Source organism: Natator depressus, chromosome 22 (genome assembly GCF_965152275.1).
Source record: "Natator depressus isolate rNatDep1 chromosome 22, rNatDep2.hap1, whole genome shotgun sequence".
In the NCBI taxonomy this organism is placed as follows: Eukaryota; Metazoa; Chordata; order Testudines; family Cheloniidae; genus Natator; species Natator depressus.
The window spans coordinates 16,439,743-17,016,458 of record NC_134255.1 but is presented as its reverse complement, the minus strand read 5'-3'; the positions used below and the strand labels follow the sequence as shown (position 1 = coordinate 17,016,458).

Genomic DNA, 576,716 nt, shown 5'->3' with positions numbered 1-576,716 from the left:
CCTTGCCTCCAAGCCCAAGTTAGGGTGAATTATTACCAGTGGTGAATGAAGACATTTGAGTCAACAAGTCCCACCCTAAATGCACCTCAAAGCTTAAAGCCAGCATCCTGGAGATGAGAGGCTTCAGGTATGTCTACACTCAAACTGCAAAAGGGCCCAGCTGCAGTATTTCAGTGTAGATGCTACCTGTGCCTATGAGAGGGGTTTTCCTGTCGCTGTTGTTAATCCACCTCCCTGAGAGACAGGAGCTAGGTCGACGGAAGAATTATTCTGTTTACCTAGCGCTGTCTACACCAGGGCTTAGGTCAGCACAGCTCCTTCTCTCGGGGATGTGGATTTTCACATCACTGCAAGACGTAGCTATGCTGATGTAATTTCCAGTGTTGACCAGCCCTTTATGTCCTTTCCCAGAGCCAGCTAGTCCCCCCAAGCCAATTTTTTATTCAGTGGCCTGATGTTTGCTTTTTGTATTTCTCCCTCCTGTTTAATTAGCTGCTTTGAGAGCTCAGGCTAAAACCTCAAGGTGCCAGCCTGTGTGTTTTATATGGCAAGAGAGCCCTCCTGCATGTCCCTTACGCGCCAGGAAATGTGGGCGCAGTGGGAGCCCCGCTCTCCTTTCTGCACCCGTGACAGCTCTTTGTTTTAACAACCGTGTATGGCTTCAAATCCCACAGCAGCCCATTCTCTCCCTCACACACACTGGAAAGAGGAAGGTGGGCAGCGAGATAACAGTCCCTCTGAGGCAGAAGAGCCGAGGAACGGGAGCATCACACATCTTTAACCCCTTGCTTCAGCAGGGTCATTTCATTTAGGCACCCAGGCGTTTCCTGCCGCCTGAGCAGCAGAGTGTGATGGTCTCCAACACACCAGCTCAGTAAATCATTCTGGCCAGCTACAAATGGGAAGGATGGCTAGTTACTTATCTGAGGCTTGCTTTCAAAGCTTGCCGTGAAGGGGAGAGAAGGCTAGCGAGGAGGGAGGGAGCGGCTGCCATAGTGCAGAGGGAAACTTTGGCTCACCTCTGGGAATGGGTGATTGTTAGAGCTGGGCCACCTCTGGCTGCGGGAAGCAATTTGTCTCGGAAAGAAGCTGGCGGTGGTTCCTTTTTTCTTCAGTTGCTCCTCGCTCGGAATTAAAAAGGACATCCTTTCACATGAAAAGGGGGCAGGGCTCCAACTTTCTCTTGTAAGATCTCTCCTGAGCTGGCACTGACTGACAATTTGTACAAATGACACTTCCCTGTTAAAAATAAAAAAGAAGACGAAGAAGAAGAAGAAAGATTTACCGGCTTCCAATTCGTGCCTCATCAGTTTCTGCTCGAGTCAAGTCTCTTGTCTCTCCCACTTTCATCCTAATATGTGACATCGGGCTCTGTTCTCTTGCTGCACTCTGCAGTGGGTGGCTGTTGTCCCGTTGGGCTTCTCCTTGTCTGGCTAGATACCATAATCAAGGGGACAACTGGAACCTGGATTGGTTGTGTTTACACTGATGCCTTGGTCCTGAAACTCCTTCACTGACACAATACCAATGTGAGCTGGAGTGGAGAACACGTACTGCAAGTGAAAGCCCAGTGAAAGCAAGAGGAGTCTTGACTGAGATCAGGCCATAAAGTGAGCACTAAGGCCCAGATCCCCCTAATCGCACCTGGAGCTGCAGCTAGCAAGAGATGTCAAGAGTAACAAGAAGGGTTTCTTCAGGTATGTTGGCAACAAGAAGAAAGCCAAGGAAAGTGTGGGCCCCTTACTGAATGAGGGAGGCAACCTAGTGACAGAGGATGTGGAAAAAGCTAATGTACTCAATGCTTTTTTTGCCTCTGTTTTCACTAACAAAGTCAGCTCCCAGACTGCTGCGCTGGGCATCACAGAATGGGGAAGAGATGGCCAGCCCTCTGTGGAGATAGAGGTGGTTAGGGACTATTTAGAAAAGCTGGACGTGCACAAGTCCATGGGGCCGGACGAGTTGCATCCGAGAGTGCTGAAGGAATTGGCGGCTGTGATTGCAGAGCCCTTGGCCATTATCTTTGAAAACTCGTGGCAAACGGGGGAAGTCCCGGATGACTGGAAAAAGGCTAATGTAGTGCCAATCTTTAAAAAAGGGAAGAAGGAGGATCCTGGGAACTACAGGCCAGTCAGCCTCACCTCAGTCCCTGGAAAAATCATGGAGCAGGTCCTCAAAGAATCAATCCTGAAGCACTTACATGAGAGGAAAGTGATCAGGAACAGTCAGCATGGGTTCACCAAGGGAAGGTCATGCCTGACTAATCTAATCGCCTTTTATGATGAGATTACTGGTTCTGTGGATGAAGGGAAAGCAGTGGATGTATTGTTTCTTGACTTTAGCAAAGCTTTTGACACGGTCTCCCACAGTATTCTTGTCAGCAAGTTAAGGAAGTATGGGCTGGATGAATGCACTATAAGGTGGGTAGAAAGCTGGCTAGATTGTCGGGCTCAACGGGTAGTGATCAATGGCTCCATGTCTAGTTGGCAGCCGGTGTCAAGTGGTGTGCCCCAGGGGTCGGTCCTGGGGCCGGTTTTGTTCAATATCTTCATAAATGATCTGGAGGATGGTGTGGATTGCACTCTCAGCAAATTTGCGGATGATACTAAACTGGGAGGAGTGGTAGATACGCTGGAGGGGAGGGATAGGATACAGAAGGACCTAGACAAATTGGAGGATTGGGCCAAAAGAAATCTGATGAGGTTCAATAAGGATAAGTGCAGGGTCCTGCACTTAGGATGGAAGAATCCAATGCACCGCTACAGACTAGGGACCGAATGGCTAGGCAGCAGTTCTGCGGAAAAGGACCTAGGGGTGACAGTGGACGAGAAGCTGGATATGAGTCAACAGTGTGCCCTTGTTGCCAAGAAGGCCAATGGCATTTTGGGATGTATAAGTAGGGGCATAGCGAGCAGATCGAGGGACGTGATCGTTCCCCTCTATTCGACACTGGTGAGGCCTCATCTGGAGTACTGTGTCCAGTTTTGGGCCCCACACTACAAGAAGGATGTGGATAAATTGGAGAGAGTCCAGCGAAGGGCAACAAAAATGATTAGGGGTCTAGAGCACATGACTTATGAAGAGAGGCTGAGGGAGCTGGGATTGTTTAGTCTGCAGAAGAGAAGAATGAGGGGGGATTTGATAGCTGCTTTCAACTACCTGAAAGGGGGTTCCAAAGAGGATGGCTCTAGACTGTTCTCAATGGTAGCAGATGACAGAACGAGGAGTAATGGTCTCAAGTTGCAATGGGGGAGGTTTAGATTGGATATTAGGAAAAACTTTTTCACTAAGAGGGTGGTGAAACACTGGAATGCGTTACCTAGGGAGGTGGTAGAATCTCCTTCCTTAGAGGTTTTTAAGGTCAGGCTTGACAAAGCCCTGGCTGGGATGATTTAACTGGGAATTGGTCCTGCTTCGAGCAGGGGGTTGGACTAGATGACCTTCTGGGGTCCCTTCCAACCCTGATATTCTATGATTCTATGATTCTATGTAGGCACCTGGCTCCTATTGAAATCAGTGGGAGCTTGGTGCCTAAATACCTTTGAGATTTTGGGCCCACGTACAGCATTCTCAGCTCCAAAACACAAAACACTTGATCCCCCTCTGCTCCCATTTACTGTAACAGATGGGGCCCAGGGACCCTCTTCCTGACAAACTGCAGCTACCACTTTGCCTCCACCTGCTTCTCAGACCCGGACTCTTCCACCCGCTGGCTGGCATTCAGCTCTTTCCTTGTGCTGCCTGGTGCAGTTCCAGACTCTCACCTTAATGACCAGTCATGGAGATGATGCTCAGGGCTTTAATTGTTGTTTGTTTATGATGGTACCTGGGCTTGTGCTATCTCTTTTGGTGGGGACTCAGCGTAAGGCACTACCAAGCTGTGTATCCCGAGTCCCCAAGCAGCCAACAAGATGGTAATGAATTTATTATACCGCCAACCCAGACTGGAGTCAGAGCAATAGCCTACTGAGAAGAAAAGGCTCTGCATTGCACAGCCAATCCCCAGAGCCAGGGAGTCCACTGAAATGTTTGCATTTAATGCTGATTCCACCTCTCCTCAAATAAAGAAACAGAAGTGAAGAGAAATTCCCTTGAGGAGGAGGTCACCAGAAGGGATTCAGACTGGGCTGAGGGAGAGGATGCTCGTTCTTTGTCATACACAACACTGAGCTTGCGCAAACTGAAACTGAATAGTCCCTAAGGGCAAAAATGCCATGCAGGCACTCAGAGAATCCCCAGGGAAAGGCAGATTGCAGTCACAATGCTATGGCTGCCTTTGTCTTTCAGACCCCACCTTTGCCCAGTCTGATTTTGTGAGATACAGCAGTGAGACAGACCCAGTACAGCTGCCCAAACAGTAGAGTTTCCATACCATTGGAAATTCCAAGATTTCAAAATTTAATTTCATCCTGAAGTAGGATTAAGTTAAAGAAAATGAAGTCTGCTTTACCTCTGAATGAGAGCATCCACACAGGGAGTTAATGTGCTTTCACATCCTGCCTTTAGTCAATTTGTATTAAATTTCTGGAGAGCTTAGCCCAGACAGAGAAGCTATTTTGACATAAACCAGGGTGTGAATTTAAAGTGCAATAGCTAATTAGCGTGAACTTCCCATGTGGACACTTTTATTCTGCAGTAAGAGAGCCTTTGAAGTCAATTAAGCTAATCTGCACAAAGGCATTCAGTGCCGAATAGGAGTGTCCACATGGGGAGCTTGTGTGGAATAGCTATTCTGGGCTATTTCCCTGTATAGACAAGCCCCAGATTTCCCCATGTAGACATGCCCTGACATGGAGAGAGAAAGCACAAGAGAGACATTGTTTCCCCAGAGAAAATACCATCTCTTCCCGTTAGCGTTTTTTGCTTTTGCTCAGGATGAGTTCCTGGACTCCCCACGCACTCTCTCTAGTACCCTGTGTGTTCTCACAAAAAATACAATCAAATTACTGTTGTCAGTTTACAATGAAAACACCCGCTTGACTCACAGTCCATCAGGGAATGTTTAGAACTGGGAAATTGAAACATAGCTGGAGAAGGATATTTGGGCCCCACATGCCGGAGCTTAACAGACAAGATTCAGGTTGTCATCCTTCCAAGGTTGATCCCATGAGTTTCCCCTCCACATCTCCATTCATCAGAGGATCACATCTTGCTTAGCCCCATTAATTAAATAACACTAACACCGTCACTGGGAAAGTTGGCACTATTTGCCTTGCTCTACAGGTGTGGAAACTGATGCACACAAAGATTAACTTAATGGCCTGAGTGTCTTGCTCAAGGTTTCACTGTAAATCAGTGACAGAGCTTCAGAGAGAACCCAGGTGTCCTCCTGAGCGCCAGGCACCTGCTTTAACCAATTGTATTATTTATGAGTTATTTGTATTGCAGTGGTGCTCCAAAGAGCTTACGATCTAAGTGTAACAGGGCAGCCTGCCCCTTTAAGGGCCAGAGCCCTTGGACCTGTCAGCCCTGTTCAATTAGCCCTGCCCTGCCTGGCTACACCTGTCCAGCCTGTACACCTGTAGGACTGAAGAGGAAGGAAGCCCAGCTGTGCAGAGGAGGGGGAAGCATAGCACAGAAGGGGCTGACTGGAGAGAGGAAAAGGAGTCTGAGGAGGGCGAAAGTTAAGCTCTGAGGGTAGGCAGAAGAATGCTTGATTCGGAGCTGGTTGACACTGAAAAGGTACATTCACTTACACCGAATCCACACCCTGAGAGACGTACCAATGCCGACCTAGCTCCTGGTGTAGACGGTGCTAGTTCAATGGAGGAATTCTTCCACAACCCCTCCCATTGCTGTGGTGAGTATCTACACGGAAGCACGACAGTGTCGCAGCTCCAGTGCTGCTGTCGCATTTTGAGTGTAGACAGACCTTCATCAGGAAGAAGAGAAACACTTGGGAAGCAGGGGCTGGGCCGAGGCCTAGTTTGAAACTGGTGTAAAAACTCTGTGTTTTGTGTTTGTTTTGGACTTCTGTTCCCCTGGAGAGGTGGACTTTCCGCTACTGATGTAGCCGGAGGGCCAGGTCACTGCAGTGAGTCCCCGGAGCACTCCAGAAGGAATAGGGTGGCTGAGCAGAGTGGTAGAAGACCAAAGGAAACCTCACAATGCCACAAGCGGGAGTTCTGGGATGGTGAGTGCTGGTACACTCAGGGCAGGACTGGCTCTAGGCACCAGCAAAGCAGGCACGTGCAGGGGGCGGCACGTTCCGGGGGCGGCGTTCCGGCCGTCCTTTTCATTCGGGGCAGTGGCGCTCTCGGAGCCGTGCCCCTTAGACGGGGCGAGGGCACCGCGCCTCTGGCTGCAGCAGGAAGGGGAAGCCCCGGCCCCGGGATGCTGAGCTGCCAGGGCCCAGCCGCTCCCTGGGGAGGAGAGGGCCAGTCCTGCCGGGGAGCCGGGGCTGCGCCACCGCATCTGCGCACCGGCTGCTGCGTGGCCTTGTGCCACCTCTTATCTCGGGGCTTCTCTGCGCGGCCGGGGGGGGGGGGAGCCCCTGCAGGCACTGGGAGAAGGGGACCTCACTCCCCCTGCTTCCAGCACCACCTGCAAGCCCCAGCCTCACCTCAGCTTGGGGGGCAAAAAACCTACAGCCAGTCCTGGCTAAGTGTAAGGCTGGATATAAAAAGAGGAGCCTTTGAAAAAATGAGGCACCAGAGGACATGCCCTCTCTCCATTTGGGATGGCTGCCTGTATCACAAAGCTTCTGAAAGAATGTTTGTTTTGATTTTGGTTTTCAATGTGAGAGGAATGTAGCTGAGCCACATACAAGTTCCATTTATGGTTTTGCGGGTATAGCACTGGACTGGCTCTTGGGATATCTGGATTCAATTTCTGTCTCTGTCACAGACTTTACGTGTGAGTTAGGGCAAACCACACAGGGCCGCAGTTTCAAAAGAGCTGGGAATCAGGTTCTCAAGTTCTCAGAACCCACTTCTGGGGTCAAATTTTCAGAAGAGCTCCACTCCAATCTAGGCACCTTAGAAAGGGACAGGTTTCCGAAGTGCACAACTCACAACTCTCAACGGCGACACTTGGTCATACCAAAGGTCCATCTAGCCCAGTATCCTGTCTTCTGACAGTGGCCGGTGCCAGGTGCCCCAGAGGGAATGAACAGAACACGTAATCATCAAGTGATCCATTCCCTGTCACCCATTCTCAGCTTCTGGCAAACAGAGGCTAGGGACACCATACCTGTCCATCCTGGCTAATAGACATTGATGGACCTATCCTCCAAAAATTAAAATTGTTCTTTTCTGAACCCTGTTATAGTCTTGGCCTTCACAACATCCTGTGGTAAGGAGTTCCACAAGTTACTGTGCTTTGTGTGAAGAAATACTTCCTTTTGTTTGTTTTAAACCTGCTGCCTATTAAGCCTATCTGTTCCTCTGTTTCCCTCATCTATATAATGGGGACAAGAGCTGTGTGTGAGAGTCAATTCATTATATTTGGTTGATATTTGGATACTATAGCACTGGGGAGGGGACATGTAAGGACCCACATTGACAGAACCATGCAGAAAAATATTCACTGAGCACAAGCAAACAAATGGTCTTTTCAGGAAAAATCAAATGGAGTTTTTCTCTAGTGTTTCGTATGTGTGTAGGAGGGCAGGAGGAGTGTGTTTCCTAAGGTGAAAAAGTGTCATTTTACTGCAAAAATGATCACAATTGTGTCCAAATGACAAAAATTTGGATGGGACAAATCAAGAGAATCCAGGCTGCCCAATTCCAATGTGTAGGGCTTGTCTACACAGACAGCAACAGCACTGCAGGGCTTTCGTGAAGATGCTACTACACCAATGGGAGAGCATCCATCTCCTGTCGCTGTAGTTAATCCACCTCCATGAGAGGCAGTAGCAAGAGCTCTCCCATTGATATAGCAATGTCTACACTGGGGTTAGGTCGGTGAAACTATGTCAGTCAGGGGTGTGGATTATATCAATGTAAGTTTGTAGTGTAGACCTGGCCTCAAAATCTATGCAGTTTTCATAGGTGAAAGTAGAGCTGGCTGAAATTTTTTGGACAAAACTCTTTTTTTTAACTAAAAATACAGAATGAAACATTTTTAAAATTTGTGTCGATTTTGGCAAATTGTTTCAGTCGAAACAAAAAAAGAAAAGTTTCAGAAAATGTGAAATATTCAGTGAAGCAGGGCCTGGAACCCAAGTGTTCCCCCTCCTCAATGAGTGCCCTAGCCAGCAGGGTAGAGAATCACTCCTATGCTCTCTGGCCAAGTGACTATTCAGGTATTTTTTTAATACAAAGTCGAACAGCTTCGAAAGAAGAGCTGCATCCCCGCAGCAGCCAGCGCTCAGGGGCTCACCTGGGTGAAAGTTTTGCTTATAGCCCAGGTGAGCACACTAACCCCGAGCTCTTAGGAGACACTGGTACTGTCACCTTTTCAGTTTTATGACTTCAGATCATCAGTGCCTTTGCTTTTATTTTAAAAGGTTAAAAATGCCCAGGAGAAAAGGTTTTGTTCAACCCAAAACAACATTTTCCTGCCTTTTCTGATTCACTGAAAACTCTGACAAATTGTGGTCTCGGTTCTACCTGACCAGAATTTTTTTCAGTTTTTCAGAACTTCCAGCAAGGTGGGGGGCAGAGGGGAAACATTATTTGCATAGCACTGCTTGAAAGTTCACCGAAGATATTATGATTTCAAAGAAAGCTCATTTATAGGCAGCAGGTTTCTAAATCCTGTCTCTCTAGAAGATGCATCTGTGGCCTCTGAGAAGTCTTCAGAAAAAAAAATATCAGAGAGGAGTCCCAAGCTGCAGCTCCCAGGGCCATTCTCTGAACAAGTGGTAAGGTTTTACCTCTGCTCAGACCCGCAGCTCACTCTCCTTGGGAAATCAGCCGAAATAATAAGAGAATCCACATGTTTTTTAATACAGCTCCAAGTCTCTGTCTGTAATGGATGGATTGCTCCTAGTTTTCTCTGTGTGTGAAAACACATCCTTGTAAGCTGCCAGGATGTTATCAGTTTCCCATCAAGCGGAGATTAGTGCTAGAGGCTGAGACCTTACCAAGGCACCCAACTCAAACCTTCCCTGATATGAAAGAGCTCAAGGTCTGAGAGTGGAGAGGGGGACAAAATAGGCAGGAACTAGGATTCAAATGAAAATAACTGTTCTACTTTCAATAGGAGAGGGGAAGAAGAGGGGTTATTTTGTAGGCGAGTGTGAGCTGTATATTTCTATATACAGACCAAGGGCCAGTCACACCACAGTAACCACAAATATTAAATTGAAAATGGTCTCACACTCCAGAAAATATGCAGGTGAAGGGCTATCTTGTTGCCAGAGCAGCAGTAAGATACTTTGATCATTGCAGAAGAATGTGGGAGCAGGCATCTTGCTGCCTGCGACCCGAGCACGTTTGCCAGGTGAGGGGCCATCCCTCTCTTTGCACAGAGGCATCTCGCAGACTGCCCCAGTCAAAGCATGATATCCTCTTGGTACCTGTGGTGGGGACTCGGCTGCACCGCCAGTTCCTGCCCAGTGGTGCCCCCAGGCCAAAACCCTAGGCCACCAATTAGATTGGTGAGGCCACTCAATAGGAACGCCACTGAGGCAAGGTGCAAGGAGGCTAAAGGATCCACAAACACCCTCTGTACCCTATCGTAAGAATGGCCATAGGTCCATCTATTCCAGGATCCTGTCTTCCGGCAGTGGCCAATGCCAGGTGCCCCAGAGGGAATGAACAGAACTGGGCAATTTATCAAGTGATCCATCCTCTGTTGTCCAGTCCCAGCTTCTGGCAGTCAGAGATTTAGGGATACCCAGAGCATGGGGCTGTGTCCCTGACCATCTTGGCTGGTAGTCATTGATGGACCTATCCTCCATAAACTTATCTAATTCTTTTTTGAAGCCAGTTATACTTTTGGTATTGATAACATCCCCTGGCAATGAGTTCCACAGGTTGATGGTGTTGTGTAAAGAAGTGCTTCCTTATATTTGTTTCAAACCTACTGCCTATTAATTTCATTGGGTAACTTCTAGTTCTTGTGTTATGTGAGGGAGTAAATAACGCTTCCCTATTTACTTTGTCCACATTATTCATGCTTTTATAGACCTCTATCATTTCCCCGCCCCCAGCCCCAGTCATCTCTTTCGAAGCTGAAAAGTCTGTGTCTTTTTAATCTCGCCTCATACGGAAATTGTTCCATACCCCTAATCATTTTTGTTGCCCTTCTCTGTACTTTTTCCAATTCTAATACATCATTTTTGAGATGGGGCAACCAGAATTGCACACAAGTATGAAAGGTATGGGCATACCATGGATTTATATAGTGGCATTATGATATTTTCTGTCTTATTATCCATCCCTTTCCTAATGGTTCCTAACATTTTGTTCACCGTTTTTTGACTGCTTGGCTGCCTCAGGTCACCTCACAGCTCACCACGGATCTTCCCTCTTGGTTTCCTTGGGGGCATCCCCTCCATCCCTGACAAGGGCTTCTTGTTTCTTCCCCACTTTATCCCATGTGACTCACATGCTATCCCTTCAGCAGGGCAGCATAGGCCAGCACCTTGTGTTGTCATTTACTGCTGTGCAAAGGGCATGTAAAATGTTTGTACAATGCCCAGCACAATAGAAGTCCTGTGACTAGGGCCCCTCAGCACTACACCCATGCAAATAACGATGCTACCCACTCAGAACCGTCGTGTTTTTTCACACTCACTTTGCACTGAGGTAAATGGCTGCACCAGAGAGAACCTGATCCTGTATCTCGAGTGACCAGAGGGTCGCTGGTCAGGCCATCCTTAAGGGCAATGATCTTGCCATTGAAGTCAACGGTGAAACTCTTATTGATGTCAATGGTGCAGAATCAGGGCCTCAGAGTCAGAGCATCATCCAAATCCCTGCAGGAACTGCAGCCTAGCACAAGTTTTTGGCACATGCCATTCTGGCTGCCCTCTAGCTTCCCTCTGCTTATGGCCTTAACTCATCTCTGTATATGCCTGGGAAGATGCTGGGAAATACAATGACCTGCCTTTATGCAAGAGGCATAGATGCCATGCTCAGGTGTTCAGGCACCCAGGCTTTGCACTCTGATGCTCAGATGCCCACATGTTTGAACTGGGAGGCAGCAGGGACTGATCATTTTAACCCTTCTGCAGGGCTGAGCCCTGGGTCAGGCGGTTCTCCCGAGAGGGACAACCCAAACCGAGGAAGTACCACCCAGTCATCCTACCTGTTGCTCCCCTCCCATTTGTGACCCGGTAAAGGATGCAAACATTTGCTGTGATTTGTAAAATCATCCATGTAATTAGGCAAATGAGTTAATCGGAAGGATTTATTCCTGGGAAAGTATCTCCTAGTGGCACTAACACCTGACACAAGGGGGTCATTATCACAGGATAATGGACCTTATCAACATTAAGCTCTGTCAGGACGCAATTCAATACACTCAATTATCTCCTAATCAGGGCCGTTTTGTCAGAGGTTATTGCCCTGAAGAATCAATTAGATTATATATACACATCATTAATATTTTATGGGAAAATCATTCACAGGAAAGTGTTAAATACTTTTTACACCTTCATTTCCCCCACGCCCTCCAGGGGAAAACAGTCCCTTAGTAACCCACTCCTCAGTTGAGTTCTCATCCCGTTGTGCTGTAGTGTAGGTCATTCAAAACGAGCCATGGGACTGCTGAATTGCCCCACTGCAGATGCAGCTCTTCTAGTGGTGTGAATGATAGCATGTCCCTTGGCACTGTGCCGTTGGGAGGCAATGGGAGTCCATCATTCCTTTGTGTGCAGCCTTCCCTTGATGTGCATGAGAGCCAATGCTGGGGTGAGGCGTATAAGCCAAGAGGGGAGAAGGTAGCACTGGGGAAGGGGGAGGGCTGAATGGCTGTGAGGCTGTCACATGGAGCTTTTCACCTGTAGGTCACTGGTGCAAATTCTGCTAATGTCAGAGGTGAATGAATGCTTTCACCCGCTGAGGTGAAAGGCCTACATCAAATGAGTTTGTGGTCTCAATCCAGGCACTTGTGTCCATCCCCATCAGAGCTGGTGGTGATTATCAGGCTCAGCCAAGAACTCAGCAGGGCATGGATACTGAATTCCCTTCTCAGGCCTGTGCTGTGGACAGAGCCCAGGACTAGCAATCCCTCACCTTGTGCAAACACCACATTCGCTTTGAGAGAGAAAAAGAGTCATTTGGCATGAGTAGGATGCACCATACTGGTGATGTCTGGTACAGGGGCTAACATTTATATGTCTGTGCAGTAAGGGACCAGACACACTATAAACAAACCCTTCACTTTCCACAATTATAGCGAATAGATGTGTGATTCGGTGCCCTTTCTAGGGCCTGGATTAAGTGCTATGGGGTTTGAGCCACGGTGTGGCAGAAAGGGGGCTGTTGCCTGGCAACAACGCCTGTAGAACATTAAGCATCTTCCTTTTGCTCTTTAAACTCATTGTGGAGAATATGGAGGGGAGGGGAGAGAGTGGGAGGAGCCCATCCTTTTGGGGAATGGTCTGTGGTGAATGGAAGGTGGGAGAATGGAGCAGGACTGGTTGAAAAGACCCCAAATTTGTACAGTTCTTCTGGTCTACTGGCTGTGCAAGATCATCTGTCTCAGTTGCTTGGTGCAGAGTGCCAAGTACTTCGTCCCCATGCTATTGGTCTATGGGCTGAGAATGTTAATTACTCATATTATTATTATTAAATAATAATAATTATTATTACTATTATTATTAATTACTTGTATTATATTCTCTCACACCAAGATCAACTTCACTGAAGCCAAGGGAAGTATGCTAGTGTTGTAAATCCAGGAGGAGTGTGAGGGGAATAAGACTCCCAGATTTTGATCAATAAATGGAAGGGAAAGATGGCCTGGACCTGGTCAGAAAATGGATTTTTCCATCCCATGAATAATTTTGAGTTTGTAAGAAAGTTTTCATCCTGAATTGGGATGAAAAGCCAAAATTTCACATAAAAAATATGTGAACTGAAATTCTGAAAAAAACAATCAGGTCAGTCGACATGTTTGATTTCAATAAATGTTTCAGTTTGGTTTAGCCCTCTTGAAAAATATTTAATATAAAATAAAGGAAATCTTGAGACTACGTCACTTTGAAATGAAAAATCAAAACCTCTTGTTACAAAATTGCAGAAATGGGGCATTCTGACATTCTCTAAACTCTTTTTTCAGAATGAAATTTTGTGAAATCGATGTGATTTCGTGCAAAATTTCGATTTAGTCAAAACTGCATTTACTAACAGCAAATTGTTTTGACAAAAATTTTCCAAAGGGCTCTAGCATCAGACTCAGAGTTTTAGTCCCTGTTTTGCCACTGACTTCCTGTGCTTACATTCCAGCTTTAGTTAAAACATGGCTCTTGGGTGTACGGCTGGCTCAGGGACTGGTGAAAAGTACAGAGCCTGTCACTTCAAGATCACCTGTTCACCGATAGCCAGGTAAGGAGAATGATACCTACAATGTTTTTATCAAATAGCGGTGCAGGATCCTATGTGACGTGTGTTGGAAGCCTTGTAATACCTGCTGAACAGGTTTCCACAAGTGACAGGAGCCAATTGTCATTCTCTTTGGAAGTCTGAGCAGAGAGGCCAAAGTCTGAAGAGTCCTTGAAAATGAGTGCCACTCTCACCCAAAGAGGTGATCCAGGGCAGAGCTCAGATTCACTCTAAAGCTTCATCTGTGTGTAATTTCAGTTTCTATGCTACCTGCACATCCCTTTTTAGAGCCCCAGAAAGCAAATGTGCTGTGAAGTTGTTCTCGCAAAACTTTCTCCTGTCTCCCCACACAAACAAACTTCTGTATACCCTAAAGTTATTTTAATGCTCTGAGTTATATTTGACTAAAGCCATAATATTTTGGAGCTTAGCAACTTTGTTATTTTACCAAGTAAGAGGTTTAAGTATTACATGATCCAGAGTCTCCCATATAGCCAGCTGGAAAATGTTTGGTGGTGTTGTCTGCTGAAAGTTTCAACAAAAACAATTCATTTTCATCAACATTTTCTGCAGGAAAATGTTTACATTTTCATCAAAAACAGAACAATGTTGGCCAAACAGTTTTTGGTTTTGAGTTTTTAGGTTTTCAGCAAAATGTCTAACTTTCCCATGAAAATCAGACACTTTACCCTCAAAATTGAGTTTTATGGAAAACACAATTATCCACCAAAACCAGTTTTTATGGATGGTTTCTGCCCAGCCCTACATGTGAGACTCTGGGCTTGACCCTGTGATGGCTGATGATTGGCTAATGACCAGGCACACTGTTAGTCTGTGCTTTAGCACCCTATTATTTTGATATTCCACTCTCTCATCAGCCACTTGTCTGATACGTGCTACCCGTTAGAATGTAAGTTATTTGCACAGGGTCTATGTTTGTGCATCATCTTGCACAATGGGGCTCTGTTGGGGTTATGTCCACTAAGAGGTCAGTATGCAAATAAACTAAAAAGTAGTGTTTCTGATTGGCTGAGTCACTTCTGATGTCAGAATTCCATCACCCAACAATAAGCTTCCCCATAACAATTTCAAAATCAAACCATAACGGGCTCTTCATGTATTGCCATATAGTAATTGCCTTAATATCATGGTCCTTACCAAGTTCTTGCTTGAGTCTCTCTTTCACACCTCAACGGAATGAGCCATTCCCTGCAGGCTGATTTTTCAAAACATAGCTTTCCAAAGGAATCAGGTCTCCAGGGAATGGAGCTACAGCACAAGGAGGTGACTTCCTTCAAGCATGCTGAGATCCTCGGGACCTCACTGCATGTGGACATGGAAAGAATGGAGCTACAGCACAAGGAGGTGACTTCCTTCAAGCATGCTGAGATCCTCGGGACCTCACTGCATGTGGACATGGAAAGAATGGAGCTACAGCACAAGGAGGTGACTTCCTTCAAGCATGCTGAGATCCTCGGGACCTCACTGCATGTGGACATGGAAAGAATGGAGCTACAGCACAAGGAGGTGACTTCCTTCAAGCATGCTGAGATCCTCGGGACCTCACTGCATGTGGACATGGAAAGAATGGAACATTTTCAAATACCTACAGTTATGCTAACAAAAACCAAATCTGTATCTTCACATCTCACTTTTTCATCTGCTAGATGCAAAAAACCAAGCTTTTCACATTCATGGGAATTGACATATGATATAATTTTTTAAGAAGTTCTCTGTTCCCTCGGCAGTTTTGATGTGAATATTAACACTAACATAATTTCATGATGATTAGAGAACACAATTATGGGCTATTAATAATGACACAAATAATGACATTTAAGGCCTCATTTTAATTTGAGTAATATTCTGTCTGGTGGTATTTAAACAGCTCTGTCTAGCACAATTACTGCAGGGCCAAGGTGCAATCGCCTCATCGCAATATCAATCATGCCACTCCTCACCAACGCCTGCTCCCCACAAAAAGAACTGGCAGTTCAGAGTCACACAGCATGAGAAAGGCATCTGAAGGAAAAGGGGATTTTCAATAAGTTGGACTGTGGCATTGTAGTTTCTGGAGGGACATGGGCAGCAGGCTGGTGGCTTTCTGAATGTACATGTTATCTTGGTGATTTACCTCTAGCTTAGATTACAGACTAAATGAGGTCAGTGGTTTCTTAGGCTGGTCTGGGGTAGGAGTCTGCATCGCAAAGGACCAGATTCTAATTTGTGTTGAATGGCACTGTACACCACTCATACTTCCTTTGAAGACAAGGAACTTGCGCTATAAGGTGCTACCTGGCCTGAGGGAAGGTATCACAATCTGACCCAAAATTGTTAGCCTCTGCTCAAGCAATTATCAAGGGGCACTGCAGGTTAAAATCCAAGTGACAGTGCTATTGGTAGTGGGTCAGGACTGGCATATCAGGGGACAACACAGCTCAGGATTGAGGTAGCTTTGGTAGAACTAGCTGGACTCCAGTCCTGAGCTTCCAAATATCTCCCTTCCCACCACATCTCATTGTAACATCTAGCTGACCTGGGTTCTATTGATGCCCTGCTGAGAAACTTTGGGCAGGTCACTCTGCCGCCCTGTGCCTCAATTTCCCCATCTGTAAAATGGGGATAATGATACGGGCCTCCTTTGTAAAGCCTTTGGAGATCTACCAGTGAGAAAATGCTTTTTAGAGATAGGTATTGTTAGGGGCAGGAAGGATCTGGCATACATTAGCAGGGTTTTGTAAGGGAGGCTTGCACCATACTTGCCCACGCTATCTCAGGCTGCACTGTTTCTCAGCTGCCTCTGACTTTCAGAAGCTCCTCATTTAAGAAGGATCTGCAGGAAACTCTCTGAATTCTGCAGTCACTATCAAAATGCCATCTAATCTTCTCCAAAATCTCCAAACTGCCCTGTCTCATATGCCCCCTATGGTATTAACCTAATGGAGTCACCCTTGGACTTAACCTCCACGGAAGTCAGGCATTGGAAACACACAGTCTCCTCTACAATATACTCACTGCCAAGATCAGCCCTAGAAAGTGGCCTTGCTGTGCTAATGTGGGTTAATGGAAACCTCCAAATCAATTTTCACTCCCAGAAGAAAATTCCCCTGGTTTAGGCAGCAAAGTCTGTAATACTGGAAATGGCTCTGGATCTTTTTTTTTTTTTTTTTTTAAGGTACATTGTAGTTCAACAAAGAGAGGGTTAAGTGAAACTTTTCTGGGTAATTGACTTGGTCTGTATCCATTGCCCCCAGGAGAGCACCAGGCTCTTCACACAGCAGAATGTTGTGAGTTCTCTGCAGAGACGGATGCTGCTTTGTCAGACAGGGGGAATGGTAATTTCTGTTATAGTGCTCACCCTCTCAGCAACAAACTCGTGTTTGACTGAATCCCTGATGCCAAGGCTCTGGGAGCCGTCTCACTGTGCAGCACAGAGGATAATGCTGAGGTGTTGCTTTTATCATCCTACGCTGGGCTACGTGCAATACTAAACCAGTGACTGATTTCCACTGACCCATCCCAGGCAATCTCTGTCACACACATGCGGTATCTGACTCTTTCTGCTGCAGGAGTTCCTCTAGCTGCTTCAGACACACTTATGTATTTTACCGGGAGGAAATGCGGATAACTCCACATGCTGCACATTGCTTACATGTCAGGTTCTTCACATGACCTCCCAGCAACAGCCCAGGATGAACTCTGCGTATGGTTTTTGCTATCGTCAGTGGACACTGGCTGGCACATCTGCTCTAGGGCTCAGGATGACTTTTACCTGATTATACCATTATTATTACGACTATAATTATCTGCATTACAGTAGCACCTAGGGGCCCCTGATGGAGGATTACTGGTCCATTGTTCTTGGGGCTGTACATTTATTACATATTCACATGTAACACATTTCAATAAGTAAAGAATTTGTAATAAGCTCCTAAATCAAACAGCCCTTGGACCTCCTGCATTTTCATAGTGGTGAAATTCTGTTCAATCAGACTTAAAGTTTAGTTTCACAGGCAGCATTTTCAAAACACGTCAGCCACCCAATTTTGCATGCACAGTTTTGTGCCTGCCGTTATTTGCAAGTGCAAAACTTTACCAGTGGCCCTGAAAACCAGGTGGTTTGAGCTCGACTGCCTGATTTACAGGCACAAATAAATAAGTTTGCATGACAATAAAATCAGGTCAAGATTTTTCCAAAGCAACTAGTGACCTTTGGGTGCATCAATTTTTGGGGTGCCCATATCAAGGCATCTTAAAGGATATGATTTTCAGAGGGCAGAAACCGAGAACTTGCTGAAAATCAAGCCTTCTGAAGGTCTCTCAATTAGGACTCCTGGAGTAAGCAAAGCCAGAGAGCAAGCAACTACCACATCCTTGCTGCTTTGATATTTTAGATGTATAGCTCCTTGAAGAGAGACTATGGTGACTGAGCCACACAGCACTCACTTGTCTCTAAACAAAGACTCTGCAGCCACCCTCCAGCAATAGAAAATGTGATTTATTGAAAACTGTGTTAAAATTGTGATCTATCACTTTAAATTCTAGTGGTTTTCCTAGTCCTGCTTGCAGACTATGGGGCTCTGTAGGGAAGTGTGGGATCAGAGTCAGTCTGCGCCAGCCAGCCTAGTGTAAGGTGGGGTGAGTTGTACTGCTCTGGTTTTTCGGGAGCAGCCTGCTTTGTATCTCTCTGCTTAATTTTTACTATCCCATATTTATCATCAGATTTCTCTGTTATGTTCAATGGATAAACACAGAGATGTTAGATAACGAAAGAATTTTGCTGAAAAGTTGGAACAAAATTCTACTTTGTTTTTTAGAGTTCAGAATGATGACATAAAAGAACCCAGAAACAGAGAAAGAGAGAAAGCAGGTTGCTCCCCAAAATAAGCTGGCTGGCTGCAGACTAACTCTGATCACACACACTTCTTCTCTACAGAGCCCTCTAGCCTGCAGGCAGGACTAGGAAAACCTCTGAAAATTTAAAGTGATAGATCACAATTTTAATACAATTTTCAATACATCACAGAAAATAGCATGTTCAATTTAGGTGAAGAAAGAAAACGAATCAAGGTGCTATTTTAGCAAACCAATAAGCATACAGTTTCTCAAGTGAAAGCTACACCAAGACTATATAAAGGGAGCAGTTAGAGGAAGATAGACATACTGGAGAGACATAAGCCCAGCTGAGAATTCCTCTCGCCATCCCACGATAGTATAGTATTACACTTCTCAGTGAATGATATATGTGGGTTGTTACATCATGCAGCCAACACTGGACACTTGAGAAAGTAGATTCCAGTTTACAATAGCTGGCTGACGGTGTGCTGAGAATATTGCCTCACATGCTGACTGTTATGGCCTCATTGTTTCCTATTACCTCCCCCCCATCTGTTGTCTCTTGTCTCTTGTCTCATACTGAGATCGGAAGCTCTTTCGGGACGGGACCATCTCTTTGTTCTTTGATCGTACAGCAACCATCACAATGGGAACCTGATCCATGACGAGGGCTCCTGGGTGCTACAGAAATACAAATAATAAAGACAGATCATTAGTCTGTTCCAGGCTGGCAATTATGTTCCTAGGAAGTAAGTGGCTGGAAATGACATACAGAGGAGATTGATGCAACAAGTACTGCCCTTAGCAGAAAGGGCCAACTTCCCCAACAGCGTGGAAGTCATGTTAATCAGCTGTCTAAGTACTCAGTCTTGCACAGACAAAGTTCCCCTCTTCCTATACAGTTCAGTGACACTGTTAAATTTATCCTCCCATTTGGTAACAAACTCCAGACGTATTCTGACAATGCAAAGCCGTCGGGCGAACAAAGACCTTAGCTTTTGACAGTGAATGAGGCACTTTGCTCAGAGGAGTGGGAGGAGTCCTTTGTATAGATGGAAAAATCCACCAAACAAGCTATTACGCTTAAATGAAACAATGCAGAAGGTTACGGGGGGTAATGCTAACTTTAACGAGTCACGGCATTATTGGCTTCAGAGCTGAACAGCAGCACAGTAAATAAATGCTGCTCCTGAAAGGTTTCTGCCTGTCAGACAACCATCATTTCTGGCAGACTCTCAACCTCTCTGGTCTTCCTCCACCCAAGCAATGCAGCATAAAGCAGCTCTTCCTTCTGTCTGATTCAAGAAGAAAGTTTATTTTCATGCAGTCTGGTATCTCTGACAGGCTTGTCTTTAATGCATGTTTCTCGCTCTTTTATTCTTTCCTTCTCCCATCACTTTTTCAGTCAACCTTTTTCTTGTCTTTTTAGAGCATATGAACAGGAGCATCTTCCAGCCAGGCATAAGAGAGGGCAACCACTGTGCAAGCTTTGCATGCACACACACAGACTCTCTCTCTCTTCCTGTCTTACCAGTGCACTTCTATCATGATTAGCAGCAATCTCAGCTCTTCCAGTCCTTGGCCCATCCAGCTCTGCCAATGCACCTCAGCCCTGACCTGCAACACCTGCTGCTATCCTAGTCCCAAACCACACCTCCATGGGCAATAGCAGGGCTAGATTGAGTTGTGTGGCAGGGGGACCCTCGGCTCAGACTAATGGTTGGATGCCCCAGATCCAGGCGTGCAGTGCAGTTGGGTGGTGGCGATGTCCCCTAAAGGGAGGTTGGCCACGTGTTTGCTGACACCCGAAGCACAACCTCCTTTTAGCACCATCCCTTTTACACCCAGCTCTGTCTTTGCTGATCCTTTGCTAACGTGAAGAGACCCAATCCTTTCTTCCTCCTCCTCCTCGCAACCCCACACAATGCAGGTAACTCCAGTAGGAGTCACTCCTGTCCTGTGGAGGGGAAACGGGGCCCATGGGAACTGACTGCCAAACAGGCAATGGTCAAATTGGGGGCTGAGTTCTGAGGCTGTATCAATGATCCATTTCCTCTCCCCACCTCTATGTGCCCCTTGGGTCCCATCTCACTAAGGTGTTTCTGCCGCAGTCCCCAGATGGCTCATGCAGCTCGCTGGCGCCCTGCAGCCGAGCTGGGAATCCTGGCTTCTTGCTCTGACTGCTGATCATGAAAAAGGGGCCCGGGGTTTTTGGGCAGGCAGACAAAAAATATCTCTGCTTTTGGCTGCAAACAGGCTCTCAACCTTGCAGTTTAAGATGCAAGTAGCGTAGCATCCAGAGCCGCACAGCTGCAGGGAGCAATTCAGGAATTGCCTTGCTGGACTACAGAGTGCCAATTTTTCAAATCTAGAGCCATTTTCTATATTACAGCCTGCACCGCCAAAGCCAGGAGGGATTTTCTTCGGGGAGCACAAATTGATTCAGAGGTTACCATTAAGCCACATTAGTGTAGCATGGCCCCTTCTAGAGCTGTTCCAGGGAGCCAGGCATAGGGTGGGAAACTGCCGTCCATGAACCTGCTGCAGTACTGATTCCTGATCCGCTGCACCTCTGTTATTCCAGGTCTCACCTCTGCCAATCCATCTTACTCCTGCCCTGTGCCCCCTGAGTCCTGACCTCCTGTCCTTGCTTCCTGCCCAACCTGTGCACTTCCATCCTGACTTGAAGCACCCCCTGCTTTCCCAGTCCTGTTCTCAGCTCTGCAGAGGACCTGCAGCCAAACCCTTGCTACTATCCCAAGATTGGTAGGCACTGAATTTTGCCAGTGGAACTCCATCTGGCCTTCTGAATTCCATACACTGCACATACTTCTACTTATAATCAACTATGACGTGATAGGATGACTTTACGATGTGGAAAAATAAAAAAAAGGGGCATGAGTCCCAGCAAACTCCTTTCACTTGTGAGTCACCTTTGAGCACAGTTGTCCAAAGCCAAAAGACTAATGCATTAATCCCTGCACAGCTCAGCCCCTCTCTAAGGGGCGAGTATTATTGTTAATGTGGTGCTTTCCCCACCCCCTCATGGGTGAGAGCAGTGTTTGCAATCTTGGCTAAGCACTCTCAGCTGTGGCAGCTGCAGCCAAGGAGGGCTGAGTGGGGGTAAAGTTATATAATGGGGGTGGGTGGCATAGTGGGTGAGACTAGGAAAGGTGAGGTGGTTGGAAGTTCCTCACAAAGTGAAAGCTGCTTCAAAAATCCACCTTGTTCCACTAATTCTTCCTTCCATAGCAAGCACCTCAGCCGTCATTGCTCTGGTAAGTCCTAGGCAGTCTGCTCTTGTATTCTGCCCCTTTCTTCCCCAAGCAGGTGTGAATTAAAGCTGGATCAATGGAACTGCAGATCTGGGGCCTTTGAAAGTGCAAGGTATGGCTCTAAGGATGGGGGACCCTGCCAGTGAGAACTGGGGTGTGCTTTGAGTCAGCAGGGCTGGCAGACAGAAGCCCCTTTTGAAAGGGGAAGTGCTTTAGGGCTGGGAGTGTTTTGGCTTCTATTTGGCTGGATTAGAGAAAGGCTCTATTCAGTTTTACTCTGCTTCTGCCTTAGTGGGGAGTCCCCTCCATGACCCCCTTGCAATCACCCAGCAAATGTAATTCCCTCTTGCAAGTTATTCCTGACTGGTTGCAAAGCAATTACCTCTCATTGGAGAGAGCCTACCATCTAAGGGGGCCTGCTGACTGGATTCTGCTCTGCAGCAAAGCATGCACCTGCTGGGCTAAGAAGTTGCTGCCTGACTAGGAAGGAAGGGTGAGTTTTGAAATGGCCCTGGCAAGTGGGTCAGGACACCTTTCACCAGTGGAAATGTGTATGCTCACCCTGGCTCTGGCTTACTCTGGACCCTGCTGAACTGTTCTTGGAAGAAAGGGAAAACTGGTAATGCTAAGTGCTGATAGGATGCTGCTGTCAATACAATAGTCCACCTTGATGAGCCTTCATATAAAAAGTTATTTAATGAATTAGTTAATTAATGAGTGGCATTTGATTGATTGGATCACATGGCGCTCTCAGCAGGGTGAGCGTGACCCTGGGATATTTCTGCTACTGCTTAAACGCATCCCCTCATTGGTCTGAAGCTCTCCATGTTCTGGCAATTTGTATGCATTTAATGTAGCTCTTTAATAGGATGTAATGTTAGCGAAAAGCCAAAAGCACAGCAGCTGTAACTTAAAAGACATCCCCATTACTGCAAGCCTTATAATTAGGGTAAGAGGGAGACTTGCTCTGCCATATGTTAAACCTCTTTTGAGGTTAATAGCTCTGAGATTTTGCAGTTTAAAAAAAATTCATCTTGAGGAATGATGACAAGACACATCAATGAGGCTTCCCAAACCAGAGGCCGGGGAGAGTCTATCCCCTCACAGTCAGCAGGAGGCACTTGCTAAGATGTGACTGGTACGGGGAGGAACTAGCAGGAATCCTCTCCCCTGCCTTGCTCCTTCATCATTCTTGTCTTCTCACCTCCTCCATGTTAATCTTTGTCTCTTCTCTGCTTTCCTCTGCCCATTCATCTTTCAACCTGCCCCCCACCCCAGCCTTCCAAAGGCGAGTATGGCTTCCTTTTACAGGGCAGAAGCTGCTACTCTGCTTCACTTTCTCAGTGCCAGGTATGTTGTACAATAAAATTATTCCTTGGCAGCTGCTGTCTTCAGGTCCAAAGTCTAGCAATTAACCATCATTGTGGTTCAAACAAAGAATAATCTACTGTGCAGCACTTTCCTCTGATCATTGCCCTTGCAGCCTGTGCTACTTATTTCCCACGACCTTAAATCCTCAACTGTTTGTGTCTCATCAGAAGATGAGCTTAGTAAAGAGTGTGGTTTAGTGGCTAGAGAAGGGCACTGGGAGCCAGGAGTCTTGAGATGTGGCTCCTGGGGAGGGGAGTGTGGTCTAGAGACTATAGAAGGGGACCAGGGGTTGGGTTTCCTGATTCTATTCCTAGCTTGGGTGGAGGAGTTTGAACTAAGAGCTAGAGCTTGCAGGCTATGATTCAGAACTATATTCTTAGCTCTCACTGACTGCATGATTCAGGGCAAATTACTTCACCCTTCTGGGCCTCAGTGTTCTCATCAATATAATGGGGCCAGTAAAATACTTCAGAGGTGTTGAGCCATCTGCTTCTGAAGTGTTTAAAGTCCTCTGGTGAAAATTGTTGTGCAAGTGCAAATGTTTTATTATTGTTACACAAGAGGGGTGTCTGGCAGACTGCAGCCAAGTGCCCAGTTCAATCTATTCAGTGTCTGTGATGCCTGGCACATCAGGGCCTTTTGGTGACCCTGAGGTTCACACCAAATATCAGTCTGTGGGTTGCCTAACTGAACGCTCCTCTGGATAGGGATTGGTCGTCTTCTTCTGTCTGTGAAGTGCTCCTGGTGCTCTGTAAATAACCTGGGATAACAGTACCCTGGCCAGTGAGGGACTGCCAATGAATGTAGCATTGTCATAGAGGCCACGCATTCACTAGCAACACCTCACTTCCTGGTCCGTGACCTTCCTACAGGAAAGGAGACCATCCTCCCCACTGCCGCTCTCCCCCAGCTGCCCATCGGGCAGGAGTTTCTGCTTTAGCTGTGTAGGGTTGAGCTTGTGACCACCACCCCCAAATCTGGGACAAAGGCTGCCCAGCGCCACCTCCAATCCAGCGGTTCCTTCTCCTGTCACTGCTTTCCTCCTAAGGTCGACTTTTATGCTCACAACCCACCCTTGTCACTGTGTCTCTTTCACCTCCTTCCAAGGTGGCTAGGAGCTCCGTGCTGGTGCATGTAATCAAACTGCAAGGTTATTGGAGTCAACGGCTGTGGGCCAGCAATCCCCAGGCTATAGTGACTAGCACAGAGACCCATTCCCTTTGGCACTTGGCACCATAGGAAATCCAGCCCAAGTAATGGGCAACTGAGTTCCTAACTTGTGCTCTTTGTTCTCACATTGTTCCCCTTATGCACCACCTTCCAAGAAACTCATTGTGGGATGGGCAGAAGCCCACATGATCCAGTATTGAAACATGGGAGTCGAACCAAATTCCAGATGGAAAAATGCTCCAGTTCTGGCTTTGATTTGTATTTGTAAGGGAGTGTGTGACGAATGGCCTAACTTCAGTTACTTTGGGTGTTGTATGAGGAACACTTGCAGTCCCCCCAGAACAGCCTACAGGACTACTTTAAATTTGCCAGTCGTGGTTGAACAAGAGATGACTCTTCTGGTCTTCCTTAACTAGAACTTTGTTTCCAAGCGCATTGAAAAGCGAGAGGAAGAAGATTGGAGGGGAGACTGGCAAGGTTGGGAGTGCTCTGGAGCAGTAGTTCTCAACTGGGGTACATGTACCGCTGGGGGGGACACACAGGTCTTCCAGGGAGTACATCAACTCATCTAGATACTTGCTTAGTTTTACAACAGGCTACATAAAAAGCACTAGTGAAATCAGTACAAACTAAAATGTCATACAGACAATGACTTGTTTATACTGCTCTATAGACTATACACTGAAATGTAAGTACAATATTTATATTCCAATTGATTTATAATTATATGGTAACAATGAGAAAGTCAGCCATTGTTCAGTAATGTGCTGTGTTGCTTTTGTATGTTTGATTTTGTAAGTAGTTTTGAAATGAGGTGAAACTTGGGGGTCTGCAAGACAAATCAGACTCTGGAAAGGAGTACAGTAGCCCGGAAAGGTTGAGAGCCACTGCTCTGGAGTACTCAAGCTGTCTCTTTCCAGTGCTATCTTGTGGTTTGTGTACAGGACTGGGAATCGGGAAGGACCCAAGTTCTAATCCCAGCTCTGCTACTTCCACTTCTTGTGGAATGGGGCAATTCACTTCATTGCTACCTCCATTCCCGCATCCGTGAAATGGGCCCAATTAATACAATGTGAATATAATTACTAGTTATGGTCTGTGCGGTGCTTTGAAAATAGGAATCCCATAAGAATTTCCAAATATTACCTTTATCTTTGGTTAACTTTATCTTAATCTTTTAATGGTGTCCTTCCTTTATCTTTTATTCTTCCTTTGTGGTTGCATTCCATCTCATTTCTCAGCTGCTCTGAGGTTTCATGAATGATATACTGGCGCATACACATCCTTGTATCTGGTATTTGCTGTGTTTAGGGTGTTTGGGTGCACTGGAAAATTTTAAAATGAAATTCGCTTGAAATCACCAAGTTCTGAGCTTGTTTTGTGAGACAGAGGGTCAAATTTCTTCCACCTGAAATGGGGTCACTTGGCCTGAAATTCACAGGAAAGTTCACAAATATTTTGGTGAATGTGGACCAGGCTTTGAGTTTGTAAGTTCATGCAGTTTTGCTCTATTTGGAAAACTATTACTTTAAATCCTCTTCAGGAGGTCCAACTGACTCTCACAGCCTGACTTGCCAGAAGTTTCATGTATGATTTCTGCTGGGTTCACACAAGGCACAGTCCTAGATCCCATGAACAGCACCCAGGGCGTCCAAAGCCGTAAGGCAGCCTAAATTCCATCCAGTTGCCATGGTATCAAAGCGGCCATATCCATGTGTTGATTGTAAGTTCCTTGGACAAGGACTGGGTTTGTATAGCCTCAGACCCAATGGGGTTCTGTGTCCATGATTGGGACAGCTAAATGCTACTGCAATTCAAATAATCCTCTGCCTTCAACAACCAACCCCTCAATTACAACATGCTAGCTCCCTTTTCCCTTCTGCTACGCTGTGTCCAATGTCAGAAGTGGAATTACCAACCTCAGATCAATAGCAAAACTATTAAACTGCACCTTAAATTTATACTCCTGGCACTGCTGTGTTCATCACTACTTTGGCAGCGTTTCTTACAATCTGGCTCATCTTTTCTTGTAGAAGGATAAGCTTTGCTGAGCCCTCAGTGGCCATGGGAGCTAGTGTGCTGCCTTTCTGCATCTATGGGTGGGCTGTAGGTTTGAAGCCTGGCTTACCCAGTGAAAGGAAAAATGGTTGGCTCATTCTGAGGGTTCACTAGGGATTTTTGTCTAGAATAACTAGACTGATGCAAATTCTCAGTGTAAAGCCAAGGTTTGTTACATCTTAGCTCCATTTCAAGCCACATTAGTGCAGTTTTGCACTGGCATCAATGTCATTGGTGTAAAAATGCCTAATGTGGGTGAGAAGCCCTCACTCTTAAGGAGACTTATTCAGACACACTGCAGCATACTCGTCTATGTAGGCATGTGCAAAACACTTCAACACCCTTTCTCTTTCAGACCCTCAAGACCCACTTCCACTGCGATGCTGTAAGAAATTAGCCAAGTCAGACAGCTAGGACAAGAAGCAACTGGGCATAGCTGATTATCTATCTTCTGTTGTACATTTGTAACTTACTTTCTTCAGTGCAGGACGCATGTTGTCTTACATGTTTGGACAACACTTAACACACTGACTGCTACCATAATGCAAATGTGTTCATGTCCTTGCTGTGTGTGCATCACCATAGAATCCAAGTGGCTTTCCAGTAGCCACTAAGGCGCATGACTAGCATCTAGTTCATGTGGGTGGCTCCTTTTGCACTGTTCTTTATTAGCAATAACCCTCATAAGGTGGGTATAAGAGCCTCTTGGTCCCATCCCCCCTTTGCTGCCTCCTAGTTGGAGAGTTGAGTCCAGGTGGGTCATGTCGGGGTCTCCGCTTGTCTGCTGTGCCTAGAAAAGTGTGGTGTTTGCAAGAGGCAATTGTCCACATTAGCTGGGGTTCTTTGGACTGCTATGTCTCCAACCATAGTGTGCTCTGGCAAGCTGAAGGACTGAGACGCCTAGCTTCGTGTCCTGATCTCTCTGTGTGGGGATTTGTTACCCTGGCTACCATTTCTGAATCCCCTACTGTTCAGGCAAACACTAACAAATGACTAAGAAGCCCCATTACCACAGATGAGGTAAGGGATGTCTAGTGATGCAGCTTCTGGGAAACAAGTCTCAATGGCTTCTGCGTCCTCTCCAGCCCTTGCACATATTCAGTGCACTCTCCTAGCTTCTCCTTCCACACAGGGGAAGGATAGGATCTATAGTGCTCTGGGGAGAGGCTACTTTTTAATCATTTCTGATCTGCCTGAGGTTGGGGCTTCATTTCCACTCAGCAGAACAAAAATCAATAATGTTTAAATTATTCAATTAAAAAAGTGTTGGCTGCTTAGCAGAGGAAGAGAAACTGGCAGCCTTCTCCTCCAGGAAAGGCATGTCTGCTCTGGGTGTGCTACGCAAGGAGCCCAGGGCTGCCAAATGGGGCGTGCTTTTAGTGATCTCCCTTTTGGTGCAGTGGGGGATGGAGGAGCACTCCCTCCCTGTAACCGAGCACAGAATGGTATGCAGCTCTCAGGGCTGGGAAATGGGGCTCTTTCTGGGGGGAGCATTGCCAAGGGGAAGGGGTTTAAGAACTAAAATTTACTGAGGAAGCAACGGCTGGGCCCAAATGACACCAGTCTAAGTCAGTCTAAAAGAAGGAAGTCTTACACTCAAGCTTCAGGGCCCACTTGGAAAGGGTTCATGAGTATCCGAGATCCAGTCAAGTGCCCCCTCTTGGCCACTCACAAGACTGCTGTGGGGGAATCTCCTCACTGGATCCCATGTGTGTTAAGCCTCCAAAGTCTGAATAGACCCTGCTGTGATTCCCTAGGCATACCCTTTGGGTGCAGTTCCTCTATCTGCACCTTCCTGAGTGTTTAGACCATGTGATCCATTGCTCAACCCCTTGGAACCAGTGCTGACTCTCCCCAGCCCTCCGGTAGATCGATCAAACGCCCTCTCCCAGAATCTCACACAGTTGTGAGCCATGTGGGTTACAGTTTAACTCTTGGGCGCTTGATAAGGTGTAGCACATAAGACTTTGCACAGGACTCAAACACAGCATTGTTCTGTCTGTATATTGCTTGTGCTAGCAAAGATTTTTACAAAACCAGTAAAACCCCATACTCCTTTCCCTGCCTCAGTTTCCTCACCACTCCAGGGCACTTCTTGAGCCAGGGTCCTGGATGTCTCATGCTGTCCAGCATCCTCCTGTTAGTCTGCGTCTTGGTTCTGAAATGTAGATCCTTTTCCCTCCAGCTAGTTTCCTCTGACCTTGGACAGTCCATCCTCTTCCCTGCTGCTGTCCAAACTTCCTGTGTCTTTCTCCATGAAATCTTCCCCTTTTGAGTCCTTTTATAATCTTCTGCTTTTGTCGTCTGTCTTGCTTGATAACTTTCTTTTCTACAAACCTCTAGCCCCTTGTTGTGGAAAATTGAAGAGAACTGGTTTCCCCTAGGAAGCAGTTACTCTTCTCCCTAGGTAAGACCTATTCTGGTGCTGATAGTCCTTAAAGATTGGCTGGTATCGCTGGTCTGGGAAGATACACAAGAGACAGAGGAGTTGAGGAAACTGCAGTTTTCATGGCAATAACTGCATAATGTCAACCAGATTTCGTGTTGTATGCACAGATTCCTCAAGTGTCCAGTGAATGTCTCCAGTGTGACGAACAAGTCTAAAAGAAAATACAAAGTCTCTAAGGCCTGGATTTGTAATGGTGTTTAGGCATTGCTGCACTCAGTGTTGCAATGCATAGCTGACTCAGGAACCTAGGTCTCATTTTCAAAAGGGGTTTAGACATTTAAGAGCCAAAGTCTTGGGGATTAAGGCTCCTAAGTGCCTAAATCACTTTTGAAAATGCATTAGGCTACTAAATCAGTTAGGCGTTGCAACAGTGAGCCCAGCACTTCCTAAATACCATTACAAAATGTGAGCCTAAGTCAACGGGACTTGAGCCAGGGCTTTAAGGGCTTTTGCTAAATCAGGGCCTAAATTCCCATCCACTTTTGTCCAAGATACAACACAGCAGGTAAAGTTGCATCACACTCATGTCTCCATGGCTACTGTCCATTTCACCCCCCATTTGGAAAGGAGATGCATGACTCCTGCGCTGGACAAAATGGTGCCATCTTGGAGCTCAACATATCCTGAGCCAGGGATGGACACTTCAGGAGCTGCTCCTGTGGCTTCATGCTGGTTAGCTTGTGCCATTAGGATTGAGTGCAATGGGAGAAAAGCAAATGGAAATCATCTCCCAGCCTTTGGTTCAATGACCATGTTCAAGAAACAGCAAAATGTATTTTGGAAAACCAGACAATAAAACCTTATAGATGTTGTCAAACACGCTCTTAGTTTTTTTATGGGTATGTTGCTGATCAAGTGTGTTATGAGGTGAGGCAAATAACCCCTTCAGCAAATGAAAGGCCAGGAACTGCATCCTGACAGTTTAATTATATTTTCATTTCACAGGCTAGAATCTGCTTTACAAGAATTTCCTTAAGCACCAGGGCCAGTGTGACTGAGCCATGGGACTGGCCTGGACACAGTCCATGGACCGGAACCTGCTGGATGCTCCAATAGGGCCTTACTAGATAGGGTATAGAGATGAAACAGGAACCGTGGAGAGAGGGCGAAAGGTCTGACAGTAGGATGTAAGGACAAAGGGAGACATAGTAGTGACCCATTGGAATGTCTAGCTGGCTGCTGCTTTGGAGGGGCTGCATTTCTACAAAGAATCAGATGCTGGACAGCTGTCTGCCCACCCTTGCTATGATAACACCTTCCCAAACTATAAGACAAACCTTCCCAAAGGAGCTATGCTTAACCTGGGCAGAGAAGAAAGGGGATTCCCAACTCTCCTCTTGAGTCTGGAGCAGCTCAGGTGCTGTTGTGGTCCAAGCGCAGGCAAATTCACCTGATCAATCACCTTTTTTTAGTTGATACCCAATGGATACCAGGAGAGTTCAGCAAATTCCATCCTTTCAGTAGCCTTTATGACAACTTGCATGATATTGACTGTCAGTCTGTGTCCAGTGTCCCCGAGAACCTATTGCTGATCTATTGGTCTCTCATGGTGGTGTTGGGGAAGCATGTTACTCAGCATTTGCCAAATTAGTGGTCATTAGAAAGAGCTGTCACTCTGCAACACTCCCAGGTGTTGTAAAGTACAGAAGAGTCTGACAAACTACACATCCTCAGTTTAGTTTCCTGCTACTTGGTACAGAATATTTGAACTGAGAATCCTAAATACACAAGAAGCTAAATAGAGAACAACCTATCACGTTTTGTTCCCCAAGGTTCCATCTCAAATTTTAATTTCTTTAATTAATGAGCTCATTCTTTTTATATACTAGTATTAGGCTGGTTTCCACAGTAACAACCAAAACTGGAACCCAAAGCTCTGAGACAGACTTGGGTAAATAACAGAAAAAAATTACATGACTGAAGTGAATTTGCTTTTAATTGTGTCTGTGTCAGTGTCCCTCTGTCTTCATTTTTCATGAATTGTCCAGCGAAGGAGATTCGTGGCAACAACTTTCATGGAAATGTGGCTGTGAAGTAGATACTGGAGAATATTAAACTGATACTCAAATTCATAATTCTGAGTTTGCATGAGTAGCCTCATTTCAAGAGGGATACTCCTCCAAACGCCACCTCTTTGTATTGGTAGGCATCCTCCAAACCAAGGTTGAGTTGGACACACCTGTTCATGGAATAGTACCGCGCTGGACAAATAGTTTCATTGTCCTAAGCAGAGCCATAGTTGCTGTAAAGTTCAGTGTGAGTACTGGAATGACAATCCAGCCCTGACAGGGACAGCAGCTGTTTGTAGGTTCAGATAAGACTTGACCTTGACTCATCTTGGATAGTGCTGTACTGCACAAATTAGTTGCCTTGTACTCAACTGGGCTGCTTGAGAAGCAAGTCGCTAGTCATGAATAACAGTATCATGATCCCAGCCTTTGGGCACAATTACTTTTGAAATGAATGGGAGTTCTTCCTGACTAAACACTAGATGGCAGGGTGAGGATATGAGCCACTGGATTTTGAGACTTCAGAAAAATGCTAAATTCAGGATACAATACTTAGTGTCCCTAACTACCATCCCTATGCAGCAGGCAGTACCCGCAGTATTCTAGTAGTGATGTCAGGACAAATGGCACCAAGATCATGTCTGGCTGTTTGAGGAAGCCCAAATCCTGAGAGCCAGACTATAAAAGGTATTTAGGTTCTCCATTGAGAGTTAGGCACCAGGTGCTTTGAAAATCCCATTTAGCACCTGTCTGCATCCTTAGGCTCTTTAATACCTTTAAAAATCTCACCCCTAGACTCTTCCTAGCAAAGGATGGGTACCTTTCACTGCTGGCCCTGCAGATATGACTCTCAACGCAGAGGTGGCTGTGAAATGCCAATTGTTTTTCCCCTGGAAATGTTTTTCTTTAATCTTCCAAAATTTCCTACAAGTTTTTAGTTTTGCAATGAAAAACAGAATTCCCCCCCCCCCCCAATGTTTAACAAAAGAGAAGTTCTCATGGTTTTCTTTTTGGGGAGCGGGGGGGGGGGCGGGAATCAAATGAAATGAACGTTTTCTTTAAAGGAAGGGAAAATTTCAGCAGAAACCAGATGTGTTTAGAAGAGCCAATGTGCAGCCTCATTGGAACCAGGGTGGGAGTTGCATGCAGAGGGGAGATTACAGGGACTGTAACAGGCCAATTTTTTTAATCTATTCTCTGTCCATAATGCTTCTCTATAAAGCAAATGGTTTTAGTATTGACAGTTTGTCAATACATAGTAATTATCTTGGTTAACCTTTAGGCTGATCAATTATTCCCTGTGACAGGGAAAATAATATTAATATCCACTTGGGTTTACTTACAGTAACTCCTCAGTACTTTTCCATGGTATCACAACACATCTTAATCAGATGGTGAGTGGGTTTAATTAGCTGAAGTATAGGTTTTATTTTTGATTCCTATGACGACTAAATCTAATGAAAACACATTATCTGCTCTGAGGTTTGCAGTTTTCCGTTTGTAATTATTGCTGCTGTTAATTGATAGTGCATCACGGGTTGTGGCTGCAATATGGGAACTGAAATGTCTTAAGTAGAGCCTTAAATATGTTGTCATTGAAGAGTCTGTGCCCTCATTTTGCAGACAGATGGACTCCCCTTTTTTTTTAATTATTGGATATCTGGCTTCTGTCAACAGAGGAAGGAAGTTCTCCTTGGAAATTATGAAGCATTCAGTTTGCTTCTCTCATGCAGAACCTGTGTGTTGAAGTTTATCATGCCTGTGTAGTATTTGATATCAATAAATTAATCTGTGGAATCTGCTGCTGCACGAAATCGAAGTCAAATAGCTTAGTAAGCTTCCAAAGGAAATCTGGGTATTATAATTAATCCATGGCTAACTAGGACTTCACAGCTGTCACCATGTCTCACCACAGACACTCAGAATGGCTAAAGATCAGGACAGTGCTGATAAAACCCAGAAATGTGCAGTTCTGGAAGCACAAACCCTCAGTATTTCCACAAATGGAGACTCCTAGTATTGTTATGGGACCTATAACACAACTGAGTTCTGATGGCATCAGAACAAAGGGCACAGGTACATTGCATTAGCATCTTGAGCTACACCAGCTAGGGTTTAAATTGAAAACTGATTACTCCTATGGCTTCAGGATATCAACTGATGGTGATTCAGAGACACTAGGGGGAAAGTGACTCTCCCCAATATGGTGTTACACAAATGCTCATTGTGTCCAAGAGCTTAGTAGAAATCAGTAAAGAATTAGACATCGATATGACTAATGAGAATGTCCCATGTTACAATACAAGGGTGACAGTATTTGTTTGAAGTAGAATCTATGAACCCCAGGCCTGGAACAGGACCCCTGTGTGCTAGGTGCAGTACAAACTATGGATGTAGGCAACTGGAGCCTAAGGGGAGCTTTAGCTCCACTTTCCCTTTTAAAAAAAAAAAAAGCATTAACAAAGGCAATATTGTGTAGAACAAAAGCTCATTTATCTAACTTTATTAAAAGTGGACACATTTAGTCCTGGTACAAAACTGCACATTGAAGTGATACTCAACAGCAACTGCTTTATTTTAAAATTTAGACACCCCCTTCCCTCCGCGGCAAACAGCGAAAAGACAGCCCTGCCCCAATTGCTTAAAGTAAAACGCTCATGCTCCAGGGTGTAAGCCAGCTGCTGACAGAGGGTGGGTCAAAAACTTCCTGTGTGGGCAGCCCCCTGAGATCAGCCAGCCCTGTTCTGAGGGAGACCCCTTTAAGAGGAGGTGGTTGGGCCTGGTACAGGGGATGGTCAGACCCAGCTGGGAAGGGGTCAGGTGATGACTATAAAGCCAGCAAGTGGCTCATTTGGAGTGGAGAGAGCTACAGGAAACAGTATGGTGCTTGTGGTAGGTGCTGGAGCAGCAGGCTCCCTGGCAGACAGCCTGTTGGAGAATGGGGGAATAGCTGTGTTGTATTTTTGAATTCTATGTTCGAATAACAAATGAAGCCCTGAGAAACAGGGCTTCACCTGGTGTTGGGTGTGGTGTCGGTCTGCCCTTGACTGAGAAGACAAGCCAGTCATCTGGGATGTCTGTTATAGTGTTTCTTGCATCTTCCTCTGAAACAGCTGGTGCTGCTCACTGTCAGTGGAGTCTGGTAGTTCCCGTGTCCCTAAGCTGATGCATGGCCTGGTGTAGGCCTTTTCCTTTTGTCTGCCCCCTCAAGTCCCAGCAGCAATCTCAATAAAGAATATTCACACCTGAATAAGGGGCAAGAGACAGGTACTGTACTCAAACAGCATCATCAATGCTGCTCCCCTCTCCCAGCCATCCGAGCATCTCCTGTTCCAGCTCCTGCCGTAAGAGGAAATACACATAAACGCAGTCAGTGCTTATTTCCCCTCTTTGTCTGTTACAGTAATATTGCTTAGCTCACGAACAGGCTGCAGGAGGGGTAAGTGCTCGGCAGAGACATTACATCTAGAACAGCCTGATCTATACATCTTGGGGTACTGGTTGTCCACACTCAGTGCTCCAGCAGGGGCTTCCTCATGTGCTTGGCGGCTGGGGCTCAGGAAGCAGTTGGTTTTGCAAAAATAATTACATGGGCTCCCTCATGCCTGACCTTAGTCAGGGACTCCAAGAAGCCAAGGATTCCTTTCCCAGCCTCTTACAGGGTGACAGATCAGATAATGCACTCTAAGGAAATGCACAGATGTGAATTGGGGTTGGCACAGAGCAGTCAGGTGTGTTTGGGGGCGGAGGGAAGGCATTTTGCAGTCTTCTAGGAAAATGTCCGCCTCTCAAATGGGCTTCTGTCAGAGAGCTCTCCCCCTGCATCTTGCAGAATGGCAGTGGCCTTCAACGATGATATGGGAATGAAATGCACTCCAAGGCATGAAGTGGGAGGGATGGTTTTATTTTTAAGGCATTGGACTTGGATTGTGGAGAACTGGTTTCGAATCCTGATTCTATCACAGGCTCCCTATGTGACCCTGAGCTGCTTAATCTCTGAGCCATAGTTACCCATCTGTGAAAATCTTGGTTTAGACTGTAACTCTTCAGGGCAGGGATTGCCTCAACTCTTGCTACATTTGTGTGCAGTACCTCAAGCAGTGCAGCCTGGATCTCGCTTGGGACCGCTGGACAGTGCTATCCTATAAACGATGGGAGAGGAAGTCAGTTGTCAGAAAGGAAGGTGGACAGAAGTGTGGGGTTTGGAAAACATTCCTTCTCCTTTGCAATGTTTGCAAACTTTTATCCATTTTTGTCTCTATTTCAGCAAAACCACAATCCACCTCTGCCTTTCTGATACAATTGAATCTTGTCGCTGAACGCTGATTGTTCTGTGTGAACAACTATGGGAGTTGGGGGTGTGCACACTACGTATATCTACATGGGTGTCCACCTGACTCTGTACCCCAGAGCAGTTAGAGATGGAGAAGACCTACATCACACCTGCAGCCTTGTACACATGTGCACCAACCTGCCCTGCTGCAGTGGGGGATGTGGGTCTGCATTGCTATCTATTGGGTCAACTGCGGGTACTGCAGCACAGGCCAGTCTCAAACCAGTAAAGCGGTTTATGGACGTGTGTGGGCAGATGTGTGCATGTCTGACTCCCATGCCTTGTCTAATAACTGAAGCTTTAGGTCACCCGGGCAAACAAGTTCCCTCATAACTAGCTGCGTCCACATTGCTGCTGCTGTTCTCCATTTCTGTGAACCTGAGTTGCGCGGGCAGGGTGTGTGACGACAGCATTACATTCCCCTCCTGTCCCTCTGGACTTTGCCATCTCCCTCTCTTTGCAACATTAATTAGCCACAGCTAAAGGCAAGTCTGAGGTATTCAAACAAGGGGTTTCACAACCTCTGACTGTGTAGAATAATCTTAGCTCCAGAGACACACGAGCCCCTACCCCCTCAAACTCCCCTTGATGGAGCAATAATGCCTCACCTTCATGTCCCACCTATCTTGCCTGAGACCAGTGTTCCTTGTTAGCCCTGCAGAATCAACATCTGTCTCTTATGGTGTCTGTTTACATTGGGAAACTTCAAGGGAATCTCTTTATTGTTAAAAATTAAAAAAAAGTTTGAGACTTTGGAGTTCCGTGTATGAATCTTCATATTTAAAAATCAGACTTTCAATTCTAATAGATCAGTTGCCTGCAGCCTTCATGGATTTTACTGACATCTGAATGGTGTTACATAATGTCTGTAACATGAAGAAACGAAAAAGGAAAGAGATGGTCTCCTGGTCTAAGTGATCCAGGAGGATCAAAGCCCTCATCTAACTGTTCTGCAACCTCAAGTCAAATCCACATTAAGGTTACACACATTTTAAATGCATTTAAATTACTCTATTGTAGGTAAGTTTCACAAAGCCAGCATATAGCTTGCAAAATTGGCAAATCTGTGCTATTTTAAAAATGGTTCATTCTTGGTAAGCTGTGGCAGGTGTCTGACACTTCTTGCATGCTCATTTCACTAACGTGTTTGCAATAAAATCTGCCCCTAGAGAAGAAAGGGGTGCTGCAAATTGGAGAGGATGGCACAGCAGGGCAAAATTCAAGTGCACTAGAGTTATAACCACACTGGAAGAATAAGGGAGCCAGCAGGTTAGGACAAAGGCTAACTGGTATTGGTGCGGCAGGAAGACTAATAGCTCAGAGTACTGAGATCAGGTGTTCAGGGGACACGGAGTAGCGCAGGGAAGGGGGGAGCATTGCAATGTCAAGAACAGCCAAACTCTAGAATGGTAAGAGTGGATCCTGTTTCAAACAGCTCCGTTCTTCGTTACTGTTGTCTAGCTGCTGCATTTACACAGCACTTTGGACAGAGCAGGAACGAGCCTCCCAGCCCAAGCTGACAGAGTTGAGCTAGCAGGGGCCACACTAGCGCTCTTAAATTAGCTGTGTAGATAGTGCTTTGAAGTTGCAGCTGTGTAGACATACCATAAATACCTGAGGTTGGAACAGCAGGGGCTGCTACAGACCTGGACTGACAGCTGTGTCAGAAGTTTCCACAGCACTTGGTTGGTCCTAACTGAGCCGATGGCCATCAATCCCATCTTCTCCTGAGCTCTGAATTCACCAAATGCTGATCTTCCCAAATAAGAGCAATGGAAAAGCCTTGGCCAGTGAGAATCTCTTCCTCAGTACTCCTTCATGGAATTGGGCCTCTCCTGCCATCTTGAGCATCATTCTGGGAGAGAAGCGGAAATGCTCTTGCAAACAAGGATGCAACAGTTCTCTGGAGGCCCCCAGATATGGCATGGGGGGAGGTCACTGAAGCAGGAGATGCTGGTGGCCATTAGATTTGCAGATGGCTCTAGGCATTGAGCAGAGACAGAGGCTGCTATGGAGCAGTGACAGGAGTAAGTCACCTCAGAAGGATTATAGGGCACCATGTTCACAGGCTTTCTGTGCTGCTGCAGATGCTGGCAGGGAAGTGGTGGCAATATCTCACTCTGAAACTTCAGCAAGCAATGTCTTCTATTAGTGTTCTCTCCCCCCACAAAGCACATTATCGCCAGGACCAGATAGTTTATGCAGCCGAATTGCAGTGTATCAGCTCAGGTGCAGGGGCTGGATTCCACCCCTGAGAGCGTGTGATGTGGTGTTACTTGAGCATGACCACAATCCTACACAGCGATGAGGCAGCGGGGATAAGACAGAATTTCCCTGACGTTAGTGCTTAGGAGTGGTCCACAGGATGCTGATGGCAGGCTCCTCCCACCCTGAAAAGCCAAGCCTTCCTCTCTCCCACAGACCACTCCATCCATTTCTCTGGATCCCGTCCAAATAACCCATCTGGTGTTTGAAAGCCTCTGTGAGCTTGTTCCAGCCTCCTTGGTGGATACGGGGTTTCCAACCTCCCCTTCCTCTTTGCCCTCATGTGGGACTGGCCTGCTCTCAGTCCCATTTCAGCCTGGCAGGTGCAAGAGCAGATTCCTCTGCAGTTCTGCCTGTTTGGAAGAGCCTTGTGCTTCTTTCTTACTGGCTCTGTGCCTCCTTTCTCTTGCCTATGCTGTAACCTCGCTGTAACCTCACTGTCCCTTTCCATCTACCCACTGTAATGAGACATTACGTGGCATGGCGAATTGACAATGCACAGCAGTCATCACTAGGGACTGAACTCAAAACCTCCAACAATAACAACCTCTCCAGCTTGAGCAAAATAAGTCTTGAGCTGTGAACTAGATCAGACTTCTCCTCTGTGGATGCAGCATGGGCAAGGGTAGGGGATGTAGAACACCCACTGTGGAGACAGGCCCTTAGTCACCTGCGTGAAGCTCAGAGAATTAGGCCTGTACATCAAGCATCCTCTTCCTGCCCTGAGGCACTCACAATCTAAATAAAACAAGGCAGACGCAGAATTCAGGCAATGAGGGCAGGGTGTGTGCACACATGTGACTTTATTGCAGAAGTCTTCAACTTCTGGGAACCAACCATCATCCAGCAAACCAACATCCTTCTAGGTTTTCCTGGCTTTTTAGTGCCTCACCTTTATTTTGGCTTAGAGTTTTTATCTCTAGTAAATAACTGATTGTGTTCAAACGCTTCCTTCCCTTGCTCTGCCAAGCTGGCTACTGAGGCCTTTGTATTCCCTCAAGTTTTGTGGGATTCACCAGCTTCAATTCTGTGTCTGCTAAAATGACTCTAGACTCCTCCTTGAATCATGTCTTGCTTCCTCTGATGTTCTGCTCTACTACTGCTGAGGGAGGAGAGTTAAGGAGCTGTATGTACAGTGATGAGTGTGTGAAACTTTAAACCAATGCAGTGAACTGGAAGTGGCATCAAACTAATCAGTGAGCTCTCCTCTACTCACAGCACAGCAGAGACCTGGTTGAAGAGTTTACTTATCACTTTCAATTTACATCACTGCATGGTTGTCCTCAGAAACGACTCTCATGCTGGTCCATTTGAGCAGGGCCTCTCCTAAGCAGCAAGATTCTCTCACCCATGTGGGTGGAATGACCTGTGTTCAGTGCTGCTTTCACAGCCACTGGCTTAAGCTATTAAATCTTATATATGACATAATATTTGTCACTATCCCATTCCCTATGCATTGCAACATCTTAGCCTTTTGACCACAGCTGCACATTGAACAGAATCTGCACTGAGCACTTGGCAATGGCACCTAGGTCCTTTTGAGATGATGTAAGCAATTTAGAAGCCTGTAAGGGATACAAGTTTAAATTTTTTCCCTCCAGTATGCATATCTCTGCATTTATGCACATTAAATATCTTTTGAACTCTTCTTGCCCATTTACCTAGGTTCTTTAGGTCTCTCAGTCCTTTTCTGGTCCTGAGTAACCCAAATAACTTGCAAAAAGAAAAGGAGTATTGTAGCACCTTAAAGACTAACAAATTTATTTGAGCATAAGCTTTCGTGAGTTACCACTCACTTCATCCGTAACTTGATCATCTGCAACTGTTGCTAACTCACTTCTTCCCCCTGCACCTTTTCCAGGTTAAGAGTATCCTGGAGACCCAAATATATTGGAGACCAGCTGGTAATTTAAAGTTACTCCACTTTGACTTCCTAAGATACCCATCACCTAAGAGGCTATGGAAACTTTCTTCTCTGAATCTCTCTCTAGCCACAAGTGATCTTGTGATTCTATGTGACAAGCTAAGCTCTGGATTCTATTCCCAAATCTTCTACTCACCAGCAAGGGTGTTAATCCCTCTCCCTCTGTTGTCCTATCTAGATCCCAAGGCTGAGGTTTCATTACATAATGTTTGTAACTCCTTTAGGAAGAAGTGGTAACAAAACAAGGATATTTGCTAAAATACAGTGTTGTACAAGCAGCAGAAATAAGGTCTACTTTCCTGAATTTAAAAAAATGTATTTTTTCTTTTCCTTAGAATAAAAATTACAGGCATGACAGACTGTCGACCTGTACAATTGTTTAAGCAGCACAGGTTTATATTCGAAGAGTACTTCCAGCAAATTCTACTGATGAGTCAGTAGTCAACATTTATCATATGGGGTAATTCTGTACTAGACAATGTTAGACTTTAATTTCTCTTTCTTATCAGATCTGCATAATTGTGTGTAATTACTAATAATCTAATTTTTCTCTTGTCAGAATGTTTGTCAGAATGTTTCAGAATAAGTAACATTTGGTGGTTTTTTTTTTTTGCAAAAGAGCATAATGCAGAGCTGAGGATGCTTATTTCTTAGGATTGTGGAGAGGGTTAAAGGGCTAGAGACAGTCTCAAGAAATGCAGTTAGAAGTAGTTTCAGATGTCACAGCTGCTGAGTCCCACTGCCAGTTCTTGTGGTTGTACATTCCTGTTTTCTGTTGATTTTACTTACGTGCATGCACAGACACACTTTTTCTACAAAAAGAAAGGGGAAACTGGCTGTACAGGGCAAGAGCAAATATGGTTCAAGAAAAATTTCTGCCCAGTGCATAAAGTGAACAAATGGATAAAACAACATTTTGTTACCTTTAATCTTTTGTTGATGAAACACTTTGGTGTTTCTTAATGTTTACTATTGTTACAAAGTAATTTTTAAGGCATGTCCCCTTTAAAGGACCATTGTCACATAACTTAAATTCTGAATTTTGAGGTTTTTTCTAGAAATGTAAATTACTTTACAGAGCCTAAAACTGAACAGGAATTCTGGCCTCTATCTTTAATAAAACCAAACCTGCTTTTTATTGACATTAAACTGAACATTTCCACTAAGTGCTAAAGCCCAAATGCTGTTTAGAAAGAGGGAGGTGGCACATACAGACCACAAATGGGAGCAGCTTAACCTAGTTTCACTGTCCTTGGTGGTACAGGAGGGAAGAGAATTGGATGAATAGTGGACAGTAATAAGATCATCTTGAGAGAAAAAAGATAAAGGTAGCCAGCCTTTGCCAAACCCAGAGGAAATAGACCCTTCCTAGAAGAGCTCACTGTCTAAAACAACAGATGAGGTGCTGGGGAAGGGGCTGTGATATGTAAACCAAGTGGTAAATTGTAACTTCGACACCCTAGGAAAGTGTGTGGCACTTAAATGCAGTCTCAGAAGCAAACCAAATGGTTAGAGCCCAGGTCTCTTCCTGCACCCTGCCCGATTCCACCCACACAGCAGGTCAGATCAGGAGTGTGGCCAGACATTTATCTGAGCAGGGCTAAGCAGGGAATAAGAGGGGACTCTCTTCTGTGTGCCTAAGTGAAGGCTGGGATAATCCAGCCCTGAGTGGTCAAGGGAATAATAGTCACACATGGTTTGTTTCCTTGTCTGCTGATGGGAGTTTAACTCTAAAACTACATTCCCCATCCTCCAGGCATCCCCCTTGGCTTCAACCAACTATCTCAAGATTCAGATGCAGGCCTTGCCTACACTAGCTACGATTCACAACCAGTGCAATGCCTCCCTGGGGAGAAATGGTGCAAGCAGTACAGGAGACAGCCCCCAGTGTTCTTATTGCCATGTCTCCATCCTGAGTAGTCTCTATCTACACTACAGCTTACACTGTTGCTTGAAGTGGTGGAGCTGCAGGTAAATTATAGCTACAGCTGAAGCTTGCTAGTGTCGGTGGGGGCCCAGTGTTCTTTTATCCCTCCTTCTCAACAGTCAACTCCTCCTCCTCCTCCTCCTCCATGTGTAAATAGATAGCATAAGTAACCCAAGCAAACACTAGCTGACAATCAGAATTCTTGCAGGTAACTGGATGTGCTTATCCATATAAATGTCTAATCTTCAAAATCCTACCTAGCTTCAGGCTTTATTTTGTGGTGGTGATTTCTGCAATAGTGTCTCATGACCTTGTCCATCTTCTAATGATTTCATCACCAAAAGAGATGGCAGGTTGGTCTCCTGCTTAGAACTAGATTTTCTTTTAATCAGATACATCAAATGGTCACCAGGAGACACATCTTTGAATGCTTGTTTTGCTACTTTCATGTATGGTGAGGATGGGGCAGTCCCTTTTGGAATGACTGTTTATGCAAAACATTTCCGCAAGGCAGGGCTACTCAGATATCAAAGGCAAAGCTTGAAGAGGTGACCTGCTGGAATTTAAACACAAAGTTACCAACCAATAGACAAACACAGGAAGGATGTGAAGATCGGTATGATCAAGGATAAGCATGAAAAACATTGGAGGGCCTTAGAATTAGGAGGGAGCAGGTAAGAAGAGCAGCAGAGAGATGAAAGAAACAAAAGAAAATTAACACAGAATATTTTAACAGAAAAGTTTCTTGCACTGAAAACAAATGATGAAAGACTGAGGAATTATTAGGACAGAAGATAAGGAAACAGCAGAGAGAGGCAATTATTTAGTATGTGTCTTTGTAAATGAAAATGAAGGGCATTAACTTAAGTGGGATTTACATTTTCAGGGACAGAAGGGGATGAATTAGGAAGCGTTCAGATAACGTAAGAAATTATTAAAAGGTTGGGGGCTCTTGAAACTAACAAGGATCCTAGACCAGCCCCATTCTTCTGAGAAGTGTTACACGGCGTATTGAGGCTAAGCCTCAGAGAAGCTTTCATGGGTAATTGTACAAGACTGCTTGGTTAGGCACTGGAAAGTGATATATAGAGCATTCGAAGTGTGCACAAACTTAGCAAAACACTAGGGTCTCTGCCCAGGAGAGCTTGCAGTTCAGCTCCAAAGGAATATACAGCAGCAGTTAACATGCCCAACTGGGTGGGCATGGTGCAGCCAACAAGGTCAAACTAGAAAGGTTTTGCAAAAGAAGAGTGGGGGGTATAGGAAGCATTTCAAGGATGGTGCCAGGAACTCATGGAGCTGGGCAGGCTGCTGATGATGTCAGGGGTGAGGGGACACAAGATTAGTGTTCCTATTTGGAAAAAGGCTATAGCTAGACTTGTACTAGTGACAAGGGTGTATATGCATGGTTCCTCTCTAGTTAGCACCATTGCGCCTTCACTTACACGTGCAAACAGTGTCTCTAATGGCACAACATTTAATTTTTATTTTCAAAATCAATCTGATGGCAGTGTCATTCTGCAGAATATACAGAGTGGAGCTGAGAAATGTAAAAGTGGTCCAGTATCTCACAACCCTCTTCCTCAATCAGCCCCTCAGCCAAGGTGCTAGCACTGGGTGTAAAGCATAGTTATGGAATTCATAAGCCCTGAGCCCCCCTGCATTTTCATGCACATTACAAACATCTTGCAAAAATCTGTTCAGTCAGGCTGAGATTAATTTCAGAAACATTTTCACAAAATCACTCTCCCAATTTTGCATGCACAGATTTCTGCCTATAGTTATTTTCAAGCACAAAACCCCATGAGCTTCAAGCACTGACTGTCTAATTTACAGGCACAGATGCATAGGTTTGTGCATGCCAAAAAAAGGTTGAATTGAGGCCCCTTTAGAAAACAGACCAAGTTTATCTGATGTGACCAGTGATGTTTGGCTGTTTCCATTTTTGAAGCTCCCAAACAGACACTTTAATGGACCTGATTTTTCATAGAGCAAATGCTCAGCACTTTCTAAGAATGAGGGCCCTTTAAGGTGTCTCCATTTAGGCAACCGAATTCACTAGCCGCTTCTGAAAATCTTGGTCATTGTTCCCATAGTGAACGTTAAAACTCAGCACAAACTTTGAAAACCTTACAATGAGGTACTGAACATAGCAAGCTATAGTAACTTCCTCCTTGACCAGTCTTGAAATGTTCCTATAAACCACATTTTAGTTTTCTGTTTCTCCTATACACCCAAACCCTATGCAAACATTATACTTACCGGTGATATCACAGTGGTACTGCACCATTTCAGGAGACTCCTCTAGCATTTCTGTAAGGCTTCTATCTTTGTAAAGTTCTACCAATGGATCTCTAAATTAGTCTATCTGAAAGAAGTTCGGGGCTGGGTTTGTTCTTGGACTGGCTTTATCTGATTCTGTCAGCAGAAAAGCTTAATCAACAAATACCTTGAGTTTGCCATAGTTCAGGGCTTCCTGAGTGAGACATAAGAAGGCCATCAGGCCAGGCTTCTAAGAGCGTTACTCAGCTTATTGCCTGTTTTGAGAGACTTTGCCCCATGGTAATTACACCAAACCTGTGTCCATGAGGAGAGCTGTGATATAGCTGTGTAATCCTCCAGTTAAAATCCTGTGCGGGGAAAGCTTGAAATGTTCCATATGTTTGTTTCCTAAAGGTGGCAGGATCAACCTCCTGAGTGGGCAAGTTGCTTATTTATAACTTTCTTGCTGCAGTTCAATTTGTTTAATTTTCTGGAGCAGCCCTGTGCTAGCATATTACTAGCCATGGAGTCTGTAGTCCAACAAATAGCTACGATGGAGAGAGAATAACCTAGCTACATTCTAGCTGTGAGGTGGTGGTGGTGTCTGCCATGGGTGATGTAGTAAGAATGGCAATGAGGGACCCCTTAGAGTGGAAAGGCCGACTGGGTTTATTTTACTTCCTTTTAGTACTGTCCCTTTTTGCCACAGCTGCTATCTTAGCCTCACTTAGTGCTAAATAAGCCTGCAGTTCAATCAGTTTTGACAGTGAATGAATGAGTTTAAGACTTAAGCAGTGCTGAGTTTACACATGGTGCATAATCCCATTGAAGGCAATGGGATGAGACTTGGTGCATAAAGTTAAGCATGTGCTGAAGTTTTTGCAGGAATGGAGTGTAGTAATGGCAAAGGTAGACAAGAAGAGGTGAAGTTTGCTTCAGCCAGTGACCCTCCCTTTTTGCACTCTGCTCACTGCACTCCAGCTGAGAAGAGAGGTGGCCTGGACTGAGTTCAAGAAAGGATAAGTCAGAAAAGAAAGGGAGGATTATGGGTTGAAGTGAACTTGCCCCAATGCGAACATCCCAAGACCTTCACGATCTTCATGCAGGGAAGATTTCTCCTACCTTTCCCCTGCAAAAATTAATGATGCTGAAATACAGTGCGGTATATATTAACATTAGCCTCTCAATTTTTTCCAATTGGATTAGATCCTTTTTAAAAAAAAATTTCCACTCTGTTCAAACAATACAAAAATTGCAGCTGAATAAAAAGCAAGACAAAACCAGAGTCCTTACAGGTGGCTAATGTCCATATATACAGTTAATTACTTCATGTCAACTCTGTCAATTAGTAAGGGCCTGGTTATGCACTTTTGAAGTCCAGTGAGTCTTGTAAATTACCACAATAGATTTAGGATTTGGTCCTTGGTGAGAATTGATTGTATCTTTCACTTTAAGGGTGAATGGAACTAAATTACAGTAAGAGCACAACTGTGACAATAAAAATTAAAGGTGTTTTGAGGCTTCATTTTCAAATCATTGCCCCCTATTTGTGTGTGAAGACAGGGGCGTAAATACCTAAATGCAGAAGCTGGCAGGATGTTAGGTAGGCGTGATACTTTCTTACTAGATAAAGAATATCCAAGTTTACCTGTACAAATGATTCTGAGCCGCTCAAATTAGGGGAACGTAGAGGAAATAAGCGGATCTGCTCTCAGTTACTCCAGTGCAATTTTCAAAGAGAAATTGAACAGCCCATGTCCCAGCTGGGTAATGTAAGACAAATAAGAACACTGACTTAGCTAGATACCTTGGAAAAGCATAAATGACAGCAGGAACACCTCTAATCATTCTGGTTAATTGCTAAAATGCTTCTAGGTGTTTAGATTACAAAAAGGACCCTTACAAGACTCGGAAGGCAATATCCCAGGGGGCCACATTGCTACTTATTATTGTACTTAAAGTGATTCCTCTTTGGTCCCTGCAGAGGAACCAGTTTCAGATCAGACAGTTTCAGTGAAAGGATTTTGAAAGCTGAATACTCAGGAGACTAGAGTTACCTGTAATGTTTTATTGTTTTTAAGTTAGATTTACAACCTGTATCGTAACAGGCTTATTGGTCACAAGCACAACACAAACAGACATGGTTTTTTTTTTTTGGTTTTTTTTTTGGAAAACTGCTGTATGTATTCTTCTTACATGCAGCTGTAATAAACCCATGTATGGTTTTAATGAGACAATATTCTAGAAGCTATACATGGAACCTGCTGAGGGAGTTTTTGCAAACTCCTGATAATAAATCAAGTCCCAACATGGTCATTTCATGTCATATACATTAAAAGGTACAATTGAAAATGTCATCCTTTAGGTGCATTGGGCAGTATTCTGGTATGTAAGATGGGTTCCTATAAGACAATCCAAAATAAACTTAAGGGAGTCCTTTGACAATATACAAGCTGAAAATGTTTTAAAACCATACGTGAAAAGTACATGCATTTAATTGGCTCTATATGTGATTTTCCAAATACCTGTCTCTCTATCTATATACACACATACACACACCATAGCAAGTAACATAATTGCACATTAGGGAATGAGAACTTGCTTAGAAAATTGCAGCCATGTAAGGAGTGTAAGAAAACGTGCCGCCACCACCACCACCACTGCATGTTGCTATCTGAGCATTGCAGGGAAATGTGAATGCTCAAGTGATGCATATTTGCAGCCTAGCTGGGCATAAAAATCTGCTTGTAAAAACAAGCAGCTCTTCAACTCACTTTGCGTCTTCTGTCGTGTTTAGCAATACAGTAGTTTTCTCATGCAGAGATGCACTTGAGTGAGTTATAATTGCTACCCACGTGGAAGACTTGCCATGGACTATTTTTCCAAAACGACATGCAGGCCGAGTTCAAACTTAAATACTCAAGTCAGGATACTTGATTCCTTACTCATGTATGCATGTGAGCAAAGGGGCACATCTAAATTTTGAATTGGGCTTCCTATTTGGAAATGAAAATCATTTTTTTTAATATTGAAAACAGACCAATGCTGCTTTCTTTGAACTTTTCAGGGGTGCTGCACTGTGTGCATTGTTTTGCTGGTCATAAGTGAAGCACCATAGATCGCACTCAAGTCCAGTATTCAGAATGGAAAATCCTTTTGTCTGTATGGGATGGGAATAAGTGCTTGCTTGTTTTCTTGTTTCAAGTCGATCCCCTGCAACTCAAACTTGGATGAACATCTAACAAAGCTTCTTTTCTGATTCCCTAAGCTGTCTAGGTCTTAACAGCCTCTTACTTCAGTTGAGAGAGTCTGAAAAGTTTAATATCTCAAATGAGAGAGCCAATAAAACTTGACATTATTAATATGATGTCAAGGGTTTTTCCAGCTGCTTAGGGAAAAACAATGTGTCCCATTAAACATAGATCCTTGCACTGTGAAATATGAAGTGACTTCTCAATGACTACCAGATGGAGCTATTAGTTTTTCTTCATAACAGTTGATGCTAGGAGGAGAGGTTGGTTGAGAACCTTTTATGAAAATGTGAACAGAGCCTGTGCAATCAGAAAGGCTTTTAGGTTTCATAGGGATCCCACTTTAACTGTGGCTGCATATCAAAATATGAATTATTAAAGGCTTTAAATACATTCTGCAAGATGTGCATCCTCTCCCTCTTAATGTGCTTGTTCCATCAGGGCCTCTCACTCTCCACTGGGAATTCTACCCTACTTGGAGAACTTGGCTCCGTTGATTCATCTCCTCCCCTCCCACTTCCTATCAGGAAAAGCAAAGGCAGAGGAGGGAGGAATAGTCTTTGATATGAGTTTTTGTGGTTAATTCATGGCAGATGCATGCTAGTTTGGGATGTGAATGTTGATGGCAGCTGTTATCGGGCAATGTTACATTCTGATGGTGGTGTGTTACTCAAAGCTGGTTTTCCCCTGGATATCTCAGCTGCTGCTTCCCTGCTTGTAGCTTCTTTTTTCTGGCTCTTGGACAGACAGCTTGGTACAGGGAATGCAAAGCTTCTGAGATCTTTTCCTTACTCTGCCTTTGAATTTTTGTGTGACCAAATTGCTTCATCTTTGTCCAGATTACGCTTGAAAAGTAGCTTTAGAATGTGTTAGGTAATGTGCTAACACATTGTAAAAGACAAGGGCAGATGTTAAAGTGTACACAGCTTGGTCTACATGATGTTTACAATGTGTGTTAGCATATTGTTACCTAATGCGTTCTAAAAACACACTTTAAATCCTAGTCAATTCAAAGACAGCCTCTCTCATTTTTCCACCTGAACAATGAGCCACACTTTGCTATCTCACAGGGGAGCCGTGAATATGAATTTCATGTTGATGCAGCTTTGTCAACATAAGACATGTTGAATGTAAAGTATCACTTTATGGGGAAGTTGGGGCAGTGATGGCCTTTGTAACCGACTTTTCCTTCTTAAAGGTAGATTGACCACCTGTGCTAGGAACAAAGACCATTGACAATGGACTCCCTCAGATTCCCAGGACTACTGCTCAGTACCAGCCTGTTCCCAATGGGTTCTGACTAGTCTTTAATTTTTAATCATGTTTTAAACCCATTTACTGATGTGATTGTAAGGTCTAGTGGAGCAGCTACACAAATGCTTCTCTTCTCCTACCCCCTGCCCCCCCCCCGAAATATGTTTGATCTGGTCTGTGCTAGAATTGAGAATCATGCTAGTTAACACATCTTTAAAATGACTTTAAAGTCCAGTACAGATACGCCCCATATGCAGGATTTGTGGGCACTTGGAAAGGCTGCGGTTTTTAGTAGTAGCTCAATGTAAATCACTCTCATGTTTGACTATGGAGCTTGTCCTTCTGCCAGGCATGTCCCTGTTGGTCTGCAGCCAATTTAAGCCCCTTCTGGTCAGCAGCTGGGAAGTGACATGTCCTCTTGCTCAAGGCTGCTTTCGCTTCCCAGGCTGACCATTGCCCCATCCCCTCCCCCTCTGCCATCTGCAAATGTTCGGTGTGTTCATGTGGCAAGCGATGGAATGCTTTCTAAAGCGGGAGGTGACAAAAGGCTGAGGGATGAAAGCTGACACAGACTGCACATTTGATAATCTAATGTCACGGCTGCCTTCTGATGGGTGAACAGTTTGGGCTTTTGTAGGCCTCTTGTAAATGGCATACTCCTCTCCCCGCAGCTGGCTTTGGGACGGGTGCATTTCCTTGCAATGCAGAACTGACCCGCTCAACTGTGCCTCACGGGCCCTCATTACAGAGCAGTTTCCATTGGCCTTTGATTACAGGTTTGCTCTTATCAGCCTCTTGTTGGGATTAGAAATGCTGGCTTGCAATCCAGGGGTCTGTTTTGACCATAGCATCTTGCCAGCATACACACAATGCATTTTAAAAAAACCTGGTCCCATTGACTAATACAATTATATCTCTGTTTTGGATTTTGTATTTGTCTGGCTAATGTAAAGCAGCAGCCTTTGCAAATTCCATGCAGACAGGCGGCGAGCTCTTGTGCTGTGAATTGCATGGAAAGTGCAGTTCTAACAAACAACCCCAAGCACTGAGGCGCTGCCTTCCCCTCCAGACTGAGGTGGGTCCTGTCACTAAACAGCCTGGTTTCTTTCATACCATACAGGGAGGAGGGAAATTTCTATGGTCTCTCTTCCTGCTGCACAACCTTCCTTCACCTTCTTTCTTTTAATGTCTTAATCAAGTAGCTGATAAGAGAACTGATCCATGAAAAGGACAGGTACCTTGACAAGACACACACAGATTTGCAGCCACGCTCTTCTCCACAGATCAACATTTCCCGCAAGAGAGGGAGACAAAAAGACAGATTTTGTACCCTTAAGCCTCCACCAGCACAGTTCAAAAGACCAATCTTTACAGAAAATAAATTTAAAGGCGAATTTTTGATGTATATTATGGTCTCTTGTGGTCGACAACAGTGCCGCTGGCAGTATGCGGAGTTATGCAAAGCCAGAGTGGGATTACTTAAGTGTCTGTAGTTCTTTGATTCACTAGTGTGTATTTTATTTTTTATGACACAATCACAGACCTCCACTGATGATATCTTGCTGCTATTGTTCAATAAATGAAATTCCCCTCTTTCCTGCAGTATGTAACTGTTTTTAAGGGCATAATCTTATTTTTAAGATCCCACTATCTGCATATTAAAATAATAATTTTGAGATTCTCCAAGCACATGGGTGTAATTGGTGTGATGCCAAGACGTGCAGCTCCATAGGCAGTGATTCATGAATCTGAAACCCTAGAAAAAAGTTTCTCTAGGTAATGATATTAAGGCAGTGCAGTCTAGTAAACAGGATGCTGGACCTCAGTTTTATCCCTGCCTCTGCTATTGACCTGCTGTGTGATCTTAAGCAGACCTCTGTCTCTTCCCCTCCCACTGCTTTCCTTGTCCATTAGTTTGTAAACTCTGCAGGGCAGGAGGTGTCTATCCCTCTGTACAATGCCTTGCATAATGTGGACTTAATCTCCTGAGTCCTGGTCAGTGCTAATGTAATACAATTATCTTTTATATAGCACTTTTCTTCCATACACCTCAACGGCTTGTATCCATTTCACAGAGAAGGTAACTGGTTCACTGAAAGGGGAAGGACTTGTTCGAAGTCACATAGCAGGTTGGTGGCAGAGGTGGCGGCAGAGCCTTGGTCTCTACGTAACTTTTTTATGACACAATCACAGACTTAGATTAATAACAGCTCTCTCACCTCATTAATAGACTTCCATTTCCTCTTTGCCCCACACCATCTACAGCCAGGCACAGCTCCAGCCGTCCTGTTCAAGGGCTTTCTCTGGCTTTTGCCTAGAGGTATGCCAAAGATTTGTATGTTACATGGTGAGTTGCTTCATGGTGAAATCTGGCACATTTTGTGAAACAAACAAGGAAAAGCCTATTGGGCATGAAGGGGAGCTTCAAGTTTCAGGTTTTTAACTTGGCTTTGGTTTGAAAAATAAGTCCGGTCCATGAACTGTGCAGAAAAATACAGTGTGAAAGTGCCTAAAGCAGCCCTGGCCAGAGCTCTAGTTAGTTCTCATGTCATTAATTTCTCTCAATGGATTAAAAAAATCCCACCCCCATCTACTTGAGAATCTAGCCCTTAGAGTTTATTTAGCTGGAGGTCCCTCTTGCTACGCCACTCTAGCTGTGTAAAAGGACCTGGGGTCATCTTATAAATGAGCATCTGGCTCTAGGTGCTTAGACATTATTAAAATGAGATTGAAAACCGTATCCACTGAAGGACCCTCTCAACCCATCACCAATAAAAGCAAAAGCTGCCCCATTAGGAAAGACCTGAGAAAATAGATAGGCCTTGCAGCATGGCCTGAAGGATGGCAAATCTAGGCTCTGTCAAGCCACAGATCATAAGCTGTCACTTGCTCACTATCTCCTGTGTGTGAGGGAGGGGAAAAATATTAATTGCAACTTTGGAGTGTTTGCTCCTCCCTGTCACTCTGCCATCTGGCCTGGCTGTGATAGGGAACACGCAGAGCATGCTGAATGGGTGCACTGGCAATCCGTAAGCTGCTCGGGACTTATCGGCGAGTGCCAATGTGTGTGACCTGACAGACGAGATACCCAGAGGTGGGCGAACAGCTCCTGACCATGAGAACTTGGTCTTGTTACCAAAAGTGGGAATGAGTTGAATCGGCAGTGGCAGCTTGGCTCATTTTAACTCACATTGCTTGGCTCTTCCACATCTAAATCTCACCTTCCTGTTAAGCTTAGATGTGAGGTTTGGTTTGGTTTCCCAGAGGTGGGGTCTGGTGTCACTGTGCTTGCTAGGGGGAACCAAGATCTTCTTCTGAATTATAATCCTGGTTCTGACACTACTGTCTGTGAACTTGGGCAAGTCACCTAACCTTCCTGCTTCATGGTCCCCTCCCCCCTTGCCCTTCTGTAAGTGGGGGGGAAAATAGTTCTTAAAACATCACTGGGCCTGCTGGAGTTAGTGGTTGTACAGTGCTTTGCAGATGAAGTCGTGGACCGGGACCCCACTGTTCTAGGTGCTGTACAAACAAGGGATAAAAAGCCCTTGCATCAAAGAGCTTAGGTAGTAAGAATTATTACATCTGAATATTGAGTGTATCCAACTTCCTGCTGGAGTAAGAGAGCTGGACTGTTTGATGCTTCAGAGCCATTAGTCAGGCAGGTATTAAAATCCCATACTTGCATATCCCCGTGAGGGCTGTAAAAATCCCCTCAGGTTGCCTGTTTGCAAGTGGTGAGCATGTCTGTGCCGCTTCTGTGCATACTCTTGTATGAGTCTTCAAAGTGAGCTGCCCACCCTGGGGACAAATAAGGGGAACGGTTACTGTGGCTCAGTCAGGCTCTAGGATTCTGATTACTACAATGGACCGGTTGCCTTAGAATAGTTACCAGACATGTCAGAAAGTAAGGGACAACATTGTTATGGACCGAAGTGACTCTTCAAAATTGTCTTCAGGTTCCATGTTTATCCTCAGCAAGTAGAGGAAACTTGTTCCATTTTACACGTGTGTTTGAGTGCACACATGTTGAGGGGGTGTCTAGAAGCTTCAATCCATGATGAGCTCCCCACTGTGCTAAGGTTTGCACGAACACAAACGAAAGCCAGTCCCTGCCCAAAACAGCTTATGATCTTGGTAACAAGTACATATACCACTCATTGCAAATCCTGCAAACTCAAACCTGGGCTCTGCTGTCAGCCTTCTCTGTGACCTTGGACAAGCCCTGGGATCCAAAAATCAAGCTGGGTTCTTACACGGATGTGTACCTTACAAAGCTGCTCATTTCTTCTGCATCCCCAAGAATAACCATTCTGGAATCGGAATGGAGCCAGCAGTGTTGTGGATTATGTACAAGGTGTAATAAGACACCAGCTCCCTCTTTCGCAGCTATATTGCCTCTGCAGAGCTGACGGCAGTAATAGCTTGTCCTTGTCAGTTGGCTAAGCAGATGTGATTCAGGAGACCTATGCAGAGCACAGAGGAACTGTACCAAGGTGGCTTATTTCCCCACAGTCCCTTTTTGCCCAACAAAATTCCTCTAGACAAAGTGTAAGGTTTTTCATTTTTTTTAAAAAGCCAATTCATGAGGCAGAAGCTCACCAAGCATCACTGAGGTGGCATTAAAAGGAAGTTTCTTCTGTAACAAGACAGCAATCTTACACAAGAAGGAACTCTGTTTCATGGTGGGCCTCTGTTTTGTTTGTGATGTTTCTCAAATCTTCAGTGTTGCTTAGTTGCAGCAAATGGCTCTGTGAATATGATGCCTTGATGTATCTGTTCCATCTGTGATTTTTATGACTGGCCTCCCAGCTCCTTAATCACTGTGAGTGATACCCAGTCACAGTGCTGAAGGAACAACTTGACTCTTGGAAGTCTAGCTGGCTTGACATCTGCTTCAGAATCTGTCATCCAAGAAAGACTCTGAACTCTCCATTAAGTATTCTTAAAGCACCCATCACCATAACAGTCAGCTGCTGCTTTTGAACAGGATGCTGTTGATAAACATGATGGATCACTACCTGGTTAATATGAATAGAGTGCGCTAGTCAGACTAACTGCACTGGAGGTTAGCAGCAAGAGGGGAGAGAACATAACATGCTGGTGATGGAGGTTGTATAGGGGGTTTGCCCACAATGGAGGCAGTTGTAGGATTGGAATCAGAGGGTAAGGGGTACTCCAGCTCTTTGATTATCAAATGTATTATTTTCTAATACTTTGCTGCTTATGCTCACTTCTTTAAAGAGGTAAAGTTAACTCCCAGAGCAGTGTTCTGGATCTTAACAGCATGAGCTCAGGTCCATGTTACTAAAAGTGTACAGAGTCCCAGTTTTCAAATGCTCCCAGCCCACAACAGTGGGTCAGATTTTCAAAAGTGCTCAGTTTGCTGGTGACATTTTGACACCAGTGGACAGATTTTCAAGACCGTCCCAGGAGTTTGGGTGTGGAACGGAAATCTAGTCACTTAATTTGTGCAAATGAGAGCTGAGCTCATTTTTTAAAAAATAAAATAAAAATCTGGCTCCAGTTGAGACCTGAGCTCTTCTGCAAACTCAGGTTTCAAGGACTGAGTCCTGTAGCTATCAGCTGTAGATCCAGCGTGAATCTGTGTGTGAATCAGGCACTACGGAAACTATTCTTTTTTTAGTTTGACTATCTTTTAAAGTTGGATTCGGCTATTGCAGCAAAAGTTCATGGTTGGTTCTTATATCCTCAAAGCACTGATCCTCTCCTTAATGGAGACTTGCCATCTATTAGCCTTGGATAGTTTAAAGGTACAGTTGAGACTTACTAGAATCAGACTAGTAATGTGACCCTGTATAAAGTAACTGTTGACATGGGGTATGGCTGGTTAATTTAGAAATCAAGCCTGTTTTGTCTTTTTTAAAAAATGTGATAGTGTCATCTGCAGTGGGTGGTTGAAGACACTTAGTTCAACTCTTAAAAATGTGGTATCTTCCATTACCGTATGTTTTGCTGGGAGCCATAACAAAGCGAGACCGTCGATGTGCCTAACATTTCAGGATGGGTCTTTGTTGACAGGAGAAAATATCTCTGTTCCTGAAGCCTTCTACCTGTATTAATATAATAAAAATAAGAACAGCAGATAGATGGGTGCAGTGCCCTAACCACTAGCCTGGGACTTGCAAGGACCCAGGTTAAATCCCCTGCTGGACTGCAGACTTCCCATGCGCCCTTGAATAGTCCCTTGTGCTCTCTGGGTATGTCTATCCTGCATCTGGGACTGAGCCTCCCAACCCAGGTCCACAGACTGACACTAGTGCACTAAATAGGTGTGTAGATATTGTGTCTCAGGCTAGAGCTGGGACTCAGAAGTATAGGCTTGAGAGCACCAACTCCAGCCCAAGCCTCAAAACAAGTCCTGCTAGCACCTGTCTTGGACCCTGGCTGGGAGGTTCAGTCGCAGATGCAGTTAGATGAACCCTCTATGCCTTGTTGCCCTTGTACCAATGGGGGACTAATAGTATTGCCCTACCTCACATGGGTGTTGAGGGCCAAACCATTAGAATTGCAAGGCACTCAGGGACTATGGTGGTACTTCATGTAAATACAATGAATGGAGGATGTATAGGTGGGTGGCTGCCTGGCAGGTGGGTAGAACGTTGTCATGCAGGCTTCCTAATTGTTTGTGCTTCTCCCCTTAAAAGTGGAGGTGTTGCCAACTGTCTATACAAGCCATGGGAACTTTCCTTGGTATATTGGCCAGGGAAGGAAACCACCCACCATTAATTACGCCTAAATCTAGATGCCAAGAGCCTAATCCAAAGCCCATTGGAGTCAATAGGAGTTTGTTTATTGGTTTCTACGTGTTTTGGATCTGGTCCCAATTCTAATTCAGATGGGGAGAGTATTTATGGTGGGGCAGCTTTGACTTCTTTCAATGATATCCTTTAGCCACTTCAGAATTATATATGGAGGAAATGAAGAGTTGATCCTTGGCTCCTTTCATCCAATCTCCGCTATTTGCAAACATGAAGGGCTGAGCACTTGATGTTAACTGTAGCTGTGAGGGCTCAGCTCTTTTGTAAATCCAGCCACTTAAGTAGGTGCCTAAATATGAAAGTAGGAACCTGACTTGAGGAGTTTTGAAAATCTTAGCGATAACTACTCCCTTTGAAAATCCTCACCAGTAAGGTGTATATTTTCAGTATAATATACATATAATTGTGTTATAGTTATGTAATATAATCTAAATAGAAATATTAACTGATGAATAAAGTATGCCATTGACCTATAATTACTTTGTAACTGTTTCTGTCCATAATAAATATCTATTGCAATTAATAGTCAATTGAAATTTAATTAATGAAGCGATAACATCGGTGGAACAGAACACTGTCACAGGATAATGGTCTCCTGCAGCCACTATACTGTAGCTGTCCCACTAAATCAGAATTAAGTGCAGTATTATGTATTTGGAACACTCAGAATATAAAGTGTCACCATACTCACTGCCTTGCTGCTGGCCCTGTGCCCAACTTGTTAGCAAGGTCCTTTGAGAACACTCTTTTTCTGTAAAGAAAGTACAGAGCAGCTCTGGTAAAATGGGTGCATGATTGTAGGTGGAGATGAGTGCAGAGCAGACATGCTCTGGATGAACTTCCCTCAGACTACCCACTACCATCTCTGAAACCTGCTACAAATGCAGCTCGAATGGCATGCAGGCATTGGGATGCTGCTGTTAGGGTATATGGAGCAGAAGTCCACGTTGTGTTGAATAGACAGCATGTGTCTTATCTCTCCCTCCACCCCTTTCTTCCTCTCCCAACCTGCCCTTTGGCTTGGGCAGTCGAATGGGATGGAATAATGGACATGAGTTTCTCCTAGAAGATTTTAAGTCAAATTGATGTGCTTTTGAGAAACAAGGAATGCTGCTTTTTTCTTTCAGCGGGACGTTCCAGGAAGTTAATGAGTAAACTGTACTGTCTGTGTAATACTTGGTTTCATTCTATGTTCTGTCCTTTTCTTAGAGTGCAGGCAGTTGCATTAAAGATGACTTGGGGGACACACATGCCAGCTTCCTTTAGTTTTTAAAAAGTCCTGTTTTTTTTCCTGTCTTGTCAGGTCTAAGTATTTAATGAGGTGAGATAGCACCAATAAATTTAACACAGCACAAGAACTCTGATATGGGCCACAGACTAATAAACTTCCATCCTTGGGACAGGAAAGTGATCCAGCCTATATTAGATTGTAACTGATTTGATTGCTTTGCTCAGATATTAAAAAGGCTGAACAAGGACTTTTCAGGCACTGCCACAAATCTGTCCTGAGCAGGACAGATTGGAGTGGGTTTGCAAAATGCAAGGTTGGTTGTTAATTGACAACTGAAGTGTGGAAGATGGGTTCCAAATTTCTTTCGCTTAATCGTACAAGGGTAGCCCAGCTTTCAGAGGTCGATATCAATGATTCACATGACCCTTGTGAGTATAATGGGGTAGGAGGAGCCAAAAGACTATCTTAAAGGCTTTAGAATTACATACATCCACTTCAGACTTTCACTAACTGCTCAAACAGCATAGCATGTGAAGCTGACTTCCAATTCCAAATGCCTGGGGGTCTCTAAAGGAGCAGAACTCTCCTGCTGAGCTCATCCAAGATTAACAACTGTTGCATAGAGATGAGATAATTGAGGCTGGGGTTTTCAAAGGAGCCTAAGAGTCTTAGGCACCAACTTGCATTGCAATTTAGAACCCCGACTCCGTTAAACTGTCTTGAAAATCTCGCCCTTAATGAATAATTTGACAAATTTTCCTTCTTCCCATTTGACATGTCTGCAAGCTGCTTGCTATTTTTCTCCAAACTGTTATCTGGAATCATACGAGCTGTCTTTCACGAACCTTTGTTCACCAACTGTCTTGCCATGCTTCATCTTTAGGGTCCTACCAAATTCAAGGTCCATTTTTGGTCAATTTCACGGCCACAGGATTTAAAAAATTGTAAATGTCACGATTTCAGGTATTTAAGTCTGAAATTTCAGTGTTGTAATTGTAGGGGTCCTGACCCAAAAAGGAGTTGGGGGGGCGGGGTCTCAAGGCTATTGTGGGGAAGGGCAGTTGTGTTACTGCTACCCTTACTTCTGCGCCGCTGCTAGTGGCTGCGATGTTGCCTTCCGACCTGGAGAGCAGCGGCTGCTGGCTCAGAGTCCAGCTCTGAAGGCAGAGCCACCCCAGCAGCAGCACAGAAGTACAGGTGGCCTGGTGTGCTAAGGGTGCCCGGCCAACAGCTGCCACTTTCCACCCACCAAGCTGACATAATCGGCCATGAAGGTTCCATCGTCTGTCCCACAGCTCAGTGAGAAAACCATGTTTCTGTCATGAACGCTCCCAAGTGAATTTTAACTTTCTGCAAACTTAAAATTCAGTGTAACTCCATGGTATGAATATTCATGGCTGAAGGAAATTCATACCTAAGTTTGAAGGAAGGGTTGTGCAAGTCTGTTTGCAGTATGTCTACTACTAATCACTTCTATAGCCTCCAGTCCACCCAGGAGAGGCATAGTAATGGCAGAATTAACCCTTTCATGCTGTTATACACAACAGTAATCACAAGTTCACAAGGGTCCACTATCCTTCTCTCCTGAAGGAGAGGCAGAGAGAACTATGCCCGTTTGTTTCTTGCAGAAAGCTATCAGCTAGCTGTATCTAACCAAGCCCGTGGGTGACATTTACTCTGATCTCTTATAAATCTGTCTTGGGCTCTTCTCAAGCTATAGATTTCCAAAGCCCACCAGTGCTAAAATCCACCATGTTTTGTGGATGTTTTAGCCAGACACATGTAATTATCCCCAATGTGGGGAAGAGAAAACCACATAGAAATCTACCATTGTGGAAATATGTGGATGATTCAGAGGGCCAGGGTCCCTGCTTCCTACAGTCCAGATCTCCATCATAAACCTGGGGGACTCTAAGCACACTTTCTGTTTTATCTGATTTTGCTCTGTTTGCTGTGCTAAAGGAAATAGTGAGGGTAGTTTATTACAGCTTTCTGTTCAGCTCTGTTGCAGTATAGTAGAAATAATGCAGTCATGTCTTACTACATATGGTTTCTGAGGCTGACAAGCAGAACAACCTTTCGCTTTGTTTTACGGTGTTGAACACCGGGGAATTTCTGGTGGTCTTCCTATCAAGATCCCTACATACTCCTGTGTAGCCCTCTGCCCCCAAAAAGGACCTAGGCATTGTTGTGGCTTCTTTGTTATGATGATGGTATGACTAGGGAGAAAACACCAAGCTTGGAAAACAGTATTCATAACCTAATTTTTTGTATGTGTGGGTGTGTATACATGAACCAGTTACATAGACATCTACACACATGGGCCTCAATACAGGAGCAACTGAATGAAATTCTATGGCCTATTATACAGGTCAGATGAGATGATCTAATGCTTCTTTCTGACCCCTTGATCTATGAATTTGTGTGTTGACATGCATGTAATAAAAATGAGGTATGGGTATTCTAGCTCGATGATCCAAAAACCCTATTGAAGGCTGTAGGTTTGGGCTATTACCGTGAAACATTATGCATGATCGTGTGCCTTTTTGGTCTCTAATGAATGGTTCTGTCTAGACATGGGTGTTCATAACTGCTGTTCCAAGCTTTTTAAAGTTTTAATTGAACTCCGAATGTGTGTGACACTGCTCTGTACTGACCCCATTACAGCTAGCAGAGATTCTCCTTTTATCTTAGAGGGCAGTGGCCAGCACTTCTGGAGTGGGAGAGTCTGAGTTCTCTGTCGTCACAGCTGATGTGAAGTTTTGAGTGGCCACTGACAGTCAAGTCATAAGCTTGGATTTGTTAGTATTCAACTAATTATGCCAATGTAATGTAAGGATCAAGGGTATTGAAATACAGGTTATAAGAGAAAGGAGGGCCAATGTTTGCGCGCGTGCTCGCTCTCTCTGAATTGAGCAAGCCATGCAAATTATACACACCACTGCTTGCAAAATCCATCTACAGCAGTTATGTATGTGTCCATTACATTGGTGCTCAGGTTTATTATTAGAACAAGCTACTCGGAATACTTCTAAGGGATACTTTGTGCTGAGCAGCAAATTTTAGCATTAGCTAAATAAAACCCAGCTATTCATGAAAAAAATGTTCAGGGGGAGACGACAGAGTCAAATACACAACTTCCTAAACTCTGTCAGTGTTGGCTTGGCTACAGGTCATGAAATAGGATAAATTCATCCAGCCCTGAAACCTGGGGTTTCTTGAAACAAACCTTAGGGGATCAAGAAAACATTCCGGAATGTCCATGTGTTTCTGTGCACAGAACTGCAGAAACAAATGTTTCCAATGATTAGGAGGAGTTTGCATGCACTGTTTTCACCCAATGCTGTAAAGTCTGGATTTCCTCACTGATGTGGTGAGGTCTGTTGGCCAACATCTACGTTCCTGTAGGAACAAAATCCAGCTTTCATTTGGTGTGTGTTGTCTTATGTAAACTATTTCACAGAATTAAAAAGAGCAAAATCCAAGACATGGAGGTTAAAAGTTGAAGAGCAGAGCTCTGAGAAGAGGTGTCTGTGGAGGAGACAAAGCTTTTCAGGGCCTGGTCCGAGACTGCAGAACAAATTCCCACAAGAACTAAGGACTATCTCTTACCTCAGCACCTTCCACTTCATGTGTAAGGTGCACTGTTCCGACCTGCCTCCTCCAACATAAAGAGCAGTATGGATATCTGGGTTTGGAGTAACCTATTTTAAAAACAAAAAAACCCCTCTTCGTTTACACAGTTCTCTCCTGGTTTGTGTGGTGGTTTGTTTTTTTAGGGAGACAATGAGACCAAATCATGCATGAGATGTTAGTCACGTTGTTTAATGCATTACTGGAAGATATTCTGATACTACAGCAATGGCGGGGGGGTGGTAAAAGCCAATAAAGAAGAGAGTACCCGAAGAAGATATAGGGAAGCCGTTTCAGATGACAAGAAGGCTCTTGCACCAAGGGGGAAGAGAGCATGGGACAGGACTAGGACAAGGCTAGTGCTAAAGGAGTTTGCTGGGAGGAACCAGGCCTTTGAGTGTAGCTGGCACAAGTCTTGAATAACTTGAAAATTATGGATTATTTTGAACTGGAGACCTGAATGGGCCATGTTTCTCTAACTGTCAGCAGGTGATGGTGTTGGTTGTATGGCAATAGCACCTACTGGCCCCAGTGTAGCACTTGGCAAACAGTAAGGGATAGACCTGCACCAAAGAGCTTATGATCTAACTGGATGAGATGAAGAGTGGGAGAAAGCAAGTCTTCCCAGTTTACAGATGCAGGAACTAAAGCACAGAAAGAGGGAGCATCTCCTAAGGTCAGAGGAAGTCTGTGGCACACCCTAGAATCGAATCTGCATCTCATGGTTCCCAGTCCAGTGCCTTGCACTGAAGGATGGCCTTGTGCTTATTTAAAGTACGAACATTTGGCGGGAGGGGGTGAGATCTGGGTTCAATACCTGCCTCTGACTCTAGCTTCTTGAATGACTTTGGGCAAATCACTTCATCTCTCTGCACTTGAGCTTCCCCACTTGCAAAGTAAGGCTGATCCTTTCTTAGCTCCTATACACTGCCCTTCGTCTGCAAAGTTCTGATGAAAGGCATTAGAGATGGATATATTTCAGCTGTTTCTGAATATTTTTAAACAAGATACTTGAAGTAGTTACTTTTAGTTGACAGTGTAACTGCTGTTGCTAGAAGGTCAGGCAGAGACCCTGGGGAGTTTCCTCTGCAGCATGAGACACTGGTCACTTGCAAGTTTAAACTAGCATAAATGGTGGAACCTCTGTAACTTCAAGTCTTGAAAACATGATTTGAGGACTTCAGGAACTCAGCCAGAAGTTAGGGGTCTCTTACAGGAGTGGGAGGGTGAGCTGCTGCAGCCTGTGATGTGCAGGAGGTCAGACCTAGATCATGATGGTCCCTTCTAACCTTAGTCCGAGTCAGAAAAGCACAAATTTATTTAGATTATGTCAACTTTCTAGTTAGTTGATTCTCCTTCCCCATGCCCATGTTCTTATCTCAGTTGACTTGTCTGTGTCACTATTATTGGTACCAATAACGGAATATAACCTTTAGGATTAAATTTATGTACTTTTTTTAAAGGGCCAAGCTGTTAACCTGTGATTTGTGTGTCCGATATTATGGCTATATATACAAACTCTCTGAAACCCATATCTGTGTGTAATTAGGCTGCACACACGGTGTTTACAGACCTTATTGTGGTATTTTGGCTCTTCTGGTTCTGGCTCAAACCTCTGAGTGCAGAAGCATCAGCAGGGGATCTGAGAGAAAAATGGTTTTAGAGGTGAACTTAACCTAACTTTTCTAACTTCAGGAGGGGTTTGGTTCAGTTCACTGTTTGTATACACTTTTCTCCTCCTTAAAAGCAATCGATGTAGGAGCCCCTAGCTGCCCTCATGGCAGGAATAATATGGCCTGCAGCCATACTACCTCAGGCTATGATCTCTTCAGTTACAAGCTGAAGCAGAGTCAGGCCTCATAAGTGTTTGGATCAGAGACTCCAAGGAGAATCCAGGATGTTTCAGGGAATGGTGCCGCTCAGTTAGTAGGAGGGCTTTTTCACTGTCAGCACGCTGAACTGGCCCCCAGCAGAATATTATAGGGCCCTGTGCTGATGAAGATGCCTTCTTTCAGCTAAGCTGCAAGTTCAAACCCTTGTTCCTTGAGGTTAATGAATCCATTGCACATGTCTCAACTAGCAGGGAATGGCTTTCTTTCAAACTGCAACTCCTTGAATTGTTGGGTTTTTGTTGTTGTTGTTGATACTGTAGCTATATAGCCCTCCAAAGGGATTCTTTTGGGGATTTTTCATTCATGCTTTCAGCTATACCTGTTAAGCTTAAAGTGAGGTCTGACCTGTAGGGCTATAGCTATTCATCCTAAAGGGTCCTTTCAATTCAAGAAGAAAGGCTCAAAGTCTAATATGGGCTACAGGAACAGAGCAGGCCCAGAGGAGCCTTGCTGTGGTATTAGTAACAGAATTGGACCCACTTTCTTCTGTTTGTTTAGCAAAGGAAGAAATGCCTGGAGACCCAGCTGACAGAGGTTTGATCTTGCTCGCACTGGAGTAAGTGGAGACACTCCCAGGTCAGTGATTCAGAACTGGGTTAACACTTTGGCTCTGGGTTGCTCAAGGCACAAGCCTACATCAAATGCATCCCTAAACCAAAGGAGCACTGCATCAGCCTGCTCAGCCGCCATGCTCCCTTTCCTAAAGGAAGGAGCATTGTGTGGTTCATCCCTGGACGATGGCTGCAATATGGGATCTTTTTTTTTTTAAAGACTTCAATAGTAGATTGTTCAGCACCCCATGTCTAGTGTGTTCTGTTCCCTCTTGTGTGTGTCTGGGGAGATAGATTAGATGAGTCATCCTGCTTCCCCAATGCTTCCATTAAATACACTTAAAACAGCGGTTCTATTAAATATAATCTCCAATGTCAAATATTACCTCCCCTATTTTCTCAATTCTCCCTCTGGTTGTAGTGACACAGTAGTTTACTACAAGGAGTAAAACTGACTCCATTGCACCTCTCCCTCCCTTGTCCAACTTTCTCCCACCTCAGCCCGATCCCCAGTGCTGCCTGGTAAATCCTGCTACTTTATAGGGCGGTGGCACCAATTTGTAATACCATTCCAAGAAAAGCATCTTGCAAACCACATCTGTCTACATCCATAACAAGCTTATCAAAGGGTTTCTTTGCAGCAAGATTTTTAACCGGTAAAGACTGAATGTGCTAAAATCTGATTGACATGAGTGAGGTCAACGAAATAGAGCAGCAAGTGCACAATAATTGGAAAAGAAGCACTAGACTTGCTTTCTCTGTGCTCATGTGATCCCTTTGGAAACGGCGATGAAAGTGCAGGGAAGTCTTTGTCTTACTTACTCTTCTTATTAGTGTTCATTTGCACAATGGGTCTTACTAAGAAGAGAGAACTCAAATTGTTGCTGACTTGGATCTTGTTTGTTTGTGTTCTTGCACCAAACATCTCCCTTTGATGTTGAGGCTGAAAAGGTGGGATGGGAGGAGGAGAGGTACTGACTTTAAGGAATGCTATCCCCATTCTATAACTCTGATCCATTGTCCTAATAAACAGCTGATATTTACCATAGATCAATAGATTTGAGATGAGGAAGGAAGCTTTTGTGCTCTAACTTGTTTGGAAGGTTAACTCCCTTGGGGAGGTGAGGGTTCCATTAAGCACCAGAATTGAAACCTCTGGGATCGTTGGGGCAAAATTAATTGACTTTAATGGAATTGTCAGGTTCTGAATTTGGCCTATGAGAATCAACACAAGTTCCTAACTTGGCCTTTATTAGATCTGGTGTAAAAGTTTTGGTAGAACTTCTTTTCAAAAAGATGGCCTCTCTCACAACAATTTTTCATGGAAAGCTTTCTTTCAAATGTCTGACTTATTGACAAACCTTTATTTGGCTGGCTGGTTGGTTCTTTTTTTGGAAACTGAAATCTGAAAGCTCTTTAAATTGTTTTTCTTACCCCCTTTATTGGTCTCTTTCCACTTTACCACTGGAAATTGAGAAGCACATTAAAAATAAAACCCTAAAGGGGAAAGGGGAGGATGGACTGAAAAACTATCAGAGAATTAAAAGTTGGTGTTTTCCGTGGGGGAGGTGGGGGGATCCTTTTTCTTTCATGAAATGTTTGTTGCTTTTTGACCAAATTCTAAGTGGTGGGGATTGTGTGTAATCTTAAAAGCCAGATAGGTTCTGTCTGCCATGTGTGGTCACTCGACTGAGACCTTGATCAGAATTCCCCTTTCTTTGGGTGCTGTACTGTGAGTTCCACTCCAGAGGTGGCTGCAGTTCAGTGGTGGGGTGGGGAACTTTGAATCTCTTGTCTTGCCCCTGCCCTTTCCATCCAGAAAACACTAACCTCTCCTCTCTGCCTGGGAAGACTTTGTTTTAATTTTTCTCTGCTGGAACCCTGTCCATTTCATTTTATAACAAAAGGAGGTGGCAATGCTTTGGGACCACTGTTTTTTATTACAGTGGAACCTTAATCTCCGTGTATCCGATAAGCAGGTATGGCCTCATGTGCCTACAGTAAATAATGGCCATTCCCTGGGCATATTGCTTATTCTACCCTAAGGAATTAATTGGAGTTGAGGAATGGCTCCAGGAACAAGTCCAAGCGCTGCTCTCCTGAGTCCATGGTGCCCAGTCGCGAGCTCTGAAAGCAAGGCTTGCAACACTGTAACAGGACGGTGCTCGTAGCTCATGGCTCACCCCTAGGAGATGTGTGGACCATTTTGCTGCACAGCTGTTCCGTTTGTGCTTTCCACATGGGGCGCCTGATTCACAGACAGGACTCATGACAAGTAAATGAACTAGTGGTGGCTGACTAGAAGCCAAGCCAGTGAAGCAGCATTTTAGGACTGGTTCCAGCTCACCCCAACCCCCCCATCCAGAAGAGTTAGAGGAGAAGATGGCCTAGAATTACGGCATTGCTTACCAAGTCTTTTTTAATGCCACTGTCTGCACTGAGTCATCCAGGGAAGATGCTCACCCAGGGACTCTGGTTGTACCGAGTGTGCCTTTTTTCATGAGGTGGAGAGACTAAGAAGGGAAATGAGAACCTTACGGTACTGCAGAACAGGGCTGAGCTGGGAAGTGGGATGCTGGGTCATTCCTGGAGGACTGGGCAGGGCTGAGCTGGGCACTGTGGCACAGGAGGAAATAATAAAACTCTCTCCTCTATATTCTTTCAGTTAATTTTCTTTAACATTGGAATAATAAAGCCCCCATGCATGGGCTGTGAGTGCACTTTCAGTTACCTTACGGCTACCAGCCTCCATACATGGTCCAGTCTGCTTACCACTTTCTACCAAGCAGCAGTTTGTAATCAAATGCTAGCACCCCTGTATGGTGGCCTATATCTCCATCTCCTGACCTCTCAGGGCAAGCTACAGGGCCTTATTTTCATGAAAGTCAACAGTTCTAGGCTATTTCAGACCAGGGTAAAGGAGCTTCCTCCCATCCCCCCCATCCAATCTTTTCCTTGCCACCTCCTTTTCAAATAAAACTTGCAAATTCTCAGTATTGCCCTGAAATTTTGCTCCTGCTGTGGATGGACAGGAAACTTCAGAGCTCCATTCTGATGCACTTTGAGCTCTGGCAGGTCCTCCCATTCGTTTTGTCAGGCTTGCCATTCAGACCCCTGGCCTGGCAGCAGTAGCCAGACTTAAACTGCACAACCGTGGCCTGAAAACACAGCTACTGGAGCCTGATTATCACCAAATAAGATCTCTGCCTTGCTGCAGACACTAGACTGATTAACCAATATCCACAGCTGGATGAGAACTCCCTGCCCATGCCACAGTCTCCGTGCTTCAAAGGAGTGATACGTTTGAGGTGGTGACATTTCACTGTGCATGTGGTGAGCAGACCAGATAAGACCTGCTGCATCATTATTAATTACACTGCTTCACACACACGATTTGTCGACTCCTGTGTAAACCGTAGAGGGTGAAACAAAAGCAGAAACCCCCTGTTGCAAAACGTGGCATCCGAAACACTTTGCATGATGATGCAACCTTGTTTTAAAGTGCAAAGGAAAATGGAGAGGGGGCAGCTATGTTCTGTGACAGTTCATGGTGCTAGTATAGACAGCTCTGAGCCTACTGACTGAAGATTTGTAGTGCTAACAAAGAATTAGAAGGGATATAATACCTCATGCTTCAGGGCTGAAACCAATCTCTGTTAAGGGTCAGGATGAAAATTGAGGCCAGATTGTCCCACACCTGCCTTCTGAAGGGTTTTTTGCACTGTCCTTGGAAGCAGCTGGGGCTAGCCACTGCTGGAGACAGGATATGGGGCTAGATGGAGCAGTCCACTTTTGCTGTTCCTATCTTGTGTGTTGGTGATATTGAATCTGGTGGACAGGGTGCTGTCAAAGGCTCTGTGGTCTAATGAGCAGAGACTGGGAGGTGAGACCCCTGGATTCTACTCTTGTTGATTACTGATCATGTGTTACTTTTGGACAAATTGCCCAGTCTGGACGAATTTTCCAATCTCACTTCAAGTTGAGCACCTAAATGACTGGGCTGACATTGAGTGCTGAGAGTCCAAAACTTCTATTGATTTAAGTGGGATTTGCTCAGTGCCTTGAAAATCAGGCAACTTACCAGGTGAATATGGATTTAGGTGCCTAAAATGAGGCACTCAGGAATGATCTCATCCCGCTTTGCTCGTCTACTAAATGATAACACTGATCTGCCACACAGGGCTGGCATTAGACTTATCTAATGTTTACCCAGCACTGGGAGACTGTACTCTGGATGTATGGCTGTTGTGTGCCAGATGGACCAGACCTAGAGCTGGGACAAAACTATCTGCCAGAATTTTGCTTGTGGGAATAGCTTTGATCAGCATCACTGGAAAAGGGAAAGTAACCTTACCTCTGGGAATTGAGGAATGATAGAGATCTCAAACAAAGCTATGCTATAAAGGAAACTTTTTTTATATCCACATACCATGGAGGAGGAAATACCTTTGAAAAACACCTGGGATCCACATTAGGTCCCTATCCTAACCAGTGAGGGGCCTGGCAGAGGAGAGGGGCCTGGCAGAGGATAGGCTCCTGTCAACTACGATTTTTGGAAACCTTTTGTAATAACTTCATACAATCTATCCTCCTGCTGTAGTGGTGTTTTTTCATAAGGGGTAAATGCCAAAAACTAAATGATTTTTAATAACAAGACCTAACCTTGAATATAATGTGCTGCTTATTGCTTATTTTAACCAGCAACTGCCCTCTTCCAAAAGATAAACGTTTGAAGCCTAGGAGCTGGAGTTTGAATTAAAAAGGGAACAAATGACTTTTGGTACATACTGTATTGATTAAGTGTCTACATTTGGATTTGCAAAACAATAAGCTCTACGCTGACTTCATGTGGTAGCTTCCTGCATTCTCCTGCGATATGATCTAATGGTAGGAGTAAGGATCTGGATGTCAAGCAGACAAAGTTCTAATCCTGTCAGAGATAGTGGCTTGTTGTGTGACCTTGTGGGGAGTCCTCTGACCTCCTGTTTAATGGAGCCCATCTGTAAAATTGGGTTTAAAAGCTGTGCTTTTGCCAAATACCAGATGCTTCATCTGAGCGGAGTTTTCTCAGGAAAACTAACTTACACAGGGAAGAGTTGCTTTACGGGAGCAGAGCTAATCATTTTCAACCAATAGCCTAGAACTTCGGGTGTTTTGACCAAATGTCAATTTGCTATGGAAAATCATTGAAAACTACTTTTTTCACTTTTGCCAAAACTTTCCACAGCGGGGAGAAAACCCCAACCAGCGACGGATGCTTTGTGCAAACTGGAGAAGAGTAAAAAATGTACTTGTGAATTTGGATATTAGCAAGCGATACTTTTTCTGTCACTGTCTAAATGCTCTTCTTACAAGAAGGCAGCAAGGAAGAAAAACATTCACATTTAACCCAAGGAGAATAAGTCTATAGCTACTTACTCACCCACACAACCCAAAATGCTCCTTTTCATTCAGAACTGAAAAGACTGACGCCAGTCAAGCTGTACTGATTTGTGCAAGCTGAGGAACTGGCCCTAAAATTCTTACCAGACAAATGAAACAGAGTGAAATACATCAGTGGACTGACAGGTATCTTAAACGTTGAGGGAAGTTTAGCATGTGTGTAAGTAGCTGACTCAACACCACAGGCAAGCTTCATTTGGACAGAACTGTGAGAGCTTTCTCCTGCACAACTCGGCAAGTGATACGGCAAAACATACATTTTCCAATAAGTTCTTGGAATGTGTTGGGGAACACTGTTTCAGAAAGTGGATGGAGTAAGCAGTGGGACAGCCGTTTTAGATTTGATTCTGGCCAACAGGGAGGAATTGGTTGTGAATCTGAAGGTGGAAGCCAATTTGGGTAAAAGTGATCATGAAATTATGTATTTTGTGATGCTGCTGATCGGAAGAAGTGAAAGCAGCATAACGAGAATGATGGACTTGACAAAAGTTGACTTTAACAAACTCGGAACTGGTAGGTTAAATTTTCATACCATGGAACCTGAATAAAGAAGTTCAGGAGATCAGACAGTTCAAGGAGGCAATATTAAAGGCAAAACTGCAAATTCCTTCCTGATGTGAAGGAAAGATAGGAAGACTAGTAAGAGGCCAAAACGGCTCCATCAGAGCTCTTCAATCACTTGAAAATCAAAAAGGAATCCTCCTAAAAGTGGAAGCGTGGACAAATTACAGAGGAGGCCTACAGCAGAAGAGCAAAAGCATGGAGGGATAACATCAGAAAGGCTAAGGCACAAAATGAGTTACACCTAGCCAGGGACATCAAAGGCAATAAGAGGAGGCTCTTTAAATATATTAAGAGCAAGAGAAAGATGAAGGCCCTCTACTTAGTGAGGGAAGGAGAGCTAATAACTGGTGACATCAAGAAGGCTAAAGTGTTAAATGCCTGTTTTTTCTTTAACCTTTGCGAAAAAGGTAAATGGTGCCCAGCTACTCCACACAATTAATATTAACAAGGGGGAAGAAATGCAAGCCACAACAGGAAAGAACAAGTTAAAAAAATATTTAGATGTATTCAAGTTGGCATGGCCTGATGAAATTCATCCTCTGGTCCTTTAGGAACTAGCTGAAGAAATCTCAGAACAGTTAGCAATTATCCTTTTGAGAACTGCTGTAGGATGGATGTGATCCCAGAAGCCTGGAGAGGGGCAAACAGAGTACCTATCTTTAAAAAGTAAAACCAAAGAGGATGTTGGACAATTGAACTGGTCAGCCTTGGATACCTGGAAAGGTACTGAAACAAATTATTTAACAATTTTGCAAGCTCCTAGAGAATAATAGTGTGTTAAGGAATAGCCAGTGAGGATTTGTCAAGAACAAATCATGCCAAAACAACCTAATTTCCTTCTTGGACACAGTTACTGGCCTAGTGGATGGGGCAGGAAGGAGTAGACATGATATACCTTGATTTTTTTTTTTGACACATTCCCACACAACATTCTCATAAGCAAACTAGGGAAATCTAATCTAAGTGAAATTAGAGTGAGGTGGATACACAACTGCTTGAAAGACTCCTAGTCAAAAAGTAGACATGAATGGTTTGACGAACTGGGAGGGTGTATCAAGTCCAGTCCCACAAAGGTCAGTCCTGGCTATAGTACTAGTCAATATTTTTGTTAGCGACTTGGATAATGGAGTAAAGAGGATAATTACAAAATGTGTGGATGATGCCAAGAGGGGAGGGTTGCAAGCATGTGGGTGACAAGATTAGAATTAAAAACGTTGACATTGAAGTATTTTTGGTCTGATATCAAGATGAAATTCAAGAAAGACAAGTGCAGAGAACTTCACTTAGGAAGAAATAATCAAATGTACAGCTACAAAATGGGGAATAACTAGCTAGATGGTGGTGATGCTGAAAAGGATTTGGGGGTTATAGCGGCTCACCGACTGAATCTGAGTAAACAATGGGATGCAGTTGCAAAAAAGCTAGTGTCATTTCAGGGTATATTTACAGGAATGTTGTGTGTTAGACACAGGAGGTAACTTGTCCCACTCTACTCAGCACTGGTGAGACCTCCAGCTGGAGGATAGCTTCCAATTCTGGCTGCACCACTTCAGGAAAGATGTGGACAAATTAGAGTCCGAGGAGAGAAACGAAAGCGATAAAAGGTTTAGAAAACCTGACCTATGAGGAAAGGTTAAAAGGGGCGTAATTAGCCTTGAGAAAAGAAGACTGAGTTATTGATAAACCTTCAAATATGTTAAGGGCTGCTATAAAGAGGAGTGTGATCAATTGTTCTCTGTAACCACTAAAGGCAGGACAAGAAGTAATGGGCTTAATCTGCAGCCAGGGAGATTTAGGTTGGATGTTAAGAAATAAGGGTAGGTAAGCTCTACAAGAGGCTTTCAAGGCAGGTTGTGGAATCCCCGTCACTGGAGGTTTTTAAGAACAGGCTGGACAAACACCTGTCAGGGATGGTCCAGATTTACTTGGGCCTGCCTCAGAGCAGGGGACTGCACTTGATTTTTTTCAAGGTCCCTTCCAGCCCTACGTTTCTATGATTCTATGAAATCTCTTAAGACAGGTTTGTGGCACTGCTTCTATTTTAGCACATCGGGCCCCCATTGGAAGCACTGCAGTGCACCTCATTTCTGATCTGTTGGGCTTCCCTGCTATTCCATTTGTTGCCCCTTTTAACAGAGAGTGGCAGTCAAATGCACACACACATCTCCCACAGAACATGTCAAGGGACATGTCCTTATAAAAAAAAAATTACTGTAGCAACATGGTTGTAGTAATCCTTGCTATAGTAGCACAAACTCAAACACAAGGAGCCCATCTCATTAGGGGTTGCAACATTGAGGGTGGAGGGGTAAGAGGGAACCTTTCCTTTCAGTGGCCTCTGAACCCCAACTGTGCAGGGTGACTCTTCACTCCTCTGGGGTCACCAGGACCCATGCAGTGCCTTCATGTGGCCTTAGGGACCAGTGAAACTCCTGGAAGGAGCCAGCCCCAGTGGTCCAGAGAAACTGAAGTCAGTGGGGACCCTTGGGCACTGAAAATGTTATGACTCTTGTTACAACTTTGACTCTGGACTGGTTGGCTGTTGGCTCCCATCTTCTCCCTCACAACTTCTTTGCCTTATCTGCTCCCCTCCATGCGTCCCTCCCTCTAATCCCCTCCTAACAACTGCCCTCAAAGAATTAAAAATAAATTCCATGAAGTTGGCAAACCCATAATGCTCTGCACTGTGTCCCTTTTTCCCTTCTCTTTGTCTGCCTGCTCTATTTCGTTTGTAAGCTTTTGGGGGGAGCAGCAGTGTTGCAACTGTACTGTTTTTGAGTCCCTCAATATTTGGTGGTGATGAAGCCTCTGATCTTGGTGTTGTGAACACATAAAACTCCAGTTTTGCTGGGAGTTGTGGGGGATGGATGTTCCCAGCCCTTCACAATTGTGGAAACAAGGTAGAAAGTATGACCTGAGTTAAGGCTCAAAATATAAATAACCCAAAGTGTGTAGTTTGGCTTAAAATCATAGTTTAAAAAAATCTTGGTTTTTTGGTGGGGGGGGAAGAGCCTGAATCTCTGAATTCTTGGGGCTGGAAATACTGGCACAGGGAATATCTATCACTCTGTGCAATGCCTAGCTCAAAGACTTCCAGTTGAAATTGATGGAAATTACACCTAAATACCATGAAAAATCTGGCCCCTAGGCATTAGCGTACTCTAAGGCATAGTGTATTGGATCACAGCTATGGAATAATGTAGTCTTTTAAAAATAAGGGCTACTGGCTGCTTTCAGCAGAGGTCTTACCTTTATGGAAACTTGGCAAAGGGCACTCATTCCCCTTCCACCTGCTTCCCTGTGTCCATTTTGCTTTGCGGTCCCTGTGTTTTCTCTGCTGTTACTATATCCCTTATCTCTACCCTGCCTCCGGGTATGCTGGTAAATTTCACATTGTAAACTGCTATTGATTTCCCTACTAATGCACCTTGCTACATTACAGAACGCAGACCAAACAGAACCCAATCAGCCACTCAAACACAAATACCGCCTTCCCATTAGGCTGGGATGATCATGCAGCTATAACTTGAACAGGTTCCCAGTGATCCATGGTGCTCAGCTAAAATGAAGGTAATGCTGCAAATATTCACCAGAGAGACGCTCGAGAGCTTTTTCCTTCCATAAAAAAGACCATTTTGTTTGTTCCTTGTTACCTGCAAATGAGAAGGGGGGAAAAATGCTGCATTCCACCCCTGCTTGTAGCATTATTCCAGCTACACTGATTCGCAGCTCCCTTTCCCCCCAGCTAATAAGTTATCATGGGGTTTGTGCTCTGTTATATTTGGCCCAGAAAACACATTTTCCCCACCTCGCTCAGTAAAATGCTTCCTGAGATTTATTTGTGACCCTGTAAATACAGAGTGAATAGCTTTCATTTAATTTACTGGGCTACTGTATGAAATACCTACAAACCAGGCGTTCCGTCCAGCTCTACTGAACTGAGCAGGGTCTGTGTGTGGAGGATGGAGGGGACAGATTTTTCTAAATATTTTTCCTCCTAAAGAAATTGTCCCCACTTGTTGTCTTTAACCAGCTCCACCAAAGGACATCAGCCTGCAAAACCAGCTTGTTTTACTTTAAGCACCAGCTATGTATGTGGTGCTCAGCAAGGCAAAACACAGTCTCTAAACCTAAGAACTGCAATTTGAGGCCTGGGTCCTGTAGTGTGCACCACACAAGTGTTGAGGTCAGGTTGCCTGGAGCTTGCTGCAAGGTCAACCAGGGCATAAAAGGCAAACAGAGAAGGAGACCCCCTGGGACCCAGAGGAAGGTGTTAACTCAGTATTCTTTTTTTTCTTTCTCTCCTTGTATGGGATGCTGGTTTGTAGAAGGCAGACTGCCACAGCTTGGTGTTCACAGGCATTTGCATAAGCAGTGGGGGAGGTAGTCTGGCATACATAGAGGTAGCACAGGAGAGGGGAAGGGACATCAAGCCTGGCCTTGGTGGACCAACAGGGAGAGGGAGGATGTGAAATCTTAGATGAAAGCTGGTGTGGAGGTGGGAAATCTTAAAGCCCTCTATGTATGTTTGTTTTTGACAGCAACTCTGTGTCCCTCTGGTGGCTGGTCCACATAAATAACAGCCCCCTGCTGTTAAGAGTTACTCCTTTAGCTTTGGTGATGGAAGGTCCCAGGTTCAAATCCTCACTGACCAATCGTAGCATCATTACACACACACAATGGAGATGCTTTGAAAATTCAGCTGTGTGGCTCCTGCTGCATCTCGCCCAATGTGACAGTGCGCAATAGATTGCAAAATCCAAGGCAATGCACTGGCATGACCGTGACAATGGGAGTTTTGTCCTCATTAGTTTTCAGAAATAAAGGGTTTCTACTCTGCCCAACCTCAACTGCATGTCGTAGGAACGGGCTTCAGCAAAACCCCAACCACTTGGTAACGAGTGGTGTCTCCATAATCTGAGGAACAAAGGAACCCTGCTCCCCCACTTCCTATCTCCCCACCCCAATCCCTTAGTAAATTACATTGGTTCTGGGTTCTGCAAGCTTTATTTGTGCATTGATAGAGTCATTGGGGGGTGGGTTATAAATCATTAGAGCTAGTTGACATCTGTGAATGTTTTCTATTTTTCCTTTTTGCTCACACTTTTTTCCCCTCAGAGGGCACCAGAACATAGAGAAACGCTGCATATATTGTTTTCCTCTGATGGAAGCAACTTCTAGATTAATTTTGTTTCCTTTTTAATTGGAAGCATTTACAAATCCTGAAGCAGTTGCCCATTTAAATGCTGACTTTAGATTACATCTTCATGATCACCGCATGTGTGGCAGAGGAGGAGGCGGGAGGGGTATATGCTGCAGTAAACTCAACTATTTCTTCTCTGCCTACCCGCTCCTTTGTTCTAAGTTAAACTAGGCCCAATGTGAATATTAAGATGGGGAAGATGGAAATCTACTACATTCCAGTGTCACTGTTAGTCCGTGATTTTTAGTGTCTAGCAGAGGTATGTATTTAAGCTATGAATTTAGGGCTTATTACAATATGTAACCCACTAACCCTCTCTTTGTCCTATGACTGCAGAGGTGTTAACAGGCCGCTCTATTTTGAATGGTCCCTTAGCTACTTATGCTAAACAATCTGTTCCACCTTGCAGTTAGTTGTGATGCTTGGAGTACCTTTCCCAGACCAGAGGGCGAGCTCTGCGTAGCTCAAAAGCTTGCGTCTCTCACCAACAGAAGTTAATCCAATAAAATATTACTTCACCCAGCTTGTCCTTTGGTACATTGAGTTTTCAGGGGAGAAACAAAGGCACTTTCCGTTTGCTCCAAGCTCCTGGTTGCAAGTGGCTGGTGCCTGAGGAACCGTCACTGAATCATCAGAGAAGACTGACAGCCTCCCTCCGAATGAGGAAACTGATTAGTTTTTTCTATTGGGTGCAAGTCGGCCACCATTTTTCCTAATTAGTCATGATGTCTTGCCCATCACAGGAGTAAATAGCAAGCGTCCCCTAAGGACATGAGATGAGAAGCACTATTTATCGCTGTTCTCGGAGGAAGCCGGCAACATGATGGGTGACATATCGGGAGTAATTAAGAAAAATAAGGGCTTAAGTGCTGTATGGCACCAACAGCAGGAGGGTGCTGCCAGTTCCTCACAGGCTTGTTGTGAACCCAACAGCCTCAAGTATTTTTTTCCTAGGAACCCACATATAATTTGCTCTGTAGTGCTTGTATAATGACTTTCATGTGAGGGTCTTGGAGCCTAGCTGACCTAGATAAAACCTCCTAATGCCCCCAGCTGGTAGAGTAACTGCTGTTTATTATTCCCATTTCTCAGCTGCTTAAGTGAAGCAAAGTGACTTGCTCAGGGTGTCAGACAGATGGAGCTGGAACCCAGAAGTCCCGACTCCTAGCTCCTTGCTCAGACTATTACACAGCACTACCTAACTTACATTAGGTAACTTCAGGTCAAGGTAGATTTGCATATGCCCTGTGTTTCCTGGGGCATCCTCTTCAGGTTGTACTGGTCCTTCGCTTTATCTGCCACGTAGGAGTTCTTCACCTAATATCATGGGTTTGCTGGACATGTCTAAGCTCTACGGGAGATCTGAACATTTCTGTAATAGGGTAGAGGAGAGATGGGAAAGATGAGGGAACCCAAACTGGTTCCAAGTGAAGGATCGCTCTGGGTATTGCCATCCTGTAGGAGTGTGCGATGGGGCTGTGGTGGTGGCAGGACTGGGTGGCAGGGGGTTGTCGTGTGTTTAACACAACATCTGGGCCTTCTCTCTGTTTGGCCTGTGGTCAATAAGCTGGCGTTTCTCTCCTATTGCTTCGTAGGAAAGTTGTGGAGGCCCAAAGAAATTTTAAACTAAAAATTATATATTTTTTTCTCTGAAACCACCACCACCATGTTTGATACTCAGGTGAGAGTTGTGTGGATGCAATACACTTGAGATTTCATGTCCTCAGACTGCTCGCACTGGTTCTGTAATTCACTTACATACCCAGGAAAGCATGGGCCATTGTAAGGCATGCAGGTCTCGGTTTCTGTCTGGAGAGGCCCAGGTACTTGGTCACCATGGGTGCTTTTAGCACAGTCCAACACCTGTCAAGTCCTGGAATGAGACATGGGTCTGGTTATGATGGGGCCCCTGGGGCAGAATATTGTTAAAATGGGAGGGAAAAGTGATATTTAGAGAGCTGGAAGCACACAAGTTATTTGAACAAAACATGTAGACATTGCCACAGAAAAGCTGAAGGGCCTGTTTTTACTCAGACCAGTTTTCCACCACTGAGTCTGCTAGCCCCAGCTGAGTTACTCCTGACTTAAACCAGGCTAAGTCAGAAGGCCCAGTCACTTTCTATTTAAGTAACACAAATGTGGGGGGGTTGTTTGTGCTATTTTTTCAGCTTGTTTATCCCCTTCTCCCTCTTCCCCTTCCCCCCCCCCCCCAAAAAAAAAGCAGTGACCCAGGCAGCAACAAACACCTTGTGGCTTTTACAGTCTGGGAAACGTTTTTAGCAAATCACTGACTTGAGGCAGGGGGCTGGGCAGGGAATCCCATTGGATTTGCATTCTGAAAAGACTGGAGCTAGCTATGCCACTTAAGAGCTTGTCCATTCTTTTTCGTGCTTTTGATGAGAAGGCTGAGGTACATTAAGGAAAGCATCTGGAAAGATGGTGCCTCTTAGCCTCCATTCTAAAATGACTGGGGAATGGGCATGCCATGGGGGCTTCAAAGGATGTTCCATTACAAATTTAGCTCTTCTCCAGGGGGCTCCTTGGGTCCAGTTAATCTCATTCCACCATCCCCACCTTCACCCTGGACTTGTGTTTGGAATGAAGTTTACACTGTAGCATGGCTCCACAAGGGAAGACCCATTTGCTTCTGAAGCAGAACTGTTGGAGAGCTCAGTCAGAAACCGTATCTGTGCAGACGATGCGAAAACCTGATTACAGGAAGCATTACTGGGCTTCACTTTAATTCTTCCTCTGTAACCCTAGCTTTGGCTGACAAGTATAATAGATCTCTGGGATACATCTTGTACTAAAAGAAAATGTCTAGTCAAAAGTGTTTAAAATCCCTCCACTCTGGAGTTTGCTAATAATGTCATTACTTCACCGGTTACACGTTATTTTTAGGACAGCTATTTCCTCCTACATTTAAGCCTCATTAAGATTGTGCTGTAGTGTTTCTAAAGCAGAATAAGTGGAATGTAGCCTTTTTGGTATAGATAAAGAGCATATAAAAAAAATCCATGTGGCTGTTCATCTTGTCCCCCCTTGGACCAACTGCTACAAACACCCATTAGGACATTTTAGGGGGCTTCTGAAAGTGATCCTTTATTCAGAGGGGAGGGAGGAAAAGCTAATGGCCAGCAACTTCTGACTTGGCAAATGTTGAATTTCATTTATATTTAGTTCACTTACAGCAGTGTCTTCCTTTTGTTTGCTCTCATGCCTCATGTTTCTTCGACTAGCAATACCAAGGCTCTGAAAGAAGAGCTAATAAATGGTGGGGGGGGCATATTTCTTCAACTCCAGTGAGGTTATTTTAATTCAGGAGCCAGGGAAGGGGGATGTGTTGCCTTCGTGTGTGGATCCTGGAACCAGTGCCGCGCAGCACGCCTTAGACACAACAGGTGCAGCTCTGGCCACAAAGATGTTGCATGTGACCGTGGAAGTGAAATCAAATGTGAAAGATGAAGAGTGTTGAAAATCACAGGTAGGAATTCATCCTCCAAAATGACTAATCACACGCCATTAAGGAAGAGAGAAGGCTAGGAGCCATGAAGGAGGCAGGCAGGCCATGTGGATTAACTTTAAAATATGCAGGGTGGCCAGAATCCCAGCCCAGCAAAGGAGATGAAGAGAACCTGAGTCACAAAAGCCAGGTCTCTGCCAAAGCTGCAGCTGTTCTTTATTTTCGTCTAGTAGATATGTATAGAGTGCTGTCGTACCTAGCATTCTAGTCTCTGTGCTCCTTGGGGCTTTGGAATATAAAAAGATGGACAAAGTAGACTTTGTCGGCTTATGGCACTTGTATAAACTACCACTTTATAGCATGACCTTGGGAGTTTTCACCTTCCTTCCTTCCTTTTTGATTTATGGAATGATTGATCTTCTCTTGACAGTATCTGCAACTCCAGTGCCACCAGCAGTCAGTATAAACTGGATGCGTCCTGGAGTTCTCTGCAAATGGAAAGGGGAAGGGAAAACCAGCTGCAGCCTGCAGACTGCCACAGCATTCCAGGCAGTCCACCAGCATGGTCTGGCTGTCTGTGATCCATGAGGTCACAAAGGCATTAATCAAAGTTTGAGCAGTGGTTGTGTCCAAAAAAAGGTGGTTTCATGTAGGATGTCAAGGCCAATGAAAGTGACTTGTTTTGTCTTAAGGAAAGAAGTCCTGGTAGCAGAGCAGAAATGAGCTACAAAATGAAGATGGGGAATGAGGTTGCTATGACCAGCTGTAAACAAGCAGTAGCTGTAAAACAGATGACCATTGAAATAGGTCCGCTTTTGTTGACTGACACAGCTTTAGCAAAATTACTTAATTTTTCTTGTTCTATCAAAAGTAAAGGTTGAGTTCATAGCCTGCCAGGGGCAGTGGGCCCAAAAACTCAAGGGGACTTTACAGTCAGAAGCAGCAGCATGTTAAAGGCACCAGGGAAATTAGGATTGTGGCAATGTTTAGACATTCCAGAAAGAGAACATGAGGTCTGAACCCCAAAGAACAAGCAACTGAATCAATTGTGTACAATAATATTGTACTATAAAACTGTATTAAGGTATCCTATTAAGATAGGTGACATGCTGGTCATGAATATCATTGTCATGTACATATGGGTTGTATGTATAAAGAATTAGGTATGTGTGCTGGAAATAAGTTCTTAAAATGATTTATGCACTGCCTCCAAAACACTAGTCTGCCCTAGACAAAGAATTTACATGTCTGACGGGCTTGATTAGAGGTAGAGTAAGTTACACAAAGCAATCAAGATAACCAGTGACAGAGGAAACAATTTAATAAGCACATGGGGGAGATACACTCTGCACCCCCAGGAAGTCTTCCTGACTCTTGATATAAAAGATAATGGACTTTTGTGTTTTTTTTTTTGCTCCCTCTTATCTTCTCCATCACTCAGGGGACATAGGGAACAGCACCCTCTGAGCCTGTGAATGGTGGAGCCTCTTGGTCTGAAGGGCAGGAGCTGCTGACTGCTTGCTGAGAGTGAGAAACTGTTTTAGGTAAAGATATAGTTTCTAGAATCAAGTTTTTAGTCACTGAAAGTGAGTTTTACTTTGTAACCATTGTCCTGTTTCTGCAACCTCTGCTTAGTATCATTTTAAAACTGTTCTTGGTTTTAGTAAAACTAAGAATAAGTTTTTCACCATCTCTGTGTTTGTTTCCTCTTTGTCAATGTCACCTGTAAAGGTTGTTTTGGCCCACTCTTTCCTGAACATTCTACATGTACAAACACACAAACCTTTTCTTTTGCCTTCCCTTTTGTCTCTTCTGAAGCACCCTAGAAGAATTTTCTCGCATGATTTTCACACATCCTCCCCCCCATTATTCGGATTTGTATCCTGATTTAGCTAATGGGGTAGACTACACTCATATACAACATCCACTTCACCTATGAATAGTCAGGTTATAATATAGGTATCAAGTAGGAAAGTCCTCCCTCCTCTTTTGTGATTCTAAGTGAGTTAGATTCCCAAATTCTCTAGGCAGATGAACCAAGATAAGACCTTGACCTTAAAAGCCAATGGCAACTAACCAGTACAGCTTGAAGAGCAAATACTGAATAATTGCAAAGAAATAATCAAACCATTGATTTTTTTTAATCATGCACAACTCCTTGAGTGCTTCTCAATAATGAGGAAATTGCAACCTGCTCAGGTATTGCAGGAAATGACTAAACGTCAAATTATTTGTTGTGAAATATTAATTTAACTCTACACACAAGAATATAAGAACATCTCCCCCCCCTGGCCCCCCATAAAGATCCAGGATTACAGGCGCATTTGGGAGCTGAAAACCACTCCCTGTGCAATGGAAGATTGGTTTCGGTGGGGCAGAATAGCCATGTATGTAAGCTGAAGAACCAATAGCTTTATCTAAAGGGAATCAATGGATAATTGCTACATTTTTAATGTTGTTCAATTTCCATTTTTCTGCCCATGGATTAAGGTGAGAAAATTGTGATGGGGGGGGGGGGGGTCTTCCTTAATGTAATGTTCAGACCCTCTAGAAAGGGACTGAGGGGGTGTTAGTCATTCTATATATATTCAGTATAAAGCATGATGATATCTTTGTGCTTGGAGAGGATGAGCCACGTGAAGCAGTACATGTATCAGACCTGTTCCAGGTCTTCACTATATGTTCGAAGGTATAGCAGCATGACTTCTGGTGGGAGAGCGTTTTCAATCAGCCCTTACTGGGCTGAGCAGGAGGAAGGGAAAACGTCGTTGTGCTTACATAGGGAAGAGGAACTGCCGGGGGAGCAGAAGTTCCCAATCAACATTCATACCTTTCAAGATTCATTTACCGTCATCTCGGAGAGTGCAAAATTCTGGCACATATAGCCATCTGTCCACTTCAGCACGGAGAACAGAATGGAAAGCACAACCTAATGGTACCTTAAAGTGTGGTCTCCTGATAAAGGCATCCTAGAAAGCTGTGGGTATTTGCACATTTCAGTTAGGGTAGGTGTTTGTAGCTGTATTTGTTTTCTATCTGCTGTCTGGGATGTCATAATGGAGGATACTGTTAAAGCACCATTAGTGTTGTGCTGACTCCTGCTTTGTTTTGAAAGAGCAAAGTACATCAGCGAAGAGATTTAAAGAAATAAAGCCTATTTGTCACCACTTTGCTATGAACTTTATAATAGATGCCCCCTTCACTCGTGCTGTCTGAGCTAAGGTCGTGCAGCATGGTACATCTGAATTCCCCTGCATTTGTACTTAGTGACACTTACAGGAGTGTCCCTAAATTGCTGGCTTTGTCCTTGTCAGCCGGCCACGTTCACGGACATTCTTAACCCTGCAAAGTCATCTTTTTTTTCCCTTATACTTCCTGAGGTTGTGGCAAAAAGTTTTCAATCAATATTCACACTGCAAGTTTCTACTTGCATTCATCTTTGTGCAGGGCTACTTAGTTTAAATCTTAGTTTACCAAAAAATCCACAAAACCTCCTCGGGTTACTGCATGAATGCTAATCATGTGGTGGTCCTTGTTCTCCCCTCCCCAGTCCTTCCTACTGTTATACCCATGGTTGCATCTTGTTTCAGATTTCAGGCCCTTTGGGGCAGGACTGTTTGTGCTCCTGGATCTACACAGCACTTAATGAAATGGAGCCCTGATCCCGAATGGGTCCTCGAGTGCTCCCGGACTACAATTAGTAATTCTTTCCAGTTCTGAGTTCTAGTAGTTCCAAGCAGTCTCCTTTTCCCTACCCTAACCTGGATAGTCAAGATGTATAATAAAATAACTGTCATTTTAATATAACTATTAACATCATTTATAATCTAATTAATGATAGGACCAGGAGTGGCATTGGGCATGTGCTATACAATCAACAGCAGATGGCTTAAAACTTTCTGGCAGTTGACACAAATGGGCACGTCACTGATGGGAAAGGGCCTTGGAATTCCCAGTTTCCTTGGTAGATAGGGTGGCACAGTTGGACTGTGGGTATATCAGATTATATTAGAAATTGCTCTAGATCTTGACACTCTTCTTGCTTTTAGTCTTCCAACGGGAGGAATGTTGACATGGAGTGCTCATAGAGGAGTCCTAGCTGCAAATGCAGTCCCTGCCACACTGGCAAGAGGGGTGGGGGTTCACTTTTTGGGGTTCCAAGTTGGGCTCATGACGGCTGGGGTGTTCAGAGCATAAGGGAAAAGTCACCACGGTTCAGCGCACGTCGGATAGTGCTGGAAGCACGCTAGGGCAAACTCACATTCTGCATTTCAGAGCACTAAGTCACTGTGATCAATGCCAGACTCGACCGCAGGCATGGGGTGGATGATCTTGGGCTGTTTGTGGTGCCCTCGTGCTCACAACGGCCCTTTCGATGGAAACTGGAAACCTTTCATGTAATATAGATTGTGCAGAAGGAGTGCGGCGTATAATTTGCAATGACCCGTCTCTCTGGTTGGCATTTAAAGGTCACATTATGAACATGACACTCTGAGTTGGTCAATTTAGAAGAGCCCAAACTTTGTGTAGAACGGAAAAGCGGGGGAAGGGAAACTAAAATAAAACTGACAGCTGTCATTGTTTAAAGCTAACAAGGAGCCATTGAAAAGCTCCATTGTACTGCCAATAGCCAGATCAAGGGAGCCCTGTGGCAGAGCTATGGTCAATGCAAGTATCTGGCAGAGGAAGTGGCTGTTTTGCTAATGTAGCTGGAGGGAATTGGTGGGGGCAGAGGTGGGGGTTCTCAATGGCAAGACAGAGTAATAGAAGAAGAATGGGCTTCCTCTTTGAAGGGGGGATGCTCAAGCCTTTATTTAAGGGCATGGACTGAGGGAACAATGTGACTAGCTGATGGGACTGTAACAGGACAGAGCTTTGCATGTGCTCATTAGCCCACAAAAGCACCCTTTGCTGAATCATAATGACCTGCTGTATTAGGTCGTGTGACGGGGCTATAAATATAGATATGTACACATTGTACCTCCCAGTGCTACAGGAAGCCAGGACGGCACTCCCAGTTGTGTATTATGAACACAAGCAATACGTTGTCACCAGTAAGCATTCTCTAAAGCACTCTGGAGTCTAGCATAAGGATGGTGACTGAGATGGGGCCTTGGATGGGTGTAAGGCAGGGAAAAATTAAAGCTTCTATATGGCTGTGAAGGCCGCATCCCTTGAGGGATTTCAATAGATGTGCATCTTGCCATCGAATGATGGGAAGAAAATGGATTAAATGTTTACTGAATGTACATCACAAGGTTCAATATCAATAGCTTAGGTACTTTGAAGGCAGGAAAGTAAAGTTCCCACCAAATGCACTTCAGTCTGAAGGGGCATCTCCCCACAACTGGAATTGGATCATTACCAGGGGAAGATCCAAGGCTGAGAGAGAAATGATTTGCCTTAATGAGCTCAGCCAACCGTCAGCTGTTTTGCAAGCATTAGCAAATAATAAGGAGAAATAGCTGCATTTGCTCTGTGAATGCCGAGCTAATGCAGCTATCTGTCATGTAACAAGGGGAGTATTGGCATATTGTTATATTTCAAACACAGTTAATCAATGTTCCAAAAAATAAATGTACCTGGAGGCGCTCTAGTAGCATCGCAACTCTCAAACCTTATGTTGTGAGGGGCAGCAATGGAGTGAAGACAGCTCCTGTGTGCTTGCCAGTTAATGAATGGATTATAGAACAGATAGGAGGGACAGGCAGACTGGTTTTGGGGACAAACAAGAACCCACTCCTCTTCCTGAGCTCTTGCCCATATACAGAATGTGTTTGAAAAGTCAGGCTTTGAGTTGTGGCTTGTTCCTCCCTTTTCTGTTTTCATTTGCACTCAGAACTGGAAGTGTCCAGTTACCCTGCAAGAGGCTGTTCTTGTGCTGTGCTAAGAGGTGACCAGAAGTGGGTGGAAAGCTAATGAGAACATGTTCTGAGATTTGGACCAATTGTTGCAGTTTTAAGTGGTCTGTCTGAGCCCCCAGGCCCACCTGAGTTTACTCAAGATACTTGCTAGTGATGGGTAAATCTATCCCCTCAGCTTCTGGATTTGTAAATCCTAGTTAAAAAAACAGCAATCTTTCACTCCTGCTTCAGAATGTGAGTATGAGCAGACAATATCTCCTTTTCCCATGGGCTTTGTAACTGGACTTCAAACAGTTAACAATGCTATATGGGTCAACAAACAGCTCTCCACCAGAGGTCATGGTCCCTGTGCTGGAAACAAGCAGAGCAATTTTTGGCAAGAGGGGCTAGCAGGGAGGAGGAGGATGGTCCAGTGATTATAGCCCTAGCCTGTGACTCAACAGCCCAGCTTCAGTTCCTTGCTCTTCTGCAGACTTATCATTTGACCTTGGGCAAGTCACATAATCTCGATCTCAGTTCCCCATCCATAAAATGGGGATAATAGCCTTGCCCTGCCTCATAGGGGTGCTATGAGGACAAATACATTGAAGGCTGTGAAGTGCTCAGGCAGTACTGAAATGGGGACCAGATAAGTATACTAGGTAGATAACACTGACTATTATATCAACCTGCTCATATAGGCTCTTCTATAGTTAAGTATTATGCTCCATTCTGGGCACTTCAGTGGAAAGGAAACTGGAGGGAATTTGGACACACGATTAAAATTCAGGGGGCAGGAGGGATTCTGTTTTGAGGGCAGTAACTGAAATAAATAAAAATAGCTTTGCACAGTGAAGAGGAGAACAGCTGGGTTGCAGTATATCAATGTGCAGGTCTGTATTCAAAGGAGGGAGATGACCATGTATTTTAGGGGGTTAAGAGTAATGGAACGCAATAAGAAGAGAATACTTTTATATTGAATTGCGGGGGCAGGGGGAAACCTTCCTAATGGTAGGAAGTGGTAACACTCCTGTCAATTGAGACACACAACTAGACTGGCCCAATCACCAAGAAATATACAGTAAGGAACAATTCTGCATTGGCTCAGGGGCTGGACCAAATGACCTAATGGATCTCTTCTACCTCTAACATCTAGGATTTTGTTTGAGCACTACTGGGATTTGGGTGTGCACAACAAAAGCCGGGAAGGCTTAGATTATAGAAGTGATGGATCTAAAGAAAAATAAGAGGTTTGGCAGGTTGAAATTCACTGCAAAGTCTGGCCCAGAGGTCACCATGTTTCTCCTTCTTTTATCTTTTTTCCTCTTGTGCAGAGAAAAGCAGCTGGCCAGCTTGACAAGTGGAAACTGTAGTTTTGTCATTAATGTGCAACGCTGAAACAATGATGTATGGCTGGCGATAGATCATGTTGGGTTTCCGGAGAGCAGGGAAGACTAAAGCATGTGCCTAATCCATGATGCATGAACACATTGATCTTCCTGGCTCTGAAAATACAGGGTAATGAACCCCCGCTAACACATCATTTTTATGCCACTGCACCTCACTAATATCTAATTTCACCTTCCACAGAGATAAAATATAATTGTATGGGAGTTCCTGCTTTGTTCTATACCAGAATAGCTGTTTTGCTCTGCAGCTATTGGTGTGTTGAGACTGAAACGTACAAAACCAATTATTAGGATCAGATGCATATTTAAAGTACTGCATATAAGTGTGTATATAGAGAGCTTGTATGTGAGGTACATAACTGTGATCTATGTGCACATATCGTAACTGAAACAGCTGAAAGATGAAATAAAATTGTAAAGATGCTCAAAGCAGGTGTCCAGACTCTCTGGGATTTCTTCCATCCAATTGGCACTCAGGAAATAACAATTGAGGATGGAGATTACCCTGTAAATGTTGCTGTTTGCAGCATTCCATCTGGTGATTTGGAAAAAAAATCACTGGAAAAAATAAGTCTACATCCCTTCCTAAAATCTGCCTGCCACAGCTTACACACAGCTAAGCAACAGTCAGACCATGCATCTCCAATGCAACCATTTCCCACAATGTATGTTTGTTAACATTATTTTTCATTTAAAAAAAATTAAGTACAAAGCACTTTCTGTGATGCTTTCTGCTCTATTGCTGTGAAGGAGCAGAGTATTTGCAAATGCTTATGGACGAATGTCTCACTTTGTATGTGGTCTTTCTGCTTTTTCTTGCCTCTGGGTCCACAACATCCCTCTGGGCATGTTTTGAATAGGAATAACTTCAAGTATCACTTGTGAAAATCACGTGAAGATCTGAGTGCCTTATAGGGTGGATAAGAATTTTGTCTCATATGTAAAAATGGAGAGGCTGAGTGATTTGCTCTATATCGTACAGCAAGCCTGGAGCAGAGCCTAGGTCTCCTGACACTCATTCCCACCAAGGAACCAGTAGATCCACTGCCACCCAATTCACTAGTGAAAGATGAAATCACTGAACATTTGGGTTCTAGTCTAATAGGCTCCCAGAAGGTTGGATGCTTCTCCAAACTTCCCAAATACCTTGTATATAAAATTGGGCTGGAAATCCTATTTCCGAAACTGGCTTTGTTGGGATACTTTTGCAACTTCCATGTGCAGCTTTATGCTGAATGGGGCATGGACATGTCTGTGAGGTAGGATGGTGGTTGGGGGAAAAGAGGAAGGTAACTAAATACTTCTGACTGGTAAAAGTTTAGTTTGGGTTAAAGGTTCTAGGTTTTTTGTAGAGCAAAGTATAAATAGGGCTAAGACAGAGGTGCATGTGTCATTAGATCAATCAGGTGGGTACCCAGAACCACTCCAGTCCAGAACCTCACTGAAAAATTACTAACTTGACAACAGCAAGGCAGTTGATATGCTGAGTCCACTGCCTAGAGTGCTGACCAATATTGTATCGTGGTTTCCTTTTGTTACCTTGCCTGTTTGTCGCCACATGTTGTCTCCTGTTTTTATACTTGGATTGGTGGGGTGGGGTTGCAAGGACCACCTTTTCTATTCAGTATTTTACAGTGCCCAGCACAATGGAGTCCTGGCCCTGTACTGGGGCTCTTGGGTGCTACCATGACACACAATAATTAGCATCTGTCCGCTTTTAAACTTGCTCAGTCTTCAAAGGAAAACCCTATTACTTCAAAATGAGTCTTTGTAGCCTTTACTGAACATTGGAGCTGAACTTACATTAAACCTAATTTGAAATTCCATCAAGGCAAAGTAAGATATTTTTTCCCCTTTAATGTGTGGTGTTTGTATCCCTTTTGGGGCCTCCTGCCTATGTACCCCAGTTGGCTGCATGTAGTGCTAAAGGAAAGCAAAGGCATAGTCTCCTAAATCAGAGAAATAGCCAAATCTCTCACTACACATGGGGGTATCGATCAGCATCACTTTGATCATCTGAACCAGATATGTTCTCATGAATGAAAATCCAAAAACCCAATGTGGAGAACAATCCTTTGCTGACACAGATGTACATTGGTAGTCTAACTCGTCTTTTCTACCTCTGATTTCTGCAGTTCTTAGCTTAAAAACTTCATGTTGAGGGGTCAATAAACAAAATTTAGGAAATCATCTGTCCATGTGTCTCTTGAAAGTTTGTGGGGAAACAAGTTTAATATTGTTGCTGTAACATTCTAGGCCTCTGAAATGTCACTGTAGTGGTCTGTCATGCTTCCCTTTCAGAAGGTTCCCTGGTGTCCTTTCAGCAAACACAATATTCTGATTTGACAGACTCCATAGGATGTGAATTTACTTACTCAGGGCTTATTTTCAACTAGTATTAACGCAATCTTATATGTCTGGGATCTACAGCTTTCCTCCAGGAAACCTCCTGTCATAAATATAAAGGGAAGGGTAACCACCTTTCTGTATACAGAACTATAAAATCCCTCCTGGCCAGAGGCAAAACCCTTTCACTGTAAAGGGTTAAGCTAAGAGAAACTCGCTGGCACCTGACCAAAATGACCAATGAGGAGACAAGATACTTTCAAAGCTGAAGGGGCTGGAGGAGGGAACAAAGGGTCTGTCTGTCTATGTGGTGCTTTTGCCAGGAACAGATCAGAATGCTCTTCATAACTCCTTAAGTTAGAAAGTAATCTAGTTAGAAATGAGTTAGATTTCCTTTTGTTTAAAGGCTGGTAAAATAGCTGTGCTGAATGGAATGTATATTTGTAACTTAAGATTTTGCCTCGAGGGATTCTCTGTTTTGAATCTGATTACCCTGTAAGGTATCTACCATCCTGATTTTACAGAGGTGATTCTTTTACTTTTTTCTTTAATTAAAATTCTTCTAAGAACCTGATTGCTTTTCATTGTTCTTAAGATCCAAGGGTTTGGGTCTGTGTTCACCTATGCAAATTGGGGAGGATTTTTATCAAGCTTTCCCCAGGAAAGGGGGTGTAGGGCTTGGGGGGATATTTTGCAGGGAAGACGTCTCCAAGTGGGCTCTTTCCGTGTTCTTTGTTTAACACGTGTGGTGGTGGCAGCATAGGGTTCAAGGACAAGGCAAAGTTTGTACCTTAAGGAAGTTTTTAACCTAAGCTGGTAAGAATAAGCTTAGGGGGTCTTTCGTGCAGGTCCCCACATCTGTACCCTAGAGTTCAGAGTGGGGAAGGAACTTGACACCTCCCATGCAGAGGAGACACTTTTAAATGCAACCAGAGGGAAGAAGTACTTGACTGATTTTTGTTGTGTTTTAAGTGCTGATGAAAGGTGCCAGGCAGACAGTCCTGAGAGAGGAGTTTAGTCCCCAGGGCTAAGTGCAGGGATCCAGACCACAGACTGAGCAACAGGCTATGTGCTGGTTGTTTGCCCAGAAATAATCTGTCCCACTCAGTTGCAGAGATTCCACAAACATGACCCCTTTATAGCTCCCCTGAAACTGTGCCGCAAAACCACTTGCCTCTGTGTTAGGGTTGGCCCCTATGTGCACAGAATAGCTACAGCAGAGCCAGTGGCAGCACAAACTTCTCCCCACTGCTTCCACCCACCTGCCTCGAACCTGACCAGACGACCACTTCCAGATGAATACTGCTCCGTCTCCATGCAGGTCTTGCTGAGACATCCAGAGTGTAAGAGTTGCAGAGGTCTGTCCACCAACAGCTGCAATGAAACCATAGTGGTGGGAGCAGCGCTTGGTTGCTACCATCCTAGGTAAGCATTTGAACTAGTGTTTAGTGTGGTTGTGCCTTCCCTGAGAAAAGGGATGGTTTGGAATCGGAGACTCTCAGTGGAGGCAGCTAGAAGGGAGGATGAGTCACAACAGTGGCTGAGAAGGTTCAGGGAAGGGACCCCCCTCCTCTCTTGCACACGCACTTTTAAGATCAGACTTTAATGCAAAGCAGAGTGTCTGTTGCCTGGGGAGGTGGTATTCTCAGAGGCAAGCAGCACTGTCTGGGGCAACTTCAAAAGGAACCAGTCTTCATTGCATCTCTAAGGATCATGGGGCTTGGGTAGCGTGTGGGGGAGGAAGATGAGGAGAGAGGCTCTAGCATTCCATTAGCTTTGAAGCTTTCTCTTTGACAAGCCTGTGGTTTTCCTTAGCACTTATTGATAGCTTACTCTCCCTCCCTGTCCCCCCTCCGATCTTCATGACTTGACTTTTACAGGGACTTTTCTTCTATAAGAGTATTAAACATATTTAAAAACACTTAAATGCTAATGTGAAACCTGAAAAAAGGATGTCAGATGTAAGAGAGAGACACTGAAGATGTGATGTGTCTGCAAAAGGATTTGACCCCAGTAATCTAATTTGCTTTAAATTTAAAATGATACTCAATTCCCTTATTATAAGGCTCCGTGTCATTGGCTCATAAAGATCACAATTTCTTGTCTTCCAACTGTAATAAATCCAATTCAAGCACCCTCTTGATTTGAAATTCGTCACAACAACATGCAGAGGGCACAGCTTCGCCAATGAGCATAGAGCACCCTCTCCATAAAACTCCTCTGCAGGAGAGATGATGCAAGACTTTAAAGTGATTTGCCTCCCCTCCCTTCTCAATATGATCTGTGAAAAGAATACTATGTCTAAATTATAGTCTATTCCTCATTATCCAGCAGTAAAAAGGTTAGACCAGCAAGGGAGCCAGACTGGCTAGAGTTTCACATTTTATCTCTACGCTGGGGAATATTTCAGATTCTTTAAATCCATCTGAAAATATTCCATCTTGTTCCAACAAATCTGGTAGTTTAACCTTTCTGGTTATTTTTACTGTAAGTGATAACTGATCAGTGAGGAGTGTCTTACTAAGTACTGAGTAATATAGTCCTCTGAACTGATAACTTTTTATACTTTGATTTTATATATAGAATCATAGAATCATAGAATATCAGGGTTGGAAGGGACCCCAGAAGGTCATCTAGTCCAACCCCCTGCTCGAAGCAGGACCAATTCCCAGTTAAATCATATACATCATAGGCAACTCTACAGAATCTGTCTTAAGGGAGGGGGAGCAAAAATGTATATATTATCTGCATTGTGATAGCACCCAGGATCTCCGGTCATAGTCCAGGACCTCCCTGTGACAAATGCTGCAAAAAGATGGTTTGGGCATGAGCCTTATCAGGCTGTCAACACAAGGTTTCCTAATTTGTATTTCAGTGTTAGCAATGTGCTCAGCTACTTCATACTTGACTTTTTGGGTACCAGTTTCACTCTGTGTGGTCTGTGGGTGTGCATGTGTAGATGTAAATAAAGAATGGATCTGTGAATGTATCAATGGATAATTCTGGAGATACTGCAGATCAAGCCTCCATAGTTAGGACTGAATTCAATGTCTCCTAGTTGGCATAGGTTGTGCCAGGCACTTGCATGATTAGGATACATTTCCAGATTGAAATCTTTCTTTCTCTCTGACCTATGCCCCCAGACCATTCTCTGGGCTTGTCTCATTTTTGTTCCCTTCTCTAAACTCCCTGTGGATGGGATTAAGTCTCATGTGCTGCCCAAAGCCAGCTTTGCAATGCGTGAGACTGGCTGACCAGCGGAATGAAACACTTCTAGCCTTACAAGTTCAGCTACCTTTCATTCCCACCTGGGCTATGCAAAAGTGGTGATAGCAATATTTCTGTAAAGTGATTGATTGAGAGAAATCATTGTCAGTTGGCTTCAGGCCACTGGACACACCCCAAATTCTGCTTTTCTGTGAAATTTGACAAAACTGCAATTTGTTTTTCACCAAGAATTTGCAGCGTGTTCCAGCATGATTTTGAATTTCAAGGTCACTCTTCTCTCAGGAATGGAGTACAAAAAGTTGTATTCTACAGCCCCATGCTGACTACCTAATTTCCTGCTTTATGCATCAGCTGATTGGGTAGTCTGAATTTGAAGGGAAATCCCTTGAATGAAAACCAGTGTACCTGCCACAGGTATCCTTTCCTTTTGTGTAAGCCTGTCTCATGTAGACAAATTTAAAAATAACAAATAGACTAGACTGAACTGGCCTTTGTGAACAGATTCGGTGAACCAGTTCTGTGACTGTCATATTTCAAGATACCAGTCTGAAGCAGAAGTGGACAGGTTGGCATTTCACAAACCCAAATGTAATACAGTTGATCCAGCCCTTGTGTGTGGGGATCTAGATTATATTGATATAGATATCTGGAGAGACCATGGCTATTGGTTAGCTGCAACCATTTGGGAGTACTTCCCCCCTTTTGAATAGTCTTGAATCAATCCATGTAGGAGACTTCCATTCTCTGCTTGGAAGGGACATTGATATTTCTAGTATTCGTGCAGTGTTCTTTAGGGTTTGTTTGGTTTTGTTAACAAAGGTCTTAGCCAAGCAAAAATCCCATCTGTATGGTGCTCTTTTATTAAAAGATAAAAAGCTGGAGTTCTTAGGAGTTAGCTTTAAGTCACAGTCCATAGCAATCTAAGGTATTCATTGGCTGGGGACTTCCTCTGTTTATTTCAAATACCCCTTTATCATTTTTGTTGAAAGAGCTGTGTTCTCTGTAAAGTGCTGCCAATTGGAAAAAGAATCAGATAATGAAGACTGATGCTGCACTGATGACAGCCCTTCAGTTCCTCAATAGGATTTCTCCAAAATCAAAAGACTGTTTTATGGTCACGTTTGGTGGGGGTTTTTACAAGTAAACTAAAATCTTTCAGGTCACAACAAAGTAAATCTTACAAACATGCTAAGAAAAGGACCGAGCAAATGCAAATATCAAGTGGGGCATTGGAAGAGATTGAACTAAACTCAGATTGAAATTGTTTGGTGCTGAGCATATGTGCTTTACAAAGATTACATTATTGCCCAAAATAAGTGTGCCTGTGTACATGTGTGCAATTCTCTTGCAATCTATAGAAACACTGAAGTCCAGTCGGTTACAGCATTGTATAAATGTTGCTTTTATGTTCTTAGTTAGTTCTGCAACTAGTTGAAATCTAATCTCTTCCCAGTAGAAGCCTTGGTTCAGAAAAGTACTTAAGCATGTGCTTAAATGTCATAGAAATCAATAGAATTTGGGCTTATGCTTAAGTGCTTTGCCGAAAAGGAATGGCCTCTAGCACGTGCTTAAAGTTAAGCACATGGTTGCATTATTGAATTGGAGTCATAGTTTACTTGACCATAAAGCGATCCAAAAGTGCTCTCTGAAGTGATTACCACATTAGCCTCCACTGAAAAGCCGCCGCCTCTGGAGTGAAAGGTAGTTGCTGTCAATGCACAGCAACAGGGAATGCTAGCTTATTTTTATTTTCAAAATTTAGAAGCAGTGTGATCTAGTGGACAGCGCAGGTCGGAGACTCAGGAGGCCTGGGGTCTGTTCCTGCTCTGCCACTGGTCTGCTGGATCACCTTAGGCAAGTCACTGCAATTCTCTGCCTCAGTTTCCCCATCTGTAAATGGGAATAATGATACTTCCTTTGTAAAGCAGTTTGAGACCTATGGATGCAAAAATTCCAAACAAGAATGAGGTAGTATTACTATTTACATAAGCTAGGAATTTAATATAGACTTTATGGCACTGCAACTTTATTGACTTTTAGAGAGGCAAAAATCTAGCTACTTAAGTTGAAAAGGGCTTGGACACTGGTGTAAGCGATGCTAGTCTTGAGAAAAGGCCTATGAGCTCTTGAATATCAGTAGTCAGAATCTCTGTAAATCCTCACATTGCTTTCCTGGCCTTAGTATCAGAGTCCCTAATTAAATTGTGGTCACCAAAATTAGCTGCTTATATTCAAAAGTGGCCTCTCCACTAACACAACATCCCCTTACACAATGCTGGGGTATTCAATCAGAACAGATTAAACTCTCTGGGCAGGGAGTTTTTGTATGTTTGTATAGCACCTAACACTATTGAGCCCAGATAATTACAGGTGTCTCCGGGTGCTACTGCAGCGTAAGTACATATTTAATAATGGGAAAAGTATCCCCCCTATTCAATCACCAATACCACTTCCTAGATCATCTTTCTTCTAATAACTGACCTTGTCTAGCTTGTGAAAGCTGATGGGATCAGAACACAAGATGCTCCATATCTCTTTTTTTTTTTAATGGGGATAGAGAGCAGTATTCCTGCATTGTGTATTGGAGTCTCTTTGATACCTTTAGATTTTGAACAAATTTGTTATTCATCATAGTGAAAGCCAAATAAATAAAATATATTGAGAGAGATTTGTACTGGAACTAAAATACTACATTTATAGAGGAAGAGCATGGCAAATGACGACTTTGTGTCACAACATGAAAGAGGAAATTAAGCTTTGCATTTTTACCTGATCTTTAAACAGACTGAACTTCAGTTCCTCAGTCTAGGGATCAGTAAAAGAAGACATTCAGACTCCACCTGGGAGCCCTGTTGGTTGAATGAAACACATCCTTGAAGTCCTTGATTTCTGTCAGGAGAGCCACTGAGTCTGAAATGCTATAACTTGATTATTCCTTTTCTGGATTCTTTTCACAAATGCCTACATTTTCAAAGAGTTACACAGGTTTTATCTACACACTGACTTTCATGTGAGTTGTGTGGCTAAGTCCCGTGCAACTCTATGAAAATTTAAGGGCTGATGCATCTCCTGAGAAAGATGGCTGTTTTTATTCCACTTGACAGAGTATGTGAATGAACAAACATGATCATTTGTGGGGGAAAAAATAGAAATCTTAGGAATCTATTGCTCTTTGCAGCACTTTTCATCTGAGACTTTTAGAGCTGTATTAGTATGGAAGAAACCCCACAATACTGACACAAGTTACATAAATGTGTATTATCTCCATTTTTCTGAGGAACTGAGACATAAACTCAAGATGAGCTGCCAAGGTTCATACAGCAAGTGAATGGTAGAGCCAGTGAGAGAACACTGGAGTCCAGACTCCCAGCAACATGCTCTAACCAGTTAGTCATGCACCCTAGACAGGGAACAGTTTAATACATAGATATAATCCCTTGATAGAGTTCAGGTGACAACATAAACCACAAAAAATCTGAGCAAAATTCTCATGGCAAGAGAAGATCCTGCTTTACATCAATGATGTCACTAAAGATCTGTATTTCAGAAAATGATGTCACCATGAAAAAGACTCTTAATGTGTGAAAATGGAAAGAACTTGCACAGCATTTTAATGAAAATGATGCATGTGAATGACAAATGTGTATCTGAGTTATTTCCAGCTTCACCAAATGAACAATGAGCCATTTGGTGTGGTTAAAAATAAAGTGTAAGTTTTTAAATACATTAAAATGTCTTTCTGTACTAACAATCTCTGATCAACCAAACTTCATTAAACACACATGATGGAGAGAAGGGGGGCCTTTGTACATAATTTTGAATTAAACTCTATTTCCTTAGTTAAAAAGAAATTGAGACTTATGGCATATGTATATAAACCCTGGTGATCTCTGAATTGTACAGTAGGCTATGCATACATGTTCCAGGATTCTGGTGGAGACCATCTTCAGCTGTGGTTTTGTTCCTACGTGGATAAGATAAATTCCATGAGGGAATGTCTGGCTTCATAGCGGTTACATCTGTAGTATTTCTGCTAAGTACACTAGTGCTCCCAGGCTCCAGTCCTGCAAACCCTCATGCACTTAAATTTACCTAGGTGATTAGCCCAATTGACTTCAATCCAGCTATTCTTGGGAGCAAAGTTCAGCATGTGTGTTTGCAGGATTTAGGCCATGAATTGCTACTGTGTCTAGCTTTCTCTCCCTTTTGAACAATAGCTTGACCTACGCTGAATTTATCTACCAGAGAAATTCCTCTGGATTTAATACATTTTAGGTTGTGTAGTTTACCTATCAAGAAACTTAAAAGTGGTGACGACTATTTTTACAGAGCTTATAAAAACACAATTTCTTGCTATTGGCTCTTTAGAAGCAGTTAAATAAACAAATTCTCATTGTAGAGCCTTGCAAATATTCTTTTTAGAATGAGTAGGCTCTATACAAAATTTGTGAAAGTATCTAAGGCATAGACATACCAACTGTGAACTTATATATATCTTGTACTATCATCTAGTGGTTAGATCTGATGTCAAAAAGGCCCAGTAAAGTAAATAGACAACTTCTCAAATAGGAGCTAGATTGGTCTGTAACCTGAGAGAGGTCACACAGTGCTCACTGTTCATCTAAATACCTGAATGTGAATCCTTCCCATGTCATTATATTTGCTCTAAGTGACATGTATTGTCTGTTAAATAGGGTTTACTCTTTAGTTTGCATGAGGGAGAGCAGTATAGACATTTGCCTTTCCACTTTGCGAGACTTGCATATACAGAAAAAATACAGAACTTTGATTTTGGCATTTTCTCCAGCTCACGTATGTCAGATTGGAATTCTCATTTTTAAGTTTATTTCTGTTCTTTGCTTTAAAAATGCATTAACAAACAATTGATTATCGGTTATAAACTGCAAAAACACCATCTGGTACTTGAAATTAGCTAAACTGAAGTAGAAGAAAAAATCCTATTTTGAAGAATGTTTGTTTGCCAGTGGCATTAAAAAAAAAAACTGCTACTGTCAAGAAATTCCTCATGCTCATAACTTTTATTAAGTAGCCATAGAAACTAGGCACATTTCACATATTCCATATGTGATCTAGATCCTCTTCAAGTCTGGGAATTATCCTGTCACACTTGAGTGGATTTCCACTGATGTTCCCCAGTTATAAAGTGTTATGAAACTGCAGCCCATACACAGCCTTAAAATGTTCCCACCTACCAATACTTGGCAATAGGAGAGGTGAGCCATTGCTAGATTCAGAGGATTTTGATTCTTGGTTACTCCGGGGCCCTTCTTTGCCACTCCAGCAGCGTCAAGGACCTTAGAGTAACCAGAAGCAGCATGCTGTGAATCTCCAGCCGGTGGAGAGCTGACTGGGGGAGAGAGACTGTACACTAGTTGTGCTCCCAGCCCTCAGCCTCGAGAACAGATTGGAAGCATGGTCAGAGTGCATTGCACTATGGCTATTTGCTACTTCCCCAGGCTCATAAGTTGCTCCAACGTGCGCTGTGTGCTGAGCAGGATCCTGGATGGCTCAAGAATACCCTAACTCCCATCCTCCATTCCTCTACTGGAGGAATTTAGAAACAGACCCAACATCTCCCAGGTCCCCGTGACCTCCCGACTGCATCTGTATTGGGCATGGGGGGGAAGGGAAGGTCATAACTAGACTGAGAAACCTGATCATTGAATGTCAGTTTGAATGGGAGACTTTGGGAGTGGCCTTGTAATGTTAAGAAATCTCTGTTGTAGATGTAGTGGTCAGGTCAATCTTTATCAGCCTGTTCTCCTTCTCCCCTCCCACTTTTTAGCTAGCTTCTGTTGCTAGCTGCCCGTAACCTGAGCCCTCTCAAATATAATATAGCTTTTAATCACTGCCAATGGGGCTCATGCTTAAAGATCAAAACTGCTAACTCACTGTGACCAATAATCTGAGGTTAAACTTCCATGGTAGAGGAAATAGTTTTCCTCTTGAAACTAAAGTTAATGCATAATGGAAATGCATTAGGATATTTCCAACAGGAACCTAGCCACTCTCCTTAGTACATCTTGACTCCCTTTTTGTGTTTTGCTGAAAGAAACACACAGTGAAGGAAGGTTTCAGAGTAACAGCCGTGTTAGTCTGTATTCGTAAAAAGAAAAGGAGTACTTGTGGCACCTTAGAGACTAACCAGTTTATTTGAGCATGAGCTTTCGTGAGCTACAGCTCACTTCATCGGATGCATCTATGCATCTATGCATCTATGCATCCGATGAAGTGAGCTGTAGCTCACGAAAGCTCATGCTCAAATAAACTGGTTAGTCTCTAAGGTGCCACAAGTACTCCTTTTCTTTTTTCTCTTTTCTTTTTACAGTGAAGGAAGTCATTTCCTAAAGTTCAGGATTTGCAATTTGTATTCCATAATCTCTTGGTCACTTAGCAGCAGATAATTTGTCATGGTTTGTTTTAGCTGTTGTGATATTGATATTTATTATGCAAATTGCATTTCCTACATCTTATTGTTCTGCATCCCATGAATACTTAAATTATTATAAACCTTTACACTTAATATGGGTCATCCTTCAATTTGTTGCTTGAGCAGCAGTGGGTCATAATGTACAATATCTTATGGAAGGGAATAAAATAAGTAATTAAAAAATAGACAAACAAGATAGTCTGGTACCTAATCATACTGAGGCAAATTGAGTTTATATGCAGTGTCTTTCAGACCAAATTTGTTTACCAGCATGAAAGTCCTTCTGGAGATGAACAATATACTGTGTCCTAGACTAAGTGCCTCCCTCTAATCTAAGGATAAATCTGGTTTAGCCACATAGTTGCAATGACCCTAGCAACCTTAACATTGTGTGCATCTTGTGAAACAGGACAATTGTGCAAGGAGCAACATGTTTTACTGTCAATTTGTAGAATCTGTCGGGCAAAAAGACGCTGCTCTTCCAACAGAAGTGAGAAGAGCACAGATCTAATGGAGGAGAAAGGGGGCTGGTTTGCTCCAAGGCTAGTTGTGGGTATGAATGCTTCCAGTTTGAAGGGGTTGGAGTGTGGGAAGAGTCCTGTGTTTGCACAGATAATGCTTGTCTGAATCCACGCTAGAAGCAATTCAATCGGAACAGGTAGTTCTTCCTAAACCTACAGTGTGGTGCAACATTTGCCCTGAACAGTTGTAAGTTTAGACTCTGCAAAAGGTGACAGAATGGTAAAGCTAAAGTGACAACTCATTTGCTGTAGCATTGCTTCGAATAACCTAATTAAGAATGTTGGAAATATTTGGCATCCCCTTTCTGTTAAGGCATGCTTAGAACCATAATATTTAAGGAATAATGAGAGAGAGACATTAAGTTCCTCTTTCCAATGGAAGACACCTACTGGTTGATAGCCAAGATGATGGATTGCATAAAATTTATTAAGGCACAGCTTAGCAGTCTGGAGGAGCAATTCTCTGGAGCTAGTCTGTTTTGAAGAGGGAGGAAGGGTGGTTCAATTCAATTGAGACAATTAAGACCTGTAAAAGTTATTGCACAGATGGAAAACCAATAGAAAGGTAAGTTACCAGCTCTTCGACACCCATCTCCCATTGACTGTCAATCCAGAAAACAAGGAAATGGGGTGGGCAGATGGTGCCTGTCCAGAGATGACTGCACCCCACTTCATGGCTAAAAGAGCAGAAGAGAGAACTCTGTTCCATATAATAATGCACTGATGTCAAACTTGCAGAAATTGAAAAGAACTGTGGGTGCATTGGGAGACCCGTCCTCATGCCCACAAACTGACTCCTACCTTTGGCTTATGCCTTACATTGGCCAAAGTGAGTAGAAAGGTGGTAGAAGGTTACTTTAGCTTATGAGTCTCTTCAGGGAGCAGTTGGATGGAGGGGTGAGAGAAGTTTGTTTGAAAGAAAACACAGAACAGTCAAAGGAATGATGCAAATGAAGTTATCTGAACTAAACAGCTGTTGATTTACGGCTTTGAGGGCTCCTGGTGAGGATACTTCTTTTGATTGGTGTATTGCAGTGGGACTAAGTTGCCACCCATCTTCTGTGTTTCTGTAGTGGGGAAACATACACCTATTAACTTGGACCATTTACCAGCATTGGCCTCATGGTCTCAATTGCATCATCTTACTCCTGTGCTGCCTTTGTTTTGATCATAAAATACACTCGGGGTGTGGGGGGAGGGGGGGGGAGAGTGAGAGAGACAGATGACAGTAATGGCTCCATGGCTGTGTTCTGAACAACTCCTAAATTGTGAACCTAAGGTTGCTACTATTACCTCCTCCATAGTCAGTTTCCTACTCCACCTTTTTTTACTACCCCTTTCCTGTTTTTGCCTTCTTTCTAATAAGAGTCCAGATTAGCCAACCAGAACAAATCTACCTGTGTAACACTACTGTGACCAGAGGGTCCAGCTAAACCTGATGCCTGAGAAGCTTGATTTCAGTGGAAGCTCGCCAGGTCCCAGAGTGGCTAAATGGATGTTGACAGGTTTCAGAGCAGCAGCAGTGTTAGTCTGTATTCACAAAAAGAAAAGGAGTACTTGTGGCACCTTAGAGACTAACAAATTTATTTTGAGCATAAGCTTTCGTGAGCTACAGCTCACTTCATCGGATGTTGTAATCTTTGACACTTCCTACTGTTGCTTGTAGTCCCCAGGCTTTCCCTGTGTCTCAGCTGACTGCAGCCAATATCGGGGTGACATTTCAGTGCGGTATTCCAGGGCAGATCATGTCTTTTTTTTTTTCCCAGGCTGCCTCTCACCAGAGGCCAGCAGGTTTGTCTTACTACAGCCACTTCACCTCCAAACAATCAGACTCCAAGACACCTGAGCTGAAAGACCAAATCAAAAGAGGGGAAAAGCATAGTAGGTATGTTGTGCAGACCTTTCTGGTTTATTCTGAAATGCACCAAGAGTTTAGCAGCTTGGGTTAGTTGTATCAAAACAGCCTTAAATGTCTAGAGGGTGTGTTCTCCAAGGACTCCTGGAAAGCACGGCCAGTGAAGGATAAATCTTTGGCTTCATGCGTTGTGGTGGTCTCTTCCCTGTGGGGAGTCTAGGCTTCAACTTGACCAGCAAATATATTAAAACTACAATGGCCTCTGTCTCCATTCTGGGACTAACACATAGAATCATAGAATATCAGGGTTGGAAGGGACCTCAGGAGGTCGTCTAGTCCAACCCCCTGCTCAGAGCAGGACCAATCCCCAATCAAATCCAGTTTGTGTTTAAAAATGCACTTTTCTTCTCCAGTGAAGACCAGGCCTCTTTTTTTCCTCCCCCATCAGATCCAAATCCTTTATAATCTGTGCCCCTTCATTGATGTCAAAGATATGTGGGAGAGCTCATGGTCCTATTGGCCATCCTGGTGGTGGTTTCATGAGCAATGTAATGTGTAATCAGGTGCACCAGCCTGGTAAAGTGTGATAGCATTTGCCCGCTGTTCAGTAGCTGGCCTCCCCTCTATCAGCTAACATCTCCTGTCTGTCTTAAAAATCCAGCATTGCAAATTCTCTTTAGATCTTTCCTGCCCCTTAGTAAGCCGAAAGGGTCAATATGACTGGGTCTTGGTTTGCATGTCAGTTGTCCTTGGCTAGAAATGTTATACAGAGTCCAGCTCAATCTGTCTTTAAAGCAGCAGAATTTACATTTTTGTACAGTTTCCCCTTAATATTATTTCTTAAATTCATTCTTAACATGAATTCTACTCTCTCAACTATGAATCATGGACAGATTAATCAGTCATAGCCATATGCTATGTCTGATTTTTCTTAGCAACTGAACTGCCGACATTAAAGACAGAAGGTGCATTTTCTTATCTTAGCTATGCGTTTTCCTCCTTTCTGTGTCATCCCCCCGCCTTTCTTATTTTGCCTTAAACAATAGGATCCGATTTCAATGGTGGAACCAGAGAGCTTCTGCCTAAATCACCTTTTTTTACTCTAACAGCAGCATTTGATACCATCTGAGACTGGTAACAAAGGGGTTTTTCTTTTAAAAGACTCTATACAAACAGCCACTAAGAAATTGTTTAAAAACATCCACTTTTTGGGGGGGGGGGGGCGGGAGAGGAGAGTTTTAAATGTTTTTCTTTTGTGTACTTAAAAAGGATTTGTTCGGCTCATAAAACAAAACAAATCTCTGGCAACCACACCTTGAATGTAAATGTTGTGACAGTAAATTGTAACATCTGAAAAGCCCTGTTGGATAATCCATGCAACTCACTGCTAAATTCTGCTTTCCCTAGTGAGCAGTAGTACACTGAACAAACTGGGTGTTTAATCATAAAGGACTTAGCCACTGCCACATACACCACTGTGTCTTGCTGCTAATGCTATGGCAGCCTATTTGGTCTGTAGTCAGGAATGCCTGCTGCTGCATTCAAGAGAGGTAAAAGAATCGTGGGGCTTGTGGTTAGCACAGAATCCATGTCCTCCCTTCCCCTGTCCCATTTACCAATAGGCTTGTGCGCACACACAGTCTTGACTAAGGCTTTGCCTACATGGGAAAGTTTCTTCATTGTAACCAAGGTGTGAATTTAAACCAATAAATTATGCTGGTATAATTAGAGCTGTGCAAATATCCGCTCTTTTGGTTCACTGGCAGTTTATAAACTGTTTTGGGTTGAACAAAACATGTTTGTTTTGATAGTCTAAATGGTCCATTTTGATCTTGACCACTTCTAATTTTTCTGATAAAAGGAAAGGGATTTTTAAAACATTTTTGAATTAAAAAGTGTTACAGTACAACAGCACTCCAAATACCCTATTTGTGTAACATTTTTGGTGTAGCTAAATCTACATTTTTACCTGAAAAGGTCTGAGCATTTTTGCCTTAGGTATAATCCCCCCTTTAGACACTTACTCCAGGTTAAGTGTGGCTTTTTTTCAGTTTAGTTTAACCCCCTTCCCCCAATCAATGTAAACTAAACTGGAAAAAGCCCCAGGGGAAGTCAGACCATTATAATGGATATACTTTCCCATGTAGCCAAGGCCTAAAAGTGTGTGGGTTTTTAAAAACAGATTTAGGTAAATGGGCAAAACTTTCTGTAGATACTCTTACAGTGACTTCAAAAATGGCTTGTATCTGGTTACCTTACACTGATATATTGCAAAAAGAAAAGGAGGATGTGGGGCACCTTAGAGACTAACAAATTTAGTCCGATGAAGTGAGCTGTAGCTCACGAAAGTTTACGCTCAAATAAACTGGTTAGTCTCTAAGGTGCCCCCCTACTCCTTTTCTTCTTGAGAATACAGACTAACACAGCTGCTACTCTGAAAACTGATCTATTGGTTTACTTTGCACCTGTAACTTTAACCCAGTTTTAAATCAAGGTAAGTATGTCCCCTCTGGGTGTGACTTGAGTGATTCTAACTAAAGGGGTTGCTCTGATGAGGAGATGCGCTCAGGCTGACTTGGCACAAGCGCAAAGAAGCACACAGCGGTGGCATGGACTGTGAAGGTGATTCCTACCCAGTCAGGGCCTGGCAGGGGCCTGGCTCAGAAAGTAGCCGCCTAGTGCTAAAGCCCTCAAAGCCGGCTTGCTTTAGCGAGTGACACCCTCCTGATTTACATGCTGCAGCTCCCCAGGGAGGTGCAGGGGTGCGTGTGTGTGTGGGGGGGCAGTTAAATTGCTTATGAAGATTTGGGAGGGTGCCTTAGAGGGGCACATTAGAGCAAGGAAGAGGGGGTGGGGGGCACCCAGGCGCCCCGGGGGGGCATGGTGGAGGCATTCTGGGCGGGGAGGAGCTAGAGGAGGGGTGGGGGATGCAGGCAGCTCTGGGCTGCAGGCTTTATTGGGGGGGGCGCTGGGGGTGTGCAGGCAGGGAGGGATGTGGGCAGTAGGTACCTGTGGGGGATGCAGCAGGTGGATCTGGGGGCAGGGGCTGCAGCCGGTGCCGTGGGGGCGTTGGGGTACAGAGGGCGGATGGGGTGGTGGGGGCTGAGGGTGGGGTTGGGGGTAGGGGAGACGTGGGGCAGCTGGCTCAGGGGAGCAGTAGCCTCACCCCTCCCACCGCCGATGCGCCCCTCGCCGGAGATGAGACTTTACCCCCGCTCCCTTATCGCGGGGCGGGGCCCCGGCTGGGCTCATTAGCATCCCACCAGCAGGCGGCGAGAGGGGCGGGACTCGCCCCGCCCCGCGGTGACGTCGGCGCATCTCATTAGCGGGCGCTGGATCGCCGGGCGCGGGCGGCGCGGGCAGAGCGAAGCAGGTGCCCGGACATGGCGAGTCGGACCGAGCCCAGCGGCTGCTCCGGGCGCGGCGGCGGCGGCGCGGCCCCCGGCATCCTCCCGCTCCCGCTGCTGCTGCTGCTGCTCGCCGCCGCCGCGCTCATCCCCAGAGGTAGGGGGGGGGCTCCGGCCCCAGGCGCCGGGGTGGGGGGGAGCTCCCCGCTGCACCCCAAACCTCACCCTAACCCCCCATAGCGCCCCGCTGCCCCCCAACCGCATACTGCACCCCCATAGCGCCCCGCTGCACCCCATAACCTCCCCCTAACCCCCCATAGCTCCCCGCTGCACCCCAACCCCATACTGCACCCCCATAGCGCCCCGCTGCCCCCCGATAACCTCCCCCTAATCCCCATAGCGCCCCGCTGCCCCCCAACCGCATACTGCACCCCCATAGCGCCCCGCTGCACCCCATAACCTCCCCCTAACCCCCCAAGCTCCCCACTGCACCCCAACCCCATACTGCACCCCCATAGTGCCCCGCTGCACCCCATAGTGCTCCCATAGCTTCCCCCTTACCTCCCCTATAGCTCCCCTTTATTCCCGTGCCCGTATAGCTTCTCTTCTCCACTCCCTTATAGTTCTTCTGGACCCCTATAGCGTCCCCTAACCCCCCCCTACAGCCCTGAGCACGGCTCTTCCCCCCCTGCCCCCCTTGCAGGGCCAGTCTCGGGGCTGGCCGCAGTCCCCCCCTGCCTGGCTTTCCCCCCGTGTTGCCCCCCGTGACTTGGCTCCGGCTCCTGGTTTTCCCCCAGGTCCTGACTCATTGTGCTGCTCCCTTCAGCAGCCGGGCGGGGGCTGGGGCTTGGGGAGGGCAGGTTTCTTCTCCCCATTTCCTCTCCTTCGGCCAGGCAGGGAGGCAGGCAGCGATTGTGGTGAATTAAGACTCTCAGCCCTTATCAGTGTTTTGAATCCAGCCACTCTGCCGCCTCCTGGGCTTGCAGCCTCCCGTACAGCCCTCCTGCTTCTCTAAATCTTGCGGGGATGTGGAGATTGGAAGGACTCGTTCAGATCAAGTGTTGGGAGTCTCAGCTCCCCTTTCCCAGCCCTGTTGTTACAGGGGCTAGCTCCGTGTTGTAAATAGAAGGGGATTTTATTTCCTTCCCTCTATTGCAAACATTTTTCTCTTCCAACAGCAGCGCCTGTGAGTGTTGGCAAGATTGGAAATGAAGAGGGCAGTATTTGCTTTCAATAACAAAAGGGAGAGAGACAAATCACTTCACCGTCAGATCATTCTTTGCAATGCTTCAGATAATGCTGTTTGCCGATTTCTTTTCACCCATACCTCCCTAAATAAACACAAGTGTGGAACAGATCAGATTGAACCTCCCTTGTGCAGAGAACAGATGATCAGTTACAACAGCAGCAACAAGTAGCCAAAAAAATGAATAAAAGCCATATCGGAAAGAATGCTTAGCTGTATTGTGGCCTGAAGGTTGTTCTTTGGCTGCTATGAAAGTCTTCTAGCATTTCTCTCTCTAATGTTTGGTTTTTACCAGTTATTTTCACAATTATGTAAATAGCATGCAGCTGAGTAAATCATAATATACTAGGTCAAGCCCTTGAGAGGATTATTCCGTGCAAAGCATTTTTAAAAAGTGCTCTGTTTCCTCCAAGCCATTTATTTTATAGACTAAATGTGTATCGGGTACATAAAAGGAGATTTTTTTTTTGGTCTCATTTTTCTTGCACTGAAAGCTTTGTGTGAATTGCTAAATCTTTAATTTATGGGTTGGTAGATAAATTGGTGTGGCAAACCTGGATTTGTTCGAAGTTTCTTCTTTGTGATGTCCAAGTTTTGATCTTAATAAAATATTCTTGAAAGAGCATTTTTGGACTAGTGCATTGTGAAAGACCCTGTGTCATTAACACCTGGGTGCACATGAGGATCTGAAACTGGTGAATAATAGAGACAACAATACATTGGCCGCTGAAGAGACTGTTGGGCACAGATATTTCCTTTAGACCAAAAACGATCAATCTTTAAGGTTGCTTATGGAGAGTAAAGTAATGGGCTACATCTGAGTGCTAAGCCTGCTTGTTGAGTGAATGGTGAAAGTAGTAACTGCTTTATTTATAAATATTTTGCTATCTGAAATTGCTGTTCTTAACAGGGGATATATATAGTGACTAGTAAAGAAGGAATTGTGGGCTTGACAGTGCATGGCGAAGCGACATGAAAATTCTGTTACTGGTTACCATGGAAGCAGCTTCTTGCTCTTGTGTATGGCTATCAAGTAGTGTTCACATTGAAAAGTAATTGGTTTCTGTGTGTTTTCTATAATTCTTCGTTCATAGAATTGTTGTAATTGAAAGTGGCTAAGTAAGTCTGGGCCATATGCTGCAAAGGCAGGCTTCTGTCAGTGCAGCCTCAGAAAGGATACCCTGATGATGAATCGGGAAGCCAGAAAGTCTTTAGTGAAGAGTCGAAAACCTGTTGGTATCGAAGTAGAACTTGCGTGCTTCCATTTTCTTTTCTGTTGTGGTTAATGGGAGCCTTGTTACACTGAAGAACTCATTTTAACATAATATATCTTTCATTCAGACTAAATGCTTTTCCCATGGTGATTGTTTTGGATTAAATGGATGTTAATTTGACCCAGCTAAAATGGGTTTGCCCAAGCCTTTCTCTTTCTGGCTCTCTAAAATTTCTCCTGCTTTACAGGAAAGCTGTTTGATTTAACTTCAAGCTATCACTGGAATCTCAGCAGACAGTTTTGTGGGTGATTTGAGGCAACTTCTGCAGTACTATGCACAGTGTTTTTGCAGTGGCTTGACTATTCTGGGCTACGTATTCTACAAAGTGCTGCCTAGCTATTGTTGCGTTTCTTCTGCATTGAACTGAATAGCCACAGGAGGGACTGTCTGGCTTTGATAAAATATCCCTCATTAATGCCACTTTATATTTACAGTGTGTCACTGGAGACGCACAAGGCTTCATTCACTGACTTGTGTGACAAGAGGCGCTAGCGTTATTTGACTGGGACATTTTGGAGGAACAAGAGAGTCATTGAGGGATCTTTTGAATTTAACTAATACGAAAGGGGGAGGTAGAGAATAAGAGGCAGGCAGTTCTCTTGAACAAAGAGCTTTATTCATATGTATGTTGTACATGTTTTCCCCAGTGGCCCTCTTGGTCAGGCAGTGGGGGAAGAAAATTGGTGTCACTTTCAGTTCATTATTCTGACTTGACATACCTTCTTTTCATGAGGAATGCTCTCCAGAGCAAGGCCACCATCCTGGGCCGCCTGCGTACCAATTAGGACAATGGCAGTTACTTTATGCATGTGCCATTTTAAAACACATTGTTTCGGAGGAAGTGTTAACTTGTGTTCCCATCCCTCCTCTTAGCTCAGCTGTTCCATAGACGTAAGTGCCTGCTTGGTGGGAGAGGGGGGTGGGAAAGGGAAGGGAATGTGCCTTTGGCTGACACTGGGGTGTGGTTTTTTTTTTTTTTTTTGTTCTTTTTTATAAAAGGATAGGGAAACAGAGATGTCACTTTGGCATGACTCTCATCCGTGCGGAGGCCAACGCTCCGTATGTTCAAACGCTCAGGTATTTATGCAATTACTGCACCATGTTCATGGTTTTTAAGACGTTTGTCCTTTTCAAAAAATGATATTGTAAAATGGGCTCTGGTTTTATGTGATCATGGAGTTTGCTTGGGCTCCTGTGCATACCTGTTAGGTTTTAGCTTCATGCATAGTGAATTGCTCAGTCGTTGGAGCTGGAGAATTGGGTCACTAAACAATACTCAAGCTAAAATAAAAATGCTTTCCTAACATGGCTATGAATACACAGTATCTCATTCCCTCTTTCTGCATCTCAAACTCTCAATGCCTCGTCTCCCGCTTAGAATCACCATTTAAAAAAAAACACCACATTTTTATTAAACGAAAGGCTCGTACCGTGCTACTACATGGCAAGCCTGGTAAATGGAGCCCAGCTAATAGACATAACAATGTGAATTAAAATATAGCAGTGTTAGGAGCAATTGAAAAGAAATGAAAATGAGGGATCTGAACGCTGCAGTTCTTCTGTTGAAAGGGATGTGACTGACCTGTACATTGGGCATTCTTCACTGACAGACTGGAGAGCACCACGCAGTGGTAACTGTTGCAGAATGGATGATTTGCTACTTGGAGCCTGGCAGTCATTAATCTCCACTAAAAGTTTGATTATCTGAGGCAAAGGGTAAAGCACTAGACGCTCTCTCTGCATTGGCTGAATTTATGTCAAATTTCCTTAAAATTCCTGAAATGTTTTGCTCGCTTCTCCTTCCCCCTGCACCTTTAAAAGCGATTTAATATGCAATAATGAAGTTTCCTGGAAGTACTGAAAGAAAATCCATGCCATGGCAGTAAATACTTGTTTGGTGGTAATTGCATAGCTTTGTGTGCCTTTCTGTCTCCAACTCTTGAGTTAAAATAGCTCCTTTCTGCAGTGCTGGGCAAGGGTACACTACGGTGGTATTGCCATATCTCACTGTCTTGGTGGAATCCTGTAATTGGGGTGTGCTTTGGAGCATGTTGTAATGGCTGTGCTGAATGAGTCAAGCTTGGTAATTGGTATAGGGCTAGGCAGTGTTAAGACTTGGTATAAAATAGTCTAATGCCATGATGAATCTGTGTTTCTTTAGCACCTTTCATCTGATGGTCTCAGTGCTTTACCCACCTGTAAGTAAGTTTCGCTCAGTGTGTGTGTGTGTGTGTGTGTGTGTGTGAAATAGGAAAAGAATACAGGAATGACTTCAGTTAGTACTGAACTGTAGTCAGTCCTGGGGTGGAACGAGCACCTGTGTAACACTGCACAGCAATATACTACATGGTAGTTTAGACAGAATAACATTCCAACTCAAACCCGAGGGGAATTTAGAGAGGCAGAGTATAACCGCCCAGACTGGAATCTTGTCTGACATCCAGAGTTAACAGACACAAGCTGGGTGAGGTAATATCGTTTATTGGTGAAAGAGAGAAGCTTTCACTAGCTGAAGTTGGTCCAATTAAAGATATTACCTCACCCACCTTGTGTCTCTCATAGTTTTTGACCGATATAGCTACAGCAACCCTGCAAACCAAGGTTAACAGTTGTACTGGTAAGAGAATACAGTGGGTTATCTAATGACAAGAAGGGTCAGGACTTAAGTTTTACATCTTAGCCAGAATGGATAAGCCCTGTAAGCAACGGACCAGCAAAAAGATCTGCTCAGATTTCGGTGATTTAACGTGACTGGTCAACAATCCTACTGAGAATATGGGTTAAGCAGACTCTTGTAAATATGGAGCAAGATTGTAAGGAGCCTTTGTCTGCAAGCAGGAGAAAAAAATCTTACTATCCACTGTGTTTCACTGGGACTGAGCTGAGCACTTGGCATGAAAAAATATACTAAGTTTCTGGCTCTGGTGAGCGTTCTGCATGATATGCAAACACTTGAGTGAAGTTGCAAAGGAGAGGCTGGCAAAGAAAACCCAACTATCCATTTTGGTTGTGATATGGGCTTATTCAAGGCGATTGAGCTGAGCACTGGTTGTAAGCATGACATTAGGTTTAGGAACCTAATCACCCATGGGGATTACTATGACCTCTTCTGAAGGACAGGAAGAGTAATACCAATCATCTAGGCCCTGTGGTGAGATGGGGGGTTAGTCACTACCACCTTCATCTCACTAATTTAGTTCAGTTTTAAATTAACCAGTGACAATATTGGACACAACTAGACAACTCAGGAAGAGTTGCTGCTGCTCGTTTTGTTTTGGGGAGGCCATTGTACCCCTAAGACAGAGCATAGATATGTTCCTTCTTCAAGCAGCAGTCTTCATCAGTTTCTGGTGTTGATCTTTTGCTGCTTTTGTCTGTGTTTGGCTTTCTTTGTTGGTTGTGTAATTAAAGAAACACTTTACATCAAACAACTGACTCAGTAAATAAAAATAGCTTAGTGCTGTTTCCTTTGCGCCGAGTCAGACTTGTGAACGTGGTACATGGGGGCAGCAGTATGCAGACAGTCTCTGCCCTGTTGCTTGATTAGTGCTAGATCTAAAAATGGATCAGACCTTGTGTGTCTGAGGCCATGCCCAACAGAATCCATTTTTGTTTTAGACCAGGCATGCTGCCTCTTCAAACTGTTTTTTTTTTTAAGTGCTCTTACCAGCCTGTTTTGTTGATTAAAAATAACTTTTCCTAGTAACTTTCTGGTAGTACTAAGCGTGTGCAGGTTGTTCTGGTTAGGGTGTTTGACACTGACTCTTGCAGATCTTGGTAATTTATCTTTTTTAAAGTGTCTTTACAATTCTTTGGATACGTTTTTCATTTTGAGCAAAATATGGTAGGAATGTTTCAGGGTGTCCCAGAACTCCCTTTCTCTGACTGTATACAAAAGTTAGGCAACTTCTTTTGTTTCTGGGAATGTGATTTTTACCAGACTTCTAAAATGTCCTATGTGCAAGTGGACTGTAAATTCAAAGCATTCAGTTTGGCTGGATTCCAGCTACATAAGTAAACATTTATGCAGTGGTTTAGGGATACAAGCAAAGCTGGATATGTAATCTGTATCTTTTCTGGGTAACTGGACATTACACAGAAAACTCTGTAGTCATTTTCTTGTGGAGCACTGTATACAGTTCTCCAGTGTTGCAGAACCACCAACACTGAATAAACAGTCTTTGTTCAGAAACCCTCAATAAAAGGGAGAGAATTTAGCTGGAATGTTGCAATTACAAGTGGTACCTACTTGTTTAAATCTCGTAAAGCTCTGAAAAAGTAACTAGTTTAATTGCATGTTGCAGCCAGCAGCTGCTGTTGTGGTTAAGGGGAGGTTCCATTGCAGAACTTCCTTTGAAGGTCTTCTAGGGCTGGCTCAGCGGCTTTGGTGCAGCTGGCTTCAGACTTGTGTCGGGAGAGGTGGGGAGAACAAGGGGGTGTGGGAGGGATGCAGCAGGTTTTCCTTGAAACAAAATATTATGAGGTTTTGGTCACAAGTTTACAATTGAAACAGTAGGGCCATGTTTCTAAGAGGCGCAGATGGGTGTTGGTCACCCTGGTGAATCCTAGTCAGTCTGAGTTAATCTAGTAAATTGAACTGGGTGTGTATATGGGTGCTGTGCCTGAATTTGATATTCCATTTGGGGTTTGTCAGATACAGTAGTCAAGCCTGGCCATTCTGGGGGAACTCCAACGGGAGCTAGTTGATATATCTCTGATTGTTAGGAGTGGGTAGGTAGGCCACATGGCAGGGCATGTGGGGTTTCTCCAGTGAATAAGGGGACTCAGGTTATTCTCTTCCTATCTTAGACATCTGCTGTGGACACAACCAGCTCTCATGGCTGGGTCCAAACTCCACCCTTCACTCAGCTGCTGCTGTATGTGGATTTTGCCTACCTTGGGGGACCATAGCATACTGGGAAAGTCTGGTAATATATAGCCAGAACTTGTTAGTCAATGGGACTGCTCAAGCAAGTAGTGGCACATAAGCCAGAATGTCTGCTGGGCCAGCTCTTATTGTACATGTACAGTACAATTTTTTTTAACAATCATGTCATTTGACTAGAACTTTAGTGAAGGAAATTCCTTGAGAATGTTGAATTCTGAAGATAAACTCATAAACAGCAAAACCAGTCTTATTAAGAGCTCAATACTGAGATACAAAATGCCATCTTTACACTCCTGTACAATGGGAATGCAGAAATGGCTTATTGTCTAGGTACTGGAGGCTTAATTGGAAGAGCTTATTGACTGACTTCAGTAGAAACTCTTGCTTCAACGTCACTGAAACATAGCTGCTGAAATGCCTGTTTTCTGGACTGAAGACGTCCAGATTAGTTTAGCCCAAGTGCCATATTCTGACATGCTGTTAGTTCTGTGTTTAAAGCACTTGGACGTTTGTCGTAATTCTAGCCATGCGCCTTTTCTCTATTGCAGTAATGCTAACAGTAGCCTGTTAAGCAACTTTCTCGGGCTTTTGGTTCAGGATAAGTGGAAATGGCATTTGTGAGCGCAGATGGACTTGTTTTACCATTCTGACATCTTACCTATAATTTTCTGGATGTTTTTCTGGACAATAAGATGTCCACCCTCCATGTCTTCTGTTAGTGCCAGTGGAAGTTGAGTGGACATACTGAGGGGAAAACAGATCCTTAGCTGTACATGATTGAAACCACTTGTCTTTAGATGTTCTGTTTGGTAGCAGGGAAAGTAATTGAGATGAGAACCTGCAGTTCTAGATTACCAACCTGATTTCTCTTTTGGGTGGAGAGAGCACCTAGCTTCTATTTCTCTTTCAGAAATCTTTGACTAAACAATGGAAACTTTAAAGCCAGAAAAAGCAGTTAATTTAACATTATATTACTTGCCCACATGGTTTTATCTCGAGAAGGTTCAGGTACAGGTTATCTGATAGTGAATTTCCCTTCTTTGTTCCTACCATGTGAAGGTACAACATCTTGAAGATGAGAGGAACCTCTTTGACACCTCCATTTGGCAATTGCATTAATACCTGCAGCTGCCATGTGCCAAATTCATCTGCTTTAGTAGAATGGGAAACACCTCGCAAATTATCAGTGGAGAGGGCTTTGCACTGTCTTGTTTTGTTTTTTCAGTTCGATACAGCATGATCTTCACTCAATATTATAGGCTGGCAGTGAGCTGACCTTTTAAGTCTCATTTTTTCTTACCCACTTTCAGAGGTCAGCAGCTACCACCGCTGATACCAGAAAAGACAAGGCTCTAGTCTAGGTCTGTTCATAGAATGAACCTGTAGTTCATTAGTTTTAATTATGAATGTTATGGGAGGTTGTAGAATAAGATTGGCCTGTATCACCGGCAAGTCAAGATTTTTTGCTTTGAAGTAACACTTTGTGTTCAATAGGATTATAACATTCCTCCTTATGTAATGAGTGGGTTGACCTCGGCTCCTAGGAATGCCATCTGGATGTACTTCAAGGTGCTACTAAAGTGTTTCTGATTAGTGCTAACCATGCCCCTGGCCAGAGGCTCCCTGTGTAAGAATTTCTGAAAATGTGCAGATTGGCGTGCCCAAACACAAGTTACTGGTGTAAACTGATTTCTCTTGCCTTCCATATTGTCTGGTCTCTCCACAGCTTGGCTTTGAGGGACAGGTGAGCGTTGCTAGTCCTTAACTCTGGAGGGTAATTCTTGGTAATTCAACACGCTCCTGATTGTAAAATAACTTCTGTTTCGCAGCTGTTTTTATTGGATGTCTGGAACAGTGAGTCACATGTTGTGCTTCCATCCCTAAACCACTGCATAAATGTTTTGGTCTACACTTCTTCACCTTCTGTTCTCTGTGGCATGACAGTGTAGCTAGACTCGTCGCGGGTAAATCGTGTTTCAGGGCTAGATATTGGGGCAGGGACAGCTCTTGCACTTACAGTACTGAAGCATGGTCTGCTTGTCTCAAAGTGGGAGTAGGGAGTTACCAGGATGGTGGGTTCTTCAAAAAGTGCATTCCATGATTTTAAAAAAAAAGAAACACAACCATCTTCTCAAGCTTTCTGATCGTCCTCATAGAGAAGATATTCACAGCTGCAAAGTTAGGGTCACAAGGCGTTGCTGCTGCATCAGTGTTACTGGTGGGAATTGCCTCCAGGTGCTGGCAGGCCATGCCGAAACCCCTCAGCGTGGTAACTGATTTGTATTAAACTTCCTTAAACATCCACTGTTTTCAGCCCACTCCCCGACAAACCTGAGTGCGCCCATACGAATGGGGCTGGGGAGAAAAATTGAAGGAAAAAATCACCTGAGATCATCTTGGATCTCCTTGACTCTTCATGAAGTGAGTCAGATGGAGAATAAGTGCACGTCCTGACTTAAGACTCCAGAGTCACAGTCACATATATCTGCATAATGCTGTGGAGAATTACGCAGGTTCCTTCCGAAGGGCTAGAATACCAGTCTGGTCATCGCATCTATCTTAACTATCATTGATTCTAGCCATGCAGGGAAATGGTGATGGAAGGTGTATTTCTGCACTTTTCTTTCAGAGAAACACAAGTAATAGGTGGTAATCTTCAAGGGTGGAGAGTCCTGTGTCAGTGAGTTACAGGGGATTGGATTTCCTTGAAGGGCATTCTTAATACCTCTACTGGGGTGGATGTGAGCACTCTGTACTCCGAATTCAGTCACTAGTATTGGTGGACATAAGTACACTCGAGGTTTGGACTGTAGCTCTGCCAATGCGTTAAAACGTGACCAGACATCTCAGATCTCTTTGTATCCCCTTCTAGCGCCAAGCATCTGAGATAAGGACTCATCCAGAATGGAACTTAAATTGTGTCCTCGGAGCCATTACTAGGTGTTTGAAAGTTTTGCTTCTGTGGGTTTGTTTGTTTGTTCTGTGCATTAAAACAAAACTTCCAAAACCCTAATGCAAAACATAAACCTTGAGATGAGCGAAGACCTGGGCAGAGCTCTCCAGATTTCATTTGAGAACAGCACGTTTACCTGGCCAAGAAGTATAGTCACTTTATAATTCCAGTCACTTGGTGGACAATATGCTCCATTTGAGACATCTGCACAGAAGCTGGCACACTTTTCCCAAATCACCATTAATTTGAATAGCGATTGGCTGAGGACTGTTGCTCCTCAGCAGTTTGGGTTAAATTTCTACCCATGAGCTAGAGGACACAAGCATCCTCTTCCATTGCCTGTCTTCTGAGGCCTCAAAGTGTTGTTTATACCAGGTATCTACAGCATATGTGTTCCTGGAAGAAGCATGATTGAAATGAGGAAATGTTAAGCATCAGGTTACCGTTTGCTACCCCTATTCGGTAATTAGAAATAAGTCTGTCTACAGCATCAAAAGATCAGAGTAATACGATGGAGCAAGAGAAGTGGCTTGTTGCTGCCTTTTTGGTTTTTAAATGAGGCTGCCAAGAAGCCTCCCTCCTAGGAAAATGTGTCCTTAAGATATCTGTGGTGTTAATCTCTAGAATTGGAATTCTTGCTAAATAAGATTTTGCTACAATTAGGCCAGAAAGTAAATTGCCTTCAAACAATCTCCTGTTAAGTAGAACAGATTTGCTTCACGTTAGCTCGGAGGTGAATAAATTAAAATAAAGGTGAAACGAATGACTTTTTTCTGCTTTTAATCCATATCCTGGGTGTAGATTGGGGTTTGTACCTAACTCTCTAAATGTAGAGGTAGAACCTGCACTAGACACCTTTTATTGCTGTAATCCGTTTCTTAAATGCGTTTAGTGACACTGATATATCTGTGACCTTGAAAAGGCATATGGCTTTAAAAAAAACTATTTTTTCCCTCAGCTGCCATAATATATCATGGGATAACTTTTGGGCAACAGTCTCTCTTCATCCATAAACGGTAGCTGAAACTATATGACTGAGTTGAATTGGGGAGGAAAAGGCTAGTGGCTCTTGTTATTTATAGCTTATTCACAAAGATTGTCTTTTATATGAACTTCCATTTGTTTGACCTTCTATTATGTCTGCTGAGGGCACGTATGCTGTCAGCACTGTTTTTTATTCTTTGCAGTGCTCCATAGCATCAAAACATTCAACGTCTTGTCAATGTTTCCCATGCAGCTGTAAAACTGTGTCTTCGGTTACACTGTTGTATTTGCTGAAGCATTATATATGCATTAGCTCAATTGGTTGAAGTTTTTAGAAGAAAGACCAATACTTTGTTTTCCTGAAGTGTAAGGTGATGTCAAATGGTATTTCTTGGTGGACGTTGCAGATTGGACTCTCTTGCTTTTGGGAGTGCTGCTTTACGAGAGGGGAATTTAAGCAGTCTTCTTGTGGCGTCAGTTAAGCATTTCTTTCATAGGATGACACCAATAAGCCAGTGAAGACATGAAGCTGATGTTAGACAAATCTCATTTCTTAAGTAAAATCATCGTATATTAATGTACAGGATATAACATTTTGTGTACTGAGTCAACGAAAAGGCCAGTCAGCCAATTCTAACTGGATTCATTACAGTTAAGCTCTAAAATATCCCTGCTTAGAGAATTGCTGCTGTGGCTTGTCTTTTGTGTATCTCTCTCATATTATTGTGAGATTTCGAATGAAAAGAAGCTCCGATTCTTAAATTCATCTGCTTCTGCAATCCTCCTTCCCCCCCCCCCCCCCCCCCGTTCTAACCTTCTGACGTGTAATTGGTAATATGAACATGGTTGTGATGTCAAAAGGCTTCAGTGGATGACCAAATCTTGGAGTGTTTAAAAGTGCCCCCAAGAACTGTGTGGGTTTAAAAAATATATATATCTGTAACTGAGATGAAGGGAGAAGAGATTCCTTGTACTATGCAAGCTGTTTCTAAATGGAATGTACGGCAGTTTTTGAGGTGTCAGCAGTTCTTTAAAACATTCATGCCCACATCTATCTTCCTGTCTTAATGGAGAAGGGAAAAAAACTTCAGAATAATTTCATAATGCTGCTTAATACTGAGCAGTGCCATTAGGCATTATTATTGCTTTCTGAGTACTGTCTAATTAGGATTTTTGGGGTAACAGAGTTAAGTAGAAAGCTGATCCACAAGCATCAGAACTGTTAATACTTTTCATTGACTGTCTGCTTTATCGAACTTTAATGTTCTTGTGGAGCATTTGGACTAGAATTGTTTGGAGTAAGCACAGTTGGGGGGAACAAAACGAAAAAAAACCTGATTAGTATGGGAAATGCTTCTGTAATAACATTAAGAATAACATTAGGCTGACCTAGATTCCCACTAGCAACTCCAGTTCTTTAGGCAGATGAATTTTTGTCACCCTAGTTTTTAGCATGATATGCAGAGTCCAGAGAAACTGTGTCTGGTTCCTTAGAGCATATTAGCCAGCAGGGGGTCTGGAATTAAATTTGCAAATTTCATTTGCAGTTGAGCACTGAGAGTTTTAGCTCAGGCATAAGCTAATAGAAATGCCATGCTGAGATGTCACTGGCATTTCTTGAACTCTCCAACATCTACACAAAACTTCACGTGAGGTGACTCTACACTTCTTGAATGTGGGGAATGTAGGAGAAGAGAATGCGTGGACCCCGAGTCTGGCTAATATGTGAAGGATGGACGGATGGCCCTGTCTTGCACATAGCATGACGTGGGACAAGTAGCACACAGCTTTCCTGCTATGCGTTGGGTGATACAACTCCTTTCTGGCCAGTATTAATGCCAAAATTTACCCCAGATTAGGTAGAAATATGGCAGAGTTCATCCAACTCCTCTTTTTTTTTTTTTAAATCGTTTGTTGAGGCTGGTGCATTATCTTACTGCTTACTCACTGCTATTTTATTACTTACAAAACTTCAGAAATCTCTTAAGGAGGAAATTAGCTTCATTTGAAGAATTATCCTTTTTGACCTCAGTGTTCTAATAGCTCATCCAGTGCTCAGATTAATGACTTTTGCTTAGTTCTTAAGAAGCTATATCTCTAAGGTTGTGACTACATGATTGCTATCTCATGCCAATTCACGTGATCTTTCCTCACCCTCTTCTCCTTCTGATGCTGAAAGTGAGTGAAATGTGAAAGAAACATTACTCATTTTAAATAGTTTTTTTCTGCCAGGTTAATGTGACTCTTAAAATGAGCCTCATGAGCTCTGTCCACCGTAACTGCTTTTAAGTTGATTTAAAGTTCTTAAATACTCTGAATTGCTTTACATAATCTTTTAAACAGGATGTACAAATTTCATGCATTTTTTTTTAAATCCATAATTGCCAGTTGCTGTGTCCGTTGACAGTAAAGAGCAGGTAGATGATTGATTGTAAGTTCTGGAGTGGGGAATAAAGTTGGCAATGGACAGAAAAAGCAGAGTAGTATCACCTACATTGAGATATTGAGGGGCAAGGGTAAAACCGAGTGTGGGTGAGAAATACAGCACCCACTTTCTGCCAGTTCATTTATTGCTAAACAAAAATATAATCTGAGCCTAATACAAAGGAGGGTTTATAGTAGAATCAATGATGTAGCTTTTAAATTGCCCCAGGAGGATTCTGAGTGCACAGTTGCATAATGAATCTCTCGGCTGTGCCCTCTTTTCTGCAAATGGAATCTTATTAAGTATGTTAACACAACCAGATAAATATTGCTGTCTTCCTCTTGGCTTTGCAACTGGATAGCATTTCGTGTGTAGATGCTGGATAGGTGTATTGGAGATATTCCTGTGTGAGGAGAGGGGCTTCCTTAGATTTATTTCCCCTTGATATTCTTATGTTTGTTGCATGGGGAATTTTAAAATTTTGTTCTCTCCTCGCCCAAAGATGAAAACCTTAATGGGGTGTAGGTGTCATATCACTTTTAAAATAAGTCCAAAATAAACTTTGAAACGCACTGAGATTTAAGTGTGCGTGCTGTGGTGCAAAGGGAAGGAAAGAAGAAAGAATAGGTTTCTGTGGATTCGCGTTAACTCTAATGTGTTGAGGATCTGGGCTGAAATTTATCTTGGGTCTCAAATGAAGACTAATTCCTTCAGTTAGTCATTCGGGTATGTATGTCAGCCGCACAAGAGGACTGGAAGAGCAGGAGTGTTGCAGATGTGGAGTATGAGACGCATTGGGGAGAGCTTGCCTAGTGATTGTCTGTAGTGCAGATTTAAAGACTGCTACTGTTTTTACATATAATCTTTAGTGGATTAAAAGGTAACCTGGCTTCCATTAATAGTTACAGCAGTGCTGCCATAATGAAGGTTGCATTCTGGAACAGACTTAAAATGAGACATAAATTTCTGGGTTTTTTCTGTATGTGGGTGGTCTTCCAGTCTGAAGTTTCACAGTTTTTATGCCCTTGGAATTTTATATGTAGGTTTTTTTTGTTTTTGATTATTTTCATAAACTTTGAATAGGAAGTGTTTTGAAATTGTTCTCTGCTCAAAATGTGTTGGGGGTTTTTACTATTTTGTTGTTGACAGTATTTTTAAAATAACGCTTTGCACCTGTTACCAATTGGCAGATGTTAATTGTTGCTTAGCTCTGGTACAATGGGTAAATCTTACTCCCTGCCAGAATAACTCCAGTGGAGCTGTGCTTACTGTAGTGGTCTGTAATCACTCAATGCTTAAGGTGCTTGGGAGAATTCTGCTTTGTTACCTGTTCGGTTCCCATGGGCTGCATGTAACATGGTGCCCTACTCAGAGTCTGTCTGGGAAGCTCAGCCCTTAAAGTCCTAATCCTCAATATCATATTTACCAGTGCTTTCCCACAATCCCCCTCTGGGTGAAGCAGGGTGGAGAATGTACTTCGTTTGGGTGGAGGGGCTTTGTCTGAACCTGAAGCTATGAACATTGACCTGGCCCCAGCATCAGTGGGAATACGACCTTCAGGGAGGAAAGTCATTGGGCATCTTCCTACCCAGCCAGGCGGAGACTTGGAACCAGGGAGCCGCCTTGATAGCAGTTGATCCCGATTCCTTTGGTTTACCCGTAATCTTTTTTGGGGGTAGGGTATCTGAGGGCTGTATTGGTGCCTGATGGCTTAATTTAAGGTAAGGGGCCTGGCCTTTTACAGGAAGAGGGTCTCAACTCTGCTTGTGTTAGAGGTCTGGTTGGACAGTGCTGTAGGCCTGGCTCTGGCATAGTCTGTTAAGTTGATGGTGTTGCTGGGCTACTTCATTTGATATGGGGGATTTGGATGGTATGTTTTAAGGGTATTTTTAAGATCGTCAAGGCTGCCCTAAGCGTTGGATGGCAGCACTTTTTTATTATAGTTAGTAAAAGTCCAAATAACCAAAATGAATTACATTTAGGCTCCTGAGTCTTCAACATTAACAAGTATAAATCCTGTAATCAAATAAGGAGTAGCTTCAGTTTGTCCGACTGACCTTTCCTTACGACAGGATATTTAAACATGTCATGTGACTTTCTTCGAAGAGGATCACGGAAGACTGCCCTGGTGTATAAGGGTCACATACTGAAATTTAAGAGAAACATTTTTCAATGTGCAGAGCTTAAGAGAAGTGGTGTAGATTTTTTTTTTCCTTTTTTTTTTAACCACTGCCTCTGGACTTGGGTGCTGAAGGCTGTCCAGTCTTGCACCTTTCACCAGCACTAAATTCACTGAGAGGGGGAAAACCTTTAGGACATTTTCAAACACAACTGTTATTTTTAAACACATTTCTTCACTCACATCCAAGGCACTGGTCTTTGTTGAAGATGTAAGTCCAATACACTTGTGAGATTTTAATAAACGTCTTGATATTTTTTTTTTTGGAGTGTGCAAAAAAATCTGGTGAATAGAGAGTTAAACAGCACTAGCTAGATATTGAAGCAAAATATATGGGTATTCTGGAATGGAAGCTGCAGCTGCTACAAACTGCAGCATGTAAGGAAGGTGCTGCTTGCACAGCTTAGAAGAGTGATAAAAGTAGACCTTAGTGTTTGATCTTGCAGGTCAGTGAACATTTCAAGAGTTGTTCTGTTGACTTCCCTCTGTGCCCTTTGTATCGATTTTAACCATTTCACATCAGCGTGCAATTGGTTTTATTTATTCACCACACACTATGTTGTAGGCTTAGTCTTATGTGTATCTAGCATTCATTTGTCCAGATTAACAGCATGCAAAGGAAAACTGGCTTGCATTTACATGATTTAGTTGTAAATATGGTGAGTGTCTTGATGGATATTGTTGTCACAAGTGCTTACAGCTTGTGGGCTGATTACTGAATTTCTTATGCTTTAAATCTGTACAGGCTATGCATGCTAGTAGGTTCCCAAGGGAACTAGAGCACTGAGCTTGTGGCTTGCATATAGAAATGAAATCTGAGGTGTGGTTGTATTGCATTGATGCATTTATCAGGAAAATCTTAACTTCAGGGCCACTGGATCTGTGGCAGCAGCAGGGATTTTGAGACAAGACTTGGAGCAAATTCTTCCGTTTCTTCGCTGAATAGGGTAATGATTTGGCAACAAAATGTACGAAGGGCGTCTGTGAGCTCATATGGAGAGAGCAGTAGATGGGAGACACATTAATAGATACCAGCGGGGTTAAAGGGACAAATATGTGATTTTTGCTAATATCTTCTTAATTGACTAATAAGCAGTAGTAATTGTATTACGTCTTTTTGGTATTCATTCCAGAATGCCTTTGACGTCTGTTTAGGCATCTGATGTTACCGCACAAACATTCCTAGGAAATATCCCTCTGCATGCAAGGCATGGTCTTGGCAAAGGATTCTCTGGGTGTTTTGTTGGCCCAGAAGATAGGCAGCGTTTTGCAAAGATGTATGAGACCTTGCGTGGTGGTAAACTTTGGATTCTTTTGTTCTAGGCCAGTAAAAAATGAAAGTATACGGCATTGGCTTTCTGATCATCTTTCTGTGTGGAGAGTGAAAATGAATTGACTGTATTGATGGTGGTTATCCAGTTAGTTCTGCACTGCCTTAGTGCTGTTCATTAAGCCTGTTCACTCTGAAGGCAGTATTGCACTCGTTCACAGATGGGCACATCAAAATACTGAAAATGAAGTCGTTTCCTAGTGATTCTCATGAACACTTGGCTAGTGGTAGATCTGGAAACTGGACCCATGAGCTTTGACTTCACTAGGATTTGGGAGGTACTTGGCTGTTTTGAGCTGAACATTTGCAAATCACATTGTAGAACTACAGTGCTTCTCAGAGTGGTATGACAAAATGAGATTTGGACACAAGTGATTTATAATACAGTTGGCTGACTTGACTGTATTGGTAAAAGAGATTGCATGCTTGCTTTTTCTCTCCCAGACACACTGGCACGCCCTGTTCGTGCTATTAAATTACATGAACAATCCCCAGTTCTTCAGTGTCATAACCACATTGCTTAGATTAAATGAACAAAACTGAGGTTTGATCAACCTTGATTTCCCCCCCCCCGCCCCCCCATCAATGTGGCTAACTTCTGAAACAGTTATACACTTGAAATAGAAGCAGTGCTTGCAGACGGTACACATACTTTCTTTGATGGAAACTAGGGCTCCATCCAGTATTGATAAATTACTTGTAAGTCTCGGTGTGATGAGATACATGCTCAGCATGGCTGAAAGGTGGGGTAAAGGTGAGCAAGGAACCTATCAATTCTTGGTATAAGGTGACTTGATCTTCTGAATTTACAGCATCATGCTACAGTTCAATTGCAAAGGGCATCAGAAAGTTGCGCCTTACCTGTCCCGTATGCATGCTGCTGGTATGAACTAAAAGGTAACTAGTTTGTGTTAATGTAGTCCTCTTCAAACAGGGCTACGTTAATGTGAGCTAGGTTCCTTTTAGTTTGCACCAGCAGCGGCCACATGAGACGGGTGCAATATTTTTTTGTGCTCTGCAGTTCACGCCCCCGGTAGTCTGCATTGCAGTGCATTGTAGACAAGTCCTTAGAAAATGTTCATTCACCAGTGGGGGAAGGGAAGAGGAAGAGATGATACTTGAGGATTTTAGGCATATGGACAGAATAGGCCTTAGAGTCATACATCCAGACGGATTACATAGGGAAGTTGACATCTTGTTTAAAAACAAATCATTCATTATGTAGCAATGAATAATCAAGCATTACAATTTCATCTCTGGAGATTGCTTTTTTTTGGTTGGGATTTTGATAGTTCAGTAATTAAAAGCTGAAAGCTGTTACACTGTCTACATGTTGATCAATTGGTAATTAAAAAGTTGATGATGGAATGGTATTTCATGCGACTACTTGGTTTATGATCAAATTTCCTTAGTCTGTTTGAAATTTGTCATTTAACTTGGCATTTGATTTTTTTTTTCAGTATTCATGAACTATTGTATTTGATTTTTATAAATAACACTATCACAGTTTGCATACTGCGTAATGGATCACATGATTTTTAATGTGATCTGAAAGGCTGTTTTATCATCTTTCTGCCAGAATGCATTTCCAGAATATTAAAAAGTTCTTTCTCTGGGCACCATATAATTTTTGACTGCTGTATCATTAATTTGCTGATGGATTTGTGGCTGGCTTAATCAGAATGAATGTAAGACAAAATGCTGAAAACTACTTTGAGGCATGATGCTTGATTCGCGGTTCAGTCCCTGGAGGAGTCACTCAACTTTCATATGTTTTTAATCTATAACTGGTATAAAACCCTAATTGGGGCAAATGATACGAGTGGTCAGGCCAGTATGTTGGCTAAATATTTGCAAAATGGACACACACTGTTTTTCTACACAATGACAGTCCCTTGGTTGGGAATTGTCTCGAGGGCTCTACATCTCAAGCATAACTTCTAATTACATACAGTAGGACCTTAGAGTTATCAACAGTAGAGTTATGAACTGACCATTCAACCAGACACCTCATTTGGAACTGGAAGTATGCAATCAGGTAGCAGCTGAGACAGGGGAAAAAAGCAAATACAGTACAATACTGTGTTAAACAGTATTAAACAGTTTTATTAAAAACAAAACAAAAGGAAAGCAGCGTTTTTCTTCTGCATAGTAAAGTTTCAAAGCTGTATTAAGTCAATGTTCAGTTGTAAACTTTTGAAACAACAACCATAACGTTTACGAACAACTCCATTCCCAAGGTGTTGGGAACTCTGAGGTTCTACTGTATCCCATTTATAGCAGTCGGTTTAAATACAGTGCACGGGGAAGTCCAGTGTTGCAATACCATATCAAGTTCTCTGAACCAGCCTTGACCTACTGAAATGCAGATGTGTAGTCAACAGATGTGGCCAGTGATGCAAGAAGTATATTTGCTGTGCTTTAAGGTATGAATTTGATATTGTAAAAGAAATGGTAATAAATAGAATCCTTTTGACCTGTTTTTGAACCCATAGATAATATAAATAAACTTGACAGACTTTAAATCATAATTCTCCATTTAGAATTTGAGTACACCAAGCTGTAAACCCTTTGCTCTGGAACCCTGCCCTAAGGAGCTTATAATCTTGTTTAATGAGAGGATGCAGCAGGTGGAGTGAAGAGGAAAGGAGGTGCTGAGAACAATGTAATAGTGATCCAATTATATTTTTGTAGACTACCTCTTGTCTAACTTATTAACTAGCAGGCAATAGATCATGAGCCAGTTTAAAGGAGGCTATAAGTAGCTTTCTGAGTAGTTTGTACAATGAAGAAGGGTAGTATGGGAAAGCACCAGAGTGCTGCTGAGAGAAGCAGACTAAAAGTTAAGGTTGGTAGTGGTGGTCCCTGGGATGGGGACCCTCGATTAGAACATAACGAGCTGAGACCATCGTGAACTGTGTCTCCATCAGTTTTCAGGGGCAACGGGGGTGCGTGTTCAATCACATTAAGGTAACTCTATAGATAAAGCATTTTTTTTTAAACCATATAGACCTACCATAACTGGGGATAAATGCTGGCAACGCTGGCAGAGCTAAAAGATAGGGTAGTTGGAGCTGGGCTAAATTTTGAAGGGCCTGTAAAGGTAAGGACGACAAGCTTGCATTGATTCTTCGGTTCTGATCATGTTTGCATAGGATAGCTAGAGGCTCAGGTGGCTGCCATATAAAAACAAATGATTGAGGCTAGAAGAAGGATGATAGTTTTCAATTAAAGTGTCTTGGACTGGAGGCCAGGGTAGCTTCCGTTGGCAAGAATGGATATGCACTAAAACCTGTTGCAGTAACTCCATGAATTCCATTCTGATGGGTGGCAATGAAGGGGAATTTTAGTGAGTCTCCACTGGGAATGTGAATTCTTTCCTTCCTCTGAACAACAAAGCATGCTGCTGGAGGGAGCTAGCATCTTCCCTGTTGGAGCCAAAGGACTCTGTGTGAATTCCAAATTCTCTTCGGTGAATCGTAGATTGTTAGTGGCTTCAGTTGAAGAGGAATAATTAATTAGCATGAGCTTTTTAAAGACACGTTCTACTTCAGCGCAAAAGGGAAAGTGAGTTGCACCTTTTACCCCATATCATGATTACTGCCCCCTGCTTTTTTAAACAACTGGCTGGTGAATTTTGAAAATATTGTTTTAGTGAAGGAAGACTCCCTATGTGATCTGTGGCAGCATTGGCATGGACCAAAGGGGAAGCTTTCAGTTCGCATGTTGGATTTTTGTCCTCTCCTAACAATAGAAAGAGGGTTGAATTTTAGCTACTCAGTAGCTGGAAGTACTTGTGTACCTTGGGAGCAATGTGTGGGGGATTCAGTTTAATTGCAAAGTGTTTGGGTCCTTTATTATTGTATATTGAGTTGGTAGTTCCACCACTTCTGTTCATGTATTTTTAGAGGAGAAGTGATGTATGAATTTGTATCCATAGACCTATGATATATGAATGTATGTAAGTCTTAGCCTTGGTCTCATAATTTGAAGTCTCATATAGTGAAAGAGGAAGCATTATCCGTGATTGAAGCTTAGTTTGGGAATTTCTGCTAAAGAATGTAACACTCTCCAGCTAGTAGGTCTTTTGCATATCATGAAGGTGTTCATCAGAAAACAGACTTTCAACCTACTTACTCATAATATGAAAGCATTTATTTTTCCCTTGAACAGAGTCTGCTGTAGCTTATTTATAACCAATACATTAAAATGAAAAATACTGAAAGGGTCTTAAGTGGAAGACTGTTGAAGTATTGTGTTATTTAAACGGGAATTTTGTCACACTGATTTATGGAAGGGACAAGTAACCTAGGTAGTTGATGTACTTAGAAGTACAGTATAGCTGTATAGGATGCAAATTATGTACTCCATAGAAAAACTGAGGAAAGGACAGTATCCCCTTTTTTAGCAGCTTTTGTATTTATATTCATTCAATATTTGTGCTTTTTGAACTTCCTAGTTGCCGTGCGTTACAAAAAACTTCAAAGGTCTATTGGCCTGCTGTGCTTTTTACAGCAGAGGGGAAGTTGAAGTTATGCTGAAGGTATTACTAAGCTTTGTGTAAAAAAAACCAAACAAACAAACAAAAAAAACCCAAACAAAAAAACCAAAAACACCACTTTAAAACCCCAGGGGAAAACTCTTGGGTGTAGGGAGTATAGAGTATTTTTGGTGGAAAGTTCTCTGCTCTGGGATCTCTAACTTGAGATCGGAATGAGGCTTGATGCTTTTCAGCATCAAGCACCAAGCCTGATGCTTTTCAGACCATGATGCAAGACTCAGTGCAGCCTCCTCAAAAGGTAGGTGGGTAGGTAGGTAAATAAAATAAAAGATTTCTACCTATAATTAGAGATAAAGAACACTGGGGCCTTGGTCCACTGTGGGGACTCCTGTGTGCTATTGCAGTGCAAATAAATAAAATCAAGGTGATTTGACTTTGCTTCTACATACCTTACTAGTGGGCACAATAAAAGTGCTGAGGGCTACATAAGCCTCGTTTACTCATATTGAGGCAATATTTGGTTTGCGAAGAGGCAGGTGTCACTTAAGGTTGAGTAACTTGACAAGAATGCATCAGGTACCTCGGGACTGGGGTGTTTCAATTGATCTAGTGGTTTTAAAACCCCTTGCAATTGCTTCATCCACTCCTTCAAAATATATGAACAACACTGAAGTGGAACAGCAGATATAATGTCTAGTGCAAAATATTAATACATTGAGCTGCATTCTGATGCCGACAAATATTCTAAAAGTCATTGGTTTAAAATGCATGGTACCCTTAGATTATTGTTGCTGTGACAGCTGGTTCCAGTAATTTGTTTTTATAGGGCAGTTTATAGTAAATGAATGATATGTTGAATATTTTACTGAGATTTTAGGTAATCTAAAGAATAGTTTCTGGTTTACTAATTGGTAGATAATGGTGAGTACATTGATGTTGACATATGCAAATGGATTTAAAATGATTTTGAAGTGAGCTTTATTAAAAGATGCTCTAATTCAGAGTCAATAGGAAATGTCAACTAATATGTCCATAGTCGGTTTCACAGATCAGATCGAGGCAGCACTGGAATTTTTACAGCTCTGTACTGTAGGCATATACAGATTCTGTATACTCCTGCTGATATGTCATGCTAAAAGGTGGGTGAAACTTTGTGGAGTCCAGTCATCAGTGTGTGTTTAGTGAGACTTATTGCCTTGGTAGTTTGATATTTTCTGTGAGCCTTTCTGAAGGGTGTGGGGAGGAAATTCTTTTCTTTTTTTTTTTTTTAAACAAAGGCAACCCCTCCCCCCCCCATACCCACACACACTTATTCTGAACGATTCTAAGGTGCCATTTTCCACCTTAAAAATGTAGTTACCTCCAAGATAGGATGATTTAGTCGGGGACTGGTCCTGCTTTGAGCAGGGGGTTGGACTAGATGACCTGCTGAGGTCCCTTCCAACCATGATATTCTATGAAGCATTGATTCTGTAGCTGCTTTTTTGTGGGCAAATTAGTACCCTTGAGGGTTTCAAAGTGCTTTGCAAAGATGGCTTTCTGTTTTTCTAATTTTACAGATGGGGAAATTGAAACACAAAAAGGCTACTTGCCCAAGGTAGACCTGAACAAAGAGCTCTGTGTGTAAGCTCTAAAGCTTGTCTTTCACCAACGGATGGTTGGTGCAGTCGAAGATACTGTCTCACCCATGTTGTCTCATACCAAAACAGATAAAACAACATGGCAGAGTTGAGTAAAACCGAAGACTCCTGTTTCAGTCTGTTTCAGCAGCCGCTAGACATATATCCTCAAACACATCCAATTAGAATTGCAAAAGAAATTCATATAAACGGAGTAAGAATTTTTGAGTAAAATTTTTGCTCAAGACACCAAGGCCCACAAATATTGGTAAGTTTCATGGTACTTTCAATCACATTAGGTGTTTGGGTCTTCGGGCTTGACTCAGCTGAAAAATGGCTCCACAGCAGCATATCCTCTTAGCACCACATAAGGACATAGTCCCCACAGTCATGTTATCTCTGTTACACACTGAAGAAGGACAGTAAGGCATCAATTATCCCACATAGAGAAAATACTGATATAGTAGATGACATGGAGTTCTCCCCTCTGGTACCAAGACAACTTATAGAAGCACTTAAATTGTCCCAGAAAGTCTCCTATCCCAGTAGTTTCAAACCCTTCATCTCTATATTGTGGGGATGGGTAAGATCAGACCCTACTAATATATTGTAGTTTTTCCTGTGAAATACAGAGGTTCTAATGTCAGTTTTGCATTAAACTAGTTTGTACGTTGCTTTGGAAGTAGACCACATGCCTTGTATTGATAAACACAACCTATTAAAAATGATGCCTTCAAGTGTCCTCATCTGAATGCTATCACAGCGCCATGAGGGTACAGATTTTTTTTTCTCTGCAAATGGCTGTAGAAGTTTTGTATCTAAAATTAGCCGTGGGAACAATTTCCCAAGGGTTGTGGTGGATTCTCCATCACTGACCATGTTTAACTCAAGATGGGATGTTTTTCTAAAAGCTCTGCTCAAGGAATTATTTTGGGAAAGTTCTCTGGCCTGTTATACTTGAGGTCAGACAAGGTGATCACAGTGGTCTTGGACTCTAAACACTGGATGCATAAAACCTTTGTTCAGTTGTTGGTCACCTCCCCCCGTCCCTCCCCACCCCCCCACTCCCCAAATGTAAATTGCAGTGTACATATGGCATTTGGCTTGTTAACCCCCTATCTTGTTTGGGAAATGGAGCTTGCATAAAGTTTTGAAAATGAAGGAAAAATGCTTTATGGAATGACTGTCTCAAATATGCATTATATTGCATAAGCCCATTATGTGGGTTAATTGAATGTTTTCTCTAAAGGTTCAGGACCTGTCAGAGAGTGAAGAGAAACAAGCAATCCTTTGCCAGAGAATTGTGAACTGGTTTATGTGTCTATTTAAATATACATTCACCTTAAATTAAATATTTTATTTTCCTTTCTTTATTCAGTGTTGCTATGCTTCTGGTCCACTTCCTATCTTACATTACCACGATCTTGCCTGCTTGGGATTTGTTTTGTTCAATGAAATAAGACTTAATGTGTTAAATATTTAACACTGCTAATTGATTCATTGTAAAGGAAAAGCAAACAGCCACAGATTGCCTGAAGCTTTGGCCAGCATAGAGACAGCAGGAGCAACCTACTGCAGATGATTCATCAGAAGTCAGGGGAGTGGGGACACAGGCCTGGTTTTAGGCTGTGTCTACACTGCAACTTACGTCGGCATAGGGTGACCATATTTCCCAAAGGGGAAAAACAGGACCCTGCGCAGGGCTGGGCTGGCCTGACCACTCGGCCGAGGACAGCCCACCCCCGGTGCACGGGGCTGGCCCGAGCTGCTCACCCAAGCACTGCCCCCCGCACCCAGGCAGGGCTGGGATTGCTGCTCGCCTGAGCCCTGTCTGCCCCCCATGCAAGGCTGGGGCTGGCGTCACTGCTCACTCGAGCCCTGCCTGCCTGTCGCCCTTCCTCCCCCTCTGATCAAGTTGGCAAGAGTAAATGGGACAAATGCCCACTTTTGCCAAAAAAGTCAGGACGGCTGGGACAGGGCTTAAAAAAGGGACCGTCCTGGCCAAAATGGGGTGTATCATCCCCCTATGTCGGCATAACTTATGTCGCGCAGGGGTGTGAATAAACCACCCTCCCACGAGCGACCTAAGTTACATTAGCATAAGCGCTGGCATAGCTTCTGTGGTTTGTGGAAGTGTTTTCAGTATGTCCGTGGGTGAGCTCTCCTCCGTCGGCACAGAATGGCTTCACCGGGTGCTCTGCATCAACGCAGCTGCGCCGCTGCGATGCTGTATGTGTCTGCATGGCCTCAGTCTCTTCCTTGGGAAGAGGAGAGGGCGATATGGTGAAGCTGGAGTCCGTGAAGGTATACGTACAAGGAAGTGAGACTTGCACGACGTCAGGTCTGGAGAAGCAAGCTTTTGAGAAGGGAGATGAGGCTCCCGTGCTCCAGCATTGCGGTAAAAATAACTTGTGCATAAAGCATTGCTTTTTGGAAATGCTGTACAAACACTCATCCTACAACAATCCTGTGAAACGGGTAAATGTTCACCATTTACTGATGGTGAAATTGAGACAGAGCTGGAGTTTGTTGAAGGCCATACAACCAAGACAATGTGGCTTAGTGGATAGGGTGCTAGATTTGGTTCTACCATTTGTCAGTTTGGTGACCTTGAAAAACCATGCTATGCTGTTCTGTTTCATCTTGTCCAAATAAATTGTAAGCCCTTTGAGGCAGGAACTGTTTTACATGTTTGTGCAGTGCCTGATTCAATGGAGCACTGATCTTGGTTGGGCCTTCTAGGCGCTGCTGTAGTAAAAACAAAGGTAATAAGTCTGGTGTGTCATGGCAAGGATTAGAATTTGAGTTCCTGTCTCCTAGTCCTGAGTTCAGACAACTAGGCCCCTTATGTTGGGGTTTGGAAATAAGGTGGTAATTTAGTCCTAAAATCTTGTTTTTAACTCTTTTGCCTAATATTTTAGATCACTGAACTAAAAACTTGTTTTCTCTATAGTCCAGTGAAATGCTTCATATTTCAAGTTACAGAATCCAAATTTAGGTTTTGCTTTTTCCACACAGTACAACTGGTATAAAATTACTAACGTTTTGAGAAAGGGACCATTCTCTGTCAGAGAATGGAAAGCAGTCTGTTAATATTCTAAAGACTTTTTCAATAAAGAACACACATTCCATATTTCATTTAAAGCTGTCCTATGAGAAGTGTTATAGAAGATTAAATGTGTCTTAAATAGTCTGCTGTGAATTGCCTTTCTATAGCATCTTGGAAACCTGTCCATGTCTCATGAAAACATTTTCAGGTCATCAAAGTAATTTAAAAAGAATCTGTGGACCAGGGCGTTAAAGTTAATCTGTGCCTCGTCTGTCTGTGTGCGTGGGGGGAAATTGGAGAATAGGACTGAATAAGAGATTGTAATTGTGCAGGGTCTACATAGCTATAGGAGGTAAGTGTACTGCTGAGATGAGAGTTGAATAGACAGAGGTATCCCCAATGCTTTCTTTGCTCCACAAGTTACTATTCTCTGAGGTCAGCAGGAGATTTCTATGTACTGTTAATTCTTACCTCCAACCCCTACCAGCAAGTCCATGCTGTTGTTTTTCTAAAATATACTCATCGATACAGGAAGCCACATACACAAGGGTTATCGATTGACACATAAACTGGGAGAAATCATTCCCCAGCATTCCTTGTCTAAAAAGTGATCACAGTATGTTGTCCCTTCTCCTCTTCCTCTGGCAGTGTAATTAGGTCTTGAGATGATTATAACCACTACCGTGTTGGCATTCAGACCCTTTTTCATTGTAAGATCTGTTTTCTCTCCCTATCACATAAAAATAGATTACTTTTAGATTTAATAGTTTATGGTGGAATGCTTTACTGTTACATTTTTTTCTTTAGATTGGTACTAGACTGAATGCTGGGCTTGTCTACCAGCATGGCTGGAGAGGCTGCCATCAGAGTGCTAGGTGAGCACAGGGCATGGTGCCCTTTAACCTCTAAAATTCGCATCTCTGTGGATATTAAGCTGTTCTGTCGGGAGGACCCAGGTTTAAAGATAACCTCAGACTGTCAGTTGAGTGAATAGCTGCCTGGGGAATTGTGCAGTGTGTGCCATGCTTATTACGTGTACCGTTCAGTGATGGGTATAGAGTAGCACTTAAATGTGTGGATACTCTTGGCTGGACTCTTAGGAGCCGTGGCATTTACACGATGGAAAGGGTGGTATGTGGGGTGTGGAGGAATGCCAGCCTAAAATGAAGCGGGTGATGGATTGAGGGGTAGGCAGACTGCCTCTGACTTGGCCATGGTGTAGGCATTAAGAAGAGCCTGCTTGGTTAATGGCAATGATGAGAGGAAAGCAAAGAGGGGTGGGGGAAAAAGTACTAGTTCACTTTCTGGATATTTAAGTGAGGCTTCCACCCGTAAAGAAACTTTCCTGTTCATCTGCCCGTTGAAACCACTGAGGCTGTTGTTGCAGCATTGGGAAAACTTGAAAGCACGCTTATTCCCAATATTAAATCTTATTTGTGAGGAAAACTCTAGAGGGGTTCATAAAAGCTGGAAACTATACAGGAATATTCAAGCCTTCCTCTGGAGGGTTCTGGAAGCCTGCAATATTCTGGTGAAGTACCAGCAGGTAATTTATTTTCAAAATTTACTGAATCCAATGAAGCATAAACATGAGGATAATAAAAACCTTATGCACGTGTGGCAAAAAATAAAATCCTTTGGATTTTGGATTCCTGTAACTCTGCACTAAGTCGCCTTGAATTCACTCTTTTTTTTTTTTTTTTTTTTTTTTTGTGGCTTTTCCAATTTAATTTCTTCAGGTTGACCAGTTGTGGAGAAACAGCTGGTCAAAGCTACTGTTGGACTGTTAAGAGAGAAATGAGGGCCAACACTTCCTCACTGAAATTCACCTCCCTGCCAAGGGGAATTGTGAATTTCTTTTCTTGAAAGAAAGCAGCAGACCAGCATTTAACTTGATCTACAGTTTCAACCTTTCCAAGGTATATAAATAGCAATTTGAGCCACTCTGCATTTTCACTAATGCCTAAAATTAATTGAATATATTTTAAACACTCTGTTTTCACTGAGAAATTGTTCAGTAGACTCCATGTAGGCATAATTAAAGGATCCTTACCATATTACATTACCTGGATTGGGGTTATTTTTATTATACTATGAAAGCCGTCTGCAATGAAATCTGATATGAAGAGACACACAAGGTTAGTTGAAAGCAGACAAGAACTGAATCATTGAATTGACTACAAAACGACATTGTGCAAGCAATAATGTTCCTTTCCATTCATTATTGCAATTATAATTATGGAACCCAAAGTATTTAATTGGCATAGCATACTCTTCACGTTGAATAGATTGCATTGTTTCCATTAAAAAAATCCCTCTTACGCATTGCAAATGCATGTACATGTTGCTCTCTGGCTCTCAAGAGGCTTCTTTGTTTACGTGATGAGTGATTAACCGAATTATGGATCTTTGCTACGTAGCATTATAAACGAAAATCAAGGGAGAGAGGATCTCTTCCATGCCTCAGCGTCTGGAGTTCTCTGGCAATTTTATCCACTTTTTCTGTCTCCCAAGTGGAGAATCGAGTATTTGAGAATTGGGAAAGGCCCATTGAGTCATCTCACTCATTTCTTCTCTCCCCGCGCCCCCCGACCAGATCTGGATTGTTTGCACTAATGTATTTTGTCGAATTAAAGACCAAGTCTAGAAACTTCTGTCATATAGCAATGACTGTTAAGTGTGCATTACCTTTTATGGCACTATTTCTATACCAGCGAAAGGTCTAATATAGGTTTGGTTATGCTGGCACAACAGTGTTTTTGTTGGTACAACTCACTTCAGTTTAGGAACTGGGATAAACTGTGCTGTCTTAAACTGTGTCTACATTAGGAGGGTTGCTGCATTTAACTATACCAGCAAAAGGTTGCTAGTGTCGACCAGTATCTCTCAACCTTTCCAGATTACTGTACCCCTTTCAGGAGTCTGATTTGTCTTGCATACTAAAAAGTGCATGTAAGGCATATAGACCTCTTACTCAGTGAGTAGTACAGGAAAGTGTTCAATGATAACACTCGGCTCTTTGTCACCAATGGTTTATAAAATTGTACAGCTGATCGTATAAAGCCATCAGATATAGCGCACATATAAATTACTATAGTCAAAGTTGAAATTGAAGAGTGAATAGCTGGCTGCTTGAAAGAATGGCTGTGTCCTGATTCTTCTTCCTAGTCTCATGTTGATTTAGAAGTTAAGCATGGCTGGACTTGGTCACTACTTGGATCAGACACCTCAGAGAAACATCATGCGCACTCAGGCTTTCAGCTACTGTCCAAAAAAATCTCCCTCCCCTCCCCACCCTTAGCTTTTAGCAGTAGATAGCTTTACCACTTTTGGCTTCAGGAGGTTTCTGGTTCAATTTCTTGCCGGAATGAATTCCTCACAAATAAGGATAATCCTTCATTTGATGTTTACTCACTTGGCTACCTGTCTATATTCTGCACTGTCCACACCAGCCTTTGCAATTTTTTATGCATTCTTGTTGGGTTACACTTATTCATTAGCTCTTTTTATTCGAGTTATGGCTCAGGTGCCACTTTCATTCTGAGCCTCCATTTTCAGTGGCCTATAACTTTGCAAAACGATTGTACTTCAGGCTGAAATTTCTTCTTTTTGCTCTGTTTGGAGGTGAATATATTCTGCAAAGTTACAAGAAAATCCATTGATCTTCAGGAACACTTTAAAATAAAATAGAGATGCGTTTTTCTATTTTTTTTCCTTTAAAAGGAAAATTGATGCATTAAATTACATTAATTTGACATTGCATCTGAATTGGCTGACTTCTTTGCGATTAAAATCCCATAGCAACTATAACTCTCCCCTGTGCCTTTATGGGGTCTTTTAGTATGAGATGAGTGACTTTATATTATCCAAGATTATCTGCTAATATATTAGAAAGGGACTGGTCTTTTTTTTTTTTTTCCCCCCCCTGTGCTGGGTAAATAAGGCGGATGCAGTTTTAAGTGTATAACCACATCTTTGTCTTTATTCTAAGACGCCCAAAGATGGTCTCTTGGCCTTATGTATGTGCTATGGCCATGCAATTGTATTGCATACACACAAAGAGGTGGAATTAAGGTTGCTGTGGAAATCTGAGAATTTACTGACTTGTGCAATTAAAAATTTCAACCCTATTAGCATTTTTTTCCCCCAAAGGGTGGCCTGAGAGTTGTAGTAGTAATTCCAACAGCGCTGTAATTTTACTATGAAATGTGTGCTTGTCCTAAAAGAGGCAAAATCATAGCTATATTTCTTCTTTGATTATTTTTGCTTTGCTTTATAACATTCTCCCCCCCCCCCCATTCTGGGGGTGTGTGCCTTGGGGGGGAGAGAGACAATGACTTTGTGTTGTAGTAAGCTAAACCTGAAAAAGCAAAAGTGTGGCAATACATATGCAGTAGCTGCTTGAATTGCCTTTGGACGTTGCCAGTTGGTCGTATTTCAGAATGAAAATGTAGAGCGTGCCTATACTGTTGGCTTGATCTTGCAATACAGCACACGAGAGTCTATAAAATACTTCTCCAGAGTGTGCATAGACAAAATGAACAGTTTTTTTTTTGTGTTTGCCTTACATTTGATTTTCACGTGGGCTTCTGTTAGATATACTCACATTTCCTCAAATTCCATTTTGCCAGTTAGCTTTAATCACTTTAAAAGTGACCACCTCGGCTACCATCTTGTGAAGTAAACCTGCTGGTGTATCAGTCGTTATTGCACACTGAACTTTGCTGGTAGTTGATAGTTTTCAGTATTCTGCCTGTTTCCTCCTCCTCCCTGCCCCCCAGGCATGGATTTTATTAACTTTCACCCCCCCCTCCTTTGGGAGGGAGTTCTACTGCTACAAAATCCTTTGCAGGAAAGTCTCTGACTACAATCTGAATATGTAAAATCTATCCTTTCGTATGCGTTTCAGTGTCCCCTACAGTACTGCGCCAACCTTAATTCAGTTTTCCGACGACAGGGGTTCTCAGACTTCATTGCACGGTGACCCCCTTCTGACAACAAAATCTACTTTATGACCCCAGGAAGGGTGACTGAAGCCTGAGCCCACCCCACCCAAGCCCCACTGCCCTGTGGGGGGAAGAAGCCTCAGGCTTCGGCATCAGCCCTGAGCCGTGGGACTCAGGCTTTATCCCCAGATGGTGGGGCTTGGGCTTCAGCCCCGGGCCTCAGCAAGTATAATGCCAGCCCAGGTGACCCCATTAAAACAGGTTTACAACCCACAGTTTGAGAACCTCTGCCCTATGGGATAGGTCCGGTAGTCAAGTAATCTCATCCCCATTTAACAAATGGTGGAAATGTGGCAGAGAAGCATAGTGACTTGGTCCAAGAGATGAGGTTAAAAATGAGGAGTTTTTTGATCCCGTCCTCTAGATCATGCTGTCCTATGTAGTACGTATCCTTTATCACATGACTATATATTGCAGTGACCTGTGGGTGCACCGAGTAATCTAAAAGGCCTCTTCTGCCTTGAATCTGCAACTGCTGTTTGGCTATCAGTGAGATCTGAGCAATGCGTTTTATTATGGTTATCTTTAGAATAGATTGAAAAAGGGAAACAGGAGTCTGGTATTTGGCATTTCTCATGAAACTGCTTTTAAAGTAGTTGTACAATTTAGGAGTCCATTACACAGCTGCTGCTCACTTCTTGAGTTAATTTTGTTATCCGCCTTCTTTGTGCCTCCAGATTGTATCAGTCACTTGTGAGAAGCTAGGGATAAGTGTGGCACCTGTGACCCAGTACTTTGGATGCTGTTTTAAACTAAAAAGCTTTAGTTCCCTGTGCTGCAGGGACTTAGTGTGCTGTCTGTCATCTTCTCGTTCTTAAGAGGTACATCTCTGGCTGATTCTAGGTTCTTCCTACAGCTGCTGGAAGAATCTTAAGTCTGTTACATATGCTACTTGGACACTGGGGTATCCTGATATCTCACCAGGTGTCCTCTATAACTGCATGCCTGCTCATATTGCTTTTTGCTCTTGAAGTTTTGTACTCAAGTTAGAATGGATTTGGGTTTTTCTCTCCTAAAAGAATTAAGCACTGTTCCAGTAGGCTTGATTTCTCTCCCCGCCCGTCCTTGCATTATCCACTAATCCTAGAACCAGGGGAGTTTCTGTCTGTGCTGGGTGCCCCAGAAGCTGCTTGGCAGGGGACTGCCAATCTGCAAACATTTTGGTTTTCAGGAGTTCCTGCCAGAAGTTCTCCCTCTACACAGAGTGAAGTGGGTAGTCAGGTACACTTTTACATAATCCGATTTATTGCTTTTAGCCTTTGAGGCTGCAGGGAGTGTGTTTCCTCAAAGAAAATTAAGAAATCTTTTTTAGCTTCGCTGTTCATGTTTGAAAGAATTTCAGGAGACTGTCACATACCTCCAGTGAGTTTTATCTTTAGCCTTTCACTAAGATGGTTCTCTCAGTCCTCTGCATTATATATTGCAGTGTGCTAAATGTTTTGCACTCAGACACAAGTGATAGGTTTCAGAGTAGCAGCTGTGTTCATCTGTATCCGCAAAAAGAACAGCAGTACTTGTGGCACCTTAGAGACTAGTTTGTTAGTCTCTAAGGTGCCACAAGTACTCCTGTTCTTTTTGCAGAAACAGTGATGTTGCAATAGCTGGCAGCCAGCTGTATCCACAGGTGAGCAACTGTTCCTGAGGTCTGTGGAGCAGGCACCCCCAGGACCTTGCTAATTATGCAAGCCAACCAAGAAGCAGTGGAATGACCAGAGTACAATTGTCTCTAGGATTGCCAAGGGATTTTTTGACCAAGGAAATGACGTTGCTGCAATTCCTTTGGGAACAGAAGTCCTAGGAAAAGAAGCAAGGGTAATCTTGATTGCAGTGCAGGCTGACGTTGAGTGTAGCAATTGAATAGCACCCAGGAAGCATTCCTGCTGTCTACTTCTCTGTCCATCGCTTTCCTCTGAGGCCAATATCTTTTTTTTAAAAAAAAAAAAGCTTCTAAAAAAATTCAGGAAGGCAAATGCTTTCTTTTTGGTCCTTCCTGCTTAGTAAGGAAGATGAGCCTGTGTTTAAAAAGACAACTGGTCTTGACAGTCTTGGATATGAAGAATCCATGATTTGCCCTTGGAGTCTTGTTACAGTGGTAACAAATTCTCTGCATTCAGAAGCAGCAGCACAAATGTTTTCCAAGTACATATAAAATACAGGGATTCCTGAATTTCGTTGGTGGAGAATGTCTTGGTGCCCCAAGAAGAGAGGCCTGGCCAGTTTTAGGAATGATACAGGGCATCCTCCTGCTACCAGAAACAATCACCTCAGACAGAAGCAGCGGCATCTGCATTATCCAGTGATACCGTGGAAGGGAACTGCCCCCTTTCTTTATCCCAAAGAATCCTTTTGAGGATGCCTCCCTTGCCCATATAAAGAATTTCAGCAGCCTCTGCAAACCTCTCCGCCCGCCACCTGCTTTTCCTGAGTAGTGCTGGCAGCCCGTTACTGGAGGGGAGTTTCTTATGCGAAGGTTAAAGAATATGGAGGACTGTTGTCAAGGGTTTAATTCCTTTTGGAAGGTTTTTTAGATTCTTAGGGTTGCAAACTTTGTAATGTATAAAAACCGGGCACTCCAGCAGGCGTTCTGGAGCCGCTCCGGCCCCACCCCCTGTTTGCTCCTCTTCTTCCTCCCCCCCCCCCCCCAAACGCTCGCTGCTCTGCCCCTCTCCCTGTGTGGGTTGGGAGGAACTTGCCTCTGGGGCTGGGAGCTGCAGCCCCCCAATGTAGGTAGGAGACAGCTCTGGCTGAGTAGGGACTGGCACAGGCGGTGATTCTGCGCCTCCCCACCTCCCCTGCCTGTAGTAACCGGACTTTGGGTGTCTGGTCAGTAGATCTCGCTGGACATGGGGAAGTCTCCTTTTTGACCAGACTTTCCAGTCAAAAACAGGACGCCTGGCCACCCTGTCTGTGGATCTGGGCTGGGAGGTTTGTTTGTAGATGCAGTGTAGACATTTCTTGTGTGGCTGAGAGCCAGGATCTGCAACTCTTCCAGCTGACCAAATTTGATTGTGGACCGAGGTGCTTTCTCAATCTTGAGTAAAATTAGTGGTCGAAACTCCAGGAAAACCACCATGTTTTGTTTTACTTCCAAGCTTCAGAGAAGTAGAGTGTTTGCTTTCATCCCTATTCCCAATGAAAATTACAGAGGAGAGTGTCTGGTAACCATAGACATACTTTGAATAAAAATCCCTGAAGAGGAACCTAAACTCTGGGACTTAAAAAGCAATCCATTTGGGAATCATTACCAATATGTGGAAGATGTCTCAGATGTTTATAGCTGAAGTTTTCAATGCAAATTGTGAGGGAAAAGAATAGGAAAGCCATTCTGAAAAGACTATGGCCCACATTGCCATGCTAGTTTCTTACCAAATGTAAGTTGGACCGGCAAGTATTTTCATCTACCATTTGAGAGAACAGGTCTCCTGCAATGAGTCTAGTTAGTTATCAACAGTGTTTCCCTCCCTTAATTCTTTCTTCAAGATTAGTGGGTCTTAAAAGGAAAAAAGCATATGTTTTTGCATAAACCAGTTTGTCCCACCATACGAAGCAAACAATATATCCTCCTGAGTTCTTGTTGTAAGCTTTTGTCTTCACTACACACAAAAGACATGGTGGAACTCGAGATAAAGGCCAATTCATGTCAAGGCCACATCTTTTTTGTGTAGTGAGGACACCACCATATATTAACAAGAAGATAACAAAGAGAAATGATCAAATAATTGCATTAAGTGATTCCATCTCTGCCGCTTGGAATATGCTCGGGCAGTAACTCAGGGATTGGACTTTTCAGCCAATAAGTGTCTGCTTCTGAGTGCCCCTATTCTTTGTTTATTACACTCTCGCTGAAGACGTTGGCCTTGATTTTGTTATGCTAAGGCCCCTTTATGCTGCTCTAGCTGGAACATGGTGCTTGAAAATGGCCAAGAATGCATCCCTGAGATTACCCTCCTGGCACAGGGATGTGTCACTTGTGTGGCTAGATGAGAACACTGCACTGTGACCATACTCCGTTCCCCAGAGTGCTATGGGCTATAGGAAGCAGAGAATAAGCTTAGAGCAGCCCTGAGAGTTCTTTAATGTAAACCAGGAATTATGCAAACCTTTGGGTGGCCTTACAATGAGGGACATGTAAAGGTTACTAAAGGCCATTATTCTAACTTGTTACAGGAAAAGTGTCTGAGAATGAAACCCATAGGTAGGTTTCATAACTAATGTGCTGCATTCCCACCCCACTTCTCTTCTACGTCTCCCCCCTCTGCTTATTGGTACCTCGGCATTTTAAAAGCCTTGCTATTCACTGGTTTGCTTTTTTACTCAGAATTGTAGTCATTGGAGGTGCTCACTCTGTGAAGTTGGATTTATGTAATTTTGACACTTGTTACACCCCCCCCCACCAAAAAAAAAAAAAGCAACTTTAGTTGTAGGACAACAATGCGCTCAGTGAAGTTCCATGGAACTCTTAAAATACGTGAAAGCCTCTTCTTTTTCCGTTAAGAACAGAAACCGTACACTTGGCCCTTCCATATTCATATTTCTGCTGATTGCTAGTGATAGTAGTTAGTTGTCCTTCCCTAATCTTTTAACGTCTCCACAGACTGAAAGAGAGTAGTTTGTAATAGACTTATCTAAAAACCCCTGTAAATATGAGCTGTTTTTGAAGCTGCTTGTTCTTCTGTTGGCTGATCTTCGTTGGGGAGTGAGGAGATGTCACACACAGCATTTCAGCACAACACTTGAGTGAAAGAGTTGAAATTGGATTTACAAGACACTATTCCAGCAACTAAATGTCCATGGTGTTTATATAGCTTATCTCTATTCGTCTGAGTTTGCAGGGCTCTGCTCACAGAGTGTTAATGTAAACACTCTATTTTGAGAGACTGGTCCATTTGCCTTCTGGAAATCCATCCTTTATAACATGGTAGTAAACCTTTGTACATAAAAACAAAACATCCCTGTAGTTGGAATGGTTTTACATAACTGCACACAAACACATGCTGCTAACAGTAAATGATTGACTGAGAACACTCACCACCTGTATCAACAGTTCTGTGTGTTCAACCTGTCCTGTTTAATTAAAATACTCTTGCTCTTGGGGGGAAGTAGCTTGGCATAATGGATAAAGTACTTGACTGTCACCTCTAGTTTGAGTTCAAGTCCTGCTTCAGGCCCTAATTGGGAGATGAGGGAGGGAATTGCTCTCTGCTCCATCCCCAGTGGTCCAAAGTCTACTTATCTTTGACATTCTCCATGCAAGGGACACTTGAGACTGCTGGTTTGAAGGCTGAGCATCCATTAAACACAAGCTACCAGAAAGTGGGTTAGCCTGGCTAGGGTTGAAATCATTGATGGGACAGTTATTGAGAACCCAAGTTGCTGCTGTATGACAGTACATAGCCACCAGATACATAGGGTTTCTTTCACAGGAAGATGAGTGCTATGAACTTAGGTGTAGCCTTAACATATGCTGGAGATCATTAGAGGGATGCCTATTTAAAATATAGCAAGGGGTTGTTTTTTTTTTAAAGTGACAGAATAGCTTCACCCCCTCCTTGGTTCCACTCAGTATTTTACAGTCTTTGTTACTTTTTAAAAATGTCTTTCTCTTCCCTTTTGCAATATGAAAGGCCACACAAAGAGCAGGAATGCTAAGTACTCAGAGGAAAGTGACTATACACAGAGTACTCTGAATTATATATTTATTGCTTTTAAATTAGTATTTTTCTTTAATCTTCACCTCTTTTAAAATTTTTTTTTCAGATGATCAGTAGGTAAGGGGAAAAGTCAATAGCCACTGTAGCAGGGAACCTTTTACGGTGTTAAGAAAATTGCCAAAACACTTTCACCTCTGAAGCAAACATAAAATGTGCTGCTTTTCTGGTTTTGCAGGGGCTGTGTGTGCAAGGACACTGCTAGAATCAGTAGAATGTTTGGAACTATAAAGTTTAAGGCTGTCTGGGACGTTACTGTTTCACATTTGGCTTAAAGGCATGCATGCCGTGAGCATTAACTGATGGCACTGCTAGGAGGAAGTGTGTAATTTTCAGTTGCAGAGATCAGTTTTAAGAATTCAAATATGAGACACTGAGAATGGAAAATTACAGGAACTTGTGTATTGTATTCTCTCTCCCCCCCCCCCCCCCCGCCCCCATATCTGCATCTGCTGTGGGCTCAGACAAATTGGTGGTTCAAAGAGGTCACTTCTGATTCTGACTCTGCTAGAAAAACAGTTTTACAGGGCTGACCTTAAGTACAAAATGGGCAGAAATTCAGACTCCTATGGGGGCTTAGGGAATGAATGCAGATGATTGGTTTTGGCAGTGAAAAAGTTGGTGGGTATCCTCACTTAGACCTTGGACTGAAAATGCAGAGAAGCTGAGCAAAAGCCGTGTGTGCTCCACCAAGCAATTCATTATTTTCATTGGCACAGTGTATTGCCCACTGTTTTAGAAATTATCTGAAATGTAGGATAGGCTGGAAAAGCTCTGTTGCTTTAAATATTACTGTGGCAGACTCTTCACTTGCGTAGTTTGAGTACCCCAGATGTACAATTAAGTATTTTTGTTGGGAGTCCAGAAATCCTGATTTTTTTTTTTAAAGAGTATTTGTAGAAGACGGATAGACTAAACTATAAGATGTTTTTTTTAACACCTTTTTGTCATCATACACGTGTGTGATTTGGGAAGAGGAGAGGATGGATGAATGAATCCCTCACTGGAGAATGGACGAGGGGTACGTATTGTGTGGAAGTGAAATCTCTATATATCCTTGGAGTGCAGACAATTTCCAGGAAATGAAACAAACTTGATTATGAAAACTAGACCATCTGTTACCAGTCCCTGCTCTCCAGTTGCTCCTTGTACATAAGTTTATCAAAATGGGTAGTCTATTGTTGAAAAATCAAAAATTGAATAAAGTTTCTGGTGATTTTTATTAAGGTGGCCTCAAATGGTGGGGAAGAAAGGGTTATTTGATTTCTTAACAAGTGAAGTTTCATCTGTTAATGAGGCTGGCTTAGTCAAAGGCTCTGGGAATACACTTGGCAGGGAAAAGAATAGAATGTTCATATTTTCAGGCATTGTCTTTGGGTCAATTAAGGAAGCTGCAGAATGAATTTTCTAAACTGAATGTTAAATAAGAGGACAGTTAAGCAATGTACCATTCCACTAATGAGTGCTTGGCAAAACATGCTGAGATGAGCCACTGGAGTTGTTACTGATGTTTATGCACTTTCACAATATGGTGCCCTTAGGTCACTTCTTTATGTTTACGAGTAGGAGAAGACGGTTTATTTTAAAGACAGAAAGGTGGGATGGGCAAAAGAAGAGTGAAAAATGTTCAGAAGCTGCAGAGATGCTCTGCTTATCTTCTCCATGTGGGTTATTGGTGTTCAGGCAAGACCTTGGGATTGAAGTGTGTGGGAAGCATGTAGAAATGATGTAATGCAAAATCCGAGGTAGGGTGCCAAAGTCTCAACTTGCTTTGTTTAATAATAATAATAATTAAAAAACAGTGTTTGCTGAAGTTGCACTCAATTTAGGCAGATCGGAAAAACTGCAGCTTTTATTCATCCTCTCCTTGGGCAGGTACACGTCCATATCGACTGCACTCTGCAGAGTTATATGAAAAGCAGAAGTGATCAGCTTTCGTTGTGACAAATGGAAACTGTCATTTAATTTTCATCCCCAATTATACAGCTCTGGGACCAATTTTTCAGGTGGAATGTTGGAGCCATTAGAAAGAAATAAGTAAACTATACTGCATTCCATCATTTTTCTGGCAGCTACCCAGGCTATGGCCTTATTACGTGTACTTTTTTTATAGAGATATTTTTCTCCGGGCTTCTAAAAGGTTCTTATTTAACTCTCTACTGACTCTCTGGAGAGTAGGAGCATTAGATAAATTTTACAGCCAGATTCTTGAGTGGAAGCAGAAAACGCAAAATGTTGGCTGTATTTCTGTATCCATGCTTATTCTCAGATTTCTTAGTAAATTGGTGGCTGGTATGTTAAGATTTTTCACCCACATGGTTTCTAGAATGAGAATCTCTTAGGTTTGCTAGTGTATATTGAAGGCCTGCTAACATTTAGGCTGTTTCTTTATAAGAAAAGAATGATTTACGTATCTCTGGGTATAGTCAACTGAAAAAACCCGAAAATATTTTATGGAACATATATTAAAATAGGCAGTCAGACATCTCTCCCTCTTGCTTATCAAACTGGGGTTACAACATAGTAAAGCTGTTTCCTGCTGTATAAGCGTTTAGTGTAACTGATTCTGCAACATCGTTACAATTTTGTGGATGCTAAAACCGTATTTTTATTTGAAGTGTTAGCATCTAGAGGCTTATGTGTGGCAAATCCTATGCAAGTGTCTCTTGCTCTTGGTGAAGTTCTTCAATAGACAGTCTGTCTAGATAAGGCCTTGCCATTTGGATACTTTCTAGAGTTCAACGAAGTCTTCATTTTTTCTTTGTGTAGTCTGTCCTGTTGCCAAGAAGCAGTAGCCTTAAATGGTAGCTTGAGTCTCAAAAAAGTAGACTATCAAAATGTTAAGCATGATTTCTAGTAAGAGAAGTTTAGTAGTATATTGAAAGAAACTAAATGACAAGTTTTCGTTAAATATTTTGAGGGAAGTTGAGTTACCTTGACAGAAGCTGAAGGGGATGGAAAGCCATATACTTTTTATATGCATACCAAACTTTCAGCTGATAGTTACTGTTGTAAATTTAGGCCAAAGGGCGTTCTTTTAACACACAAAGTTTTCTAGTAAAACCTATCGTATTGCCGATCTAGTCCACTTTCTTTTCAGGGACTAATAGTTGCAGACATTCTCTGCATACTATTCTGAAGGCATGAAGCTTCTGAATACTGCAGTCAAATACAGAATACTGCAGCCCTTTGTCTGTTGCCTTTGTTTCTTTTGCAGTTTTTAAACACCATTCCTGACAGCGATTTTAAGATGGGAATTCAGAGGGGTGTGCGTGTGTGTTTTTTATGAATGATTTAGACTGCATGCTGATATGTGGCAAAGCTTTCTACAGTTGACACTGCTACAGCTGATATGTTTGCTTAATTAACTAATTTACAAGAACTGCATACAAGTTGTTTGTTTCTTTGACTAACAGGAATATAAATAAAACAAAACACCCAAATAACTGCAGTTCCAGACATACCCTACACTTGTTGAACACACAATCCTTTGTTGCTTGTGTTGACATAATAAAATAGCTCCATTTGTTTAACACAGTTCCTGCAGAGGAAATGCCTGACATTAACATGTATTAAATTTTGTTTCCAGAGGGAATTTCTTTGACAAACTTGCTATCTCCTTTAAAGCAAAGTGGTGGTTAATTCTTGGTGTAAAAACTTGGTGGTAAAATGAATGTCCTTTTGCATGTGTCTGTCTTGGCCAGTGAATTGATTTCTCCTTGTCAGCCTATGGAGACGGAAGAAATATGATATTTGAGGTCATTTGCCCACATAAGCAGCAGGGCAGCTCAGACCTGACAGATATTCTTATGATGCCTTCAGATGGGTGCTGTGGCCTCCTCTGAGATCAGGCCCCTGGTTCTTTGGAGTCAGTCGTCTGAGTCCCAGTTTTTTAAAGGGAGAAATCTGGGGCTGTAGATCGAAGAGCTGTACGGAATAGGGGCTGCTGCCTTCCTGAAAAGGGGGAGTGCAGTTCAGGATCTTTCCCCAGCTTCCTGTGGGCCGTACAAAATCAGAGATGCTGTTCTGGCTTTTGTACATCCTTGAAGGCTCTGGGTACCTGTAAGAAATGCTGATTGACTGATGTCAGCCTTTCTACCCTCCTCTCCCCTCCAGAATGGCAGAACCATCTCCAGGAGCATCTTCCAGCTCCTCTCATTCTCTGTGATCTTTCCCATATTCCTATTTGATGTGGCTTTTCCCCAGACCTCAAGGGAAATCTGGTAACCCCTGCCCTACAGTGATAGCTGATATCGTCCTAAATGTACATAGCTGTTCAGGTACACTAATATTGTACCAATCCCTTCCTCCTTCCCCACCCCAGCTGCTGCCTTCAAGCCTTCTTTTAAATCACAAAATAGACCTGAGAGAAACCCACACCCTTTATGAAGATTATTTCTGTATTAGAAATCTGAATCAGGCCCGTTATCTGGAACGAACTAGAAAACTGATTTCATTGCTCTGGATATTAGGATGTATCATATTGCTTGAATTCATTTGAAATAGAACAGAGTTCACACCTGATTTCATTTTGTTCCCCAGTGTTATGGATGAAGGAAGTCCCAATATCAAAAGAGAATTCAAAGCTTGTCAAGCTGCCAGTGTGACTGTTTAAGGTAGCTAGTCCTATTCCACAGGAGTAACATCTGCTTTTGGCCACCAAAGGGAGGCTGCCACGTTAAAGTTGGTCAGTGAAGTAATGTGTCTGTAATTTTGTAAATGCTACAAATTATAAGGACATTTTTGGCCCCCTCAAACACATCAATTGGGACAGATGGGCTTTCCAAGACGTGGTTTGGAACATTTCAATTTACAGTAATGGGCATGCACCTCCATGTGTGGTGAACTGTTATGTGGCTTGTAAGGTAATGATAGTGTGTCCTTCCTCCAGTGTAGTTCTATGATAACTGTTTACTGTGAAAAGAAAAGGAGTAATTGTGGCACCTTAGAGACTAACACATTTATTTGAGCATAAGCTTTCGTGAGCTACAGCTCACTTCATCAAATGCATCCTATGAAGTGAGCTGTAGCTCATGAAAGCTTATGCTCAAATAAATTGGTTAGTCTCTAAGGTGCAACAAGTCCTCCTTTTCTTTTTGCAAATACAGACTAACACGGCTGCTACTCTGAAACCTGTTTACTGTGAGTAACCTTCCTTTGCAATTATAATTCTGCTTCATGGCAGCTAGATGGCTTTCTCTTATTTCTCGCTTGCAGGTTCTTGGGTTAGAATAACATTATTGCATAAAATAACCTCTTTTCCCCCCTCCATCCCCCAGAATTTCTGGAGAATCAAAACAGCCAATAGTTTATTCAGAGGGCCAGGATATGTGCATGACTCTGGTGTGAGGGAGGCTGGAGTGCTAATCGTGATCTGAAAGTCAACTGGGTGCTGTGGGGTTGACATTCAGTCAGATTGTACCAGCCTTGTGAAACTGTTCTACTTTGTACACATTTAGGCTCCGGTCCTATTTGGGATCTCAGAAGAGTGGTGTCTTGTTGAGGTCAGTATGACTGGGTGGGCATAGAGATCTAGCCTACATCCATTGTAGAGTGACAGAATTATGTTCGTCTGCACTATGACAGATATTACAGAATGCTGACTGTGAAGTTGTAACAGATTTACTAAAATATATGCACTTGCCAATAAGGGTATAGCAGAGACTTTAAAAAATGTATCAGATTTTGCTTAATGCTACTTGTTACTCTTTAAGGAGAACATTGACTAAGTGCTCATTTAATATGTAAGATGACTTCTTCGGGGGTACAAAACCTGTGTGTACTTATGTAAAAAAATATTTATGAAGGGGTAACTGTAATCTGATTTTTTTTTTTAAAAGAAGGTCTAAAATTGGCCGTCTTACAGAATGATTAACCCCTTAAAATATTCAGAATGCTCGGTGACAAAGGCTAATGTTTTTTCGGGACCTGCTTTTTTATACTTGATAAGCGTAGAGGTGTAATTTTTAAAACGTGTGTGCCAGTTTAAATTTCTGGTGTGCTAACAAGCCGCCTTGTGGGTAGATGGACCACTTCAGCTATAAAATTGCTGGGCAGGATTTAATCATGTGTGTCTCAGATTGCTGAGGGCTGGAGCACAGGTGCACTTGATCTATATTATTTCCCTTTCATTGACATGAGTGAGAGAGGCAAATATCCTCCTGGTTAATACTCACTCACTGAAAAGAAAATGGATATTTTTTTAGGATGTTTGCTGCAGAGGCAAAAATTATGTGGATAGTTTGCCAACCTTGGCAAGAGAAAGTATCTTCTGTTGAAGTGAGCAAGTAAAGCAGTGCTGCAGTTACCTGCAAACCAAGACTGTGCTCAGGACTCTGTGGAAAATGTTTTAATAGACTTTTTTTTTTTTTTTTTTTTAAAAAAAAAAGAGTTTTAATGAAATTTGCTTTATTGGAAATGATACTCTCTCCTGGAATCCTGAGAATAAGTCTTGCACTCAGCTGGTGTATTTTCCCTTGAATATTGTCACAACTATTCACCATCTGACTAGTGTAGTCATTTTCTTCCAACAGTGCATCAGCTGTTGAAAATAATTGTTGTACTGTCCGTTTCCAGTAAACGGAAGTATGCTTTCAAGTTCAAGACTAGTGAGTGAAACTGTATTGATGATGTACTCCCTAAACATTAATACAGTTAAAAGCCTTTCTCCTCAAAATCCTTCTCCTACCTTCCTGCTGTAAATATAATAATGAAGCTTGTAGCCTGAATAACTGTTACATTAATAAGATTATGTATTGGGGTGCAACTTATCACAGAAAACCGGTTCCTTTTCCAGGTGGCTACTTAAAGTTAATTGAGAGGGTGGAATTGGTGAAACACACAGAAACTTTAATACAGACAACTATAATTGAATCATAGGAAAGGATCAATATACATAACGATTAGAATAAGATAAGCACAAGAAAGTGGTTTCCTGCATTGTTCATACTTGCAATCTTGCATTGTGCATGCATTTGGAGACTGTTGGAAACAGAGATGGAAGGGAAAGTAAGTGGAGCCCATCAGAAGGGAGGTCCCAATTCAGTTTACACCATGTTGGGGACCTGAGGAACCCAAAGAAATAGGATCTGGGTATGATATTTTATACCCTTTATGGTAATATATGCCACATTTGACCCTTTTCCCTGATTATAATGTCCATTCCTACCCCATCCGTTTGTGGTTTTGGGGTATCCATAATTAAACATTAATATCCATGAGTTACATCACTTATTTCTTAGACCACTTCTTCATATAAAAATTATAACTGCTTATATATTGCATAGCAACATAATTGCTAAAAGCCCCCAAAATTCTCTTCTTGCAGAATTTTGTGGTGTACTATACCTGTTTGTCAGTACTTGATTGTGTCTCTGAATGAGAGTGCAAAAGATCTGACCTGGGGTTATCTCCTTAGGTCTCTCTCATTTCAACTACACTTCAGCCTTTAATAAGCTACTCCCACAAAGCCTTAACATAATATGACAGGCCCTTAACTATAGCAAGCTTAATAACCCATTTACTTATGTTCACCTATGTGCCCCCTTGCATATTCCAAGCTAATAAGCAATATATCCAGTCAGTCTGATACTCCTATGCCATTTTACCTCGGCCAAACATAAAATCACCCTCGACATGAGACAGTGTCATCGGTTATAAGATCATGTCCGGGATGAACAAGCTGCATAATTACAAAAATGTTTTGCTCTGTTAACCCTACAATTAGATATTGTAGTTGATCAGTCTGTTGTTTTAATGGATGAATCTGGCTGTTCTGAGGATAGAGGCTATACTGTTTTGTTGAAGGCTCACAATAGATCAATAGTAATTTTGTTATGGGAATGGGCCAGATGTCAAAGAACAGAAATATGCTTTCAGATACCACTGACTTGCTATGACAATTAGTATGGTGAAAGATGTTGCTTGGCAATCGAGGCATTAATAGCGAGTTTTGTTGTCCACCTGTTCAAGGGGAGGCTTTTAATTACCTTTTTGGTTGCTGGCCAGTGTGATAGTACCTGTACGTGCTTCTTTTCTTTCCTTCCCTCAGTCCCCTTGTTTGAACACAAAGGAAACATTAAATGTCTCTTTCCAGAAGAGATGAGGCATTTGGAAAGTGTGTCTATGTTACAGCAGATCCCAGGTGTGTCTTCAAATCTTAATATATTGAGGGATGCACCGAAGGTGACAAAGGAATAGCCTTTTGGAGTAGTTGCAGTCGCAAAACATAAGTAATGCAAAAACTATTACATACAGACACCATCACAGTGCAGGGCACCTCAAATTTCCATTGCCCTCTATACAACTTAAGATTCTGTGTGTATCAGAGAGAGAGACTTGGAGCCTTAATTATGGCATTTCCTAATTTTTGAGTGTGTTTGACTTTGCACCTTAACTTTTTAAGGTAGTTTTGGATGCAATTCCTAACTTATTTAAAAAGCTACAACCCACCTTCCCCCATCCCTAAAATCCATCAAATGGAATCCTGTTGACCCCCAGCTTGGGTCATGGGCACTGTGTGGAACTTGAGATTCACAGCACAGTCTGTACTGCTTGAGCTAATGGAGTAACTGGTAGAGGGTAATGGGCCACTACTGCTACGTGGCCCAGTTACTAGAAGGTGGGGGGATGAGACGGACTTCTGTTGGTGGGTTTCATAGATATTTGCTGACAGCAGCGGAATGTAGAAACTGAGGATTCCTGGATTCAGTTCCAGGTTCTACTAGTTACAGATCCATATGCCCCAAGGCTGCCTCTATCTCCCTCCTTTCCGTTCGCCTTCTGTGTCTCCTGCAGCTATGCCTGTATAACCCTTTCCTCTTGGAAGAACTTGGGGAAACAGTCACAGAAATTGCAAAAGGCACATCCATGACACCAGGGCCATCACCCCCTGCCAAATGTCAAGCCCTTATTCCAAAGTATGAAGCACTAGATCGGGGTAGTCATCTTTTTTGTCAAGCTCCAAATTTCTTGGTGAAGGTATAATCAAGATCCAGACTCCAGAGAAACATTTTTCACACTCCAGTAACAACAGTAAGTAAATAAAAAGATTTTGCTGTTCGTTCAAAAGCATCTGGCGGCCTGGATCCTCCACGGACTATCCCGAGCATCTCAGTGAAACCATTGCAGGGATTTTTTTTTCAATGTGGGCAAAACACATTGACTTTTTTTTTTTTTTTTAAGGCTCTGGCAGACACCCAACGTAGTGACTTTCAGCCTGAACTGTTAGTTTGGCAAATTTTGTAAGCCCCTGAAAAAAGGTCTTACAGATGTGAGTCGGGCAAACTTAACTATAGGAGAAGCACACAGTGACTTCTGCTTTAAGGGGGGCAGAGGGGATTTTGTTTTAAAGAGAGTAGTGCTAGTTCTATCATCTTAACAGGGTAAACAGAGCAAAAGAATGCTAAATATAATTTGTTAGGGATGCATCACTGCTTGGATCGCTTAAGAGGAGTTGAAAATAGCCACAGTTCAGCCACTGTTAAAGTAATTGTTAAACATTTGTTTCTGCATGAAGAGGGATTATAACCCTGCCCTGCCTCCAAGTGTTGTAAGGGTTGATGTTTACACCCTTCTTTGACTACATCAAGCACTGTAAAAATGCTACATTTAACTTTATTGAGAAAAAACACACACACAAGTAAATAACACTTTGCATGTGTGCCATTCCAGAGGAGTGGACATCCATCTCCAGGTAAGTAGTGACAGCAGCAGGTAGATTTGTTTGGAACGCTGCAGTACACAAACCCTGGGTTTTCCAATGAAACGGACTGATTTTATAGATGTATGCAGTGTTTTTGTAGCCATGTCAGTCCCAGGATATTAAGAGAGATGAGGTGGGTGAGGCAATGTCTTTTATGGGACTCGGTAGCTTGAAAGTTTTTCTCTCACCAACAGAAGTTGGTCCAATAAAATATATTACCTCTCCCACCTTGTATCTTTGATTTTACAGATATCACTCTGCAAAATTAGGCAAGTTGTAATAAATAGTCGTCCTGGTTTTCCCCATCACTGCACAAATATTTTAATTCAGTTTAGGAAATATACTTGCCTGTTAATTTTTTGAAACTGCTTTTGTAATAGGTCTAGTTTTTACCTGTTTGTTTTTTATTCCTAGACAGAGTATTTAGTTAGGTCACTGTCAGTTGTCTTAGCCTTCTGCTTGTTTGAAAACCTGTGCATATAAGTGAATTCACTGCAGGCAAACAATTGGACTAGTAATGTAGCCACTTGAAAGCCAGACATTCAAGTGAATGGGCCATAACCCTTCAGGGCAGCCCTGCCAGTTACACAGTTGTCATCAAGCCAGCTTCTGTTGTGATGCTAAGAAAATTAATCCATTCTCGTGATTACATGTCAATTTTATGTTTAAAAATTATGCTTCATCATGCTGTCCCAATGTACTGTCTTTGAGCAGCTATATTACTGCATTAATTTTAGTAAAATTAATGAGCATCTTATGTAAATTCATATCTTAGCTTGCTCTTAATTTACATTGGACTCTTGAACAAGAGGTGTCTTATCATTGGCTGTTGGCTCTGCTGCGCTCTAGTTTTCATAGATTCAAAACAATCAGTTTAAGAAACCCTTACGTGCAAAAGGTAGAAAAGGTTAGATGTTAGGGCTTTATCTTTCAGTTCACAAACTCCCGTTTGACACTTACTGTCATCTCTAAGAAACCCCGGGGGCGGGGGAGGAATTGACTTATTGCCAGTCCCTCACTTAAAAGTAAGTAATTTTAATGCAAAGATCTTTTATCTGGAGTGCTGGTAGCCTAATAAATTCAAGGGACTGTATTAAACCTGGTCAATCTAAAAAGTAATCCTATTAAAATAATTGAGTATTTTCAGAGTAAAGAATCTCCTCCTCCTCCTGTCCACAACACATGAGAGAACACAAAAGGTAGAGTGTCCTCTGAAGAACCTTGAACCAATCCATGTTTGTGCGCAGTTCTAATTTCCCTTCAGCACAAACTCAGTATGTTGCACCCCTTTGAGGAAGCATAAAGCTTGTAATGAGTGACTATTTTACAGATTAAATAATTACAATTAAAATGAGGTTAAGTCTCCTGAACCTCTCCCCCATGCCCTGAACACTGCACAAAATTAATAACTACGTTAATGGTCACCTGGCAGCCCTGCTTTGGTTAAAGTTGCTGAAGAGTTTTTCGTAATAATTCTATGTTTCACATGTTGGTAACTTGCCAAAGTATTTGTCCAGTGGGGTGAAATTCTCCATATTTGGTCTTGGCTTGGTTTTTTTAAAATGTGAGGTGCGGCTCCTTTTTGCTTTTCATGTTTACATTAGAGGAATGCCAAGCCTAACCTTACCTTTTTTTTTTTAAACTGGTGGGCTGGGAGTTTCAGAACGATGTATTGCAGCCTCCTTTAATGGGAGGGGCAGACTATTGAATCTTTAACCAATATATCCTTTCTTCCAATTGTGCACCTGGCATTGGCTTTTTAATAGGTTTTAACAAAAACGGCAGCCAGTGCTTGAGCATCTGGCTGCAACGCTCAGTTTTCCAGCTTTCAGTCTCCAGTGATGTCCGAATTCCACTAGCTCTCCAGTTGCTGTAGTCTTTCAGTGCAGGCAGGACCTGAATTTCTAATATGAAAAAAAAACCCAAACCACCGAATAAACACAACAAAAAAAAACGTACGTCAGGTTGTCTTTGTACACTGTTAATTTAAGAGGTACTTAGGGTTACCAATTTTGGTTGGACGTATTCCTGGAGGTTTAATCACATGACACAATCTTTAATTCCTGGAGACTCCAGGACAGTCCTGGAGTGTTAGCAACCGTACCACTTTAAGGGGAACGAAATGTGGGTTTTGCTTACATAAGCTGAGTTTGTTACAAAAGAATGCAGGAAGTCCTTTTAAAAAAAAAAATCAAATTGCATTTTTTTTAGAGGGTTGTAGCAAAAAGAGCTTACATGTAAACTTGCCAGAGCACAAGGGCTTAGTGAGGGGTGACTTCTCTTGACTGGGGGGAGGAAGTAAAGCAAATCGGGGGGAGAGAATCACTTCTGAGCATGCTCAGTTGGTTATTGATGCTTTTACCTGTCTAATGAATCCTGCTTGCCTTGCAGCATTGCTGCATATTCTCCTTACTTGGCCTGGCCATGGCCCAAGCTCAGAGGGCTGTTCCATTCCAGGCGGAAAGTGTTGGGGTGTATAGGTACTCTGAGAGTACCAGTACTCTGGCACCTATATTGCAACGTGATTTTCAGTTTCTTCTCTGTAGAATAGTGTCTGCAATCTGAAATGTCTGTCCTCTTGTTTTGAGGCTTTTTGTTCCGTTTCTTCCATAAGCTTGGGTTAACTTGAATTAAATTGGTTTATGGCTTGCCATTTTTGGTAAAACGGCAAAAAGAAATGGTCACAATATTCAGAAAGGTTTTCCCTTGGAGTGATTTAGTCATGCTGGATGATAGCTGAGGAGCCTTATTGACTTTGAGCTCCCTTTGGAACTGAATTCAGAAAGCTGTACAATTCTGCAGCACCTGAGAGAACACTCACTTGAATAGAGCGACTGAGAGAAGCATTTCAGTTATTGGCATTCTTCCTAATGCATTTTGTATGTGTCTATACCACAGGGAGAAATATGTGGTTATTGTTGAAATATTATCTACCTGGCTTTTCAGAAGATGAAAGAGAGCCGCTCTGCAGCAATGAGTGTTGTGGACGTGGTATTGTGGTAATGGTTTGGGGTTTTCACGCAGATGTGGCTCAATATGTTTTATCCCTACTATGCACATGTTTAAAAGCATTAAACTGGATACAGAATTTGTCAAATAATGCTTGGCGGGCTACTTTCTGGTGGCTGATAATTATGGGCTGAAATGTTCTTTAAATCACTACTTCAGTATAGAGTATAGCCTGCTAGAAACTTGCTAGTGATACACATTACCTATTTTAGTAGCCATGCTGTATATTTAAACATCAATTGTAGAGGTCATTGGAATAGGAAGGAGTAAATGAATCTCCCTGATTCACTTTGAATTGATAGACTATATACATTTATTTGATTTGTAAACAGACTTCACTTCGTCATGGTGTTTCAGTGCACGTTGTGGTCTGTTGGAAACGGCTCTAAGTGTGTGTCTTGTAGCCCTAGGGTGCAGTAGCTGCTTGTTTCATCTTAGAAAATCCATTTTTGTGTGTTTTTGCTAACATTGCTGGAGGACTTCGTAATTATTGTCCAGAACAGTACAAGTCCTGTGGCTCTTGCTCAAACTTAAAATTCAAAACATAATCTCAAAAGTATGGCTTGGTTTTTATTTGTTACATGAAAGGAGTTATTTATTATTCATTAACTAGGCAAACGACATGCAATCATTGAAAAAACCCCATAGCAAAATAGCAAACCTGTGTTGCATCTCCAAATTTCTGTATCTTGTTTACTCAGCTTTTCTGGTCTTTTATCCTTAGGAGAATAGGGCTTCCTTTCTACTAGCCTGGAGTTGTGGGTAGAATAAGTTCTCGAGTCCAGAATGATTTCTGGAAGTGCCAGGACAAGGTGGAATTGAGCCAAAAGACTGAATCAAAGTAGAAACATGGTCACTTGCCTAAGTTACCAGTGACCTAACCACAAAATAAGGATGTAGTCTCATCACCTCTACTTTAAGATTCTGTTTGAAGAAAATGCAAATATTGCGTTTCATTGTTCTTCCTCCATTCATAATGTGTAAGTGGAATGCCAGAATCCTTTAAAAATAGCAATTTATTTGATCTTGGGGATATTAAATGTAGCTGTCAGCCACAATACACAGGTGAATGGTGACTTTTGAATGAAATTAAGAAATCACTGTTCCTGAGGCATTTTTATTCTCTTGTCCAAGATAAAAATAAACAAATCATTTGTCTAGATAACAGTAATACAATTGTAAGAAAGTGCATTAGCATGCATTGTTTTCTTATATTAATTACAATAATGTGATAATCCTTCTGTTTTCATCTTAATGTGACTGAGTACAACAGGCAGAGCTATTAAATCTGGCTGGAAGAGTAGTCCCAAGTAAATCCAGCATGTTGGTTCTGTAGGTTAATGGGCTAATTTCTTAAGTGATTCAGCTGGATACCCTGTTAACTGACCTGGATTTAGTTTATAAACTGTGTAAAAGAAAACCATTACAACACTTTAAAATTGAGGCTTTGAAATAAATCCAGAAAAGCAAGGGAATTCTGAATTAAGACTTACTGTTCATTTCCCATTGTGTTACCTGAGTATTGCAGTCTACGCAGGGTTATTACTGAATTAGCTGTAGTAGTTAAGCATAGTGAAATGAACGAAGGACAGAATGACAAAATACATGGAACTCGGAGTTCAGGTTGTTTGCATCTTAATGTTTTAATGGGCTTGTTTGTAACATTATAGGCAGTAACGAACTAGTGTTGCTATACTGGCATTGATAAGATACATTGCAAGTGAGTGTCGTCTTGGTATATAATTGTATGCTGTTTATATATCCTTCAGAGCTGTTCGATCATACTAATGCTTGTTGTGGTTCCATCTTAAGTGGGTCTGTGACAACCTCCTGCAGAAGCAGGGTTTGTATGAGTCAGAGGGAAAATATGCTTTACTTTTTTTTAAAAAATTGAATTCTCAACTTTGCATATAGAATTTAATGCTAACAATGAACTATGCCGGCAGCCCTTTTCATACAGCTTGTTCACAGGAGAAAGCACAGTCGAATGGTGGTCATACTTCATGGAATTACTGTTTGAAAATCAAGGTCCCAGTGTGTCTTTACTCAAGTGATACCTCTCTAATGGATGGGTCATTCAGTAGCTTCCTTGTGTTTCAGATTTTAAATAGTTTGTTCCACTTACTTCATGGTGCTGGCCAATGTAATCCAATAGGTTTTCTCTGTCTTGGCGCGGTTTGTAATTTGAGGTTTGTTACATGATAGAATGCATCTTCTTAGTTGTTAAGGCTGTAGGCCTTGCCTGGCCATGTTCCACAGTTAAGGGACTGTTGCCCAGCTGCAGAGGGACCTTTAAACCATCACTTCTGATGATCTCTCTCTCAAGCCTTGCATACACTAGCCCAGTGTTTCTCAAATGTGGCGACCAGGGGCTTTTCATGTGACCACAGCTTCCTGGGTGGTGGTTGGGGGGAAGGGGGGGGCGCAAAGCAGTGTTAACAAACATACAAATATCACTTTTCACAGAAACAGACTTACTAGCTATCAAGTCTTTAAACAAAACAAAACAACCAAAAAAGCAAAAGAAACAACAACAAAAAATGACAAGACCATGCAGAGCACCTTATTTGTTTCTATTCTGTTTAGGTCTAGTAAAGAACAGAGACAGCTGTATATTTTTATTATTGAGTCTGCAATAAAAACCTACATACATGAATTACAAGTGTATATGTGCATATTTATTTGTTTTTTTCCTAAAGTTAATTAAATATTTAATGAAAAATTGTCAGAGCAGCCACCAGCAAGAGTTGGTGGCCATACTCTGATGCCACCAAAAAATTTCTTGAAATCCCCCCCTCCCCCCGCACTAGCATTTCCCCTAAAATTGCCCACCAGTGCTAACATGGGTACAGTTCCATCTGATGGCAACATCAAGAGCGTTAGTACATGGAAATCTTGATGGTACGGTCTGGACATACATGTAAGCTTGATCTATCTTTCGGGATTTTTCTCAAGAGCTATGAATAAGTATGAAAAGATGACACCTGGCTCTAATGGTGATGTGGCATACCGTAGATGTTTGACTTATTAAACTTTACTGTATTGTGCCACTATTTTTGTGTAGCAAACTTGATCTGGGTTTAAAAAAAAAAAGTTAATTGGAATGTAATTTGACGTGAAGAGCACGCTTTAAGATGAGCTGTCTGGGTCAAGCACAATGGGAGTTTCTCCACATGTGGTGACTGTACCCTTTTCACCATTTTCTTTTGCGGTGGTGGCGTTGCCTCAGGGTTTTCATTTGAATTATGATGTATTCATCTAATTATAAGGGTGCATAAATGTTACAAAACTTACTACTTCTATGGCTTTATATTGCAGCTCAGTAAGCTGCTAGTCTACCCTACCTTCCCTGAAAAGGAGAGAAAAATCATAGTAGTAAGTAAGGCCAAAATAAACCTGCTGGAATACAGGGGTAATAACTGTTTCCAATATGCAGTATAAACCGGGAAACCCTTCCGTTGTTTATAGGTGGCTGCATTCAGTCCTAACACCATCTAGTAACATAATAAATGCCATCAGTCTGGGGCCTTGTCTGCACTGAGGCTTCTCAGTAGTTGGTCTCTCACCAGTGAAGCACTTCTACTAGTTGCATCTATGCAAGCTCTGATGTTGTTGGGACACAAGATTTTTGTAACCAACGTATTGTCTCCTAATCGCATCAGAACTGGTCTTTCCACAGTGCCTGCACCTGGCTTGCCCTACCGTTCTACCGTCGCTAACATCGCTGGGGCGGCATCCACAGTGCTGTCACTTGTAATGGTTTTTATGGTCTCTCAGTAGTTGGTGCTTTGTCTTCAAGCTTCAGGAGCTGATTGATTGTATGAGACTCTCTCCACTTTCGTTTACAAAGGAGATTTCTAGCTTTTGTGTGTGGAGAAAAGCATGCCAGTGTGAATAGTGAACCTGTACTTGCTCAGAAACCAGAAGGCAAACCTGAAGAAACCAGTACTACTTTAAATCATGAGGTTTTTGAGCCTAGCCAGTGATTTTTGGAGTGCCTGAGGTTGGCAATACTGTGGCCCTGTTAGATTAACAGTGGACATAGTGCTGAAAAATCTCATTTAGGCGTGTCCTGGTGCCGGTCAGTATTGATGCTAATTAATGGCATAACATATTTGACTTCTGTAGCATAACTTGTAAACCTTAGCTGAATTCCACCAAGGCTTGCCTTTGAACCATTAACTTTTCATCGTTCTCCCACTTTAGTCTTAGGGTTCAGTCTCTCACTTCTTGTGACCATATCACCACCCTGCCCTCCCTCCATTCCTCTCTCTAGACCTTTCAACACTGCACTGAAAGGGGGCAGGGAAGGCAAAGAGTCAAGTAAAGTTGTGCTGTTCTGAAACTGAGCCATCCAACTCGTGGTCATTCATTGCAATGTATTATTTGTCCACTGTAGAGTGTAAGTCCTTTGAGTGGCCTCCTGTATAACACAGGCCATAGAACTTCCCCAGAATAATTCCTAAAGCTGATCTTTTAAAAAACCATCCAATCTGGATTTAAAATTTGACAGTGATGGAGGAATCCACTATGAGCTTTGGTATAAATTGTTCCACTGGCTAATTACTCTACCGTTAAAACATTTTACACCTTATTTCCAGTCTGAATTTTCCTAGTTTCAGTTTCCAGCCATCGGATCATGTTCTTCCTTTGTACCCATGTAGATACTTAGATTATAATCAAGTTATTTCTAAACTCTCTGTTAAACTAAATAGATGGACTCAAAGAGTTCAATCACTATAAGGCATGTTTTCTAATCCTTTAATCATTGTTGTGGTTCTTCTCAGAATCCTTTACTTTCTACCTTTTATAAGTCTTCCAAGGGATAGTGACTGATACAGTGGCCATTCTTTGTGGTTAATTTGCTTTAAATATTACTTGTTCCTTCAGGGTGAGGAATATTCATACGGGGCCTCTGCTTTGTTGTAGAAAAGAGCAAGAATTCACAAGCATGCTGGAACTTTTCTAACTCCTCTACCCTGGGACCAGTTAATTCATGTGTCTTGTGTAGTTGGTTAGGTTTCTTCCCCACAATGCTGGTGGAACTTGCTCTTGATAGACTTACGGGAGAATTTTATGCTGTGGTGGTGTAGCTGTAATGGTCATAGAATCATAGAATGTCAGGGTTGGAAGGGACCTCAGGAGGTCATGTAGTCCAACGCCGTGCTCAAAGCAGGACCGATCCCCGACTACCCTGGTCCCAGGATAATAGAGACACAAGACAAGTGTGATAATCTTTTACTGGCCCAAACTTCTGTTGGTGAGAGAGACAAGCTTTCGAGTTTACACAAAACCTGAAGAAAATCTCTGTGTAAGCGTGAAAGCTTGTCTCTCTCTCACCAACAGAAGTTTGGGCCAGTAAAAGATATAACCTCATCCACCTTGTCTTATAAGACAATTAGTAGTCAAGGAGGCAAGGCTATAATTCTGTTAGATAAATATTCGAGAATGGTTTCTTCTTTTGATGTAATGAAGTAAGCTTTGGAGCATAGAACCATTCTTTGCTGACTTGCTCTGATTAGGTCAAAGCCTCCCTCTCTGAATTTGTGTGTGTGGGCGGGAGGGAGGTGGTGGTTCTTTCTGGTTACTTATGTCTGTGTTCTGTGGAGCCTTTTTGATTTATCTAGTAGAGCAGTGGTTTTCAACTTCCCTTCCCCCCCCCCCCCCCCATTTGTAGACCCCTAAATATTTTTGAATGGAGGTGCGGACCCCGTGGAAATCTCAGAAATAGAATACAAAATGACCAGTACTTGCATTATTTAAAATCGGAAGTCTAATTTTGTTTGTACTCCATCAGCAATAATATTACTCTGCAACCACTTCACTAAACTGGATGCTTTTCAAACACATTTCTTTTGAGACTGGAAACTAGATGTCAGTCAAAAAAACAAACATTCTTTTTTGTGGCATATTCAGCTGAACTCTTGGCCTGCTTGCTAGTGCCTCGTTGAAAGCTTGGACAAGCATTATTGCTCGTTTTATTTTATTTTTTTTAAGCTCTTGCTTAACTAGTACTATAGTCTGTTTCTCTTCAAGTATTAAGTGCGATGGAATGCTTACATAAAACATACGCTATTTTGGTTAGGAGTTAATCTCTTCCTGTTGCTTACTCTGCACCTAAATACAATGTTTGAATGTTGAAGCATTTCAGACTATCAGTGGAATCTTTCTGGATAATTAAGTGCTTTTCAGGAGGCTATGATCTGTGAATGAAGCTATTCTTCAGAGCTGGTGACCTACTTTATCTTCATAGTATTTCTAAAAATGTTATGCAGCCCCTGTGTTGAAGATGCTCAGGCCAATTTCATCCACGATCCTTGATTTTTTTTTTTTTGTTTCATCTCCGCTAGCAGTTTACCCAAAACATACTTCCCAACCTTTCCGTTACAATATCCTGCAATTGTAGCAGAGAGGAAAGACAAGCTAGCTAAAATTCCCACCAAACCAAATGGAATTGACACTTTTTGTCCTCCTAAGGAGTTGGTGTGAGTAGCTCGTGCGCACACCAGCTGCTGCAGGCTTTTTCTCTGTGTAGACCAGCCCTTAGAGGTGGTGATGTTTCCATGCACCCCCAAACCAGTCTGGTGAGTGTACTGTTCTTGGACGTAGATGTGCTCGCTAAACTGGCAGTGCCTCCTGCTTGCACACGATCGCCTATCATAGAAGATGTTACTGCATCCAAATTCTTGCAACACAGTGCTTCTGGCTGCCCGTCTTTTTTTTTTTTTTTTTTTTTTAAAACTGTCTGGTCACGAGGTTGGGATCCCTTTCTTTTTGGATGTGGGGCTAGCAGCCGCTAACCGTGCATTAGTTATGTCAGAATTAGACTGTTGCAATATCCTCTGTGGGACTGCACCTGAAAACTTTTCAGAGATTCAAGCTGGTGCAGAATGCAGCGGCTCACTTACTAAGCGGGACATTGTGCTGGGAGTATGACACCGGCACTCCAGAATCTGCCATGACTGCCTGTCTGTGTCTGGATGGAGTTGGTTGTATCCTATAAAGCCCTAAATGGCCTGGGAGCAGTCGACCTGGGACCTTCCCATGTCCTATTACCACAGCTGCAGGTCCATCTCATTATAAATGAGGGGGGGCTTGCACGCAGGACGTTCTGTGAAGATTTTGGTACCCTGGAACTGACCTTCCAGGCACTCTGCAACTGAAGCTCTTTTTGATAGCAGTTTTTGGAGAGTATGGTATTGGTAAGTTGCCAGAATGAAGGGGTGGAATTCATTTTTTGTAGGTGGCTGGCCGGCAGAGATTTATTTTTCTGGGGCTGTGTTGTATTATTAATGGCCTAGAGCCTTTGTATAGGCACCTATATTGCAGCTTTTACCAAATTACCAGAGTAATACCTACGCAGGGTTTCCAGATGCTTAAAGTAAGCGTCTGTCATGGATACTGTTGGCAAATGTAGACTTGGGAAGGGTGTCTCTTGTAAAAGTACTGACGTAACCCACTTAAACCTTAAACTGCACATACCCCTCAAGAACTCTACCTCTCGCAAGAGGGAATTCATCTGGTTGTAAGTATATTGAATTGCTTAACTTTGTAAAGGTATTATTTTTTACCAGACAAGAAAAAGCCCTTAAATTATGAGCTGTGGGTATTGTAAAAATCTGGTGGTTTAATGCCCAGAGCGCATCAAACTCGGGGGAAGAAGCTACATTCTGCCTAACAGCCAGCGCAGTGTAAGATATAGCTGTTACCTAGCAACAGGTGGAAAGATAATGAGAATGAAAGGTGCTTGTCTGTTGCTGAGGCGAGTGTAATGCAAAATGTTCACCGGCTGTATTGCTCTGTGTTCTTAAAATCATGGGGTAAACTGAAGAGGAGCTGATCTGCCTTTGTTGATGTCTAGTATTAAATTCCATGTGAAATAGTAGTACTTCTGGCTGGACAAGGCAAAGAGGGGAGGAGTCCTATGCTTCTGAACTACTTCAGACTCATGAGGTTTTGACTTAGCATCGTTCTCCTCCACTGATTGAGGTGTCTGGGAATGTAATATGGAAACGCCAGCTTCTCAGGAGCAGGTGGTTACTTTGGCTTGTTCTGCAGCATGTGCCATTTATAGCCGCTCTAAGAATAGCCTGGTGCAGCTATACTTCCCGCAGCAAAATGTTGTTTAGGATGGTTACTGCTTGGTTTGTTGCAATGTCCTTTGGAAGTTTAATTCCATATTCTAGTACCTTGCTAAGGTTCAGTCCTTGGTTTGACCTAAGTGACTAGAATAATCCCATGAATCATTAGGGGAGGATGCTGCTAAAATCACTCAAAAACCGTGAAATTCATCATACAAAATAAAACAATCCCTTTTCTTATTTTAACTTTTTTGTCTACTCCCTAGTCTTCGCTTACTGACTGAAAATGTACTACAGGGATGGAGATGGGTAGAATCCCCCTCCCCCCAGGCACATAGTACAGTTAGGTGCCCAAAACACAAGTTCCTTAGGCTACTATGAACATCCTAGCAACAGCTGTCAGGTAATTTTTGTTTCCCCACAAAAATCTGACTTGTACTGTAAGACTCAGTTTTGATAGATAAAATAAATGATCAAATCTGACTCTCTCTTGCAATTCCTGCCCCATCAATAAACCTGGTCCAAACCCTTTGATCCCTAACACAGTATTGAGGGAAAGTGTAGAGTACTTTCCATACATATGTGGCAACTTGTGACAAACAATTTAAAATTTGGCAGATGCGACAAAACCGTTAGCTGTGTCCTGACACTACTTCTGGGGTTTAGGAATGTGTTTGTGTAGCAGATGGAGCTATTAGTTAGCTGTGCTATCTTGAAGAATTGCTTTCCCAGGTAATCAGCTCTGCTCATTTAGGATGTCGTTTCCCCACCTCGAAATGTCAACTGAGGAAGCAGGAATGATTAATCGCTGCAGTTTGGACACTGCTCTAGAATAACTGCATAGGGGGAGTCTTTCCAGAGAGCACCAACACCACAGGGAGTTTAAAGTGTTCTGATGCAAAGCAAACAAGATGGAAAAGATGACCCTGATGCTTCCTGACGGTTGTGTGTTAGTGCATAGAGTTTCTGTGGCAACCTGAAGATTTGCAATTCATAGGAGGAGTGGAGCGAGACAAAACTTTAAGTCCTGGCTGTCATTCCACTGGAATGACTGCCACCAACACCTGGCAATCTTTCCTTCAACTGCTTTCCTTTCACGCTTGGGGGGATAAATCACATAAGAGTAATATGCATAGTAAACCCTCTTTGTAAAATATGTATGCCTTATATATTTTGAATGAGTTGGAACTTGAAAAAGTTAAAAAGAAAGTCAATATTTGTGATTTTTTTCTTGGATGCCTTATTTTTGGTGGACAATGATGCAAGGAAAACTAGAGCCAGTGTTAACTTCCCCTCCCACCGCCAAAAAACAAAAAAACCTCAGGTTTTTCACCTACTTAATTAGAGAGCATGGGTATAAAATATCTTGCATTTTCAGTTACTGATACTGTTAATTTGTCACTGATGACCAGGGTTTGCACTTCTTTCTGTCTAGCAGATTGAAAAATTGTAAGACTTTCAGTAGTAGAAACTTTGACTTCAAGTTTCGCTCAATCTCTGTAGCAATAGTAGTTTGAATATCGCAAGATAGAATTTTTTCATGTATAATATAGACATGAGGTGCAAAATAGGGCAGTCTAGGATTTGCGGTTTGAAAGGGTGCCAGCTACAGCTCCTAAGTATGACCAAGTAATTGAAGAGTATTAGGCAGTTTAGTCTCTTCATGAATATGCAGGATTTCCCGTATCTGTCTGTCCTTTGTGCTTGCTTCCCCCTATGTTTTTTCTGACTCCTAGCTCTTGATTTACGCAACAGATAAAATATGCTAACTGATTTACAAAAGTAACTCACTGATTTTATTTTTATGTCAAGTGAAAACAGAAATACTTTAAAAGGGTGTTCAAAACACTAAGCGTAAACTAAACTTCTGTAAAATGAAAAACTTGTCTTTTTTTCCCCTTGTCAAAACTTTAAAGTACGGAGCACTGGAAACTCATTAACAAGAATTTCCTTTTAAGCACTGGTTTCTAGCAGGGCTTAACCTTAAACAGCTATATATCCCCAACTGAAGTTAAAGGTTTTCTTTGAACATGATAAAAATGTATCACTGCGCTAAACCTGGTGTAGTCCATTTCAGAAGAATGTGTGGTGTTGCCTGTCAAGCGTTTCTCAGGGTTGTTCTCTCCCCCCCCCCCCCCAACCCCTTTTGTTTTGAAGCAGCTGTCCTAAGAAATCTGCAAGGGTGCTCAGTAGACATTGCCAGCTGTCCAGTTCTAGGGACTCAGGATCATCCCAGCTGTCCCTTGAGAGATGGCAGCTCTAATGACAGATGAATGGTCTGTTGGTTGAAAATCTAAAGCCGTATATTGTGGAAATGACTGACCAATGTCAACATGCTTAGTTTTCAGGGTAGCAGCCATGTTAGTCTGTATCCGCAAAAAGAAAAGGAGTACTTGTGGCACCTTAGAGACTAACAAATTTAACATGCTTAGTGTTTGTATGCAAAATGAAGATGACAGGTTAGTTGCCTGAAGGAGCTTACAATCAGCCAACACATCAAATGATTATTTATATAGTGCTGTAGGTTTGCATGGTGTTTTACAGACAAATATATTAGATTCCTCACTGTATGCTCCTCCCCGCCCCCCCACCCCCACCCCGCAGCCTTTCTAAAGTTTAAAGTTACTGCAGCTGAGCTATCCTGAGTGATGCTTTCAGAAATCTGATTTGTGATGAGCCTCTCTGGGTGACTACTAGGGTTCAGAAACAAAACTTCAGGTTCAGATTCAAGTAGTGGTTGCTGCATCGGACTGCAGCATGCTCTGCTTTCGATTCAGCCTTTTCTGTTGCACATGTTCATTTACTTCAACATCTGTTCCTCTATATATCACCTGTTTTATCAAAGTACTTCTATGGGGCTCATCACAATAAGATGTAGGCACTTCTAAATGTGACTTATCCAAGGCCATATGCTCAGGCAGGGAGAGAATCCAGGGGCCTGACTTTCATAAGTGCTGAGCACGCACAATGCTCCTTGCAGTCATTGGAGGCTTTGGGTGCTCAGTGTTTCTGGGGCCTCATTTTACAGTTTTTTCTCCTGGGTGCACTGTGGTGTTCATGCATCTTGTGGCTTATCTTAGTGCCATATTGTTGCTTGATATTGGTTTGTCTTGTTTTCTTGATTGGCATGTTACTGCTATGTGCTGTTAGTTGAATAACTTTAAACCAATAAGATAAAGAAATTTGACAATCTCCTGAACCTGCAGTTCTGTGCTTTGCAACCTGCCAGTGGAGAAATTATGCCAGTTTTTTTTTATTAAATAGATGACCACACTGTTGTCATAAACCTGACTTTAGCCTCTTTTTCAGTAACTTGAGAATAACATGGTTGATTGAGAAGCCCCACAGTAGGTAAGGTACTGCTCAGAGCTGATGATTTTCCAGGATTTGTGATGTGATGGCTCCATCAAGGAATTCAGTTCTATAATTTCTAGCACAGCAACTTATTTACCTCAATCAGACATGTTTGTGAACTTGTATAAATGTTATCGTTATCCAGTCTAGCTGTGTCTCTCTCCAAAAAACCACGTTCATTTGTTTTTGATGTAACTAATGCCTGTAGCAAGATTTTGAAGTTAATTGCCCAGATGTATATTGCAAATAAGATGAAGCGTTACAACAAGATAGCAGTAGATGAATGGATTGAGAGAATAACCCTGGGGCGTGTGCCTATGAATAGACATGTAAAAATGCATTAATTTTGAACTTCTGACTTGAAATATTTTGTGTAGAAATGTTTAAGTAGTTTTCTATCAAGTTTGATCTTTTGAATCGCCAGACCTTTTTGTGGTTGGCGGGAATCAAACGTATTTTCTTAAATGATCTGAAGCTGTCAAGCAAGTTTGAGTGAATAGATCTAGATGGAAATCTGTACAATTTGTTCAGACAATAGCATAGAACTGTTTTTTTCCCCAAGAGTTTTAAAAAGCCAATTTAGTTCCTATCTGTTTACATTGAGACGGTTTAGTGTGCAAACATTTGTGCAAATGGAAGCACTTTGCGTTATTCTGTATTTTTATATTGAAATGTTCGTAACTTTTGAGACGAATGATTTGAGCATTGTTTGAAATTTAAATGTATTTTGGGTCAGCTAGATTTGTTTCATGAAGCTGTGTATATATTTCCTAAAGTGTACGATAAACTAATACAGGAATATGGGTCTTGTATTTTCCAGATGCTTAGAAGTCAGTCTCCCTTTTAAAAGATATCTTTTTCACTCTATTCTTCCCCAAAATGGCATTAGGAGAGAGATGTTTTGTTTTTTTTAATTGTTTTGGGCTAGTAGTCCCATGTTCAGATATCACTTGGAATGGATAGAAACTTCCTGGCAGATGAAACCACAGCAGACTTGATCAGGTGGAAGTATTTGGCACAAAATGAATGGTTAAGCTGGCAGAGCTATCAGTCTGAGGCTGTCCGAAGCGTCCACCAATAGGTTTTGCCAGTGGGATTTACATTCTCAAGGTTAACATGAAAGCATAAAGCATATATTAATCAAAGCTTTTTTTTGTATGAAGGATAGAATACTCTTATCGTGCTAGTGTAGCAATGAAATAGTCCCTTCCAGTTGACCTAGTGTGAAGATCTGAAGACTAGGTCTTGTGTTTTCCAAATATAGGAGATTACTTTGTGGATCACTTTTTCTTTGACTCTGAGCCTAGCGCAGTGTTGAAGTGCAGGTAGCTGAAAACGGCCTTGACATAGCTGGGCATCAGTAAGCCAAAATGAACACAGCATGGTTCATTAAGATTTACAACTCAAACATAAATAATTCAGAATCAACAAACACAACATTAAAAAACCCTAAAACACTCCTGGCATAGCACATGGATCAAAAGGATCAGACTACTTGATAGAAATGATTTGGTTAGAGACATAGTCCCAGGGGTACAGTAACTTACACTGTAAGGTTTTTCTGATCCTGTTAAGTCCGTTGTTGGACCTTACTAAAGCGAATGGACCAGAAAAGACAAAACAGCAGGGATATGTCAGGTGAGGAATTAAATGTTCTGAAATTGATTTACTCTGTAGAAATGTACAGGCTTCTTTGTAGTCACAATCTGTTTTGTTTAGTTTCTATCAATTAACATTTTCTTTTGCAGCAACGGTCACAATTAGTAAGCATCTCAAGTGCAAAACATGCTTTCCAAGTGAACCTTGTTGCAGAGTGAAGATTATTGTGCAATCTAAAGTCTTCTCTGGGAGTTTTGCCCCAATCATCTGTGTAAATTTGACCCATCATGGCAAAGCTACTCTTGGCAACAAGGCTGCTTATTTGAAAGTGGTAAATGGTGGCTTTGCAGGTTCGCACTAAACATTGCACTCATGCTATTATGCTGGTCCCGCATTGGGTTCAAATCTCCTAGACAAGGCCTTAAGTTCATGGTTCAACTGTTGTATTTTATAAATGAATTCTGTTCGAGAGCAACGTGTTAATATTGTGGGAGTCTCTACCCATTTGGATGTGTGGGCAAAAAATACATGGCAGACCTCCCGTCATGCTGAAGGGCTTTGGGGGAAGCTGCCATTGCCACAGGGGCCTTGAGTACAGTAAGTAAATGTATAAGCATTTCTGGTGTCTACAATTAGAGGGATGTTGCTAAATTGGAAAGGGCTCAGATTGGAAAACATGCTTTATAGTCATAGACTCCAGGAGCTCAATCCAAGCATTAACCAAGGGATGGTTAAGGGGTAAACTTGATCAGTCTATTAGAGAGTCTACGCGGGGAACAGAAATTTGGTGAGAGGGCTCTTCAGTGTAGCAGGTACAGGTATAACAAGATCCACTGGTTGGAAGTTGAAGCTAGACAAATGCAGGCAAGAAATCAGGTGCACATCTTTAACTGAGTTCTTAGCCATTGGCACAATTGTGGCACTGGCACAGTTGTGGTGGATTCAGCTGCGCTCAGTTTTTTCTAAGAGAGATTCTCTAGTTCAAACAGGAATTAATTTGGGGAATTAAACCAGAATTACACTAGTGTTCAGATGAGACTCTCTCTCAGATTTTTATCTATCAATTCTGCTCCTACTCATTTGACAGTCTTTACCATTGGACTTTCCACTACTATCCCCGGCTCCGGCTACTTCTGAAACCTATAAAAGGGTGTTTTGAATGATGTTCAAACATCTCACGCCAGGCAGATGTACTCTTAAAGTTCCTTAGGGTTTGGTAGTACCCTTCCACGGTACAGTTCTACTCTTGGGACATCTGAGGGAAATGAGTGTGTTGATAGTGGGCTCCCATCCTCTTAAACACTTAATTTGGGCTCGATTAGCCTGAACTCAGTGCTTTCATCCTGTAGTCCCGCTGTCGTGTGTAAATAGGTTCCTCCTTGCCCATTTTGAGACTGTGCTGCTATTCCTCTAGTATGGACTCCCTCTTCTAAAATGGCACTTTTTTTAATGGTTACTTTGGCCAGACGAGCTGCAGAGAGACAACTCCCTTCTCCTGCAAAGAACCATTTCAGCACTTTCTACAAGGATAGACATTTCAGAGTAACAGCCATGTTAGTCTGTATTCACAAAAAGAAAAGAAGGACTTGTGGCACCTTGGAGACTAACAAATTTATTTGAGCATAGATAGAAGGATAGAAGTGTCAACTTTCTCTCAAGTTTCCACTTGACACCAGAATTGCCTATCCTGGTGTTTTATACTACCACCAATCACCATAATGATGAAGTGCCTTCCATGTAAAATTATCAGCAATAGCCAAGGCCCTAGGGTTTCATGGGTATTTTACTGACTCACCAGAAAATATAGCTTTGTTGATGGCCATTGCATACTTCTAGAAAACCAAGTACTGAACTTACTTTTTCCTTTAAAAGAATCAATCTTGGGATTTTTGCTGCCCTGGAATTGTACTTTATCTCACTCATGGTTTCTCTCTTAATCTGAGTTCTTTTTTAAAGGGCTCATTTAGGAACATCGTCTTCCTTTCTCTACTGCTTCATATATTCCTTCTCTAAACTGTGATTTAACAAGTCCCTGAGTCTTATCTTTGTGGATTATAACACTGTCTATCTCATAAATATTGTGTTTAAAATAATGGCTCCTGAAAAATATCGCATTGGAATAATTCTTTTGCAGTCTTTGTTTTTGCTAAAACCTAATCTCCAATACTGTTGTTAGTCTCTCTGGGGTTGCATTTAAGGGAAGTAGTGTTGAATTGGATGCTTAATTGTAGAGTGCCTAATTAATTTTTCTTTTGGTAGCTGATAAACTTTGGCTTTTGGTCTCTGCAGTCTTTGACATTAATCTTAGTAAACTGAAATGAAAGTGTGAGCAACTTAAACTGACCCAGTAAATTCAATTTACAGCAGGATATTTTAGAGCATAATGTAGAGAATATTCTGGTGCAGATTTATTATTCAATAACTGGAGACAGTCCCAACTGGCTACTCCTTTCCTGGAGTCCTAATAGAATTTTCTGTGAATCTGAATTTCAGCCCTCGGTTCTTGCCCTGCTGTAGTAACCATCCTGACTGTAAGTAGATTGTGTGAAATAAAGGACCCGTGGCTTAACTGTTCTTGTTGTGTATAATATAAGCTGCTTGAGTGCTCCACTCTCTTTAAGTCCTGGGGCTAAGCATTAAAGGGAAGTTCTTTTTCCAGCCAAACTGTACAGTGCACAACTACTGAGCCATGGGTTAACAGGAATAATTTTCAGTGCCTGATTGAAATCCAGTTTATATAAATACATTCTCTTTCTCTCCCCCCCCAACCCCCCCCCCCAAAACAAAACACCAATACTCAAAATATTGAAGGAGAAAATTCACTACATAGGTATGCAATGTTCTTGTTTCTTTGTTTACAATTTGTACTGTAGGTACTGTATGTATTGGTTTGGTTGAAATTATAGCATAACATTTAGTGCAAAAGCAAAATATTTTCACTGCATTATATAACTGTTTTCCTATTCAGGCTACACACATGTAAACCAATGGACTTAGTAGTACCAATAACTTCACTAATTGTGTAAATAAAAATCCTGGTGTTGTCAGCCCACTCTTCCAAGCTTTAATTCTAGGCTCCTTTTAGAATCTGATTCAGCATAGCACGTAAGTACATGGTTAAAGTTAAGAATGTGTTTAAGTGCTTTGATATGGTCCTTAGTGAGGTGGCCTATCATAAAGCCTTTGGTACATTCAGAGAATACAATACAGAATGTTTGCACATGGTTAGGGGCCTACCAAGTTCACAGCCATGAAAAACTCATCATGGACTGTGAAATCTGGTGTTTTGTGTGTTTTTTACCTACGCTATACAGATTTTAGGGAGGAGACCAGTGTTTCTCAAATTGGGGGTCCTGACCCAAAAGGGAGTTGCTGGGGGGTCATGGATTTGTCACCCTTACTTCTACTCTGCCTTAGGAACTGGGCATCCGGAGAGCGGCGGCTGCTGACTGAGGGCCCAGCTCTGCAGGCATCAGTGCAACAGCAAGGGTGGCAGTGCCCTACTGTGCCATCCTTGTTTCTGTGCTGCTCGGGGTGGTGACTCTGCCTTCAGAGCTGGGCTCTTGGCTAGCAGCTGCCGCTCTCCAGCCACCCAGCTCTGAAGGCAGCACTGATGCCAGCAGCAGCACAGAAGTAAGGGTAGCAGTACTGCGATCCCCCCTTCTCCCCAAAAAACCACCCACTCCTTTTGGGGGCAGGACCCCTACAATTACAACACTGTGAAATTTCAGATTTAAATGGCTGAAATTATGAAATCCACAATTTTTAAAGTCCTGTGACCGTGAAATTTTCCAAAATGGAGTGTGAATTTGGTAGGGCTCGACACATGATGAAGTATATGGTTAATATGAAATGGCGTGTATCAGAATAAAGGGACATGTTTTTGTTTACTCTCAAAATTCGCCAATCTGCGTGTCTCTTGGTCATCAGTGTGAATTAGCCCGGTTCTAATATAGTTTAATTACCTGTGTGTGTGTGTGTGTGTGTGTGTGTTAGGTTCTGCCCTCATGGGCAAATGAATGGTTGGTTTATCTGAACCATTTCTAACTATATAACATACAAAATGTAGGGTGAGTATACGTAGAGTGTTGAATCTTCAGAAGATTGGAACATAATTGCCATATCAGATGATAAAACAGCGTGTTTATTCCAGCATCCACTCTGACAGTGGCTGTTATCTGATGCTTTAGGCAGATGTTCAAGAAAACCCACTGTGAACAATTTCATCTCACCCTAGAGGAGACTTCTTCCTGGCGCCCCCTGCTCCCAATCAATCTTAGGTTGACTCATTTTCCAGTTGTGTGCAAACCTGTTTTAAATTTTGACCTCACTGTCTTGTGGCAATGAGTTCCATAGGTTAATTATGCTACAGTGGGTGTTGGGGGTGGGGTGGAGGGAACAGTTTGTTTTCTCAGTTCGAAGTGTTTTCAATTAACTGAACATCCCCTTGCTCTAGTATTATTAGAGGATGAATAGAACCGGACATTTAACCTTCTGTATTATTCGTTGTTTTATATACCTCTATCATGACTCATCGCTGAACTTAAACAGCCATACTCTATTCTGTGAGCTTCTTCATGCCTTTAATGTTCACTGCTTGTCTCTGAACCCCTTCTATTTCTGCTCTTATCATTTCTGAGATGGGGAGACCAGAACTGCACACAGTATTCCAGGTTGGTCCCAGTTATCTCTTTGCCTAAGCTCTAAGATGACTAACCTATTCAAAATATCAGAGTGGTTGTGCTGTGTGTTTACTGTTACTCTGCAGATGTATTCGTTCCATGTTTACAGCCTCAACAGTTTCCACATAAGGGTTTAATGATTCTGATAGGCAGAAATAGGAGTGCTAGGTATTGTTTCTCTTGGCACATTCCAAAGGATTAATGAGAAACCAGCAGAGAATTGGCCAAAGAAGCAGAACTTTGAGCAGGAGCCTCTCCTGTCACAGAATAGTCCTTTAGGTTTTTTAATAATTGACAACCTGGATTCTTCTCTCAGCCTGTGGCAAAGTGGTGCGTTAATTGTTTGACTTGGTTTTATAAGGACGAGGACTGAGCTATAACATTTAAACAATGCCAGAAATGGCATGTTGACCAATGGATAACATTAAACTGAAATTCTTAGTGAGTACTACACTCTGTCCCTGGGGACGGTTTAAATTGCCTGCTGTGGGTCCCTTTCCCTCAATAACCAAACACAGTAAAGCTAATTATGAAGCAAACCCTGTGGATGAAATTTGGTCTCCTTTTAAAGTGCAACATTACCGAGATTTTATAGGTAGCTCCTGACCCATCCATCTGTTGGTAGTAATTGTATATCCCTTTCCAAGACCTCTTACCCAACACTAAATTCATAATTACAGTTCAGTTATCAGGTTTCTTAGTACTACCTGTTGTCAAGGAGACAAATAAGGCCTGTTGAACTAACAGAAATTGTACTTTAGAAGGAACTGGCACATACTTGTACTTCTAGATGTGAGTGATTTGATTCATTTAGGTTCTTCAGATGTTAGCTGCAACAATTATATTTATTTTTATAGATTAACTTTTTTGTACTCTCATGTGGATGTTTAAAGTACATTGTTCACGCATGTTTGTGTTTACCGATGGGGAATGCTTCATGGGAACTTGGTCATACCGATTCGATGGTAGACACACACGGTGGTGATTGCAGTGGTACAGAAGTGGGTGTGCAAAGAGGTTATATTTGCAAACCAAATAACATTCTAAGAGGTTAAAAAAAAAAATGAAGATACAGTCCCAGGTGGGTAGTGCACGGTCTGTATTGCCATGTAGTAGTAATCAACTCTTGTGGGATTCTTACTTGTGGGTGGCATAGTAGGAATGGGAACTGCTGCGGTGGGGGAGGTTTCTCATCCCTTATAGAGGTAGCAGAAGAGTGAGTGTGTGCATTCCCATGTATGTCTGGGTAACCTGAGAAGTGGAAAAGCTTATAATTTTATATTGACATGCACTTCAGTGATGTCTCTTACACACATTGTTCTTAATGCTTTTCACAAACAACATCCCCAGGAAATAAGGTATCCATCTCCATTTTACACATGGGCATACTGAGATACGATGAGGGGAAGGGACTGGTCCAAAGTATGCCAGGAAGTCCAGTTGTAGAACTGGGAACAGAATATTGGCGTTCTGGCTCTGTCATCTGTGGCAAACACTAATGTACCATATTTTTCCCACTCTTGAATCTGATGGATAAATGTTGGCTTTTTCATTTTATGTCAATATTAAGGGGATGTGTTCAATCTTTTACAAGGAACACAGCTCCAAGAGCAGCATTTGTGCTGCTTGTACTCCAAGCAGGAGAAGATTATGATGAGTCTACTTAAATTAGAGGTGACAAATTTATTGATAATTAGCATTGCCTTTTGTTTTACTAGGGCAAAATGTGAATTTATAAAAGCTGATTTGCTTTATCTTTGGCCTCAGGAATTCTGAAGCAGTTGTACTTATTCTTAATTGCTCATTTTATGGGTGAAAATTAGGTTGTAATGTAGGCTGTATTGTGGGGAGAATATAGTAGAACTGTTGTGGTTGTTGAACACCAAGTGAAAAATTGGTACTGAGGATTGCCTAATACTTTGCAAATTCCAATTTTTATTAAGTTTAACAATGCAAGCATTTCATACTATTCTACAACTAAATATAGTAATGAAAATTTTATCTGAAGTCAGGAACATTATCCAGATATGACTTGATGTGTGTAGGATGCTGCACATCAACTTAGTGGTACAGATTGTGTTAAATGGGCCTGAAATAATCTTCAGGAAAGAAAATCGCTTTCTATTCTTCTTGGCACAAAGTGTTTGTCACAGATATGCATTCTTATCCACATCTTGTTAGTGAAATCATTGTACTTTTTCATTACGAGTTTTATGCAAATATGCTGGCTTTCCTTGATTAGGTTTACATGAATAAGCTGTAACTATATACTGAGGTGATATTAATGTGTGATAATTAAATGTGTAATTAATATGTGTAATTACGATCTGAAAGGTGCATTGTAGTCCCTGTGCATTGTGTTGATTTATGACAGAGGTATTGCGCACGCAGGGAGATAGAATTCTAGTTTTATGCTTAACACTTCTTCCTATAAATCTTCAGCCACTTGTAGGGAGAGAACACATTCTTTTATTTAAGTACAGGGAGTCTTTATAGCCATGGGAGATGCAGGATTGCATTTATACCTTCTCTTGGTGTTTCCTGGTTAAGCATTTGTTTCATAAGCAGCCGCAGATACCGGGAGGAGGAAAGGAATACAATTAGAGTGTTTTGAGGAGGCCACAGAGTTAGAACTCTGCTTTTCAGACAGAAAGCAAGCTTGTAAGATGGATGTCAGAGTCATTCTGCAGTGAGTCAGAAACATTCTTGTTTAGCATCACTTTGGATAGATTTTGCATTCATTCCGTGGGCGATCCTAGTTACTCTTCCTCTTCAATCCCTCCCGCTTCATGTAGTGGGGGTTTGGCTATGAATAGAGTTTCGTTCCTTATCCATCCCTTTGTCTAAAAAGCCAGCTGCAAAGGGCAAACTTAAATTCTCGTGCCCCCACCTGATTTGCCATAAAGCTGCCTCAGTTTGCATCTGGACACATGTGCAAAGTGTTGGAGCATTTTTGTGGTCTGGATTACGTTGTAATCATAAATTGACATGTAGGCACCATCAGTAACAATATACCTACTGTTGGCTTATGAGGCACCATGTTTGACAGCTCTGTGTTGTAGTCTCTGGTGGCATCTACGTTCATGTTTCAGCCCTGTTTGGTTCCATTTGAAGCTGTGACTTGCGGTCAGTGAACTTAATAGAGCCAAATCATTGGCAAAGGCCAATGTAACATCAGTTAAATGTCTGATACATTCTCTGTTGAGGACTATATCTTTTCCTGGTGGGAGGACACACTCAGTGACTGAATAGGTTATTTTAATCTTTAATTCCTGATTTATGTTTAATTTATTAGAGTTCTCTTATCAGACTTTCAAGATGGTTTCATTATGTACAACTTTATATAGATAAGGGCAAAGGACATGGAATTTAGAAGGGTTTTTCATGTACTTCATTTTGTATAGGTAGATACTGGGTTGTAATCAGGGCATTTCATGATGGTAGAAGTTTTCAAATTCCATCACTAGATGGGTCACCTAGAACTTTCTTACTCTTGTTCTGTCAGTTGAAAGCTGCTGTTGTGCCTATTCTTCCTCCATCACTTTCTCAAAATGTGTCATGACTACCTGATTTGCCCACTCGTAAGAACAGCGGTGTGTCATTCTTGTGGATGCATATAGACTGGATCCATTTCGCTCAATGCTGTTCCTCCCTGTCACGACAGGGGTGACTTCTCTTTCAAGTACAATAGAACCTCAGAGTTACGAGCACCTCGGGCATGGAAGTTCTTTGTAACTCTCAACAAAACGTTATGGTGGTTCTTTCAGAGGTTTACAACTAACCGTTGATTTAATACAGCTTTGAAACTTGACTATGCAGAACACAAATGCTGCTTTTAACCATCTTAATTTAAACAAAAATAAGCATGGAAACCATTTCCTTACCGGGTCAAATCTTTTTAAAACTTTCCTTTTTTTTTTTTTTTTTTTTTTTAAAGTAGTTTACATTTAACACCGTACCGAAACTGCATTCGCTTTTTTTCGGTCTCTGTTGCATACTTCCAGTTCCAAATGAGGTATGTGGTTGACTGGTCAGTTTGTAAGGCTGGTGTTTGTAACTCTGAGGTTCTATTGTAGCTTATTTTCATTGCAGTTGTTGGGGCGATAGTGTTAACATGCCCAGTAAGAACACTCTTTAAGCGCACTTGGTGGCGGCATTGTTAAGGGAATTAAGGAAGCTCCTCAACTCCTCTGACTTCTCTGTACTTGAAAGTGACTGAGGAAAGATGCAGCTCTAGTGAGGTCATAATGCACTTGAAATCCTTATTGTGAGCCTGGGATGCAGACGACTAATGCCATGGGTAATTGCAATAGAAGAAGAAGCCAGGTTGGAGATTATTTAAATCTGTTTAGACTATCCTACTGCTGCGTAGTCAGTGTTTCTTGTCACGTTTTAGGGAGAGCCCAAGGGCCTAATAACTATCAGCATATAATCTTGATACACGTGCATATGTATATATGTTTTCTTGAATAACTCATGGAGGGTTTACTTAAATTGTAATGCAACACGTTTCCAAGGGGGACTCTCAGAACAGATGTCTTCTCTACTATGAATGTATTGGGATCAGTCCATTTTGTGCTTACAGACCCCCCTTCTGTCTGGTGCACTCTGCCCTCTAAAAGCTTCCTGAATTGCTTTTTAAACAAGGCAGCATCGACAGCTGCAACCGTTGGATTGGGCCATCTGCCAGCATGAAATGTATCCTTTCCTACTGAGAGTCTAGGAGCAGACGAAAAGGGAGTGATATTTCACACACATGGAGACACTGAAAGTGGGGGGGGGAATATTAAACTGGTTTAATTTAGGACTATTTCAGTTGGGATTATGGTGTTGGTCATCTTTAGTCCTCAAAGAAAGGGTATTTATTTATCCTTGCACACTCCTTGCCCCTCTCTGTCTGATTTATTGAGCAAGCTTGATGCAGTAAGTTGTTGCTTCTCCCTTATCTTTGCAGTGTTCATGTTAGTCAAAGATACACAACTTGCATTCTTGAGGAAGTGTACACAAGGCTTAAAATGACTTTCGGATTTTTCTTCATGTTATTTAGCTAACAGAGGCATCAAAGTGGATCTTTTCTCCAAAACATTAATAATTTCTGTATTCCCTTCACTTTCAGTGCTAAAACACCATGTATAAATATGTATTTAACCTTATTACTGGAAGAGTAAAAATACCTTTCCGTAGCTTAATTCATGTTGGGTGTATGACTTGTTGAATGATTATTTTTGTTTGCAAATGCTGAAGCTACAATGTCCTATGTTTAGCCTTGGTTTGAGATCCAGTTGAATTCATTTAAAGACTTCCTAAATACATTATTCCTTCTCCGTTCCTTCTGCCTGCTCAAGCGTATATGACCTTTGAAATATTATTCTTAAAGAAGAAACGTTTGTTTCATAGATCAGGACTTCGGAAATTGCTCTAGTGACTCTTCCAGGGACCTATATATCTCCTTTAATTTCTTTTAATGCCTCTGTTGAAGCTGCTTCAGTATTTATTAACCTCTCTCATTCTTTTTAAGGACTTACAACTTTGCAGAAAACAAACATTTGAGTCTGTAACTAGTTACAGTCCATGTACCATTCTTAACTTACTTGTATGGAGAAGCATCTGTTAAAAAGGACATTGAGGTCTATGTTCCTAAAATGTGCTTTTGCTCCCAATACCACATCCCACCAGTCACAGAATTCTTCCATGAGGCTTTTCCTAGATGACTCAATGAGCACGTATATTTTTCTCTAGGTACGGATCCTGCACTGTTTGACAATTGGACCTTTCAGTCTTTCTGTATCTTTGAACTACGTTTTCTGTTGAATCTAGTTCTATGGGACTGGGGATCTCTGTACAAGGCCAAGAACACTGTTAGTACTCAATAAATAAACTTAGTCTCTCTCTCCTCGCACCCCTTCCTCCAGTACTCACGTGTGTGACTTGGTATTGGAATCTGGTGTGTAAAAAGAGATGTATCTTTGTTAGACCTTTGGGTGCACTGGATTGACTTAATCGTAAAATTTAAAATGGAGTTGGGGCTAAGGTGTCTCTTTAACTGGGTTGTTTGGGGCCTTAAGCGTAGAAATGAGTCTTGGCTTATATTTATACCTATAGGTCGAAATATATATTTCTGCGGGCATAGCTCACCTTGCTGTTCCTCTGAAATCGGAACAGCAGAGAACTGGTTAAGTTTGTGTGCCAGTGAGTGTTAATCTTCAAGAGAAAATATAACGTGGTGCCTTAAGTGATAGGAACAGAATGCCTGGGGGGGGAGCAGGTGCAAGTGACATGGGCTGGCACTGGGGCTTCTAACACTGCATGGTTACGTGGAGTTGAAAATAAACTTTAAATCCTCCCATACAAGCTTTTACACCTAACATATGCTCGTAGTAATGTTTTTTCCCCCCAACTTTCTCTTTTTTAGGTAAGTGAACATAATGCTTGGATATACCAATTGTATGGTTGTGTTTCGCATCCAGCAGCTGTGAATTCAGAAGGAAATTGTAAGTAGAACTGACCAGCGGATGATAGTTCTGTTTAGAGGCAGCTTCTGAGATTTTTCCGAATTTGACACAGACACACTCAGTAGCTGCGTGGCTAGGGTATTGGCCTGGGATGTGGGAGACTCAGTTTCAAATGCATGATTCAGAGCAGTCTTGCATACCATATCACCCCAAAGCAGGCAGAGCAGGGACTTGAACTTGGATTTTCCACATCCCAGGTTCGTACCCTAACCAGCCAGATAGAGAGTCAGTCTCTCTGCCTCAGACCTGAAACCTTCCCAGTAAGTTTTGTGGAGGCCAGTGTCTCTTCATGAAACACTTGGGCGAAAATGTTCTGACCGGCTCTGAGATACTTGCCAGCTGACATGCTCTGGTAGTATATCTACCAATAGAATGCATGAGGTGCTATGTACCTGTAAAAACAATTACAATGTGGTCAGCCTGGCGCTCGGCTAAGGCTCTGAGTCTGTTTCTCAGACCTGTGTGGGTTCAGTGACCTCTTCAGCTGTGCAATGACCCTTCCTGCCACCTGAGATATGGCATTGAATGGCTCGGGAAGGAGCTGGCTAGTCACAATCAGAAAAATACTCAGTAGAAAGCAGCTTCTGAGTTCTGTGGTGTTCTCTGGGCTGAGTGGGAAATGAAGAACAAACTTGATTCTTTTTCTTGAAGTCCATATGCGATTTGCAGTCAGGGGTTTAGTTTTTCTCCAGGTATGTTTGAGATCCTTGTCATCCTTGTCAACACTTTTATTTGATCCCTCATGGCAGGAAAGTGCTTCTGTTTAATTTTGAATGAGGAGGTAGGGGGAGGAAATGTTCTTTTATGCTTAATTTTAAAATTAAATTCAGAAGTGTTTGGAGAAAATAAACAAGATCCCTCTCGGATCAAATTCTCTGAATACTTTTCATCATCTGTTTCGTTTTCTCCAGTGAGCAAGTAGGTCTAGTAGACTGAGTTACACGCTGGAAGGGCAATTTTAGTGGCAGCAGATATGCAGGGGAGCGATCTCAGACTGAATGAGGAGAACGTCAAGCATTGATGGCTGATTTTTTTCCATACTGGAGAATGCTGCTTTTTGCAGTGAAGATGTGACCTGGCCTGTTCTCACTGAAGTCAAGTCAGTGGAGAAACTCCCATTATGTGGACGTGGGGTCAAAGTTCATTGTCCTAAAATATTTGGCTGACTGTCACGCACGAGAAATAAACCGGGTTACGGGAAGAGATGGCAACTGAATGCACATCAAGTGATTAGCATCCCTCGCTGGTTGGTGGTTTCAGTGCATCACTTGAAATTATTTAAAAGCTCTCTACTTTTTAATTGGTGCCTATTTATGACCAGCTGTCTAATTTAGATGGCAAATTCCTCTCCTTCACTAATGTTATAAGAAAATTGCATGAGAATGCTGAAACCTCGTGATGGGGTGATTGGTGAAAAAGCTTTGGTGAGTTTGGCTATGAATCCAATTCAATAACATACTTCCTGATAATCTGAGGAAGTCTTACTCTTGTGGCTTGTTATACAGACAGCCCTCCTGGGCAAATATAATCTGAAATGGAGACATCTGCCATGAGGAAGGCAACGAATGGTGGAGTGGGGTTCTTACAGGGCCCAATCCTGTGAAGTCTGAGCATCTCCTGTAAGGTGCTGACTTCATTGGAAGTTGAGGAGTCTGAATACTGTTCAGCTCTAGCCCTTACACACACATTGCGATTGTCTGCGCAGCCCCACAGTGTGGCCTACAGTGGCGAGAATGGTAGCCCGCACTGAAGTGTCGAGCTTAACAACCCCCATGTAGACGCAGCCAGTGTGAATGAAAAGGCACCTGCTTCACATTAACATAGGCCTGTTTGATTCAGGACTGCTTTAACACAAACTTGGTACCTTTTTTGATTGAGTGAGTGAGTAGGGTATATATGGGCCATTACAGCACAAGGCCTAAGTGTGTGCTACAACTCACAGCCCTATAGTCTGCACCGCGGGGCTGCGTAGACAAGCCCATTGATTCATTCCATCGTTAGCAGGGAGCAGTCCTGCAAAAATGCAAGCTTTTTATTTTCTGCTACTGTTCTTTGTGATTCTTTGCTAATGATCTGAGCTGGGCAGGCTAGTCCAAACATGCGTCCCTTCATACGAAGGGGGCAATGAAACCTCTGGGACGAATGAAGGATTTTATAGGGTGATTGTGAAGGACGGAAACAACCATCTGACTAATACTAAGCTGTGTTCTTAGCTGAATGGTTGTTGGCACCAGGCTATGGACAGAAGCTCTGTGACCTGAAGTCGCTGCATTCCTCAGTCATGTGGAATTGTGGCCTGCTGAAGCACAGACTGCCTTTCTCCGCATGTTGTCCAGAGAAATACAGATGCTTTTTGCTTTACCAGGGGTTACACGCTTGCTGTGCTTGCAAGAAGCCAGTTATACAGAGTGGATGGTTAATGAGTAGAAGTTAAAAATGGGAATAGGAACAAGATAAATGATAGTTTCAAGTAGGATTATTTAGTCAAAAATACTCATGTAATGTGTTAGAATCCCATTTTCCAGCAATAACACACTCAGTGTTGTATTCAAACACTGAGATAAATGCATCAATCTAAATTCATGATTTTGGTGTTCATATTGCTGCTAATTATTGAACACAACGAGCTTATTCATAATTCCTTTTCTCCTTCTGCCTGATAGCTATAACCCTGTACTTGTGCTGCTGTCATTCCCATGGTAACAGACTAATGTCTGAAGCAGTAGATTATTAAATATAGAATAGTACATTAAAATAGTGTTTAGGTTTTGACTTCCACATAGGGGCAAACTTTAAGAAAAAATGTATACAAAAAGCAGTTTACTTTGTCAGTCATGTTCTGTATTGCCACAGGTATTACTGAAGAGGTTTGTGTGAATAAACAGCCTTTTTCTCGCAAGCCATTTTTTCCTTCTGCTTTGCAGAGAAATCCTAATCTTGTGTTTGTCGTCAGTCTGTTGCCGTGGAAACTTTTCCACAAATGTATCATGACCTCATGGCAGCGTGGAGAAGGGAGAAAAACATGGATTCAAAGAAGACTTAAAAAAAAAACTAACCAAAGACCGAACAAAGCAAACCCCCAAATTTTAGCAAATGTAGCAAGGCAAAGTACGTAAAGGTTAAATAGATTTTGGTTATTTTATATAAATCGATGTGTTAAACAAAAATTCCTTTTAGTTGTTCCCTTTCTGTTGTGAAAGCGTTTGCAAATCAACAAAAATGGCAAAATTCAGAGTTAAAACTGTGATGTCAGTCTGACACACTGTAGGATCCCTGATGTGATTTGATACTCTGTGTTGCAATAATGAGGCATAATAGGGTTTGTTCAAATGGAATGTCAGAACAGTTTCCTCAACTTCCATGATTTTAATGGCTTGAGGTTGAATTATCATCTTAACAGTTTAGAAAGTGTCAAACATTCTTTATTAACCCCCCCCCAATAATCTTTCTTTTCATTTCAGTGAAGTGCACAAGTATTCAACCATTACTCATCAGTGAAGCAAAATTGCATGATCCTCTTATACATGGGTAGCATGTGTGAAATCCTGATACAGCAAAATCAAAGATATATATTTTTTTATACCTGAAAAATCTAATGGAACCAAAACAAGGAAACTGAAACGTATGCAGGATTTCGCTCCCAGAAGACAATGGAGATGTTTGAGTGTGTGCCCCAAAAGGACTAGCAAAATCCATATTTCTTGGATTGGCAGGCTAGGGAAAAAGATACCTCAGATAGTTCTGTGTAAGTGGATTGCTTATCCTGTGGTGGCTTTTGCTCATTCACAAGCTAAAACTAATCACCAGTCTTGAGTTAGGAGGGAATTTCCCTCCACAACATATTGGCAGGAAGATTGGCTTTTTTGCCTTCCTCTGGATGAGAGACCAGTGAGAATCCCTTTGTGAGAATGCCATGAGATTGGTGGTGGGTTAAGATCTTCTTGGGAGATGCAGGCAGATCTTGATCTTCCTCTCTGCACCTGGCAGCTGAGCTGCTTTCTGCTTTCTCCAAGGCACTTGAAGGTTCTGAGTTTGTCTCTGGCAAACAGCTTATTCAGATGTAGTCATTGTGGCTGATTAAGTATGACAAGTTTATAGGTAGGTTTTTTAAAACATCTCCTAAATGCTGCCATTTTGGAACCAGCACGGTATAATTTTGTCTGCTGCTGGTTCTGGATTCCTTCCTCCCTGGCAACTTTCTTGACTAGAGTATCTCTGTTAAATGTCAGTAATATGGAAATGGTCTGCTGCCAAATGTGACACAATTTTTAATGACTCCTTTTGCTGTGGGTTGTCAGTTAAGCCATGATGGTAGGAATGTGATATTTACCAAATCAGTAGGCATGGCTAACATCTTTTCGGATGAGGCTTCGAGCAAAAGTTGTCAGCCTCATCCAAGGACTCTTGTGTTTAAGGAAACTTAAGTCCAAAATAGCAAAGAGAGGACATACATAAAAAAATAAAATGTACAGAAAGTGCTGCATCTAAGAGGTTACTCCCTTCGCAAATGTCTTCGTTCGCAAATTTTTATAAGCAGTCAGCCCACATCATAGTATCATTGCCCTTTATTGCATTACCAAAATGTCTCCAAACAATTGAACTATATCGTAGGTAGTGACCACTTTAGCAATGCCACATTGAGAAAGCGGTGGAGAGAGAGCTTCCTGTTAGTTACCACCAGATTAGTGGCAGAAATCAAACCCTGGCTTTTAACTTTGGTTTGTACAGTACAGGCTGACGCACTCTAGCGTTCGGCCAGCATACAATTTTTTTCCCCTTAAGGTCTTTATAAATGAGATGACATTAAATGGATAGTTTTCCTCTTGCAATAGGTAATGCTAGAGGAGATGAGTAAGTGGCGATTTCTTCGTCCCATAAAACAAAGTACCACTTCAATAAAGTCCTGCCTAAAACTTAACCCTGCATTTTTTATTTACCTTGGTTATTGCTTTTCACTGTCTGTTTTAGTGAACAGAGATTTCCCTCTGGAGCCAGACTTTAAAAACAGAGGTTAAAAGGAATAAGAGCATCTTGTTTCATGCTTAGCCTTAAGAAATATATTTGACTTAAAATAATAAGTCTGCTTGTTTTTTCTGTTATGTTCCACTTTGCAATGTGGATGATCTTAATCTTAGCTTTAGATTACAGCCGACAGTAAGTTTATACGGTAGCATTGTAAAATCATTGTGCTATAGCATTTTTTGCAAAGGATTTTGATGATGATCCTCTACTGACACATTAACTTGATTGCTAACGTGTGTTCTAGTCGCTTTAAAATTTTAACTAACATGTGGATGTGCTCACACATTTAAACTACCTTAATTGGTTTATTTTAGAATCGTGACATGACAAAGCTAGTAGAAAAATATCCTTTGAAAGTAGGGCATCTTTTCTAGTATTTCACCAAGGCTGTGCTATTTTATATGGGTAATTTATGACAGAGTTCACCTAAATTCTATATTTGGCTGATATATTGAAAAGTCCATTTACTATCAGTGACTTTGTTTTATATTAAAAGAAGCAGATTTATGGGGAGGAGAGTGCTAGCATCACACATGCCCTTTATCTTTACTCCTGTGGCAGGTGTGCTCTGAACAGGTGCCTGGTTGGTTTTCTGAAAGATTAGGATTTGAAACTATAATTCAGCTCTAATTATCACCTCAAGGGAAATAGCCCAAGGGCATGGGGTTGCTGTTAAATTAAAACATTGAGGTATATTTCTTTGTTTAGTCCTTTCCCATTGTTAATCTTTGTTAAACTGTTATAGCTGAAACGAGAGAAATTAAATGTGATCAGGGAAGCAGTGATTTCCCCTTGTGACAAAGCTCTGTCCTTGCCTCCGTGGGTCCCGCATTTCCTGGTGGATTTCGCTAGCCTCAGAGGCTCACTGTGACCCTCCACGTAACCCTTCTCTCTCTAGAGACAAGGGTCACAGTCTACTGAGCCATTTTCATCATAAGCCAGCGAGGGAGGTGAGGAGAAGTTATCCTTCCTTGCACAGTCTCTGTTGTCTCCCAGTCTCAGTGATTTAATCGGTGGCAAAGGTTGGGCGGGGGGGAGCCTGGGCCCACCCTCTGCTCCGGGCTCCAGCCCAGGGACCCTAATAGTATCGGCTATGGTAGCTGACCTTTTAGAAACATGACATGTACAATTCCCTGGGCTACTTCCCCCACAGCAGCCCTCACTTCCTCAAGCTCCACTTCACCCTTACCTCAGGGCCTCCTTCCTTGTGCCTGATATGGTGTGTACTACTCAGCCTCTCCAACAGCACAACTTCCCTCCACAGCTCCTGACATCCATCCCCACCTGATTGACTGGGAGGCTTTTAACTAGTTTCAGCCAGCCCCTGATTGGCTTCAGGTGTCCCAATCAACCTAGCCTTCTCCCTCCCTTCTGGAAAGTTCTTAATTGGCCCCAGGTGTCTTAATTGACCCGGAGCAGCTGCCATTTCACTTATCCTGGCACCAGGGATTTGTTTAGCCTGGAGAGAATATATCTGTCTCCCAGTACTTTCCTATAGCCATCTGGCCTTGCCCCGTCACACCCTGTACTTTCTTTTTATTTTTCACTTGTCCAAGAATGTGCAAAGATGATGGTTGCTTTAAAACAATAATGCAATCACTTCTTTGGTAAAGCTAAAGTCATAAGATGATGCAGTTCATATAGTGGCTTTAGAAGGGGAAGTGTTTTTACAGTCTGATTTAAACTGAATTAAATTCTTGAGGTGTATTGATTGATAGCCAAATGAGCTCTTTGACGTAGATAAAATAAAGATGAACCACTGAGAAGATCTGCTGGCCATACTACTTAAAATCTCATTTGGATGATGACAATGATGATGATGATTGTTGAAGTATCTGCCCTTTCCACAAACTGACGTCCCCAACAGTAAAATAGTGGTCATTCTCCCCCAGTGAAATTATTGAGGTTGTAACAAGTTAATCTCTTAGCACCAGGAGGTGGATTGGAGCTCTGCACTTTGGGGACGAAAAATACGTCAGTGCTGGGATTATTAGGTTGAAGGCAGAGCAGATGACAGAGGGTAAATCAGTGCATGTTGTATTCCTTGGGAGAAAATCTGAGTCTGGAGGACAAATGAATTTCAGGTAAGTCTCCTTGGAACAAAGGATTGAAAGAGGCATTGTGACTTGCAAGGGAGGTAATCAAAGTCTGACATCGACCCTTGGGATTATTTTGACAATAGATCACCTTCCATGTATTATCCCTTTTTAGATGCACTTGTTTAAAAAAACACTTCTGTACTAGGAACACGGAGGTGAGGTAATTCCTTTGTATGGGAGGAGAGGGAGGGTGTGTGTACGAATGGAAGCTTTGTTCTTGGCATACCATCTAGAACCCTAAAGTAGCTCTATTAAGGAGGACACTAGGAAACTGCGTAAGCAGTCATGGAGAATTTGTGACAGGCTGTGGGTGGGAGGTGGACAAAGACAAGTTGGATTTATTTGCAATTTTGTATATGAGAGAGAGCAAGAATCTGATCTGACCTACTACACCGAGCGGTTGTACTGCGATAAAACAGGATAAACAAGAGCTGACAGCTTTATGTATAAAACAGGCTTTTTAAAGTTTAAATTCATCCAGATTTGTTTTCAGTCTGGATTCTTAAACACAAATGCCAGTGGATAGTTGATATTAAATAACTGCAACTATGAATCATACTATTCTACTGCAAGTATAGTTTTCAATATGGATCTAAATGATACTTGCGTGTATGGGTCCAAACGATTCTTTACTTCTGACTTCAGAGGCTATATTTTACCATTTGATGTAGTGGAATAATTCTGTCTTCATCTTGAGTGCTTCATTCGTCTTTCAGGACTGATGTTGAAACTGTTGGTGTTTCTGAATGAGAGAGATGTTTCAGCATGCACCACTTAACTCTGAGAGTCCTTTGTAATCATTTGCTGATAAAGAATATGAATGCAATAAAGAAATGGTGAAAAATAGCTCGCGGTAAAAGTGGTGTCCTCTTGAAAAGGAACAAGAACTAAATGGAAAATTTCTTTATTTTTGTTCATTCATTTTGTTGAACCCTCTAAATTGGATGTCTAATTGGGCTCAATTGTTACAGTCTGGTGCAGATAGGTTAATAGTTTCTAGACAGTGACGTACATTGATTTCTTTTCACAGGCTTTGAGACAATTGTCAATTCATAAAGCATGGCTGTAACTTCGGGTGATTATCAGTTGCATTTGTTTTTTGCATTCCTGCTTCTGTACTATGGGCAGCCCTTAAATTGATTCAATTTGAAATCTGAATGAGAAATTAATGTGTTCCTATGTGAACATGTCTCAGCTAAATTATTAAATGAAGTATTTGACTTTTCCATCTGAATTAAACTGGCAGAAGAATTTTAATTAACTATTTCATTGGCTCAGGAGGAGTTGAAAGATACAACCAAAGGAGTTAAAAATTGACTAGATAAACGTTTTTTGTCTGCAATACTGGGGGAGGAGTATGAAGATGGACTTTTTAATACCTAGCTATTTGGTACAGGCCACTGGTAGCTTCTAATACTTGACAACATTTGTGCAGCAGAATGAACTGTATATGTACCCAGTGTCACTTTGTATTAACAAAAAAAATCAGTCAGGTCACCCACATCTAGAGATGTCTCTTGACAACACTCTTTAAGGCTAAGCTTTCTGACAGAGCTTTCACCACGACGAGGCGACAAAATGGGCAGCCTGATGTTTTGCTCTGTTTGGTTTGTCCTTTCCCCAGCCAGGTACATGTGTTACAGATCTCTAAAGCTATGAGCCATACCACTAGATGCCAGGTGTATTTTTAAATATGGGCCGACTTCCCATTTAAGAGGCTTAAATTTTTTTCATTCGAGAGAGAGATGGAGTCAAATGACCCACATTCAGGAATTCATAAACTTCATTGTGTGTGTACGTGCATATTTATGCAGTGTAACAAGTCTTTAGTTGTGTGGAGGGAAAGTAGAAACAGTCAAACATGTCCCGAATTGAATTGTGTGCCCAATGTAATCCTGTATAATGGAAATAAGAACTGGTTAGGAAATACAAGGAGTCAGTACTGTGTACCTTGGTGTTAGCCGATGGCCAGGGATGTTTGGTGAGGTGCCAGCTATGCCCGTTTATACCATCCGTGACTTTAACCGCTAGGACGCACTGTCCCTTCGCGGCGGGCAGCCCGGGCTAGGCTGACGGATGCCCCAAGGTCCTAACCACCCGTGACTTTAACTGCTAGAGCTCAGAGCTCCTTCGCAGCGGGCAGTCAACACTGACTGACAGGTGCCCCAATGGCAGCACTAAGAGCCTCTCCACACCCGTGACTTTAACTGCTAGAGCTCAGAGCTCCTTCGCAGCGGGCAGTCAGGATTGACTGACAGGCGCCCCAAGAGTTTGCCCCGTGGAGGCGGCACAACTCAACGCTAGGCTCTTAGTACTCTCACCTAATGGCCAGGCTTTATAGCCAAAACGACTGAGGTTCTTTTAATTGTGTTGGCTGCTTTACAGTAAACCAGAGAAACAAGTCAGGCTTATGCATAAATGGTTACCAAAATTTATTAAACTAGATTCTAATCATGTGGTTACAAAATTGCTAGTGCCTACTTATTTAAGTGTAGAGATGTTACACACACAAACAAGTTACAAAACTGAAGCTACAATCCCAAAGAAAGAAAACAAAGTATAGAGCTCTATTTCAAAATATGTGTACACTAAAGATAGGAGATCAGGTGTGGGTGCTTCTTACCCTCCTTGCATCTCTCGATTCCAGCGGTGCCAAGCCAGGATCGGTCACTCAATTCCGCGGAAAGACGAATAAGGGACAAGGCTTAGGGACCCTCTTAGCTGCAGAAGCCTTGGGAGGCTGTCACTTATCTGACCAGCAGATAGATAGTGAAAAGCACTCAAAAATCATGGTGCTGTAGGTCCCCTACTTATACCTCTGTACTCCTTTATTCTCTTTCTCCTTTCTATGCTAAATTGGGGCTGGTCTGTCGGGGTGACGCCAGCTCTCGCAAGAGTAGTTCACACTTGCAAGGGAGAAACAATAAGTTTCGACTGCTGGACACTTCTTTTATCAGGGTAAATATTTTCCCACCTAGGATGTTGGTGTGTGTGCATCATGCTGTTTTAGTAGGGGCTAAGAGCCATGTCTGTCACAGCGCCTCTGCCTGCTGTGAGCCCAATTGTTGTATACGTTCCCAGAGGCACATTGTCGCAGCACACCTGTGCTTCTCTCAGCTTCAAAGGCTGTGCTGGAGTGCCCTGGTGTTTTGGCTCCCGTGTGTTTCCAGCAATGCTGGTCTGAGGGGGGGGGCTGGCTGTCTGGCTACACTTGGTAATGATGATGCTTCACTTGTGTAGTGTTAAATATGTTCAAATCACTTTCTGGACACAAAGTAAAATTATTTCCGTCCCCCCTTCTCTGCCCCCCCCCATTCCTCAGACGTTCTTGTCAACTGCTGGAAATGGCCCACCTTGATTATCACTACAGAAGGTTTCCTCCCGCCCCGCTCTCCTGCTGGTAATAGCTCACCTTACCTGATCACTCTCGTCACAGTGTGTATGGTAACACCCATTGTTTCATGTTCTGTGTATATAAATCTCCCCACTGTATTTTCCACTGAATGCATCTGATGAAGTGAGCTGTAGCCCACAAAAGCTTATGCTCAAATAATTTTGTTAGTCTCTAAGGTGCCACAAGTCCTCCTTTTCTTTTTGCAGATACAGACTAACACGGCTGCTACTCTGAAACCTTTCTAGACATTAGTTACTCTTGGCAGCATCCTTGTGAGGGTCGATGCCCTATTTTTTACAAATCAGCACAGGTATTGAAACTGAGGCACAATGGGGTGATGGGATTTGCCCATCGCTGTGCATTGAGCCAGTGGGAGACCTGGGATTAGAATTCAGGAATCTGTCTCCCAACTTTTCCCTTCGTTCCTCCAGACCATGGTGCTGCTCATGGGCTCTCTTGTTCAGGATCTCTGATTAGTGGGTGTAATCGTCATCATCTGCTTTCCCCCACAAAATACTGCTGTGCTCTGGGCTAGCTGTTAGGTTTGATACAGTTCTGTTAAACTGTAGTTAAGTGATGCCCAGCTGTACATCAATGTTGAATTTTGCTCATAAACCGTGCCTTCACAGCACTGGCTCTAAGTATTTAATTTTAAAAATATACATATGTGCTGTCGGTCAAATAATCAACCCTCACTGTTATGTTTCCTGTGAGACTATAGGATGCTAGCAATTGTCCTGTCACCTGAGTTAGGTCAAGGTTCAACAGCTGCTAAGGTGACCAGACGGCAAGTGTGAAAAATCGGGACAGGGAGTGGGGGGTAATATAGGAGCCTGAATAAGATAAAGCCCCAAATATCAGGACTGTCCCTATAAAATCAGGACATCTGGTCACCCTAACAGCTGCACTGCTGCTGTGTATGTGGTAATGGTCCGGCAAAACCGTTTTTCAGTACTCCTTGCACGTACTTGGTGAGACGTTGGCTAACTAATCATACTTCACCTTCTCTGCACGTTGAGATAAAATGCCAGGGACAAAATTGTTTGAGACTTCGGAATAAATGTATCCCTATTTATAAAGATGGGGAGATTGAGGCATAGGTAAGTGACTTGCTTAAGGTTACAGAGGAAGTCCTGTAGCAGAGCGGGAAATAGGATGTAAGGCTATGTCAAGACACACTAGAAACACTATATCCAGCACAGCAAATGTGGAGATGGCACTTTCTCTTGACTGTAATTGTGTATATAATCTTAATACACACTTTTCAGGTACCTGGTTAGTATTATCCAATGATAATCCCAAAATGTAAAGTACCAGAGGACATAAATTACAAAAGAAAATGCTTCATACGTATTCTCTGAGGACCAGACAAAATGGATCATAAGTTTTGTTTGCAAAATATTATGTAGTCTCACTGAACTTGGAGAGTTGTACATATAACTAATTTATTTTTTATATATATATATAAAATAATTTTTTTTTTTTTTTTGGAAGTTGAAGTTTGGGTTTACAAAGCAAAGTTGGCTTAATTTAACCTTGGCTGCTTTTGTTTAGAAGGAGTTTGATGTTTACCAAGCAGATCTGAGTTGATTAACTTAATTTCCTAGTGCAATATTATTCCCTCATTGAGGAAAAGTGTGTGCCTTCTAGCACTGGCTGCTAATAAGAGCTACAGTTTTGGTGTTGCACTGGATTATCTTGCCTTGTCTTCATATCAAAAGCTTGCTACTGAATTCTCGCAGCAAAGATTTATACTTACTAAATTCTGCATTCCAAAACATTCCTTGGGAGTTGCTGGAAACTTTTGGTTCTGGAAATATTGACTTTCAGAGAACTCTTTTGGTAGGTACTTTTATATGCAACATAAAGAAACTGCACAGTGTATATTAACTTTTTTAATTGGATAAGCCACTTCAGAATCTGTTAATGCTCCTCTGCTGAGGAATCTTCATTATACCAAAAACTGCTTGCTGTGTTGGACTGACTGACTTGAGGTGAGAGGGAAGGAGGGGAGAGTGAGTGAGTGTGTGTGTGTGTGTGTTTTCTATAACTTGAAATGCCTGAAAACCCTATCTGAAACTGTGTGTGGCAGGGGTGGGGAGTCTGTTAAGCATGTTCACATATCCCTGCCTAACACGTGGCAGCTCATTTCACCCTAACAACTTTTAATCGTACTGTACTGTAATAGTATGTATAATAGCTAGCTTGGTAAGAGAAGCTAAAATGAGTATGAATGCGGGTTTTCTGTAAGGTTCCAGAGTGCAATAATAGAATTTAAGCTCTTCTGTTCCAAGAAGGTGAGCTATCCATCAAAAGCACAATCTTGGATTTGGGTCTTCTATTTAGATTAGGCATGTTAAGAAAGATGGATGGTAAATGTCTTTCAACCACACTGTCCCCAAAACACAAAATGAAATCTAAAGACTCTCAAAGAAGGTTTCAATTACGTTAGCAAATAGCTTGAACAAGAATTGGTTAAAAGAAGGTCATGGGGCAGTGGAGTGCCAGTTGAGGATTTATGTAGCTTAAAATGAAAACATTATTTTCATTAACCCTCCCCTACACATGTAACATTCCATGCAAGTTATTTTTCGGACCAGAGGTTTGCAGAGATTCATCATACTGGATGTAGAAAGACCTTTGGGCTAATATGTATTGCATGGCATTTCAGTATGCATATATATTATGTATGTATGTATGTATGTATGTATGTATTATTCATCACTGCATGATGCCTAGATCTTTTCCGTTAATACTCATGAGCTCTGCCTGGAGTCTCTCTTTGTTTGTTGTACTGACTTGCTCAGAAAATGAAGCAGCAAGCAGACTGGATTGCAAGAAGATGTTTTGCAATGCTGCTGCTTAAAATCCCCCCATGCAATGGGTGAGCTTTTTTATTTTAATTGTTTTGTTCTGATTGCATTCATTCTATACCACAGAGATGCCGATCACTGAAAAATAGGAGCTATTGGAAATTAGAAATGAGGCTACTTAATACTTACCATAATTGATAGAGGCTTAGGGAAATTTTGGTGTCCAATAACTTCAACACATTGGAGAAAAACATGGTTGGTAACAGCTGCCTAGCTCTTGAAGAATTGAAATTTACTATACGCTCAAGGGCCATGCGCTTCCAAGCAGCACTGTTAATTGGAATAAAATGGGAGAGGTGGGTACGCCACATTCAGAAAGCACCGAAGAAGATGAGCCTAATTGTATTTTCAATATTTAATAGTTTTCAGGCTTAAAATTTTAAAGGCATTTCAGACTGCTTTGTTTCTTTATGTATTTGCTTGACTATTCAGTTGCATGTGTGTGTGTATAGCCATGTTAATAACAAGAATGATATGGCTAAGGGATTTGGAATCCAGATAGCACTGCCACTGTCTTTTTTGACTGGAATTTTGCATCCTTGAGGCAACACATTTGGTTACTTGGACCAAAGAGAGATGATTTTGTGATTCTTCAGGCATCCCCACATGATTGACCTCGGTGGAAGATGGAGAGCATATTCTGAGTAAATACCTCTTGGTGAAAGATCCTGTCTTGGCTTGTGGACTCTGGCCTTACACATTGAAAGGAGAACCTACTGTGTATGGGAAATTCTTGCTTGAAGTCCCCTTCTACCTGAATGTCATAATTTACCTTCATACACCTTTATTCCATAAAGAAAAGCACTAGTTATCAAATGGGGGGGGGACAATCACTTCTTGTTAATATCTAACAATAGCCAGTCTCTTCATTACAAAATGTACATATTTCCAGCTAATGCAAGTGTAGGTAGTCTGTGCTTTGAAATGTGATACTAGTATTCTAGCATCCCAAGGCTAGGCTTGCTTTCGTAAGGCTTCTAAGAAAATCAGTGATCTACTGACAGCCGGAATTAATGTCAATACGACAGTGATTCTACAGTATGTTGAAGCTTTTTTTCATTTTGCCTTTCAGTTAATACAGGAGCCTAATTAGCCATTAACATGTGCTCACCTTGCACGGTCCTAACCACAGAAGCATGTCATATTGTATTCTAGGGAATGTCACTGCTAGTTATCTTTTCGCTTAATCTATTTTATGTATTTTACACTAAAGTTTGCCCTTTTGAAAATCCCTGCTTCTGTATTTTCCCTTAGTTATACGATCCATTTCAAAATATATTTTGACTACTGTTACCTTATCCAGTACTGTGCTAAGATGAATTATGTTATAATGCAGGTCCACTAATAAATCAGGAATTGAAATAATTAATTAGAAAATAGCACACTGTGCTGCATGGCTGTGGCAAGATTAAAAAAAGGGCAAAAATTACAGAAGATGGTCTTAAGCCCTTGCTATTGCATTTACTCTGTTACCTTACAAAGATGGTGAAGTTGGTTTCATAATAAAATGTGGATGGGGAGAGGTATTAAATGTCTACCCTCTGTAAAACTGGTACGTAACACTTCTATGGCAAGAATGCTGTGAACACTGGTAAAATGCTTTGAGAGCATCAGACGAAAGTTTAGTAAAGAAGTGCAAATTAGTACTGAGTTCCTAAAGCAGAATGTCTCCCATGAAGTTTATTTAAATGGGTAACGTCTGTTCACTGTTCTCTATCTACTTTTTGAAAAGACTAACCAGAAGAGCAGGAAAGCATCAATGAAAAGCGTTTGCAGTGTTCAAGGTTTGGAACAAGAAGCTTAAGAGTTCATACTTTCTGCTACATTTGCCTTATGCTAGTATGAACTCAGTACTGTGTTTTGCACTTCTCTACTACCCTTATTCAGGTGCTCTCAAATCATTTTAATGTTCACACCATTCTTGTGATGGAGGTAAGTTTTTAAGTACCAGTTTTACAGAGACTACAAATGGCTTTTACACACAGCATTTTGAGTATTAAAAGATGGCTATAAAATTACTCGTGTTTCACAAGCCAAGATGATGAATCTACAAAGGTGAAGAGTGGCATTCTGGTCCATGATCTGTCCAGAGGTCGAAGCATCTTGCTGCAGTGCCAGATTCTCCACATTCTTCTTTGCATTCCTGCTAAAGACCTGAAGGGTTCACCTACCCATTCATGTCCACACACACCACTACATTAATGTGCACTAGGGAACTTATAGTTCACACCAGCGGCATCTATACAGGCCAGTTAGTGCACAGAACGTGGGGATGCTTTAGAAATCACATCCCTCTAATGAGCATTGCTGTGCCTTGTAGACCAGCCCTAAAGTCCCACTGGATGTCTGTGGCAAAGTAGAAATTGTCTCTAGATCGCCATAATCCTAGTCCAGCTCCCTGTCCACAAGACTGTCCTTAAAACTTGTTTTCTGCGTCTGTTGCCAGGATTGTAAATTATCTGGCATAGGGTCTCGTTGAATGGTTTTGTACAGTATGCAAATTGTCAATAACAAGCAAGGGTCTAAAACATTTAAGCATCTATTCTACTCATGATCTTTATCACTGAGAGACAAGATTTTGAAGATTACAATATTGTAGAAATAAAAACCCATTAGGATGATAAAATTTCATGTCAGTACAATATTTTAGTTTTATACTTTGACATTTGATTTATTATTTTAGTTGTCATTTGTTGTTGCCAGTTGAGTTTGTTTGAAGTACTGATTCCTAATGCTGACTTGGTAGGCTCTGTAATCTTGAATATAAGGAAAATGTTAAGGTTTAGGGGACCTGCAAGCTACCCTAATTGTAAATCTTTGGCTTATTATTCCAAAAGTCCATTGAATGAGTAGTGTGTTACTGTTAGCCAGTACATAAGTGGTAGGCGCAGGGCATAGCATATTAATATTGTGTTATACCCAGCATGTGGGCAGTTTTGTTAACTAAATTATATTGGGAATGTAGCTTCAAAGTACACATTCTTGGTACGTTGAACTGTATGTTTTGAGAAATAAGCTTCCTAGAAGGATTTGTATGGTATTAACTCTTCACTTTCTGTGTTGTACTTTAGACAATAAACTGGCTGTTTTGGTTACTTGAGGTAAATCGGTTATGCTTTTAGCAACATTGTTCAATGTCAATTGAGCTTCAAATAGGAGTTCCAGAGGCTTTTGATTTAAAACCCCATGCTAGATTTACACCAGCACTTCATAACTGAATGGTAAGTTATATAAGAAATTGTGTACTAGAAATTGCCTACCTTCTTAATCTTGCATTATGCATTTGACTTCCAGCAGGAAAGTTCACATATTTCTAGGAAACCCTTCCTCATACTGAAAAATTCGTCAGAGTTTTTAATTTTGCCCACAAACTGGACTTACGCATAGGATCACTTAGACCTAAGGATGGTTTACATTATGTTTAGGGTAGCACACTTTTAGCATTTTTAAGGATATAATGTTTTGCATGGCATGACAACAGAAGGATAGATGGGATTTTGGTCAGCTGTGCTGTCAAACAGTATTTAAAAAGAGAACAATCTTTAATGTCTAAGCAGAACACAAAGTCTGGCTATAAAATCTCATTTGTAAGCCCCATTTCTCAACCTTGGAAGTGTTGGAATGCTGAGTTTCCAATGTGGAGTTCCAATAACTCTTAACTGTCCTTTGCTATCCGTTCTAGCCTTGGGCCAAAATGAATCGTGCGATTGACATGCAGTTGTCGTCATAGCTGGTGACAGTTAATTTTTTAAAATTCTATTGTGGCTTCCAGAGAGACCAGTTGCAAACCATTTTAGCACCATATTTGTTGTCCAGCACATAAGTTGACTGTTTATTATGTTGATGTTATTGTTGTTGTTTGCCTTAGGCAAAGTTGTGAGGCAGTGCTGTTGTAAATGATGCACCATGAACTAGGCCTAGGCATCATGGGATGGTAAGCAGAGGCACATCCAACTCTGCCTAGTTAGGGAAAAGTCCATCTTTTGTGATTGTGAGGAGCTGGTCCTACTTGAGCCACTGTCTGCAGGACGGGACCCAAGAACTCTGCCATCACCCCATTGATCCAGCCCACATACCTAGATTGTATTTATTCTGCAAGTGCTGTAGAGGGAGGAAGGAGCAGCTGTATTTTATTGCTACCTAATAACATTAATTGGTGCCTAAAATTAATGTTAAAAAAAGATACTGTATGATCTGCCACACCATAAAGACTGAGGTAGTTCCCGCACAGAGCGTATTGACATTGGTACCATAAACTCGTTGGTGTGTTAGGTTGGCACGGCGTCCTGGTACAGATCCTAAACTTCCACGTGATGCTTTTTACTTGGAATCGGCAGGTAGCCACACTTGATGATACTCTCCGCCCCAATGTTACTCCAGCTTGCTACCCCTCCATGTGTAAGGCCGGTAAAGAATGTACTATTTCATCTGTCAATTGCTTTACTAATTTATAGGATGCTGACTGCTTCCGCATGTGTGTTGGTAGTTTGGAGGGAAAAAAGAATAATCCTCATGGAAGCCAGTGGTCAATATGGCGCTCTGTCAGCAAGATAATATTTTGAGCTGTGTTTTGCATGCTCTGACTCATGCTTTAAGAAAACAATTTTTTCATGTATCCTCTGAAATGTGACTGTTTTTCATGACACTTAATTTCTGTGCTAATGTGCATCTCAAAGAAGATTGTGGTGTGGTGAGGGGGTTAATATGTTTATCTTCTCTATTGAGCAATTTTAACTGAAGATAAATGAGCTTTATTTTTAAATGTCTTGAGCTATTATAGATCTTCAGTTATTTTGTCCTAATTTCAGGAGATCTGAAAAGCCAGATAACTTTTAACAGCCCTAATCTGATTCAACCTTCATTATTGCAGCTAAATCAAATAAGAACCAGGCTAATGGAAACGTGGCTGGTGCAGTCATTCTTCAATTTAATTGGAATATTTGTACATTGTATTGTACTTAGATCTTTATATCAAAGACCGAACTTGTATCGATTCAAGAACTGTATTAGAGCAGAGCCTGCTAATGCCATTAGAGAGACTTGCAAATACATTATATCTCCCCATTTCTGGGGCTTCCTACCTTGACAATAGGAAACTTTGCTCTAAGCTAAAACTTTCTTTGAATCATCTGTGATCTAGCAGCTACCAGAGCATTTGAACAGTCTCTCCGGTCTGTCACAAGTACAGGTGGCAACTAGCTGTAGAGGTTAGTTAAGTCCCCTTTTCCCCAGTGGGTCGGATCAGCCAACTTGTTCTCATTTGGGTTAGAATCCTACATTCGAGGAAGGACTAATCCTGGAAGATGCTTCTGAGTTTTTTTCAGTGGTACTAGGACAATTAGTAGAATGGCAGGACTTGTGTATGGTAGGAGACTGCACAAAGCAAACCACTTCAGTGCAGTTTGTAGACCAGTTGGGGAGCTTGTTGCCGCAGTAGGTCAGTTTAATACTGTGGCTGGAGTTTTAAAACTGGCATAATTTCATGACCTAACAGCTGTATGCAAAACCAAGAGAAGGGAAATTGAATCTCAAGCTTCACAATGTAAACCAGTTTTCCTGCAGGACTGGGAAGACTTCTTTTTTTTTTTTTTTTTTTTTTTTTTTGTGGCGGGGGTGGGGTGGGGGGTGGGACATGGACAGCCCAGCCCAGCTGACCAGGCATTTATGTTGCCTCTGAAGCATCAGATATTGGACAGAGCCAAGATGCTGGACTAGGGGGGTTGGTGGTCAGATATTATATGATAAATCCTTTGCTCATGAAACTCCTCTTTAAAAGAAATGAAGTTTATAGCTTACATACAGCATTTCCTGTTCCTTCGGTGCTATAATACAGTCGCTTCCCTTATTTATACTGCACTAATGACTGTGATACCTGGGAGTATGTATAAATAAAACTGCTGGTGACTGGTACAAACCATACCCAACCCTACTGGCCCCTTTTTTGATGAGCTAAGTCTCCTTTGTAGAATACCCCTGCAGAACTAAACCAGATTCCCGAGTTTAGCAGCTGATTGCCTTGTGCCTCCATGCCTCCCCGCCCACTGCCTAAAGTGGATTTAAAGTGAGCAAAGGATAATTGTAGATTATTTTCAGTTGCAGTTACCTTGTGTTATCAGATGCTTTTAGCTTTGAATTATCGAGGAACCAATAATACCACTGAGTTGATTGGTCTGATCTCATTTCAAGAGAAACTCCTTTTTCTTTCTGGGATTTCTCAGTGTAAGTAACATGTGCATAATCGGCCTTTAAACCAACAATCTTAACCAAAATAAAATGCTGTAAATTGACTGCAGATTTTCAGTGTTGGTTTTCAACCGTGATTTTTCTTGTTGAGCTAGCTGGCAGTTGCTCTTAATATAAACAAATAACACAAGATTACCTTTATAAGTAAAGTTTGTCAGTCTCATAATCTTGTTCCTACATCTGTATAGATAGTACTGGAACACGGTAGAGGCATGCTGCTTCCATAAAGTCTTGATAGACTTAATGAAAAGCACTTTAAAGCTCTCCATTCCACCTTCACCAGGCAATGAATAAAAAAGGGTACCCGATCAGTCAACTGCTTGGAAGCTGCTTTTGAGTAGTGATCAAGAATAGGTGGGTTAAACCTCTAAGTTAATGCATAAGGGAGTGAACTTGGGAGCTGTGTTCCCTTACTGAAAGTTCAACTGGATGATAAATCTGCTAGCACTTTGTCATCTGACATTATGAATTGTCTTGCCTTATAAATATAGAATTGCTCATTTAAGCTTGCCACCGGCATCACTCTCAGAACTGGACAGCTTGGCACCCTTTCTCCTTTCACTGTCTGTCTTTTAGGCCTGTTTGAGCAGGACATGCCATGCTATGGGAATTTAAACCCTTCTTTTGTAATGGTAGACCTCTGGAACAGCAAAAGATGGAGAGCCATAGATGATGTCCACCCTGAGTTGCTAGCCGTTTCTCAAATTCATGTCGCCACTCGTCTTCAGAGCAGGTTAGAGAGGGAGGCACTTGTCAGCTTGGTGTGGAGAGGTTACAGTGGAATAGGCTCTCTGCGGGGATTCCTATATCCCGATCCAGAAGGAAGGTTAGAACATTCTGCACCAACAGGGGAGTGTGGTACCTACTACAGTTTAAGAGCAGGAGAATCACCATTGTCTCCTTTTGCATCTGGCTGCAGCATGTCAGCAATTGAATGATTTAAGCTCTCTCAACGTCCAGTAAAGGTATTTGATCACTTTTCCGTAAGAAGCTGAATCCAATTTCAGTCCTATTTCCCCCCATAACTTAAACATGTTGGAAAGTATGCACCATTTCTACCATGTGTAAGTACAGTTGTCCTAGTGCAAAGTGGTTCCTGAGCCTTGCCTGGCGGTCCTTTAGGTAGTACTGAAAGTTCTGTAGGTCAGTTTGGAATCATAATGCTTGCAAGTGGGGGGGGGGGGGAAATTGACTTCAAAGGACAACTCTGACATGGTCAATTAATAATTAAAACCGTTTTTTAATGAGCTGTGCAATTACCTGTGTGTCCCTGGAGATGATAGTTTATAGTATTATTGCAGTGTGCCCTTTCTTTAGTCATGGCACATGACATCTGTAATTTAAAGCAGGCTAGACATTAAAGTGACAGGACTTTCATTAACCTTGTCTAAAGTTTGCTAATGACAAATGTCTTGTTAAAAAATGCTGTTGTCAAAACACCAAGCTAAAGTGAAGAGAGAAGCCTCTACAATCCTGAGGCTTGTTTCATCGGTTAATAAGCATGCACAACTCCTATTGATGTGGATAAATGTAATTGGAAGGCAGTTTTTTCGCTTCTCCCTGTACCCACAATCTCTGTGTATGATGTCTCTGTATTCAAGACATGATGGTGGTGCTGCATGAGTTTTTCCTGTATAAATTCTATTTTGAGCACATCCAGAGAAAACTAAATTTGTTTAAAGCTGAACTCTAAGTGGGGAGGAGAATGTTGTCTAGTGGATAGAGTAGGGGGCTGGGAATTAAGACACCTAGAATCTGTGTTTGGCCCTGCCATTGATGACCCTGCTCAAGTCACTTATCTCTGTATATCTCCCCATCTGTGAAATGTGTAGAACATCGAGTGAAGGATTTGTGCTTTTAGAATGCTTTGAAATCTCTTGAAGAGGTAATAAACATTTTTTTTCTTTCAAAATGTTTAGTACCTGAAGAGAAATGAAAACTCAAACTGCTAGTGATATAAATGCAACTGGGTGTCTTTGATATATCCCCAGTAAAGTCACTGGAATATTAACATAGGCCGATATTTTCAAGGGAGCCTAAGGGAGTTTGGTATCTGGCTTTAAAAATCCCTGTCACTGTTGGAAATTGTAGCTGCTGATATATGGGGTGGAGTAGAAAGTAGTATGACCTGAATTACCCATAACTCTTGGACACCTGAAAACTTCAGAGAATGGGGTAGAGCTGTCCCGGCCGAGCTCTACTAATGGATCTCTGTTTGGCCTCCTGACCGGACTTGGCTTTGCTCTTACAGAGTTTAAGAGCTTTTGTAACGCCTTTCAGATTTCCTGATAAGTGTTACTGTGAGGTGAACTCGGCCAAGTCAACCCTGGACGATGGATATATTGCAGACCTTGCTTAGCTACCCTACAGTAAATACTCCAAGTGTCTTGTCTCCACTTATGATTTTACAGTGAGATAACTAATGCATGAAACTTATACCATTGTTTAAAGAAACAACGGAACAAAAATACTTATGAAGCCTAAGTGAGATGACCAAACGCTTACAGCTCCATTGTTTGCAATGCTGTCTGTGTGAACTTCTTACTTTACTGACAAAGATGACGTGGAAGTCACATTTGGAGAAATAAGAGTATCATTTTTATTCACTGTACTGGCCACACCAAACAGGAGGCTCTTGAGTTTGTTTTTAAGTATATCTTAACAGTGCTGCTGTCTCCACCACTCTATTCCCCCATTCTATTGTGTTTTTAATAGGGTAGATATTTTATTGTGGGCTAGGTGTTAGAACCATTACAATTTGTGTATTTACCCATCCAGCATCCCATTTGGGACTAGTTGAATGCTTCATTAAATGCTTGCAGTAATATGTCGGTAAATGAGCCAACCTTAACTCCTCACCTCAAACATATGAGTTGTCTCTGCTGCAGTGATTTTCTGTTTGAGGCACGGAGAAGTTAATTTAGTTTTCACTGGAGGCTGGATTAGAGAGCAAAATTATCTGTTTGAATCATGAGCAACTTTGTAGGAAGGGGCTCAGCAACGGAGAAGTCCGTTGAGGAGAGCTGAATTTGCAAGGAGATGGTGTTAAAATGGAAAAGTCAAATCTTAACATCTTAGTATTGAATGTCACGCTGTTTGGAAATGGAATCCGTTCTAGTATTTTTTCAGCAGCTTCACTAGAGAATAATGTAGTAAGTAAATATACTTTCCTTATGCCTTGGTCACTGCAGTGGGGCCTCAAACTCAGAACAGGTAGCAGGATTTACTATTTTACCCCCAGTGTTGGTGGATCTGGAATGAAAAGAGTAGCTCATTAGTGAAGTCTGAAATTATAAGAATCAGAACTGAATTAACTTCACGTCCATCCCTGTGAAATTGAAAGTCATGTCAATCCCACAATATTTGTTGTTAATATAGACTGTAGGATTTACAAAGCGTATTTCATACATAATGCTGCTACCTTTGTAGTCTCTCCGTATGGCTGTGAGAGATGACCCATATTTCATGTGAGAACATTATATACACACATGCACTTCAACAAAATGTGTGCATGGATTGACAGTAGTTACCTTCTCTTTAATTGTGGCATCAGCGGTATTCTACTTTTTGATTCTGTTCAGTAATTGTTAATGGCCTTACGCGTTTTTCTCCAGTGCTTTGTTGAATAAATGGTTGGTGCAGAAAAGCATGCCTTTTGCTGGATGTTGTTTGCACTTCTCTCATCAGTTGACTTTCACAGGGTAGGAGAGAGGCCTGTGTTTCTTCTAAATCTGTGAGCTCATTTGATCCAATTGCAGAGTGTGGGCTTCACAGTTCACTTCCTTTATGGGTAAAATCTCCCTTTTTGTTTAAGGAAGTCATTTGGGGTTTTAGCAGAGGACTTTCATGCAGGTTTAAAGGAACCACTGAAGTTGTGAATGCCTGACACTTGCTTTTTTGTATTTTTAATGAAGGTGGGATTTACAAATTGGCACAGGGAAGGTTGGACACAAACCTCTTATCCATTATTAGGCTATATAGGGGCTTCTCTAATCCCAATGCCTCCTAAAATCCCATCCTTCCTACTAGCCTCCTCCCTTAATTGTACACTCCAGTCCTTTTTGTTATTAAGAGAAACAACTTGGGAAACAACCGACCAACCCTTGCAACTAACAAAACACTAGCCTGTCCCAACTGTCAGTACTTAAATTACCTTCTTTCTTTGCATGCATGAATGTCTAATTCAGAATGTAATCTCTTTAAACCAAGGACTGCACACGTGTTGCCAGACTATTTTTTTCTGGATCTGCTCTGGACTAAGTGCTCACAAAACCTATGCAGTCCATTAAAACATGAGAACAAAGAATAAACAGACTGCCCCTAAAAACTTCTAAGCATAAAATAATTCACTTACTAATAAACACAAGAGATCCTACAAAACTGCTCCCATTGCCAAAATCCTGGCGGGAGGAGGCCGGATGGTGGGGAATAGCTTTAGCAGCATGCCCTGAAGGTAACTAGTCCAGGTTATTTACGACATGTGTATGTAATGATCCCAGGCCTTCACAGAAAACACCCTGTTAAAAGCCTCTTAAGGTACGTGTTCACTGAAGAGGTAGTCATAGTGTAACCCTTAACCCTCATCCATCCACACAGAAAAGCTTCTCTCCCAGACTTGAGGGTGTGTTAAGATCAGGCTCAGCTGAGGGGATAAGCCTGAGCTTGGGTTTTGCATCAGCCTGGCCTGACAACCTGTCTACTGTGCAGTGAGAATGGAGGCGAATTGAGTCCAGGTGCTGTTAGTCCTCCAGTCCTGTCCCTCCATTCCACCTGGGCTGACTTGTCTAACTCTTGCATTCAGCTTTGGATTTTAGCCACATGTTTGCCATCTCCATTTCTGCTCCACTTCCACACCATTTGAACAGAGATGCTGCCCAAGAACTGCTTTGCAGGGACAGCTACCCCAGCTGTGAATAGGTGCAGCACCATGATGCTGCTGGCTGTGAGCCCATGACTGCACCATGAGGGAGCGAGACAGAAATGCAGGGGGAGCAGCAAAATCTACTTAGTCAGATGGACTTGCTGCTTAGCATGATAGCCAGTGCGCAGCAGGAAATGCCAGCCCTGATGCCAGCACCTGCCCTGCTCCTGCCTGTTATCAGGGGCTCTCCTCCACCCTACCATGTCATGCAGTAAGAAAACAAGCCTTGGTTGGGGATTGAACAACTCAATGTAGCCCACAGAAGGTGGTATTCATACTGTACGTAGTGCACATGACCAGATGCACCCCTTTCACTTCAGCCAAGTGCAGCAAAGGAGGAAGAACAAGTTGAATCTAGAGGAACCAATTCCAACATTTTTTGATATTAATTTTCTTTTTGACCTTTTTTTTTGAGGGGCTGCTGTTTGGCTTTTATTTCCTATTTATTGTGTGCATTGCTGAAGTGATTGTTTACTTTCTATTTGTGCTGCTAACTCTTATTTTTTTGCTGCTCAATGGATACTTTGTGGTATTGTTTTGCAAGCAATGGAAACAGGAATTTGAAAAGTAAAGCTTTATTAAAGTCTCATATTAAACATGCATCTAATTGACTACTGAATTAAAAAAATGTCATATATTGAATCACACAGTCCATCGATACAGCGCACCAATGCTGTGGCCATGTTATCCATTATAATCTCTCCCCTCCCACCCTCCCCAGCATTTTACAAAACTTAATATCATGATAATTCCCTCCACCAACTAAGGATGTCGGCCCAAAGACATACCACGTACTTCCTTAGCTCTTAGATTTGGATTCAGTTTGCTCAGGGCTACCTTCTGGAAACCTGGTCCCTGCCTTTAATTCAGTACTGGCATCTCCCCATTCCTGGGAAAAGCTCTCCTCTCAAATGTGGTGCAATGAACAACTTGATCCAGTACTATAGACAGGATTGCAAGCAATGGCATCCAAACAGTTTTATAGGCAGTGCCATCAAAAAAGAAATCCCACAAAAAGTCGAAATATGGACAAATTGCGGAGGAGGAGTTGCAACAGAAGAGCACAAGCATGTAGGGAAAAAAATCAGAAAGGCTAAGGCACAAAATGAGTCTCACCTAGCCAGGGACATAAGAGGCAATAAGAAGAAGTTGTTTACATACATGAGGAATGAGAGAGAGACAAAAGTGTAAGCCCTCTACACAGCGGGGAGGGAGAGTTAAAGACACCGGCATCAGTATTCACTAAAAAAGGCTAAGGGTGACCAGTTACTCAACACAACATTAACAACAAGGAGATAGGAACACAAGCTAAAATAGGGAAAAAACAGGTTAAAGAATATTTAGATGTTAGATCTATTGAAGTTGGCAGGGCCAGATAAAATTCATCCTAGGATACTGACGGAACTAGCTGAAGCAATCTTGGAACAGTTAGCAATTATCTTTGAGAACTCAGGGAGGATGGGAGAGGTCCCAGATGACTGGAGAAGGGCAAACATGGTACATATCTTTAAAAAGGGGAACAAAGAAAATCAAGGGTTTTTTACACCAGTCAGCCAAGCTTTGATACCTGGAAAGATACTGGATGAATGATTAATCCGTTTCTAATCACCTAGAGCATAATAGGATTATAAGGAATAGCCATCATGAATTTGTCAAAAACAAATCATGAAAGACCAGCCTAATTTCCTTGTGTGTCAGTTTTACTGGCCTAGTGGATAAAGCGGTGGCGAGGAAGAAGCAGATGATGTGGTATATCTTGATATATTTATATTTTTAGTAAGGCTTTTGATACACTCCCACATGACATCTTCATAAGAAAAGTAGGGAAATGTTGTCTAGATGAAGTTACTGTAAGGTTGAAAGACATACTCTGAGTAGTTATCAATGATTCATTGTCAAACTGGGAGTATGTGTCTAGTGGGGTCCCTCGAAAGTCAGTCCTGGGTCTGGTACTATTCAGTATACTTGTCAGTGAGTTGGATGATGGAGTGGAAACTACGCTTATAAAATGTATAAATGACACCAAACTGGAGGGGGTTGCAGGCACTTCTGGAGCAGTGGTTTAGAACTCAAAATGACCTTGACAAATTGAAGAATTTGGTCTGAAATCAACAAGATAAAATTCAGTGAAAAAATCAAGTGTGCAAGATGGGGAATAACTGGGTAGGTGGTGGTATTGCTGAAAAGGATTGGGGAGCTATAGTGGATCACAAACTGAATCTGAGTCAATGTGATATAGTTGTGAAAAAGGCTAATATCATTCTGGGGCATATAAATAGGAATGTTTTATGTAAGACATGGGAGGTAATTGTCTCGCTCAGCTTGGTGCTGGTGAGGCTTCAGCCGGAGCACTGCACTGAATTCTGGGTACCACACGTTAGGAAAGATGTGGACAAATTGGAGAGAGACCAGAGGAGAGCAACTAATGATAAAAGGTTTTAGAAAACCTGACGTATGAGAACAGGTTAAAACAACAACTGGGCATGTTTAGTCTTCAGCATAGAAGACTGAGAGGGGACCATGTAAGCCTTCACATATGTCAAGGACAGTTATAAAAAAAAAAAAAATAGGGATCAATTGTTCTGACTTCTGAAGGTAGGACAAGAAGTAATGGGCTTAATGTGAAGCAAGGGAGATTTAGGTTAGATATTCGAAAAAACTTGTTAACTCTAAGGGTAGCTAAGCTCTGGAATAGGCTTTCAAGCGGGGTTGTGGAGCCATTGGAGGTTCTTAGGAATAGGTTAGACAAACACCTGTCAGGAATGGTCTAAGTTTTTATTTGGTCCTGCCTCAGGGCGCGTCTACCCAAACAAGGGGAAACTGGGGTGTAAATGGTACCCTTCTGTGTGCAAACAGTCCACGTGGACCGTGCCGCCACACCCTAAGTTTCCCTAGGGCACTTAGATGTACCCCGATTGGAAAAGGGAGTAGATCAAAGCACACTCTGGAACTAACAGTACGCAGCAGCAGGATCCAAACAGACACTTAGTCCCTGGGGTGGGGAATCTACCCTGCACTACCCTGCTACACACTGTGTGTTCGTGTAGACAAAGCCTAAGCAAAAAAGCAATACGTGGATTAAAAATTGTATCCTTCTCTGCCAGCCTCACACTGAAAGTGGGGAAAGGGAACTGCGTCTTTGTGTGGACTTAATTCAATAAATATTATGTAGTTTTGTATCCAAAATATCAGTGCTGTTTGTGCGGCCCTATTACAGATCATGTGACTCTAGTGATTGCGTTCGTACTCAAAGAACCCATTATTTTGAATTAAAATACTAAACGTTTTCAAATGAGCAGATTTATTTGAATAGTTGACACTAGTATTTGTAAATGAAAGTTGCCCTGATGTAACAAATACCAAATTCAGTAGATGTCTGCGCGGATGTTAGGGTTTGCATATTATAGGCCAGCTGAATGAAATCTCAGTTTATAGTAACACGGTAAATGTACAAAATGCTGTTCTCCTGGAATACACGGGTGTGAGTAAGCTCTTAATTAAGAAAAACACTTCTAATATCTGTTGTAGGTTTTTTATTGCTGAAATGTTAAAATGTGAGAGTATTGGGGAAAGTGTGTAGATTGGCAGCTTGAATTACTCTGGCTGCTTGCTTAAAATAACAAAAAAGTTACTGTATTATCCCTAGGCATTCCCTGATTGTTTTCTGAATCATTTAGCTTATAATGCAAATGACAGAGGTTAGTCATTGACCAATTTGGATTTAGCAAGTGTGTAAACTAACAGAATATTAAGTCTGGCTACTCAAGATAAGTTAAAACTGACCAGTAATAGTTGGCAGAGCTACCGTGCAGATGGCAATCTTATAGATAATAAAGTAGCTAAAAAGAGCATGAAGATAGTTGTGCTAGTGGCAAATACGACGTTGAGTTGTTTGTATTGCAGGATGCTTGCCTTTGACTCTTTTTTTTTAAATTATTTTTTTCCAGACTTAAAGTTGGAACCCACGTTCAGTGATGGTAAAACAGCTTGGGCATATGCAATGTCTGAATAATGGCCAGCCTGGGGAGGGCAGAGCAGGGAAATGTGCACCGCACTAGAGCATACAGGATGGGCGGGCAGTGTTCAAGTTCAAGTGTAGATAATGTGAAGTCACTTTAAAATGTGTAAATTAATAAAAGGAATGATATGAAAGTAATGTTACACTCAAGTACATCATAAATAACAAAAGGGCTGTCTGTCAGCTATTGGCAGGGGTTTGTCACTTTGCGTCATAATTATTGCTGCAGGACGTGAGCAATAACATTATATAGCATATTGAAATAGGGTCTCTCCAAATCCTACATAAATATCCAGTGTTAATGGAAACCCAGAGGTGACCGTGTGTAGGTAACTCCTGAATGTTCCTCCAACTACACTGAAAACGTTTTTTTAGAAAGCTACAGCATTCTAAGATGCTTGATTGTTCCCTTCCTGAGGAACTTTAATTTAAAATGGGCACCAGGATGAAGAAGCACCCTGCTTTGTGTCTTCATCTCCTATTTAAAGTCTTTTTGTTTACTATTTTCTGTAAATTGCAGGGTGCTAAATTGGCCTCCTTTTCTCATCTTGCTTTGTGGAATGCAGTAGTTCCTCACCTGGCCCAGGCCAAGCTTGACACTTACTGCATTAGTCCTATAAATTAAATTCCCTCAAACTTCCGAGGTCATCAGTCGGTTGAACTACTTTCTTTTGGTAAAATTCTTTATTCTTACTAGTATTTGTATTCTATATCTACAGTGCTGGTGATTATACCCTTCCTATTGGAAACGGAATCTATGCCAATACTTATGGCAAGATGACTTGATGCTAGTAAGTAGCAGCAATTCGATATGGAGGCTGACGGGCTAAGATATTCTGCACATTAAATAAACAACCCTTTATTGAATTAAGTGACGATTGAGGAGACTGTATTTTATCAATTGCAGGCATAGGCTGTTGCTGTCTAGTTGGCTCAAGTGAGCTAGTCTCCAACAAAGTATGGTGTGTGTTAACTGATATAGGCTAAATCTGCCTCTTTCAACCAAATGACTGCTATAAGATACGTGCTGAAAGACAGAAGTTGCATAAGTAGGTTCATGCTGCTCTTGGAACTTCTGCTTTCAAGTTTGACAGATTGGTCACCTGTATCGCTCATCAGTTGCGGCTGGATATTGCCTCATGTTCCTATCGCAAACCGTTCAGCACACCAATATTGAAGGAGGTGAAAAAAGGAACGAATCTGATTTTAAAGATAATGAGGTAACCGGTGCAGAGCTAACTTGCAATTATTGCTTCTCTTTCTTTTTTAGAAGGACAAAAATATCAAATGCTGTACAGTTCAAGACCTACGGTGTTGGGGAAAAGCAAGGTTAAATAGCATCTCACCTTTCGCTTCTGATTTCATTATTCATTGCTAATAGAAGCTTGGACCATCTGTCTCTGCAAAGAATATTTGTGTGTGACAGGCATAGTAGATATGGCAAAACTTTCTCTTTGGTAAAATGTTGGTTTATAGCTTGCTCTGTTGATGTCCTGGAGTCTTCTGCAGCTCCCCAGTTCTTACATGAACAGTAAACTACAAGCTTTGCTGCTACTGAGCTTAATTAGCTGAGCTTCTGTGGCTTTACAAGGCACTCTGTAGGTTAACAGGAACAATGAGTATTGTCTCTTTTCCTCTTCGATTTCCTGTAAGCCAATTGAAACTTTCTTAACAAAGAAACCAAAACTATGAGGGGTTTTTGACACCGCTATAACTTAAGAAAATGTGTGTTGGGAAATGAATGGCTTATGTATTCTTAGTGGTATCTGGGCAAAGTGGTTTCTCTATATAGGGACACTTAATTCCTTTTGCGCTGGATGCCTGGACAGGATCTAGCAGAGAATGAAATAGCCCTATCAAGATTCCACTGGTGTAGAGATCATTAACCTTCATGAAGAACTTACTGCAGTCCATTTTTAGTTCTTACTCGTGAATAAGTCTCTTACTCCCATTATTCCAGGCTATGCATTTTGATCCATCAGTACCGTGATTTTCAGATGTCTTTTCAATTGAACTGTTGGGGTAGCTAAGAAATGAATTTTGGAGGACTGGGTGGGGGGTGTATCCAACATTTAAAGGTGAATTGCAAAGGGGAAAAAGGAACCATTTTCCCCTTTAGTACTAGTGATTTTCTAGTGTACACAACTCTTCAGAACCTGTGTTTTTCAGTATATTTTACCTTAAAAATACTAGGGGTGTGTGTGTGTATTAAAATAAATAAATAAATGTTCTTCCCTGGAGGATAAGAGAACTGCAGTGAGACGTTCTCCTCCCTCTCTTCCCCGCCTTTGTGTATTTCTTACTATGCTCATCACTATGGTATCTGGCTGCTTATCTCCCTCAAGCAGGATGTTGCATCTTCCCCAGGTGTCTTGTTCTCAAATGTTTGAGGCCTGTGAATTAGGTGTTAGCCAAAAAAGGAGTCACACTGACTAAAAATCTCTCCCTTTGTTGCTCAGATTTGACTTCCTTGGCAATTGTGGAGCCAATCTGCAAGTTTTTCAATTGTTCAGAGTCTTCTAAGAGAAACTAAGTAGGCAACATCTGAATTCCTGTTAAAAAAATCTGGGCAAAGTATTTTACACTTTTTGGTGGGTGTAAAACCTTTGAGGCTGCCTTATACGTCTTAATGGAGCAAAAAAGGGCATAGAAATTCAAATCTGCTTACCTAAGCGCTTAAACTTTCCTAGTAAAAGCTTTTAATTGAGCTGTGAAAGTGTACAGGTTATATTAATTGTCCTACTGCCTCACTCTTGAGAGGAGAGTGTGCGCATGTGTGGGGAGTGTCTATTGCAATGGAAGTAAATCTTGGGAGACAGGCCAGTCCTTGCCTACAGACAGCCCCCCAACCTGAAGCAAATACTCACCAACAACCACACACCACACAACAGAACCACTAACCCAGGAACCTATCCTTGCAACAAAGCCCGTTGCCAACTGTGCCCACATATCTATTCAGGGGACACCATCACAGGGCCTAATAACATCAGCCACACTATCAGAGGCTCGTTCACCTGCACATCCACCAATGTGATATATGCCATCATGTGCCAGCAATGCCCCTCTGCCATGTACATTGGTCAAACTGGACAGTCTCTACGTAAAAGAATAAATGGACACAAATGAGATGTCAAGAATTATAACATTCATAAACCAGTCGGAGAACACTTCAATCTCTCTGGTCACACAATCAGAGACATGAAGGTCGCTATCTTACAACAAAAAAACTTCAAATCCAGAGTCCAGCGAGAAACTGCTGAATTGGAATTCATTTGCAAATTGGATACTATTAATTTAGGCTTAAATAGAGACTGGGAGTGGCTAAGTCATTATGCAAGGTAGCCTATTTCCCCTTGTTTTTTCCTCCCCCCCCCACCCCAGACATTCTGGTTAAACTTGGATTTATGCTGGAAATGGCCCACCTTGATTATCATACGCATTGTAAGGAGAGTGGTCAGTTTGGATGAGCTATTGCCAGCAGGAGAGTGAGTTTGTGTGTGTGTGGGGGGGTTTTTTGGGCGGGGGGGGGGGTGAGAAAACCTGGATTTGTGCTGGAAATGGCCCACCTTGATTATCATGCACATTGTAGGGAGAGTGGTCACTTTGGATGGGCTATTACCAGCAGGAGAGTGAGTTTGTGTGTGTGTGTGGGGGGGGGGGGCGGAGGGTGAGAAAACCTGGATTTGTGCTGGAAATGGCCCAACTTGATGATCACTTTAGAGAAGCTATTACCAGCAGGAGAGTGGGGTGGGAGGAGGTATTGTTTCATGGTCTCTGTGTATATAATGTCTTCTGCACTTTCCACAGTATGCATCCGATGAAGTGAGCTGTAGCTCACAAAAGCTCATGCTCAAATAAATTGGTTAGTCTCTAAGGTGCCACAAGTACTCGTTTTCTTATTTTGGGAGAGATGGATCAGTTGGATTGCTGAATATTTAAGTCACAAGTACAGCAAGATAACCATTAAGCCTGGCTGCTTAAGTAAAAGATTACTTTGATGCCTATGGAATCCCTCCCCCCCCATCCCTTTTAAAAGGCATTTTTAGGAGGAAAGTCTTGCTGAAGGGATTGAGGTCATCACTCTTTTCTCTTAAAACTGGGTAAATTGCCTCTTGGGTACTTAATCTTATGAACGAGATGGTGTTCATTGAAGGGGTTCTGCTGACAGCATAAACCACACACGTACAGTTCAGTTTGTGAAAATCAGCAGAATCGGAGACTGAAATACTACTGTAGCATTTATGATTTAGTCATGGAATGTAAGGAATTTTCAACAGGAAATGTACCAGGTTCTGAAGTATTTTTATCCCCTTCAGACTTTTCACCTAGATGCTATTGGGATATCAGCATTCGTTTATAGAATTTTGTCTTTCCTATTTCTTCCCAGGTCTAATGCTGCTCTGTTTTTTGCCATCAGTCACAGAGACTTTACGTGCAGGTTTTGGCAGAAACTACTCTGTCTTTACTTGAATGCGTAACACTTATTGGCTGGCCCTATAATAACAGGGGTACAAACGATAATGAAGTTGAGATACAAATACAAAAGAAGATATCCCCAAGGCATAAAATGTGCAGATGTTTTTTCATGTCTGATCATTCGTGTCAGAACTGCACTTTATGCTAGTCAACAGATTCTAGGGTTACACATCTGGAAGTGAAAGGAAAGTATATGCAAAACCCTAATTTGGGTGTGGCTTTTATTTTTATTTTTTTGAAGAGTAACTCAGATGTGCTGTGACAAAGCAGTACTGTTGTTCCTTTGTGTATGTCTTTACTGCAGAGCTAACCTGGATGACAGGCATCTTAGCCTAGCCTGGGAGTGAGAAGTCGCAGAGCAAAGCCCTATGTAGTGAGTATCTTCACGGGTGCTGCATTTCCCAGGTGTGCCACTAGTACTTCTGGGGGCATATCCCATGGTTCTTCATGCTGTAGTCAGCTGAGCTGCTCTGATCATTTTGCTAGTGAATTGTGGGAGAATTTGTCCTTCTGGGCACACAGTGGGATGTGTGGGAAGGCATTGGAGGACTGTCAGCATTCGAGTGATTTAACCTCACTGCTAAGTGGGTGGGTTACCAGTCCCAGTGAAAGCAGCATTTGAGGTGTGACTGACCCCCCTGCAGGCATTCCAGCTAGGTCCGGGTTGAAAGCCCCACTAAACTCAAGATGTTTTTGTGTGGATGGGAGAAGGGTTAGGATCAGCAGCTGAGTAAGTCTAGGCTAACTTTGCAGTGAAGACATACCCCTTACATCTTCATGGGAGTAGTCGGTACGGTCACTGATTGTCTTTAGTCTCTGTCAAGGTTCCTTCCCCATTCTGAACTCTAGGGTACAGATGTGGGGACCTGCATGAAAAAACCCCTAAGCTTATTTTTGCCAGCTTAGGTTAAAACTTCCCCAAGGTACAAACTATTTTACCTTTTGCCCCTGGACTTTATTGCTGCCACCACCAAGCGTCTAACAAATACAGAACGGGGAAAGAGCCCGCTTGGAAACGTCTTTCCCCCCAAAATCCTCCCAAACCCTACACTCCCTTTCCTGGGGAAGGCTTGATAAAAATCCTCACCAATTTGCATGGGTGAACACAGACCCAAACCCTTAGATCTTAACAACAATGAAAAAGCAATCAGGTTCTTAAAAGAAGAATTTTAATTGAAGAAAAAGTAAAAGAATCACCTCTGTAAAATCAGGATGGTAAATACCTTACAGGGTAATCAGATTCAAAACATAGAGAATCCCTCTAGGCAAAACATTAAATTACAAAAAGACACAAAAACAGGAATATACATTCTGTTCAGCACAACTTATTTTATCAGCCATTTAAAACAGAATCTAACGCATATCTAACTAGATTGCTTATTAGCCCTTTACAGGAGTTCTGATCTGCAGTCCTGCTCTGGTCCCAGCAAAAAACAAAACAAAACAAAACAAAACAAAAAAAACCCAGACAGAGAGAACCTTTGTTTGTCCCCCCCTCCAGCTTTGAAAGTATCTTGACTCCTCATTGGTCATTTTGGTCAGGTGCCAGCGAGGTTATCCTAGCTTCTTAACCCTTTACAGGTGAAAGGGTTTTTCCTCTGGCCAGGAGGGATTTAAAGGTGTTTACCCTTCCCTTTATATTTATGACAGTCTCTGAAGACAAACTTTGGCTACAAGGGCTGGATTTTATTCTAAGCTCTCTAATTTGTTTCCATATTGCAGAATTATCCTGCAGTTAGTTATGTGCTGAGTAGCCCCTGGGAACTGAAGTAGCCGGGATATGAAAAGTAGGATTCAGGTGCATTGGCTAAAGTTCCCTTTATTGCATGGTTCTTTCGAGTGCTATTTTAATCCATGATTACCAAGTAAGCTTGTTGGAATTATGCAGTGTTGATGTGCTTTCAGCTAAGTGTTTTTAATAAACCAATTTGAATCGTTCTGTTAGATTTATATTGTGTTAATCTGGAGGATGATGGATTCATAATCTATCTTTTGAGATTATTATCCATGAAGTTGCCTTATCAATAGATGAAAGTGTATTCATACGAGTAGCACAGGAATGGCCTATCTCTTTGCAAAGGTATCTCTCCTAACCAGGATATTAAAAGTAGATTTCGATCAGATGAAGATCTAGAATGGATTTTTTTTGTTGTTTTGTTGTTGGATTTGAAATGCTGGAATGGTTTCTTTTCATAACACTCATTTACAAAATATGACGGTAGTGGAGAGAAGTTTTAATGGGAGAAGAAAGGAATAGCTAACCTTACCATCTGCAGTGAATCTCTATTGGCAGTACATGCCTTTGAGCAGTATATTTGGCCACTGAGCTGGAAAATTGTTGTCCTTATGTGGAAAGGATATTTTTAGTCAGTGGAACATCTGTAGAACACCATTTGCTCAAACTTCCACCATCTTTTGACAAGTCAGACAGATGTGACTCATGTCAATTTTGTACTTTATGGGGGAAGGGAGGAATGCAGTGCATATACCAGAAATGCGGGGGTGGAAAATATTTTCACTCTAAATAGGTCATTCTCCTTGGTTTGTAAAACATATGGAAAAAAACTTTGGTCTCCATATTAAAGATGCCTGCATTTAAATGTTTATATAAAATCTGTGTTGTAGAAATCATACTATGTTGTTTTTTATTAAACTTCCTATTGATTTCCAAGTTGGGGGGGAGGGAATGGCCTACTTCTGTACTTGAATGAACGTAGCATGTGCCCTCTTGTCTGAGTTCTCCTGAAATGGGGATGTTTTGAAGTGTGCTGCTGCTCTAAGAACAGTCTGCAAATGGGAGGGGAGGGGTGACGTGTGGTTCCACGTCTGTTGTGTCAAAGATTCCCAAATTTGTTGACTTTGCTATTAAAAAAAAAAAAATCTTCCTCCTTCCCTCCACCTCTCAGTTCACGTCTGAATTGGAGAGTCAAGCTGTGATGTATCTTGAGTTACAGGTGGGGCTGGCACCACTGCCTGTCGGGGCTGCCTGACACTTCAAATTATAAGACCATGTTTTCAGTTGCTTATAACTTTGTCCAACTTTAAATGGTTGGGTTGAGATTTTGCATGCCCGTGTGTCTGTCTCAGGGTGTTTGTGGGTTTTTGTAACTTTGACCGAAGTGGATCAATTGTTTCTGAGAATGGGGCTCAGGGAAAAATACATTTTGCCCATGTTTAAATTCTGGCAGTCTTTTCTTTGAAAAGCTCTTGCACCCCCCCCTTGCTTTGGAGCAAGCACTTAAAATTTGGGGGTGTGTGCATAGTGTCTTCTGCCATCCCTGTGAAAATCTACCCATGTTTCGGCAAGTTAGAAGTCTTCGGAAAATTTTGGTTTGCGCGGGTTTAGTGGAGGCTTGCTAGAGCTTAGCTAAAATCTCAAGATTCTGTCCTCACTGAGTATGGTGGAGCCTCTCCCAGCTCCTGTTGCTAGTCAGATGCTCAGGCTCCTGCCCAGGGCACTGGGAGCTCAGAAGTCCTTTCCCTCTGATTGCTATGCTGCGCTGGGCTGGGTGCTGGAACAAAGAGCTGGGACGGGGAAGGGAGGCTGGAACTGTTTAGGCATGAAGCATGGGAGCCAGTTTTTAGGCCCCTTTTACACCCAGAGGGCAGCAATATTTGACTTAAATATGGTTCTCTAAACGGGGTGTGGCTCATATATAGGTTTTGTACACTATTTCCTGGGTCTTAGGTACAGTAGACTTGATTTTTCCTAAAATTTTTCCCTGATGGAGCTCTACCATGTGGTAGCAATGCTGGCAATGTTATGGCAAAAAAAAAGTGCATGCAGGTGAAGAAGCGTTGGGCCTGCAATGTTGGTGAAACAAGTAGAACTCGAGTCAGCGAAAACACATTTGAACCATGCTTCAATACCGTGTTTTTGAAACAGATTGGTTTTATTTGGCCTTAAAGCAGGGTTTTGAGTAAGATTTAACATTGTTGCCTATTCAAAGGCACAGGACAGGAAAAGGAAAACAAAGACATAGCTTGACTTTCTCCTGGAATTGGTTGATTATATCAGGATGAAGGTGTGCAGTTTTCTTTGCATGGGTGGAGCATAACTTAAATACTGAGGTTTTTGTATTCACAAGACAGGACCAGTATAGATCTTTTTTTCTTCTTTTTAATGAATGAGTTGCAGCTTTTGTTGACCTAGGTGGTTGTCTTTGGTTTAAAGGTTGTTCACAGTTTCAAACTTGTATTATCATTATTTACGCAAAAATGTGGCATTTGGATTCAGGAGCTGCCAGTCTTACAGCTCCGAGTACTTGTGATATATAGTAGAATTTTGTTCAGCAGTGCAACACTTCTGAATACCCTGCTGTCACATACTTGTGTGGGAGTCAAGTTTTTTTTATTGAAGTGACTTGCAGTTATGATGATCTTGAGTAGGAGTTGGACCTTGACATGAGGTCTCAAAAACATTTTTGGCTTAAAGTCAGTGTCTTGCTGTTGAAAGCATAAGCAGATATGTCTTGGCATATTTAGAGTTGTTTTAAATAGCTTTTAAAATATTTTATAGCATATTGTAATATATTAACATTATATTAATGACTTGTCTGTCACCTGTTAGTTGTAATACTTATCATGCCATTACTTCTGATGGGACTAGACAGTAATTTCTCATCAATATACACACACACAATTTGTATTGCAGTGAGTGGGAGAGGGGGCTGGTGGGTGGGGAGTTGTTCCCACTGTTATTACACACAAATGGGGAAAAATGGATCCCCAGGCTCATGAAGATCGAATTGTGTGTAATTGATATTGTGTTCCAATATCAAATGCTAGAATTTGTTGTGTTTTGAGACTTTTAAAATAATTGTTTGAATAAAGTTTTGATAACTGGCTTTCCAAGTATTCACAAGTGGTTTCACAGCAACATGTTTTTATTGGGGGACCAAACCAAATCCAAACCTTAATTCTTTCTCTTCCACCACTCTCTTGAAAAAGATGCTAGGAAAGAGGAAGTTGCAGATCCCTACTCCATGGTTCAGGTGCATGTCTACTCAGAGACCGGAACTATGTTAATGGTAAAGATTGGGAGTACATATTAATAATTTAGAGCAAAACATGTTTTAGGGATGTTGTGTTGATCCCCAAACCAAGTTTTCTAAACCCAAGAAATTAAGAGTTAAGATTGAATCTAAACGAAATCCAAACGTGGTAAAGTATAAAAATACAGGTTTCAGAGTAGCAGCCGTGTTAGTCTGTATCCGCACAAAGAAAAGGAGTACTTGTGGCACCGTGTGGATACAGACTAACACGGCTGCTACTCTGAAACCTGTCATTATGCAAGGCACTGAATTTAGCTGTATGGAGTGGAAATCTATCAACTTCATGAAAAAACTCGTACTGATACAGATGTTAGTCTCTAAGGTGGCACAAGTCCTCCTTTTCTTTTTATAAAAATACATTGTGTTCTCACAGCCTTAACTCTGCCCTATCTTAACACCATGCAATAACTGTATAATGGATTGAGGCATTTTTGTGTTTGTACTCCCAGATTAACTTAAATTGATTTTTAAAGACAAATTAGATTTTTTTTTCTCTTCAGTGTGATCATAATGTATTTTACCCTATATTACTGACATGTTCTCAACTTCAACAGTATCTTAGACAAAAACTATCATGAGAATTTATTTTTGGTTACTCTTGTTTGAAATTACTGAAACAAGAAACTCACAGGTAATGTGATATTTATCTATTATGTGATATTTTATGTAATTAAATTATCCAATTTTAATTTTTTAAAAACTTCTATTTTTGGCCATTTTTACCAATATGATCTGACTACTTTATGCTACTCTGAAGCAGCACCAAGTATCCAGAGTATGCTGGTCAGCTAACCTGAATTAGAGCTGTTTTACGTCTGCAGAGGAGTTCAAAATAGCTTGAGTACAACCCCAGAAGTTAAAAAAGATGATGGGTCAGATCTCCAATAATAATGAGAGAGTGAGTTCTGTCTCTCATGTATTTTTGAACTCCCCCTGCCCATTCCCAGTGTGACAAATATATTTTCTTGTGCACATCCACACACTGCCTGTTTTTTCCCCTCTCCCTCTTGCAGTGCCCCACATTATTTCATGGTATGCATGCACACAAACAAACCAGTCCCCCCCTTCTCTTCCAGAGATATCTGCTGTAAGGAGTAGCTCCTGAAAATAAATATTTAGTACTAATAGTCATTTTTGCCATTAATTTTCATAACTGAAAGTTCCCATCAACAGAGGCTGCTGCATAAATCATGTTTTCCTTCAGAGAAACGCATGGAAAATTGCCCTCTTTCAAAATAGCTGCTATTATTCATAGCAAGATGGAAGCCCAGCTCCCAAGAAAGGTGTTCTTCAAAATGGCCACCCCATTATTTCTACTCGGAGTGAAACCAGCAGTCATTTTGGAGCAGCCTGTGTCCTCAATCCTGTTGAGAATAGGAGATAAACACCCTTCTCGAAATAGCAACCCAACTGTAGGTAAATTCATGACCTCATTTCTACTTAGAACAATGGAAGATGTTAGCCATATTGGAAAAAGATGCTTCTACGTGGAATTATCTGGAGTTGAATATTATTTATCATCCCTTGCGGAAGAAGAAACTTCACGAAGAATAATGGGGGAAGAATAACCATTAACTCTTCTAAACTAAACCAAAAGAAAAACCTTTACAACAACCTTTAAATATATCCTGTGTAGAGGATATCGGTGAGTTTTGACTGTCAGGGAAGTTTGAAGCACCTGTGTTATTTCAGTATGATCATCCTGGTGAGAGAAATGGTCTGATACTGGATGCTAATTATTTTTAATGACCATTTTTAAAGTAGTTTTAACCCATGACCAGTTAACTATTTTACTTGTCAATTCTCAGAAAATTTATTCTGTGCTCAGAGTAAATGGTGTAATTTTTCAGAAGGATGCACTGTATTTTTCAACCGTTGTTATGGGTGAGGCCCTGACTTAAGTCCAAAGCTCAAGGTGACTTTAAACTATGGAATCGTGAGTGGTGCTGTATTACTAAATCATATTATCTTTTGCAGTTTCTCACAAGAGATTATTTTAAGGCTGATAGTAGGGGTAACTCTGGCTTCTGCTGTACCCTTAGGCATCAAGCTACCTAGAAATGAGGATAACATTTGATTCTTTGTGATGAGCTAGTTTCTTTGCTTGAAGTCGCTAATTGGAAAGCAGCAATTAAGGTTGACGTGAGTGTCTTGAAAATAGCAACCTGAATGATCTATTCTAATGTTTGTTGGCTTCAGATTTGTGTGTTAGTTTCTTTAGCTAGTGGATCACTAGATATTGGGACTGGAAAGCACGTTTCCTATGGGACAGAGAAAATATTAGGAGAAAATCTTCTTGGAAGCCGCAAATATGATGGACTTACCAATGCCTTTAATTTTTTAAGTCATGGATAATTAAAAAAAAAAAAAAGTACTACTTATATTTGTTTGTTTCTTTGCTTGAAACCATGTCTATCTGCCAACCTTTCCGAAATGTCATCATGTAATTATTTTAACAGGCAGTGTATTCTCCTTTATTTGGGGGATATTAACCTTTCTAAACAAAAAGAATGTTAATATACACTGGAGACACAACTAATAGGATTTCATTTTTCTCATTAGGCAAGAGATTTATTTGAATGCTTTTTAAATAATTGTGAAAGAATGCCTCAAGTAAAATAATTGCCTTAAACTAATCCATGATAACAATTTTAAACGTGAATATCCAGATCATTTTGTATGGATTGGAAAGAGTAATGTTATTTTCTTGTTTGCTTTGGTCAAACAGTGTTAAAGGAGGATATAAATTCATTGAATTTGGAACAAAGGAAATGCTAATTATTAATGCACTAAATTCTTTTATGCCATGAAATGTAGTGTTCAATTCACAAAGCTTGTTGTGGCCTATTGAGGTTTCAGCTAATGTTTTGTGTGTTGGTTTGGGGTTTGTATTATGTATTAGGTTCAGCACAGCACATTTTTATGTTTTCTTTCCAAAATATTTAATTGAAATTTTGTTTGCCTGAATTATCTGCCCTTCACTTTTTCCTGCAAACACCGTTTGCCGGGAGAGGCTGAACAGATGAGGATAAACACCTTAAACTGCAAATATCGCCTCTGAGCTCTTTCCATTGACGTCTTTGGGCCTTAAGGAAGATGGTTCGACTGGTCTTGGGTTAGTGGGAGCGTGTGAAACATTTTTTGCTTCCCTCCTAGGCAAAAATACCAGCAGAGTCCGTCTTTGGAATGCAAGGGCTGATACCTAGTGACACCCCAGTTTTGAAATGCATGTTCCAATAAGAACTGTGCATTAGTCTGCTTTGTGGAAGTGGTAAAGTTTGTGTGTGGGTGTGGTCTATATCCCAAGCTGTCCATTGTTTGCCAGATAGTCATTTGGCTTTCAATGTTACTTTCAATGTGAACACTAGTATTTTATGTGCTGAAACTGAAAAATATATGTAAAATGCAGTGTCTTGCATATGAAATGTAATGTGGACAAATTATCCCAAACTCTAAAACATTTATATTTCAATCTTGATTTTAAAACAATATTTCTAGACCCCCTTCCCTCCCAATGATTTGCTTTATTTACATTAAAAAAAGGAGTACTTGTGGCACCTTAGAGACTAACAAATTTATTTGAGCATAAGCTTTCGTGAGCTACAGCTCACTTCATCGGATGCATTTGATGAAGTGAGCTGTAGCTCACGAAAGCTTATGCTCAAATAAATTGGTTAGTCTCTAAGGTGCCACAAGTCCTCCTTTTCTTTTTGCGAATACAGACTAACACGGCTGCTACTCTGAAACCTGTCTTTATTTACATTGAAATTCATGTGTATTGCAAGAGTATAACTGCTTCAGCACTTTTGGTGATCAAGGAGCAACACACAGAGTTGTGAACAAAATACATACGAGAATTTAATAGTCCTTTTGATGCATAAAGGAGGATGAATAGTAAGCTAAGTTGATTGCATATCTAGAAGAATATTTGTGCCTGATTTATGCTCTAATTTTAGCACTGAGTTTCCTTTGTAATAGTAAAATGTCACATTAGCATGTCCCTTTTGATATAATTTAGTTCCAGTGAAAACAAATACATGTGCTGAGGGATTCTCAAACTTAGTAGTCCATTATGTCGTAGACTTTGTTGCAATACAAATATAGTTAGTGACTTTTTGTCCCATATTTTGAGACCAAAATGTTGTTGTTTTTCTTTCCATCATACTCTTTCATTTGCCTTTTGAGTACTGATGAAACAAAATTTAGAAGACAGAAGTGTCAGTAAATAACCATTTGGTTCATTTTCAGCAGCTAAGGGAAATCAGCTCACGAAGGCTAATGGCTCTAAGAAAATGAGTGGCTCAAAAGTTCTACGTATGTAAATAATGATAATTCACTAGAGGATCAATTTAAAAAGAGAAAGTACCTTTATTCTGGAGAAGACTTCTGAGTCACTAAATAGAGGGCATCATGTTCAAACATTCAAGCTTAGTTACTTCTCCATCACTTAGTAAAAATCCAACACTTGTAAAATTGCATACAATTAAAAAAAATATTGCTGATTCTCAAGGGTTGTGACCCACAATTTGAAATCCCAGACTTGGCCGAAGGTTCACCTGCAACTACCCTAATGTGTCTGAGTGCTACTAATTTAAAACTGTACAGATCTAATCTTTAGTTGAAGTGAAAGCTGCCTATGAACTAATTATGATTTACAGAAATTGATAATTTTGTCTTCTGTGTGTGTCTGCAGGAAGAAAATGAATATTAAATATGATTTAGCAAATGACAGGTTTCAGCCCACTAATTTACAGTCTTCATTAACAAACTTCCAAAATGTATCAATAACACTGGAAGTCACTTCATTTATACAACTTTATTGCAGCTGGTATCATTTTTGTAGAAAGGGAAAAGTGGACATTCTGTTTAGTGTGCTGTTACTTTACCCAGCCCTTGTATGAGCCCTGAAGTCCACTTAAATCCTCTAAACCAGTGGTTCTTAACCTTTACTGCAGCTTGCAGCCCTTTGGTTCTCAAAATACGTTCTTGCACCCCTTATCAAAAATTGTTGAGGTAGGTCAGTTCTTTAAACCTAGATATATTTTTGTTTGTATATTACAGTAATCGTTAAAATGTATAATGTTAATAAATACATAGGTTTGATGAAAGAAAGTAGTTGTACTTCCGTGCCTGTGCTTAATTTGTGTTTTCGATGATTTATCTTCTAAAAAAAAATCTGGCATGTCTCGCACCCCCTGGAAAGGGCATCTCGCATCCCCAGGGGGATGCATGCTCCCCAGGTGAAGAACCACTGCTCTAAACATTCCTTTAGTTATATATTATAGGACAGCCACCAATGCATTTTCATAGAATGATTGGACTGGAAGGGACTTGGAGAGGTCTTCTAGTCCAGTCCTCTGCACTCAAGGCAGGACTAAGTATTATTTAGACCTTCCCTGACAGGTGTTTTTCTAACCTGCTCTGAAAAATCTCCAGTGATGGAGATTCCCAGCCTCCCTAGGTAATTTATTCCAGTGCTTAACCATCTGAGAGGAGGGTTTTCCTAATATCTAGCCTAAACTGCCCTTGCTGCAATTTAAGACCATTGCTTCTTGTCCTGTCCTCAGAGGTTAAATAGAACAATTTTTCTCTCTCCTCCTGGTAACAACCTTTTATGGACTTGAAAAATGTCTTCATGCATCGCGCCCCTCCCCAACCCAATTTTTTCCAATCTTCTCTCATAGGTCATGGTTTCTAGAGCATTAATCATTTTTGTTGCTCTTCTCTGGACTTTCTCCAATTTGTCCACAGCTTTCTTGAAATGTGGTGCACAGAACTGGACACAATACTTCAGTTGAGGCCTAATCAGCACGGAGTAGAGCGGAATAATTACTTGGTTATAACACTCCTGCTAATACATCCCAGAACGATTGCTTTTTTTTTTTTTTTTAAACAGCATTACACTGTTGACTCATACTTCACTTGTGATCCTCTATGATCCTCAGATCCTTTTCCATAGTACTCCTTCCTAGGCAGTCATTTCCAGTTTTGTATGTGTGCAACTGATTGCTCCCTTTAAGTGGAGTACTTTGCATTTGTCCTTATTGAATTTCATCCTGTTTACTTCAGACCATTTCTCCAGTTTGTCCAGATCATTTTGAGTTTTAATCCTATAGTCCAAAGCAATTGCAACCCCCTCCCTGCTTGGTATTGTCCACAAGCTTTATAAGTGTACTTTCTATGCCAAATTCTTTTAATCATTGATGAAGACATTGAACAGAACCAGACCCAGAACTGATCCCTGTGGGACGCCACTTGATATGCCCTTACAGCTTGACTGTGAACCACTGATGACTACTCTCAGGGAATGGTTTTCCAGCCAGGTATGCATCCACCTTATGCATCCCTAATTTGTTTGGGAAGGTCATGTGAGACAGAATCAAAAGCCTTACTAAAGTCAAGCTATACCACATCTACCATTTCCCCCCTATTCACAGGGCTTGATTCGTAATAGCTTTCACTTGCAGCACAAAATCTCCAAGTCAGAGTTTTCTTTTGTGAAGTGACTTAAGCCCCATTTAATATAATTATGCATCACATGCTGTATTGTCAAACATGTGAGAGATTGTAGCAATCTCATGTGTACGCTGTTGTAGAGAGCTGAGGAATGGTATACTGCGAGTAGTATTGGAACTGACTTTGTAGGCACATTACTGAGATGTAAAACTCTTGTAGTATTACAGTTAAGTTCATTAAATTGTTTCTCTACTTACTTAGCTTTTAAAATAGTTCACTTTATTGTAGGCACAATGTCCCAACAGTGTGTTCACTATGGCTTAACATGTGCATTGCATTTGTGGATCTGCCATCTCCCAGAGAAACATGAGATGCTAGTCTCTGTGGATGCTGAGGTCAAGGCTAATTATAAAAAGCATGGAATCCATCTGCTCTTGTCTTGGTAGAGTAGGGCAGAAAATTGTGAAACAGCTTTGTACCCAGAGGGTGAAGGCCTGTGTATGACACTAATTCTAAAATGGGCTTGATAGCAAATGATCTGATGGTCTAATTAAAACCCCAGATATAATATAATCAATCTCTTTCTCACAGTTTTTGGGCCAGTGGAAGGAAATGGCTGGAATGTACCAGTACAGTAATCAGGTGTAATACTTCTGTAGTAGTAACGTGGTATTGGTCTTTGACCAGGAGGCCTTTTAGAGCATAAATCATGTCCTGTCACAATTTTTGAAGTGAATTTTAGTGCTTCTGAGAATGCCGGTGTGATTTCCTGAAGGCGAAGGTAAACTAGACAGTGAAATTTACATTTCCTTAAATTAAAAGAAGGGGAAAAATTACTACTCTGCCTTAGTCATGATGTAAAACACTCCCTGCCCTCACTTCCAGGTCCTCTGAGCAGTGACCGTCAATCATGCTGGCTTTATGTTGTGGACAAAAAGAGGCTAGGATGAGTCTTTTGGATACTTGATTGTTGCAAGGGGTATATAGGTACCTAGAGAGTTCACATGCATTTAAGGTGTGTGTTTGATCCTAGCTCTTCAGAAGTGGAAGTCTAGTGGATTTGTGACACCACGCTCCTGTTCCTGCCAGCAGAGCTTCAGTCTGGTACAAGGGCTTGTGCAAGTTTTCCAAGTATTTTGGATACAGGCTTTTGAAAATAATAAAACACAATGCACATCACATGGGGAAATAGTGGAGAAGGAGATATTCTTTAAAAACTTATTTCAGCCCCATTTTAAAACTGGTGACTGTGCCTTAGGGCCATCTTTCCCTATAATAAACGTGTACTGATGAATATCGCTGCTCAGTATTTTGCGTTTATTACTTGCTATGCTAACATGTGCACGTTGCCATGAAATCTTCATACAGAACTGTTTTTTTTTAAGTAGTATGTACTCCAGGTGGAACAAACATACAACATGCTTGCTGTCCTGGCTAAGCGACAGTGTTAAGGGGGAAAGAATCAAACAGCTACTGACTGAGAACTTAGAGGAGCTTGCAGTACAAAAATGTTTCCACAAGACCTTCAGAGTCCATTTACTCTTAAGCTGAAAATGTTAGAAATAATGATTGTGCCCCATCATCAGTAAAAATGAGAAGTCTTGAGGGGTGGGATGGGGGGTTGAGATTTGAATGATGAGAACACTTGCAAGTGATGTTGGGTGAGTAGCGGTTAAATTATGGGCTGTTAAACTCTCGCAAATCAAATGGAGCTTCCTGCTACCTGGACGGTCTCTGGCTTGAGCTGCGGCATAAGGAGAGCATGTAGCTCCCTGTGTAAATGTGCAGCGAGTTGCGTCATGCTCAGTTGGGATGATGCCATTAAGGGTTGCGCTGCTATTGTAGATAAACTACAAGACATCAGCTTTCAACTTCTCATTCTTTAGCCTTGTTTTATTCCTTGCTGAGTACTCTCAGATGAAAAATGTACTAAATTTAGGGATGAGAGAAGCATCTCTCCCCACACTCCCACTCAATTTTTAGTGCCTGAATTCTTTTGATTAGTTTTACTTTTGATTTCTGTGTGACTTGAGACATTTTCTAGCAGCAAGAAGTCTAATTTTATGTTATGTGAGTACTTGGTTAGCATGCTGGCAATATAGTTCACGGCTAACGGAGTACGTCTGAACAACCTGTGCTTACAGGCATCAGATCAGTGGAAATCCTCTGCCATGTCATACTTCCTGTATGTGCAAGGCTGGGTGAGCCCATGGTGGAGCTTGACAGTCTCTAACCGAAGGAGGGGAAGGCAGGTGAAAGCCGCCTTCACAGAGAACAAGGTCTGGGGAGGTGAACTTTGAAGTGGAGTTCTAGAAGTTGAAGCCCCATGGGTGGGCTAACTTTGTCAGATGCACTTCAGTGAGAAGGATGTCTATCTTTGCCCAACCTCTCTATTGAGGAATTCAAGTATGTCAGCTTAATGCTATGGAATTACTGTTTGATCATAGGCTGATAGCTGAGAGTCAGTTACGGTGGCACAGTTATATGATGCTGGGGATAAAACCAGCATTCTTTAGACAGATGTGACGTCAGTGTTTGGTGCGCAATGTACTTATGTCATGACTTATCCTTGCTTTAATGACTCTGTGTGTATTCATCACTGTGATATTTGGCCACATGAGCGGTAGCATGATAAGGCACCAGGTTGGGAGTCGGAGAACCTGGGTTCTGGTCTTTGCTCTACCACTGATCAGCTGGGTGACCTTGGGCAAGTCACTTCCACTCCATTTCATTCCTCTCCCTCTTTGTCTCTCAAGTCTTTTTTTGGGGGAAAGGACACTCTCTCACTATGTTTGTACAGTGGTTAGCATAATGGAACACTGATCTCAGGGTCTCCAGGAGCTATTGCAGTACAAGTGAGTACTAATAGGAACATGATGTGTGTAAATAGCAAGTACCACGTTAAACTAATCACAGTAGACTACACAAAAAGTTGCTCTCATTGCGCCATCAACAGCCCACCATAAGCAGGCCCTGAACAGTTACTTGTGCTCATAGTTGCTTGGCAAAAAGATGTACCTTTTACTGAGCTCGGAATGTTACAAGAGTGTTTTGACCAGAGATCTGAGGTTAATGAAGAACATTCCTGTAGTCCTTAGTTGGACACGTAGGGACTGTATCAAAAGACTTGAGCTAAACTCCAGCCTTTGCAGTTGCACAAGGAGGAAGGTGGCCTCTATAGTAGCCAGTCCTCAGACCAAATAGCATTTGATAAAATGCTTATGCTGAATCAGGAATCTGTAGGAGGAAACAAGCAAATGCCTGGAATATAAATCTAACATGCCCAAACCCATTTATTCCACTAAAAAATGGAGCTCAAAACATCTTTAAGACCACAGACTTAAAATTTGGTATTCATATTTATTGGAGTGTATATTATGAATCAACTTGTTCAGTTGGTTCTGCTTATCTAAAGAAATCTTGACTGTTTTCCACAACTGACCAATGAATTTTGTCGAGTTGTGAATAGCTAGTAACACAGCTCATGTGCCCTCCCAATATGGCTGCTGCATCTTGATTGTCGCATTGTTTGGCATTTGCTTTCATTGTAGCATTCAGTCAGTTTGAATTTTTAATAAGGAAGGAATTCAGTGACATCTAATGATTAAATAACGCCCATCATTTGTAAAATTGGGTTTGTCTGGATGTTAGAATGCTGCTCAGATAGCAGACGTGGACTTCTAATCGTCTGATCAGATTTATAGCTGAAAGATGAGATGTACCGTAACATTCCTTCGTTTTGTATCTCCTTGTCTCTCTCTCTCCTGGAGCAACATGGACTGTGTATAGAAGTTGCTGCAGTTGTACGCCATAAAAAGCAAAATCCAAATAGTTGTCAAAATTGGAAATAATTGGCACCATTGTCTTGGGGAGTTAAGGACTGAATGGACACTCAGAATGAGCTCCTTTCTCAGCTACTCGACAGTTCTGCAGTCCATGCTGAACAGACAGCAGTAGAATATTATGAAGAAACGTGTGCTGATACTGCCCATACTGTACTGGTTCTTGGAAAAAGAGGGTTTTAGTTCCTAGATCTGCTATTATGGAACTTTAAGCTAGCGCCAAATACTAAGCAAAAACATTATTTTAAAAATATGTAGTGTCCTTGTATATTAGTTTCTCTCTGAAAGACAGTGGACATATTACTTACCCCTGGCTTTATAGAAGTGGCACTACTTAGTGGAGCTCAGCTTTTTGTTTTCTGTCACAAAATTGCCTCCATAGAATTGCACTCTTTGCTTCCAGTTTATAAGAAGACAGGTGGGCTTTTCCCAATACAGATGTCTTTTTGTCTGCCCCGATCCAAAGTCACTTTCTTTGGAACTCATACCGTCTCGATACTTGGCCTTTGATCACTGTGTCACGTAAGACTCCTTCAGAGCAGAGTATAGATGTACTGTAGCTCTCCTGTTGTGATGTATTGGGACTGTTTACAGGTTCTCTATTAACTTTGCTTCTAAGGAATCGGATTAAAGTAATCTTCTATTATAGTATGATAGAAGCTGCACACGTAGAGATACTTTACTGTAGTCACAGTTCTTAAGGTAAGTTCAAGTTATTTCAGTTGTTACTTATATTTGAGATGACAGTCATGACACATGGCTGGTATAATTTCTTTCCTTTAGCTGATGGATATAAAATGAAGGCATTATATAGATCTTTTATAAATTTGTATTTGTGAATGTTGAATTAGATACGGATGCATTTAACTTGACAAGCAAGAAGTAAATTGTATTCTGATCTAGTTCGTATAATAAAGTGAAATCCAATTCTTGAGATTTTGTGCTGGTAACTTTGCATTGTTATAATAGTTAAGTTACAAGGAAGAGACAACAGTCATTGGTCTCTCTTAGTGACACAAACTTCTACGAGATGAAGTTTACTGCAGTTGATTTTAAAATGGGCACCTTGTTGAAGAGGGATCCCTCCATACTGTTAGTGGACGGGCATGTAACTGTCTTCATTGCTACATAAATCAGTTTAGGAGGCACTGGGCTGTGGGAAAGAGGGCATCTGTCATGGAACTGGAAATGCAGTGAATAGTTCTACCAATCTAACTGACCTGGGAAATGGAGTATGGACACTATATAATGAGAAGCCATCCATGTGGTATAGTCGATAGAATGCTTGAAAAGGAGATGGGAGATTCTGTTCCTAGTTCAGCCACTGATTTGCTGAGTGATGTTGGTCATGTCACTTCATCTTTCTATGCTTCTGCCTCCCCATCTTCAAATTAAAATGATACTTGACCACCCTCGTAAAGATTTTTGAGAGGATATTTGTTAGTGTTAAGTATTGCTCATGCATTTGGGCCTTGTAGGATTGGTTGTCTTGTATTTAAAGATGGGTGAACATAGTAAAAGAATATTTGACTATTTTTTTCAAGCAATAACTGCTTATTTCAGCTACGTGTTTGCAAGCTCAAGATGATGGGTCATTTGTATTAAAGTGGCACTTAGACAACCGTTGTGTGAGGCAAATAGTGACACTCCCCAATCTGAAAGTGTTTAGAATCTAAATAGACAAGACAAAGATTTGAAGAGGAAACAGGCACGGAGAGGACAAGTAACTTGGGAGGTCAGTGGTAGGTCTCCTGTGACTTAATCCAGCTCCCTATCCACTGGATTAGCTCTCTCGCTTGTTAGCCAGATCAGCAGTGGAGACTCTCACTTGATTTAGCCTGACACTGAGAAACAACATGTCCTTTCCCTGGTATTGCTGCTTATTGTGTAAGGTTTGAGTCTGAGCCAGGCAGCACTGAAGTGAGGTCCATTAGATTTGCTGATGTGCACACTTTTCTTTCTGAATCAAATAACGTTCTTTTTAGGGTGATGGTAATTGTGTACTGCTTTTCAAAATGCAGGATGGGATCGTTAATTTGCACCAAAGATGGGAGGCAGTTGGGTGAGATTCAATTGGAATGCTTCACTGATACTTGGGAGCTCCCTGACGGCATCTACAGAATCTGAACTTTCCTTTCAAAAAGGGGAAGAAAAAAGTTTCTCGCATTTCTGGTTGCAAATAAAATCTATAAAATAATAAAGTTTCTCTGTTGGCAGGTATAGTGTGTGACCAGGATGAAGATTTAAAAAATTTTTTTTTACCCACAGCCCCAAACGTATCCTGTTGCTGAGCTTGGGATCTGCTTGAGAAAATGTTTTCTCCCCAGTCTTAAGGCATGAATGATGTTTTTACGTCAGTGAAAAACCATGGTTTTATACATTCTTTCTTACAACAAGTCACTGGATAGACTGAGAATCCTTGGAATTGGACAAGTTTAGCACCAAAGGACATATATTTGAACAACACCGAATGATTTGCTTACCTTTTGGCCACTTATTTTACTTTAAAATTAAGTGAGCAGCATTATGAGAGATGGTTTCCTTGAGGGTTGACAAGATGGAAAAGTGACAGAGAAGGTTTGACTAGTGATTGTATTTCTCTGTACTCTGTTTTTTTAAAAAGGGCAGCAAATGTAGATGATGCCAGTGAGCTGTTCTGTGACTCTGAAGTGACCAATTGCTGCTGAGAAGCCTCTGTCTGTCTGTCTGTTTTCATTGTCTAGTTTACTTTGTGTAATCAACACTGAAGCCTTTGTGACTACTTAAAATTGAGTAGCAATATTCTGTACCAACGCAGGCTCAGTATAGTTGTATGCAGGATAAGGTAATATTCTCTTGTGCGCACACATGTAAATGGTGGCATATACCATCACCAAATTTCAAGGGGCCGGAAAAAGTCTTGCAGGTCTGTGCTACAGAGTAGATGCATCTCTGGACATTTGATAGTCTCTCATATAATATTTTACTTGAGACTTCAAATTGACTTGAATTTGAGTGTTGTCACATGGATCATAAACTGGTTGGAAAAAATTATAAATAAAGTGTAATAATAAATGGCAATTTATCGAATCCACAGGAGATGCCCCATGAGGTGTTGCAGGGATTGTTGTTAAACCATCTCATTAATAAAAGTCTTTAAACAAAACTAAAAGGGGGCACAGGGACAAACAGAATGCTAATTAATCTCAGGTGAGACTAAATGGTGCTGAATGTGCTATGGAGGGTAGTGGAATAATACAAAGAGGGATTATTTAGAAATAAGAGGAGGAAATAGAACTTGGAAGCATTCAAGTGAATCCTCCTGAAGAACATTAATCAAATATATGTATTGAGAAAAACTAGGCAAGAGCAATACTGAGGGTCAGCAAGGGGGTGATAGTGATCAGCAAATTAGACATGAGCATGCAAAAGCTGACAATAAAATAGCCAGTGCATCTTTTAGCTGTATATGCAGAGGTATCATGCATTGAGCAAAGAAGTGGTGATCTGTGTCGTACTAGAGACCTAGCGCTAAATTCCCTCTGTCTGGGAGTTCAGATCTGGTGTTTTGTTGTGGGCCCATCTCTCTGCTAGAAAGAGTGGCAAATGGGAGGGAATTCAGAAGAGAATAATTTAAAAAAAAAAATTGAAGTGGAGGTGAGAGCAATTTACGAGGGGGAAAACCCCAGGCTGCTGTCCAGCCATCTGCTCCACACTGCTGGCCCCTTGTCTGTGTGATGCTTCGTTGGGTTGGACAGGACCCACTGCAGGAGTTGACTGTTCATTGGCTTGGATACAGTTGCAGGACTGGGACCTGTACCTGTGTAGAGGGACCGAACAGCTAAAGGCAGTGCTGTCTTCCATGTATTTTAAGGTTGTAAACATCAGTGAGAGGGAGAATTGTTCAGGGCTGTGCAGAGGGTAGAATTAGAAGTAACAGGGCATTGTGAAATGCTATTTATTAGACTGGAATTGTCCCCCAAGGGAAGTGATGGAAGCCTGATTACTAAGACTAGGCTACTGGCAAAGCACAAGTGTGTACTATAGGGAACAATACTGTGTAGGCAGGTGGATGGACTAGGTGACCTAATAAGTTTCAACCACCTGTAATTCCTGAAACACCTGTTTTTAAACTATATAAATTTCTGGTGATCTTTCAGCTGTTGGCTGGTTGGTTCAGAAATGAAAATACATTTTTGTTCATGCTTCTGGATGAAGGGCTAATGTCATGAAAACAAGATGTGTATCTCATGAGGCTACTGCAGCTCAACAGAAATAAAAAATACATGTAAAACGGACACAGTTCAATACTGGAGGGGAAAAGCATGCACAGACTGCGGGATGGAACTGGATTACTACATTTCTTTTATTGACTGTGGCCCTTAAAGATTGCATTTAAAATGGCACATACAGAAAAGCAAAAGCATGCCACACAATCAATCTTCTCTTGCCTCGTGAATTTTAAATGTTAATTTGTAACCGTACCTGTGTGCTTCTGCAGTATGGCAAAGTGGGGAATGAACAGAATGCTTTGGTCTTTTAGAGACTGTTTGTTCAGTGCAATCATGGCCTTTGACAAATTCAGCGGTCACAAAGCTATAATATATTAGCAGGCAGGAGCATGTTTTTAATATTCATCATCTCTAAGTGCTGCGAACTGACATCTAGTAGTAAATGTGCAGATATGGGTGCTAGGAAAAACAGAGCGGGGAAGCATACTTGCTAATTTGTATTCTAGATGGAAATCTTAAATTAGTTTGAGATTTTAAAATTAATTTTTAAATGTCGGGCACATAGGAGATGGAGTTGATATTAATATTAATAAGGTTTTAAAAGATATTTAGTGAAATATTTGTATAATTTAATTTTTGTTCATAGTCAAATTGGAAACCATACCAAGAGTGACTGTGGAGTCCAGAAATTTGAGAGTAGGAGTATTCTTTAGTCTGTTTCGTTGTGGTGTGTATATATACAAAGCATTTTGCGTTAACATGGGTAACTTAATCCTCACTTGATCGTGCCTTTACTGCTATGATGTATACTCAATACATCAAATCTTATTTTTGCATCATGAATTTCATTTTTTATGAGGAGCATTAAAATGACCTCTATCAAGACAGGCATGTTATATTCATTACTCTTGATCACCTGCCGGTGACTTCTAGATCACTACTCATGGAACAGTGTTTTATTCTACGATATTAATAATTTATTTAATATCCGTCTATAGTGCAGGAGGTTTGCCTAGTGCTTGACAGAAAAGAGGTTGGAGTGGGGAAGGAAAGACATTCCCTCCCTGGGGAACCTAAAACACTACAAATAACAAAGTTCAGCTATAGAGAGTTCTGCTAATGGTTCAGTGGGTTTGGTGTGTAAAACACATTGTATGTGTTCATTGCACTCAATCTTGCTCTAAAGAGAGGGCGTGTGTAATATAATTACTTTCCTCTTAATTTTTACTTACCTCTTGCAAATGGGTGGTAGGATTTCTCAGCACACATCAGGTGCCAAGGGTTTAAACTACTATTAAAATAGCATGCATGTAATATGAATGGGCAGGCAAGAGCAAACCTTGTGTTAGATTACTGTGTAGCGAATGCCTTTTGGGATCATAAGACACAATTAAAAAGCATTTTACCCCAGATAAATGGTGACTTGTTATTTCTCTTGGAAGTGTTTAGTCTCGCAAGAGAATGTATTTTGCCGCCTTGTTGTTGGGGAGACAAGCGAGAATGGCGTCCTGCAGATAACCAGGGCAGTTAGAGGAAGACAAAGATGGAGAGACTAAAATATTAATGGATATCTTTAAAACACTGCACCTACATTGAGAGCAATGTAATGTTCTTGCTTATGTATTCATGTTGAGTTAGTTGGGGTTTACATTTTTAAAGCAGAGTAAGAAAAGAAAAGTTTTGCTTCTTGTTACGGTATCTCATGTTTTGTTTCTGCTGTTTAGGTTCAAATAGAGGAAACTGATTTGAGCTTGTGTCCAAATATCTCTTGACTACCTTATCAGTGTGCTCTCGTCCATGAGCGCACATAACTACTTAATGACTCTTGACAGACACCTTTTACATGCTTAGTGACTTTTCCTTGATTTTGGGGGCCTTGATCAAAAATTCTATTCCTTTGGTAGCCAAAGATGTAGTTCAAACCAGGAGTATTATAAGATAAGTGCATCTAAGCTGCCTTGTGTGTGCGGTCTGTTCACTCCACGCTGTTCTACTGCTTTAACAATACTGATATCGTTACAGAAAACCCTACCGTGGACCCAGGTATAGCTTATTCCCCTTCTCACGAGGAGAAATAAGCTATACCGCATAAGGCACCTTTATATAGTATAGCCGCATACAACAGAGACTGTACATAGCTGTTCTGGTTACACCCACCCACCCCTCCTAACTGGTGTATTTGTATCAGGACAAAAGCTGCATATAGCTCAGGCCTACCAATAATAATTCATCTGGAGTTCAATAGCTGCTGCTTTTCCCGAGGTTTTCATAACCAGAGAGTGCTACAAACACCTGCAGATTTGCACTGTATTTTTTTCTTAGGAGACTCAGGATGGGATAATATGCTTCCAACTATGGGCTATGGTATGTGGGTTTGTTTAGGTGTTAAAAATCAGGTTTGTAAACTGCCTCTGTACAGACTTTCGTGAGGGAGGGTAGTGACTTTGCAAGGTAAAATGGCATTTTAAAGTCCTCTGTAATGTACACTGAAAAATTAATCTGCTGTTCATGTGGCTGATAAAGTAACAGCATCTTGGCAACTATTATGGACTATCCTGTTGGGGACTTGTCTATAGGTGAATTGCTTCTACATCAACACTAGTAACAAGCTGTTCTGAATTGAGGGACTGTTGATGCTATAGCAACTTTGATTAGCACTTCATTCACAGCTACTACAGTACACTTTAGCTTTCATGTTGATGTTTGTGCTTGCTTCAACAAGGAGTTTGCCTCCACCTACAGGAAGCAGCAGGCAAAAAAAAACCCAACACCTCCGATCAACCAAGCTCTTCTGAATAAGCCCAGTAACGTTTCTCTTCAATCTTTCTGCTTTTTTGGAACAAATCAAACTCCCACAAGCATTATGGTGGTCCCAAGACATCGTGCCCCTTGGGCTATTTCTGCATTTGGCCTTTCTCATGCCCCCATGCTCATACCATGTAAAAACAGGCAAGATGGTAATTGGGCTCCACTTGTCGTTAGTGAGGCTTCTGTTGCAGTTCTGGGTTGAATAAAACATGCAATTTAAAAGACAAAATGCATGGTTCAGAGGAGAGCAACAAAAACATTGGGAGGTTTGGAAAAATAATAGCTTTTGATTCTGGGAGAATGGAGCATGTCCGGCTGGAATAGCCTGAAGGTGAATGATACAGTAAACCTCTAACTTCCCTTTATGTATCTGAAAGGAGAACAACTATCTGTTACTCTCATCTGTCACCCCAACAGACTGGGCTGTGATGAGCTTAAGCTTCAGCAGGGAAAATTCAGAGAAGTAAACACAGTGATACAGGCCTTTTCTCACACTAATGATTCCTCAGGGGAAGCCTGTGATGGCTCCTGCCTCTATTTCACTTTGACCCAAATGCTTCCTAAGCCATGGAACCATAATGGTGTCCATGGATTGATGGCCTCTTAAATGCTTCTTGGTCTGCCTCGGTGGAGCCCAATGGGGAGGTTAAATGAAAGAGCAGTTGTGATGGCTAATGTAGCTCATAGACAATTAGCCATGTTACTGCTTCCTTGGTGCCTAAAATTACCTCCCGGACTGAAACCCCTATAGCCCAACTGTTGGCACCTCCTTCAAAGTCTTCAGGCCCTCTCTACCCCAGGCCTATTTTGTTACCGTTTCATACAGATGTACTTTTTCATTTTGCTTCTCTTTGTCCTCCTTTTCTGCAGGAGTATGACAGCACAGGCAGCCTGACAGTCCTTGACTAATTGGAGCTGGGTCCTGTGGATCATGGTGTATAATGAGCTGAACATGAGCTTCCGATGCAACTCTGTGGCCTAAAGTGCTCATGTGTTCCTTGGATGCATAAAGGGGGAAATCTTGAGTGGGGCTAGAGAGGGTATTTTACCTCTGTATTTGGCATATTGTGTCCAGTTCTGCTGCCCACAATTCAAGGAGGATGTTGATAAGTGGGTGAGGGTTCAGAGAAGAGCCATGAGAAGGATTAACAGGGGTGCTGAGTGACGTGCTAACTCAATACCTGGTCACGCAAATCCCTGCCAATATTGGTTAATTGAAGGATCAGTTTTTAAGCGGAGCTACAGCTGAAAGACTAATTAGTGGGGGAGACAACCCCAGCAGCTGGGAGTAGATAGAGGGAGAGGAAGGAAGCCCTGGAAGTGGGGAGCTGAGAGCCTGAAAGAAGGCAGAGATGGCTGTATAGAGCATTGCTCTTTTGCTAGTGGGGAGCTGGCTGGGACTTATAAATGGCACTCCAGGTGGTGGCCCGCTGGAACAGAATAGTAACTTTCGGCGGTGTGAAGGAGACGTGGAGTGGGTGTGATCTATACATAAAGCAAGAAAGGACTTACTGGGGATCACCGCTTGACACATGCCTTGTAGTGATAGACTCAAAGAACACAATCTATTTAGCTTAATGAAGAGAAGGTTGGGGGTGACTTGATTAGTCTACAGGTACCTACGTGGGGAACAAATATTTAATAATGGGATTTTCAATCTAGCAGAGAAAGATAGAACATGATCTGATGGCTGGAAGTTGAAGCTAGACCAATTCAGACCGGAAATAAGACACGACATTTTTAACAGTGGGAGTAATTAACCATTGGAACAATTTACCAAGGGTTGTGGTGGATTCTCCATCACTGGCAACTTCTAAATCAAGATTGGATGTTTTACTGAAAGTTCTGCTTTAGGAATTACTTTGGGGAACTTCTGTGCCCTGCGTTATACAGAAGGTCAGACTAGATGATCACAATTGTCCCTTCTGGCCTTGGAATCTGTATTATCATTACATTCTCATGCTTTTATTTCTCTTTATTTGTTATATTTATTTTGGAAGGCTGGACATCTGTAGGCTGTCACTTCCAGGCTGCTCCTGAACTGTTCACCAACAAGCCCTCATACCAGTTAGTGTGTCTGGACAGTCACCCTTTGTGCAATGTCCAGTGATTTGGGGGTAGTTCTTCACTTCAGTTCTCAGCATACCAAGTTTCTAGTTTGATGCTGCTGTAAGAATGGCTTTTCCCTTCCAGTAAGTAATTCCTGAAATGATCACCAAGTCCTAAGCTTTGGTGTTCTGTCTGTATGAGGAGGTCCATAGCAATTAGAAAATAGTACTGTATGTACTAGGTCCAGCCTCTACACACACTGCTTCAAACTATCCAGTATGGCGCCAGTGGCTCTTTGAGATACAGGGTTTTCTAAAAGTTCATGGTAAGACAAAAAGTTATCTAAGATACACAAGGTCATTGACAGCTAAAATCAACTTGGTCAACTGTTACCCTGGCTTACCTGTGCCACTGAGCTTCTGTTGTGATGTGGAGAGGGTAAACAAACAATGTCTTAAACTTAACATGCTCTCCACTCCACCTGTCAGTCCAAAAGTCATGCCATCGATCTGATGCCAGATAGACAGAATTATGTTTTTGTATGTCAGATGGATTGTATACTATTTTTGAGTGATGGCTTGACAAGAGAGTCTAGCCTCCATATATTATGTAGCGGAGACCTGGTGGTAAAGCTCTATGATATTTATCTTTATGAACTATGAGAATTAAGAAGTTCCTGATTTTAGTTTGTTTAAGCAATAAAGCACAACAGATGATGCATTCCTGGGTGATTACTGAATAGCTGTTGTTCACTAGGGAAGTTCAGTAACACTATAGAAATGCATTGTCTGGAGTGTCTCATTGCTAATATGAACTGATATTAAAAAATAAGGACCATAGGTATGTGCTGGGGTTGGTCTGATAGCACGTTACTTATGCCTGGAGTTCTAAAGCAGTTTTAGAATAAGTGTCAAGGCCGCAGGTGAAACATTACTAGCTGCAGAATCCACTCCTTGTGACAAAACGTGCACCAGGACCTCAGCTTTTTTATAAAAAGCTTGTGGCTTTTGTGTGCATATAAAATTTTACGAGAACAAAATATAAATGAGCATTGTCTCTTGTCTTCCTGATTCCACAGGTAGTCTGAAGAAACTGGTTTGAAAAGTGCAAGTTGCTTTTTATTGAGCTCAAGGAGAGGTATTAACCGGTAGATAATGATGTGCGTCAATATTAACTATTTAGTTAATGCATTTAGTCCCCAAAAACAAACTGCTTCCCGGTTTTCTCTAGTTGCCAAAAGCCTCATTTTCACCTGGCAACTGTGACGTAGCTTTGTGATACCAGCACACAGAGCCTGGGTACTTTAGAAACTAAAGGTGCGGGCATCAAAAAATTACATTGACTGTCAAAATACGCAGGCTATTTTACTGATTGTATGATGATTTTTTTGTATTTAATGAACAAATTAATGTTTTGTCATTTAAACTAATGATTATATTGTGGTTAAGGTGTTGGAATTAGGTTCTGCACATCTGGGTTCAATTCTAGTTTCTGCCATAGATTGTGACATTAGACAACTCGCTTCGGCCATGTCTCTACTACAGAGTCCATGCCAGCATAGCCTGCTAGTGTAAATAAAGCCGACATCGACTGTTTTTCTGTCAGTGTAGGTACACAGTTTCTCTGACGTTAGCTGTATGGATGGAAGCCTTCTTCAGCTGGCAAAATTGTGTCTACACTGGGGGTTTTGTTGGCATAACTCGATTGGTCAGGGATGTGGTTTTTCATACTCCTGGCCTACTTAGCTGTTGTGATATCACTTAAGTGTAGACAAAGCCTTAGTCTTCCTTGTGCCTCAGCTCTCCATCTGCAAAATTGGAATAATACTCCCTTTCTCCCATCTTTTGTTTGTCTTGTCTATGTAGATGGTAAACTCTTCAGGGTAGGCACTGCTTCAGCTAGGAGTTGTACATACACGTATTCACAGAGGGATCCCAATCTCAGTTGGGGCCTCCAAACACTATTGTAATGCAAATAAAAATACTAGCATAATTTCTAATAGGATGCAGAATCCAGGAAATTAGCTTCAGAATTTAGGTCCTGCTTCCTGTGAAGTATATGGAACCTTCACAATGTAAAGGAAGACTGCTGCACTAGCTGTTCAGTGAGGGAGAAGGTCAGGAGTGCAATTGCCAGGAAATCCTCAGAATGTAGCTGTCATAACCTCTCTGTATACACTTGATTTGCAAACACTGTGTACCCTGGTATTCTTTTGTGTAATCTGGGTCAGACATTAAGGATGCTTTGGAATATGATTTGCATGTTTAAATGCTCAAAGGAGATCGCGTAAATGAGGAAGAGCTGAATTTATGGCAGCTTGTTTTATTGTGTTTGCTTTTACTGACTACAGAGAACATTGGGAGTTTTCTGCAATATGAGTTTCTCTAAGTACTGTATGCTTACAGCTAACGTATTTACTCCAGAGGATGTTTAAAAATATACAGGGGCAGAAAGAACATGGAATTAATCAAATAAACCTCCCCAATCTCTGGCTCACTGGACTGTTAACTTGAGTCACAGTTACGCTCCCATGGCATAACTGTTTGCGTGTCCTGTTATATTTTTTGCCCCTTAACGTTTCCGAAGTTGTGACTGACTTGAAACCTGGCATAAAGCTTGCAATTGCACAGTATTTTAGATCACTGGCTAATATGCCTCAATTTTTCTCATTAATGCAGTATTTGAAAGCATCAAAATGAAATACATTCACTTGCTGGCTGCAGTGTTGTTGAAAGTATGATCTGTGGGGAGTTTTTAATATAGCTGTAGTTCTTTCAGATAAAATAGCCCATTTATCTCAACCTGGTGCTGTGATGATGAGATTTGGGATTGTATTTTAAATCATGAACTTCAAGACATATTTAAACGTAGATGCTTTAAATTTCCTTTTGGGAAAGCCTGTGACTCTTCTTAACTTTCTACTGTACAGTGAAAAAGGTTTTTTCCTTGTTACGCTTTCTAATGAGGTTGTCACCTTAAAATTACATACTCAGCCATTTGCATCTGCCCACTTAAGTTTGCCTGGAGAGGTAACTACTTGATTTACAAAAGTTTTTGGGGTAGTTTTCTTTAGTATTCTCCTGTGATGTTGCAACTATTGCAAGGGACAGAAAAGCACCACAATAGATCTTTCTGTGAGCAAACACATTCTTATTTCCTTTAGTTAAAGCATAAATATATTTAAGGTAAAGGTTTGCAAATTCCCCCATGGCTTCCTGTGGATTCCTGTTCTTGTTTGGACTTCCAGCACTTGAATTCTCCTACCACAAAAGTTATGAGCTATTAAGTCCTCATATGCTCATGTTAGGCTCTTCATTCAGCAGCTCGGTTACTCTAGTCTTCTAAATTTATTTCCTGTGTGACTACAGTTGGCATATGTGCTTGTAGGGACGACTGTGCCATAGAATCCTTCGGTGTCTAAACACGATAAACACTAACAATGAGAGAGAGAGAGAGAGATCCACAGATTCTACCGGTGACGTGCATCATGATGCTCTGTAGCCTACCACCCTTCCCACATCCTTTAATCTCTTGCTCTTTGTTTTATGGGGTGAAGGGGTGTTATGTCACACTGGCACTCGGACGCCTCCTCAGGGCTTCCTGTTTCATGCTGTACTCTAGCCAGTTTCTGGCTGCAGGTCCTGGGTCACTGATATACCTGGGAACTTGAGCTGCTTTTAACAGTAAATATTAGAATTTATGGGAAGAAAAGCAATGCTTAAATTAGCTTAAAGCCGAAATTAAATCGTGGTTTCAAACAAAAGTTTGACTCCTTTAGAATAATTACTACAATTCAAGAAAAATCCCATGTAGCAACGGGCAGGTTGGAGACTTTTTTTTTTTTTAAATAAGCATAATGGGTTTCCGCTGGAGTCACGGATGTCTAAGCTTGGGGGGGGGTGTGTGTGTGTCTCTCTCTCTGTCCCTTGGATGCAAATTCTTAGTCATAGATTAGTTGGCCTTATGCCATCTTCATGGGCAGTGTCGTACGTAAATAGCTTGGATTGGGCTGAGAAAAATAATTGCTGCTATGAAATAATTTTGCAATTACCACTGTAATTAAGGGCAGTTTGTTAATGAAAATGCTCGGTGAATAATGACTGTAGGGTACTCCATTTTGCAGCTTTATGCCACATGATTGGTTCATGTGGTGGATGTGGTTAGGGAATTAGTGACACAGCTGTCATGGTTACAGGATGGATGTAAATAGACAGTGCTGTTTGATGATGATGAACAGTCATTAGCCTTCTGCCATATGGGAACTGGTCAGATAAGCAAAAATAAATTTAACATATGATGGTGAAAGCTATTGCTTATGTCTTTTGAAAAATAAATATATATATATATAATATTCACATGTACTCAATGACCTATTGAAATATATACACAGCTGGTTGCTGAGTCCATGTGAACAAGGTTCCCTTTTTTAAAGCATGTTAACTTGATAGATAGAGGCCTCCAGTCAGCTTATTGATTACTCAGTTGTGAATCACCGTCGTTAGCTTAGGAACCAGCTCTTTAGAAACCAGTGGATATATTTGGATTTTATCCTAATAGATCTGCTTGTTTCATGGTTTCTCACACACATAAAATCTTTCTTTTAGAACAATAAACATCTATGGACTTGTGTGCTGTGTGTATAGAACAAACTGGAGAGCAATGTCATGTTTGTTTCAGAGTAACAAAATATTGTGTTGGCCGGGAAACCTGACAACGTTGCCTTCTCTTTCTGTTTGCAGGTAAGAAATACGAAAATTTTCTCTCACACTCAGGTGCAAGAGATCCACCGCTCGAGCATGCTAACCTGTTGGATGGCGGTAGCCAGTGACAGACACACTAACCAAAGACCCCTGGATCAGGTTTGATAGATTACGCACAGTTAAAACTCCAGGCTTGTTGAAGTGAGTGGTGCTGATGACCTAAATGTTGGTGTTGGTCGAGCAATTTGCTGGACTTTTAAATATTTACTTTATATTGATAACACTGTTCTCAAAGGTATTGAAAACCTAAGGTGGTCCATGAGCGGTTTACATATATTTTATCAGACTGGTTCTGTATTGAGTAGGTAACTGAAATCCTCCTGCAAATAGAAACGTCCCTGTCATTAGCTGTGCAGCGTCATTCAGTACCTCCCTTTGTATTCATTTGAGTATCTGTGCCATGGTCTACAAGTAACTCTTAACAGTATGGCTGGATTGTAGCACACCTTGGGATTCCTACTGTACATAGAAGGTACCTTAGATTTTTTTTTAGGACTTGCCCAAGAGCGACAGCACCAAACATATTCAAGCAAACCTTCCTTCACTCCTTTGTACTCATTCCTATGGCTGATTCAGTGTTGCTGTTAGTAGACGTTCTCTTGTGGAGTTCGGAGAAGGGCCTGGCTCATCAACAAACAATAAATCTAACTGCACACAGTGTGGTCAAATGCAAAAAAACCCCAAATAACCTAGAAAAAGAAAGAAAATATTTTCTTAAATTCCATTCTGTTATAATCTTGGGGGTGCTTTTACAATAAGTATAATATTTTCAGAACTGTGACTTCTTTTTTTTTTTTCAGTTGATGGTGCCCCTACAATGACTAAAGGTAAAATATTAAAAGTGCCAGAGTGACTTATGTCCCTAAGTGCCCGAGTGTCTTTGAAAATTGAACTTAGGCTTTTAAGTCTTTTAGGAACTTTTGAAAATTGTTACCTTAGGGGCATCTCCATGCAACTTTTTTTTTTTTTGTTAGTTTTAGTTTGAATACACTATGCTACGGTTGCTGTTTTTAATTGGATTCCTAACCAATTTGAATAGGTGTGATTTAAAAGGACAGCTTAAATATTCATACCAAGTTCTCTGGAATTGCAGAGGTGGCTGTCGTTTGATCATCAGTGTGAGATACTACAGGCCCCGCATATGTTCAGTGTGTGCAAATAGTTAAAGCTCCAAGGGCCCGGGAGGGAATGTTGCATTTCTTCTTCTTCCTGCCTCTGCCATCTTGAGACCATTTATGTCATGCTTTGTCTTAGGTAGAGATATAAGGTGCGGGTACAAGGAGGCTCTCTCTTCAGGACTTGTCAGGGGTTTTGTAGAGTTCCATAATGAAGATGGAATCAGGTTCTGTCTTGCTGCCAGTCACTTTATCACAATAATGCTAATTATAGCAGTTACACATTAGTGTGCTTCCGTGTCGTGTCACTTAAAAGCACACTCTGTACCACTTGTAAAAGACTAGATTAAGGGAGAATTCTTTCTTATTTTTGGAAGAGTAGTTAGTAAAGAAGCAGGAAATTGATTTTGGTGTCACAAAGAACATTTCTGACAGTAGTGTACTTTGAAATGATTCAGGGCAGCTGTTTCTGTTGCAAACACCCAGTGTTGCTAAGAACGGTACCTAAATCAAACTGTTTAACATGTCAGCGCTGGATCTGAACACCATCTACAACCCAGTTGCTTGATTTTTATGAACTTTCTTTAAGTCACTGAACAAGGTCTCTCCTGTAGCAATTGTATTTTCTGGTGTTTGTGAATATTCAGACAGCATTTTGATAGCTGTCAAAATGAATATAATTTTATAAGCTGTTGGGGTTCATATGGTCTTTAGCTATAAAATTTAACTTATTTATTTTATCTACATCTAAAATTACATTTTCATTTGCCCAATCCTGTTCCCACAGAGGTCAGTGACAACATTGCTGTTTATTCTAATGGGAGCCCTATGGAGTTGTTGGTTTGGTAGATGGTTTTTTCCCCTAACGTTTGCACAGTCATGCTACAGCTGTCACCTACAGTAATACAAGCGTTCCTATAAAGTGTTTGCAAATAAAAGCCAGTAGGCACAAAAAAGTGAATACAAAGCGTTCTTTTGAATACGAAGGGCCAGGGATGTCTCTTACTATACGTGTGTACAGTGCCTTGTAAATGGAGCCTGATTTCACTTGTTGTGGAGAGAGGTGTGATCTATTGGTTTAAACATGGTAGGAATCGGGAAGTTTTGAGTTCTAATCATCACTTTGACGCAGATAACTTGTGTGTCCTTCAGTAACTCACTTAATCTCTTCGTAAAACGGGGATATTATTTCAGAGACACTGTCATCTTACGCCTAATGTCTGGAACTACTGCAAAACTTCCCATTCCTCATGTTTAGCAGAACACTCTGGTTGTACTATAGAGGAACATTTATGTGAAACCTCTTATCGTTTTAATAGTGTCAATGTTCTCCCAGGTCCCTATTTGGAATGTGGGGGCCGTTGTATTATGATCTATATAAACATGCATGAAAACATGCCCCTTGATCTGAAGAGGTTACTATTTGTTTGTTTTTCTGTTCAGATTATGCAACGTCGTCTTTGCCACTTGTTATGGGGAAAAAACAAACAGAAATTTTGCATTCTGACATGTCCGTTGATGCTACTATTGAGCAGAATTCTAATACAGATCTTGGTGCTCTCCAAGAAATGGCAAGGCTCAAGCTATTTATAATTAGAGGCATCTTGTTTTGTTTTTGATGGTGCTCACTCCTGATACCAATTTGCATTTCAAGATGCGTGGTCATTGTGGGTTTCTTGTTCAGTGGTGTCTTATGGATTTTTGAGGGACTTTGTCAACTTGAAACCTAGATGATTTAAAAAAAAAAAGAGTTAAAAGCATTTTCAGGTATTTTCACTGCCCTTGAGGCTCCCTGCAGTTGGAAAACAACATTCTCTTTTCCTGTTGGTATGTGAAAAACCAATACACAGAGAAAATAATTATACAGGGGAAAGAGTGAAAGTGAGTCCAGGTACAGTTCTGTCAGATGTGCACAGTAAGCAAGCTGGGAAAAAAATTATTCCTAGTCTTTGTTACCTAAATCCTATGCGGTGGGTTTTTTTTAACAGAAATAAAAAATATTTTCTGGGAGAAATGTGACTTTTTTAAAGTTGTTGATGTCCCTGTAAGTTGCTTGAAATACAATTTGATTCTTTAATTTTCTGCCTTAGCTAAAATCTGTCTTAATGTAAGTCCAGGATAAGTATTAAATGTAAAAACTGATACTCTGTGTAGAACTTCGTGTTCATGACGCATTCTGATAAGCTGACATTCCTATTGTTCCAGCTGTACTGAGGCTGCTATTAATGGATTAATGCATTTCAATTGTACATTTTTATAGCAGTCTGTCTTCCAGCAATCAAAACATGAGAATCGTTGTGTTGGGAGTCAGAATATGGAACTGCTGGTTAGGCTGCGCTTAAAGGGGGGTGGCGGGGATGGATGGAAGAAGTGCTAAACTGATGAGCGCTCTTCTGTTGTGACTAGTTTTTGTGTGTGTTGCTCACGGGAGGGAAGGTTCTATTTGAGCTGTCCAAAGTAAAATGCTCTCATTTATAATCGGACAGTAAAGAATAATGCAATCAGCTGATGTGTACATTTAAAAAAAAATACTAATTTTGTTATTGTAGTCCTCTTTGTCTGATCGTCCGCTTTAACTGTAAGTTCTGTGGGGCGGGGACTGTGCTTCCTCTCTGTTTTGCCCTCAGTTCAGCACATGTAATTCTGACTGAGGCCTCTGACCTAGAAATAAAAGTGCATGTTTAAAATTTTTACATTGCAAATTGCCATGTTAAAAATACAGTTTAAGTATTATTTCTCAGCTGATAAGGAAATCACATGTTATGTCCTGCTGCCAGAAGTTAACCCTTCCAGCTAGGGTATCTACTTACGCCCTCATATGATTTTCATCGGAGAGACTGACCTGGAGTCGTTGTTCCTGTCTGTTTTATCTAAGATTTTTTTCGCAACACTCTTAACATGAACTTTCACCCTCCAAGAGTGGGGAGGAGAGGGGAAGGGACAAGAAACCCAGGATGGTTTCCTGCTCATTACAGAACACACGCACTGGGACACTTGTGAGTGTAGGAGCTATGTGGCTAGGAAAGCTGCAGCCACTGCATGCACTGAAAAGACACCTTGTGCCCCTGCCACTTCCTTACCTGCAGCGTAACTTGCAAGGTGGAACCAGTGGAAAGTTATATTGAAAGAAAGTGATGTGAGCAGTGAATCAATGCAACCCCCCCCCCCCCAAACCAAGTATTAACAGGATACAGACGGCAGGCTGAATTGGGTGCAATAGAGGGTTGAATTTATCAATGGCCTGATTCAGCTCTTTTGTGCACCACTTAAACCTATACCAGTAACAATCTATCATAGCTACAGAACATGCAACGAGCAGCATAACATCTTCCTTTGAGGGACAAGACCCCAGGGTAGTCTGCTGGGTTAGACATGTTGTCCAGCCAACCAAAAGGGCTGGCAGGAAGGCTTTTAGAAAGGGAGACAGAAAGGTGACTGGGAATTGCTCCAGGCCCATGACATAGTTCTGCATGTACCAGGGTTGGTGTGACTCCAACCCAGGCTTTCCCTAACAGACATCCTATCCCTCTCATACTCCAGAGAAAGTCACCTTTCTGCAAAACAATGAAGAGCTGTCGGAAGTAAGAACGTGTAGAGTAGGACAGCCTCTCTGATTCGAACTATTAAGTTTCCCAGTATCAACTCAATTGAGTTGAAGGAAAAAAGGAAATCATACCCTTTGGCACAGAAGAATTTATGCAATACCTTTTTACAGGTAGGGAAAGTCCCTTTTCTGGTTAGTACTCTTGAAAAACACCCTTGTGCTAGGTCACTACAAATCCTCTAAAGATTTTCTGCTATAAAAGCACCCTAGAGATGCGCATGATGGACTTCATGCCTTTCATAGCAAGGAACGGCGGAAAGCTGAATGTCAGGCAAGGTATGGAAAGCAGTACCGTGGCATCCTCTGCACGTGGCGTAAAATGTCCCCTCCATTTTGTTTTGCAGGAAATAAATGTGCAGACTTTGCAAATTTGCTTAAATAACCACCTCAGCCTTCAATTGGGTGTGGTAAAAGTGGCCTGTGTACTTATCTGAAGTGGTTCTTCACTTTCACCATGTCCTATGAAAAGCTAAAGTTGCAAGTCAAACACTAAATGACCATGAAGAACTTCTACAACCGTGCAGTGAAAAGATCCCTTGCTTTCTTTTTCTGGAGACTCTGATGGCATATTGCTGCGACGTAGACTTGGCTGTGGGCCTGCCAACCTGAGCTCTGTGCTCATTAACTAGCAGTGGGGTTTCTCGGGTGCTGTTGTGGCCTTTTATGCCAAGAACAAGTGACCATTATGTACATTTTTAATTTGTCCTTTTGACGTTTACACTTGAAAGTGTTGGTGTTTTTTTTTTTTTGCTGGTGGTTGTTTTCTAAATGCAACAATTAGTGAACCTTGTATTCAAAATTTTCAGGGGTTTGTCAGTGCTAAGAGTCTGTGAAAGTTGCAGAACTTCCGATGTTTGATATTGAATCTGTTTGTTTTTAAAAAGGCTCATAAAATTACTTTGATAGTGCTAGTTCTAACGAGGAGTAGAACAGGAAAGTGATGTGTAAGGTTGCTCCTTACAGTTGTGAAAATGCACCATTTCCCATTTGCTACAGCTCCCTGTTTATCTCCAGTCTCTGCCATGGCACAAACAAATTGACATCATTTGGCACAGTAGGAAAGCTGTCTATAAATGACTACCAGAAGCAGGCTTGAGACCACCAGATTGATGTTGTTTCTGGTTGAACTCAGAAGTTGAACCCAGCTTTCCAGATGTGGGACATCAGTACCCAAAACTACTGAGCCAGCAACAAATCCAACTTCCTGTGCTTCAATTCTTCCTCTTTTGCATAACAACTGGCTGCTGCTGCTGAAATAACATAGCAGTGGGTCCGAATGTCTTGGTAAAAGTGTGATCTTGTGGTTGACGCATGGGGAGAGGGACTTGGGAGATCTAGGTTCTGCTCCTAGCTATTCCATGGAGTTTCTGTATGAGCTTGTTGTTCCATGTAATTAAATTTTGTGCTTGTTTCCTCCTCATGCATGTTAAAGAAGAAAGGAGTGTGGTGATAATCATAGAAATTGGAATATTGTGAGATTTGCTAAAACGTGTAAATCATTTAAGAGCCTCATAGGGAAGGTGCTATAGATAAATGCAAATCATATTTATAAATTGCAGTTTGTGGGTTGGACTTTTAATAGCTCCTAAGGCTATTCGGTGTCCAACTTTAATTGAAAATTAATGGGAATATGGGATTTGGATGCTTTACTCTCTTAGTAAAGAGAGTACTTCTGAAAATTTCACTGCACTTAAAACTGTGTGTTAAATCTGCTGTTTCTGTTTGTCTGGCTTGATGAGACAATAGGGTTTTACAGTTACTGTTTTCCTTTACCCAAAGCACACTTTTTTCATTAAATGTGAGTAATCTGTTTAGAGGTGAGAATAAATACAGTAAAAGCTTTATCTGGCATGCTAGGCGAATGGGGGTGCTGGTTAGTCAAAAATTCCGGTTAACTAAGAGTTTTATATGGCGAGAAGGAATTTGGGAGCAGGCGGGGAAAGGGCACAGGCTCTGGGGGGGAGTTTGGGTGCAGGAGGGGACTCGGGGCAAGGGGTTTGGGCGCGGGAGGGTTTCGTGGTGCCAGATCCGGTTGATGCTCACATCGGGGGCTCCCCGCAAGCGGCAATATGTTCCTGCTGCTCCTAGGTGGAGGCACAGCCAATGGGAGCTGCGGAGCCAGCATATGGAACCCCCATGGCCATTCCTCCGCCTAGGAGCATCAGGAACGTGTCGCTTCTTCTGGGGAGCCATGCAGAGCCAGGTAGGGAGTCTGCAGGCCCTGCACCAACCAGACTTTAAATGGATATCAGAAATGCTGGTTTCTAGAGCTTTCCAGTTTGTAAAGTGCCGGATAACACAGCTTTTACTGTATTAGGACATAAGAATAAAGAGTGTTCTTAAGAGGCCATGGGTGACATGTCATTACCATTCATATTAGTTTGTATTGGCTGAAAGGATAAAAGAGGGAACAAGAATATTGACTTAAATTATTTAATATTGAATTAGTATTTCTTTGCAAAGGACTCTTAATGTAACTTCTAACTGTAAATAGTTTCAGTTCAAGGTGGCCTAAAAAGTTCTCAGTATGTTGCAGAAGGTATGTATTGCACACAACTGATTAACTTTTCAGTATTGCTAATATCTTGATGTTGGGAAAAGCTTTGTGGAGTTGCTCCTAGAATGAAACTTGATGGGTTTTTTCCCAAGCACATTCTTCAGCCAGTGGATTAATTTGCATCATGTTACATAATATGGTCTAATTCCCTTGATTGCTAGAATTCCAATAGGGCGCATAGATTCTTGACTCTGTACTTGACTTGCATGCCTTTCTCTGGAAGCTGAGCACCCCAGTTGTCTTTCCAGAATGAAATGCCTCATGCTTTTTACTGGGATGAAAGTTCTTGCATACCAAAGCATTGTGGCATCTTGTCCTGAGGCTTAAACCTGTGGTCTTTCAGCAAGAAAATACTTCACAGCTGGATGTAGTGCTGGATGAAATAATCACTAAACGCCAAAGGAGGGAGAGGCAAAGTGCTGAATAAATGTTTCATGGAAACAAGAGAAATAAGATACAGTATATAGGATAGGGCACCATTTATTTTATTGAAAAGAGGAAACAATACAAGGGTCAAAGTCTATCTTTGGATGCAAACATCCAAGAGCATGGTATCGTCCCCGGAGGTGGTCTTTTCTGGCTACATTATTAAAGGTTTCTTTGTGTGTGTGTTATCCTTGTTTACTCATTTGAAAGGAAATGGAGTAATTCAGAAAGTAGAAAGTACCTCTTAAGCTGTGCTGATGGAAATGGTTACTATTCTAAATCCAAACTTCACTAAGCATGTGTAGGCACCTGGTGCTGTCGAGCAGTCAGTCCTGATTTCAGCCTGCATTGCCCCAGGGGATAGCGAGAGCTGGCAGACAACTAGGATGCACATGTTCATTGTCCTCCCAATAAGCAATATGCAGGCAAGAGAGAGAGCAGAAATGTATGTACTTCTGGCTGAAAGCTGCCCAGACAAGACCTTCAGGAACTCTTTGCGATGAAATGGAGATGTGTAGAGTATGTACAAGAAGAGATGTGATAGCAGAATGAAGTCTACTTATCTGCAAATAGGAGAAGCCTGATTAAATCAGTGGAAATAGAAATGATTTAAAATGTCTTTTGCATGATTTTTTGATTGTTTTGCTTCATATGTTATTGTGTAGATCTTTTTTTAATGCAACAGCATGATGCTAAGTTTCCTTGACATTCTAGCTGTGCATTACTCTCACTGCATAAAACGATCATGGCTACTGCCTTGTGTGGGGTATTGATGGACAACTTAAATACTTCTCATTTAAAAAAGAGAAGCATGGGTAATTAAGCAATGCACTCTACAAGTTAGAGATCAGCTTTTCATGGAGGAACAGTAATGAATAAAAAGTGCATTACCCAAATTAAACGCTTGCATTGCCTGTAGGTCTGTAACTATAGACTTGGCTATATGAATTTCCATACACTATAGCAGAACTCTGTTAATGAAAGACTTTTGCAGAAAATGTTCTTGGATTTAAGGGTTTATAAGTGAGGAGATGAACATTGTTGGTGCTGTTCTGATTGAAACACTTAACTGTTCCTCCTCCTTCACTCCTTTCACCCACCCAAAAATGTAAGCATGAGTCTTGAAACCATTAGGAAACCAGGCCTATGAGGTTTTCCCCTAAGATAAAGGCCTAAAATTAGGCACCTGAATAAATGGCCTGATTTTCAAAAGTAATGCGCACCCAGCGGCTCGCACTGAGATCAGAGGGAAATGTTGGGTATGCAGTACTTTTGAAAATCAAGCCACCTATTTATGAAAATCTTGGCCACGGGACATAAATACATTACCAGATTCTACAGTCAGGCCAGCCAAACCAGTTTTCCTGGATGATGATATCATGCACCATCCCTAAGGTAGTGGAATTTATGTATGCTTTAGTAAGAGGAGATTGACCTTCAAGTTTACATATTCTAGAAAATGGCCCAAATTCAGCCCTGAAGTAGGTGGTCACAATTCCATTGGCTTTTGAGGGTTTGGACCAGTTCATATCAGTGCTAAATTGGGCCTAATACCCTCCGGAAATGAGAGGGGCATAATTCGCTATTGGATTAAGTCAGGTCCTAGAACCTCTTGAGTTATATACTAAATAGATGGATTATGATTTGCCATTTGGAGTACAAAAACTGAATAACCACCTGATGCAGAACCCTCAATTTGGACTGTCTATTAATGGCTGCCAGTTAATGAAATTACAGGGATTAACATTTTTTATGCTTGAAGTAGTCATACAATTATTTTGGACATCAGATGTCTATAATCAACTAGAGCATAGGAAATAGATAGCTAGGTAAGGCTCCAGTCTTGCATCAGTAACAGTGCAACACGCTGGTAGGCCAAGACAATCCTGCTTCAGCAAAATATTTTGTAATTTAAATCTGATGTGACCAAAGGACTCTAGAATGGCTCGTTCAGAAATCAAGTGCTGGCTCACTCAGCTCTCTAGTCTAGTGAACCTTTGGAGAGGGCAGCTTTGCTCATCCAATAATTTGAAATATAGATACTAATTCCATATGAAAGTTTTTTTAACTTTAAGTTACTTAAATTGAACTTAAAAGAACCCCTGTTCCATTGTGGTTGCCCAGGTTCTATTTGTCCTTCATCTCCTTGTGCTATGACTCTCCAAGCTTTTTTAAAAAAGAGAGGAAAAACAAATCAATGTGAACATAAGAAGCGGAGACCAAAATGACACACAACCAAATCTCCAAAGGCTAGTAAGAGCACACAAGAATAGGGATTCTCAAGGGCAAAGATGAGGTTACTTTCATTAAATACACATGGAGAGGAAAAATGGAGCTACTTACTCTCTCTTCTCCTTCTCACTCTGAGCAGCAGCTGTCACAGTGTTATATGTAGAGAGCAAGGGTCCCTGCCTCTGGCCAGATCCTGTCTGATGAACTGGGATGCAGCTTCCTGAGCTCGGCATGCGTTCCAGCTGGCTCATCCCTTGGAGAAAGACTTGAGGTAAAAGGGAAAATTGCAAAGCCTCGAAAGAGCTGCACTATCACAGTGACAGGTTTCAGAGTGGTAGCTGTGTTAATCTGTATCAGCAAAAAGAACAGGAGTCCTTGTGGCACCTTAGAGACTAACAAATGTATTTGCATCTGATGAAGTGGGTTTAGCCCACGAAAGCTGATGCCCAAATACATTTGTTAGTCTCTAAGGTGTCACAAGTCCTCCTCGTTCTTTTTGCTATCACAGTTGTTATTCAGTGAATTTACAGTCCTTCCCTCATTTGTCTTCACCTGTGCAGTTACACTGGATTTCTGTGCAGCAGGAACGTTTGTCAGCCACACTGGGATTCTGTCTGCACTGTGAGATAGGGGTGTGATTTCCCTGCTCGTGTACACGTACTCATTGAGCTGGCGTGGGTATCAATGCAGTGTAGCCGGAGTAGTGGTAGTGGAGGGAGAGCTGATCCATGCTGAGTACCTCGGTTGCTGCAGCCAGTGCTACCATGGCTACCCTACTATTTATATTTGTGCCCGCTCTCCTGGAGCTAGGGCAGGTGTGCGTACGTGAGCCGGGGAAGCTCGTAGCGTAGACACACAGTTTTAAATTGACTTCCGCTAACTAGGGCTACTACAGGATTCAGATTTGCATCGTATTAGGCTATTCTTCCCCCCCCCCCCCCAAAGCTAGTAACTACAAAATCGGATGAGTCATTTATTTGTGCCACAGTCATATCTTCCCTTCAAGAAAACCACCATTGAATTAGCTTTAGCATAGTGTGTTTCAATCAAAGCATTTGATCCTTGTTTCTGCAAGATAATCCGAAGAATTTCTGAATGTTGAGAATAGAAGACCATGATGGATTTAATTCATAAAGGAAAGCAGCCGTAAGGAATGTAAATGTAAGAGTCAGATAAGGTAGGATTTCCTAGTTGCTATGGCAACCCTTGGGTCATGAGCCTGAGAAAATATAAAGTAAGTCCTGAAGCTGTGAAGATGATTATAAAAATTTAACTCTCATTCTTCATTTAGAGTTGATAGCAAACATTATTTACTTAAGTTTATCTGCAGGCAGACAAGGATCCTCTCCCCCTATACACTCCCTGTGCCGCCTCCTCCTCTCCCCCCCCTTTTTTAAAATCTGAGGCTTGGATCACAAATATATATTGTGCATGTCTGACATTTATACCGTGAATCCTGCATTTATTATTCTAACCAGGCAATTTGTACTTAATATTCAAGGAGATTTGGTCACTGTCCTGTAGAAACCAAAGGTTTTATCTCTCGCATCCATAATGAAAGCTTGTATAATGCAGCTTCACGCAGAGTAATTTTACAAAAGCAGCACACTTTTCACTGTCCTGAAAAGGCAGGTGGGGTAAATAGGGATTTCACACTAGTCGTGTACAGTTACCACTGCGTCCTCTTGCTGGAGTATAGAGTTTTGGCTTGTACAGGGAGGAAATTTACAACCTTAATTATTTGTTCTGTAGGCCTACCAGTCTAAGCTTGCAGGGTAGTTGTTCTCTGCATGCAGGAGAGGACAAAAAGCAATCGGCAACCCCTGCATTCTCCGTATAGCATTTTCTAACTTAGTTTGGTTTTGGTTCCAGCAACAAACATTTTATTTTATTTTTCAGTTGCTGTCTCTTAGTTACAGCTGGTGGATGGTTCCTTCTGTAACCTGTAAATGCTTTATATTGTGGATACTTGATCACCATTTCTAACTAAGGGCATAGAACATTTTATGGGTCCCTCTGTCAGCTATTGACATTTTCAGGATTCGATTTACAGGAAGCGAAGCATCACATGTTTTTTCAAAGTCCCTGTGACCCATACCATGTCAACCATTTATTCATAGTAACTTCAACTGGTGTAGCAGGGTTTACAAGTGCTGTTAACTAGTTTTTGGTTTTTAAAATTAGCGAAGTTTTAAAAATAATGCAGTTTTAGGGTATGCTGTGTAAAGGGTGCTTTTTAAGCTAGTTTTTATGTATACATAATATTCAGGGGGCGGGCATGAGAACACTCCCCTGCTGATGGATAAGGGTCTTTCAGCAAGTTAGAAGCGGCCTATAAAGAGGAATAGTAAAAACCAACTATACATAGTGCTGTCAGTTGCGGAAAGTAAGTAAACTTGTAAAGCAGGACAGGTGGTAGTCTTTTTGTTTGTTACATGTAATTACAGTAAGCACAATATTTTCAGACAGAACCAAGATTTTAAAGTTTGGTTTATATGGAATTGTGAAACAATAAATTGGTGACATCCATTTAACTTGGTCCTTTGTTTTTTGTTTTGCTCATTTAATATGCTGTATTTACTCCCCTCTTAAACAAGCAAACAAACAAAACGAACAACCCTCCCTTTTAGCTGCTTTTAAGGATGAGCTGTCTGCAGGTTTTAGAGCCAGGATCTTTAATCCAAATTAATTTAAAATAAAATAAAATGCTGCCCCTCTTCCCCTAGAAATATCATCCCAAATCTTAGCACAGATTATTCACTGCAGTCGGACATTCATGTTTCACTATGTACTATCTAAAATAAAAAATTACTTGAACCATCTTGTTTTAATTTGATGTCTGCATACACCAAAAGCCCATTAAGGTACTGTCCTGAATTACTGAACTTAAACAAAGGAAGATATTTATTTAGAAGTAAATCCCATAATTTCTATCAATAAAATGTAATTTACTGCTATGGCCTTGATCCTGTAATGAACTCCATGTAGGCGGATCACAATGACCACACACAACTCTGGTCAGGGTCAGGGCCAGTGGTTGCAAAATGAAATGCTTATTGTGGAAACACAGTAGATAAGAGTAAAAGCATGAAGGAAAAAATACTCACTGCCTTTTCTAGGTTAACAGCTGTACTGTTTGAGAAGAGCTGGACCAAGCAGGATGCTTAAATAAAATAAATAAAAATCTCATTTATTATAATGGTAGGGGTGTTCTCTCCTTATAACCCAGGATCTATAGTGCCTCAACTGTCTGTCTGCTTTGTATGTCTGACACCCTGTATTTATTTTACTGCTTATTGCATTCATTATATTACTGTAATTGTAAGTAAAACTAAGCACCCCCTTCCAAATCAATGAAACAGAAATGCTCGAGGATCAAGAAAGAACTAATTATATCTGGAATGGAGAAAATACTGTTAAAAGTCGTTGTTGTGTGAGGCATCAAAGAGGCATACCTGCCTGGGGTGGATCACTTCCTGCACTTCATAATCTTACAAGGGAGATCTCCGTAAAGAGCTGTTCACAACCTTTCTCACCACAGTAACTACTTCACTGAGAGGCCTGAATCTGAGATGTATTAGGTTATTGCTCTAAGATCTCTGAATGTATTCACTGGGCAGTGCTAGTTGGATGTGATCACCAGCAGAGGCAGTATCTCTAAGACCATATGTCTTATAAGTCGTCATTCATCTTTTTGTTTTCTTATGGTTCTGCTTAGTCCCAGCAACCCTGGATCCATCTGGACAAGCGAGCTTTGCCAGCAGGACAACCTCTTTCTACCTGCATGCTAAGTTTCTGCATTTCTTCTGTATCAGTCCAGGAATCTCTCATTCTAAAGAGAATTTTCCCCCTCCAATGAACAGTTGACATGGATCCTTATATTGTTGTATTCAGTTGCTGGGGGGCAGGATATTATTTAATGCATGTGATAGCACTGCTGTGGAATTCTGAGAGAGGCTCATTCAAAGACCGTTGTCATGCACCTGTCTTGGCTTTTTTAAGGTCACACTTTTAGGATTCCCAAATCTGGCTTTAATGGAGAAAATACTTCCACTCGCTCCATCAGTAGGAAAGGAAATGTCCCAGAGACTGTATTATTTTTCCAGATTTCAAACTTCATCAGAAAATTTCCTTCCTGATTCGTCCTAAGCTAATGCTAATTCTGCCAAGGAAAACCAGTGAAATTGATCAGATGAGCCAGCTGCTTCCATTTGCAGACATTCCTCCTTACTCACCAGCTCTCCTGCCCTGCCTGATGCTCTGGATCCTGCCTGCAGCCATTACCAGCTCCACACCCTAGCAAATTCTATTGCTCCCATCCCGCTCCACGCCCCGACCAGCTCAACTTCTCTAACACATGTACGGCCTGAGTACCATGATCCTGCTTTTAGAGACTACCTAGGGTCTGTTGCAACATGTTTTCACTCTCCACTTTCTGGTGAACTACAGGAGAGTCATCAAACTGAGCAGCTGCTTTTGGAGTGGAGCAGCAAGTTCTGTGTGTCTGAAAAATTGGCTTTGCCCCTTCCATTGACAGTAAGAAGGCAGGGTACCTAGGGGAAGGGGGCTTCAGTGCAAGGGGTCACCAGGTCCACTGCACAAGCAGCTGCACCCTCTGATGAACCTCCCAGTGGCTTGCCAAAGGAGGCCATCCTCAGAGGGAACCAACGAAGTCCACTAGGAGTGAGTTGCTTAGGCTTAGTAAGTGCCTTGCTAGAATGTCAGTGGTTGGAGAAGAGGGGAGGTATAGAAGCTGACGAGGGGCCAGGGAGCATACGTAGGAGATGTGGGCAGTGAGGATTGTAGTGTGTGCCTGTCTGCTTCTGCTCCGTCCGCATGTGATCATATAGGTTCCCCCATCCATCCAGGCTCCCATTCATCATTTCCACCCACTCCTCCTCATACCGCTTCTGAAACCCAGCAGCTCACCCCCACTCTTGACTGTCTCAAATCTGTTAGAGCAGGGTTTCCAACTAGCAAACCACAGGAAGTTCATTCCAAGGAGCACTTGGCAGTGTAGTAGTGGTGCAAAGTCCTTATCTCTTGGCCTTGAAGAGACCCTGCAGCTTCACAACAAACTGGCTTTCGATTCTGCTCATTGTGCACCTATGCCGTTTTTTATAATTCCACTAAACTCTGATCTCTACTTACCCACTCAAAAATTAAGTTTATGCTTATCCAATTATCTGTTCTGCTGAGGTCAGAGATAGGCTTTCGTCTGTGCCATTTTGATAAATTGGATGAGTGCACTAAGTGGGTGTGCTGGGACACTAAGTTGTGTGAGTATACTTGAGTATTGTGGTATGTGGGTAGAAATGTGTGAGATGAGGTTAGCATGAGTGCTTATGTTGGCCAGCTTGGTGTCTTCCTTGATTTTTAGGCATCCCATTGCCAAGAAGTGCAGTTAAACAACTTTAACTGTATTTAGTTTACAAATTTGTTTTTGGGACTGAAGAGAGAGAGGGGTGGAGTGCCAGGGAGACTGGAAGAGAAGTATCTAATTACAAAAGCCTTTTTTTATCACATACTTTACAGCACTTGAGACCCCCAAGTGTTTGAAATAAATCCTTGTAGCCTAACTAGGGATGAACTAAATAGCATGTTTGTGTACGTTATCAGGATGATAGAAGAGCTTCATTTTATATGTTCTGGTTAATCCCAAATTACAATTGTAATTTCTATATGGTTAGTCTAATTTGTGCAAATGTGTTATTTGAGATGACCAAGGATAGAAATGGCAAACTGTCCCTTACAACTTATAGTATTCATTGTCAACTGGCTCAATGACCAGGTAAGAACTTCCTTCTATGTTCCTGTTGAGGATACCTGAGCTGCTATGTAAGAGCCGAGTTCTTGTTTTTGTTTCTTTGTTTTGTTTAGCATACTTTTTGGCCTGGGTAGAGGGCATTGCATATTTGCATGTTACCTTCTAGTATTTTGAGTTGCACCTTGAGAAGAGTGCAGAACAACTGGGTAGCCTTGATTTAAGGGAAAGCCTGTTGATAGGCGCCTGGGATTCCTAGGCTACCAAAAGTAAGTTTCCAGTCAGCAAGAATTTGCTCTCATGTGATCTTAAACTAATATTGCAAACCCCATGTTTTATACGGCAGACTTTCAAAATATCTGAATACTTAAAACTTCTCCCAAGCAATTACCCTAAATACCAGATGTAAAGTATGTAATTTGTTTTTACAATAGCCTGAGTCATCCATCCAATAGAAAAACGATCAAATACCAAATAATCCAAGGGGGTCTCATGTCTACACCTGTTTGAGAAACATGGTGTAGGTGTGTAGGATACTGTTAAAGCTTGCAATTATTTTCAAAATCCTGGGGGGGGGGGGGGGGGGAATCTTTACCTGCAAGAACTCATTTTTAGTAACATTCACTCAGTATGAGAGCAGCTCAGATTTTTTGCCTTTCAGATGAATTGCCGTGTTTCAGTTTCCCTATTTATAGCCTAATTTTGGCTGGATAAAGTGAAAACTGTTACATTTGCCTGTGTAATACACTTAAAGTAGCTAATCTGAAATCGCAGTTTTCAATCAGAAGGGAATTTTGACTGCTTTTATAGAAAGATTACTCTAAAACATGTTTCCCGTTTGGCTGATTTAGATTTCTTGAACGCAGTTTGTAAATGTTGAAATGTGAAACCAAATGTGTTTCTATCTTTGTTAAAACATTTCGATTTCAAGGCAGAGGATTCTGTTTCTATCTTCATATCTATGAGAAAAAACATTTTAAAGGGGAAAATGGTGGCTCACGTGTCAGTGCTCTGTGTCACCTCTATCAGAAAGACTGATTACCATGTTGATGGTGACTTCTAAGGCCATCTCTCCCTGGCTTCTGCTCAATAAGGTGGTATAATGCAGTCCACATTCAAGAAAAATAGGTCAAACTGCAAAATTGTGGGTATAGAATACTGAATTACCAAAAACCCCCTAAGCCTTAGGTTGGAGTGGACAGGCCCTCCATGAGCTATTTCTACATTCTAAACAAAATTTAAAAACTGGTAATAGAGACTTAATATATATTTCTGCACTGAGCCGCTCTTTTTGCTCATTTAGGCATCATCATTTTCACAGTGTCAGAGGCTGCCATTTTTTATGTTTAAAGAAGGCACACCTTTGGTATCTGTCAAACGTAGCTGTTCACCTAGAATATAAAAAGTAAACACATGAATTTTTTTAGATCAATTCCCTCAAGGCTGCAAGCAAAGTTAGTTTTCTCTGTAAGTAAATAAGAAGAGTATAGGCCCTGACTCAGCAAGGGTGCCGAAGCATATGCCTTAAAGCATGCCAAGGAGGGTGAGGTAAAAAGATATTACCTCACCCACCTTCTCATATGCTGGGACCAACTTGGCTACAACAATGCGTATAAGTTTAAGCATGTGAGTTGCCCCAATGACTTCAGTGGGAAAACTGGCTGAATTGGGGCTACAATCTGTGCAAACAAGGTGCAAAACACCTAGCATAGAAGGGAAACTTATTTTAAATTTTTTATTTGGTTTCTGATCAGCACTCCTTGACATTGTAATAGCTCTGAATTGCTTGAAAAGTTAGGTTCACTGTCCTTATCTTAAGTTTGAGATAGAAAATATTTTGAAAGAGCTAAGACTAAAGCATAAGAGTTAATTAACTCTGGAACGAAACGAGACATGAGCTAAGCTTCATAGTTAGCTCTTTTAAATACATCCGACAGGTGCCCTTATGGTGTCTGCTTACTATTGGTATTCTGAAATAGTCTGACCTGACAGGATTCAGGTAACTTCAGCTTTTTCTATAATACGAAGATTTCAAGCGGTTTGCAGGAAACTGTTCATGTAAATCCAGTCCAGGAATAGCTGCTATCATACAGACTGACAGATATATGCCATTCTCTTCATTTGGCATGTGTTGTCTGTGATACAAGGCTATGGAGAGTTGGCAGCAGGCCCCTGGTGTTGGGTGTCAGACTAAGAAACGTTCTGAGAAGTATTTTCTAGACTGGCACCAAGTTACTTAAAAGCATTGAGTTGTTAATAATAAATTAATAATGATAAAGATATGGGTGGGAGAATCATTGGATTGTACAACTAAGCTAGAATTCTTAAAGCAGGCATATTTCTTTTGGTGATCTAGGTTTTCTGATGTTGCTTTCTCCTTCTCTTTAATATGTACGAGAGCAATATATTGGTATAGTGAGCTACTTTGCACAGTTGTGATTGCCGCTGTGGCAGAGATCAATAATTCATGAACATATGGAACTATACTTGCTGGCTTGATGAGGTGACTTGTTGACTCCAGGAGAGTGTTTTATTAGCTAGAGTGGTCCATCTGCTTTGGAAATTGTAATTAAGATATGCATTTCCCTTTGACCAAAGAAGTGGAAAAGGCGTTCGATATATTGCGGTGTGGTTAGGTACTCAGCTGTCACCTCCTTCCGCAGAACCCAAAAAACCAAGACTTGACAAATTCGATGTAAACACAAGCACCCTCATGCATCCCGCACACAGCCTTGAGCTTTAATGCTGCTGCCGACAAATATTTAAACAATTTTAATCTCGGTATCTTGATAAAACCTACATACCCTTCTGTAAGATGGAGTGAGAACTGTTAGTTTCCCATTTTTTGGCAGTAGAAGGGATGCTGAATATTGTTACAAAATCTTTTTTGAGATGAATATAGAGGCTGTGTCAGGCACATAACACACATGGCTGTATTTGCAGACTAATCAGCGACAAACTGACAATACCTTTGACTAGTTGTCAGTGGCTCTGTTTGTATTGCCTTGTTTTCCTGTATAAAATTCTCGTGGAGATGTGAGCAGACAGAAGCAATGATGGGTATCCAGGACTTCATTATATCAATATCTATAAGGATCAAAGGAATCTTCTCGTACGGATCTTGCTCTTTATCATGCAGTTGAACATCTGTCTGTCTGTCTGTCCACCTTCTGATTGCTTCACCTAGGTATCTGTGATCATAGGCATCTCTGTCAGTGCCACTCTGCCGTCTACCCTGGCTGATCACCGTTAATGTAGTCTGTTCCGTGGGGGATGTGTGTGCTGTAGAAGGCTTTATTATTAACGTATGCCTCATCATTCCGTGAGGAGTTAATTGACTGCTACAGGTTCAGTGGAGCAGAAACCCTTCTGCTGATTCCCCACCACGGGAACTCCTAGGAGAGTGTGGAGCAGGGCCAAGAGGTGGGGCATATTCATTTGGTACAAACAGCTCTTACTTTGCTGGAACACTTGAGTGTGTTCATGAAGTTGTTTTCTGCTAAAGTAAATGTGCTTTTTGTGCAGAGAGTGAAGACAGAGTTCCAATCAGTAGGCCAGGTAAGTCTGAAGTTCCTTCGGCACCATGATAAAGCTCAGACCACAAAATTAAAGGTTTCAGGGCCTCCTGTTGCAGGCTTATGAGGTAGGAAGCATCTGCTTCAGCGTGGGGGGGACTAATTGGTCTCCTTGATAACAGTCAAATCCCTTCTGAGCTCATTCAGTCTCTCCCTACCTCTGCCAGAGATTGTTCTACGTGCTGCTTCTAAGATACGTTACAGAGTGTCTGGGGAATGGTACTGGTTTTAGTCACACGGTTGTAGTACATTTTCTTTTGTATGGAGAAAAACACATACAGGTACCCAGAACTGAGCTCAGCCTGAGTGATAATACCATAGCTGCTGCGCTTTGCTGTAGAGCCCTGCTATAAACCTTGTCTGGCTCAAGGAAATGAAGAATCGGGGAGGCTGGCTTCAGTACTTACCCCCACTGTCCTGACTTCTCTGCTCCCTTCTTGAATTAAGTTTGCAAATAAATCCCAGCGTGGTGATCCAGTTGTAGTGCTCTGAATTGCCATGCAAGACCTGACCTCAATTCAAAGAGTCTCCTTTCCTGGGGGGCTAGGGTTGTATTGTCTTTCAACAGCCATCTCTCCAAACATAGATAACACCATCATTAACCCTCTAATTGCGGGTGTTCTTAGTGTCCAGTTAGGCACAGAATTTAAGGCCAGAGGGAAACACCAGATCATTAGTGTGGTGTATCACAGGCCACCAACACCCCACACACTAAATCCAGTTACGAAAATTAGACCAAGGGATTACAGCCCTCAGGAGACTGAACTATTATGCACCTCAGGCAGAGAATAGCAGGGACTGAGGCTCACCAATCCCTGAGGCCCTGCAATGGCAGGGAATTGAGGTTTGGAGGAATAAATTTAAGAACAGGGCTTATGTACATGAGTATTTCTAACTAAGAGAAATGAAAATGGTGTGGAATCTGCTGCAGACATTTTAATTTCCTCTTGCTACAGACTATAAGCGATAATTTCAATGCAGCAATAGCAAATGTCCAATGTACTGCTTTTGTAAGAAAGATGTAGTAAGTATAAATGTGTAACTGCTTCTGAAAAGCTCACTCTACCACTGGAAGACCATTGCTGGTTTGTACAAAGCTAGAAGATCCAATGTCTTTTTCTTTGCCAGCATTGTAAAATTTAACTAATTCAAAATGGGTGCATGTGTGGGTTTCTTTCTTGCCAAATCATATTAAAACTATTTCTAAATAAACTTTTCTTTCTCCATTAAATTGCAGGTTGTGATCTGTTTCTTTTGTTTCCCTGGTTGTTTCTTACTGCACAAAGAGAACAAGACCAAGATATTAAAAACTGAATGTCTTAATGGGTGTCTGTTTTTGCACATTCAGCTTGAGATACTTTAAATGGGTTTGGTGATGAACAATCAGTCTTTGAAAATCAACGCTCCATCCCCCAAATCGACCCCCACCCCACAAAAACAAAGAAGAATTACGGTCAACTCTTAATTTCTACATGTCGAGTAATGACTTGAGTGCATTTCATAGAGAGTTCCGGCAGCAGAATTATGATATTTTTAGCTCTCCTTCCAAGAACTTGCAAATAGACCCCACCCCGGTCGAATAATTGAGTTTTTGCTTCGGTGGCTGAACTGAAACACTAGAAAGCTTCATTTCAGATTGACCCACAATTATTTTTTTTTCTGTTTTTTGTGAAAATTTAAAACAAACAAAATTGTTTCATTTTCATGTTTTTACGTTTTCTTAATTAAATTAGAATACGTTTTGAAACACAAATTGTTTTCTTTAGAAAATGTTGAAACAAAAACATTTACTTTTTTGAATTTTTGCTGCTTATTTTTTTGTTTTAAGCTGAAACTAATCACGAAATTCAGCCTGAATTCTCAGATAGGTTTGATTGACCTGAAATTACATTTTTTGGGCAAATAAACTATTTCCTAGGAAAAAAATTCACTCGGCTGTATTTGCTAACCTCAGTTACTTTTGGAACTTTTCTGAGATGTTAAGTTACACAAGTGTCAGTCTTGCGTACACTGAGTGACAAAGTATGCTTTATATTGTCTTTATATACGTGTTTGATGTTTTCTTAAAATATCAAAAAGCTTCATCTGGCACGTAAATACCTTGCAGTGTAGGCTACAAAAGTGCCATGCAAATGCCTGTTCTCACTTTCTGATGACATTGTAAATAAGAAGCAGGCAGCAGTATCTCCTGTAAAAGTAAACAAACTTGTTTGTCTTAGTGATTGGCTAAACAAGAAGTAGGACTGAGTGGACTTGTAGGCTCTGAAGTTTTATGTTGTTTTTGAGTGCAGTTATGTAACACACAAAAAACTATATTAGTAAGTTACACTTCCATGACAGAGATTGCACTACCGTACTTGTATGAGGGGAATTGAAAAATACTATTTCTTTCTTTTACTGTAAAAATAATATTTTGAAATTATATATGTATTGTATTCTGTGTTGTAATTGAAATCAAAATGTATATTTTTATTACAAATATTTGCACTTAAAAATCACACTGTTAAACAGAATTTCAATTGGAATTCTGTTTAACAGTGTGATTAAAACTGCGATGAATCGTGATTAATTTTTGAGTTAATCGTGTGAGTTAACCTGCGATTAATCGACAGCCCTAGTTTTTACCTTTACTCTCACCTGTAACTGCATCCTATTATGTGGACCCCTGTACATGGTCTCGCTATGACCCGTGTTCTCTAGCTTGCCAATGAAAAGATGGGCTGTGCTGGATTTAATATTATCCAGTCCAAAAACTAATAAAATCATCAGTCTACTACCATTTTATGTGGAATATATAACACAATGCATGTGCATCTCAGTAGCATATGTCGTAATGTCCTTTGCAGTGAGGTTTAATTGATTGATGACAAAGTTGCTCTTTAACTAGTTTCAACGAGTTCTTTTCCCCCTCATGAGTCGGAGGGCTGGGGAGTTCTTTCCTCATCCCCCCCACCCCCCTCCCCCAAATAGTTTAAGTATGGAACCTTTCAGTGGACTGTGAGCAGCGTATATTATGATTGTATCAAGACTACATTTAATTTATGAAGAGGAAGGGAGGATAACACATGAGAGAGACAGAAATCTGCTGTTCTCTTTTTAAGTGAAAGGTCGTGTTACTGAGCACTGCAGGGTGGATTTGAGAGAAATGAGCTCCTGTTTGCTTGGAATTAGAATGAGTCTATCTGATTTTCCTTCACTTGTGACCTTTAAAGATGCAGCTTTTAGATTGATAAGCAGGTTGATGCTTTGAGTAACCCAATCCAGAATTTGTTTAATATAAAGACTATCTTTCAACCCCATGGATATTACTTCCACAAAAAGGTTTCTTTCTATGAAAACTCTAGAGAAAGGAGTGCACCGATTACATCTTATCTGTCAGACAAAAGAAAATTCAGAATTACTGTAAGTTTAAATTTAGAAGACAGTTGAATTTGCTAAGGTATAAAACATTGTATGGAACTTCTTGCATCCTCTCATTAGAGGCCTTCAGGCTAGAATATTCTTTCTTAACCAGGAGCAAGTTTTCCGTGCCCTACCCTTCCGGGTCTACCTGCTTTGTTCTCTTTCCACTTTGTCTGCAGGCGTGAAGCATTCCTTTCCTATGGGACGATAGAATAGCTTGTCCAGATAACTTACTGTGTGCAGTGTACAATGGAATGTTACTTAACAATCTTTTTGTCAAAGATGATGTATAGCTTGAGGTGTTTTATAGCAGATTAAAGAATGCATGCAAGTTGAAAACACCTTACATACTTGCATGAGTAAAACGCTAACGTTACTTGTAGATTTCTTGTTTTTTCACTATAACAGTCTGCTACCCCGTATTGGTACAGCTGGCTCTTTATAGTGCATCAAATTCCAAGTTTATCTGTACAGTTTTTCTGTCTTCGTGGGCACCTGTGGCCATGTGAGTCATTTGTGACTGGATTCTTCACATCTTCCATGACCCTTGCTCACAACTGCTTGATGTGCCTGCAGGGGGAGCTTTTCAGAGTACAGTTTGCAACCCCAGCTAGCTAGTCACTCATGTCTGCTCAGAGATACTTTATCTCGAGCTCTCTCTGGCTCCTGGTGGGAGCTTTTTCCATATTATTTGTATGTGTACACACGCATATATCCTGGAGATTTTCTTTCTTGGTGCATCTAGATGGGAGAGGATTTTTATTTATGTATTTATTTTAAATAAAGGAGCCCACGGACAACTGTAACTTGAGTAGAGAACATAATGGTGTGGCAGGGCTAGCTGTGCATGGAAAATCAACTTTATCCCTAGACAAGGTCCCTTCTGGTCAAGGTTGAAGTATGTTTGTGTGACAGTGGAGGAAGCTCTGCCTGGCACTGCCTAGGCTCTTCTTGTTCTGTTGTTCATACAAGGCTTGCCTTTCCAGGTCTAGAAATCCAGTGTCTCACTAATCAGCTCCTGACTGAAGTGCTTTTGTGAGGTGGTGTCTCCTCAGCCTGCTGTACTTGAGTTCCTGTGTAGGACTCCAGCTTTCATATTTATTGTGCTGAATATTATCCATGCCGTTTGTACAGTCAGTTTACTCCTGTACTTGAAAATTATGACAGAAAATGTGCTCTACAAAAGAAAAAACATGTTTATAAGGTAGCTAGTAAGGAGGGTGCTTTCCGGTAATGCTCCCATTCGTCTCCTTCAGCTGCTGTTGTACGCTCTTCTTTTCAACTACATTTTCTGTTGTCTTAGCTTGAATTCTAATTTGACTAGCTGTTCCAAATCACACAATTGATTATTCAGAGACTTCATCTGAATCGTTGCAGGGACTTCCTACGAGTGAGTGTGAGTGCTGCCTCTGCTCTGTCCTTCTTTGTTTCCATTTAATGTTGTTGAATGTAGATACGAGAAGTATAAACCTGTATCTCCTCACTTGCAAATCTTTGCCCGTACCACTTTTCCTTGATGCTGAAATTCCTGTCTATAACTTCATTTCCTCACATCTGGGATTGCAGTAATACATACCAGACAATTACAAATAATTGATGATTTGCTGTTATGGGGGTCAGAATACTGAATCTGTGTCCACCTAAGACAGACTGAACATTTTATGCCAGTTCCTGATTCATCTTTATCTATTCTAGCTTTCATTTTGGGCTTGATCTGGTTTTTAAAATCCTGTCCTGGCTAATTCTATGTAGACCTAAGGTTTCCACATATAATATTAAGCATGCAAAAAACTCAGACTGACTGACTGCCATATTCCCTTCAGTTTTACTTGATTTGCATCTCCTATTGAAAGAGAGTGCATGTAGAAATCCTCACAGCTGCAAAACTGCCTTCTCTGGCTGGCCTGGAGCACTGGGGCTCCTGGCCTCTGGTGCTTTGGGCTCACATTAGCCAAAGAGCAGCCTGAAGTACAAACTGAAAGCTGCACAGACCCTGGCGGGGTTTCTTTATACGTGCTGTAAAGAAATAAGCTGTAAAATGCCTTTTCACCTCCTTCCCCCAAAAGTGTGAAAATACTGGAAATGACAGAATTAAAAATTACCTGAAAAAAGTTTTAGTTTCCCTTTAAAACCGTGAAAAGCCCCACCCGTAGAAAGTTACTGCACAGTATTGCACATGGTCAAAGACCAGCCTTTCTTTTAAAAGGCTTTCCTCATTGCAAACTAACGCAAAGAAGCAGACGAACACTCTTTAGTTTACGATATGCTTCCTGAATGCATTCTTTAGATGAGACCAGTCCAGTCCAGAACCAGTATAATGGAAACTTAATTGGACCAGCCAACTTTCCTGGTCTTGGGCCACACATCTGTTGTTGGGGATGGGCTGGGGGGAGGGAGAGTGGTTATTGCATTCTTCAATAGTATTAGGGAAACTAATAAAACAGTCTCTCCAGAGTATTGTGTTAGTCATCTTCCCCACTAGCTCACAATTGATGCTGCTGTGTCTTGTGATTCTAACTTCAAAAAGGAAAAATAAAAAAATCTTTGAATGAAAGCTACCAAACCTCTTAACTTGAACAGATGTATGCATCTTAATTAGGATAGCCGTTCAGAATGTTCCTTCTTAGCTTTGGTTATCTGGCCCAAGTGTTGAGAGAAAATGGAGGCGTTACCAAGCAGGAAATGATTGATAAGCTTCTTTTCTTGAAGTTCATTCTGTTATTGATTTTGTGATATTGTTTGAAGAATGATTCTGCATTTTTTATTAAAATATATACTCCAAGTAGCTTTTCAATTAAGTGAATTGTACTCTAGCTGAAAGGTTCCGTTGTGCTTGAAATATGCTTGCTTTCTGTACCTTCAGCACCATCTTAATTAGTAGCGATGTGACAGGAGGTGGAGAAAACTCACTGGCAATCCTCTTCCTTCCCCTTGATTTTTTTTTTCCCGCTAAAGCTCAGCCTCTGTAGTGGATGAATGGTGACCTAACTGGGGAAGAGGGAAAGTTGCATATAATAGTATCTGAGAAATTTGATTATATACATGCTCAGCAATAGCTTCTGCTTGCCTGTTGCCTACATGAAGGAAGGAAGGTAGGAAGGTGTAAGATCCATATGTGGCGAACATCCAGAACTGAATGACTGGAATCTATTGGTACTTCAACTTAAATGCCAGCATGAAATGAAAAGCTACCCTGAAAAGTTCATTTTGCATGAGCAACTTTGTAATGAATCAGTCAGTGATATGATAGTGCTAGCTAGACAGTTCCCCCTCCCCCCCACCCTCCCGCAATACCTGAATTTGGTCAGTAACAATTGAGGCAGCTTGCGTTTTTTATTTAGCGTAGCTTTTATTCGCTTTTAATTGGATTTGTTGTTGTTTCTTCAGGCTGGGAGTAATGATCTATCTGCCTGGAATGAGAGGGTTGACTCAAATGGTCAATGGAGGAGGGCAGTTATTGGATCAGGACCAGGTTACTGCCTCAGGGTGGTGACGGGAGCTGTGTCACGTAGCGCTGGTAACTCAGTTGTTTTCCATGGCTCATGGAGAGAAGTCCCATTTGGCTTATTAAAACATAAAAACCTACCCATTCTCCATGATGTCAGAAAGCATTGGGGTGTGTCCGTCAGATGCAGAGGGTGAATGCACGACTGGGTTGAGCTACTGAAGCATATAAAAGCTTTGTCTTGAATGACATTCCTGGATGGAGTCCATTCGCTAGGAATCAAATGCTTATGTCATTTCAGTCAATAGGGACAGGAGGGAGGGAGGGGGAGAATGCGTTTTAGAATTGAGTGCTTTGAAAATGGGAAGGCTTTACAGTTGAGCTTAGACTCATCCTTAAAACAATTGCCGAGCACAGATGTTAAGTTTATGTAATTCTGTGGAGAAAGTGTAACAATACAACATTTAAGATGAGCTGCAAACTAAGGTTCAGATCAGGCAAGGAAACGGATGGAAAAATCCTTCTGTGTATGAGTACGGAAAACCTAATCATCATAACTTCAACATTTCTGAGCCAATTTCTTTGAAACTGTAGTTGTTCTTTAGAGTCAGTGAGTTCTAAACAAGTTTGAATAGTGTCATTTTGGCTGCGTTTGAGTAAATTATGCACTGTTCTGTTCAGACATGTGAGTGTACATTTGTCTTTTACTTGCATAACTCAAAAACCTGAACAGATCTTTTTCTGATGCTTTCCAAAAAAAAAAAAAAATGAACTCGAGGCAGACACGTAAAAAATTCAGCCCAAAAGGAATTTGAACAATAAAAGACAAATGTAACATACACAGCAATTCAATCTGAAATAGAACACACACAGCAATTCAATCTGAAATAAAGTGGTTACTACCATTGTCTCCATAATATGATAGGTCTTGGTAGCTATAGTCCACTGAATATCCTGTGTAAACTAATGAGGTTTCTCAATTTCATTTTATTTTTCCGGTCAAGATGGAACACTTCAAATGATACATTTGCTGCAACCTATCCCGGAATGCCGAGAGTGGCTTATTCTTTCCTGTAGGGGTAGAATTGCTCCTCTTTCATGTTATCGAATTCGAAGTATTTTCCATGCAGGAAAGATGTTGCTGCCTCTCCATGCATGGAACTCCATTGAAATCTTTCTGCAGAAGGCCTACAGGGCCAGGCCTTTAATTAGTATGCACAGGTAGTGAAATTGGAATTTAAGTAAAGTTCCTGGAGAGTGAGATGGCAGTGTTGTCTTTTTGTTCATGATCTTAAGAACAATCACTATTTCCCATTTCCTAAAATGTCTTTATAACTATTCTGGTAATTGAACAGAGGTTTCCTAAAATTGCAGAATGGGCCAGTCAGTTGCTTGCTCGGTCTGGTGAAAATCAGCCTCTACGGATTTGATAACCCAGCCTGCAATGTGATGACATTAAGTGGCTCCTGGCAATTTGCAGTTGATGAGTGACAAGTTCAGTTCAGTATCTTGCATTTCAGAATGAAGTGCAGAAGAGTATTGCAGCTATATTCCTTTTTTCTAATTCCCCATCCCTATTTGATTACACTATAGTGTCTCTGGGCATATTTAAATAGAATTTGACTTAACTCATTATCTATTGTCCCCCCCAAACCTCTCCATATAATTGGCTTTTTGTACATTCTCAAGATACTTGACTTTATGTAGCTTGGGTTGTAATGAGCAGAGTGTAATTCTGATTTTTAGGAAATTATAATAAACAGTAGACCCATAAAATCTTATGATTCATGATCATTTGTTTTGTTCTCATAATGCAACCTAAACTAAAAAGCCATTCATCAAAGCTGTAAAGCTGTTCATGGCTGTCTCAGGATAGCATGCAAAGGATAATTCATCCCAAACAGAAGAAAAGCACATGTTCATCCATCCATTTCCAGACATGCAGTTAGATTCCTTCTTCAGGGCTGTGGTGGAGAGAAGAGCTATCACCAAATTATAAAATATATGCAGCAAGGGAAAAAAATCTTTGAAGTAACCTGGCATATATTCAATGCAAAAAATATGGTAGGACGCTTAAAGTGACTGTATAAAGACCTGCCTGCTTTGCATCATAAACAGAATTTACTAAATTCCATTTACAGAATTTATTACTCAGTGACTTATTTCAAGCTCAAACTAAGATTAGATCTGTTAAGTCAGATCTACATACCCAGGTGCAACAGTGTGTTTTGTTGTTTTTCCTGGCCTTGAATCATATTTAAAAATGTCCCCTTTCTAACACTTTTTGGCTCCTTTAATGAGCTTTTTGACCCTGGAAGAGAGGTTTCTTTTTTAGAATTGATGATGATCAACTTTTTAACCTTTTTACCTATATTGTATTGCACTAAACTACACGACTGAGCCAGCAAATTCTAACGGCCCCTTTTAGAATTAGTTCAGTTGGAAGCACTGGTTGTCTTGTTTATACAGCTTTGTGTTACCTCACTAATCTGCATAGAGATGTTCTTAAAATGTGCATCTGATCTTGTTCAGTTTAGTTTAGATGGATTATGCAAAAATGCAGCAAAAAGTCCCCATGCCCTTGTTTTCAGAAAGGAAGAACTTCCACCTGGAGCGCTGTTACCGTAGGTCAAAATTTGGACCTAACCACCATATGCTGCTATGACTGGCTAAAGGGAAAGCGAAAGTTATTAATTTGAAAGCCCTTTGTGGAAACTAGGTCTTGAATGCAAATATAGCTAATAAATAAAATAACCCAGTGTTGGTAACTTGGAAGTACAATTGTGGGATTTTTTTCAGATATTTATTCAAACAGTTGCTTTAGAAATCAGATATTCCACTGGTTTCTGAAGCTTCTCTATTGTCAGAAGTGGCTTAGTGGGGACAAAAAGAAAAGGAGTACTTGTGGCACCTTAGAGACTAACCAATTTATTTGAGCATGAGCTTTCGTGAGCTACAGCTCACTTCATCGGATGCATACTGTGGAAACTGCAGAAGACATTATATACACAGAGACCATGAAACAATACCTCCTCCCACCCCACTCTCCTGCTGGTAATAGCTTATCTAAAGTGATCATCAAGTTGGGCCATTTCCAGCACAAATCCAGGTTTTCTCACCCTCCGCTCCCCCCTCCCCCCCCACACACAAACTCACTCTCCTGCTGGTAATAGGAGTAATAGGTGTGGGGGGGCGGAGGGTGAGAGAACCTGGATTTGTGCTGGAAATGGCCCAACTTGATGATCACTTTAGATAAGCTATTACCAGCAGGAGAGTGGGGTGGGAGGAGGTATTGTTTCATGGTCTCTGTGTATATAATGTCTTCTGCAGTTTCCACAGTATGCATCCGATGAAGTGAGCTGTAGCTCACGAAAGCTCATGCTCAAATAAATTGGTTAGTCTCTAAGGTGCCACAAGTACTCCTTTTCTTTTTGCGAATACAGACTAACACGGCTGTTACTCTGAAACCTGTCATTAGTGGGGACAAAAATTCTAAGTGACAGCTGAGTGTGTTTTCTTCATTGATGTGTGATACTGAACTTATTTTTATCTAACTCGATGCAGTTCTGATGTTTTACGTACCATCAGCCATGCATTCACCTGCAAGTTTGTCTGCCATTGGAGGGGGCTGTCTTTTTGATTTTTAAAAGTTAGTAGAAGTGATCACACTTCTTCAAACCATTCTTTACGTTGGAACATGATTGTGGAGGTTATTCAGTGTGGAATTTCAAACTATATTCTTTCAAGAAGTTAAGTGAATGTTTTGCAGATCTGTAAATCAGATATTAAAATAGTGACTTATGGAGGTTGCTCTGTTTAGCAGCAGCTATGAAAATTCATAACTAGTCTCTGCTCTACACCATGGCAGCTAAGAATTTGGCATTTGTCTGTAACAGCACTGATGGAAACACGAGGATAAATTAAAACTGATTTCAAGATTAATTTGTGTTCTTATTTACAAACAGGAAAAGTGAGAGACAGCTTATTTGCTAAATATCTGCAAGTTTATTTTAAAGTGACTTCCTTCTTGAAAGGGTTCTCTATGGGGCCAGACATCTATATAAAATCCCCACACTGGCTATATTCCACTCAAATTCTGTACAGCCTGATCTAAACTAAAATGGCTGTTGGGACTCATGAAACCCACAGTACAAAGTTTGACTTTCAGGCATTCCCAATAATGGGAGACCATGTTTTTTTGTTTTTCCCATGTCTGCGCCTACTTATCAGTGTTCCGCTGCATGGGTGGGAGGCCTGGATCAGTGTTCACGTTGCATTCTCCATCAGAACCTGGCCCAAGCAGGGGAAGCTAATGATCCAACCAACGGACCAAATTCGGTGATGAATCCTGGTCACATGCCACCTGAGGCATGTTGCGCATATGTTAAGAAGTGGTGGTGTTCCACTTGCTGATGCTTTTACCTAGATTTGCACATATGGAGAGAGGGGAATTTGACGTGAGTGGTGAGGACACAGTGGGGAGGGTCCCCTATTCCTAAAGCCAGCACTGGATGTATGTTTACCAGTCCCTCTTCTGTCCAAAAAATGTCAAACTGCATTTTCTTTCAAGATTTTGCTTTATCCCAGAGTTTTTAAGGTCCTGAAGAAGAGCTCTGTGTGAGCGTGAAAGTGTCTCTCTCACCAGCAGAAGCTGACCTATAAAACCTATTACCTCACCCACCTTGTCTCTCTAGTATCTTGGGAGCAACAGGGCTAAAACAACACTGCAAGCAATTTTTCCATGGCAATTTTAGTGGTGTCTGGGAGATGTTTGGTCTAATATCAGTTTACATCCCTGTGGCACTCTGTACCTCAAAGCAGCACCCTGGAACCCCCATATTCACCCATCATATAACTATGCCACCTTTCATACAAGGCATGCCATGTAAGATATCATATGAAAAATTATGATCTGCTGAAACCCATTGTTCTGTCAAAATATGTCTATCGTTAGTATGTAGGAAGTTATGAAATTTTGCTGTATGATTGTTACTGAAATATATTGTAAGTTTGAGAGTCTCCACTGCTAGTTCTCCGGTGACAAAGGAAGTGATCCATTCCCAGGAGGATGTTAAGTGACCACTGATCAGCAGGAGCATTCTAATCAAGAGATTTACAATGCTATAAGAGGGCTGTGCAAATGTAACAGAATGGAGGATTGCTCAAATCGGGGGATTGATCAAACCAGGACATGTCTGGGCTAGTGTTTTCCAGGCCCATGGACTGAAGATAACAAATAGGGGTCAGTGGCATTGTGTTTTGGCCTTTCTCCTTCTTTACCTATGCTGGAAGCAACAAGAATGCTGGTAAGACAAAGATTTGAATTTAGGAGACCAGTCCCAGGCTTAAAGGCAAAGCCTGTGTATTAAGAACTGTAATCCATGTGCGGCATTTAGTGGGAAGAAAAAAAACTGCTTGGTCTAATAAGGTTTAGACTCTGCGCTTACCTTTTATTTTCTTTGGTAACTATTTCTGACCTTTTGTGCCTACCACTTATATTTTATCTAAAATAGCATGTTTTAATTGAAGTGCTTGGAAAATCTCAGCTCAGTTTACAAAGGCTGGCTTGTGTCCTCTCCACATCAAGGGAGGGGCAGACTGGGTAATAAACTTACACTGGTCAGGCTTCTGACAGGGCAAGACAGTACAGTTCTAGGGTGCAAGACTAGGGGTTTGGGAGATTTGCTGGTGCCTTTCTTGGTGTGATTCATGAGTGGCTCAAGGAACTTTCATGCAGTTTAGCTGGGTGTGGGGCTCCACATGTGGTTGTGCCGAGTGATGACAGCTCTGGGAGGAGTTTCCTGCCTGTCACTAGCAAAGCACTGAGACAGATGGCCCAGACTGGAGAGTTGAGGGGGCACAGCTGTACCCCAGTTCTGGGTTATACCCTGGGGATCCCATCTCAATCCCCAAAACCATCACCACAGCTGGCAACAAGGGGCCCTTGTTGGCACTCTTGGTAGAGGGGGCTAGTTTTCAACAACCAAACTCGTCTTTCATCTCTAGGGTCCTTGTGCTCAGGGGTGTGGCAGTTCAGCAGTGTGGTATGGGAAAAGTTTGCATGGCTGCAATCCTTGGTATTTGCTCTGTGGTCAAGTAAAGCACAGCTCTCTTGAAGGCTGTGAATCTGGCACTCTTCACAAGTACAGAATCCACAGAGGCGAAAAAACCTTGCTCAGAGGAACATTTACACAGGCACCCAAGGGACAGAAAGCTAGAATGATGGAGGCTCTTATTTATGGGCTGATTTTCAAAGGTGCTGAGCAGCTGGCATGTCTTGCAGAACTCAGTGGGAAGTATGGGTGCTCATCACGTGTGAAAATCAGTTGAGCAGCCATAGCGGAACTCTTGCTTTATGATATTAAAAATACAGAATAGGAGCCTGCAATGATTAACTCCCCATTTCTTACTTTACTGAAAAGCAAATGTCTTGTTAATTAAGCCTTTTTTATAAACTGGATTAAATCCAGCGTTTGGTGTTAGCATGCATTGCAGCCAAGTCTGTTGCTCTTCCATGAAAGAGTTTGGCATTGTGCAGTAATTGAGTATGCAAGGCATGATTCCTTCATAGGGTGCTGGTTTGCTGTGGCTTCATTTTGGAATGCAGAAAGAGTGCAGCACATTGAGAAGCAGTAACTAAATATTTTTAGACACTATAAAAGGACCGTTGTCATTAAAGATACGGTGGCAAATTGCATTTGTGTGTGTCTCTTTGTATATTAATAAACACTTGTTGAATATGGTGGGGATGGAAAGGAAAGATGTCTGGCTTTGAACTGCTGTTGATGTCTGACTCGTTGTGTAAAATCAGAATGATGTTATTCCCTCCCTGCTTGACTTCTATTGAGGTGTTTAACATTTTAATGTGGACGGTTACAATTTCCTGGTGGGTTTTACCAGTATCACCAAATCAGTAAAATGCATTTTATAATCCTTTTACCTTGTGGTATGAACAAGCTCATGATTGTTGGTGTAGTCTCGTTCATAGACTGCAGAACGACTCCCTTTTCTCATTGAGCTGATAAATTCTTTTGTGGCGCCGACAGTGTGTGTGTCGCTATAGGGAAAGGCTAGAAAACGTGTTTTGCAGTACTTACAATCTAAGCAGCCAAAACTCAGAGAAGCCATTCTCCAGTATCAGCCAGTGTGCAAAGATTAAAGAGAGCCTCCTGGCCATTCCACTTGTGCCTCGATCTCACAAGCTAAATGGGGCCAATCCTCATCAGTTTGAGCAGATGTCATTCTGGATGCTGACCCTTGTCATGTGGCAGGGAATTAACTTTTGTAATCAGACACACACATCAGGTGATCGGCACCAGGAAGCAGCATTCAGTGCAGCACACCTGTTTATCATACGCTTCACTACGCGTTGTCCATACTAAACTAATCTCTGCAAAAATAGATCAAATGAAGCCATCTGAATCCATCCCTCAGTCTGAAGGGGCCCCTGACACAGATGGGGAGGCATTGGTAGCAGAGCTTTCATTGTCCTGGAAGCATAGAAGTGGGAGAAGGTGAAATCCTCCATGCTGCCACATGTTGCAGGCCTGGAGGCACTGGAAACCTGCCTTAGATTCCAGTGGGAGCTAATGGGACCAGAAGTATCAGGACCATGTCATTTGAAATGTCAAGAATACTGTGATCTCGTTTTTGCTCCCTGTGGAGGGAATCACACAACACCAGACAGGTGTCCAGAGCAAGTGGTGCAGTGTCACACTTACTGTTTAAAAACAAAAACAAACCCAACCATTTTACAAGAGTGAGGTGCTTTTGGCATCTAAGTCAAATGCAGGTGATGGGCAGCAAGGAACAAAATTAGCATTTTGCTGGCACTCCTTTGTGTCAAACAGTTGTTATTACACAATGCACATGTGTCCTTATGGCAGAGAGACCCCTTGACAAAGGCCTGCTCTTTGCAAACATTCTAACCTCAGACCTGATGAAGTCACGCACTAAACACATCTTGTAGGATATTTATCCATAAAAAGTAACACACAAGGTATTTTCAAATGGCCGTAACTTGTCAAGATTCATAATCGTCGTGAGATGTATGTATGGGTCATGTTTAAGGAATAATATATTTATGCTTTATTGACTTGGAGTAGAAGTTAGTCATCAGGAGATAATGCGTCTTGGTGATGGCCCATTCAGACAAGGGGGAGTTGTCACCCCCTCCTATTTGGCCGTGGATGCAATGCAAGACTCAGTTGATTAGCTTGTGCGATACTAACGCTGACATAAGCGGTCGTGTAGACATAGCCTAACTCATGTCACTCGGTGGGGCGGTTTATAAATTATACCGACCTAGGTGCTGGTCTGCACTGTGCTATGCGGGTAGCGTCTCATGCCAGCATAGCTTCTGCCGTTTGCGGAGGCGATTTTAGTATGCCGGCAGGAGAACTCTCTCCCGTCAGCATCGAGTGTCTCCACCAGATGCGTTGCAGCATGGCAGTTGCATTGGTGTAGTTGCAGCATTACAGCGCTGGACGTGCCCTAAGACTCTGAATGGGAAACCGTCAGAGACAATTGCAAACAACTGAAAGCACTAGAGTGAAAAAACAAAACAAAAAACTTGGCAGTAACATAGCGCTTTGACCTGTCTGTGAATAAAAACAAAAGGCTGTGTTCAGGACGCAGAGGCGGGAGAAGCACTCTGTATCCGTTCACTGAGGAAACCCCTTGTGAAGCAGGGAGGCCCTCATGGATATTTAGATCCTGGTTCTTAAGCAACCAGCTGGCTCTGCAATGGACTGAACTTTGGTGGGGGGAAGGGGATCTACTTTATTAGATAGAAAAGGTAACTCCTGGTAAGTGTAGACCCAGGTTTGCATTTTATGATTTCATTTTTTATTGTAACCTGTTGTTTCCATCACTCTCCCTTGTTTCTAGTTAAATCTCTATAGTTTCTTAAATATACCTTCTGTTTTATTGTAAGTGTGGTATGGTTTTACAGGTGTGGTAGTTTCAGATAAAACTGGTGTACGCTGGACCTTTGGGGGCAGGATCAGGAATTTCTGCGAGTAGTCAGTGTCAAGAGCTAGGTATCACAGGGGAATGATTCAGAGAGACTTGGGGACTGGGGTGCATCTACTGGTAACTGCAAGGCAAAGGTGGAGCTGGCATAGCCCAGAGGGGAGAGTGTAACTGGCTGAAAAGCTGGTTATATCAGAGAACTGACACACAATGGCCGAAAGAGAGGCTCCCTTTTGCTGGAGGCAGGGAATAACAAGGTGCTTCTCAGTCCTGGTTGCCCCAAAAACTGTCTCAGTCCCTCAGAAGGAAAATGTTTATGGTGGTGCAGTAAGTGGCGTTTGTGATTCTGTATAAATTAATGATATGAGCACAGTGCTATGCAAATGCTACTCCTCCCAGTACATGTGTGAAGGAAATGTTTATTGGATATTGTTCCTCTTCCAGATGGGGAAAACTTGAGACATGGATAGGCAAAGTGACAGTCTTCCCCTTAACTAAGGGTATGTCTACACTACATGCCAGATTGGCAGGCAGCAGTCGATCCAGCGGGGGTCGATTTATCATGTCTAGCCTAGATGCGATAAATTGATGCCTGAGCGCTCTCCCGTGGACTGCTGTACCCCACCAATGCGAGAGGCGCAGGCAGAGTCAACGGGAGAGTGGCAGCAGTCGACTCACCGCAGTGAAGACACCACGTTAAGTCAATCTAAGTACGTCTACTTCAGCTACGTTATTCACATAGCTGAAGATGCGTAACTTAGATCGATTTCCCCCCACACACACTCACACAGTGTAAACCAGGGCTAAGTTCTGTACCCCGTGTCTCACCATAGTGAGGAGGGGAATTGTACAGTATTGTTTTTCTGGGGATTTCTAACCATACTCATTAAAGATCTCATGCACCTCCTCAGAAAAGCAGAGGGAATAAGATTCGGTATCCTGCCAGTTCCCCAGTACGGGCAAATACTTTTTACCTCTCCAGATTTGTTCCTCTTGGTTTGAACTGGTCATAGAATTTTTCGTACTTCCTGTCCAAAACAGCTGCATTCTACTTTTGTTGCTTTTAACCCTATCCAAAGTATAACTCTCTCTTGGCAAACAACACTGGTGATGTGATAGCTAAAGCTGCATCCTTCTATGCTGTTTGGAAGGCTACAGTTATTAACAATGAGTAACATCTTGCAGGCCAGCTTGCAGCCGCCTACGGTATATCACCCCCGAGTGTATTTGTGCTTCAGTTTAATCTTAAATGGAAAATGTAGTCACTTTATTTTAGCTCAGTTTTCTTTATTCAGTAGGTTCTTCTCTCTTTTCCTTTTGTGTATCTTTGTAGCATATGGGTGGATCTAAAATTTATGGCAGTGAGGGTGGTAGTTGGACATCATGGAGGATGTTGTTTTTCTCCCAAACACTGTGCAAGCATGTTGTCCCATTTTCTTGTATCTGGATGTGCACAGAGGATGAATTTCTCAGTCTGGCAGTGCCCAGTGCCTTGCCAACATTCACCTGTAACTGTGGGTGCAAAGGAGATTTTTTTTTTTAGGCAAAAATAAAATGCTTTACTGTAGAAATTAAATGGTAAGTGGATTAAGGGTGGGGGGCTTAGTCATTTTAAAATAGCTGTTCTTTCCAAAGTTGTAGACAAGGGGAAAGAATAAATACTTGCAAAAACACTAAATATTCACGCTGTGCTACTTCTGAATGGTACAACAGCATCAATTTTTAATGGTGGGTAACGATAAAAAACATCAATTTTAAATAATCTGTTTTCTTCTCTTCCTCCTCCTAAAGCTGTGAGTCAGAAAGCTTGAAATTAAATACAGTTAATGCAGACAAGCTTTTGCTACCCTTATTCATGGAACTGATACCTGTCCATGTTTCTTGAATGCTCTGAGTATTGGGGAAGATCAGCAAACTGAAAATTGTTGCTAATGGGCTCAGGTTGGATTTTTTTTAATGCATCTCAGATAGAAGAAAACAAGAAATATTGAGCCTTTAAATAGAACAGGCACCATTATCTTCTAATGCGCATTTTCTTGTGTTTGTCTCTTTACAGCTCTTTTCCGCTGCTTTTCTATAATAGCTAAAATGAACCTGTAATCAAAAGGCATCCAGAAAAATACCCCTCATTTTATCTTAGTCTCCCTGTTGGCTTTAATAGGGCAGTCTGCATGCAGGAGACTTTGGGGATCAGAGTGCTCCCAATTCATTATGTAACAGCACCCATCCAAAACATGCAGTCTGCTATACCCCAGGGGCTATAGCTGTATACTTGTTGGGGATGATGAGATTCTACTAGTGCAAAGTCAGCATGTTCATGAGTCTGATCATACCAGCTAATAAGGATGTTCTGTGTTTTACCATCGGAGGTGGGAGGAAGACATTTAAAGTTTAACATTTAACTCTTAAAAGAGGGAACTACACAAAAATGAGAGCGCTGGTTAAATGGAAATGAAAAGGAGTCAGTTGCAAGGGTTAAATACCTGCAAGCAGCACGGTGCTTACTTAAAAACACCATAATAAAGACTCAGACTAAACGTATACCCCAATTCAGAAAGGAAAATAAGAGTATCAAAGCAATGCCACCATGGCTAATCAGCAGAGAAATAGAGGCTGTTAGAGGCAAAGGGTATATCTACACTGCAATTAAACATTCGCAGCTGGCCTGTGCCTGCTGATTCCAGTTTGCAGGGCTTGGGCTAAGGGCTGTTTAATTGCGGTGTAGATGTTTCAGCTTGGATTGCAGCCGGGGCACTAGGACCTGGTGAGCTGGGAGGGTCCCAGAGGTCAGGCTGCATCCTGAGCCCAGATGTCTACGTTGCCGTTAAACAGCCCCGTGAGCCTGAGTCAGCTGGCATGAGCCAGCTGTGGGTGTCTAATGGCAGTGTAGACATATCCAGAAAGGCATCCTTTAAAATGTGGAGGTCAAACCCAAGCAAAGATAATAGGAAGAAACACAAACTATGGCAGCTGAGGTGTAAAAGTACAATAAAGCAGGCCAAGAAAGAATTTGAGAAGAAATTTGTTACAGACTCAAAACTTAACAGTATGCAGTGATTAATGGTAGCAGTGTTGGTCCCATGATACTAGAGACACAAGGTAGGTGAGGTAATATCTTTTATGGGACCAACTTGTGGTGGTGAGAGAGAGAAGCTTTCGAGCCACAGTGAGCTGATGATGTGGGTGGGTGGGTGTGTATACCAGAGGTCTCTAAAATCATGAATTTGGTGTGGAAAAAGTGAACAGAGAAGTGTTCCCTTTCCCACAATACAATACAATACAAAAACCAGGGGTCACCCAATGAAATTAATAAGCAGCAGTTTTAATACAAAGGGGAGGGAGCACTTTTTCACACAATGCTCGGTTAACCCATGGAACTCATTGCCGTGGGGTGGTTGTGGAGGCCAAAAGTATAACTGCGTAAGTTCATGGAGGATAGGACCAGCAATGGCTATTAACCATGATGCTGATGCTCAGGGATGAAACCCCATGGGGGGGAAGACAAGGGTGAATGTCTCCAAAATTGCCCTGTTGGGTACACTCGTCCTCAAGCTCTGGTAGGGTCTCTGTCAGAGACCAGATATTGGGGTAGATGGGCCATAGGTCTAACCTTGTATGGCCATTCCTATGCTCTTAGGGGAGTGGTGTGTTTTTTTCCAAATTTCAACTTTAGATCCTTAAATTGGCTTATTCCATTATATTAAGAGACATGTTAACCCTTTCTCCCATGTAAGATTCTTGGCTGTTTTGCTTTTACTTTCCTTGCAGTCTAGGCAGCTGTGTATACCTGGTTAGAGAGAGCCTAAAAGCTAAAGGGTGCATGAATGAAAAGGGGGTCATGAAGAATATAAAAGCAAAATATATGGATTTTCATTGACCCGTTCCTGGACCCATTCAAAGACCAGTCAGTGGATAATTTCTGTATCTTTTGTGTCCAGTTCGTGGGAGCTGTGCTAGATATGGCAGGTGTTAATCTGGCAGAAACATTGCTGATGGAGTTAGTATATTGGACCATTGTCAAGGTTTTGTATTAAGTTGCACAAAAGAGAATTTGGGGCAAGGAGAAGAAGTGAACAAGGTCTATCTCTCCCAGCTGTTTTGTTCTTCAGGGGGCAAATCTCTCTGGGTGATAACTACCAGATGATTGGGTTAGTGAAACAAAGCACAGAAAGAGGATGCTGCTCGGTCGGAAGTAGAACCCAAAGCTCATGTTTAAGTACCACTGGCACAGCTTCAGTTTTGTGTCTGAACAAGTAATCTGAGAAACAAAACATAGCTGCATAAGACAGTGTTGTGCTGATGTCCTCGTTGCATTTGGTTGTATTGTAATCCAGCAGGTGATTTGTCAAAACGGTGAGATGCAACTGAAAGACAGGGCCGCTGGGGAGGGGGGGCAAGTGGGGCAATTTGCCCCGCGCCCCACAGACAGGGCAGGAGCAATTTTGGTGGCAATTAGGTGGTGGGTCTTTCAGTCCCTCTCTTCCTCGTGAGCGGCACTTCGGCCACAGCTTAATCGCTCTGCTTCAGTCTTCTGCGGCAATTGGGCGGCAGGTCCTCCTGTCTTCTTCTTTCTTTGGCGGCACGACTTGGGGTGGGTATTTTTTGTTTGTTTGTTTTTCTTCGCCGCTTGGGGCAACAAAAGTAACTTTTTTTATGGAGGGGGGCCCCTGAAATTGCTTTGCCCCAGGCCCCCTGAATTCTCTGGGTGGCTCTGCTGAAAGATGATCCCAAAACAGGAGCGAGTATAGTGCACCTTTCTTCTCCTCCAGTCTGACACCAAGAAAATCTTGGATTCACAGGATTTAAAGTGTCTCACTCGCTACCACGTGCTCTTAAGAACTCACTTTCTTCTTGGCATCACTTATGTTTGCATGTCATCATACTCATGTTCAGGATATAATTTCCAGGTGGTGTAATTGAAACCTAGGTATTTTGCACTGACCTCTCTTTCTTTCCCTGCACCTTTCACTCAACTTTGTCTCTCTCTCTTGGATATTAGGTAACACATTCGCCAAGCTTTACGGTGTGTGATGGTTAAATATTCCCCTGTCCTGCTGTGTGCAGAACTGTAAGAGGAAATTAATGTTTCAGTTGAGAAGATGAAAATATGAAATGTGAAGGCTTTTTTTTTGCTGTGGTTTTGCCTTGCAGCACGTTTCTTCAAAGACAGCAGTGAATTTAAGTCACTCACTGTAGCTGTCTCATTCTTTCTTGAGGCAGTGTTTTGATAAATGTTGATGAGTTTATAACTGTAAAACCAAATGACATTTATAGCACGATGCATGCTTTACTCATTGCATAATTATATCTAATAGCGTTGCATGTAAAAAAGCATTTACCATTTACTTTTGTTTAAAATGACAATCTAAACCTCCAGGCTTACATTTTTTTTAATATGAAGATAAAGACTTAATTAAAAACTAAACACAATTTATTTTTGTATCTCATTTTTAAAAGGTACCTAGCACTTTTTATTAAATAGCTGATAAAAATCACAGTGCTTCTATTGAAAGATCATTTCATTTGAGAGGTTTTGGTGGTTTTTTTTGGTTTCGTTTTTTTTTTTCTTTTTTCAGTTCTCAAGCACTGGTGGACTTTGTTTTGAATTAAAAAAAAAATGAATCTGGTGTGAGTCATCCTCTTCACTTTTTTCTATTTTGAAACAGTGTTTAACAGCATTCCACATTAACTGAAGCCATTTAGGTTCTAATCTGAATTTGATATGGTGGCTGCAAATGATGGGCACAGTTATCTGCAGTATGGTCACATGGTGTAACATTAGTCTTCCAGAATTGCCTTCCTTTCTTGGCTGTTACTATTGGGGAAACCAGTCATGTGAGGGATATTCTGATTTTTCTACCATTTGCTAAAGGAGTCCAGCCCAGAAATTACAACTGAATTCTCAGAAGTGGTGGTGGTGGTTGTTTGACTTAAACAACTGCGACTCTCAGATAAATGCGACAATTGTTTTGCACAAGCAACATTCTTCTTTCTTACAAACCTTCCTTAGGTTTTTTTAAAGTTTATTTTCTGAGGCTACATGCATCCCATTGGTCATGACCTTTGGGGCTACTTCTGTTAATCAGTGGGGTAAAAAGTAAGGGTATCACCATCTATCTCCTCCACTCTGTCAAGTATTATACTTTAATTCAAATTTGAGCTTGTTTTTTCAGAGGAAACTATATAATGAAACTAGATGTGTCTGATTTAGCCAGTGGCATTTTTATTACTATTCACTTAAATTCATTGTTTTTTGTTTGGGTTTTTTCCCATTACACTTTAAAAGAAAAATCTCCAGCAATATTTTGTTTACAAGGTATTCAGAACCTTGAGTGTGCTTGCCAACTTGCTCTTCGATGCTCTGCCAAGTCTGCCTTTGTGCTCCTTGAAATTGTATGGTGTTACTCAGTCTTCCCTGGTTACACCATAAGTGTCTGAGTCATTGCCAGTCTCCTACATTTTAAGTGAACCACTGTCATTTCTGCTTGTCTTAACCAGCTGAGCATCACTTCACTAGGAAAGCAGTTGTCAAGTCTTATTTACTTGTGACTAAATTTTAGATGCTAGTAAACTCTGTTACCAAGTAACTTACTGGTGCATCTGCTCCTCTTCCTCCTCCTCCTCATCACTCCCATAACTGCATTGGTTGTTGGGGCACTATTACTGATGAGCAATCAACCAATTTTCTCCACCCCTGACGATTGTGTCAGTGCTTGAGTCTCTGTGAAGTTCATTCCTGTCCACCCTTATGTTGACAATCCATATTTTCTTTTCCCTTGGAGGATGATCTTGGATAGGCCAGATGATCTTGTTCCATGGCCATACCACTTTAGCTTGTGCTTCTTCCTGGTCGTCAGGAGGTCTTCATATGACCCAGCGCATGGGTGGTGGTGATGCAGACCTCTTCATTAGTGACATGGTCAAAGTAGGAGATGCCCAGGATTTTACGGAAGCATCTCATGAGATGCTTCCATCTGCTAATGAGAGAGAGAAATATCTGCTCCTGGTATGTGTAAAAGTACTGGAACTTATTTTCCAAATAGTGAGTGGGGGTGGGGAGTGCCGAGTAACATGTAATGCTTTCTGGAGATGTGATCTAAAACCTGGAGACACAGTGCAGCTTTTGTTTGGAGACTTAATACAAATGTGTGTCAAATTCAGTAGCAAGTGTGAGGCTTTACAACTATCTGTGCAATCCAGGATTTCAATAATGTGCTGAAAGACTTTGCAAGTCCTTGCTCCACACAATCTTCCGAACAGACCAAAAGAACAACTGACTGTAACTCCAACATAAGAACTAAAGGTCTCCCCAGACAATCTGCTGGGATTCGTTAAGATGGAAGGTATTGGTACGTTGACACCTCGTTCAGGTTTCCAATGCTATTTACGGGACAGATGTTAGTGATTCAGTGCAGGTGATAACACCATCTTAGAGTCAGCTGTAGTGTCTTGAATCCAAAGGATCCCTCGTGCTTTCCAGTGATAGAGGAAGCAGGATGTCTAGCCATGACCCTGGGACAAACTCTCAACTCCTCAAAACTGTTAATTAAGAAAGTATTTGCTCCTCTTGTACATTAAAGATTAGATGAGCACTTTTTGACTTTGGTTTTGACTGACTGTCCCACTGGTACATGCTACTTGGTTGACCAGCCTTGGGAAGGATGAAGATCGTCTCTCAGGTCATATGAGAACTTACACCTGCAGGCTGTTGATGGATATCAAGCAAAGATGTATTCTAGATGAATTGAAGGTGAGCTTCAATAACATTTGTCTCATTTTTAATTTTTTTATTTTAATTATTACAATTTCACAAGGGAGGAGTTGCAAACTCATAAACATTTTCTTGAGAGTCTTTTTTGTTTTGTTTTGTGAGTAGGGGACAGTTGCCCTTTTCCTTCCTCCAGATGTGCCATTGTGCATTCGCAAACAAACAGAAGTTCCTCTATTGAAAATAACATGTCAAGAATGAGTATTTGTCTGTAAAGCTGCCTTTTTAAAAACAAACATCGGCTCAGAGTTTTGCACTTAAGCCTGACTACCCCAGCAATGACAGCAAGCAGTAATATGCTCAGGAGAGTCTGCCCTTTCTGTTCTTTTCAAGCTTTCACTCAATAAAGCAAATCCTGTAAATGCACCAATAATTATTTATTTATTTATTTTTAACTGAAAGGTGGTGTGTGTCGGGGGGGGAGGGGGGAACAGAACTTGTAGTGAATAGATTAGTATTTAGAGACATCAGCCCTGTCTTTTGCTAATATTTATTACTCTGCTGGTGGCAGATTGAGGGCTGAATCAACATTTTTCCCCTCTGCCAAGTAATAAATATGGTAAAGTAGCTCTCAGAACAGCCTTTATCATATAGATAAATCAGGACAGTTTGTGTTGCAGGAGAGACTTCAAACTTATAAATATGTTGCCCTTTAGGCTACTGTTCATCAATGTGTCTGATATGAAATCTAGACTAAAGGCTTTTGTTATTATATACCTGTTTATCCTTTCTTTGAGGTATAAATTGGAAGAAACTCTGTCACTTTGATCATAACAGGGCTCCTGAGTTATTTAAATGTTTCTCTGAGAGTTTGAAAAGAATTACATAACATTGGTGGGTAGTGTCTGTCATTCTTTCATTTTACAAACATCCTAGTATTTCTTTCCAGTCGCCCTCTCCTGTGGGAGGTGGGTGTGTGTGTGTGTGTGGGGGGGGTGTATGGTGCATGGTGCAGAGTTATCTGAATTCAGCTTAATTTCCAGGCCATTGAAAAGCAAAAGGATGTTTTCACTGTATATTGATCAAGTAGGTATGTGTGCATCATACGGGAACTAACATTCCTTCTCACATTTGATAGGAAAGCGGATACAAATAATACAAAAAGATGTGACCAATCCCACACTTCAGAAGTCTAGCTCTGGTGATAGTCCCTTCAAAGTGTTCACTAGTTTGAATTCCTCTTGCTCCTGTGTTTTTTGCAGTCAGACCCTGAGCACTGAAGTTCAGGCTAAAGCTCTGTTCTTAATTCACCTCCATGCTTAGGTATTGGAGCACAGCTAGTATGTAAAATCGCTGCAGACTACTTAGTGTCTAGTAAGTAGGGTTTATTTACTGTCCGGTAAGGCTTTAGGTTGTAAAAATGACTAATAGGGAGTGTAAACATTGCTCTGCCCTTGAACTGTTTAGTGAATTTTAAGGCTCCAACATTGTATACTAAAAATTCACAAAGGCAGCATTATGAATCTTGCTGCAGTTTGACATTCTGCCCATTTGGCTCCAGTAAGCTGCTGGCATAGAAGTGCTCTGGGAAGGAAGCAGCAGGATCTGTTAGTTATATTAGCTGTTATATCATGTACAGTTGGTAACACTGATCATTAACTACATCAGATTAAGCTCCCTGCAATCCTTGGATAGTTGCACCAGAAAGTTTTTAGTTTTCAGAATTATACTCTGTTTCAGAAAACAAAAATTTTGAACAGGAATTTTTTGATAGTGTTGCAAATTCAGAGGATTTTATTGTGCTTCTCTGGATATTTGGCCGCAGCAGCTGGAATCAATAAATCGTTTTAGAAGCTCCACTTCCATCTTTTTTAAAAAGTGTCTAGCCCTCCAGATTGCAGAGAAAAGCTGGAGAATGTAAAGCAAGTGAACCCAAAAGGCTGAGCGAGACCAGGAAACAGACAAACCTTAGGGAGTATCTTTTCACTGAATGTATTTCCCAAGGTGTGGCGGGGTAAATAACTATAGGATTTTTAATCATCTGATGTCTGCAGTATAATATATGTTGTATAGTTATAATGTATCAAGGGAAACGTATTGAAATGGAAGACATCCATTTTAGTTGTGCTGACCTAATTTTGGATGTTACTTTGACGGACAGTGACCTGACAGTAGTAGTAGGTACCTTCAGTAGTGCGGATAGAAAATACTGTTCAGAATAGTATAATTGCAACGGTTTGCTGGAAACTAGTAGTAGATTTCATGCAGCAGTCGGACATTTTTGTACTAACAAATGATAGTTCGTCTACAAAGATACAAGTCACGTAGTGGATAAAACCGCCTTTCTAATGATTGAAAAACCATAGAATGCTGTCTGCCTAGCCATTCTTTGTTAGGTGATTGATTCTTAGATCATCCCACAACAATACTTAAGTAATTGAGAGAGAGTGCAAAGTTTCAATATACAAAGAATAGTAATTTCAGAGCATTTTGCGAGAAAAGCGTGTTACAAGAAATATCGCAGAGACAGACCGTTGGACATTTTGTTTTAATTTGTGCTCACTAATGCTATGCAGATGCTTTTGACTCTTTTGGTTCTATGTTGGGGGCAAAATAGCTGAGGGAGATCGCACAAAAGCATATCCGTGCTATACAGGAACAGTATGTGGCTTGCTTCCATCCCAGTGTACAGTTGTGTGTGGGGGTTAGAGTAGTGGGAGGAGAGGGCAGTTTGAATCACTCAGCATCAAGATATATTCTCCAGACAGGGAATATATCTGAATGAGAGTGCATATTAAATCAGAGGCCTGACACAGCTGCCAGTTTTTACAATATGTTTAAAAATTGAGGTGCTGATGCAGTTCACAAACCTGCAAATATAAATCCTCCTCTCCCCCCGCCCCCATGTTTAAGATTGTAACAAAAGCTGCAACGGCTCTTACCCACTGTTACAAATATGGAAATGAGTATGTAGCACTGAATGTGCTATTAAATAAATTTGTTGCAATAGTGTAAACATTTTGAATACACTTATTGTGTGCTGAAATATTCCATTTTCACAAAGATTCCTCTTCGTCACCTGCAGCAATCCCGCTGTAAATCATTTACTAATAAAACAAGTCATGACAGACCAAAGCAATTCCATGTGTATTTTAAACTCCAGATTATCAAGGTCTCCATTCTTAGATCTAGGCTGAGTGAGTTCTTGGTAGTGATGTAGCTGGAAGATAAAATGCAGATAAGAAACTCTGTATTAGAACAGCATTAATAATAAATGCATGTTGATCCTAATTGAGTAGTATTTAAATACAGGATGGAGGCAGCAGTCTGCAGGGACCATCTTATGTTCTCGTACCCCTGCCTCCCTCCTGTGCTGCTGGAGCACATGCCTTTTTATAGTAAGACTGAACTGTTCCTTTAAAAAAAAAAAAAAAAAAGGAAAAAAGAGGTTCTCTTTGAGTAGGAGAGTTGCGTTTAAAAAAAGGTGCGCTCCTCCCTCCCCCCCGACCTTCCCCTTCTGCCTCTAGGCTCTGCACAGCTCTGACCCTCCCTGCATCCCCGCTTCCCCATTTCCTCGCCTTCATTCCTCACCAGACTCACACCTGACAGCTCCCTTAGTTTCAAACCTGAGTCAGCAGATGAGGTCTCCAGCTCTTTATTGATGTTCACCAAATCTCTCTCGCTCTTGCATACACTTACACTCCCTTCTCTCTTCATCTCCTTCCTAGCTTGTCTTGCACCAGCAGAATTTGGCCCAATACTATATTACCTTCTCCACCAGGCGTCTCTGGCATCTGGCTTAAAACATTTGAAGAATGGCATCATCATTAGTCCAGCGCCTTTTCAATCCTCCAGAGTCATCCGAAGCCCCAGGCATTTCTAAATTGTTTGTATTTGTTCTTGTTTGTAAGCGTCTTGGGGCTTGGCCCTTCTCCCCTTGTATGTACAGTGGTGCGCATGCTGTGCATAATACATGATTGGCAATTGCTCTGGAAGGGTGTACCTGCTCGAGAGTCCTCTAGTGGGCATAATAAAGCAACCCCCCCCCACTCTTAAACAAACAAACAAACCTGGCTTTTATACCTGCTGTCCATGACTAGTGAAGTCAGTACAAACTAAAATTTCATACAGACAATGACTTGTTTATACTGCTCTATAGACTACACGCTGACATGTAAGTACAATATTTATATTTCAATTGATTTATCTTCTAATTAGTGGCAAAAATGAGCGAGTCAGCCATTGTTCAGTGATAGCGTGCTGTGACACTTTTGTATTTTTGTCTGGTTTGTAAGCAAGAAGTTTTTAAGTGAGGTGAAACTTGGAGTAAATCCGACTCAGGTACCCCTTTCAGGAATCGGGAAAGGTTGAGCCACTGTGCTAGGCCAACCTTCCTGTCATTCCCTTCAGCACTCTCTGATCTCTCCAAGTCACTTCATTCTCCGTGTTTGCTATCTTTCCAGATTGTTTTCTGTTCAGATATAAACATTGTTTGATTCACATCAAAGAAATCACAATGAGAAATACAAAGCAGCCATTCAGTACAGAGAGGTTGTTTTAGTGTAGTGAGTCAAATAAGCCTCTAAAAACCTCTAAATAAGCCCCTAAAAGCCACCTAAAAACCTTGAACTGAGCTAGAGCAAGCATCAATCCTTGAAGGCGTATAGATGTTTCACCATTTTTATGATTTGTTGTTGACCATCTGGCTATAAGGCAGTGTTTGAATAAGTGACCTTGTACTGTCTTCCCAGGTGCTATTTCCAGGGTAATAGTGATAGATCAATTGGTAACTGGTTCCTGAAAGCATTTCTCCTGTTAAGCTAATTAAAGTATTTAAGCGTCCACACACATCCTTGGAGAAGTACCTTTTAAAGTTCTTACAGGGTACAGTATTCCCGTAATGATCTAACAGAAATGGATTGCTGCAGTGGTGTCTTCCCTTCTTTAGGGATTGTAAAATGGGTGGAGAAATTAGTTCCAAACTAGGCAGTGCATCAGATACAGCTTTCCAGTGTAGTCAGTAAAAGCAGAATGTTTGTTTTTTTCTCTATAAACTGAGAACTCTGTTGTGCTGAATATAAATTGTAGAATTCTTTCCTTATATAAAAATCCCGTGCTGTAAATGAGTTAATATTCTGTAAGGCCAGGAATTTTCGGCAGTTGATGTAAATTACGATCTACCACAAGATCATTCACTTAGAAATGTGAATAAAACACTAACTGGCCAGACTTTTATAGAATAATAGGTTTTTCTACGCGAAGCTGTAATCCCATGAGCCACACCATATTCTTTTTGACTTGTTCCAATGCCTTGCAGCGCACCTTGTTTGCCATGCTTTCCTTGTGGTTTCTGACAGATACGATCTGTATTGATTTTGAGCATCTACTGCCCGTAACCTTTTGAAGGGCCAGGCAACGCTTGGCCATAGAATTTTATCTATCAATATCTGAGTAATAGAAAGACAGGGATGACATCTAATCAAACACTGGTGACAGATCATAAATCTGAACTGATATGGTACTGCTAATGGGCAGTGGAGGAAAAGGGATAAAGATTAACAGGATAAAGTTAGAAAAGGCTTAGATGGAAATAGGATGTTCTGGTTTTTTTTTTAAAAAAGCTGCTTTTCACATTTGAGAGGGGGATTTAATCGTATAGAACTTGTTTAAAAAATCAGTCATTTTACAGGTTGGATTTAGAACTAGTTACTCTCATAGACAATGCAGGTACTATTATGAAGGGCAAGCAGACTGAGTTATATATAGATTTCATACAGTGCTGACTTCCATGCATCTATATTTTTCATAGCTAGACCTCTGGTGGTCCCCTCCTTACCTATCCACATTGCAGACATCATTAGTCAAACTGTTCAGCTCAGGCTGGGACCACTTTCAGAAATGATCTATGTTCCTTAAAAACCACTGAACACTGCAGACACGCAATGTAGTCTACATACTGAGCGTCCTCCCATGTTTTCCTTTGGAGTAGCATTCTGAAAAATGCTTGCGTTCGAAGGGTTACTTTTCTGGAGGGGTCATTTAGAGATGAGGCATTCCCACCTCCTCGCAGCCTGATGAGTAAATAATGCTAAGCACTTTAACAACACAAATGGAGCATGATACAGCAAAGAGACCGCCTTCCTTTGGACCCAGAGTACAGTCACTTATGCTGTTATGCTAGCAATATTTTAAATTCGTTCCCCATCTTATAGTATCCTGGATGCTTAGTGCTACAGAGAGGTTTTGGTACAGCTTAATCGCACCAAAAATGGACACAAGTTTTAGTAAACGTAACAGCGGGTGTCTGTTTGGGGCTCTTGTCCTTGTTGAAAGCCAAAATGTAGTTATGGGGTCAGGCTTCAGTAGAGGCAACGTTTTTCAGCAGGAGTTTATGGCCATGCACAACTGGTTGGAATGAAAGTATTTGCCCATGAAGTATCTAATTTATACCATAAATATGCTCCCCATAAACAGATCTGTGTTTTTTGTTTTTGTTTTTTTAAAGAGGTGATTTCAGATATTCTCTGGAAAACTTTAATCAAGTGATCCAGCAAAGTTGCAGTTCGCTAAGAATTGTGGAAAGGCATTCACTGCCATACTGGGTGAATCTGTAATGAAAGGTGTTGAAAGCATTCACATGTGTGCATGCCTGTTAAAATATGTATTGAGAAGCGAGAGGAAATAAGTTCCTGCAATGTCAGAGGTTGAGTAAAATAGATGACAAGAAAATGAAATGTTTTGTGCCGGAGCATGCGGAATGTTTTTCTGCAGAAAATGTCTGGGAAGCTCACTAAAATTTACATGCAGACATCTCTGGATGCAAAGACCACTAGCACTCAAGTCTGTGCGATCTTAATTTCATACTGACAGGTTTCAGAGTAGCAGCCGTGTTAGTCTGTATTCACAAAAAGAAAAGGAGGACTTGTGGCACCTTAGAGACTAACCAATTTATTTGTTGTTTCATACTAAATCCCTAAATATTAAGGATTCAGTCTTGTTCCCAGACTTCAGTGACAAAACTCCATTTGACTTCAGTGGGAGCAGGTTCAAGCCACCCTAAAGTTTTGAGGAAATCTCATAGGATCTGATTGAGATGTTAGTGGGCTTCTGGGATTTCTCATCCTTTTATCTGGCACCTGTGTTATTTTTCTTCCCATGCAATCAGTCTAGCGTCCTCTTCTAAGACGCTTCAAACAAATTGCTTATGGTCTGCTCCTGCTCTCGTTCTGTCCAATGCGGAGAATTTCAAAGGCATTAATAGGTAGTTAGGTACCTAATTCCTATTGGAAGTTAATGGGAGTTAGGCATCTAATTGCCATTTGGGTTGATGAAAATCTTGCCCCTTACTCTGCATGCAGGAGGGGCCGGCCCAGCTGAATATGGATGTCTGGCACCATACATACTCCTTTCTTTAATCTGGAGTGTGTTTTTCTTTATTTTGTTGCTGTGTATAGAGTGTAGCTCTTGCAGGCATTTGTGATTGTGGTACAACTAAATTCCTGCAGAAAATTGTGTTGTCTAGATTGAAGACTAATTGAAGAACGCAAATGTTACTGCTGCTGGTTGTGTTGTAGAATTTAGGCATGGTTGCACCACAACTTCTGTGCAGCATGATTGCATTGTGGTTTGAAACCTCTGTTTTGTATTCTTGATATTTTTTCTTTTGCACATACTTGTCCTGGTGAGGTTTGAAGTAGGCAGCACGGAGAGCTAGTTGGTTTGGAAAGCAGAGATACTGTGTGTTTCAGGTGGAAACTTCTTCTGCCCAATTTTAGGCAGAACTTGTCCCTTTCCTAATGTTAAAAGGAAGTTCAAACTCCATGCTTACGACATGTTGGACATCTCTAGGGAATAGGCTCTGTGAGCCAAATTCCTATTTATACTAAGGCCCCTTAAGATACCTGTACACTGTTAGAATGGAACAAAGAGACCACAGTATAAAGGAGGATCTGCATGTGTGTGGGGGAGGAGCAGAGAGAATTATCTCTCTACCTTACTGTTCTGGAGAAATGTTCAGAGGTGTGGAGTCAAAAAATCTTGGATTCTAATCCTGGCTCTGCTGGTGATGTACTGTGTGGCCATAGCCAGTTGTTTTTCCCCCCCTTTGCCTTGGTTTCTCCATCTGTGAAATGGGGATGGGCCTCACCTGAAAGTTGTATTGCGAGATGTAAAGTTCAGTGCTCTGCACATGTAAAATGCTCTGCAGGTACCAAAAATTATGTTTTTAAAGCGTCATGACACACTGTTGGAATGGTTTCCTTCAAGGTGAATTGTAAGTTTCTTCCCCTAAAGGAGGTAGTGTTTTTTAACTTGCATTCCTGCTCAGAGGTTAGCACATCAGATTCCACTGCAATCAGGAGCAACAGAATTGACAAGGAAATACTTGCCCTCTGTCACATTGCTTTTCTTTAAAATTAGCTTTTTGTGGGGGAGTGAAGGATGAGTGACACCCGTTCAATTTGAAAGTAAAAATGTTAGCACAAGATGAGCACTAGCAGATGAATTTGCTATGTAGCCTAGGCTTCTGACTCCAAAGGATAAACGTGTAAACTGTTATACCTGGTTCCTCTTACTTCATTTGTACAGTGTTTGTTTAGATCAGTGGTTCTCAACCTGCAGCCCATTCAGCACACAGCTGCGGCTCATGTGACCTCCTTGGGGCCAGGAACAAGTAGGATTGGATGTGGCCCACATAACGTATTGCGGCCCACAATGGTAAAGAGGGAGAACCACTGGTTTTAGATTGACTTCAAGGCAGGAGCCTGCGTGTCCATAAAACATCTAGTGCTCTTGCCACTATAGAAATAAGAGTTTTGCCCTGTGAAAATCCCAGATGATCACATACTTGAAGATGGTCCTCCCCAGTGGAGGAAACCTGAGAAATGAGATGCTTTCTGCATTCCTATTTTACTGCTAGCGTCTTTCCCTGCTGGTCTTCTCCCAGGGTTTTTTTCTGCTGGAGTCTGCCATGAAATACCAGTCCTGCCTGGTTCATATTAGTTTGCTGGCACAGAAATAACTTTTTACATTTCAGCATTCTGACTTCTCTAGGGGCATCAAAACTAACTGCTTTGTTTTGACTTTTTCTTATCTAAAATGTTATCAAAATCGACATATCCCTGTGAAACATTTTCAGTTTTGACAAAACTGCACTTCCCAATGGGAAACGGTACCTTCAGATTTTTTGACCCGCTATAATGGTATCCAAAGCCATGGTTGCATGTGAGGTTACCATGAGATTAGTCTGCAGAGGCTTGAGGAGGGCCGGTGGTGAAGACCTGAGTGATCCTCACTGTAAGAGGGAGAGAAAACAAGACATTGAAGGAGGGAAGATCCAAGAGAGGATGGAGTCATACAATCCCTGGGAGGCTAGGATTTTGAGAAGAATATTAGACAGTTGCTAGTTCTAGGAGGTTGAGGATGGCATACTGCGTTGTCCATGAGATTTGGCCAGGAAAAGGTTGCTGGGGACCTGAGTGAGAGAAGTTTCTATGGAGTCCAGGCAGAAGCTGGATTAGGGAGGGTCTAGAGTAGAGTGGGGGAAGAGGGGTCTAGGAACTAAAGAGAATTTAAGGCTATGTCCTGCTCTTACAGAAAACTGCATGTGGGGGGTAGCACATGGGTATGCCCCTGACTAGCATTTGGCTAACATGGTCCTCCTTCGGGCAGGCTATCAGTGATGTGGTACCTCATGTGTCATGGATCCAGTTAGTGCTCCCATTGCATCAGCATGAGATCTGTGGACTCCCTAACCACCGCTGGCAAGAGCTCAATGGATGGGCGGAAGTGTAGGCAGGATTGTTGGCATTGGTCTCCATCCATCACAGATCCTCTTGTGGGGCAATGTCTGCTCATTGACGGCTTGGGGGAGGCATCTTATCAGGGTGTCCTAGCTTCCTTGGGAAGTCTGATCTTCCAGTTGCTTAGACAATGGTGCATCCTCTTTCAGGGCTCTTCGGCCTGCACAGAGAATTTTTTTTTCCTGATGCTGTGGATAATTGTGGGCTCTACTCAGGTTGCCTTATATTGAATTACACCTTGGCTTTTGACTCTTCTCATTTGGTTCAAGTGTTAGCCAGTAGGGAATTTGTCTGTCTGTCCCTCTTTCTGAAGGGGAGGGGAGTATGGGAGAGTTAGAAGTTCCAGGTGGCAATCTTCTCTGGTAAATAGGGTCTCCCAGGAAAGGAGCTACTGTTCTCCATCAGATTCTGTGCCTGGGAGGCTTTCCAGCTATTGATTATTTTGCCTGTGCTCAGAAAAGAGAAGATACTATGGGGAGCAGAAAGGTGATACATTAAATCTTCCTGTTGGTAACTGCTGTTTGATTGGCAGCTGATGAAGTGAGTAACCCATCACAATAGATGGGTGAGTCTGAGACACGGAAACCTAATTTTCAGGTAAGAAATTGCCCTTTCATATAATAGTCTGACACCACTTGGCATCTTCATGAGAAATATGAGTAATTTTCACATTGTAATATTATTCAGCACTGTTATCATCATCTGTTTACAACTGTCTCTTGAGCGAAATGTATTCCTTCCACCCCCTCAGAACTCTTTGGAATAAGAGTCTGAGCGCTGAGCATCTCTTCTCCCGTCTCCTGCTTTCCCGTTTCTTTGGTAATGTCAGTAGATTCTGACACTCGCTCTGAGTGCATATCTGATGTGTTCCAACACAGATCCTTACTGCTTGGTGTGTCAGTTCTAAGCTTTGAGTTTGGAAGGCTTTCAGCATCTCTCTTTGGCAGGAAGAATGAACCAGGAGATGCAAGAAGACTAATATTGCAGCCAAATTTCAGTCACACAGACTGTCAATATTAATGAATGCCCTTGAAGCAGGTACTGCGAATGTCTGAAGCTGGAGTTGAGCTGCTTTTAGAGGCTGGATCATTCAACAGACTTTTCTTAAATACCAAAGGCCCTGTATTTAGGTTCTGGTTATAGAGCTAATTTCATCAGTGTCACATTTAGAAGCTGCTGAATGCTGACAGATTGAATGCTTAGATAAGTTCAGGTGCTTGTTGAAGTGTTTTATCTTTATTACTGTGCGCAAATGAGCTGTTGAGTTATTTTGTTACCTCCTTGCATTAACACTTTGATACCTGAAGACTTGGGTGTCTTTCATATGCATGATAAGCGTGCAATGAAACTTGATTAAAATGTGCCTGGAATATAAAGTCAACACTGTTAAATGGAAAATGCTGCATTCCAATGGCACTCAACTCATGTCGTGAATCTGGTGCTTACGATGCCTATGGGTAGAAAGTCAGTGTTTCTTTCCCATTGCTGCTCTGTAAGCACAGTGCATTGTAGGGAATTTATAAACCCATTCACGATCTACTAACTGGTAGATGGGTATTACATCACTAATCTATACAAGTATATACTGTCCTCCTGCCCCAACATAGGTTCATAACGGCGCAACCTGCTGAGGGCTCTGGTGAAATTAACTGTTAAAGATCTCACCTTTCCTATAGTCCGAGTAGAAGTACCATCGTGACTGTAAACTCCTCAGGGCAAGTGTGTCATTTTATTTGTCTGCAAAGTGCCGCGAACATTTGTGGTACTGTCGGCAAAGAGTAGTCTTCCTCACCATTGTCCTTACCACTTCAGTCCCCTCTCTGAATTCCTTCTCACTTGCATGCTACTTCAGAGGTGTTGAACAACTCTACCCCAGCCTACGTGCTGGACCTCGTTTTATTGCATCTTCTGCTTCACTTACAATACCAGCCTTGATTCCCTAAACTTTTTTCTCCCAGACATTTTCTCCCATTTCATCTCCATCTTTTCTATGATGGTCTCTTGCTCTTGGGCTTTTCCATCTTGGCTCACCAAGCATCGTCCACCTATTCTTCATTTGTATCCCTCCTAAAAGCTCACTCTTTAGGGAAGAAGATACAGTACTCGGAGTTCTTCTCTCTAGTGGATTCTCTGCTATATCCTGTCTTTGGCTGTCTGGTTGTTTTATTGGCTCCGTAGTTCTTCAGAAAGCGACTACATTTATTTTGTGCCCTGTAGAGTGCCAAATACCTGTCGTCATTAACACATACCAGGACTGCTTCCTGCCCAAGAGCTAGGGACAGAGCAAGAGAATTGTGTGTTCCGCACATCTTCAAAGTCTCATAAAGCTGCAGTTTTATAGATGGCGGCTTCCAAGTGTCAGTCTGTGGAAATGAGGCAAACTGGACAAGTTAGTGTATGTAGCAGAGAAGACATGGCTTTTGTAGTAACTGGGAGCCAGATTTTACAAAAGTATTTAGACGCTTAAAGATAGTCACCAACCTAAGTGCATTAGGTGTGTAATGCCTGGAGGAGTTAGGCACCTAACCTGCTGAGGTACTACTTTAAATTCACTAGTACCTAAATGCATTTGTAAATCAGGCCCTGTGACATGGTACCTGGGATTGAAAACATAAGCATTGTTTGTGGAGTGGGAGGAGATCCTCTTTCACAGTTCTCATAGAAACCTGAGCTTACTAACAAAGATGCTAGTTAATATGGGAGGTTTTCATTAAGTGGTCACCTGTGCTCAGGAACTGGACAGAGCAGTGATTCACTTCATGTGGTCTGTGAGCAGATGTTAGAGGCAGCTACTTCTGATCATGACTGACCCTGGCAGTATTCGAACCAATACTGAACAGGTGGGAGGCTGCTGTGGTATCCATACACCACAGTGATGGGTGATTTGGAAAGGTATTTTCTGTAGTAGGATTTTGTATCAGATCAATAATGCTCTAAGTCATCCGCTCCCTCTACAATTTGTTTTAGAACAAGTTCTAAATCTTTTCACCCTTAAGTTTTTATACAAGTGGACAATGGCGTACCTTCTTTTTACGTACTCTATTTAAATATTTAGATCTCAGAGGACATAGTATCCGGTTTTTTTTATTGCACATTTTAAAGCAGCTGCAGTCAAAGCTAGACCTGATCTTGTTTATCGTTGGTATAGAACTGTTCTGGCCGGAAGAGACTTAATAAATGATGGAAAGCAGCACGGCTTTGATATTTTTCTGCTGACAGCCTAGTCTAAAACTGTCCCTTTATTCTTTTGGCCATGAACAGACGTCACAAAATTAACTCCATTGAAAGTAAATGCCTTTCGTTGCCAACACAATTAGCACATATTGTCCATTCTTCTCAAAAGTTCAAGTTTGACAATTGTGCGGCTTGTTAAAATGGTCTCCTAAGACTTCCTGACCAGATGCAGTGAGCTTCAGTGACTCGCTTTCTGAAGTGGTCTTTTTCTTAACGCAAACTTGCAGCATAGTGAAACTGTGGCTAGCTTTTCTTTCCCTCCCGTCCCCTCGCATATAATCAATCCTGTATACATTCTACAGTGCAGTGTCTGTCCATTTATGATAGTCTTTCTGGAGAGAGAGGTTATTGTGTTTACTTTAAACATATCCTATCTGTATGATGAATGGAAAGGGCAAGGACTCTGTCCAGTAACAAGAAAACAACGCTTTTAGTAGCACGGATAGATTACTAGACATTTGTAAGATTTACATGATGTTTGTCTTCAGATTTGTGGGTTTCCTAACCACTGCCTTTCTTGTTGTTGATCTTTAATATTGATTGATTTAATTTTTGACACTAAAATTTGCATTAGTCCTGTGGATTGATCATTGTCATTTTTTTCAAAGTAACAAATGGGATAATGGACTTGATTGTCCACCTTCTCCCTCCTGCCCTCCCCCACACCCCCCGGCCCCGAATCAGCTTATAGAGGGGGATTGCTGCTTTTAGGTTTGAGATGAGGTAGTTGACATTCATTTTCATAATCTTCTTTAAAGGTGTGACTCTAAGAACCCTTTCCTGCCAATGGGGGTGTTCTGTAACAGCACCTTCTATGAGGCCTCACAAACTCACTATCCCAAACACTGCTTTCAAAACGGTTACCCGAAAAAGCTTGTGTGAGGTGTCTAATGGGAGCTTACCGCATAATGGTTGTACAATGTAGGTACAGGTGATGTACGTATTGAAAAATATGGTTTAAAATTTGCGTCCCAGTCAGAGTTGACAGGTTTTTCCTAGACAAAGGAAATTGTCTTGTCTCTGAGGTACAGACACATTGAACTTGGAGGCATAAGGGGGGAAGTAAAATGGATCACTTTGTTATCCATTTCACTGAAGAACACACTGTGTTGTGGTAATTCTGAATCCCAGTTTGACGGAAAACTAGCAAGCTCTGCTGAAAAAGCTTAGATGAGAGACTGTTTTAGACAAAGGATTGTAGTCTGTTATAGTTAAGTTTTAGTTTCTAGAAAGCATCCTGTGCTTTTGTAGAACATCTTGTTCTTACTACCCTTGCTCATTATCTCTCAAACTTTTGTCAGTTAAGTTATATCAGTTTTTACTGTAAGTAGATTAGAGTGCTGTGTCATATTGGAGCTGATGCGGCGTTGAATCAAACAAGCTATATCTGTACTGTTCCCTTGAGAGTAGCAAGCCTGGTAATTACTGAGGGTGTCCAGTGATGGGCTGGACACAGCTGGAGGATGTCTCTCCGGTGTCTGGGGACTGGGGTACACCCAGTGCTAACCTGTAAGGCAAAAAGTGGGAGCTTGCAGAGCCCAGAGGAGAATGCTTGAGTACCTGAAGGGCCACAGTCCTGGACACCCTGAGAAAGTTATATCCAGTGTATTGATTCAGCAGTCTTACTGAGCTGTCAGCCAGTCACTATTGGCAGTGCTGTAGCCGTGTTGGTCCCAGGATGTTAAACATACAAAGTGGGTGAGGTAATGTCTTTTACTGGACCAGCTTCTGTTGGTGAGAGACAAACTTTCGAGCTTACGCAGAGCTCTTCTTCATTGTAAAGCACGTGGCTAAAGTTCTGTTGGAGACTGAAGCGTTGTCACGAGGATATTTTTTTTTGAACCTCCTTCCTGTCTCCCTTACCTGTCGCTGCCCCCGAGTCCAGTACGTACAGAACAAGGATTTATTTTTAAGGGGAAATATCACCTAAATGTGGGGTCAGTGTGAATGAACGGGCTGTTTCCACGTCATTCCCCTATCTATACAAGATGCACATAATCGGAGCGTGCTCCAAACACTCTGCTTATTGGGGAATTTTCCTATTTTGCAGCTTAACAAACTAACAAAGACTTAAGACAAGATATAGGTTTGGAGAATTTCAGCATATACCATCGTCTGAACTTCCTCACATCTTGGATTATTCCAAGACTTTTCCTTACAGGATTTATGTCCGTCCATCTCTCCCTCTGTACACTCACTATATAATACACTAGTTTTTAAATGGCGCAGAGGGACTGAATAAATGAGGTCAGAGATTCCCTTTAGGTAGTAAGGAAAAGATAGCCTAGCGCTTTTTCTTTCACTTACACTGCAGATACCTATTTCAGGTACGACCGACTCCCATAAATATAATACATGGTTATTCATCCTATTAATCCATAATGCTCAGGTGCTGGAGTTGGTTTTACTTTTATGTTGTGTGTGGTTTTTTCCAAAATAGAGAAGCATTTCTCCAGTAGCTTGAATGACTCCCAGCGTTCGTTCAAAAGGCTTCTTGCCTGTTGCGTAAACTGTAGGTCATCCAATTTTTCACAGAGATGGAAAGTTTAATTGAGGAAAATATTTTGAAAATCTGCATGCTGACAAGTGCAACTGACACATTCACACCAATAAAATGGGTTCTCCAGTGCAGCGTAAGCTAGGATTTAGTTAGCAAACAAACTTTTATTTGAAGGGTTTTTTTCGCCTTTTTCCAGGGCTCTGATTTTTTTATTTTTTAACCGAGAGCATTTGTCATTGTTGGAATCTGGCTTGAATTTTGCTTTTTTATGTTCCTTCTCTATTAGATTCAGCAAAAAAAAGCCAAGTGGCTGTCTGTGTGTTCCTGTAGGTTCCCCATATCTGTAGCATTTGAGCCACTCAGAAACAGCAGTGAATGTATCCTCCCAATACTGAGGTGAGGAACAGCTGTATTGTGACTGTTTGTTTTACAGATCCTGATCCCAAGTGGGGGATCCTTTACTAGGACTGAGGTCTAACTGACTTCCGCACGGTCACCCAGGACCTGGAAATTGAATCCAGGTCTCCTGAGTCCCTGTCCCGTGCTTTAACCCCAGACCATCCTTCCTCTTGCTAAGATCTTTTATGGGACTTGCAGTCTTGGCTGGTTCACAGAACTTTGGCGATAAAGGCATTCAGCTGTTGTAGTGATGGGAGGAAAATGGATAAAACAGGAGTGGGTAAGATCAAAGATGAAGCAGATCAGAATAAGATATTTCCCTTCGACGTGTCTCTTGTCCTGACATCTAGGTAGGAAGGGGTGGAGCACAGGAGTGCATGGTGCTTCACTTAAGACTCCATTTCACTTACCTTATGTAAACAAAATGTTCCGTTTCTAGGAAGCTATATAGCACTAGCTAAGCCCCGTAGCAGAGCCGTAACATGCCATGAAGGAAATCAGTGCCTTTAAAGAATGGACCAAAGATGATGTTACAACTTCATTTATTTCATTCACAGATGAGAATACTTGGAAATGGATTTGTGTAGTTTTGCCACATATGGCCTCAGAGTATGTAGGCTGCATTCAGAAGCTAATGGGATTAGCGAGTGCGGCTCGAAGGACGTAGTCATGTCCCTATGAAAGTACTCAGCGCTGCAGAATTCAACACTGGATGTAGTCATTAAGTGACTAAACGTGTCTTAACAATTTTTCTTGGCTCAGAAATACCTTTTATGTTGACATTGAAATGTCTCCCTGTAAAACTCCATACAATGCATTAAAATATTTCAGGCATCCACCAAATAAATTGAGCTTGCTGTGTGTGATGGCAGGTGTAGAGGTAGGACAGACAAACTGAATTGTCCCACGTTCAAATCAGCTTTTCCTATCTATATTTTTCCACCCAGTAATCCTGTTGTCATTGTATTGACAGGAAAGTCTCAATCCAGTGTAATGTGACAGAGTGAAAAACTCAAAACCATTTGTATCAAGAACATTCTGGAGAAAATGGAGGTAACTGAAACCCTGGAGGCACAGTGCTCCTTTAAAAATGAGACCCTTCACTGACTCTTTTGTCTTGATTGTGCTTCAGTTAGTGTAGATCTGTGGTGGAAATGTATTTAGAAGCAAAACAATGCATCGTGGACAAGAATAAGCATTAAATAAGGTTCATGTGACCAAAAAGCAAGAAAATTTGGAGTTTAGTGTGGTTCTTAACAAATTCCATGTGCCCCTGAGCAATGGTTAACTTAATAAACTTTACAGTATTTAATTAAACACTGGGATTTAAAGGGGTGAGTTAAGGGTGGGATTTCAACTTTCAAACTGAATTTCCTGGGTTTGCCAAGTCATTAACTTTATTTGAATGTGGGTCTTAGAAATATTTTCTTTCCTTTGTTTCTATTACCAAAGCTGCCAAGAGAATTTGAGACAATGCACCTTAATTGTTGTCAAGGAGATACAACTGTGATCTATATGCAAATATCCAAGGCGATACTCTATAACTGGTTACTCTACATTCTATCAACTTAACATGTATTTAAATTATTGTGAAATTGTATCATATACTATATAGACCCTAATGACTCCAAAGGAGCCATTACACTATATTATGTGATTTACATATTTAAAGTGCATAGTAATAAGCTTTTGGAGTTTAAAGCTAATCAAACATACCCACATAATAATGCATATCTAAGCTGGAAGAGAGAATTTTAACTTAGTGTTAGACATCTCTACAGGAAATTAATTATATATAATACAGATACAAAGCACACAGGTTTTTTATATTCAATTTGTGCACAGTTAACTTTAATTGAAGAAAATCTATCCAACATGAATATAAATCAGTTGATTTTTTTCCACTTGTTTTTCAAAACTTGTTTAAAAGTTTTGTGATTATTAAAGGATATTTATTCAAATAAGGATTTTTCATCCTTTAGCACAGCTTCCCTCACTCTCACCACCCCCTGTGATTCTGCGTTGGGAACATAAAATTGATTTTTTCCCCCTCCATCATTTTTCTTTGTTAGAATATAAATGCAATCTAATGAAATTAAACACACTTTAAAATGTTTATCTACCACCAGTAAATATTTTGCTGAATATTTCCTGAAATGTTTGAAGGGAAACTGAAATGAGACTGTTGTTTGACATAATATATCTTTACGCTTGTAATCTGCATGATTCACATTCATATTTTTTTCCCTATTCCATGAAACTGAATACGTATACAGATTTCAGAGTAACAGCCGTGTTAGTCTGTATTCGCAAAAAGAATGGCCCACCTTGATTATCATACACATTGTAAGGAGAGTGATCACTTTAGATAAGCTATTACCAACAGGAGAGTGGGTTTGTGGGGGGGAGGGGTGGGGAGAAAACCTGGATTTGTGCTGGAAATGGCCCAACTTGATTATCATACACATTGTAAGGAGAGTGATCACTTTAGATAAGCTATTACCAGCAGGAGAGTGGGGTGGTGGGAGAGAAGACCTTTTGTAGTGGTAAACACCCATTTTTTCATGGTTTGTGTGTATAAAAAGATCTTCTGTACTTTCCACAGTACGCATCCGATGAAGTGAGCTGTAGCTCACGAAAGCTTATGCTCAAATAAATTGGTTAGTCTCTAAGGTGCCACAAGTACTCCTTTTCTTTTTGCAAATATGTATACAGATGACTGAAAATACTAGCTTATACTATCTGGTGTTTTAGTTATAACAAACAAGGATAATGGGTGTTGTGGACTGTCCTCATTTTGACTGGGTAAATGTCACCTCTGGTCATGATTCAGAGAGAGAATTTCTAGAGTGGTGCTTCTTGGAGCAGGTAATCCTGGAACCCAAATGGGGAGAAGGAATTATTGATTTAGTCCTAAGTGGAGCATAGGATCTGGTCCAAGAGGTAACTGTAACTGGGAAATATACCAAAAAAAGGCATCACAGTAACATTTACCTTGAAAAAGGGGGGGTAAAAAAATAACAACACTAGTGAGCAATTAAAAGCAGTCACAAGGGTAAAATGCCTGCGAGCAGCATGGGGACTACTTAAGAACACCGTAACAGAGGCTTAGACTAAATGTATACCCCAAATCATAAACAATCGTAAGACCAAAAAAATGCCACTGAACAGCAAAGTAATGGAGGCTGTTGGAGGTGAAGAGGCATCGTTTAAAATTTGGAAGTCAAAACCTCATGAGGAAAATAAGGAGCACAAACTGTCAGGTTAATTATAAAAAGTATAATACAGATCAAGAAAGAATTTGAGAAGCAACTTGCTAAAGACACGAAACCTTAACAGTACTGATTCTTTAAAGTACTTTTGAAGCAGGAAGCCTACCAAATAGGTGCTGGGGCCACTAGATAATCAAGGTGTTAAAGGAGCACGTAAGGAAGACAGTACCATTGCAGAAAACCTAATAAATTCTTTGCATTGGTTTTCACTACAAAGGATGTAAGGGATACCTGCATCAGAGCTATTGTTTTTGAGCAACAAATATGAGGAACTGTGCCAAATAGATGTGCCAATAGAAGAGGTTTTAATACAAATTGATAAATTACACACTAAGTCACCAGGACCTGATGGTATTCACCGAAGAGTTCTGAAGGAACTCAAATATGAAATTGCAGAACTACTAACTGTGGTATGTAACTTGTCACTTGAATCAGCATCTGTACCAGATGACTGCAAGATACCTAATGTAACACTGTTTTTTTAAAATGAGCTCCAGAGGAGATCTTGGCAATTACAGGCCAGTGAGCCTAAGTTCATTACTGGGGAGAGTGGCAGAAACCATAGTAAAGAACAGAATTTTCAGACACAGATATCTCTGATTTGTTGGGGAAGAGTAAACACAGCTTTTCTGAACAGAAATCATGCCTCACCAATCTACTAGAATTCTTTGAGGATTTCAACAAGCATGGGATAAGACTGATCCAGTTGATACAGTATACTTGGATTTTCAGCAAGCCTTAGGCAAAGTCCCCCACTAAAGGCTCTTAAGCAAATTAAGTTGTATTGGATAAGAGGGAAGGTCCTCTCATGGATCAGTAACTGTCTAAAAGATAGGAAACAATTGGTAGGAATAAATTCAGTTTTCTCAATGGAGAGAGGTGGACAACGGCATCCCCCAAGCTTCTGTACTGGGACCTGCGTTATTGAACATTTTCATTAATGGTCTGGAAAAAGGGGTGAACAGTGAAGTAGCAAAGTTTGCAGATGATATAAAACTAGTCAAGATAGTTAAGTCCAAAGCAGATTGTGAGGAGTTGAAGAGGGAGCTCACGGAACTGGATAACTGAACAGCAAATTGGCAGATGAAATTTAGTGTTGTTGAATGCAAAGTAATACACATTGGAAAACATAATCCCAACTATACATATATAATTGTTACCACCCAAGAAAGATCTTGGAATTTCTGGTATGGGCCACTTCCAGAGACAGGATATTACGCTACATGGGGACCATTGTTCTGACCTAGTATTGGTAGCTGTGATGCTCTTATGATAGAGGTCAAAGGAGTGTGTGGTCAGAGAGAATCTTTTCAAACAGTGTTTAGATTGAGAGGCCTTTGATTCAAAATAACTATTCAGATATTCATGAAAGTTGAGTCACTAGCTGTTTCCAAAATGCAGAACTGTGCTTATGCTTCCTGGATCCCATCATGAACCCCAAACCTAAAGGAGAAAACACACTGCCATGAGACATATTGTCATTCCAGCTTGGGCCGACACAGGCACTGGATTTCTAAAGAAATCAGTCGTCTGTTTCAGTGGAGCGACATTCCATCATCAGAAGCTTCAGTGACTTGAACTTCAAGTAATTTATTTCTAAATTACTTTTACTGTAATTCTTATTAATTCAGATAGGGTTTTGACTTGATATAAAACTCGACAAATATAAGGAACGGTTTAATGAATTGAAAGATAGGATTGAGTCTCTTAAATAAATGTAAAAAAAAGATGTTAATTGCTTAGATGGAAATCAAATCTTAATAGCTTTGTTAATCCTTTGTAGTGAATATTATGTTTACAAAGAAGTATGGAGAATGTATCCAGCTTAACCTTCTCCAGAACTCTTTCCTCAGCTGGATTGATAAAATTCTTCCCCAGGGTTTTTTGGTGGTGATTAACTTTTTGCTGCTATTTATCCACAACAGAAGCTTCTGCTTCTGTATTGATGACAATTTTCAGCTGGGGAGCTAGCCCTACTGTTAAATTCTTCATTGTTTAATGGCTTAGCAAGTTGAATGCATCCAAAAACCGTCGTCCTCTTTGCCCCTAAAAAAAATACTGCAGGAAAACAGGTGTTATGCCAAATTGAAATTGATCACTAAGACACCTGTAGCCTTCCAGTAGTCTGAGTCGTGTGAATCCAGAAATAGTGTGTTCAGGAGCAGTGACTTGTTCCATTTTTAAATGCAGCAGTCATTTCTATCATTACGAGAAAAGCCAATGGCCAAAGTGCTGAGTTAATACAACTTGGTCACTTTCTGCAGTAGGAGAAGAGAGGGGAAAACGTTTGCATGATGTGAGATCTTGAAAAATCTTTCTGTGGTTCGCTGTAGATTAAGTTACAAAACAAGGCCACACAATAGTGTGTTGCCAAGTATTTTAATATGGCCTCCCACTAAGATTCCAATAACCCTTAGCCATTATAAGCCACCTTTCAGGGTTCCTTGTGATTCAAAGAGGATAGTGAGGTCAATAGCGTGCAATACATTCACTTGTTTTCACGCATGAATAGGAGACACCCCGATCCCCAACATAATGGCTTAGGTAGACACCGTCACTTTGGCAAACTAGATAATAATTGTTTGTTTGGCAATGTTCCAGAAAACTATACTGAGTGTATATTAGTATTAAATGGTGTTTAGCTTATGTGATTGGAGATAAGGAGTGAGCATTGATTGTCTTGTACAGGCACCTAGCACGTGGTGAAAAAAATAAATGCCTGTCACATATTCATCATGAGTATTTTTAATGAATCCTGGGGGGGGACATCCTCTCTTGTGGGGATTTGTTTACTTGTATTGATATTTTTTTAATTGCTTTACAAATCTGAGATGATTTAGCATTGGCACGGAGGGATTGACAACACCTAGGGTCAGAGAAATTACTCCAAATACCTCTTCAAATGGTGGCAGGATTTGAACATGGCTCTCCTGAAAGCCCTCGCCACTCCCTCACTGAGCACTGTGAAACTACATGCAGAAGGCATGAGGCAATTTTTCAATCTATTAAAATTTACCTTTTTCTTACAAGTTAAATAAAGAGAAAAATATGAAATGTTAAGAGTAAATTGTGTCCTTGTGTTGCTGCTTGTCAACCTTTTGTTAAATTGTAGTGCACAGAAATAAACTTTATTCTGAGGTTTCATCAGAAGCATGTATAGTCCCATCGTTTCCAAGTTATATTTGGACTCTCTAGCCTTAGTGTTAACCTTTATGCGTATGCTGTCGTTAGCTTCCTTGATGCCTTTCTGCTATATTTTCTAGACATTCGTTGATACCTCCCTTTCTCACCTCTAGTTCAATAGCATTCTTTTTAATCATTAACTATATATCTACATCTCTTACATTTTCCCATCGTTAAGTTTAATTCAGCACATCTTGCCAATCAAAAAGTTGAAAGTTTTTTCCAGTCTGTGCTTGCTTTTATGTCATCAACAAGTGAAACCACTTATTATTGGTCCTTTTGTCCAAAATGTTTGTACAGTTTTGAAAGCAGATGAGAGTTCAGGAGGGACTTCAATTGGAATTTCTCTTTTAGGCAGATATCCTCTCAAGTTCCGTTTTATGTACTTTTTACTGCTTAGCTTCTGCTCTAATTTTCCTTAGGATTCCTTCTGCTTATTTTATGATCTGACAGAACTTGCATCATTTATGAGGAAAATTAGAAATTTAGAACGCAACGGTTTTATTTCAACTGTGTTCCCCAGGAGTCTCTAAAACTCAAACCAAATATCGCTGCATGTATATGATATGTTGGCTCCTGCCCATTAAAGAGAGAGGGGTTTTTGTGCAGCTGACTTGTAAAAAATTACCAGACTCAGAGAGAAGGGATTGCATGAAGGATTTTTCTTCAGTCTCTGGACTTTCACAGCATCACCTACTGCAGTTTACGAAAATAAGTGTATCACTGATTAGCAGCAATTTGTCCTCTTATTATCTATATTTTTAAAAATGTTTTAAAGAGAATTGCTTTGTGAGAACAGTCTTTCAATATTCATGCGTTGAGAGAGTGGGAGTCAATCTTGTAACATTTTATGTAGTCATCCCAAGGCCAAGAAGTTAAGTGCTAATTTCATTTCCTCTGATCAGAGTACTTGGCTGTGTTTTAATACAATGGCCTATTCTTTTGTTATCTGCAAAATACTCTTTCTGTTTAAATTTCATTGAAGAGTTCTGGTATCAATCTGTTGCCACATTGTAATCTAGATTCTGGTTTACTGTGGTAGCTCTCTTTTATTGCAGATTCAAAAGGAGGGGCTTCTCCAAAGCATATGGAGAGCATTGTTCAGTAGCAGGCTAACTGGGGGTGTGAGTTCACAGACTTGGTAAATGTCCACCATGGAAATAAAGCTGATCTCCTGAGGCTAAGCATGCTGAGTATTAAAGAATGAAGGGAGTAGTAAACAAGGTATTTAATATTCGGTACAGTTTCTCCCTAGTCTTGATGTGCATAATTGGGTCCTAGATAAATTACAGGAATAAAAAAAAGAATATCCAGTGTAAAAGAGCTCATTTACATACAAGTATATTCTCCATAGCAAAGTAAACAATGCACAAGCAGAGAGTTCTTGTCCACCTGCTAAATAAACTTCAGCAAAAGAGGTTGGAGTTTGAAATAAATGTCTTGATCTGGAGTAGCTAATCACTTTGGCTTGTGGAGTTTTTAATAAAATTTACTGGAAGAAGGCTTGTCTTCAAAAATGCAAAAGTACATCCAGAAGGTCTACATGCAGTACAGCCAATTCCTCGTGCAATACAAGGTTAGCATTATAATTAAGCCACCCTGCGTCTTTGAGAAGTGTACACACTTTATCTAAAATAGCCATGCTGCATGTGGATGAAAGAGTTAATTGTTAAAGTATTTTGTGCTTTATTTCTATTTTTTATAGTAGAGCTTTATAGTTCCAATATTTCCATGGCAAATAAAGCTATTATCATCTGTGGCACATTTTGAACATTGTAGCTCCTAGGTGTTCAGGACCTTTATGGAGTTGAGCACCCACAACAGCACAAAGGTAATAATTGTCATTTGTTACCTGAAGAATAAAGTTGTGACCATAGCTACAGGTCCTCAGAGGGTGTTCCCACCTTGGGAGCATATGTGAAAGGGGCTTCAACCCATAGCTTTGGGATCATTGGAAGGAATCTTTCGTTGCTGGAATTTGAGCTCCAGCTCTTTTTGGTCTCTTACATAACCCAGCTAAAGGCAATCATTGTTTCTCACCAAGAAAAAGTGTGTTGATAGTCTTCAAAACAAGGAGTAAAGTTATGTAATTTTTTAGCTGGCTATCTGTTCCAGTTCTATAAAGAAGAAATCTGCAGCTTCTGTGATTTCACTACTTGGTCTCTTGCTTACCAGTCATAAGCACATGTGTACCATGTATGGATATAGTGGTACTTTGCAAGGCTCATGAATGATGGAATAAGTATAATTTTGGCATAAATGGAGTTGCCCAGTGGGATTAATTTCAGATCAATTAGATTACAATTGAAAATATTTGTAGAACAACATGCAGATTAGAACAATAGAGATTGTGTTTCAGGTGGTGTGTCCAGGCATTAAAATTAACTTGTTAACAGTTCATAGTTACTTGATGTTTACTGAATGTTTTTATCGGGTTTGCTTGTTGGTACAGAACATTCTGACTGACATGATATATCCATCATATTTTATTTATTGACTTCCTTTTAGTCCTGCAAAGGATAAAATACAAAAGCCTTTGGTAATATTATTTATGTTAGTTGAGCAATTTCTATATACACTTCTGCTGCACATCTGATTGCGTTATTGTGTTTAGTGGCTGCCTAATTGCCTGTGTAGGTTTTCCTGATTGGAAATGATCAAGACTCTGTTGTGCATGTGAACTGTCCAATGTGAGTGGGGCAGTCACTAAATGGCTTGTGATAGCCCTCACTTTTTCATTCTACACCCCTGGAATCTCCAGTCCAGTTTATTTCATTACATTTAAGAGTTGTCCAATTTTCTCCCGTGTACCCGTTATTCAGTTTTTTAATGTTGCTAAGTATCATTCAATTGGAAAGAATATTTGGCCTGCTGGAGGGAAAAATATGTAGCACTCTTAGTACATAAAATCTATAGACAATTTAAGATAGAGAAAGGTAAATTTAGTTTTCAGACTTTTAAAGAAATGCTTTTCTGTTCCCTTCTTTATGCATCTCAGTCAACTACCCTTGACTTTTTTTTGTAAAACCATCCTTGTTATCACAGCCAATGTCAGTGCTGTAGGACTTGGCCACCCTTACTTTCATGCACGTTGATGTGATGAAGTGTATGTTAATGAAGACTTACCATGATCTCCTTACCACTTCAGCTTGGACCTGCTAAAAGCTCTCATCCTTGAAGTCAGGGGTTTAGTATAACTTAGTTGTGTAGTTTGAGATTAAATTTAAAAAGATCAGTAATGTAACGAACTATGCAATCTATAGGTTCTTTAATTGCCTTTCAAGCGATTCTTAAAAACTATTGCTTTATCATAAAACAGTACAATTATTGCTGTATTTTCCTCAAACATATGTAAGTTGCTGCGATTCTCAGATATTAAAAAAAAAAAAAAAGGCGGGGGGGGGGGAGGAGAAATGGCCAACGGAAGTATCGCTGATTGTATAAAGCTTCCCCAAATCCCCAAGACTGAAGTGAAAGCTGTAGGTGAAGAGGTGGGAATGCCTGATACTGTAGGGCTTTCTCATCTATGGCTGTTGTGAACATGGGCACTTCATACCACAAGTGATTTCCTTTCAGCAACATTAACGAGAACAGGCAGTATTTTGTGTTGCAGTGCTCCTCACAATAATTCTAGCACTTTTGCAGTTCTAGTATCCGAGTGGTCCAGTCACGTTTTCTTAAATCATTCAGTGGGCTTGGTTCCCTCACCTCCATCCCAACAACAACAGAAAGTGATTGTCATGGGTTACTCAAAATTTTGCTGGATACATTTGAATCTTTAGGGTTGTTAGAGCTGCAGATAGCTTTTTTGATGAGCAAGAATTCCCATCAGCTTTCCTCTTTCTACTTTTGGTTGGAGGGTGGGGGGAGACTTTTTAACTAAGTGTTTCCAGAATCTTTCTAATATAATTATAATATACTATAGAAGTAAGCTCTTCCATTTCCCTTCTTGTTCCTCCTCCTTTAGTGTATTTTAAAATACAGTACTAGAAAGCGGCTGAAAAGCAAACACAATCAAATTTGAATGAACTAAAAATTGGGCACCAGGTTTTCACACCACTTGAAGAGGAAATCCCAGGGTTGCTGTATTCTTGGAAGCACTTTGCAATTTTCGGTGACTTGGTTTGCCTCCTTAGCACCAAGATCTGCACATGTGGCCCTGGGAAATGTCTTGCATGCGTTAATAGGTCCTGATATTTTACTCCTCACAGCTTTGTTTTATCGTCTGTGCTGTCAGTTCATTTCTCCATTTCACTCTCTTGTGTAGCTCTGATACTCTTTTGATTTCCAGGGAATTAACAGGTAGACCTCGTGCCATCAACTGCGTGTCTCACGATGCCGCCACCACTTGTTTTTTAGGAGCCAATCTGTGCCACGGTGCTTGGCTTCTTACTGTGATGTAGGGCTGAGATGAAGACTTGGTCCCCTAGAGTCGATCTCCTTTTGCTCCCTTCCCTCTTTCCCCCACTTTGGCATGTGTTCCTTGCATCTCTGCCAACCAGGGGTTCATTTAAAAATATTTCATTCTGTGCGAGTAGGATAATTTAGCAGATGTTTAGCATCTAGGAGCAAGAGAATTTGCCTTCTCCTTCCTTGCCCAGCTCTTTCCTTGGAGTCACATTTTTACATCTAGATGAAATTATCCACCGGCTGCTTATAGAGTAGCCTTGCCAATGCATACAGCAGAAGGGGCAGCCTTGATTTTTAGAAAAGCAGCTGCCCCTTCTCCGCTCTAACCACCCACAGAGCTCTCCCAGTTATTCTAGTCTAATTTAGTGGTGTTCATTAGAGTTGAATGACATGTCATTATTTTTCTTCCCCAGGATCCCCCTTTCAAATGTTGTCCAGTGGACAACTGTATACATGTACAGCAATAAAATTATTGCCCAGGTAACTATAGTTATGAATTGTCTAATGCCACAGAAACTAAGCCAATCTCATGCAATAATACCCTCTTCATACTCAAGAGGGAATAGTTTGCTTCAGCATGCAGGTCCACCACAGCTTGTACTTGATCTATTCTACATGAATCCTGCTGACATAATTTAAAAACTTGGTAGTACAGTATTTAATCTCTTTCTTTCCTTTCTTTTCAAGGTGGTGGGCAGAACTTGGTTACTGAAGATGTGACGGTAGTGGAGGGAGAAGTTGCCACCATCAGTTGTCGAGTCAAAAACAGTGATGACTCAGTGATTCAGCTACTGAATCCCAATAGACAGACGATTTATTTCAAAGACTTCAGGCGTAAGTTTCCGTCCCTGTGTTATTTGGTAGCAACTGACCCCCACCCTCCTGGCAGTCTGGATAAAGAGATTGCAAATGCCTCTTTTTTTAATTTAGTGTTAGGCACTTAAAGTTGAGTTGTTTCTTCAGAGCACAGATGACAGACAATCATAATCTTTCTCCTTAATGGACACCTTGTTGGTCCCTTTTAAAAGTCAGACTGTTTTACTTTGCAATAGGAATTGATTGTAGTAATTCAGGGTGAATTGCAACTGAGCGCCAAATATTCAGCTGACCCAAACAAATTGAATGGAGTAATGCAGGAGAATACAGTGTTCTGAGAACTAATATATTTGGTCTGAAGATTGGCATGTTCAGGATAATCTGTCCCTTTTAAAGCCAAAACAAAATTTGTCACTATGGTACCCAGTGCAGGAGGATGGCTTTATTTCCTGTTCAGACAATACTGTGAGGATAACAATTGAAATGAGACTATTTAAATTATTCAGTCTAATGGCTGCTCTTGGAATTGGACAGGATGGACCAGGACTACTTGTGCTCGTTGTGTACACACAACACAGCGGGTCTCTGCTCCAAAATTGCTTACAATCTAAGTAACTAATTGGGTGGGATGAACTCAGAGATTGTGATTTACTGGTATTGCAATAGCATCTAAGACCCAGATCAGGGTTCCCATTTTGCTAGGTATTTCACAGACCCTGCCCCAAAATTGGCACTCGAGAAAGACCATCAGTAAGTCTTAGTTGAAATATTTGTCAGTGCTGTCAAAATTCCCAAAGGGATTTCAGCAGTAATTACTTGTGTAAGAAAATCTAAATCTTAAATTCTTTGCCCTGATTCTTATCTCAGCTTCTTGCTGGTTCTAATCCACTCGTGGTATCAATCCTGCACTCTGCTTTAAGCCACAAAATAACCCCCTGAATTGTTTTTATGGCAGCCTTCTTACCAAAAACATTGCTGCATCTTCTGAAAATAAAAGCTAGACACATCAGTAGTTTGTATGGAGAATTTGTATTGATTAGTTATATTGATCTGACCACATGAGTATTGTTTAAACCCAAATTGAAATGCAAGGAGCTGGAATAATGTGGAACACGTAGGAGTCTTGTTTAGGCACCATTACTACTCTTTCAGGCTTCTGGCTTTGCCATGTTTTTGTGGGAGGAAACGTACTATCTGTCTTGTTCATCACAATCACTCATGATCTGTTTGTTCCACAGCTTTGAAGGACAGCAGGTTTCAGTTAGTGAATTTCTCGAACAGTGAACTCAGAGTGTCGTTGACAAATGTCTCCATTTCTGATGAAGGAAGATATTTCTGCCAGCTTTACACCGATCCCCCACAGGAAATTTATACCACTATGACTGTGCTTGGTAAGTGCCGGGCAGTAAACTCTAACTCTTCAGTTAATGTGGAGGAATGAAGGGGAGGGGAAAGGGAATCAGCACATGTTTTTTGGAAACTATTTTGTAGCAATTCCAGCCACCAAAAGTTGCTGAAACTGAATCATATTCTTAAGACTTGATTTATAGAGCCACATGCACTCTGAGATTTCAGTAAAAATCAACTTTTTTTTAATCCCAAAGAGCTCTTTCACTAAAGACCAGCTGCCTTTATGGATCTATTGAGTCTGGGACTCGAAACTGCAATCACAAGATTCTGAAGGTGACTAGCAAAGATCAACCTAAATTTTCAAGTGAGCCACTTGCCACATGGAACGTCATAGCTGTTAACTTCTAGTTGTGTTAGCTAAGTGAGGAAGAGACTGGCTGTGTGCTTCTACCCAATAGAATTTCTTTGTAATCACTCTGCATGCTCTTCTTTCTAAGTAATATCCTGTTTGTAGTGGAGAAGCCGAGTGTTTGTTTTTCCTGCAGCATTTCAGTTTCGTGAAGAACGTACAGGTTTAGGAGCCAGACGCTCCTGAATTTTAAGCCTGGCTCTGCCTGTCACTGACTCACTTGGCCAGGTCACTTAAATTCCCTAGGTCAGTGTCTCCATTTGGGAAGTGTGGGACAATACCTGCCTTGCTGGGGCTGCATGATAATGAATCACTGCATTGGCTGGAGTAAGTCTGACACTGTTGTTGCCTTGGAGTGGATGTCTGTGGAGTGGCAAACACCTACAAGGGGAAGAAAGTCAGCTGGCTTTAGTAATCCTGCAAACTAACCTCACAAACTTTCCTAGACCACATGCCTTTCATCTTTAAGGTAGCAAAGTATATGTGTGTGTCACACTTCAGCAGGAGGGTGGGGTTGTGGTCATAGATTCTTTTCATTCAGTGAGGAGAAAAAGGGAAGGAATAAGATTTAAGTATATTAGTTGTCTAAAATTAGGGTGTATATTAATTATGGTTCCCCTCAGTGGCCATATTGGGACTCTTGGTCTGCCTATCAACAGGAATTCCTACTAGCTCCTAACCTTTCTTGTTGGGAACCACTGGGGTAGGCAGGCCCATATTTCATTTGTTCCTCATCTACTGCTTCAACTGCAGAAGGAAACCTTTGAGGAGCAATAGGCCAAAGCAGACAAGGAGGGTACTCTTCAAACTGTCTCCTCATCTTTCCCAGATGAAGCTGTTATGCCCCCTCCACCTTCTCTGGCTTCAAACAGTTTCAGGAGCTAACAAAACATGTTGTGGATTCATTGCATATTCCCCTAGAGGAGGTTTGAGAGTAACCGCACAAGCACTTGGACGTTTTGCAAATGACACTTTCTGCTCAAGTGGCCCTGCCCATAAATGAGGCTTTCCTGGATCCTGCCAGGACCATCTGGCAGACCCCAGCAATGGTATTGCCCATGTGCAAACATTCTGATAAGAAGTATTCTGTCCCAGCCAAGAACTGTGAATATTTATTTTTAAATCCTTTGCCTAATTCCCTGGCTGTTGAAGTGGTGAACGTGGCAGACAGCACCACTCTAAATTAACCCTATATGGCAGGGACCAAAATCGTCTTGACCTTGAGTCATTCGTCTGCAACCCCAGAGTTTAGAAATGCCAATTACCAAGCTCTTATGGCAAAATAGTCACACCAGTTATTCCAAATTCCACATTTATTAAACACCTTCCAGCAGAACATTGCGAGCAGTTCCACACTGCCATAGGTGAAGGTCAGCTACTGACTAGAACCTCATTACAGGCCTCCTTAGATGCAGTTGACACTGCAGCTTGCTCTATCTCCAGGGCAGTCACCGTACATTGGGCATCCTGACTGCAGTTCTATGGGTTACCTGGAGAGTTTCAAAATACTGTTGAGGACTGCCCCTTTGATGGACTGAAACTCTCTTTGCTGAAACCACAGGAGAATCACTGATCACTTCGGGTCCCAAAAAAGAACGAAGGGTGGAGACCAATTCTAGATCTGACTCCTACACAACTTTTCTGAAAATACAAAAATGCAGAATGGTGACTTTTTTGCAGCTGTAATTCCATCAGTGGAATTTGATTTTCACCCCTCAACCTTCAGGACCTTATGCTTTCATGCCACAATTTGTCCTTTTCACAAGAGATTATTTTGGTTTCTGGTCAGTCAAGATCACATCCAGAACTGGATACTTCTAGTCAGCCTTTTCTCTGCTCTGAGAGTGTTCTTGAAGGTTTTGACAGTGGTCACCAACTACCTTTTATTTATTGGAGACAATGGTTTTTCCATGCCTTGATTTGCTGCTCAAGGGGCAGACTTGCAAAGAGGTTCTCTCTGCTGTAAACTCACCGCTGTCCATGCCCCCCAGGTTAGGTCTCCAGCTTCACATAAAAATGTCTACTTTGACCTCTGTAGAAAGGAGAGAACCAAGTCATTTAGCAAGTCTCCCAGGCAGTTCAATTGCTGACCTGTTCAAGGGAGCTACTGTCTCCATTCAGAGTCTGTCCAGGTGGATACCTGGATGTATTATTCATTGTTGTTAATTTGCCAATACACAAGCTCCTCCCAAGGTGTTCGCCTGTTTCACTAGATTTCTTGTCAATGTCTATGGTGCTGTTTAAAAATGTTCCCATTGTTGGGATCTGCAAGGCTGCAATTTGGACTTTAATGCATAACTTTTCCAAACACAATGTGATAGGTCATTCTTCTAGATCAGATGCTGCCCTGGGGAATGTGGTCTTGCCTTCGGTGAAGACTCCCTCCTCATGATGAAGCTCCCTCCTCATGATGAAGATACTGCTCTGAAGTCACCTGAAGTGGAGCACCCATAGGGATGCTAGTTGAAGGAGTCGTCCAGTAATTGGAGTTCTTCAAGATGTCCCCCTATGGGTGCTCCACTTCCCTCCCTACTTCCGTTCTGCTTTGGAGTTTCCTTTGTGGGAGTTTGTGGTGGTGAAGGAACTGAAGGTGGTTCACTTGGGCAGCTCTACGTATTATTTAGTATGGGGCACAAGGTTGTATAGGGCGCATGTGCAGGTCAAACAGGCATTGCTACCAAAAATCTCTGCTCAAAGTCTCAGTGTCCAGTTGAGGATGGGGACAGTGGCGTAAACTGGCATGTGGTCTGCCAGCATCACAATAATAAATGAAGAATAAAATCTGGTTTGCTATCTGTGGTGTTCTTTAAGGAAAGTACTGTGTACGTTATGCAGTTGTTAAACCTCTTTTTGTGCTTCAAGATGCTTATGCCTCTGCACGTTTTAGTTGCTTGAAGTTTAAGCAAAACCTTAAGCATAATTATAATGCAAAGTGAGGGATTTCTGTTAACTTTTGTCTGAGCTGATTTAACAGCCACTATTTTATGTATTATTTTGTATGTATAAACTTGAGATCTTTCATCTGACATTTTGTGTGTGCTCGTTCGCTTAGGAATTATCCATTTTGGAGTGTTGCAGTTCACTTTTTCTACTCAGAATAGTCTTGGTGAAAATGTAATGTACTGAATTCTCCTTTTTTCATCCTGTTTCTCATGGTTTGCAAGACAATGATATAGACGCAGTTATAAGGTTAATATAGTTACAGATAATAGTAGCTAATACTATTACAGCCGTGTCTAAAGATTAGTGCTGGCTTTTAAGCTCCTGTTAATAAGAGAACCTGAATCGTAGTGGAAGAGCTTAAATGTAAGATCTCACTCACTGATTAGTTGTAAGTTTGGTTGTTTTTCTCATATTTAATGAGATTCTGTTCTGTCTTAGTGTTTAAACTGTGGAAACAATGTTTATAATCCGCCCTAGTATGGATCTCAGGTTTATCCACAGCCTTCAAGTTGTACTTCAGTGTTCTGATGTTCAGCCGAATAGGATGGTGTTTTTGTCCCCTTCAGTTTCTCTCCTATTGGTACCTGTTTACATGTATTGAGTTAATTAATGTACATTCACTCATTGCTAAGAGGTGCATCAGAAGTAGTGGTACCTGTTTAATGGGCCTATAAGCAAGTATTCTGTGCCTTCTATAATGGGCTAGAAAAATAATGTAGTTGTTCTCATTAAGTATAGAGATAGATTTACCCAATGGATTAGAACACATGAAAATCTGAAATATATGGTCTGTCTTACTCATCTTGGAGAAAAGCTAAAACTGACTAGTCCTTCGATCATCTGGATGATATTTATACATATTTGTTCTTCATCAGATTGAAAATGTCTGAGTCATATTTCAACCATACAATTGCTTAATCATAGTGATGAGAACAAAAAATGTTGAGTTATCTTCGGAAATATCAATTTAAATTCTTTACTTAAAGGCCTAAGAGGGATGGAATTGTGTGTATTCATGTTTCTCTCATTACTGACTTTTTCATCTTGTTCCTTTTTCAGCAGTTTTAAACTTGTTTTTATCCTCTCTATGGATTGCATGCTACTGTTGTGGTGGTCTCCCGTAGGTATTACCCTGTTCCTAAATATTATTGGATTGTTTTTCACTGATGATGATTACAGCCTTCTGGCTTTGTAGCTCACAGTAGTGTTGTCTCTAGCGGGTACTTGCCTTAAAGAGAGGAAAACTCTCAGCTTGCAGTAATTGCAATCTGAAGCAGTTATCTTTGTTGAGATCCAAAGTTGTTTCCACATCTCTTCATCAAATCTGGGATTGCATTTGCCTTTTGGTTTATTTTGATGGGAGATGCATTGGCAATTGGAGGCTGTGACATTCTATTCTGGTCCCAGTCTTGATGGCTTTTTTTAAGAGGTCTAAATGTGTTTGATCTTTGCTGGTCATCTTCCACATCTTGAGCCTGAGGCTTGAAACTGAAGAGCAGATAAGAAAAATTTTACCTTTAGGGATCTAAAACTATGGGTAGGTACGGTACCGTTAAATGTATTTTTTCTGTTTCCCTTCTCCTCATTACTGACTGTAAAATGCAAGCTGTATTCTTTGTGTGATATCACACCCATGTAGCATGAAAGAGAGCAGACAATTTGCAGGGGACCGTGCTCAGCTGGGAGGGACTATAGAAAATGTGAGAATTTAATAAACCATAGTTGACGAAGCTCCAAGCTGGGCTAAAAACATTTAATACAACTATTAGGAACCTGTGTGTTAAGGGACAATAGTACAAATAATCATTTGATAAATTAAGAGATCTGATAAGTCCAGGTGCCTACCTTTCCCAAAAAGAATCCAGCTGTTTTCCAACATTGAGTAATGTGTTGATGAGTTCTTGGGTGTACACCAGTTAACGATCAAAATGTACTGACCTTGTTCTGATTTTTATTTTTGGTTTTAGTCCCACCACGCAATTTGATGATTGATATCCAGAAAGACATCGCCACTGAAGGAGAGGAGATAGAGTTGAACTGCACTGCCATGGCCAGCAGACCAGCCACCACAATCAGATGGTTCAAAGGGAACAAGGAGCTACCGGGTAGATTTATCTTCTAAAGCCGCACAGCTTGATAGATAACTGAAGTGGTTAAATTAGACCTTCTAAATATAATATTATGGAGACAGAGAATAGAAACACATGTTTTAAAAAAAAAAAAAATAGAGCCATGTCAGTGGCAAAATGTATGGGCAGATTTAAATGACAAATGCACCTTAACAGTAAAGGACTTTTACCCCTGTGTTGTCCTTTAGTTACCTGCCAGAATCTGAGTTCAGGGTTCTGGCGTTGCTCTTCAGCTGCTGATGTCCTCAGTGATCCCTTGAGGTGTGCAGGGAAGGTAGCTCTTTGCCCTGATTTAGGGGTCAGTGTGATGGCATCGAGTGAGGTAATAAAGCGTTTCAGTGCACTTTTATATCTAGCTCAGTTCTTCCTGTGGGATTGGGTAGATGTGTTCATATAAAAATGAGTTTTTTCTACTCTGTAAAGTCTAGTGCTCATGGAATTTGTACAGATAAGTCACAACACTGATTGCATATTGTGTGCTGTTTAAGTCTGTGTGCACATGGCATCACCTCTCATTTTGTCCCATCTGAGATAATAACAGCTCTTTACAGAAGTCCGATACAGCCCTTCAAATCTAACGCTCTGCAAGGACAGGATAAAGTCCTCCGGACGGAGGACATACATCCCTTCCCTCCTACAGGCATCTCAGCACAATGACACATACTGAACTTATGCTGGTAATAGTGGAAGGCAAAGCTGCTGCCACGTGTAGCATCCCACAGAACCAACTGCTTTCTGGCACCTGTTGTCATCTAAATGATGCATGCATCTTCAAATGACCTCCTCCTTGGTTTCTTTTGCTTTCTGTAGGGCCCCAGTACAACAATATTTGACCACTTGTGCTTGCCCTGTCCAGCTCCTTTATTAAGCTTTCTCGCTTCAGCAATTGAATTCCAACCGCCCTGTATCTTTGAAGACTGCCGAGCAAGTAGTCGCTTCCTGAAATACCAGATCACCCTGCTGATTCTTTGGCACAGTGGGGTTTTCAAAAATAGAAATAGGGAAACTGAAATAGTTTTCTTTGTTCTTGATTTTACACTGACTCGGATGGAGAGAGAACCAGGAGCCTCTTTGATTATGCAGTCTTTCCTCTAAACATAACAGGTTGTTGTTTTTAACAGTTGTCAATATGTTTTACCTATGTATTATCCACAGGAGCTGTTTTGTGGGCTTGAGGGGGAAGTCTCTCTTGTAGGTTTCCCTCTTAGCCGTTTTATCGCCATGATTTGAACCATAAAAATGCAGTTGATACACACATTTAAGAGGCATTGGTTTCTGGTCAGCAAGTATGTGCTGAGTTCATGGAAAACCTCATTAGTGTCATCATTTAACCGTGAGCCGCCTTTTTCCTGTTCTGTGTGTGTTCTGGGGAGTCTTGCCCTGCAATATACTTCACTCCAACCCGCTGCTATGGTATTTTCAATGGATCTTCTACAGTGCCACTGTTTAAATATTTTAATTACTGTTTTTAATTATGTTAATCCGTTTACTCTCTTTCCCTCCTAATAGCTGATGATGGGTTTTCATCTCCATAGCATCTGAATTCCAGGATGCTTTCCAAAAAAAAAAAACAAAAAAAAAAAAACCCAAGCTTTTAAATCAGTGGAGCTGTAAGCATCCTGGCATTTTTAATCCTTATGACAGCACACTGTATATTGTAAGTTTTAATGACTTTGGTAGGAGGGATAGTATTACCCACGGGACACCTCCCTGCCCTTAGCAGTCAATGCTATAGAGATGAAAGTTGGAAATTTAGGGGCACGTCTTCCCAGCACCTCTTTTGTCTACCATGGTGATGCCAGTGAGGAGATGACAACGTGATGCCATGAATATGCTCTCCCGTGATCATTCTGTGTTCCCTCCCTCATCTATCTGGCAGGCAAATCTGAAGTGGAGCAATGGTCTGATATGTTCACTGTGACTAGTCAGCTTTTGCTGACCGTGGGGCGCGAGGACGATGGGGTCCCTGTCATCTGTCTGGTAGATCACCCCGCTGTCAAAGACTTACAGACGCAGCGCTACCTAGAAGTAATGTGTGAGTATTAGAGCTTTCTATTCTTCTAATGTAGAATGTTCCTCATTTAAACAGAAGTTCGAAACCATTAATTATGTAATTAGATTTTATTACAGTGTAGATAGGGTTTATAAATGTTGAAATCAAAGTATTGAGTATTGTTTAATGGCTTAAACAATGACGACGACTTGCAGTTTTGCTGTGATGCCAAATTCCTAGTTTTATTCTCTCCACATAGAATAACTTGCTTTACCCAGATTTAGCACCTTGAAGGGTTAATAGCTAGGCCTTGTGATTTTGTCAAAGCAGATTAATTTTAATTTTAAATCCTAACTTTTTTAACAATGCATGTATTTCTTTAAAAGTTAGCATCACTGCAGAGCTCCATTTAAAGTAACTTACTGCAATTCTCCATTGGTAAATGAACTGAGAGACCCATGCTGCGATGCAAGAGAGACTTTCATAATGCATATAATGGGAAGTATAGTACAGTAGTTCTTTTCTAAATTAGAGCTGCAGAAATATGTTTTAAAATAGTGGAACCTTTAAGGTAAAGGTCAAGTAAAAGCAGCCTGCTAAAGCAAGCTAATCTTAAGGTTTAATGCTTCCAACTATATTCAGGATGAAAGCTAGGTGGAACATTTCACTTAGTTCTCTATGAACTGCCATTTATATACATCACATGAGTGATGTACATAAATAGAAAGAAGTAGATTTCTGAAAATACCCATGGGGCAATCCGCAGCAGAGGTGGCTCATGTTCATATTAGTGACGCAGAACACAGTCATGTTAGTGTCACTATGTCATGTTATCAAGTGGAATATGGCTTTTGAAATCAGAAATGCAAACAAATCTGACATTGGGGTGACTGCCTCAGCACGAGAGAACAACCAAGTGGTGAGATGCTAAGATGACACACATCTTTCTTTTGTAGGTTCATCTCAACCGTAACATTATGTAAAAGGAGTGGAGGGTTGTTAATTTTTCATCTATTTCATTATGTAGCTTCATTAAGAGCATTCTGCTTACAATTTTCATATCACGGAAACTAGCATGAAGTAATGTCCCTATAATAGGGAAAACAAAAATGATCAGATACTACCTAAATTGGCAGATACTAGATTTCTTGTGACTGTGCTAATGTGTAATTCATTTATGCAAACGTAATGCCCATTAACATTTCTTGTAGAGCTCCATTAGCTTTAATAATACATTAGCACCTTTTGTGAGGCTTGATCAACTACTTAACAGGGGAAAAAATCCCATCTCTCAGCTGATACAGGAAAATTGAAATCCTGTTTAAAAAAAACCTTGTTTATAAGGGGGTCAGATTAGTAGTTTAAGGCTTCCCTGTGGATATTTCTGTGTAATGCATACCTTTTGGTACAATAGAAATGGGTCAGTCTTTTTAACAGAGCATGCGTAGACTTCCTTCTACATATGTCTATGAAAGAGAAAATAAATCTCTTTTCTGAATCCTTTAGGTTGCAGCTTGTAAAAGGCACCAAACAGAATGATGACAAATCACATTTACAGTCTGGTTATCTGACGGTCCTGGGGGACATCCAGAACCTCCACTGTATTGGTTTTATCTGTTGCAAAGGGCATTTTTTCCACTTATCGCTAATTTTAGGCCTGCCTTTGGGTGTCTCTTCGGGAGGGAGAGGTGTTACTCAGTGCTTAGCACAAGTTTTTTGGAATGCACTTAATGCAGAGCTTTCTGCAAGCGGACGGGGAAACCATGTGAAATGGTCTTGTTGACTAGCGTGTTTGTCTTCACATTCTGAAATTAACCTGGAGCTTGTGAAAGGCACTGGACGAATAGCGCTGCCAACGAGCATTGCTTTTTGATCCACAGAAAGAACAAACAGCCCGGGGAGCTGCACAGTAAGTGTCCTAACGGTCTCTTCTCTCCTTCTATCAATCTGTCAGCTCTCTCCTGATGTTGAGGGGAGTTTGGTCTCCATGACGCATCAATTCCTGGCCTTCCTTCTGAACCGTTGTAGTGGTGTAATGGAGACTTATATAGTCAGAGGACACTGAATTGTACTTAGGTATAAGCTATGTTGTGATAAGTGGGCCTACAAATGTACCCTAATTGTACGCTCGTCTGTGAAAATTATATGAAGGTTTATAAGAGATCATAATAACCTAAAGAATAAATGTTGATGCGAGAAGAAGCAAAAGTGAGACAGAATTAGTTCAAACAGCAAGGCCTACTAATGTAACTCAAGGACTGTGTTAAGATCATGCCTGGTAACCAAGAGAAGTGTGGAACCAGAAATTAGTCACAGAATATCAGGGTTGGAAGGGACCTCAGGAGGTCATCTAGTCCAACCCCCTGCTCAAAGCAGGACCAATCTCCAATTTTTGCCCCAGATCCCTAAATGGCCCCCTCAAGGATTGAACTCTCAACCCTGGGTTTAGCAGGCCAATGCTCAAACCACTGAGCTATCACTCCCCCCAGTCAGTGAACCAAAATTGGTGTGCTGGAAACTAGGCCTAATTGGTGGACAAAATAATGATGGGGTGGCGTATTCCACATATCGCTCCTTTTGCAGGTCCTTAAAGAGATTTTTGGGGAGAAAAATTGGCTATTGGAGTAAGCTTCACCCTCATGACGGCTACCCCCACCATCACTTGGGACCCTGGGCCTTTGTCATCCCAATCCTGAAAGATACCCTGATTTGACGGGGCCAGAGAGAGGCACCTAGATGTCATGCCCAACCCCACTGTCTCCAGCTGACTTCCAAACACCATCTGGATGAAAGAGAATCAGACATCATAACAGTTCAACCCCATCTCCGCTAACTTTTTTTCTCTTTTCCCCAAAAGGACAGATTTTTACCACCTTCGATGCCATCTAAGGCTGTGTCTACGCTTCCCCTTATGTCAGCCAAACTTCTGTTGCTCACGGGTCCCGCTGACAGAGCAACAGCCACTCATTGCAGGTGGTTTAATTATGTCATCGGGCAAGATCTCTCCTGTTGGCAAAGAGCCGCTACTCGAGAGATGCTACAGCTGTGCTGCTGAAAACTCGCTAGTATAGGCATAGATTAAGAGACTGTCAAACAAGGGATTTTATTTTTCCTTCTAAAAATCTCTCTCCAGCTACAGGGAAAGGGACAGAACAAGGGATGTGGTTAAAATGACAGCCTTATTTAATACCTGACATTTAAAACGCTTTAACATTTTGTTTAACACTGTTTACTGTTGGACAGCGACTGGGTTATGACAACACCTTTGGTCCATACACTCAATCTGAATGAATATAAAAGCCACCAAAGAACCATCACATGGAAAGGGCTTCCAGTCAGTACCAGCCTGTTTTGGATATGACCTGGAGTCTAAGGCGTGAAAGATTCTATTGGCCAATTCTTATCCCTGGAGCCAGTCTCCTATCTATTTTTTTTCCAAACTTTGTTTTTGAAGACAGTATGGTCAGTGGATTCACTGCAGGCCTAGGGAGGAAGGAAGGAATTGATGGGATCAAAACTCTGGCAGCACATATCTAAGGGGATTCCAGGCAGTTCTGTTTATAGACCACTGGGAATTCTGCATATAGACCACTGGAAGAGAAGGGAGCCAGTGTGATCTGATGGCAGAAGTAGGGATCAGAAGATGAGGAGTGGCTGTGGCTGCTGCTATTGGGGAGTCTGAGCACCAAAAAGAATCCACAGTGCTGCCATATCTAGTCTGGGTCCTGCAGGCTACTCTTCTGGCTAGGCACAGACCATGTCATAGAACCATATGGGAGTGCTGGCCTGTACCTCTGTAGTGTTGTGGGGAGACCTTGCCTGACCCATAGCACTGCAGGCTTCTGTCTCCTGAGTCTCAAAGCTACTACGTGTAGGAAGAAGCTACTTTCCCTTGGTGGCCTTTTTTTAATAGATCAGATTCACACTAGCTCCAGGCAACAGTGAAGAGGCAGCTGGAGCATTTACTTACTTCCACGTTCCTCTCTGTGAATCAGTTTTCTTGTCCCTAAAATGGGAATAATACTAACCTTCCTCAGTAAAGCCCTTTGCAATCTCCAAAGGGGGAAGTGTGATATAAAAACTAAGTGTTATTGTTCCACGTAGTTTCTCCTCACTGTGCGTGAAGCATGCAATTCAGTGCTTTGTTTGCCCATTACCCAAAGAGCGGCTGCATAAGGGGGAGGAAAATCCACTTGTCTTCTCTGACTGAAGTGTAGATCAGAGCTTCCTCTGACCCAGGGCCAGCCTTTTAAAGAAATTATACTCCTAAAATCAGGCATAATTGTCACTTTCTCAATAGCTTTTTAGAGCTGGGATTTGCAATCAGAGCAAAGTAGCCCTCCAAATTGTTGTTTCATGCACTTCAGCTGACCACTTTGTTACCTCCAGCTTTATAGCATGCCGAATCTCCAAGCAAGTGGCAATTAATATTTGCACACAGTGCTGTGTCAAAACATATGTTTACATAGTTGTGTTGCTGAGCCCAGAGAGGCATAATTTGAAAGAGGGTTGGTTGCGTTTAAAAAAAGAAGTGATTGCATTTGTCGTTGCACAGTGCCGTCTTGATCTTGTCCTTCCATCCATACAGCACACCATGCCCGTGTCTTTGGAATGTCAGCTACTGACGCTATACGTGTAGCCCCAGTAGACAGTTTTCCCAAGGTGTCATATACCTCAGTGCTCTTAGTCTGTCAGACTCAAGAAAGGTATTGAAAGTAGAAAGTATTAGCAGGGAACCTTTAAATGATGGATCCAGCTTTCGAGCTAATATTTATTGGTTTAAAGTTCAGAATATGCAGGTACATCATAAGGCTAGTTGCAAAACAAACACAAAAAAACCAACACGAACCACAAAGCCTGGAATCTGGGGGAGAGGAAATGGTTGTCATCCTACTAAACAAAACCCACAAAAGAGAGCAAAGGCTGAATGAACTCGGCGTAATCTGGGCCTTATGAAGGGTAGTCTTGAAACAGAAGTAGTGCTTTCAGATGTTCTCCTACATATTTCATAGTAATTTTCCAAGAAAAATTTACTTGGATTATTCCCTACACAGTTAATAGCAGCTGTGGTAATGTTTTTTCTCTCATGCTCTTGAAAGAGACCTCACCACAGAATTAGCATTTGCACCATGCACATGTTGTTTATGATCAAAGAGAAGACTAGTCTGGGGTAGCCATCAAAAGAAGCCAACTGATTGCAGAAAAGTCCAAGTAACTTTCCCCAATAAACAAGTTCCTCCTATTGTCCCCTCAGATGGTATAAATTACCACTATAAAATAGCCAGGGTAAAATTTCCTTTTTAAGAATTTGGACCCTAAAGGTAGGGTTTTCAAACTCTCCTTGAAAAGAAAAGGAGTACTTGTGGCACCTTAGAGACTAACAAATTTATTTGAGCATAAGCTTTTGTGAGCTACAGCTCACTTCATCGGATGTATCTGATGAAGTGAGCTGCAGCTCACGAAAGCTTATGCTCAAATAAATTTGTTAGTCTCTAAGGTGCCACAAGTACTCCTTTTCTTTTTGCGAATACAGACTAACATGGCTGCTACTCTGAAAACTCTCCTTGGTGATTTAAGAGCTCAATTCTCATTGAAAGGCAATAGCACTCCTCTTTCTAATTCATGCAGGTGCTTTTGAGAACGCTACACTTAAATATATATCTATTCCATTAGAAATATATTTTCAGCTGCTAAGAAAAAGAAATCATTCGCTGGAAATTGAGGTACAAGATGTCAGCCTGCAAAGTGACCTGTTACAATGAGTTTTATAAACAATTCATTTGTACGTTTTCTTGTGTGTTACAGTTCAAAGAATTTAAAGATTTCAGTTTTTTTCATTTACCAACCACTCCGAATTGCTAACTTTTTGAAATGGCTCTCAGCCATATTCCCTTGGGCTGAGTTCTCTCCATATCTCCTAAAATAAGCCCGGGTGGGGAGTCGGTGCTCTAAGAAACAATGGATTCCATCTTAGGCTCTGACTTCACTGACCAGAAAGGCGTGTGTGCAGCTGTGTTAGCTGTAAAAGCAAAACAGTGGAAACAAGTAGAGTTTTACTGTAGGGTAAATTAGGCAAGGTCAGCCACATCCCCTGACCTTTGCCTCGCCTATGTCAGGGTAAAAAATTCAGATGCCTTGTCTCCACTAGGATTTTATAGTAAGCTAGCGAATGAGCATCCGTTATCTCACCTGAGGGAAGGGATGGAGAGGGAGACGTTTGTGTCAGGGAAGGCACAGCCTCAGGTGATGTGGGAAGTGGAGTTGATATCTGTCTGCTTAGAACGATGCCTCAACATGATTCTGGGGGAGCGTGTTGTGGCAGCGGCCAAACTTATGTGAGAGAGAAAAGATCCCCGAACTGCTCATGGTTACCATCAGAAATTCCAGGGCACTTTTCATTAGAATAAGGCTAGTGCCCTAGCCACATTCCACTGTGACTTAATGTTCTGCTCACCTAACGTTCCCCTGTGGTCTCAGTAGGCAGAAAGGTCCTTATCCTTCACTCCCCTGCTGGTAAGCCTACTCATGCAGAGTTGCAGGAAACAACATGCACTTCTGGTGTTTTCCAAGTCCTTTGGGTGTGCAGTAGAACCTCAGGAATTTCTCTCTCTCTATTCCACAAGCCCCATAATGACCCCATGCACAATGGGGTCTGACCCCATTTCTTAGCAAAGATTTAGTAAGGCTGTTGCTCATGATGCTTAATGTGATTTTTCCATTGTTACCTGGTCCTCTGCTTGTTTGTAAGCATCTTGTCATGTTCTGAGACTGTAAACTCTTAGGGACAAGCACGGTCTTTTATTGTATTTTTGTATGTGATAAGGATAGCTAGCACAGTAGGACCCTGCTCCCTATTTTGGATGAATAGAGCCTTTATGATATCTGATATGAGAAAGACTTAATAGAAAAATACTACAATCACTTTACGATGGTACTTTGAAGTGTGCAAAGTAATTAAAAGTGAGCTACACGTTCTCAAATAAATGAACTCTGAGCTTGGTTTTCGCCACTCGTATGTTGAGTAGTAGCTCACCCTACTCATGAAGTAAGCTAATAGTATCGTGAGTAAAGGGTGGCAAAGTCTGGTCCTTTCTGAACTTTTGAGATAAATGCTGCTATATGAACGTAGGAGATATTATTGAAATGAAATCTCTGCAAACAAGCGTGCCATAATGTCTTGATGATGTTTTTAAAAGCAAAACTGAGTATGACAAATGGCAACTGTGTACAGTAACAATAACTCTTTCATGCTTGATTAATAGTCACACTAGCAAATGTGATACAATATGCTGCATGGTATTAGTTCAGACATCTCCAATGGTTTTTGAGTAGCTGTCTCTTTTAGAATTCGTTATTGCATGAGTGGCGGATTAGTGTTTGTTACATATAATTTTTAGAAAGGAAACAGCAACAAAATAAGTTAAAAGATCATTAAGGAGCTGATATGAGCAAAATACCCCCAGAAAAATGTGTTAAAGATTAATCTTCATGTCTTCGTGGTACTTTTCCTTTGCTTGTTATAGCACTGGAAATGGATGACAAAGTATAAGCCTTAACACTGTGTATTTCCTCTTGTGGGTTTAAATCCTAATTAATTGAACATAGATTTTTATGTCTACATGCATGTTTATAAAAATATTTACCCATGGAAACTGTTATGATCTCTTGTTATGCCAAGAGAATTTGTTGTTCCCAATTATGCTAAAAATCAGCCATATATGTATGCTTTCATACTTTCAGTAATCTTTGTTTCTGGTGAGTACAAATATTAATTGCATGGTATGCAGTGAAGTGATTAACATCAATGTAATTTATCATCGGGAGATTTCTGAACATAAATAAATGAGTTGTTTTGTTCAGTGAGGTGTTGACCCCTTCAGTATCTGAGACTTATGTTTTTTTATTGTAAATATGAAAGGCACCACAATCAGCCAAGTGTTGAGTTATTTGATTTTCTGGGGCATTAGTCACTCTTGTTTGTGACATTTCCCAGTTGTGTGCTCGTTTGCAAGCTCATTAATAAGGTTTTCTCAGAGGAATGTTGTTGAGGATGAAGAACATACAGTAGGGCCTGGGTTTGATAGTTTCACTCTGAGGCTCGGCAAGCATACAGCAGCAGTGTGCAGTTAGATGTTTAAAACAGGAAATAATTCTGCACAAAATCTTTGAATTCAAAGGCTTCTTCTTGTCAGTCTGACTTAGACCAAAGCCTTGTATTTTTAAAATTAAAAATAAACCATTTTGCTACGTATGGCCCCCAGAAACCAGATAACTAACCATTTCTTTGTATATGTCTATGATTTTGGTGGCTGTACTTCTGTTATGTTAAGTTTGGCTGTAGCAGGATGTATAATTGGTGGCAAAGGTTGCAGGGTTCGCCGTCTGAGGAGAAGTGCCTCTAACAGTGTAACTGGCTGCTTAACAAGAGCAGCGTGCTATATATTAAATAAAAGAAAACTAATCTCAATAACATCAAGGTGGCAGCACTTAGTCTGGACATTCAGACTAAAGGTTAGACACTATATGATGAAAGCATGTCATTGTGTAAAAAAGAATAAGAAAAGGCAGGAATGAGAAATGGCACATCTTAACTTTAATATTTCTTTACTATTACAAGTTAAATGCTTAAATCTTCTCTTTTTATGTTTCAGGGACGACTTTTTAAATATCTGTTTGAGATCAGAAGGGCTCCTTTAGACACATTGTGCGTCAGTCATCCATTTAACTGTTAGTTTAAAGATGAGGTCTATCGATCTGACAGTTGTTTGTTTGATAATCCCATGTTGATATTCAACCATTATATGGACCATAACATTGATACAGATGTGTGCTGCTAAGATAATAAAAGGAAAGCCCTATTAGACTTTTCAGTCCCTACCCATTCCACTATGAAATATAATCCCCTGAGAAGAGGACACAGCTGATTTTAGGATAAAGATGACACTTACATATACATAGTAGCCAATATTCAAATATTGATGCTTCTGACATTTTTGAGAAATATATTCCTTGAGGGCCTATCCCTGGGTCTTAATCTATAGTCTAGATTTATGCACTAATTGCATCTGCAAAGCTTCATGTTAAAATGCCAACTGAATTTATTGCTTTTTCTGTTTGCATTTTTACCCTTTAACTCAAAAGTTGTGTTCTTATAATTAACTTAAATAGACATGTTTTCCCTCTAACTTAAATATTTTTTTCTGACTAATTTTGCTTTTTCTGGAGTTAATATGTGCAGTCTGATATAGAAACTGGTAAAAATCACAGCTCTTTGACCAATTTCCTTGTTAATTTTAATTTAGACAATATATCATGCCTATTTCAGTAAAACACAGCTCAAAAACCATAGATTAAGGAGATGAGAATACATATAAAACTTTCACAGGCCTCAGAGGATATTGGAAGGAGTATTGTGAAGTACATCTTGGATGATTTTTAAACTAACATAAAGGAAGGTAGACAGGCATTCTACTTCTTCAGCTGAAAATATTTTCTCCTGAGGAAACAGTGTCTCCTAGATCAGCAGAGAGATTAAAACTAGGGATTAACACAATCAGAAAAACGTTAAGACTTTAAAAACTCAAAACTTAAGCAAGTTAATTTTTAATTGCGTTATTAGAAGATTCAGTTTCCTAATTTTCTCAGCTGGCAAAAGATTTGGCATTTAAAAAGCATTTCATACTTGAAATCAAGAAACAAAATATTTAATGCTATATTAATGAACACGTAGAGCTAGATAAAGTCTCATTTTCTCAGCACCAATGCAAGTTTTCTCTCTGGTCCATGCATGCCCAACTTGGGTTACAAACTCCTTTAGCTTGTACTGGAAATGTTGTATGCAGTGCTGTAGCTATGGTGTCCCAGGATATTAGAGACAAGGTGGGTGAGGTAATATCTTTTATTGCACCAACTTCTGTTGGTGTGAGAGAGACAAGCTTTCATGTTTACACAGAGGTAGTTGTCTTCTGGAAATGTTGACATGGCTTGTGCAGCAGCAGAGATTCTGCAGCGATACCGATATATCTGCTCTCTTGCATGAGTAGAATAGCCTTGAGTGCTAGGTTTTACTGAAGGCGGCCCGTTGATATACTTTCTTGGTCTATCTGTTTATATAGAGACACACCATGAATTGTAGTGTGTTTTAAACAGCCCGTTTGTTCATTTGGTTGGTTTTGAAGACAGTAATGTGCAAAGAAAACCTTCAGTCTGATGGGTTGTATCAGCCATGAGGATCATTAGTTTGCTGCTTTTTCCAGGTAGGAAACATCAGAAGTGGGCTGAGTTATGAAAAAGCTCTCGAGTTTAAAAAACATTTCACTTGTTGTTTGTTGTTGTAGGCGTGGTATTAAAGACTCTGGTCCAGCACAGTCAGTGTGTATTTAAAGTGGATGGTCCTGCAGGGGCAGCTGTTGTATGCCCCGTATCACTTACACTGAACTTCTTGAAGAGCTATGCGCTGTTAGAGTGTGATGAATCAGATCGGGTATGACTGACACAGCCCCAAAGAGCATTGTCTGTACTTTGAGCATAATGAAATTTTCTCTCTCACTGCCGCTTGTGATCACTCCTATGGACAGTGAAATTACTGTACATGGCCACCCAAATTAAATGTATTGCACAGCACTCCCCCATTCTGTATGCGCTGATTGTATTTCTAAGGGGGTGTCTGAGTGTGATCACACTCTGTCTCCTATTCGGGGTTCAGCAAGAAAACAAAATTAGCAGCTCAGCATTTTACTCCTATTTAAAAATGTCAATTGCCTTTAGCGCCGTTGTCCGAAGTTTACGTCCTTGTTGACTGCTGAGTCCGAATAGCAAACGAGCCACAGAGGCTTGAGCTATTCTCTTGCATCCAAGGGGAGGGCTGTCTCCAGCTCAGGGGCACGTGGGAGGATGAGGAGGAAGGAATCTTGCTCTACTGCTACTTTTGCTGTACTTGTTGTGTGAACAGACCTGGTCTCTCACCATACCCAAGTTCAGTCCATTTAAAACAGTTTGACGTGCACATATGTCTTCAGTAGAAGCTGCAGCTTGCATCCTCTGTTGTTCCCCCACCCACCTTGCATGGTTTTAAGGTGAGGTTAATATTTTAGGGTGGTCTCTAAACAAGGCAGGCCTACAGTTTGTACAGCCTGAGAAGTGCTTTGGAAAGAGTTGGAGATTAAAAGGGCTGCATAAACTTAAAACATGAATTAAGCACCACCATTTCAAAATAGGTATTAAGCACAAGATTGTCAAGTTGCCCTTGGGCCCGTCTGTTTTGCGTACAGGCCTGCTGAAAGGTAGTCAGTTTTGGGATAGAGAATGACAACCAACTGCTGCAGAGCATGGAAAGGAATTTCTAACTGAGGACTCTAGTGCAAAATCTTGACCTTTGAGGAAAGTCATGGTATCCTCTGTGTACATTGACTGTGTCAGTGACACCATTTGTTTCAGGGTCTCCTCTGAAAGAGACGTGCTCTTTACTGTGTGTATGCTATTTGGAAAGAGGAAATACTGAGTCCATTTTTGCAATAGTTAGGATTAGACCTAGGCAGGCATAGGAGCTGGAACTCGGGGTGCTGCTGCACCCCCTGCCTTGAAGTGGTTTCCATCAAACACAGGGTTTACAGTTTGGTTCAGTGGCTTTCAACACCCCCACTATACAAATTGTTCCAGCACCCTGGAGGCAGGAAGCAGCATGGCTCTATGTAAAGAGGTGAGAAGTGGAAACAGCCTTAGGACTTGTGTGTCAGGATTATCAGCATCACAGGCGTGTTAGACTGCGCTTGGACGGACAGGCACCCTATTCAGAGAACACCGTCGCTGGCCCAGACACGGAGAGTTATCGACAAGTCACCTCTAGGGAGGCCACATGTTCCATGTACAGCACATTTCATTTCATTTGTTTTCCACTGAATGCATCCGATGAAGTGAGCTGTAGCTCACGAAAGCTTATGCTCAAATAAATTTGTTAGTCTGTAAGGTGCCACAAGTCCTCCGTTTCATTTCATCGGTTGACTTAAAGACCACGGAACATTGTGCGTGGTCAGGCTGGCATAAACTAATCTACCAACAAGAGAGAAAGCAAGTCTCATCCTGGTCTCTTTAAAGGCTACTTTTGTGTATTTTATAGGCACACTACATGAGTGCTTTTAAAGAAATCTTGTCAAATCCAGCATGGTTTGTAGTAAGGCAGGGGTGGCCAATCTGAGCCTGAGAAGGAGCCAGAATTTACCACTGTACATTGCCAAAGCGCCACAGTAATACATCAGCAGCCCCCCATCAGCTCCTGCCCACTGATCAGCGCCTCCTGATCCCTCCCGGCACCTCCTGATCAGCTGCTTTGTGGTGTGCAGGAGGCTCTAAGAGGGAGGGGGAGGAGCGAAGGTATAGCAGGCTCAGGGGAGGGGCGGGAAGGGGTGGAGTGGGGGCAGAGGTAGGGCTTTAGTGGTGAGCAGCCCCCAGCACATTGGAAAGTTGGTGCCTGTAGCTCCAGCCCCAGAATCGGTGCCTGGACAAGGAGCCGCATACTAACTTCTGAAGAGCCGCGTGTGACTCCGGAGCCACAGGTTGGCCACCCCGGTAGTAAAGGTGGGTTGGTTGGTTAGTTTTCAAATTGGTGGTCGTTGCAGTGCGTCCTTTAGATGACTGGTGTTTAAGCTTTTGAAATAATTCAGCTTAATAAAGGTGCCTTATAAAATTACTGGGGTATGGTTTTTGTTTTTTTACAGCCACTGGAAAAGTTATAAGTGTATTAGGAAATAGCTTTAGATTACGAGAAATAATTGACTACCAGTACTGTACTACTGTAGTGTAGGTGTGGCTCGAACAACTCGTCTTTATTTTTATGTAGGAATCCCACTGTATAATGATATAAAGCAGCGCCAAGATGTGCATTTCAGGGCAGTTTTGTTGTACGTAGGTAGTAAATGTCCATCTGTTGTTGGCCTTACGCCTGATATTGCTATCTGAGGCATGCAGTAACTGCCCCAGAATGTACTACTGCAGGTCTCATTAATTACATAATTCTAGGAACTTGGCATTAGAGCCCGGCAATCTGTGGATATCTGATTTATATCCATGGACCATTTTTGCAGATTGGATGCAGATACAAATTGGATGCAGGGCTCTACTTGGCATGTTTAAATATAATGTTTAATAGCGGGTACAGTTATTGGAGACCATAAATTCTTCATAAAAATTTCAGTCTGAAGATTTGTTATGATAACAATAATGAATGATTGATAAGAATATCTGGAATATATGTACCAATTACTCTTACAGATTTACTTCGCAGCTTCCACAAATTAAACCATGTAACTAGAAGGTCAGCTGGTGTTTTCAAGTGTGTAAATATTTTATACTATCCAGTATACGATCATTTTGCATCTCTAAAATGTTGCAGACCCTTACTGTGACCTGGTAAACCAGCACAATGAGGCTGTTTTTCTAAACAGTTAGCCTTATGGTTTTCTAGTCGCAAGAAAAATCTGAGATGGGGATTCATTAATAAAAAAGCATTTATTGTGGCGCTATCTCAGGAGAGGATTTACTAGTGTATTTTATTTCATTACTGAAAATTATGAGGGTTTAAATTGTTAAACCCAGCCATGGATTTTTTTTTTATTTCCGTGATTCCATAGGAAGCATGTTAATGAGTTAAACACTGTTAATAAACAAGCCAATAGTATCGGCAGTAGAGATTCTCAAACAAAATAAAAACGTTTGAATTGTTTCAACCTTTATGCATACCGAGTTGTTGCCCTCCCCAGTTTCTTACAGCTGAGTAACTTTCTAAAAAAATATATGGCTTATTCAATATATGGTATTGAATTGATTTTTGCATTCATTACATTTTAGCTACAGTTGAGATTGCATTTTTAATCTGTTTCAGTTGTTGAAGGCAATGAATTTCTTATTAATTGTAGACTGTGGCCTTTTTCCTACAGGGTCTTTCTGAAGGATTTCTGAGCTGTGTCCTTTGGCGTAAACGCTTTATTCCCCTGTGTTTGTTTTGAGACTTGCACTAATTTCATTTGGACTCGCAAAGAACCTTGCATTGCTCAAACAAAGGCAGCAGCAGTTACAATTTTTCTGTCTTTTGCACAAGTGCCTCCAGTGGAGCCGAAAATATTAATATGCAGCGGCACAAAGTGTGGTCATACAGTAATATGACACAGGATTGAATGTATCAATTCTGAGCACGACAAATCTCTCTGGTTTCACCTCAGCATGAAGGCAAATGAGTTCCTTTTAGCTTGAGTGAGTTCAGAGATAAACTTCAGTGTAACAAAATGCATTTCCCAGGAAATGGTGATGCTGCATTTAGTGTGAAGCGCTCTTATCTGTGTCTCACGTTTTGGTGGTGGTAGTCCATTTAATTTGAGAAAATACTGAATCTACTTACTGATTAGATGAATGGTTTGAAGGTGGCAAGGGTAGGAGTACTGATGCCAGGCTTTCCTTTGTGGGTGCATGGAAATCTGATTCTGCTCAATGAGATAATTTGTCAAACAGTTTGTGGGGTTTTTTTTGTCATGCAGATAAGCCTCAAGTGCGGGTTTTACAGAATTACCCACTGCAAGGCCTAACGAGAGAAGGGGAGCCACTCGAACTGACATGCACAGCTTTTGGAAAGCCACAGTAAGTTCGGGACTTCAAAGGTTTGAACATATCACCCAGTACCAATTATGTCATGTTACAGAAAAGTGATTTGCACATTCTCTGCCTACTGCCTTACTGTAGGAAGTTAATGAGAGACTCTGCAGAGAAAATAATTTAGCCATGAAAACAGTGAGTGCTGAAGGGGAATGTTCTCTGAATCTGGACATCAACTAAAATATTAAGACCTTGATTTTAACCCATATCCATTTGGATATAAGTGATAGGTGGAAAATGTCTCCTTTCAAAGCTCTAAATAGAGCTTTCTCACAAATGGGCACATAGGAAGCAACTCTGTGCTTTGTGGCATCACCGGCAGTAAGATCTCTCTCACACAAAGGGAAACAAAGTGAATTTTGCTATGAATGCCACATGACAGTACATCCCTTCCTTCAGGGAATGGCTTAGATGGCCATTGGTTTGTAATGAATCTGCAAAATCCAGGCCATTGACTATGTACTGACTCCTACCAAGGTTCAAGTATGGCTGAGTAATTATGTCACAACGGATGGAGATAATGGCACATTAGAGTTGGAGTGGAAATGTAAGGTTAGATAGTCTCTCCCTGTCTGTATGTGATTGTTCTCGGGGGGGGGGGGGGTTTAGTGGTGTAGTTTTCAGTGTTTTATGCAGTGAAGATTTTATCCTTTTTTTTCCTTCTGATGCTAATTATGCAGTTTAATAGATTGTACCCCAGGACAAATCTCCTGATTGCAAAGTCTAAATTTTCCCCTTTATTTTCATGCCATTTTTTCTAAGTGAATCCTTGTAGCCTCCTTAAATAATTCCTCTTCCATTTTGGGTTTACGTGCTTTTGTAGATTAGTATGTTGACTCACTCTTATTAATCTCGTAACCTAGCCTTTTCTCTTCCTTATGAGCCCAGTCCCTCCCTTTCTTAGGCTACGTCTAACCTACAAGCTAGGGGTGTTTTTCCTCCACTTGCCTACATGTTCTCCTAGCAGCTCGATGAGAGCTAATGTGACTATAAATGGTAGTGTAGCATGGGCAGTGACCCTGAAACTGGTGGGTTCCACTGGTGGGTACCATGCCACCGCTGCCCCATGGTACCACTATCATTTATATTCATTCTAGATCAAATGGAACAACCACAGGTACAGCCATGCAAGCTGGGGAATCTCACCTTTGGCTGATAGTGTAGATGTAGGGTTATTCTCCTCATCTTCGTTATCTTTCTCTGAACTCCCTGCCATTTTTTGGTCATTTGTCCAGAACTGAAGAGGTTATTCCGAGTATTATAGCTGTTTTAGAACCATCTAGATTGGGAGTTTTGTCTCCATGGGCCGTGATGTGCAGCTCAGAAATGCAGCGGCTTCCTACCGACATCTTGCATTCTAAATTCATGTCAAACCTTTTATCCCTCCTCAATCTGTCTCAGTATTACTGTTTCCCAGCTTCTTCTTCTCCCCCATTCAATGTTTGTGTTTGAGTCCTTCCCCCAGATATTAATCTGCATATTCCCAGTTGAATCTCCTTTTTATGATTTCTGTTCCCATGTTTCGAATCTTCTTAGGCCCCTTTGTATATTTCTGTCCTTCTTGGTAACTGCAGCTCTTCCTAATTTAGTATCATCTGTGAACTTAATGAACATGTGGTTTACTCCTTTTTCCATATGATTGTGTTCATTAGTAAGACTGAAAGTAACCCTGAACCTTGCAGTACCCCATCAGACACTTGCCCCAATATGTCTAATTTTATGTTGGTGCCTATATGATGATGGTAACACTCTTTTTATATAGTGAGTTTTATCTGGGCATCTAAAAAATTTATGTCAAAATATAGCCTTTAAGGGTAACTGCCAGGTCAAAGTGTTCCCAAAATATAATTTTCATAAAAGCTTATTTTTCAAAAATATAATATTAATAGGAAAGTTTCCTTGATATTTTAATTCTAGTGCAATTTTTAAAAAAAGAATGATTCCTCTGCAATATTTGCAACCTAAACGTGATTTTATGGAGTTACATTAGAACTTGAAAAATAAGGCTAGACACTATCTTTTTGTGCTTAATTACACAGTAGTTCATTTTCATTGTCTAAACTTAAACAAAACCAAAAACTAAAGAAATGTAAATGGTGACAAGTAAACAAGAGTTGCAAAATTCTTTCAATTTTAGTGGTCTAAGGTGTTACACGTAAGGAAATTGTCATTTCTCAATGTGCAAATTGCCACCACTGTACATAAATTCATAGGAGACGTGGCTGCTGTCCCACTAGTTTACAATCTGCATATATTTTGTATAACATTTTTAATTACTCTGACTATGCCCCTTTAACAGTAGAATTCATTTATCTGACCCCTCTTGCCCGATATTAAAAGTTTGCTGTCTGTCAGAATCTTCTCGTGGCCTCTGCAAGCTTGAAATGTACAAGCCTATGGCAAAAGAATAAGATGTTGGGTGTCTAATTTTTTCGTTGTCCCACTTGGGACACTGTATAAGGTGCCTGATTTTCAGAAAGCGCTGAGAAGCCACTCCATTAAAATTGGTTTCAGAGTAGCAGCCGTGTTAGTCTGTATTCGCAAAAAGAAAAGGAGGACTTGTGGCACCTTAGAGACTAACCAATTTATTTGAGCATAAGCTTTCGTGAGCTACAGCTCACTTCATCGGATGCATACTGTGGAAACTGCAGAAGACATTATATACACAGAGACCATGAAACAATACCTCCTCCCACCCCACTCTCCTGCTGGTAATAGCTTATCTAAAGTGATCACTCTCCTTACAATGTGTGTGATAATCAAGTTGGGCCATTTCCAGCACAAATCCAGGTTTTCTCACCCACCCCCCCCCCCTTTTTTTTTCCCAAAAACCACACACAAACTCACTCTCCTGCTGGTAATAGCTTATCCAAAAAGAAAAGGAGTACTTGTGGCACCTTAGAGACTAACCAATTTATTTGAGCATAAGCTTTCATGAGCTACAGCTCACTTCATTGGATGCATTCGATGAAGTGAGCTGTAGCTCATGAAAGCTTATGCTCAAATAAATTTGTTAGACTCTAAGGTGCCACAAGTACTCCTTTTCTTTTTCCATTAAAATTGTATCTCTTCAAGGTAAGCATCCCAAAATTGAGACTCCCAAAATCACTAGTCAGTTTAGAAAAGCAAGGCCAATAGCAGTAAAACCTGGCTTGGCAACCCTAAGATTAAACTTATCCATTCAGTCAAATAACTGAAACTTAAAATATGACCTATTTTAGTAACACCTAGTCTGTATATAGAGGTTTACATGCTTTTACTAACTAAGTTCCACAGATTCCTGTGGGCTAGGTAAGTAATTACCTCCATTTTACAGAGCAGGAAACTGAGGCACACAATGGTTAGCACTTGCCCAAATCCACACAGTGAATTGATGGCAGACAGGAGATCAGAGTGCAGGAGTTCCTGCTGCCCAGCCCCAAGATCCCCTCTGTCACATCCATTCGTATTACCTGGTGGGCAGTCTCAAGATTCTCAGTATCTATTTTATTTACAAAAGTCCATCACCTGGTCATCATGAAAAGCCTGAACTTTTGTGGGACCCTCAAAAATGGCATGAACGCCCTCTTTTGGCTCTCCAGTAGGAGACACCTAGCTAATTTTATCCCACCGAGTCCGACTGCCTTAAGAATACTTGGCTCTCCTACATAATCTTTCATCCAGTGATCTTGAAGTACTTTCCAACCTGCTAAGTCCTCCAAAACCTGTGCGAGGGAGGTAGATAGTGGTATACCCATTTTACAGCTGGGGTACTAAAACACAGCCAAACCAAGCAGTTAGCTCAGGGTCCCCTAGCAACTGAGAGTTCTATTCGGAAGTCAGCTACCACATTAGTCCTGTACTCTAAGCACGAGCCCATATTTCTTCCTTTGTAAGTATGTGGCTGTGTGAAGGCAGTGTGTTCCAGCCAAAACTTGAGCTTCTGCTCTTGACAAAAAAAAATCCCAACTTTCCTTCCATCTCTGCAGGAGTAAAAGGCTTTTTAAAAAATTACATCATAGGCTAATTAGGAGCTCATCTTTTACTCCAAAAGGCAAAGCCAACTTTGAGAAGGATCTCAAATGCCTCATGACCTACATTGAAAACCTAAATTGGAGGAAATGAAACACATCACAAATTCCTTACTTGGGGGTGGGGGGAATACTGTGGAACCTAATGCCGTAGCAGAGGGTAACGTTAATTTGCTATTAAATATTGTCCCACCTATTATCCCACTATGGTTACATCTACACTCGCAATTGAACGTCAAAACGTCTGTCTTTCAGAGAGTGTTTTAAAAAAAAAAAAAAAAAACCTGAAAGACAAAAGTTTTGCCATGACTAGCGCCTGTGTGAACAAACGCTGCTTGTTGAGGGTGGAAGGTTTTTTTGTCGGCAGGAGAGCCAACAAACAGCAGCTACGCTGCGTGACTTTTAGCAGCATGGTGTAGCAACACAGCCATGTTGCTAAAAGCTGCGACGTGTAGACATAGCCCAAGTGTTTCACCTGTCAAGCAGGACTTCTGATCATCAAGCAGCCCATTTGCCGCAGCCTGCAAGGCTGACACATGTGATACTAAGTTTTTAAGCTACTTCACTGGGTCATGGTGACAAACTCAATTACTATTGTTTTTAGATGCAGTTTAAAGTTTTTAATGTACCCTACTATGATTTGAATATCTATTAGTCTGACACAATGCCTGATTCATAGGTATGTCACTGCCCAGTGAGACTGTTAGAATTAATGGAAAATTTAAGCCAGTACTTCTCAATTGTTTACTTTGCATCAGAAATGTGTGTTGTCCCACTTCTGTTTAGATAATGTTCTAGAGTTTGCTTGGTTTTTTTCCCTTTACTGCTCAGAAGAGCATTATTCTTCAGTTGTCTAGGAGGTACAATATTATTTTCTCTTACTTAGAATGGTGAGGAATTTTTCCTTGATTCCAAATACTGTATTGATGTGTTTTTGAATGTTTAATGAAAGTTAGTAATAACCTTACTGCCATTGTGAGACCTACAAAAACAGTTGTTCCTGCCACTGACTCTGTAAAAACTTGCCTGTTCCCTGAGCTGCGTAACTATTACGTTCATTGTTGTTCCATTAGCAACAGATGAGAGAACAGACTACCAAATGGAAAAAAGGGTAATTAGGGGTGGGGAGAAGAGGTAATGTTATTTTCCAGCTGCTAAAATGGTACTAACAAACAGCAGAGACAAAAATGTTGCAAATGAGTCAACTATATCCCTTTTCAAAGCTGTTCAAACTTGCTAAAATATATCAATTTTGTTAAATTAATGTGTGTTTCACAATAAAATGCTGTTGAAATTTAATTCACGGTTTAAAGGGCTACTGTACATACAAGTATAGCCCAATGACTGTCGGCCACAAGCCTTCAGATTTGTGGGTCCCCCCCCAATTAATGAGATAATTATCTTTTGGTGAAGTCTGTTCTCCTAGGATTGCTGTGAAACAGCAGAGCAAGGCAAAAAAATTATTACTCGCAGGGAATCATTTCCAATTGGTATAGGATAAATTGTAAGTAATGTAAGTGCTTCAGCATGTGAGACATGAGTGGTTCAAAAGCAAACGAAGGAAGCATCCACTAAACGGTGCGTCTTATTCAGGAAGGTCAAGAGTTTCATGTCATTTCCTTACAGTGTCTTTTTGTCTGTCATGTGATCTTCTATTTGGATGTGGATGAAATGTGGAAAATACCGACTTAATTGTCGGAATTGGTAATGCAATTGTTTCTTTCTCCCCTTCCTGCATAGGCCTACGGAAGTGAAATGGTTAAGAGTAGATGATGAGATGCCTCAACACGTTGTAGTGTCGGGTTCAAACCTTCTCATTAATAACCTAAACAAAACAGATAATGGTACATACCGCTGTGAGGCTTCAAATGCGGTGGGGAAATCATCTGCGGATTACATGCTGTTTGTATACGGTACGTGAGGAAAAAACGCCATTCTACTAGACTCATTTACACATAATTGCTACATACCACTCTCTAAAAGCTTTTGAAAAAGTAAACATTTTGCTTAATGCTAGAATTTCTGATAGCATCTGACACATCCTCTCATTATATTTGGGGTTTCTGGGAAACCATTTCCTTCACTCTTTTTTCCCCTGATGCTAGCCTCAGATGCAGAGCCTCTTATGTTCAAAGTCCAGTAAGTGACGACTTCTCGGAGCTGTCATTGTGAGCTTGCCGTGGAGGTGAGATGGATTGTAAGATGCAGTGCAGGAAAAAGCCAGAGCAGAAGCTGGCGGGGTTGTGGGGAGGGGCTCGTGGGAGACGGGGGGGGGGGGGGGGCTTAAGTTATCCTCTGAGAGTGCTGAATATTGTAGGACTGCTCCCTAGTTCATTTCCCCATGGTGTCTTATCTAATCTGTTGTGTAATGTCTGCAGCAATGGTACAGGATTTTCTCTCCACTCTGTTTTTAGCAAGTTAAATTACTGAAGAATCAGCAAGCATATCCAGATAATTACAAACCAGTAAATAAGCTGGAGGAATGAGATGTCTTAAACATATCTGTGGCTGCCAAACAGACACTAAAACATGCCTCAGCATCTTTCTAAAGTGCTATTAAGTACCTACTTTAATTCTTCAGTTCCTCTGCATTATTTTACCATCACTTTTAACCTTGTTGTGCTCTTGTCATGGAGGTCGGGCATATAATGAAGATTCAGTAGACACTTGAAGAATGATCGCCAATCTAATTATGAACCATTCCCTTGCGCTACATGTTACAGGCTAGTTCTCTAGGAAGACTGAAGATGCATGGTTTTTTTCATCTGCATTATATAAATGCTGCCACCCCTAGTGTGTGCAGGTGGCATGGACAGGCTCTAAGGAGAGATCCACATGAGAGCCAGTGGTCGTCAAGCCTGACTGTTTATAAAACCCCTTGACTTCTCACAAATATTGATAAGTGATGTAATTTGAATTATTACAATTAAGATTGTGCTGGTATTGTGTTTTGGAAGCTTGCTCTGGTTTAAAACTTACTTCATATTCCCTCCGCCTGGAACAATACAGCACAAAATCCTTTGTGTTGGCACAGATCAGGCAGCTAGAGTGCCCACCTTCTGACTTTTGTACACAAGCGTTGCTTTACATGTACAATATTTTAAGCATTTAGAAAGGGAGGCCCCTGTAGAAATGTATGTCTGAAGATATAATTAAACCAGGGGTTTTCAAACTTCATTGCTTTGCAACTCCCTTCTGACAAGAAAAATTACTACACAACCCCAGGAGGGGGGACTGAAGTTTGAGCCTGCCTGAGCCCCACTGCCCAGCGTGGGGGGCCAAAGTCCGAGTCCCACCACCCAGGGCGTGGGGCCCAAGCAGGAGCCCCACAGGTTCAGCCCCAGACTGGGGGCCTGTAACCTGAGCCTCACCACTCCGGGCTGAAGCCCTCAGGCTTCGGCCTTGGCTCTGGGCAGTGGGGCCTGGGCTTCAGCCCCAGCAAGTCTCATGCCAGCCCTGGCGACCCCATTAAAATGGAGTCACCGCCCACTTTGGGGTCCCGACCCACAGTTTGAAAACGGCTGAATTAAACAAATACTGAACATTTCCAATATTTTTCCCTTAAGTGCCAAAAAAAAGGGGGCTTCTACTTTTAAAATGGAAGTTTATTTCATAAGAGGCACATCCATATTTCAGAGTCATTTCTCTTCTCTGGGTCTGGTGAGGTGGGGGATGCATTCACACCAGTGTTTTTTCCTTAGATCAACAGCTACATGACCTTGCAGCCCTAGAAGGAATAAACTCTCCGTACTAAATGACAACATGAGAACACGTGAAACAAGGCTCATGCTTATTGCATCAGTGCAATCACACGTTCTGTATATTGTCCTAAACATCATAACTAAGGAGTTCATATGAACTAGAACTATGCAATATAATAAAACAACAATGAAATTACTTTCCATTCCTTGGGTCGCTTCATATACTACTTGTCCTGTAAAGGAGAATTTTAAACAAACTTTAGCAGATATTAAATGAACTGGTCTCAGTCCAGTTCCTAGTGGGCTTCCCTTAGAAACAGCTCTAGTTGGAATGTCTTGAGTTGGAATCTCTTGCAGTTTCAGGCCAAGAATTCAATGTGCTCTGGAAACTGAACTCCCTTCTGAATGTTAGACATGGTCGAAGAGTGAAATTTTCAGAGCTCATGTTAGCACACACTGTCACTGGTTTTGCTGTGTCTGTTGTGTGAACAAGAAGTTTAGGGCTGGCAGTGCTGTACCTCTCATTGGCACATCTAATTCACAGGAAAAGACTGCAATTAAATTATTTTAAGAGAAATAAAAATTTCCAAAGATTTTTAGCCTGTGCCCTTAGTTAGTACATATGACCACCATATAGGCATGATTAGCTGCTTTTATGGTCTGTTGGGGGTCCATGGTCAAGTAACTGTTCTACATCCCGTCATGTCAAGATTGTGTCAAATCAGGAGCGTCCCAATCCAGTTCAGTACGCTAGATTGTATAAAGAAGTCCCTTGAGGCCATGCATGTGCAGCCCAGGAATTCAGAGCTGTTGGTCTTATGAGAGCGGATTGCTCTTGGCTCCCTTCTCTAGTGCACGGGTTCAAATCTAACCCAACTCAGCATTAAGGAATACAAATACTATGCTGTGTCCTGTGTGGAAATGCATTGACAGTCTGAGTCCACCTCTTAATAAAGCATTCATGTCTCAGAAGCCATCACCACATTGCGCATCTTTTTCTCAGCATGGAAACTGACCCAGGGAAGTTGCATCTACAAGCCTAGTGCACAATGCATTAAAAGGTTTCCCTACTGCTTGCCTCCCTACCTGTTCCATGGATAAGTAGGACTTATTCTCCAGGGCTGTCGATACAGGACTTTGTACCAGCACCAAATTGACCTTAAGAGAGAGAATAAGAAAATAGGGTGATTAGTCTGTCAAATCACTCAGTGTCTTAACAAGTCCCTTAATAGTTATCTGATGCAATAGAGTGTGATGAGTGCAGAAGAGCTGTGACCATCTGACATGTCAGCCCTACTCCACCTCATCAAGATTAATCTCCTTATAAAATTAAAATATACATATGTTTAAATAGCATTCAGTCTAAAGTGACTTCTAGCAGCAAGAACCTGCGAAGTGATTGGTGCGGAACTGTCCTTAACACCCTCCTTGTATTCTGCTGACGTGCTATAAGGCTGTCTAATCACATACAAGATAATACAAACTGAAAATGTTGTTACCTAAAAATTGATTTCACACTGGGAGTGACCAAAGACTTTTCCTAGAAATCTCTAGTGTGATTAGCACATGAGACTAGACAATCATCTCCCGCAATCAGTAGGGACGACACTGTCAGTAGCAGTTTCCCCTGGTAGAGATAGTGAAACACAAAATTCAGTTTTTCATCCTCAGTGACAAAGGTTGGTGATTTTCTTCTCATGCTTTGCTCTGTCTCCACTGGTAATAAAGAAACATCAGTGTAGTACCTTGTCAGCCTATCCCAAGTTAGGCGGATTATGAAGAAGTTATCTAATAAAGAAATGGACCCAGATACTGCAGCTGCAGGAGAAGGAAAAAATGTTTAAAAACATTCTTCATGAATGATCATTTTCCTTTAGCTGACTTCACAATGAAGCGAACTCCAAGGTAATGTTTCTTAACTTTCAGGAAGTTGTACTGAACACAATAAAGGTGCAGCATATAATTAAAGTTTGGATGTATTAATTAGAGAATTTGAGAGCTCAGTTGGAGATAAAAGAGTAGCAGATGTGTCAGTGATGAAAAGTTGACATGCTTTAGATAAAATTTAAAATCAAAAGCCTATGAACCGTTTCATGCTCTATTATTGCAGAATGATTCCTTAGTTCAAAGTCTTGCTGACTACTTAACACATTCAGTTTGATCATTTTGGGGCATTGATATACATATAATTTTTTCTTTCACATCTTTTCTCATCTTTCCTCCTTCCCCAAGTAACTTTTGTGAAGATATAGTACTCTATATGGTATAAATATTTTATACTGTATAGCCTAGCACTGTTTGGTGGCTTTAACAGGCCAAGTATCTTTTATAAATTCTTTGTAAAGAAAAAAAATCTCTTCTAGTTTTTTGTTTTTTTCCATCCAGGATGTGATATTAACAAAAGCTAGGGCAGCATTAAAATATTGATAAAGATATTGACTTTATTTTAAAAAAAAGTCTCAGTAAAATCTTGTATGCTTCGAACTTGATATTTAATAGTGACATTCTCATTTCTTTGTATTTATTACTAGCTTAGAAGTAGTTTTACATCCTGTGGAGATGTATCGATGGAGGAAAAATAATGAAGTTAACAGTTCTGGAAAAAGCAAATGAGAGACTCAATCTGCTGTGGATATTTAGTCTGTTAAGCGCAGCAGGAACGCCTCCCTTCCCCATCAGAATTTTCAAATGTAAACGTAGGAAAAATGACACAGCACCATTGTCTGTCTTTGTACATAGCAAATTGTCCTCCTTGTCATAGGAAGTTTGTGGTTTGTTTTTCTTATAGCTCTCCCATTCCATCTCTATCCCCCATCAATGACTAATTTGTGATAGGTTTTTATTTTTTTTAGCATTTATAAATGACAGAACAAGAGAGAAATTTCAGGCCAGAGTCCTTCTGCTGGCATAAGTCTGTGTGTAGCTCCATTGCAATCAACGCAGCTATACCACTTTACAGCAGCTGGGTTCTGGCTCTCTGTCTAAAGCCAGGTGGGAAATTTGCCCCCCGCTTTTAGGGGAATAAAGACATCAAACAGCCATGCTGCTTTTCAGTGTCCTTGTTTCTCTCTTATCATTGTTGATCATTGTTGTGTTCTGCTTGTTTTTCTTAATTTGCCTTTTTATTTTCCTTTTTATTTTTTTATCCAGATCCCCCCACAACTATCCCTCCTCCCACAACAACCACCACCACCACCACCCCTACCACCATCACAGGTATGGTACCTTCATAACCATTGGAAATGTCCTGAATGTGTATTGTCTTTTATGTCTATAAACAGAAGCCTGGGGGGGGAAGAAAACCAAAAAAAAATATTTATTTTTCATAATATACAATTCATGTACTGGTGTGTTTATCATCTCAGGAAGTTGGACAGTCCTTACTGCAGATGTTCTAGGAACATGGAAACTGACATGTCAGACATGACTGACAGTCCATTTAGTCCAGGACTGCTGGCTAATATTGGATACTTCAAATGAAGGTATAAACACCCCTATAGTACATCTAACACGAGGAGCGGGTGTTAAATATCTTGCTCATCCCAGTCGATATCAATTTCTGAGCTATTTATGCCCGGAAGCATGAAGTTTGTTTGTAACTTTGTCCAACTGGTGTGATTACAAGTGCTATTCTTATTCATAATGTTTCATCTAGTTCTGAAACTTAACAAAACAAGCTATCTACCTCAATATCCTGCAACAATAACACCACCACCTAGCTCTTGTATATGAGCCCACCAGTCAATTATGCATATTATTCTAATATTAAAAAGAATATTTTGTTCACCTTTTTTTAAGTTGCCTTTTAATTTTGAATTCCTATTTTCCTGTATTCTGAGACCAGGTAAATAGGAACACCCAACTGTCCATAATACACCACTCATTATTTTACATCCATCCATCCATCCATCATCTCACCTAAAGCTCCTCTTCACAGTAACTACATCTGTCTTCCCAGTCACTTCTCAAAAGGGAGGTTTTTCTGATTTTTCCCTGCTCAGCTACAATACTCTGCTCATTTTCATTGCCCTTTCCTGGATGTTTTATTTCAGCTATATTTTTTTTCTTGAGATAGAGGTGACAAAGTGACCACAATACTAAAGATAAGAATGTACCATCAATTGTCCAGTGGCATAATATTTCCGGTATTATACTCCTTCCCCTTCATAAAGCAGCATAACGTTTTATTTATATTTGTGACTACCATTGTGCCTTAGCTGACTTTAACTATCCTACATTCCTACCCCTGCTCCCATGTGATTTTTACAGCTAAATCAGAACTCACGGGTGTCGACAATTAATTTTAAACCTTCCTTCCAACGTGCCTTAACATGCTCTTGTCCCAGTGTATTTCATCTGTCATTGCGTTGTCCAGATTTTGCCATGTCACTGTCTTCCTCCTTCCAGGTCCACTGTCTACCTCCTTACTAATGAACTTCGGAACATGCTGGTATTAACTTTTTCCCATCTCGAGACTTGGCTATTTATTACAGTTTTTATCTTTTAATGACTTTTTATTCCATAATATGTCTTAACCTCTCACCTCATTGTGTCAAAGTTTCCTTCAGATCCTTTTGTGGGGAGACTTCTTATCAAATGTCTCTTGGTCTAAAGGAATGCTGTAACTTGGTGGTTCTTTATACACTGTTCTGTTAATGCTTTCAAAGAGCCATTGTAACCATTTACAGTTAACTTACCCTTACAGGAACCAAGCTGCTTTGGCCCTATTACATTATATTCATGTCGTGCATTGTAATACTAATGATTTTCTCATCTCTTTGCGCTGGAAATGAAATCAGTATTGCTAGCATGTCATTTGGGGGCTCATTTTGTATAGATGGGTACTCTGCGAAGCTACCCTTCCACACTCAACATCGTAGCTGTTTCGAATAATAAGTTACATGTGGTTTGTAGCTCAAATGCTTCGATCGTTGCTACCATCCAAGACTATAATAAGGCATCTTAGGCAACCTCCATGCTGATTCGACAGAGTTCTCCAACGTCTCCTTTTGGGTACTCCTAGCTTCCTCACTTTTTTATTGTTTTTGTTTGTTTGTTAATTATTATTTTAAATAAGTCACTCTTCTGGAAACTAAATATCACTGGCTCTTGGTATGAGTCCCTCTTAACTGATGTTGAACTTGATTATATTATATCCATTCATAGAATATCAGGGTTGGAAGGGACCTCAGGAGGTCATCTAGTCCAACCCCCTGCTCAAACCAGGACCGATCCCCAACTAAATCATCCCAGCCAGGGCTTTGTCAAGCCTGACCTTAAAAACTTCTAAGGAAGGAGATTCCACCACCTCCCTAGGTAACGCATTCCAGTGTTTCACCACCCTCCTAATGAAAAAGTTTTTCATAATATCCAACCTAAACCTCCCCCACTGCAACTTGAGACCATTACTTCTTGTTCTGTCATCTGCCACCACTGAGAAGTCTAGATCCATCCTCTTTGGAACTCCCTTTCTGGTAGTTGAAACCAGCTATCAAATCCCCCCTCATTCTTCTCTTCCGCAGACTAAACAATCCCAGTTCCCTCAGCCTCTCCTCATAAGTCATGCGTTCCAGTCCCCGAATCATTTTTGTTGCCCTCTGCTGGACATTTTCCAATTTTCCCACATCCATCTTGTAGTGTGGGGCCCAAAACTGGACACAGTCCCTCCACAGTCCTCCTCAGCCTCACCAATGTCGAATAGAGGGGAATGATCGCATGCCTCGATCTGCTGGCAGTGCCCCTACTTATACATCCCAAAATGCCATTGGCCTTCTTGGCAACAACGGCACACCGTTGACTCATATCCAGCTTCTCGTCCACTGTAACCCCTAGTTCCTTTTCTGCCGAACTGCTGCCGAGCCATTTGGTCCCTAGTCTGTAACGGTGCGTGGGATTCTTCCGTCCTAAGTGCAGGACTCTGCACTTGTTCTTGTTGAACCTCATCAGATTTCTTTTGGCCCAATCCTCTCATTTGTCTAGGGCCCTCTGTATCCTATCCCTACCCTCCAGCGTATCTACCTCTCCTCCCAGTTTAGTGTCATCTGCAAACTTGCTGAGGGTGCAATCCACACCATCCTTCAGATCATTGATGAAGATATTGAACAAAACCGGCCTGAGGACCGACCCTTGGAGCACTCCACTTGATACTGGCTGCCAACTAGACATGGAGCCATTGATCACTACCTGTTGAGCCCGACAATCTAGCCAACTTTCTGTCCACCTTATAGTGCATTCATCCAGCCCATACTTCTTTAACTTGCTGGCAAGAATACTGTGGGGGACCTTGTCAAAAGCTTTGCTAAAGTCAAGGAACAACACGTCCACTGCTTTCCCCTCATCCACAGAGCCAGTTATCTCATCATAGAAGGCAATTAGATTAGTCAGGCATGACTTGCCCTTGGTGAATCCATGCTGACTGATCCTGATCACTTTCCTCTCCTCCTAGTGCTTCAGAATTGATTCCTTGAGGACCTGCTCCTTGATTTTTCCAGGGACTGAGGTGAGGCTAACTGGCCTGTAGTTCCCAGGATCCTCCTTCTTCCCTTTTTTAAAGATGGGCACTACATTAGCCTTTTTCCAGTCGTCCGGGACTTCCTCCGATCGCCATGAGTTTTCAAAGATAACGGCCAATGGCTCTGCAATCACATCCGCCAACTCCTTTAGCACTCTCGGATGCAGCGCATCCAGCCCCATGGACTTGTGCTCGTCCAGCTTTTCTAAATAGTCCCAAACCACTTCTTTCTCCACAGAGGATGGTCATCTCCTCCCCATGCTGTGCTGCCCAGTGCAGTAGTCTGGGAGCTGACCTTGTTCGTGAAGACAGAGGCAAAAAAAGCATTGAGTACATTAGCTTTTTCCACATCCTCTGTCACTAGGTTGCCTCCCTCATTCAGTAAGGGGCCCACACTTCCCTTGACTTTCTTCTTGTTGCTAACATACCTGAAGAAACCCTTCTTGTTACTCTTAACATCTCTTGCTAGCTGCAACTCCAGGTATGATCTGGCCTTCCTGATTTCACTCCTGCATGCCCGAGCAATATTTTTATACTCTTCCCTGGTCGTTTGTCCAATCTTCCACTTCTTGTAAGCTTCTTTTTTGTGTTTAAGATCAGCAAGGATTTCACTATGAAGCCAAGCTGGTCGGCTGCCATATTGACTATTCTTTCTACACATCGGGATGGTTTGTCCCTGTAACCTCAATAAGGATTCTTTAAAATATAGCCAGCTCTCCTGGACTCCTTTCCCCCTCATGTTATTCTCCCAGGGGATCTTGCCCATCAGTTCCCTGAGGGAGTCAGAGTCTGCTTTTCTGAAGTCCAGGGTCCTTATTCTGCTGCTCTCCTTTCTTCCCTGTGTCAGAATCCTGAACTCGACCATCTCATGGTCACTGCCTCCCAGGTTCCCATCCACTTTTGCTTCCCGTACTAATTCTTCCCAGTTTGTGAGCAGCGGGTCAAGAAGAGCTCCGCCCCTAGTTGGTACCTCCAGCACTTGGCACCAGGAAATTGTCCCCTACATTGTTGTTTAATGGCTTGATCCTATTACTGATGCTTACAGATTTTGTTGCCTCACTGGTTATTCGATGTTCTGCATTCACCATTCATGCTTTGATCCCGAGGCTGCTGCAACACCCCTCACTATTCAATCTGTGCTCTTACAAGTTGGCTTTTATAGCTGCACACATTCTTAGTCCTTCCCCAACAGAGTTGCTTGGATCAGAAATCTACCAGCCACCCCGCCCCTGTGATCCAGGCTGTCTTCACAGTTTTCAGGGTCAGTCGTTATTCAAAATGCACATAGCACCGCTGATGTGCTAGCTGGCTTCATCACTGTGCCTACCCCTTCTCTCAAGTTTCCCTACTGTCCTTCCTCTGTAATCTGCCTAATCCCATGTAACATTCCCTGTCAGCTGACCCTGCCCTTGGAGCATTTCAGGGAAAGTTATTGCAATGGCCTTGGGCCCTGATGATGATCCTAATAATCTAAATATAGCTCCCCGGATTTCTCTGACAGTTCACTTGTGGTTGACGCAGACACATCAAGATCGTAAAATCTTCTTCAGACTCTGAGAGAGATCCACATGCCTGGTGAGATCTGACAGCCACTTATAGTGGGCAAGTCATGGGTATCTTATGATTCTTGCAGCGATCAAACACCCATTTTTGCCTGTTCCTGGTGGTAGAATCCCCTCTCCCCTTACCTATCTAGTGAGTGTAACAAGGTGGGTTCCCTCTTCTGAGGAGGATTTATTCACTGCTGGAGAAGTGATCCTCCTCCTCTGTTGGAAGGGAAAATGCTTCTAAGATTTCCCCCCCCCCCCCCCCCCCACCTATTCTTCCTTGGTGATCTTCCATCAAAACGCACCAGCTTCCTTGACTGGAGGCTCAAATCTGTCACTTCTGTGGTGGTCCTGCTGTTCTAAGGTGTAATTATACTCTTGAAAGTGAATATATAAGAAGTGCATAGTTGGGCTCCATGTTTTGTCTCAGTGACTTGCAGATTGAAATTACTCCATTTACAAGTGAAAAGGTAGTTTTCTAATCGCTAGCCCAGCAAAAGCACTCTGGGATCTGGAAGGTCAAGGTGGACTCTTGCTTTCTACGCATCATGGCCAGTAACAGGGAACCTACAACAGGAATTCTGTTAATCCATGTGAGGTGGTCCAGAATGCCATTTCCTCTGCCCCTTGCTATACTGGTTTTGCAGTGCTAAACGTCTGGTAAAAATTAAAAAAAAAAAAAAACTTTTTTCACTAAAGTAACCAGTCACAGGATGAAATAGGTAGGGGGCAGATGTATTGAGTAAGAAGAGGGGCCAATATTGTATATAATTACTGTTCTGACCGTGGCCTCATTTGAAGTCTCTACCTGGATTAGCTTTAAATGTTTTATACTTATTCATCCACCAGTTAAGCAGACTTTGCCTCGAGGCTCAGTCTCCGTTGCTTCTGACATACGTATACATATATGTATGTCGTCACATACGCCACTAGACTATCAAGCAAATGCATACTCTGCAGTCTGTGCCACAAACTGGGTGCCTCCACGCCAAACCTTTACTGCTTAGCAGCCATGTGAAAAGGACCCCAGGTACTCTGGTTTCTAAAACAGAGCTAAAAAACATGTTTAAGCAGTTTATGCTTAGCCATAACCCTCAGCAGTTAATCTGGTTGGTTTGACCAATGTGCATGGGACCAGACTGTGTTAGTGACATTGTACTCTGTTCTACTCTTACCCAGATCACTAGGAGCTTCTCCATTGACTCTAATGAGGGCAGAAATAGGTCAATTGTGCCAAATTCCTTGGTTTCAGTGTGGACTTTCTGTTTGTCTCATTCAGTTGCTGGCCTCTCTGCTTGAGATATGAGGCCACCTTACAGATGTACTTTAACCTCCTGAACCAGGAGTTGTATATTTTCTCTCAGCACAGAATGCCTTTGTGCTAATGAACAAGCTAGCACTGAGGTGTTGTCAAACTGAAGTTGCTGCTGGAACAACTTTGTCAAATCCCTCTCTTTGATGGATGTGAGCTTGCAGAGTTAGTGTGTCTTAGCAAGCAGCTATCTATGTATTTATCTTATCCTGAAGGCTCAGTATCTGCACTCCTGGAATTTAACATTTGCTCCTCTCTCCAGATAGATTAAAGGTTATGGAACTGAACATTTGCAATCTCCATTTCTACAGAGACTAGACAGTCTACTAAATTTAACTGGAAACCCAAGTCTGACAAATGGATATAAAAATTAATTTCCACTCTTCCCCTGCATTGTTTAGTTCATTGCAGACCCTGTTAACCTTAAAGCTTCAGCAGCCAAACACCATTGAGTAAGTTCCTGCAGTTTTATACTGAAGTTTATCTTCCTTTCTTTCTAGTAATGAGTTTTGCAACTGAAATCCATTTACAAACTAGCATCATTGCAAGAATTATGTACAGCAGTGGTATAGAAATACTACTTAAAAGCCTCAAGGGACAATACATAACTTCTAATTTTATTGCCTCCAAAATACTGAACTGTTCTCAGGTAGCAGGGCGTGGCCAAACTTACTGACCCTCCAAGCCACATACGATAATCTTCAGAAGTTTGAGAGCCAGGGCGTGTCTGCCAGGACTCGGGGCCTCAGCCCTGCAAAGCGCATCTGCCAGGGCTCAGCTTCAGCCCCACTCCTGCTGAAGCCCCAATCCCCAGCAGGCAACTCCCTTGGGGCTGAAGCCCTGAGACTCTCCTCCCCACATGGCAGAAGCCCGTAGCCCCACCATCCCAGTCTGTTTCGCAGGGGGAGGTGTGGGAGACTCCACGAGCCGCACTTTAACTGTAAAAGAGCCACATGTGGCTCTCAAGCCGCGTTTTGGCCTCCCCTGGCATATAGTCTGAATTCTGGTGATTGACTTTGTTCAGAGGTGGTAGTGTTCCTTTTTTCATGCTTAGTCTTCCACCCAAACCAATTGTAAGCATTTTTAAATAGGATTCCTCAAATCGGGGGAGATTTTATCTTTATTATACTTCACCTTCTCTCCCTTCATTCCCTGCACAAGCTGGGGGCACACTCAGCTGGCATCACATGGAAGCTGAGGGCGGTTCTGCCAAGACCCCATCTTCATAAGAAAAATGAGCTGTGTTCTAGAGAGTTTTCATTTGCAAAGCACCTATTCTCTGCATTTAAACTGGACTCCTTACCAGATGCCCCCTCCAATGTAGAGTATGCTTCCTGATTCAGGTGCTGAAGATGCTTTGAGGGCTCACTTTTTCTACCGTAAATAAGAACGGGCGTGGGTGGGCCCATTTGCGCTTGGGCAGGTTCAGTAGGTTCTTCAGCCATCGTCTCCAGTGGCAAACACCCGTTTTGATTATTCATATAAAGCCAAATATACTAGGCGGTGCTGTACAGCCATTACAGGAAGGCATGCTTTCTACACCAGAGAGCTTGCGTCGCTATAACAGACAATATATTTTTGTTACAAAATATGGCCCCTGTTCTGTACAAAATTCCTCCCCAGCCTATTAACAATCCCTGTTCAGTGCTGCCCCCTTGCCAGCCCTAGATGACAACCTAAGGCAAGACTTGGCATGCCTTCGTTGTCCAGTCAGTCCGCTTCCTGAGCATAAGTGTCTCACTCTCACCCCTGAGGTGACTGTGAAGGCTGCTGGCATGGACTTGACCTGATCTGTCGAGCTTACCTCTGAAAGCAGTTCTGTAGTGCTGTGGGGGAGTCATGGAGCGTCCAAAAGAGCACAACCTTTAAACCATTTGCTTTGTCTCTGCTGCTTTGCTACTTCCGATTTATCACATGATGGTTTGATCTTTTCAGTATCTACACTGATTTTCTGACCATCCTTTGGCATTTCAGCTGTTATCACTGGCAGATCCTTTTTTATCATTTCAAATTGTCCTCGTGGACATTTGTTCATTAAGATGTACGCTATGATATGGCAGAGCAAACTGCATAATTTAAATTGGCACTGGAGTCCTCACTTGAAATACTTTTTTTTTGGACAGCTGTTATATCCTGGGAGATAAAAGTTCTTTTGTTTTTTAAATCCTTCTCTTTGGGCATAATGTAGTATAAAAAATGGTCTGCCTTTTAAAGAATTTTTTACTCTCTGTAGGGCTAATTTTCTTCCACCTCGGCACATAAAACAATTAATTGTGTAACTGCACAGTCATGTTTGTTTCCTCCTCTGCTGTTGACACTTGCGTGTAACATAGCAGCAGTTTTAATGGAACGTGGGATGTACTTAGCATACTTCTAGGGAATCCCTAGTGTTGCAGATTACATGTTTGAGCATATATCTCATGGATGTTCCTTTATAACGTGCACAGAGACTCAAGTGGAATCTTGGAGCAATGTCAAGGCTCCTCAGCAACTCATCACATCCTGATCCTGGACTGGCAGGTTTCATCATCAAATGACTTGCCTTTAAAATAATTGTGAAGTCTTTTTAAATGTATTAAAACATTTCTTTAAGATAAAGGGATGCTGGAAGGTTTTAAAAATAAATACATCTTTATTGGTGATACCATAGATCAGCGGTTCTCAAACTGTGGGTTGGGACCCCAAAGTGGGTCACGACTCCGTTCTTATGGGGTTGCGAGGTCTGGCGTTAGAGTTGCTGGGGCTCAGGTTACAGGCTCCCCACCTGGGGCTGAAGCCCTTCGGCTTCGGCCCCCCCCTCTTGGGGTCGTGTAGTAATTTTTGTTGTCAGAAGAAGGTCACAGTGCAGTGAAGTTTGAGAAACACTGCCATAAATGGTTAAAACCAAATGGTAAAAATAGAATGAACTTTTCAGTTTTTCTGCTGCTTTTAAGTTTAAACATTAGAAAGTAAAATTAATCTACTTCCAAACCTTAGGTAAATGCTCCACTGTTTAGATTGCAAACACTGGAGGAGGTTGTTGAAGTAGAAATTAAGTTTTTTTCATACGTTTTTCACTTAAATGTTAATGGTTTATTAGTATTCCATTTTGTGACATTTTAAATATGGGGACTAAACAACTTGACTGTCTTTATAATAGATAGATAAATGCAAGGTAGGTGCTGCCAAACCGGGAATGACTTCACACTGAAATATTGTCTAGGCTAAAGCTGCAGTGCTGGTGCCGAAAAATTCCAAGGATTTCCTTCTCTGCCAGATGAATTCCTTTGAATAGCATTGGGTTCCTGTCTGAAAAAACTCTCTTCCTGAAGGACAGGTTAAACTTAGACTCCAAAACTAAGTCAGTGGAAAAACTTTTTTCCATCTTTGCATAGGTTTCGAATATAAAAATGGGAACTCTTGTATTCATTAGCTAAGAAAAACGTTGCCCCATTTTAAAATTGGAATTTACATCCTAGAAAACTCATATAAAATGATAATTTTATTCCCACCACAAGTTTGTCCTTCTGATTTCAGCTGCTAGTGTGATGAACTACAGCTGCCTGGGATTTATTCCAGGAGTAATCCAAAAAGATTATGGGTGGGAAGTATGCCGTAAAAGGCATTCTTTGCTGAAAGGTATTTTGAGCAACAGGTTTGTGGGAGGTTCAAAGACCATGTGGATTAATGGGGCTACATATGTACAAGTGGATGTGGAAGCTTCATGCCTAATCAGTTACTATAGATGACACTTTGTGATGCCAGGGCTGTTGTTCAGATGAAATTTAATGGATAAATGGAAAACTTGTTTCTTTCCCATGAACTTCTACAATGAATGATGGTGATCACTTCCAACCGGGGCTGGGCAAACTACAGATGGCCCCAGCAGCAGTTTTGTCTCCTTTCCTGAATGCTTCTTTAAAGATGCAGCAGTGTATACAACTTGACATTTGAACATCAGAAAACACTAATCTCAAAATAAGAGCCTCACAGTACTCTTCTGTTGTTGTAAACTTGGAATGTGTACACACACACACAAAGCCAGGTGTTTGGTGCCACGCAATGCTTCACAAGCCGGTGCAGAGATTTACACCGCTTAGTCATTCCTTTCCCCAAATTATTTATTGTACCGTTCTTGGTTTCTGTAGAAGCTTCCCTGTGTCCCTGATAAAATGTCAAGTTAATTTACCGTTAACAACATACTCCTCTGACATTTTCATCCAATATGTGACCACATTAAAGGGAAAGAGGAAGAGAGAATAACCTACATACTTGCAAAGAAATAACTAAGCCAGTCTTATCCCACTGCTCTGTCAATAACAGCCAGAGCACTTTGATGTGTGTGTTACTCATTTGTGATGAATAAAGTACTGCAGCAATCATTTTTACTTAATTGTGCATCTGCAGAAAAGTTGTCTATTTTGAAGCAAGAGGACTGATGGAAAAATTATAAAACTGCTTATTCCACTTCTCCAAGATATAGTCTAAATATCTACTTAGTATTTTTGTTGAATTCAAAATTCACAGGGCTTCTCCATGACCGCTGGTATATCTAGTAGCTTCCAATATCTGTGCATGCTATAGGAAGAGTCCTTGTTCTAAAATAATAGCTACTAAGCCCCTTATCCTGCAAAGAGAGGAGCATAGGCAAAGGTATGGAACCCTTTTGAAGTCAGGGAGCTCTGTGCAGATTCTCTTAAGTTTTCTTCGCAAGGCTGGGGCCTAAGCGAGAGTGCATATCGTAGGGCTTTCTGGAATAAGTGTTAAAAATCCCAGACCAAGTTGCAGCACCAGTTCTAGAATTCCACCCCCACCCCCAACTACACAAAGCTACTTGGCAGATCCTGATTTTTTTTTTTTTGTGAAACATCTGGTCTCCAAATGAAGCTGTCTCAGGGGTGCAATGCTGCACACCTCTGCAGACGCTTTGAAGCCAACTTGGAATTATTTTACAAAGAATGATCTTATAGTATCAAACATGGAGTCCATTCATCATTCTTCTGGGAAGACTTTAGAGATAAAGGATGGCTGCAGCTCTGCATTATATGTAGGCTTGAATTCACCCCATCCTCCCTGCTGCCACCATTGAGTTTAATTGAAGTGTAACATAAATGAAATGAAGCTAGGCATTAGGTCACTGGAAATTAATAGAAGATTTTTTCAGTATTCCTTTTACTATCTTCTGTGGATTTGAAATAAACCGGAAAATAATGTTCTTTTCATTTAATACAGAGCATTCATTACTTAAGGCATTGCTGTAAAAATGGTAACATCAAGGGAACTCGTGCTTGCCCTGGCCTTCTAAATGTGAAGTAATCTGAAAAAAGCAGATGCAACACGATTTCAGCGAGTCTGATCAGAAAGCCTAATGGCTCCTTTTTTTACTTTAATTAAGGAAATAAACTAGAAAGGAACTATATTGTGTTTGTGCTGCTTAGTTTGGTTTAAAGTAAAGACTGGCACGTGAAATGGGTGCAGTTGAGTCTTATGTGCACTTTTAGATGCTACTCTTCTGTCCATTTCTAGTATGGGGTTTGTTTTTAAAAAGCCCCAGCGAATCTGTAGCTTCTTATAAGATAGTAACACTGCAGTTCAATTGGAAATAGAAAAAGCATTTTAAGTTTATGCATTTAATTTTGTTCCTGAGATTTTCATTTATGGTGTTCATTCTGCCCAAGACTACGGACTAATTTATGGATTAGCTTTAAGCCCTCAGTCTGTCACGCTCAATGAACAATTTTAAGTTGGAGAGAAGCCAGATGAAAGAATTAGAATGTGCCACAGCAGAGCGCTTGTGCCACTGTTTCAACTAAATATTGCCCTGCTGCCTCTGAGGCAATGCATTTTAGTTAAATGGCTGGTGTCTAAAGGCTTAAGTGTTGCCGGTGTCTTCCCGTTTTGCAGATACCTTCATATTCTACCACAGCATAATGTGTATTAGAGGGGTTAATTCATTCAAGACCTGTCCACAGTAAACTGAGTGAGTCCTATGATAAATACTAAAAGGAAGTCAACGTTAAGTGAAATATGCAACTTTATATCAGCAGAAAAATTCCTTTCTGGGATACCATGTTTGATGATACTCATAAAACAGTCATCTAGTGCAGTGTCTCTTTCCAGGCTACTGTACCCCTTTCAGGAATCTGATTTGTCTTGTATACCCCAAGTTCCACTTCACTTAAAAACTACTTGCTTACAAAATCAGACGTAAAAATACAAAAGTGTCACAGCACACTATTACTGAAAAAGTGCTGACTTTCTCATTTTTACCAAATAATTATAAAATAAATAGACTGGAATATGAATATTGTACTTACATTTCAGTGTATAGTATACAGAGCAGTATAAACAAGTCATTGTCTGAATGAAATTTTAGTTTGTACTGACTTTGCTAGGGCTTTTTATGTAGTCTGTTGTAAAACTAGGCAAATATCTATATGAGTTGATGTTCCCCCTGAAAGACCTCTGAGTACCCCTGGTTGAGAACCACTGATCTAGTGAACATGGTATGATTATGGATGTGTGGAACTGGAAAGGCCATTGGATTGTTTTTACCATCCCACATAAAACAATTTTAGCTGAGCCTTACTAATTAAAATCCTATTCTTTGTTTTACCTTGAGGTTAACAGTGCTTTTACTCCACCTCAGTATTTTGTTATCGTCTTCTTTCTATCCTCTGTACTCACCTCAGAATAGAAAACATCCAATGTCGGCACCATGGGATAAATTTCATTTTCATAAAATTCTATCACCCATCACTAGGGGACCTGATCGAATGCCTGCTGAAGTCACTGAAGACTCATTCCTTGACTTCACTGGACCTTTAAACTAGAAACAATAACACACACCTTCCCTTCGGCTCGATAGGAGAAAATATGATTTCTCCCTCCAGAGTTTGGACCATAGAGTTAATCAGTGGGGTGACATGGTTATCCTCAGTATGAAATAAAACTAAAAGTGGGTAACCATGCTAAAATCCAGAGGACTATTTTTAAAAACTAGTCAACCTGTGGTAAAATCATAACATATTCTAGCACTAGCAGCCCGCACAGTCTTTCCTGTTACTGCTATATTTCTTCTCTTACACCAAGCAGAACAGTCGTGTTCTTGAGAGTGATTTATACACCATTTTGCATATACTCATTAGACTCCTACCAAAGGAGCATAGCAAAAGGCTAATTTTCTCTCTCTCATAATGCAAAATAATCTGCTTTAAGTGTGTGTTGTTTTAAACCTCTGAACATGAGATCATTCCTCTGCAGTGCAGCATTGTACGTACATTCTATGTATAAAATCCTTGTTCTGAAAGAAGATGGTGGAATTGAGAAGGACCTCCAGAAAGTGCATTCTAAAACTTTAACTGGTCTGTTTCCTGCTGTAATCATCCAATCCATTTGCTAATCATAACTTTACCATTCCAGCTGCAGCAAACATGTTGTTTGACTTGGATATTTGTTCTCGCTTAGAAACTGCTTGAGAACTTTATTTTTGTAAGCTGTTGGTCTCTGTCCCCAGAAGAGGAAGCGAGATGCACTGTCCAGTTCACAGTTTCTTGACTAATATCTTTTCCAGCATATGAGTACAAGGTTGCTTCTAGCACAGTTTTATTCAATCGTAATGCTGACATAACTTTTTTTATTTCAGGAAGACAGTAAATTGAGACTGTTTGTAGATGCCAAGATGGTATCTCAAGAGTTGACAGTTCTGTAATTCTTTCTAAACAACACTCCCTACCCCCACCTCCATTTTCCCCTTCACCATTTGCTTGTTTAAAATGAAGCATTATCACAATGCTGCTTCCAAAAAAATAAAGGCCCACTCTTGTTCTCATTTTTGTTTTGGAAGGCTTCCATGCTGCCTTCACCAAAGTTCTCAGCATGAGAACAAGTGCTAGCATATTAAGTACATGTTAGATTTGATTGCCAAGATAAGAACAGTATATGTTGGCAGTGGGAACAGATTAATGATGGCTTGATAATCTGTCATGCAAATCTTGGTGTAGAGTTTGTTAAATTGTGCTTTTTTTTTTTTTTGCTTTGATATATAAAGCGTGCAGACTTTGAATCTGTAAGTATTGTGTACTCCTTATGTGATTCTCGTCTTCACTGATGGTCCAGAAATTGAAACATAGACTGTCCTTAGCTAAATTACAAAGGAATAGCCCTTCATGCTTCCTGTTGCTTATTCTGAATGTGGAAAGACTGCAGTTCCTATGGTTCTGAGGAGAGCATGTTAATTGAGGGGGAACGCCTATGTGAAATTGTGTACTGTAATTATAAAACTAAACTTCCTGGCTAGTTTACAGAAATTACATGTTTTAGAGTGCTGCTCTGCACTTTAACATATGCTTTTATTCATTTAAACATTGCCTTTGTAGTCCAAATGTAGTCCTTTGAAGCCCCTTTCTGATGTGAATGACCACATCTGTACTTTACTGAGAGTTTGAGGATATTTTTGTAAGTATTGACAATTTACAAATACATTCTGAATAACCAGCCTATTATAGCATGCAACCAACAAATACATGTAGTAACAATTTTCTGACCCATTCAGCATAGTAATGGGAGTGAAAGTAGAACCAGGTGTAAGTCAACAAATGGAGATAGATTTTCCATTTACAGTGTTGCTGAAATGTAAATAGACCCAGTAGGATAGGGAATTTTTGGGAAGATAATCTAGTTGCCAGGACACTCAGAGCTGAGGTGGTAGGAAGTCCATCCAATATACAGGTTAGTCTTTACAAACTGTCTATATGTTCAGCACTGCTCCTCTTCTCTGACAGAATGTGATTTAGATTGCAAAGCAGCAACTCCAAAAATATTTCAAAGGCCTTTAACAAAGCTTTGCAGTTTGATGTGAAGCAATTTTTCTAAACCAATATATTCGAGGCTAGATGAAAACAATGCAATATATTTAACTTGTAACATGTGACACTCAGCCTCCTGAAAAATAAATGCTTTCATCAGAGCTTAGCAGAAAAGACTAAAAAAGGATCAGAGATCAGGCAGTCTTTCTCAGCAGAGGAATTGGTAATCTCTACTTGCCTTCCCAGTATTCTGTGAAGACTTGTACTTTTCAATCAAGTGAATGTCTCATTGGTTCATGATTCATTAGAACCAAGCAAAAAGGCCACCTACAAATTTAGTATGTTTGAGTGAATGTGGTCTGTGAAAACAGTATGCTAGTCCTCATCATCTCCCTGTTGCTCCTGATCAACCCTAAAATGAGCTGGATGCTGAAATTAAACCATGCATTATAGCACTTGTAGGTTTCTTGGCATCCAGCTGGAGGAGGGGAAACTTGAGGCTGGTTCGTTGACTTCTGATTGGTAATGAAGGACCTCAGGTGAACAGGCTGGAGGGGAAGATTTTAGTGAAGGCAATGTTTGAATGTATGAAACCATTTCTAGGCTTAAGGTCTCTGTCGTAGTTTTGAGCATCTGTGTTTTGTAAGTACTTAACCAAAGAGTTGACACTGGTGGTGTTCCCCACATTTCATGTTCCCCTTAGCTCTTGACCACCAGTAAATATCATCCTGGCAAGACTCCAGAAAAACAAAGAATTTACTGTTTTCCTCAGGCTCACAGCTTTTGAATTCAAGGCATGTCCTTTAAACAGTGCAACTCACTTCAGATGCTTTTTGCCTTTCATTTTATTATTGCTTGTCACGCAATGTTCTTTGAAAGCTTGCTCATATATTATCTGTTCCATTTTTTTCCATTTTCCCTTTTTTTGCATGCTGTTCCTCCTGTTTCTTCCCTTCCTCCAATCCTCTGTTCCCGTGTGTAGACACAACGGCGACGACAGAACCGGCAGTTCACGGTTGGTATCACATTCCTGTTTATCTACTTTCTCAGCACTGCTGAGTGGCAAGGCAAGCTTGGGGGGAAGAAGGGAGGGGAGGGGGAATGTAGTCTTCAAGGGAAATCATGTTTCAAGTGAACTGATCTCATAAATATAACATAATTTTTAAGGCTTGAAAGGACGTCTAGTCTTGTCATTTCTGTTGAGTTTAACCACCAATTGTTACAGTCCTAGACTAGCAGCAATTCCCAAAACGGAATGAAATGGCACGTATGTAAAAGCAGTACAAAGGGAGCGACTGATTTTTAGCAATCCTTATTACTGGGGTAATCAAATCAAAGATTAAAAAGAAATCCGGCTTTTGAAAATATGAACTCAAGTTTAATTTTTTAAGAGATGCATAAAATTTTCAGTAGTGGGTTTTAGGTTGTTTTTTTTTTTTTTTTGGTTTGTGGAGAACTTGAATCCCTTAAGTCTGTTAGAGACAAGTGATATTTTTGATATTCTGTAGCCGTTCCACAGAAGACCCTCTCATGTCATAGGTCAGGAGTAAAGTTTTCATCATCACCCTGTGGAAGAGCTTTTTAAAACAAACACCAACACTAACTCTTGTCATTGTCATAGCAGTCTAGCAAACCAATCCTTGTCTTCTGTTCAAATTAGTCTATCAGCTTGACAGCTTTTCTTGTTCCCTATTTTTAAACCATGTTCAAATATTCACTTCAGGCCAAAACTCCAGCATACAAAAATCTTGACACACATTATTTATTTTTAAAACAAAATGACACCAGCCTGGCAGTTGTAATGAATTCTAATCCATATTTTGGGGGAAGTAAAGGGATTAATATTAATTCTTTTTTCACTTTGGTAATGCAACTGTTCCAAGTTTCACCCTGAAATTTGGTAAGCCAATACATCCATAATGTGGAATAATCACTTTCTCGTCTAGTGAGACATATCTTTGGCAACAATGAAGGAAGGGGGACTGAGAAATTAAATGAATACGATGATGATAATATACAATACAAAAAGGAGGAAAACAGTCCTTGTCCTGAAGAACTTGCAATCTAATTTACGATACATTTTTTTCAATTTGTTCAAGAAATCTTTTTAGGACGTTTTCATATTATTCATACACTGCCCACCTCCCCCTCTAAATTATGATGACAGACGGTGTCTGTTCAATGCTACACGTTTTTAGAACTTCAAATAAAACTACAGGCAAATGCAGATGAAATAGTACTATGGACTTCTGAAAAAGCTGGCTAAGTAAAATTCTACGACTGTAGAAAATGCACAATGGGAGATGTGCTGAATGAATTAACACTAGCTCTTTTCCACCTCTAATCTCTGATTCAGGAATCGACTGAGATACTAAATTTCAGATTCCTAGGATAGTGCACCATCGTGCCTCTGTTAATGTTGCTCCACCACACCCCAATCCTAGTCATTAATCAGTTTTATCCAGAATTTCCTGATTTAGTGACTCATTCCAGCCCTTCAGGCTTATTTCTGGGGTGTTTGTGAGTGAATGCTATTACTCTCTATTAGACATTTTAAAATTCCTTATACTTTCAGGTGGACTGTGGAATTTAAAAATATCTTGGACTAATTAGGATGACAAAGTTAGCAACAAAACGTGTAGCCATAAAGATTAGGAGTGGTATTTTCTAAATCACTCAGTGTCAGCCAAACGCTGGCTAGGAGTTTTAACATGGGCTTCCCAGGAGCAGAGTTAGGCCAACACTGAGTGCTTGTGAAAATCCTACTTCTGTTTCTTTCCTACTCCACAGGCATCCTGTGATCACCGAGGATCTCTTTATATTTAGCCTCTATTTACTTGCTCCTCCCTTCCTGATCTCATTATCAAAGGCTCTGTGCTACAGAGGCCATATCCCCTGGCAAAAGAAGTCTGGACATGTGCCTTTACAAGGCTAGTACATACTACTCCTTGAATAATTGGAGGTCTCAAGAGAAATATAGGGAGGCTGCATGAGCTTTATCAAGTGCCCTGGCCGCTGCTAGGACAAGAGCAAGGCCAAGACTGGGTCTTGAATTTCAGTACTCCTGCTAATAGCGCACTCAGCACCTACTCAGATCACCAGACAGGTCCTACTGCTCATGCAGTTTAAAACAAAATATTTGACAGACTGTTCCACCTTTATTTTACTACATCTACCAAGTCATAAGCCTGAGATTTTCCTTAGAAACCACTGACGATATTAGAAACATCTGAAATGGAGTAGGATGTTGCAGGAATACTCATGGCTTGACTCTGGAGTAAATCAAGTTCTTCCTTTTTTTATTTTCCTTTTACCCATGTGGCTTGATTCAATACTAAACATAGCAAATTGTGTGAAACCTGCTCACCGTAACGATTTTAGGTTACTGGGTTCTCCTGGTGCTTGATCAGCACTTTACAGCCAGAGAAGAGTTGATGGATTAGAGGCTTTTACCATTTTAATTCCTCTTGATACTAAAGCAAAAATAAGAAACTAAAAAACATTATGGGGATGCCATGCCTCAAACCTTAGGGATCTGTATAAGAAAAGCTTAATATGTTCAGTTTTAGGATACCTGGTTCATATAATACCCAAAATTTGTACTAACACATCTTTTTTGGTGTCTATTTAAAATCATAGCCATTTGCAAGTAAACCTGTTCTCTGTGTCACTGTGGGGAGAGTTAGAAGGGTCTGCCATTCCATAAACTAGGACTAGTAAACTATACCAAGGTTGACATCTTCTTTGTCTGAAATAACACTTTCGTTGATCTCTGGGAGAACCTGGGCTAGTGGGAGGGAGCATCAGAGGTATCAAAATGAAGTCATTGAATCCATAACTGTTGTGAAGAGTTGCTATAGGTACATTTCAACTGTTGAAATGTTCATGTTGCAGAAGGAAATCCCACTGGAACACAGTTGCAGCAAAATAACAAATATTTGTGAACTATATCTACTAATAGCTTTAATTATTTAACTGCTTAGGGAAAGCCCGGAGAGGGCTCCATTATACCAAGAAGCACCTGTTTTTTAGTTTGTTAATGTACAAGTGAGAGAGTTGTCAGGTTTATCACAGACACAACTTGAATGACAAGATGTGCTAGGCAAACTAGCTGTGACAGTCTTTTCAGCCTTAAAAATGTACCTGAACTCCACAATAGCTCCCTCTTAAAGGGTTATTTTCCCATGAAGACTCTTGGGTTTCTTTCCAAGCTTGTGTTGCTGGAGTGTGTATGGAGTATACCGGATGTTTGTGTGTTGGCCATTTGTTCTTACCAAGCCGAGTGAGCATGTACACGAATGATTAGAAATGCATGGGCATGATATAAAACCAAATGGATTTTCTCCAAAAAACACTTAAAATTAATTAAAAATTTAAATCCAATAGATTGGTAGTAAAGAAAATGTGAATGTAAGAGTGGAATTTATGGCTTGTGATATATGTACAAAACTACGATCTCGGAAAGGTTTTTTTGAGTGATTACAATTTTTGGAGTGTATCCTAGAGGCCTGGAAAAGAGGAGCCGTGTGTGTGTGTGCGCGCATGTGTGAGTGCGTGTGTGCATGTAAAAAACAGCCAAAAAAACCCTGCCATTCCTATTTTCTCATGGTACAGAATTTGCAGCAGTAATGCATGAGTGACTTAAAGCACGAACTTTATTAACTCTTCTGTTTAAAAATGAAAGCTTGACTAAATTTTCTTGTGCATTTTTTTCCTTTCTCTGCACTGTTCATTATCAGAACTCTAACCGCATGGTCATGGCTGGCAGTAATGCTTGTGTTTCTGCTGCACTGCGGTAAACTGGTTTTACTGAAAAAATTAAAAAATCCGCTTTCCCTTTTTATTTTTTCACTTCATAGTGCCAATGGGGCTGAAGCTCCCCCATGCATTTTGAAATCCCAATTCCCTGCACCAATAGAATTAATGTGAGGGTTGAACATGCTATAGCCATGGCAAAAATAATTAAACATCTAACCCCATAGACTTTGGAGAACAGGCCGGGTCCATTCCCCCAACTCCGCATCTGCCAACCTCTAAATTTATTTGCTTTAACAGTTTAAAGTCTTTCGTTCCATGGTAGGCTTAGGAGCTTAGCCTCGTAGGTCATCTACCCTTTAAGCAACTTCTCTATATAATTGTCCAACTCATTCTTTTACCACCTATATAAATAAAGCATGTATCTGAGGCCATGCTTTTGGTCATAATGCACTGTGTTGCCACAGCAAAGGCAATATCTGAACTTTATAATTTTCTCAAGTTTATACCTCAAGTCAGTTTTAAACAAGCGCTAAACCAGTTTAAAAAGTAATATAAAAACCAGCGCACATTGTACTTCACTACAAATGGCACATCCATTCTACGTGTGTACATATTTAACTGAGTACATAAAAATGACATTCAGAAACTGTAATTCAATCAAGGGATCCTGCTAACAGCATACACGTTGCAAAAGCACACCCTGAAGAGGCTAATGAATGGAAGAGAAGTTTTCGATGGCATTTCAGCTATAATCTTTACCATTTTAGTGCAGACTGAACTCCCATGGCTAATACCAAGGAAAGAAATTGGTTGAAAAAAACCCCTTCTAAAGCTGACAAAGCAGGAAGGCAGCATTTCATAATAAAATGTCTGTGACCGCAAAATCTGATTAGAGGGTGGGGGAGGAAAAAATATTATCCACCTCAACATGGTAGATGTTCATGCTAAGGAGGGGAATAGGTAATTGGTAGCACATGAGGGGGTTTTGGTGTTGATGGTAACATAAATGGCCAATGTGTTGTTAAGTTACTGTTTCCTTTCTAACAGTCACCCACTGTGAAAATCAGGCTTAAGATGGCATCCCAAAGTGAGTCATCTGAAAGCACTAGCCACTTTTGAAAATCTTGGCCATATAAGCAGTCCAGTAAAGAACAATCTCATGCTGGCTTCTGTATTGACATAACTGGGCAACGGTGGGCGCCTAACTGCTGTTTTTTCCATTTGAAAATTTTCCCCTTAATGTATAACCCTAATAGTAAATGTAATAATTTAAAATGTTACCTTGCACGTCCAATCCTTGGGGCAATTTAAATAAAACAACACAAAGATCTCTACGTATGTTTCAAGATGTCTGTCGACTGGTGTAAAATGATTAACATAAAATAGAGCCCATAATTTGATATTTCCTGTCTTATAAGGAAAGAAAATTAATTGTTGCATTAAAAAATAGAGATTATTTATGGCATGCCACACAATGTTATTTTGTCAATATAAATCTGAATAAATAGATGGCATACTAACGTAATCACTTAAACATCTGTACCTGGAAGAAATGAAATTTGTAACTCGATGTTTTTACCTTTTTAAGTTTTATTATTTGGCAGCAAAATTGCATTGGAGTGAAAAGTTAACTTTCATTTATTTAAAGAAGTTGCAAAGGACTTAGCATACATTTTAATCAGAAATGAAGAGAGAGGACTTTAATAGTCGATATGAAAGTTTAATGAGAAAAATCAAGGAGTAATTTACCACATATCTAAAATGCCTCGCAACAGGTTTTAATACTGTTTGGTGACATTTTTGAGTGTACCAGGTGCAGGTAGAAACTGAATTGCTGAATGGTTACATTTCCTTTTAAAAAAAGATTCTTTGCTTCATAAAAAATGCAACGTTGCCCTTTTTTCATTATTGAGAAAACGAAGTTCCCTTTAAGTGAAAGAGAACATTGTACAGATGCAATTTTAGTGAGATAAAAATTGAATGGCTGCTCTTCAGAGCACAGGTTTGCATGTCTAATTCTTCTGAGAGTCAACTCTACAAAGATTTATACAAAGATGATCATATTACAGTAAAAACTGTGTAGCTTCCTGAAATCTAACAGTGGTGCGAAAACAAATTTATTGCCATTAATCTAAATGGTTTTCTACGTTAGTAGATAATTCAAGCAGTAGATTCCAGATGACGTGGTGTATTTTAAACACTGTCATTGAAAATGACAGTTTCATCTCTAATGAGGTGTAAGTTGACTGCTGCTTTCTACCGGGGAAATTTTGCAGATCAACAATATTGTATAAACATCTTGATCTTTATCATTAAAAAAAATACCTCTATACAGTCTTCCTAGAATCCCTCTCCACTCAAAAGAGAACTTGAAGTAAACACAAGCTCTAAACTCCATTTTTGCCATTCCTCAATACCGACTATCCTTTTTGCAGCATATATAAAGTTCTTTGATACTCATTGGGCCACGTAAATGAGAGGGATTAACTTTCTAAGATTTGCAACTATATTGTTACGGTACTTTTTGTTGCCCATTTATAATTATTATTTGAATAATGGTAATGTGTCTGTATACAATGGATAAAGTCATTTCTGCAAAAGAACATTTTCAACCAGTGAACTCTCCAGAGACTTGGGTATTATTTCTGCTCATACAGCCAAGGCCCTGTCCACTCTAGGAAAGAGCAGCAATCCGTTGTCCGCAGTTTTTAGGTAATCTGGTGCTGGCCACAGTTTGCCCTTGTCCATGCACGGCCGATGTGCTCAGCAGCAGTTCAGCTACAACCGTACTATTTCTTAGTGTATATAAATCTGAGTGTACGTTCTTTGGCATCCAGTCACTTGCAACAGCAGTTTATTACAAGTACCAGTTTACTTCACGCACTGGGTGTTCTTCCTTAATTAAATAGGTTTCTTTGACCTTAGGATACTTTATTTGTGCTGGCACTTTAACAAAGTAGTAAAGAATAAGATTGTCCTGGCTGAACTAAATTTTCTATGCTTCCCGTCAACCCCTCAAAAAACCTTTTTCCAAACACACTAAAAAAAGATATGACTGTTCAAACCAAAGCTAGTTGGGCTGTAGTGGTAGCTTGCAATAGCTCTTAATATTTAAAGGTCACAGAAGGGGTTTCTCCTGCCTAACTGCTTTATCAGCTTTGAGGATACTTTTCCACAAACAGATCAAATTTTGAAATTAAAAAGAAAATCGTTTTCCATATCAGATTTTTTTCACTGTAGATAGAACCTGCCATTTGCTTTTACAGCTGTGGTGCCGTTTTGAAATATGTTCGAGTGATTCCACATGTCCATTCCACTGTAGATGCGCGTCTCATGCACAGTTGTTGAAGATTTTTTCCCCTCAGCAGTACCCATCAGGGTAGTGCCAAGTGCCATTTGGTGCCTCATGCCACTGCATGCAGGGACAAAGGGCCATGTACCACGACCCCACTTGGTTACTTCCTCCTGCTAGTGACGATTGTTGGAGCACCACACTTTGTATCGGCAAGCCTTCCTCCTTTTGGTGTGTATCATAGCTGTAGAACTAATTTTTAGTCTAGTGTAGTGTTTGTGCATATTTAGAATAAATTTAGGGTCGCGTTTTTCTAGAGTAGGGTTCAGAGCCTTGTATTGGACTAATGCCTCTGTCTCGTGTATCAAGTCTTGTGCCAGTGAGCAGCTCACACCCCATCTATCTTAAGTGTCTGGGAGAGGCGTAGGTGAGTGACAAATGTCATGTTTATAAAAGGTTCAAAGCCCAATTGAAAAAGGATCGGGCTGCCAGACTCAAGTACCTGCTTGTGGAGTCTCTGCTTTGCCTGCCCTTAGAACTTTCCCACTCTGAATGTGTCTGAGCACGTCCAAGTCAGTTAGGAGTGCTCCCCCTGTTAGGAGTCCAGAGGCAGATGCTCATTGCTGGTACCCAAGAAGAGACAATGCGAGTCTCCCAAACACTCTGTATTGGGACCTTCGAAGTCTATGGTGAAGGCACTTGAGTAGAGACAGGAACTCGGAGGTGCTCTCAAAGGGGAGCCATTCCCAGACACAGTCAGTAAGCCAGGAGGGATTGCTGACTCCAGAGGCTGGGACAGGTCCATTACAACCAATCCTCAAAGGAGCAGCGCACCTTTCAGTACCATAGACTCCAGAGCCCTTTCTGGTGCTGTCTACAGCCAAGGTTTTGAGGCAGCCAGAAAATTGCTTAACCTGTCGGTGGCAGCTTCCCCTGCTATTTGTGTATCGCGCCTGGTACCAGGATTGGAAGCACGTGTTCCCAGGGTCCTAGTTCCAACCCCAGAGCACCGTTCAGTACTGGTGGCTTCTGTAGTTGTGGCCCCTCTCCACAGGGCTCTATCTAGTGAAAGCCAGTGATGATCTCACCGGCACCCTCATCTCTAGACTCAGAGATGGCCTCCCCGGCCCAGATGGGGTCAGCTCCACTGTGATCTGAGGTAACGGAGTCTGTCTGATCATGTGTGTCTTACCCCAAGCATGCCCAGCAACTGCAGTGGGGTGCTTGCCCATCATGGTATTGGTCACAGCTGCAGCACGCTAAGGATCAATGGCCTGCATACAGCTGGGCCCTGCCTCCATATCAATGGCCCTTTTGGAACCCTGGGGGCTTCCTTCCATGTTCTAGAGTCTCTTCGCTCCCTTCCCACCCTTACACAGCACCTAGATGCTGGGAGCATCTGCAACAAGGTCAGTCTTCCCTCCTCCAGGGTCATGCAGGTGGAGGTGCATGCTCAGGACTGTCCTGTGGAGGAATTAGAGGAGGGACCTCCTCAGCAATCCTGAGCTGCCTCCTCTTCATCATCTGATGAGTGGTGGTGACTGAGCCAAACTCTCACCCTCCTGTTGATTTCAGAGCTCACTGAGACTTTGTTGAAGAGGGTGGCTGCAGCTCTGTATCTCGAACCAGAAGATGTACAGGAAAGGTCATGCACGCTTGTGGACATTTTAGCCTCTGGAGGATGCTCTAGGGTAGCTCTCCCTATTCATGAGACTATCCTGGAACCTGTCAAGGTTTTATAGTAGACCCCATCTTCCCTGTCAACCACTGCTAAAAGGATGGAGAGAAGATATGTCCCTTCATGGGGATTCGAGCACTTCTATAATCACCCTCCTCCAGCCTTCCTGGTAGTTGCTGCTGCTGCTGCTGAAGAAGAGACACTGGGCCTCAATATCTAAAGGAAAAGAAGCAAAAAAGCTAGACCTGTTTGGCAGGAAGCTTTACAGCTTAGGGTCGCAAACCAGCAGGCTCTGCTGGGCCAGCACGATTTCAGCCTGTGAAGTACCCTGAAGTTCAGAGACAAGCTTCCTGATGAGGCAAAAGCAGGAATTCGCTGCTATGGTGGAGGAGGGCGAATTCGCTGCCAAGACAGCTTTAATCCATAGAATACGGTGGACTCTGGCTCGAGCAACGGCTTCGACCATCACCCTGCACGTTCATCTTGGCTGCAGTCATCAGGTCTTCCCCCACAGGTACAACAAACCACTCAAGGCCTCATTTGAAGGCCTCACGTTCTTTTCCAATAAGACAGAGGAGAGGCTTCATAGTCTTAAGGATTCAGGGGTGACTGTTAAGTCTCTGGGGACTTACACACTGGTGGCAATAAGAAAGCCATTCCACTCAGAGCTTTCCCGATACCTTTATCCCTTCTTGCCATGTACCCAGAACCTGTCCACAAAAAGTAGAAGTTACAAGAGGTGACCACCTCGTCCTCACTCTTCTGCAGCTGCCAGTTCTGGGCAGATTGGGTCCCCCGAACAATCATTTTGACCTGTTGGTTAAGAGCAGTGTACCACTCCCCACAGTGCCATCTTTCCCCACCCCAATCACCTCTCCCATTTCCTAAGTGTTTGGACTCGCATCAACATGGATCAGTGGGTTTTATGGACAGTGGAGCTGTGATACACCCTTCAATTTGTTTCTGTACCCCGTCCCTGTCACTCTTCGGGGACCACTTTGAGGAGAGCATACTACTTCAGGAGGTTGTCTCCCCTCCTCATGGAGCTCATGCAGGAAGTTCCATGCCCTTCAGAGAGAAGGGATTTTATTCCCATTCCTTCCTAATCCCAAAGCCAAAGGGAGTATCAGACCTATTTTAGCCCTAAAGCAGCGAAACAAGTTCCAAAAGACCACACAATTCTGGCTGGTTACTCTAGCGTCTCTTATCCCTTCCTTAGATCCCAGGGACCGGTATACTGCTCTTGACTTAAAGGATGCTTATTTTCATGTGGCGACTCACCAGAGCCACAGAAAGTTTCTCTGATTCATGGTCAATGGATCCCACTACTGGTTCGCAGCAGCCCTTCGCGTATTCACAAAATGCATGGCTGCAGTTGCAGCACCCTGCAAAGGCCAGGAATCCGAGATGACTGGCTAGTGAGAGGCTGGTCCATGTCTCAGGTACTCTATAGTGTAGCCACTCTTCAGTCTGTTTTCAACATGCCAGGTTTCCTAATCAATACGGAGAAATCTATCCTGACGCCTGTTCAAATAGGATTCATTGAGGCAGTCCTGGACTCGACAAAGGCCAGGGCTTTCCTGCTGGAGCAGAAGTTCCAATCAATGCAGGTCGTTGCTCATGATCTGTCAGAATTGCCTCAAACTTCTAGGAGACACAGCGGTGTGCATTACGTGATGCAGCATGTCAGGCTATACCTCAGAGAACTATAGGGTTGATTAGCCCCGGTGTACTCGCTGGCCCATCGTCAGTTGACCTGGTGGTTCAAGTATCTGCTCAGATCTTGTCCTCCCTGTAGCGGGGGTAGAACCTGCAAGTGTTCATGAGGGAGTTTCCTTTTGCTCCTCCATAAGTCACTCACTCTAGTCACTAGTTCTATCAAGCTGAGAGCTGCTTACCTTCCAGGAGTTCAAAACTCTCTGGTGTACTACCTGAGCAGGTCATTTGCAGATCACCACAAGTGGTTTCTGAGCCCAGATGTGTCCAGGTCCATTTTCCAGCAGCAGGGAACTCCAAGTGGACCTGTTTACAACAAGAGCAAAGAAAGTCGTTGATTTTGTTCCTGAGCAGGTCACAGCCCAGGTTCACTGACCGATGCATTCCTCTGACCCTGGTCAGGAGGCCTGTTGTGTGCCTTCCCTCCAGTTCTGCTCTTGACCAAAGTCTTGTCCAAAGTCAAGCAAGATTCTGCTCACGTTATTCTAATAGCCCCAGTGTGGCCATGTCAACGTTCACTCTTCTTCGAGTTGTGTCCCTATGGGTGCTCCACTGTAGGTGTATCCGTGTCCCTGAGTCTCTAATTGAAGATTTTAGGTAGCAGTGTCTGTTCGGCCCACACATGCGCTCTCCCTCCCTGCTTGAGTCACCTGCAGTGAAATGGACATGTGCAATTGCTCAAAGGGGAAAAAACCTTGTATCTACCTCTCTGTAACTGTTCTTCAAGAATGTGTTGCACATGTCCATTCCACAACCCACCCTCCTTCCCCTCTTTATCACAGCCTTTCTAGTGGGAAGGAACTGAAGGGGGGCCGGGGGCAACGTGGCCCTTTTTACCTGCATGCAGCAGTGGAAGGCACTGGAGGGCACTCCTGTTGCCCTGATAGGTACTGCTGAGGGAAAAATCTCTTGACACTGTCTGAGGTGCACGCACGCACACAGTGGAATGGACATGCACAACACATTTCAAAGAACAACAGTTATGGAAAGGTAGGTAACCTTTTTATCCAAGATATCCATAAATTGATAAAATGCTGTTTGTGTCAACATTGGCCAAGGATTTCAATTTGTATTGTAACTAGAAATAAAATTTTACATACACTCTTGTGTAATCTAAATAGAACTGTAATAAAGTGATACATCACACCATTTGACAGTTAACAATCAAGGTTTGGGAAGGGTTTTTGCATGCTGTTATGGATGAGTGATTCTGAACATTCACCTTCATGTTTCATGTGTTTTAAACAGTGTAGACTGAGGAATCTTTCTGACAGTCTATCAGTACTAAAGTAGACGATTGGAGAACTGCATTTACAAGCTAATCTATTCAAACCATCCAAAGGTGGCAAGTGACTGACTCACTTTTTTTTCCAGTAAATCCATCCTCAGTTGTTAAGTGTATTGTTATTGTCCCTTGAGGAATATAAAGAAAAACGAGTTTGTTTTTACTTGTAAGGCTTTACTCAGTTGCCAAATTCCGCAGAGGAACTGGACTATGGGGATCTCTCAGGTAAGGGCTAGTAATTAGGTAAAACACTGTTGTGTTCAATCTGTGGATACTGCTTCCACTTTGATTTCTGCATCTTGGCCATTTTGCATTGCATAGTTGCTGTTGTGTAGCAGTTAATCAAATATAGAATCCTGTCTTTTAGAAATATACTTGTTTTCTGCTTTTTTCCTCTCTCAATATTGGCATGCATTTACATATTAACATATTTCAGAGTGGGGGCAGGGAAATGTATGCAATACGATGTGATTCATATTTCAGGCTGTCGAACAGCTACTGTAAGTTCAGTCGCTTGAAATAATGTTTTAATCCAAATTAGAGAATGGTTCAGTTGAAATTTTGTTACATTTGTAAAACACTCCTGGATGTTGGATTGTATGAATGTCTATAAAAATGCAGTTTGCACTAAATCTACCCTGCCTGCTACTTCATGTTATGCTGGGAAATTGTCATGACATGATTATCTCAAGTGGGGAGAGAAGGGTACAATTCTTTTATCACGTGCTATAATGTAAATTAATTAGATGCTTTGAACCTTTTTTTCACAGCAGACTGAGCAACTTGCAGAAGTAGGTTTTATTGCTGATACACAAATGCAGGCATTACGGTTACAAATTAAGAAACACACCTCTCTTCAGCGGGCGATTGCGAGGGTGGATGTAGTTGAAACAAAGACAAAAACTGTGGTACATAGACGTATGTTAAATCACTTGGTCTCTCAGCCAGTCAGATGAGCGCCTTCTGAACATTCTAAATACTCTCATTTAGCACCTGTTGTCGCTGCTTCACTTCTAATTGTTTGTTTTACCGACCCATTTTTATTTGTGCTGTGAGGTCTTGAGTGCACATCAACTGTGAGGCACCATGTGAGACTTTTAAACAGCCAAGAAAGAAATGGGGCCATATGGGTTCCCCTTCAGGCATCAGAATGGGGTTCTTGCATGGTACACAAAATCATGGAGAAGTAGACCCACTTTAAGTCCTGCTTCCACTGTGGGACTCCTGGCTATTGTAATGGGGGGCTGGTTACAGGGTGCCCAAAACAAAAAAATTATAACTGAATAACTTAGAGAGGAATTCCCTAGTCAAATTGCTGAAATGAATCTCTTCTATCACTCCTGTCACTGCTTTTTGAGTGGAGCTGCCTCTCAAATTCCTGACCACAGCACAAACTCTCAAACTGAGTGTAGCAGACTGTTAAGGAATGGATAGTACTGACTGGCATAGGGACAAGGTAATAATTTTTGTTTAATTTTGCCATTATGCTTCCAATGCAGCCAGTGACTCATTCTATCTAGAGGCATTGACAGGATAGCATATTTTCTGCTGATAGGTGTGTTTTTCTATGTGAAGCTTTAAAACGTAGGGCTAAATTTTCAAAAATCTTCACAAAATCCATTGCAAACACACCTGCCCATACTAAGCAGGTGAGAAAGTGTCCTGTTTACACGAACACATGCCCATTTGGTATGTTTTTGCAGATGTAAAACAGACCATGTGTTTTGAGAACTTGGTCTCTAGGTTATTAATATTGTGTAGATTTTTAAAAGCTGTTTTATCAGTTATGTGCATGTGTCGAGAGATGAATGCCACCAACTTTAGTCATCAACATCACTTAGAATTACAAAAGTGTCTCATACCCTTCCTTAGCTATAAACCAGAAAACACTAACCCTTAAGCAAAAGTCTGAGGGTATGTCTACCTGCAAAAAAAACACCTGCATCTGACCAGGGTCAGCTGATTTGGGCTCGAGGGGCTCAGGCTGTGTGGCTGTAAAATTGCAGTGTAAATATTCAGGCTCAGGTTGGAGCCTGGGTTCTGGGATACTGCGAGAGGGAAGGGTCCCAGAGTTCAGGCTCCAGTCCAAATGTCTACACTGCAATTTTATAGCCCTACAACCCCAACCCTGCAAGCCCAAGTCAGCAGGCACAGGCCTGCTGCGGGTGTTTTATTGCAATGTAGACATACCCTGAGTAGCCAGATGGGCTGTCTGTCATGCCCAGAAGGTCAGTCAGCAAACTCAGGCTCTCCGACATATGGTAAAAGGTAAGTTCCAGAGTTGAGAGCCACCTGCTGAAAATGCCCAGCCTTCAAACTTCCAGTTCTAAGGCCTATGAGTGAGTGTCCAGCTGATCTCATGTCCTTTACATGTATGTCGAGAGACCGGCATTTTGGTGGCTAGCCACCATTCAAGCACGTTGGGCTTCAAAAATGAATAGCACCACCTTGAATTACACCCAGAGTTGAACAGGAAGCCCCTCCAGACTGCAAATTATTGATGAGCTCTGGCATCATTAAATGCTAGTTCAGCAACAGGGTTTGCTCAGTATGCCATTCATTTCTGGTATTCATACCCTGCCAAACAGTTCCCCAGGGGCTCTCCCAACTGTACAATTATATAATACATCTATTTCCCTGCATCTCGGTAGGTAGTTTCCAGTGGCCTGTATGACTTTTGCTGCTTGAGGTACATCTGTCCCTATGAGTCTCAAACATTTGCTCTGTAACATAACAAGACCCTACTGGTGTGAAATAATTTGTTTTATGCTCACAGAAACTCATGTGAAATTATTCCCTCATCAATCCCTCCTTGGTACCATAGTATCAGGGATATCATAGCTATAGTCTTGTCAATCACTGACCTGTCACAAGTGCCAAGATTTTTTTTTTGCTTATGATTGTAATAATCCAGTTCCATTAATTCAGTAAATTGTATTTTCCCTCCCCACAGATACATTATGGTCGTCTTTTTTTTCCTCAACAGTGTTGATACACATCTTGTAAAACACTGAACAATCAAGGAACAACCATGTAGCCTCTGCAGCTGGTTTGATTAGCTAATCAAAACCTGATTAGCATCTTTGTTCAAGGGGGATGCTGATTAATCAATTACTATTGATTGTAAGTGTGGCTTCATTCTCTAGCAGAGAGATGTCTGAAGAAACAGCCAATAAAAATTGAGCAGCTGTCATAGTGATTAAATTTATTAAAACAGGATACATTATTTTTTATGAAGCTGTCTTGAAATGGGTCACCGCAGAGGAGCTTTATTGATTGAAGGATGAACTCCTTGAATTTCTATAGTTTAAGTTAGAGACCAAATTCAATTATAATACAAGACAAACAGGTTAACACCAGTCTTAAACAGTCCATCAATAAATTAGAGTAGGTGTAGCACACTTAATGCTAAACTGTTGTCATGAATAATAAGATCATCCATTCCTACTGCATCCGGGTAGCAATTCCAATCCTTCCCTATTATGGATGAACATGACACATTTCTCCAAAATAATGACAGGCACAAAAAAACCCAAACCCTATTGCTGCTTCAACTAATATCGTTTTCATAGGCGGCTTGATAAAACTCACCACAAAGCATGTTTACCAACCAAAATACTTCTTTCAATAGAAAATGTAGTTTGAAAATGTTCATGGTCACTGTTTTCTTGTTTAGCCTCCTAATTATTAGCAGAGGTGGACTGGCTTTTTTTATTACATGTTATGCCTTTTAGACAGTGGGTAACATCTTCAAAAGTGCCTAAGTAATTTAGCGGCCAAAGTCCCATTATCAAATGTGATTTAGGTTCGGAGCCTAAATCTCATTGAAAGTCAATGGGCCATAGGCTCCTAAGTCACTTTTGAAAATGGGACTTTGTCTCCTAAGTCACTTATGCACTTTTGAAAATGGTATTTCATTAACTTTACTTTTTAAAAGTAAGATATTTATTGGGCTTACAGGTTTTTTTAAAAAACCATTTCTTGTCTTCCCTTCCCCAGCACAATCCATGTATTGCAAAACCATGAGTAGTATGGTAGCTACGAACAGACTTAAAAAATTGTCCCACATCACAGCTTAAAAATTAATTTCCCCTTAGAAATGGAAGCGCTGTTAAGAAATTTTTGTGGGAGTACAGCGGTAAATCTCAATTGCCGAAATTAACGGCCACGCTGCACATGCACGAAGAGATCTATCAATCTTTGGCTTTTACAGTACAAATGTGCACAGAAGAAACTTCAGAGCTGTCAGTTACCCCCTATTTCTCCCCCCAGAAAATGTTTTAAGACCTTGGTCTACATAGCAGAATGTAAACCAGGAGAAATAGACGTAGCAGCTACAGTAAATCATTGGAGTAAAACACTCTGTTCCCTGAGCCAGAGGTGGGACAAACTATATCTCCTTAAGTGCTTTATTTATACTGTGCCCCAGGTGGTAGAAACAGAGCCTTAATGAGCCACAATGGTGAAGCGCATGTAAGTGCAGTAAGAACCACTATGAAGGTGCATTGTTAAAAACATTCCTTGAGGCTAGTCTGGTCTGGTGATGTGGTGCTGGACATCAAGTTCAGAACCTAAAGTTTCTATGCACTCTGGGAGTTGGGAGTGTTGTGAATAAACCTTCCACATCCCTTAGTCACCCTGGGAGCTACTGTGAAGAACCTTGACTCATTGTGGGGGTAGCTGTTTTGTGGAAGGGGGAGGGGTTGATATAAACCCAGCTTCTCAGTTTTAAGTACCAGGTCTAAACTCCATCTAGGACTTGAACTTAGTCATCTAGGGCTTTCAGTTCTTGTGCAGATTTTTAAAATAAAACCTTCAGTTTGTCACTGGTTTTCAGTAGTTTTACAAGTTTGTTGCTTTTTTTGTTTTTTGTTTTTTTAACTTCTAAATCAGATATGACTGGGATTTTAAATTCGGGCAAGTGATGAGTCCATTGTCATATCTTATCCAGCCTTTCTCAAGCTCGAAGGCTTGAGTTCTCACCACTTGCAAAGAGAGTAAAAAAGAACTCAAAGGAGCTGAACAAATATAAAATATTGCATCTAAAAATGGCCCAGTAAATACAGAATCAAACAGAACCATTCACCAGCTAACTGGAAAAGATTTGCCACAATCTAGCCTAGAGCTCCAATCTTGCTCTAGCTGTTTTAGCCCACACTATCCGAATACTGCCACAGAAATCCACTCCCTTCTTTTCAGTCTCCAGTATTCTGGTTGTTTTCAAACAATTACTTCTCTGGAAGTCCAAAATACTATGTCAACTTTGGAAACCTGGGGTTAATAAGTTGTTTGTTATTAATTTATATATTTAAAGACTAACAGGATATTCAGGTTTTAAAAGCGGCTGTTAACTGCATATGGTACTGTGAAAATGATGCTGGACAGAAATTTGTCTGGAATCAAGAGATGCATAAGCAGTTTCGCTGATCATTTTCAGAGTCCAACATGGTGCTTTAGACTGTTTTTTTTTTTTTCTCCTAATTTATCCTCCCTCTCACAAAAGGTAAACATGAGGCCGCTATGAATTTTTCCTTAAGCCAGAAAAATAGGGAGGCAAAGTGAACTGAAATTCTACAGATTGCACACTGCCATGGGTTCACTATTCACTATATTATTTAATCTATCCTCCCCAGAAATCTGGAAGTACATCGAATTGAGCTATGGTGTCGAATAGATACTAATCAAAAGTACATTTCCTTGTTTCCTTAGGTTTACTGTTTATCAGATATGCTCATTTCCAGGAAAACTTCAGGTTTAATATACTGTCAAAGCACAGCTATTTCTTAATTTGTGGATAATGTAACAGTTGGCACATCCAGTTTAAAAAAGACAATTAGAATAACTTCGTAACAGCTCCCAAAGTCTCCGATTCCCTGTACTTTTAAATGGGGGCAGAATGTTCATATCAGGCTGACCCCACTCACCCCCCGGGTTGAGATGTTTGCTGTTGTATCAGCCCCCAATTCAGAGTCAGCAGCTCCATTTTTCCCCTCCATGGGGGCAGTACAACAGTGTTTAAAAATTCATTGTTTCAACCTATATTAAGTTGTTGTTATAGCCCTCTAAGGTGGTGGTGAAACAAATCACTGCAGTTTTCCTTTAAGATGTTTTGACATATTAGAAAGCACCGTACTTAAAAGTTGGCTGATTTTTTTTTCTTTTGCTACTGTGCAAAGTAGCTGCTGAACAGAGCAAAGTAGCTGCTGCTCAGAGAGAAACATGCAGCGTTTTATGTTCACCTGTTTCTTACCTTCCTGCATTGCTTCCTCTCAACCAAACACACCCTTAAAAATGCTATTCACCGTAGAGACCAGCGTGCGCCAATGTATATTAACATCTTAATGGGAAAGCTGAGCATGTATACATTTCCTACTCTCTGACAAGAGGGAATTAAATGTCAGAAGGATTTGTTGCATCTGTAATTGAATTGGTGCTGAGCAAAGCAAATCTTAAGGAAGAATAGCTTATTAGGATTAGCAAACTATGTGGCATTTTGTCAGTTCCTGTCATCTAGCCTGTTCCCCCTTCGTAATAAAGTTGTTTGATTTTTTTTTTTATCACGGATAGGAAGCTACAGTGGGTGTTGTAAATTGGGGGCAGCATTTTTCAGCAGATGCCTTTTTTTAAGGTCAAATCTTTATTCCTGCCACCAACTTGGGAAAGCTGCTGCTTCTGCCCCTCCACCCTCTCCCTCAAAAATATCCCTTTCTTTCTAACAACGAATTGGTATTAATAATTGACTGTTCCCTGTGTTAGGATAATGCCTTGCCTCCCCCCTGCTTGGAAGGGGCTTGCATCATTTTTTGTAACAATACCTGGTCTTCAGGGCTAGTAACTGAGCTGAAAACTCAGCATGCACGGACCCTGCAATCCAGGAAGGAGCTCTACCAACTGGGAAAGCGTTCGTGTGTGTGGATATAATGTAGGTCTGCTACTGTAGTAGCCTTGTGTGTTTGAGCTACAGGATGGGGTCCTTACTCCCTATATTTAAAACACCAAGTAAAAAAGAAGGTAAGTTCCTATCTCAGGTGCAAATTTTTGTTTGTTTATTTTTCACTTGGGTAATTTAATAGGAAAAATTAAATAGCTTGATCTGATGTCCTGTGACACTTTGAAATAAAAGGAATATAATTTGTTTCCAGTCATCCCTAAAAACAGAAAGGTTCATTTCAGGATCGGTTGGGTCAGATACCACCAACTGATTCCCCAGTGATACCTGCCCCTCTGAAAAGCCTCATTAGCGCTTCCTGCATGAGAAGTCAGAAACTCTGTTAGTGTTAGGTGTCCTGTATGTAGGATTGGGTAGGAGAGGTGATGCTTATCTTTCAGTGCTTAGTGGTGAGTGGTGGCTAAGGCATGAATATGGAGATGTGAGGAAAGAGGAAGAACGAAAAGGTGTGAAGAAATTAGTGACAACAGGGGAAGAGGAGGAGATGGCACCAGATGCCCTGGTGTATGGTGACGGGAAGCCAAATAAGTCCTTAAACACAGTCAGCCCCTGCCATTAGATGGTAAGCGCCTCTTCTTGAGAATCCCATTCAAAACACTGATAAGCATTGGAAATAAAAGCAGAAAGGCTGATCCATCTGTCTGGAGGCAAGAAAGACTACATTTTTTCCATGACTCGTTCTTTCAGGAACTTTTTTTCTTCCTATCACTGAGACACTGACCCACTTGGGAGTGGGGCTGAGGGTGATTTCTGAAATGAATACTTTACTTGATGCCTCTGTTCGGATCAACAGTGGCCTTGCCTGCCAAGCGTAATCTTAAAGGTGCAGGAATTCATGGATGCCCACTGGCAGTTAGACTGCATCAGTTGTTCCATTTTTCATTTAAAAAAACTTAAATAATCCCCTGATTTTTCTTTCCCGATCGAAACAGCAAATAGCCAAACTGCCCAGAGAGAGACTAGATGAAGCAGAGAGCAGATGCAGTGGTGGTTTTATTTTGCTCTATGAAAATGGCTGCAGGCTGCTAAACATGAAATATGTACGCAAAAGGATGGAGCTTGATGGTTTAGAGCCTCTGCTCTATGGAGTCAGAGTTTAAAACTTTATCTTAGGTCACAAATGCGATGAGTTATCAGGGAGTCAGCTGAGTCCCTATCTGTCAACTTTATGAAACAGCCACACCATTTGACATAACTGGTAGCCTCTGCTGAAGACCCAGGATATGAATAATAGGGCTGCAAGACAGGATTAGCATGTACTGGCAGAGCTTTGTGGGAGACTCAGTACAGACGTAACAGGGCAGTTCTGCAAGTCGGGAGTGAGGTGCATTGGCAGAGTCCCTGCAGAGGTGACTTACCTTTCCTCAGCTGAAGGCTGTTTGTGAAGATGGGAGAAGTGGGAGCAGGTGCATAAATACATCTGGTTGGATAATACTGTTTTAATTGAGTAATATGTACAGCATTTCTAGGGAATAAACATCCAGTGTATTAGCAGTCAGAGTAGGAGGGAAGTTCCTTTCGTTTGATGATCTAATACAAATATGAAGCCGTTTTCCTCTAGGGCAAAAGTACACTGTTAACTGCCTCCCAGATTTGTCTCTAGATGGCTTGCAAGCACTAGACATCCTCAGTGTGTTGTATTTAATTTTTAATTAACACATAAATTTAGACTATTTAGCCATACACCCAATAAAATAAACTTGGAGCGTATACTTGGAAAAATATTGTTTTCCATACAAATAATTAAGAAAAATAGCGCCTGTCCCATTGGACAAAATCATATTTAATAAACTCTGCTGGCCAAAAATGTTTGTCAAGCTGTGTTTGAAAGTCACTTCTCAGGGAAGCAGGGACACGACTAAAGACACTGCTCTTGACTTAATTACAGATTGAACAGAAACCACCATGGAGCTGTCAGGCCTGTGGTTTTGGCGCAGCACTTCAGTTTATATTTTATGGGCAGATCTCCAGCTGGGGTAAACCAATGTAGCTCTACTGTAATTGTTGCTAGGCCGATTTACACCATCTGAAGCTCTGGTCCTATATTTGTCGTCTTCTCCATCTGTGTTGGGTCAAGCAAAATGCATCTTGGCTCCAATTCTTGGGCTGTGCTCTCACATGATACAGATGTGCTTTGATGTGCATACTTTGCCCTAACTGTTCCCAACATCAGCAAGAAATCCTAACTCTTAATTTGGGGAACGTCCCATCTCTCCAGCAGAGAGGATGCAGCACTAGGAAATCATAACTTCTGATGTTACCAATCTGTAGAGTTAACTGATATAACTGCAATAAACAAACTAGGGAAGATAGGTGAGTTAGTGTGGGACGTTATTTAATTGTGTGATCAGAGTGGGACTGGGAAGATACCTGTTGAATTGGTGTGCTTCTGCTGTAAGTAGCTGTGAAGCGTGCCTGTAGATTTTAGAACCAATAAAAATAATTGGTTAAACTGATAAATACAGTGCAACCTGTCTTAAGTGACCACTGAGTGGATCAGCCAACTTCGGTTGCCTTGTGGAATTTTGTAAAGACCTTAAATAGTTGTGCTGGATCATGAAATGAGATGATTTTAGAATGGTTGCCTAGAACACCGGTCAGGGATCCCCCATGGTTCTAGGTTCTATATAGACAAGTAACAGACAGTCCCTGCCCTAGTATGTTTGCAGTCTAGGTGTCAAAGGTGACATGACGTTTGGGTGGGGCAGCTGTCAGTAATCATGGTCATTACACCTCTGGCCACAACAGCAAAGGCAGATGGATTTTTCTGATAAGGCATGTGTCTGCACCTTGAGTAATAGAGAATGCCCTTCCTAGGAGAAGTTTTTTCAGGGTATATTTTGCAGCCACTGGGAGCCATTTCTTGCCCTTAGTTATCAGGATCTGCACCTTTCTCTGAATTGCTTACCTTTGTACATGTATCTTCTGTATTGTAAATATCTTCTTCCTGTTTGTCTCCACCCAGCTATGAAAAATTGACTTGAGGGGAAAAACTGATTGGATCTGGAATCCTTGGCAGGTCAAGATTAGTTAATTCTCCTCATTGAGAGATCAACATTTATGGTTTTTCAACTGAGTAAAATATTTCATTGGTTGCTTTCCTGTTAGGTTTTGTCCTTTTGGATACACTCTGTCATTATGTTAGAGATAATTTTGCATTTCATTTTTCTAATCATGAAGTTGTAAGGAATAACCTATATGGGATATACCTGCCATTTGTAGGCACTGTGTTGTGAACACCGAGTCTTAACCCATATCACGCTTTTAAATTTCTCTAGTACATTCTAATCCTAGTTAAATGATTTGTATATATATCATGCCAGAGCTACCCTAGTAGTGAAAGCTTTTGGCTAACAGGAGAACATTTTTTGCCACACTTAGTTTAACGTATTAGATATATTGCTGAAGGGGATTTTATTTAACATGGTTCTGTCTAATTGGCTGCTCTTCATTTTGTCGTTTAATGTGCACCTACTTTGACCTAATTAAACCTAGGCATTCCATAGTCTATGCAAATTCTACCCGTTTTGTTCTGTTACTTTTAAAAGGCAACTTGAAGAAACACTTTAAGATTTTTTTTTCTTTTTAATTTAAACTGTTTTAATTAAAATGCATTTTATGGAGCTCTCGGTTACGAGTTATTTACTTACATCCTTCAGTACTTAATCTTAGAACAGAATTGGAAATGTCGATAGAAAGTGTAAATCCTGAGCGCCTGCTGAAAACATTGTATCAGGTTTCGGCTCAAAAGAGCACCATTACCTTTAGCTGTCACGGATCTGTACACTTGATCGATAAACTTCAAATATTATTAGAGGTGGAGGCTTCAGAGATTTGCTCTGTTATTTGGAGAGAGACGGAGATAAATCTTTCTTAAAAATTGACTTGAATTTGCACTCTCAGTCTTCCTGGTGAAATGCATTTCTCTTAGGTGTCCGGGCAACTGCATGTGGGACAGATTTATAGGCCATGTGCTGCTTGTAGTGAAAGATTTAAATGGTAAATCCTTCACATATGACTTCACAAATCATGTAAAGTTAAAAGATTTTTACCGTTTCTGTTGCTGCTGTGCTTAAATTGTAAGGTACGGGTAGTAAATCATTTTAATAGAGGTGTCGTGCTTGACTCAATAAAAAAAAGAGACAATGGTTTAGCTTCCATTCCAAATGTTAATGTATTAATCAACGGGAGAATAATTGTTTTTTACTACATTATAAATCTCGGTTGCCATTAGAATTGCAGCAAGGGTTGATGTAGCTGCATTCTTAAATTAAAATTGTTTACACTGCTATACATTCATTTTACATGGCCATAGCTCATTCTGGGTTCATTTCAGAGTTGTTCCCCCGCCAAATAAGTCATTCCTCTCTAGGGGACTGGCATCCTAAGGGAGAGATGCTTATAAAAGAAAATTAATTGCATGGCGAGGTGTTAAATAAATAAAATAAAGCGGTTGGAGGCAATGTACAATTATTGCTTGCTATCTGTGTTTGAAGAGGGTTTTATGGTTTGCATTGAGAGTTCTGCTATTTGATGCATCATGGAATTTATTGAGCAAAAATGTATTTAATCACATAATCCTAGATTTCTTTTGAAATTAGGACTTGATCACTTATTCGCCATGCAAATAAAATTTTGGGGGATTAACATTCATATAAATAAATGCCTTGTTGAGATTTCCATACAACTGATGTCAGCATACTGGCACTTCCTGGCCTCCAACTGTTAGATCATCCCCTTTATCTGGGGCGGGGGAGGGAGAATTGAAGTTGGGGACTGAGGTGTGGCAGACCCTCACAAAAGATGCTGATGATTCCTTGTCTCCCTTTCCTTCCCGATCTTGTTCCACATGCGTTAGTGCTGACTCTGCTGCTGCATTGTGGAAAAATATCTTGAGCTGATCAGCCAGGCCTGTCTGCACCCTTGTGTGAACTGATCCATCGGGATCAGTGGTTCTCAACCTGTGGCCCAGTCTGCACACAACTGCCCACATAACACACACACACACAGCTGCATATGTGGCCTACAAGGGTAAATAGGTTGAGACCACTGGTCTGGATAGTTCAGTGCTTTACCCCTCTCCTGTTAAAAGTAAAAGTGTAGCTTTTCCAACCCTGGGCACAACTGCAGCCAAACCTTCAAGTCGCCCTGTAATAAGTCCCAAATTCCTATTCCTCTTCTGCTCTCGACAGATTCTCGAGCAGGTGATGAAGGGTCCATAAGGGCTGTGGACCATGCGGTGATCGGCGGGGTCGTGGCCGTGGTGGTGTTCGCAATGCTTTGCCTGCTCATCATTTTAGGGCGATACTTTGCAAGACATAAAGGTAAGCTGAGGCTTGAAACACAGCATTGGGAGGGCTTGGCGTGGTGGCAGCTGTAACGGTCTGATACAAGGCACTGTGTTTTGTTACACAGCAGGATAGAGAACAGAAAAAACAGCAGAGGGACTTGTATAGTAGAAGAGGATCCAGAAATACAGGATGGGAGGAAGCTAAAAGCAAGATGGGGGAGCCTAATAGACACAGAGAAGAAGAGGGAAAGCGCATCAGGATTGGGAGAGAAGGATAGATGAAAGAGATGTCATCTCTAATGGAAGAGCATGACATGCTTAAGAATTTACTAATTTATTTTTGCGCACTCTTGTACTGGGAGGGGCTATATCATTCCAGACTCTTATATGGCATGAAGTAACTTAAAAATCATTCTGTTATTTATTCAGTCCACTCATAATAGCATGAGGGCCTTTTGGTCAACATGGGAGGCTGATTATGTTCACTTGTTCTATGTGCTCCTGGGACCTCCCATGTACTTTGCTGAGCGCTGCCAGTGTCACTGTTGAAGTTCCCACCCCCGGGGGGGGGGGGAGCGGCGGTGCTGGAGGCTCTGATTGCAATGACAAAATGGGTCATTTTAAAAGGTGTGGGGGGGGAAGCGTGATTATTGGCAGTTCTCAATCTACCCGGTCATGGAGAGAGACTCACCCTGGGTCATTATATAATGTCCTACTATTTAACCAGTGATGTTCGTTTTTTACTTGGTGTCCTTTTTATAATGCCCTCGACTGTCATTTTCAAAGCCGCCTTGCAGAATTTAGATGCACAATTCCCATTGAACTTAATGCGCATCTAAATCCACGAGGCAGCATTGAAAAATCTCAAGCTTAATCTCTGAGGTCATTGTGCTGTCTCACCGATTCATGCTATCACAGCTATTTACGCTTGAGTAACGCCTCCGGAACCCCTAGATTCAGACTTCTCTTCTTCCTTCCGGTGGTTGTTCTTTTTCTCCCCTTCTCCTGGCTTCTTCACAGTAAAGCAAATGGCAGTGTTACAGCAATCTATGCAGAGACCATCAATGAGTCACAGAACCTCACTGCTTTATTTTCAGGTACATACTTCACTCATGAAGCCAAAGGAGCAGATGATGCAGCGGACGCAGACACAGCTATAATCAATGCAGAAGGAGGACAGAACAACTCTGAAGAAAAGAAAGAGTACTTCATCTAGATCCGCCTTGGTTTCAATGAGGTGTCCAACCGTGGACAGTTACTGGCCCAATTTAGATGACAGAGACAGTGATATTGGAAGTTGCAACCAGCTTGTGTCTTTTTTTTGTTTTTGTTGTTTTTTGTTTTAAACGAATGGGTGGAGAAATGTCAGACTGGGAGGGTCCGGGATTGGCTGTGTAAAAAATGTTATTTGTAAAGTATACTCTGCTGTTCGACACCTCAGTTTGGGTTTTATTTTTTTGGCCAAGTCCAGCTTGGATTTAGTTTCGTTAAGTCATTTGCAGAAAATTCTGTGCCTTGTTTTATTTTTATTTTATTTTATTTGGGATGGGAGGAGCGGGTTGTGTGTGTGTGTGTGTGTGTTTTTTTTTTCTTGTTTTTTCCTCTTTCTGTTCTCTTTTGGAATTGCCTGCTGGAACCCCTTGGAATAGATTTGATTGTTTTTAGTGTGTTTCTTTCTTTTAACACCACTATTTTTCTGTTCAAAATTCAATCTCATCGGAGGAGAACCAGCACGCTTTAGATTTCGTAGTTTGCAGTTCAGTGTATCCATACTACATTCTTCTCTGTTGTCTTAAAGGCTTGGATGGAGAAGCTATGAAAACTGTTTGCGGCTGCCCGTGTTTCAAATGCTTTCTAGTGGTGGAGAGTAGAAAATAGGCTGTGACTCAGAAAATGCACTCCGTGGGCCACGGAGAGACATTACTGCACAGGGTTATCTGCAAGTGAGGTGTGTCACTGTGAGATTGAATCTGTCTTGAATTCTGTGTTTGTAGACTGCTCAGTAGAGGTACCCCCATGCTGTCTGGACAAGTTTGGGGCATGAAGGAATCCTCCTTGTTGTTGCCCTAAGCAGAACTGACAGATGAAGGCTGTTCATTTTATGCAAGTGGACAAATTTGAGTTGCCACAGGAGGGAAGGGGCTGGGGGGGAGGTAGTTCTGCTCTGATTATTTCTGTTCCAAACAATTCCATCAAGCTTTCCCAATCGGCCTTACTTCTGCCTAATTTGCTGGAAAAAGAAAAGTCCTCATGGTGTGCAAAGAGTTCTAAATGAGCAGATTTTATATTATTTCTCCTTCTTCTCTTTGTGCTAGTTAGGGAAGGCAGTGGGATCTGGCCTGCATGTACTGTATATTACAGATATTTGTCATGCTGAGAGATCCATCCAGAGACTGTGTGAAACTTTAATTCCTTAAGATTTGGTTTGACAAAGCAAGAGGGACAGAAGAAGGGTCGCTATTGTTTTCATGCTGGTGTGCCCTGTTTCTCAGTTCTGCAAAGGTCAGAGCAGGTGGAAATAGCAGCATGTAGGCTTTTTCAGTCACTTAATCAAAACTCAAATGTTGTATTTTTTTATCTCTTTACCTTTCATACACTAGGCCTTGGCCTCATTCCTCAGCCTTAAGAACCATCTGCCAACAAATTACTGATCCTTGCATGAATGCAGTCATGGTGCACAGTTACTAAAAATAAGTTACCTTGAAAATGTTTTAGATTTGAAGCCTCGGGAGAAACTGGATACGTGAAGTTGCCTTTTTTCTTTTCTTTTCTGATAAAGGAAATGTGGGGATTTGCATTAAAAATTGCAAGGAAAACAGATTATAAAATGTTTAGGTGAAGAAAAAAACAATGTGAATTAGAATTGTGATGGACCTACAGATAACAGTCCACAATGAGAAGATAGCATTAAAAAATATATATCTATACTGAACTGTTCAGTGAGTAATCTTGGAGTTTGAAAGATGAATTTTTATTATTGTTACATTATGTAGAAAACTTACACTGATTTATTTAAGGGAAAAAATTTGCATCTGTTACAACTTCTTGAGCTTTTAGGAAGCATTTTTTAAATTGTGGGTTTTGTTTTTTAACTTTTTGGCAGAACCACTGCAACACAAAAGCCTTTTGGGAACGGGTTGGCATGTAAAAGGGAAAAAAAACAAATCCATTCTTGAGCAGTATTTTGTCTTTTCCCCTCCCTCAGAATCTACAAAAGGAAAGTAAATTTTGTCAAATGAAGCTCCCTTCTGAGCCTTCAGCACCAGCTGGGGCCATAGCCAAACCACAGCCAAGGGCAAGAAGCATTTAGCATTTTATTGGAAGGTTTTGGGGGGAGGCTTTTTTACACACTGATCACAGAATTGGCGTTGTTGTTGTTTTTTTTTTTTTGACCAGCCCATCTTTCTGTTTTGAAAGTGTACAGTAGTGCGGTGTTACCAATGTAACTTTGACTTACAATGTTGACATGTCTCAGGTTCATGTGTTTTGATTGGTGTTTTCCGTCTCAGGTAGATTGCAAAATTTTCGGCCCCACACATTGGAAGAGAACTAAACAAAACCCCAGGAAATTATGGATTTTAGTTGTATATTGGTTTATGTATTTTTTTTCTTCAGTATACAGTGCGCTGTTGAAATGTAGTGTTGAGTATTACTTTGTACAGGTTTAGCTCATAAGGGTTTTTTTAAGAGTGTAGAAAGAACAAACTTACTTTTTCTTTGATGAAGGATGTGTAACTGATGGCAAATAAGCTTGTTCTTTACTCACCTGCCCTTTTTACTTTTTCCCTCTTAGGCCAGTTCTGTTTTAAGGTGTCCATGGACAATGTTACAGTGTAAGAAAATACATATCCATATGTTCCCATTCACATTTTGTATTGGTTCATGTATATCATTTTTACAAACAGAGAAGTACTATAAAATATCTGTCTTCTTAATAAAAAAAATTAATGTTACAAAACTCTTCTTTAATCTGACTTTGCACTCTTTACCTCCACAGCCATGGTGGCCAGTTGCAGTGAAGCCTATTCTTGGCTCACCTATGGTGAAATTCCAATTAATTTATTATTAATTTATATAAAAAATTATTGTGGGTTTCCCCCAAGATCTATGGCCGCCTAGAAATAAATCTGCCTTCTTTAATCCTCCCTCCCCATCTTTTGACCTGTTTCTTTCTCCTTATTCTGACTCACAAGTGGTTGTTAGGCAGCCATCGTAATCCAAGCCAACACTGTTCTTTGGCCAAGGCAGCAGTGCTTGTTAGAGCCACAGCACCTTGGAATATTTAGGGCAACTAGACAACATGCCGAGTCAGCCAGAACATGCTGCTGTTGTGTGGATTTGTATTTTTAAGTCCCTTCTGTGATCACAGACCTACGTGTCTTGTATTATTTTGGATAGCTTGTGTAAAGATGCCTTCAATTTTCATAATTAAACATCCTTTTTTATTAACTTGTCACTAACAATGGCCTGACATTTTTCCCTGTTTGACTACGATTATGCTCTTTCAAAGGCATGTACTATGTCTGAGTTAGTCCCCTTTTATTTCTGACCCCATCTTGTGCAAAGTTGAAAAATATAGTGGTGATTAGATGTCACTCCTTTATTTCCAGTGTGTTTGGAGGAGATAGTACTACCTCTAGCCCTGTATTTGGGTCCGTCACACAAAGCCGGCTTGAGTATTCTGAAGAACAAGGAAAACATCTCTCATTTTTGGATGTACCAAACCATGATGGTTGCTCCCGAAACAAGAGAATTGTTTTTAAAGTTTCTTCAGCTCTGAATTATTTCTGAACATGTGCTGTCAACATTGCTTTTTTTTTTTTTTAAAGCTCTTCTGAAGGCTCCAGCCATTCTTTCCCCATATTGGCAGAAGGATAAAATGAAGCCAGCTCCTTGGGGCAGGGAAGTTTAGTCTTCACTATTGTTTTGGCTGATGAGTTTCCCTAATATGTTGGTTAGGGCCCTAAGGGGACACACAGGCTCTAATTGGTGCCGTCTTTCAATGCCTTCTGCAAGTTTGAAAAGAGAAATCTTGCTCTGGAGAAGAGATCATTTCCTTGGAGAGGTTTTCCTGATGCTTTCTTTCAGAATGCTGTATCCACAGCAGCGTTACTCAATTCCAGAATTTAAAAGGGAAGGTTTTTCTTTTATTTTTAAATGGCCTGCCAGAAAGAAGTGATTCAGCCTATGCACGGCAGTAGCAGTCGCATTTCCCCCGTCCAGACCACAGGCACTGAAACTCCAGAACCATAGTAGTCCAATTCCCTAAAAACCAATTATGCACACAGACCTGCACACACTTTGGGTGGGTAAAAGCACCAAAGTGATGTAAGTGACAAGTCCTATTGAATTTCAATGGGATTTGTGCTCCTAAATCACCTAGGTGATTTGAAGAATCCCACCCTTAATGTATTTAATAATAAAGGACAAAGAAGCACAAAACTGTTGTGGACTGAGAAGCCGTAGCTACTTTGTTAACATACTTTGGGGCAATTTAAGAAAGTCTGGTTTTTGTTTTTGTTGTTTTTTTTAAAGACCTGTTTCAGTCTCTTTAATTTTTAAAAGCATTCAAACAGTTAGCCGTTGGTAGAATACGGTCTAATGAACGCTGTCACCGAGCAGAATGGCATGTTCGCGTTTTGCAATTTATTGACTCAAGAACTGGATGAAAAATGATTGACAGAGTAATTTATTACCGATAACATTCTGCCTCCTTTAAATCCATCCCTGTTGCAACGCCAATTTAGATACCCATCTTATTCACCTTCTCCTTTAAATTGCTATGGAATGTGGCTGTGCACGGTAAAACGTCTGTTGTGTTCCGCTCGGGAGGTGGCTGGATTTTATTGGTGAGTTCAGTGATCTATGTAGAAGGGTAGGAACCTTTGGGATAGAAAATACCATAAATGCAATTGGTTGTATTGTGAAGAAATCCTCCTAGATATGAATGAAATTAAATGTTAATCGCATATTAGTCACAGAATCTTGGATTCCAGAGGCTAAAGGATCTAACGCCATAGTTCTTGAAGATGTTGTGGTCATACTCTGTTTGTTTTTTTCAGATCACACAAGCTAAGCAGAGGAGTAGGCTATGGTCAGTACTTGAATGGGTGACCTCCAAATCAGACCCCAAGTACAGGAGGAGGTGCAGTCAGCAATTGAGTTAGGTGGCTTACTTTACTAAAAGTTACTTACCTCTGAGTTCATGCTGAATGCAATGCCCCAGCGTGGTGTGGGGCATACTTATCTGCAGGGTGTTGTCTTTCGGCTGCCATGTAAACCTGTATCAGCTAAACCATGTAAAGTTCTCATGGTACTTTTTGCAGAAGTAGAGTTAACTAGTGGTATACTAAATATTAATTATCTGTGTGTGGTAGTGCCCTTTAGATACTAGATGCTTTCCAAAATTATAGCACTGTCTTTGCATTGAGGAGCTTACAATCTACACAGTAAAAGAACACACGCAAGTTGAAGGGAAGGGAAGGATGTAGCAGTAAAATGGTCAGGGTAGTAAGTGTTGAGATTAGATAATATAACACAGTGGTTTCTTTAGTTAAAATATATAAATTATCTCCAGATATCCCACAACAAAGCCATAATCGGAAGGTTAGTTTCGTGTTGAAGTCCTTATGGGAGAGGTCGGTCTTCAAAAGAGATTTAGTACAGATAAGGTAGTGGCCTTGGAGATCAGTTCAGGAAGGACATTTTGCGCACAGGAGACAGTAGAGAGGGCAGCACAAGGATGCTTGTGTGGAGTGGACATAGAAGACATTGAGGCAGGACAGAGGGGCACTGAAAGAAAAAGCAGCAGATCAACATGGGAGGAGTTATGTAGGGCCTTAAAGGCAAAGACCAGAAGTTTGGGAGGAAGGGTAGCCTGAAGCAGGGCTTCTAGGAGAGGGATGTGGTCATCTTGGTCAAAGAAGGTCTTGGTAACAGAGTGTTATGGGGACAACATGGTGTCAGAGATGCTAGAGAGAAGGATATAATGATCAGTGGGAGACTGAGGGCTTGAGCGAGTGTTTCACTTGTGCAGAAAGGGAGAGAGACAGGAAGAGGTTGGATTTGGATACAGCCTGTGTGTGTGAGTCAAAGGAGAGGGAGATGGGCAGATAACTCCCAGATTACAAGTGTGAGTGGTGGGGGGCTAGGGGGAGGATGCCCATAGTGACAGTGAATGTAAGGAGAGGGGAGAGTTAGGGAGAATCAGGGGTTCAGTTCTGTTAAACTTGATTTTACAGCATGCTCTCCAGGAGATGTTGGAGACAAGCTGATATAGGGAAGTGGCAGAATGGAGATGAATCAGGAATGGACATGTTCAGGCATCTTGCATAAAGCTGATAATTGAAGCCCTGCAAGTGGGTGAGATCACCCAGAGAGAGAGTTTAAAGTAGGAAGAAGAAATGCAAGACTTCAAAAAAAAAAAAAACACACCTCAAGGGCTTTACTGTCTTGTCATTTTGCTACAAACTCAGAAATGAGCCCACTTTGTGGGAAATTTCACTAAGCAAAGTTGGGCTTGTTTTCAAAATGAAGGTGGTTCTATTTTGGGGGCAAAGATGGTTTTCCTGTCAAAAACCTGAACGTCAGTTTTTGTTTGCAAATTTGTGGTGTAATAAAATCCATGTAATTGAAAGTGCATAATCATGAAACTTGGTGGATGTAAAGTAACGCAAAATGTGAACATTTTTATGTGAATTTCCATAAAACTAGAAGTTTTGCATTGTGCATTAACCCCATATCCTGGTCAAATTCCAACACTGCCCAACTAAATTCTCCCTTCAGTTTCACCTGGTTATAGTATCTTTATATTCTTTCCTTCCTAATGACTCCTGTATTTCATTAGTGGGTGAGTGATCTTAATATGCTGTGTGTGACTTGTAAAGTACTTCTGAATTCCTCAGGATGAGAATTTTTTATTACTAGATGGGATTCAGGATTTCCTCATTCGCAAATGCAGGCCCGCCCTTGTCATGCACTGAATCCCCATCCTGCACAGTTCTTCCCCAGCTTCACCGCAAAACCGGACCCAGAGTATTGAGGATTATACAAGGGGATGATGGGAAATTATCACCATCCCTGTTGGCATGAGCACTTATTTTGTTGTCATTGGCCTTGGGAAGCAGTTTAATAGCAGGATTTAAAACTCTTCCATGTGCTCTTTATAGACAAACATGAGTGTCACCTGAGCAACATATGTCCTTCTCTCTGTGGTGCCTGACTATGCCCTATTACCATAGTATCTGAGCGCCTTACAATCTGTAACATATCAATCCTCCCAACGCCCCCATGAGAAGGGAAGGGCTATTTTCCCGCACTGGACAGAACGGGAACAGAGGCACAGAGACTTCCTCAGGGGGACTTGAACCCCAGTCTCAGTTCATAGGACAGTGACCTAATCACTGGACCATCCTTCCTCTGTAAAATGCAACTCCAATAGGACATGAACCCTCACAACTTTTGAATGCCCTCCCTGTGCTAGAAGTGCAATGGACTATACGTAGTGCTACGTCGCCTCTCAGGAGCACTGAACATACGGTTAGAGAGGGGTGTCAGCTTTTATTTCAACTCATTTAGAGTCCTCTTAATGCTGCCAAAATGTCACTGGACAAGTGAGGAAGTTGAAGTACTCTTTAAGACTAGCAGGACCAAGTTAAAAGGAGTGGGGAGTAAAATCCATAGGTTACAGCCAGTAATGAATGAAACAAGTGAAACATGAAAGCACTGGGGATTGTTTGGCAGTAAATACCTGCACAGAGATGATGACATGGCTGCACCAGCTTTGAAAGATTTATATAATTATATAATTATTTCAATCATGACCAGGAATTACTTGGATATCCTGCAGAGTTTTACAACCAGTTAGCCATGAAAAGAAAATGTGTCCAGTTTCACAAATCTAATCCTTAAAGCCATAAAGAATCAGTCCTGAAGAAAACGAGAGCTAGACTGGGGAAAATCAAAACACATTATATCCTTTCTGCAGCGTTCCTCTTAACATGCATGACATCTCATTCACTCATATTCCCAACATGATAGTCTTAAATCTTCCTTAAGTGATATCTTCTTAGGTTAATTAATCTCCAGGCTTAAACTTGCTGTGAGGAGCGGGAAGTCCATCCTGAAGTCAGCAATGTTACGATTGCATCTTCTATTACTGTTTATCCTGCATTAGTGTTTACTTAAGGAGAAAATTGATCTGTAATTGATATTTCAATCTTCCAGAGCTGCTGATGGGAGAGTCTAGCACGAATCTTTAATAGCAGACAAATATTTAAATCCTGTAATGGTAGGTGAATATGGAAACATGCGCCTTCCCCCTCCTCATGCCCACCCCAAATTCGGCTCTGGTTTCTGTTTTCTTCAGGCTTGATTATTTCATTATTTTGAAACCTGCAACGTGCTCAGAGAGGCAGAATCCTAATACCTAAAACCTGTTTGACTAGAGACACCAGACTTGATTAAAGAGTACTGCCATGAAAGGGACTTTTCAGCACTAATCAGGCTCCGTTCAGCTAGTGACGAAATCAATGTTAATTTCTCCCCAGATATTTCCCTTAGGCCACCTCTTCTGGAATCAGGTTGAGGCAGCTGCAGTATTTAAATTAGAGGCATGAATCTTTTATGGCTTGGACAAAGAAGTAGGGGTGGAGGTAGGTTGAATAGGTACTACAGAGACGAGCATGGCAGAACTGCCCATAAATAAATACACTGAAATATATTTGAAGTGGTTTCTCTGTGCTGCCCTTCCAAAGCCTGTTGCTGCAAATCTAGGAAGAGTCTGGCATTCACAGCTGCTCTTGATTGTGTGCTTTTGAGTGTACAGTCCTTTGCAAAAACAAAAACTTGACTAGCAGAGCTGTTGATGCCACAAGGAAAACGTGGAGAAAAGTAGGAAGCAAGGAAAGTAAGGAAATTTGCTTAAACACTGTCCCTATATTTTAGACACTTACACTGTAAATTGATAACACTTTGTATTTTACAACCACATATCAGGCGCATGCCCCTGTTGTTACTGTTCCCTTCAAGCCACAATCCCCTTTGTGACATCACATTAAATTGCAGCAAGTCTGGTCTTCATCACCTTGTAGTCCTTACAGCTCAGATAATAGTGTGCGTGGCCAAAGCACTCAAGTAGGACACAGAAAAGTTCATAGATCTTGATTTCATGCAAATATCCCAGTGAGGGAGAAATGTAGAAAATCTGACAAATTATCAGAATAGCCTCCAAGCAGAGAACACCTTTTTAAGCTCTGCATGAGACATCTGAGGAGCTACAATGGAAACACTGTGGTTTCCAAACCACAAGAGCTGAATTTATATTGTTGTCCTTCAGGTTTGTGCCATGATGCTACCTGGCAGAGATTCACAATACATTCCAAGCCCAACTATTCAGAAGTACTTAATGCACGCACAGCTGCCAAATTTGAGCCAGCAAAACATTTTCTACTCTCATCACTCCGGGTGCATCTTCTGATAGTTTCCCACAGGGCAAAGTAATTCCATTAAAATGTTTTAAAGATTACAAAAGGTAAGTAAATAAATAGGTGTTGATATCTCATGCACTTAACATATTATTGCACAATAAATGATTTGGACTTCTTTTGTCTTGAATGTAGTATCAGTCAAGGAGCATCACCGAGAAAAGGCATAATGGGGAGCTCTCAGGTCATTTTCCACCATTCATGTGTAACACACGGGTCTTGGACTGCTACTCCCCATTTATTTTAATTCTGGGCATCTCCAGAGCAAACAATGCAAAGGTGCATTGCTCCAGAAGGTGAAAGGGCTTCATGTGTAACTCACTAAACTACCTGATGCCTTGAATCTCTTTGGTTCCTTGGAGTTCCATAGGTCGGGTGTTTTGAGCTGTGTTCTGAGCTGGCTGATTCAGATAGCTACAGAAGAAAAAAAAAAAAGACTACCCACTATTTTTGCTGTTTACCTGGAGTCTAGAGAGCTGCTCAGTGCTTTGGTGTAACTATGGCTGCTCTGTATGTCTTATTTGTATGTGCAGCATGTAGGTACTACAGTGGGTAGGTACTTTATGAATACCCAGCCTGATCCTTTGCACTTCTGTTTCCGCTGTGCAATGTTTAAGTGTCTGTGTACGTTGTGGTGGGGAGAGTCTTGCTTTGTGTTAATCTTTTGATGTGCTGCTTTTTTCCAAAAGCTTTGCATACCACCCCACCTGAGTCTGAACTCTTCCCTGAAAGCTAGGCACTATGATTAATGCTACAGCTTTTCTTCAGCACAATCATCCTGCCACTTTTAAGCTGCAGTAATTTTCAATAATTTGGTGTGCTCAAAAGCAAGGTAGTGGATGGCTTACAAAAGAGAAGCCCACAAGAGCAATCAGGCTGCTGCAGAAGATGGGGAAGGCACAAAGACCTGTTTTGTTTTAGCCTCTTCTCAGTTTCAAGGGTTCCACCGCTAAAAGTTAGATTGAACATTAATAGCCCATTAAGAATCCAGTTGTGTACACTGCTCCATGAAACTGCTGCCAGCCATCGCTTTTGTGAGAAAAAATAAGTTGCATGTTGGAGAGTTCATGATTTATTTATGGGCATATGTGCTTCATTCATAGCATTCCCCAAATCAGAGCTTTTTCTCATTATTTTTACATTTGCCAACTTTTCTGTGCTGTGAAGGAAATGCGGTTGCTTTGCTCTCAGGCTGTTTTACCTTCTGTGAATGCTGAGCAGGGCTTTTGCCAAGATTTTGGATTTAGTTCCTCAAATGGCCCAGCTATTTCCCCAGCCATGTGTATTAAACTACTGCTCCCTCTAATCTTGGCAATTTCATGCTACAATATCCATCTGTTTGGAAAAAGAAACACAAACAGAAACTGTTGCTTGAAATGATCACAGATTTACTTAGTTACAACTTCAGATTTATACTTTATTACATCCTATGATATAAGAAGGTCTGCCTGGACAACAGGAGTTCAGTGCACTGACTGAGGTTTGTGAAAGGTATTCATGTCAACATGCAATATCTCACTTCAACGTGTGAATATAATTGATGGTATTATGCATTTGCCTGACCACTGACAGTGCCGTGCAGAGAACTAAATGGGCTCAGCATTCATCTTGCTTTCATTTGCAAAGGTTTAAATAGCTGAGGCCATTCTCAGTGCTCCTGGATTGCATACTGAATGTGTCTCCTTTTCATTCCATAGCCTTTCCTGCCCTAGCAAGCCAGCGGTAGAGATTGCTGTTGGACTTCCAGGCGGAACCTCTTCACTTCCAATGGGGCTGCCATTACCTCCTCAGTCATTTTCAGAAACCAATGTTCTGTTTGTCCTGTCCATTTAATGACAACCGACAGGCCATCATGGATAGGCAAACACTAGATGAGTGCAACCAATTAGTATTTATCCAAACTTTGACAATTCCACCTTCCTTCTCATCTCTCCCACCTCCTGTAGGACACAGGCCAGGGAATTACACCCCATGAGTCTCATGGTGGATGGATTTATCCCTCCCAGCTGGGCCAGTGAAACAATGTCAAACCCAATAGCCCATGGTTTAAGTAGGACTTACCTTGAAGAAAGCCATCCAATCTCTATTTAATGACTGGAGAAAATGGGAGTGAATTTACCACTTTGATGAATGAATAGTTTCAATGGCTAATTACCCTCCATGTTAAGTATCTCTATCTTCTTTCCAGTTTGAGATTTTTAAGCTTCAGCTTCCAGCCTTGTTTGCTGCCCTAATCTTATTTCAAAGTGGAGTAAAGAGACATTGTTGACTGTGGGAGCTCTCTTCCAACTTTATTCTCCTGGTTGGTTGGTTGGGGGTGGGGGGGTTAGTTGCTTAATGTCACCTTTTTACATTTTTTTCATACTTTAGTATTACAGGGATTCTTTTGTATTCTATTCTTGGAAAATCATGCAAACATTTTAAAATAGGCCTTGAATGTAATGTTCAGAGCCAGTTTCCTGATGCCAGGTTGAGAGTCCATTGCATTACCAAGGTAAAAACTTGAGATATTTAAATGAGGACAAGAGAGAAGTTTGAAAAGAGGGAAACTAACATGTCCCCAGTACATAAGAATGGCCATACTGGGTCAGACCAATGGTTCATCTAGCCCAGTATCCTGTCTTCTGACAGTGGTTGGAGCCAGATAATTCAGAAGGAGTGAACTGAACGGCAATTTGAGCGGTCCATGCCATCGTTCAGTGCTAGCTTCCAACAGTCAAAGGTTTAGGGACACCTCGAGCATAGGGTTTCATCCCTGACCATCTTGGCTAATAGCTATTGATGGACCTGTCCTCCCTGAACCTCTCCATTCTTTTTTGAGTCTAATTATTCTTTTGGACTTCACAGTATCCCAAAGCAATGACTGTATTGTGTGAATAAATACATCCTTTTTGGTTTTAAACCTACTGAAATGAAAATGGAAATGAAATGTGTGTTATGTGAGGGGGTAAATAACATGTCCTTAGCCGCTTTCTCTGCACCAGTCATGATTTGATAGACCTCGGTCATATCCTCCCTTAGTCCTCTCTCTTCTAACCTGAACAGTCCCAGTCTTTTTAATCTCTCCTTATATGGAAGCTGCTCCAGACCCCTACACATTTTTGTTGTCCTATTATCTGTCTTTTCCAATTCTAATATATTTTTTGAGATGTGGTGACCAGAACTGCACACAGTATTCAAGGTGTGTTTTTTTTTTTAGTGGAATTATTTTTTGTGCTTTATTACCTATTCCTTTTCTAATGGTTCCTAACGTTGTTAGGTGTGGGTGGGTTTGTTTTTTGTTTGTTTATTTTTTGGACTGCTGCTGCACATTGAGCAGATGTTATCAGAGAGCTATCCATCATGACTCCAAGTATCTCTTGAGTGGTAACAGCTAATTTAGATGCCATTATTTTGTATGTATAGTTGGGATTTTGTTTTCCGGTGCGCATTACTTTGCATTTATCAACATTATGTGCCATTTTGTTGTCCAGTCACCCAGTTTAGTGAGATTCCTTTGGAATTCTTCACAGTAAACCTTGGACTTAACTATCATGAGTAATTCTGTATCATCTGCAAATTTTACCACCTCATTATTCAGATCATTTATATGAAGATATTAAACAACACAGGTCCCAGTACAGGTCCTTGGGGAACCCCATTATTTACTTTTCTCCACTGTGAAAACTGACCACTTATTCCTACCCTTTGTTTCCTGCCTTTTAACCAGTTACTGATCCATGAGAGAATCTTCCCTCTTATCCCCCAAGGTGAGGGACCTTGTCAAAAACTTTCTGAAAGTCCAAATACACTATAGACTGTATCACCCTTATCTACATGATTGTTGACACTTTCCACGAATTCTAATAGATTGGGGAGGTATGATTTCCCTTTAGAAAAGCCATGTTGACTCTTCCTCAACAAATCATTTTTGTCTGTGTCCCTGATAATTTTATTCTTTGCCTGATACTGCAGTTAGGCTTGCCAGCCTTAATGGCCAGAATCACCTCTGGAGCCTTAAGTGTTACATTAGCTATCCTTCAGTCATCTGGTATAAGCAATAGGTTACATACCACAGTTAGTAGTTCCGCAATTTCATATTTGACTTCCCGCAGAAGTTTTGAATGAATACCATCTGGTCCTGGTGACTTACTACTGTCGAATTTATCCATTTGTTCCAAACCCTCTGATGATACCTCAGTCTGGGACAGTTCCCAGATTTGTCATCTAAAAAGTATGACATGGGTTTGGGGATCTCCGCTACATCCTCTGCAGTGAAGACTAGTGTAAAGAATTCATTTAGGTTCTCTTTAATGGCCTTGTCTTCCTTGAGCACTCTTTGTGCGCCTGGATTGTCCAGTGGTCCCACTGACTGGCAGGCTTCCTGCTTCTGATGTAGTTAAATAAATGTTGCTGTCAATTTTTGCAACTTTAGCTAGTTGCTCTTCATATTCTTTTTTAGCCTGCCTAATCTTACTTTTTGCACTTGACTTGCCAGAGTTTATGCGCCTTTCTGTTTTCCTCAGTAGGATTTGATTTCTAATATTTAAAGGATGCCTTTTTGCCTCTAACCGCCTCTTTTACTCTTCTGTTTAGCCATGATGGCATGCTTTGGTCGTCGTATTATCCTTTTTTAATTTGGGTTGTACTTTTCGTTTGAGCCTCTATTACAGTGTTTTGAAATAGCCTTCATGCAGTTTGCAAGCATTTCATCCTTGTGACTGCTCCTTTTAATTTCTGTTTATCTTTTTCATTTTTGTGTAGTTTCCCTTTTTGAAGTTAAATGCTACTGTAGTGGGTTTCTTTGGCATTTTCCCCACTACAAGTATGTTAAATTTAATTAGATTACAGTTGCTATTACCAAACACTTAAGCTATATTCACCTCTTGGCCCAGACCCTGCGTTCCACTTAGGACTAAATCAAAAATTGCCTCTCCCCTTGTGGGTTCCAGGACTAGCTGCTCCAAGAAGCAGTCATTTAATGGGTCTAGAAACTTTTTATTTCTGCATCCCTTCCTGAGGTGACGCATACTCCAGTCAATGTGGGGATAGTTGAAATCCCCCATTATTATTGCATTTTCTGTCTTTGTGGCCTCTCTATTCTCCTTGAATATTTCACAGTCACTGTCACCATCCTGGTCAGATGGTTGGTAGTACGTTCCTACTGCTATATTACTGTTCAAGCAAATGGGATTTCTATGCATAGAAATTCTATGGCAGGGGTTCTCAACCTTTTCCCTTCTGAGGCCTCCCCAACATGCTATTAAAACTCCATGGCCCACCTGTGCCACAACCACTGTTTTTGTGCATATAAAAGCCAGGACCAGTGTTATGGGGTAGCAAGTGCGGCAGCTTCCCAGGGCCCCAAACCATAGGGGCCACGTAATGCTAAGTTGATCAGGCTTTGGCTTCAGCCCCGGGTGGTGGGGCTTGGGGCCCTGGGATTCAGCCCTATGCAGTGGGGCTTTGGCTTTCTGCTGTGTGCTCCAGAAAGTCTAATGCTGGCCTGGCTTGGCGAAGCCCCTGAAACCTGCTTGTGGTCCCCCAGGGGGCCCTGGACCTCTGGTTGAGAACCACTTTCTAGGGTACAGTTCAATTCATTTAAGATTTTTACTATATTTGACTTTCTTTTACATATAGTGCCATTCCCCTGCCGGTATAACCTACTCTTATTCCTACGTATTTTATGCCTTGATATTCATGTTCCATTGATTATCATAATTCCTCCAAGTTTCTATGATGCCTACTATATCGATAGTTTCATTTAATACCAGGCACTCAAGTCCAGCCAAGTTACTATTGAGGCTTCTAGAGAGACAAAGGGGGTGAGGTAATGTATTTTATATTTAGACCTATATAGCATTTGTGTACACGCACTTAAATTTGTCAATATTGAATTGTCTGCCTTCATTGATGTAATTGAATGGGACTCTTTTTTTCACTTGACTGTTTCTCTTCAGTTCCTGCCTGTACTTAATCAACTTCTATCCCCTCCTCTTTGCTGGAACATAGAGAATCATCTTTAATAAACCTTCCCCTCAGAGGTGTCTTTTCCAAATCATGTCCTCCTCTGCATTTGTTGGCCGTCCTCCAGTCCTTAGTTTAGAAACTCCGCTATGACCTCTCTAATTTTACCTGCCAGCACTCTGGTTCCATTTTGCTTTAGGTGGAGCCCATCCTTCTTGTACAGGCTCCTCCTTTCCCAAAAGGTTCTAATAAGCCTAAATCTCTGCTCCGAACACCATCATCTCATCTGTGCACTGAGACCCTGTAATTCTGCCTGTCTAACTGGACGCAACTGTGCACACAACTGGAAGCATTTCAGAGAATGCTACCCTGGAAATCCTAGACTTTAATCTCTTCCCGAACAGCCTAAATTTGGTCTGTAGGATCTCTCTCCTGTCTTTCCCTATGTCACTGGTACCTATATGTGTCGTGGCCACATGCTCCTCCCCATCACTGTACATAAGCCTCTCGAGATCTGCAACCTTTGAACCCGGCAGGCAATTCACCATGCCGTTCTCTCAGTCATCACAAACCCAATTATCTATATTCCTAATAATCAAATACCCCCATTCTGCCTCTTCCTAATAACTGGGGTCCCCCTCCCCTGGAGGGGTATCCTCAGTGCGAGAGAATACCAGGACATTATCTGAAAGGACGGTCCCAACTATGGGATCATTTCACTCCTCTCCAGCTTGACGTTCCCCTTCCCTGAGACTTTTATCTTCCTCAACAGCACAAAGGCTGTCAGACTGGGAGTGGGACCCACTCTACTGGATCCCAGAAAGTTTCATCTGTGTATCGCTCTATTTCCCATAGCTCCTCCAGCTCAGTCTCAAGAGTCTGTATTTGGTTTCTGATGGCTGAGAGTTGTTTGCACACGTCACCTGACCACAAGGCAGGTAATCCTACACGCTGCATTCAGTAGCCAAATGCATAAAACTGTTTTCCCTTATATGTAACCTTACTGAGATTTTTAATTTGAATGATCTCAGCGCATGTCTAGATTTTGTTAAATTGAGGCAAATGATCCTGACTTTAAATAAAAATTGACTGTTTCCCCTAGGTTTAACACTGTCAACAGTTGAATAAGTAATTTGTTACTAACTCTGTGATTCTTTTTTTTTAGGTAAGTAATAGAATTTTTGGAATATTAACCAAGCATAGTGAGGAATTACTTTAATTTAGTAAATGATTGTCATCTGTATAATGGCTTCCTTGACTTTTCTGCCAATTTGATATTAGTAAAAGTACAGGCCTCCATCACTAGTGCTACATAAAGTAATTGCTTTAACTTGCAGCAAGTAAAATGTGTCTTAATTTTAATGAGTTTGAGAGTTATATATAGAATATGCTGTTAAAAAATATCAGACTACAACTCAAAGGCATTGATTTGAGATCGCAAGTCAGTTATCAATAGAAGGTCCTGACAACAAACTAATAGGTTTTTCTGAAGATCCAATCAAATTTTCTAGGCAGTAGTTTGAGGTGTTCCACATGGGATAATATCTGTCCCATACTGTATTGATTTCACTCTCTCTTTTTCTCTCTCCTTTTGCCTTCAGCTCGCATTCCATGTTAACAGTTAGGCAGACCATGAGCTGTTATGCTTTAGCAACAGTTTCTGTTCCCTTTGGCGTCCTCATTTATCTAGCTATCATTAATGCCAGACATAATGGTTTCCTGTTTTCCTGCTTTATATCCCAATGCACACAGCTCTGGAGAGTAAAAGATATTATTAAAGAGTGCTTTGGTTTGTAATGTACATATCCCAAAAAAAAAAGGCGATTCCCGGAGCAAAAGGGAGCTGGTATGCATCACAGCACCGCCACCTTTGGTGCAAAGTCAAAATAACAAAAACCAATCACTCGAGAAATGAAGCTATATCGTCTGATTGGGATGACGCTTCCCTGTACCATTGGGCCTGCAAGTTAGGTATTAGTATGGTAAAGAGTGTGCACTCTGCATTAGCTGAGTTGTTGCAGGTAGATTTGGGTGGAGAGAAGGGCTGAGGGAATAGGACTTGTGGGTGGCTGGCTCTAGAGAAGGCAGGCACTGCTGTGTCAGGGCACTGTCTGCGTTAAAAGTTTGTTGGATCTTTAGACAATGAAACCTCCCTTCCTTTGGATATGCTTTGATATGACAGTGTTGTTTGTTGTACAGTAGTGCCTAGGAGTGCCAGTCAGAGACCAGGGCTCCAGGGTGCTAGGTGCTGTACGAACAAAGACCAAACGATGTTCCTGCCACAAAGAGCTTACAGTGTTGCTGAAGCTGGAATGCTGTCCAGTTCTGGTGTCCACAATTCAAGTAGGATGTTGATAAATTGGAGAGGGTTCAGAGAAGAGCCACAAGAATTTTTAAAGGATTAGAAAACATACCCGTTTAGCTTCTCAAAGAGAAGATTAAGGGGTGACTTTATTTCATCCTGTAAGTATGTACATGGGGAGCAAATATTTAATAAAGAGATCTTCAATCTAGCAGAGAGAGAACACAATCCAATGGCTGGAAGTTGAAGCTACATAAGGTGTACATTTTTAATGGTGAGAGTGAAAGTAATTAACCACGGGAACAATTTCCCAAGGGCTGTGGTGGATTCTCCATCACTGGCAACTTTTAAATCAAGATTGGATGATTTTCTAAAAGATCTGCTCTAGGAGTTATTTTGGGGAAGTCCCCTGGTCTGTGCTATCCAGGAGGTCAAACTGAAAGATCACAGTGGTCCCTTTTGGCCTTGGAATCTGTGACTCAGCCAGTGGGTTAGTATTGAGATTACCGTAGTGCTTAGAGGTCCCTTCAGGCCGGGGCTCCATTGTGCCAGGTGCTGTACAGACAGGTAGTAAAAGACAGTTCCTGCCTCCAAGAGCTTCATCTTAAAGACAGGACGCTGCCGGTGGAAGAACCAAATGCAGTGTTGGGGGGGACAGGGTAGCAGCAACAGAAGCATGGTTTACCTAGAACAGCTGTGTGTGCAAATTTTAGCTGTAATAAACCAATCAGTGGCACTGATATTTGCTCTCTACCTGCCTAGGCATCATCAAGTGGCAATGTTCTTTAGACATCTCAGCATAAGTGAGTCTTTAAAGATTTGAGGGTGATTACTATTCCTCGCTCTGCCATTGACTTTCTGTGTGACCTCTGTGTGAATGCACAATTCCTTAACTAGCGCTGTTCTCAGTTGCCCCCATCTGTAAAATACTTCCAGGGGAGCGGTGAGTCTAAATAACTGTAAAGTGCTCTGAGATACTTGCAGGGAAGATGCGGTGGAAGTGAAGTAGTGCTAAAATGACCTATAATAAATAAAACACGAACAACATCCTTAGGAAATCCTGTCTTTGAGTGGTTTCAAGTGGACTGTGAATATTTTGCAGAGTCCCAATTTGCCCTGACCATCCCCGTATATTTCAGTAAGATTTCTTATTGAACCCCAGCCTTTGTGGAATAGGTGTGTCCGCACAGTGAGTGTCCATGTGTGCTGTTGGTTCTCAAAAGCATATTCTTTTGTCTCCCAATACGTCACTGCCATTGAGGAGTAGTTTGCTCAGCAGGTTCAGATGAGGTCCCTGCTAACTGAATGTTACCCCAGTGCTGAGGACTTGGATTGCAAATTCTTCACATTGCCCTACTGGCTATTCACTCTTAATTTGAAGATGAGCCCAATGACTTCTAGTTTTGCTGCTAATGAGATTTTTCTAGACCATTCCTCTGAGAAACTTTACGGGCATTTGGTTCTAGATCAGCCAGGGTAAGAAGCATGTTATCTGTGTGAAGAAGAATTTGCAATTGTCGCACTTGTTAGTGCTCACCAGCTCAGCCGTTGAGGGAAAAGAAGCAAGCAGGAGACACCTATCTCGGGCCTCCTTGCAGCAGAATGGAAAGTAAGAAAGTGCTGTTGGCAACCACTGAAGCAGATGGTTGTGAACATAGCAAGTATACAATATTTATAGTATACCAATTGAAATGAGCTTTACTTGAGACTCCAAGCCCAGGCAGAGCAATTCAGTCCTGTGCATCGAACAAGATTGTAATTGTGGTCGTTCCAATTTACTAACCATTTGCAAAAGATTACTTACCTTGCACATATTATCCTCTCCTAATCTTTCTTTAATGAACACTACTTTATCTGGGTGTATAATTTCAGCAAAGGGAAAAAAACAATTTCCAGCCTCGAAGGCAAAGCTTTAGCTAATATTTTAACATCTGAATTACTGCAAGAGAGAAAATAGATCAAGTCTGTAGCTAATAAAAGTTTAAAGGCACCTCAGCCTGTTTTAAAGGGTAGAAGCGGGGACATTTCCTATTATAAATCAAAGGCTTGTCTTGGATAATTTCTTCTTATGTTTTAAACAAATTGAAGCATCACTAAGGACTGTCCATCTGCTTCCTCTTTTCCAAATTGGCTGATTTTTATCACTCTTCGCTCCTCTGATAAAAGGGACCTAAATTTTCAAAACTGATTGGTGATTTTGGAAGCCTTCATTGTTGGTGCCCAGCCCGAGGCACCTTTTAAATGCGCCTCATTTTCAGAGGGAGGTTCTTCAGCACTTTCTGAAAAATCAAACCCTGTTAAGGTGTCTCACGTTGGGAGCCAAAATCACGAGTCATTTTTGAAAATTTAGGCAAGGTGACTCCTTAACTGTGATTGGCTTTGTCAGAATACAGCTGTTTGACTCTCTTTAATACTTCGACAAAATTGTGGGTGTGGGCAGACAGGAATTTTCATGATTTCCCTCCCTGGTTTTTGACCAATTATAGAGCCGGCCACTTTTTTTAATTTTTAATTTCAATGTTTTTAATTGGTATTTTTTTGAAACTAAGTGACTTTTCCCGCCCCCGCTTTAGCCAGCTTGAATCAGAAATTTGTGGTCATGAGTGTGACTCACAGCACAACATTTATTTGAACAACTCTCTCCCACTCAAAACTTCACACCTACATGCTGGCTCATTGTGTACAAAGATCCTCTTGAAAAGATAATGGCTTCTCAGAGACAGCTGTGAGCAAGCAACTTGAATCCAGTACTTGGCGTCTACAGAACTTACGTTTCCTGGCTGTTCTGCTGACTCAGCACATGACCTTAAGTTCTCTTTCTCTTTAACCCATCTGTCAAATAGGACTAATGGTGGCTTTTATCCATCATTGAAAGGTGTGATGTAATCTTGGGCACAAAGCTTGATATAAGCCCAAAGTGGTATTCATCCTCTAAATAAGCATTAGTGATACTTAGATACCAAGCCACTCATGGCATGACATGAAAAATGTGAAATGCTAATTACATGATTGATATCTGTATTCCAACCCAGAGGACGTGTTCCATTGTAACTATTATTTTGGTTCTATTAAGGGTAATGACTTAGTAATCTTCAGGGACATAACATTACTCTGGGGGGAAAAAAGACCTACACATCACTACAGACAGCTCAATAAACACCTCTGCTCCGATATGCAGCAGCAGTCAAAAAAGGCAAACAAAATGTTAGGAGCTGAAAGTATAACAGCACTGTTCTATAAATCAATGGCTCGCCCTCACGTGGAATGCCGTGTTCAGTTCTGGTCGTCCAATCTCAAAAGAAAAAAAAATAGAAGATGGAGTCCACGGATGGGCTATGAAAATGTTTGAGGCCTAGAGAGGCTTCTGTGTGTATAGAGATTGAGAGGTTTTGTTTTGATTTTTTTAGGGAGAAGACAAATGAGAGGAGGGGACAGGATCAAACCATTAAGCATATAGCGGTGAGAAAATTTGAGGGCACCTGTTTTTTTACACATTCTTCTAACAGAACAGCAAGGGGATGTCCAGTCGCGATGAAAGGCAGGATTTTTAAAACAGATAACAGGAGATACGACTTAAAATAGTACATATTGAACCTGTGGAATTCTGTGCCACCATGTATCATGGAGGTCCAGAGCCGAGTGGGATTCAGGCAGAATGAGGCGTTTATGAGGATAATGACTACACCCATTGTTACGTTACAAAGGATGTGACAAATGCTTGGGAAGGGGGAGAAATTTTCCTATTTCAGCTAACAACTATCTGATGGAGCTGGGGAAAATTTTCTACTATGGACAGATTTTCTAATTATACACTAGCAACTTCCTTGTATCTTCCTCCAAAGCAGCTGGGGTTGGCCAGTCTGACTGAGAGGCTATTGCATTCTGTGGATCCCTGATGTGATTCAGTCCGGCAATGTCTATTAATTCTCACATGTGGTATTACCCAATAAACCTTCAGGGTGTGATGGCCGTGTGGATGTCGGTATATTTACCTATGGCTGGACACTAAAGCCAGACAAATTCAAAATAAAAATAAGGCACAAACTTGTAAGAGTGAAGGTGATTAATCGTTAGGACAATCTGTTTTCCGTCTCTTGATGTCTTCAGATCAAGACTGGATGCCTTTCTGGAAGACATGCTTTAATAGTGATGAAGTGTCATGATCTTTGCTGAATTAGATGATCTGGTAGCTCCTTCTGGCCTAAAGAATCTATGAACTTATGAAAGCCTGATGGAAGTTGTCGTGCTTGAGTACTGGGGTCAAGCTGCCCACCTCTCTTTGTGTACTAATGACAACCTCTAGGATGGTTGGCTCTGCTGAGGCCCTATTTTTGTGCCAGCAAATGGGATCCTTGGAATTACTATACAATGTTCTCGTCGTTTTATGGTGACTGGACTGTTCTGTGGTCAGGGTTCTGGGCGCTGGGTGCTCTTCCTTGCTCTACCACAGGCTTTTGCTATGACTGCTGGCAATGCATTTCATGTCTGATCTCTCACATTCCCGATCTGTAAAATAGGGGATAATGCTCCCCAGCATTGCAGGAGATGTGAGGTTTAATGCATCATTCATAAAATGCTGTGATCTTCAGACAGAAGGGGCTATGGAAGTGCAAACTGCTTCAAAATATCTACAGCTCTGAGTGGAAAAGAAGCATGACTGTTAATGCAGGTAAAACTGCTCACAAAGGCATATGAAGAGGAGAGTACTCCTACTTTTGAATAGTAAATTTCAGTGATTTGGTTGATGGCTAAATTCAAAGTTTTGGATTAGTCTAGATGCCTAATCTAGCATGCAGAAGGTGAAACATAACAGGCGCAAGAGAACTTTAAGTATTCCTAAATTGGCATAAGATATGGCACCGTTAAAATGGTATGCCTGTTTAGAAGTTGCATGGAAAATTTACTGCGCTGTTTGTTCATTCCTAGCCAGAGCCATGAAATGCAATTTAGAAACTGCAGTAGATAAGTAAAACAAGGTAAAGTCTCTAAACTAAAAACCTGGTGAGCTTGATGGTCCAGCCATAGTTCAGTATTTGGCTAAATGGATGATTTAAAAGAAGCTTTGGCGCTTGCTTCTCATATTGTGGAACTGCTGAAGCCATGGGGAAAGTTTTCAATCAAGCTTTAAAAACATTGGTCCAAATCCTGCCTTCAGGTCTACACCTGCCACCCCATTAAACAAAGTTAATGGGGTTACATATGTGTGTAATTGAGGGCAGGATGCAGCCCTTTGTTAGCAAAGAGGACAAGCAATGCTTCCCTTATGAGCTGAAGACTAACATGACCCCTAGGTCAATCTTTGTAAAGTGCTTTGAGATTCTCTGCTGAAAGGAGACACACAAGGGCAAAGAACTGCACACCCTGCTGCTCTCTCTGAGAGAATGAGTGACTACAGGCACCCTGCTAACTGCAGAAGTTTCTTGATGGACTTTGGTCCTAGTAAAGAGTAAATGTCACAGACGTTACAGCTGTGCGGACCAAATAGAGAGCTGCAGCTATCATCTCCAGCTTCTCTCCAAGCTTGCCTCTGTTACTGCTGGCTGCTGTTGAGGCATCAGGCAGTGTTCATATTGATGAACTGTCTCCTGTTTTGGAGGGGCAGGGTAAGCATCTCTGCTGCTTAATTGATTATGGCAGAGGCTCCTCCATACTGTAATAGAGTTTCCTCAGACTCTGGAGAAATTCCATTCATTTTTCAACCCCTACGCACCGATAGCCTAATTCCAGCCTATTGACAACTTGCACTGGAATCTGATTCAGCATTAACCCTCTCCTAACTGACGACATCAGTGCCCTGTGCACAGAGAGAGAAAAGACCCATGAGGCACTAATAGCTGCCGATGTACCATACAACCAGGTGCTGAACTAGGGTCAGTCACCACGGCTGCTCTGCCGTCAATGTAGCCATGTCGACTGACACCAGGTGAGGGGTCTGTAGGGGTCCTGGCTGGTAACCAAAGGAAAGATTGGCACCATTTAATATAAGACCTCTGAAATGAGGGTGTCTCACGGAGAAGCTATAAGACCAGTAGCATCACCTGCTCCATTTCCACTGCATCTGGTTTTGCTGCCCCTGTGACCACAGACTGGGCAGGGAAGTTAAATACATTGGAAATCTGTGTTATATTAAATTTGCTTTGAATGTTCCTCAATGAGATTGGCTGAATGGACAGTGCTGGACACTGTCATGCTTTCTGTGTGTCTTACGCCACAGGGGCACGCTGGGCAGCAGTACACCTTGCCCTAGTTTTGTGGTTGAACCCTGACCTGGACTGACCACTGCTAGGAATGGGAAGGAAAGTTCACTCGCCCTGGCTGGTTCAGCCTCTTGTCTGAGAAGCCAGCAAGGATGCCACTTCAGATGTGGACAACTTCCCCAACTGCTCGTATATGGTATCTGCAGAGCGACGTTCCATAGATGCAGTTGTAGGTCCCATAAACCATTTCAAAGACTCCTCTGATGCTGTGGAAAGCATCCATTTCACCTCTGTATCCATATTTGGGGCACTGCATGACAATGCATTCCATGGTTTGGATGTTCTCACCACAGTCACACGAACAGCTGCATCTTCCATGGTTGGTTTGGGTGCAGTTCGGCATGGTCCAAAGTCTGCGTGGCAGGTCGAAACCTTGTTCTATCAGTGATAATGTGCTTGTTTGGAAGAGTAGATGAGGTCCAGACGCTTTGGCATTCCCTGGCCGGAGCCAGAGGTGAGATGGCCGCGTGTGGTCCATAATGGTTTTTATGATTTCAGGCATTGTTGGGGTATGTTGTCCAGAGCCTGCCAGATGGCAAGTTCTGGGGGGTCTTCAGTCTTGGCCCTGGGGCACTCAGCTGCAGAGTACTGTGCACTGGTGTGGACAAGAAGCTGCCATCCCCAACTTGTGGATAGACAGCTGAATCAGACCATGTGGATCATTGTGGGAACTTCAAAATCAACACCTCTACCGTGGCTTTCTGTATTAGCAAACACCAAACCTCTCTGTCGATATAGCCAGAGCATGAGAACTTTAAACATGGGCAACAGGGGGTGGATCGATCACTTGATGATTACCTGTTCTGTTTATTCCCTCTTGAAGCACCTGGGATTGGCCACCACTGGAAGACAGGATACTGGGCTAGGTGGACCTTTGGTCTGACCCAGGGTGGCCGTTCTTATGTTCTCAAGTTGCCAAGAAGGCCAATGGCATATTGGGCTGTATTAGTAGGAGCATTGCCAGCAGATCGAGGGAAGTGATTATTCCCCTCTATTCAGCACTGGTGAGGCCACACCTGGAGTATCATGTCCAGTTTTGGTCCCCCCAACTACAGAAGGCATGTGGACAAATTGGAGAGAGTCCAGCGGAGGGCAAGGAAAATGATTAGGGGGGTGGGGCACATGACTTATGAGGAGAGGCTGAGGGAACTGGGGTTATTTAGGCTGCAGAAGAGAAGAGTGAGGGGGGATTTGACAGCAGCCTTCAACTACCTGAAGGGGAGTTCTAAAGAGGATGGAGCTCAACTGTTCTCAGTGGTGGCAGAAGACAGAACAAGAAGCAATGGTCTCAGGTTGCAGTGGGGGAGATCTAGGTTGAATATTAGGAAAAACTATTTCACTAGGAGGGTGGTGAAGCACTGGAATGCGTTACCTAGGGAGGTGGTGGAATCTCCATCCTTAGAGGTTTTTAAAGTCAGGCTTGACAAAGCCCTGGCTGGGATGATTCAGTGGGGATTGGCCCTGCTTTGAGCAGGGGGTTGGACTAGATGACCTCCTGAGGTCTTTTCCAACCCTGATCTTCTATATGTTTTCTATATGCTGAAGACTACCTAGAACTGTCCATTGATGACTGTTCCGAGGCCCAAACTCATTTCAGGTAGGGTCTGCTGAATGATGGCGACAACTTTCCTGGTTGCTATCAATCCACATGGGATTTGAACAGCATCCTGGAGTGAAAGGCCCTGTGTCCTACTGATCCACTGTACTTCATTAGCTTTTGAAATGGTTGTGAAAGCACTTGGCTCTCACACGCTGATCTGGATTAAGCCTCGTCTACAAAAAGGGAGTGATTTAGTAATTAGCAAATGTTCCTGCCCCGTTGTGTTCCAGAGAAGGTTCAGTCTAGCGGGAGGTGTTACGACCTTCTCAGAGCTGTTCATTGTTAAATGTTCTAAACAAAGATTGCCCAGCCTGAGTTCTGGAGAATAAATCTGAACTCTCTCTACTACTCTGAGCCCTTTCTCTTAGGTCTGTTTCTTTCAAAGGGCAAAATGGAAAACAAGTGACCATCTTCTGAAAACTAAAGGCTGCTCCTAGCTCCCTCATGACTGGGCAAATTACCCTGCAGCCTCTGCTCCTTTTTCTAAAATGGTGATCCTATTAGACCTCTCGCATGGCTTTTTTAGGACATCTCTTCTGGCCCACCAGCCCGACCAACCAGGAGCATCCTGCGGCCAGGGCAGTCTCCCAGCTATAAGAATTCTTTAATTCAAAGCTGCGATGCTTCACTGGCTTAACGTCTGCTCCCTACTCAGCCCTACCTCTCTCTCCTTCCACCTTTACCCATTTCACTCTCATTTAATTGCCTTTCAGAGCTGTTTGCCAGGGCACAGTCAGACTGATTGAATCCAGTGCTTTGTTCCTGAGGTCTTGTCAGACAGTCTCTCTCTCTTATATATATGTATAGACACTGACTGCAAAGGGCTTCCATCTGTTTTCCCTGTCAGATAAGGCCTACCTAAGTTAATATCAGTTTTAACCCACATGTGTCTGCCTGCCTGCTTCATAACCTCTATTCTGCTGCACCAGTTTCTGCTCCAGCCCTACAGGATGGGAGCTGCTCTGATGAAATAATGCCTTTAATATAGATAGAATGGATACAGGGGAGATACAATTCAGCAATTCCACTACCGGTAATGGAAGAAAACATTATACGGGCAGGGGCTGGAAAGAGCCAGCAGGTCTGCATGCACTGGGTTTGTTTTTGGGTGCCTTGGCCTTTGGCAGAACAGAAGTGTAGAGTTAGTGGTTAAGCAGAGACCTGGCAGTGAGGACTCTACTGGGCTGTGACCATGGGCAAGTCCCTACGGCCCTGATACTCACAGCACTTAATCATATGCGTAGCTTTAAACATGAGAGTCATTGACTTCACTGGGACTATTCATGTCCTTATGTGCTTTTCTGGATCAGGGTCTCTCTGCTTCCATTTTCCTGCCTGTAAAATAGGGGCAATCCTTGCCTGCCCCAGAAGAGAAAGGTATAGTGAGGCTTGTCTAATGTTCAAAAAGTGCTTTGAGATGGAAGGTGCTAGAGGAAGGTAAAGGATTTTTTCCTTAGCTTGTAACTAGAGCCGTAAAAGTTACCTTGGCTCAGTATTTTCTTGTTTCCTCCACTTTGTGATTAGGGGTTGAACCCAAATCTAAACACCCCTCAAGACTCACGAGAAGGTGGGACGTGAACTTCACAGCTTACCCCTTTCGGTGCGCAGCAGCAGAATCTGCCTGAGCTCCGATGTGCAGCCTGGAAGAACTAGCTTCATGACCGCCTATAATTGCCTGAGTGGAAATGCTGGTTATCTCAGACTGGCTCACTTGAGGCCTTGCTGTAAGTCCCATCTATTCAGGTTTGGCCTTTCTCATCTTGTTTGGGGCTCACTTATTCTCTGTACACCATCTGCTCAACATCCTTTGGGACGAGTTGGGAACAGATCCCCTTTCTCGGCTGACCCCTCTGCATGGAAGGGAAATCGGATTTCCCTCTGCCAGGTTCCTTGGTTGCCTGAGGCCAAGCATTTGGCCTGGTCGTTTATAACTGATGATTAATTACTTGTACTTCAGCTTTATTCCCCAGTGCACAGATGCCCTGGGCAAGTGCACTATCAGCTGATTGCCCCTGCAGCCCATATCCACTTTGTTCACAGATGCCAAGGCTGCATCCTTCTCCTGAGAGCCCTTGCTGCAACTGGCAGCCTGAGCAGTGTTTGGAGTCCTCTCACCTGTACTAGAGCAGTCAGGTCAGGTGCACCTGCAACAAGCAATCGGGAGAGATGAAGGCTGCCAGGAATAAAAGGAATATTTGATGACACATTTCCCTCGCCCTCCTGCTCACGCGCGCTCTCACGCTCTCTCTCTCTCTCTCTGTACTCAACTCTCTGGCGTCCCTGGGGGCTGGCAGCTCACTGGCTGTGACTGCTGCAACCTTTCTCTCATCTGCATGGGGACAACATGCTTGGCAGCAGCTACTCAATATGGCAGCTGCACAAGCATATAAATGAGCTAGAGAAGGCGACCTAGTGTCCCCCGATCTATTTCCTCACCCCTTTGTACCTCTACATGTCTCCACCTTCATCTCCTTCCTCTCCACTGCTCCCTGTTTCCTGCTGTCTGGTGCTCACTCCAGCTCCTTCCCCTTTCTGTGTTCCCAGGCATGCCTGTTCTGTAAGAGATCTGGCAGGGGAGACAGCACGTTTTGTGTGTGTTGCTTCTGCACCTCTCCCAGTCTGTAGGGCAAGAGACTAGGATCGGAGATTTTACCCAGATTGTGCATGGCAATGCAGAGCACTAACCTCGTGATGGAGAGCCAACTTCCATCATTAAAATTGGCCCTCTCCATAGGAGGGATGAGATGTGGGTTAGGGCTGTAGGGGCTGGTGTGGGAGTGGCAGTTTACACTGCCGATGCCATACATGTCCTGGAAATAAGCAGAGGACTTATCATAGAATATCAGGGTTGGAAGGGATCTCAGGAGGTCATCTAGTCCAACCCCCTGCTCAAAGCAGGATCAATCCCCAACTAAATCATCCCAGCCAGGGCTTTGTCAAGCCAGGCCTTAAAAACCTCTAAGTATGGAGATTCCACCACCTCCCTAGGTAACGCATTCCAGTGCTTCACCACCCTCCTAGTGAAAAAGTTTTTCCTAATATCCAACCTAGACCTCCCCCACTGCAACTTTAGACCATTGCTCCTTGCTCTCATTTGCCACCACTGAGAACAGTTTAGATCCATCCTCTCTGGAACCCCCTTTCAGGTAGTTGAAAGCAGCTATCAACTTCATGCTGTCCATCCCACACACCTTTCACTAGCACTAATCTCACTTCGAGGACAGGGAGATCTTGGTTGCATCTTTTGACTGTATACAAAAGATGTTTTCTGGGCACGATGCAATCCTGCCAGTCCTGGGTGTGACTCATTCCCAAACATGGGGGCACAGTCAGGTTTAGCAGAGAGGTGGTGTGGAAGTGATCTGTACCTGTGATGGACTGAAATTCCTGCCTGCACCCCCTTGTTTAGAGAACTGATCGGCTAAAGCATCTCATCTGCAAGCCCCTGGAGCTTTCTTTCCCGCTACTGCTCCCTGGCCATAATCAGCCTGATAATGCCTGGGTAATTTTCCCTCTTCTCGGTAATGCTGCTATAGAAGGGAATAGGGAGAATGGCAGTGTTTTTCTGTGAAAAGGTGGACATGGTCTTGATTGCAAATGAAAAATTAAGGCCTCGTGTCTTGCATTCATTCCCACTTGATTACACACTGGTACGTAAACAAATCTTCACCCTGTTGCCTGAAGGGTACCAATGATCTACCTTTTCTTTCGCTTGCCTCCCTTCAGCAAATCTATAATGCATTTAATCTTCGCCAGCCACTCTGCTTGGTGTTTAAATGTCTAATTTGCTGCCAAGTGCAGCTCCAATTCTCTCCCTGCTGCAGTTTAACTCTCTGGCTTGTGTTTGCCCAAGCAGTTGTCTGCTTGAATGGATTGAATCAAATACATCTGATCCTTTGGCGAAAGAGAGAGAGAGAGAGAGAAATTAACTGAAGAGCAGAGACTTTTCAGCATAATTGTCGAAGTAAACTTCCAGAATCTCCCCAAACTCCTCCTTGTGCCTTGTTTTCAAGCAGGTCTTTCAGAATGATTTGAGATGGTCCATGAAATGAGATGATACAGATGCTAAAAAGAGTCACTCGTTCACCTGCTTCCATGTGGCGCTGGCCAGCAAACAATCACTAGTATGTGAATGCGCGCATGGGTCCTGGGCGGCGGCTCCAGCACCAGAATAAAACTTCATGTGAGTCGTGAAAGACCCAAAATCTGCAATAGGGATTAAACTACTGGATTCCTCTTGTGGGTGTCTGCGAACATGGGGACTCCTCCCCTCTCTCTGTGCCACAATGATGCCAGGGTGGCTTGACCTTGCTTTAAAAGCATTGCAGTGGGGGAGGAACTCTATCCAAACAAGCCACTGCACCGCGCACATGAGAAAGCAAACATGACAGATGTTTGTCAAATTGGTTAATGCACCGTGGAAGGTGTCCAGATACTACTGTGATTGGTGCAGCATAGAAAAAAATGAGGTAGAACAGAACCACTTTGAACAGAAACGAATAATGTGAGAACTGGAGCAGATACTGGGCTAATAGGCAGTTGAACTGAGCGGCCATTGGGAATGTTACTAATCCACTAAGGGAAGTACAATCTGATCATGAGCACTCTTGAGTTCTAATCCCAGATCTCCACCTTTAACCTTGGCCAAATCATTTACCTCTGCCTCCATTTCCCTATCACTTGCATGGGCGTATTACTCCCTACTTGCCTTACACTCAGAAGGGGGCAGGGAGAGTTGATTGATTGTGTACAGAACCGTTTTCATCTGCAAAGTGTTGAACTGTTATATTGACAAGACCAAAGACAATTGGACTCTCAGTACATCATATGAGAAAATACTTGAATCTTTCCAGACATAGCTGCTTCCATACCATCATCCCAAATGGCCACATAAGTCTCATTCTGCCACTAGGAAATGCATATGCATGGTTAGCAGGGCCAAGCAGGACAGCCACAAAGAGCGACTGAAAAACACTACCCCAAGTACTAAGAATAATGTCTCATTTGGATGCACAGATGAATTACGTAGGCAGCTCCCATTAGTCCTGGGGGGAGACAGTGAGCCAATCAATACACATCAAAATGAGACTCTAGTCCTGTGCAAATTAGAAGGGGGAGGGATTTGACTGGAAAGATTTGCTTCTCTCTTGACATGCACTATTGTGCCACTTAAATGCCTTCAGCCAAAAGCATCATAAAATGCTTTTGCTGTAGAGATGCCCATGACAAGGCTCCCATTCCAGAGCTGAGGCTCCCCCAGCTATCACACCCCGCCTACTCTTCCTTTCCCCCTGCCCAAATACCCCGGTAAGGGATGTCACGTGACAGTCTTCACCAAAGCAAAGGAAACCTCGCAGGTGCCTAATGGACCAGCGAGTTGGTGCCACTGAAAATGGTGAGGCTTTAGATGCACCCTACATGAATAGGTGTGTAGAACCCATCCACAGAAGGTAGGGAAAGGGCTAATGCCCTCCTTATACCTGGAGGGAAAGTCACACCTGCAGGCTCTTGAGTGCAGAGGTCTGCAAGGAAGCTGGGTGGGGGCCAGCTGTGAGGATTTAAGAAGCATAGTGCTTGGACAGCCAGGCGCTGAATCTGGCAGTGCAGGTCAGGGGAGGAAGGATCGGTGGGAGTTGGGCTGGAATGGGTGGGGGTGTCAGTTCCTCTTCAACTCTTGGCTGGAATGAGCTGCAGTCCAGGCTTCTGCATGTATGGGCCTTGAAGAGGCAGAGGACTCATCCTATGAACCGCTGCTGTTGAATGAGGCCTCCCCATCCAGGTGTTTGAGCCCGACCAAGGAGAGCAGGAATTCTTTTCCTGCTCCAGCCCTAGGGTCTTTACCCAAAGCCCCAGGTTCTGCACTATTCACCTGAGTCTGTCAGTGGAAGGGGGATCTGGGTGAAGTGTGGCCAGGCATTCTCCTGCTCTGTGGCTGGGGCAGAAGCTCTGTATTATGTGCACGATCAACCCCATTTACTTCTGAGGAATTAGACTTGCTGGGTAAAATATCAGCGCTTGGGCCACGTGCAGCTTCCCAAACTGTCTCCTCTGTGGTTCTCTTCCTGCGGGGGGGAGCTGTAACAAGGCTGCCTGAAAAGCTAGTTGATCCCCAAAGAGCCAAGCACAATGGCCCTGCAGGTTTCCCCCATGCTGCTTAGTTTCCCCCTCTCCTAGCCAGCTGTGGTCCCACCTCAGTTTGCAGCTGCACTGACTCAATGCAAAGCCACACTCTTAGCAGGGAAGCCTGGGCTAGACAAGGGGTACTACTGCCCCCTCATGTCTCTAGCAATATGCAGGGGGGCTGGGCAGTTCTGTGCAATAACGATGCTTCCTCTTGCTGGGCTGAAAATATGTAGGAAAGCCGAGGGGACCTAAATAAAACCAATTCACAGAGCTAGGACATAGGGGGACAAATTAAATCTCTGGAATGGCCTGACAAGCAAAGAATCCAACAGCTGGGTCACTTAGGTGCTTTAGCAAACAGTTACACAATAATACTGAGGGAAATGAAGAGCTGTGAATGGGAATCATTGCGGACACTCAATTCTTTACTTTATTCAACAGAAAACTTCGTATATTTTGATTACCAAGGTTGGCAGCTCTCCCTCCCGGGAGTGTCAGGGCTGGAAACTTACCACACAAATGATGTCAGTCAAAAGTCCATGAGGTTTGAAGGTCTTGTTATTAGATAGCAACACAAAGGTAAACACATTTCATTCCTGTCCATTGCAGCCTGTTCGCACAGTTTATAAATTACGACTGTTAAGACTCGGCGTCTGGCTGCTGACAAGGCTGCTCGGCGCTGGAGCTTGTCCCCTCATTCCGCTCTATGGGAGCCACTGGCTGCTTCTTTGAAACAGTTTTAGCTCTGTGGCTGTCACCACAAAGTGCAAGGCCTGCTTCAGCTGGGAAATGGCTGCTTAGCGCCAATGCCAGAGGGCGACTCGAGAAGTCCCTTTGATTTCTTAATTCTGCCCTTCTGGTGAGATGGTGTAATGCAGGTGTCTGTTCTCTTTCTCTCTCTGTCTCACATGCACACACCCAAATGCCAGTTGAACTGCACACACGGCATTGGGAATCTAGGGTGGGACTTTCAACAGTATGGGCCTAATTCTGCTCCAACTGAACTTAATCAGGAATTTGACATCAAAGGGAACAGAATAGGACCAGTGCTGAGCACTTCTGCAAACTGCACCCAAAATGTGCAACCTTTGGTTTCCAATACAGAGACCTCCTCTACCAGGGGATAAAGGTGAATCTTTTAGGTGTCAGGTCTTCTATCTTCTCTGTAGCCTTCAGAAGAGAGAGACGTCTTCTCATTCTGACTTCCTCACACAGTTGGTCAAAATATATTGTTTGTGGGTTTTTCCTTCTCCTGTGGAAAATTTCAATTTTTTTTTTTTTTTGGTGGAAATTAGAAACCTGACAAATGTTGGCTGAAAACTGAAAAGTAAAAATTGTTTTCAGGTGTTTGGTTTTTCAATGCAAAACTAACATTTTCTGCAGAAGGCAGATACTTCTCACACGCAAAAAAATCCATTTTGCTGAAAATCCAACTTCTGTCCATTTTGGTGGAAAATTTTCAACCAGCCCTTCTCAATCTAATCTTTACAACACTATGATGTGGCGCGTGCCAAGACAGTTGTTTGATCTAGTGCAAACCTCAGCTCTCGATGGGCAAAAAAGCCTAGCATCGCTGACTTCAGCATAATAGCAGTGCTGTTCTTTAGCTTCTCACTCATTCTTCTTAGATTTCTCAGAGGCCTATTCGGGATGTGCTTGTGAGACCTAGTCTGCTCAGAGCAAAACCTATTTGTATCATCAAACTCACCATAAAACTTATAAGACATCTATTTTTTTCTTTGTGCTTCTATTTCTACTTGGGTCTAAGGTTTTTCTTTCCACTAGCTTTTATCTATTCCTTTGAAATGACTCTTACAATATTTAATCTTTACCAGAAACTGTAAGCCTTGTATTTATTTTATGGGTCAGTTGTTCATCCTTTTTTCCTTGATCCTGCTAGCTGGAGCTGGATAGCCTCAAAAAACTCCGCTCGTTTCTGCCCGTCAACATTTGTCCAAATGACAGGCAAACAAATCAGAGCTCTGAAGGCTAATAGTAGGAAGATAAATCTGGCAGAGAGTAAATGGCTGCATGAAAGGGCCATCGAAAATTTCCATCCCTTGCTACAATTTCCGAAGAGGACAAGAAGATTACAATCTATGGTGCTGGTCAGGCTGTAGCGTGCCCCTATTTGCATAACCGTGTTTGTCACAGGAGGAGATTAGGATATTGAAGAGGCTTGGATTCCAAACTCTCTATGGATGAGAGATAGCCACTGCTTCCACCGGTGTAACTGCAGGCGCGAATGTTTTGCCAATATTTTAAAAGGGTAAACGGGATGACCCAGGTAGTTACAGGCCTGTCAGTCTGACATCGATCCCAGGGAAGATAATGGAGCCGCTGATTGGGACTTGATTTTTAAAGAATTAAAGAGGGATAATATAATTAATACTAATCCACATGAATTTATGGAAAATAGATCATGTCAAACTAACTTGGTATCTTTTTTTGATGAGATGACAACTTTGGTTGATAAAGGCAATAATGTTGATGTAATGTACTTAGACTTCTGTAAGGTGTTTGATTTGGAACAACACAACATTTTAATTTAAAAAAACCCCTAGAACAATGTAAAATTAACATGGCACACGTTAAATGGATTAAGATCTGGCTAACTGATAGGTCTCAAAATGTAATTGTAAATGGGAAATCACTGTGTGGGTGTGTTTCTGGTGGGGTCCACACATTTTCATCAATGACCTAGAAGAAAATATAAAATTATCACTGATAGTTTGCAGATGGCACAAAAATTGGGGACCGGAAATAAGGCGTACATTTTTAACAGTGAGAGTAATTAACCATGGGAACAATTTACAAGGGCTGTGGTGGATTCTCCATCACTGACCATTTTAAAATCAAGATGGGATGTTTTTCTAAAAGCTCTGCTCTAGGAATTATTGTGGGGCAGGTCTCTGGCCTGTTATACAGGAGGTCTGACTAGATGATCACAATGGCCCCTTGGAATTTATGGATCTGGGACTCTTGGCTGAGGGGATCTCTTAATCCTTTGCTGGTTTGAAAGGATGTCTTAGGAGGTGGATTTTTTAGACACAACTCTGCAGAAAAGAAAGGGTGATTTTTCTTTTTTTCTCCTTTCTTCTCCCCTCCCCTCCACTTTCTCTCTTTCCAAAGTCAGGAAAATCAGTCAAAACGTTTATCAGAAATCTGTATAAACTGGCTAAGCGCTGCAAAGAGCTAATCTGCGCAGAGCTAAAAAAATGAACAAAGTCACCATACACTTGCTATGGGCATTTTTGATAAGGATTTGTCAGAAGAATTGCAGGTGAAATCTAAACTGTCTGCGGAGAGTGTGATACAAATGTCACCTTAAAATCAGTAGAACCTTGGAGAGCCATGCTGGAGCCTGGAAACTGAAGGGCAGGACTCACCAGCAAGGTCATGGCCAACCCCAAAACATAGTTGTCCGTTGGGGAGAGATCGCAGGAGAGGGGTGGCTGATGCTCTGAATCATGCATGGCAGGTCTAAAAAGTGCAGCATGGCTTGTCCAGAACAGAGTTTAGAAGGATGATGAAAGAGGACAAAGGGAGGGAGTGGGAGATGGACCAGGTATGTAGAAAAGGGAGATGCCCTGAAAAACCATTGCTGGCTTTGGGTTTTTCTTAACCTAAAGCTATTGCTAGAACTGTTTTCAAAGTGCATAGGTTGTTCAATGCCTGGGTTAGGGAGGAGTTCCCCAAATGATGGCTGACATTGCACTTCAGGCTGCACATATTGATAGGAAGGAGAGAACTCCCTACACTGTACCCAGATGTTGGTCACTGTCAGAGGCGGGATCCCATGCTTCATTACTTTATCCATCAGCTTGGCAATTACTGTGAAATACATTAAGGGAAGGGTGAGAAGACACCACGGTAGAGACTTGTGGTGATCTGCTAAATTCTGTTCATTTTCATCTTCCTCCTGCTGGCTCCCACCCCATTTATCTGTTCTGTCCACCTGTTGTGCCTGGTCTGATGCCTACGTTGTGAGCTCACCAGCGCAAGGGCTGTCATCTCTGTAAGATGCTTGTACCCCACCTAGCACAACGGGGGCCTGATTCTTGATGAAGGTTCCTAGGTGCTGCTAGAACACAGATAATGACCATAGAGAGCAACCCCTGGGGGGAGGGGTCTTTGGAACACCCCTTGGTCTTTGGGAAAAGTCCCCACAGTGCAACAGAGAGTGTGGGCCGATGGATAGGTCAGGAGGGACTTGGGTTCTGGCCCCAGCCTTTTCTGCTGAGACCTTGGAAAAGTCGTTTGACTTCAGCTTCCTGTGAAGGATCATACCAGACGCACCCTGGGCTAGAAAGGGTTGTGAGAACCTGTGGGCTCAGTCAGCCTTCCTTTGCTACACCTTCCCTAGGTTTAAAGCCTGGAGAGGAGGAATTAAAAGGGCTGAACCCAGCTCAGGTGGGGGCTGACCAGAACAGAGACTAGATCACTGGCTCTGGGTGGGGGAGAGAAGCCTGTCTGGAGCCAGGGAGTAGCAGTGGCCTGAGGGCAGACAGCACCTCCCTGAAGGAAGATAATCCTGCACTTGGAAGCCTAAGGAGGTTGGGAAGGAAATGAGTCTGCCCAGGGAGCAGGAAGGTTCCCGCTGAGTCAGGGACTGCCCTGCCAGGGGAGCAGAGAGTATTCTCCTGCAGCAAAATCCATTAGGTTGTATAAAGCACGAAGAAGCTCTGCAGGGAATCTGTGGAAGAGGCTTAGAGAGAGATGCCAATGCACAGTGAGCCTGGGAACTGGCTGTGGCAAAGGCCAAAGACAAGGATTGGGAGGAGGAGATCCAGCGAGGCAGCAAGGGGTCTGCATCGTCAGGCCTTGACTACTGTTCCAGGGTCCCTGGACCAGAGCCCAGTGGAAAGGGAGGCTCTAGGTTCCGTTAGCAGCCCACCAAGGAAGGTGGTGCAGAAACCCCCTGACAAGCGGTAAGGACTATGGAAACCTCCCTGATACCCTGGTGAGGACTAGTGAGTCTGCAGTTGGACCAAAGGCCCAATGTGAGGTCAATGAACCATTGTTTGTCGGATTGTTGATTGACTCCCTGAGGGAAGGGGCTACCTGTGACTGGCTAGGGGGCTGAGCTGGGAGAGGAAGCAGATCAGTGCAGGGCTGGAGTGGTGGTGGTGCACAAGGAGGTGAGTGCTACACCAGTCCCACCAACCCGGGGGAAAGCTGGCCGGTGAGTCACGCTTGTATGCTTCGCCATCTAAAAAATGGGATAAGGATTCTTACCTACAATTGTGGAGTATTTGGGGAATCTATGAATGGAAATTGCTGCGGTGTCTGAGTGCTGTGCTGCTGTTTATCACTATGCTCGCTTACCCAGGTTTGGTGAGGGAGGGGAATTATTTGCGTCTTACTGCGAGCACCGAGTGTGCAGCCTGGAGTCTGGCTTGCAGCTGTCCAGGGGGTTGTGTGGTGTGTTGCGTGCTATGGAGGCTGAGGGGAGCCGGGACCCTGAAACGCAGCAGTCGTTGGAGCAAAGAGGGAGTCATGTCTTGTAATAGGTATTTATTTTGGCTTCGCAGTAAATGAAACATTGGCACTGAGATAGTGTTGTATGTTCTCCAGCTTGGGTCTTTATGGTGAAGTTTATCTTAGGTCTGGTGTATTTTTATGGTGTCTCTTAAAAGCAGCCAGATTTCCATGTCTCTCTTGAAATACATGTCGTTGAACCTACCTTCCAGTTTCCTCCCTGTGAAGCTCATTGGGACTGCGAGGAAGCTTTTGAAAATCACTGTTTGCTCTGGAGTCGCATCTGAGTGGAGACACCACTGCCTCGTTCCACCCCTGCGGCTGATGCATTGGCAGGAAACACAAGTCACCTAATTAATTGGCATTAGAATTGGGCTCTTTGGGTTTAAAACCAGTGTTTTTGAGTACCTCCAGCCATGGGATCACAACACAATGGAAAGTCATGAGAGGGGGCCAGCATTACCCCCTCTTTAAAATGTACATCATTGCTATGGACTTTCTATATGTTGGAGCTGTTAACAGGGCATGTGTCTAGCCTTGATGGCTCCTCCCTCCAGTATGACCTGCTGGAGCGTCGTGTACAAAACCCCAGGGACAGCCCCATTTCTTCTTAATTGCTTTCATTTTCCAGTGCAAACACCCACCCTACCTATCAGCACTCGTTCATTATTGTGCCATTGACATCTGCCAGTGATGCCAGCTGTTAGAGTCCTTCAGTCCATTTCCTGCAGTATGTTCACCCATGCGGTCCCCCATAATCAAGTCACTCCCCATAAAAATCTGCTGTGTTGTTCTCTTTCAAATCCCTCCTTGAAATTCTGCCCATGATGTCTCCCAAATCACATGGCTATGGCTAGGCAATGCTTATAATGTCCCCTCTATTTATTAAGCTAATTGGGATGATTTTGCTATTTACGTTGTCCTACTGTCGTTTTGTCTTATCACCTGTTTGTTGTTTCATCACTCGCTCGGAGAGTGAGGTCTTTGGGGCAGAGACGCTCTTTATTCTCTGTGTGTACAGAGTCAATCACTGTGGGCTCTGATTCCTGATCAGGACTTCTAGGCGCAGTACAAATAATGTTGAAGAGAAACTGACTCATTCAAAAAAAAAATCGTGTTTGAAATAGGGGGAGAAACCTGAGAGAGCTGCCTTCATCATCTTCCCATGGGTAAAGAAGTGCCAAGGTATTCCAGCCCCAATGATTCTCTTTTGGGTGCTGTTGGGAGGTTCAGGACATAACTCTGGAATGGGGCGACTTGGGATGAATGCATTACTGGGATTGCCAGTTACCTAAGTGCGGGTTTCTCTAGTGAACGCATTGTGATGCACATCCAGGAGAGATGAATTACAGGGAAGGTGACTGCAGTAAGCAGTGTAGAAGAGACAACTGAGTGGATTTCTGGAGAAGGTGACAGGTTAAATAGGGGGTGTTATGCTGGGCTGTTCACCCACTTCCTATTCTTAAAATGTAGTTAGAGCAGGACACTGAGTAAAGAGAGTCAAGTCCTACCCCAGACTCTCCCCCCTTGTGAGCTCACTAGGGCAGGGGCTGTCATCTCTGTAAGATGTTTGAACAGCACCTAACACAATGCCGGCCTGATTCTTGATGAGCTTGTGCAAGTCACTTAACTTCTCTGTGCCTCTTTTTCTCCATCCGCAAAATGGGGTTCTACTTCCACACTTTCAGGTGCTCTAAATTAGCCTGTGGGGGTCATTGTAACAAGATAATATCAAAGCTGCGAGCTTAGCAGGATTTTAAAAAAAAATGGCTAATTCATTTGTATGGATGATGATAGCATCCAGAGCGGTAGTCACAAGGATTTAGAAAGAGTTTTGGAAGGGATGTAACCTCTCAGTCTTCAGGGCATAATCCAACCTCTGACTAATAGGGGTCAGGAAGAAACTTCCTCTGCGGGCAGTTTCTCTCCTAAATGTACCCTTCTCTGAAGCTGGTGCTGGTCTGGATTGCTTCTAGAACCAACAGGGCTGAAATCATTGGCCAGAAGCCGGGCATAGTGGGAGTGGTGCTGTGCAAGCTCCTACACTCAGCCCTGCCCTCGCACACTGGTTGTGACAGCAGCGTGTTGTGCCATGCCAGTCCCGCCCCTGTTGAGGCACCTTCACGCTGGAGCTGCACCACTCCCAGCTCTGAGCCTCTGCATAGCTTTGCCAACGCACCCTTGTTGTTATAGCCCGCTCGTCTCCTGTGACCTGGCCTATTCACATACAATGTCCCCTTGCTACTCTACGAATGAAGCTGTCTTGAGTGGTGGCTGACAATTGTGCCAGACTCCTATATTGTTTCTGTGATATGAACAGTTCCTCTCCAGGGGAGTTGAGCTGCCCAAATTAATTTCACTTGTGTCCTAAACACCTCGCTCCCAAACGCCACCAAAAGCAGAGCCTGGGCTGGCCTTGCACACTTCATTTTCTGTCTAAATGAATCTTTCCGATACCGTGCAAGTGTGAGTAACATTACAAGTGTTGTCTGGAGAGAACTAGCCCAGCTACATCATTGAGACAACAGTTAAAACCTCATTTAAGTGAACACAAAGAGAGGACTCTTGGGTAGTAAGAGAATTAATTAATCTCATTCCTGTGCAGATTTTTAATTAATATAAGTGTATGGTCTTTTTAAAAAAGTGTCTTAAAAAAGCCCATGAGCCATTGTGCAAGTTTGCCAGGCAGAGGACGGGGAGTAGTAAAATTAAAGTGTGTTTGTGTGCAGGCTATTCTGAAACAGCACAGAATGATTTTCTTCCGTCCTCTTATCTCCACCAGCTGTGTTGTCACATGGCTTGGTGCCTGATGCCCTATGCCAATTTTAAAAGAATGGGCCAGGCATTCCATTCCTGAAAAAAACATTCCCTGAGAGATGGAGGGAGAAATGAGGAGAAGCAGTGGTTTCAGAGGAGTCTGCCCTGTCTGCTGTGTCCTAAAGGATGTGGGAGAAAGACAGGTACTTTCCTATGCTGTTCTCTAAAATGAAATCCTGGTCCCACTAAAGTCAATGGCAAAATTTCCACTGACTTCATGGGGCTCAGATTTCACCCTTATTCTTTGGACCTTGGGAATGAAACACCTCCCCATGTCTGGAGAAGGAACATCTTTTATCCTGGTGGTGACTTAAGGGGGCAGGCTATGTTAAACAGCAGGGCAGTCACTGCCTCGGCAGCTCTGGAAGGGGCTCTGCCAGGCTGGGGAGGGGAGCTTCCCAGCGTCCCAGATGAAACGTACTGGCTGCCCTACTGAGCACGCTGATCCTATTCCATTGTGCTAGGATGAGCCGGCCACCTTGCCCAGCAATCCAGGGATGTCCTAATGGTCCATTGACGTGTCCGTGGCTGACGTCACAGCAGCTGCAATGGAGGGTCAGGAGGAACGAGGTTAGGGAGAGAGTTTCAAAGGGTAGTCGGGCATCCCAGCTCCCACTGAATTTCAATGGGTTTGGGGAGCCGTAAGGCCATCTCAGAAATCCCATCCTAGATGCCCAACTCACCCTCTTGTCCATAAGAGGAACGTTGGCAGTGACCGTGGGAATCCTGAGTTGGGTTCTGCCACTGACTTGCTCTGTGACACTGACCTGCTTCACAGGCAGGCAACGATACGTTAATGTCTGCAAAGGGCTTTGAAAACCCTTTGCCGAAGGGCTCTGGACACGTGCAAAATGTTGTAGCCACTTAAGGTTTGTCTGCAACACCAACCTACTGAAGAGCGGTTTGGATCCTCTTGGCTGCGCTACCAGGAAAGTGAGAACTGTACCTATGTGTATTTCTGAGCTTGACTAACTGAAGAAGTAGTGAGATTCCCTGGCTCCTAGAAACCCAGCACCAGCAGGTGATATAATGGCATAATTAAATGTTTATGAAGTATTGGTTTTCTGTAGACATTGGAAATTCAGTAAAATATCACTCAGTATCCCCTCTGTTAAAATATGAATGGCGATAAATAAGGAATGGGAATGCATTCATTAAATTAAACAAACCCACAACACTATCCCTTTGGGGGAAATAACCCTTATCAAACAGAGCAGCTATTTTTTCAACTTCAGTATTAAAGAGAAGAAAAAAGAGATTGCAGAGATAGTGTTTTGATGGGCTGACTACAGAGCTGTCTGTGTTTCTCCAGGGATTAAATATGTCCTAATGTGCAAACCCATCTGGAAACAGCTGGACAAAATGCTGGTGTCCTTGTTAAAGACTCTGGAATTCCATGGTATGTCTGCAGGGGAGGTCAAATACCATAGAGCTGCATGCTTTCACATTCCCCCTTTCACTTGTGCAAACCCTTTTATCTGGGTAGCTCTGGTGATTGAGGAATTCCTTGCGTGTCTTTTGGCTTTATTTGTTGGTGGCTGGCAGTGCCGTTCCCTCTTATTACTATTATGCACCTGTATTCAGCATGCGTGTGAGAGAAGTTTTCCGCTTTCTTTGCCGTAAGTGTGCTGTGGTGTGTGAAACCATCCACTGCCACATTGCAGAGCAGTTGCCTGGTCTCAGAATGGCTTTCAGCATTGATTTCCCTTTCCCATCTCTTTTGAAGTTTCTAAGAATGGCCATACTGAGTCAGACCGTTGCTCCATCTAGCCCAGTATCCTGTCTTCTTGATAGTGGCCAGTGGCAAATGCTTCAGAGGGAATGAACAGAACAGGCAAATACTGAATGATCCATCTCCCGTCATCCAGTCCCAGTTTCTGACAGTCAGCGGTTTAGACACACCCACAGCATGGGGTTGCATCCCTGACCATCTTGACTAATCGCCATTGATGGATCTATCCTCCATGAATTTATCTAGTTCTTTTTTGAACCCTGTTATAGTCTTGGCCTTCACAACATCCCCTGGCAACGAGTTCCACAGGTTGACTGTGTGTTGTGTGAAGAAGTACGTCCTTAGGTTTGTTCTCAACCAGCTGCCTATTAATTTCATTGGGTGACCCCTGATTCTTGGGTTATGTGAAGGGGTAAATAACACTTCCCTATGCACTTTCTCCTCACCATTCATGATTTTATAGATGTCTATCATATCTCGCCCTTAGTCATATCTTTTCTAAACTGAAGAGTGTTTTTTAATCCCCCCTCATATGGAAGTTGTTCCGTACCCCTAATCATTTTTCTTGCCTTCTCTGTACTTTTTCCAATTCTGATGTATCTTTTTTCAGACCAGGCAACTAGAAGGGCACGTGTATTCAAAGTGTAGGTGTACCATGGATTTGTATAGTGGCATTATGATACTTTCTTATTATCTATCCCTTGCCTAATGGTTCCTAACATTGTTAGCTTTTTTGACAGCTGCTGTACGTTATGCAGATGTTTTCAGAGAATTATCCACAATGACTCCCAAGATCTCTTTCTTGAGTGGTAACAGCTAGTTTAGACTATCATTTTGTATGTGTAGTTGGGATTATGTTTTCCAATGTGCATTGCTTTGCATTTATCAACATTGAATTTCATCTGCCATTTTGTTGCCCAGTCACCCAGTTTTGTGACATCACTTTGTGACTCTTTGCAGTCAGTTTTGGATTAACTATTTTGAGTAATTTTGTGTCATCTGCAAACTTTGACACCTCACTGTTTACCCCTTTTTCCAGATCATTTATGAATATGTTGAACAGCACTAGTACAGATATTTGGGGGACCCCACTATTTTCCTCACTCTCCACTGTGAAAACTTGACCATTTATTCCTAGCCTTCGTTTTCCTGTCTTTTAACAAGTTACTGATCCATGAGAGGACCTTCCCTCTTATCCCACAGTATTCTGACAGTAACCATTCCTCCTCCTCAGCAAAACAAAACCAAGGAATCCAAATAAATGAAACTCTGCTGCTGATGTCAAACTGGAAAACTGAAGGCTCAGCATCTGTATCACAGAAAGAATATGTATTTGCAAATGATGGGGAGGGGGACACCGGGGTGTGTTTCTATATGTGTGCTCACTTCTGGCTGGATGAAATACAATTCCAGGCAATAGGAGGCAACGAGTTCTGGATATGTTCATTATTATGTCCACAGGGCAATGAGATAATCCATTATATGGATGGACTCTCTACCAGATATTCCAGAATCTCTGCGGTGAGATGACTTCAGCTGAGCTCCAGTTGAAGTCATCGGACCTGGTTGAGGTTTTCCAAAGGCAAGCTCTCAAAGAGCAACCACATGGGAAGAAACTCCAAGGTCTGCTTATTAAAGTCTCATTTGCCATTTACAGGAGGCCGCCTTTCTTTGCATTGGAAATCTCCAGTCTGCTTAACAGTGGGATGTGGTTCCCAAATTTTACCCCTTGTTAGCCCCTAGTTGGCTTGCAGTGTTGTTGTAGCTATGTTGGTCCCAGGATATGAGACACACAAGGAAGGTGAGTATCTTTTATTGGACAAATTTCTGTTGGTGGAAGGTAGAAGCTTTAGAGCTTCAGTGAGCTCTTCAAATCTGGGGAAGGAACCCAGAGTGTGTGAGCTAAATACAAGAAAGGACATATTGTTAAGCATAAAGGGTTAACACATGTTGTGGGGAACCACTTAAAATGAAGTAGGCAATTACAGGGTTAGCAAGCAGTGGGATGTGCTACCAACTGTAATGAGCCAATAAACCAGTATGTCTGCTGAGTCCATGGTTTTTAGCGTCTAGCCGAGTGCTGAATTTAAGTTCCAGGCTCATCTTGTGGAGGAGTTGTGCAGGTTTCCTTGGAAAGGTCAGATATGGAGTGACCACTTTGTGAAAAGTGTTCGCCCATGGGCGACCATTGCTCTGTGTCAGTTCATTGGAGAGCGCAGTGATTGTTTGTTTGGTTTCACCCACATAGTTGTTGGGGCATTTGGCGCCTGATTGGCTCATTAGTCTCACAGAAGCCAACTGGTTAAAACACTCCAGCTGTGCCAACTCTTCTCCCTTCAACACCAAACTGCACCCTTTTGGACCTGGCAGAGCTCACCAGAGACTAAAGCCCTGTGAAACCCTCACTGCCCCCATAGGAAGTTGCAGCAGCCATTGTGACTGTTTTGCCAAAGCTCTCTGGAAAGTCGTCTAGTCCCGCTGGCTTGTTTAAAATGCAGGTGCATGATCAGCTACATTTGTATGGAGCAGCACGGTGCTGCATTCCCCAAGGGTGCCTCACAGGGAAAGGCCTTTGCTCGCTTCTTCCAAACAGGGCCCTGACTTTGGGGCAGATTATCAACTCCGCTTAAAGCTGCTTCTCACGTCTCAATAACAAGCCATACCATTCACAAATTCAAGGCAGGCTACTGAAGGCTCCAGCCCAGCCCTGCCTGGCACCTAAGGACTGCGATGGAAAACTTATTTTTTTAAGAGAGTAAAAGAAGTTTGGCAAGAGCCTGAGCAAATCCAACCCTGAAGCGTGCCCATGTGTCTACATTGCAGTGCTGGCTTGTTTTGACATCTTGTGAAGGCTCCTTGTTCTCCTCCTCTGTTGTTTTATCTTTGTGTGGCGTACATCGGGGTCTGTTTGTAGATGCTTTGTGATGAGCTGCCTGGGTCAGAGCTTTCTGTTAATGAGAGAGGTTTGCTGGCTGCCGGAAAGCATGATCGGAGAAACCGGGCAGGCAGGCAAGCAGGCACTGCTGTTCTGTCACTTTGGGATGTATGAGCTCAGTGCTTAGCAGCATCAAGCTCACGTCAGGCAGTTATAAACCGCCTTTTTGCTCTCTGGATGCTGGTCCAACCAGGGGTTGAACTGATATGTTACACCGTGAACCGGGCGAATTACACTCCTATGGCAAAAAACCCCCAGCCCTGTGCACTTGTAACATAGACGCAGCCCATGTCAAGATGAGCTGTTCCTCATCATGGACCTACCCCTCTAGGGGCCATTGCTATTGTTTGTGTGCTCCGAGAGATGGTGTGCTGGTAGCATGGGAAAGGCATTATCCACCCACACAGCCATTCAGGGGACCATGCAAAATAATGACTTCAGGTTTCTACAGCATCATGTTCTTAAAAGGTTCAAGCTGTTGAATGAGATGCATGGAGTCCCATTTTCCCTCTCACTTCCCCCCCCACTTCTTTTGTCTACCTCTCCTCCCTGTGGTTTCTTATCTTAGTAGCTTGCCCCAACTGGTTTGCAAAACCTATTTAACATCACAAAACTCTGTCAACCATGGAGAGCTGACAAACTCGTGGACGATTAGGCAACAGCAGGTGTAAGTGCTGACTGCATTTTCACAGCTCAAATTATATTCTGTTGCAGTCGAGCCTGAGAGAATGAAGCAAAACAGTAACAAAGATGGAGGGAGATAAATTTAATAATAAATGTGTAAGATCTTGGGCAAGATGTGTGGTGCTTTCTGGCTATTGCCAGAACAGCCAGATCTTCCTTTGCCATGGGACCTGCATGCCTCCCACTTGGGCAACTTGTACTTGACCATGTTTTGCTGGACCTTTTTTGAACTGTTACGGGGAAAGAAACAAGCTGATTTTTGCAGGAAACCAGTCTCGCTACTATGGATCCAAGCTCTTCTACTGCACCAATATCAGCCAAACCCAACCTCTGTGAGTGCTTTGTACAACACAGATGCTGTAGTTTTAACACTTAAATATCATGCTAGGTTCAGAAAATTGGTTTAATTTTCCTAAGAACAGCACTGCAATTTATAGACAGATGGGACCAAAGTGGGTCATGTTGTTGTATCAGGAGGACAATATCAGTTTTGATCCGTTTTCTATCTTTTTAAATTCTGATATTTCATTGCTCCAGAAAGCATGGGAATCCTGTATTTCAAAGTGAGGGAGCCAGTCATGAATTAGATTCTTTTGGACTAGAAGAAGTGGACTTTAAGGAGTAAAGTTCTTCCCTTTATGCATTGGTTTAACATCGTGTAACCCACTCACCTTCTGGGTGTGGTGTTCTGTCCTATCTAGTGGCACCGAGACCACTTAGAGAGCAATTAATGAGCCTGTGCAACAGCCTTCGCTAAAGGTCAGTTGGCTTTCAGCTCACGTGGTAGAGGCTCATGCACTAAGCTCCAGAGGTCCCCGGTTTGATCCTGCCCGCCAACATCCGGGGTCTGTCGGTGTTACAATAGCACCCCCTAAAACTCTATGAACAGTTCCTTCTGCTAAGCCTGTCTATGTTCTGCTGTGTTGGCCTAGAACTAGGTCTCCTTCCTGCTCATAACGGAGCATTAGAGCTGGGTGAACAGTATTATTGAGCTGGACGTTTGATGAATGTAGGCTTTTTGTTGACGGAGCCTTCCTAATTTCTGCAAGCAAGTTTGTTGTGCTAAGTACCTGCCGAATAGTTCAGACAAATAATTTTCAGGGAGCTGTTCACTACGGCTATTCACTATTCATAATTTGTGTTCTGCGATTGGTCACATTTTATTCCTTCTTCTGGACTGGATGACTGAAACATATTACCAAGAGAACGGAGAATAGCAAATAACACACTTCCACAAATTTGTGAAACTCTTGGGATTTACACGTATTTTCATGTGTTTCAATGATTGTCTGAATCTGTGCTCATTATGATGTGAGTGGTATAAGAATTTGAATAAAGTAGGATGGAATATTTGCAAACACATTCACAAATCTGTTTTTATTCCATTATTTGACTAGCTCCTGGGGGCATCACGTGGCTAAAAGGACCACATTTTAAAAACAAAACCCTGGGATGCTGGGGTAGTGACATTGAAGATTGTGAAATACTCATATAAAACTGCCCTTTTTCAAACTGTGGGATGGTCTCGCTTCCTTCAGCTTCTGATTCAACACTGAAATGGGCATATTTCATAGAGCAGAGGATTTTTTCCCCCAGTAACTTGATCCCTGAAGCAGTTTTATGGAATGATGACAAGGTGTCGTCATTAACTTTAAGCAAAAGATGAGCTCTTAAAGTGTCTGCGCTCATTCAACTTTGGTCTTCACTCACTTCCTGTTCATTGCACGGAACTGTTTTTTCCTGGTAAACTCAGAGCACATTCGACTCGGTGCAGCAACACATCTTAAACATAGTCATGGGTTTTTTTACAAAAAAATTTTTTGATAAAAATTGATAAAAATTTTAAACCTGGGACATTTCTGGTGCCCTGAAAAACTCCTGAAGACTGGAACATCACATCAAACACTGAGGTTGTCTCAGTAAAACAGGAATTATGTGGTTACTTGATGCATTAGTTATCTACCTAATGACGTATAAAGGCTCAACTGCCACACACTGTAGGCAGGTTTTCCTAATATAGTCACCTATATGGTTTAGATGACCTCTTTATTGTTATAGGAATGACTGAGCTTTGCGGTGAGGGAGGAAGTGCAGGACCCCTCTCATGGGTGGGTGAGAAGGAAGAATAGAGAACAAGAATAATTCACTCCCAGGATTCATTCACTTGGGACTTGGGGGAAGCTTCTCCTTGCTGTCCACTTAGACTGACGGCTGCTTGCATCCAGTTCAAAGTATCCCCCAGCACTCCAAGTTACTGTGTGTGTGTTCACAATGGCAGGTGGACAATCCTTATTGAGGCAGTAAACTGACATATGCAGGCTTGCGTGTGAGCATGAAAGCAGAGATTGAAACATCAAGTGAGGGGCTGGGAAGGAGGCAAACTGGTGTAACAGCCCCTTCTATCTTCCTGCCTCCCATCTGCTGCACATAGGGTTTGTCTACATGGTGACTTGCTGCGTAGCAATGTCCCATGCAGACGGTGAAATGTCCTGTCCCAGCACAGTGAAAGAGCAACTTAATGTGTTACTATTTGAAAGCATAGTCTCAGAGTGCCGCTTAACAACTTTCACTGCACTGTAGCAGTGACCGTGTGGGACGTTACTTCATGGCAAACTGACGCGCTGTAGAGTTGCACTCTCTGGTTGGCCGTGCAGTAACTCTCCATGTAGACATCACCTTAACTTCTGCCACTGGCAAGCCAAGCAGATCTTTATTGCAAAAAGCCCTATCTTCTATTTTATTGCTGTTTGTATTCCAATAGTGTCTGGAGTTCAGCTGAGATCATTGTGCTAGATGCTGTATAGACCCAGAGACAAAACAGACACGGGGTGGGAGCAAGGGGAAGGTATATAATATACAAACAGATTGAACAGTGGCGGTTTGCAAACGCTATGGATGTTCCATGAATTTTTTGTTTGTTTGGGTCTTTTTAGTTATTGGTTTTTGCTTTTTAATTAACAAACATTAAACTTAACAAACATTTCAACTTTCCCCAGGAATAAATGTGTTGCTTTATTATCCTGTCATGTTTTGGCGAAAGGTGGGAACGTGGGTCTCTGCGGCCACTCCTCAAAATGACAGGATGTTAATGAATTGAGAAATTGCTGTGGGATTCACATGGGACCAGGCTGCCCTAATCACATCTCCATTAGCGTTCCCCTCCTGGAGTTCGCTGTGATTAACATCACCACGATAAACAGGAAATGAAAGAATAATAATTGCCCATCTATTTGAAAATGTTACTGGCGTTGCCACAGTGATTGCACCTTTTGGTAAGCAGCAGAGTGTGGGCCCTGCGGAGAACTTCAGTGAGTGGTTTAGCTGCTTCCAAGTTGCCTTTATTAGTTATTCATTAACCATTTGTTGACCTTTTAGCTGTAGTTGAAATGCCCTTTCTGGCTTGGCCCAGCTCAGAGGTGGCATGAAGGGGGAGTTAACCATTTCTGTGCAGGAAAGTAAGCATTTGGGAACTGTTCTTCCTCTATCCACAGAAAAACATCTTAAATGTGAAGAGCATCTCTTGACTTTTCCTTATGATCTACAGCAAATTCTCAATGCACATGAAAAATGGCGAACTTCTCATTGCAGCTTGAAGACTGTCAAAACCCCTTCCTGGATTGCATGCTGCAGGTCAGACTGACCCACCTGGGAAGTGTAAGTTACCTGGGCTCTTGTACCCTGGCAGGATTCACCTGGAAGGAGGCCAGGTAGTGGTGTCCTACTTGTTTTGTGTTTAGCTCTGGTGGAGCCCAATAGCTTTCTCCTCCCTTCCACACCCACCCTGGCAGATGGGTGAGGTAAGCCAGTGGATAGACTGTCTGTCTCCTAGCCCAGTCCCTCTTTCTTCAGGCGTTTGTTTTACTCCTTCAAAATAAAACACAAGTGCCACCTATCAGTCATGTCCTTTCCCCTGACTTGGGGTCTTCTGCAGGTGCCTCTCTACTCCTTGCAGCTCTGAGCTACTTGCCAGCTTCCATGAGGACCAGGTGATTTTCCAGCTATCATTAGATCCTTGGTCTGGCAGCCTCAGCTGGGAGGCAGTTGATTACTCACAGGTAGGGTTGGGCCCAACTCCCTTAAAGGGCCAGCCACCCTGTGGCAGAAGATTATAGATTTTCCACTGCCAGACCCTTCACCATGGTCTAGGGTGGGAGAAAATACCATGGACCCTGGCTGGCTTTTGTCCAGTAACAGTACAGCCCATCTGCCTCCAAAAGTGATTGTAGCTACAGAGGAGTCATCAGTCCTACACGCATTATAGAAACTTGGTTGCCCCTACAGGTGAACTGCCCATTACAGTGTGGGTACTGTCCAGTGCTTGGGGTGCTAACGGACTCTACAGGTAGGTTAACCAACCTAGACCACATGGCATTAAAACTGGCAGGGTTGAATGCCTGCAGATAAGGGCACTGGAATATGGAGACTTTCTCCTCGAGGTGACTTGTTCCACAGTGGGATCCGCTCCAGAAAGGCCAAACGAATGCCAGGCAGAAGTGAACTGTTCTGACTACATGTTCAGCGCGCTGCTCACTGGGCAGTATGTTGATGTGTCACCAAGGAGGTCCAGGACAGAATGAGGCTGAGTGCCCTGCTCAGTCTGGAGGGGTACCCACCCAGAGGAAAGGCCTGCTATCCAGTGGCATGGGGGAAGCCTGCCCTGCCACTGCCCTGGGCATAAATAGATGACTTCAGTCTCCAGAAACAAGGCTCTAACCAAGCCATTTCTGTTGCTAAATTGCCTGCAGCTCATCACAAAAGCACTGATGCAAGCTTTGGGCCTTATCCTTCACCTTCCCCATGACCATACAAGTACTTAGTATGCACCCCCATGGCCCATAGCTACCATGTAATTGTCCTTTCTGTGTAACAATAATGCTGTGTGATGTGTGTCTGCCTTCTGCTGTCTGGAACGCCACCATAAAACCTGCTCGGGTGTGTGAGATCATATCACTTTCCAATGGCTGCAGCTTAGGGAGTAGAAAAAGCTCCAGGGAAGGGGGACAGCAAGACCATGGGGAAGGGTGTGAGTGCAAGGGGAGGGGTATAGGAGATAAAGGAGGAAAGAAGCAAGAAAGGCAAGGAGGTAAGAGAATGGGGGTGTGGGGCAAAGAAGCAACCCCGAAGTGAGGCTCTCTGATTTAGGGAGCAAGGTGCTGCACTGGGATTAGTAACATCTTGGTTCCATTCCCAACTCTGGTCACTTGCTAGGTGACCTTGGGCAAGACACTTCCCCTCCCTGTGCCTCTGTCTTTTTGCCCATCTTGTCTGTTTAGACTGTATACCCCTTTGGAGCAGGAGTTCTCTGTCACTGAGCCTGTACAGTGTCTAGCACAATCGGGCCCTGATTTTAGTTGAGGCCTCTTCTCGCTACTGTAACAGCTGGCGAGTGTTTCCCAGGTGCCAGCCATGTGGTCTGTGCCATATCCATCAAAGCCAGACCCTCCTTTTTGGCTAATGAATTTGTAACAGGGCTGCCACAGAGCCTACACTGATCCCCATGCCTGGTATTCAGCTCACAACGGCCAACCTCAGACCCCTGCATGTCCCTGTGGCTGGAGGTTGCTAAGGCGCTAGGTTTGTAGGTGATGGTAGCACTCCTATGTTGTTTGTAATTGGCAGCCAGCCTTGGGCTAGATCTGGGGCTCCCCTGCTGTGATTTTCCCAAACCAGTTTCATCACACTGTGCTGAACATGTTCCCCAACAGCACTACAGCAGCCTTCCACTGCCAGTTAAAAATAAACCCACCCTAATTTGTTAGAGAAGGCAGCTCAGGTGTCAGATTTCAGGTACTCCAGTCCCTGACACCTCCTAGTTATATAACAGCTTCAAATTCTCACCCTGGACTCTGGAGGAGGAACTTTTAACAAGTCTCTCACTTTCACAAGGCGCTTTTATTAGACAGTTGGGTGAAAAGCTCCAACTTGTTATACAGATGCCATGCTGTATATGTGGTTAGTGATTTGAGAGGGAAAGGGAATGGAGTCATTTTTAATATGCCAGCACTACTTTCTTTGAAGCACATTCACTGGAAGAAATTGGCATTGTATAAAGGAGGCTGAAGTTGCAGAAAAACTGAGGTCAAAAGAATAAATTACTGTAATTTTTAGGCTTCTGTTGTTTGTTCCCCCACCCACCCACGCACCCCTGTTTCCAAGTCAATCTAATCAAATGTGGATTTGTTACAATCACTGCTCACGCTAACCTTCACCTGGAGGGTATTGATATGCACAGCACTTGTTCAGTGTTTAATTTTTTATTTATGGAAACTAGAATCTGCTAACTGTAGCCAAGCTGGATGTGAGAACATGTGTGAAGGCTGCGCTGGAATCGGAAGCCAAAGTGAGAGATGAGTTTCCATACAGGTCTTTAATATAGGATGCTTCTAGCCTTGGCTGATCAAGACTTCATTTTTATGTCCCTCTCATTTCACAAGAGCCAGGGGGTCACTCACTGAAATTAACAGATGGTAAATTGAGGGAAAAAAGGAATGAAAATCTCTCTCCGTGCAACACGAAGACACCCTGCAGAATTCACAGTTCGTATCCAGTCAAACTCTGCAGCTGGTTTTGAAAATGGATGGAGAGAGTTTCATAATCTCTTTAAACATTTGAGTTGTGGAGGTAGTGAGATCTGAGTCTGTTATTACAGCCTAGAGAGGTCCAACCCAACATCAAAGCAGTCTTTGCATAGAAGAATGTAGAGTCTCAATCGACGAGACAAACCAAGGGTCGGGGATTGCTGGTATCATCCTCATTTTACAGATGGCGAATCGGGGCAAAGAGGGATAAAGTGACTTGCCCAAAGTTACACTGAGTCTACTGCAGCTGGGACAGGAAAGCAAATGTGTTGGTTCCCAGGACACCGTGCTTCCTCTCCTATTGCAGGACACAAACTGGTCATTGTAGGGGTCAGAAGGACACTTTTTTCATCTTGAGATTGGATTGCACAACTGGTCTGGAGAATTAAGTAGCATCAGCTACTGGCTGCTGCCGAGGCAGGAAGCCAGACTTAATGGAGCAGTAGCACTGTCAAGGCCAGATCCTCACCTGGTGGACATGAAAAGGGAGAAGCAAACTGCCACCAGAGGCACTGGTTTAGGGGACAAGGCACCTGTCAGTGCCCATTTCTACCAGTTGAGGATGTAACCCTAACTCTTACATGTGACACTGACATTTTGTTACACCTGAAGGTGGGAAATATAGTTATCCCGGTTTCAGAAATAGTGAACTGAAGCACAGGGGAAGGAAGGGAAGCCAGATAGTCACTGTAAGACCTAGGCTCTCAATTCAAGAGTCTTGGCTCCCATTCCTGTGCTCTGATCACTGGGCACAAAATATTTTTCCCCAGATACAGGGCTTTCTGGTACTGCTAGGACTCACTCAATACCCAGAGCCAGCAGCAGGAGGCTCAGAAATAACTGTTTGAATGAGAGAGGCTTTATTTCCAGATAGAGTTCACACTTTGTCTCTGATAAAAAAACAAACAAACGCTTCTCATCCTGTGAACCCCCAGAACCTGGTGCTTGGCATTTTGGAAATACCTTGAAGTCACTTTTCTTTTCTAAGGGATTTTGGGATCTCAGCTGTTCCATTATAAGGAGCTTCTGCAGAACCTCTCAGCCAAGAGGCAGGCTCTGATTTTAAGTAGCCATGCCTTGGCTATAAGAATGGCCCTTGGATTTCTAGGTAACAGTGGGAGGTGGCCTCTGCCTGTCCCCTTTCCGGCAGTGTTTTGCATTCTGTGCCCTAAGGGCTGGTAAGCAAATGCTAACCACTCTTTCCCCCCTACCACTCCAACCCAGTCAGCGTCTCATCCATGGCTAGGTTCACCGCACCGCACACAGCACCATGATGGGGATTTGCTCCATGTGCTGACCCCAAGGGGAGCATTGCTGACTCCCTGCAGCAGTGGATTAAGGACAGACCCAAGGTTCTCTGCCTGTCTGTGCAGTCAGGAGATGGGCTGCAGGTTGGAAGCGCTCAACCTGAGTGGTGGAACTAAATGACTGACCCGCATCCACTGCTGCTGCAGCCCCTTGGCTCATAAGACCCGTGTTACATAAGTTACGTAAGCCCCTTAAACACAGTAGTTAAAGTGCTTGCATTAAGGGTAGCACAGGAAAAATCTCAGCAGAGTGATGTGTCCAGTGGTAGCTCTATGCCATATCTCCCCCTTTCTGCTTCCTATGGGCTAATCTATCCAGCATTTCTTTGCTCCTTTCACAGACAGGTGCAGGTGAAGTTCAGATTTCCCCCTCCTCCCTTCATCTCTCCTCTTGCTTTTGTTTGCTCCCAGGGAGACACCCATGCAGGATTAGCTGCTACAGCAGCATAATAGATAAAGTACCTGCTAAATGCAGCATCTCCTAGCACAGAGAGAGAAGCCCATTTTACAGCAGTTGCAGGGAAGCTTTTTTCCTTGTGGGTTGGGGAAGGGAAGGAGTGTTCATCTTAAATCCTCAGCTAGCAAAGGGAAACTCTGAACAAGAGGCTCTGTAGAAGTACTGTGTCATTCTCAGAGGTCCATGCACTAAGCTGCAGGGTCACCCTGCTTTTGCTTCTACCAGCATAGTTCTCCCACAAGCTCCCCGTGAGAATTTGCAGATTCGCAGACCTGATTTAGTTGAAAGTGCTCAGCCCCTAGAACTCTGAAGTCCATGAGAACTGTAGGTTTTCAGTTATGCAAAGAATTTGGTCTATGTGGGATAGCAAGATTTTGGTAGTTCCTTCCCCACACCACTTTCCATGGCAGATCTCAACCTGGGAACAGATTGTGGTGCCTCATGTTTTCAGCGATGAGGTCTAGTGGATGAGGCACTGGACTGGGAGTCAGGAGATTTGGTTTCTATTTTGGGTCTGCCACTGACATGTACTGTCACCTTGGGCCAATCACATCAGTTCTCTCTGCTTCTGTTCCTTTTCCACCCTTTTTCTTGTTTAGACTGAAGGCTCATTGAGGAATGGAATGTCTTTTACTATATGTTTGAACAACACCCAGAACAATGAGGCCTGATCTCGTTTGGGGTGTGTAGGTGCTATACACTACACCGTAAATGATGATAAATTTGTCCCAGGTGACAATGTGCCATTTTCTCAACGGAAAAAGCATCTCCAGTTTTGGGGCACTTGTGAAAAAGTCAAGATGAAACCGAATAAAAAAGTATCTCTCTCCCAGTTGTGCAACGGTTTCACCAGTCCTGCTCCTGCTACTGCATACTGATTGGGCCAAAGTTCTTGGCCTGCTTAGTGGCCCTGCCAAACCAATCCAAAGCTGCAGCAGAGCAGGGTGAGATGATTGCAGAGACAACACGCAGCACTCGCCTGCGTTGGCAGCATCAAACACAGGTTGGGTTTGGCATTAGTCTTGCTAACCTTTGGAATGAGGTGATGCCTGTTTTCATGTGCAGTTGGGTCCAGTTTGTGTTTTGCCTTGAAAAGAGGCAATTGTGTAGCTTGGAATGATCTTGATGCAAAACCAGGGGAAGCCCAGTTTTTCTTTGAGTTCATCCCAGCTGGAAACCGAGGGAACCTTGAGGGGAAGCTGAAATTCCCTCCCACCCCACAAAGTCAAAGCCAAGAATAATATTTCCCTAAACTACTGAAAAGCACCATGGCTGAGTTTTTCACAGCTGCCTCTGTGGTGGGACTGAGAAGAGAGGTGCATGGGGAGATTGCACGGCTGCAATGTCATAGGGAAGCAAGACTGCTAGACAAATAATAATAAAAATCTGCTTTCTAAAGTGGCGTTTACACTGATCTCTCTGCGGGGCTGGAGAGTTGGCAACCAGAGCACATTGTTAAATAGAAAAGCTTGACCCCTATCCCTGGATTACTGTTTAATGATCTGAACCTTGTGTGCCATTCTTCTAATCTATTGAAGATGTGCTCGGCAGCTCACTTGGGGGTGATAACATTGTGCTCCTGTGAAGGAGAAAGGCTTTTCATAAGGGGGGATTTTCCTGCAAATGGTTTTATTTTTAGAATTGGCATTTGGGAAGGGGAAAAGGGCAGTATTTATTTTTAGCGGGATGTATATGCAGATAAGATGATTGATGCAATTGTTCCGGGGCAATGAATCGTTTCCATCATAGGGACAAAGCAAGGGAGATGCTTTTGCAATGGGCATAGAGCATATTCTAAAACAGCCATTCCAAGGACTTTATGCTGTGGGGCAAAGCTATGTTTGGACCAGAATCCTTGGAGGTCTACGTGTGCTGGGATGTTGTACACATCACATCTATACTGATGACAACACAGCCCCTGTGGCCATTTTTGTGACAAGAGCCCATTGAGATCAAGTGGACCGCATCTGTTACTACCACTGTGGTTTCCAAGTTTCCTTGCGGCTGTGACTCAGGTGGGGTGGAGATGGGGAGGTGACATGAAACACTGCCTGTCACCTTACTGCTGTCTGAGAGCAGCAAGAACTGTGCGCTCCTTGCGATACACAGCCGAATGGGCCTAATGGAGCAAGTCACCCAGGCAGTGCAGGACAGAGCAGGACAAGGCTGGAGGGAGAGATGCAGCATTATTATGCCACTCTTCTGCCATTCAGCTTTGCCCCCACCCACTTGTTGTCACAAGAATGCCTGGAATGGAAAACAACTATTTGTACATGTTATTGATTACCTGGCTTTTTTGCAAGAAAACTCTGGTAACCTTTCCATGAAGGCTGCAGTAACAGACTCCATGGGCCTTCCAGCTGCTGTTGGAGCTGCTTAATATTTAAGACAGCAGAAATACCAAAACATCTCAAATGCGGACAGCCTACCTAATCAGGTGCTTTCTTAATATTTCCCCCCTTACTTTCTTTTCAAATGGGAGGGAAAGAGAGATCAAGCTAGACCAGGAGATGATAGAGAGAGAAACAATGAGAAACTGGGAGCTGAAGAGAGAGAACAAAGGCAGGAGTGAGAACAAATGGATACAGAAAGGGGGAATAGCATAGCTTATCTTTATATAATGAGCTGGTCTGGGGGAAACTTCCAGGGGATATGGGGGACTGATGAATTCTATGCTTCCCTTGAATACTAGTATTCTCAATAGGGATTGCATAATATTTTCCATTTCTATACGTACCCTTCACCTCAAAGCACTTGACAAGTCTTGTTGGTTCCAGTTGTACCCTCTGACACATGGGTATATTCTCCCAGGGGTGCCACTAGCTGCACCTGTTTGTCTGAGGGCATAACTAGATGCAGGATGGATCCAACACCACTGCAATACAGCTGCTGCTGGGGAAGAGGAGGAAAGCAGACTATACAATAAGGAAGGGAGAAGGATGGGTTTTGGCTGAGGAGGCAAACTCCAACTCTAGCCAACGGTGACTGAGATAATGTCCATGTTTAGTAGACAGGCCTTCAGTGATTAGTCTCAGCTGAAAGTGGAGCCTAGAGGATTTGAGAATATTCCAGAGGATGAATTGACTAAGCCGCACACAGCAGTGAGGTGGGTATCTGTAAGTATCATTCTGGCCATTTGAAGATGGGGCTTTGTGGCACAGAGAGGGGTAAATGTCTCTGAGTCAGTGTCCAAGATGGGATTAAAACTCAGGTCTCCTCATTCACGTTCCTGTTCTCTGCGTCTTAAGGACTAGGCCAGACTGCCTCCCTCCTTGAGTATTACTTGGGCTTGCAAAGTGCTTTCAGGTCCTCAGAAGGATGATGATTTATATCGTAACTAATGTTTTGGACACATGCAGATGATGCAAAAGCAGTCTGTGTATGGTTTAGGTGATCCTTTTAAAATGAATTCACTTTTGGCTATGTGTAGTGCTTTGAACATTGGACTGATCCACTTTAGTCAGGCACCAGTCTTCACAGGAACCAAATGTCACTGTCTGCTCTGTTGGTGTGCTCATTCAATGAGGGGTTGGACGCAATGCCATGTGACTTATTCAACCAGTTCCCACTAAGCAGCACCGTTGACATTTACAATGTTCAAGACCAATTCATGCGGAGCTAAAAAAAAACTTGAAGACATTGGTCAAATCTATTTGAATAACGTAATAAACTGGAGGAACCTTCAATAAGCTCAGGGTTATTCCATATACAGGAAAAGATGCTAACACCATCAGATAAATTGTTTGCTGCAAATTATCCTCTCAGCTTCATTTATTAGCAGTCTTTTTATTGATGAAAAGATCTGCAGCCCCATTAATTAAATCCAAGAAACACAATCCTAAAGGCTGTCCCAAGGCTTCTATCCCAGCATTTCTCACGTAAAGGTACTAATCTGAACTGAAAGAGACTTCCAGTCCTTGCTGTTTGTGTCTCAGGTCTCTACATAATAATTCATCCATTGACCACTAATTTGTAGACGTTATCAAAGGCTATTGAACCGAATGCTTTTACACTAACCTTGATGAGATTCTGCAGCCAATCTAATCTTGAAATTGATTATAAAGTCAATATTTCCTCACGTTTTATTTTGATCTCCTTGGAACAGTCAGTGGGTGGTGTATGTATCTGGTGCATTTGCTTTTTCTAATATCCAGTAACTTTATCCTCACACAAGTAGAATTGATGTTAACCCCAGTGATAGCAGGCTCTTGATACAAATCTTCAAAGCTGTCTCCTGGATACCCTTAACATATTCATAACATTGGAATTTATGTATTTGTCTCCAAAAAAGCCCATAACCTTGGGGGAAAAAAACATTTAAGGGGGGTGGGGGGGGGAAAGGCTGTAGTGATTAAAGAAAGCTCTGTTCATTTGAGCAACATTAAATACAACTGGCATAATGACGGCTGTGAGATCTGATAGAATATAGAAAAGGCTGCAAATAAAAGGCTTGTATTTTTCCCTGATGTAACATAATGGTCACATTTTTCTTTCACAATGGTTTTTCTGAGATAAAGAACAAATTATACTGATTTGATTGCTACTTAGAAATACTTAAAATTGAAAAAGACAGCAGGTGGGCCTGGTTAGGAAGGATGGTTATTTTAGCATAACAGATGCATGTATAAACCATTGCAGAGCCAATTTTTTAATTGACCAAAAAAATTCCAGACTCTTTCCTTGCGAGCTGGGGAAGGAATTGGGCGGGAAAGGGCAGGGGCGCAAGTGCTCACGCATAGAAACAGAGGCGACTAGGGGTTTCTTTGCGAATGGTGGTTTCTGCCAATGTTTGTTGTAGTACCAGCCTTTCTGTGCTGTTTGCAGATAAAGCAGAATGAAATGCTTCCTGGCTACCAAGCGCTACGAGGTTGCACTGTCTAGGAGAAGCTAAAAGTGGGGAATGAATAGGAATGAGGAGTCAAATAGATGTTGAGGCATTTTTGGAACAGGGAAGTTTATACATCTGGGGAACAGCCTCTCAAAGGATGTAAGGAAGCTGAGAGATCTAAAACTAGACATGGAAAAGCCCTGGTGAATATGTTGTAGGGAACAATGCTGCTCTGGTCTCGTGGATGGGGTGGGGCAGTGGGGACCCACTTCCCATTATGCAATGGATGGCGCACTATTAACTAGTCATTTCTCAGCATTTTACAGGGCTTGTTTTGTCTCTGTCCTTACTCTTTATTCTCCCACCCTTAAGTGCCTTAGTCGAACTTGCCAGCATCACAACCATGCCATGTCTCTCAGCCATATTCTCATGTCCTAGAGATACCTCCTTGGTGTCTGTGAAACAGCCAGCATCCTCCACCTCTGTCAGAAAGTATGTCCCAACTAAGGGAGCGTGTCTCGGCAGCTCACCTAGGTTTTGTCCCATCGTGACTGGCTATCTCCCCTGGAGGATGTGGAAGCCTGTTCTGAGGCAGACCCACTCTACAAAGGCCTGATGTGCTAGCTCTGTAAATAATACCTCCTCTCTGTGTTCCTCTCAGTGTAACAGCCCTTGCCTCAAGATGCAGCAAGTAGAGCTTTGAAGGCCATGAGCTAATTGCCCCAGGTACACACACATACACCACCTAGCCCCAAGGCCAGTCGTCATACCGTTTGCACTCTGGACTAAACTGGATAGTGCCCACCATGTTTAATCTGCAGCTAGTCTCTTACCTCCATAGTGCCATTGGGGTCTTTGCTGAGTGAGAAGGTAAGGGTTGTTTTTTTTTTAAATCAGTTTATAGTTTATTTAACAGACTTGTTTGTTTCAGTGCAGTAACCGCAAATTACGCTGCCTACGTCCCCTCAGAGCCAGTTCCCCTGGGCTCGCTGCCGGGGGGCTTCTCTCAGCTTCAGCGTGGATTTAGTGGGAGCAGATTCTTGGGAAGAGGCAGGGAAGTCCTCTGCCTTAATCCTGAATCCACTTAAATGACGTGGGATTGAAAATCCAACTCTAACGTTCCTGGGTTTGCGTTCTGCCTGAAGGAGGATTTAGTGGCCTGCTTTTCCTCTCACCTACTGTGTAACTGAATTGGCTTCAGTGGAGTTAGTCCTGATTTAGGCTTAGATAGGGAGAATGAGAATGGGGGAAGGAGGAGGAGCAAAGACAGTGAGAGCAAGAGAGATTCTGACAGGAAAAAATACACATTTATCCCTCAATCTCACCCCCTCGCTCCCTTTCTTTTCGCTCATCATTTTTGTTCCTCTTCCCAGTGCTCCCTCCAATTTGGCAACACATTTTTGGCAATGGGGTTCCCAGACATGAACCCCAACACTGACCAGCTGGGGTGGTGTGGCAGGGACACAGAATTCCTGCTTGAATTTCTAGGTGAGCCTGGGCCGGGCAGCCTCCATTATTTAGGTGGTCTCTCCCTCACAAAATGAAGGGTCACATTTAGACACTGTAAGCTGAGTGCTGACGGTGCTGAGAAACCAGGTTGCTGGCTCTCCAACGGCACCAAGGCCTCCCATGCCCACCTGCAGCATCTCGTCCAGATGTGAAAGGGTGGCAGGATTCAAGTGAGTATCCAGAACTGAAATAATTTCACCTATAAATCGTAGTTTATTTAGGAATGTGAAGCAAGCAGTTCTCTGCATGTGTATTACATTTGTCACATAACAGACTATTTGTTACTGCTTTGCCTAGGTAAAATTGAATTGTGTTGAATGAAAACTCGCTGTACCATTCGATGGCTGCTAGGGCTTTCCTTTCCTTTCCTTTCCTTTCCTTTTTAATGATAGGCTGACACAGTGTGTCTAAACAGATGAGACACTGCAACAAGTTTCCCATTATACTGCACTTCAGCTGGGGAAAGGAAACCGCCCAACCAGCTTTGCTTCCCAAAGCTAATCAGACCTTTTCACAAACTCTTTTAAGTGCCATATGCAAATTTGGCAGCAAGCTGGTCTGGTGTTTAAAGCACTGGAGTGGGGTGTCAGGGCCTGGATTCAGTTTCCAACTCTGCCACAAACTTCTTGAGAGATCTTGGGCACATGATTTTGGGTAACATTTTCAAAAGCGATGTAGGAGCCTTAGCCTCATTGAAAGTCAATCATTTTCTCCAAAGTGCTGAGTCACATTTGAAAATGGGATTTAGGATCCTAAATCCTTTAGGTGCTTTTGAAAATTTGACTCTTAATCTCCCTGTGCCTCAGTTCCCCATCAGTAAAATGGAGATAAATCATATTATCCAACCTACTTCACAAATGGGTGGTGAAGATAAATCCATTAATGTTCTTGAGATGTAATACAGTTATAAGGGCCATAGAAGTACCTTGATAAGTCACAATGTGTTCATAGCCTGGGGACAGGTGGAGAGATGTGAGGTTGTATGGGTGCTTTCCTGTTTCTTGTAATAATACTACCAAGAAAAAGAAAAGTAAAGATATTTACAGCACATTAAAGCTGATCATCCAGAGAATAAATTTATTCAGCAATGACAGGAGAATATACTTTAATCTCCCAAGGGAAGTGCTGGAAACTCACTTGGATATTCTCAGCTACAAAGGACAAAACATTAGCAAGTGTCCCAGAGGAAGCAACCTTGAAGTCTTTAAACCACAATTTGAGGACTTCAATAGCTCAGACATAGGTGAGAGGTTTTTCACAGGAGTGGGTGAGTGAGATTCTGTGGCCTGCATTGTGCGGAGGTTGGACTAGATGATCATAATGGTCCCTTCTGACCTTCGTATCTATGAAGGACAGGGAGTATGGGACTACAGTGGTCCTAAAACGTATTATATTATGGCTTATTTGTTTAGCAACAACAATGTCCTTGGTTCTGTACAAAACAGAATGTGGATGGTCCCTTGCGACTAACTGGCCCATATCTTGAAATCGGATCTTCATGGATGTACTCTTATGCCAGCAAAGAGTGCTGTCTACCCTCATGGATCAACTTGCAGGATCAGGGTCTGAGAGATCAGGTGAAGAGGGGCCAGCCAAGAACAAAGTCCTCCTAAACTCGAGCAGCAAGAGGGGTGGGGAGAAGGCAGCACAGAAGAACTATCCCTATATAAGCAGACACATGGGCTAAAACTGCTCTTTGAAGAGAATGCTCTGTAATTTTTAATTATTTATACAATTAAAACAAAAATCACTTGTTTATTGAGAATTACCCAATGCTAATAAATGAGCGTCAGAAAATACTTAGTAAGCCTTAATTTACTTAATAGAACACTATATATAAAGTAAATGCATCGCTTAGTAAATCAATTAATTTGTACTTAATTACTGGAAATTACTATCAGTTACTGAGCATTACTACAAATTACTTACAGAATGGACTGCCCTGTTTGCCACCATAAATAATTTCAATTACTTCTAGTAACTTCCTGCCCCCCTGCTCACTCATTCATGTGCTGTTTGACAGGAGAAACCCTTTCCCCTGGTCTGTCTCTGCACCCACCCACGCTGAACATGCCACCTGCGGCCCCAGAGTCTGAGACCCAAAGGAATGGAGCATCATGGAAGCTGCATGAGCATGATTGGTCTTGAGCGCAGGTTAAAACATAAGCAACTGAATTGGGTCCTACAAAGCCCGGTCTAAACAGAGCAGAGACTATATCTCCCAGCTTATGCCTTGTTTCCCCGCCCCCCACCAACCTTTAAGCCTTTGGATGCACAGGACCTGAATGGTGCACTCCCCATGAGGAGATGGAGACAGAGCCCCTGATAAAGTGGGGAGATGAATTTCACTCATGCATGCGAAGCACTGTGTAAACGGCCTCGGTAGATCACTTCTAAGTATGGTGCCCACTGTGCCCCGACTGGAGGAGTGACTGCAGACCAGGAAGAGGAGGAGGAGACAGGCCAGTAATGCTCTGAAACCACTACTGGTGTAACGAACATAATTGTCACTGTTACCTTGTCCTTGCCTCTGTTCGTTTGTTTTCTCACCTGTTTTCGCTTTCGCGTGCTATATAATGCCCCCCAGTTTGGCTCATCAGTAAGGTTGGAACCCAAGACTTACAGCACTAAAAATGAGCCTTTCCTACTTGAGCTGAAGGTGTAACTCCTCAAGCAATCAGCGGTAATAGGCTGTTATCCTCCTATGAGGACCAGCCGCTTGAGTGTGGGAATGACCCAGCCACTGGACAGTGAGCTCTTTGGGGCAGGGGCTGCCATTTTATCACTTGTGACGTACACCACATCGCATAATGGGGCCCTGATCCAGCCTGGAGCCCCTAGGAGCTAACACAACGCAAACAGCAGCAGCGCCATTGGGAGTCGATAAAGAATCTCTAATGGCTGGAATCTTGTCCTTTTTCACTTCTCACAGAGAGAGAGCCTGGGGACCTTTTAGCTCAAAAGGTTGCTTTTTCTTAAGTCCCCGCCCCCATTAAAAATGGTAGGTGCTCCTGAGCCGTATAAACTCTCCTGTTTTCTGCCCTGACCCCTCTTCCTCCCTCACTTTTTTTCAGCCACTGCCTGCCCCGGCTTGTAATTATGCTGGGATGGACACATTTTATTTTGGCTCCCTCCAGCTCTGCTGCACCTCACTCCACTGAGTGAGACTCCAGCCGGTAGGTAGGAGCAGAAGCAGCCAAAGCAAGGACTACTGTGCTGGGTGGAGGGGGTAAAATGGGGCCCAGCGGGGGTCACCCCTTGCCAGCACCCTCTGGATTCAGAATTATGAAGGGGCCCCAAGGCCCAGGTTGGTGCCTGCACTCTCCCCATCATGAGGCCTTGGGGGAAAACTGCAGAGAGGAGTCAGTGGGGCATGCCAGCCTGTAAGAGCAGAAGCAACGATGTCTGGACGTTCAGACAACTTCCCACAGTTATGTGGCTGGACTACCTCCGCACTGGGCTGAGGAGCTGTTTGCTTCACCCCTCTCCCTCAGCCTTTTTACCTCAGTGTCACTCCGCACCTCTATCCCTCTCACCCACTTCTCCCGTGCCCTGTCCCCCTTTCCAATTAGCTAAGTAGCTCTTTAGTTAGGGGGGAAACACCCTCCCCTCCAACAGAAACCTAATGGAACGCTCCTGTTTGCTGCCATCACATTGTTCACTCAGCTTGTGTGTTCTGCTCCTTCCCCTACCTGTGTCAGTCTGGTCTATGTAGATGCTAAGTTCTTTGAAGCAGACACACCATCTACTGCATTTGGCCCGTAGGCTCTACTGCGATAGACATCATTATTTTTATTATTAATGAATAATCCACGGAGAGAGGGTCCACCAAGCCAGACAGTGGAGGGGGACTTTTTGAGATAAGTCCGAGCAGGGTTTGTAAAATATCTGACTTTGACATCAAGTGCAGCTGAGCCTAAAGTGGAGCTAGCTCTGGGGAGAGGAAGGAGTTTGTTCAAGCTAGCAGCTGAGACACAGAGCGCTGGTGACAGCAGAGTAGAGCCGGTCAAAATATTTTTGGCAAAAAAGAGATTTTTTGGTCAAAACTGAGGTTTAGTCAAAAACAAATGTTTTGCAACATCAATTTTTGATGAAAATATTCTGCTTTTTATTGAAAACTCGATGTTTGGTTTAAAAACTTTTTGATTAAAACGAAATTTTTGGTTTAAATATTAAAACTTGCTTTTTTTATGGAAACCCCAACATTTGTTGCTGAACGTGTTTTGATGAAAATGATTTTTTTTTCATTGAAGCGTTCTGTCATGGTGAGGGAGAGAAGCATTTTTGGAGGAGGTCTGGTGGAGAAAGAGGGAAAATTTATTTCCAGATTGGGTTTTCTGTGGAGTCATTCTGCTTATATCTTGTGTTCGCGGATTGAAGACACACACTGAGACTATGGCCAAAGGCTGTGGTGGAGTTTGGTTAATTTGTTTTCTTCCACCTATATAAGAATATCCTACAAACAAATCTGAAACCCTAGTGGGGGGTCTTTTACTTTCACTGGGTCTCCTGTGAAGTCCCTGGCACATGGACCTGGCTTTGCTTGGTAAGAGTTTAGAACAGAGATACAGACTGGTCATGGCTGGGCTGGGTTACATCAGCATACAGCAACTGGAAAATTCTTCCCTTGTTTCCTTTCAAAGAAGCCAGGCTTAGGGAGCCTAGTAGAGACAACAACCTTCAAAAAGCAAGACCAGCTTTTTTCCAAAATGGTTGCAGCTGCTGGGATCTCCTTGTTGCCACAGAATGGAAGCAAATGGAGAGAGAGAGTAAGTGTGCACGCATGCATCCCTATCACAGAAAAGTGTAAGGTGAGAGCATTCACATGGTGTGATAGAATGGGAGCTCTCCTGGAGTCTCATTCCAGCAGTGTCTGCCTTTGGAACCCCTAGACTCAGCCCAGGTGTCAGCAATAATCTTCTGGAGTTTGCACAGCTGGGCTGCATTTCTCTAGTCCCCCTCTCCCATTCTGCAAGTTCCAGGGAGGGATTTGTTTTCAGGGCACAGTCATTTGAATGTATTGGCTTCATTTTGTATCTGCAGGTTCTTTCCAACTTGTAAATAGCAGCGTGTGCACTGATAGATGCCTCATGCTGAGCCAAGACTACAGGGTCTCATACAGCTCAGATTCCTGCTTGGAAAATGTGGGTCAGTTTGAGGGGATGAAGCAAATGGGCAGAGCAGAAAGCTGGGACTATGGGCTCCTGGCATCTGCCACTGACTCACTGTGAGACCTGGAACAAATCACTTCTCCCGCTCTGTGCCTCAGTTTCCTCAGGTGTTAGGTATGGACATTGACCCCCCCCCCTCCAGAGGGTCGTTAAGCCCTCTGCACTTTTAGAGCTCCAAGGATTGCCAAGCATTGTGGATAAATTGTACAGTCAATTGTGCGACCACGCTTTGGTTCATTATGAAATGTATTCAAGAGACCAAATACCCAATGTCTGTCAGGTTATTTAATACGGCTCAGGAAAAAGGTTCTGCGATACCAGTCTCCGAAGAGCCGTCCTGTGCAGCGATGTTAATCACCCTACACAGGTGAGCTCTCAAAGTTACATGTTTCAGCTGGCATTTACATGATGATTTTACAAGTTACAACTCTTTACACATTACTAAAATCCATCCCGTTTGTTCCAGTTCCCTCATTGTTCTGTTCCTTCCTTATCTTTGTTTTGGATTCGAACATTCCAGGTACTGGTCTGTGAAGGTACCGCCGTAGCTTGCACTAAGAGACAGAACGAATGCCTCTTGATTTTGACAAGTTTCCTATCTGCTTATGCCAAATGCTTGCTTCAGCAAATGTGAGGAGTTATGGGATACTTAGCATAAGTGAGCAGGATTATGGTTTAGGCTATAGCACTGTTACAATATTTGTGCTTAATGTTATTGGTGCTTAATGAATACTAATATATGGATGGTGCTGATAATACATATTGTTAATATGATATATATTTATAAGCTAGCCAGCATATATTTGTCAACAGGGGTGCTTCACATTTTGGATCAAGCATGTTTACTCCAGGGTATCTGCCTCACAGTGCAGGGCTTCTGAAGTTAAAGCCTCTCCTCACAGAAGCTCAAAATAGAAGCTGAGTGCTTCCAGTGCACGCTAAAGGAATCTCAGGACAAGTTCCCGCCTCCTGCAAAACACTGAGTGATAGGGGGTGAGGGGAGAGGCAGCACAGTAGAACTAAATAACCAGATTTGGAACCAAAAAAATGTGAGTAGCTAGTTTCAAATAACAAGCGACAGCTGATTTTGCGCTTTACTCCAAAAGGCAGCTCCTGTTATCAAGGAGCACCATGCTCCAAAGGGGTTGCCAAGGAACGGAGAGCAGGCATGTGTGAAGCTACTGGGGCCTTGTTTGTGCTGCAGAAGCATTTCTGGGGTTTGCCTGACTATTTTGGGATAGGATAACACTGTCAAAGCCTTGCTCACATGGTGTACCACCAGCCCCAACACAGCTGTGTTTTGCCTAATTCAAGTGCAGTGCTGGGGAGGAACCTCTCTGGTTTGCAGTCAAATGAAACAGCTATGCTTAGGGTAAACAGGTTTCTTAGCTGTTTGCAACTGTCGCCCTCTGGAAGCCTGGAAAAGGATAACCGGGCCGCTCATGACAGCTAGCAAGGATTCCCATCACGTTAGCGCAGTGGCGGAGCTCACCAGTGGTGGTTAATACCCTGGTGGGCACATGTAGAGTTTGCAATGTTAAACCGCCTGGGATGAAAACTGCCATTAATTCAGGCTGCTTTGACTGGGCAGAGATCACATGGCCCCGTCTCTGCTCCATGGCTGGATGAGCATTATCTTTAGAATCAGTTTTCTGACACAACTACTCCTCATTCCAGATGGGTGTAGCGTGAGCATTCTGCGGTATTCACGTCGCAGGCCATTTCTGTCAATGCTCCAGCCAGTAAATCGGTTTGCTGGGATGTTCATAGGAAGTGCTTTCATGCCCCTTTTGGGTTCAGCCTAAACTAACTCACTTAAAAATTCTGAGGAAGGTTAGTGGCAATATTATTTGTGGTATCTGCCTAGCTGTGGGGCCAAATGGATTCCTCTTCTCTGCTTTAGAGCCCCCATCTTTGCTCAGGATGAAACCAGTCAAGTGCTGGTGAGGGAACGCTATTGAACACGTGGTGCTCTTTCTTTGTGCCAGTCTCTGCTTCTCACGTTGTTTCAATGAGACTTACGATGTGCTCTGCCCTTTGGAGCATTATTATTATTTTATTCCAGTGTCAGTCTTTTCTCAGCGCTGTGGAAAAGGGGATGATTAGATCACACAAACAAGCAGGTTGCAGAATAGTCAGGATGCACAAGGACAAGGAGGCAGGGAACAAGACAACAAATGAAAATCCTTGTACTTTCTGGAGTAAGTTGTGATAACTATATATACACATAGTGGCCTCTTTGACCATCACTTTGGTCTCAGGCCTCCAGCAGTTTTTCTCTGGCAGTCCCACAACTTGATCTAATCAGAGCTGGGCTTTAGGCTGAAGAATCCTGCAATTTACCGTGATGATCTCAGCAGTTCTGATTTCAGTTCAGCTCCTGCAGTCCTGCTCTCTCAGCAGCAACGACAGGGTTAATCAGTGACCAGTCACCTCCAATAAAATAAAGTGCTGTTTATTGAGAACAAAAGGATTACAGAGAAAATGTATCTTATAGGCATGCCTAGCTCATCAGGTGTTACCCATCTTCCACATGGAGACCCTGGCAATTTTCAAAATTCTTCAGGGCCTTCCCGTAGAGTTTGTGTGCGTCTGTCACAGTTTCATGGCAATTAACGGGTCAACTGAGAGTGACCTCCTTATGGCAGGATGGTACTTTATCCACTTTTCAGTTGTTAGTTTGCCAGCCACCTTGAACCAGGTCAAGCCAGGACTATGCTCTTTCCTCAAGAGGCGAAATGTTCACAGATTTGTTACCTTCATTTGGGAATTACCTCTGTGTGATTTTAGTTCCTGCTGGAAATTCTGTTTTTAGTTCACACGTTGAACCAGGGATACAATCACTAGCCAGCCCATAAAGATACACGCAACATTTATAAAGTTGTTACAATAGCCTTTGAGTGTTCCATGTGTCCCTCGCATCTGTCACATCTCAATTATGAGTCTTTGAATAGTCCATGTTTCCAAAGCATTGCGTCTGTCACAATTACATGCATGTATGACCTGTTACTGCCACAGACCTATTAAGCATGTGTGGTGTGTGTGACAGGCAGTAGAAGAGTTTGCACATGTAACTCTCTCACTTCCAAGGGCACTAAAAGAGAAAATAAACCAGACAAAAGTGCAGATGGATACAATTAAAATACTTCCTGGGCATGAAGCAGAGATCTGGTGGACAAAAGATCAGAGGTAAATGTCAGAGATCTATGTTAAAAGAGAAGAGAGGCCTGCTAAGAAGCTAACAGTGTGGTGCATTCAAGCCTGCATGTTTCACAGGGTCCTGCTGTACTATCAGCACTTGAGTGTGGTGACAAACCCCCGACATGAGCAGAAGGAGCTAATTTTGGTGTGTCTCTCGCTCTTTTTTTAAAACCCTGCCTGTCCTGCTGTATTCACTGGGGCCCCCTATGAAAGTATGGATTTCTCTGGCTTTTTGTGTTTAATCCTGAGTCTGTCAGGCCTTGTTAAATTTGATGGGGCCTGAAAGGTCTGGTGTTAAGCAAATACACGGTGACCAGAGCCTTTGATGAAAATCAAACTGAAGCCTAATCCTAAGGTAATGGCTTTTGCTGTAAGCCTGCAAGGCCCCAGAATAAATAAAGAAGACACAGCTGTGTGTACGTGTGGACAGGAGCTCTGAACAATGCCACGCTGCTGCTCACCTTTACCTTGGGACAGTTCGAGGGGGCAGACCTTCAGTGGCTTTATTAGCGTGTGAGCCTGTCAGCCCGCCCGCGTCCTCCCCCGGGAGGATGGTGAACCCCAGCAGCAACTTGTCGCTTCCTCTTACATCATCGGCCTCTGTCTTGTTTAGAAAGCGGGGGAAACGTCAAGCAAATGGACCTCGGTACCTGGGAAGGAAGCAATTGTACTGCTCTGCAGGGCCATGGGACCATTCGGGGCAGGTTTGGTGGGAGGCAGGAAGCTCATTTAATGTCCTCCTCATACCCAAGCAAGGAGGGAGGACAGGAGCGGGGTTTAAACCCTTTCTAAAATGAAGGTGCTGGAGCTGGCCCCTGTCACTGTGGGGAAAGATGGAGAAGTCCCCTCCAGACTGCTTGCAGGCAAAAAAGGACACTGCCACAGAATGTCATCACTGGAAACTCGGGAAGCCAGGTGGGACCTTGGTGCGGGGGGGACTGGGGAAGTAGAGTACCCAGAGCACGACGTCCCCTAGGGAAGAACTAGGATCTGTTAAGAGCTGATGCAAAGAGCTGCTATTTACATAGATACAGAGTCCTCCTGTAACAGGCTTTACCCTGCAGTGTGCCCTAGACCACTAGGGAAAGTTGAGGGCTCTGAAGGGATGGGGCTTCCAGTAGCTAGGCAGAATCGGAGGGTAGATGAGGCCCTTCCATTCCCCCAGAATGTGTTTCTCAAGCCTGGAGCTGCAATTTGTGTCTCAGGCTTTTTGTTTGTGTGTGCGTGCATGCTTTTCTCCAACAACGGGCCCCAAATTACCCAGCATGCCTCAGATATGAATTGAACCTCACATCAGCCCTGTGGAGGAGGAGGCAGGTATCACTGTTGTAAAGAGAGAAATGGAGGCAAAGAGGTTACATGACTTGCCCAAAGAGAAGTTAGTGTCAGAGCTGGGATTAGAGCTTCGACATCCCTGACTCCAGTACATAGTGGGTCTCCTGTCGGTGTATGACCATACTGTCATATGCTTCTCCTCTACCCCACACCCCCTACTTTCCTCTCTCCCGTGAGCTGCCTCCTCTGGGAGAGACACTCCATACTCTGGAGTCTGGGTTCCAGATGGACCACATCCGCCCATCACAGAACATCGACTCTCTCCTCCCTTTCGTCAAATCCTCCCAAACAACATAGGAAGAAGCTGTTGTTCTTGCTCTAAATGCTTCCCAGGGGAAGGCTGCTGTGAAGAGCACTATGGTATCTGATTAAACATTCATGCAAAAGACATAAACACTTTGCAAAGAGATGCTTAAGCAATCAAACACTCCAGGAGGTGGGTTACTGCATGATAATCTCACGCCCTGGGGCTAAGCGACATTAAAGGTTGCCTTGTGCCTTCAGCACCCTGTACATGCACCTTTACATCACTGAAATCCTTCCCTAAGGGTCCCGCTACAGCCATGGGGTAGCTCAGTTTTGTCTTTATTTTTCCTTTGGTTTTGTGGGTTTTGGGTTTTTTTGAGGCTTGCTTTTTCCTCCCTACATGAAACAAAACTTTACAAGATACAAGTTGTACAAACTAAATCAGAAATCCCTTTCAGGCCTTCCTAGCCCGATGCAGAATGGCTTAATGCATGGTAGTAGTGGGAGAGCTACACTTGAGTCTAACAACAATGCTGCTCAGGCAAGCATAATCAGTTCTGATCCAATGTGAAGTGAGGTGAGGGGCACGACTTCTCCCAGAGCCTTACGGGCAAGTGGAGGGGAGACTCAAAATGCTGTGTCTTTCCTGTGTCAAGTACAAAGGTGTACAGCTGGCTTCATGAAATCCATGTGAGTTCTGATTTATTTTTGGAGATAGGCTTTTGAACTCTCGTGCCTTGGTTTTGGCAGCTTTCTTGATATGGGACTGTTATAAGAATGGAAACCAACAAATTCTGAAGCATGTGTATGAAGAAATGATGCTACATGGCTGACCATCACCTGGGTGTCTAAAGCTTGGGTGGCACAACAAAATTATTTAGTTCGTGTCCATCACTCACATATAACCTCCAGATCCCCTTAAACACCTTGTCAGAAATTGATCCGGGTGGCTTTTGAATTGCAAGGAAGCCGCGTCCCTCTGAGATTTGCCATGATCATGATGGTGATTCTGAACCTTGGATGTTTAGAAAATGAACCCATGCCTTTATCTGAATGTAACATACAGTATCTCTCTTTATAATGGTTTGAGCCAGATCCCCAGTACTGAACTTAAAGATACTCATATGCAAGACCCCTGATGTGAATGTTGTGACTTGTTAGTTGGTTTTATTGTGTGGTGTTTTTATTAGTGCAAGTAAAGGTTACAAAGAGATGTGTTGTTTGTTAATATTGTATTGTGCTAATGCCTAGAGGTCCCAGTCAGAGATTAAGGCTACACACACAGTGCGCCCAAAAGAGCTTACAATCTAAGTCAGAGGCAACTTTGCAATTAACAAATATAATTTCCCGCAAAAAACACCTTCTCCCATACAGTATGTAATTTGAGACCATCATAACGATTCTACATGAGTAATATGAGTCCCTCCCACGACTGTGTGTACTCTAGGTAAGGCAGGAGTTCTATGTTGGGAAATGAGGCAGCATTAGCCGCATTTTGTCAGTCTGGGATCTAGAGCACCAGATGGAACCACTGGGTCTGTCTAACTGTCTAGCCACCTCAGTAAAGAATCACCATGTATATTTGTCACAACTGTCTAGTCTTTAACAGAAGGAACGCTTCAGTACATGGTGGTGGGGAAATATCATTACTCACTGGGTAATATTTTAATTTTTCTTTTTATACTTCTACCTTCCAGCTCTAGCCCGCCAGCCTATGACCGTAGTTTTTAATTACGCTAATATTACCAGACATGTAATTGAAATTCCAATATTAAACCTGAAAAGCAATCAGCCTTGAAGGAAACTGTAATAATGACCGCCATGCTCCACCTTGTTTCTGCCGCCAGGGGCAGGAGGAGGTGGTACTTCCAAGAAAATTCATCCTTTGGTTTCATTCTTGACTCTTCTAAACCAACAATCCTGGATTTTTGCCTGTTCTGGACGCTGATTCTGAGGAGACAAAAAAGAAACATTTCATTCCCTTTTCAATTTTGCTGGCCCCTCTCTGGCAGGTGTGAGGGACACAGTTCAGCATATTACTCTGACCTTCAAACTGCTGGACACTGGAGAGTTTGAGGAAATGGGCCACTGCCAAAATACAAGCTCTGTTTATTTTAAAACGCCAACAAAACAGGAAACTTTGTGCCGCTAATCATTCAAACTGAAAGAACTGTATAAACATGCAATTTGTTTCACACCACTGTTACCGTTTACTTTGGGCCCATCACCCACCTTCGACAGTCAAAAGACTGGTCAGTTTAGTCAAACACCTCCTTGTTCTCCTCCACATCAATCCTTAAAACTCTCCTGTGGCGTGATGCCTACAAAACGCTTAACAGTTAGGCAGCTGACCTGTCAATCCCGCTGCCCATCGTGCTGTCCAATATTCTCATTATTTCCTTGTGTGTACTTCCCCATCTGTTCACCAGTATGCACCTGTTGCCTTTTCTCTTCTATTTAGGGTATAAGCTCTTGGGGGACGAGGCTATCTTTTTGTTCCATGTCTGTGCTGCGCCTAGCACAGTGGGGTCCTGGACCATGACTGGGAGTCTTATGTGCTATGGAAATACAAATAATTAATAATAATAGTCAGTTTTGGGTTCTCAGTGAAGCTAGCCCACAGCTGCAGAGTTTGGATTTAAAAAGCAAATTGTGAATGCTCATCGAACTCACTCCTGATCCTGAGTTACCAGTTGAAATTGATACATCTCTCCTGTAACCTTTTCTCTTTGTATTAGAGTCTCTCTTGCCTTTAAACTAAAATATGGGCCTAAGTTACTTACTTATGGCAGGGATTTTCAAAGGAAGTCAAGGCAAGATTTATTGCCTTTGAAAGGCAGTTTGCTGCCTAATTCCCTCAGACTGAGGTTATCAAAGGAGCCTACTTCTTTCTACTTCATTTTGGACACAATCCTGAGTGTTAGGGAAGCCATCGGCAGAGGAAAAGGACAATAACGTTATTGGTCCTACAAACTTCAAAACAATGTTACTTATGCCTAGGTGCCAGTAGATACCTTCTTTATATTAACAACAGTATATACATATACTTACATATATACAGCTATAAATCTTGTATGTAGAACTCCTGTAACACTGAGCAGCCCCACCTCTCCAGCTCTTTGCACAAGTGAGCCTTACTTTAACTTTTTTCAGGTTTCAGAGTGGTAGCCATGTTAGTCTATATCAGCAAAAACAACGAGGAGTCCTTGTGGCACCTTGGAGACTAACAAATTTATTTGGGCATAAGCTCTCGTGGGCTAAAACCCAGTTCATCAGATCCATGGAGTGAAAAATACAGTAAAAAAATACAGTAAGCAGTGTGTGTGTGTGTGTGTGTGTGTATATATATATATATATATATATACACACACACACACACACACACACACACACACACTGCTTACTGTATTTTTTTTACTGTATTTTTCACTCCATGGATCTGATGAACTGGGTTTTAGCCCACGAGAGCTTATGGGACAGGAAAAAAATATATATATATTATACGAGAGCTTATGGGACAGGAAATATATATATATATATATATATATATATATATATATATATATATTACAGCACATGAAAATATGGGAGTTGCCTTACCAAATTGGGGTGGGGGGGGGTCAAGTGTTAACGAGGCCAATTCATTTAACTTGTTAGAAAAGGAGGTGTGTGCCTGCCTATGGTATCACCGGCTCATTCTTCTTCCTTGCTGTTACTAACCCAAAGAGTTCAAAGATGAGTCAGATCCCCAAAGTCATGGGATTATAAAAAATAAATAAATATTGGGTTCTTTTCATTTGCCTTCTGGTGTTGGAACATTTAGGGTTAACATTTTCCAGCTTTTTTCTGCTACTATGAGGGTTACAAACTTACTTTTGAGAAATGAAAACCGAGACACTCTGGTGGTAACCTAAATGCAGCAGTTGGTGCTTTAAGGAAAACAGAGAATTATCACAAGAGTTGCCAACTCTGTTTCCTGCAAATGCAGGGAACATGGGCTGTCAGTGCTAATGCTTTCTGACTGAGTAGAGCTGGATGGGAAACTGTTTCCCATCCTGCAAGAATTCTTGAGTTTGAACATTTTTCCTGTCCCAAATTGGGATAGGAAGTCAAAATCTCAAATTTTCAGAAACAGAAAAACCTGAACAAATTTTAAGTGCAGCTCAATGAAAATATTTCACTTCATTCATTTCAAAATGTTTCTGTTTTAATGTTTGTTTTAAAAAAATTTAAACTAAATTTTTTGAAATGGAAAGATGTTTCAAACCAAAAATCAAAACATTTTTAAAAATGTTGAAACAGGAGATTTTTGACATTTAAAAAAATTCTATTTTTTTAAACAATTAATTGAAACAGACACATTTCTGAAGGAAATTTTGGATTTGACAAATCGGCATTTTCTGACAAAAAAATGGTTATGGGGAAAAAAATTCCTAACTGAAGCTATTTCTGCACCCACCACACTGGGGCATTATATTTTGCAAATGCAGATCAGATGGCTACGTCTGTGTGTGAGACTTCTATTACAGCTTTACTAATTATTTACAATGAACCACTTAGTCTGCTAATGATGGTGCTCTAATTAACTTTGTATCAAGTGGTAGGAACGGGGGCCTACAACTGACCTTATAGTTAAATTCTCACACTGAATATGGAGCATTTTGAAAAATCTGAAAGGAACAGGAGCTGGCAAGAATCTGGAATCTTACCTTGCTTCCTAGATGCTGATAAAGGAGCCTAATTCATAAATGAGAGCTGAAATGAAGATGTATCCTTTCCCATCAGATAAAATAGTTTTCTTTGTAAATTAAAGTAATTCATTGTGCATCTCCAAACAAATATGCACTCATGCACTGTTATTAATATGGTCTTTGCTTTTAATTTGCTTTTTCTACAGCTAATTACCTGTCAGATAAAGAATTGTCTACTGTTTCGTGTGCATTGAATAGCTGGTTCTGTGGTAAGCAAAGGGGCAGGAAGATACAGCTGTTTTAGGAAGGGTCTGATTGCCATGTCTGAATGATGGGTAATTCTGAGCACAAGCTCATTTTGCAGTGCTTTGTTAGGTCCCTTTGGACACCAAATCTTTTCCCACGCCACTTGGGTGTTGTTGCTTTGCATCACAGTATGTCAAGAGTAGACCTGATGCTATTCAACATTTTCATCAGTGATCTGGAACGATGACAGTGGGTTGGAGTGGATCGTAGGGTACCCAGGGTCAGAGTCATCTGGGTGATTCTATTCACATGTATCTTGCCAGAAATTGTAGCGAGTAGGACAGTGCTCAAACAGGAATGGCCCCTATCAAGTTATAGAAAAGTAACTGGCCCAAACATGGTAGTGACACTGTTGGAAATGGACAGGCTAGATTCCCTGGTATCGTACAGTTCGCATTGTAATTTACCGCCTTGTGAATGCAACCTTATTAGAATGGAAACATTATGCATGGGTGTAAATGGTGACACAGGGTGCAGGACAGGGAATAATCAGGCCCATGGTGTTTTGGAGCATTGCTGTAGGCTATTATAGCATTCCCTGAAAGGGAGGCTTGAATGGTGAACATTAAATTTGCCATAAAAGTCCTAAATTTCATGGAAGACCGTTTGTGAGGCAAAATGGTTGTACGTAATGAACTGTGGTTGCAGGCTAGGATAACTCTGACTAGAGAGATGGGTCACACACATGGACACTTGAAAGATGCATGTAGGGGACCTGTAATTAAGTCACCAACGGGACCATGAAGCCCAGAGAAGCCAGCTAACTTCATATACGTGAAACTATTTTATATAGACCTTATTGTAAAAGGGAGAACCAGACACTACCCTGACCCCTCCTCCCATGGGAACAATAGAAGTGCTCAGATCCACCAATCGATTAGATCCATGGCCCTGATTTAGGTTGCAGAGAGTTTAGGAAGCCCAGCTGCACTGATTATGGCAGTATGATTTGTGTACTGTACAAGAAAAGGTATTATCTTTACTAGCAGGGGCTGTATCTTACCAGACATCAGTAATTCCTTGATTCAGGATAAAATTATTAATCTCCCAGACATTTTGAGGAAAAGAACATTGCGGGGAGGGGAAGGGGAGAGCCAGAACATGGGCATAGAATACAACAGGCCCCAGTGCTAGTAAAGCTATGCCTATCTCCTACACTAATCTTTGTGATGAATGGCATTCATACTGCATCCACATTTAATACCATATCCGTTCCTCATGATGACAAAACCCTTTGCACAGCACAGATAGAGCTAACTGGCGCTCACGTAGGCCTCCTCCCAAAACACCTATGGGAGAGTGAGTTTGAGGGGGAACTCAAATTTCAAAGAGGGTGGGATTTTGCAAAACATACCCTGGGGAAAGGAAAAAAGACGAGGAATGAACGTTGGTGGGATTGAATGGCTGGTAGGATTGTTAATGTGGTTTAGAGCCTCTTGCTGCTGGCTTGCTCGCTCAGCTCCAGCCTATGTAGCTGGTGACTAAGAATTAAGACCATTTGGCAGCCATTTTGGAGGCCTGTGTGGCATGAGTTTGGTGGGTCTAGGGTTGCCAAACCCACCAGGATTGGCCTGGAGTCTCCAGGAATTAAAGATTAATGTTTAATTAAAGATTATGTCGTGATGAAATCTCCAGGAATATATCCAACCAAAACTGGCAACCCTAGGTGGGTCTCAGTCCAGCCCTTGGCATAAACACATCCACAACACAAAAGCCACCACAAATGTACGAACTGCCCCCCTTGTGGGCCATCTCACCAGAGAGCCCTGACCTCTGAAGGCGACATGGAGTCCAAAAGCCCAACTCTCCCTTCAGCTCTGAAGCAGGTTCGAGAGATGCAACACAGAAGGAAAGCCGTGCTGGAGGAGAGATTAAAAAGACTGGGACTTTTCAGCTTGGAAAAGAGAGGACTAAGAAGTGATATGAGAGAGGTCTATAAAATCTTGACTGGTGTGGAGAAAGTGAATAAACTACTTCATGTAACACAAGAACTAGGGGTCACCCAATAAAATTAATAGACAGCAGGTTCAAAACAAACAAAAAAGGAAGTACTACTTCATGCAACACACACTCAACCTGTGGAACTCTTTGCCAGGGGATGTTGTGAAGGCCAAAACTATAATAGAGTTCAAAAAAGAACTGGATAAGTTCATGGAGGATAGGTCCATCAATGGCTATTAGCCAGGATGGGCAGGGATGCAACAATATGCTCTGAGAGCCTCTGCTTTCCAGAGGCTGGGAGTGGATGATGGGGGGTGGATCACTTGATGATTGCCCTGTTCTGTTAATTCTCTTCGAAGCACCTGGCACTGGCCACTGTCAGAAGACAGGGCACTGGGCTAGATGGACCATTGGTCTGACCCAATATGGCCGTTCTTATGTTCTTATGTAAAAAATTAATAATAATATAATGAAAATGTTTAGTACAGAAACTCCCCGAGATAACGACCTCTCGAGATAGTAACAATGTGAGATAATGAACTTGGCAAATAATGTGTTTTTAAAAATCTTGGCCGACTAGGAAATGTATTTTTATATGTGTTTCTCAGTCACAAATCTGGCATTTTGGAGCAAAGTCACTAAAATCGTAGTCCAACAAACAAATGTTCCTTTAATGTGCACCTCCCTTCTCCCTCTACTGCACCCCACTCATAGTTGCTGGCCTTGGTCGGTGAAGACCCAGAGTTCAGAGGTTCTTTCACATGAGTTCACCTCCCACCACGTGGGGGAGAAGGCACCTTGCTCGTTCCTCCAGCTGCTTGCCACTTGTTTCAGCTGCTGACTCTGGCCAGTGTTGTTTGTTGTGCCACCATTTACTCCACCCCTCCATTGCCAATGGCCCTGAGCCATCACCTTCTGCTGCCACCTGCCACTGTGACCCCTGCGAGTCGGTCTCTTGAGGTTTCACCCAGCTCTCAGTGAGGGTACCTCACAGCGAGTGCAGGCTGGGCTGTCTTTTCCATGGAAATGCTGTCCTGCAGCAGGTCTAAGCACTTAGACCTGATTTATTAGTGATTACAGCGCTAGTGACCACTTAACAAAACAAAAAAGACTCTCTGTAGAGCCTAATAAGCTCTATCTTTAAATAGGGGAGAGGGGCAAGTCAAATAGAGCCTGTGAGTCTTAGGCACAGCCCACACCACCAAGCAAAACCCCTGTCCACTGGGATCTGCCATCCAAACCCCTTGCTTAGCGAGTGCCATTCAGTTGTGGGGTGACCAGTGCTCAATTTGTAATGAAAGAGGTGCCAGGGCTCAAGCAAGTTTTTTACTTACATAACTGCTGTGGCAAGCCCGGGGCTATGAACTGCCAAGCCTACAGGTGCCGGGGCTCAGCCCTGGCAAAAATTAAGCATTGAGGGTGACCCCCTCAGTCAGGACAGGCTAAGTACAGTTCTGCTGCCTTTTACTCATACAATATGGATAACAACATTTCATGACCCACACATTCAATTATTTGTAACCCAACACCAGCCAAAAATGATCACTTGGGCAGCACAGCTCTGTCTGCTGGATATCTAGGCGGAGTAGGTGAGTTCATGTAAATACAGTCTGGTCCTGAAGCCTTTCCCCCTCCCCGGCTCATCACGAGCTGTCTGGGGAGAGCTCACTCAGACCTTGCTTACAAATCATAATTTGAAATTGTTAGGTTGGCCAACATTGCTGAAACGAATGTGCCAACGCTGTCAGAAAAAACAAGAGCTGTGTGAAGAAGCTATTCTTTGTTCATACTTTTCAAACCTATTATACTTTTTCAGGTACGAGTATTTTATCATACACTGTATATGCTTTTAAAGTGTGCATTAATGTTTCAATTTCAATTCAGATTTCCAGCCCATGACTAAATTGGCAACTCATGATGATTTAACTAGTTGGCCAACGGGGGGGTGGGAGGTATTGGGGAAATTCAGGGGGGCACAGGGAAATCCCCGCAATAATCAGACATCTGGGAGGCACTGCACGTAGTGCTACTAATAGATCCACCTGCAAGAGGGAGTTTAAAAGACCAAGTAATTGAGGCAGAGTGACACACCGATTCAGTCTCCTTGATTAGGTATTGACCATTCCTGCCAAAGGCAGCTCTCGGGGTAAGAGTGCTGCTCTGTGGCAGTGACACAAGTTGGCTGCAGAGTTGTCATGCAACCGTGCCCTGGTGTCTTATGCTAATGAGATGAAGTAAGTACTTTTATTGGTACCTGGGTAACGCTTTGGAGCCCATGATGACTATAACGGATGGCTGTAAACTCTGCAGAGAGCTAACATGCCAGTATATCAGTAACTGGGACCTATCCAGTGCCAAATCCTCCTGGTATGTGATGCTGCAGATGAAAGTGTATAATGCCAGGGCCTGAGCCAAAAAGCCTTTTGGGGACAATGGCAAGTCTTCCATTGGCTTCACTGGGTTTTGGATCAGGTATTTGATGACAATACCAACAGCCTAGGGCTTTGATGGTGCACATCAGGTCACCGGGAAATAACGTGAGCGGTCCCAGTGCTATTTCTAAAGGTGGACCTTGTGTAACTCTCTTTAGTTGCTGTGTCAACTTGTACTGCTTCATGGTTTTTGCTTGGATTCTATCGATTGAGCTGTTGCAAATAAATGGCTCTTAGCTGAGCTCTTGTATAGTTTGTTCATGGAAACGGCTTAGAACCCCTCTCCAAGGACTAAAAAAAGACCTGTGCTGTTTTCAGTAGAATAATATAATTCCTCATATTTTATTAACAATAATAACCACAAGGCTCTAGCCATTAATACATCCACATAGAGGGTTTTTTTCCTACTTTCCAATTATTTTAGCTTCTTGTTCAGCCCTGTCAGAAATTACGTTTTAGCACAGTTAGTTTGTTCAGTACAGAACAAGCCTCCCAGTGCATCAAACACTAGTACAGACACAATAAAGAACACACAAGCAGTATTCTAAATGGCCACATCCTCCCATGAAACTATACAAGCTTGGCAGTGGTTTTGATTAGCTACTTGCATTTTACCACAATTCTCCGAGCTCAGATAAATCCTGAGCACCCAGTTTTGGTCATAATAAAAATTATAGAAAATATTCAGGAGATTTACTCTCCATAAAAATTCTGCTGCTGTTATGCCAAGTTGTTGTATTCTTCTGTCTTTTCCTTGAATGGGTGATAAAACTGAGTGACTCTGCAGCTTCAGATGACTTCACAGAATATTAGTTGAGGTGGTATTGATCTTTTCCCACCTTTTCTGTACAGAAGACACCTGATGACTTTAAGTTACGAACTTTGAGTTAAATTATGAACCTTTTAGCTTTGCATTAGAAGGAGGATCTGAAACCTGATTTGCTACATCAAACCACATTAGTTGTTATTTTCTAAAAACACATTTCAGAGAAATAACTCCAATCTGTGTCGCATTTTATAGAGCAAAATAATTGAATGGCGGCTGTTTGTAATTTTAGCAATCTCTTAACCTTAATCATATTTAATGGCTTTTCTCTTCAGGCTAACAGGAGCAAAAAAAAATATATTTCAGATCCATTATACAACGGCACTACAGTAATGCACTCCCGTCTCTGGCAGGCACTGTAAATTCCTGCTTTCTGAATTGTTGGTTCAGGACAATCATTCAGCAGGGAATTACTTTCCCATCTATGAAATAAATGAGATGTTAAACTAGTTTTCTGCTTCCTGTGGTACAAATGGGGCAGTGTGCAAACCCATGGAAGGCAAAAACAAGTGCCGAGCTCCCATTATGTCAATAGAAAAAGTTGAAAGGAACCTGGCGTGAGGCGATCAATGAAAATGTCAGGGCTAAATAAATAAATAAATTGGAGAAAAAGGAGCCGGGCTTGCAAATGGGTGCTTCCCAGGATGCGCTCGGCGGTGGCACCCAGTGTCATGCCCGTGCTGTGGGATCCGACTGAGCCACCAAGCTTGACTTCTCGCTGCTTGCACCACAGGATTTACTTCCTGGTGCATGCTGCTGGTGGATCTCTTACAGGCACAGTCCATTAACCCCAGCTGTTAAGAAAGTTCCCTATAGCTGTATTCTATGTAAATCGTTAAGGCGCCAGTAGATACAGCTCTCCACTCCTCCACCAATCACTTGGGAGGTGTAAGCTGGCTGCTATGGATGCGCCATGGGCGGTATCTCCATCGAGTGCCTCCTTCCTAACGGGCACCCAGGATCATGCAGCTTCTCCAGCAGCAGGATTGGCCTGTATCTTCTGCTGAGCAGCTGGCGTTGCTGGTCATAGGGGGTCTTACAACTGCTAGTGCCCATGTGTGCTGAGCCCAAAACTCTGAGCACATTTAGATAATCCCATGGTGAAAACACCCAGGTTGCGTCCATGCCAGGGACTCCACTCGGTTGCGACCAGCAGTGAAGCTATATTGGTGCTTAATCCTCCTTTTCCTAGCGTAGACAGCCCCCCCCCCGCCTCCCTTTGCGTCTTGAGTCAATCTCTCAACTGCTCTTCCTCAGCTGTAAGATGGAGATAACGATACTTTGCCTACCTGGTGAAGGGCGGGTTTCCAAAGAGCCTGGAGCCCTGTGCCCAGAATTAAGGCAGTGAGGCTGTGTGTGGGTGCAGTGGAACAGAGACCCAAATGTTTGTAAAGCTCTTAGATGCTGCTCTGGCTAAATGCTAAGCTTTATTTTTTATTAATTTTATTTTAAAATTTGAAGCTGGTGTTTTGAGCGTCGGCAGCAAGACACAAAGGTTCATTGCCGAAGGCTAAGGCTTGGTCTACACACACGCGTTCTGCTGGTATAGCTCCGTCGGTCAAGGATACAAAAAACCCCACACCCCTGACTCACATAGCGGTGCCAACAAAAACCCCATTGTTGACGCGGCCACAAAAAGGGCTTCTGTTGATGTAGCTAATGTTGTTCAGGGAGGAGTCGTTCCTACACCAAAAGAAAAGCTCCTTCTGTCGATATAGGCTGTCTCTACACTGGGGGCTAGGCAGTGCGGACATTGCCTAAGGCTCTGATTCAGGAAAGCCTCTCTGTTCAGGAAGTATTTAAGTCCCATTGACCTAGCGTTAAGCTTGCGTTTAAGTACTTGCCTAACATTAAGCACATGCTCAAATGTTTTCCTGAAAGATGGAGCTGCCAGGCAAAGAAAAGTAGAGACAGGTTTGAAGTGTGAAGTTGAGTGCCAAACTGGAATCCAAACTTTCCCAGCATGGCTGAGTTTGGGTCTGAGAGGATGTGTCAGACAGATCTCTATATGCTGGGTGCAGCATATCTTGGAGATGTGGGTTCTTGAGCTGTTTTTCTGAGATGGCCTCTCTCCTCTGTGTTTCAGTGATGATGCATCATATTGGGTTGATGTAGGGAATTTTTGTTTGTTTGTTTGCCTAGTTTCCAGATAGCTGGCAGAGTTTGAACCATTTCTGCATTGTTACTAATTAGAATTACAATTGCCTTTGGAATTTAAATGTGTTTCATGGATGAATTTACAGAACTTCTTACCGAGGTGTGATTATTGCCCAGTTGTTGTGAGACCGTTCCATCCCAAGATGGCATATGGAGCAGCCAGCGTGTCTGCAAATTATGAAATCACAAGTGTTTGAAAATAACTGGCTCCCATGAGCAATGGTGATTCATGGAATTGGCCAGGTGGCTATAAATAGCTTGTAATTTATATCTGTATAAGTTGTGCATGGCTGTGGAAAGTGAGGACTCTCATAAGGTAATAGAGTAGAGAATGGATTTTCGAATGAGACAGTCAATGCTGGGTCCAAGTGGACCACTGCACTTAACTTAGGAGAGGTGGATTCAAACTCTGATTCAGCACACAAATCACAAGAGTTTCTTGGTCTCACCTGTTGTCTCATGAATGTCTGACTGCCACTCAATTTAGCCAGCTGGTGCACTGTTAGCCGTCCCTCCTTGGAATGTGGACTATTGATAAGGGTGGAGTGATGTTGCAGATCAACACTAAGGAGACAGAGTTGGGAAGAACAGAGGATGGTGTGGTCAGGTTTGAGGTGCACTGGCAAAACTCGAGGGGCACGCTTGCACAGTGGCCACTTGCAGTATGTATCAGCGACCGCGAGTCTCGAATCCTGGTCCACGGGGCTCTTAGGAGTCAGTAAGTTTTGACTTGCCAGCCAGCAACTTGCTAACAGTCACCAGAACTAGAAGCTCAACTCCGACAGAGGACAACAATCCTGGGATCTGATTGGTGGAACTCTGGAGGTCCTGATTGGTTCCCTGCTTCTATTTAAACCAAGCACAGGAAGAGGAAGTTGTCCATGCAACAGAGTTTCCTTTACTTAGGACTGCTTCCCTTGTGCTACCTGCTCCTAGGGCCTGACTCTGATTTCCTGGTATCCTGACCCTGCCTGCCTCCTGACTCTGTTTGCCTTCTGGCCTGTCTTGGGCTCCGATCTCCTGGGATGTGACCCGGCCTGGCTCCTGACTCCCGCTCCAACCGCTAGGTCAAAGCGCCAGTGTTCCAGTCATGACAGTGTGATTGCTCGAGCCCTGACATTCATGAGCACCAAACTTTCCAGTTAATGCCACCAGTACAGGTACCTACTGATAACCACGATCCTGATGTAGCGCTCATGGGATGCTGAGGGCAGTTTGTCTGTTAACATTCTTACCCCCAAATGGAGCTGGTTGAAATTTTTTATTGAAATGATTTCCCCCACCCACCCACACAAAAATACCACCCACCCCCACACAACCAGCCAACCAAACTGACTCCCTTCAAAGCAGGTGGGGAGGGGGGAGAAGGGGTTCACTGGGAAACTGGAAACCCAATTTTCCCCATAGTTTTGAACGACTGCAACCCCATATTTTTTTTCTCCAGCTTTTGACAATTAAACACCCAAAAATTTCAACCAGAAACTGAAAAAAATCATTTGGAGGCAGATATTTTTCAGTTTTTGTTTGCTGAAAACTGTAAAGTGTTTGATTTGGGGGTTTGTTCGTCTGTTTTTTGACGCAAAAACAAAAATTTTTGAAGAGAAAAATTAGATAAAAACAAAATTTTCTTTAAATTTTTCATAAGAACAAAACACATTTCCTGACCCTCTTTGGACGGACAAACACACACACACACACACACACACACACACACACCCTCCCTCCCTCCCCTGGGGGAGATTGCTAATAAGAGGCATTGAAGGAAAGCATCAGCTGTCCCAAGAGGATGGGTGGACTTTACACTTGTACCCTAGAGGAGAATTTCTGAAACAGCTGAGATTAGGGGATCTTCTTAGCACAACGAAACTGTGGATATGCGTCTTATGAGGCTACTGTAGCCCATTATAGATGTGTGGCTTCCTGTTGCCTGGAAGTCCATTGTCAGAGCCAATGCAAGGATGGAATAAGGAATTTAACTGCATGGCTCCTCTCTGTGGACCATATTCCACCACTTTAGGTCACACTGAATAGTACCTTACTCCTTGCGCACTCCCACTGAAATCCAGAAGGGAATAAGGTACTACTCAGGGTGAGTAAGGATGCCTCGTCTGGCCCCATGAGAGTTCTGTGGCTAAATTCCCACTTGCTGCATGAAACACTCCCCCATGGTGCTAATGTAAAACACGTTAGCATCATTAAAATTGTCTGGATCCTAGGGTAGCAAATACAAAGGCAAGAGGGTGATTAATTGTATGTGTGGGTGTACAGGATCTCCTCTCTTCACACCTTCCCCTGGGAAAAATGATATTTCCCACTGATTTTTTATAAAGCTATGATGGAAATAATTGTGTTCCAGTGGACTATACGTGACAATATACATGATATTTAAGAGATGGCAAAGCAAAGGAGGGAGTGAAAGCTATTCCTCTGAATTTCCCGACTTCTTTCAGTTTGTCGGCATATTAATGCTGTTTTGACAGTCTTTTATAGTCCATTTCCACAGAGATTTTTTTTAAAATGATTATATTAAAAGGGAAATAATGTCCCAGCTACCACACCCCCACCTCTCAAGCCCTGCCTCACATCACAGAGAGCTGCTAAGGGGTTCTTTGATATAATACACAGTAATGGCTCCTGAATCAATCCATACGACAAAGTCAATAAGCAGATCTGACCAAATATATCATATTTGGCTGTGGCGTGGCACTCTGACGAGGACAATAAAGATGCAATCTAGGGAATGGAATCCACAGGAAGAAATAAAATAAGTGGGGGAAGTTACAGCTCCTCTTTAGGGGACAGATTTTTTTTCTTCATATGCCATTTACTAGGGATTTTAAACTTATTGAAAGAGGGAAATGTGTGAATTCAGTGCTTGTGGATGGTGTGAGATTGTCATGGGCCTTGGGAACTGATTTGCATTTGCACTAAGAAACCTTTGCAATGCTTTGGCAGGTGGCCTCAGAGGATACTGCCCCTTTGCTCTGCTAAAAATGGTGTAAAGGAGCCATTGTGCAAATGAGAATCAGGCCCTGAGTGTCCTCTCTCCATCCAGAGTCTGAGGCAGAAGGTGTGAAGGCTTCCTCCATCTCAGTAGGTATCTAGGCCCCATCCTGAAGCTGACAGAGCTGGGGATGAACTCGCCCACCTACTTCCTTCTGTTGGTGTCCTGGTTGCCGTGAGGTGTATCTTAGACTTGTCTGTTAGCTACACGAAGCCATACAATGCTTTGAAAATATTCTAATATGTGTTTTTAACTGGAGTGTGACTAGAAAAAGAGGGGACCTGCTCAAAACAGAGACACAATTGTTTTGTTTTGTCTGAAAAATTGTCAAACCAGGAAACTAATCTTGTGTGTTTTTTTTTTAAAAGAACTGTTTGATAAATGGCAAGTATGTTTTACTAAATATTTTGAAAAATAATGCATTTGTTTTTAAATTTGGGGGGTTTTTTCATATAAAAGAAAACCAGAATTTTTCAGGTATTGATTTTTTCCATTTGGCATTTTTTCCCTTAAAAAAAAAGAAACAAAAGTTTTCTCCCTTCTCAGGGGCAAAATGGGGGGCAGGGGAGAGAGGAGGAAGAGAAAAATGATGGAAAAGGAGGAAACAAAAAAAACATTTTTTTTTATTTTTAAGTTTGTTTTTGAGGTCTTTAGCCAAAAAAAAGAGAAGATTTTGAAAAGAGAATTCATGAACATGTTCAATTTTGAATAAAAAGCCATTTTTCACTGACACTCCCGCCCCCTCTCGCCCGCCATCTTTTTTTTTTTTTTTTTTTGACAAAAACAGAGACATTTTAAAAATCCACTTTGTCAGGGAAAAACATTTTCCATTGAAAAATATTTTAATGGAAAACTTTTGACCAGCTTTCCTCATGAGCAATGCGGAGCGGGGAAAGTTTCTCTCTCTGGCGGTGCAGTGTCTAGCACAAAAGGGCCTGATCTTGGCTGGGAACTGCAAATGCTACTGGAATATCATAATAAATTATAATAACGGCATCTAAAAGATCCTGGAAAAAAAATCTAGCTAGGGCCAGAGTCTTAAGTGCAAGACATCCACAATCAGCGCCAGATATTCAGAAGTGCTCAGCACCCAACGTGTACCCCACATGCTCTGCTTTTATGAAATTCTGACCACATATTCCAATGCTGAAGTGGGAGTTGAGCTCTCCTGAAAATCTGGGCTGAAATCCTGGCCCCACTGAAACTCCCATTGACTTCAGTGGAGCTAGAATTTCACCTCTGGTCTTCAGTGCGGAGAGTTGGGTCGTGCTAAATGCAACGGATGTAAATGAAGCTCTTGATGTGAGCAAAGCCAAGCGGGTGACTTGCAGGAGATGTTTGAAAGAAAGACATGGAGCAAATAAAAGTAGAAAGAGTGTAGCAGGAATGAGACTAGATGATATAAATGTCCCTGAAAGTGAACTATTTAGTCATTCCAACAGGACTCCAATGGGCATCTATATGAGTCGGAGACAGGCTGGGATGGGAACCCAGACAGCACATACAACTGCCCGCTCCCCAGCCAGCTGCTGTCCCCCCTCTCCCTCCGTCTTCCTCTCCCATTGACTCCTTAATGCGCAGTGGTGGCTGACGCTTTGCTGAGGGAAAGTGATAATTGCCTTTTTATTCATTTTGATAGCATCGTGAAACATTAAAATCGGATTTGGTTGGTCACATGGGAGCATCACTCATCGGTGACTCGGTGTGTGAGTGAGTGCGTGCGAGTTTCCCCCGCTGCAGGCAGAAGGCATTATTAAAGAAACTAATCATTTTAAAAAATAAATAAGTACAAATAACCTAGTTATCTGGTGAGCCTTAATGGCCTTATTTTTCCATTCTCTGGCATAATGAGAACAGTCTGGGCTGCTTGAATCTGCCTCTCTGAGAGTCTAATTGTTTTTAAATGTCTTTGCTAACCATTTCACATAGAGCCCATAAATCTATTTTCGGGTAACTGAGAGCCACACTTCTGAGCTCCTTTTTATGATGACACATTTGTACGTTAATTAAAACCACGCTTAGGAAGATGCAATCTTTCAGTCTTTAACGTTAGACTGTTTGCTGGGCCGGAGAAGGGTCCAAATGCTGGCTTTCTAGCTGCAGCAGTAGGGGGGACTGGCAGTGCAGACTATCCTGGGGTCCTAACAAGGGGAACGGTCCCAAACAAATGTCAAGGAATTTGTTTCTTACTATAATGTATCTACCCTTTATTTTGAAGCAGTCTTTTGAGGTTAGGCACTTTCAGCCACTGTATGCACCATTGCAATTTGTTTTCCTTCTAGGTCATTCCTTTATGATGATGATGACAGAGAAGGTTACTTTATTTAATGATGCCCCCCATGGGTTGCAGAGGCTCTTGAACACTGACATTATTTTCAGAACTGTCTCTTTTTTCCTATGAGGCAGCCCCTGCAAAGCTATGCTGCCTTGGAACTTTGAAGAGAATAAGAAAAGGAGGCTGGGGGAATTAAATCAGATTTTAATCAGCTCTAATTGAGATATGTAAAACAGAATTAACACAGATGTTAAAGATGGGAAAGAACTAAAGATGTAGCCCATTTCCCTGGACACTACAAGATTATTTCCCTGAAGTCTGCTCTTGAAGACTTTGTCCAGACCAGCTTTGTAACACAAATGACTGTAGCTTCTAACTGGAGCTGGGGAGAAAATGAGGGTGTTTTCTATGGCAATTGCCAAGTTTACAGTGAAAAACCAAAATATGAAGTATTTTGACTCTGAAATTCTGCTGAGGTGCCTCATGGGAACTGTAGTTTGGGATCCCCAAGCTTTCCTTCTCCTCTATAGGTCAGGCTGCATGGTTGGAGTCCATTTCCCAGATGTACCATGGACTCCAACTGTGCTGAGGGGAGGAGGTGTATCATGGATGTTGCATGGCTGTGGGAGATGTAAGCTGACCAGGGAGCATGAGGCCTCATGGTGGTATTTCAGAATAAAAATATTTGGGGTTTTAGCTGAAAAAAATTGGTTTTTGGTGTTCTGTTTTCTGGTGGAAAAATTGAATTTTTCTGTGAAATAACACATGCTTTGTGAAAAATTACATTTATACAAAACCCCAATTTTCCACCGAAAGATAGTTTTGACAGAAAAATTTTCAACCAAGCCCTACTTCTAACACTTCTCTTGGGAGATTAATCTACAACCTCATAGATGCCCACATCAGGAAATGTTTCCGGATAGTCAGTTAAATGCTCCTCCTTCACTTAATTTCTGACCATCAATTTTGGTTGTTTCCCTTCTATCTCTCCAAACATTCTTCTTAATGTTTACACCCCCTGAAACATGGGTACATCATTATCCTGTCCCTACCACCTTGCCAATCCTTAGCCAAGCTATATAGATTTACTCCTCCCATCAGTCAACCCTTCTGGCCTCTTAATCACTTTTGCTGCTGTTGTCTGAATCCCTTCCAATTTGTCATTCTTGCATTCTTATTGCTGCGGCAGGAGTTGGGAAATAGAGTCAGGCTGCTGGGCCATGAGATGGACATGGGATCAAGATCAGGCATATTGTTTGTCATGCACTTGCTAGGGAAGAAGAGCCATACATATCCCCTTGCTAGCCAGCTGGCTGAGCAGACACTTCTCCCAAGTGATTGCCTGGCTGGTGTAAAATGGGAAGCTGGTGACAATGGCAATTGGGAGAGATGGGAAGGGTGGGGAGAGCTGTAGGTTGAGAATGCAGTCCTGCAATGTTACAGAAACTAGTCGTATTGTAAGAACACCTGCCCTGAGGCTGTGGAACCCAGCTGGCTTCTGCAGCCTGGAAGATGAGGAAATGAGAGAGACAGAGAGCATTACCCACAAAGAGAGACGTGGAAAAACATACTAAAAGAGGAAGCCAGCTCTGAGTGCCAGCTCCACAACGGAGAATCTAAGGGAAGAACATATTTATTGTTTAGATTGTTGGACTGGAAAATGGCCTTTCCACAGTAAGTGCTTGAGAGAGTCGAGAGGGTCAGGCCATTGGGGTAAATACACGGGCTATTCAGAAAACAATTAGAGGCCACAGATGTTTGGAGAGTTTTTGAGAGAGGAGCCTTGGTAACCTGTATGGTCTATTCTTGTTCCCAGACTTTCAAGTGTTTCTGTCTTTGTGGATGCTGCAGAAAGTTGATGTACGAAATGTTGTCCCAGAAAGAATATACACTGTTCACTGGAAGCAACAATCGCTTTCCTAGGATGACTGAGAAAACCTAGCAGGCCAAACTGGCTCAGACTTATGGATAGTTTTAATAGAGGGAAATTGGGGTGAGGTTGGACTGATGAACGCTCCTAGAAGTATAAATGTAGAACTGGGTTAAAAAGAGAATTGGATAAATTCATGGAGGATAGGTCCATCAATGGCTATTAGCCAAGCTGATCACAGACGCAACTCCATGCTCCTGGTGTCCCTAAACCTCTGACTGCGAGAAGCTGGGATTGGATGATGGGATGGATCACTCAATAATTGTTCTATTCAGAATCATCTGGCACCAGCCACTGTCAGAGACAGAATACTGGGCTAGATGGACCACTGCTCTGACCCAGGATGGACGTTCTTATGTTTAATCAGAGACATGTGCAGAGGTAGAACAAACACCTAAACTTCCAACCTCATTTGCCCAACTCCCATTCCTCTCCATAAATGACATTCTCTGCATGACATTCTGCAGTACAGCATTGTGATCTTTCTCCAGGTCACTTGCCAGGACTGTCTGGGTACATTTCACTTAATCATTTCCAGTGCAGGTGCCTCAGGGACTGAGATGCACCAATGCCTGTTCTCTCCTTGTAAAAGGTAACAGTTTAGTCTCCTGAGGGCTGTAATACTTGGTTCTAATTGTCAATTGTTGGGTTTAGTGTGTGGGAGCTGGGTGGTGCTGGCGGTCTGTGATACACAGGAAGTCAGATGAGATAATCTGGAGGTCCCTTCTGGCCTTAAACTCTATGATTATCTGTCTTCTTACATGATGCCCATCGCCACAGCATCTGACCGTCTCCCAAAATTATAAAGTATTGCTATAAAGATATGTTTTTCTCTCTCTCTTGTTTTTCTTTGCAGTTATCCAAGACTACTCTTCTTTGTGATCTTTGGGAGTGAGTTCCAGAGTCATGGGCCGATTGCTGAAAATCTTCTGTCTCCTGTATGCAGAAGCCTCACACCTGAGGACAGCTGTTCCATTATTCCACAGGAACTTTGCTGTTGTGGAAGGTCGTGCTCATGCAGGGTGAAGCAGTTCCCTGGGGTAACTTGAGCCAATTCTATAGAGGCATTTGAAGATGAAGTCCAACACCATCCATGAGGAGCCAGGGCAGAGAGCAGAACACAGACAAGGTGATGGGCTCCTATGTTGTGAACTGACCAGAGCTTTCTAAATGTCAGTGTTCCATACCTAGATACAGTAAGATGTTTTTAAATAGCCATGTTTTATTGCAGGGCTTAAAATACCCACTGGTTACTAGAGCTGGAAAGGAAACAGTTTCCCTGTCCTGTGAGATTTTTTGAGATTTCAATTTTTTCCCAGTTGAAATTGGCACAAAAAGTCAAAATAAAAAAAAAATTCATGAACCAAGTTTAGTTTTGATATTGACCCTTTAAAAAAATTGGTTTTTCACTGAAGTTAAATTAAATTTCATGAAGAGTTGTTTTGATACCCCCAAAATAATGTTTTCATTTTAAAAATGTTGAGATTTCTCATTTTGACAATTTTGAAACTTCCCCCCCATAACTTTTTTTGCAATGGGAAATTCATCGAAACGAACCCTTTCCTGGGAAGTTTCAGTTTGATGAATCAACATTTTCCAATTAAACACAATTTTAGATAAATAAAAATTCCTGACCAGCTCTATTAGTTACTCTTTGGAGCTTCACCAGGAAGTGGAAAAACAAATTGTGTCTACTAGCTACAGACGCAGTTATTTCAAAACACGGTTGGTTAAATCCTGACCCTCTGAAGTCCATGTCTGAGAGCTTATTGTCTTCAGTAACATCAAGATTGCACCTGGTGGAGCAAAAATAAATTACTCACCTTGCTTTAAACACCTGTGGGTTTTATATGCAGTGTCCTGGGTAACTCTTCCCATTAACACCCAGTATAAGTAGAGGGTACCAGGCATTCAGGCCCGTTTCCCCCAAAAAATCTCTGCTGAGAGGATTGCATCAAATGTAATTTCATAGGTATTCAGAAGGAGAGAATAACCCAGCTCTTCTCCGGAATCCAGAGGAGGACATGAATTGGGAAGCAGGAAAAGACATGTAAGTCTGTGGTGCGGATTTTCGGAGTTGGATCCTCAGCTGGTGCAGCTCCGTTGATTTCCACCAAACTATGCTGGGCCAATGAAGCTCTGCTGATTTACACCGGCTGAGAATCCGGCTCTCTGCTGCAGCTCACTCCCACAGCATGTGGTGAGATCTGCGGTAGCAAAGTGCATTCTGCTGTGATGATCCAGGACACTGACGGCTGAAGTGGTACTTGCAGCAGGCAGCAAACAGATGTGTTCAAGGAGGCATGGGCTGAGGAGTGCTTTCTATTTCCCATCCTCTCTTTCAGGCTCTCCCAGCCATGGAAGAGTGAGCAGTTGTTTGAACAGCTCTGGCAACTGTCTGTCCCCATTTAAAAGCCACAGATATATTCTTTAATAAAATTTAGGCTATGTTTTCCCCTGTTAAATTAAATGAAGTCTGGAGTCTGTTATGAACTTGAACCTTGGGCTGGATTTAAGCTCAAGCAGCATGAAAATATCACATTTTCCAATCTCTACAGTGAAATATTTTTTTCCCTGAGAAGCCGAAACACTAACTGTATCTTTCAGCACAATTTTGATTCAATTGCCCCCTCTGTGAGATGAAGCTAATGCACAGGGATGTAAGTCAGGCACGACTTTCCAACAGATTACTTTTAAGCAGCCCATTATACATTAACCTGTGTGACAATATGTTTTAAAGAGAACCTTGTTCATCACCTCAGAAAAGTCAAATTAACATAATTTCTGGAAAAGAACAATGGGGAGAAAAATGTTAGTCATTGTTGATTGAACAGGTAAGTTTCAGTTGCATGATCTGTTGAATATTCATACTATATTGTTTTTGACATTTAAGAACTCAATTATCAGTTGACTAATCAGTCTTTTACAGTATGTTATTTTTGTGATGGAAAATGAAGCACTGATAAGCCCCAAAGGGACTACTATTCAGATAGACTTTTTTTTAACACTTTTTTCTCATTAAATGGATGAATTTAGCACTGGTACCAGCAAGTGACTAACAGCCTCGTAGTAGAGTGGGCAGCTTTTAGCAAGCCTCCCCACCGTCCTCACCAAAGCACCTTGTTCCTGGATTAAAACACACTGGATATTCCAGTTCTGAGCTACTTCAGGTCATGACTAACCCTGTGCTGGTTTTGTAATGTGGGCAGATGTATTGTGGGGAGTGTGACAGGTTGGACCCCCCTTCTGGGGTGCCACCTGATATGCTGGGGTCCCACTGAGCCCGTCTGTCCCACGAGCCTGGGTTCCCCTTACTCTGTGCTGCTGTGACAGGCTCCCAAACTCCCTTCCAGCACACACACAGGCAGGGACACACCCAGCTGTAGAAATGCACAGAGTCTGCAGTCAGCTCTGTGTGGGAGGTCTCAGCTCGGGGAATTACCCATCACTCCTGTGCACACACCCTCTGGAGTGTAAACCCAAAATTATATTGTCTTGTGTTGTATGGAGTTCTATACAGTGTAAGCTCATGAAATTCACCCCCTCCCTCAGTGTGGAGGAAGATATGCACAGCTTCCTCCCCCCCCAAGTTATTAATTGCACAAACTGGGTTTTAGAGTAAACAAAAAACAAGTTTATTAACTAAAAAAGGTGCATTTTAAGTGATTATAAGTGGTAGCAAACAGATCAAAGCAGATTAGTTTAGTAAATAAACAAAAACTGCCAACTGAGCGTAACACTCTAGATAGGTAGGATATAAATTAGCAAATTCTCACCCTGAGTGATAAACTGGCTGGCAGATTCTTAAGGCACAAGTTGCCTTGACTTTCCCAGGTTTTCATAGACAAGCTAAAGATCCTTCTAGCGTGGGACCATCACTTCCCACAGTTCAGTCCTTGCCCCTCAGGTGTTTCTAGGTGTGATGTTGCAGAGAGAGTGCGGTACCCTCATGATGTCATCGTCCCCCTTATATATCATCTTCCCACTTGCTGGAAAGCTCTTTTGCTGTGACCTGGGTCAAGGGTCAAACAGTTCCCATTGTGTAGTGCTATCTCTGAGAGTTTTCTATTGTACACAGTTCCCAGGGTAATCCTTGTGCTTGTGTGCATTTCCTCAACAAGCCATTAACATTGTCTGGCCTTTTTACTGTTGTACCTGAAAGGCTGCTTGTGGGTGTGTTCAACCTCATGACATGTTTCAGTAACACACACACAGCCAAATTTCATAACTTCACATATGGCAATAGCACATGCGATCCAATGAGATATGACTGTCTAGCAGATCAAGACTTTTAGAATGACAGCTCACAAGGCATTCTTTGTATAAGGCATATCCTAATTACGTGACAGTGGTGAATATTGGGGTGTCAGGTGGGGGACTATCTACATAGTGAGTTAGTGCATGCCATGGCAAGACAGGGTGTGAATTTACAGCACACTAACTCACCTTGTGGACCCTGCTACAGTGCACTAAAACTTCTACAGTGCACTTTGACAAACTCCTGTTTCAAACAACCATATTCCAGTGGAGTAGTAGGACAATGAGCTTACTGCTGCTACCTGCTACAGGAAGAATCTCCTTTTGCTCAGATGTTGAGCCTGTGTTTACGGAAGTGGAAGGACCAGGGCTATAGTCTCAGTTCCTCAGCGTGGCATGTGTGATTTAGGCTGTCCTCCCACACCACCAATAGGAGTTTTGTTGTTGACTTTAATAGGAGCAGGAAAAGGCCCTTTTATCCTGTAATGGATTTTGTTATCTGCAACACATGGAATCATTATCCCGCTGTCCAAACTCATCTTCACTTGGGTTCCAGAGTGGGCTTTGAACCCAGAACTCCAGAGAGAGTCGTGCATTTACCCTCATGACCCACTAGCTCCCAATCTGTGCTCTTCAGGCGGATGCAATATGTCACAGAACAAAATATTTCTTTATTGGACCCAGATAGGTGAGTGAAGTGGATCCTCTTGTGCCTGCTGAAGCCAGCAAAAAATCCTCTTCCATTTCATTTTTTTTCCCTTAGTAGGAGCATACACGGTGTGCGGCATCCCTCTTGAATGTTTGCATTTGCCGTGATCAAAAGGCAGCGAAAATTGCTTTTCATCGTGACAAATCCCTCACATCTTCACTGGTGCCCCAGAGCTCGGCCCAGTGGTAAAAAATGGAACCGAGGCATTATTTGCAAAGTGTCACTTCTTCTGAGACTCAGCCTTGCACCTTGCTTCTGATTTGTGGCAAACCACTTAGGGAGCCAGGAACGAACCTACTCAGCCCCCTGAAATATGCCTTTTGCCCAATCTAGCCTTTGTGTCTGGAATTGCTATGGGGTAACTCCTCAGAGCTACCTGATTTGTACTACTCCATTTGTGTAACCCACAGCCTGCTTGGAGCAGCAAGGCAGAGCAAATGGGGTCACCTCATTGTATTAAAATTCTCTGCATTTAGGAAAGGGTGCCTGCCTCTACTCTTTTAGGCACCTGAGAATGCTAATAGATCTCTCCCTGGGGCTGGTCAAAGAGAAATAATTGGGAGCATCCCTTTCTCCTGATGCTAAGCTGCCTTGGCTAAGATTCTCCGAGACTGTGGACTTCACCATTTACAGTAACTGCCAACCTTTAATAACTTCCTGTGATGAAGTTTTACTGTAAACAGCAGAGGTGCGGGTGAGGGGAATGGGCTGCAAAAGTGGCATATTCCCAGTCTTCTTGACAATACCGACTCTCCTGTCTGCCACTTGGAAATGACACTTTTGACATTCTCCCCTACTCTCCCAGGTTCTTTAAATTACTCTGCTTCCTATAGCCCTGGGATTAATAACAATGTCACCTGCTGGTTTTATTTCCCTTTCTCTCTCTCTTGCAGGGAAATTATGCATTATGGACTGTAGCAAGCATTAGCATGCAAAGAACATTAACTACAATGAATGTGTATTCCCGACATTTTCTCCCTCCGCCCCCCTTCCTTTAAAGCAAATGAACAATAAGGTGTTTGGAGGCAGTGAGGAAATGCTGTTTGCTACAGACTGGCAAAGTCGGTTTTACATTTAGCCCCAAATCTGTAGCATGTGCCATGAATAAACTATCATTCAGATTTCAAACCAAGTCCCTTAGTCAGGAAAGCATCCCTATTCAGGAAAGCATTTGAGGACATGCTTAACTTTAAGCATGTGCTTAACTCCCTTTGAAGTCAATAAGGACGCATACTTAAATGTATAGGATTACATGAATTAGGATACTGGTGTCTCTCTGTATCTTTTGTTAAAGGAGAAAAGTTCTTTCCAAGAGCAACTTGAGTAACAATGGACCCAGATTCAGCAGGTACAGCTGCGCTGAATTCAGTGGGGTTGCATCCATTTACCCCACTAATGAGTGTGGATTATTGTACCTTACTGGGAAGTTACAGTTAAAATTTAGTATAATATGTCAGTTTGTTTTGCCTGGGTTTATGGGAACGTTGTGCTGGGGCTCCGATCTGTATGGGGCTCATAAGCTTCCATCTTTTTCTCTGAGTTTTGAGTTTGAAATTGAAGCATTGCCAACCCAAAGTATTAAAAACCATGAGTTGGGCCCCAAGAATTTTGAGATTGGCTTAAAAATCATGAGATTTTTAAAAGTTGCCAGCTGCTGAGTTCTTTTCTTTGCCTTCTGGCTTCTCAGCCTTTAAAGTACACTTGGTTGGTCTTTTCAGGCTTTTCTTCCCAACCATGAGGGATAAAAATGTATTTAAAAAAGAAAAAGAAAAAAGCTGAGATTCTCTTGTAATCACTTCCCTCTGGGAACTGGGGGCTTGGAAAAAAGACATCAACTATTGCAAGACTCACAATAATAGTACAAGTGATGGTGACACTGAAATGGAACAAAGCCAGGAATCTTTTTTTATCATTCCAAGCTCTAAATCACACTAAACTGGACTATTTCCAAAGGATATGGGCATCTCAGTGAATCACGACTGCGTTTCCAAACCATTTTTGAAAGCAGGAAAGGAAAAAGCCCCGTCTAGGTAGCTATCAAGATGCCAAACGCCCTTTCCTCCTTCCTTCCCATTTTGGAATATATTTTGGAAATTCAGCGATATTCTTTATGTAATTTACCTCTCTCAGTGAATAGCTTTGGGACCAGGTTTCTTCTTGATAGATTATTTTGACATATTTTCTCATAGTTATGTCCGTCTCAACAGCATCCATATCAAAATCTTAAACTTTAAAATTAACATTTTGGGATTCTGGGTGTTTTGCCTCCTACAGAACATGCTCTTTGACGTATACCCCTCTCGGGCTCCTTCACTTTTATTTATATGTAGATCTAAAATTTTTTAAGGTGATGAGGGATTTTGGTTACCTATGGTTTTGAGAATCCAAATTTGCAAAAACATTAAAAAAATGGATTTTTCATAGGGTGGGTGCTCAGCGTTTTCTGCAAAATCAGATCCTTTTAAGGTGTCTCAAGTTAGGCACCCAAAATCACTTGATGCTTGTAATTTCCTCCTGATGGTTCTGTACTCTAAGCCAAATACCCCTTAGCATTGCTGTAAGCCTAAACCAGGGACCCTCCAGGCATTGCTTAAATTCCAACTTCTCTGTCAGGTGACCTGCTAATGACAAACCCAGAAGGCCAGGGCCCGCTTGCTTGTTTTGGTATTGTGAGCTAGGCAGGGGACTGACATTGTCAAGAATCCTGGTGTTCAACCTTGGCCCACATGCCCTAGAACTAACACACAGTCCCCATGCCCTTCCTGTCCTCACAGCTTCTCTATCACTGGATAGGTTTGACATGGGGAGATGTCAAATGAAATGGGAAGATGCAACTAGATTCTCCATTGCTTTGGCACCTCGTGCCACCATTTACACTAGGGCAAAGCGGGTATGAAATGGTACTAAATCCGACGGGTAAAGGTTTACACCCACTTTGCTCTAATGCGAATCACTGCACAAGATACAGGACAATGGAGAGTCTGGCTGATGCTCTGGTTGCCGCTGTGGTTAGGGTGAGCCCAAGTGGTGCAAACTGGAGTTGGAGCCCTGAACTTGGGATCTGACTTGTGGGGAGGCTTCTTTTGACTCCTACCCAACCCTAAGATGAATGTTAATATCGATGTTTGATCATTACAAGAGCTAATACCTTGTGTTGTTTGAGAAGAATCCTGCCTGAATATAGATTTGCCAAGAGGGCTGGTTCTTTATATGCTTTAGCTCTGCTCTAATGCAAATGAATTCCTTTGGCAGAGGTCTCAGAGAGTATACCCCTTGGCTTGTGAGGGAATGAATGGGAAAGTGGATAGCAGGACTGGCGAGGGCGGGGAGGACACGAGTGCTACTTGGATGAGCTGGTCTTTGAGTAACATTTTCATTTTATAGCTCTCAAGTTGATGAAGAAATTTGCTGGTACAATCACATTACTGTTTTTCCGCACTGGCTTAAAGATATAAATGGGGAGGGAGAGAAGACTCAGAAAATTCCCTCTTGGTTTATTTTAATCTATGGAGGGGAAATAAAGCACATTATTTCACCATCTTGGAACATGACAGGTATTAATAACCCTATTAAGAGCAATACTGTTCAGCTGTATTTAAATGGGCAATGCTCGAATGATTTCTGGGAAGGAGAAAGGCTACCCCCGACTTACAAAGTTAACAAGATGTTGGTTTGTTAAATCTTGTTTTTCTCCTTTTACAAGCTATGCTAGCAGTGTTACAGGTCAGATCAATACAAGTGGAGGCTTCCCCTCCATCACCTTTAAGGAGAGGGTAAAAAGGACATCAGCAAAGTGTTTATTCTTGATTTTTTTTAAATAGGAATTTCCCTTTACACTCTCTTTTAACTTAAACATCTTGGAAGCTGAAATTTGTTTCTTTAACATGAAGTTTATTCCTCCATCAAACCAGCTGGTTTTGGGCCAGGTGTCTCATGAGTGTTTGGGTGGAAACACGGGTTTGTTGTAATGTTGCTTATGAACGCTGCCGCAGCCGTGCATGCAGGTTCTTTATTGTAGGGTTGCTTGGGGCACTGCATTTGTGCATAGTGGAAACAGGGAGGAAAGGCAGCTGAATTGTGGTTGAGATGTCCAGGTTTTCCCTTTTTCCTCTTGCCCTGGTGGTAGAGTTGCTTGGTAGCATTGCAGCTGTGTAAAAAGGTTTGATGTTCAGGGTTGCAGTTGGACATGCTGTTTTGTTATTGTAGGGTTGCTATGGTGGCCCAATCTCCTTTTGCTGTGAACTTATTTGTGGATCATGGGCATTAGTCTTATGTCTTTAAGAAAAAATAATGTTACAATTTTTTGGTCTGGGGGAAAACTCAAGAATGAGAGCTGTCCCTTGTTCTCACGTGAGGATAATGATGTCTAGTGTTACAAATCCTGAATAATTCATCAGTGTAAATATTTTGTGCCCAGAATAAAATGACACCCTCCCTAAAATGAAAACAAACCCAGAAAAATGTTAAAGAATAATTAGATTTCTTGGATCATTGGACAATTTTAGGGGGTTGTTTTTAAAGCCTGTGGGACGCATCTTCCTTAGATGAGCCGGGCTGTCCATGTGTAACTCCAGTCAGCGATGCTAAAGATCATACATAGCCCTGCAAATGGAAAGGGGAATGCACAGTTCTGTGGTGGGCTGGGTGAATCCTACTCCATGCCTGGAAAGCAGGAGGTTAAAACCTTGTCATAGGCTTTGTAAGGCAGCAGGTGTTGCTTATAAAGCTAATTGCAGCAGGCACTCCAATTCCCCAATGTGAGCACTGGGGAATGTAAAAGCAGCCACACAGAGGCAGATAGGGGCTGGATGGTTTGGGTTGTGAGCTGTTGGTTTTTTGAAGATGAGAGCTGAACTGTTTCCTCCTTTAGGCAGGAGTGTGAGAATGCCAGACTAGGAATCAGGAGCGCTGCATTCTAATCCTCATGGTATCGTGGACCTTGGGCAACTTGTTCCCCTTGTGCCTGTTTTCCCATCTGTACAAGAGGGGATAAAGCCAATGTACCTCCTAAGCAAGATGGTGAGGCTGAAATAATTAGTTTGTGCAGTGCTAGAAGATCCTCAGATGGGAGGTTCTAGAGGAGAGCAAAATGTGGTTATTAAAGGAAACCAGCATTCTAAGTTTGAGCACAGAATAAACCTCCCTCTTTCCAGCCTAGAATATCCCCCCCATCCCACCCCGAAAGACCAATTTCTCAAAATTCCTGGAGTCCCAGGCCGGAGTCCCCATTGTCTGCTGGCTAGGGAGATTTAGCAAAGTGAACCAGAGAGCTCTGCTCTTGCAGCTGTCCTTTTCTGCATTGTACAGCAGGAGCTGTTTTGCCCATCTTTCCCCTACATGACTTTTTCTTTACGAAACCTATTATCTTTGTTGCAAACAAGAAATGCATTGCCTAGTCTTGACTCCCTCCTCCCCTTCCAGAGAGCAAAATGGACACCTTTCCCCTGCAAATATGTTTATTGTGCAGCAAGAAATCAAAATAACATTTAATCTTGAAGATTAAATGCCATGTTATCTGGAGACCCTCATTTTGGGCAGTTATTTTCTTTACATGCACACAATTCTCTCTTGATAGAAACACTTGTCTGTTTTCTCGTCAGAACCCAGACCCCTTCATACTGATCTCAGGGCTATTACTCTGTCACATTTTACCATTCTACAGAAAGAAGGTATTAAGCAAAATAGTGTTCTCTGGAGCAGGAATCGCTATTGTTAGCAAACAATACCTGCAAAATAATTTCCTTCCAATTGTAGCCTCATTTCACGCAGCAGCTAGAAGGGAGAGACAATTTATTAACTGGAGGTAGGAATACGACTGCGACTTTTAGCCTGTGAAGTGCAGGTGTCTGGATGTACATGGCTTAGATGATTAGGAAGGAGTCAAGAGGATTTCAAAACATGCGTGGCACATCCTGAGTGGCTTTGCATCCCATCCCAGCAGCAGTAACCAGCTGAGCTAGAGCTGCTGGATGTCCCCTGGTTCGAGCTGGTTGAAACTTTTCAAATGATGACAAAGGTGTTCAAAATTTAAAGTTTTAGGGGGGGAAAAAGGGGCGAGGAATTTCAAATAAATTTTCTTGCAAATTTTCTGTTTTCAACCACCTAGAGAATTGGTTAAAAATACAGATTTCAAAAAATTGATGAGATTTCAAAATTTGACCCAAAAAAGGGCAAAATTAAGAAAACAAACAAACAAAAAAGTTTGTGACTTCCCCCTCCCCCACACATACATACTTTTAAAAAAATCCAATCTACCGATGATAGAATTCCAAAAGGATGGGAGAGAGGACTCACTGGATCATAGACCTTTTTCTCTTAAATGCTCTACATGGGGAAATACACCAGAGCCATTTCTTTTGTCCTTCCCAGTGAGACCCAAGGCTATTTTTCTTTCCTGTTGAGTTACATTTGGGAAGCTCTTATTGAGGGAGGCTAGGCTATGGATTTGGTTGGTACTTTCCTGCATTCTCTCCCTCTTTATCTTTGGGCTTTGTTGGCTTTTGACTGGTCCTTTTCCTATTCGATAAGACTATGTTAAGTCACAGCACCTCTCTGTGCCCCCATTTGCCCATCTGTGAAATGAGAATAATGATCCTGACCACCTTTTATAAAGTACATTGAGATTTGGATGGACAGCTACTTTGTGTGAGTTAAGCATTATTATTTATGTTACCTACTTTGGAGGATCCCAAGATGTAGAAATGCAGAGACCTCTATGGTGGAGAGGGACAGCCAAATGTATAACCGTGGTGGCAGGAGTGAATTGGGCCAAGGAAATGGAATACCAGGGGATTTTTAATACCCAGGCACATTAGACAATGCCTAGGTTTTGACAGAGTCACAGATTTTAAGGACACAAGGAACGATTATGTTAATTTAGTCTGACCACCTTTGTGATACATGTCATAGAATTTTACCCAGTAATTCCTGCACTGAACTAAATAATTTCTGGTTGAGCAATAGTATATCATTTAGAAAGCCATCCAGTCTTGACTTAAAATCCCTTGGCATTCTGTCACACTCGTTAAAAGAAAAGGAGTACTTGTGGCACCTTAGAGACTAACCAATTTATTTGAGCATGAGCTTTCGAAGCTCCAAGCTCACGAAAGCTCATGCTCAAATAAATTGGTTAGTGTCTAAGGTGCCACAAGTCCTCCTTTTCTTTTTGCGAATACAGACTAACACGGCTGCTACTCTGAAACCTATCAGAAAGCATACTCTCAAACCGCTGTAAGAAATGACAGCTCCTGACAAAATGAAAGGAAGTATCTTGTTCAGATCTGCACTTAAAACAATCCGGAGTCCCATTAGTATTCATTCTGCATGATCCGGATGGAGTAATAGTGACTCTATGAATAAAATTAAAATCAGAGCACTGACACTGCCTCCCACTTAGGAAGATTCTTTGGAGTGAAGGCCACATTACAATTGTTAATGACTAAAGCTGCAGCCCAAAGCTTTGGTCCTCCATCTGGCTTAGCTGAACAGACTCCCAAGGGACTGATGCATCTAGCTTGGGTTTGAGCTTGTGTAGGAAATGTATCAAAAAACTCCCATCTCAGAGCGTGCAGGAAATTGAGCCTTCGTGAGCCTGGAGTTTAATAAAGTTGCTGGGAAGGAGAATGCGGCATTGGTAATCGGGTGGCTGCCTACCACTGGAGGTGAGTAGCTCATGCTCTAAGGTCACCATTTCACATGACATGGCATGAACCTGATGTCACTGTGTCATGGGTCACAACATGCACTTGAGGCTACTGTAGGAAGGAGCTGCCATAGCAAGGTTGCTATCATGCGCTGTGTCCCAGGGGGGCCATGAAATGGAAGCAAGAGGCTTTTGTAGAAAACTTGATCAAAGCCATTTCACAGGCGCGTTTTGGAAGTGCCTCTGTAGAAATGCTTTTTCCATACTGTCCCGTACATCAGGTCTCCTCAGTGAAACTCAGCAGACACCCACGGACTTCACTCCTGCCACAACAGCAGCATGCACCATTCAGTGCAAACCCACCACTGTGCTAAGGAAAGGGACAAGATTGTAGAAGTCGGCAGGGGATAAAACACAATCTTGCCAAGCCCAGAGGCCTGCAGAGAAGTCACAGGGGGTGACAGAAATCCACTTAGTACGGCTAGTGGGTGAAATCCATAACATTCTTAACCACATTGCAAAATTCAGGCTGTAGTTCATTAACTTAAGAAGATCAAAGTGATATCCCCGCTCCTCTAGTCAATGGAATTGAAGGCTTTCTGCATCTGCTAACGTAGCCATTGGATTCCAATAGTTTTCATTCAATCCAAGCAACCAAATCATTGTCTGCTATTGAAATTCATAGCTGTAGCTCACGAAAGCTTATGCTCAAATAAATTGCTTAGTCTCTAAGGTGCCACAAGTACTCCCTTTCTTTTTGCTTTCTGATAGATTCCATTCAAACTCAAGGCCAAGTCCTGTCATGTGTGTGTGTGTTCGGGGTGTGGAGTGCTGTACAGCTCCAGGGGAAGGGGAAAAAAACCTGCTTCCTAGAGGAAGCTGAGTTGATGCATGAAGGAAATGTAATTACATAGGCGCTAAGAGCTTGATCCTAAAGGACAGTGTCGTGGTTAAGGCAGTAGTCGGAGACTCAGGGTTCAAATTCTGGCTCTGCCATGAACTCCCTGTGTGACCTTGGAGAAAGCCTTTATTCTCTCTCTGCTTCAGCTCCTCATTTGTAAAAAGGGAATAATCACCGTGTGTCTTGTCTGTTTAAACTCTGAGCTCTTCAGGGCAGGGTGTATCTCTTGCTATGGGTCTATCCACTGGGGCTTCAGTCTCAAGCGAGCCTGCTAGATATGACTGCAGTACAAATTATGAATGGGTTTTCATCTAGATTTCCTCCTCTCTCGAGATCTTTCGCTTCCATCTCTGACTCCTTTGAAAATGGATCCATTTATTAGCTTGCCCCCTTTAAGAACTTTGAGTGGCCTGGCTGGGGACATACGAAATAACTCCTTGGTGCTGCGATCTCTTAGAATGGCGCAAAACGTTCTCATGTTCTTTTGGTAATTGTGCTGAACACAAGGATGTCTCTGAGTCTGCTCTGAGGGCACTCCAGCATTCACTATGGATCCAAGGTGGGAAGTATTCCATTTAGCAAAGAGGATTAATGTTTCATAACAAAAGGTAATTTATTCAATTGTATGCAAAAAAGATAGCGGTAATGGCATGTACAAAGCTTGCTTTATTTTTGTCTATTGTATTATAAATTTAATTCCTGTGAAAATACTGGTAACTCCATTGTATACCTTTGGGGCGAACTTGACCAGTCCCAGAATGAACTGAATTGAGTTAATTAAATACACTTGACTTTGACAGAAGAGCAACCTGATAGGCTTTCAGGGAAATGAGGCTTAAAAGCTGCTGTGAATTCTGATAGAGGGGCATGTTCAAACAGAGTCCAAAGTGATTCTGAGACTCCTTCACTCAATTCATCTCGGGACGACAAGTGGCGCTACTAGTCTGGATGGACCCCACACTTGAAAGTCATATTGGCTCATGTGGACTCTGCTTCCCTTTGACCTGATCATCTGGCTGGGCTAGCTAGGCAATCAGATTCAGTGCTGGCAGCCAGGTGTAGCCCCAGAGGGTGCAGGGGATCAGCTTTCCAAGCTTTTGGGATGAAAGAGATTCCAAGTTGGCCACCACCACTCCTCCTCCTCATCCAGGTCAGACATAGGCTCTGACCCTCACCGAGCTTAAAAATGGCTGTTAGACCCAACAGAGTTTCATGTTCCTTTGTGAGGGAAGGATTTTCTCTGAAGCTTTCCATCCTCAAAATATCCCTGAGCACTTTGTCTGGGTGGCATGGGCTGTGCAGGCAAAAGGAGCAGGCATTCTGCCCTGCATGAGAGCTCATACATTGCTTCGGCCATTAGGAACGGCTCTAGTGGGAGAAGGAATGTTGGTCAGGACAGCAGCGGGGGTGTCTCCCAAGGGGCTGTGGCCTCCCTATCTGACACTCAGGGCAGCTCTCCAGAGACGGGCAGCCGGGAACTGAGTCTGGCATGTCATTGGATGGCTGGCACATCTGGCAAAGCAGCACTCTATTGTATTGCATGGTGGTGTCCATTTTGGGGATGAGACCTATTTGCAGGGGGGGGGGAACCTGAAACCAATGACCTCTGACCCATAGGCAAGTCAGCTGAGACCTATTCCTCGTGGCTGGGGACTCTGAACCAGATGACCTCTGACCTGTAGGCAAGACAGCTAGCTGCCCACTAAACCAGCGAACGGTATAAATTCCAGTGTGGAAGTGCCTAAAGCCAACCTGCAGCTGACCTCCTTATCTCTCTTCCTTTATGCCTTGTGTCGGTACAACCCAGTTTGCTTCTTTCTAGAGGCACTGCTGCTCTAACAGATATCTGTGATGATCGGGGAGCTGTGTCCGCTTGTCTCCCTAGATGAATTCACCAGCAGTTTTCCAGATTGAGTCCCATTTCATTTTCCACCCACATTTCTGATCTCTCCAGTCCCTTCCTGTTATTTCTCTGTCCCCACTGGTGTTTACAACTCCTCCCAATTAAGGAACATCTGTGACTTTCACTTATTGCTGTTTCTAGCTCATAAATGGAGATATTGATAGACAGGTAGATACACTCTGCTCTCTCTGCATGCACAGTTAGATGATTGAGAATATATGAATTCTCCACACTTTGCTTGTTCTGCCCATACATTGTTCACCAGATGGAAGATCAGACTGGGATCGGTCATTTACTATCAATATAGATCATCACCAGAAATAAAGATTGAGAAGCAGAGAGAAGGCAGATTGATTTTCAGATCCCAAGTAGTGTCGTGGTGTTGGCAGTTGGAAAAACCCTCATCTTTTGACTTGGAAATGGGGTGTTTTCCGCCTGGAAGTCACTGAGAGAGAATAAACATCAAAGCTCATACTGTCATTTTAACAGAGTTCTTCTTGCTTCTTGTAACCATCACTTTAAAGAAAAAAAATTGGTTTTTTGCAAAACTCTGTGTGTGTGTGTGTGTGTGTGTGTGTGTGTGTGTGAGTGAGAGACCATAGCATGCAGCTAGAGTTCAGTACTAACTTATGTACTGACAGTTTATGTGGGTGTCACATGCTTCTTCATTCTACTCTATGTGAAACCAAAAGGGAGGGGGGGACCCAGCATGTTGTTTCTTTAGCAACTGCCACATGACATTCATCCTTTCGTGATCTGTGAACTTCACAGGAGCTTTTTACAGAACCACAGGAGTGGAGCTGGTGAAGCTGTGTGCTGTTCGCACTGTTTCCAGGGAACAGGGGCTATGGTCATTTGAAAAGCCTTGTATATGCTCCATACCCCTAGCTCTGGTTTGCTCCCTGATTCCAGTCACTTTTGCTTTATCATGGCAAGAAATATTATAATGGGGACCAACAGCACCTTTACATGAAGGATTCCTGCAAATTCATTGGACTGCTGCTGTAGAACTAAGGTTGTCACATGTCAGTGGTGGTGGTCTATCATACATATTCCCAACGAATGGAAGATATTTACTGATATAGCTTCCTAGCTTTTTTTTGTTTTGTTTTGGGGGTTTTGGTTTGTTTGTTTGGAGAAGAGGCAGAAGGAAGAGGAAAAAAAATTCCACCTGCTAGTTGCATCAACAGCATTCACTTAAGCCATCCTGGACTAAATCCATTTTTGGAGTAACTCCATTGAGGTAAACAGAGCTACGCCAATGATGAATTTTGTTCCTCTCCATGATGTACCCATAGCAATTAATTGATTGGAAAAGCATACTAGAGTGAAGCGGACTTCACCAGCCAGACAGGGTTGGAATGTGTTTGTAGGGAAGAGGTAACCTATGTGATATTAGCCAGCTCTGATTTTTAGACTCTTCTGATACGTCATGGTATCATGCACAGGATTATCACTTGAGGCCCGGATTCAGCAAGGTATTTTAAGTCCCACAGAAGTCAGTGAAAGTACAAACTTATCTGAAGTCAGGGGTGGTCTACACATGGAGTTGTTCTTCAGTGACTAATTCTGAACTGGCTTAATCCATGTTGGAAGTGGATTTAGATAAACCAGAAAAAGCAACGCTTATTCTAGAAGAAGAGAACCCACACATGCAGTTATTCTATTCTGCTGTAAATTTTTGTGCTACCTTAATCTGGAGAGACTCTAATGTGTAAACAAGCCTATAGCTCCATGCTTAAGCACTCAGCTAACTCAGGACAAGGGAAGGATAAGAAGCCATTAAACAGCTCTCAAACACAGAGCTCAGGCCTACTGCTGCTCTGTTACATTACTTTTACCCTGGTGATTTATTCTTGATTTACACCTGTGTATGTGAAATCAGAGTCACCCCCAGCTCTTTCATACAAATGGCCTTGTTAATAAAAAGGAGAAACTAGGGAAGAGAGATTCAAAAACCAAAATGAATCAAACAAAAGGAACCCTGCCTCCGTGCCATTATCTCAAAAATTTTCTGTGTGTATCAGTCGGTATTTGACTAATACAGCCTCGTCTTATTAAATGCTCAGTTAAGATACTTCAAAGTGTGGCCAATTCAGTTGCTCTGAATTATTTTCTCTGGCTCTTCTGATCTCTGATTCACTTCCTTTCCTCTCTGACCAGCGTCCATACTGGTATGGTGCAACCTAGTTGGTTCTTCCTGCAAGGGCAGAGGGATTGTTTTTATTCCATTTTCATCATAAAAATGTCCTTCCCTAGGCTATGGAGCCATCTGCCAAACTGAGCTGAGAGGAAGTAGTAACAGCTGTGTTATAACAGGAATCCTGAAAGTCCTTTAATTGGAGTGGTATGAAGTTGCTTCCACATTTCTTCCTGCTCTGCTTCAGAAGTAAAATGGATCCCTCCAGTTACCAGTCAGTGGCTGTCTCCACTCTTTTGATAATTCCTTGGCAAATAAAATTACCCCATGTTGCATTTGCTCCCTTCAGGGAATGGAATGGACCTCGATAGGGTCATCTAGTCCTGCTTCAGTGCAGGGGACTGGACCAATTGTTATCTGGACCACCCCAGACAGGTGTTTGTCCAACCTGTTTCTAAAAACCTCCAGTGATGGAGATTCCACAACCTCCCTGGGGAATTTGTTCCAGTACTTAACTACCCTGACAGTTAGGAACGTTTTCCTAATGTCTAATCTAAATCTCCCTTGCTGCAATTTAAGCCCATTACTCCTTGTCCTGTCTTCAGTGGATAAGGAGAACAATTTATCACCTTCCTCTTTATAACAACCTTTTATGTACTTGAAAACTGTTATCATGTCCCCTGTCAGTCTTCTCTTCTCCAGACTAAACAAACCCAGTTTTTTCGGTCTTTCCTCATAGCTCATATTTTCTAGACTTTTAATATTTTTTGCGGCTCTCCTCTGGACTTTCTCCAATTTATCCACATCTTTTCTGAAGTGTGGTGCCCAGAACTGGACATCGTAATCCAGCTGAGGCCCTATCAGTGCTGAGTAGAGCGGAAGAATTACTTCTTGTGTCTGACTTACAACACTCCTGCTAACACATCCCAAAATGATGATCGCTTTTTTTTTGTTTTTTGTTGTTTTTTTTGTTTTTTTGCAACAGTGTTACATTGTTGACTCATATTTAGTTTATGGTCCACTGTCACCCTCAGATCCTTTTCTGCAGTATTTCTTTCTTGGCAGTCATTTCCCATTTTGTATGTGTGCAGTTGATTGTTCCTTCCTACGTGGAGTACCTTGCATTTGTCCTTATTGAATTTCAGCCTACTTAATTCAGACCATTTCTTCAGTTTGTCAAGATCATTTTGACTTGTAATCCTCTCTTCCAAAGTGCTTGAAACCCCTCCCAGCTTGGTATCATCTGCAAACTTTATAAGTGTACTCTCTATGACATTATCTAAATAGTTTATGAAGTTCTTGAATAGAATCCGACCCAGGACAAATCCCTATGGGACCCCACTCGCTAAACCCTTTCAGCTTGATTGTGAACCAGTGATAACTGCTCTGAGTATGCTTTTCCAACCAGCTGCCCACCCATTTTATAGTACGTTCATCTAGGCTATAGGTCTCTAGTTTGTTTATGAAAAGGTTTCATGAGACAGGATCAAAAGCCTTACTAAAGTCGAGATATAGCTCATCTACTGCTTCACCCCTATCCACAAGGCTTGTTACCTTGTCAAAGAAGGATTTTTAGGTTCGTTTGACATAATTTGTTCTTGACTATGCTGACTATTACTAATCTATGCTGACTATTACTTATAACCTTATTTTCTCTCTAGGTGCTTAATAATGACTCTCTAAAAAATGGCCAACTCTCCTAAACTCTTGTTTCCCTTAGACTTGTTTCCCATGGGATCTTACCTACCAATTTTTTGAGTTTGCTAAACTCTGGTTTCTTGAAGTCCATTGTCTCTATTCTGTTGTTTTCCCTCCTACCATTCCTTAAAATCGTGAACTCTACCATTTCATGATCACTTTCTCCAACGCTGCCTTCTGCCTTCAAATTCTCAACCAGTTCCTCCCTATTTGTCAAAATCAAATTTAGAACAGCCGTTCCCCACAGTTGCTTTTTCCACCCTCTGTAATAAAAAGTTGTCTCCAATGCATTCCAAGAACTTGTTGGATAATCTGTGTCCAGCTGTATTATTTTCCCAGCAGATGTCTGGGTAGTTGAAGTTCCCCATCACCACCAAGTCCTGTGCTTTGGATAATTTTGTGAGTTGTTTAAATAAAGTTGGTCTACTACAGGCCATCTTTTCTTCCTGGTTAGGCGGTCTATAATAGACCCCTACCATGACATCACCCTTGGTTTTTTACCCCCTTTCATCCTTACCCAGAGACTTTCAACAGGTCTGCCTCCTACTTCTGTCTCAACCTCAGTACAAGCATTATACATTTTTGATCTACAAGGAAACACCTCCTCCTTCCCCCCATGCCTGTCCTTTCTGAACAAGCTGTACCCTTCTATACCACTATTCCAGTCATGTGAATTATCCCACATGTATATAGAACCACACATGGGGGATTGGGTTCCATCTTCGGGGATGGGCAGGAGCTCTGTGCTAATTGTCCAGTGGAGGGTCTGAACGATGATGCCAGTTGCTGCATCATAAAGCTGTAGTTTACCGTCCTCTGAATTCCTATGGCAACATCAGCCACTGCTAAATCCATTGCAAATTAGGGCAGCACACTGTGCCCTGGAAAGCTGCTACCTACTCCAAGACATGCCATAGAGGGTGGCAAAGCTCAGTTAAAGAAAGGCATTACTAGCGCCAATGAATGAGGTACCTGGTTCCCTGTGAGCATCAAGCAACCTTGGTGCAGGATGTCCAAAACACTGCATGCTCTGGCAGTAGCAGCAGCTCCTCCTCCTTACCATTAGCAAGAAATGTCCTTGGGTGTCTATGTTAATAGAAAGGTTATGCCGTGTTTATGATTCATTTTTCTCTGCCACTGCAGCACAAGGACACTAAAGAGTTATAAAGTCATTAATCTGCTTCTGAGACTATTCATAATGCTGAGAGAGGTGGGGATCACAACTGTAGGTAACTGACTGGAGTTCGTTTTTGGTCTAGACTGTGGGTCATTAGGCAGGAAATTTCCAGCAGGGATGTCTGGAGAGGTGTGTTGGATTTCATCCTCACCCCCAAGCATACTGGCTATTGTATTGTTTAAACCAGATGCCCTGGGGCTATGGTGCCATTATTCAATCATGGGCTCTGGATTATTGCTAGTTTCTGGTTATTTTTAGATACAAGCCCCAGTGAAAGACCCTGTGAACATAATCTGCTATTCCTCTGACTCATGAGTTACAATTGGTGGCAAGGGAGATAATCTAGTAACCAAAAATACCTTGTCTACCCTTATGGGGCCTCTCAACCCAAGGCTTGGTACTGTCCTGTGTTAAGCATCTCCCCCCAAAAAGCACTTTTGGAAAATCCAGCATGATGCTACCACACAAATGCAGACTTGCCCAAGTCATCTCACATTGTCCACCTGCTGGCTGGAGGGTGATAACAAGCAGAATTGGATGAATACCACAAATGTTCTTTTGAATTTATTACACATTTTCTTTACTGTAGTTGTGTTCCTGTTGTGCTCATTTTCCACAGGAACTCTAACAAATTAGCGTTATGAAACAGTGAGTTTTAAGAGCATATTTTAGAAAATCATGCAAATCCATATTTTGAAAAAATGTAATCGAGGGTAACCTCACTGGAAACCCAGTTCTGCTCAGCAAATGAGGAAATGGGAACAATACCATGTGACCTATGTATCCAATTTAAAGAGCTCACAGTCTGAATACAATCAATTTGTAACTGTGAGGGTAATTAATCATTGGAACAACTTACCAAGGATTGTGGCAGTTTCTCCATCACTGGCAATTTTTAAATCAAGATGGGATGTTTTTCTAAAAAATCGGCTCTAGTTAAAGTAGGAATGAATTCAGGGAAGTCCTAGAGTCTGGGCTATGCAGAGGTCAGACTAGATGATCACAGTGGTCCTTTCTGGCTTTCTAATTCAGAAACACTATACAGGCTAATTATGGGCAAGTAACTAACTCATCTGAGAAAATCATGACCAACTCATGGACAGCTCTAACACAGAAAAAGCAGCAATTTATCAGGTCAGTTATTTACTAGGAATTATTAACCCAGCTAAGGAAGAATGTTTGATTGTTTTGTTCCAGCTGGAACTGGACCCACACCCAAAGAGGAGAGCCCCATGGCTTGTAACATTTAAAACTAGACTGGACAGAATGAATCACAGGGAACAATACTGCACCAGCCAGGTGATTTCTCTATATTCTCTGGACCTAATCCAGGCCCATAGCAGGTGTGTGGCAGTATTTCAGAGCCCTTTGGAGGGGATCCTGCAGCCAGAATGTACCTGCCCCAGTGATGCTCTTAAAGTGAAGACTTGCCAAGCCAACCAGCATTCTGAGGTTTGGGGAGTTAAATCCCAGCAGGCATTTTCAGAGTCAGCTCCCAGTCATGCTGCCCAGCTGGGACATCGTGAGCTGCAGCTGAGCCCAGTTAAGCTCAGAACTTTAAAAATAGGGCTTGGCTATTTCCGGGGGAGCTACTGGGTTTTTTACTGCCTGGAATTTAGGACAGGGAGTGCTAGAGAAAGCAGTCTACTGTGTTAAGTGCCTCATCTTAACTCAATGGGTGATTGCTAACCAAGCCAGTTACTATCAGGGAGATTCGGGTTAGACAGTAGGAAAAACTTTCAAATTCTAAGGCTAGTTTAGCACCGGAAGTGGTGAGGCTGTGGAATCTCCATCAGTGGAGGTTAAACAAATTCAGAGATGGCTTCCATGTGGGGAGATGGGGTGAACTAATGGCCTTTGGAGGTCCGTTCCAGCCTGAGATGTCTGTGATGCTACACTAGCAAGAATAACAGAATAGAATGATTCTGTGATGACCATGCCTGGGGGCTGAAGCCAGACAGATTCAGATTAGAAATAACTCACAAATTTGTAACAGTGAGGGGGGTTAACTTTGGGAACAAACTGAAAGTGAATGCTTTGTGATGTGTAAGCGATCAGACTAGATGATCTAATGGTCTTTTCTGGCCTTAAACCATGAATGAATCTATGAATAGCGTGTCTGTGTTTGTGCTGAAGGATTTAAATGCTGTGCAGAGAATCTGGCCAGAGACTATGATGGGGATTGGTTTCTTTGTGTTCTCTGGGTTCCACAAGAACCCCATAGAAACAATCCTGAAATCCCAGGAAAGGATTGTTGCTTAACCAGAGCCTCCTGCAAACCTTTCCTCCAGCTGCACGGACTCTGGCCCTGCCGCATGGTGTGATTCCATCAAAGCCAACATAGTTGCACCTGCTTATGCCGGGGCTGCCCCTTTACCTCCTAACACAATGCCCCAAGCAATCCCTTCCTTTTTGCTGCCCTTTCTAACATGGGGTGCAGGAACAGCGGCCACTCTGAGGCTCCAATCTGGTTCAGAAATCAGAGTTCCTCAGTGCTTGATTCCTTTATGCCTGTGGTATGTGGTAGCTGCTTTTTTGCTGAGCCCATTCCATCCCTAAGTTGTCACCACTGCTGTTAGTGAGGTGGTTATAAAAGCCTTCACTGTCTGTCGTGATTTCTATTGCCCCTTGTACTTCAGAACCCTACATATTTGTGTTTACTTCATTAAGTGCACCTGATGATCCTTCTTGCTGAAAGGGTTGCTAGAGAATGCAACTCCATTTTCCTTTGTGTTTCAGCCCTGAACCTGGAGTGAGGGCTCTCAAGTGGGAAAAGAGCCTGTTGCTTTTTTGTTAGCCCTCTCACAGAAGAGAATAACAGACAATTGGTTTCAGAGTAACAGCCGTGTTAGTCTGTATTCGCAAAAAGAAAAGGAGGACTTGTGGCACCTTAGAGACTAACCAATTTATTTGAGCATAAGCTTTCGTGAGCTACAGCTCACTTCATCGGATGCATACTGTGGAAATTTGTTGCTGGGGACAATTAACACAAGTGTTTATTAGCGAGACAAGGTGGGTGATGTAATATTCGTTTATTGGACCGATCAAAGGTATTATTTAATCCACTTTGTCTCTGTAATATCCCGGGATGAACCTGGCTACAACAAGACTGCATAATATGTTTATTAATGATCTGGAAAAGGGAAGGAGCAGTGAGGAAGCAAAATTTTCTGATGCCTCAGAACTACTTTGGACAGTAGTACTTAGACCAGACTGCAAGGAACTTCAGGAGGACCTAACAAAGCTAAGTGAATGGGTACCAAAATGACAGATGAAATTCAGTGTTGAGCAACATGAGGTCATGCACATTGGAAGGAATCATTTAAGCTATTTATACACGTTTCAGGGTTCTAAATCAATTGTGTCTATTCAGGACAAAGATATGGGGAGTAGCTCAGTGAAAACCCCTTCTCCTTCTGGTCATAAAGCCAACAAAATATTTGGCTGCTTTAAAAAGGGGATAGAAAATAATATTGAAAATCTGATAAGGCTATTATATAATGGCTTGCCCTCACCAGAAATATTGTGCTGAGTTCAGGTCAGTCTATCTCAAAAAAGATATAGCAGAAATAAAGGGGGCTTAGTGTTGGGAAGCAACAATTATTAGTTGCAGGGGGAGATTTATCTGAGAGGAAAGATTTAAAAGGCTGGGAATGTTTAATTTACAGAGAAGACAAGAAGAGGCAATATGAGAGAATATAAAAGAATGGACGTATAAAGATTGTTATCCACGTACTTTTTTGTGGGGTGGGAGGAGGTATTGTTTCATGGTGTCTGTGTATATAATGTCTTCTGCAATTTCCACAGTATGCATCCGATGAAGTGAGCTGTAGCTCACGAAAGCTCATGCTCAAATATATTGGTTAGTCTCTAAGGTGCCACAAGTCCTCCTTTTCTTTTTACAAAAAACAAGCGAACAGTCAATTAAAACCAATAAAACTAATGAAAAGAAATACTCACACACAGTATCACTGGCTTGTGGAACTCACCGCTACAAAACATTACCAAGTACAAGAGCTTAGCAGGATTCAGAAAGGATTAACCACTTTTCCAGATTATGAGAACATCTGTGTTTACATTCAGATAAAATATACACACTCTCATGTGTCAGGGCATATGCCAGTCTCTAAATGATTGGGGTTTGGAGCACCTTTCCTGATTCCATAATTGTCCATTCATGCAGCAACATCTTCAGCATCCAGAATTAGACACTCTCTGAGATGTGACACTGAAATAAATTGATCATTGATCTGATACTTCGGGTAGCTTTTATATTCCAAAACCCAGGAAGTATATGGATGCTTCTTATGCTGAATAGACTTCATATGAGTTCAGCTTCTCTGGTGGATACCTCCCTTCAACTTGTGTTCTCAAAGTGATAGTTGAAAGAAATACTCCGAAGAGCTTCTGGATGATATACTAATTCCAGAGACATTCTCCAGTGCAATTCTCCTATCTGGTTCAGTTTAGATATTCTGTAATTTACTGAACCAAGGAAAGGGCTGAGTCTGGCTCTGGGCCAGAGTGAATTGGTGGGCTGCAAATTTTCCACCCTAATATCTCAGTTTAACTCAGGTGCATAGAAGGCAGAGAAAGGAAAAGCAAAAAATCCACTTGTTAGCCAGCGGATTACAGCACAGTTGTCATGTCCTCTGTCTGTCTGACTCTAGCACCAATTACCCTAACCCTCATCACCTGGGACACTGACCCCTCTCCTTCCAAACACAGCAGTGTCCCCAATTAAATCTCCCATGCATTGTCTCTAACATGTGCCACCAGGATTCGTTATCAGGCCCCAAGATTGATGGTGCATAATACAAAAACCCCGATCAGTAATAATTCTCAGGCAACATTCAGAACTGCAATTTATTCCACTAGTAAAACATAGAGAAGGTAAATTAGAGAGAGTATAATCATTTCTTTTCTTTCTTATAAATCATGCAACCTCTGAAAACTAATGTCCTCTCTGCATGCTCAGCCAGACTCTCTGTTTCATAATTCTGGGGGATGAACGTTCATAAATGTGCATAAATGTGAGGGACTGATGGCATTTAAACCCGTGCAATCTGCACAAGGGGTTATCCAAGCAGATACCAATGGAGACTTCACCAAGCCTCTCTCCTGCCAGTCAGCTACTCCTGGTGTTCCAGTCCCGGGTTCCCAACTCCCAGCTCTTTTGATGGAAACAAAAGGCAGGAATAAATGGTCAGTTTTCAGACTGGAGAGAGAAAAATAGCAAGGTCCCCAAGGGATCTGTCCTGGGACCTCTACTGTTCAACATATTCATAAATGATCTGGAAAAGGGGTAAACAGTGAGATGGCAAAGTTTGCAGCTGACACAAAATACTCAAAACAATTAAGGCCAATGCTGACTGCAAAGAGTTACAAAAGGATTTCACAAAACTGGATAAATGGAGGGTGAAATAGCAGATGAAAATCATGTTGATAAATGCAAAGTAATGCACATTGGTTGGAGAACATAATCCCAGCTATAGATACAAAATGCTGGGGTCTAAATTAGCTGTTACCACTCAAGAAAGAGATCTTGGAGTCACCCTGGATAGTTCTCTGCTAACATCTGCTGAATGAACAGTGGCAGTTAAAACAGCTAACAGAATGTTAGGAACCATTAGGAAAGGGATAGATAATAAGACAGAAAATATCAGAATGCCACTATATAAATCCATGGTACGCCTACAACTTGAAAACTATGCAACCGACGAAGTGGGTGTTCACCCACGAAAGCTTATGCTCCAATACGCCTGTTAGTCTACAGGGTGCCACAGGACTCTTTGCAACTTGAACACTGTGTGCAGTTCTGGTTGCCCCATCTGTAAAAAGATATATTTGAATTAGAAAAAGTACAGAAAGGGACAAAAATGATGAGGGGTCTAGAACAGCTTTTATATGAGGAGAGATTAAAAAGACTGGGAATTTTTAGTTTAGAAAAAAGATAACTGAGGGGGAATATGGTAGAGGTCTATACGATCATGAATGGGGTGGAGAATGTGAATAAGGAAGTGTTATTTACCCCTTCACCTAACACAAGAACCAGGGGTCACACAATGAAATTAATAAGCAGCAGGTTTAGAACAAACATGAAAAGTACTTCTTAACACAACACACAGTCAACATGAGGAAATTGTTGCTATGGGATGTTGTGAAGTCCAAAAGTACAACTAGATTCAGAAAAGAATAAGATAAGTTCACGGAGGATAGGTCCATCAGTAGCAATTAGCCAAGGTGGTCAGGAACGCAGCCCCATGCCCTGGGTGTCCCTAAACCTCTGTCAGAAACTGGGACTGGATGACAGCAGATGGATCACACAATAATCGCCCTGTTCTGTTCATTCCCTCTGAAAAATCTGGCATCAATGACTGTTGGAAGACAGGATACTGGGCTAGATGGACCATTGGTCTGACCCAGTATGGCTGTTCTTATGTTCTTAAACATTTTATAATAACCCCAGTATGCTCTTCTCTTCCTCTTTCTTTTCTTTACTCCTTTCTTCTCCTCCTCCTCTCTACTCTTGTCACTTTCTAATTTTCCCTTCCTCTGGTTTCTTCCCCCCTGTGCCATTTCTCTTCATCTCTTTGTTCATCTGCCCCCTCCCCACCCATTCCCTGTTTCTGTAAAGCTTGGGGAAGTAGTCCTAGGTCTCAAGGCATCATAGCTTCATGGTGGTCTATGGGACCATGGCCTCCTTACTTCTTGATGTGCAAAATGGGCACAGAGAGATCAAGAAGGAGGACTGAACCTGAAGATCAATAGTGGAGTAGGGTGAGCATGCTGGAAGTGCTGGGTTCCATCCTGGACTATTAGGAGTTAATTTACAGCATGGAGCGTTTGCTGTTTGACCCCCAGTAGCGTGAATGTCAGTTGTGCAGTAAACTCTTTGCAGATCACCCTGCGGGGAGTACACCCCATTATGGGCATCAGGGCACTTCTAACATGCCAGCAGGCTGGATTAACAAGCATTACGGGAAAAGTACCTCCTGAACATGGGCAGCAGCCAGCTTCCCAAGATAACCATGGAGCTGCCCTGTGTATACTTCATAGTAAAAGGCACCTCTGTGAAATGAGTTGTGTAGGTGCATGGGGGGGTGAGGCAGAGGAGTCTCAGCCCAGTTCCCAGTGGATAGTTGCACAAAGCACTATGGTATTTAGCGCCGACTGATTCCTTCTGAACAGAGGAAACATGAAATGTGAACTTCCCCTTGCAGCCCCGAGGCAGTGTTTTTGGGGAGCTTGCTATGCTTTTCTATAGGAGCTGCTTTACGGGAAACCATAGGACTGGGATCAAATATGGTGCCTTCCCTGGCACTGCGAGGGATGCTAGTGTCAGCTGGACCCGTGTGGATCTGGAGTCGTTCCAGGTACTTTGGTGCAAATGCTACCGATTTGCACTGGTGCAAGCGAGATCCGAATGTAGCCCCTATATTCAGCTAAGCCACATCAGTAAACAGTCATAAATAATGTCACAATCCGGCTTTAACACTGAGAGTGGCGCAGTCACTGGTGTGAGCTCGGTGCTGGGAGCTGAAATCTGGCACTTTCCAAGCATGGCTCTGAAAGCAACTCTTTGGTTTGTGTGGGCAAGTCCCTTTGCCTCTTTCCCTGTCAGTAAGCCGACGCTAGCTGCTGAAGATGGAGAGAGAATAACGATGCGAGGGTGTGATTTTCCAAAAGCGTTCCACTTTGGTCTCACCCTGCTGCCATTGAGGTTGACGCTGAACCTTGTATTGACAGCAGCAGGAGCAGCTGGCACTGCCATAAGAGATTTTGAAAACCACACTTAATAGCTGTAAAGCACTTGGAAGGCACTTAGAATTGGGCCAAAAAGCATATAAAGAGTTCTCATTTTAGCTTCCAGTGCTAGTCTGTCCTCCCCCTGCTTACATTCTTTTTTTTTTTTCTTTTTTTGTCTGAGATAAAATTCTTGCCATCCGGCTCACCCCTTGCCTGTGCCAGCCCAGTGTTGATCCATAGGGGCTATGGCCAAGACTTTCAAAAAAACAAGGCCCTAAAGTGAGGCTCTTAAATACATTGCTGGTTTTTTAAAAGCACTAGGTTCTGAGCACTCAGAGGGTTTTGAAAATCATACCAAAGGGAGCTAAACACACCCAAATCCATAGGCTCACTAATCCACATTTAGGCTCCTGAAAATGTGTCCTCACTGTTCTAAGTGTCTCAGTCAATGGGGTCTGTGCTACTAAATCATTGAGTGTATGTCTACACTGTAACCCCCTTCTTTCCCTGCTGCAGCAGCTCCTCTCAGAGCCCAGTCAACCGACTCAGGCTCATGCTATGGGGTTAAAAATAGCAGTGTAGCCAGTCCTGCTTGGGCTCTGAAACCCAGTGAGGGGATGGGTCTCAGTCCCAGGCTCCAGCTGAAGTTTTAAAGGGGCTAAAAATAGCAGCATAGGTTTAGCACAAGCCTGGTTGGCCCGGGCTCTGAGACACACTACTGCGTTGTTGTTTGTTGGGGTTTTTTTTTTTTGCAGTGCATACGTGCCCTTAGGGTCTTTTGAAAATCCCAGTCTCCGTGTGGTTTTTAGAGCCAAACTTTGGGCATTGAGGTGGAGATCTGTAAGTGCTCAAAGGAGAGTTTCAATTTCAATGGGAGTTGGGTGCCTAAAACATCCATTTGTGCCTTTGAGAATCTCTTCCTCAGGCCAAAGCTTTCCAACCTGGTGCCGAACACTTGGTTCCTCAGTGTGCCCACGAAGGCACCCTGCATACATGTAGCCTGATTTTCAAAGGTCTGAGCGACTGCATAGTTTTTCAGTGGGGTTTGTGGGTGAGCCTCACCTTTCAGAATCAGGCCCCTTGTTATGCAGGTGCCTAAACATGGATTTAGGAGCCTGACTTTAGGCCCCTAGGTTTGAAAATATTGGTCCAGAGATTTTTTTTAACCAAATTATTATCCTGCAAAGGTGCTAATCATGATTGTATCTGAACACCTCACAGTCATCAATGCATTGATCCTCACAACACCCATGTGCAATAAGGTGGTGCTGCCGTATTATGTATGGGAAACTGAGGCATAGAAAGACTAAGCAATTTGCCCAAGGTCAGCCAGGGAGTCTGTGGCAGAATTGAGGCTGGGTCTCCCAAGTCTCTGGGTAGCACCCTAACCCGTGGGCCATCCTGCATCTCTGGGCTTGAGCCTGAAACACAGAAGCCAAAGGGAGCTTTGCCATTGACTTCAGTGGGAGCAGGCACTTAAACTGCAGTCAGACAGGGCTGCTAATGAGGCTGGGGACTCAGCCCTGATGATGGCATCTTGAAGCACAAAGCGGTAATGAATGGTAATTCTTCAAAGCCAGCCATTTGCTCTGTTTTTTCTCCCCTTAACAACTGAACTGATTAGAATGAAACTTTGACTTGATTAGTGATTATTGTCTTAGTATGGCGGTCGCTTGCAACCCTTTCATTTTCTTGGTTTGCTTTTTAAAAAACATTGGCAGGCATCTCAGTCCCTGATTTACTGCCTTGGTTCTCTGCTCCATATTCATTTCTCTTTCTCTCTCCCTTTTTCTCTAGCATGCAAAGGTTTGAATTATTGTTTTATTTTTATTATTTTATTTTTTTTACAAAAAAATTGGGGTGTGTTTGAAATCTTGGGAGGGCATTTGGGGCACCTGTCCCATTTTTGGTTCACATGCTTGACTTTCATGACTGGCTGCAGTTGTTGAGAGGAAGCTATACGCAAACCTGGGCACATTCTACACATGAAGACTAAGCTTGGATGGGAGCGACAGAGGAAGCTCCAATAAGTTCCTGTTACAGAGAGAAAGGCAGTAGCTCCTTCATTTCCCTCTTTCTCCTGGCTTACAGCCTGATGCCCATATTCCCACTTGGGCCCTCCCACATCAGAGAGCTACAAAGGGCTCATATTAATTATTGACATCACAGCAGAAGGATATTAGATGTTGTACAGCCATAGAGGCAGTTACAATCATAGACTATCAGGGCTGGAAGGGACCTCAGGAGGTCATCTAGTCCAATCCCCTGCTGAAAGCAGGACCAATCCCCAATTTTTGGACCAGATCCCAAATGGCCCCCTTAAGGATTGAACTCACAACCCTGGGTTTAGCAGGCCAATGCTCAAACCACTGAGTTAAAATTCATGTCCGGAAGAGCTTACAATGTGATAATGAAGAGAGAGAATTTTTATGAGTAAATTGTATTTGGAACAACTTGCAAATCCATCACACAGTCACAACGTCCACAACCGCTGGCACGAACTGGCCCCAGTGCTGGCTGTCTTAGCAGAGAGGCCAAAGACTGAATAAGCCATAGAGACTGAACTGCTTTAAAAGTAGGCTTGGAAGGATGAGATATGTTGGTAAATGTCAATTTCACTGCTTGCGCGCGCACAAACCGGTGACAAAATGTTTCCATCAACAATAATAAAAATTTACATATACGCAAGCAAGGTGAATGCTACTTGGGAACCTGTTAGAGTTTGATTTAAGGCTATTTACTTTGTATATTTTGACATGCGATGTTTGCAATTTGTGTTTTGATGGTTATAAAACTTTAACTTTTGGAATTCCATGGCTACTCTCATTAAATAATTATTGCCTGACCTCCCACCATTTCCGGCAACTGTGAAAATTTAAATAGTAATTGAAAAAAATGCTTTAAAATAAACAGATAATATCCGCCTAAATTATTTTAAAAAAAATCAAATTTCACCAAGCCTGTTTACGGGGATCCCTTCTGGCCAGGGTCTTTGGACAGGGGATGGCATGAATGAGTGACGCTTACACTACAGCTGCCAGTGTTATTCCTGTTTTGTAGCTCAAGGAGGCTTTAGTCTCCAGTGGCATCAGATCCAGCCCTAAAACAATCCCACACTCCTCACATGCCTTCCACATAATTTACAAAATATTAAGAGTGGAGAGCAGCTAGATACCAGCCACCACAGGGAATGTTGCTCATGTGCAGCATATTTCGATAACAATGGCTTATTAAATAATAACTGGCATTTACCTAGTGCTTTTCATCCTCAGAGTCCCCCAGACTTGGCAAACTTTAATTAATAGTTGTTTTAATAGTTAAATAACCTTTATAACTGCATTTCATTTGTTCTGGGCCCCTCAGAAATAAAGTCATAATGATCTGAGTCAAGTGATAAAACATAACATATGGCTGAATGTTTGCAGGTTATTAATGAGTCGACTAACCCGGCAGAGGAAGAATATATTTTATTTTCAGTCCTGTCTGCTAGGAGTGGGTATTTTGAGAGCAATAATACTTTTGCCCATGGGTTTGCCTTCCATCCATGGATCTCAAAGCACTCTGCAAATATTTATTAAATCTCACAGCCTGTGAGGTAGGTCAGTGTTAGAATCTCCATTGTATAGATGGGGAAACCGAGGCACAGCGATGAAGCAACATCCCCTAGGTGACATGTGAATCAATGGCAGAGCCAGGAATGTAGTTCAAAGACTTTAGTCTGCACCTGCGGGGTATATATTTTAGTCTGCACTAGTGTGTCGTGCATTAACGGGCCTGTCTGGATCCTGCTGGTGTGCACTAATATTCTCATAGACTCGCTGGAACTACATTAATGCAAGGTAGAGAACCTTTAGTGGGTGACAGCAAGGTCCACGCTGGCCTGTTAGCATGTGACATACTACTGTGGACTAAAATCCCTCTGGTACAGACTAAAGCACGGTGTAAAGCCTCAAGAGTCCTGAACCCAAATCTGCTCTAACCTTAGGGAGCACTCAATAGTTAGGCCTTGAACTAACACCACAGTGGCTCCATTCTGTGCCCAAGGGCATGAACTAGGGAGATGAAAGATGGGGTGTGTCCCCTCTGGTCAGAGAAGGTTTTTCATAACCACACTGGATGCAAATTAAGACACCTCTGAAGCTACTGCACACATCTGCCAGCTTCCCCTCAGCAATAGAGTCTTGCCCAAGCCCCCATCTGAGCAGAGTGCTTCAGCGTGAGGTTAAGTCCCACGGCCTTCAGTGGGATTCATGTTTCAAAGTAAGCATGTGCTCACCTGCTTTGCTGAATTATGCCCTAAAAGTCTGCCTTGCATGTTATTTGGCTCCTTCTCACATCCCACTGGGAAAAGAGAACCTATTGTTCGTACTGCTATGCCTCACTTTTCTCTCACTTTTCTCTCTCTTTTCTTTGGCCCAGTTACCTCACCCCACACACTCATTAGCTAAACAAATTTTGCATCGGAGACTTGCTGTATCAGATCTGTCCACCGACAAAGTGGCAGAAGCACCGTTGATTTATTTCTTTATGCAGTCTTTGCCATCTGTTTTTATATTGCTTTCAGCACAAGATGAGTGGCTCCCATATCGCGCCGAGCTTCATAGACTGCAAAGTTCATGAGTTTGCAGAATTTATGATAAGGAAGAAAATTGTCTTAGTGCATCATTCATATGAGCAGGGTCCAGAACAAATGTTGCAACCTCCTGAACTGAAGGAAACATCTGGAAGTTTTGATAGCTGCTGCATACTGGATGGCTGGTCAGTGTTCTGAAGCTCTTGCTTTATATAACAGGCCCACAGAAGTCAGACTACAAAAGAGCTTTTACTGTCCTACTAAATATGCCCACTGCAATGAAAATGCCATGTACAATACAAAGCAGCTTCTGTTCATCAAACTCTTTTTGCATTGTATCAACACACCATACGACATATCAGTAGCTGACTCCGGCCTCCTGTTGCGGCTTCACCACCATTCAGGGTGAACTGGCCAACCCACGAGTGTAGGACATGGCCAATGAGGCTTTGCGTCCAGATACTGACACTGCACAGATACTGACGTTACCTAAAAATCGTGGCAGGTATACTTGTGCAAACAAATACACTGTCCTGGATACTACTTCAAACTACGTAACAAGGGAACAGTTCTTCCCAACTTACTTTATGTTAGCAAAAGGAATGGTGTCTCTCTCTCACATCTCTGCCTCCCAGCCAATTCCTCCTAATTCAAGGCCGGTAGTTGCCACTAAATATGCAAAAGAGCTTGGCAAGATCCCTAAGAACGAAGCCTTGGGATGCCAGTTTGTCTATGGCCTCAGACAGACATCCATGTAAAATGGGTGCTGGTGTCCTCAGTATGTCTCCTAGAAATTAGATCCCATAGTCAGACTCCCAGCTTGATTTTGCTCTGCCGATTACTTCCTGTGGAACTTAAGACAAGTCACCTCCCAGGGTTCCTGGCTCTTGTGTTTATGCTGGTAGAAGTTTCAGGGGCTAGATTTGCAAAGGAGATCAGCACATTGTTTGCTGAGAGTGTCTGAAAATCTGGTCTTAAGTGCCACAATGGGGGCTGGTGGGTGCTGAGCACTTGGAAATCTGGCCCCTCGTGACTGTTTCAGCTGTGACTGCTTTAGCAATCCTGAATGTGCAAAAAAGGGCAAAGGAAGCAAACTGCCCCATTTGGCTGTAACTCAACTCAAGAACATTAAAATTGTCTTGCTTGCATTTCCTGACTCTGGTTTCATCGTTTCTCTCTGCAGCCTATTAAGACTCTATCCTGACTAATGTAGCTTAACACAGCTCCCACTCTATAGTTCCCAGAGCAGTGTCTGCACAATAAAATTAGCTTCGTCAGGTATATTTTTGGTACTTTTCCTTCCCCCCAACATTACCTATTAATTGCTTTCAGAAAATATTCCAGAAATCTACTTATGCCCTTGAGCTATATTCATGTTTATTTCCATAACTGTTTGATATAATATTTGTCTGGAACAGTTTGCCAAAAGAAAGGAGGGGTGGAAGAGGTGAAGCATGCAAATGATTCTGATTGCTTCACATCTGCCTTTTTTTAAGCGACCCATATGGGAAAACATTCCTTTGCACAGAATTTTAGAGGTTTCATAAAATACACTGCACACATATTTTAAACACAGCCGAACAATATTTATATTTTAAATAGGACCAAACAGACCAATTTGGATAGGGTATAAAATAGGTAGGATGGCAATTCAGTTTGAAAACATAGCTGTTTACGAGGAGTGTCTGTTCGGTGTGTGGGAGATATTCATGCAATAGGTTTAATAACCAATACCCCTACAGCATGTTTGGTGCATCTAATAATAATATATGCAATTTAATGGACACGTTTCATCTGAAAGAGGTGAAGCAGAGATGACATCATCACTACACTGTTTTACAGTTGATGTACTGAACTGGGGATGGACACCAGTAGACCATTTGCCTGCTTGCCTTATGTTTGTGTCCAAGGGTCGGACTGTGAATGCTTTATTCCCATCAAAGAGTAGTTACATGATTGACTTCCTTGCAGTTACTCACCTGGGGCAGTTGGGGGTTCACAGCCTAGTTAGCCCAAAGCGTTCATGTATGGTGCTAACACTTTCAGCTCCAAAAGGGAACTGGGGGTATTTAGCACGTCCAGCAGTTGTACCTGCAAAGTGCCCTACAAGGTCACTTATGGTGGCATGGTTCATTGGAATTACACTGATGTGAGATCAGAATCAAAGCACCTTCCCCATCTTTAACTCCTAGACATAACAGTGTGAAATCCTGGCTCACTGAAGTCAATGGCAAAACTCACATGGACTCCATAGTTTCACCCATAGTCTCATGAACGGCAACCGATAGGGATGAAAGAAAAATGTTCAACCATACCCTGAACAGCAAAGTGACTGAGGCAGCTGGGCTGTGTGTTGTGCATAGAAAGTTTGCACAACCCATCCGCTCATGTGTCCAGGCACTGGTGTCCTTGCAATCCCATAGCTCTGCACCCATCTTAAAAATGCCCAAATCGGGCCAAATGGTGTGCCCCAGCATAGCCAATCAAGATGAAAACACATCTCACTGTGCCATATCTTATTTCTAAATTGCATCTAATCTAATGATTCAAAAATATTATTCTCCCCCGTTGGTGTGCTTCATTAAATATACAAGTTCAGCATCTAAACAAGAATGGATTTGCAGGTTTTACAAGTGAAAGGTAAAAAATCAGAAACTGAAGAGAGCTACTCAAATTCGATTAGTTAGTTTCAGACTTCACTGAGTTTTGTTTGGTCTAGTTTATCTGAATCATTATTAGATAAGCTTGAATTGGCAACATTGTGTGTGATGCAACCGCCTACGTGATCTCCATCTGAAAAGGCAAAATGGCAGCTCACCAGCCCCCTAGCTATGCTTCCTGAGAGCAACTCACAGCTAGCTCTGCCTGCCTGGAAATAATTTTATTTAATCTTGGCTATAGACATAAGTACACAAAGATGAAGCCACTTACAACCTTAATTAGGATACACATAAATAACGGCTTACTGGATTAGCCAGGAGTATAGAGGAGAGATGTGAAAGTAATAAGAGATGTTACTAGTATTTCTCTAACAGTACCATTCCCCCCTCCGCCCTGCTTTACCTGCCAAATGGCAATGCTGGGAAAATGGAGGAACAGGAATGTAGCCAGTATGGAAAAGAAGCTCAGATACTATTGTGATGAGAGGCCTGTAAAAGCTAGATAGGTGGATTGGATTGGAGAAAGGGCTATGTATGGTACCAGTTTCATGTGTGTGCAATAGAATTGGCAGCCAAATTCTCTGCTGTTAGGAGAACTGGGCCATGCTTTTCTCTCAGCTCAAACCCAACCAGAACCCTTTTAGAAGGTGGAAGAAGTTTGAGGTGACTTGATTTCATTCTGTGATTTGTTTTTCCTGCGATGCCCCTGTGCTTGCTGGCTTGGGCTAGAAACACGGGAGTATTCAGGGGGTGGGATCAATTCTTTTTGTGCTTCTGAACTGGTTAAAAACAAAGGAGGTAACAATTGAATAAGTTCTCTGGCTGGAAGAATTACCGAGCGGCATGAGCACTTGGAGCTTTGGAGGCCTTGTTTGAACATAGCAGAACTGCCATTCTTTGTGAGGGAATATCTTTTATTGGACCACCTTCTGTTGGTGAGAGAGAGAAGCTTTTGAGCTACACAGAGCTCTTCTTCAGATCTGGGTAACTAACTCAGATTGTCCCTGCTGGTAACCCTTCACCAGCTGGTGAGAGCTTGAGTCCTTCTGGGAGCTCCAGGCAGCTCCAGCCTACAGAAAGCTCCCTCGCTACTGGGAGCCCGATGATCAATTCTGTGGGATCTCCAAGAGAGCCACTGGATTCTGCCTGGTCACTAAGGTTCTCAGTCTGTTCCTCTGTGAGGTACTCACATTAGAAGAGAGAATTGTGTAGCACGTGATCAGGATTCTTGCCCTGCCCCCTCTGCAATCTCAGGCCTGCAGGAGGGAATACCTCATGCACCTAGCCCTACTCAGAACTAATTGCCTGGGGCTTACTCACATGATACTCCACATCTGTGCTGAGCAGACTGCGTTCAACAGGTCGAGCAGACAGGATGGGCTTCTGAAGGTACTGGAGAACCCTTCTGAGTCGTTTCCGGCCATCACTCTTCCCTTACCATGGCACAAGGAAGAAGTGTCGATTCTGAGTGAACTTGATTGAGTGCGTGTGGATGTGCACATCACTATCCCCTACTGGATGGACTCAGAAACACCCCACCACCTCACTGTCAAATGCCTTATACTGCTAACAGCTAGTGAAGATTCTCCTGTGGCTCACTCGGCAGGGGTCTGCGCCTTTGGAGCAGGACTGTCACCAGGAAGTCCCAGGTGGGTGCAGTTTTGTTGCAACCCTTCGATTCGCCAGGCAGGGAATCATTTGTGAATGTTGTTTTCTCAGAGCAGGTCTTTGCCAGGCTGGGCCCCTCTGTTACACAGGACACACTGAATGAGCCACAGCTCGTGCTGCCTGCACCTACGCTATTGACAGTAGGTAAAAATGATCATTTACCCAGGCCTATTACTCATCCGCTGCCTTTAAATGATAGAGAGACTCAGCCAAGTCAAAAATAACTCTCTGGCTGTGGTAGTTCATCCCAGATCAGCAGTCCGTGTGGTCGCTATCTATCAACGTGTGTCCTATACTAATGATGTGATAGCTTTGAAAAGTTGAGCTATTTACACAAGGTCACTTTATTAGTAGGGAAATCGCTCTTATGATAAATGAGCATTCAGCAGCCTGTCACAGGTGCTCTCCTATCCCGCTCGGCGAGATCCTCAGCACTGTGGCACAGCAGCCTTAGCAGAAAAGTATACCTCCGCCACAAACAAAGCAGAAGATGATCAAGAGAAGCTGGGTTATTCAATGGATAGTGTTGAAACTAGGGAATGGACTGTCCTTTCCTTGCTGAGTTGGTGAGCTGACTCCTTTGCTGATCATGCAGTCTAATACAGTCTCATTTTTTCCTTCTACTTTCCCATCTGTCTGTATCCACCTCTTGTATATTGATTTGCACTTCAATTATAAATCCTTAGGAGCAGGGACCTGCGTTTTGTTCTGTGTTTGTACTGCACCTAGCACAATAGGCTACCGTGAAACAAATAATGGTAATACTCCCCTTCTGTGCATTGGGTTAACCTGAGTCCCCCTAACGTATCTTAGTGCATCTATATTTGACTGTGTCAAATCATCGGTCAGTTACAATGTTTCTCGGTATTTAAAAGATACCAATAATAGGAAAGGGAAGAGGATGGTGAGGAGAAGCCTTAGAAGTTCTGAGTCCCTCAACTCCCCCTTAAATTGACAGGAGTTGAAATTTCTCGGCACCCTGCGGGGTTGGGCCTCAAGAGCATTGCATGATCCTGGGATATAATTCCAGTGCCATATTTTGTTCTCCTCACCCCCCAGCTGTTGAGACCCTCCACACGGGGTTTTCCCAGGGACTTCACATTCCATTATGCTGCCATAGTGACATAAAGGGGCATTGAGTGTAATTGAGAAGTTCCCATTGTCCTTTTGGACATTTTTATTGTTTATAGTCGTCTGTCTCTTTTTTTCTGAATTGGTCTCGCTGCAGGTTCAACTTGGATCTGAATTATTTTAGCTCAGGGTCTGATTCTGAATCATTTTGAACACCCAGTGGGATCATATGGGATTTTTGGATGAGCAAGGAATACAGAATGAGACACTGTAAAAACAGATGGTATAAAACCCTCAGTGGGATCCTTTTAACCTGCTGTATCTGGACCCAAAAAAAAAAAAGCATCTGTAAGCAAATCAGTAACATTCTCCCTCCCCTATTTTGAGCATCCTTCATTCGCTGCTTATCTACAGAAGGCTAGTAAATTGGCCCAGCATGGACACACATGCTCAGCAATCTGTCAGCACTTCCAGCTACATGCCGTAGCTCCCACCTGTGGAGGCAGAGGCTGGAGGTGGGTGAGTGGCAAAAAAACTCAGCCAACTCTAAAATAAATAAATCAGTAAATAAATCATCAGCCATTCCTGCCCTCTGGAAGGCTTGGAAATAGAGCGTTTGTTGCTCCGACAGAGAAATAAAAGTGCCCAGTGCTTCCATGATGTCTGAGCAGGATTCCATTGTACCAAGGAGGAAGGCACGCTGGAGGGGCCAGAGGAAGTCAGTGGGTTGGCATGGGAGACTGCCTTTCAGCAACTATCATAGAGCAGGACAATCTACGTTCTGTCCCCTCTGTTACTGAGAGTTTACATCATGGTGACAACAGTAAAGTCCTAGGTGGAAATGGATTTACCTTCCCACAAGAGGGCTAAGTGCTCTGAGATCCTTGAAGGGAAGGGGCAAAGCACTAACAGACCAGACCATTTGAACACCTGCCTTCGCTTCCAGTTTTTAACCCAGGGGGTCCTTGGCCAAGAATTTTGCAAAAGGGACAAATGATTTTGAATGTCTTGATTTTTCACTTGCTGTCAGGGCACTTCCTTGTGGACACACCTGGGGATTAGCTCCATTGAGGTCTAACACCCCCCTTCTGATGGTGGTTCACACTTCATCCCTCCCCTGCCCCTCTCTCTCCCAGACTCAAAGTGCTCCCTCTCCAGGACTCAGCCCTCTGGCCAGGATACTGTACAGCCCCCACTCCAGGGCCTCAAAGTCCCTTTGGACTAGCTGTCCACATGCCATTCCAGACAGTCTTCTGCTCCAGGGTCAGGTACTGCGCCACTTCCTTAGCGGCTGATAGGGGAACCCAGGCCTGCCCACGATGCTCGGTTCCAGCCCATGGACCCTGTGTCTAACAACTACAACCTGCTTGCTTCCAGACCCTGTCACGACTTCCCTGTGTGCCTTCCTACTTTTCTATCTTCTGGCTCTCTCTGAGTTTGTCAGCCCAAACTGTCTCCTCCCAGGGAGTAATTGCGGACTACTTCCTCTCTCTCTGACTTCTTGCCAGACTCTATACCCCAAACAAACCTCCAGTCTCCTAGGGAATGACTGCAGACTGCTTCCCCTGCAGCCCCTTCTGTTCTCAGTTTCTTCCCTTTATTCAGGCCCCACCTGCTCATTCACAGCTGAACTTTATCTTCCATTAGGCTTTATTGATCTCTGGCTCTCCTCCAGGTACAGCATATAAGGTTAATTGACCTAATTTAACCTACTGGTGCACACCCCATTACACTACCCAACTCAAGAGACTTTTAAAGGAGACTCATTTCAGAAAGTGGTGAGCACCCCTTGTTCTGAGCACTTGCTCCCTTTTGAGCATCCAAAAACAGGCCCTTAAAATCACTTTTGCATTTTTGAAAATTGTATCATAATGCCTAAGTCACATTTACAAAAGTGACTTAGGTACTTAGGGTGGGATTGTCAAAGGTATTTAGGCACCTAGTGGAATTTACAAAAGTGCCTAAGCAGGACCTAAAGCCTATTGAAATCAACCTAACCTGCTTAGTGCTTTTGAAAATCGCAGTAGGTGCCTACCTGCATCTCTCGGCACCTAAATACCTTTGAAAGTCTGGCCTTGGGTGCCTACATTCCACTGCCTTTCAGGGACAGTCAGGCCCTTAAGTGCCTAAATCACTTAAACATGGGAGTTGGGCTCCCAAGTCACTTAGTTTCTGCTGCATATTTTAACCCTTTTATTTATCAGTGAGGCTTGTTAGTAATTCTGTGTATCTGCCTGGCCCCCTGTGAAATCGGAGACACCCATCTTCTTTGATGGTGTTCTTGCAGCAGGCTTGGAATGGAAATGACTTCCACAGCAGCCGGAAGGGAAAGCTGATGCTGATGTATTATAACCTGGCTGCATTACCAAAAGGCATAAAATAATACAAGAAGTTATTTTTCAGCCAATGTGCTGACAGCACCATTTTTGTTTCTTAACTGAAAATGATGTATGAATTACCCCCAACCTAAAGCCTGAAATATGCATTGTAGACTGTATCTTCCTGAGTTTTATTTGGGCTGTAAAGTGGTACCTTTATTATTTTTCTCTCCCGAGCTTCCTTAAATGAAGCTAGATTTGAAAGTGAAATATTTATTATATTTCAGAAGAGGGATTACATCTTCGTTTAGGTGGGGGGGAGGAATATGTTAATCTGCAGGGCAGCTAGAAAATGGTCTCTCGGTGGTGAAAAATGGCCTGTGTGTGCGTGTGTGTCAAGCACTGGGCGGCGGCCCTCAAAGGGGGAGTTTAACCAGGGTGTGTGCACTGGGATTTGGTTTGAGATGCAGCCACCTTATTTCTATTGATCTCATTTGCAGGGTGGTAGTTATAACAGGGTTAATACCAAATATCAGAAAGGAGCGAGGAGGGTGCTGTGGTCAAAGCATAGGATCAGGTGCCAGGTCTCCTGGGTTCGACACCTGGCTCTGTCACCATCTTCCAGTGAGATCCTTCATGAACACTTCACCTCCGTTGCACCTCACAAGATTGGGCCCAGTAACCAATACCAGGTATAATCAACGCAAAATAAATCCTTCCTTCGCCCCTTTCACCTCAGGATCTCAAAATGCTCTACAGACATTCATTAAAACCTGACAACACCCCTGTATTATCTACATTTGACTAATGGGGTCACAGAGTCACCCAGCAAGTAAGGGATTTGCTGTGACCACTAGTATATACTCTCCCTCCCAATGGATGGAAAGGGCTTGGTGGCTGGATATTCTGTAATAAAGGCACTTCGTCATCCCAGTCCCAGCCCTCAAATTGAGTTCAGGTGCTCAGATACCACAATGGTGGGTGTTGCAGAAAGACCCAGAATAGGCTAGAGGGAGCACAGTTCCCCTTTAAAGAAATCAGCTTGCAGTCAAATCTTCTGAAGCGTTCACTAACTTTGGGTGCTTCATGTTTGCGGGGTGCCCAAACTCAGACACATTGGGCCTGGTTTTCAGCAGCGCTGGGCACCTGGATCTGCCACTGGAGCAGTGGCTCCTCAGCCCACCTCATGGTCAGTTACAAAGTGGCTCTAGTAAGTCACCCCAGGCTCTCGGAACTAGTGAACACTTCTGCAAATGTGGCCCTTAGCATGCACGCTTGGAGGATGCAAAGATAGAGGAGTTCCCTTGTTGAATGTTCTCCATTGATAGAACCAGCCCTTTCCGATGCCACAAGAATAGATGGCCCAGAATCCAGAGCAAAAGTCAACCTACGCCCCTCTGTGAAGTTACAAACCTCCTTTTCAAGCAACACCTTCTTCGGACAGTTCAGATATAAATTCAAAATCATGCCATTTTCACCCAGGGCTACACGGTGATGGCACATTCATCGTGAGAGGTGGCAGGCCCTACTGATCAGTGACACAGACAGCAAAACTGGCTTCTGCCTTTTCTGACATCCAGATGCAGGAATTGAGAAAAATATTGTGTCTCTGGAGACAGAGCGTCCTCACGGAGTGACATTTTCTCTGCCTGATTTATTGCTTTGCACCTGTTGCCAAGCAATGAGGTGTGAGCCTGCCAGACTGTTTACAGTGCAGAGTTGGAGCCTGAGGAGAATTCGCATTGTTCATCACTCAGGGATAGAAATTTAGAAATTCAGTTCAGATTTCCAAAGGTGGACAAAAGGTCCAATAATGCCACTTTGTGGGGGCTTGCATGGCTTGTTTTAGTGGGGGGGGGGGAAGGGGCAGGAGGAAGGACACGAAACAAACAACCAGAAAACTTCCAGATGTGGTTTCCCAGCAGCAAACTTTGTGCACCAGTTGTTTTTGCTACTTAATGCTTCATATGTGCAAATTCTCTCTGCCCATGGCTCCAAGCACATGCACAGTGCCACTTTTGGAAATGAAAGGCTAGATCCTCTTCAGCCCCCTTGAGTACTACGTTACACAGAGGCTGTGCCAATCCCACCCCATTCCCAGCTTGGCAGACATGAAAAGAGCACGTGTCCGAAGTGTCCTTTACACACCCTGGTGATCCAGAGCGGCCAGAACTGACCTTTGGGAGACCTGGGACCAACATGGTCCAACACTGCTGCTAATAGCATAGCATGAGTTTTAGCAGCCCTGTGGCTACTCTAATGTGTGCAACAATTTGGGCCTGTACAGATAAGCTCCAGGTGCCTTAAATCTAGTTTTGGCCTCGTTCCTCAGTCTGGCCATGAATACAGCTCTGCTGGGTTAGTGGAGCTGGGTAAAAATTAATTCAAATTAAACAAACACCCAAAATTATTAACATTTTTAAAATTATTGAAGTTCCTATCAGTTCCCATTTAACTCAGCTATGGTTTTCAAAACCACAGTGAGAAACATGTGCCATTGAAATTGTATCTTGCCAAACCCTGGCACTTTTTAACATGAATACCATTTGTTTAAAAATAGAAATATGCCGCTTTCCAACAGCAAGAAGGAACCAAGCTATTAAAGGATTAGGATTTTGTGATTTCAGACCTATTGTACTCTTAATATTTCTTGGTGTATTGACGTAGAGTGCATAATATAGTGAATAATACTGTTGGTTTCTGCTGTTTCAAACAGTACAATGGAGAATTAATTGAATCAAAACAATTACAGCTGAGGAGAGAGAGAGGGAGCATTTCAGAGTATTTTGTGACACGGGAGACTAGGTGTTCTGAGTGCACATGAGAAAAACTCCCCATCTTTCTGTAGAAAAATTTCAGGCCTGATTCTCCCTTGCTTTGTGGAGTCATTTAGACCTGGGCAAAGGGGGCGAGTGAATGGAAAGGTCTAATTCATTAGCATTGTCCACACACTTTGCTTCCAGTTCGCACAGGGGCAAGGCAGTAGAAAATCAGGCTTGTTTACATGCAGACTTGGGCTGGTTTAATTAAACTGGTCCCAACCCCTGTGTGGATGCCCTTATTTCAATTTCAGAGTGGTTCATTGCATTTTATCTTAAACCTGTTCTTAATCAATTTAAGCAAAACCAAAGTAAGGCAGATTTAAACTGAAATAAAAGTATCCACGTGGTCTTTGGCACCGGTTTAACTAAGCCAGTTTAAAGTTACATGTTAAGTTAAAACAATGTAGGTCTGCATGTAGACAAGTGCTCAGATCCATTGTTTTCAACATCAGTATAAAGAAAAGGAGGACTTGTGGCACCTTAGAGACTAACAAATTAATTTGAGCATAAGCTTTCATTAGCTACAGCTCACTTCATTATATGCATTTATAAATTTATGGGTTTATAAATCTCCCCACTGTATTTTCCACTGAATGCATCCAATGAAGTGAGCTGCAGCTCACGAAAGCTTATGCTCAAATAAATTTGTTAGTCTCTAAGGTGCCACTAGTACTCCTTTTCTTTTTGCGAATACAGATTAACACGGCTGCTACTCTGAAACCTAACATCAGTATAGTAATTGGTGTGTCCTCCTACAACCTCTTGTAGCTACAAAGGTGATATCACTGGCGGTTCAGCGGTAGAAAGAAAAATAACCAGGAAGAGGTCCGATGTTTGTGCAGAATTTTGCAGGCATGCTCCACAACCTCTCCATCCTGCTCCTTGTCGATGTGCCATTAATTGAACCTCCTCAAGATTTTCCTCCTGCCTTTTAATCCATCCTCAGCTCCTTCTGCTTTCAGGGTGAAATTCACTCCTATGAGGACTTAAGCAATGCATTGACTTTTTTCTGGACTTCTGCATAGGGCTGAATTTCATTCTTAGAGCAATCTTTCTCCACAATTCCTACCTTTCCTCTTCCTTCCAATTCCGTAGAGATTTTGCTCAGATGAGGTTTGGATACGAGACCTTTGGCTCAGTCCCAAGCATTGCCCGGTTAGTGGTCACCCACACATATATAGCACCATCTCATTTTTTTAGTGTTTCCCCCCCGCCTTCCCCAACCCAATCATAAACATATGGCTCTGACTCCCACATTGCACGCAGCCTGGCAGTTCAAAGGGAGATCCACCTCTCTGTTCTTTGAAGCCTATGGCCAATGAAATCAGATGATTCTGGCCCTGCGAGCAATACTTTGTTAACAAGTTTTTAGAAACTAGGGAGAGGCATGGGGGGGAAGCAATCTATACTTCCTGTTCTTTTAGTTTTTGGCCTTTTCTGCCTCCAGTAAAATTTTCTTGCCTTGTAAGTTTCCTTCACCTTGTTCATTATCATTATTTGTTTTATTTTACCTATTTTGTTTTTTTTTCCATCTAGGTAAAGTCAAGAATGGGGTGGAGGGAAGAATTGCTTGTGATTTGGTCAGGAGCTGTGATTTTTTCCTTCTCATAGTTGTTAGATGTCTTTCCTCCCTCACAAGATGGTCTAGCGGAGACTCTGAATCACAAATCCATAGGCATTCAATAGAGCATATTCCTCCTTCCATTTCTGCTGCAGAGTGAAAACCATTTGCCTGACAGAGAATTCCTCTGTACTCATGAGGGAAATGTAACATACAACGGCAGCTGTGTGCCACTATCTGAAACCTCAAAATATCCTTTGCACCTCATCCAGGTGCCCCAAGCTTTGAGAAATGCTACCTTACATTTTAACTGACTTACTTTTTCATGAGCCTGTCTCACATTTCACCTCCAGTCACATCTGGTGCTGTCTCCTGGGCCAGCGGCATGGGTTCTCAGACTTCAGGTTTCACAAGGCCAGCTGATCCTTATGGGTTCCAGAAGGCCTCCCCACTCATCTCATAATTGCTGAAATGAATTATGGGCTAGATCCTCAGCTGGTGTAAATCAGGGTAGCTCAGCTAAAGTTGCTATGCACCACTGTGGACTCACCCTATCAGTTGTTCCCTTTCTTTGAAGCATTAGGCATTGGCCCACTGCTGAAAGAATTAGATTAGATTAAATGGAATAATGAACTGATCTGCTATAGCAGTTACTGTCATGGTCTTGGGAGGCTCTTATGTTTCCTAAGAGGTTTACTCCTCAGGAGGGGTATTCATGGACCACAGGCTATTTCAATATTACTTTAAGGGGTTCTCAAAATATACAGATGAGGCCAGAGCATAGAGTGGCTGGGAAGGTAAAATGTGACCAGAATCCTGTAGTACAGGAGGCTGCTAGTCAGAACGGAAGCCCAACAGCAGAGCTGTGATGCTGGAACAGTGCCAGTATTGCTGGCTCAAAGAAGTTATTGAAAAAGCCGGGGATGGAGATGGGACAGTAGGACTGGAAGAGGAGTGGGCGCTGCAGATCAAGATGGAGGTGTATTGGCAATGTTGTGCATGTGAGAAGCTTACACAGCACCTAGTAATATTCAGTGATCACCACACTGACGTAAATTAAGTTATGTCCGATCTCTAACTAGAATCTGACGGTCTATCCTGCTGCTGACGTTCCCATGGACAGGAGCAGCATGAGATCGTCCGGCATCCAGCTGAAATAATCACTGTGTAGCCTGAACTCCATGTGTTTTCCTTAGGAGCTACCACTGGCTTCGAAAAGCCGGGAGCTGTTGAAAAAGAACTGGGGTGGGAGCTTTGCAACTGGCCAAATTATTGAATTGGAACTGCAGTTCCCAAAGGAACAGCAGGGAACTGTGAACTGAATTCCTTCATTTTTCTGAGATGCTCTGGCTCAGCTCTCCAGCAGATCTGCCTCCTCCCCACCTCACTCCTCAGCCCCAAGGTGATTTTCAGATGTCTAGTAGATTATGCATTTGTGATGCATCTGTGCATGTATTTCTCTCTTTAAATGGCATTAGGTGATTTGTTTATCCTTTGGAGTCTGAAGTTGTTGTCATTTTTTCTTTACCTCCTGAGATAAGTTAATCTTCCAGCATGCCTTCAGGGGAGATATATAAGTATATCTCCCCTCCTATTCATAAATTGAGGTTAAAAATTAGTAAGGAGAACAATGTAGCCTATCTGTTAGCTTTTCAGCTGCATGGGCAGATGCTTATGATCCTGCCTGCATTATTTAGCACTGCGGCGCACGGGATGCTCAGGAGCTTCACCCATCCCCTCTTTGCATTGTGCCCAACACTGGAAACAGCCCTGAGAGGCAAAGGACTTGATTCTCACCTGGTGTAAATGGGTGCAGTTCCATTGACTTCAGCGAACCTTCGTCCAATTATACCAGCTGAGAATTTGGCCCAAAATTTGGTACTGGATTTCAAATGTACTGCCGTTCCCAGCGTTTGGATCTAGAGGCCAGTTTGGGCTTATTTCTACTTAAAAACACATTTGTTGCAAAGTCAGTGAAGTAGGGCTGATTTTCTAACCTTTTCCAAAGGCCACATCACAAGTATAAGGACACTTCACTCTGTCATTTAGGACTTTTCACCTGGCAACTGATCCAAAAGCCTATTAAAGCGATGGAAAGATCCATTGATTTCAGTGATCTTTGGACTAAGTCTTTGGAGCTTGAGATCAAGTAAGTCTAATGGGAACAGGCAAATATAAAAATACATTCTGTGGGGGAAATTCCCCCATGCAGAGGCCTAGCAGTCACTTAAATTCCACTTTATTCTTCAAAACAAGTCTTTAGTAGAATTTGATAGGCCACGTGCTGTGACCGTGCACAGATGGTAAGCACCCTGTGCTCCTGTAATGTCTGCCTTGTCTCTTAGTACCCCGTTATCTGTACAAATCTCTAGGCTGGGTATTTTCTACCTAGCCCATATATTTGGGGCCACCTGCATGACTGCCCTGCTGCCTGACTCCAATTTCTGACTTGTCACTGGAGAAAAATGAAAGAGAGAGGCAGAAAAATAAAGATATCAGGACATGCCCCTGGAGGTCTTCAGGAGAAGGTTCCCGTCGTAAGGCAGCCCCTGTGGAGATCAGGTTCACTCCCCATTGGTAGCATGACACCTGTCATCTCCAGCATGTCTCAATCTCTCTCTCTCTCTCCAGTGGCCAGGAAGTTTCTTCAGACAAAACTTGAATTGCTTTAAATATTAAAGGATTAAGTTAAAACAAGCATATCTATGAAAGATTTGTGTATGGGAGACTAGGATTAGATCCCCATTGCCTTGAAAGCTTTATTCAGGGCGGCCTGCTGGAGACACTTATGCATCTTTTATATTCATGAGAGTTGGGTTTGTGCTTTTTTGTTTTCTGATGCTGTTGCAACCCAGGGCAAAATTCTCCCCACATCTGCCCACTGTGTCTGTCTCCTGAATGTTCTGCACTGTCACTAAGTATAGGAAATTCCCTCTGTGGCATTTGCTTTCTCATGATGGCTCAGGTATTGGCCACTGGCAGGAGTTGGATACCTGAGTGGATGGAGACTAGATGGGCAAGGTTTTTTGATGTGTTATGGTTGAAGGCAGCTTTCTAGACTATGTGGGACATTGGGCTAAAGCAGTATGGCTGGAGACAGGTTACTAAACTAGATGGGATTGTGAGGGTTCTTGGGGTACCCAGGACCTGTTAGCCCTTGCCTCCAGCATGACAAAGAGAACCCAGATATTAAAGCACTGATAGGTACTGGAGGGTATTCTGGTTAAAATTCCACCCCTAAATTGCAAGGAAGGTTGGGTGTAATCTCTCTGCCTCTGATAGAATCATGCAGCCTCTTTGGTAGTCAGCCCTGCCAGAGATGCGTTATCCATGAGGGACTGTAAAACACTTCTGCAAAGTAAAGTATTTCCTTTGGAATTGGCCAGGTTTCAGGGTGAGTTAGCTTAAAAAAAATTCTTAATGGAGAGCTAGGAATGGGAAGCTATGTTGGAAGAATAGTGTCTGACTCAACAGGAAAATAAATATACAGTGGGCATTTCACTTCTCTGCAAAGGCCAACATGAGGTCCCAGTCCAAGGGTTTAAGTGAGATTAAATAGTCCATCAGCTTTGTTTTAGCACTCTGGCCAGGGGCAATTTTCACCTAGAGTGGCTGAATGGTAGCTGACTCATAAATTATTTTTGTAGTGACTTGTTGAGATGTTAGGAGATTATTATTATTTCAATTGCAATAGGAGCCCAAATGCTCTTTCCAAACAGATGGGAAGAAACTGCCCCAATGTACTTACAATACTATCTGTTGGTACAAAAAGAATGGAATAATTTTTCATCAGAACATGCAGTTCAGCTTAAATCATGTCAATTTTGCCAAAATTTTGTTTTAGAGACTCAAAGATTTTGAAGATGTCAAAACACTGGTTTTGACATTTTTAGTATAAAATGTTTTGATTTTTCATTTTGCAATCACTTATGCTTTGAAATATTTTTATATTTTACATATTATAATACAACCTTTATAAAAAGTCAACATCAAAACAAAATGTTTTGGACGGTCCAAAACTAATTGGGGGTGTGGGAGGGGGGACACTTTCCTTCCTGGAGAATCTTGAAAATTTCAGGTCTTGTTCTGATTCAGAATAATGCCAGGTTGTGAAATCTCAAACTCCTTTGTGAAATGAAATTTCTGTCCTCCATACAACTCTGCTTACAGCTATTTCCTCTCGTGTTCCACAACCATAGGGGAACTCTCTACAGTATCTCGGCAGCATCTTGCAAGTACTGTGTGTGCTGAATGCCTGAGATTCTTTTTCTGACATCGTGAGGGACATGAAGTCAGGCTGAATTTTTCTTGTCCCTAAACATCCTAATGAGATGACATTCATATGTAAGGAAATGTCACCTCCAGTGTTAGTTATTATAAATCACTCTTTGCTGGATATGGTGTTACAAGATATAGCAATTTTTTTCCTTGTGAATTTAGTTCATTTAGAAATGAACAGAGGTTACCTACAGTACATATTGGAATGGAACATTCTATAATCAACAAAACCTGAGCTTTAGCACTTTTAGCTTGTCTTGGTGACAGATGAAAAATTGATAGCAGAATAGCAAGTTCAGAAGTTGGCAAAGGTTCAGACTCTCGGCCAGTTGCATTCTGGTTGCCCTTGTTGCTGAGCAATATTCTCAGCTCCCCACCCCTTGCACTAGAATTTATTTGTGTGTGTGTGTGTGTGTGTTTTAAAGCTCATTGTTTCTCAAGAGCAATTATTCAGGATGCAGCCAAAACATGTGTTCTCTAATTAGAGGGAGGCATTTACTTCATGTGCAGGGGGAAAAAATGCAGCCTTTCAGTCCCTTTGACTAGATATTTCTTTCATTGAAGATCCTCTTTGATTTTCTTTCATCTGAATCCCCCTCATTTTCCTTCAAGGAGCCTTTACTCCTTCCCCCACCTTTTTTCTTTCATTCTTTCTCAGAGCCCTTTTTATCTTTATCTTTCTGTTTACAGATGCCAGTCATCTACCTCTCTCATCTCCACTGCCTACTATTTCAGGCCTCTCCTCTGAGTCCTTCTTTTACCTTTCCCTGCTACCACTCAGCCTTTCCACTTGGCTGCACTAACCAGACTTGTGGTACTTGGTGCATCTGTCATGGTCTTGTGATCATGCCACTGCTGTTTGCCTGCTATTTCCTCACTTCTCTTGCTGTGTTGCCACCTGCCTGCCTGAGGATTGTTTCAGAACCAGCCCATCAGACTAATGCCACTGCAGCCCCTCCTTCATCCAGTCTTCAGGGGACTGTGAGTCGATGGAACTTGCACCTCAGATCGTTCCATTCCGATAGGAAATGGCAGACCTGTGATTGTGCTTCAGTGAGTCTGCAATGGAAAAAGTTCAGCACGGGGACAGCGTGCTGCTATTCTTCGTCTGAATTATGCACTTGTATTCCTGCAGCACCCGGACGCCCCAGTCACGGACAAGCACAAAACGAAAAGATCATCCCTGCCGCAAAGAGCTTCCAGTCTTGCTCTTGATACTGTCTTGCATGACCCTCTCATAAACAAACTAGGGAAATATAATCTAGATGGAGTTACTGTAAGGTGGGTGCAAAACTGGTTGGAAAACTGTTCCCAGAGAGCAGTTATCAATAGTTCACAGTCAAGTTGGAAGGGCATATCGATGGGGTCCCGCAGGGATCAGTTCTGGGTCTGTTTCTATTCAATATCTTCATCAGTGATTTCGATAATGGCATAGAGAGTCCACTGATAAAGTTTGTGGGAGGTACCAAGCAGGGTGGGGTTGCAAGTACCTTGGAGGATAGGATTAAAATTCAAAATGTTCTGGACAAACTGCAGAAAGGGTCTGAAATAACTAGGATGAAATTCAATAAGGACAAATGCAAAGTATTCCATTTAGGAAGGAACAATCAGTTGCACACATCAAAATGGGAAATGACTGTCTAGGAAGGAGTACTGTGGAAAGGGATCTGGGGGTCATACTGGATCACAAGCTAAATATGACTCAACAGTGTAACACTGTTGCAAAAAAAGCAAACATCATTCTGGGATGTATTAGCAGGAGCGTTGTAAGCAAGACACACAAAATAATTCTTCCGCTCTACTCTGCGCTGATTAGGCCTCAACTGGGGTATTGTGTCCAGTGCTGGGTGCCACATTTCAGGCAAGATGTTGCCAAAGTGGAGAGAGTCCAGAGAAGAGCAACAAAAATGATTAAAGGTCTAGAAAACATAAGTTATGAGGGAAGACTGAAAAAAATGGGTTTGTTTAGTGAGGAGAAGAGAAGTTGGAGAGGGGACATAACAGTTTTCAAGTACATAAAAGGTTGTTTTAAGGAGGAGGGAGAAAAATTGTTCTCTTTAACCTCTGAGGACAGAACAAGACACAATGGGCTTAAATTGCAGCAAGGGAGGTTTAGGTTGGACATTAGAAAAATCTTCCTGTCAGGGTGGTGAAGCCCTGGAATAAATTGCCTAGGGAGGTTATGTAATCTCTGTCATTGGAGATTTTTAAGAGCAAGTTAGACAAACACCTGTGGGGGATGGTCTAGATAATACTTAGTCCTGCCATGAGCACAGGGGACTGGACTAGATGACGTTTTGAGGTCCCTTCCAGCTCTATGATTCTGTGATTTTATAAAGGGCTTGTTTGAAAATTTAACAACTGGGTGATGGAGGCTGGCATCATGGGCCAATCTGAGGTGGGAGGTGACATCTTAATAGTGAATGAGAGATGATCAGTAGGGTGGGGATAGGCCATGAAGCCCATGAAACGGAAGACAAGTAGCTTATGTTTTTAAGCAATAGAGAAGGGTGGCAGTGGAGGCATGCAAAGAGACAGGTGCCATGGTCCAAGTGATGGGCTAGGAAAATGGTGTTTACAGCGGCATTCTGAATGGAGATGAGCGGGGCAAGGTGGCATTTGTCAAGGCCAGAGCGAAGGCTGTTGCTGTCTGCTGGACGTGGACGCTCACCCCTCTGTGACTGCAGTATCCAAGTTGTGCACTCGCTGAATATGCCTTTGTAGATGCTTAGCTTCCAGAAATAGCAGTGCAATTTCACAGCAAATACATCATTTCAGCACCGACGTGGCACTATCTCCTCTTGCAGAGGCTGCTGGTGGCCGTTGTCCTTTCCTTTGTCATTCCCTATCTCTGTATGTTCACATATCCCATCCAGGACTAGTTCTGTGGGCTTTTCATGGCAGCTCCAGGAGTCAGGGAGGAAGCCCTATATTCTGTTTTTGCAGGAGATGAAACAATATGGAACTTCACTCTCCTAGTGCCTCTTCCACAGTGTCTCTCCAAGGCCAGTATTGACTCCACCTTCCAAGCTATCAGATCATCCAATGCTAGTTAGAGTCTGAAATCACAGATACAGTGTGACTATGTTCAGTGGATGGCTAACAAACACCCTTAAAGCTCCTTAGCATTAGAACAGAGCTGTCAAGGGCTGAAGATTGCCAAGAGGCAATTTGTTGAGTGAGACACACATTTTAAATAAACTATATTTTACTTCAGTGATGGGCAAGTTATTAAGCAGTTTGACAGCAAGTGGCATGAAGAAATGGAAGCGTACCTTCAAGGTAGACTATTTTTGGCAGATAAGGGAAAAAATCAGTGGGCTGGCAGCTATGAAAACAGAAGTGCCAATAAAGATATGATGCTCCTACTTACATGCACATAAGCTAGATACTGCTAATAAAGTGGGGAGTTGTGGAAATTATGTTGTGCGTAACTTCAATGCCCTGAAAATGGGCACACCACCAAAAGGACCACCTGCAGAAGAACCTGCTGGGGAGAAAGTGCTAATTCACGGCTTCCTTATGCTGAATCAGAACAGAATTTTATAGGGTTTGGGGTTTTATTTCCAACATTTGGTTGGAACTGATCATAGGAATGATCTTGAGGTTTTATAGTGCCACTCCTCCAAAAGACTCGGAGAGCACTTTGCAATATTTACGAACCATTGTACAGTTAGCTACTGTTGGTCCAATATAAATAATAACCAATAAGAAAATACCAGGGATCCTGATCTCTCTTTGGTGTGAAAAGTACTGTATAAAAGCTAGGTTTTATTTTTATAAGAACCACATACACCTGCTACTGAAATGCAGCCACCTCTGGCGTGAAACACAGCAGCTGTTTAACTCATGCCCAATAACTTACACAACACTTTAGAACAAGAGGTGAAGAATCCTGTATGTAGTGAGAGTCAAGAAGGAATTTAAGGAATCAGAATGTGATTTGTCCTAGTTGGAATTTTGCCAGGAGTTCCAGATTAACACCTTTTGTTCTGCCAAAAGAACAATGGGATTATTTGTGCCCTTGGTCAGGAAGAGGCTGTTTTTTATTTCTCATCTCTGAAACACAGAACTCCATATGGTGTCCCTCCCTCCTTCAGCCTTTAATGAAAACACTCTGTGGGAAATGAGCCTTCTGTTATTACCTGAATAGAAAAACTCCTCTGCTTTTTGACTTTTGTACTTTGCATAATGTGGCTTTCTGGGAGATGGGGAAATTGGAGACAGTACTCTTTCTTTTGCTAGGTGACAGTCGGGGGGAAGAGAGCCAGGACTCTGGTTAACAACGTGAGACTCTGGCTCTCATCACGATCAATCAGAATTCTTAACCTCATTCCTTTCTGCAGCAAGTGCCCTTGAGCCTGTTTGCATTTTTATTCCAAGGCTTTCCCGGAGAATGCAAACAGGCATGAGGGAGCGAGTTAGTCACACGAATATGCAGCCCCTTGTGTGGTTGTTCTTTCGTGATATGGTGGAGACTACGATACAATTGGAGATGGCAACGTCCTGAAATCCAGGGTTTCTCCTCCCCCAGAGGGATCATTTATAAACATCCAGGTCCCCACCCTTATGCCACCATGGGCACACACACAAAATGGAGTTTCCTTATCTCAGAAACTAACACAAACCAAGACATAAGTAAGCATTGGCATTTTCTAGATTGTCATTGCAGTAAATATTTAGGTGGATGTGCATGTGTGCACATGTGCGTACACGTACACACACACACCCCTCTCTCTATATATGTAGGGCCAGAGCCTCAGCTACTGCAAATCAGTGTCATTCCCTTGAAGTGAATGGAGCAATACCAAGTTACACGAGCTGAAGATCAGGTCCAACCTACATGTGTTTTGCATAGAATGTGAAGTAAGGAAGGGTTTATTATCTTAAGGTTTGCACATGTGTGAAACTGGCCCCTTTGGGAGTTTCTTAGGCCCAGCTCCTCAAAGGGATTTAAACTCCTAATGGCCACTGAAATAATTAGATGTGAGGAGCCTACGTACCTTTCAGGATCTTGTCCGAAGTTTCCAGATTTTGAAAGTGCCTGAAAACAGTAAAATGTGATGCATTGTTGCAATTAATATTCTAGCTTATACCTGTAAAAACAGCTTGAGACTAGAACTGATAAAACTGTCAATTTATTTTAGAGAAAAAAAATAAAATGGGTGTTTCTAATTTCCTGGGTTCTTTCTGCAAAAGCTGAAAAATGTTGGGTTTCTGAACTGAATTTTTTTCAGGTTTTTTCACCAAAAAAATGGTTTAAAAGAAACTTTTTTTATGACCAAAAGGCCGTTTCCTGTTGAAAACTTTTGAATGTCTCTACTAAAGAGCTATGATGCCTTGTGAAGTGGGAGATTGTCTGCATTCATATTTGGGTCCTTGGAGTCTCCTTTCTGAGTGCAAATATAAATTAAACATTTGTTAATGGAAGCTAAACTGAGGCTATGTTCTTCAGAACAACGTCCGAGGTGTATACTGCTAGCTAGTGCTGTAGTTGCCCAGAGGAGAGCAATCTGCCATTGCAATCTATTTTCTGAATGCAGGGAAGAGAAAATTAAACATGACTCAAAGGCAGAGAGTATAAACTTGCAATGCTTTTGGAGATCAAGAATGTTAAAATAAATCCTCTAGCAAAAAAAGAAACAACCCTCCCTCCACCCCCAAAAACCCCACAGGTGATGACTATAAGTAATAACAGGGGATCTTTCTCATTCCCCCCAGCACCACAGGAGAGAGTTTCCTACATAATTACTTGCAAATATATACTGCAGGGGGAAGTAGGTTTGCAAAGCAAAAAATGAAGAAAGATGGCCTTGCAGTTAAAGAATTAAATTGAGACTCAGGAAATGTGGGTTTTCTTCTTGGCACTTCCACATTCCTTGTGTGCCTTGGGCAAGTCACGTAGATTGAAATATTTTAAGGGCAGCTGGGCACTAATATGGTCCTTTGGAAATCTCTGTCTCCATGTCTCTGTGCCTCAGTTCCCTATCTGTAAAATGGGGATAATAATCCTGGCCTACCTCACAGGGGCATGGTGAAGTTAATGCCATCATTGCTCAAGAGGCGCTCTGATATCATGGTGATGGGAGCCATACATGTGCCTGGACAGACAGCCACAAGAATGCCTGCTCAGCCAAAGAGAACGGTGACCATAGATCAGCGGTTCTCACACTGTGGGTCGGGACCCCATTTTAATGTGGTCACCAGGGCTGGCATGAGACTTGCTGGGCTCTGGGGCCAAAGCCAAAGCTCAAGACCCACTGCCCAGAGCAGAAGCTGAAGCCTGAGGGCTTCAGGCCTGGGTGGTGGGGCTCAGGTTGCAGGTCTCCCGCCTGGGGTTGTGGAGTAATTTTCATTGTCAAAAGAGGGTCCCAGTGTAATGAAGTTTGAGAACCCCTGCTATAGATCACCCTGGTTTGAGGGGAAGAGGTTGGAATCTGATGCTCACTTTCATAGGCTTGGTCTTTGTTCCCTGATGCCGGGATTTGTCTTTCCCCTGTGCAGACTTCCGTATGCGTGGCATGCCTAACACTCTAGTTAGTCTTGTGCACAGATGTTTCCTTGTCAGTTCCCCTTCTCAATGCACAGGCAAGTTGGGCTAATCACTTCGTTCTCTCTCCTGAGCTTTCCATCCAGTGCATGTATCTCACCACAGAATGGGATGATCAGTCTGGCAGCCTGTGTCTAATCTGACAGAACTGTAACATGTGAGAGAAGAACATCAAACAACTGAATAAAGGCCCAGTCGCTTCTCTCTCTGTGTCCCTTTTGTGGATCCTCTGTGCCCTGTTCCCTAAGTGATGAGGCTTTGGAAGCAGAGCAAGGAGTTTTTTCTCAGCCAGCAACGTTTCCTCCTACTGCAGGCACTAGCTGTCTCCTGCGGCTGGTCTTCTGGAGCGGGGTGTATGTGCACACGATGGGGAATTCACAATGGACATCAGCACCTAACTCTTCATGAGACAATTAAAATTCAAGGGGTTCATATCCTGCTCTCCCTACCTCTCTCTCTTTACTTTAAAGAGAGAGACATAGCCCAGGTACTCAGGCCTGGTCATACTATCCTCAGCACAGGACTCAAATTAGTGTGAGGATAGGAAAGGTGGCTTGTGCAGTGCCAGGAATAAATTAGAGCAGTCTCAGGCTGCTCTAAATTATGCCAGCTGGTAAGACCCCCTTTCCCCCTTTCCTCCCCAGAGGTGGCATACGGCAGAGAATCACTGGAGTAGTAGGCACAACCCCTAGGCCTGCTGTATGCTATCCAAGGACTCCCCTATATAAGGGGAATCCACAGCTGAGCTGGTAGGGCATCTTCATAATGACTCATCTGTGCCCTACAGAGATGCAAAAGAGATGTGACACACACACACTGACATGGATCAAAGTTACCATAAAGATGATTCCTCTACATACATGAATCACACACAGGGCTCAAATACATTTCACTGCAATTAACTTGATTCTAAGTTTAGCGTCCTCTCAATTGTCTTGTGCAACATTTAATTAACGCCAAATAGCCTGATGGGAGGGGCATGCAGAGACCACAATGATTCTGTTGCACTCCGTGCAAATGGAAACAGGTCCTCTTCTCTTTTTCCCTCCCCACCCCCATTCTCCGAAGATGCTCACCATGCTGTATCTATCTCAATGTCATTTTCCTCAAGATGTGAGCTGGAACAAATCTGGAGCAGCTGCTTCATTTCTAAGTGTCCTTTAGGGATCCCCTCAGCAGACACTTTGCAGAATATAATGATGACATTCTAACGAGCATTAATGCACATGTTGTCATTTTTCTATATTTACACTTCCCACAGGAGGCATAGTTCTCAAAGAGAGAGAGAGGGAGCGAAGGAAACTTTTTATGTGTAAACTTCAGTGTCTGAGCTGGGCTTGGCAGCCAAAGAATCTAATTACAAAGAATTACAAACCAGAGAGAGCCGGGGGCTGAGGATACAGAGCAGGGATTCTGGGTGAAAGATGGGCAATGTGACATTTCCTGTGTTCAGGCCACTGACTGAGGGCTGGATGCAGCTCCCTGTAAAGTCAGCGGGAGTCTTTTATTCAGGGTGAAATTCACCCCAAAGCAGAGGGCTAGCATGGGGGCTGTGCACCACTTAAGTCCTATGAGGGTATTATTTATTATTTGAATTAAGGTAGTACCTACAGGCCCGCAACTGAGATCAGGGCCCCAGTGTACTATATACACACAGGAAGAGACTGTCCCTGCCCCAAAGCCCTTACAAAATCTCATTAGATAAGGTAAAGAGTGCAAGAAAAACAATGATCCCTGTTGTACAGATGGGGAGCCAAGGCAAAAAGAGAGATTAAGTGATTTGCCCAGGGCCACACAGGAATTGCACCCAAATCCCCTGAATCCCAGTCCAGTGTTTTAGCTGCAAGACCATCCTTCCCCTGAGCTATATTGGGGATGAACTTACAGTTCACTTATTGCATTGTCTTCTCAGCTTTCCCCGAGGATGATGAATGGAGGCTATTTAGGGGCCGTTGTGTTGGACATCTCTTGACCATTACGAAAATAATTCAGTGGCTACAGAAAACTATTATTATTAATATAATTTACTGCGCACAAGATGCTCATGCTGTGTTTGGTACTTTGAAAAGAGGATCTCTGCCCCAAAGATGCATCTGAAATCAGTTCTGGCCAGTTTGTCTCCAAAAGCAGAAATCGGTCCTCCTCCTCCTCCACAGGAACTGCTGTCATAAAAAAACAAACTAACTAAATTAAACTATATATGCTTGGTACTTCACAATATGCACAGCTGAAACGGATAAGGTCACAGCAATGTCCTCCGTTTACCAATTTTATCGGGCGGGGGGGAGAGATTGTATCAAATAAATGTATCAAAAGATTTCTCTCTCCTCCTTTCCTCCCTGCTACATTATCCAAATCAGCAGTGGATATCCAGCTGGTATGATAAGTAGTAATAAATGGGTATGCTTGTCTGTAGAAATTTTGCTGGCAAATTTCCGAACCAGATTAAAAAGTAAATTAGATTTCTTCTGGAGAGTTATTTTCAAGGGTTTTTGTCTGCTGATGTTCTTGTGCAAGATTGCAGTTTTGCCAAGGGGGAAAAGAAAAAGAAGGGGATGAAGAATTCAGCCTGCAATTATCTGACTGAACAAGGCTCTCCTGCAGAAGGCACCTAATCAGGAAAGTCTCAAATTTGCTTAAAATATAATGCGCAATATAACATTTACTTATAATGTGCCTCACCTGCTCAGATAAAATTGTTTCTAGAGCCAGGCAATTGCCAAAGACAAGCCATAAAATGGAACAAATAGAATCAAATCGGGTATTAATAACAGTGGAATAAAATAAAATAAAATAAAATAAAATGCTTTTTTCCCCCCTCTGTTAGCAGTCTTAAATGTTTCTCTGTGGAAAGTGCAGATGAATAGCAGAGCAGACTTTGTATGTGTTCCAAGCACCAGGGCAGCAACGATAGGAGACAGACAACATACTTGTCCCTGGGCATCAGAGGGCATTGGGGAATGAAAGGGGAACATAATTGCAGCGCTGGGCACATAGGGGTGGGAAATGAGAGGTGGATGACGAGATCACGGTGGTCTTGCTGCTTTTGCTCGCAGGGGAGAATGTGGTATTTAATTGCCCATCTCTGGGAATTAACAAAACAGCTCCCCAATGGAAAAGATGGACCCTTTTCTGCCATGATGTTGTGGACAGGAAGGATGTTTGTGTGGTCAAAGCATTGGGCTGGAACTCAGGAGACCGTTTCAGTTCTCTGTTTTGCCACAGATTCCCTGTGTGACCTTGGGCAAGTCATTTAACAGCTTTGTGTGTCAGTTTTCCCATCTGTAAAATGGTGATTTTTCCCCTTGTCCATTTAGATTCTCTGTCTCTCATACTCTGTAGCTGTTCAGTGCCCAGCACGATATGGCATGATCTCAGCTGGAGCCCTACGCACCACTGCAATATAAATAACAAATATAGTAGGGTTGTTTGTAAAACTGACCCTCCTTTTGCCTCTGTCACTTCCAAAGGCCCCATGTCTCTGTCCATGAGTGTGGGCTCGACATAAGGGCTGCTGGATGTGGGTGTGTGAACACCTTTCACAGCATCGCCAAGAGCGGTCACCCAAGAGTAACTTCAGCCTTCCCTCCTGGTACAGAGTAAGAGCCAGGCTGATCCAAGCCCTGCCAATGGGGCAGGTGGCTGCGTAGGAGCAGCATTGGGCTCTGACCCAGGGACGTACATTTATGGTCACAACTTATTTGAATAAAAATCTCACCCACAAGGTAGTTTTCGTAATGTTTGAATAACTTTATAAAATCATTGCCGTGAACAGAAACCCCCCAGGGCTGCAAAAGGAACTTTTTCCATAGTTACATGGTTTTCCAGCCATGCGATACATACTGGTTTGTTATTGTGGTGCTAGGATACACATGTAGATTTCCTCATGGGTGCACTGGACTGGGAACACTGGTGCATTATTGTGTGGCTCTTCATGAGTACTGGGCTGGACCCACAGATTTATTATTGTAGGGTTACTGATTAGATTCTGAGGCCTGGCCTCAATGGGTTTGGGTCCGATTTTTAGTGCAGGTGTAGAGAGTGGATGGTTGGTATGATTAGGTGAGTGCCCCAAGCACATGGAGTGCGTACAGCGGGCTGGTCAGTGCATGTGGGGGCCGTGTAGGCTGGTGAGCGAGTGTTGGCTGGTGAAGAGTGTGGGTGGACTGGGGGGGGGGGCATGCAGCAGGTGCAGAGGTGTCAGTAGACGTACATCTCCCAGGTCTGGATGGTGTTGGCAGAGATGGTTTGCAGGAAGGTCCGTGTGTGCTGGAGACTCCCAAGGGGATGCTGTACTAGTAACCTTGCTCCCAGGGAACACTCAGACCCTGTTCTCCATCACAGAGTTGGCTGGCCACACCTCTGAGACCTCCTGGTCACAGATGTTGCCCTTCGTTTTGTCTGCATTGGGGCAACTGAGTCTCCAGGCTCTGAACAGCTGCCTCACTGACCTGAGTGACACACTCAACCCGTGTGGGCTGACTTTTTAATTGGGGTCAATTGTAAAAAGCCCTGTGACACTGGAAAGCAACTTCCTCGATGCTGGCTCTGCTGCAGACAGCAGCCATCCGGGAACTGGATTGGAAGAGAGCCATGCTGCTCTCTCTCTCTTCCCCCTTCCATTCTGCTTCTTGTTGCCCGTTTTCCATTCATGTATCTCCATGCCTCTGCCCTGCAGATGGAGGGGAGTGTGTCGTTCGCTCCTCTGTGCCACGCTGCTGGGGTTCCCGCCTCTCCGGGCCTTTACGGCTGACCCAGGGGAGTCATTGCCATGAATCATTCGGGACATTTCCAGGGTTCTCCCTGTCCTTGACCTACCCTGCTCATGAGGACAGCCCTAATCAGGCCTTCATCTGTCTTCTGCCCTTCAGTCCAGAAAGGGAACCAGCCCCCGCTCTTCCACTATCACCAAGGAGATCCCTTCTAATCAGCTGTGAGGGCTGCTTGGCACAGCCCTTGCAGTCTGCAGCGATTGCTGCAAATGCCTAGAGAAGGGCCGGTACTCTGCGCTCCTGCTGCATATACAGCCACCTCTGAATTGTTCCTGGGTGTACAGGCTTTATGTGTCTCTGGAGGGGGCTGCCGCCATGAGGTAACCTCTTTGGGGTGCTCCCACGCTGAGTCACTCAGTATTGTTGTTTGGGGCTTTCGGAGTTAAATCCCAGCAGGGGTTTTCAGAGTGAACTTTGGGTCATTGCAGCCCAGCTGAGAGGTCATTAGGTGCAGCTGAGCCTAGTTAAACTCAGAACTTTTTTATAAAGAGGCTAGGCTACATTCAAGCAGAGAAAATGGTGAGGGCGCTCAGAGGTCAAGCTAGGAGTTTCTAGAACTAGGAAGGTGGCTTTGCTTAGGGCAGCTGATGTTTGAGCTGCATGAAGGGAATGTAGCTAGCGGTTATGAGGGGGCTGATTTATTTGTATTGCTTGGGCTATGCAAGAGCCTTGTAAAACCAAACCTGAAAACCCAGAGAGGGCTTTTCTGCTTACTCAGGGTCTCTGGAGTTTTTCTCCCAGCAGCTCAGACTCCAGCCTTGACACAAGCATGCACCACCTTCAGTCAGCTCTGTATGCATGCTGTATGTAGAGAGAGTGCAGTGGAGACAGCCCAGAGCTTGCCTGCTGCATTTGTAGTGAGCTCAGAGCTATGCGTACAGGCTGTGTACACACTCAGAATTCTGCACATAGGCCTTTGACTCAGCAAAAGTACTGGATTTATGCAATATAGTGCGAGTCACAAGCTGCTAATACTCAGTTATAAGACCTGAAAGAAAAGCTAGTTCTCTCCCACAAAGAGTGACTGTGTGAGTTTGCTCTGTTCCTGTGCAAAAATTCCATGTTCCTGTAGATTTGACACTCAAGAGAAGCTAACTGATTGAAGGCACTGGCTTTTGCAGAAGAGTTAAATTAGTCTCTGAGCTTGCTCTACTGATATGAAATCAACTTCTGGCCAGTGGCTTAAAGAACACATTTCTAGCCTTGATGGTGAGGTAGGAGACTTTAAATCTGCCACTGATTCAGGACTGATTGTGCAAAACAAAACTGGGGAAGGGAAATAAGGAAACAATACCCTTGCAGAGTCTTTTGCTTTGTTCTTTTAAATGCCATTTATCTGAAGCTGTTCAGAAGTGTGGAGTGTTAGGATAAATTCTGAGATAGACGGACTAGTGGGCAGAGTGCAGTGAAGAAGATAAGCCACTATATAGGAGAGCAAGTGGTTTATCACACACCAACGAGCTCCACTGTAGATGTGTTTTATATTTTGTGCAGTGGCATGGGCAAGCCACCCACACTACGCCAGCCAGGAAAGGGTTAGTGGCCTGCCATAGGGACAGGGACTGAAGACAACAATACCAACTTTGGAGAAAAGGCTTGCAGCTGGAAGGAACACAAAGGGAGAAGGCAGGCTTCAGAGATGGGCAAAGGGGTCTTGAAGCTGAGGCAGAAAGGACCAACAGAGGGGGCTGAGCACCTTGAGCTAGAAACCCTTGAAGTAGCCAGGGTTAGGAATGGATGTCACATGGCCTCAATGTCTGTTTCTCTGTTTAAAAGATCCAACTCCAGGAACTGGGGAGTTTTGCACCTGCACAAAGTGTGGGGACTGTTTTAGAGCAGTTACAGGGTTCATAGAACCTTTCTCTGTACGTTTGCATAAGCATTACATGGATAATGCTGGCAGAGTCTGACGGGCTGGAATTTCAAGAGCTGCAGGAGCAGCCCTCTTGTCAGATCCCCGTGTCAGCTTGTGACACGCCTCAGTCAGGACTTGGAGACTTGCAAAACCCTTTTGCGCTTTCAAGGCAAGGAAAATGCCACCTGCCCTCAGTAACAGCCTCACCCCCACAAGGGAAGCTGCTGCTGCTGCCACACCGCTGTGCAATCGTGTCTCTGCTTGGAGTGTTAACCAAAGCTCATCCACCCTTTCCAATTTCCCCCAGATTGAGGCACCTGAGTGTCTGAAGTGCAGAACAAAGTCAGACAGGCAGGAGCTCCTGACCAGGTCTCTGCTATTCTCTTGCTTTACTTTTCTGATGGTTTAAAACACAGACACAGTGGCTGGCCCAACATGGGTTCGATCCCAAACTCTTTTAGAATGAAGGTAGCAAATGGGCAAAGATAAAGGCTTTGGAGGTTCAGTTCGAGCCACCTGTGAAAATCCAGAGACTCCTTTGAAGTTATTTGATCCTCTTGAGGTTAGAAACATCACAAGATCAGGCTACTTGCCCATGAATCTTGGTTTGGCCTGAGAACAGTCTCCCCTGTGGTTATTTTATTTGTGCTATTCCTGGCCTAGACCAAGAAATCCAGAGACCGGTGGAAAGATAACTGAGCTTTTCTGGCCCTTCACAAAGGTTGGGGGTTGGATCTGGGTCCTGGGTGAAGGTTCAGGTCTTGACAAATTTTTTCTGCAGTGGTTTGTTGGACCCCTTAAGAAAGAGCTATAAACACTCAGCTGTGGACAGACTTGTTTCTAAAATATGGAGCACTTTGCAGATGTTTCCTAATTAATCCTCGCAACATCCCTGAGAGGCAGGGATATATTACCCCTGTCTGATAGATGGGTAAACTGAGGCACATGTAGGTTAAATCCAAGATCAGAGAGGCTCCATCACACAGAGGCCCATTTGTGGTTCACAACTCTGTGTCAGAAGTTCTTGCTCGCCCTGACAAACTCACTACACCTAATGCAGTGTTATAATCTGTATCTAATAGGTGTCAGTGGAAAACTAATCACTCACTGATCTTTAACATACTTGTGTGATGTGTGTACGTGTTACATGTAAAAGTTATGGCTATATGCTGGAATGATGCCTAAAATGTGTTGGAGCCAGGTCTGTCAGGGAGAGTTGGTAAACAGGTCTGCCCTAAACCAAGGCATGTGTTTCTTTTTCTGACTAGCCTAGTCAGCAGGCAGAGACCATGAAGATCCATTTACATAGAAAGTAAACAAAGCTATCATGCAGGGGAGAAGCCCACGTGGCATCTTCTCTCCAGCAGGAGACAGAAATTTTTCTGGGCTATAAAGACGGGGTCTGAACCTCAAGTGATAAACAATTGAATCAACTGATGGTATACAACATAACTGTACTATAAAAGTATAACCAGTGAGGTGCTTTATGAAAGTCTGTGACATGCTGGTGATTTGTGTGTATTGATACTGCATAAGGAATTATAGATACTCTTTAATAATATACTTTATAGTCTGTGGCCAAAGAAAGGAAGAAATAGATCTCTCCTTCCTTGGGCAGGAGGGAACATCACAGCTATCTGCCTGGCTCTAATGAAATTAAGCAAGGTGTGACCAAAAACAGTGGAAGCCCCATTTACACAGAAATAAGGCAGGGGATGGGAAGCTCACAGGAGAGGAAGAACAGAATGAGGTTAACCAGCCTCTTGAAACAAGGTAATTGAGCTTTGGAAGACAGAAGCAAGGACAGAAGCCATCTTTGGCTTCTATCACGAGACAGATACCACAAGGGAACAGAGCTGAGAAAAATGGATCCTTCAACCAAGGGGGGGGTTGAAGTCCCTGGAAACTGAATATAGGTGAGAAATCTGTTTAGGCAAAGATCTTTCACCTGGGAAGACCAGGGAAACCAGCCCCTTGTGTTTCTGAGAAAAAGTCAGCCATGGCTGGAAAGAAGACAGACTGGGGGAAAAAACCTACCTTGAACAAAGACAGTAGCTTGTTAAATTAAGTCTTAGTCACTAGGAAGCATACCCTATTTTGTTTTACTTGTAACTCTTTCTGTTTTCATTCCTGAAACTTGGACTCACTCAATCCTACGCATAAATTTGTTTTATTTTTACTATAAACCAACTGAGTGCTGTGTTTTGAAGGGAAGGGTGCATTTACCCCAGTTAAATTCAGTTAAGCTGTAATTTGTTTTTGTCTCTTTAAAGGTGCAATGAACCTTATTATTTCTCTAAGTGGCCCAGGTGAGGGCTGGACCCTTCCGGGCACAATGTTCTGGGGAAATTCGGGACAGGGAGTGTGTTGGGGTCACCCTGCAAGTAGTAACCAAGGGCGCTGGAAGCCAGGGTGGGGCTGTTATGCTGTTGGCAGGCGGCTGGAGTCAGCGTTGCTGATCCGAGGATGTACAGTGCGCAGACACACCGGGTGTGACCTGCAGGCCTGTTGCTGACTGTGAACCTCCCAGGGAAAGAGTAACAGTAGCAAAGCATTTGAGGTACCCAGGGTTCCAGGGCAGGCAGTGACACAATCCCGCACTGGTCTGGATTGCACCCCAGATATAACAGTTCCCCAAATAACTCTCCACCAATGCACCTGCATCCTGACCTGCAGTGCCCTGTGCTGTTTCAGTCCTGTCCTCCTGCCCCAGACCTGGCCTATCCCCCTCCCCTGCTCTTCCAGTCCGGGGCTCCCCACATACAGTTCCGCTGATACCCCTCAGTCCTGACCTGCAGTGCCCCCTGCTATTCCATCCACTGCCAGTTCACCGTGCATGCAGTGTAGGAGTTATTGGCAGAACCAGGCTGGTCTGAGAAATGGAGATCAGAAACTGTCCAGTGCATTGATAAAGAAAGGGGTATGATTTTGCTCTGAATCTCCTGCTGGATGTTTCCCAAAGGAGTGGGATTGTCCCGATTCGGCTGAGGATGCTCACTGTTAGAGTTTCTCTGTGCCTCTCAGTCAAGGCTCCTAAAGTGCATTTTCAGCATAAGGAATGATGTTTCACCCCCCACAGGGGATAGGCCATTATTATTATTTACCCCTTCCCCTAGAGATAGGGGCAGTGAGGGACTTGCCCAAGAACACACAGAAAATCAGTGGCAGTTCTGAGAATAGAAACTAGGAATCCTGGCTGTGTAGCCACAAGACCACCTTTCCCTCCACAGGAGCTGTGCAAAATGCCGAAGCTCATGTGCCAGAGTAAAAAGCTCAGGAGGCAGAGGCTATGTATCCCCGACACGGTCCTGTTGAAATAAATAAATAAGCATATAGATCATTTCTGGTTCTTTTTGCTAACCCGGCCAGTCAGTGACAAAGGAGCAGGAGCCCTTTCATTGAGATAAATACAGTGTAAAGGGGTAATTAAAGTGAGCGATTTCCCAGTCACAGTAGCTCTCCAAGGTTCCACTTCCCATAATGTCCTTGCATTCAAATGCGGGGGAGGAAAGGACCGTGTAAGTTTCCGAGCAGCACCAGCCTGCTATCATTCAACATGGGGACAATGTCTCTGAGAGGACCCCTTCTCTCCCCATGAAGTAACCTCTAATCCGATCTGTTTAAAAAGCACAGGAGGTCTAAAAGCATCCATCTAATAACAACAATCTCATTTCCCAGTCATGGCATGTTAGCAAGACCTTTCCCTTTTCCCTTCTCTGCTGTGAAAATAGCGCGGGGGGAAGATTCACAGCTTTAAGTTGACCTGTTAGCTTTGGCCCTCAGCTGTTTTCATGCTTTCCTAAATCCAGGGAGCCAGGGTTTGGAGCTGTCATCGTTGTTGGGTGGCTGACAAATCTACTTAGAAGGTGAGATACAGAAGTCACGCAAGTCAGGTTTCCCAGCAAAGTGGATTTTGCAGATGCATAAGGGGAGAGGAAACCTCCTCTAATGGAACGAGGAGCCCAGAATTTCTGAAATGGCCACTGGAACAGGTGAACTGGGGGCTCACTGTCCGAGATATATGGAGCTATCCTTACAATGCTCCATTGACTGCAAAAAGTGGCTTCCAGCTAAGATAGGCTCAGTATAGATCCTACGAGTCAGATTACAGGGGGAAGACTTGCAACTGAAACCAGTTCAGTGCCTCTCCTAGCAACTCAAAAGAGACAGCAGTTCCAGCAGAGATCAGTGCTGCCCAGCTACTACCAGTTCAGCCAAGTGCAAGGGACTCTGCTGAGTCCCTGCTGCTATCAACTCAAGCAGGGGGGAGATTTGTATCTCTTCGGGTCTCCAGTATGTAGGAAGCAGATGCAGTAAATCCAGACACACACAGGGGATACCACAAATTAGTTAATAGCCTTTGCAGTGCCTGCCTGAGGAAAGCCGTCTGGAAACCCTAAGAATGCTGGGCTTCAGTTCATCCCCCTTTCTACACCCAACCACCCAACAGTTTCTAAGAGCCTGGCACATGTTCTGATCTAGGTAACATTTTTTCCACTTCTCTTTCCTGCTCAAAGTGGAGATGCTGCAATGCAACACAGAAGGGCTGAGCTCATGGTGCCTTCAGCTGGGAGCAGAACCAGAAGGGGAGATTTCATTCCAACTATTGCAAATGCAGAAGGTCGATAGAAGCATCTAACCATTTTGATACTTACATGAACTGAACCATGACTCAGAAACATTTGAGGATCTCCAGCCATGGCACCAATCGCACACAAAGCAGGTAATCACATTTCTCACGCATTGTAGAAGTCCCCTGATAACTTTTGCATTCTCCTGCCTTTGCTTGAGGCTCACTGTGTGGACAGATGGCTGTTAATTAGCCATGGGCCCAGAGAACCTGGATCCTCAAGCCATTGGGGAATTCCAAATCCAGTTTGGACACCCCCCAGATTTCAGATCTGGATCCACTTTCAGCCTCAGACTCAACCACCGTCGAACTTAGAGGAAGTTCAGATCTGGGTCTGGGCTTTCACGCCACAGGCCCCATAGTCTGCTGTTCATTAAAGCCCACTGTTAACAGGTTCAGTCATTCAAAAGCCAAATGCAGTTATATTAACTCTATGTGACAAGCAACAACACCCCAACATCATACACAGCAGCTGCCTGCGTCACTGCAGATTCTGCAGGGTGATCATCAACCTTGATCCTACACACAGAGCGCTCAGCTCTGTCCAGTGCCTGCTGTGAACCACGACGGGAGCCGTGGAATTAACCAGCCTTGAGCAAGATCTGCATTTGGCTGTGCCGTGCAGACGACCAGCACTGCAAACCGCCAGCTCAGTGTAATTTCCCAGTGCTCCCTTTTCCCTTTGTATTACTCCTTTATCTTCATGCAGCTTCATTATGGATGTCCTATTACTTATCGTAAGAGAAAATATGTCTCATCTTGTTTATGAACAATAAACGGTTTATATACAGCATGTTAATCATTACCCTCCACCTTAATCTAAAGTGTTAGCCCAGGCTTCCACGGGGGGCTCATTTAGATTTCTTGTTTGTAGCAATAATACCCTTTTACTATGCTAAATGAGCAAGCAAATGAACCTTCCTCACACTTATGAGTTTTTAAAAACATCCCTTCTTTAGTGGCTGAAGGTCATTCTTTTGGCAGATTAATGCTTAACTACTAGGCCCTGTTTATTGTCTGGGGTCAGTTCCGCTGCTCTCATAGCATATTAAAAAGTGCCTGCTCACAACAGCAAGAACAATGCTGCTAGGTGGGGAAAAGTTAAAAGGCCCAGCAAAACATGGTGATTCACTTCTCCGGTTCTCATTTAAACTCGCTCGCCATCATTAATGCTTTAATTTGTAGGGCATTAATGAATTTTAATTCCCATTGTGTTACAAGTAAATGGAGCTTCATCAGACCAGGTCTGCTGTGCATCTTGCTCGTTGGTGTATGAATTACAACTGCTTTGCTCAAAGCGCTGCCAGAGAGATTTCCTGTTTGGAAGCCTGCCTGGTTAGGGGGGTGTTTATGCTAACCAGTGGCCCGATGCTGCAGATTTAAACCCCTCCCAGAGCCCTCCATCAGTCAAGTAGGTTTGCTTTGTGTGTGTGCTCAGCTTGTTCCTATAACTCAAAGTCTCATTTGGTACCTTGTGATCCATAGGCCGCAGCTTTCCCATTGAGAGTTCTTTGGCCAACCAAAGCAACTCTGAACGTTTTACTTACTGCAGGCCATACACAAAGCACCCCAGTCACACAGTTCATTTCAGTCCCAGGCCAAAGTGTTGAACCCTTTACAACTGGGAGACTGGGTCATTGATCTTGCACAGCACACAAGGGGCCAGGTGTGACTTCACTGGAGTCCATGAAGAGACATGAGTTTGGCCTGTCTTGCCAGGTTCAGCAGTGCTGCAGCCCAGACACCTACTATCCTGCTGTCTCGGCCCTAGCAAGGAACCACGGGTCAGCCTGCTTCGAGAACGGACAGGGAAACCAGAAGGAACTTTCATCAGTGCATTTTTTGTGTGTGACTTGAACTCTGGAGAAAGGTGCCTGTTGGAAAGCCCTGGACAACTGAGTCCTCCCATTCCTAAGAGGATTATGGGCACCTATCACCCTGGTGTCTGAGCACGTCCCCTCCATGAGTAAATGCACCTTTACGACGCCCTCTCCCCCTGTGATATATGGATGTATTATCATGCCCACTTTACCAATGGGGAGCTAAGGCACAAAAGTCTCAAGGGACAAACAGGAAGCTTGTATCAGAGATGGGTCTTAAAACCAGATTTCCTGAATCCCAGTTCAGAGCCTGTTCTTCCTCTGGGCAATAGCGCTCCTTCCCCTGACACGGCTAATGTGATTCGAGCCTGAAGTGGAGAGAGAACCTCTTGTCAGGTGCAATGGAAGTTTCGTCTCCATTCAGTCCTTGGCTCCTTTGCCAAGGCTGCCAGCAATGGGGATATGTTATAGAGCCGATTGTGCAGGTGGTTTTTATGATTAGACTCCGACCTCACTCAGGAACCGGTCTGAGACCCAAAAGAGTCCGATAGAGGCCAGCCTGCCACCACCACAATCAACATTTTTTTCCAAGATTTTTGTCCAAAATAACTAACCTTTCCCAGCTTCTTCACCGCTATTGGCTTGCTTCTTGCAGATGCAGCCTGGAGGCCTTTCGAACTCATTGTCAAACTGCAGGCTCTTTCTACAGCACAACTTAGGCACCTCCTTCCACGGAGCTTCCGGCGAGAACCTCTTCTGTTATTCCAAAAAGTCAAGAAGCATCATCAAGCCACAGCTAGATCCCAGCCTTTGATAAGTGTGGTGCTGCTTCCTTATGCCAGATGTGTCTCCTCTGATGCCATCATACATTCTTCTCGCTTCCCTTTTTGCTCTTCTTAGAAGTTTGTGTCCTGGTGATCTATGAGTTGTTTGGAAAAGGAGTAAACACTACTTATGCATTATATACATGTCTTGTCTGTTCCACTTGATCATACCATTCTTTAATATGCCCAGCGGTAGCTTTTTAGCTGCTTCTGTTTTTCCTCCATGTCTGCCTGGCATGCGCTGCGATCCTTTTATTCTTCAGATAATTTAGATTTCATTATATCCAAAACTTTGTTTTCCACCCCACTCACCCACACAGAAAACAACACCCCCATAGCCCAGAGTGTGCCGGTGCCTGCATTTGCAAAGATTTAATGGAGCTGAGGTTTGCTGAATCAGAGATCAAAGAAGAAAAGACAAGGATAGATTAGTGCTCCTGAAATTCACTCCTGCACTAAGGCATCACATATGCATTATCCATTTAATCAGCTATGGGTTGGGAAGCTATGTGTGTTTATGCATGCATCTTTTTCTGTATGAAGGCATCTGTGCCGGCATGTGCATGCGTCTAAGTGTGTCTATCTCCGTTTAAGAGCTGGGGGGAGGGTCTTTGTGAAAAGGGGGAAATCAGCTTTTCTTTACATAACCGGCTGTTGTGTTAGTCTCAGAAAATTCTTTGAAGAGGCTGGATGTTTTGACAGGAAGGCAAATCAGGAACAGACAGTGAGCACTGCAGGTAGACCTGGGGTAGGAGAATGAGCATTGCAAGCATGGCTCAAAAGCAATCCAACGTGTTTCACAGGCTCAGCATTGGATTCTGCAGGTGCCTGGAAACCTGGCTGGATGGGACTGTGCTGCTCCGGAGAGGGGACCACGCTGGTGTTTTCCATCAAAGTGGAGCTGATGCCAGGCACGGGTGATGACTAACAGCTCAAGGAAGCCAAGGACTCTTTTCCAAGGCACAGATTCACAATACTTTAGAAAGAAAAAAGGGTTCTGAATCCTCTCCTCCCAGCAGAGAGGGTCTGACATTGTGAGGCTGATTCATGAAAATCACTCTATGGATAGTTTCAGCTCTCTATATCCACAGGAGCCTTGGCCTCATCACCGAGCTCCGTTATTTTACTTGTTCTCTCTCTAGCGAAACTAAATAAACCACTTGAGGTACAGTAGTTAAACACACTCCGGCGTAGCTAAATGTAGCCCCCAATGGCCTGTTCTCTTTGGTTCCTGTGCAAATGTGAAGTCCTGCGTGCTACTCCCCTCTGTTTGCTCACCTCCTGCAGCAGCGAGCAAGCTGGGAATAGTTGCCAAGCTCGCGGAGCGTTCGGCGGAACAGTCAGAGTGGAAAAGCAAGAGAGGGCTCACTCTGAAGGCTGCAGGCTAACCAGGAAAATGACCCCCTGCTGCCTGGCTGGGTGCAAGTAACCTAGCTCATTGAGCTGTATGCTCACCTTCTCATCAAAAGGTCCTGGGTTCTCTCTAATCTAATCCATTTAGCCTATCGCCGTGGCATGTGGGTTCAAGTCCCACCCTAGGGTCCTGGCTGAGCTTCCGTTGAAGTGATTTCAGGGGTCTTTCCACTAAGTTCAATGGGCTTGAGATCAGGCCTTCTGACTTGGGCTCACACAAAATGCTGACAGCCCGTTAGGCAAGCAGGGTGTGGCACTCCTACACACTTTGTCCACAGAGCCTACCCAGTCAGATGGCCACAGGGACAGAATCCAAAATCTACAGCTCAAAATACACAAACGTCCACCCACGATTACCTGAGCTTCCATTAGCCATAGCAGTGGTATGGTTCCTAACACCCCAGGGCAGGTCCGGTGTTTCATCCAGTAGCAGTTGCTGGATGGGAATTCCCAGCTGACAGCATTGGGTGCTGCTTCATAATTGATTCTGAGACCATAGTTTAAACTCCTGCCTCCCCCAGAGAACCGTTCCCTTCTCAGGCTGGTTATTGCCAGCACAGAAGAGAAGTGTATGATGGATAGGCTAAAAAACCTCCCCCAGGGTCATGTATTCATATATAAAGAGTAAATGATGTTGAGAGCAGAGACACGCACCCAGCCACATGAGTGCACGTGGGATGAACAAAGCACTCTCTCTATTTGATGGAATGATTCCTCAGGGAGCCTTGAACCCAGCTGTAAATAAGAGACTTGCTGGAGTGAATCTGTCATTCACCCATTTTCCACTCAGCCCAGGAGAGTGAGACTGTCAGTGCAGAGAGCCACTAACAGGAAACAACTTTGAGGCTATAAAGACGTTTGCTCCTTGCACAGTATTTCCTCCGTTTATATAACCAGTTGGCAAACGGCTCTCTGATGTCTTTTTCCAAAGGGCTCTGTGTGGAAAGCTTTCCCAACTATGAGCAAATGCTGCTACATAAATAAATAATGCTGGGGGGAAGCCCTTAAAGCCTTGGAAAAGAAAAGTACTTCATTGAGAGCAGGTATGTTCTGTGCTTCTATGGTATGGGTTGGTGGTGGGTGATTGGATGCAGTTGGGGTATAATTACATAGTCAGAAATAGCAGGGAGTAAAACTTAATTTCTTTGGCTAGCTTCCCCAGTCAGTGCAATAGTGAGCATGCTGCAATGGTGCTAGCCTTCCTGGGAGAATCCAGGGGAGGGCTTGAAAGCATCCCAGCTTCCCTTATTGCCCAAATCAGTGTCTGCGAAGTACAGCTTGACCTTACTTGGAAAGAGATGTCAAACAATTCTGGTGCTCGTTGCACATGGTTTGACACACACACACACCCCAATTCCCCCCCAAATCAATCTCTTTCATTGACCTGGTGACCTGATTCCTTTCTGGGGGAGTAAAGTAAGGTCGGCGGTGCTGGGTTTTGACATCAGTTTCCCCCAGCTATTTCTGGAAGCAAATCTGAGATGCAATGTGGTTATGAAGAAGCCTCACTGAGCAGCATCTGTGGGATTATTAGTGGGTCAAATGAGCCACAATAATCATATTTAGAAGTGTACAGACAAGACCTAATTATGCCCCATGATCCCCCTTGACAATCCACAGAGGCTAAAAATAATGGGACAAAACACCAATCTTGCGAAATTGTCAGGAACACCAGGATTTGTCCTGGAAATGGGGACATGCCTGAGTTTCAGGGACACATGTTCACGGGAGGTTCACTGGGAGGATGGATGGGTACCCAGCACATGGCATCAGATGTCGCTGTGCCCACGTGGCTGATGGTTTGGCCCAAGCTTTGTATTTTAGGGACGACTGAGCAAACTGTCCAAGGAGAGGAGTCTCAAGATGAGGTTGCAAAAGGTGCATAGTACCAGGGTGGGCAACAAAAGGCAAACCCATTGGTCAGTCTGCAGCCAGGGGTGCAGTGAAGAGACCTCCCATTGTGCGAACACCAAAACTGGCAATGAAGAGAGATTTCAGCGGGTGAATGCGAAGACTGGCAGTAAAGAATAATCCTATTGGATTAATTGCAGGCAGTGAGGAGCAATCCCATTGGGCAGCCAGGAGCAAAGTAATCGCTATAAAGGGATCTCACTGGCAAATCAGTGCTGGAGACAAGTGACGACGAATGGGCAAGGTAGGGCTCAGGAACGGGCCGTTTTTAGTAAATGTCAGCAGTGCCACATGCTCTTGTTTGGGGCCATCTAGGCCTGATACACCCCCTGGCAGCATCCTTGTAATGGACACCGTCACTGCAGCATTGTTTCCATGCTGGGGCAGGATGTCTCCTCTCCTCTCACCACAGGCAAGAGAAGAAATGCTCTTGGAGGTTAAAAAAAGACTAAAGAAAATCCCATGTAGCATAGGCACATTAGAGTTTCTTAGCGTGTCCCTTTGTCAGACAGGGCACAGTGCAGGTACCCGGGGCCAGCTCATTTAACCAGCTTCTTGTTCTATGTCTAATTCAACAAACTCCATAGCAACGTCTGAACTGCTCTGCTTACCTGACCTCAGCTGACCTCACTGTTAACATCTTTCCTACTAAGTTGCTCTCGTACGAGTCTAAAATGCTGCAGAAGCTCTTTTGACTCTGGATTATGCTGCCCTGAGATGCAAACCCTCAGCAAGGTGTGGTGGCAGGGCTGTGGAAGAGCAGATGCAAAATTCCAGCCTGCTCTGCGTGCAGCTCCTTCGGTGGTCTCTCCCCCATCTGCCGGGGTGGGCCTTTGGGGAGGGGATGAAGATGTGGGGCAGGGAAGAGTTGGATTTAAGATGTTAGCTGATTTGTCTGTGGGAAGGTGGGGAGGGGAACAGGGATGCTGTTTTGATGTACTGGTTTTTTAGGTATTTTTTTAATTAATGGCAATGGTGTTTAAGAGGATGCTGATGACGATTTATTATACAAAGCCTAGAGGCCCCAACCGAGACCAGGGCCCCATTGTGCCAGGCTCTCTGTACACACTCAGTGAGAGACAATCCCTGCCACAAGGAGCTGGCAATCTAAGTACATAAGACACAGAGCAAGGAGGGAAACTAAGGCACAGAGCGAGGCTGTGACCTGACCAAGGTCACAGAGGAGATTAGCAGCAGTGCCAGGAGTAGACCCAGCCCCAGTGCCCTGTCTACTAGACAGCACTGCAACCCAGCATCTGTCTTCCTCTAGACTCCTGTATTTACTATTATTATTTTATTTGTTAGTATTATTAAATAGGGTATCACCTGGGGGCCCCATTGTGCTGGGTGCTGTATAATCACAGAAAATCCCTGCCCCCAAAGGATTTGCAATCTAAGCCCCACACACCCGTGAAGGGAAAGGGATGAGTACGTAACACACTAACAGATTAGTATGGGGAAGAATTGGCGCAGTTTTGTAAGTTACATGCGGCCGTGTTATTGAAGGCCTTTGATTCATAAGAGTAGCAATTGTTTATACTTCAGTAGCACTCGGAGGTTGGGTGCAGTACAAACAGCGGGAAGGGAGTGTCCCTGCCCTGGCCTGAAATAAATGAGATGCAAAGGGGATGAAATTCACCCCTATGCAGTGGGCCAGCTCTAGGCCTGTGCGCTACTAAACCCTATTTTGGGGGCTTGATTTTCACTCACGGAGAAAAAGCATCCATTATTTTGGCATTTAAATATACACAAACACCCAACCCTACGTTAAAAGAACAGAAAGGTTGTAAAGTCGTGCACTGAAACATTAGGGAATGCCACAGTGAAGATGGCGCATGCAGCCTTAGCTTAACTCAACTCACTTGTATAAAATTTTAGCCCAAATGGATAAAATTCAGCAAAGTTATAAGCAACTGAAAATAATGGGATGTATCCAGCAACCTTAACAATAGGAGTTGCTACCAGCTCTGCATCTAATAGCTCATCTCTGTTGGGAGACAGATGCTCTATTTTAAGCAAGTATGAAATCAAGCACTGTCAAACACACAACCAGTCCAAGAGAATACCAGAAAAAAAATCCTTAGCCATTATTGTAGCAACATCCACACTGGTGAAGGTGTTGGGCTACCAGCCCTGGAGCTCCGTTTATCTCCCCTGCATGGGCAGTGCATCAGGGCAAACTTTCTCCACGCATCGTCTCCTGCTGATTCGATCAGGAACTCATCCCTTGGGGCAAGAGGGGAGTTTGGTCTCAGTGGCCCATTCAACCCTTGGCCTCTGCACTGAGGCTGCCAACAAGGAGGCCAATTAGCTCGAGTTGCAGCAGTGCTGTTATTTGTGCTGGAGAAGAAAATCCATACGAGCTGACACCTGAACAACAGAAGGACAATGGCGCAGTAACTAGCAACAAAAGGCACTTTGTGCCTGAGAAAACATCCTCTGGTTTTTGCGGTGGTTTTATTTTTTTTTTCCTTCTTTCCCCTTTGGGGGACCCTGTTGTTTTGTTGTTTACGAGCAAATGCTTCGTCGGCAGACCGAGCCACAGAGCCTGCAGCCTTCCACATGGCTCCACAAAGGATTGGACTGATTTTTCTTCCCTGAGTTCCCAACGGAAACACGCCAAGATTAGTTTTTCCCCACTGTCGGCTGGAAGAGGGTAACTGCTGTTGGTTATATCTGCCATTGCCATGTCAGTGTCTCAGTGCCTTCTGATGGATGGGACACGAGCGTCAGCAGGGAATTGGAGAGAGCGAACAAGAAAAGATCCCATGACAGCCCTGGCTGCTTTCCCTCTTTTTTACGAACCATATAAAACAGCAGGAAGTCGGAGCATCCACATTGCACTTTAAGGGATTTCAGATCAAATGAAAGAACACAGAGAAGAACAACAAAAATGGAAGGAGTGGGCGGTGGAAAGAGGCTAAAGGAATAGATACAGATGGACCAAAGACCCCTGAGGCCTTCTCTGAGCTGGGATTTCACCCACCTGTATAGCTGCATGAGTGCAAACACCTCGTCTGGACATGATTACACCAGTGCATAGCAATTTGCACTAGTGCAGTTTGTCCTGGTTTAAAACTAAGTTGACTGTTGGATGCAATGTTATGTTTGTTGCATACACACAGAGAAGTTAGATGAAAACATAAATACCCTTGCTGGCACGTCACAATGTAACACTGCTTTATTTCTTAGAATTCAGAACGATAACACATAAGAACCTCAAAATAGAGAAAAACAAAGCAGGCTGCTCCTCAAAACAGAGGGGCACAACTCACCCACTTTACTTGAGCTGTCTGTCTACAAACTGACCGCTGGTAGGAGGCCCAGATTGCAGGCTTCCCTACAAAGCCACCTTGCCGGCAACCAAGACCAGGGGCAAAAAAGCTGAAATTTAAAGCAACAGGCTGACAATTTTTAACACTGTTTTCAATACTCAGCTGGAATTGCACCTGCTTATGTCATGTTTGAGTGTGACCTAAGGGTAGAGTCACACAGTTGAAGCGTGTAAATACCAAGGGGTCAGGCTTGCACACAGCACTAGCAGGGTGAGTGGCAGAGTTGTTTTAACACTGATGTCTGTAATTCCCAGATCTAATGGCTTTCCAGGCATTTATGTGTAAATCACATTTCATCAGAGCAATAGGGCACCCCAAGTTGTGCCTTTCAGGTTGATCGCTGTGCTTCTTGGCTGCTTAAAGTCCTCTCCCTTCAGCTTTTTGCCTGCAAGCATACCTTTGGGCTGTGATAACAGAGATGAAATGCTGTCATTTTTGCATTGCTTAAATAATTATTTAGAATGGAATTAACATACCTTTAAAGGTCTCATTAAATCTAAATTAAATGTATAATCAAGCTTGCTTTACACACTTTGTTGAGAGCATTGGCAGTTAAAAAAATAATATTTAATGTTTATATCCGGTAGCTCCCAGAGACCCCCATTGGGATTAGGGCCCATTGTGCTAGGCGCTGTACACACATATAAGATGATGGTCCCTGCCCTGAAGAGCTTGCAATCTAAGAAACCCAAAACCTTTCTGACTTGATCATCATGTCTCCTTTGGTTGTCATGATCATCTGAGATCAGGAAAACATTGTCAGATATCCTCCTGCAATCCCCATCTCCTGACCTGTTGAGAGAAGTTGTAGCGGGATGCAAAGAGACACAATGGAAGTGCATTTCCTTGATCCAACCAGCCAGTACTGTCAGTGCTTAAAGAGAGAGGAACAGTGGGCTAAAGTGCTTTCAGAGGTGGGGTAGATTTCTTGGTACCTACAGTGATAATGTATTAATAATTACCGTGGTTTTGTAATATATGCTACCTCTTTCATTGGAGGAGCGCCAACCGCTTTACAGGTCTGAGGGAGCCCTGCCTTGTGGCATGTCACCGTTATCCTCACTTTACCGACGGGGAGCTGGAAGCATGGAGATTTCCTCTCAGTGGTGGTAGAACCAGGAATTGATCCCAACAGGCCCCTGACACCCAGTATGTTTGCTCCAATCCTTTCCTCTCAAGGGGGAGTGGGGGGAGCACCTGACAGTGAAACTCACATTTGCATGGCTTTGAACCTACTCAAGCCACTGTCAGTGCAGAATGTCACCATTGCATTCCCCCGACACCCTACCTGATTCCTTATGAGACACATTACAGGCAGAGATACTCAACTCCTAGCTCCCTGGGGGCGATGGGGTTGGACGGCTGCAGGCTGCAGAGAGCGAAATGATAGAATAAGTGTGTCCGGTTGCAGGGAATTGCATCTCCATGGGGATGATCAAACGAAGGAAAATTCAATGAAACCCACAGAGTAGAACAGAGCATGTCAGCCTGTGCGTGCCAAACTCCCCATTATGGGACAATCTCAGCAGCAGGTATGTTTTCTCTCCTTCAGAATCTGTTGTGTTAAACCTTCAACTTTGAACAAAACTTGACAACTGTAAGATCAGCTGCATTTTCTCCCCCCCACTTCTAAACTAATGTTTGGGGTGGGGAGGAGGTGGTGGTGGTTTTTTTGGGTTTTTTTGCAAAGACTTAATTACACATCCCTGATTAATCTTCAGACAGAGTCAAGCATTTGCCATAAATCCTTGAAACAAACAAGTCGATTTATATTTTAACTATCTTTTTTAATCTCCCTAAAATTCAGGTTGATTTGTGTTTCTTCTACATATTTATAGACTGGATAATTCTACGTTCACCTTTCCTAGACTTTTTGCAGACAAGATTTTAGTTCCCTTCTGGCCTCTGACATCATAGATGCTCCCATCATCAAACAAAGGATGATAACATGCCTTCCCCAGCCCTGGGAGGTTCGAAGAGGAGCCAGGACTCCTGGGTTCTGGAGCACTTTTGGAAGAGAGCGTGATCTAGTACTTCGAGAAGTGGAGGAGGAGCCAGGATTCCTAGGTTCTGCCACTGACTCTGTCTGTTGTTGTTCAAGTTACGAGGGTCAAACATTCCTAAGGGTGCCCTCCATGGCACTCCTCTATGGCACTCCATTTTTGGGTGCCTGACTTCAGTCAAGTGGGGCCTGGTTTTTCAAACGTACCAAGCACCTGCAGCACCCATGCGTTTCAGCTGGACTTATGGGTGCTCAGCACCTCTGAAAATCAATCACCAGGTGTCTAAAGCTGAGCAACCTAAAAACTATAAATATTCCAAAATTACAGGCTGCTTGTGAAAAGCCAGGCCTTAACGTCTCTGTGCCTCAGTTTCCCTTAGTGTACCAGGAGGACAATACTACTGAGCTGTGTTGTGGGGGAGTGTGAGAAAGAATTCACGAGTGTTTGCAAAGCACTTTGGGAGCCCCAGAGAAAGGCAAAAGATTCAGGTGTTTTTTTTTACTATTTTTAAAACCAAGGTGAATAACACAATGCATTAGATCCACAACAGGCATAAACTGACGTTGTTCAGTGGGCTTCAGTGTTGCTGGGTGGAGTTTAAAGTACTGGGCATGATCTATAAAGCCTAAAATGGGGTGGGCCTGGCCTACGGGAGAGACCACCCCTCTCTCCATGCCATACTGCCACAGCCTGTGGTCAGCAGCAGGGCCTGAGCTGGATCAGGGAGGGAGCTACTGGCAGGGTCTTCTGGGCTCTGAGACTCTGGAACTCATTCCTCTCCTTGGTCCGAAATAGCTTGAGCTTGGTGAGCTTCCAGGCGTGCTGCAAAAGACCCCTGTTGAAGACGGTTGAGGGTGTGCTTCCATGCTGCTGGTGGGGGTAAAAGGGGAGTTTTGGTAAGCGTCTTGCTGTCTGGACTCTGGCTGGGGTGATTGCCCAGGCTGCTGGGATTGCATTTACCATATTGGTAGTGATTGGTTAGGGCACTAGCGGCTTGAATAGGCAGCTTCTTTTGTGTTCTTTCCCATGGCAAAAAATAAATAAAGTACACTGACTGATACTGCAGCTTTTTGCCAACGTGTCTCAGCTTGTGAAAAGAGGCCGTGTTGCCAGGGGCTGGGTGCGCTGGAAGTCCATCTCTGCGGGCGCCTGGATGCTCCCTTGTTGGGATCTGAAAGAAGGTGGCCTGTGTTCTCTGGGTAACCATTCCAGCCGTGCTCTCATTCTGAGTGAGGCTCTCAAATTTGTAAACATTAATAACCATTATTATTATTAAAAAGGAAAGAAAGTGAGTATCCCTGTAACTAATTACTTTAAGTGTTTTCAATGAGCCACAGTTCAACTCCTTTATAAAATCTCCTGCTGTGAAGACCAGATTGTCATTATGATCAGATCTTTCCTTAGACCTATTAATTTTATCCGGAATAACAGCAGAACAGATGCAGGGAGAAGGCTAGTCTGATGAACATAATTCTTTTCAAAGACCATTTCTTCCCTAAAGGCCACCGTACCGACTCTTCTATCGGCTCTCGGATCTAATTACATTCAGGAGAATTCAGACTCTGATCGGCGATCTCAGCAGATGTCACTTCTCCGATATGAAGCCCCCTTCAGGATATGAAACCTTATCAGAAAATCAATTGAAATTAACAATCCTATCACTTCCCCTCCCCCTCTTTTCTGTGGCCAGATTAAAGTTGTTTCTACAAAGTGACCTTTCTCAGGTGGAGAAGCTGAATTTTCAGAAATTCATTATGACTGAAACTTGATACTTTAATTCACTTTTTGAAGTATTTTGCTCCCTGCGCTTTCTCTGTTCTTCAGTCTATTGATCTATCTGTCTATTGATCTAAAACACTTTGCTCTACATACATCAGCAGCTCTAATAAACAAAAAGAATAACTCCCATGAAATGTTTTAAATCTGAACAAAGCCACCAACTGTCTTATTGCTATAGGGCCTGATTTACAGATGTATTTAGGCAGTAAAGATGCATGTTGGTATTTACATATCTTTGTTAATCTGACCCATAAGCCTTGTCTTCCCATTCTCTTGCCCTCTATTGATAGAGCTCAATGTCATTTTTGGCACAACTTTAAAACAGAGTTTGTCTCCCGGGCTACTTCCCCTCCTTTCTGTGGTCATTTAACCTCCTTGTGGCAACAACAGTAATTGCTTATGTGAGTAACATTAGCAAGGTTTTTGAAATCAGTTTACCAGCTGGAAATAGAGAGATGCCATCACCATGTAGCGGTCTGTGCTATGCAAGAGGTCAAGTTAGATGATCTGATGGGACCTTCTGGCCTTACACTCTGTGTCCATGTGACCAGCTAGTTCTCCAAAGACCATCATGAAGTGCTCTGTAGACCATCAGTGGTCCATGGACTACAGTTTAAGAACCTCTGTGTTAGGTGCTGTGCACACAAGGAAAGATACGCCCCCCTGCCCGGAAGAGATTAAACTCTGAAAGGAGCATTTACAGTCTCCTCTAACATAGCTAAGATTATTATTATTATGTGGCGAAATACACTCATACCCCGTGTGTATATGTGTATTTGCCATTTAAATGAAGCTTTTAACTGAACATTGCATTGGCATTTCACATGGGGAAACCGCTTCAGTATTTACTGCTATTAAATTAATTTCTCAGCAGAGGATTTTAGACTCTTATAATTCATGAGGATATTTTAGGTCCTGTTTACTGTCTGGTGCTTAAAAAAATTGTCTTGAGCATTTATTTGCTGAATATAATGTTATTACATTAACTTTCCCTCACAGGAGAGACAAGGGTTCATTACTGCTGATGCTGGGCTCATTGTGTTGCTGAGGTTTCTGAACAGCCGGTAATTTTTCATGCCATATGTGCTGCAATATGTAGGCACGTTGGGATGAGCTAAAGATAGGGTTGCCTTAAATCAGTGGCGGTACAAACCCTGAAGGGGTGGAGCTGTGAGTGGTACATGTGGGAAATGCCTTGGAGAGTCTACAGGCTCCCTTGTGTACTAGGGAGGAAGAGGAGCTGGATTCCAGGGTTTTCCAGGAATGGACCCTTCATGCCAATTCATTTGGGTTTTCACATGTTGATTTCAAAAGGAAAATAATGAGAAGCGAGATGGGGCTGCCACTTGACTGGGCAGATACACATTCAGGCCATTTTTGAAATACATGTCATCATTTACTCAGTAGACAGAAATAGCTCTGCTTGAGTTTTCATAGGGTCTCGACTGACTACTCACTGTACATTTATGAGCATCCCCTGGAAGAGCCCTCAGGAAAATGGAAATTTCCATGTTGCACAGATTAATCACTCACCGGAGCATGTTTGTCTCAAGGAGAAGTTGCTTTGTAGAGGCTTGAATGCATGGAGGCGGCTTTAAGGCAGGTGGCATCTATTTGGGAGACACAGAGGTGAAGTGAGCCAGCCTCACCCATACTGCATGAGCGTGTGTGCTCTTACGCAAAAACCCAGCTGTCATTCTCAGCTGTCACTGGGTCTCCTGTCAGTGACAGATTCCACTTACTGCAGCTGCTGGCACTGCACAGTGAACAACGCATGCGAGGCGCCTGGAAGCAGTCAGCACGCAAGAGAAAATGCAGTTACAGTGATAGGGCTATTTAAGAGGCCATGCATGAAAGGAACTGTGATCTGGTGGCTAGGATACTGGGCTGGGGTTCAAGAAATGTGAGTTTTAGCCCGAGCTCTGCTACTTAACCTATTATATAATTTCAGGCAAATCACTTCACCTCTGTTTCTCCTCTCACCAGTGGTTTTTCTTTCCTTTCCTTCTTTCTTGAGTTCTTTATTCAGATTGTAAACCCTTTGGGTCAGGAACTGTCTCTGGCTGTGTCCTGCACCTTGGGAGCTCCATCTCTACTGGGGCCTCTAGACAGTACTGTAATAAAAGGAAGTAGAAGAACCAAGGTGGCCTTAATATAATTTTCCAAAATTACAAATGGGATGAAGAAATCTGATAGAAATTTGTTCCCAGAGGGACAGAGTTGGGCTACATGCTTCATCTATGTACTCCCACAAAGGTTGTTGAGTATCTGGATTAAATGACCAGGTAAAGCAATTGACGCAATGACAATAACTGAGTTTAAGAAACACCGAGATTTTTTTTCATAGGATTGAGGCTCAAGGGTGACAGTGCCGTGGAGTGGATAGTGCAGATGAGAGAAACCACCAGGGAAATGTTGGAAGCTTGCAATGATGAGAGCATTGATAAAATTGCTGAACTCTTCAATAAAGTATGGGACCAAGAAAAGCCTCCAGAACAATGGAAATATGGCATCATTTTCAAAACTCCAAAGAAAGATGATGTATATGATTGTAAGAACTGGCAAAGTGTTCTCCTTCAGTGATAGGTAGTCTTCTACAGTATCTTCTTAAACAGAATAAAGGAAACAGTTGAGGAAAAGCTAAAAAAAGAGCAGGCTGAATTTCAACACAGAAGACTGTGTGTTGACCAGAATAATCTTTGAAGCAAGCACTGAATGGCAAAAACCTCATAGATTTCAAGAAACCATTTGGCATCTTCCATTGCAATTCATGTTGAAACATCTTGAAGTGTCATGGTATGCCATTAAAAATACATAATCAAGGCCTTATTATCAAGGTGCAGCATGCACAGTTAAAGTAAATGCAGACTTGAGCAATGGTTCGATATAGACATTAGTGTTGAACAAAGATGCGTTCTCTCACCTCTACTGTTTGGCCATTAACTTCATTAGGAGAAAAAGTGTAGACTGATACAGCACAGTAATTGTGTGGCTCAACAACAATAAGCTAGAAGATCTAGATTTTGTTGATGACAGAGCACTTCTAAGTGACAGCTCAACCAATAGCAATTCAAGGCCAAAAGACCACCCAGCATTACAAAAAATACAGAGTTAATAATCATTTATGAAAAATACAAATCTAATGACAACCTCAGCAACTCCCAACTCAGTCATTACTTTGGAAGGCAAAGGAATACAAGAAGTGAGTCAATTCACATTCCTTGGCAGTAAAGAGCAAGCCAATGGGGATGTCCAGAAGGAAATAATGCCCCTAAACGGCAAGGCAGCAGATGTGTTACCAGATTGAACAAGAGTTGATAAACAAACATCTACAACTTAAAGACCGTACTTTGAATCGTCAACTCAAATGTTATTTCCATCTTAACATACAGATGTGAAAGCTGGAAATCCACCCAGGGTATAGACAGACATCTAAAAGCAGATTAATTATGATTCTTGTCCCTCCCTGCCACACCTTGAAAAAACCAAGGTTAAGAACCTAATGGCCAACACAATCTTAGTGTCAGCAGTGCTACTGAGTGCCACAGCAATAAGTCCACTGACCTTTATATCACCGTCCTTCCCCGATTCCTTCCAAAAGTCAGCTCATTGGCTGGTATGCAGGGGTCGGTTCACAGGAATGAAAGAGATGTGCATAGCCTAGTAAGGCTTCCTCCCTCTCCTATTAAAGCCAATGGCAAAAACCGCATGGACTTGAATGTGCAGGCTGAAGCTCTAAAGGAGTGGGTGGCATATTAACCTTCCTAGTCTGCAGCAGGATGAGGGCTTTGCCCGTGCTGTGTGTTGTCGTGGGGAGGCAGAACAGAACATCTGAGACTGGAAATGATACTGGATTTGAACGCGACAAGGAATTTCATTAAAAAGCTTGGGCATATCTGGCTCTTAACGGATGTGTTCTCTACCAACTTCCTGACTGCCTGCAAACTCTCAAACTCTCACTCCCTTCTCTTATTTCACTTTTAAAAATGGCTGGCAAGCAAGATTACTGTATATCCAGGAATGCAGGGAAAAGCTCCCCTTTTGGAAGCTAAGGGTTAAAACCATAAAGGTCTCAGCTTCCCAGTTCCCAGAGAGGAGCAGGAAGTGCTTGGTGGCAAGGCTTTATAAACAGGGAGGACTTCCTCTTTACATATGGACATAGTGCATGAGCTTTGCCTGAAACAAAGCACCTCTCACTCTCATGGACCCTGGCGCAGATGTGAAGTCAATAGCAAGCAGCTGAAATAATTGAGAAGATTGCCTAGCTCACAGGGGTGTGTCAGTCCAGATAAAAAAGAAGATAGCTCGTTTTTCCTCACTCCCCATATTATTCCATTTATTGTTGCCTTGAAGCTGATCTAAGCAGCCTCCTCGAACAGTGAATGGGGAATTTAGTCTCCATAGTCCATTGAGTCTTTCCTGACAACAAGAGGATCCAATTCATGACAACTGTGGTGGTATTTTTCTGTGATGTGGGCATTTGTCCACTGGGTACAGGAAAATGAGGCCCAGCAAATTTGTTTCACAACAGCCATCTGATGGTAGCAACTTTCAGTCCCTTGAAAATGCTCTGGTCAACAGAGCACAGCCTTGAGGATGCAGACTCAGCATTATTGCTTCCAGTTTGCAAATGGAGTCACATATCTGGAAGGTGGTAGCAGGGGAACAAGTTCCAGAAATCTACAAACCTATTTTTAAATAACAAAAGGAGCAAAGCATTGACCACATGGAGCTCAAAGTCCCATAAACGAGTCTAACGCTTTGTACCTGCCCTAGCCAACAGCTCTTTCCAGGCAGCATTTACTTAAAGGCCAAAGAAGAAATGGCTATTGGTTCCTATACCTGTATTTCCTGTGGCTCTGATCTTTGGAGGAAATTATTTTCCCTTTCTTCCGCTTTTAAAGTTGCAACAGTGAAGTAGGAACGCGTAGCACTCACAATATGAAAAGCAAACCTATCCAGACTGGAAAGTTAGCTCATCCCTTTGAGCACAAAAGCATTCATCACAGCTTTCATGTCTGGGCAGGAGGAATGTAAAAAGCTGAGCTCAAACAGAGAAATATATATATACTTTCCCAAAGAACTGATCACAATCTACTGAAAAATACACAGCCTAGGGTGGGATGGAAAAAAAGTGCTCCATTTAAAATGTTATGAGTATCTTTTAGTTACTAATGCCTTTGCTTCCAAATGGCTATGTTTCTGCAGCTGAAATTGACAGCAATCAGACTTACAAGTGTTGGGGAAAGATTTACTTGGACATATGAAAGAAAACCATTTCCTTCTAAATGCTGTGCCCAGAGCCAGATCATATGGCTTTCTCTAGCTATGCATGAGGGCAGATATGTTCAAAGGGCTTGTTTTGTCATAAAATATAGTTATTGCGATGTTGGAACAAAACAAAACAAAATCTAACCACTGTGGTTTGCTTGGTTAAAACGCTATTGTTCAGGTAACAGTGTTTACATAGGGTGGTGATTAAAAAAAAAAGGATGGATTAAAAACATATATCAAGGATGTGAGAGGTGGATAAATACACATTGCTGAGCAGTGGGGGGAAATAACTGTCTATGACAGCTTTTCTGTGTCTCCTGAGTGCTCCTATGCCCCTTTGCACTGCTCATGAAGTGGTACGTTGAAAGGGAGAGAACTCTGTGATGCACTTGGCAGACTGAATGTCAGAACCTTGGGGGTGGAGCAGGAGGGCATTTAATGATTAAAACTGCTGCCTCAGCAGTCTCCAACACATCCCTGTCACTTGCCGTCAGCAGCGACTGCTCAAAGCCCCTCCCAGGTGCTATGCAGGAAGGGAAAGCTAACAACCAAGAGGGACAGTCATAGGACTGGGATGAGTGAATGTGATGTGACACAGGATGAGGTGAAGAAAACCAGTGGGCCAAATCCTCAGCGGCTGTAGATCAGTGTATCTTAGCTCACACCAGCTGAGGATCAAGAAGATGGACAATCCTTGTTGCTTGCAAGGGTCTTGCATGCTTCAGAATTTGTTTGGGAACACTTGGGGGAAAAAAAATCCAGAGCTAGCCCAGTTCGAGCCCCTTGTGGGGCACGCAGCAGGAGCAGGTGCTGAATTGTGGCCCAAAGATCCTGTGCCCACGCACGCACCCCTCGTAACATAACCAGGGAGAAGGAGATGCAGAGGACAGGGTTCAGAGGCAGAACTGTGTCTGGATCAGCTGCTTTTCAAAGTAGTTTGAGGCATCTGTGGATTAACAAGCAATGCTCAGCAGGACCCTGATCCAAAGCCCTTTGAACAATTCCTACTGACTCCAATGAGCTTTGGTTCGTGCCCCTGGTGAGAAAAAGAGCGTAGATTAGCACTGACTTCTGAAAAACTACTTCTTCCGTAACAGCAGATAGAACCCAGATGAATTTTGTTCTTGAAAGACAATCCATGAGTGCTTAAAGCCCAGCCAGATCTGCCTGGATGATCACTTGTAAGATGCTAGGAACAATCTTCTCTCTCCTTCACAACCCCACAGGTGTGCTGGAGAGGTGAAAATCTCCCCGCCCCCCAGATTTGGATTCAGGTTGTTTGCATACTGAGCACCCTGGAAGAACACCAGCTCCAAGCCACTCATGTTTGGATACTTGCTGTATTCAGCCCCTCCAGCCTTTGCTTCCTGTGCTAGGTGTTTTTTTCATCTAGTGATAACGAACAGCTCAACTGTGATTTCTTTGTCTGAGCCGTTATTTATCCCTGGTGTTTTGATCAACAAAAATTATACGATTCTGAACTCTTTTTGGGGGGTGGGGTGGAAGTAAAATTACAACTAAATCAGGGGGGGAGGGAAGCGAAAGCCTGTGAAAGATCAACAGGGCTTCAGAAAGGGGGAAAAAAACCAAAACCTTATTTCCCCCCCCAAAAAGAGAGCTTTTCTGTGAGCCCTATCAAAGCCACACTGCGTCCTTCAGATGAAAGTCCTCCCTGGTTAATTTGCTCCTTTTAACACCTCCTTTGTTTTTAAAGGCTGTGGCACCTTAATGAACAAACAGCATAAGTCCGTAGCATGGGAAAAAAAGATCTGCAGCATCTCTTTGCTGGATTCCCTGTGTTCTTTGTCTCACTGGAGAATTAAAGCCAGCAAAAATAAACTTGGGAGCACTCTTTGATATATGACTTATTTTGCAGTTTATAAACACTCCAGGCACTGCAATGAGTCTAAACACCCCAGCTCAATGAGTGCAAAGCCCTCTTATCCCATGGAAAAATTACCAACACCGTCTTCTAAGCTTCAGGAGCTGGGCCTGCACATCAGCCAGTTACCAAGAACCACAGAGGGAAGGGTTTTGATCGCTGATGAATAAATTAATTGTTGCCAGTCCCGGAAGCTTGTTCCTTAGTCATAAACCAGAGATTCTTGGAGGTCTGGGGACTGTCTTTGTCCAGCCAGAAGGCAGCCAGCTGTGATGATGGGTTCTGTGACAGGTGGACATTTGCCCATTAAGAACCAAACTGAGAGGACTCCTTGGCTAGTAAACAAACCTAAGATACTAATTGCTTTTGGTCTTTAAGTGACCTTAGGTGGATTCAGACCTCTGAACTCCATTTCCTGTTGCCAATTCCAAGCCATCCATTCCCTGCCAGACACATTTCTTAACAGACATGCAAACCTCTCATCATCCCTCCTACCAGCTTTGTTTAATAGATACTTCCTCCTTTGGAGCTTAGAGCAGATTCCATACCTGAGAGGTTGGAGGAAGCAGCTTCCTTTAAACAAATGTGGCTCGTTAGTTTTTGCAGAATCTTCTTCTGTTTCAAAGCTTCTTAAGGTCACAGTTCCCAGACGCTCTGGAGCAGACACCTTCAGGACCTGATTTGCTGTTGTCTTACACCTTATGTCGTCCTTCACATCAGTGCAAAATGAGTATAAAACCCAATAGATCTTACCCACTCCAGGTATCTACTTTCAGGCCTTGTTACATTGCCGGAAAAATGGAAAGCACCTTTGATGGAAATATGAATTGGAGTGTTGCTCATTCTCATGGTTTTATTGCAAGTCTCTCAATAGTGGATGTTTTTCTTAAAGCTTCAGCTTTAGGTCAGGTGATTACATGTGAATCAATAGCTTTGATTTAAAAACAAAGTAAGTTTCTAGCCCTCATGGTTAGGGAGAAAAGCCTGAAAACATGGCCTAAGTGTATCCTTCAGACTCAGAAACTTGATGGCACAGAAAAAATACCCCAAAATGTATTTTTTAAAAATCTGGTGATTGTCTTTTTAAAAATCTTATAATGTTGGGGACCTAACTCATGATTTATTAACGTTTGGGGTTGGTGATACTGTATTCTGATCCAGCAGCAAGTTATACCTGTTTTGCACTCTGTTTGCACTGGTGCAAATCACCCCAGAAAGTGCAAGGGAGTTGTGAATCAGGCCACCAGCCTGCTGCAAGTGCTGGGGAGGGAAGGTAGGTGCTAAAGACTAAGGCATTTCATTATTAACATACAAACAGTTTAAAAGGACAAGAAAGCTGCAAACAGATTTGAGAACCACTGAATCCCTTTTAAATATCCAGTTCTGCAAAAGGGGACCGGTTATGGTGCATTAAGGGTATATGCTTTGGTGGTTCCTGCTGTATTTTCTCCACCAGTTGATCAGGATTGTCAGTTTCTTCCAGCCAGTTCAGCAGTTCCAGATGGCAAAAATTCAATGTATTCCAATTTTTTAAAAATAGAAATAATAAAACAAATGGTAGCAACTAGCAGATGTTGCAAAATGTAATTACCAGCTAATCAGTTCTGGCCCTTTTTAAAAAAATTTAAAATAGCTCCCAGATTTAGTAAACTGCTATCGGGTTGGTTCTGCCTAGTTACAAGAGAATGCACAACACAGATCTAGGTGCCGGGGGAGCAGTGCAGCTGTTACAGCAGGATGCAATGTCTATTGTGGTGTACAGTCCTGCAGCCCAAAAATGTAGCTACAGGGTGCTCATGAAGAGGGACTGTAGCTCCAATAGGTACAAATAGGATCCCAGTGTAGCGTATGGGTTAAAGATACAGGTTCCAGATGGAATGGGCAAAAGTGCTGCAGATTCTGTAAATAGTGTGTTAATGGACTGTAGGTGCAGCATGCGTGTGTGGGTGCCCATAGTAATTGTGGGGTGCATGGGGGGGCATTGTGTAGGCGAAGCTGCAGCATAGCAACAGCTACTGGAGCCTGACTGGCTGGTTGGATACCCTCCGACAGAGGGAGCCTTTTGGGAGTCCACCCATGCTGTGCTTTCTCAGGTAGATATAAGCATGTGTTGTAGATCACCAGCAGGCTGAAACAAATGCCCCCGATTCGCTCAGGCCCCTGCTTTGATGTTAATCCCAGATGCTCACATTTAAAATGAGGCCTTAATGCTTCATTCTTCCAAAAATCAATACTTATCTTCTCTCTTTGCTGGTCTCTTAAACGAACTGTGTCACAGAGCAAAGAAGGTCAGAGGAGGCTGCGTTGCTGGGGGTTGGCAAATTGCTATATCTGTTTGCTATGAAGCTGAGCAGAATGACATGGGTTCACTCCTTATTCCATATGTATGTTCCATGCATACATTTGCCAAGGACTCTCAGTAAATTGTCTTCTTTTCTTTTCTTTTAGAATATTTTTGGGAGGACTTAAAGGGAGGAGGGGAATTGGACAAAACACACACATTTATGTAAACAGCAAACTGGCTGCAGCTTTGAGGTGTAGAATACAGTGGACTACTGGAATGCCTCCAGGATAATTCGGCCAGACCCTTATTCTTCAGTGTAATGGATTAGAAAGTCACAATACACCACTATTCTAAGCAGCACGAGGACTGAAAGCTAGACAAAAAAGAAAAAACCCCTCTCCTCCACACCTCCACTCTCCCTCCCTCTTCCAAACCTGTACAACGAGGTGCCAATTAAAGCAGAAATGGCAGTTCGGCATCCGAGCTGACATCTCTGGAATTGATGCATCTTTAGCACTTGACAGAAATCCTGGCTTTCTTACCTCCAGTGTGGTGTTTGGAAGAAGGGAAAAAAAATCCCTAACTCCTGCCAGGGAAATACAAAGCCCCCTCTCCCCACATGCACAGTTTTAAAGATAGTTTTTTAATAAAATAAGCAGCATTTAAATTTGTTTCATTTATTTATTTTGTTGTTCTGAGCAAACAGTGGGGGCTTATCTCTCATTCTCCTGTTAGGGAGAGGGGTAGGAGCCTTTCAAGACGTGTTTCAATTAAGATTTTGAAGCTGAGCAATCCGAGTTAGATCTGAGTGGAGTCTGATCTCAGGAACTCCCCTGCATTCCCTGTTGGATATTCAGAAATGTCATGTTTTGTAATTCGGCATCTTCGACACCGTTCACTAAAGATTACATGTTTGTGAATATTACCTGGAAAGATCTAACCTGTTTTCCTCCAAATGGCTTACCCTCTGCGAATGGGAGGTAGGAGAGGGGTTTGTTAGAGAATAAATACAGAGCCATGAAATTTGTCATTCAATTTTGGCATTCAATTCCTATATATTTCTGTATAATTCTGAGGGGTGGGGATAGGGGAAGGTCTCATCCTGTGACAATATAGGTGTGCTTTCTATAATTATTTTTAACTTTGACATTTTTGGAAGTTTTTTTGTTACCAGATGTGAAACAGACAATAGTAAATAAGCCACACAAAATGTCCTTTTAAAAACAGCTGCAAGGTCTGAGGGAAACACAAGGAAGGCAGGACGTTCAGGAAACAAAGGCAGTCTCATTGCCTCAGCACAGGGCTAGAAGCTAGGAACTCTGGAGCTCTCACCCTTCTTTGGGTTTGCCTTCATTGCAAGATTACAGCCTTACAACATGACCTCAAGGAGTTGATGAATGTCACGGGGTGTTCACCTGCTCCTGCCCTGAAGGGCTTGAAATCCGCCCTGGGAGAGGGCTGAGGCTGCGAGAGGGCTGCTGCTAGGGAAAGCAACAAGCTTCAGCCGACTGGGGAAACAGCCACAGCTGCGGCCATGCCCCAATCGGGCCCCAGCTGGCCTTTATAAGAGGGCACCGGGCCAGGAAGACGAGGACAGAGTCTCTCTCTGACTGTAGAGAGGGAAGGACCTGGCTGCCTGGGGACTGAGCAAGCTACCTAGAGTAGAGTAGCGCTGAGGGAAGGCAAAAGGAGCTGGGGAGCTCCTGCCTGGAAACCCCCACAGGCTGCAGGGGCTAAACAGGTTCTGGGGCTGCGAAGGGGCAGCCAGAGGCTAGGTAGAAGCAGTAGGTCCTACCCTCCTTGCCTACGATGACTGGCTCTTATACTGCAGTCCGCCCCAGGGAGCAAGGGCTAGATGGTGACTGGCAGTGGCCATCTGAGGTGAGGTGGGGATAGAGGGTGGGGGTCCCCGGGGGCGGGGGGGAGACCCAGATCTGTGCGGGTACTGCCAGGGGGCAGCACCCCGGCTGGAAAGGGGCACCAGGTTCCAGGAGGGACACGGGGGCCAGCAATAGCGGGACACCGGCAGAAGGCACTGTAGACTGGTAAAAAGAGCTAATTCCCGGACAGCCAGCAGGAGGCGCCGCAGGGGTGAGTCCCGCCCCGTCACAATGACTAATGCAATGTTATATGCTCCAAGCCTGAATCTCAGTTGCCCTCCACCTTGTGTCGTTAGTTACACATAACATGATTTCCCTGGGTAGATCGTCAGCAGCAAGAACTGAGCCCAAGACCTCTGCACCTAAAAGCTAAAGCTTCTACTGCCTGAGTTAAAAGCTTCAGTGGTGTTAGCTCAAAGACTGTACCGATTCAGAAACCTCCATTCAGTTCAGCCACAAGATGGGGACAGAGACACACCGAGAAAGCAGGGGTTGCACAAGAATGTAAAACACTAGGGTTCTGATCTGGTACAACTTTGCACTCACTTTGCACTGGTGTTAGTGATGACACAGAGTGTAGGGCTGTGAGGAATCAGAGGGAATGACAAGAAGCCTAGGGGTAAGCACAGCATTGCGTGTCTCGGCCGAGTGTAAGGTCAGGCTTAACATCATGGCTCCTCTAGGTCCTGTTTTAACACAATATCACTTTCCAGCACAGACACAACACACGTAACATGATGGCCCTGGGCGAGTCACGTAAATGGTTTGTGCCTCCATTTTCTGGGCTTCTGTGGCCCATTTGGAAAGTAGGTGAAATGGCACTTGCCTATGACTCAGGGGAGTTGGAAGGAATAATTAGTGCATGAAGCACTTGGAAGATAATTGTACATTCTATTACTATCATCTACATTAATTTATTCCACTGGGCCCAGTTACTGCAGCAAATGACTACAAGCTCGATAGATGGACCTTCATTTTGAGAAAGCTAGCTGAAACCAGAGAACAAGCACAAAAGGTCCAGAGGTTTTATTCCAATAAGCATTCTGATGCCTACAAAACACCAGACAATGGCTATACATCTGGTGTGTGTTGTGGCCACTCCTTATTACAATAAGCATAACTCTCTCACCATAACCTTGTCCACCCTCACTTTGTTGTATTCACCTGTTGTTCTCTTGTCTTATATTTAGATTGTAAGCACGTTGGGGCAAGTATGTTCTTTTCTTTCTATGTGTGTGCGTGTGCAGAGCCTACAACAATGGGGCCCTGTGTGTTACCACTTGAGCTCAGCAGGCACCAGATTTTCCGTTTCATGGGAAATTCCACGATTTAAACAAAAATTCCAAACCACTTCTAAATTTCCCATAAAAATGGAATTGCAATAACATTTTGTTTTGGGTGAATCAGAACATTTCATTTTGACATCTTATCAAAAAGACCTCCTAAAACATTTCAAAACAATGATTGAAAAACAATGAATTTTGTTCCAAAATGTTTCAAAACAAAAACTCAAAATGTTATGAATTGATTTCAATGAAAACTTTGTTTGTTTGAAAAATTTCCAGCAAGGTCTAGTTACCACAATACAAAGGATAAATAACAGACTTTCAGAGCTTCATCCAAACAGTCTGTCGGTATATGCCTTTTGCTTGCAGAACTCCCATACACAGAGGGCTTGAATGATTGGGCCCTTGGGGTGGAAGTCTCATGAGAACAAGCTTGCTTGCTTCGTATTTCTTGCTTGCAGTTTCACTTACCATATTTCAGTGCTTCTGTCTCTGCTCTGGAATCTGAAGGCACAGAGGCTGCTATATAGATGTGTGAAATATATATTAAGTTATCCAAACAGTTTTGAACTTTGCAAAGTTTGGTTCAGGTTGAAACCTTGGTTTGAGTTTTAGGTGAAAGTTCAGGTCATTTCTCACTTCATGTATGTAAATTTTTATATTTTTTTACTCAGATGTAATAATGATTTTTAAAAGGCTACAAAAAGCTCTAAAGGTCCTAACAGTTGCTTAGTCTTACAATTGTAAATGATGATTATGCAGCAACAAAAACTAAACACACACAAATAACATGAACTCAGCCAGCCAATAAATCCACAGGTTAGTGGGCTTCATTTAACTGAAAAGTGGTTCTTGGTTTTGACTTTACATGCAAACCATTCAAAAAATGCTCTGGTAGTGACCTGAAACACTGTGCTAACATTGCTGTGAGCTCTAAGCTCCTGGACTACTTCAACTGGATACTGTAGGGCAGTGATACTCAGACTGAGACTTGCGAGCTGCAGGTGGCTCTTTAACGTGTCTCCTGCGGCTCTTTGCAGTCCATGATATTAAAACGCTGTGTGATTGGTTAATAATTTAATCTAAGTTATTAACCAATCAGGATGCTTTCACAATATTAACTGACTGTAATTGATCAAATAATACTTGGGCCGTCATTTTGCTGTGAGAAAATATGTGTGTGTGTGTGTGTGTGTGTGTGTGTGTGTGTATATGTATATATATAATATAAACTAAATATTCCCGTTGTACATTTTAAATATGAATAGTACAATAGTAAATGAAACAATGAATTCCCACCACTGTGGCTCTTTTGGGTAATGTTGATTTCTAATTTGGCTCCTGAACCACTGAGGTGTGAGTATTACTGGTGTAGGGTATTGCTTTAAAAAGGAAAAGGACTAGAGAGATTTCCTTTATGGGACACTACATCCTAAGGGATAGCATAAAAATGCTGTACTCTGCTTATCTGGGAATTCTTTCTTTGCAGATGCTGCATCTCAAGGGACAGCATGAATGTGTAGCACTGTGCTTAGGTAGGAATTAATCTGGATGGGCTAGTTCATTTCAGGGATGATATGAATGTACTATGTTTCTGTTTAGCTGGGAGTGCTATCCTTCGGGGCTGGGCATCCCAGGGGGTAACACAAATATGCCTAACTATGCTTATCTAAGAGTTCCACTTTAGGGGAACAGTTCTTCTCAAGGGATAGCACAAATGTGCTGGATTCTGCTTAGCTGGGACTTCTCCGTGTGTGATAGGCTCTCTCCAGTGATGACATCAAGTGCTGTAACTTAGTGTTTACTGTGTAAATCACTCGTGTTTACTGATTTGGAATCTTTGTTTACTATCGGAACCTGCCCATTTCCTCTTGGCCCTTAGTCTGAGGCAGGTTTGACCGACAGAACCAATGTACTGGCAGGAACCTGGAGCGAGAGATTCTAATCTGAGCCTTGAATGAACATCTTTCAAAAATACCTGCACCACCGCTGGGCGTCCGTTGCCAGTAACAGATGAAACCTGTGATTACACCTCTTTGATTCTAACCATCAGTTGCTTTCTAAGGTTTACATTATTCTTCCTGGCATGCCTTTCTTTGTGATGAGCATAGAAATTACTGTGGAGCAGAGTGGGAATGAGGATCAGAGGATCTCGTGGTCTCTAAGTCCTCCCTTAATGATTGCTAGGAGATGGCAAAGTAGCCCGAAGAGCCTTTTCTCAACAACATTGCCAGCAATGGGTGGGCACCAGCACTTAGAACTCTGTTACTTTTCGTCTCCACACTGATATTTTAGATTATTATCTTTCAAATTTTAAATGTGAGATCTACTGTATTGAAATACCATGGTACAAACTAATTGCAGGTTTCATTGTGTGTGTGTGTGTGTGTGTGTGTGTGACATAAAAAGCAGAATCTGACTGTAAACCTGATGGTTTGAGAGAGATGCTTCCAGAATATCACACTAGAAATTGTAAGAGACCTGTGAACATATATGGTTATAGTTACAAAACCCCAAACAATTTAATTGGATGCTGCTGTCAAGAATGTTGAAAACTCCTCAGATTTTTTCTGTGAGGCTGAAACTTTCTTTGTCATGGACAACAGAGATGCTCCAGGAGAGAAGAGGTGTGGGGGTTCCCATCAGGGAGACCCTTTGTCTCAGACTGAAGCTTGGGAAGCATAGTAGCACAGATAAAAAGGATGGTGTTGCAATTAAAACCCTAGACTGTGGCTCAGGGTTCAAGTCACAGTTTGACCATAGGAATTAGGCAAATCATTTAATCTCTCTGGGCCTGAACTCTGTCTCTGTAAAAAGGTGATGACAATACTCCCTTTCTTCCGCCATTTGTCTGTTTAGACTGGATGCTCTTTGAGGCCAGGATAGTCTCTTACCATGCATAAGTTAGTGTCTGTGTTTTTATAGCACATAAACATGAGCTCCTTTTTTCTAACTTTGGTGCCTTCAAATTAATTGCTTAAAACCCCCATCAAAAGGTCCTCAAATTAACATGTATGTCTCCTAAAAGCTGGACCTATCTGTACTCTTAGATCCTTTCATCTGCATTTTATGATACCTACCTTTAGACACCGGTATTTGAATATTGGGCCCACTGAAGAAAACAAACAGAGCAAGTTAATTTCAAGCGTCACTAAAAAGTGTGGGGGAGAGTGGAAATCAATGCTCCCCAGATGAAAAAGGAGGGAGAATGTTATTTTCCAGTTTCTAAGAGGCTGTTTTTGTTGCAAACAATAGAGAATGAACCTGCAAAAAGAGCAGCCCTTAAAAATGTCCTGCTAATCCTTAGGGTGCTCATTGTGTTTCATAACTTAATTGTAGGAACACACGAAACTCAGCAATGAAGCTTGTTCTCATCATCACAATCGACTCTCGTTTTATGTGCTGCAATGTTGCAGCCAAAAGATTTGTTGCTGTTTGCTGTAACGTAGCAGAAAAATCCAACAGATATATTTGATCTTTGTTGGAGGCATCTAGGCACGAGTATAACAGACGGAGAAATGACCTAGACTCAGAGGTATTCCTCTTCCTTTAGGATGTCTTAAAGGATCACTTTCTTTGTCATAAGGGTAATAGAAAGTAAATGGAGGATACTTGCCAAGTGCCAACAAATGACATTTTTATTCTGCTCTAGAGGAAGGTGGAGTCGCTCTCAAATCCTTGATGGATGAGCATGTTATCAATTCCTTCCTCAGAAGTGGAATAAAGAGCAGAATTCTACAGAGGGACGATTCCGCTGTTGACTGGAAAGTGTCTTTGCTCAGTCCTTTAGAAGAAAAAAAAAGACAAGGGAAAGAAATCCTAGTCCCCAATGTTGAAAAGAGGCTTGAAGACAAAGGCAGATAGAGTAGATTACACTGACATTTAATAGCCAAGTCACAAAGACTCTGGACTTTTATTCTATTTTCAATACAAGGGATATTATAGAACATGTTGGCAGTAAACAATTATTTCCCAGTATAAGAGAACCTGAATCTATTAGCCCAATGGTTGGTGATTCGCCTGTTTGCCCTTTTGTGTCACTCAGCAAAAGCTGATCCCAGTTTTTCAAGGAGTGACTTGTGAATGAGTATATGTTGTTTCTATTACCGTAGCCACCAGATCCCCCCAATCAGTATCCAAACCTCATTGTACCACAAACATTCTTTGCCTTGTAGAGGCCTCTCCTGGACTGTGGGGACTACTTGAAAGATGATCCATAGACATTTGGAGACAATATGGAGATGGGGAAAGTTAGGTCAGTTGAGTCATGGTTCTCATCCAGCCTTTGAAAAGGACCTTGTGTTCATGTTATGGATGGGCAGAATTTTAGCACATTTCTTCTCCCAAATACATTTACCCCTCTCTATTGGAGAGACCAGCATCTCACCTGTCTTCAGTATCGCACTGACCCTGCATTATTAGTGTTTTCTTTTATCTTAGCAAAGACTGCGTTGAATGGGTGCCTGTGAGGGGAATTTATTGGCCAATGAAGCTCTTGAATATCTCACTTCTCTTACCACCGCGCCCCTTCCACCCTCCCCCCGCCTTGGCCTTCACTCTCATTGAGCTTTGGATGTGGCAAGTGATTATCGTTCTAGCTTAATAGGAAGCTGTAGGCAACCAAGCAGGAAAACCACACAATAGGTATGTTGGGATATATATGGGTTAAGTAGAGACCTGGAAAGCTGCTAATGTGCTGACATGGCATTAGGGGACAAAGGCATAAGAAGGCTGTAGTTCTTGGTTTAATAAATAAGTTGCCATATTTTCCCTTCCCTGTTGCTTGTAAGAATTAATAAGTGTTGCAGCTGCATAAGAAATGTGGGGATCCAAAGGATACGTTTTGGGTAAAGCAGTGTTATCTCCTCCTCCCTTCCTTTCCCAGCTACATAAACAAGCCCTGGCTTATGGCCCCTTCCTACCTCCCCTGAAAATTGCTGACCAGGGAGATTTGTGGCAACAAACTGTTGCAAAGAAATATATTTTCAAGGTAAAATGCTGGTGTAATATGTGTAATGCTGTGCACAATAGATAGGGTGGGGTTACTAACAAAGTGGGTGTTTTTATGAGTTAATAAAGAGCTTGGGGTGTTGTAACGGATGTAGATGTGTACATACTAACAAACAAAAAAATTGTGGGGTAACTAATTCGGTGTTTACTGGACAATTGGGTCCAGGGGAACAAGTACCACAATAAAAAAAGCCCATCTACTCAAATCCGCCTCTGAGTCAGCCTACTCCTCTTTCTTCTAACAAGCTATAGTTAAGAAACCTCTCAGCAAAAAATAGAGGGGTAATTACAGGGCAGTGGCATGCTTCAAGATCTCGGGCCATAGTGACACAGCTGTTCTGCCAATGCTGGGAACTAACAGATCAAAGGACTACTAAAAAAAAGCCCTTCTCAAGAGAGGAAGGAGGGCCAATTGTCAGGACATGTCCAGGTGGACAGGCAGACAGAGAGGGAATGTACAGGAGTCAGGAGTTCCCCCAGGTCCAGGGAAAGGTAAGCCTTAGGAGAGGCAGGCATGCATCTATAGTGGTTTATTATTTTAATACCTGATGCTTTGGTTCTAAATAAATCAAACTTTGCTTTCAGAAGGCTGCCTGATAACTGGTTGCCACTGCCATTGTACCCGGATGGAACAGCACTACAGGCGTTGAAGATAAGTCAGGTCGGCTGAGGTAATTGTGGTTGATCACAGTGGACTGGATCCCAGGGCCCGATACAAGAGTGGGAAAATTGTATGTTTCCACCTCAAGACAGAGGGGATGGCTTGAGGCCTGAGACCTGAAGGGGGTGTGCTCAAAGAGACCAGGAGGGACCAGAGGTGCCAGTAGCTCAGTAACTGTGAGAACCAGAACTTGGGTCACTAGAAGGACTGGAAACCATCCTGCTATTTAACATTGGTCCTCTCCTTCCACCATCTTTCACAGGAACAACTATACATACAGCCCTTTTTAGTTTATTTTAATCACAACCATGAATCACAAAGTAAAATTATTTATTAGGGAACAAAAGTTTCATATTGGTCAAGATTTTCAAAAGCAACTATTGATTCTGAATGCCTCAATTTTTCTCTGACCAGTTTGGATGAAGGTCTGATTTTCAAAAGTATTGAGTGCCTGCCCTCTGAATCTCAGACTCCTGTACGGTCTCAGGTTAGGCAGCCAAAATTTTAGTGGTTGAAAACAAATGGTATAGGGTTTTTGTGGGGGGGGGGGGGGTCGTGGGAGGAATCTAGATACATGGTAGGGCTTAGAGAATGTGACTATTTTGGGATGAACCTGTCACCTGGTCCTAAATAGAACAATATTCATGTTTGGTTTGACACTCATCATATGTGTCTCTAATGCTATTACAAAGTAATAATCCTCTCATTTGAATTTTATCTGCATGGTAGAAATTTAATAGTTTATTTGGAATGTGCTATTCACATTTGTCATACCACATGAATATTTAAGATGAATTTGGAGGCCGTTTAATTAACAATATTGTTTGGGTTTGTTTTTGCTAACACTATATAGTTCGTTTCAAAGGAGAAATTTATTCCTTTTATTGTGGATAATAAATAGAGAGGATTCAAAAACCATTAGTTACTTTAGCCTAATATGACAAGCGAACAGGAGGTCACTGATAGCTTTATTAAACTGACACTTTCTACACCAGCCTGCAAAAATAAATAAATACACAAAAGTCTGTTTCCTTACATCTCTGAGGGCTTATGGAATCCCAGGTGACAGATGGTTCGGTTCTATTCTAGGTAGGTTCTTATATTGTTTCCTACATAATAATATCTGAGCACTTTCCAGTTTCCATTAAACAACATGACTAACCTTACCAAGGGTCATGGTGGATTCTCCATCACTGACATGTTTTTAAATCAAGATTGGATGTTTTTCTAAAAGGTCTGCTGTAGGAATTATTTTGGGGAAGTTCTGTGTTATACAGGAGTTCAGACTAGATGATCACAGTGGTCCCTTCTGGCCTCGGAACCTATGAATGTATGAAACATCTGTCACATGTGGTTTGTTCTTTCTCTCCTCAGAGAGACAACTGTATGAATTTCACATCATCTGATTGGATAAAGCTGGATGTCATGGTACCAAAGAGCAACGTGATTTGTCAAAAGGGGAGTGGCTTAATAAAAGAATACTTAGACATGCTCTGAGCCTTTTCATATCTCCAGTGATGGTTCGGCTGGAGTTGCTTGAGGCTTCTTTGAATTGGTTTGTGTTTTATCCAAAGTGGGTAGTCGCCTTCTTAAAATACAGATTCCCCTGCCCCTTTGAAATCACTCTGCCCACTTGCATGAAAGTTAGCCAGGACTGTCTTTCTGTGTATCCATCTGTCTGTGATATTTCTTTTGAACCTATCACAATGGTAGCTAAGCACCTGGCGCAAAGCCCAGAGGAATCAGTGGAAAGACTTCCCACTGGAATCAATCTGCTTTGGATCAGGCTTGAAGTGCTGGAAGTTTAGTAAAGTGGCCGCTCACTCCCGTTTCGACCTGCATTAGGAGACCAGCCGTAACAGATGCTCCCATCTGTGGACTGCCATTTAAACCTCATTTAAACCTTTCGTAAAGACGCTGTCCCTTTCTGGTTCTCAGGAGGAATTGGTCAATAATATAAAGAGGTTTAAATAAACAATCCCCCAGGCTACCCCACGCATCCTTTCTCCTCCATATCTGCTTTGTTTAGATTACATGCTATGTGGGGCAGGCACTGTCTGCATTTGTGTCTTGATCTACATTGGTCACACTGTCTGTGGCTGACAAATAAATAACAATAAACCATCCCTGTGAAAGGCAGATGGACTGCAGACATGAACAGAGCTACTCGGCTGCAGGGAGCCAGCTATGGGCAAAAACTTATTAACTTTCCCATTCAACCGCACTCTCTCTCTGCGCTTAGAGCTGTAATCAATGGTATTTTTCGCTCTTTTCAAATTAAAGCTGCTGGTAAGGCTGTGAGTGGTCAATTATTATCAACAACAAAATGCTGGAAATTGGTTATTAGCTGGCACCTCTTTGTTTCCTCTGACAGCTTCCTATTTGTCTCTCTCTGAACTGTGGTACCCATATGGGGGGGATTCCCAAGCAAATACAATTGATTCAGCATCTCATGATGGGATGCCGCATGGAAGTGGAAATGCTACTTATTTGTCATTTACATCACATACCCACCCACGTGTGTCCTTTTTGTTTTGCTCCTAGGCCTGGCTCATTTGTCACAACTTTGCGTGCAGCTACTAGGACAAACAAGCTGCAATGTGGCATCGCACTGCTAAGGGGAGGCAGTGGCCTGTGGGCGACCTTGGGCAAGTGACCTACTCTCTTGGCCTTTTTATCCCCATTTTACAGATGGGAAAGTAAAAGTACAAACAGCACGTTAGGAACTGTTAGCAGAGGGATAGAAAATAAGACCGAAAATGTCATAACGCCACTGTATAAATCCATGGTGCACCTACACCTTGAATACTATGTTAAGGTCTGGTCGCCCTATCTTAGGATATAGCGGACTGGGAAAGGTTCAGAGAAGGCAACAAAGATGATCAAGGGTATGGAATGGCTTCCGTGCCAGGAGAGACTAACAAGATTAAGGCCGCTCATTTTAGAAAAGAGAGGACTAAGGGGAGATATGACAGAGGTCTATAAAATTATGAATGGTGTGGAAAAAGTGAATAGAGAAGTGTTGTTTACCCATTCCCAAAATACAGGGGTCTCCTGATGAAATTAATAGGCAGCAGGTTTAGTACAAACAAGGGGAAGTATTTTTTCACACAATGTACAACTAATCTGTGGGACTCATTGCCATAGGAAGTTGTGACAGCCCAAAAGTATAACTGGGTTAAAAAAAAACTGGATAAGTTAATGGAAGATAGGTCCATCAATGGATATTAGCCAAGGTTGTCAAGGATGCAACAAATGCTTGGAGTGACCCTAAACCTCTGATTACCAGAAGCTGGGAGTGGAAGATGGGTGGGTCACTCCATAATTGGTCTGTTCTGTACACGCCCCATGAAGCTCTGATAAGGGCCATTGTCAGAGACAGGATACTGCAAGATGGACCATGGTCTGGCCCAGTAGGGCTCTTACATTCTTATGCATACCTCTTTTGTAAAGCTTTTGGAGATGAAAAGCACTATATGAGAGGGTTTTTTAACATATATTTGCTGTCATTTTCTGTGACATCAGTGTACAACAGCACACATGGTGATGGGGCCTTCCCCTTCCCCCCCACTTGGCTCAAGTAGTACAGCTTTTAAAAATACAAAAATAGGAGTTTTCATCTATTCTCCTGTCTCTTTTGGGGGCCACTGGGCTACCTCTTGTTATATCGGATCAGACCATTGGTCTAGATCAGTGGTTCTCAAACTGTGGGTCGGGACCTCAAAGTGGGTCACGACACCATTTTAATGGGGTGGCCAGGGCTGGCATTAGAGTTACTGGGGCTGAAGCCAAAGCCTGAGCCCCACCGCCCAGGGCTGAAGCCAAAGCCTGAGGGCTTCAGCCCTGGGTGGTAAGGTTCAGGTTACAGGCCCACCACCTGGGGCTGAAGCCTTTGTGCTTTGGCTTTGGTCCCCCTGCAAGGGGTGGTGAGTCTTGGGCTTGAGCTTTGGCAGGGCTTGGGTGGGCTCAGGCTTCGGTCCCCCCTCCTGGGGTTGTGTAGTAATTTTTGTTGTCAGAAGGGGGTCATGTTGCAATGAAGTTTGAGAACCCCTGGTCTAGATAATCCTGTGTCCTGCTTCCTGCCATGTTCAATCAAACTACTGGTCCAGATATAATCCAGTACCAGGCCTCCTGCACTATCATACCAGTTGTCTGGTCCATCTATTCTGTTATAGTTTGGCTCAGTGTTTTGGGACCCAATGTGAGTCAAGTGCGATACAGAATAAAGTTGCATTGTGTAACCAAGACAAAGTACAACCTCCAAAACAACTGGTTGTTTCCAGACTGCAGGGAATGCACAAGCACCACAGAATGGTCAAGGCCCAGGCGGATCCCCAGCTCTCTGGGTGCCATACTCTAATGCCAGCTGTCGGCGGGGAAGTGAAGAAATTTACACCCTGTGCCAGAAAAGCATCCAAGGAGCTGTACAATTGCAGCGATTCCACGCATTAGCTGTCTTTAAAGGAGAGAGGCTGCCAATCAACAATCATCAGGTATGTCTCCACTATGTTGTCTCCCCCCCCCCACACACACACACTTATCTCTCCCCAGGTTGCCTCTGTGCAAAAGGAGTTATTCAGTTAAGGAGACTGAGTGATCTGAAGATTCTCAGTTGTACAAAGACTTGGGTTAAGAACCAAGTTGTCAAACTAAAAAAAGAGAGGAGGTGGAGAAGAAAGGCAAGGAAAAAGCAAAGCCCCCAAAGTTCAGTAACAGCTCGGAGATTAGAATCACACAGCACAGATTGATGGAGTCTCTTGGAGTAAAGTCTTGGAAGAGGTGAGAACAGCTGTAGCACTGGCTGGAAGGATTTGCAGTGACATCACCTGAAAGACAGTTCAGGGCATCGGGGGTGAGAGAGGACATGAGGCTTCTGGCCAGCCATGAAATGGGGCTTGGCAGGGGGACTGAGAAAATAAAGCAAGTTGAGTCTTTGCTACAAAAAAACGTGCATGCTCCCTTGCTGGTATTTCCTTTGCCTTCCTTGCTTGACTATTGCGGAGATCATCAGAGCAGAACTGGCTGTGCTGGAGAAGTCCGCTGTGGATAAAGGAGTTGTCCAATCCTGCCCTGTCAACAAAAGGAGAAAAAAAATGCAGAGGCAGGATGTGCATGTCAAGGGGAACCCCCATGTGGAAGGCAGATTTGATGAGAGACACCAGCCTGAGTGCACTGAAGCCAGATGGCTGGTAGGCACCCGGTTCCTTATTTTATTGAATTGACAGAGAAGCTTGCTTTTCCTCGG

At 42.5% G+C, this 576,716-nt stretch overlaps 1 protein-coding gene across 1 annotated transcript; it reads left to right on the top strand.

Moving 5' to 3' along the window:
- The first annotated feature begins 101,614 nt into the window (after window positions 1–101,614).
- On the top strand, window positions 101,615–386,604 carry CADM1 (cell adhesion molecule 1). The gene is made up of 12 exons (XM_074936535.1): window positions 101,615–101,735; window positions 308,193–308,339; window positions 309,560–309,712; window positions 314,991–315,128; window positions 317,032–317,187; window positions 331,671–331,770; window positions 337,536–337,708; window positions 342,647–342,712; window positions 358,635–358,667; window positions 370,553–370,606; window positions 382,523–382,654; window positions 383,718–386,604. The coding sequence occupies exons 1-12, from the start codon at window positions 101,615–101,617 to the stop codon at window positions 383,834–383,836; spliced, it is 1,392 nt and encodes a 463-aa protein (XP_074792636.1). The 3' UTR covers window positions 383,837–386,604.
- The last annotated feature ends 190,112 nt before the right edge of the window (window positions 386,605–576,716 follow it).

Coding starts and splice junctions, on each gene's coding strand:
- CADM1 (XM_074936535.1), top strand. CDS start 101,615: ATGGCGAGTCGGACCGAGCCCAGCGGCTGCTCCGGGCGCGGCGGCGGC. Junction 308,340..309,559: donor TTATTTCAAAGACTTCAGGC/GTAAGTTTCCGT, acceptor TTTGTTCCACAG/CTTTGAAGGACAGCAGGTTT. Junction 317,188..331,670: donor GCGCTACCTAGAAGTAATGT/GTGAGTATTAGA, acceptor TTTGTCATGCAG/ATAAGCCTCAAGTGCGGGTT.